Source organism: Salmo salar, chromosome 12 (genome assembly GCF_965601325.2).
Source record: "Salmo salar chromosome 12, fSalSal1, whole genome shotgun sequence".
Classification (NCBI taxonomy): Eukaryota; Metazoa; Chordata; class Actinopteri; order Salmoniformes; family Salmonidae; genus Salmo; species Salmo salar.
In genome coordinates this window covers 86690676-87258771 of record NC_138302.1, presented here as the reverse complement: position 1 = coordinate 87258771, position 568096 = coordinate 86690676, and the positions used below count along the sequence as shown (strand labels likewise).

Below are 568096 nucleotides of genomic sequence, written 5' to 3'. Positions count from 1 at the left end.
GGTTTCAGGTGTCTCCGGAAGGTGGTGATTGACTCCGCTGTCCTGGCGTCGTGAGGGAGCTTGTTCCACCATTGGGGTGCCAGAGCAGCGAACAGTTTTGACTGGGCTGAGCGGGAACTGTGCTTCCTCAGAGGTAGGGGGGCCAGCAGGCCAGTGGTGGATGAACGCAGTGCCCTTGTTTGGGTGTAGGGCCTGATCAGAGCCTGAAGGTATGGAGGTGCCGTTCCCTTCACAGCTCCGTAGGCAATCACCATGGTCTTGTAGCGGATGCGAGCTTCAACTGGAAGCCAGTGGAGAGAGCGGAGGAGCGGGGTGACGTGAGAGAACTTGGGAAGGTTGAACACCAGATGGGCTGCGGCGTTCTGGATGAGTTGTAGGGGTTTAATGGCACAGGCAGGGAGCCCAGCCAACAGCGAGTTGCAGTAATCCAGACGGGAGATGACAAGTGCCTGGATTAGGACCTGCGCCGCTTCCTGTGTGAGGCAGGGTCGTACTCTGCGAATGTTGTAGAGCATGAACCTACAGGATCGGGTCACCGCCTTGATGTTAGTGGAGAACGACAGGGTGTTGTCCAGGATCACGCCAAGGTTCTTAGCACTCTGGGAGGAGGACACAAGGGAGTTGTCAACCGTGATGGCGAGATCATGGAACGGGCAGTCCTTCCCCGGGAGGAAGAGCAGCTCCATCTTGCCGAGGTTCAGCTTGAGCTGGTGATCCGTCATCCACACTGATATGTCTGACAGACATGCAGAAATGCGATTCGCCGCCTGGTTATCAGAAGGGGGAAAGGAGAAGATTAATTGTGTGTCGTCTGCATAGCAATGATAGGAGAGACCATGTGAGGATATGACAGAGCCAAGTGACTTGGTGTATAGCGAGAATAGGAGAGGGCCTAGAACAGAGCCCTGGGGGACACCAGTGGTGAGAGCGCATGGTGCGGAGACAGATTCTCGCCACGCCACCTGGTAGGAGCGACCTGTCAGGTAGGACGCAATCCAAGCGTGGGCCGCGCCGGAGATGCCCAACTCGGAGAGGGTGGAGAGGAGGATCTGATGGTTCACAGTATCAAAGGCAGCAGATAGGTCTAGAAGGATGAGAGCAGAGGAGAGAGAGTTAGCTTTAGCAGTGCGGAGAGCCTCCGTGACACAGAGAAGAGCAGTCTCAGTTGAATGCCCAGTCTTGAAACCTGACTGATTACATTACACATGATATGGCCAATGCCCAAAAACACATAAAAACACTCATAAATCAGAAATGATTTATCCCAGTGACATGGGGCTTCAGTATGTATCTCACATAGATAGAAAGGTTATGTGTGTACCATTTAAAACTATTTAAAACCATTTTGAAGACTTTTGACCTCAAAATAATACCAGGCCCACATGATTTGGCCAATGCCCAAAACCACATAAAAACACTCATAAATCAGAAATGATTTATCCCAGTGACATGGGGCTTCAGTATGTATCTCACATAGATAGAAAGGTTATGTGTGTACCATTTAAAAGTATTTAAAACCATTCTGAAGACTTTTGACCTCAAAATAATACCAGGCCCACATGATATGGCCAATGCCCCAAAACACATAAAAACACTCATAAATCAGAAATGATTTATCCCAGTGACATGGGGCTTCAGTATGTATCTCACATAGATAGAAAGGTTATGTGTGTACCATTTAAAACTATTTAAAACCATTTTGAAGACTTTTGACCTCAAAATAATACCAGGCACAAAATGATTTGGCCAATGCCCAAAAACACATAAAAACACTTATAAATCACTAATGCTTTATCCCAGTGACATGGGGCTTCAGTATGTATCTCACATAGATAGAAAGGTTATGTGTGTACCATTTAAAACTATTTAAAACCATTTTGAAGACTTTTGACCTCAAAATAATACCAGGCCCACATGATTTGGCCAATGCCCAAAAACACATAAAAACACTTATAAATCACTAATGCTTTATCCCACTGACATGGGGCTTCAGTATGTTGATGACATAGTAGGAAGAGATATGTGTATACCCTTTAAAATTATTTTAAACCGTTTTTTTTTTAAATGGTCCTAGTAACCCAAAAATAAAACATAGTGCAATTTCTGAAATATAAAACATAGCCGATTTTCTGACCAGTTTGGACTTAGTCATTTTTCTGAGGCTTTTTTAAAAAGCTATATAATTCCCTCCTGCTGTAACCCATTGAGTTGGGCCCTTAGGATGGTGCTCACAGGGTGGGTATGTAGGTCCCTATACCCTTTATAAGTATTTAAAACCGTAAAAAAAAATTCACCCCTCGTAACCCAAAATAAAACCAGGTGCATATCTTACCGACACAGCCTAAGGATTTGGGCAGCCAAAGGGCATTAGGGCCGCCAATGGGCATTATGGCCTATGGCTTTGGGCCGCCAATGGGCATTATGGCCTATGGCTTTGGGCCGCCAATGGGCATTGTGGCCTATAGGTTCCCAGGCCCTGGGGGGAAAAGAACGGTGTGATCCCCAGCGGGGCTCGAACTCCGATCGTCAGATCATAAGCCACATCCGCTACCCCCATGGCCAACTGGACTTTGACGAAGAAAGAGGCAACGAGGTGAGCTTTATGTTCAAATTTCCCTTCAGTCCAATCGGTCTGATATTGGCCCACACCTGAGGCTCATTAAGCCCTTGTTAGGGTCAGTGTTAGGGCTAGGGTTAGGATAAGAGTTAGGTTTAGGGTAAGGATAAGGGTTAAGGTTAGGATTAGGGCTACACTCTAAAAATTAGGGGTTCAACAAGGGTTCTTCTAAGTTCTTTGAAGAACCTTAGGGTTCTTGGCACTGAAAAGGTCCCCAAAAGGTTATTCCAAGTACCCCATAGGAGGTGGGGTTCATCGAGGAACCTCCTTAGTTGGTGGGGGTTCTTGCAGGAACCTAACTGCCCAACTGAAACACTTGGATTTGAATTTTAAAGGACAGAAGATGCAGGCACTTAACTGAAAAATGTAAAGAGCTCCTCAATTTAAGGTAAGGTTTGTCCCTTGTATGATCTAGATTGATATGGTTTTATGATGATACCATCTATCTTTTCATATTTGTGCAAATCTTTTTAAAACAGAAAATGTACACAATTCAATGGCTACCAATCAACAAAGAGGTAAGAATATGTAGGCTATAAGAATATGTTGAAGGCTAGCGGTATTGGGTGCAGATGACTGCTCACTTTTGTATCTGTGTCTGCAGGTATGCAGACAAGGCTACAAACAAAGGTATGTCAATTGGTACTGGTATGTTATACAGATCACATTTACCATTCTCCTTCCTTACCTCATCAATGAATATCCCATAGGCCTCTAGATTACAAGGTATTTGTATGAAAACCATTATCAAAACAGTTTTTTTTTCATTCACCACAGAAAACAATGTATTTATTTAACTAGGCAAGTCAGTTAAGAACTAATTCTTATTTACAATGATGGCCTAGGAACAGTGGGTTAACTGCCTTGTTCAGGGGCAGAACGACAGATTTTTACCTTGTCAGCTCAGGGACTCAATCTAGCAACCTTTCAGTTACTGGCCCAATGCTCTAACCACTAGGCTACCTGCCACCCCAAAAGTATGAATACTGCCGTGTGCATATTTTGTTAATCATCTGTGTAAGTACTATTTTTTGGATTCACAGACTTCACCCTCCCTACACCTCTGATGAATATAACAGGAAACCTGTTCAATCACCATGCACTGCAAAATCATTCTAGCTATGGATACGGAGAACATCAACACATTAACATCAACACGCCAGAGGACAAACCCATTGGACTTGGGGCTCTGCTGGGAGTTTACCTCATATTTAGATTTGTATTCTGCTTTGCCACTAAAATCATAGTAAACACACAAATATTGTGTTTATTATAACAAATATTGTGTTATTGTTGTTATTGTTGTGCATATTATTATTATTAATAATAATAATAATAATAGGGGAGGAAGGGGGGGTGTAGTTAAAAAATGTAAGGTTATTCGAGGATCCATTAAAAGGGGTTCTTTGAAGAACTTATAGGGGTTCCCCGACAGTTTCAATTTGAAGAACCCCTGAAGGATACTCCAGGAACCTTTTATTTTTAAAGTGTAAGGTTAGTAGATAGTTGAAATGTTACTGATAGTCTGTAGAGCATCTACAGATGGACTATCCAAATAAAGTGTTACCGTTTAGGTACACTGTCGGTACATACAGAACACATCAGCCAACTCCGAGAGCCTGAGAGGCCACACCCTCAGCCACACCTCTCTGAGTGACACAGCTACACATCTATCTGACCACCACCATGACGGACAACTGGCTTCAGTCTGACCGACCAACACAGTGTCTAGTCCTCTGGTCCTCTGTCCTCTGTACCCAGAAGGTGAGTGTGGAGTGGACAACCTTTGTGGCACCACGGTGCTGAGCAGTGCTTTGCAGGCTTTTTGTGGGCATAGATCGTTATAAAGCCAGCAGTTGATGGACAAAGATGTTCCTCAAACCAGACAACAGACTGAAGACTGAAGAAGACTGTTTTCGAATAAAAGAAAGCTTTACTGATATTTGTTTATTTATACAAATGTATTCAATATAAATTACAACATTGAATAGAAGTGGAATACTGAAAAGATTGGAAGATACAGTATTTCATTTCAGAATGTGGTGCATTGTTTTAGACTATATATGTACAGTATAATAGATTTGATTTGCAAACATTAATTACATGTCTCATTGGTTTGATTTGATTTATGATTTGATGCATGATCAATCATCGATTAATGATGACTTGCACTGGGATTTACATGGCACTTATCCTGTGAACTGAACGTCTGTCCCAATCAGCATGTAGTCCTGGAGACAGAAAAGCAACAGTAGTTTGTCAAATTTCGGACACACACTGGCTACAGTGTAAGATATATTGGACGTGAGAAGAGATGTAGGAAGATATGAGCTCTTAGATATCTGACTGTACCTTCAGGACTTGCAGTTGAGTGTTGACAAGGTTCATCTTTCCAATAGAGGGAAGGGGAAAACCCTTCTCTAGGTGAGCTATAAGATACAAACACATGGTTTTCCAGTGGCCAATCAGTGCAGAAACAATGAAAATAAATAAACATGGAAATAAAGCACTCACCATTGACCTTAGGTATCACAACCACTTTCAGAACCATCAGGAAGATGTTGTCAAGGGATTGAACCTGTTTGGTATAATTTCATTGTTTAGGTTCAGTGGTTCAGTGTTAGCAAGTTATATGCATGTCATAAGCTCTGAAAATATCATTCTTACCTGAAACTGTCCCACATAACTAGTTCCCAATGTCATCTCAATTCTGTGAAAAGCAGACAGTATTAATTTACTTTGGTCAGTGTTTGAAGGGCTTTTGTTCCCCTTTTGAACCAATCATACTCACTTGTTCAGAGTGATAGCCCCAGCCAGCTTCACCCCAGTCACGTTCAGTTGAGCGCTGACACTACCCTCCTGCAGAGATAGAGAAAGCTTGTAGAGTTAATTATCACTCTCACAGTCTAAGCTACAGTATTCTACTTCCTGAGTGACTGACAGACTGACTGACCATGTTGAGGACAAAGAGGGGAGAGAGCGTGGTGTTGGGCTGGATGGCGTAGGCCGTCACTGTGCCGCTGGCCTGGACTGTCACGTTGTTGGGCTCAAGAGAGATGGTGGGCTCCTTCACCGTCTTCACCAGCAGTTTCATCATCATTCCAGGAAAACGCTTCGCTATCTGAAACAACACACATAATCTTTCTTTAATCCTGAGAAGAATGTTAACTTTATCCTCTCTTAGATACAAACACAAAGTAAATGTGTTTGAACAAAAGGCTCATTTCCATCTCTGGATGGACACTAAAGCCAAACTAATTTCATAGATTTTTTATTCTAAACAAATGAAGTCATATCATATGGAGGTAGAATGGTGAAAGTGGGGTCTGGTGTATCACCTCTGGAATGAAGACTCCAAATGTTCCAGTGTTCAGACGGATGGGAGAGCTAGGCGGGATCTGTCAGGGGAAAACAGTTATGTTTAACCTCACCCCTGAGGCAGATGGGACTATGTTAAACCTCACTCCCTGTAGATGGGAATCAGATTCAGACTCACCATATCATCTGTGACATATAGGCTGAGAGCTCCAGCATTGTTGTACACAAAGCCTGCAGAGTTGGGGGTGAAGGAAGAGACCCCGATGTAGAGCATGTTGTTGTCCTGAGGAGGCAGGGAGAAGGGCGTGGGGGAGAACGGAGGCTCCTGGTGCTTAACAATGTTGTAGAACTCACCCTGCAGAGAGAGGGAGAGAGAGAGAGAGAGAGAGAGAGAGAGAGAGAGAGAGAGAGAAAGGAATACAGAGAGAGAGGAAGACAGACAGAGAGAGAGGGAGAATTGACATCTTGCCTTACTGAGCCCATATGTTTGTAGCGTTGAAAGGTAGATTGGGAGTCTGAAGTTTTTACCTTCAAGCTGAATTCCATGGAGGTCTTTGAAATGGTGGGTGATGTCACCATGGAATATTCAATTTCAGCATACTGGTCCACTTTGGCTAGAACTTCATGATGTCAGAAAATAAATATTTAGGATCCATTTAGTAGCCTATGAATAACACCGTAATTTGTCACTTTAATAACATAAAAAAATATAGATATTTATTTTACCAGGCAAGTCAGTTAAGAACAAATTCTTATTTTCAATGACAGCCTAGGAACAGTAGGTTAACTGCCTTGTTCAGGGGCAGAACAACAGATTTTTTTACCTTGGGGATTTAACCTTGCAACCCTTCGGTTACTAGTCCAACGCTCTAACCACTAGGCTACCTGCTGCCCCGAAATAACTCTACCTCAACATTGACACTGTACAGGTACTCTCCTGTATATAGTCTCTCTATTGTTATTTTACTGCTGCTCTTTAATTACTTGTTACTTTTATTTCTTATTCTTAACCGTATTTTTTAAAACTGCATTGTTGGTTAGGTTCACGTAAGTAAGCATTTCACTGTAAGGTCTACACCTGTTGTAGTTGGCGCATGTGACTAATAAAATTTGATTTGATTTGATTTATACAAATATGTTCATGAGGATAAGTGCTTAAAGGCCCAGTGCAGTGAAAATTATGTTTTTTCCTGTGTTTTGTATCATATTGTACAACAGTTGATGAAATAACACTGTAAAAGTATAAAAAAATGTATCAGTGTTATTTCCTGATAGTTTCTGGTTGAAAGTACAATCCACACAGGACCTTCTAATCATCAGGTTTGCATGGGCGGGAGTTTCGGCTTTCCATCGTGACATCGCCATGCGGAAAATTGGTTAACAGACCAATAACAAAGAGAGTTCCAAACCTCTCTGCCAATAACAGTTTGTTTTCAGTTTTCCCCTCCCACCTCAGACTACTCCCAGACAGTCCAAGCAAAATTCTTGCTTGAGAAATAATTGTTTTGCTAAAAAGCTATTTTTGATCATTTTAATATAAATATATTACAATAATGTACTTAATTGTTACCCAGAAATTATACGATATAAAACTGACTGCATTTGGCCTTTAAATCTTGTTTTACCATTGAAAGTTTTGAGGTGTTGGTTCATGTCAGTAATAGCATCAGCCACTAGGGGGCAGATCTGTAATATTGAACAGAGGGATTGTTATTGTCAAGTGAACCGAACAAGATTAATTTGAGTTTGTAGTCTGGCATTACACTGTCCCTCACCTGTTTCTGCAGAGCACTGCGCAGGGCCTTGTCAATGTAGGACTTGAAAAGATTGTAAAGCCAGCTGGAAAACAGGAACCAAAGCATTTGAGGAAACAAGTAAATCCACATTGCAATCATTTTTTAACATTGTTTGATGATTCCTAAATTGATAACATGTGTTCTCACAACGTTTTAAGTACAGCATAGTGTTAAGTGCCTCTATATCCTGTTAGGGCTAGGGGGCAGTATTGACACGGCTGGATAAAAAACGTACCCGATTTAATCTGGTTACTACTCCTGCCCAGTAACTAGAATATGCATGTAATTATTGGCTTTGGATAGAAAACACTCCAAAGGTTCTAAAACTGTTTGAATGGTGTCTGTGAGTATAACAGAACTCAAATGGCAGGTCAAAACCTGAGAATTCTGTACAGGAAGTATCCTGTTTGACCATTTCTTGGCCTTCTTTGCCATCTCTATCCATTACAAAGGATCTCTGCTGTTACGTGACACTTCCTACGGCTGCCATAGGCTCTCAAAAGGCGGCAAAAAGCTGAATCGTGGCTTTGCAGGCTCTGGCTGAAAAAAAGTAGCGCGTTTGGGTAGTGGCTGGTTACAGTACTGTGAGACTCAGGCGCTTGCCCGTGTGGACAGAATGCTTTGTTTTCTTTCCTCTGTTTACCTAAACGGAGATTCCCGGTCGGAATATTATCGCTTTTTTACGAGAAAAATGGCATAAAAATGGATTTTAAACAGCGGTTGACATGCTTCGAAGTACGGTAATGGAATATTTCGAATTTTTTTGTCACGAATTGCGCCACGCTCGTGACCCTTATTTACACTTCGGATAGTGTCTAGAACGCACGAACAAAACGCCGCTATTTGGATATAACGATGGATTATTTTGGACCAAACCAACATTTGTTATTGAAGTAGCAGTCCTGGGAGTGCATTCTGACGAAGACAACAAAGGTAATCAAACTTTTGTAATAGTAAATCGGAGTTTGGTCAGGGCTAAACTTGCTGGGTGTCTAAATGGCTAGCCGTGATGGCTGAGCTATCTACTGAGAATATTGCAAAATGTGCTTTCACCGAAAAGGTATTTTAAAATCGGACACCACGATTGCACAAAGGAGTTCTGTATCTATCATTCTTAAAATAATTGTTATGTTTTTTGTGAACGTTTATCGTGAGTAATTTAGTAAATTGTTAGTAAATTCCCCCGGAAGTTTGCGGGGGGGTATGCTAGTTCTGAACGTCACATGCTAATGTAAAAAGCTGGTTTTTGATATAAATATGAACTTGATTGAACAAAACATGCATGTATTGTATAACATAATGTCCTAGGTGTGTCATCTGATGAAGATCATCAAAGGTTAGTGCTGCATTTAGCTGTCTTCTGGGTTTTTGTGACATTATATGCTAGCTTGAAAAATGGGTGTCTGATTATTTCTGGCTGGGTACTCTGCTGACATAATCTAATGTTTTGCTTTCGTTGTAAAGCCTTTTTGAAATCGGACAGTGTGGTTAGATTAACGAGAGTCTTGTCTTTAAAATGCTGTAAAATAGTCATATGTTTGAAAAATTGAAGTAATAGCATTTCTAAGGTATTTGAAAATCGCGCCACGGGATTCAACTGGCTGTTGCGTAAGTGGGACGAATTCGTCCCACCTAGCCCAGAGAGGATATACTCCATTTACCTGGCCCCACCATGGAACTTGATGCTGGCTCTGCCCACGTTGGCCACACAGTTGACAGTGCTGACCATTGGCCTGCCAGTTTCATCACTCTTGATTGCAATATTGGCAGTGATGGTGAGTCCATTTACCGCCAGGTCGAAGGAGCCACGGTCTTGTCTAGATTGTTAACGAGAAAATAATGTTGTTTGAGTCCTTTGGGGTATGGATAGGCAGACCCAAGAGACAATTGTGCAGTGTTTTAGTCTTGTTCCATCCTGGTCCTGGGGATGCACTGGGTGTTCAGACCCTCCCTCATGAACTCACATGAACCTGAAGTATCGGACCCTCCAGTTCCCGTGCAGGTTGATGAAGGCATTAGTAATAGCCAGGCTGACTCCAGTACCTGGCACCAGTACCAATGCAGACTTGGGAAGTCCCAGATTCACTATTGTCATTCTGGAGGTTAGAACGCAGTACATAGTTGGTAGGATAAGGGCATGTTGTGAACACAACAGCATTTGTAAACACAGTTGATTATCATCAAATGATTACATGAGATAAGCAGACAATTAACAATGTGTTTGACTGCAATGTATTTTTTGGGGGAAAAGACATTGGATTTTCCCTCTTACCCTGTCAAACTGTACTTGACCTTCCCAACGTGAGGCACTTTCTCTGTTCCAGAGATATCTGGGACCTTAATGGTCTTAAGTTTCTGTTGCAGAGATGCCATCCCAATTTGTTTACCTGTGGACAGCACAGAGCAAAGCATTGAGGCAGAATGGGCTATGAGGAAAATAGTATATTTATTTGCCACATGATCATAATACACAGCCTCATCTTGATCTAAAACCATGCAATGTTATTGCCCCTGCCTCAAACATACCATATTCAATGCCCTTGTCTGTGAGTTTGACCTTTACTCCAGGGTTGGCAGCCAGAGTTAAGGGGATTAGAGCCAACAGAGCCAACAAACAGCATGGAGACATCTTGACTGCAGTCACCTGTAGGGAAGATGAACAAACAATAACATATCTACATTACAGTACAGGTGTATTGTTTATTGTCCAATGAATAGAATTGGGAACATTCATATCTTATGACTTTTAGGCTTCCGTTTTCATGGGAGGAACATTAAGGTTGAACAGTTTCTTGTGTAAATCCTTATTTTCCACTGTACTGATTTTCGCTCTAGACACGTGCACTGTTATCTCAACACTAATATTGACCTACGTTTGACTTGGTTTCTTTTGACCAATAATGAAACCATATTTTGCCACAATCTTATAACTGAGCAGGGGAATTTCTAGAATTGACAAATACTTCCTGTTTTGTTGCATGCAGCTTCCCTTATACCATCAACACTTTGTGACACAAAGTCCCATATTTTAAATCATTTTACGGAGCAGTGGCACCTTCTTGGGTTCACAGACATGTGACTGGTGTGTTTGTCAAGGAACTCTGTATCCAGTGATAGAAAAAGTACCCCATTGTCATACTTGAGTAAAGTATAGATACCTTAATAGAAAATGACTGAAGTAAAAGTGAAAGTCACCCAGTAAAATACTACCGGAGTAAAAGTCTAAAAGTATTTGGGTTTAAATGTCACGTCCTGACCAGTAAAAGGGGTTATTTCTTATTGTAGTTTGGCCAGGGTGTGGCAGGGGGTGTTTGTTTTGTGTGTTTCGGGGTTTTTGGTGTATGTTCTATGTTTTCTATTTCTATGTGGGTTTTTCTATTTCTATGTTAGCTTTGGGAACGGCCTCCAATTAGAAGCAGCTGGTTGTCGTTGCTTCTAATTGGAGGCCATATTTAAGTGGGTTTATTTTCTCTTGTGTTTGTGGGTAGTTTGTGGGTAGTTGGTAGAACATAAACCAAAAAACCCGAACCACACAAAACAAACACCCCCTGCCACGCCCTGACCAAACTACAATAACAAATAACCCATTTTACTGGTCAGGACGTGACAGGGGTAGGTACACTGTATCTATAGAAAGTTAGTTATTTGTTGATTGCTTCCCCATTGGAATCAGTTTTCTGTGTTTTTTTTACCTCTCTTGAGCAAATGGAGAATGTTGAAGAAAGTTTAAAACCGCAAATCATATAAACAGTATCTCAACTACCCAGGGACAAAGATAGCACTTTTGACATACTGTATAATTTCCACACTGTATGTCCATGTCAACCCACCATCTAGCCTGCTTACTTAGTGGAGATTGAGGAGTGACAGCTTTCATAAAATTACCCTACAATACATTTTCCCCGAATACCGGCAAAACATTCCCACACTCAGTATGTACACATTAGCACAAATGATAACATGGGGTTCTCACCTAAACCTGACACACTTCTGTAAAAGAGAGATCACTTTTAAATTGACAGAGAGAAACAGGCCAGTCTATTTTGTATGTACGACTCTGTAGTTACCTACCTCATGCACTGGTAAGAAAGTGGATTCTTTTCTGTTGTTGTCGCTCCCTGGCTGGCGGCAGGGCAGAGTGAAAGGAGAAGAGATTCACATGGCCTTTCATTCACTTCTCTGAACCAGGAAGAGCTGCTTGCAAAATGGGCTCACTGATACTTGGCTACCCATTCTGTAAATAACGCAGAGAGCATGGAGCAAACATTATGCAAAGAAGATCAATCTAAGCTATTCCCTTAGTTATGTCTGCAAATCTAATAGATTCGTATTTTCAGACTTCCATTCATACCATTCAGAGAAGGATTTGTTCAGGACATACAGTAAAGAGAAAGGAAACAATGGCATGTTTATGAGTGCCATTGAGAACTAGGTCACAAGGTTTGATACAAATCCAACCAATAATTGCAGTAATAAAGTAATGTCTTGTAGAGTGTATCATTCGGTCATAGGCTCTTATCAAGAACTTAAGAATTACTGTGGTCTGGCTTCTTCAAGCCAAACTTGTCCTGAGGAGGCAGGGAGAAGGGCGTGGGAGAGAACAGAGGCTCCTGGTGCTTCCCAATGCTGTAGAACTCACCCTGCAGAGAGAGAGAGAGAGAGAGAGAGAGAGACAGAGAGAGACAGAGAGAGACAGAGAGAGAGAGAGAGAGAGAGAGAGAGAGAGAGAGAGAGACAGACAGACAGACAGACAGACAGACAGACAGACAGACAGACAGACAGACAGACAGACAGACAGACAGACAGACAGACAGACAGACAGACAGACAGACAGACAGACAGACAGACAGACAGACAGACAGACAGACAGACAGACAGACAGACAGACAGACGTGGAACGAGGGAGAGAGAGGTTTTACTTCTAGCCTCTTGCCTTAGTGACTCCAACTCTGAAATGAGGATAGATTATGAGTCAGAAATCTGGAGTTCACACCTTCAAAATGTGATATTCAATTTCAGCATCCTTGTCCTCTTTGGCTAGAATTTCAAGATGGCAGAAAATATGAAATATTTTAGATCCATTTAGTAGCCTATGAATAACACAATAATAATCACATATGTTCATTAAGTTAAATTCTGTAAGTCTTGTTTTACCATTGAGAGTTTTGAGGTGTGGGTTCATGTCAGTAATAGCATCAGCCACCAGGAGGCAGATCTGTAAAAATGAACAGAGGGATTGTTATTGTCACGAGACAGAACGAGATTAACCTGATGAGTTTGTAGTCTGGCATTACGCTGTCCCTCACCTGTTTCTGCAGAGCACTGTGCAGGGACTTGTCAATGTAGGATGTCAAAAGATTGTCCAGCCTGCTGGAAAACAGAAACCAAGCATTTGAGGAAACATATAACACAATAAATCCACATTGCAATCATTTTATGACATTGTGGTTTGATTAAGTCAGTAACATGCGTTCTGAAAAAGTTTTAAGTGCACCATAGTGTTTAGTTCAGACACATGTCTATACTCCATTTACCTGGCCCCACCATGGAACTTGATGCTGGTGCTGCCCACGTTGGCCACACAGTTGACAGTGCTGACCGTTGGCCTACCAGTCTTATCCCTCTTGAGTGCAATACTGGCAGTGATGGTGAGTCCATTTACCATCACGGTCTTTTCTGTAATGTCACACAGAAAGTAAGAAATGTTGATTGAGCCCCTTGGAGTGTGGATAGACCCAAGAGGAAATTGTACAGTGTTTTAAATGGCTAGTGTGCTACTCTAAATGGCTAGTGCGCCTGCACAACCCAGAGGTTCCCTAGAACCAGGGCAGAAGAACACTCATGCACTCACATGAACCTGAAGTATCGGACCCTCCAGTTCCCGTGCAGGTTGATGAAGGCATTAGTAATAGCCAGGCTGACTCCAGTACCTGGCACCAGTACCAAAGCAGACTTGGGAAGTCCCAGATTCACTATTGTCATTCTGGAGGATAGAACACAGTACATAGTTGGTAGGATAGGGGCGTGTTGTGAACACTATAGCATTTGTAAGAACAGTTGATTATCAATGAGATATGCAGACAATGTATTTGACCGCAATATATTTGAAAAGGATACTTTCAATGTGTTCCCTTACCCTGTCATGCTGTACTTGACCTTGCCAATGGTCACATTCTATTTTCTCCAGAGAGATCTGGGACCTTCATGGTCATTCTGCTGCAGAGATGCCATCCCAATCTGTTCCCCTGTGAATGGGACAGAGCAAAGCATTGAGGCAGTATGGGCTGTGAGGAGTACAGTGTACAGTGCCTAGTCTTCACATTGTGCTGCCTTAAAGAAGGCAAAGTAAAAAAAGCTATATTTAAACCTTGTATATGTTTTTTTAAGCAGATTTAAGTCAGGACTGAGACTGGACCACTCAGGAACACCTAGCATTTCTTGGAAAGCCATTCTTGTGTGTCTGGCATTAAAATGTGTGTTTGTAACTTACCAGGGCTTTGCTCCTTTCATATTTATTTTGATCTTAACAAACTCCCCAGTCCCTGCTGGTGACAAGCATACCCATAACATGATGCTGCCATCACAATATTTGAAAATACAGAGTATCAACAACAACATTCTCATCAACATTCTCTCCACATCACTGGCTGCCAACCCTGGAGTCAAGGTCAAACTCATGGACATATGGTACATGTATTAGAAAAAATCTACAAGTCTGTAGTTACCTATGAACTGGTAAGAAAGTGGCAAAGAGATGCACATGGCCTTTTATTCACTTCTTTGAACCAGGAAGAGCTGCTTGAGAAATGGACTCACTGAGACTACCTATTCTGTAGGTAACAGAGAGAGCATGGAGCAAACATTGTGCAAAGAAGGGCAATCTAGTCAATTCCATGAAAGGATGGCCCAAAGATATTTATCCTGTTTTTGATCTTCCTGAAATGAAATCCGTAAAAAAGTCCTTTGGGGGAAGGATGTTTTGCATACCTTTGAAATCTGTATCCAATTCTTTACATTTTTATAAAAAGTTGTGAAATGTGTGACATTTTTTCCTTCTTTTAGACACTACAACGATGATTCTGTAGATGCTAAAAAAACATCTGAACCCATACAGTGTATTCTGAAACACGAGTAGTGTTTAGATTAAGAATGCATTTTATTTACATTAATGTATTGATTCTTGATTACAAATATAATCTAAATATCTCAAAAGTACCCTTTGAGTTTGTTCATTTTTAGACATATTGTTTTAAAGGTATAATAGGTAAGATCATTCAAGTAGCTCTAAATGGCTTTAATAAAGTGGCGAGGATCAGAGAATAAAATGCTATGAAGACTAGATGGTAACGTCCAACCACAGTCTGGCCCAAGGATGTGTATATACCCTAAAATACTGACAGGGTTTTGAAGCCACTGCACAGCCATTTTTGTACTTCTCCACTATTGTAAAAAATATTTTGGAAGCCAATGCATTTATTACTGTCTACATTCGTTTTTGCCAAGTATATTCTATTACAGACACCTTAATGCAAACTTTGAAATTATACTATGTGAACTGAACATAGAAATATAAAGTTAAATAAAATATATTTTTTTAAATCCTTAAAGATTGTTTGGAGAGAGTACTAATGTTAATGTCGCCACTACAACAAAGAAATACTTAAATACATGGAATTTTGTCCTTGAAAGCATTGATTGAAATACTGTAGAATTAAATTAATTTCTATGGAGGACTGCTCCTCCTGATGAGTACCAATATGGCGGCCGGTGGCTTCAAAGCCTCTCATTGGCCAATACATAGCATCAGCAGATAAAAAGTAATTACTTGGTGCAAAAACACGCTTATAAGTAGCCTAGCAACATTCAAATCCACACTGATTGGTCAGTGAGTTTCTTCCAAGCGATTCCAAGTCGAAACCACGCCCCAAAGCGTTTTGAGAGCATATTATCAAGCTTAACTAGCTAACTATTATAGCTAGCTAAGAGATTTGGAAACGTTGTCTTACCTCACGGTACCGGGTTTGAAGAATCTATCGCTGTATCGTTTGCAGCATCCATGCTTGCTAAAATCAAGTTTTTCAAGCAAGCTTTGCAAGACAGTATTTCTAAAATCAAGTTATGTAAACCAGTAATCAACAGTTACCACTCGTGAATTATGCTTGTACTTAATCCAGTAATAATGGGCCAAATTTAAAGCTAAAACATCTTTTACTTTTAAACAATGTCAATAACTTCAGACATTTTAGCCTGTCTTTGCGCCTGGATGAGGCTCTTCAACTATCCAATCAACGCTTACACGCTGCTTTGGGGCATGGTTTTACATTTACATTACATTTTAGTCATTTAGCAGACGCTCTTATCCAGAGCGACTTACAGTAGTGAATGCATACATTTCATACAATTTCATACATTTTTTTTTTTCTGTGCTGGCCCCCCGTGGGAATCGAACCCACAACCCTGGTGTTGCAAACACCATGCTCTACCAACTGAGCTTGGAAGAATCTCGCTGACCAATTAGTGCAGCTTTGAATGTTGCTAGGTTAGTTGTGGGCGGGGTTTTGCATCAGGTAGGATGCATCCAGGGTTTATATACGTCATTGGTCTGGCCTTTGTGGCCACAGCTGAAATTCCATTGGCCGTGTACGATTTCGCGGGAAATTCGGCCTGTGCGCTCTTAGAGGGATACATACAGAGGCATGGCCACTTGCCTTTCGTGAGGAACCCAGTCACCTCACATCAAACATGGAGGACATTACGGAGTGAACACAAAAAGTTTAACCTAGGACTATACCTTATCACGGCGTGATGTTTCACTGCTGTCATGTCTGTCGTACCGGGGTATGGATGTACAAATCCCTCAGTCTACCATTCAAATTATCCCCAAGGTTGCGTTGTTAAATCACATTCATTCTCTTAAACTAAATACCAGGACTGTTTTCTTATTTGCTGGGAATTTGGTTAATATCGTAATCAGCCAACTGCATACCCCTTAAAAACTGACATTTTAGTTTACTGGTGTGCTATTAGCATGCAAACACTCATTAAGACAGACTGGTAGCATAGTTAGCAATCTCTAGCATTCACTGGTTTAAGTATTTTTTTGACTTGAGTGTAATGGAGTTCACTGGTGACTATGACATGAATACATATTAATTCACAACATTTGGATGGGAGATATAATCTGGTTAACACTATGTGTGTTATTGCTTGAAATTAGGGCAAGTTGAACTGCTTTGAATGGGGAAAAATTGATGCTTACCCCACTTTCTTGATTTTAGTTATGAACCCCATTTGGCAGTGATAAGCTATGTATAAAATGGGTCATACAGTGAGGGAAAAAAGTATTTGATCCCCTGCTGATTTTGTACGTTTGCCCACTGACAAAGAAATGATCAGTCTATAATTTTTATGGTAGGTTTATTTGAACAGTGAGAGACAGAATAACAACAAATAAATCCAGAAAAATGCATGTCAAAAATGTTATAAATTGATTTGCATTTTAATGAGGGAAATAAGTATTTGACCCCTCTGCAAAACATAACTTAGTACTTGGTGGCAAAACCCTTGTTGGCAATCACATAGGTCAGACGTTTCTTGTAGTTGGCCACCAGGTTTGCACACATCTCAGGAGGGATTTTGTCCCACTCCTCTTTGCAGATCTTCTCCAAGTCATTAAAGTTTCGAGGCTGACGTTTGGCAACTCGAACCTTCAGCTCCCTCCACAGATTTTCTATGGGATTAAGGTCTGGAGACTGGCTAGGCCACTCCAGGACCTTAATGTGCTTCTTCTTGAGCCACTCCTTTGTTGCCTTGGCCGTGTGTTTTGGGTCATTATCATGCTGGAATACCCTTCCACGACCCATTTTCAATGCCCTGGCTGAGAGAAGGAGGTTCTCACCCAGGATTTGACGGTACATGGCCCCGTCCATCGTTCCTTTGATGCGGTGAAGTTGTCCTGTCCCCTTAGCAGAAAAACACCCCCAAAGCATAATGTTTCCACCTCCATGTTTGACGGTGGGGATGGTGTTCTTGGAGTCATAGGCAGCATTCCTCCTCCTCCAAACACGGCGAGTTGAGTTGCCAAAGAGAGTTGAGTTGCCAAAGAGCTCCATTTTGGTCTCATCTGACCACAACACTTTCACCCAGTTGTCCTCTGAATCATTCAGATGTTCATTGGCAAACTTCAGACGGGCATATATATGTGCTTTCTTGAGCAGGGGGACCTTGCGGGCGCTGCAGGATTTCAGTCCTTCATGGAGTAGTGTGTTACCAATTGTTGTCCTGGTGACTATGGTCCCAGCTGCCTTGAGATCATTGACAAGATCCCCCCGTGTAGTTCTGGGCTGATTCCTCACCGTTCTCATGATCATTGCAACTCCACGAGGTGAGATCTTGCATGGAGCCCCATGCTGGGGGAGATTGACAGTTCTTTTGTGTTTCTTCCATTTGCGAATGATCGCACCAACTGTTGTCACCTTCTCATCAAGCTGCTTGGCGATGGTCTTGTAGCCCATTCCAGCCTTGTGTAGGTCTACAATTTTGTCCCTGACATCCTTGGAGAGCTCTTTGGTCTTGGCCATGGTGGAGAGTTTGGAATCTGATTGATTGATTGCTTCTGTGGACAGGTGTCTTTTATACAGGTAACAAACTGAGATTAGGAGCACTCCCTTTAAGAGTATGCTCCTAATCTCAGCTCATTACCTGTATAAAAGACACCTGGGAGCCATAAATCTTTCTGATTGAGAGGGGGTCAAATACTTATTTCCCTCATTAAAATGCAAATCAATTTATAACATTTTTGACATGTGTTTTTCTGGATTTTTTTGTTGTTATTCTGTCTCTCACTGTTCAAATAAACCTACCATTAAAATTATAGACGGATCATTTCTTTGTCAGTGGGCAAACGTACAAAATCAGCAGGGGATCAAATACTTTTTTCTCTCACTGTATCTTTAGATAAAAAGTCAAAAAGGCTACTTTTTAAGATATTTATGTTTCTATTTTTTATGTATATCAATTGTATTCTTAATCTAAATACTATACACATTTTTCAGAACACACTGCAAGGTATCGTTCTAGTTTATTAAAGGGGCAATCAGTAGTTGAAGCAATAACAAAGTGAGTCCCTGCCCCTGTTTAGGTAAAAAGCTGAGGGACAGGGCTGGAGAAATGCAACCACTCCCAATGTCATAGACAGAGCTATCAAAATTATCGTTTTAGCCATGTTTTGAGCCTATATAGTGTATGTTTACATTAACTGTTTACAAACATTGGAGTAAAACAAGCTTATATTTTGGGTTCTGGTGGGGTGCAACAGTTGAACTAAGCTCATGAGGCATTTATAAGTTATATTCTGCAAGAATCAATGAGTACATATCACAAGTCTAAAATGGATGTAGTAACTGCAGATTGTCCCTTTAAAGAAGTCCAAAATTTCACAAATGTAACAACTTTAATCAGTTATTTCTTAATAATTATTTTGGATACTTGGGAAACAATATAACTATTAGGTCTATGTGCTATGCTTTAGCCTAAAAGATAATAGAAAGAGTGATTTGTGAATATTGATCCTGACTTTCTTGTTAATTCACTGATGTGTCCACCGGGTACATCAGCACATTTAATGATTGGGGTTCTTGATGACAATGGTAACAATACGTACTGTAAGATATTATTTCAGATGATCAGGCTTTAATTAGATGTAAATATCATACTAAACAAACATCATGATGTCTGCATAACTTTCATTGTAGTGCCTGACGCTGATGAATATCTAAGTAATTCATTACAAAGTCAAATTGAGCCAGGGGAAACCAAGGGCATTGCACTCATAAGAAACAGGATGCTTTCAAACGGCTCGGCAGGCCTGTAATGTGATGGCACAACTCCCTGTGGTCAGACTAGGGTGGAATTCATTCATCTCTACAGAGTAGCCTCAAGGATGTCCCTCTATAGCTAAAATGTTAAGCGTTTTAGTCTAAACTAATGGGTAAGCAGTACTTCCCAACCCTCTCTTTGGGGGACCAAAAGATGTTTCACATATTTTTGGTAGCCCTGAATTGGCGCATCTGGTGGTCCCTGAGGAAAATGTTGGGAAACTCTGCTTGTAGCTCAGTTGGCAGAGCAGGTGTGTCAAACTCATTCCATGGAGGGCCTAGTGTCTGCAGGTTTTGTTTTTTCCTTTCAATTAAGCCCTTGACAACCATGTATCGGGTTCCTTACTAATTAGTGCCTTTAATTCATCAATCAAGTACAAGGGAGAAGCCGAAAAACAGGGGCAAAAATCTGATATCAACTTTGGAAGGGACAATTGCATTAAATTTTCTCAAGAGCAATTCCTGAGGGGGACACCAAAAGTAGTGCTGTAACACATAGCCTATATGGTAAATGTATATTGAGGAACCAAAGAAATAAGGTGTTTGCCGTACTCCTAACTACCGGTACCCAAAACTACACAACTAATCACAACAGCAGTACCATTGCCTTTAACAAATCTTATTTCAGTCACCAGTTTAAGTTGAGAGTGGGGGTATCCATGGCATTTTCCAATTATGTTCCTATTTTACAAGTAAAAAAAATGGAGAACCTTTCATAATGTTGCCAAACAAAGACTCAACAAACTTACCTGAGACTCCCTGTCTCTGCCAGTCTGTCCCTGCATATCTGTCCCCAACTCTGCTGTCTGTGTGCCATCTGTTGCCTGCTCTGCCTAATGACATCATTGTGAAACATTTCCATTAGAATTTCATTTCTTTCTTATGAACATTTTATCAACTAGTCTTTGAGATATTAGGCTACTAGGGTTCTTACTTTGCGTTTTGGTGTACTGAAAAATACTCTGATGTCCGTCTTTTATTTTTCTGCCATTTTTCTACCTGGCTGGCTGGCTGGCTACACACACACACAGTGTGTAGGTTATTTACAGTAGGAGACGGGCTTCTATCATCTTATCTTTTATCATTCTATTTGGGCTTCGATCTAAAAGGTAGCTAGCAAATGTGAAACGGATTAAAATGACAAGAGTTGACAGCTGTATGAGTTCACCATTTACACAACATATGCTGCAACCTTTTGTAATTTTAATAGTTTGTTTCATATTGGCTGGCTTCCATCAATAGCTGAATCTGCAAAGCTAGCAAGCACCAATTCAGTTTCAGTGGTGTTTGCTATAATCTTTGCTACCCGGGTTAAATAAAGGTGAAATAAAATAAATAAATAAAAGTTCCCTTGCGACAATTTAGCTTTTGCAACGAGACCATTAAATATATTTAAGACAATGGTAGAAGAGAGTGTAGTTCTGTTCAGTTTGGACTTCAGTTTATCGCTAACCTTATCGCAGGGACTTTAAAGCACTAACTTACATCATCTGCATGCTGATCTTGGAATAAATTGACGATAGCAAAGATTCCATCTTTGACGAGGCCACATAAATGGAATAGGTACTAGCTAGCTTAATAGTTAATATTTGCGCGCTAGCTCTGCATATTCAGCTCGTGTGTGTGCGCGATTGACTGGATTAACCTCACTTCAGTTATGTTCATTGAGTGCCTTTCAGACAGTAGATACGACCCCTCTGTTACCTTGCCAACTAAGGAACTGGCAGTGGATCAAAACATTGTGAGGCAAAGGGTGGGGGGGGTCGCAATCTTTTGAAACTTAAAAACGCGCTATTAAGTGTCTATAATCAGCACAATTGCTTTCATTGCGTATTATTAATATTATTTAAATTACATAGTTATGTTTCAGTGATATATTGGGGGGGACAAATCATATTTTTCCAAGGATGGGGGGGTCGTGTCCCCCCCGTCCCCCCCCGGGATCTCCGCCCCTGCCGAAAACCTGCAGACACTCCACCCTCCGTGGAATGAGTTTGACACGTGTGGTAGAGCATGGCTGTTGCAACGCCAGGACAGTGGGCATGACTGTAGGTTGCTTTGAATTAAAACGTCTCCTAAATGACATATACTGTATACATGTACAGTATATACAGGTTACTGCCAAAATTAAGAAAACACCAACATAAAGTGTCTTAATAGTGGTTTGGGCCACCATGAGCCACCAGAACAGCTTCAATGCACCTTGGCATTGATTCTACAAATGTCTGGAACTCTACTGGAGGGATGTGACACCATTCTTCCACGAGAAATTCCATAATTTTATGTTTTGTTGATGGTGGTGGAAAACGCTGTCTCAGGTGCTGCTAGAGAATCTTTCAAGAGTTCAATTGGGATGAGATCTGGTGACTGAGACACCCATGGCATATCGTGAAACATATCGGGAAACACCCATGGCGTATCGTGAAACATATCGGGAAACACCCATGGCATATCGTGAAACATATCGGGAGACACCCATGGCATATCGTGAAACACCAGCAAGTTGAGCAGTCTTCGTCACTGAAGCATGATGGGATGTTAATTCCAAACCTGTGTGGAAGCACCTGGTTTCAATACACTTTGTATCCCTCATTTACTCGTGTTTCCTTTATTTTGCCAGTTAACTGTTTATTGTATAGGTAAGTGGACATCCTGAGAATTAGAACTTGTTCTTTAGTTCAGTTAGTGTTTAAGTTTTTAGCTTCGATATTATATCAATCTAAACTCAGAAATAGTAGTTATTTGGTTAAACTAATGGTAGTTATTTGGGCAAGCACACTATTCCAGAGGTAGCAAATGTGTCCTCTGTCTTAGGGCTACTGGTCAGTGTGAGTAGAGAGCTGATCTGAGTTTACCACACTGAGTCATGTGTGCTATGATTAATGCACTACAAAAGCTGCTCAGTGGAGCATTAGTGACGGCTATTGGCTGTGTTGTACTATAGACAGAGTATGACATCACAGACCATCTGGATTCTGGAGGAAAACACCACCACTAGCTGATTCTGCATGTTCATACTCACAATACACACTTTTAGAAATATATTCGCTAAGCAAAAGAGGCATAGAAACTGATAGTGACTCAATGTAGATGGTGGTACACTAGTCTGACAATCGTATATGTGGACAGAGTTGAACTTAGCTACTGTGGTTGCTTGGTTGGCGTGACTTTTCACCAAATATGTAGAAGTATGGCATTAACGTTGTATAAAAAAATTATCAAAACTAAATTAGTCATGAACATTTAGCTAGCTCTCTCTCTCACACACACACACACACACACACACACACACACACACACACACACACACACACACACACACACACACACACACACACACACACACACACACACACACACACACACACACACACACACACACACACACACACACACAGGAGGGGGAAGTGGCTGCGGAGGGAGCAAAACATTGTAGAGTAGACAATCCTTCACATGCGCAGATGGTTCGTTTTTTGCTATCGGGAAGAGGCGTCAGATGTTTTTGGCAATGCAGCCACTCCATATATAAAAAAATTGATCCATTGATTGCAGCATAGAGTGACACATCACGTAAGCTATTGAGTTTGGGGGGCACAGCTGCTCTAAACTTTTAGAGAACTTAGATGACAGTACCAAGTTTTGGCCTAATGCCTGGAATCACTGATATCAGGACCAGACTAAAAATCATGTAAATGTAATTGAACATACATGTAAAACGGGGACATCCGCAACAACAAAAAACTGTCATGCCTCCTACGAAACTCTGCCTCCTGGCTTTGTTAACTACAAGAAGAGCTGATCTTATTCGGAAATATGGCATTATTGAAACTAATAAATAATCAATCAAATTGGATGAATTTCCTTTAATTCTATTTTTCAATTTACCTTGTTGGTCAGAGTCAGGTGCTCATTAGAGTAGATCACAGCTGAAGTGATTGTAGGTGCCATGACTAGATCTCTGTGCTGTAGAGGTCTCCGTGTAGAGTGAATCTGATTCCTACTGGCTTCATCTCTCCTACATATAGTACATAATCTGCATATGAATGTGTGGGTCTTGGGCTTGTTGGAATTTCTCACAGTCTGTAGCCAATGGGTGAGCTTGGGAGGACAATGAGGAATGTGGAGCTGCCACATGCTCAGTGTTCTTATTGCTGGGGGACAATGGTCACGTCTCATGGAACAGGTGGAGAGGTGGGGGGTGATAGAGAGTGACTCACAGAGTGTTGTGTGAATCTGGGAAACTAGTGACCCCCAGATCTGCTGCCTGATGTTGGGATCAATGATACTGACAGAGTGCACCCTCATCATCACAACTTACACGTGTGAGACTGACACAGATCCTCTACATTAAATGTATAATGTAACTTAGTCCCCACCTATGAGGACATTGTTGAATGCATAGTGTTTAAACACATCACAGTATGTCACAATGAATGTGACAGCTGACAAAAATTATATATTATATAGGTTTACATTTTGTCATAGATGAAAATAAAAAAATATTTATAATTTTCTGTCCTGATGAATTTCATTTTTATTCTATTTTTTTTATTTATTGAGTCAAATATGACGTCTTTCAAAAATATTAAGTAAGTTTATATGCAGAGAAATATAGCTTGTGGTTAAGTTCACAGGTTCGATATTGTATCAATATCATGAGGTCTCTAAAGTCAGAAGTAGTAATTATATGGTCAAGCACTCTGGAGTCCAGAGGTAGCAGATGTGTCCTCTGTCTTGAGGTTACTGGTCAGTGTGAGTAGAGAGCTGATCTGAGTTTCCCACAGTCATGTGTGCTGTTATCAATGCACTACAAAAACTGCTCAGTGAACCCTCACTGACGGCTATTGGCTCTGTGTTGTACTATAGACAGAGTATGACATCACAGACCATCTGGATTCTGGAGGGAAACAGTAGAACACTTGATTTTGTCCTAAAAGTGTGCTGCAAGACATATACTGTACTTTATCAGTGTTCATTTCTACATTATTTAATTTTAACCACAATGATTTTGTATTTTATTTGTACATTTATGTTCAAATTGCTTTATATGTTTACATTCAGATGTACAACTTGCATAAGCTTAATATTCAAATTAACATTTCTAAATCATTCATGCACAGTTGCACACACATTTGGTTTTAGATCTAATATCATGTGTCTTGATCCAGCTTCCACCCCAAAGGAAGACAGAAGAGAAGGAGAAAGAAAGAGTTAAACCCTGGAGCTACTGATGTATTCAGCTATTGTTTAATTCCCTTCTATAAGTGTGGCTATTCCCCAGTGGTTCTGGGTGTTCCCCAGACAGACAGGTTCTGGTCGGACTGATGATGATGATGACACTAGACTGAGACTCTGCTCTCCAGAGCTTTCCCACACTCTGCCCATTGACAGAGCTTCCACCTAACAACAGAAGTGTGCCTTGTTAAATGCTAATTCATCTCTACACAAGCAGTTCCCATTAAGCCCCTGGGGGAGAAAATAAATAAATACATCTGACATGCATAAATGAAGAATGTAGTAAATACAAATATTTGGACTATCGGATGAAATAGACTTGTACAGCATATGGCCATTCAGAGATGGTCAAGATTGGACTGAATACTGAAGATATTTCAGGCATATATGTTTTAGATATAAGATTTATAACCTTCAATACAAGATTCACATTTTAGCAGACACTCTTATCCAGTGTGACTTACAGTAGTGAGTTGATACATTTTCATACTTTTTTTTGTACTGATCACCTGTAGGTCTTGAACCCACAACCCTGGCATTGCAAGCACCATGCTCTACCTACTGAGTTACACAGGACTACTACAATGTATGCATGTTTGTATAAAGTGTAATATAATGTATTTCCTGATCTGTTACCGAATTCCTCTTACACCCTGTCATAATAAAATAAATACTTGTGCTGTCCTTATAATTCATTATATCTGTGATATAATTCATTTCTAGAATTCAATGATGAAACCTTACGAGTGAAATTCCTTCCACCCCTCATCATACAGGGTACAGAAGCCTGAGTCTATTGTCCCAAAGAGGGTCTGTGAGTGAGTTTTCCTTGGTTTCCCACACTCTCTCCATTCACTGCTCTCAATGGAGGAACAATAGAAGTGTGCCTTATTATAATGCATCATATTAGGTATTCAGTTTAGTCCAGTTTCTAGGCAACCATTAAATATGCTTCAATTACCAAAACAGCATCTGGTACTAGAGAAGGTTCCCTGAAAAACTTGGATTGGAGGAAATGATTTGAGTTAAAGAACAGTCAGCAGTATAGAGTAGCACTTGTCTTGGTTCTGACCTAAATTGGATCAATGAGAGACAAGTGACATGTTGATTTTAGCCATCAACTTAACCCTAACCTTAATCCTAACCCTAGTTTTACTGTATGTCCACACCCCGTCTGAATCCTAACACTAAACACAACCCTAACTCTAGCTTCATGTCTACACCCCGTCTGAATCCTAACACTAAACACAACCCTAACTCTAGTTTCATGTCCACACCCCGTCTGAATCCTAACCATAACCCTAACCCTAACTCCAGCTTCATGTCCACACCCCGTTTCAACCCTAACCATAACTCCAGCTTCATGTCCCACCCCGTTTCAACCCTAACCATAACTCCAGCTTCATGTCCACACCCCGTTTCAACCCTAACCATAACTCCAGCTTCATGTCTACACCCCGTTTCAACCCTAACCATAACTCCAGCTTCATGTCCACACCCCGTTTCAACCCTAACCATAACTCCAGCTTCATGTCCACACCCCGTTTCAACCCTAACCATAACTCCAGCTTCATGTCTACACCCCGTTTCAACCCTAACCATAACTCCAGCTTCATGTCCACACTCCGTTTCAACCCTAACCATAACTCCAGCTTCATGTCCACACCCCGTTTCAACCCTAACCATAACTCTAGCTTCATGTCCACACCCCGTTTCAACCCTAACCATAACCCTAACCCTAACTGTAGCTTCATATCCACACCCCGTTTTAACCATAACCCTAAGCCTAACTCTAGCTTCATGCCCACCCCGTTTCAACCCTAACCATAACCATAACCCTAACTGTAGCTTCATGTCCACACCCTGGGCCTTTTCTTCTTACATGCTGACCACACAGCTCGCGTCTCGTGCGTCAACGAGCATCTGCATAGCCAGGTGCTAAAATAGAACTTGGATCTATTTGTTATGCTTGAAGGGCTGCAAGTCCCGCCTCTCCCATCTCCTCATTGGTTTTTAGGACGATATACCCACGTGCCATCTCCTCATTGGTTTTTAGGAGCATATAAAGCCAGCACTATTTCTGTTCTTGCTTATTACTTGGACCACTGTAGATTACTTGATTGAGATGCAATATTTTAATCTTCCAAAACTTCATTACAAATCATTGCAAAAGTAAGTATGACCTTATACAGTCGTTCTGTGTTGTATTCTACAGTCAATATGTTGATGACAGTAGAGAGAAGGAAAGATCAAGGACAATAACTAATTATTTCATTATTTTTGGATTGATTGACATTGACTCGAAGAGTCACATAGACTTGAACACCTAAATATAAGGTGAATAGTTTAGGTGATTACACATCACAACCAGAACTTGGATCAATCTCCAAGACATATGATACTCTAACAGAGTATAGGATACACATTTACTGTCTTTATAAAAGACATCATAAAGATTTCATGTCAGGAGAAAAAAAATGTCTCCCCTCTAACAATATACACACCAGTAATAATGTGAGTAACATTTTCACCCATAAAGTCTGATCTTTAAACAGTTCATTGATTTCTAATCACAGAGTGATAATTACATGTATAATTCCCAGTTTGGGTAAATAATCCTCATTGAGGATCAGTGATTCTATAGCTCAAGTTGATCAATAACAAATGTTTAACTAATACTGATACATACTTCATAGAATATGCTCAATATAATGTTAATATGACAATATCACTACAAAAATTAAGTTGTCACTAAATTGCTTATTCTTGAATACGTGTTGACCTTTAAACAGATCGGTAATAGACCATCACAAAAATATGATTAAATACCCATTTTGGGTTAAAAGTCCTCATGGAGGACCATTGAAGTTGATGTTGATCATTAATAAGCACATGGTCAACATAATCAACATATGCTTCACAAACATAAAGGTTATTAACATGACATTTTCTTTGTAAAACCTTTTTTACTTCAGTACAATTATAAAGACAACTTTTAATCAAAACACAACTTTTAAAACAACCTGCACAAGCAGAATATGAAGAAGATCTCTGATCACTGTCCATCACATTAATGCTAGACCAACATGGTCCATTTAGTTTGTTTGAGAGTGGAGTTCCAGTCTGTAGGACTCTACCTGGGCCTCCAGAGAGCACTGTTGACTGGACGCTTCTCTTTGCTGATGCTGTGCTGGGCTGGGAGCTGAACTGAGGCAGGTCACTCTCCCTCCTGTTCTTATCAGAGAATGGATGCAGGCTCTGGAAGCGGCTCAGCAGTCTTCTCTGGGTCTGTGTCTTCACCTCATCCTTGGTCAGGAAGTGCACAATCTCTTGGACACACCTGGAGTAAACCTGATTGACAGCTACAGAGCAGGAGCTCACTGACTGGTTCTGTTGCTGTCATCTCCAGGATGTTGGCTTTCTCCAGCTTGGAGTCTGACTGCTGGTTGAGGATCTCTGGACCCAGGAGAGACTTGATCTGCTCAATGCTGTTGTTGATACGATCTCTGCGCAACTTCTCAACCACTGGCTTTCTTATCTGCAAGAAGAGAAGAGGAGAGTCATTAATAGTATTTTTCGGAATACAACAGAGCTGACAGAATGGCTGTATTCTAGAAGCAAATACTGAAACAATGTAACACTATTTGTAACTCAATTTACCTTGTTGGCCAGAGTCAGGTGCTCATTAGAGTAGACCACAGCTGAAGTGATTGTAGGTGCCATGACTAGATCTCTGTGCTGTACTGTTCTCTGTGTTGAGAGAATCTGAGTTCTACTGACTTCATCTCTCCTATATATAGTCCATAATGTGCATACGAATGTGTGGGTCTTGGACTTGTTGGAGTTTCTCACAGTCTGTTGCCAATGGGTGAGCTTGGGAGGACAATGAGTAATGTGGAGCTGCCACATGCTCAGTGTTCTTATTGCTGGGGGATAATGGTCACGTCTCATGAAACAGGTGGAGAGGTGGGGGGTGATAGAGAGTGTCTCACAGAGTGTTGTGTGAATCTGCAAAACCGGTAACCTCCAGATCTACTGCCTGATGTTGGGATCAATGATACTGACAGAGTGCACCCTCATCATCACAATTTACACGTGTGAGATTAACACATGTTTCTAAAACGCATAGGAAAACAACATTATAAAATGAAAATGCTGGTAGGCTACTCACATTTAAAAAATTGGAGTCATTTCAGACTGATCTGTCTCTCGCTGATGACCTCGCAGGTATTGTGACTCCATCAGAGTGCATCAGCTGTGAGGTAATGATGAACTTCTGTCTGTCTGTCTGTCTGTCTGTCTGTCTGTCTGTCTGTCTGTCTGTCTGTCTGTCTGTCTGTCTGTCTGTCTGTCTGTCTGGTCTGTCTGTCTGTCTGTCTGTCTGTCTGTCGCTGTCTGTCTGTCTGTCTGTCTACTCGCTCAAGTTTCCCAGGAGCCCCAGGCAGCACACTTTCCTCCTCTGAGCTCCACAGCACAGCTGGCTCTACAGCACAACGCTGAGCGTGCCCCAGTCGCACGCCCTCCTCTCTTTGGAGATGGGAGCAACAGGGACACACGGCTTCCCACACTTCTGAATGCAGCTTGCTGAGCCGCGAGACATAATAGAAGTGTGTCTGCTCTCACAAAGACCCACTGGCTGTTCCCATGCACAGCCAGCCATGCTGGGAGAGAGATTGGTTTATAGGGCAGTCTAGTACCAACAGACAAACCATCTGTATCCCTGATAACTCAGATTGGGAATACTTTAAGGAATTGCACAATATTTTTAAAATATTTCTGCTTAACATATATATTGAAGAGAAAGTTTACAAATGTACCATTTTATGGATACGCCAAAAGTTGCTTATGTATCGGGGCCATTAGCAAATAGGATTGATTAGCTGATCTAGTAGACTCTTGCCATGACCAAGTTCCTGTGAAAAGGCCATTTCAGAAATATGGCTATTACACACATTTATCGTCATTATGTGATTTGGGATCTAATGCAATGATAGTTAGCTGCTGTAGGACGAAAAAGACTTGTGATCCTAGCATATGTCACATTTGCATTTTGTTGATTTGTGTCACAACTTGACATGGGAACAGTCTTTTTCTGAGTACACATGGGTATATAGAGACGTTCTCAGGGACTAACGTGGCCAACCTCTTTTGCATATGGCTTAACATCCCACCTGTCCTGTGCGGAATCAGCTATTATTCCCACTGACTATTGTCCCACCTTCAGAGCCCTCTGATTGGCTGCAGAGCATAAAACAGCGCGAGAGGAGGCACATAAATACAGAGTGGAGTTGCAGAGTTCACTATCGAATACTCTCTTAGCATCAGCTGAGCCAAGATCAGCAGCAACACAGCAGAACAGAGGAGCTATCAGAACACAAACTCCAGACCACCATCAAGACCTAGAAAGATCAACATTTGTACTTGATTTCCGAGCTGCAAACCCAAGGCCAACATCTGAAAATGCCTGCCTACTTGGACATTGCTCTTCAGGGCAGCATGAATGTGAAAGATCAGCACATTAGGTAAGCTCATGATCAATTACACTGAAATACTTTAGGTCATAAGAGTTCAAAATTAATAAAACCTATGTGTGAGAAGAGATGTTCATGAGTGTCTTGTCTTGTTTTTCAGATGTAAACTCTCTCTGTTGGAGAGGAAGTGCAGCAGCGGTGTGGAGAAACTGAAGATAGTTATTGGAGAACACCTACAGAACGGGATCCCTACATCTCCCATATCTCCTATTCTGGAGAAAACGGTGTCATTTTTCACTCCCAAGAAGGTCTTGCTGTCACCCACCGGCTATTCCAAATATTCCAGGGACATGCTGCGTCTCTTTCCCGCTCCAGAGGAGGACATTGTACCACTCTGCTTCGAACAATGAACTGATAGATGCATGGACGTGGAGGTTACCATTCAGAGCTCACAGACCCTGCTGTAATTAACTGTGGCCTATTCCCTTGTGATGCTGCTATAGACATGGACTGCAACTGATTGGCAGATATTGGATCGCAACTGACAGAGAGACATAGCTAAATGAATAATATTTTTTTTATAATACATTTTGTCTAAAAGTACAATGATTTTGTGAAGCTTAGTTTTGTGTATGTTGCAAATTCTCTAGAAATTATTTGGAAATGCATTGCATGCATTGTTATAAGCAGTTATACTGCTCTATCCTTTCCCTGAGAAAGTCACCTTTGGATGAATTTGTTGATCTATGTTACCTGAAAGAGAGCGGAGTTGGTTACTCTGATTGTAAACACTTGTCCTCAGAGTTTGAATTACAGAGTGCTGGCCACTCTTGTTATAAAGTAGAAGTATTGAAAATATGACCATTGGTTTATCCCACTTTCTTAGGGTATGTGAGTCAATGTATAATTTGAACCCTGCTTTCCTTTATACTAATGGGAAATGCTATGATTTTCTTGTTAAAGCATATTGTTTATTTTGTTTTCAATTACTTATTAATGGCTTCACACATACACAAATGTGCCTAAAGGGTTTTCAAATGTGCCTAACATGTTTCATTCAAAGACTAAATAAATATTTTGATAATATATTTCACTTCTCTTTCCATATTGTATTCAAACCTCAGAGGGGTGAGGAATATGGCATGACATCATATCTTTAGGTATATGCTATATATGTTTGTGTCTCATGGAGGAATGAATTTTTCTCTCAGTTTTATGCTCTTGACAAGAAATGACAGAAAAACTCAATGATATACAACTGATGAATATGTAGGGTCATTCATACCCCTATGTAGGGTCATTCATACCCCTATGTAGGGTCATTCATACCCCGATGTAGGGTCATTCATACCCCGATGTAGGGTCATTCATACCCTGATGTAGAGTCATTCATACCCCTATGTAGGGTCATTCATACCCCGATGTAGGGTCATTCATACCCCTATGTAGGGTCATTCATACCCCGATGTAGGGTCATTCATACTCCTACAGTATCCAACAGCTGGTCAATTTTATCGCACAGAAAACATTCATTGGAGGATAAGAAACATAAAAGTGAATACACATACAGTACAGGCCAGGTGTGTTATAAAAAAAAAATACATTGGCATTCATTTTTATAAAAAAATTGTGTAAACCCTTTCAATGTAGAACGTACTATCTGAACATAAGTGAATAAGTTACTTCGATAGTCTGTTTATTCATGCACTATACCTAAAGTGTTATGCACCTTGAGCAGTTCCACAAACTTCAGAAAACCCTTCACTGTCCAGCAAGCTTTATTCCGGAATGTGTTCAAGCATCAATGGCTGTATATGGCTAAAACCACAATACCCACATAAGTACACATTTACTCCCGACTTACTGCAATACAACTATTCTGTTAATATGTGTACCAGAATATCCAGATGTGGTTGTGTCTAAAGTCAAGTCAGTAAATTGCTCAACTTTTGAAAAATCACACCACTGCACTAATTGGTTTCCGGATTCAAAATACCATAAGTAATTAACTGGTTATTCATAATGGTAGTTGCAATATTGTAACGGCTGTCTGAAGAGAGAGTAGACCAAGGTGCAGCGGAGTTAGTGTTCATCATGATTTTAATTGAACAACGTGAACACTATACAAAAAAACAAGAAAAAACTGACAGCCAAACAGTCCTGTCAGGTGCAAAACACTCAACAGAAACAATTACCCACAAAACCCAAAGGAAAAACATGCTTCTTATGTGTGACTCCCAATCAGCAACAACGAGCTTCAGCTGTGCCTGATTGGGAGCCACACACGGCCCAAAACAAAGAAATACAAAAACATAGAAAAAGGAACATAGAACGCCCACCCAATGTAACACCCTGGCCTAACCAAAATAAAGAACAAAAACCCCTCTCTATGGCCAGGGCGTTACAGTACCCCCCCCCCCCCAAGGTGCGGACTCCGGCCGCAAAACCTGACACTGAAGGGGAGGGTCCGGGTGGGCCTTCTTACGGCGGAGGCTCAGGTGCGGGACGTGGCCTCTGTTCCACCCTTGGCGTCGCCCTCTTAGGTGGCGCACCTGGCCGCGCGAAGGTCTGGTGGGCGACCCTGACTGCGCCCGGCTGGCGGGCGGCCCTGGTTGCGCCCGGCTGGCGGGCGGCGATGGCTGCGCCCGGGCTGGCGGGCGGCGATGGCTGCGCCTGGCTGGCGGGCGACCCTGGTTGCGCCCGGCTGGCGGGCGTCCCTGGCGGCTCCGGCGGCACTGACCCAGGATTCACCAGGCTGGAGAGATGTGAAGGAGGCCTGGCCCTGGGCGCAGGCACAGGACTCACCAGTCTGGCGGGCGGCTCTGGCGGCTCCGGCAGGTCTGGCCCAGGATTCACCAGGCTGGGGAGACATGAAGGAGGCCTGGCCCTGGGCACAGGCACAGGACTCACCAGGCTGGGGAGACATGAAAGAGGCCTGGCCCTAGGCGTAGGCACAGGACTCCCCAGTCTGGCGGGCGGCTCTGACTGCTCTGGACAGGCGGGCAGCTCTGGCGGCTCCGGACAGGCGGGCGGCTCTGGCGGCTCCGGACAGGCGGGTGGCTCTGGCGGCTCCGGACAGGCGGGCGGCTCTGGCGGCTCCTGACTGGCGGGCGGCTCCTGACTAGCGGGCGGCTCTGGCGGCTCCTGACTGGCGGGCGGCTCTGACTGCTCCTGACTGGCGGGCGGCTCTGGCGGCTCCTGACTGGCGGGCAGCACTGGCGGCTCCTGACTGGCGGGCAGCACTGGCGGCTCTGGATTTGCGGGCAGCTCTGGCGGCTCCGGACTGGCGAGACCCACTGGAGGCCTAGTCCTGGGAGGTGGCACAGGACAGACCAGGATGGGGAGACCCACTGGTGGCCTGGTCCTAGGAGGAGGCACAGGATGGACCAGGATGGGGAGACCCACTGGAGGCCTGGTCCGTTGAGCAGGCACAGCACTGACCAGGATGGGGAGACCCACTGGAGGCCTCGTCCGTGGAGCAGGCACAGGACTGACCAGGATGGGGAGACATGCAGGAGGCCTGGTTCTGGGCGCAGGCACAGGATAGACCGGGTTCTGAAGACGCACTGGGCTCTCCACGTGTACTGGGGACACCGTGCGCTTTACCGCATAACACGGTGTCTGACCAGTACTGCGCTGCCTCCTGTAAGCACGGGGAGCTGGCTCAGGTCTCCAACCTGACTCTGCCACACTCCCCGTGTGCCCCCCCAAAAAATTTTTTTGGGGCTGCCTCTCGGGCTTCCTTGCCAGCCGTGTTTCCTCATACCGTTGGTCCTTCTTTCCTGCTGCCTCCACTCTTCTGAGTGCCTCTACCTGTTCCCATGGGAGGCGATCCCTTCCGACCAGGATCTCTTCCCAAGTGTAGGATCCCTTGCCATCCAGGATGTCCTCCCATGTCCAGTCCTTTCTCTCCCTGGTCCAGGATCCTTGCTCCTCCTGGCGCAGCTCCTTCCTCCGCTGCTTGGTCAATTGTTGGTGGGTAATTCTGTAACGGCTGTCTGAAGAGAGAGTAGACCAAGGTGCAGCGGAGTTAGTGTTCATCATGATTTTAATTGAACAACGTGAACACTATACAAAAAACAAGAAAAAACTGACAGCCAAACAGTCCTGTCAGGTGCAAAACACTCAACAGAAACAATTACCCACAAAACCCAAAGGAAAAACATGCTTCTTATGTGTGACTCCCAATCACCAACAACGAGCTTCAGCTGTGCCTGATTGGGAGCCACACACGGCCCAAAACAAAGAAATACAAAAACATAGAAAACGGAACATAGAACGCCCACCCAATGTAACACCCTGGCCTAACCAAAATAAAGAACAAAAACCCCTCTCTATGGCCAGGGCGTTACAAATATAGCTATTTTGTTATACTCTTGTACCTAGCACACTTGCAGTTCAGTCATATTGAAATGGAGTAATATTTAACTAACAAGCTACTCTCCAGGCACTTTTGGGGAATTGTATTAAGAGACAAAATAGCTTAATAAGGCACACTTCTATTGTTTAAAGGTATTTCTGTCAATGGACAAAATGTGGGAAAGCTCTGGCGAGCAGAGTCACAGTTCAGTGTTATTGGCAACATTATTCCTCACATCAATATAAACATTAATAACAATGTAATTTTCCACAAAACAGATAGAAAATATTATTCAGTAATGTAGTCTGATATTTTTTGGTTTACCTGAATAAAATTAAATAAATACATGCTTGTGAAACAGTATGGAAGGAACCTATGGTAGTTTTCCCCTCCAGAATCCAGATGGTTTGTGACGTCAGGCTCTGTCTATAGTACAACACAGAGCCAATAGCCGTCACTAATGCTCCACTGAGCAGTTTTTGTAGTGCATTGATCACAGCACACAGGACTGTGGGAAACTCAGATCAGTTCTCTACTCACACTGACCAGCAGCCTCAAGACAGAGGACACATCTGCTATCTCCAGACTTCACTACCTCTTCACTAGTCTGTCATATCTGTGAATACACAGACACAAGAGCAGTATTGCAACATAAATATACCAGGGGATGAATGTCAACTTACTTACTACTACACAATATTACGTTTCAAAAGTGGCAATGTTCTTAAATTCTCTGTTTCTAAAATGTAAGTAAAAGTAATCAAATTATTATAGCTAGAACCTTATGTTAAAATATGTAGAAAAACATCTATTCCATTTCCAATAACTTAAATGCAACTGTAGGTTCTCTATTTTGAAACAATATTCACATAGAAATGCAACCATCAAAAACACATCAGTTTGATGTAGAAGATCTGCGTCAGCCTGTAAGTTGTGCTGATGAGCATGTGCTCTGGCAGATTCATTGATCCCAACATCCAGCCTGGTCTCATAGACTAGACATAACATAGGAAATGTAATTCAGGGACATTCAAATTAGTATGATATGTTATGTTTAGTATGATTACATAGGACAGACATTTACTTAGACGGTGGGTGGGTGTATAGCGTGAACATCTAGTAACCCAAAGGTTGCAAGTTCAAATCTCACCACAGACAACTTAAGCATTTTAGCCAATAAGCACAATTTCGACAACTTACTACTTTTTAACTACTTTGCATCCACTTACTACCCTTTTAGTTAACCTTTCCCCTAACCCTTACCTTAACCCTGTTAGCTAACCTTTCCCATAACCCTAACCTTAACCCTTTTAGCTAAGCACAATTTCGACAACTTACTACTTTTTAACTACTTTGCATCCACTTACTACCCTTTTAGCTAACCTTTCCCCTAACCCTAACCCTTTTAGCTAACCTTTCCCCTAACCCTAACCTTAACCTTTTTAGCTAACCTTTCCCCTAACTCTTACCTTAACCTTTTAAGCTAACCTTTCCCCTAACCCTAAACTTAACCCTGTTAGCTAACCTTTCCCCTAACCTTAACCCTTTTAGCTAACCTTTCCCCTAACCCTCACCTTAACCCTTTAAGCTAACCTTTCCCCTAACCCTTATCTTAAACCTTTAAGCTAACCTTTCCCCTAACCCTAACCTTAACCCTTTTAGCTAACCTTTCCCCTAACCCTAACCTTAACCCTTTTAGCTAACCTTTCCCCTAACTCTTACCTTAACCCTTTTAGCTAATCTTTTCCCTAACCCTCACCGTAACCCTTTAAGCTAACCTTTCCCCTAACCCTAACCTTAACCCTGGTAGCTAACCTTTCCCCTAACTCTTACCTTAACCTTTTAAGCTAACCTTTCCCCTAACCCTAACCTTAACCCTGTTAGCTAACCTTTCCCCTAACCTTAACCCTTTTAGCTAACCTTTCCCCTAACCCTCACCTTAACCTGTTAGGGCTAGGGGGCAGTATTTACACGGCCGGATAAAAAGCGTACCCGATTTAATCTGGTTATTACTACTGCCCAGAAACTAGAATATGCATATAATTATTGGCTTTGGATAGAAAACACCCTAAAGTTTCTAAAACTGTTTGAATGGTGTCTGTGAGTATAACATAACTCATATGGCAGGCAAAAACCTGAGAAGATTCGGTACAGGAAGTGCCGTCTCTGACCATTCCTTGGGCTTCTTGGCTCTGTTTATTGAAAACTTAGGAGCTTTGCTGTAACGTGACACTTCCTACGGCTCCCATAGGCTCTCAGAACCCGGGAAAAAGCTGAATGATGTAATTCCAGCCCCTAGCTGAAAAACATTAGCGCCTTTGGTAAGTGGTCTATCAGAGGACCATCAGACTGAAGCGCGTGCACGGGGCAACACCATGTTTTTATTTTCTTCTCTTTGTACTAAAACACGATTTCCCGGTCGGAATATTATCGCTTTTTTACGAGAAAAATTGCATAAAAATTGATTTTAAACAGCGGTTGACATGCTTCGAAGTACGGTAATGGAATATTTAGAATTTTTTTGTCACGAAACGCGTCGGGCTCGTCACCCTTCTTTACCCTTTCGAATAGTGTCTTGAACGCACGAACAAAACGCCGCTATTTGGATATAACTATGGATTATTTTGAACCAAACCAACATTTGTTATTGAAGTAGAAGTCCTGGGAGTGCATTCTGACGAAGAACAGCAAAGGTAATAACATTTTTCTTATAGTAAATCTGACTTTGGTGAGGGCTAAACTTGCTGGGTGTCTAAATAGCTAGCCCTGTGATGCCAGGCTATCTACTTAGAATATTGCAAAATGTGCTTTCACCGAAAATCTATTTTAAAATCGGACATAGCGAGTGCATAGAGGAGTTCTGTATCTATAATTCTTAAAATAATTGTTATGTTTTTTGTGAACGTTTATCGTGAGTAATTTAGTAAATTCACCAGAAGTTTGCTAGTTCTGAACGTCACATGCTAATGTAAAAAGCTGGTTTTTGATATAAATATGAACTTGCTTGAACAAAACATGCATGTATTGTATAACATAATGTCCTAAGATTGTCATCTGATGAAGATCATCAAAGGTTAGTGCTGCATTTAGCTGTGATTTGGGTTTATGTGACATTATATGCTAGCTTGAAAAATGGGTGTCTGATTATTTCTGGCTGGGTACTCTGCTGACATAATCTAATGTTTTGCTTTCGTTGTAAAGCCTTTTTGAAATCGGACAGTGTGGTTAGATTAACGAGAGTCTTGTCTTTAAAATGCTGTAAAATAGTCATATGTTTGAGAAATTGAAGTAATAGCATTTCTAAGGTATTTGAATAACGCGCCACGGGATTCCACTGGCTGTTACGTAGGTGGGACGAAATCGTCCCACTGGCCCTAGAGAAGTTAAACTTTTAAGCTAAATCTTACCCTAACCGTAACCCTTTAACTTGACTCCTGCACTTATGGACATCCACAAATTAATACATACCATATGAAATGTAACATACTAAATAGAGTGTATCGTATTTTCGTACAGAATAATACGAAATTCTCTGAGACCAGGTTGCAACATCAGGCAGCAGATCTGGGGGGTCACCAGTTTCCCAGATTCACACAGCGTTCTGTGAGACACTCTCCACCCCCTTCCACCTGCTCCTCTGAGATGTGACCTTTGTTCCGCCTCAATAGGAACACTGAGTATGTGGCAGCTCCATATTCCTTCATTGTCTTTCCAAGCTCACCCATTGGCTACAGACTGTGAGAAATTCCAACAAGCCCAAGACCCACACATTCATATGCAGATTATGTACTATATGTAGGAGAGATGAAGCCAGTAGGAATCAGATTCACTCTACACGGAGACCTCTACAGCACAGAGATCTAGTCATGGCACCTACAATCACTTCAGCTGTGATCTACTCTAACGAGCACCTGACTCTGGCCAACAAGGTAAATTGAGTTACAAAGAGTGTCACATTGTTTCAGTATTTGCTTTTAGAAGACAGCCAGCTCTGTCGTATTCAGAATAAGGTTATTAATGACTCTCCTCTTCTCTTCTTGCATCTAAGAAAGCCAGTGGTGGAAAAGTTACGCAGAGATCGTATCAAGAACAGCACTGAGCAGATCAAGTCTCTCCTGGGTCCAGAGATCCTCAACCAGCAGCCAAACCAAGCTGGAGAAAGCCAACATCTTGGAGATGACAGTTTGGTTAGTGAGACGACAGCAACAGAACCAGCCAGTGAGCTCCTCCTCTTGCTCAGCAGCTGTCAATCAGGGTTACTCAGGTGTGTCCATGAGATTGTGCACTTCCTGTCCAAGGATGAGGTGAAGACACAGTCCCAGAGAAGACTGCTGAGCCACTTCCAGAGCCTGCATCCATTCTCTGATAAGAACAGGAGGGAGAGTGACCTGCCTCAGTTCAGCTCCCAGCCCAGCACAGCATCAGCAAAGAGAAGAGTCCAGTCAACAGTCACTCTCTGGAGTCTCTGGTAGAGTCCTACAGACTGGAACTCCACTCTCAAACAAACTAAATGGACCATGTTGGTCTAGCATTAATGTGATGGACAGTGATCAGAGATCTTCTTCATATTCTGCTTGTGCAGGTTGTTTTAAAAGTTGTGTTTCGATTGAAACTTTTCATTTCAGTTGTACTGAGCAAGTAAAAAGTTTTCGCTAAGGAAACAATGAAATCTACAAACACTGCATTTTTGCAATGTTAAGAACCTTTATGTTCTGTGAAGCATACGTTGATTATGTTGATCAGTTGTTTATTCATGATAAAAATAAACTTCAATGGTCCTCCATGAGGACTTTTAACCCAAAATGGGTATTTAATCATATTTTTGTGATGGTCTATTACCGATCTGTTTAAAGGTCAACACGTATTCAAGAATAAGCAATTTTGTTACAACTTAATTTTTAAAGATCAGACTTCATGTGTGAAAATGTTGCTCACATTATTATTATGAAATTGATGTATATACTTCCTATGATAGAAAATGGTTCTCTCTTATAAAAACTTGCGTATTTTATAAAGACAGTAACTGTGTATCCTATACTATGCCAGAGTATCATGTTTCTTGGAGATTTATTCAAGTTCTGGTTGAGATGTTTAATCACTTTATTTCTATTGAAATATTTACCTTAAATTAAGATATTCGATGATGTAGTTCAGTGAGTCAGTCTGAATAAACACACAAATCATCAAATTAAATCCTCTTGTCTGTTACTTCATTCTTCTCATCACTGAACAAGCTTCCAATAGAGTCACATTACTGATTTATGATATTCCACATATACAGCGAGCTCCAAAAGTATTGGTACAGTGACATAAAATAATAAATGGTACAATGACTATGGGGTTAAAGTACAGACTGTTAGCTTTAATTTGAGGGTATTTTCATCCATATCGGGTGAACTGTTTAGAAATTACAGCACTTTTGTAGATTTTAGGGGACCAAAAGTATTTTGTCAAATTCACTTACATGTGTATTAAAGTAGTAAAAAGTTAAGTATTTGGTTCCATATTCATAGCATGCAATGACTACATCAAGCTTGTGACTTTAATACTTTGTTGGATGCATTTGCTATTTGTTTCGGTTATGTTTCAGATTATTTTGTGCCCAATAGAAATTAATGTTAATGTATTCTGTCATTTTGGAGTAACTTTTATTGTAAATAAGAATATCATATGTTTCTAAACACTTGTACATTAATGTGGATGCTACCATGATTACAGATAATCCTGAATGAATCATTAAAAATGATGAGTGAGAAAGTTACCTTACCCCCCCAAAAAATCCTAACCTCCCCTGTTATTGTAATGGTGAGAGGTTAGCATGTCTTGGGGGTATGATACTGTATGATACTTTGTGCGGCTGTGACTTTCTCACTCATCATTATTTACGATTCATTCAGGACTATCCGTAATCATGGTAGCATCCACATTAATGTACAAGTGTTTAGAAACATACTCGATTTTTTATTTACAATAAAAGTGACTTCAAAATGACACTACATTAATTACCATTCATTTCTATTGGGCACAAAATAATCTTAAACACAACCCAAACAGACAGCAAATGTGTCCAACAAGTTAGTAGAGTCACATGCTTGATGTAATCACTGCGTGCTAGGAATATGGGACCAACAACTACACTTTTTACTACTTTAATACACTATAAGTGAATTTGTCAAAATACTTTTGGTCCCATATGTACAAATGTACAAAACGAAACAAAACTAAAGGGTTCACCCGATATGGATGAAAATACCCTCAAATTAAAGCTGACAGTCTGCACTTTAACCTCATAGTCATTGTATCATTTCAGTACAGAGCTAAAACAACAACAAATGTGTCACTGTCCCATTACTTTTGGAGGTCACTGTAGCTATATGGGGCTGAATAAAGAAAAGCCTACCATGAGCCAAGACTGCACAGAATGAGCTTGCTCTCTCTATTTGATTTTTAGACAAACAATCCTTTAGCTGATCTTCCCTGTTTTTGTTTTGCGCCACTTTTTGTTTTTGCTTCCTGTCTTTAAGTTTGGTGTGGGTTCTTTTGTTTACCTCTTCTTTGGAAAATTTAGTGGGCGTTCATGGTGGGTGTCTTTTTAGGTACCAGTTGTTGTTGCTAGTCAACTTTCAGTGGACACCCCCATGAGTGTAATTCAGAACCCTTCATAAAACCCCACCTGCTTTGTTTTGGTTATTGTCAGTGACTCTGTTTGTTTCTCTTTCTGTTTGAGCGACAGCTTTTGGTTGTCTTGCTGGGGAACGTAACAGTGTGTAAGAGATAATTGATCACATGAGTCCCAGAGGCATGGCTGTGTTGTTTTTACTGAAACACCTGTTTTATGTAAATAATTTTTTTTTGTATATCATTGATTTATTTTTTGTTTGTTCATAATATATCAGTTATTCCAGGTGTTAGGCCAAAACTGGCACTATCGTCTTAGTGCTCTAAAAGTTTAGGTCTGCAGGGCTGCATAATGTGATGTTCAACAAGACACACTTCTATTGTCCCTCCATTTAAAGCAGTGAATGGAGAGAGTGTGGGAAGCCGAGGAGAACTCACTCACAGAGCCCCTTTGGGGCAATAGACTGGGACCTCTAACCCAGACCGTAACAAGTTAGATGGGGTCTGAATCTCTATGGGAAAATGAATGGATCTACTGCTAATGATCCCAAAAATGTTCTGTATTTTGTGTCTTGCAGGAAGAAATCTGATAAAATATTTACATTTTCACTAAAAAGGTTCAAGACATCATATTTCGATCGTTTGCTTTTTTTAAGACGGTGACGAATATGTGATTGTTGTTATAGTTTGAAGATAATCGTAATGTGATCCTGTGTCATCTAAAGAAGAAGATGTATGTTGTTCCTTTGGAGATTCTCATTGACTGTGTTGGAGTGTTTGTATTGTCAGAAATCCCTCAATAGAGAACTGTGTTGAATCAAGAAAACCTACTCTTGACTCGTTTATTCCACCTTTCCGCTTTAGAGTGACACCAAATGACTTGGTCCGCTCACATTGGTGGAGAATGCGGGCACTAGGTGGACGAGTGACACAAGGATCAGTGAGTAAATCAAGATTCTTCCAGTAGACACAGAGAAACCATTCAAGAACGATGGACAACGCCCTACCACAACAGTTGATCATGGCACAGCAGACAACCATAGAACTCCTGCAACGACAGCTGAGTGGGCGAGAAGAACCTAGAGTGAAGCCTAGAGCGGCTGCTCACGCCATCTTACCTCGTCTCTCCAAGGAGGATGATATCGAGGCCTTCCTCATGACCTTCGAAAGGACGGCCACCTTGGAAGAGTGGCCGCCCACAGAATGGGCGAGCGCATTAGCCCCTCTTTTGACCGGGGTGGCCCAGGAAGCCTATTTTGACCTGGATTCCCGCGACGCTGCGGACAATGGGCGACTAAAAACCGAGATCCTGTCCTGGTACCAGCTGACTGCCAGAGATAGAGCTGTAAAGTTCCATCAGTGGACCTATATGGCTGACCAACCCGTCCGTGCCCAGATCTTCGCTCTAATACGACTGATGAAACAGTGGCTGGAACCCGGAAAGGGAGTAGGACATGTAATAGAGACCCTCGTTGTGGTCAAGATATTGAGGGAATTACCCAGTGACTTAACCTGTTTAGGATAGGGGGCAGTATTGACACGGCTGGATAAAAACATACCCGATTTAATCTGGTTACCACTCCTACCCAGTAACTAGAATATGCATATACTTATTACATATGGATAGAAAACACCCTAAATTTTCTAAAACTGTTTGAATGGTGTCTGTGAGTATAACAGAACTCAAATGGCAGGTCAAAACCTGAGAGATTCCTTTACAGGAAGTGGCCTGTCTGACCATTTTTTGAACTTCTTTTCCATCTCTATCATTTACTAAGGATCTCTGCTCTAACGTGACACTTCCCACGTCGTCCATAGGCGCTCAGAGCCCGGGAAAAAACAGAATGTCGTCATTCCAGCCCCAGGCTGAAACACATTATCGCCTTTCTCAAGTGGCCGATCAAGGGACACTGGGCTTATGCTCGTGACCCCGACCGCCCCCGCCTTTGGGATTTTTTCCTCTGTTTGCCGAAAAGGAGATTCCCTGTCGGAATATTATCGCTTTTCTACGAGAAAAATGTCGTAAAAATTGATTTTAAACAGCGGTTGACATGCTTCGAAGTACGGTAATGGAATACTTAGAATTTTATTGTCACGAATTGCGCCATGCGCGTGACACTTCTTTACTATTTCGGATAGTGTCTGGAACGCACGAACAAAACGCCGCTATTCGGATATAACGATGGATTATTTTGGACCAAACCAACATTTGTTATTGAAGTAGCAGTTCTGGGTGTGCATTCTGACGAAGACAACAAAAGGTAATCAAACTTTTATAATAGTAAATATGATTATGGTGAGTGCTAAACTTGCCGGGTGTCTAAATAGCTAGCCCGTGATGCCTGGGCTATGTACTTAGAATATTGCAAAATGTGCTTTCACCAAAAAGCTATTTTAAAATCGGACATATCGAGTGCATAGAGGAGGTCTGTATCTATAATTCTTAAAATAATTGTTATGCTTTTTGTGAACGTTTATCGTGAGTAATTTAGTAAAATGTTAGCGAATTCCCCGGAAGTTTGCGGGGGGTATGCTAGTTCTGAACGTCACATGCTAATGTAAAAAGCTGGTTTTTGATATAAATATGAACTTGATTGAACAAAACATGCATGTATTGTATAACATAATGTCCTAGGGTTGTCATCTGATGAAGATCATCAAAGGTGAGTGCTGCATTTAGCTGTCTTCTGGGTTTTGGTGACATTATATGCTGGCTTGAAAAATGGGTGTCTGATTATTTCTGGCTTGGTACTCTGCTGACATAATCTAATGTTTTGCTTTCGTTGTAAAGCCTTTTTGAAATCGGACAGTGTGGTTAGATTAACGAGAGTCTTGTCTTTAAATGGCTGTAAAATAGTCATATGTTTGAGAAATTGAAGTAATAGGATTTTTAACGTTTTGAAAATCGCGCCACAGGCTTGCAGTGGCTGTTACGTAGGTGGGACGAATTCGTCCCGCCTAGCCTAGAGAGGTTAAAAAGGGTTGTGGGTCAAACCAACCCGTTGTCAGCCGACGACATAGCCCAGGCGGTGGAAACATACCGATCTACAGGGCAGTTGTTAAAAGGGGACAATAAGGAATGGAAGGATTCTGCAAATCCCGTACAATGACTCGCCCTGGCACGTCCGCCACCGAAACCTCCAAACCCCCTCCGGAGGTGGGAGAAGTCATCCCCCACACAGCAGGGTCGGTGATATAAATGTCAGTCTCCAGACCATTATGCCTCACAATGTCCTAGCAAGGACGAGTCCATGGTCACGGAGTCATCGCTGCCCATCCCTACGCATCCCGGTTTGAGAGGGCAGGATCAACACTGTTGGTTAGCAGAAATAGCCCCAGCCCCAGAGATTCTGGTTCGAGTAGAAGGACAAGATGTGGTAGCCATTCTCGACTCGGGAAGTATGGTTACGTTAGTAGAGGAGTGGATGGTGACCTCAGCAACACTGCTACCAGACAAAGTAGCCGTGTCTTGTATCCATGGAGACACCCACTATTACCCCACCGTGAATCTGTCTATTCTCACTCCGAAAGGAAGGTGTACAGTCAGGGCAGGGAAAGTACCCCAGCTGAAGGTGCCATTATTGATCGGGACAGACTGTGCTCTATATAAAGAGCTGCGGCAGATGACATTATGCATGGGAAGAAGGGGGACAGGAAAGAAGAAAAACCAAATCCAAGCCCGAGGTAGTAGTCCTACAAGGAGACGTAGCCTCGTCCTTGTCCTCTGGAGCAGAGGAAGAAATAGAGACCCAACGTTTACGACAGATATTCCAGGAAACGACCGATGAAGACACCTGCGAAGGGTTATACACGACGCAGGAAGGAAGGAGCAACCAGGCGCTAAGAGATATATTTGAAGCCCCATCCGAGGAGGGAACCTGGAAGGGATTCTCCTCGGTCACCCCTGGAGGGGATGGGGAACAACCTCCACACCCCTCTACCAAGGTCGACCTGCCCCAGGAATTAAAGGGACAGTTCGGCAGCTCGCAGCATAGAGACCCAGACCTAAGGAAAGCCATGAGGAAGGTGAAGGTGATCGACGGGAGGAACGTTGACGGACCAGGTGAGCCCCCTCTTTCTTACTATGCAATCAGGCGGGGTCTCTTATATGGGGTCGTGCAGCAAAGGGGGGAAATCCAGGAATTACTAATGGTGCCTAGACCATACAGGGATACAGTCCTACAGTTAGCCCATTCCCACGTCCTAGGAGGACACCTGGCACGGGACAAGACTATCGACAGAATCATGCAGAGATTCTATTGGCCCCGTGTCACCCGGGATGTGGCCAGGTATTGTAGGACGTGTGATCAATGTCAGCGTACAGCTCCACGGCCACACCTACGTAACCCTTTGATTCTTCTCCCCATCATAGAGACCCCCTTTGAACGCATAGCTATGGACCTCGTGGGACCCCTCCCAAATCTGCCAGAGGACACGAGTACATCCTAGTGGTCGTAGATTACGCTACGAAGTTCCCAGAGGCCATACCCCTGCGTAACATGTCGCCCAAGGGAATTGCCAAGGATTTGTTTATGATGTTCTCTCGGCTAGGCCTTCCCAAGACGATCCTAACTGATCAGGGAACCCCGTTTATGTCCCGGTTGATGAAGGACTTGTGTCGGTTATACCAGGTTCAACAGATACGTACAAGCATATTCCAACCTCAAACAGACGGGTTGTGCGAACGCTTGAACAAAACGATTAAAAGCATGTTGAGAAGAGTGGTGTCCAGAGACGGGAAAAACTGGGACATGCTTCTCCCACACTTAATGTTTGCCCTGCGAGAAGTACCCCAGGCGTCCACTGGATTCTCCCTGTTTGAATTGCTCTACGGAAGACCCTGTCGAGGGATCCTCGACTTAGCCAAGGAGACCTGGGAGACCCAACCATGCCCCTTTCGATCCACAATAGAACATGTTACCCTGATGAGAGACTGTCTGTTGGCAGTGTGGCCCATAGTAAAGGAGCATATGGAGAAGGCGCAAAGGACCCAAGGCTGGGCCTATGATAAGTCCGCGACATCCCGTGAGTTCTCCGTGGGAGAGAAAGTGATGGTGCTCGTGCCCACAGCTGAACACCGCTTGCTGGCGCAGTGGAGGGGGCCCTACGAGGTTATGAAAAGGGTCTCACCGGTCAATTACCTCATCAAACAACCCGACAGGAGGAAGAAGGTCCAACTCTATCATATAAACCTGTTGAAGAAGTACCATGGAAGAGAGGAGGAGGTGGCTTTGATGGCCATGGAGGGCCAAGGAAAAGAGGTTCTACCACAGGTGCGCCATGGCCAAACTCTCCTGCCGGAACAGTCGAGACAGCTAGACAAGCTGATTATGAACTTCGGCCGGGTATTCTCTCCATTCCCAGGACAAACAGATGTCTTGTTCCACCATATCCACACTGAACCCGGCAAGAAGGTGCATCTGTCCTTACAGGATTCCTGAGGCCCGCCGAGTCATCGCCAAGAACGAGGTAAGGGAGATGCTGAGGATGGGTGTGATCGAGCCATCGACGAGTGAGTGGTCCAGTCCCATAGTCCTGGTCCCCAAACCCGATGGTAGTATGAGACTCTGCAACTACTTTAGGAGCGTGAATGCAATCTCTACATTCAATGCGTATCCCATGCCCCGCGTGGATGAACTCTTGGAGCGCTTAGGAAAGGCCAAGTTCATCACCACCCTGGATTTGACGAAGGGATATTGGCAAGTGCCGGTGGCTCCAGAGGACCGCCCAAAGACTGCCTTCGCCACACCGGAGGGGCTTTTTCAGTATGTGAGGATGCCCTTCGGACTGCATGGTGGTGCTGCAACTTTCCAACACCTCATGGATGCCATTCTACGGCCCCATCAAGAGTACGCAGCGGCGTACATAGACGATGTGGTCATCCACAGCGAGGACTGGGATAGTCACCTCCTTCGACTACGGGCGGTGCTCATGAGTCTGGAAGCCACAGGGTTGACGGCCAATCCAAACAAATGCTGCCGGGGTCTGTCCGAAGCGGAATACCTGGGGTACACCGTGGGGAATGGGAAAATACGCCCACAGGCAGAGAATACCAGGGCAATTCAGGACTGTCCTCGACCCCAGACCAAGCGGGACGTTCGGGCCTTCTTAGGGATAACGGGATATTATCGCCGTTTTATCCCTGGATATGCAACCATTGCCAACCCCCTCACAAACCTCATCAATAAAAACTTGCCAAACCGGGTAGAGTGGAAAGATGAGGCGGAAGAGGTCTTTCCATTGCTAAAAGAGGGCCTGTGTTCTGATCCCGTCCTACAAGTTCCGGACTTCTCATAAGAGTTCATTGTACAGGTAGACGCCTCGGATACGGGGCTCGGGGCCGTACTAGCTCAGGGTGAAGGCGAAGCAGAGAGGCCGATTCTCTTTATAAGTAGAAAGCTCAGCGATCGGGAACAGAGATATGCTACCGTAGAGAAAGAGGCCCTAGTCATTAAGTGGGCCCTCGATTATCTCCGGTACTACCTACTGGGTCGGAGGTTTGCATTAGTTACGGACCATGCGCCCCTCACGTGGATGGCTGGTAAGAGAAACAATAACAACCGAATAGCCAGATGGTTTCTTGCTTTACAACCGTTCTCTTTCCATGTCATCCACAGGGCCGGATCGAGGAACGGGAATGCAGACGCGCTGTCCCGACGCGACCAAGACGGTGCGTTTGGCGCCCGACCCTCCAGTCCGGTCCTGAGGGGGGAGGTATGTGGAAGGACCACCAGAGGGCAGGCTGGGCTCACGGATAGTAGCCCAACAAGGCATGTGAGACAAGGTAACCAGAGGGAATTAAGCACAGCTGACGGTACTAATGAGATATTCTCTTTCCCCTACAAGAGAGAGGATGGAACCAGCAAGAAGGGAGGAAGATAAACTATCTCTGGAGAATGGCTACGGAGAGAGAGGTGTTATCCAAGAAGATCCATTAAGACGGTGACGAATATGTGATTGTTGTTATAGTTTGAAGATAATCGTAATGTGATCCTGTGTCATCTAAAGAAGAAGATATATGTTGTTCCTTTGGAGATTCTCATTGACTGTGTTGGAGTGTTTGTATTGTCAGAAATCCCTCAATAGAGAACTGTGTTGAATCAAGAAAACCTACTCTTGACTCGTTTATTCCACCTTTCCGCTTTAGAGTGACACCAAATTACTTGATCCGCTCACAGTAATGAGCTTTACCCCCAAGGGCTTGATGGGAACTACTTGTGAAATATGAATTAACATTTAACAAGGCACACTTTTGGTGTTCCCCTGTCTGTCTGGGGAACACCCAGAACCACTGGGGAATAGCCACACTTATAGAAGGGAATTAAACAATAGCTGAATACATCAGTATCTCCAGGGTTTAACTCTTTCTTTCTCCTTCTCTTCTGTCTTCCTTTGGGGTGGAAGCTGGATCAAGACACATGATATTAGATCTAAAACCAAATGTGTGTGCAACTGTGCATGAATGATTTAGAAATGTTAATTTGAATATTAAGCTTATGCAAGTTGTAAATCTGAATGTAAACATATAAAGCAATTTGAACATAAATGTACAAATAAAATACAAAATCATTGTGGTTAAAATTAAATCATGTAGAAATGAACACTGATAAAGTACAGTATATGTCTTGCAGCACACTTTTAGGACAAAATCAAGTGTTCTACTGTTTTCCTCCAGAATCCAGATGGTCTGTGATGTCATACTCTGTCTATAGTACAACACAGAGCCAATAGCCGTCAGTGAGGGTTCACTGAGCAGTTTTTGTAGTGCATTGATCACAGCACACATGACTCATTGTAGGAAACTCAGATCAGTTCTCTACTCACACTGACCAGTAGCCTCAAGACAGAGGACACATCTGCTACCTCTGGACTCCAGAGTGACGGTTATTTCCCTCCACTCTCAGTATAGACAAGTGGTGAAAGTGTGCAGACACAAAACTTGTTTTCTCTAATGAGAAAACCGTAATTGATCAGTTTAATCCTTATCAGTTAGAAGCCAAATAAATGGTCTTATAATTTCTCTTAAGTAGTTTGACAGACATTTCACATCATATTGCTAATTCTGAGTGCAATGTTTGATTAGCAGCCCTACCTTGAAATGAAACTGTAGCAGACCACAACACATTCATAACAGTGCAATCAGAGAGGTCAAACCCATCTGCACGTGTTTGGTATGGTGGCAGGTAGCCTAGTGGTTAGAGCGTTGGACTAGTAACCGAACGGTTGCAAGATCAAATCCCCGAGCCGACAAGGTAAAAATCTGTCGTTCTGCCGCTGAACAAGGCAGTTACCCCACTGTTCCTAGGCTGTCATTGAAAATAAGGATTTCTTCTTAACAAACTTGCCTAGTTAAATAACGGTAAAACATTTTTTTAAATGTGACTGAACCTGCACTGTATAAAAAAACATGATATTCAACAATCAAAAGGTCTTGTGTATCACCAAATGTTTAAATGTAGAGGATCAGTGTTATTCTCACATGTAAGTTGTGATGATGAGCGTGTGCTCTGTCAGTATCATTGATTCCAACATCAGGCGGCAGATCTAGGGTTGGGTTAGTGTTGAAACAAACACACTTCTATTGTTCCTCCATTGAGAGCAGTGAATAGAGAGAGTGTGGGAAACCAAGGAAAACTCACTCACAGACCCGCTTTGGGACAATAGACTTCGATACCCTGTTGATGAGGGGTGAGCAGGAATTCCACTAGTAAGGTTTCCTCAAATGAATTCTATATATTCATTATGTCACAGATATATCCTCCACATCAAAATGCTAAAAATAATGAATAGGTAGCAGCTTTTTAATGTTTCACATATTGCACCCAGGGCTGTGGGATCAGGGGCTATGAGACAGTGGTAAAACTTATCTTCACCAGTTGAAATTAGACAATCAATTATAAGGACTGCACATGTGTTTTTTTATTATGACAGGGTGTAAGAGCAATTAGGTAACAGATCAGGAAAGACATTATATTACACATGATCAGATTGTAAAGTCAAAGATGATACAGTTTATATCTTAAACGTATATCCTTGAAATATCTAAAGTATTTAGTCCAATCTTAACTCTCTCTGAATGGCCATATGCTGTACAAGTCTATATCATCCGATAGTCAAAATGTTTGTATTTACTACCTTCTTAAATGATGTATGTCTGATTTAAAAAAAAAAATCCCCCAGGGTCTTGACAGGAACTGCTTGTGTAGAGATGAATTAGCATTTAACAAGGAACATTTCTGTTGTTTAGTGGAAGCTAATTTGACTCAATAAAGGAAAACATTGATTAGAAATTAAATTCAGCAAGACAGAACATTATAAATATTTGTTCTATATACAGGCATATGTTTTTGTCAGCGGTAAAATCCACTGTGAGATAATAAAATGTGACTGAATCAGTAATACAGCGTTTAAACACTATGCATTCAACTATGTCCTCATAAGAGGGGACTAAGTTACATTGTAAATTTAATGTAGAGGATCTGCGTCAGTCTCACACGTGTAAGTTGTGATGATGAGTGTGTGCTCTCTCAGCATCATTGATCCCAACATCAGGCAGCAGATCTGGGGGTCACTAGTTTCCCAGATTCACACAACACTCTGTGAGACACTCTCCATCACCCCCCACCTCTCCACCTGTTCCATGAGACGTGACCATTGTCCCCCAGCAATAAGAACACTGAGCATGTGGCAGCTCCACATTCCTCATTGTCCTCCCAAGCTCACCCATTGGCTACAGACTGAAAATCCAACAAGGACCAAGACCCACACATTCATGCAGATTATGTACTATATGTAGGAGAGATGAAGCCAGTAGGAATCAGATTCACTCTACACGGAGACCTCTACAGCACAGAGATCTAGTCATGGCACCTACAATCACTTCAGCTGTGATCTACTCTAACGAGCACCTGACTCTGACCAACAAAGTAAATTGAGTTACAAATAGTGTTACATTGTTTCAGTATTTTCTTCTAGATATCATCCATTCATGTCAGCTCTGTTGTATTTTGAATAATATTTTTAATGACTCTCCTCTTCTCTTCTTGCAGCTAAGAAAGCCTGTGGTTGAAAAGTTACGCAGAGATCGTATCAACAACAGCATTGAGCAGATCAAGTCTCTCTTGGAGAGAGCCTCAACCAGCAGCCAGATTTCAAAATGGAGAAAGCCGACATCTTAGAGATGACAGTTTGGTTAGTGAGACGACAGCAACAGAACCAGCCAGTGAGCTCCTCCTCCTGCTCAGCAGCTGTCAATCAGGGTTACTCAGGTGTGTCCATGAGATTGTGCACTTCCTGTCCAAGGATGAGGTGAAGACACAGTCCCAGAGAAGACTGCTGAGCCACTTCCAGAGCCTGCATCCATCCTCTGATAAGAACAGGAGGGAGAGTGACCTGCCTCAGTTCAGCTCCCAGCCCAGCACAGCATCAGCAAAGAGAAGAGTCCAGTCAACAGTGCTCTCTGGAGGCCCAGGTAGAGTCCTACAGACTGGAACTCCACTCTCAAACAAACTAAATGGACCATGTTGGTCTAGCATTAATGTGATGGACAGTGATCAGAGATCTTCTTCATATTCTGCTTGTGCAGGTTGTTTTAAAAGTTGTGTTTCGATTGAAACTTTTCATTTCAGTTGTACTGAACAAGTAAAATAATTTTTTTTTTTTACAAAGAAAACAATGATATCTACGAACATTGCATTTTTGTGATGTTAATAACCTTCATGTTTTGTGAAGCATGTGTTGATTATGTGTTTATTCATGATTAACATCAACTTCAATGGTCCTCCATGAGGACTTTTAACCCAAAATGGGTATTTTATCATCAATCTTTTTGTGATTGTCTATAGAGGCCCACAGGGGATGTGTCATAATACCCACTTATTTTTCCCATAGGGGATTTTAGAAACACAAACAATAAGGGCTGCGTTGCGTGTTGGCTTACCCTGGCGTAACGTTTTGCTAACCATTTAAATCTCTCTCGGACAAGGTGACTTTTATCTGTATTTACTCTCAGATTCAAAAATGACAATTAGCATCAAAGTAGACATCATGCAAAACTACAAATCCCTGCAAGCTCCTGCACGTCATCTCTAGCTGACACCCTTGCTAACAGTTATTGTGTCAATTTAAAACTTGCACAAAAGAGCCCACATAATTGTCAATTTAAAGAAATGTAGCCAATGTATTCATTACTACATTTAGCTAACATTAGATAGTTAATCCAGACTTTCTTACCTTTGCCTTGATTCGGCAGTCTCATCCAGATCATCATGGCATTTGTAGTTCTTTATGATAGCCTCATTAGCAGCTAATTAGCATTTAATTCGGGGGGAAAATACAGGAAAATATATTGATAAAAATCACCTTGTCCTAGATAGATTTTCATGGTTATCAAAATGTCACACCAGGGTAAGGCTTCAAGTTTAAGTGTTTCTAAAATCCCCTACTGGTAAAAATGAATGGTGGAAAAACGATTGGAACCATTTCGCTGCTTGACCGCTAGGTTTTTATGGGTATTATGACTCAGACTGTTGCACATTATCGATCTTTGTAAAGGTCAAGTCGTATTCAAGAATAAGCAATTTTGTTACAACTTAATTGTTGTAGTGATATTGTCATATTAACATTATATTGAGCATATTCTGTGAAGTATGTATCAGTATTAGTTCGGCATTTGTTATTGATCAATTTGAGCTACAGAATCACTGATCCTCAATGAGGATTATTTACCCAAACTGGGAATTATACATGTAATTATAACTCTGTGATTAGAAATCAATTAACTGTTTAAAGATCAGACTTTATGGGTGAAAATGTTATTCAAATTATTTGAATAATGTTTTTATTGTAAAGGGTAGAAAATGTTTTCTCTCAATGTGAAACCTTAATTTATTTTAGACAATATGTTGTCTTTATAAAAACAGTAAATGTGTATCCTATACTCTGTTAGAGTATCATATGTCTTGGAGATTGATCCAAGTTCTGGTTGTGATGTGTAATCACCTAAACTATTCACCTTATATTTAGGTGTTCAAGTCTATGTCAATAAATCCCCAAATAATGAAATTAAATCATTTGTTATTGTTCTTGATCTTTCCTTCTCTCTACTGTCATCAACGTAATGACTGTAGACTACAATACAGATCTACTGTATAATGTCATATTTATTTTTGCAATGATTTGTAAAGAAGTTTTGGAAGTTTAAAATATTGCATCTCAATCAAGTTATCTACAGTGGTCCCAGTATTATGCAGGAACAGAAATAGTGATGCTTTTATACGTCTAACATGCTGACCACACGCATGCGCCATCACGCGTGCGGTCAGCATGTTAGACACCTAAAGGAATCACAGGTTGAAATATCATCACCAACACGCATGCGGTCAGCATGTTAGACACCTAAAGGAATCACAGGTTGAAATATCATCACCAACACGCGTGCGGTCAGCATGTTAGACACCTAAAGGAGTTGAAATATCAGAACGAACTCTGAACCAACCATATTAATTTGGGGACAGGCCGAAAAGCATGAAACATTTATGGAAATTTAGCTAGCTAGCTTGCTGTTGCTAGCTAATTTGTCCTGGGAAATAAACATTGAGTTGTTATCCTACCTGAAATGTACAAGGTCCTCTACTCCAACAATTGATCCACAGATAAAAGGGTACATTTAGTTTGTTTCTAGTAATCTCTCCTCCTTCAGGCTTCTTCTTCTTCTTTGGACTTTATATGGTGGTTGGACACCAACTTTAAGATGCACTACCACCACCAACTGTACTGGAGTGTGGACCTCAGCTCATTTTTCAATCACCCACGTGGGTATATCGTCCTAAAAACCAATGAGGAGATGAGAGCGACAGGACTTGCAGCGCGTCAGGCATCACAAACAGAACCAAGTTCTATTTTAACACTTGGCTACACAGACGCTCATTGAGGCACGAGACGTGTGGTCAGCATGTAAGAAGAAAATACCCAGGGTGTGGACATGAAGCTACAGTTAGGGTTAGGGTTATGGTTAGGGTTGAAACGGGGTGTGGACATGAAGCTAGAGTTAGGGTTGTGTTAAGTGTTAGGATTCAGACGGGGTGTGGACATACAGTAAAACTAGGGTTAGGATTAAGGTTAAGGTTAAGGTAATGGCTAAAATCAACATGTCACTTGTGTCTCATTGATTCAATTTAGGTCAGAACCAAGACAAGTGCTACTCTATACTGCTGACTGTTCTTTAACTCAAATCATTTCCTCCAATCCAAGTTTTTCAGGGAACCTTCTCTAGTACCAGATGCTGTTTTGGTAATTGAAGCATATTTAATGGTTGCCTAGAAACTGGACTAAACTGAATACCTAATATGATGCATTATAATAAGGCACACTTCTATTGTTCCTCCATTGAGAGCAGTGAATGGAGAGAGTGTGGGAAACCAAGGAAAACTCACTCACAGACCCTCTTTGGGACAATAGACTCAGACTTCTGTACCCTGTATGATGAGGGGTGGAAGGAATTTCACTAGTAAGGTTTCATCATTGAATTATAGATATGAATTATATCACAGATATATCGTCTGCATCAATATGCTCAAAAATCATGAATAGCATGTTGTAGCAGCTATTTTTATGTTTCACATATTGCACCCAGGGCTATGGTAGCAGGGGCTATGTGACAGTGGTAAAACTTATCTTCACCAGTTGAAATTAGACAATGAATTATAAGGACTGCACATGTTTTTTTATTATGACAAGGTTTAAGAGGAATTAGGTAACAGACCAATAAAGACATTATGTTACACTTTATACAAAACAACCTCTCCCTGTCTGAGTCTGTAATACCAACATGTTTCAAGCAGACCACCATAGTCCCTGTGCCCAAGAACACTAAGGTAACCTGCCTAAATGACTGCCGACCCATATCACTCACGTCTGTAGCCATCAAATGCTTTGAAAGGCTGGTCATGGCTCACATCAACACCATTATCCCAGAAACCCTAGACCCACTCCAATTTGCGTACCGCACCAACAGATCCACAGATGATGCAATCTATTGCACTCCACACTGCCCTTTCCCACCTGGACAAAAGGAACACCTATGTGAGAATGCTATTCATGGAAAACAGCTCAGTGTTCAACACTATAGTGCCCTCAAAGCTCATCACTAAGCTAAGGACCCTGGGACTAAACACCTCCCTCTGCAACTGGATCCTAGATTTCCTGACGGGCTGCCACCAGGTGGTAAGAGTAGGTAACAACACATCCGCCACGCTGATCCTCAACACAGGGGCCCCTCAGGGGTGTGTGCTCAGTCCCCTCCTGTACTCCTTGTTCACTCATGACTCCACAGCCAAGCACAACTCCAACACCATCATCAAGTTTGCTGATGACACAACTGTGGTAGGCCTGATCACTGACAACAATGAGACAGCCTATAGGGAGGAGGTCAGAGACCTGACCGTGTGGTGCAAGGACAACAACCTCTCCCTCAACGTGATCAAGACAAAGGAGTTGATTGTGGACTACAGTAAAGGAGGACCAAGCACGCCCCCATTCTCAACGACAGGGCTGAAGTGGAGCAGGTTGAGAGCTTCAAGTTGCTTAGCGTCCACATCAACAACAAACTAACATGTTCCAAGCACACCAAGACAGTTGTGAAGAGGGCACGACAAAACCTTTTCCCCCACTGAAAAGATTTGGCATGGGTCCTCTTATCCTGAAAAGGTTTTACAGCTGCATTATCGAGAGCATCCTGACGGGTTACATCACTGCCTGGTATGGCAACTGCTTGGCTTCTGACCACAAGGCACTACAGAGTGTAGTGTGTACCACACAGTACATCACCGTGGCCAAGCTTCCTGCCATGCAGGACCTCTATACGAGGCGGTGTCAAATGAAGGCCCTAAAAATTGTCGAAGACTCCAGCCACCCTAGTCATAGACTGTTCTCTCTGCTACCGCACAGCAAGAGGTACCGGAGCGCCAAGTCTAGGTCCAAGAGGCTTCTAAACAGCTTCTACCCCGAAGCCATAAGACCCCCCCCACACTGCTGCTACTCTCAGTTATCATCTATGCATAGTGTGACAAACCTCTTCAAGGTGAGGAGAGTTTGTCACAAATTAAACGAGGGACCGTCATCAAAATCACCCCAGAATGAGAGTTCTTTCGAACAGGACAGTACCTGTGTGTTGGTTTCTCCATCTTGGTCCACCCAGGCCACAGCCGGGGTCAGGGATAGCAGGGTTCGGTACACAAATCAGGTTCTCGGTAGGTCCAGACCCTTCCTCTCTCTCTTCCTGGATTGTCTTGATCCCTTATCTGTGGGTCGGCCCCACCTTCTGAGCGTTCCCCTTGCTTCTGGTAATTGGAGTTTTGGCAGTCGGCCATTTGGTGACCTGTAGTTCTGGTTGGGGCGGCCATTTTAGTGAGTGGGCAGAGCCCGTTTATTAGTTCTGCCCTCACATATCTGCCATTTATCACTCGGCCCCCTTCTTTGCCACAACAGAAACTAATAACCCTACCTGCATGTACATAATTACCTCAACTACCTCGACACCGGTGCCCCCGCACGTTGACACATTGACACATTATTTACTGCTGTTCTTTAATTATTTGTTTTTCTTATGTCTTACTTATTTGGGGGGTGGGTATTTTCTTAAAACTGCATTGTTGGTTAAGGGCTTGTAAGTAAGCATTTCACTGTTAAATTCGGCGCATGTGACAAATACAATTTGATTTGATACAGTTTATATCTAAAACATATAGGCTTGAAAGATTTTCAGTATTCAGTCCAATCTTAACTATCTCTGAATTGCCGTATGCTGTACAAGTCTATTTCATACAATAGTCAAAATGTTTGTATTTTCTACATTCTTAATTTATATATGTCAGATTGTTTGGAGCAGTGAATGGAGAGAGTGTGGGAAACCAAGGAAAACTCACTCACAGACCCTCTTTGGGACAATAGACTCAGGCTTCTGTACCCTGTATGATGAGGGGTGAGATGGAATTTCACTAGTAAGGTTTCATCATTGAATTCTAGAAATGAATTATATCACAGATATAATGAATTATAAGGACAGCACAAGTGTTTATTTTATTATTACAGGGTGTAAGAGGAATTAGGTAACAGATCAGGAAATACATTATATTACACTTTATACAAACATGTGTACATTGTAGTTGACCTGTGTAACTCAGTAGGTAGAGCATGGCGCTTGCAATGCCAGGGTTGTGGATTCAAGACCTACAGGTGATCAGTACAAAAAAAAGTATGACAATATATGCACTCACAACCCTGAAATATCTTCAGTATTCAGTCCAATCTTGACCATCTCTGAATGGCCATATGCTGTACAAGTCTATATCATCCGATAGTCCAAATATTTGTATTTACTACATTCTTCATTTATGCATGTCAGATTTATTTATTTATTTTCTCCCCCAGGGGCTTAATGGGAACTGCTTGTGTAGAGATGAATTAGCATTTAACAAGGCACACTTCTGTTGTTAGGTGGAAGCTCTGTCAATGGGCAGAGTGTGGGAAAGCTCTGGAGAGCAGAGTCTCAGTCTAGTGTCATCATCATCATCAGTCCGACCAGAACCTGTCTGTCTGGGGAACACCCAGAACCACTGGGGAATAGCCACACTTATAGAAGGGAATTAAACAATAGCTGAATACATCAGTTTCTCCAGGGTACAAACATAACGTAGAAATGAACACTGATAAAGTACAGTATATGTCTTGCAGCACACTTTTAGGACAAAATCAAGTGTTCTAGTGTGGTCTGTGAATCCAGATGGTCTGTGACGTCAGGCTCTGTCTATAGTACAACACAGCCAATAGCCGTCACTAATGCTCCACTGAGCAGCTTTTGTAGTGCATTGATCATAGCACACAGGACTCAGTGTGGGAAACTCAGATCAGCTCTCTACTCACACTGACCAGTAGCCTCAAGACAGAGGACACATCTGCTGCCTCTGGACTCCAGAGTGCTTGACATATAATTACTACTTCTGACTTTAGAGACCTCATGATATTGATACAATATCGAACCTGTGAACTTAACCACAAGCTATATTTCTCTGCATATAAACGTACTTTATATTTCGATATTTGACACAATATGTTTTTGTTGTTGACAAAAATGAAATTCAGCAGCACAGAAAATTATAAATATGTTTTACTTTTCAATTGTGACAAAATGTAAAACACTATACAATATCATCATTTTTGTCATTATCTTATTATTATTATTGTGAGATAATAAAATGTGACTGAATCAGTAATAAAGCGTTTAAACACTACACATTCAACAATGTCCTCATAGGTGGGGACTAAGTTACATTGTACATTTAATGTAGAGTATCTGCGTCAGTCTCACACGTGTAAGTTGTGATGATGAGTGTGTGCTCTCTCAGCATCATTGATCCCAACATCAGGCAGCAGATCTGGGGGTCACTAGTTTCCCAGATTCACACAACACTCTGTGAGTCACTCTCTATCACCCCCCACCTCTCCACCTGTTCCATGAGACGTGACCATTGTCCCCCAGCAATAAGAACACTGAGCATGTGGCAGCTCCACATTCCTCATTGTCCTCCCAAGCTCACCCATTGGCTACAGACTGTGAGAAACTCCAACAAGCCCAAGACCCACACATTCATGCAGATTATGGACTATATATAGGAGAGAGGAAGCCGTTAGACATCAGATTCACTCTACACGGAGACCAGTACAGCACAGAGATCTAGTCATGGTACCTACAATCACTTCAGCTGTGATCTACTCTAATGAGCACCTGACTGACCAACAAGGTAAATTGAAGAATCAATTTCAAGGAAATGTATCTTATTTGATTGATTATTTATTTGTTTCATTATTATCTCATAATAAGGTTATTAATGACTCTCCTCTTCTCTTCTTGCAGCTAAGAAAGCCAGTGGTGAAGTTACACGGAGAGACGTATCAACATCAGCATTGAGCCGCTCAATTCTCTCCTGCGTCCAGAGATCCTCAACCAGCAGTCAGACTCCAAGCTGGAGAAAGCCAACATCCTGGAGATGACATTTTGCTCCTGAGATAACAGCAACAGTACCAGGGTTACAGTGTTACTCCAGGGGTGTCCATGAAATTGTGCACTTCCTGTCCAAGGATGAGGTGAAGACACAGTCCCAGAGAAGACTGCTGAGCCACTTCCAGAGCCTGCATCCATCCTCTGATAAGAACAGGAGGGAGAGTGACCTGCCTCAGTTCAGCTCCCAGCCCAGCACAGCATCAGCAAAGAGAAGCGTCCAGTCAACATCACTCACTGGAGGCCCTGGTAGAGTCCTACAGACTGGAACTCCACTCTCAAACAAATTCAATGGACCATGTTGGTCTAACATTAATGTGATGGACAGTGATCAGAGATCTTCTTCATCGTCTGAGTATATAGTATTTTTTTAAAGTCTTGCAGTGATTGAGACTTTTCATTTCAGTTGTATTGAAGTAAAAGTATTTTTCTGAGAAAAATGTGTAATGTATGAAAACAATATTGTTGTTGTGTTCATTGAAATCATAACCTTGATTATGTTGATCATGTTTTTATTCATGATTAACAATAGCTTTAATGGTCCTACATGAGGACTTTTAACCCAATCTGTTTGTGGTTGTCTATGACAGATCTGTTTTTAGGTCAAAATGTATAAGCAAATTTTTTTTTACCACTACATTGTATTAAGCGTCTTCTGTGAAGCATGTATCAGTTATATTGATAATGTTCAACCTGAGTTATAGCATCACTGTTCCTCTATGAGAGTTATTTACCCAAACTGGGTATTATGTTATCATCACACTGTGATTATCACTATTTTATCTGTTTTACTACCTGAAAAATGTATTTACTGCAGATGTTTTCTCATTGTAAAACCCTTGTTTATTTCATACAATTCTGTGTGTCTTTACTCTGATGGAGTTTCATGTCTTGGAGATTTATCCAAGTTCTTGTTGTGACATTGAATCACTTTATTTGCACCTTAAGTTAAGGTGTTATCTATAATGTGACTCATTGAGTCCATTTTAATAAAATACATGTAATCAAATTAATTACTTTGCTCTTGTTCTTTCCTTTTCCCTCTTGTTACTATGACAACATTTCAGCTCAACAACATGCCAAATGCTTACAAATATCCATTTTGGTCTAAGATGAATGTATTGAGCAGTTATTATCAAGTAATTATCGTCTTAATTTATTGTTTATTTTTTTATTTAACGTTTATTTAACTAGGCAAGTTAGTTAAGAACAAATTGTTATTTACAATGACAGCCTACCAAAAGGAAAAAGGCCTCCTGCGGGGATGGGGGCTGGGATTAAAAATAAAAATATTGGACAAAACACACATTACAACAAGAGAGACACCACAACACTACATAAAGAGAGACCTAAGACATATCAAGGCAGCAACCAATGACAACACAGCATGATAGCAACACAACATGGCAACAACACAGTAGCAACACAACATTGCAGAAGCACAACATGATAGCAACACAGAACATAGTACAAACATTATTGGGCACAGACAACAGCACAAAGGGCAAGAAGGTAGAGACAACAATACATCACTCAAAGCAGCCACAACTGTCAAAAAGAGTGTCCATGATTGAGTCTTTGAATGAAGAGATTGAGATAAAACTGTCCAGTTTGAGTGTTTTTTGCAGCTCATTCCAGTCGCTAAATGCAGCGAACTGAAAAGATGAGTGACCCAGGGATGTGTGTGTGTTTGGGGACCTTTAACAGAATGTGACTGGCAGAACAGGTGTTGTGTGTGGAATATGAGGGCTGCAGTAGATATCTCAGATATGGGGGAGTGAGGCCTAACAGAGTTTTATAAATAAGCATCAACCAGTCGGTCTTGCAATGGGTATACAGAGATGGCCAGTTTACAGAGGAGTATAGAGTGCAGGGATGTGTACTATAAGGAGTATTGGTGGAAAATCTGATGGCCGAATGGTAAAAAAACATCTAGTCGCTCGAGAGCACCGTAATCTAGCATGGGTAGAATGGTCATCTGAATCAGGGTTAGTTTGGCAGCTGGGGTGAAAGAGGAGCGATTACGATAGAGGAAACCAAGTCTAGATTTAATTTTAGTCTGCAGCTTTGATATGTGCTGAGAGAAGGACTGTGTACCATCTAGCCATAATCCCAAGTACTTGTATGAGGTGACTACCTCAAGCTCTAAACCCTCAGAGGTAGTAATCACACCTGTGGGGAGATGGGCATTCTTCTTACCAAACCACATGACCTTTGTTTTGGAAGGGTTCAGAACAAAGTTAAGGGCAGAGAAAGCTTGTTGGACACTAAGAAAGCTTTGTTATAGAGCGTTTAACACGAAATCCGTGGAGGGGCCAGCTGAGTGTAAGACTGTATCATCTGCATATAAATGGATGAGAGAGCTTTCTACTGCCTGAGCTATGTTGTTGATGTAAATTGAGAAGAGCGTGGGGCCTAGGATCGAGCCTTGGGGTACTCCCTTGATGACAGGCAGTGGCTGAGACAGCAGATGTTCTGACTTTATACACTGCACTCTTTGGGAGAGGTAGTTAGCAAACCAGGCCAAAGACCCCTCAGAGACACCAATACTCCTTAGCCGGCCCACAAGAATGGAATGGTCTACCGTATCAAAAGCTTTGGCCAAGTCAATAAAAATAGCAGCACAACATTGCTTAGTATCAAGTGCAATGTTGACATCATTTCCATCACGTGCACAGGGGGTTTATGATGTAAGTTATGAAGCTTTATGTCATGATATGTAGGCCTACCTGAAATGTAATTAAACTGTCAGAATTACCATGGAAATGTGTGATGTTGCTAGTGATAGTGAATGCCAAATTGAGCAAAATGTTCACATTTGAATGAAGCCATTCCACTGGGCACATACTTCAAATCAATGTGTATTCCACGTTGGTTCAACATAACTTAATTGAAATGACGTGGAAACAACGTTGATACAACGACTGAAGTGGGATGATAATGCAACGCCATTAATGCTGAAGGTGTGGGCACAATTTTCTTTTCTTAATAACCTGTTGGGGATAGGGGGCAGTATTTGCACGGCCGGATAAAAAACGTACCTGATTTAATCTGGTTACTACTCCTGCCCAGTAACTAGAATATGCATTTAATTAGTAGATTTGGTTAGAAAACACTCTAAAGTTTCTAAAACTGTTTGAATGGTGTCTGAGTATAACAGAACTCATATGGCAGTCAAAACCCTGAGACAAATCCTAACAGGAAGTGGAAATCTGATGTGTGGAATCACTTTCAAGCCTTTGCCATTGAAACACACAGGGACTTATTAATCATTTAGCACTTCCTAAGGCTTCCACTAGATGTCAACAGTCTTTACAAAGTGGTTTGAGTCTTCTATGGTACAAACTGACCGAAAGAGAGGCTTGAAATGTTGGTCATAGAGGGAGGGCCATTACTACTATGATGCGGGCGCCCATGGGAACCCTTTTGTTCCGAAACGTTTAGTAAGACAATGCAATCGTCCGCCTTGAATATTATTGAAGCTCTGGTTGAAAAAGGCCCTAAAGATTTATGTTACACAACGTTTGACATGTTTGAACGAACGTAAATATATATTTTTTGCACATTCGTGATGACAAGTCCAGCGCGCCTTGTACATTATGAGTAGCCTTCGGAACGCGCTAATAAGAAGGAACTATTGGGACATAAATTATTAACTTTTTCGAACAAAACTACATTTGTTGTGGACCTGGGATTCCTGGAAGTGCCTTCTGATGAAGATAATCAAAGGTAAGGGAATATTTACAATAGTATATTTGATTTTAGATGGTTCCAAGATGGCGCTAACATGTATCGCCAAGCCTATTTTTCTGAGCATACCACGTCGTTTATTGCAAAGTCTGATTTCCCAGTAAAGTTATTTTTAAATCTGGCAATGCGGTTGCATTCACGAGATGTTAATCTATAATTCTTTGAATGACAATATTACATTTTAACAATGTTTTCGAAAAGTAATTTTGTAAATTGTAGCGCTGTTTCACCAGAAGCATTTTAGGGAAAATATTTTCTGCATGTCACGTGCCGATGTAAAATGCTGTTTTTCTATATAAATATGGACTTTATCGAACAAAAAATGCATGTATTGTGTAACATGATGTCCTAGGAGTGTCATCTCATGAAGATTGTCAAAGGTTAGTGCTGCATTTAGCTGTGTTTTGGGTATTTGTGATGCATGTCAGTTGCTTTGAAAATGGCAGTGTGATTGAATTTTTTTGGCAGGGTACTCTCCTAACATAATCTAATGTTTTGCTTTTGCTGTAAAGCCTTTTTGAAATCGGACAACGTGGTTCGATTCAGGAGAGGTGTATCTATAAAATGGTGTAAAATAGTCATATGTTTGAGAAATTGAAGCTACAGCATTTATGAGGTATTTGTATTTCGTGCGACGCGATTCCACTGGCTGTTCCCAGACAGGTTATTGATGTTCTCCGTCCCGCATGCGGGATCAACATCCAGCAGAAAATCATTTCGCCTTGTTCATAACCGAACAATAGAAACATTTAATATTTTTTTTCCAAATATAGGACTATTTTATATCGTTTTATAGATACACCTCTCCTGAATCGAACCACGTTGTCCGATTTCAAAAAGGCTTTACAGCAAAAGCAAAACATTAGATAATGTTAGAGGAGTATATCGTCAAAGTATTCACATAGCCAGTTTCCGACCAACCGCATGCATCACAAATAACCAAAAAACAGCTAAATGCAGCACTAACCTTTGACAATCTTCATCAGATGACACTCCTAGGACATCATGTTACACAATACATGCATTCTTTTGTTCGATAAAGTTCATATTTATATATAAAAACAGCATTTTACATCGGCGCGTAACGTTCAGAAAATATACTGCTCAAAAAAATAAAGGGAACACTTAAACAACACATCCTAGATCTGAATGAAAGAAATAATCTTATTAAATACTTTTTTCTTTACATAGCTGAATGTGCTGACAACAAAATCACACAAAAATAATCAATGGAAATCCAATTTATCAACCCATGGAGGTCTGGATTTGGAGTCACACTCAAAATTAAAGTGGAAAACCACACTACAGGCTGATCCAACTTTGATGTAATGTCCTTAAAATAAGTCAAAATGAGGCTCAGTAGTGTGTGTGGCCTCCACGTGCCTGTATGACCTCCCTACAACGCCTGGGCATGCTCCTGATGAGGTGGCGGATGGTCTCCTGAGGGATCTCCTTCCAGACCTGGACTAAAGCATCCACCAACTCCTGGACAGTCTGTGATGCAACGTGGCGTTGGTGGATGGAGCGAGACATGATGTCCCAGATGTGCTCAATTGGATTCAGGTCTGGGGAACGGGCGGGCCAGTCCATAGCATCAATGCCTTCCTCTTGCAGGAACTGCTGACACACTCCAGCCACATGAGGTCTAGCGTTGTCTTGCATTAGGAGGAACCCAGGGCCAACCGCACCAGCATATGGTCTCACAACGGGCCTGAGGATCTCATCTCGGTACCTAATGGCAGTCAGGCTACCTCTGGCGAGCACATGGAGGGCTGTGCGGCCCCCCAAAGAAATGCCACCCCACACCATGACTGACCCACCGCCAAACCGGTCATGCTGGAGGATGTTGCAGGCAGCAGAACGTTCTCCACGGCGTCTCCAGACTCTGTCACGTCTGTCACGTGCTCAGTGTGAACCTGCTTTCATCTGTGAAGAGCAAAGGGCGCCAGTGGCGAATTTGCCAATCTTGGTGTTCTCTGGCAAATGCCAAACGTCCTGCACGGTGTTGGGCTGCAAGCACAACCCCCACCTGTGGACGTCGGGCCCTCATACCACCCTCATGGAGTCTGTTTCTGACCATTTGAGCAGACACATGCACATTTGTGGCCTGCTGGAGGTCATTTTGCAGGGCTCTGGCAGTGCTTCTCCTGCTCTTCCTTGCACAAAGGCGGAGGTAGCGGTCTTGCTGCTGGGTTGTTGGCCTCGTCCACATCTCCTGATGTACTGGCCTGTCTCCTGGTAGCGCCTCCATGCTCTGGACACTACGCTGACAGACACAGCAAACCTTCTTGCCACAGCTCGCATTGATGTGCCATCCTGGATGAGCTGCACTACCTGAGCTACTTGTGTGGGTTGTAGACTCCGTCTCATTCTACCACTAGAGTGAAAGCACCGCCAGCATTCAAAAGTGACCAAAACATCAGCCAGGAAGCATAGGAACTGAGAAGTGGTCTGTGGTCCCCACCTGTAGAACCACTCCTTTATTGGGGGTGTCTTGCTAATTGCCTATAATTTCCATCTGTTGTCTATTCCATTTGCACAACAGCATGTGAAATGTATTGTCAATCAGTGTTGCTTCCTAAGTGGACAGTTTGATTTCACAGAAGTGTGATTGACTTGGAGTTACATTGTGTTGTTTAAGTGTTCCCTTTATTTTTTTGAGCAGTGTATTTTCCCTCAAATGCTTCCGGTGAATCAGCGCTACAATTTACAAAATTACTATTCAAAAACATTGGTAAAATTTAATATTGTCATTCAAAGAATTATAGATGAACATCTCATGAATGCAATCGCATTGCCAGATTTAAAAATAACTTTACTGGGAAATCAGACTTTGCAATAAACGACGTGGTATGCTCAGAAATATAGGCTAGGCGATATATGTTAGCGCCATCTTGGAACCATCTAAAATCAAATATACTATTGTAAATATTCCCTTACCTTTGATTATCTTCATCAGAAGGCACTTCCAGGATTCCAGGTCCACAACAAATGTAGTTTTGTTCGAAAAAGTTAATAATTTATGTCCCAATAGTTCCTTCTTGTTAGCGCGTTCCGAAGGCTACTCATAATGTACAAGGCGCGCTGGACTTGTCGTCACGAATGTGCAAAAAATATATATTTACGTTCGTTCAAACATGTCAAACGTTGTATAACATAAATCTTTAGGGCCTTTTTCAACCAGAGCTTCAATAATATTCAAGGCGGACGATTGCATTGTCTTACTAAACGTTTCGGAACAAAAGGGTTCCCATGGGCGCCCGCATCATAGTAGTAATGGCCCTCCCCCTGTGACCAACTTCCCAAGCCTCTCTTTCGGTCAGTTTGTACCATAGAAGACTCAAACCACTTTGTAAAGACTGTTGACATCTAGTGGAAGCCTTAGGAAGTGCTAAATGATTAATAAGTCCCTGTGTGTTTCAATGGCAAAGGCTTGAAAGTGATTCCAAACATCAGATTTCCACTTCATGTTAGGATCTGTCTCAGGGTTTTGACTGCCATATGAGTTCTGTTATACTCACAGACACCATTCAAACAGTTTTAGAAACTTTAGAGTGTTTTCTATCCATGCATATTCTAGTTACTGGGCAGGAGTAGTAACCAGATTAAATCGGGTACGTTTTTTATCCGGCCGTGCAAATACTGCCCCCTATCCCCAACAGGTTAAAGCCATTTAAAGAACAAATTGATTAGTAATTGAACAATGAGATCAAATCAAAAATGGCTCGAAATTGTGCGTGGTGCCACAATGTGGTGTTACTTGTTGTTGGACGTGGCAGAGAACGATCATTGTGCAAGTTAAAAGCACCCAAAGGTATTGGAACAGTTGTATGCCTATGCATGTACATTTAGAGGTCTGTGAATAAGATATAGACTGCAAGAGTCAATTAATGACGTTAATTTAATGCAAATATTTATCAAAGACATATACAGTGATGAAACATCACTACACAAATGTAGTGGGGAAAAAACATGTTTCTCTTAGTATAGATTGCAATAACAGACAATCCCAAAAAGATGGATGATGCAGTATAATACCCATTTTGGGTTAAAGGTTCTCATGGAGGATCGTTGGTTATTGTTGATCATGAATAAACACATAATCAGCATAGTCAACATATGTTGCACAGAACATAGGATTATGATTTCAATTATAACTGTAATTAATTATATTGTTTTCATAGATCAAATCATTTTATTAGATACATTTCTTCAGCACATCTAAAGTTAATAGTCTCAATCACAGCAAGACTTTGAAAACCTTCTGCATGAACTGAAGATTAAGAAGATATCTTCCTATTCTCATTACTGTCCAGTATATTCATCTTAAACCTACATGATAAATGGGGACTTGGTCCATTATGTTTGTCTGAGAGTGGTGCTCCAGTAAGTAGGACTCTACCAGGGCCTTTAGAGGGCGCTGTTGACTGGACTCTTCTTTTCGCTGAAGCTGTGCTGGGCTGTATAAATAGTTCTGATCTGCAATTACACGATTTGTTCATCCATGATATATACAGTAAAGAGAAAGTAAACAGTGGAATGTTTATGAATGCCAATGAAAAATAGGTCACATGGTTTGATACAAATCCACCAATAATTGAAGTAACAAAGTAATGTCCTGTAGAGTTAAACATTTGGTCACGACATGGACTCTTACCAAGAACCAAAGAGGCACTATGGTCTGGCTGAGAAGATCCTGTAAAAAGGCTTTTTGAAAGGACATTTTTACCAAGCAACCATCCACTGGCTTGTGGATTGGGATTTTTTCCAGGATGGAAAATTGACTTATTTTTTGCCATCATTTGAAGGTTATGACATTTCAAATTATACTTTTTTTTAAAGTGCAATGCTAAGAATCCCCAGTAGATGACAGTCTTAGAATATCTGTCCATCATTTTAATGTGGTCTCAGAGCATTTGTATTATTCTGCACGTAAATCCGTACGCTCCATTTAGTATGATATGTTACGTTTCGTATGGTATGCATTTATTTCTGGATGTCCATCATCCATTTCGTATATGATATGCTATGAATTGTAATTCATACAATATGTTACGATTGCAATTTGTACATTTGTTACAAATTTGCAAAACATATGATATGTTATGAATTCCAATTTGTTGTGGCTGACGTTAGCTAGGTTGCTAGGTTAGCCGGCTGAGTTGCAAAGTTGCTAATTAGCTCAAATTCAAAAGTTGTCCGTGATAGCTAGACGTTTGTGTTATACGCCCACCCAACCATCCACCCTGACCTTCCTTTTGTTTTTGTCTTCTATCTTATGTAACACTACCAAACATAATATCATAGTCTCTCAGATTTACTCTCCTCAATTGGTAGTTACAGTGTTGTCCCATCGCTGCAACTCCTGTATGGACTCAGTAGAGGCAAAGGTCAAGAGCCATGCATCCTCCAAAACACGACCCTGCCAAGCCGCACTGCTCGCTTAAGTCAGAAGCACCAATGTGTTGGAGGAAACAGCGTAAAACTGGCGACCGAGGAGTTGCTATAGCGCAATGCGACATCCCAGCTGGCCAAACCCTCCCCTAACACAGACAACGCTGGGCCAATTGTGTGCCGCCTCATGGGTCTCCCGGTCATAGCCGGGATTGAACCCAGGTCTGTAGTGACTCCTTAGACCCCTGCACCACTCGGGAGGCCCCCAGTCTCATCATTTCTGAGCCAACCTATGCATCAAGTCCATCTCTGGAGAACAAACAGTGTCAGGAGTACAAACAATGAAACCATCAGCCCTATGTGTTCTTAATCACACATGATTGCTTTAGCCTAATAGATAATAGAAAGAGTGATTTGTGAATATTGATCTTGACTTACTTCTTACTTCACTGATGTGTCCACCGGGTACATCAACACATTTAATGGGGTTCTTGATGACAATGGTAACAATACGTACTGTAAGATATTATTTCAGATAAACAGGCTTTATTTAAATGTAAATATCATAATAAACAAACATTATGATGACTTTTTGCTCATCTAATGTATGCATAACTTTCATTGTAGTGCCTGACGCTGATGAATATCTAAGTAATTCATTACAAAGTCAAATTGAGCCAGGGGAAACCAAGGGCATTGCACTCATAAGAAACAGGATGCTTTCAAACGGCTCGGCAGGCCTGTAATGTGATGGCGCAGGTGGCCTTACCTCCCTATGGTCAGAGCGGGGGGATTCATTAATCTCAACAGAGTAGCCCCAAGGAAGTCCCTCTATAGCTAAACAGCTGTTATGAAGTTATGAAACCTACACACCATGCTGAGGAGATCTATGTTCACTGGCATGGCCTAGTAGAGGTCTGTAAAACATGTCAATCTGAGAGGAACCTGAACTTCACTAGCCTGGTGTCTGTTTAATCTGTTTTATGCCTTTACCAACTCCTCTGAACTTCATCCTCATGCCATACAAAATACGTTTGGGCCTCCCGAGTGGCGCAGCGGTCTAAGGCACTGCATCTCAGTGCTAGAGGTGTCACTACAGACACCCTGGTTCATATCTAGGCTGTATCACAACCGGCTGTGTTTGTGAGTCCCACAGGGCGGTGCTCAATTGGCCCAGCGTCGTTTGGGTTTGGCCAGTGTAGGCTGTCACTGTAAATAAGAATTTATTCTTAACTGACTTGCCTAGTTAAATAAAGGTTAAAAAAATCACAAACCAATCTGGCATGACCAGGCTACAGTCTCACATTTACATTTCCTTATCTGTCTCAGAGTTTACACTGGGCACTGGGCAGTGGATCAGCAACAGTACAGGAGGACTGCAGTGAATATCAAGCAGGCAGACCAGGGCTGATAGTGATTACTGAGCAGAGCCCCAGAGTGACTGAGAGAGACAGAAGAGGCTGTGCTCTCTCACTCTTAGACCCTGTCATAATCACCTCCCCCCAGTGCATTTTACATTTAAAAAAATGGTCATTTAGCAAACACTCTTATCTAGAGAAACTTACAGTAGTGAGTGCATACATTTTCAAACTGGTCCCCCGTGAGAATCAATCCCACAACCCTGGCGTTGCAAACACCATGCTCTACTAACTGAGCTACACAGGACCATGTACACAGAATACAATCCCAACATTGTCATAACAACCTCACTGCTGGAGCCATAGCCCACTGATGGAAAGAGTAGTGCTCCATCCAAACTCCACTGGGCCTGCAGGGAACTTCCTCACTGGAGTACCCAAGTGTCTGGGGCAAAAAAATGTAGGTTTCAAATATATATTGAGTAATGTGAATATTTTGTACGTTTTCATACTTTGTGTGGAGTGATTGGGTACTTAAGAATATAATATTATGTTGACATTATTAATTTATATTATGCAAATTACCTTTGTAAGATACAGACCTTAGTTGTGACTTGTAGCATAGACAGGCACCCTAGATCAATGCCTTAGTGTGTGAGGCATAAAAGGAGCAATGTGTCTGAAAGAAGGCCTGTCTGTCTGTGCCCCTGGTCCATGCAGCTGGCTGGGAGACCCACCACCGGGCACAGATCCAGAGCCCCTTGCTACATCCCCTACAGTCAAGGGTGACGCTCAGTCAGATGTCCTGTATCCCTGCACTTGCAGATATGAGCAGGCCCAAGAGACTTTACTGACATTGTGAACTGACTAGGAATAACTAGGTTCACTGTTTCTTCCTGGTCTGGTCACATAGTCAGGAAAGAATCCTGTCCCTAGATATGAGAGCCCCTGGGATATCCAGGCATCAGAGTATGGACCAGCTGGGAGGAGGGACACCATCAGTTTAACCACTGTGATGAGTGTACAACTGTCACATAGTCTTGGAACAAAGCCAATCACTTAATTGCACACATTCCTGTAAAGCAATGTTGGATTCTTTTAGACAGTTCTCAGGGAACAGCAGGTATGAATCCACATGCTATGCGGGAATCTGTGGAACTCTGGCCCACCCTAGCAGACATGAGACATTTTGACACCAGTGTGGAAAAGCTGACATGGAAAAGTAGCTACCTGTCCCAAGCATCATCTCCACCCTCCAGCCTTGGGTAGGCCGTATAGAGATGGACTCTGTTGTACTAGCATGTAAAACTTATCAGAAAATAGCTTCTGTGATTACAATTCTCCTAATGTTCAGTAATAATTTATGGTAAAGCTGATCTCCTTCCCAGTGACTGAAGTGAGTAGTGCCAGCTATTGATCCTCCATGGCTGGAGAGGAATGCATAGGTCTCTGTGTTTTAGATTTTTGTATTTTTTCCTTATCTCTCTCTGTATCTGAAAACATCACATATCTTTGAATTCTGTTTCAATAAAAGGGGACTGTGACGTTCTGTAGCCCAAATTCCCTTAACATCTGATGAGTTTCATGCTCAATAGCACAGCTATCAGGGGCTAATTGAGATATTGCAGGAATATCTATACCTTCATCTGGGACTGGCATCCATTGAATGGTGTGCAATCCTCTCTAGGTTTCTCAATGAGGAGGGACCCCTTCCCACATAGTGGAAAAAGGATGTGAAGAAAATTGTATCTTATTTAAGTGATAATGCCAGAGAAGCTGGTGTTTGGAGGATATATTGGCATGGGTGTTTTCATCCTTCCACAAGATATAGTCCCGACACAAATAGGATGCTACCCAAGCCGGTAGTTTGTTCTATCGGTCTGGTTGCCAGAGACGCGGAGTTCTGCACCTGTACACAGCCAATCTGTAAATAACACACCTGACTACCTCATCCCCATATTATTACTTACCCTCTTGCTCTTTTGTACCCCAGTATCTCTACTTGAACATCATCATCTGCACATATATCACTCCAGTATTAATGCTAAATTGTAATTATTTTAGCCTCTATGGCCTATTTATTGCCTACCTCCCTACTCTTTTACATTTGCACACACTGTACATAGATCTTTCATTTTTTTACATATTTTTTTTTTTTACATTATAGTCATTTAGCAGACGCTCTTATCCAGAGCGACTTACAGTAGTTAATGCATACATTTCACTTCATACATTTTATTTTTTTGTATTTTTTATTTTTTGCGCTGGCCCCCTGTGGGAATCGAACCCACAACCCTGGCGTTGCAAACACCATGCTCTACCAACTGAGCTACAGGGAAGGCTATTTTTCTTTTCTTTTGTGTTATTGACTGTACGTTTGTTTATGTGTAACTCTGTGTTGTTGTTTTTGTCGCACGGCTATGCTTTATCTTGGCCAGGTCGCAGTTGTAAATGAGAACTTGTTCTCAACCGGCCCAGAGAACCGTCCAGAGTAGTGATGCTAGTTGGGTGGGCGGGTGCGGGCAGCGAATTGTTGAAGAGCATGCATTTAATTTTACTAGCATGCATTTAGTTTTTCAAAATATATGATCATACACAAGGAATGTGATCAATATTTACAGTAATATATATATATGTCACTGTAGATATTGACCATATATATACTGCTCAAAAAAATTAAGGGAACACTTAAACAACACATCCTAGATCTGAATGAAAGAAATAATGTTATTAAATACTTTTTTCTTTACATAGTTGAATGTGCTGACAACAAAATCACACAAAAATAATCAATGGAAATCCAATTTATCAACCCATGGAGGTCTGGATTTGGAGTCACACTCAAAATTAAAGTGGAAAACCACACTACAGGCTGATCCAACTTTGATGTAATGTCCTTAAAACAAGTCAAAATGAGGCTCAGTAGTGTGTGTGGCCTCCACGTGCCTGTATGACCTCCCTACAACGCCTGGGTATGCTCCTGATGAGGTGGCGGATGGTCTCCTGAGGGATCTCCTCCCAGACCTGGACTAAAGCATCCGCCAACTCCTGGACAGTCTGTGGTGCAACGTGGCGTTGGTGGATGGAGCGAGACATGATGTCCCAGATGTGCTCGATTGGATTCAGGACTGGGGAACGGGCGGGCCAGTCCATAGCATCAATGCCTTCCTCTTGCAGGAACTGCTGACACACTCCAGCCACATGAGGTCTAGCATTGTCTTGCATTAGGAGGAACCCAGGGCCAACCGCACCAGCATATGGTCTCACAAGGGGTCTGAGGATCTCATCTCGGTACCTAATGGCAGTCAGGCTACCTCTGGCGAGCACATGGGCGGCCCCCCAAAGAAATGCCACCCCACACCATGACTGACCCACCGCCAAACCGGTCATGCTGGAGGATGTTGCAGGCAGCAGAACGTTCTCCACGGCGTCTCCAGACTCTTGTCACATCTGTCACGTGCTCAGTGTGAACCTGCTTTCATCTGTGAAGAGCACAGGGCGCCAGTGGCGAATTTGCCAATCTTGGTGTTCTCTGGCAAATGCCAAACGGCCAGCACGGTGTTGGGCTGTAAGCACAACCCCCACCTGTGGACGTCGGGCCCTCATACCACCCTCATGGAGTCTGTTTCTGACCGTTTGAGCAGACACATGCACATTTGTGGCCTGCTGGAGGTCATTTTGCAGGCCTCTGGCAGTGCTTCTCCTGCTCCTCCTTGCACAAAGGCGGAGGTAGCGGTCCGGCTGCTGGGTTGTTGCCCTCCTACGGCCTCCTCCACGTCTCCTGATGTACTGGCCTGTCTCCTGGTAGCGCCTCCATGCTCTGGACACTACGCTGACAGACACAGCAAACCTTCTTGCCACAGCTCGCATTGATGTGCCATCCTGGATGAACTGCACTACCTGAGCCACTTGTGTGGGTTGTAGACTCCGTATCATGCTACCACTAGAGTGAAAGCACCGCCAGCATTCAAAAGTGACCAAAACATCAGCCAGGAAGCATAGGAACTGAGAAGTGGTCTGTGGTCTCCACCTGCAGAACTACTCCTTTATTGGGGGTGTCTTGCTTATTGCCTATAATTTCCACCTGTTGTCTATCCCATTTGCACAACAGCATGTGAAATGTATTGTCAATCAGTGTTGCTTCCTAAGTGGACAGTTTGATTTCACAGAAGTGTGATTGACTTGGAGTTACATTGTGTTGTTTAAGTGTTCCCTTTATTTTTTTGAGCAGTGTATATATATATATATTCAATTAGGATAAAAAAAAGTGTGGACATGTTGACAGTATAGAAACGGTTTCAAGTAGAACTCCTCGTTAAGGCCAAGAGGAGACAGTGTGTTGAGCCTGTGGATCCAGAAAGATTCCCTTTGAAGAAGTTTACTCTCAATGTCCCCTCTCCTGTGTGACATCTTGACCATTTTTATTCCAATGTATCTCAGAGAGATACGTTCTTATTCCTTGCTTGACAACTACAGCTAACTTTCAGTCACGTCAGAAAGCAGCCAGAATAACAAAAGTAGGTGCATTTGCATTTGTTTAAGTGTTTTCTAGTGACATTCATTTGGATACATCCACAACAAAATGAGCTAATGAGGCAATTTTGCCTGGCATAGAAAATGTGCTCTCTCGTCAGGACACTGTTGTTCAGAGTTGCTAGCCAACAACACAGCTAACACAATCACTTCAAACTGAAGTTGGAAAGACTGCAAAGTAGCTGCACTTCTTTTCGTTTTACCTTTATTCAATTGACATTTCTTTGTGTGTACTGTACCCATAAAAATCAGCTGGAGTTCGAACTTGAAAATGGAAATGTCGGAGAGACAGACAGCAAGGTTTATACAAATCTCCGCTGTTTAAAACGAAATGTTAGTCTAAAAGAAATGTGTGATAATGTCTAGATGCTTTTTATAGTGGAGATGAAGTTTATAAATTACCTGGCTGGGCTGATGAGACAGTGGACTGCACAGTCAGATGGAACAGAGTAAATAGGCATTTTAACTTCATAGATTTAGCCGGCGGTAACTTGTGGAATAGACAAGTTAGAACCACCCGTTGTATAATACCTGATTAAAAGAGGTAAGACAGACAGTACCAAACCTGTGTGTTAACGAGGTATATGATATAGTGAGTGTGTGTGCCCCTGCACTATCTTTAATTGGTTACAACTAAGTGTAACCAATGTGAAATGGCTAGTTAGTTAGTGGTGGTGCGCGCTAATAGCATTTCAATCAGTGACGTCACTCGCTCTGAGACTTGAAGTCCATACCAGGACTACCTGGTATGATGACTCCTTGCTGTCCCCAGTCCACCTGGCCGTGCTGCTGCTCCAGTTTCAACTGTTCTGCCTGCGGCTATGGAACCCTGACCTGTTCACCGGACGTGCTTGTTGCACCCTCGACAACTACTATGATTATTATTATTTGACCATGCTGGTCATTTATGAACATTTTAACATTTTAACATTTTGACCATGTTCTGTTTTAATATCCACCCTGCACAGCCAGAAGAGGACTGGCCACCCCTCATAGCCTGGTTCCTCTCTAGGTTTCTTCCTAGGTTTTTGGCCTTTCTAGGGAGTTTTTCCTAGGGAGTTTTTCCTAGCCACCGTGCTTCTTTCACATGCTTTGCTTGCTGTTTGGGGTTTTAGGCTGGGTTTCTGTACAGCACTTTGAGAATATCAGCTGATGTACGAAGGGCTATATAAAAATAAATTTGATTTGAAAATTTGAAGTAGAGTTTCCCCTTGCGTTGCAAGGGCTGTGGCTTTTGTGGCGCGATGGGTAACGATGCTTTGTGGGTGTCAGTTGTTGATGTGTGCAAGGGTCCCTGGTTCGAGCCCGGGTTGGGGCGAAGAGAGGGACGGAACCTACATTGATGCTGTTGACCCGGATCATTGGTTGCTGCAGAAAAGGAGGAGGTGAAAGGGGGGGTGAGTGTAACCGATGTGAAATGGCTAGTTAGTTAGCGGTGGTGTGCGCTAATAGCATTTCAATCAGTGATGTCACTCGCTCTGAGACTTGAAGTAGGGTTTCCCCTTGCGTTGCAAGGGCCACGGCTTTTGTGGCGCGATGGGTAACGATGCTTCGCGGGTGTCAGTTGTTGATGTGTGCAAGGGTCCCTGGTTCGAGCCCGGGTTGGGGCGAAGAGAGGGATGGAACCTACACTGTTACATAAGGTAATTGCAACCTGTACCTCTGAATTTAGGAATGACTCGCTAATACAAAAACTATAATTTTGAACATTATGCTTATCAAATAGCTAACATCATACACTATGCAATACAGGTTTGTTGAACATTTACAAAATTGAGATACGAGCGTGATCACCTATAAGGATAATAATCAAATTGCTATGACCAAATCATTTTTGATATTATTTTAGATGCGTATGTTTTTAAGAACAAACAGCTACAACATACAACACACTCCACTGGGAATTACCTACATTTACAGACTACATGTAGGGACAGTGGACTAAGGTGTCATATGCATATGGCTTAGTCATATGCACAGAGGTGGATCTAGGAATTTTAAGGTTGACTGAGTGAAGCTTGTAAACTACTGTATATTTAGCTTTCCTCTTAGTCATGGGGAAACATCTAGGCCTCAGTGTTTACTTGTTAGGTCACGTACCGGAAACACTCCCAGCTGTAATCATGGGGATGTCAAGCTGTCATGGGACAAATTAAGAAAGGGAAAAACTTGTGCCCCGGCCGACACATATAAGTGAGAGCGGAGAGCACAGGGATCAGACAGTGAAGAGACAGGATACTTGAGGTCTCCTTTGAGTCTCTTCTCCTTTGAGTCTCTTCACTGTAAATCATTTGGCAAAGCTCTCCTTATCGTTTAACACCAGGCTTTGACACAGTGGGAGGAAAATTATTCTGGGTGTGATCAGCCTTACATCAGCAGATGAGCCTGCTACTGAAATGGCTTTCTGAAATGGCTAAGGTTTATATCATGAACCTGATCCTGTCTGGATATTTTGCAGTGCACTGAAATCTATTATGAGCCTCTTGTGTATGTCCATGGATCTGTAGCACCTCAACAAATTAAACTACAAGTGTCTTAGTGAAAATCTTATATATATGCTGATATTCTCTTTATTAATAAACAGCAGGCTGGATAATCAAGAAAGTAACTTCATTAGTAACGGTTGGCTTTCAAAAGGCGCATGACTCATCACTTTTCAAAGTTCCCTTTTGAGAACAGAGCAGTGAAGTTGAAGTGTAATGAAATGCTGATTTTGTTGAATTTAATGAGAAACTGTCATTAAATGTGCATTAGCCTTTGAAAACCACAAAGTCTAATCATTTCCTGTGGAAAACAATTTTGGGCAGAGGTTATTGGAGAAATTATACCAAGAAAGTTGCTTTATTATTTTCAGAACCTTTACTGCTGTTTTTTTGTTGTTGCCTCTAGTTGATATGAAATGTCGCCTGAATAATTGTACAAACCCCATAGATTATCTATCAAGTTTAATCTTGTGAGGCATCAGTCGACACTCCCTTGGCTGTGTTGTGAGCATACGCATTAACGATATGATAACAGAGGATGACGTATCACAATTTACGTGGTTTCAGCAGATCCTTGTCCGCAATGCACCCACCCACCTGCCTGCCAAACAGATCTTTGCTCAGAGCAACATGCAGGCAGCTCTCAGGGCATCATATCTCACTGTGGGTCGACTGATGGTCCCCTCACTGCTCCACCCTGGTGCCTTGGTGCTGAGACCTGGGCACTGTTTTGGTCCTGCTAAGGCCCCTCAGCACCAGGAGGAGGAAGAGTTATCCCAGCAAACCGGGAACATTCCCAGAAACTTAGCTACAATTCAAAGAACGTTTTTTATAAAACTGTATAAGAAATATACTTGTAATGTTCTCCTAACATTCACAAAAATGTTGTGCAAAACATCTGTAAGAACCACCACAGAACATTCCCCAAACGTTCTCATTAGGTTTACAGGTAATGTAATAACACAATGTACCAGTAATGTTTTTAGATGATACTGCTGCAACAAAATGTGAGCGCAATGTTCTGGGAATGTTCTTGTAACATCATGTGAATGTTTTATACAAACATTATTTAATCATCAGCACAACTGGACAGTTTTTGAGTTATGAGAACATTGGCCGCAACCTAACGAATGTTCTGGGAACTTTCACAGAAACTATTTTGGTTTGCTGGGATGACTCTGATTTACAGAATGCTGAATCGACTTATAGTGCTGCTCAGAGTATTGGTGTAATGGTGTTCACAGGTAAGGTTAGGATTATTAGTGTTACTGGAGATGCCTGCTCCATTAAGACTGGTGATGTGACAGTGTTGTACCATTGTGCCGTCATTGCAAAGCCTTGCATTGATATGTAGCCAACTACTGAGTGGCATTGGTGACATTGATATAGTACAGTCTGAGTCCACAGAGTGAGTTATCACACGGCTTTCTTAAGAGCACCAGATAAATATAAATATCTAGCTTCCAGTAGAACCTATATCTTATCCTCCTTAGAATAATTACTCTGTGGTTTTCAAATGACTTTCTTATTGCGAGATAGTACTGTTTCATTATTAACAAGGAGTGCTTTGAAGCTAGGCTTTATTTGTGTAACTGAAACAAAATATTAATTTGTGCATTAAGAGGCACTTCAAAGCAAATAAATTGAGGAGTAAAAAGTACTGATAAAATGTGAATCTTTTAGACATTGTGAATTGTGAATGGCTTTTAAGTTTCGAAGTGTTCTGCTGCAGCATACATCGTTTGCTGGGTGAAATATCAAAACAACAAGAAGGAAAAATAAGGATGAGAAGATTTCAAAGGTTTTGAACAGCACTCTAAAAGCACTCCACTGAGGTTAGCAGCAGCAGAGGGGCTGCATCTACATTGCTGCTACCACATCATCTTACCAAACCCTGGACGATAGTTCTGATACAGTGAGGAAATCCCAACCCTAGCCTTAAACTAACCTTAGTGTGGTAGTGCTTCATGGAATGTATACACTCACTACTATAAATTACTCATGATAAGAGTGTCTGCTAAATTACTAAAATGTAAATGCAATGGCAGGCAGATTGGGACTTGCCATGTTAAAAAATGTCCACAAAGCCATTCTCTGATGAAAAACAGACAAATTCCTTCAACCGAGGGAGGTCTGCCATGTCCTTGAATATGTCTTTGTTTTAGAATTTTAGAACCGCGTGACTTATGTTGTATCCACCGCTCAATCCCAGGACCTGTCACAGGAGATAGGGTCTCATCACTGCCCTCTAGAGGTTAGGGAGGCGGGATGGGGGTTGTGTGCTGACTTTATACTCCTGTATAGTCCAACAGGAACAGTGCTAATCTGAAACATGGATGGTCCAGATCTTAATTTGATCACCCTGTTGTTGCAGGAAATTTACTGCACAGCAGGAAATGCAAACCTGTAGTGTATTCAATGTTTAAAAAGGCTTCTAAAGTTTAATTTCCACGTTAAAAGATGCACAATCGAGAGCATCTTGTCGGGCTGTATCACCGCCTGGTACGGCAACTGCACAGCCCTCAACCGCAAGGCTCTCCAGAGGGTGGTGCGGTCTGCACAATGCATCACCGGGGGCAAACTACCTGCCCTCCAGGACACCTACACCACCCGATGTCACAGGAAGGCCAAAAAGATCATCAAGGACGTCAACCACCGGAGCCACTGCCTGTTCACCCCGCTATCATCCAGAAGGCGAGGTCAATACAGGTGCATCAAAGCTGGGACTGAGAGTTTGAAAAACAGCTTCTATCTCAAAGCCATCAGACTGCTAAACAGCAATCACTGACTCAAGAGAGGCTGCTGCCTACATTGAGACCCAATCACTGGCCACTTTAATAAATGGATCACTAGTCACTTTATACAACGCCACTCTAAATAATATTGTTTATATATCTTACATTACTCATATCAGTTGTATATACTTAATTGTATACCATCTATTGCACCTTGCCTATGCCGCTTGGCCATCGGTCATCCATATACTTACATGTACATATTCTTATTCCCCCCCTTCAGATTTGTGTTTATCAAATCAAATTTGTATTTGTCACATGCACCGAAACAACACGTGTAGACCTTACTGTGAAATGCATACTTACAAGCCCTTAACCAACAATGCAGTTTTAAGAAAATATCAAAAAATAAATAAAAGTAGGAGATATGAAAAATAAATAATTAAGGAGCAGCAAATAACAATAGCTGGGCTATATACATGGGTACCGCCAGTTACATTTTAGTCATTTAGCAGACACTCTTATCCAGAGCGACTTACAGTCGTGAATGCATACATTTCATACAATTTCCAGATTTTCTTTTGTACTGGCCCCCCGTGGGAATCGAACCCACAACCCTGGCGTTGCACACACCGTGCTGGCGTTGCAAACACCATGCTCTACCAACTGAGCCACAGGGAAGGCCAATGTGTCAATGTGCGGGGGCACCGGTGTCAAGGTAATTGAGGTAATTATGTACACGCAGGTAGGGTTATTAAAGTGGCTATGCATAGATAATAACAAAGAGTAGCAGCAGCGTGGGGGGGATGCAAATAGTCTGGGTAGCCCTTTGATTAGCTGTTCAGGAGTCTTATGGCTTGGGGGTAGAAGCTGTTTAGAAGCCTCTTGAACCTAGACTTGGTGCTCCGGTACCTCTTGCCGTGCGGTAGCAGAGAGAACAGTCTGTGACTAGGGTGGCTGGAATCTTGGACAATTTTTAGGGCTTTCCTCTGACACCGCCTGGTATAGAGGTCCTGGATGGCAGGAAGCTTGGCCCCAGTGATGTACTGGGCCGTACGCACTACCCTCTGTAGTGCCTTGTGGTCGGAGGCCGAGCAGTTGCCATACCAGGCAGTGATGTAACCCGTCAGGATGCTCTCGATGGTGCAGCTGTAAAACCTTTTGAGGATCTGAGGACCCGGGCCAAATCTTTTCAGTCTCCCTAGGGGGAATAGGTTTTGTCGTACCCTCTTCATGACTGTCTTGATGTGCTTGGACCATGTTAGTTTAGTTTGTTGGTGATGTGGACGCCAAGGAACTTGAAGCTCTCAACCTGCTCCTCTAGAGTCCCATCAAAGAGAATGGGGGCGAGCTCTGTCCTCCTTTTCCTGTAGCCCACATCTCCTTTGTCTTGATCACGTTGAGGGAGAGGTTGTTGTACTTGTACCACATGGTCAGGTCTCTGACCTCGTCCCTATAGGCTGTCTCATTGTTGTCGGTGATCAGGCCTACCACTGTTGTGTCATCAGCAAACTTAGTGATGGTGTTGGAGTTGTGCCTGGCCGTGCAGTCATGAGGGAACAGGGAATACAGGAGGGGACTGAGCACGCACCCCGGAGGGGCCCCCGTGTTGAGGATCAGCGTGGCTGATGTGTTGTTACCTACTCTTACCACCTGGTGGCAGCCCATCAGGAAGTCTAGGATCCAGTTGCAGAGGGAGGTGTTTAGTCCCAGGGTCCTTAGCTTAGTGATGAGCTTTGAGGGCACTATGGTGTTGAGCTGAAGTCAATGAATAGCATTCTCACATAGGTGTTCCTTTTGTCCAGGTGGGAAAGGGCAGTGTGGAGTGCAATAGAGATTGCATCATCTGTGGATCTGTTTGGGCGGTATGCAATTTGGAGTGGGTCTAGGGTTTCTGGGATAATGGTGTTGATGTGAGCCATGACCAGCCTTTCAAAGCATTTCATGGCTACAGACGTGAGTGCTATGGGTCGGTAGTCATTTAGGCAGGTTACCTTAGTGTTCTTGGGCACACAGACTATGGTGGTCTGCTTGAAACATGTTGGTACAATATTACAGACTCAGACAGGGAGAGGTTGAAAATGTCAGTGAAGACACTTGCCAGTTGGTCATTGCATGCTTGGAGTACACATCCTGGTTATACATTTGGCCCAGAGGCCTTGTGAATGTTGACCTGTTTAAAGGTCTTACTCACATCGGCTGCGGAGAGCGTGATCACACAGTCATCCGGACCAGCTGATGCTCTCATGCATGTTTCAGTGTTGCATGCCTCGAAGCGAGCATAGAGGTTATTTAGCTTGTCTGGTAGGCTTGTGTCACTGGGAAGCTCTCAGTTGTGCTTTCCTTTGTAGTCTATAATAGTTTGCAAGCCCAGACACATCTGACAAGCGTCGGACTGGTGTAGTGCGACTCGACCTTAGTCTAACGGCCGTCGTCAGAATGAGACCAAGGTGCAGCGGAGGATGTGTTCATCTTACAAGATTTTAATAACCGAATGAACACTATACAAAAAGAACCAAAAAACGACCAGCAACAGTTCTGTCAGGAACAAACTAAACAGAAAACATTCACCCACAAACCCCAAAGGAAAAACAGGCAGCCTATGTATGACTCTCAATCAGCAACAACGATCTACAGCTGTTCCTGATTGAGAGCCATACACGGCCGAAACAACGTAACACAACAACATAGAAAAAGAAACCTAGAACGCCCACCCATGTCACACCCTGGCCTAACCAAAAATAGAGAACAAAAAACCCTCTCTATGGCCAGGGCGTTACACTTAGTCCTGTATTGACGCTTTACCTGTTTGATGGTTCGTCGTAGGGCATAGCGGGATTTCTTATAAGCTCCTGGGTTAGAGTCCCACTCCTTGAAAGTGCCAGCTCTGCCCTTTAGCTCAGTACGAGTGTTGCCTGTCATCCATGGCTTCTGGTTGGGAAATGTACGTACGGTCACTGTGGGGACGATATCCTCGATGCACTTATTGATAAAGCCTGTGACTGATGTGGTGTACTCCTCAATGCCATCGGAAGAATCCTGGAACATATTCCAGTCTGTGCTAGCAAAACAGTCCTGTAGTTTAGCATCGGCTTCATCTGACCACTTTTTTATAGACCGAGTCACTGGTGCTTCCTGCTTTAATTTTTGCTTGTAAGCAGGAATCAGGAGGATAGAGTTATGGTCAGATTTGCCAAATGGACAGCAAGGGAGAGCTTTGTACGCGTCTCTGTGTGTGGAGTAAAGGTGGTTTAGAATTTCTTTCCCTTTGGTTGCACATTGAACATGCTGATGGAAAGTCGGTAAAAATGATTTAAGTTTCCCTGCATTAAAGTCACCAGCCACCAGGAGCTCCACCTCTGGGTGAGCATTTTCCTGTTTGCTTATGGCGGAATACAGCTCGCTGAGTGTGGTTTTAGTGCCAACTTCGCTCTGTGGTGGTATGTAGACAGCTACAAAAAATACTGATGAAAACTCTCTAGGTAGATAGTGTGGTCTACAGCTTATCATAAGTTACTCTACCTCAGGTGAGCAAAACTTTGAGGTTTCCTTAGATATCGTTCACCAGCTGTTGTTCACATAAATGCATTGGCCCCCGCCCCGTGTTTTACCAGAGTGTCACGCCCTGATCATAGAGAGCCTTTTATTCTCTATGTTGGTTAGGTCGGGGTGTGACTAGGGTGGGTAATCTAGGTTGTTTTATTTCTATGTTGGCCTGGTGTGGTTCCCGTTTATCGTTGTCTCTGATTGGGGATCATATTTAGGCAGCCATTTTCCCACTGTGTTTTGTGGGATCTTGTTTTGTTTTTGTATAGTTGCCTGTGAGCACTCCAGAACGTCACGTTTCGTTTGTTCTTTATTGTTTTTTTTGTGCGGTTCACTTCTAATAAAATGTCGAACCGATTTCAAGCTGCGCTTTGGTCTAAATGTTCTTACGACGATGGTGACACAGAGGCTGCTGTTCTGTCTTGCTGATAGAGTGTATAACCCGCCAGCTGTATGTTCTTAAAGTCATCGTTCAGCCACGACTCCGTGAAACATAAGATATTACAGTTTTTAATGTCCCGTTGGTAGGATATACGTGCTTTCAGTTCGTCTCATTTATTTTCCAGCGATAGCTAGCAGAATGGAAGGCAAGGGCAGATTAGCCACTCGCCGCCTGATCCTCGCAAGGCATCCTGATCTTTTGCCTCGAAATCTCTGTTTCCTTCTCCAGCGAATCACAGGGATTGGGGCCTGGTCGGGTGTCTGCAGTATATCCCTCACGACCAACTCATTGAAGAAGAACTCCTCGTCCAATTTGAGGTGAGTAATCCCAATTCTGATGTCCAGAAGGGCTTTTCGGCCATAAGAGACAGTAGCATCAACATTCTGTACAAAACAAGTTACAAACAATGCAAAAAAACAAACAAAATAGCGTGATTGGTTGAGAACCGATAAGACGGCAGCCATACCCTCCAGCGCCATCACAGTTGTTGGGGAATTGTTAGTTTACTTGTTAGATATTACTGCACTGTCGGAACTAGAGGCACAAACATTTCGCGAAAATCGCATTAACATCTGCTAACCACGTGTATTTGACAAATAACATTTGATTTGAAAAATCCACACTATAATTCACATTTCCTGTTGCTGCACGATTACATTTCTGCTGTGAGAAACGGTCAAATTAAGAACCTAAATCTATATTGGGAGTGACAGAACTCTCACTGACTGCATGCATAACATACAGTATTGACACATGTGTGGTGGTATACAGCTGGTGATTTCATCATCTTGCTGCTCACTGCAAGTGTATCCACACTCCCTCGCAGCCACACGGAGTGGACAGATGCTGTACTTTTCCACAGTGATACTGGTACTTTTTGAAGGTAAACACACTCAGTGATGCATGCTTATTACTGTCTGTGGGGCATGGGGAGTTTGAAGCATAGATCAGAGCTTCGAAGAAGGCAATAAATCATTCTTTACATTAGGTCTATCTACAGCTCAGAGAAAGAGGGGATAGTATGCAATTATCTAAACCAGTGAGTAGGCTATGACAGGTCTACTGTCTGCTCTGTTTTCATCTTTACTGAAACCTGAGAACATCATGCATGGCATAAAACAGTTTATTTCAATAGACTGACTTAAAGGTGCACTATGCTGAAATTGCTCCTCCATTGCCTGGTTGCAAAAATTCTAATAGTTCTAATAGCCTAATTTCAGTTTATGGGACAAAACAAGCAAGTATAGTGTAGAGAATCATTGTACCATCTAAATATATTTCCCATAACCCAAAATATTGTATTTTCAGCTGTTAAAAGCTGGTGTACAAAACCAAAAGTAAAAGATACAAAAACTAAAAACGGGGAGCGTAGAAATAGCACACATAGAACAGATCCACCACTTCTTAGACTTGCTTTCAATGACACATTTCTATGTGAATTTGTTTGGGTAGCCCAAAAAGTTACCCATTGCCGCTTTAATACAGAACAACATATTTTCCTTTTTATCAATTGGACCAGTATAGTGTTATTTTTTAACCAAGAAGAAGGACTATAACTGCATGTTATCTCAATAGTAATGCCATAGTTTGCACATAAATGGTGATTATCTCACATATAAGCAATTCATAAGTCAATTTTAAGGCCCTGTCTTGATGTGATGGATCACTTCACTAAGCTTATTATTATCTTCTGAACGCGAAAAGAGACTGTTCCATTGCATATTGTACCTCGATAGGCGTTTGTTTTGTGCTAATGATTAAATCAAAGCCATTGCAGTGCCAAAATAGTTGTTAGGTAACGTGAATTGAAGGCCGTTCTCTGCTTGGAGTAAAAGCAAGCGCGCGCTGTTCGCTGACATCCGGAGACTTGCGCGTTTTCTGCTCTACTCCCAGCCTTCGTTCCTCCCTCTTTCGCTCTCCTTCTCTTCTTCATACTCGCTCGAAGCTCTTGACTCCGTCATATACTGCTGTTCCCTCAAAGCAGGGAATAAGGACGGGGCAGAGGCAGTATTGGATTGATTTGTCCGCGGTGCACAACGTCAACAGTCCACACCTTGATGTGTGTTTGACTTGAAGGTAGGTGGCAACATTTTGCATTGTATTACATTTTACATTTCATATATGCGGTGCTTCCATCTCATCATAGGAATAGTTTTTTTATTAGTCTACAATCTCTCCTTACTTCTAAACAAATTCTTGCACATGGCTGTAAAACATGTATGTATCCCTAATTGTTTTATTATAACATGTTTTAAAAGGCCATTTGTAAACTATGCTGGATTCCGTTATATTATGTTTTTTCCTCTTGATGTGACGTTACTATGTAAAATACACGCTGAAGCGAAATGTCTAGCACAATTCAATATTTCGCAAGGGAGAGCATGTCATTGCTGCGATATTCTGCAATAATTCCATTCCATACGACTGCATTTGCGCTCCCTAAAAGGACAGAGCACATTTGATTCGGAATCTTTATGGTGGAACATGCCTTTCATAATATCTCACATGCGAATGCGCACTGTCGTCGGGACATTGTGTGAAGGCGATGTGTGTGTGGCATGAGGTGATACGAAATAAATGAATACTCAATTTCCATGGTGCGTTCTAGGCATACAGTCATTGGTTCTAGGGCTCCAGAGGCACAACTTGTAGCGTCATTGACGCGGCTATTTCCCTCACATCCTCTGCTCAGCCCTCACCCTGAACTGACAGCTTTAATAACAAACTTAGCTTATTCTCCATGATAGTCACATAGCCATGGTGTCATATAAAGCTAGTAGACCAACACAAAAAATGAAGAAGTCAATTAGATGATATAGGCGTTCCCAGTAATGAGAATAAAAAGTTGATGATCATACACAGCAATATCTATATCAGTATCACAGTGTCCCAGTGTGGATCAAGTTTCAAGTTTCAATGTCACATGCACAAGTACAGTGAAATGCCTTTCTTGCAAGCTCCAAGCCCAACAATGCAGTAATCAATATGAATGTAGCACAGAAAAATAACATAAGGTAGAACAAAAACACACAAGAAATAAAACGAATTAGATCATATCTGGTGTTAGTATTACAGTGTCCCAGTGCAACATAGTGAAGTCAGGGCCAGCTCTAGCCTTTTGGGGGCCCTAAGCAAGATTTGGTTGCCCCCCCCCCCCCCCCCCCCCCCCCCCACCCCACCCCACCAAGCAGGCTTTTTTTGTGTGCTCCCTCTTGACAGGGGAGAGAAAAATGTACGTTTTAAAGTTAATTTCCTGCAATTCTACACATTTTGCCATGAGGTGTAGAGAAAATGTTGCAGTTTTAAAGCAAGTTTTCTGCAGTTCTACGCATTTTGCCATGGGGTGGAGAGGAAACGGCAAAATGTTATGTTACATTTCATGCAATTTTACCTATTTTACCATGGGGCAGAGATACATTTTTGCAGTTTTAAAGCGAGCTTTCTGCAGTTCTAAACACTTTGCCTTGGGGCTGAGAGAACATTTAGTGATTGTTATGCAATTGCATTAATTTTGCCATGGGACAGAGAGAAATGTTTTAAAGCTAATTTCCTGCATTCTACACATTTTGCCATGACTTATGGTTGGTTAATTATATCTGAGTGAGAGTGACTAACAAAATCAATGGGGGGCCCCTGGCCACATGCCCTGTGTGCCGGTTAGGTATACTGCCATGATTACTATAATTTTAGATAACTGGCTAGACTAATTTACCAATCTAAAACTTGTTAGCTGCCATGGCTAATTGAGTGACTGTCAGTGACTGACACAACAAGAGAAAAACTGCAGATGCACAACAAAAAAATTATTGGATCAGAGGTCCCCTAGCGGTCAGGGGCCCAAAGCGACCGCATATGTTGCTTATGCCTGGAGCCTGTTTAGCCTGAGGCTGTGTGTTAGCCTCCTGGGGATAGAGGCCATGCAGTGGACAGAAGGGAGCACATTTTATTCAACTCTATTCTATAAATATTATATTACGTTTTATTCTGTTCTGTTCTGTTCTGTTATATGACCACTCAGGTGGGTGGCATCTCGCTTTAGGCCCATGGAGGAGAGTGAATTCAGATCGATGATGACAGTCAATTCTTGAGCGTTCATGTTGAATATATTGCCAGATATACTGGCATACTATTGCTCAAAAGTGCTTTCATCTTTATCATAAGTTTCATCAGGCATTAAAATCCCTGTCCAGTAATGTGGCTTAACTCTGCACTATGCATCCCTACGTTAAGCCTGCGTGGACCAATGGCTTGAATCCCACACACTCTTACTGACCATCAACCCTCTCACTCACCTTCATGTTTACCTCTAGGAAGATGCTGTATAGTGCTCTGTTTCTGTTTAAGTCAGCCCTGTCATTATATAGTGCAGCTATCCCATCAGGCAGATCACTCATGAGGGACTTTGAAATTGGATATCTATCCATTTTACCTTTATTTAACGAGGCAAGTTAGTTAAGAACAAATTCTTATTTTCAATGACGGCCTAGGAACCGTGGGTTAACTGCCTTGTTCAGGGGCAGAACGACAGATGTTGTACCTTGTCAGCTCAGGGATTCAATCTTGCATCCTTTGGGTTACTAGTCCAATACTCTAACCACTAGGCTACGCTGCCGCCCCATCCTTGTCCTGAGGGCATCGGGAAATGCCTTCAAATCCGGCCACTAGGGGCAACAGTCAGTCCACTTATTTACCCCAGTCCACTTGCCTGATTCTCCCCAGACACGCCCATCTCACACAGTGCACCCACACTCAGATTGACTGATGCTTATGCACACACACACACACACACACACACACACACACACACACACACACACACACACACACACACACACACGCACACATGCACACACACACACACACACACACACACACACACACACACACACACACACACACACACACACACACACACACACACACACAGACGGTCATAAACAGACACGTAGCTGTATGCATAACGCGCTGAGACACTGATCCAAACAGCACACATGGTCCCACATCACACCCTCTCAGAAACACACAAACACCTTCAGGGGTATATTCAGTCAAGCATTCCCAAGCCGAGCTTTCCCGTTACATATGTTTAAAGTTTCTGAAAGGCATTTCAATGACCTGTGGACATAATATTGAGTGACTGACATCCCATGATAACTAATAACTGATTGTTAATATTATTTATTTTATATATATATATAGATTTTTTATAAATAGTTTTTTAAAATTACCCAATTTTTGTGGTATCCAATTGGTAGTTACAGTCTTGTCTCATCGCTGCAACTCCTTTACTGACTCAGGAGAGGCGAAGGTTGAGAACCATGCGTCCTCCCAAACACAACCCAACCAAGCCACACTGCTTCTTGACACAATGCCCTCTTAACCCAGTAACCAGCCGCACCAATGTGTCAGAGGAAACACTGTGCACCTGGCAACCTTGTCAGCATGCACTGCACCCAGCCGCCACAGGAGTCGCTAGTGCACGATGGGACAAACCCAAAGCCGCCTAAACCCTCCCCTAACCTGGACAACGCTGGGCCAATTGTGCACAGCCCCATGGGTCTCCTGATCGCGGCAGAGCCTGGACACGAACCCAGAACCTCTAGTGGCACAGCTAGCACTGCTGCAATGTCTTTGACCACTGCGCCACTCGGGAGGCCTAATCGCTGATTGTTGTGGCCGATATCGAGATAATCACACCAAAAAAGGTATTCCTACAGACAGCACACTGTGAAGGAGTACAATGAGCATCTGGTAGAAGTTAAATGAAATAAACATTCAGAAGACTGTTACGCTGCATGGTTAAAATCGCATTCCATCCGATGTCTATTCTACAAGTTACCACTGGCTAAAGCTATGACGGTGAAATGCCTATTTACTCTGTTCCATCTCAATGGGCAGCCAGGAAATTTATAAACTTGATCTTCACTATAAAAAGCATCTAGACATTATCTCCCATTTCTAGCATTTGGCTTTCAACAACTGACTCTCCAACATTTGGAACATTGTTTCAATATTGAAATTTGATCTCCAGCTGTCCCATAGTAATGAGCGTGTTGGGAGTCAGGATGAGACAGACAGACAGACAGCTTTTCTCAGTCAGTCAAAATAATGAATCAGCTGTCTTCATTTTTATGGATCTATACAAAGAAATGTCAATAGAAAACAGGTCAAACAAAACTAAATGCACCTAGTTTGTAGTCTTTCCAGCTTCAGTTTGAATTGATTGTGTTAGCTGTGTTGCTGGCTAGCTCCTCTGAACAACAGTGTCCTGACGAGAGAGCACATTTTCTGTGTCAGGCGAAATCGTGCATCATTAGCTCATTGTTATGGATGTATCTAAATAAATGTCACTAGAAAACAGCTTAAACAAACTCAAATGCACCTACTTTGCTGTTATTCTGGCTGCACTGTTTGACATGACTGTAAGTTGGCCATAATTGGCTAGCTAGCAAGCAAGGGATAAGAACGATGTCAGCCAGTATGGCAATGGAACATTTAGATCAAACAACTGGGCCGTGTCCATAGATACAGAACAAATAGACTTAACGACTGGGTCATGTCTCTGGCAACCGAACCAATAGAACTAACGACCAGATGGCTTGGGGAGCAACATACAATTTGTTTCCGGACTATATCTCGTGGATGAATGAAATAGTATAAATAAATTCAGGAAAATATCATATTTTCAGAAAAAATGTCAATCATTATTTGAATATGTTGGTAAACCGTTGTATAACACACCCGTGTCAATATATCCTCCAAACACCGGCTTCTCTGGCATTATCACTTAATTATCTTTTCTACATAATTCATATCTGGTTTTGGTTGTTTATGTTTACACTGAAAACATTGTAACATCCTGAGAATTATCTTCGAAAATAAATAGTATTTAAAGTATTTTAAATATATATTTTTTGAGTGGCGGCAATGATTTAGAAGTGGTGGCCGCCACTGCTAAATTAACATAGGGGAAAAACTGTTATGGTTTTGTGTTCACTGGGCAATTGACCTCTTGACCTCTTCACGGAGCTCCATGGTTCTCTCCATAGGGCTGTATTCTCCATTACTGTTGCATCCTATTTGACTGTGGCAATCAGATTGTGACAGTTGTGAACAGTTTGCTACTGGAATTCATATTTTTATGCAGGCGCTGACTTAGGACAGCTTTTGTGGTTGTCCAAAGTATACGTTTTGTGGTTGTTTTTGTATAAAAAAGCCTGTCATTTTGGATTGAATGGCATGTTGATATTTGGATAGCTGTTGTCTTCTCTCCTTGAATTTGAACAACGCAGGATTGGATTAATGCTGCAACCTTTAGAACAAAGTAGCCATTTTATTTTCCGAACTTGGCTAATTAAGCCAAGTATATTATGAAATAACGTTTGTGTTAATTGCCTTCCTGTGAGCCAGTTATGTGAAGAATGCGTACCAAAACATCTCACCAAGTAAAGCCTCATCAAATGACCATCTGCCTTGCGAATACATGTAGTCACATTTTTTATCTCTTGATTCAATCAGCTATCCACAGGAGGTTGGTGGCACCATAATTGTGGAGGACGGGCTTATGGTAATGGATGGAGCGAAAAGTGGAAAGGTATCAAATACATCAAACACATGGTTTCCATGTGTTTGATTCCATTCCATTCGCTCCGTTCCAGTATTTATTATTAGCCGTTCTCCACTCAGCAGCCTTACTACTTTCTTAGCTACTTTGCAACTACTTAGCATATTAGCTAACCTTTCCCCTAACCCTAACTCTAACCTTAACCCTTTAGCCTAACTCCTAATCCTAACCCCTAGCCTAGCTAATGTTAGCCACCTAGCTAACTTTAGCGTTAGCCACCTAGCCACCTACCTAGCTAATGTTAGCCACAACAAATTGGAATTCATAACATATCCTACGTTTTGCAAATTCGCAACATATTGTACGAATTCTAATTTGTAACATAATGTATAAATTACAACTCATAACATATCATAGGAAATGGATGATGGACATCCACAAATGAATACATACCATATGAAACGTAACATATCATACACATTTTAATTTTATTAAACTTTTATTTAACTAGGCAAGTCCGTTAGGAACAAATTCTTATTTACAATGACGGCCTACCGGGGAACAGTTGGAGTGTTGGAGTAACTGAAGTGTCCCGGATTTACATTTACTATGTTACGTTTACCCCTGAGTCCAGGTTGATTTCAGAGTACAACATGCAGCTTTTCCCTGATTTGCAATTCAAATGAGGAAATATGAAGCATCTACTGGGTCTGAGGCACAGAGGCAGCGCTCCTCACTGTGCTCTGTCATTCCCTGGAGACAACCAGCTCCTGTAATCCATGTTAACCTAATATACTGATCCCACTACTCGTTACCACATTACAACGTGCTGAATTTATCATTAGAAAATATTAATGCATTATCTTGTTTGTATCATTATTCATTTATTACAGTACAATACAGTACCAAACCAGGAAAAATTTAGCCAGATGTTCTTTCCCTACAGATGTAGGATCATCATTTGATCACAGGAAATGTTAAACTTGGAGTGTATTTGAGGTTTAAAAAGATTTCTGAAGTTTGAAACTTGATTTTCGCTTGTGAAAAGATGTATCAACCCCTACAAAAATGTCCATTCATTATAATTCACATTACCTGTTGTTGCAGGATTATTTTCCTTGCTGTAGCAAACTGCCTCAAATTAAGATCATACATCTGTACTTTAGTACACATGCTTTATAGTGCAGTGTGTGTTGAGGACAGAGTGTATGCTTTTTTCAGTGTCTACTCTGGGCTGTCATTACTGTTGGCCCTGTGGAATGTTCCATGGCACTGTGTTGTTGTAGTTGGGTGAATCTAGTCACATCTCATGCAGCATTGCAGGGACGAGTCGGGAGGCAGTCACAGAGACGAGCCAAAGGCTTGGTCAGGGACACTGCTACTGAGAATACACACAGACAGAAGAGGAAACTTCCATTTACACTGCTCTCTGAGGTTAGCATGGTAAGATCTATTCTGGATATTTGATTTAATGCATGGAGGGTTGCGTTCCCTCGTGGTCAAAGACTGTTGGCAAACCAAGTCGATGGCTGATTTGAATGTGATGTTAGTGCAATCTTATTTCTGTGTACCATTCCTAAACGGCAGTATTTGAGCTGACTTTCTTCTTGAATCCGTAACCCTGTTGATGTCTGAAGCTGTGCCATCACAGGCTTTAAGGATAACTATAGGACTATTTACTGTCAGCTGGGGACAATGAGGTATTGTCTTGCCATAGGAAATACAAGTCAATGATAGTCAGTGAGTGTGTTTTCTGAATGGGCTAGACAGAGGGTGTTGATATGTCTACTGACTGACTGCTGGGCAATGAGCTGTCTCTCCCGTCTCTGTGTTCCCTCTTGCATCCTGTGTCTTCCTCTGACTTCCTCAGTGTTGTCCCTTAACCTCCTACTGCTGTCTGTCTGCTCAGGAGTTTTATTTTTAGCATCAGTTATTACACACTCTGCACTAGCCTCACTGATTCACTGGCCCCTCTCTCACATCAGTCTGTTCTGATGAGATAGGTGTTTTACTATTATACATCCTAGGGAGCTGCTATTTCATTTCAAATCAAATGTTTCTTGTTACATGCTCCCGAGTGACGCAGCGGTCTAAGGCACTGCATCTCAGTGCTAGAGGCATCACTACAGACCCTGGTTCGATTCCAGGCTGTATCACAACAGGCTGTGATTGGGAGTCCCATAGGGCGGCACACAATTGGCCCGGATTTGGCCGGGTTAGGCCATCATTATCAATAAGAATTTGAGTTGCCTGACTTGCCTAGTTAAATAAAGGTTAAATAAAAAATAAAAAAATGCGCTGAAATGCTTACTTACAGGCCCTTAACCAACAATGCAGTTCAAGAAATAGAGTTAAGAAAATATTTACTAAGTATACTAAAGTGAATAAAAGAAACAGTAGTAGCAGCAGTGTAAAAACAAATGTAAATTGTCTGGGTGGCCATTTGATTAATTGTTCAGCAGTGTTATGGCTTGGGGGAAGAAGCTTTTAAGGAGCCTTTTGGTCCTAGACTTGGCGTTCCGGTACCACTTGCCGTGCAGTGGCAGAGAGAACAGTCTATGACTGGAGTCTTTGACAATTTTTTGGGCCTTCCTCTGCCACTGCCTAGTATAAATAGTACCAGTGAAAAGTTTGGACACACCTACTCATTCAAGGGTTTTTATTTATTTTTTACTATACTCTACATTGTAGAATATAAAAAGAGTTTATATTCTTCAAAGTAGCCACCCTTTTCCTTCATGACCACTCGATCATTCTCCTTCTTGGTCAAATAGCCCTTACACAGACTGGTAATCCGTCTGGCCCCACGGCTTTGGGAATGTTGACCTGTTTAAAGGTGTTGCCCACATCGGCTAAGGAGAGTGTGATCACACAGTCATCCGGAACAGCTGGTGCTGTCAGGCATGCTTCAGTGTTGCTTGCCACGAAGCGAGCATAAAAGGCATTTAGCTCTTCTGGTTGGCTTGCATCACTGGGCAGCTCGCGGCTGCGTTTACCATTGTAGTCCGTAATATTTTTCAAACCTTGCCACATCCAACGAGCGTCATTGACGGTGTAGTAGGTTTCAGTCTTAGTCCTGTATTGATGCTTTTCCTATTTAACGGTTTGTCTGAGGGCCTAATGGGATTTCTTATAAGCGTCCGGATTAGTGTCCCGCTCCTTCAAAGCAGCAGCTCTAGCCTTTGGCTCGGTGCAGATGTTGCCTGTAATCCATGGCTTCTGGTTGGGAAATGTACGACCGGTCACTGTGGGGACGACGTCGTCGATGCACTTATTGATGAAGCTGGTGACTGAGGTGGTATACTCCTTAATGCTATTGAATGAATCCCTTAACATATTCCAGTCTGTGCTAGCAAAACAGTCCTGTAGCGTAGCATCCACGTCATCTGGCCACTTCCATATTGAGCGAGTAACTGGTACTTCCTGCTTTAGTTTTTGCTTGGAGCAGGAATCAGGAGGATAGAATTATGGTCAGATTTGCCAAATGGAGGCGGGGGAGAGATTTGTATGCATCTTTGTGTGTGGAGTAAAGGTGGTCTAGAGTTGTTTATCCTCTGGTTGCACATGTGACATGTTGGTAGAAATTAGGTAAAACGGATTTAAATTTCCCTGCATTAAAGTCCCCGGCCTCTAGGAGCTCCACTTCTGGTGAGCATTTTCTTGTTTGCTTATGGCCTTATACAGCTCGTTGAGTGTGGTCTTTGTGCCAGCTTCGGTTTGTGGTGAAAAAAATTGAGGGATACGAATAATGTAGATGAGAACTCTCTTGATAGATAGTGTGGTCTACAGCTTATCATGAGGTATTCTACCTCAGGCGAGCAATACCTTGAGACTTCTTTAATATTAAACATCGCGCACCAGCAGTTATTGACAAAAAGATACTGAGAAACCAGCCAGTTCTATATTATCGGTGTCGTCGTTCAGCCACATCTCAGTGAAACATAAGATATTACAGTTTTTAATGTCCCGTTTGTAGGATAGTCTTAATTGTAGATCGTCCAGTTTGTTTTCCAATGATTGCACCTTGGCCAATAATACGGAGGGAAGTGGTAGTTTACCTACTCGTTGGCAAATTCTTACAAGGAACCCCACCCTCCTCCCCTTTTCCTCTGTCTTTCCTTCACGCGGATAACGGGAATTTGGGCCTTGTCTTGACAAAGCATTATATCGTTCGCGTCGGACTCATTAAAGAAAAAATCTTTGTCCAGCTCAATGTGAGTAATCGTTGTTCGGATGTCCAGAAGCTCTTTTCGGTCATAAGAGATGGTAGCAGCAACATTATGTACAAAATGAGTTACAAACAATGCAAAAAATATAAAAATAAAAGAGCACAGTTTGTTAGGAGCCCGTAAAACGGCAGCCATCCCCTCTGGAGCCATTATAGCCTTAATGCGGTTTTATTCCCATCTTTTATTTAAAGCTTCCCATCATAGCTCGTGAAGTACGATGGGAAGTGTCACTTTGTCCTTCTGAAGGGGAGCCAGAGCCAGCCCATGGAGGTTGCAGTGAGTCAGCAGGTTCTGAGGCTACATGCGAGGGTTTTCTCTCTCTCTTTCTTACATATCTGCCTCCCCCTTCCCCATCCCTCACTCTCTCTTCTTCCCTGAACAAATCTCCTCTCCTTTTTCAGGCATGAGACTTGTCATGTCCCACGCTCTCTCTGATCTGGTGGGATGATGTGTGTGCTTCATGCCTCATTGTTTTTCATCCCAGCTCAGACAGTAGGTGTCTGCTATTTGTGCTACTGTATCTTACAGCCATCCAGTACCTCAGGCAGTGGTGGTCGGTGCCATTTAAGATGAGGGAGGATAATATTTTTTTTAATGATCATCGCCTTATTTCTATTTCAGCATATTGGATGACTGTCATTCATATTCCATTCACCCAGCTCAATGTAACAGCGATTGATTTAGGTTACTACTTAAATTATTCCTGTACCCATCATAAGGTTGCTCCAACCTAGCCTATGTATGAGAGTTTACAACGTAGGTACACAGGTCGAGAGAATTGTGCGTAATCAAGGTGACAGACAGTGACACATTCAATACCGCCATGCACACTCTTGCCTACATCTAGCTGATCTAGGGTGTAATCATTAGTCTCACAGTTGCAAACTAGAGTTTCTATTGGACAAATTCAGGTATGTTTATCTCCGTTTCGTTCCATTTTCTTCTGTTCAAAAAGGCTTTACAACGAAAGCAAAACATTAGATTATGTCAGCAGAGTACCCAGCCAGAAATAATCAGACACCCATTTTTCAAGCTAGCATAGAATGTCACATAAACCCAAATCACAGCTAAATGCAGCACTAACCTTTGATGATCTTCATCAGATGACAATCTTAGGACATTATGTTATACAATACATGCATGTTTTGTTCAATCAAGTTCATATTTATATAAAAAACCAGCTTTTTACATTAGCATGTGACTAGCATGTGACTAGCATTCCCACCGAACACTGCCGGTGAATTTACTAAATTACTCACGATAAACGTTCACAAAAAGCATAACAATTATTTTAAGAATTATAGATACAGAACTCCTCTATGCACTCGATATGTCCGATTTTAAAAAGGCTTTTCGGTGAAAGCACATTTTGCAATATTCTCAGTAGATAGCCCGGCATCACAGGGCTAGCTATTTAGACACCCAGCAAGTTTAGCACTCACCAAAGTCAGATTTACTATAAGAAAAATGTTATTACCTTTGCTGTCTTCGTCAGAATGCACTCCCAGGACTTCTACTTCAATAACAAATGTTGGTTTGGTCCAAAATAATCCATCGTTATATCCAAATAGCGGCGTTTTGTTCGTGCGTTCAAGACACTATCCGAAAGGGTAAATAAGGGTGACGAGCATGGCGCAATTCGTGACCAAAAATGTGTAAATATTCCATTACCGTACTTCGAAGCATGTCAACCGCTGTTTAAAATCAATTTTTATGCCATTTTTCTCATAAAAAAGCGATAATATTCCGACCGGGAATCTGCGTTTAGGTAAACAGACAAAAGAAAATGAAGCATGGGGTCGACTCGGGCACGCGCCTAAGCCCATAGTACTCTGATCGGCCACTTGCGAAATGCGATAAAGTGTTTCAGCCAGAGGCTGCCTCGATATCGTTCAGCTTTTTCCCGGGCACTGAGAGCCTATGGGAGCCGTAGGAAGTGTCACGTTATAGCAAAGATCCTCAGTCTTCAATAAAAAGAGCCAAGATGAAACACAACTTGTCAGACAGGCCACTTCCTGCATGGAATCTTCTCAGGTTTTGGCCTGCCATATGAGTTCTGTTATACTCACAGACACCATTCAAACAGTTTTAGAAACTTTAGGGTGTTTTCTATCCAAAGCCATAATTATATGCATATTCTAGTTACTGGGCAGGAGTAGTAACCAGATTAAATCGGGTACGTTTTTTTCCGGCCGTGTCAATACTGCCCCCTAGCCCTAACAGGTTAACTGTGCTCGCTGTACCCAAAGAGGGCAACGTCATGACACAGTACATTTTAACTTGAAAGGAAAACGACTTTCTGTCGGTTTACCGTGTAATATCTGTAAACGTAGCTAGCTAGACTATCTTATCCGTATACATAATGGATGGACACCTCTCCCTGTCATGGATGCAATGGTTGCCCTTAGTTTGAAGATGTAATCCGGAGACAGGTGTTTTCTCCATCTCCCTAGCTATCATACTCTAATTCCACTGATTTCAAAACTCGGTCCAGAAGGTGGAGAGCAACACTTATGCAGTTCTACTACTTGATACATTTAAAAAAAGCCACGCTAGACAGGATTACCTACACATACTGACCAACTCAAATAGACAGAAGCGTGCTATATGGCAGACCAATCTGAACTCATCTCTTGGCAAGTCCAGCTCGCTCATTAGCTCAGCCAATCATGGCTAGCGGGAAGGTTGCTGACAGCTCGCTCACTATCTCAGCCAATCATGGCTAGCGGGAAGGTTGCTGACTTTTTCTGTGCTTAAACCAACTAGGCTCTTAATTTAACAATTAAATTCATATTTACAGATGGCATACAAGTCTGTTATTAAGGCACATGAAAGTTCACATGTTCCAAAAGGCATTTCTGCCCCAAAACGCATTTTGATAAAAAAAAAAAAGTTGAAGTAGTGATCCGCGACATACGCTTAGTTTCCTGAATTGGGTCACAATTGCAAAAGTAAAAAATATATTGAATTAATTTTAGAATAAGGCTGTATATAGGGCAGCAGCCTCTAAGGTGCAGGGTTGAGTAGCCGGCTGGTAGCTGGCTAGTGATGGCTATTTAATAGTCTGATGGCCTTGAGATAGAAGCTGTTTTTCAGTCTCTCGATCCCAGCTTTGATGCACCTGTACTGACCTCGCCTTAAAGATGATAGTGGGGTGAACAGGCCGTGGCTTGGGGGGGTTCATGTCCTTGAGGATCTTTTTGGCCTTCCTGTGACATCGGGTGCTGTAGGTGTCCTGGAGGGCAGGCAGTGTGCCCCCAGTGATGTGTTGGGCAGACCGCACCACCCTCTGGAGAGCCCTGCGGTTGCTAGTTGTCCTCCGGCTACACTATAGTGATAGGCTACTGTATACCTTCATTGCAAACAGTGTTTTTTTAATCAATTATTTGGTTACATGAATATATTTAGTATAGTTTTATCTAAAAATGATAACTTTTTTAATGTTTCACTATTATTATTTTTATGAAATTGAAAAAGGATGGTCCTCCCCCTCCTCTGACGATCCTCCACTGACCTCAGGGATTCAGTGATGTTAATTGGTAGAGGAATTGAGTAGTTGTGTGTAGCTCAGTGCAGCCAGTGAGATCACTGTAGAATGTGTTTTCCTGTTGTCGGTCTCTGATGTACATTCATAGGCCTATACACTTCAGTAGTCCCTGTGACCTCAGCGCCGCTTCATCTCTCCGCTGTGAAAAACATCAGAGATTTAATTAGCCTGTCAGGAGAAGAGCAAGTTTAAATCGGTGCTCATGTAAACTGGGACATTTGATTAGTGTCACGTTTGTTTTTATTTAAGATGACGGAGAGTTCTCACAAGGGCCAGCCTCTACAGTTGCTCTACATTTTAGCAGACGCTCTTATCTAGAGGGAGTTACAGCAGTGAGTTCAAACGTTCTCATACTTTTTCATACTGGTCCCCTGTTGGAATCAAACCCACAACCAATAATGGACATTTTTCAAGGGGTTGATATATTTTTCATAATTGAAAATCAAGTCTGATATTTTAAAGTAGAAAATACTAACTTCAGAAGCCTTTTTAAACCTCAAATACACAACATGTTTTTAACCCTCCTGCTGTGTTCCGGTCAATTTGGACCAATTTGAAAATTTTCTCTCTGAAAAATATAGTTCATTTAATCTGATTGTCATAAGGTTCCATGACTTTGTCAAAATACATTTTGATGATTTTCATAACATTTTGGGTGTTTTATTTAACTTTTGTACACCTGTGGTGTTCCTGGTCAAAAATGACCGGTCATTAGAAATGAATGGGTGAGACTACACTTAGTGTATAAAATTGAGTTCAGGCAAATGCCCATTCATCATTGAGCACACACACACACACACACACACACACACACACACACACACACACACACACACACACACACACACACACACACACACACACACACACACACACACACACACACACACACACACACACACACACACACACACACACACACACACACACACACACACACACACACACACACACACACACACCTCACTTCTCTTCCATGGCAACCCCCACTGTCACGGTTGTTGTCGGTGAAGGAGGACCAATACGCAGCAGGTACGTGTATGCTCATCTTGATTTTTATTAACTACAAAAATGAACATACAAAATAACAAAAACGAAACGAACGAACAACTACAAACAGTCTGGTAAAGCATACGGCTTACACACAGAACAATCACCCACAAATAACACATACAAACACACCCTAATATATGGGACTCTCAATCAAAGGCAGATAGACAACACCTGCCTTCAACTGAGAGTCCCAACCCCAATCAACCAAACATAGAAACACACACACTAGACTAACCATAGAATTAACTAAACATAAACCAAAACCCGGAAATACTAAATCAAACACCCTTTACACAAACACACCACCCCGAACCACATAAAACAAATACCCCCTGCCACGCCCTGACCAAACTACAAAACAATTAACCTTATATACTGGCCAGGACGTGACAGTACCCCCCCCCCTTAAAGGTGCTACCCCAGAAGCACCTCAAAAAGATGTTTATCTTTTAAATTGTGTAAAATAGTTGATTGTTTGAGAAATTGAAATTATTAGATTTTTGATGTTTTGAATTTCCAGCCTTGTTAGCAATCCCGACTCGGGGTTCATTGCTAACCTGTAGCCCCAACAGGTTAACAAAAAATAACCCCAAGCAACACCAACAAAAAGTCCCCTTTTCTAAAGGGAGGGAAGGGAGGGTGGCTGCCGTCAACGACGGCACTGTGCGACACCCCCCCTCCCCAACCCACCTATTTCTGGAGGTGGCTCTGGTTCCGGCCGTTCCAGGCTGTCGGGCCACTCTGGCATCGCCGAGGGGCAGTCGGGCCAGTCTGGCATCGCCGGGGGACAGTCTGGGCAGTCTGGCAGTTCGGGACAGTCTGGGCAGTCTGGCAGTTCGGGACAGTCTGGGCAGTCTGGCAATTCGGGACAGTCTGGCCACTCGGGCCACTCCGGCAGTTCAGGGCAGTCTGGCCACTCCGGCAGTTCAGGGCAGTCTGGCCACTCCGGCAGTTCAGGGCAGTCTGGCCACTCCGGCAGTTCAGGGCAGTCTGGTGATGACTGTTGACTGGCGGGCAGCTCTGATGATGACTGTTGACTGGCGGGCAGCTCTGATGATGACTGTTGACTGGCGGGCAGCTCTGATGATGACTGTTGACTGGCGGGCTGACGCACTATAATCCTGGTGCGTGGTGCTGGTACCGGATATACCAGCTTATGAACACGCACCTCCAGGCTAGTGCGGGGAGCGGGAACAGGACGAGTCGGACTGGGTTGACGCACTTCCGGGTCCGCACGAGAGACAGGAGCTGGAAACCCAGGGCTATGGAGGCGCACAGTCGGTCTAGATCTTACCTCCTGCACAACCCGCCTTGGCTGGATGGAACTAGTAACCCTGTACGAGCGGGGTGCTCGTACAGGGCAGACTGGGCTGTGCAGGGGCCTGATGGTAGCCGTGCGTAGAGCGGGAGTTGGGTAGCCTGGTCCTCGGAGGCGTACCGGCGACCAGATGCGCTGCGCAGGCATCCTCCTACCAGGCTGGATGCCCGCTCTAGCACGGCACCTGCGAGGGGCTGGAATAACGCGCACCGGACTGTGCGTGCGTATGGGTGAGATAGTGCGCTCCTCAGCGAAACATAGCGCTCTCCACCCCATACGCTCCTCCATATAACCACGGGTAGCTGGCTTCCGGCTCTTCTTACGCCTAGCCAAACTACCCGTGTGCCCCCCCCAAAAAATTTCTTGGGGGTGCCTCTCGTGCATCTCCTTCAGCGCGTCCACTCTGGCCTCGTACCACCGCCTCTCTGCCTTGGCTGCCTCAATTTCCCACTGCGGGCGGCGATAATCCCCAGCCTGATGCCAGGGTTCGGCCCCGTCCAGAACTTCCTCCCAAGTCCACTTCTCCCGCCAGTCCAACTCGAACTCCGTCTGCTCCTTCCTCTGCTGCTTGGTCCTTTGGTGGTGGGTGATTCTGTCACGGTTGTAGTCGGTGAAGGAGGACCAATACGCAGCAGGTACGTGTATGCTCATCTTGATTTTTATTAACTACAAAAATGAACATACAAAATAACAAAAACGAAACGAACGAACAACTACAAACAGTCTGGTAAAGCATACGGCTTACACACAGAACAATCACCCACAAATAACACATACAAACACACCCTAATATATGGGACTCTCAATCAAAGGCAGATAGACAACACCTGCCTTCAACTGAGAGTCCCAACCCCAATCAACCAAACATAGAAACACACACACTAGACTAACCATAGAATTAACTAAACATAAACCAAAACCCGGAAATACTAAATCAAACACCCTTTACACAAACACACCACCCCGAACCACATAAAACAAATACCCCCTGCCACGCCCTGACCAAACTACAAAACAATTAACCTTATATACTGGCCAGGACGTGACAGTACCCCCCCCCTTAAAGGTGCTACCCCAGAAGCACCTCAAAAAGATGTTTATCTTTTAAATTGTGTAAAATAGTTGATTGTTTGAGAAATTGAAATTATTAGATTTTTGATGTTTTGAATTTCCAGCCTTGTTAGCAATCCCGACTCGGGGTTCATTGCTAACCTGTAGCCCCAACAGGTTAACAAAAAATAACCCCAAGCAACACCAACAAAAAGTCCCCTTTTCTAAAGGGAGGGAAGGGAGGGTGGCTGCCGTCAACGACGGCACTGTGCGACACCCCCCCTCCCCAACCCACCTATTTCTGGAGGTGGCTCTGGTTCCGGCCGTTCCAGGCTGTCGGGCCACTCTGGCATCGCCGAGGGGCAGTCGGGCCAGTCTGGCATCGCCGGGGGACAGTCTGGGCAGTCTGGCAGTTCGGGACAGTCTGGGCAGTCTGGCAGTTCGGGACAGTCTGGGCAGTCTGGCAATTCGGGACAGTCTGGCCACTCGGGCCACTCCGGCAGTTCAGGGCAGTCTGGCCACTCCGGCAGTTCAGGGCAGTCTGGCCACTCCGGCAGTTCAGGGCAGTCTGGCCACTCCGGCAGTTCAGGGCAGTCTGGCCACTCCGGCAGTTCAGGGCAGTCTGGTGATGACTGTTGACTGGCGGGCAGCTCTGATGATGACTGTTGACTGGCGGGCAGCTCTGATGATGACTGTTGACTGGCGGGCAGCTCTGATGATGACTGTTGACTGGCGGGCTGACGCACTATAATCCTGGTGCGTGGTGCTGGTACCGGATATACCAGCTTATGAACACGCACCTCCAGGCTAGTGCGGGGAGCGGGAACAGGACGAGTCGGACTGGGTTGACGCACTTCCGGGTCCGCACGAGAGACAGGAGCTGGAAACCCAGGGCTATGGAGGCGCACAGTCGGTCTAGATCTTACCTCCTGCACAACCCGCCTTGGCTGGATGGAACTAGTAACCCTGTACGAGCGGGGTGCTCGTACAGGGCAGACTGGGCTGTGCAGGGGCCTGATGGTAGCCGTGCGTAGAGCGGGAGTTGGGTAGCCTGGTCCTCGGAGGCGTACCGGCGACCAGATGCGCTGCGCAGGCATCCTCCTACCAGGCTGGATGCCCGCTCTAGCACGGCACCTGCGAGGGGCTGGAATAACGCGCACCGGACTGTGCGTGCGTATGGGTGAGATAGTGCGCTCCTCAGCGAAACATAGCGCTCTCCACCCCATACGCTCCTCCATATAACCACGGGTAGCTGGCTTCCGGCTCTTCTTACGCCTAGCCAAACTACCCGTGTGCCCCCCCCAAAAAATTTCTTGGGGGTGCCTCTCGTGCATCTCCTTCAGCGCGTCCACTCTGGCCTCGTACCACCGCCTCTCTGCCTTGGCTGCCTCAATTTCCCACTGCGGGCGGCGATAATCCCCAGCCTGATGCCAGGGTTCGGCCCCGTCCAGAACTTCCTCCCAAGTCCACTTCTCCCGCCAGTCCAACTCGAACTCCGTCTGCTCCTTCCTCTGCTGCTTGGTCCTTTGGTGGTGGGTGATTCTGTCACGGTTGTAGTCGGTGAAGGAGGACCAATACGCAGCAGGTACGTGTATGCTCATCTTGATTTTTATTAACTACAAAAATGAACATACAAAATAACAAAAACGAAACGAACGAACAACTACAAACAGTCTGGTAAAGCATACGGCTTACACACAGAACAATCACCCACAAATAACACATACAAACACACCCTAATATATGGGACTCTCAATCAAAGGCAGATAGACAACACCTGCCTTCAACTGAGAGTCCCAACCCCAATCAACCAAACATAGAAACACACACACTAGACTAACCATAGAATTAACTAAACATAAACCAAAACCCGGAAATACTAAATCAAACACCCTTTACACAAACACACCACCCCGAACCACATAAAACAAATACCCCCTGCCACGCCCTGACCAAACTACAAAACAATTAACCTTATATACTGGCCAGGACGTGACAGTACCCCCCCCCTTAAAGGTGCTACCCCAGAAGCACCTCAAAAAGATGTTTATCTTTTAAATTGTGTAAAATAGTTGATTGTTTGAGAAATTGAAATTATTAGATTTTTGATGTTTTGAATTTCCAGCCTTGTTAGCAATCCCGACTCGGGGTTCATTGCTAACCTGTAGCCCCAACAGGTTAACAAAAAATAACCCCAAGCAACACCAACAAAAAGTCCCCTTTTCTAAAGGGAGGGAAGGGAGGGTGGCTGCCGTCAACGACGGCACTGTGCGACACCCCCCCTCCCCAACCCACCTATTTCTGGAGGTGGCTCTGGTTCCGGCCGTTCCAGGCTGTCGGGCCACTCTGGCATCGCCGAGGGGCAGTCGGGCCAGTCTGGCATCGCCGGGGGACAGTCTGGGCAGTCTGGCAGTTCGGGACAGTCTGGGCAGTCTGGCAGTTCGGGACAGTCTGGGCAGTCTGGCAATTCGGGACAGTCTGGCCACTCGGGCCACTCCGGCAGTTCAGGGCAGTCTGGCCACTCCGGCAGTTCAGGGCAGTCTGGCCACTCCGGCAGTTCAGGGCAGTCTGGCCACTCCGGCAGTTCAGGGCAGTCTGGCCACTCCGGCAGTTCAGGGCAGTCTGGTGATGACTGTTGACTGGCGGGCAGCTCTGATGATGACTGTTGACTGGCGGGCAGCTCTGATGATGACTGTTGACTGGCGGGCAGCTCTGATGATGACTGTTGACTGGCGGGCTGACGCACTATAATCCTGGTGCGTGGTGCTGGTACCGGATATACCAGCTTATGAACACGCACCTCCAGGCTAGTGCGGGGAGCGGGAACAGGACGAGTCGGACTGGGTTGACGCACTTCCGGGTCCGCACGAGAGACAGGAGCTGGAAACCCAGGGCTATGGAGGCGCACAGTCGGTCTAGATCTTACCTCCTGCACAACCCGCCTTGGCTGGATGGAACTAGTAACCCTGTACGAGCGGGGTGCTCGTACAGGGCAGACTGGGCTGTGCAGGGGCCTGATGGTAGCCGTGCGTAGAGCGGGAGTTGGGTAGCCTGGTCCTCGGAGGCGTACCGGCGACCAGATGCGCTGCGCAGGCATCCTCCTACCAGGCTGGATGCCCGCTCTAGCACGGCACCTGCGAGGGGCTGGAATAACGCGCACCGGACTGTGCGTGCGTATGGGTGAGATAGTGCGCTCCTCAGCGAAACATAGCGCTCTCCACCCCATACGCTCCTCCATATAACCACGGGTAGCTGGCTTCCGGCTCTTCTTACGCCTAGCCAAACTACCCGTGTGCCCCCCCCAAAAAATTTCTTGGGGGTGCCTCTCGTGCATCTCCTTCAGCGCGTCCACTCTGGCCTCGTACCACCGCCTCTCTGCCTTGGCTGCCTCAATTTCCCACTGCGGGCGGCGATAATCCCCAGCCTGATGCCAGGGTTCGGCCCCGTCCAGAACTTCCTCCCAAGTCCACTTCTCCCGCCAGTCCAACTCGAACTCCGTCTGCTCCTTCCTCTGCTGCTTGGTCCTTTGGTGGTGGGTGATTCTGTCACGGTTGTAGTCGGTGAAGGAGGACCAATACGCAGCAGGTACGTGTATGCTCATCTTGATTTTTATTAACTACAAAAATGAACATACAAAATAACAAAAACGAAACGAACGAACAACTACAAACAGTCTGGTAAAGCATACGGCTTACACACAGAACAATCACCCACAAATAACACATACAAACACACCCTAATATATGGGACTCTCAATCAAAGGCAGATAGACAACACCTGCCTTCAACTGAGAGTCCCAACCCCAATCAACCAAACATAGAAACACACACACTAGACTAACCATAGAATTAACTAAACATAAACCAAAACCCGGAAATACTAAATCAAACACCCTTTACACAAACACACCACCCTGAACCACATAAAACAAATACCCCCTGCCACGCCCTGACCAAACTACAAAACAATTAACCTTATATACTGGCCAGGACGTGACACCCACGGGAACCTTTACCCAATATAATCTTTCCCCCACTGGAACCATACCTGTTGGCATTCTCACAAACAATCACAACATTGTTTCAATAATATATAAAACTTTTCTCGCAGCTTTTTTGAGGCCTTGCTTTTTTGAGGCCTTGCTTTTTTGAGGCCTTGCTCACAATTCATTCTGTGGCAGCACAATAGCCAAACGATATACTGTATGTGAGACTCTTGATCATATCTTTGGTCATGACACTGGTGAGGAGGAGAGAGTCCTTGTTAAACTTTGACACAAAGTAGTCTGTGATAAATAGCACAATATGTTATTTCTGAGTATTTGTTATAGTCAAAATAATCCATACTCAAAAATGAGTTGTATGAGCTCAGGTCAATGAGGCCTACAGGCCATGAATAGAAAATAGAAGTTCAAAACTTGTAATGTTCAGAAGAATGTAAGTTGATAAAAAGATCTAACACAACATTAAGTGATAATATATGTATTATTATGGATTTATAATCAGCTATAATGGGGTGGTCATTTTGGACTGGGAACACAAAATTAATTAACATGAAATGAACACAACAGGAGGGTTAATGTCCTGCATGGCAGGAAAGTTCTCCTACAACAGTGTGATCAAATTAAGATCCTACATCTGTACATATTGCTGCATATAGTATTACCATTATACATTTTTCATACTGTATATTGCAGGGCAGACCGGATTGGATAGACCGCCATCACATTGATTTGTTGGCTCTGTGAAAAAACATGGCTTTGTTTTCTCTTTTCCCAGTGCTACCGTCCCTGGTCAAAAGGCTTTGTTGATGCTTTGTTGATGTTTGTAGGCGAGTAGCGTAACAGCAGGAGGTGTGGAATAGTTGGGGCCCGAGGAGCAGAGGAGAGGAAACTACTCCTAGTCCCTCTGGGCCTATCCTGTAGCTCTCAAACTGGTCAGACAGATTGGATGGGAGATCCTGGCTGTGCCTCACCACGCTGTACTTGGTGTATTCCTACTGTATGCTGTAAGTTTAAGCTCATTTACTGCATTTCTATACAATTAAAAAACCTTAAAACGCTATTTGCAGAACAGCAAGAAAATAAATAATTATGATACCAGCCATTATCACCTTAGCTGCTGTAGGTTCATTCACCTCAGTCGATCTAAAAACACATAGCCTATTAGCTATAACATTGTAATGTTATATCCCTGAAAGGATGGAAATATGACAAATGATTCACACTGACACGTAGCATCAGCGACATTGTTTGCATTTTGATTGTATTTTAATGTAGGTGTAAGGACCGACACCGGAGATGAGAAGCAGGTATGGGGAGTCAAACATTTAATCAGGAACAGACATGAAACAAGACAGGAACAGTGTCAGCACACGGGTATACGACAATCAAGTGCGAGGTACCAAACCGATATACGGGAGGTAAAGACAGAAGTGATTGAGTCCAGGTGAGTGCAATAATCGCTGATGTGCGTGAAGGAGAGAAGGCAGGTGTGCGTAATGATGGTGGCCGGAGTGCATAATGCTGGGGAGCCTGGCGCCTTCAAGTGCCAGGGAGGGGGAGCGGGAGCTGGCGTGACAGTAGGCCTTTTGGGAAGATAGGCCATATGGAGATGTTCATATTATTTTTTTTACATTTTAGTCATTTAGCAGACACTCTTATCCAGAGCAACTTACAGTAGTGAATGCATACATTTCATACAATTTCATAAATATTTTTTTTTTTCCTGTGCTGGCCCCCCATGGGAATTGAACCCACAACCCTGGTGTTGCAAACACCATGCTCTACCAACTCTACCAACTAAGTTCCTAACTAAGATTAGTACAGATTTTCTCAGGGGAACCCACATGGGGCCTGACTCCAAGTTTGGGAACCACTGTACTAACCTCTCCCTCTGCTTGCTTCCTCTCTCTCTTTGTCTCCTCTGCTTCCTCCTGCATGCTTGCAGCCTGCCTCAGCCTCACCACTGAGAGCCACATGCTCACATCACTGTCTCCCAGTAGCTCTCTGTAGGAGTCACAGGACGATTTTAAAATTGCCTTTTGTCTGACATCTCGCACACACACTGTCAGCAGCGTCTCTAGTTGCCTACCTTAGCTGACTGCGGGCTGGGGTAGTTCATTTCACATCTCAGGCCCGTGCTGCAAGAGGGCGGAGTTAGCCGTTTGAGAGAGTGGTGAATGTGCTGCTAAAAAGGCAAATCTGGGGGACGCAGGTTAATATAACAAACAAACCACTGTTTATGATTCCACTGGTTCGCAAAGAGGTAGGCGCGATTAAGCTCCGTCAGATCAAGAATATACGCTTTGTGAGCTTTGATCAACGCTGGGAGCAATATTTAGATATTGATTTTCTTTACTGTGTTCAAAATATATATTTTTGTTATTATTATTTTTTTCAAATGAGAAAAATACCTAAGGTCCAGACCTCTGTGTTTTCATATGTAGTTACGGCCATGACTTAGAGATATATAGGCAATGTACAGGATTATTTACAAGCTAGCCAAGGCCAATGTATGTGTGAATGACGGTCTCATGTAATCTCTCTTTTGTATGTAGTGTGTGACTGTGTAGTGTGTGACTGTGAGAGGGGTGAGGTGTCTGCAGCCTGTTATTATACCACAGTGCTACTTTACCCCTGATGCCTGACATAAAGATAGCTCCTCTATCATGGTGATGGCCATGAGCACAGCAACAAACAGTATCTCTATGGAATCAGCTACATTCTCTACTCTGCTCTTTCTCCCTTCAGACACAATTACAATGCCAACCCACTGGGCACATACGTCAATTCAATGACTATTCCATGTTGGTTCAATGTAATTTTATTGAAGTGACGTGGAAACAACAGTGTGTGCCCAGTGGGAACTTTGGTCCTGGAATACTCAAATAGGTTAGCCACACAGTGTTTTCGGAAAGTATTCAGACCCTTTAAATTTTTCGACATTTTGTTACATTACAGCCTTATTCTAAAATTGATTAAATTGTTTTTTCCCTCATCAATCTACACACAATACCCCATAATGATGAAGCAAAAACATTTTTTTTATTTATTTTTGATAATTTATAAAATAAATAAATGGAAATATTACATTTACTTAAGTATTCAGACCCTTTACAGTGTCCCACTGTAGCTCAGTTGGTAGAGCATGTATTTGGGGAGTTTCTCCCATTGTTCTCTGCAGATCCTCTCAAGCTCTGTCAGGTTGGATGGGGAGTGTTGCTGCACAGCTATTTTCAGGTCTCTCCAGAGATGTTTGATCGGGTTCAAGTTTGGGCTCTGGCTGGGCCACTCAAGGACATTCAGATACTTGTCCCTAAACCACTGCTGTGTTGTCTTGCATGTGTGTTTAGATTCGTTGTCCTGTTGAAAGGTGAACCTTCACCCCAGTCTGAGGTCCTGAGCAGGTTTAAATCAAGGATCTCTTTGTACTTTGTACTCCGTTCATCTTTTCCTCGATCTTGACTAGTCTCCCAGTCCCTGCTGCTGAAAAACATCACCACAGCATGATGCTGCCACCACCATGCTTCACCGTAGGGATGGTGCCAGGTTTCCTCCAGACGTGACGCTTGGCATTCAGGCCAATGAGTTCAATCTCGGTTTCATCAGACCAAAGAATCTTGCTACTCATGGTCTGAGAGCAGTGGAGGCTGGTGATTTGAAAAATTGAGGAGGATGGGAGACCCACAGTATAGACATCAAAAATCATCAAAGAGTAATTATTTTAACCTAAATCTTTTAAAAATACATTTATAGGACAATATTATGGGGAATGTGAAGGAGAGGGCTACTTACACCATTTTGGAAAGGGATCACAGCAGTGATTGAATGAGGGTATGAGGCATGAGTTGAGGTGTTCAGAGGCTTGACTTCAGTGCAGGACAGGATTTGACTGGGAAGACAAAAAACAATAACACAACACCCTACACAGTTAGACAAAAGAGCTAAGAATGAGATAGTACAAGCAAGGACTAAAATCATTGATATGTAGTAATATGATTGTGTTTATGTATGTGATTGACTCTACATACAGTAATGAGAGAAAATTGATAGGGGTACTCACAGTGCTTGGAGAGTAAACATTCAATGTGCCAGTGGATGATTAGGCACATGAGACGTGATTTCAGTTCATGTCAGGAGAGAGTTGACAATGTTAGTGGAGTGGAGTGGCATGGTCATCACTTCTTAAATCAGGAAATAGTAGGGGACTTCCTCGTCCTGGAAATACAAATAGCAGATACATATTATTACAGTTGCATTATCGTAGGTTTGAACAACAACTTTGTCCATTAAGTTAAATACAGACTGCGCATCTCGCCCGCTTGACACATCAAAGTAGCCAAAGAAACTTTCCTGAATTAAGCCCTAATCATCTACATACCTGACGATAATGGATAGCTGCAAGCAGACTGGTGGCACCATAGGTCCCAGAGTGGGGGGCAATTTTTACCTCCTGGGGCCCGGAGTTTTTCCTTATCTGTTAACCTAACCAGGAAAACTTGACCCTATAAAGGTATGACAGTGATTAATCAGTTGTAAAAAGGTTTTATAAGGGCTATGATGGGACCAGTTTTTCCTAATCAGGTCACATGGTTTTAAAAAACTTTTTAAAAACTACTGGCCCTGGGGGGGATGAAAACCTTGTCAAACTGCAGCAACCTTCTACTTGTTCATATGAATTATATTTAGGCTAGATTCGGAAGGGGATTTTCTCTACCCAGACACAGAGAGAACAACTGATAGACAATAGAACTCACAGGGCTGAGCTTGCTTTATGCACGTTTGCATCATGCAGGCCTATGCAACTGTAGGCCTTATAAAAAAATGTACTCACATCTGTCATCACTATTATGTTGATTGATTCATTTTAATAATTTTGGATTGAAAACATATAGGCAGCCTAGCCAGCCCAATATTTTATATAAACCAAATTTAATCACATTCACATTTTCTCATGACCCACAAATGGACTATAAATACATAACGTTACCAATTAGTTACCCAGATCAAATGGACGGCGCACATAGGCTGTATGCATCTGCTCTTATTAGTAGCCTTCCGACTGAAGGCTTGTTTTCATCCCATACAGCATGTCAGAGCTAGCCTAGGCTGCTGCAACATTTATGTCATGAGTTTTTGCTTGTGTCTTTCTGGAGTGATTATGTGTTATCATCATTGCTAAATAAATACCGGAGGAAAGTGGAAAGCCTACTTGAGCCCGCACGAAAAAATTCAATACTTCAACCTCTCTCTTCAATCTAACTTTTAATGGATGATGCGATGGAAGCTATAAAATCATTCTGAATTGATTTCGACAACCCAGAAAATACAGTAGAAAGTTCCATATGTTCAGCAAGTAAAGCATGATAATGTGCAATTACCGCTACAAGCTCCTTGTAGTTGCACTTGTTAGCAGAACCTTCCCTCTCGTTGTGTCCTCAAAAAGCCAATTATTGTATGCCCTAAAACGCAGTGGTGTTGATAAGCCTCTTGAGAACATCCCTGTTTCTTCTTACTTTCTTGTTGTGCTGCGCAGTTTGAATACGTAGACCTCATGATAGCTGTGGCTTTTCCCCAGAAGCTTGAATCTGATGTGGGCATTTATATGCTCCCTGCTTTTGTTTTGTTGTTTAGCTGAATGATCGATGTTCTTCAGGTCGCTGTACCCCTCTTTCACCCAAGGCTTTCCAAAAAGCAGGCAAGGGCAGCAAAACAGGCGGCTTGATGAAAGGCTTCCTGTTAACCAGCTATACATTGATACCAATTAGTATTGAACGCCCTCACCTTTTCACCCTTCTTCATTTAACTGATCCCCTGACAGAGGTCGAGCCTTGGTTTTAATTTGCACCTTTTCCATGTACCCCAGAGAATGAAAGGGGTTCTTCAATAAAAAGTCAACAAAATTTGAGGTAGCGTTGGTGGCGAAGGGGGCACACTCGAGCTGATAGCTAGCTCGCTACTGCACCTTCTACAGAAGTTAGCAAGGCAAATTGAAATAAATTGCACTAACTGGACACAAAAATAAAGTTATGAAACCAAGAAAACAATTTATAATCTACCTCCTCCGTCTCCTGTAATTTGAATAAACTAATTTGAATGGAATAATATCCCAAAAATGTTCAACTATTACTTTTCAACCTCTATTCAATAATGTCACCAACTCACCAAGCTTCTCAACACATAGAAATATGCTCTGCGGCACAACCCCAATACAACACAGTAGGTTTATTCTCTGATCCTAATCCTATGATTGGATGGACAACATGTCAGTAAATTCTTTATTTAACTAGGCAAGTCAGTTAAGAACAAATTCTTATTTACAATGACGGCCTACCCCAGCCAAACCTGGACGACACTGGGCCAATTGTGCACCGCCCTATGGGACTCCCAATCACAGCCAGATGTGATGCAGCCTGGATTCAAACCAGGGACTGCAGTGACGCGTCTTGCACTGAGATGCAGTGCCTTAGATGGCTGCGCCACTCGCAAGCCCATTTTCATACTGAAAAAGCTTTGATTGGTTGGAGGACGTCCTCCAGAAGTGGTCAGAATTACAATGTAAGTCTATGGAAGGGGGTGAGGCCTACGAGCCTCCTAGGTTTTTTTTTAAGTCAATGTACCCAGAGGAGGACAGAAGCTAGCTGTCCTCCGGCTACACCATGGTGCTAACCCAGAGAGTGCTGTTGAAGTTACTATTGACCGTCATTGCAAAGTAATGTGTTTCAATCAATTAGATAAAGGCTTGATTGGTGGAGTGCTGCAGAGATGGTTGTCCTTCTGGGAGGTTCACCTATCTCCACAGAGGAACTCTAGAGCTCTGTCAGAGTGACCATTGGGTTCTTGGTCACCTCCCTGACCAAGGCCCTTCTCTCCCGACTGCTCAGTTTGGCCGGACGTCCAGCTCTAGGAAGAGTGTTGGTGGTTCCAAACTTCTTCCATTTAAGAATGATGGAGGCCACTGTGTTCTTGGTGACTTTTAATGCTGCAGACATTTTTTGCTACCCTTCCCCAGATCTGTGCCTCAACACAATCCTATCTCGGAGCTCTATGGCTTGGTTTTTGCTCTGACATGCACTGTCAACTGTGGGACCTTATATAGACAGGTGTGTGCCTTTCCAAATCATGTCCAATCAATTGAATTTACCACAGGTGGACTCCAATCAAGTTATAGAAACATTTAAAAGACGATCAATGGAAACAGGATGCACCTGAGCTCAATATCATAGCAAAGGGTCTGAATACATATGTTAATAATGTATTTCTGTTTTTATTTTAATACATTTGCAAACATTTTGAAAAAAAACTGTTTTAGCTTTATCATTATGGGGAATTGTCTGTAGATTGATGAGGATATATTTTTTTATCAATTTTAGAATAAGGCTGTAACGTAACAAAATGTTGAAAAAGGGATGGGGTCTGAATACTTTCCGAATGCACTGTATAATTGACTTCAATATACCAATAGGTGTGAGTGCCTCGCCGTTAGAACTCATTAAAACTCACATACTTCTTATGATTTAGAATTCAGACCAGACACCCCCGTCCAGGGTAAGGTTTCATAATTCCATTTCAGACATTTTGTTCCTCATAAACAGGGAGATTTTACTGGGGCAATTAGAGCTGAGGTTAAGTGTCTTAGTCAGGAGCAGGTCAATACTGACCCACTGAGGACGTCAGCCCGTAACCATTATATAACTTGCTGTTGAACATGTAGGCTACACCAAAACTCTATGTTAAAGGATTACAACTGAAACAGAGTGATGTGATTTGATAACATTGTGTGTGGCAATCCTGATTGAGCAGTAGACTAACAATGACGTTTAAATAACTTCTCCTCTGCGTTTCATATCAACTCAAAACTGAAACGGGTGAAATTATTTGATAACATGTTTGTAGTTTAATTGTGTGACTGTTTGACAATTCTGATGTGTTTAGCAGTCAATGATTAGGGCAGTTGTTTGTGTTGTTGTGCTCACCGATGCGCTCAGGTTGTTATCAGCAGTTGGAGAAAACAGAGCTCTCAGTTCTCCTCAGCACCTGCATGCAGAGCTAATAAAAACCACTCAGTCATGTAGAGAGCACACTCAGTCATGTAGAGAGCCCACACAGTGTTGTGTTATAAGTGGCACCCTATGGACGAATCACTGCAGGCTTTACTAACTGTAATAACTAGTAATTGGTAGTTAATCAGTTAGTTAGTGTACTAGTAGTCTTTAGGTCAGGTGAATTTCCTCTATACAATGTAAAGCCCTTTGATGAACTCAAAAAGTGTTAAGGGCAATTCCACGTATACAGAGTGATGCTGAGACTCAGTGTTTTCACTTTAAAATGTATGTCAATTAAAAACCAATTGCAAACCAATCATTGCAAAGGTAAACAAACCATGCAAATGTGTCATGGACTTCATCAGTGACATCATCAGATCCCGATTCATGCTGAATGCGGAACGAAAGAGAGCTCAGCTTGTTTTTGAAAGTTTCTGAAAAACTTTTTTCTTGAAAAATGTTTGTTTATTAGCCTACTTGTTTATCTGTCAGGGATTTCTTCGTCGTCAGACGATATAGCGAAATCATCGTCGGAAAAAGAGGACCAATATGCAGCAGAGTTGAGATAGTTCATTTTGAACATTTAATAAACTCAAAAATGAACATACAAAATAACAAAACGAACTCACGATTACTAGACAGTCCTGTTAGGCTCACACACGCTAAACAAGAAACAATCTCCCACAAATACAGACAAACACACCCAACTAATATAGGACTTCCAATCAAAGGCAACACCACACAGCTGCCTTCAATTGGAAGTCCACCCCAATTAACCAAACATAGACATACAACCAGCTAGATCAACATAGAAATACGTAAACAAGGAATAGTGCCCAAAAACCCCGGAATACTTAAATCAAATGCCCTTTTAGAAAAAACACCACCCTGAACCACATAAACCAAATACCCTCTGCCACGTCCTGACCAAACTACAATAACAATTAATCCTTATACTGGCCAGGACGTGACAGTACCCCCCCCCCCCTAAAGGTGCTAACCCCGGAAGCACCTCAAAAATAACAAAAACCCCAAACAACAACAAAAAATCCCCCTAACTAAAGGGAGGGAAGGGTGGCTGCCGTCAATGACGGCACTGTACTACACCCCCCCCTCCCCAACCCACCTATATCTGGAGGTGGCTCTGGTTCTGGCAGTTCTGGGCAGACGACCCACCCCGGTAGCTCCGGGTAGACGGGCCACTCGGGCTGGGACGGAGGACAGTCGGGCCACTCTGGCAGACCCGGAAGACAGTCGGACCACTCTGGCAGACCCGGAAGACAGTCGGGCCACTCTGGCAGACCCGGAAGACAGTCGGGCCACTCTGGCAGACCCGGAAGACAGTCGGGCCACTCTGGCATCGCCGGGCAGTCTGGCCACTCTGGCATCGCCGGGCAGTCTGGCCACTCTGGCATCGCCGGGCAGTCTGGCATCGCCGGGCAGTCTGGCATCGCCGGCCACTCTGGCATCGCCGGGCAGTCTGGCCACTCTGGCATCGCAGGGCAGTCTGGCCACTCTGGCATCGCCGGGCAGTCTGGCCACTCTGGCATCGCCGGGCAGTCTGGCCACTCTGGCATCGCCGGGCAGTCTGGCCACTCTGGCATCTCCGGGCAGTCTGGCCACTCTGGCATCTCCGGGCAGTCTGGCCACTCTGGCATCTCCGGGCAGTCTGGCCACTCTGGCAGCTCCTGACTAGTGGGTGGCTCTGGCGACTCTTCACTGACGGGCGGCTCTGGCGATTCCTCACTGACGGGCGGCTCTGGCGGCTCTGGCGACTCTTGACTGACGGGCAGTTCTGGCGACTCTTGACTGACGGGCAGTTCTGGCGACTCTTGACTGACGGGCAGTTCTGGCGACTCTTGACTGACGGGCAGTTCTGGCGACTCTTGACTGACGGGCAGTTCTGGCGACTCTTGACTGACGGGCAGCTCTAGCGACGTCGGACTGGGATGACGCACTTGAAGCCTGGTGCGTGGTGCTGGTACTGGACGTACCAGACTGGGAACACGCACCTCCAGGCTAGTGTGGGGAGCGGGAACAGGACGAGTCGGACTGGGCTGACGCACTTCCGGGTCCGCACGAGAGACAGGAGCTGGAAACCCAGGGCTATGGAGGCGCACAGGCGGTCTTGATCTTACCTCCTGCACAACCCGTCCTGGCTGGATGGAACTAGTAGCCCTGTACGAGCGGGGTGCTTGTACAGGGCGGACTGGGCTGTGCAGGGGCCTGATGGTAGCCGTGCGTAGAGCGGGAGTTGGGTAACCTGGTCCTCGGAGGCGTACCGGCGACCAGATGCGCTGCGCAGGCATCCTCCTACCAGGCTGGATGCCCGCTCTAGCACGGCACCTGCGAGGGGCTGGAATAACGCGCACCGGACTGTGCGTGCGTATGGGTGAGATAGTGCGCTCCTCAGCGAAACATGGCGCTCTCCACCTCATACGCTCCTCCATATAACCACGGGTAGCTGGCTTCCGGCTCTTCTTAGGCCTAGCCAAACTACCCCTGTGCCCCCCCCAAAACATTTCTTGGGGGTGCCTCTCGTGCTTCAACGCCAGTCGTGATCCTCGGAAACGTTCCCGGTCCTTACCAGCCATTCTCCATGGGCCCTCTCCGGCCATAACTTGCTCCCATGTCCATTTCTCCCTTTTGTCCAATTCAAAATCCCACTGCTCCTTCCTCTGCTGCTTGGTCCTGGTTTGGTGGGAGATTCTGTCAGGGATTTCTTCGTCGTCAGACGATATAGCGAAATCATCGTCGGAAAAAGAGGACCAATATGCAGCAGAGTTGAGATAGTTCATTTTAAACATTTAATAAACTCAAAAATGAACATACAAAATAACAAAACGAACTCATGATTACTAGACAGTCGTGTTAGGCTCACACACGCTAAACAAGAAACAATCTCCCACAAATACACAGACAAACACACCCAACTAATAAAGGACTTCCAATCAAAGGCAACACCACACAGCTGCCTTCAATTGGAAGTCCACCCCAATTAACCAAACATAGACATACAACCAACTAGATCAACATAGAAATACGTAAACAAGGAACAGTGCCCAAAAACCCCGGAATACTTAAATCAAATGCCCTTTTAGAAAAAACACCACCCCGAACCACATAAACCAAATACCCTCTGCCACGTCCTGACCAAACTACAATAACAATTAATCCTTATACTGGCCAGGACGTGACATTACCTGCCTATCTATTTAGCCTCAGTTGCTGGTACCGCTACTATATGTCCCAGGATACTGCCAAACCCCAAAGTCTGAAGAGCTACTGCTTGGTGAAGCAGCTAGCTTAGCTGCTAGCTATCAAGCTAGCCAGGTTTCCTTGACGGTTTGAACACAGCCCGCAATGCGGTTAGCCCTTGTGACTGGGACCGCGGATAGTCCCGGGTTTGTGGCTGTTTAAATCCCTGCTGTTTGTTGCTGTTTCCATCAGCCCTGCCAGCTCTGCTGGCTGGAATTGTTTGGAGTACCAGCGTTAGCCTACTTTGCTACCATGACAAAGATCAAAGCCGGTGGGAGTACCATCGAAGACAATGGTGTCTCTCTTTCACAGGTGAAGGATATAAACAAACCAAAAGAGTTCTACAAGAAAATAGCTTCATGTGTTGTGCCGAAATACTGGTGGAGTCAACTAAAGAATGGACCATAGTTTGCAGATCTCCCAGAAGAATAGTTTGCAGATCTCCCAGGGTCAGCTCAATGAGTTTCAACCGGATAAGAGCAAGATGACAGCAATCTGTAAGTCATTGAGAAAGGACATCAATTCTGTATGTGAATCCATGATAACACTGATGGAGAAATCAGATTATCTGAAGGGGCAATCAAGGTGGAACAACATTTTTGTGGACGGAATTGCAGAATCTCCACATGTGACCTGCACAGAGTTCGAGGTCAAAGTTAGGTAAATGATCACTGATAAACTGAAGATGAACCACAGGAAAATTGAGGTGGAGCGTGTCCACAGGACTGGAAAACCCACCACCGGTCCAGGTGACAGGCTCAGGCCGATAGTGGTCAAGTTCCTGATGTTCAAGGACAAGGTAGCTGTTCTGGAAAGAGCCAAGAACTTGAGAGGAATATACATATTCCTCAACGAGGAGTATCCTGAAGCTGTGTGCCAGAAGAAGATTGAACTTATCCCAGCCATGAAATGTGCCAGAGTGTTTGTGTACATTGCTTACATCCGTTATGACAGGCTCATTGTCCACTCTCCCACCCTAAAGCCTGGAAGGGATGAGGGAGCCACGCCTGTGGGTTCATAGCATCAATCCCGCAGCACATACACACTTACACAAACCAACTGGTTGATGGACTGCTGAATAATGTTTTTTCTTGCTTTGTTTGTTCTTTTCCATATTAGGTCTATCTCTGATAAGATACCCAGGAAAGGGTTAAAAATAGCCCATATTAATATTTGTAGCCTCATGAAATCCATAACTTGCTAACATCAGACAACATTCATATATTAGCCATTTCTGAGACTCACTTAGATCATTAATTATTTGACGATACAACAGTACCAATACAAGGATATAACATCTATAGAAGAGACAAGAATTCCTATGGGGAGGTGTTGCTGTATATATTCAGAGCCATGTCCCTGTAATGCTTAGAGAAGATCTGTTGTGGTTGCAGGTTCACCTGCCTCCTCCAAAGCCTATTATTTTAGTGTGTTTCTTTATGTCACCAAGTGCTAACAGTCAGTATCTAGATAAAGTATGTGAAATGGTTGATAACAGAGAAGTCTATGTTCTGCGTGACCTGAACATTGACTGCTTCGCAACTAGTTGTCCTCTCAAGAGGAAGCTTCTAACTGTGACTAATGCCTGTAATATGACCCAGGTTATCACTCAACTAACTAGAGTGCGTACCAATAGTAATTTATAGGAGATCATAGAAAATGTTTTCTCTGGACTCTTTTGTTGAAGATGTAAACAACAATATTTTGGTCTGATGTGTATGAGGAAGTGAATCCAGATGCAGAACTGGAAGTTTTTGTAAAATTATTCATGCCAATTGTTGACTAGCATGCACATGTTAACCTCTATGGGCTAGGTGGGATGCTAGCGTGCCACCCGTGGTGCACTCCATCAACAGCAGGTGCATTTCAAGAGCGGCAAATTTGAATCCAAATAAATGTCAAAATTCAAATTTTTCAAACATACAACTATTTTACACCCTTTGAAAGATAAACATCTCCTTAATCTAACCACGTTTTACGATTTCAAAAAGGTTTTACGGCGATAGCATAAATTTAGAGTATGTTAGGACAGTACATTTACAAGAGTTGTGTGTAATGTTTTGTCAAGTCAAAGACAGGGTCACCAAAACCATAAAACCAGCTAAAATGATGCACTAACCTTTTACAATCTCCATCAGATGACACTCCTAGGACATTACGTTAGACAATGCATGCATTTTTAGTTCTATCAAGTTCATATTTATATCCAAAAACAGCGTTTTACTATGGCATTGATGTTGAGGAAATCGTTTCCCTCCAATAACCGGCAGTCAAGTCAGCGTCACAAATTAAATAATTAAAATTAGAAAACATTGGTAAAATATTATATTGTCATTTAAAGAATTATAGATTTACATCTCTTGAACGCAATCAACTTGCCAGATTTAAAAATAACCTTACTGGGAAATCACACTTTGCAATAATCTGAGCACTGCGCCCAGAAAAATACGCGTTGCGATACAGACTAGACGTCATGTTGGGGAGATCTAAAATCGAAAATACTATGTAAATAATCCATTACCTTTGATTCTCTTCATCAGATGTCACTTCCAGGTATCACAGGTCCATAACGAATGTAGTTTTGTTCAAAAAAAGCTCATCATTTATGTCCAAAAATCTCCGTCTTGTTAGCACATGATCTAAGCCAGCCGGACTTCTCGTCATGAACGAGGGGAAAAAATATATTTACGTTCGTTCAAACATGTCAAACGTTGTATAGCATAAATCATTAGGGCCTTTTTTAACAAGAACATGAATAATATTCAAGGTGGACGAATGCATACTCTTTTATAACGTATTGGAACGAGGGTACCCAACATGAACTCGCGCGCCAGGTGTCTAATGGGACATCATCGTTCCATGGCTCTTGTTCGGTCAGATCTCCCTCCAGAAGACTCAAAACACTTTGTAAAGGCTGGTGACATCTAGTGGAAGCAATAGGAAGTGCCAAAATATTCCTCAGCCCCTGTGTTTTTCAATGGGATAGGTTTAAAGGTAATACAACACATCAGGTATCCACTTCCTGTCAGAAAATGTCTCAGGGTTTTGCCTGCCAAATGAGTTCTGTTATACTCACAGACACCATTCAAACAGTTTTAGAAACTTTAGAGTGTTTTCTATCCATATATAATAAGTATATGCATATTCTAGTTACTGGGTAGGATTAGTAACCAGATTAAATCGGGTACATTTTTTTTATCCAGACGTGCAAATGCTGCCCCCTAGCCCTAACAGGTTAAGAAATGTACTGTGAGAACTGTTAGAGCCTTCTGTATTGACGATGAATTGAAACATGTTATGGTTCAAAGAAATGATGGAAAAGAGGTGGCAAAGAAGTCAAGCTGCTCAGCTGATTGGTTGACAGACTGTAAAATGAGACATTTTGAGACTAAACTGAACAAAAAGAGGAAGAAGTTATATTACCAAAACAAGATAAATGACATAACGCACAATGGAAAAGACTTTGGAGTACCTTAAATTATGTCATGGGCAGAAAACCAATTAAACTCCATCGTTTATTGAAGTTGATGATTGATTTATAACAAAACCTTTCGATATTGCCAATCATTTCAATTACTATTTCACTAGTAAAGTGGAAAGACTCTGAAGTGAAATGATAACATTGAACAGTGAACCATCGTATTTTTTATATAAAATGTCTAATAATGAAAGAGAAGTATTGCTGTTTTGAATTTGGTCGAATTCGTTTGGGAGAGGTGGAAAAACTATTGTTATCCATCAATAATGATAAGCCACCAGGTATAGAAAACCTTGATGGGAAACTATTCAGAATGGTAGCAGACTGTATTACCACCCCTATTTGCTATGTACAGTGCCTTGCAAAAGTATTCATCCCCCTTGGCTTTTTTCCTATTTTGTTGCATTACAACCTGTAATTTACATTGATTTTTATTTGGATTTCATGAAATGGACATATTCAAAATAGTCAAAATTGGTGAAGTGAAATGAAAAAAATTACTTGTTTTAAAATTTAAATAAATAAAAAAACAAAAGTGATGTGTGCATATGTATTCACCCCCTTTGCTATGAAGACACCCTAAATAAGATCTGGTGCAACCAATTACTTTCAGAAGTCACATAATTAGTTAAATAAAGTCCACCTGTGTGCAATCTAAGTGTCACATGATCTCTCACATGATCTCAGTATATATACACCTGTTCTGAAAGGCCCCAGAGTCTGCAACACCACTAAGCAAGGGGCACCACCAAGCAAGCGGCACCATGAAGACCAAGGAGCTCTCCAAACAGCTCAGGGACAAAGTTGTGGAGAAGTATAGATCAGGGTTGGGTTATAAAAAAATATCTGAAACTTTTAACATCCCAGGGAGCACCATTAAATCCATTATACAATTTTTTAAAGAATATGGCACCACAACAAACCTGCCAAGAGAGGGCTGCCTACCAAAACTCACGGACCAGGCAAGGAGGACATTAATCAGAGAGGCAACAAAGAGACCAAAGATAACCCTGAAGGAGCTGCAAACCTCCACAGCGGAGATTTAAGTATCTGTCCATAGCACCACTTAAAGCCATGCACTCCACAGAGCTGGGCTTTACAGAAAAGTGGCTAGAAAAAAGCCATTGCTTAAAAAAAATAAGCAAACACGTTTGGTGTTCGCCAAAAGGCATTTGGGAGACTCTCCAAACATATGGAAGAAGGTATTCTGGTCAGATGTGACTAAAATTGAGCTTTTTGGCCATCAAGGAAAATGCTATGTCTGGCGCAAACCCAACACCTCTCATCACCCCGAGAACACCATCCCCACAGTGAAGCATGGTGGTGGCAGCATCATGCTGTGGGGATGTCTTTCATCGACAGGGACTGGGAAATTGAAGGAATGATTGAAGGAATGATGGATGGCACTAAAAGGGAAATTCTTGAGGGAAACCTGTTTCAGTCTTCCAGAGATTTGAGACTGGGACGGAGGTTCACCTTCCAGCAGGACAATGACACTAAGCATACTGCTAAAGCAACATTTGAGTGGTTTAAGGGGGGGGGGGGGGTAGGTGAATAGTTATGCACGCTCAAGTTTTCTGTTTTTTTTTGTCTTATTTCTTGTTTGTTTCACAATAAAACATATTTTGCATCTTCAAAGTGTTGTGTAAATCAAATGATACAAACCCCCCAAAAATACATTTTAATTCCAGGTTGTAAAGCAATAGGAAAAATGGCAACGGGGGTGAATACTTTCGCAAGCCACTGTACAGTATTTAACCAAAGCCTAAAGGAGTGTGTCTGTCCACAGACGTGGAAGGAAGCTAAAGTAATTCCACTTCCTTAACATAGTAAAGCCCCCTTTGCTGGCTCTAACAGCCGCCCAATCAGTTTGCTGCCTGTTCTCAGTAAACTGAGAGAATTGTGTTTCACCAAATACAATGCTATTTTTCAGAGAACAACTACTGAGAAGAACTACTGACTTTCAGCATGTACATGGAGAAGGGCAATCAACTTGTACCGCACTGACTCAGATGACAGATGACTGTCCTTGTGTATGAGTATTTTGTTATTTGTCATGTTTTGTGTTTTATGTGGACCCCAGGAAGAATAGCTGCTGCTTCAGCAAAAGCTAATGGAAATCGGAGTAAACCAATAATAAAGCAATAAACTCTATGCACAAGGACTACTTTTAATGATTTCCAATGAAAATGTTACAAAAACACATTTACTTGAAGAACAGTGCAGATGCAATGTTTGGTAACAAAATGCGGCACAAACAGCACAACCCGTCATTCTGTTACCAAACTTTGCATCAAAAAATCACATGGAAAAAACAAAAACATTTGTTGTCATTTATTAAGCTCAACATCTGAAAACAGTTCTTGCATGTGAAACTGCAAATTTGACGTGTTTTCTTTGTAATGGCTGTTTTTCAAGTAAATGTAAAAAATGTATTGGAAATCGTTAAAAGTAGTCCTTGTGCATAGAGTTGTGTTTTGTTTAACTTTGCCATCATTGGTTTTTGATTGGCATACACTTCAAAGTGAGAAATATGAGTCTCTCAGCCTCACGCTTTTAAGGTGGAATTGCTCTTATATAATTCTAATCCATTATTAGTATTAATTGTATAGTTCCACAGTTTGAGAGCCTCCCATTCTTTCTGCTCTGCACACAGATATGTACTGTATGTGATTCTCTGTGATGCATTGATTCTTAACATGAAAAAAGCCAAAGGGTCCTTGATAATTATGCATCATGATGTTGAAGCATAGCCCTATGGTACCAGTCTGCTGATAAATATGCCTGGTGTTGTTTTTCAGCTTGCAGTGATTCCACACTCAACAGACCACACATTCTGATGCACACAATGCCTGTAGCCCTTTTCTGCAGTCAATGACCAAATTCGGCCTTTTTGGCCTCATGGGTGAAATGTTATCGATCATATTTTTTATAATTTCATAATTAATAAAGATCATTTTTACAAAAACGACAAAAAATCCAGTGTTTTGATGTCAAACAGCTTTGTTATATTTCAGTCTTCTGTGATGTATATAAAGTGAAATATTGGGATGCAAACTCAAAATGGAATACATTTAAACTGACATGGTGCAGGTTTCTTCTTTTTTTAAGCCCATAACCATGTGTGTGAGGAGTATACTTTGGTTTCAAAGTAAATTTGTTTAAGATTACCAATAATCACTCTGGTTTACTGGAATGACAGTAAGTCTTAAACAGTTAGCTCTTAGGCCCGGTAGTAAAGGCTGGGTGACTCTAAGTTAGGCCTCTCTGTGTTTAGATGCCAGTCACATTGAGCTCCCTGTTCAGCTCCTTTACTAGCTCCCTGTCACTGACACCAATAACACACAGAGTCCCTTTAACTTCCTCTCAGCGATGCTCTGATCCTAATAAGGAGATGAATGGCTCTATACAAACAGGAGAGTGAGCCGAGCTGGGACTGGACCCATGCCCACTTCCAGATTCTCCATCTAATATCCTGTCTCTCTCCCCCCAGAGCCTCTCCTCTCAGACTTTCCCAGCCTCTCCTCCAGCTTCTCCTCCAGCTTCTCCCCCAGCCTCTCCCAGTCTTAGCCTCTCTTCCCTCAGCTCTCTGGGTAGAATGACCAGGTCACATGTGGCTGGAGTCAGGATGTAATAACTAGGGACATTAATGTAGTCAGACAAGGAAGGAGAGAGGACAGAGAGGGCGATAGGAGAGGGACTGAACTAATATCGCCACAAACACTTGTCCCGCCTGACTCCCTGACTTTCTCCCTCCCAGGCACACAGACCAAAACATGCTAAATGGTACCATTTGACAGAGAAAGCCGAGACTCTTTTTCTGCTAAAACGGCTCTTTAGTGACTGTCAGCGAATGACAAGCTTCATGTAAGAAGTCATTGTTTTCATGTTTCCAAGAAAATGGGATAGAGTTCACTGTGACAATATTTTCATTTGGCAGTAGAGCATGTGCCAATCAGGGATAGGATGTCCCAAGGCATGCCTTTTCAACTGTTCAACAGAAGAGTGCTGTTCTCTTTGTTAAATGTTTTATACGCTTTAGCTTTTTGTCTCTCTTAGTTGACATCTTCATTTCTTTTCATTTAAGATGCATTTGAAGAATGTGTGTGTGTGTGTGTGCACACAATTATAGACTTGCCAATATGTAAAGTCTTAAATTCTCTTTGAATGTGCCAGAAAGGAGAGGTGTGGAAAGAAGAGGTGTGGAAAGGAGAGGTGTGCCAGCTGAACACATTCATAGCAAGGGAAGTGTTGACTATGAGTACAATGGCAACACAGCAGAGAAGGATACAACACTGTACACACAGAAACAGTTAATATACCGTACTGTATTTTTGAGCTTTTCAGATTAGGTTCAAGTAGTATTTGTTGACACTGTTCTTGTTCTTCTGGTATTTTCACTCTTTAGAGGACAAAACTGTAAGCCTTCATACCTACATGTCTATTGGCTATTGTTGTATACAAAAATGAAAATCCTTCATTCCCTCACACATTGTGGTATGTTTTGTTATATTCTGGCTTCTCATATCTATGGATTAGTCTAACATGCCATCGGCCCGAGCCTCACATGTCCTTCTCATTGGTACTCTTCACAAGAGGTCCTTGAATACAGTAGCATACTGTACCATCAGGCTGGAGGACTGAATGTGTAGATCTTCTACTATTGAGTTGATGGAGCTAATATAAGTGGACAGGCACCTTTAACTCCAGACCACAGGCCAGCAATTAATTCCATTCCCAGCCAAGACAACAGGGAGGCAGTCCTCCTGTGTGCTGTTTGTTTTTAGTGTTGGACTCAATGTAGCTTAAGGCTCCAACTGCCAGTGGGTATGTATGCAGATGCTTGAGTAAACACCTGTCTGTGGCCACTGCCTCTGTCTAAACTCATAGATGCTATATTCTGCTAACAATGGAGTAGTTACTGGTTTAGCCAGTAGACTACATGTATTTATGATTCCTGGGAAATTATTTTGTGCATTGATTGAGTGTACAGATATAGGATCTGAATTTGAGGAGGTTTGTTACAACAGGAAATTAATCCTGCAGAAGCAGGAAATGTTAATTAGTATGTGGATTATAATTAATGCACATTTTTGTAGGGGTTGATACATTTTTTTGTAATGGAAAATCAATTTCAAAGTGGAAATTACAAACTTCGGAAGCCTTTTTAAACATCAAATACACTACAAGTTTTACATTTCCTGCATTGCTGGAAAGTTCTCCTGCAAAAGGGTGATCTACTGCAAGGCCTTTGATCTCAAACCATTGCAATGAAACACCTTTAGAAATGATGTGTCCGACCAGAGATCATGCCATGGATTTGTAACTTCCATTCCAGGCGTAGCCAGGGGATAAGATAACATGAGACTATCCCAGGCCCAAGATCACTCCTATGGCGTCCCCCAGGGCACACAACTTGGTCCAATTGTATTTTTGGCTCACGTCAATGGTGCATCAAAGGGTAACCTATCCAACTCCTGGGCCTTTGTCATTGACATGAACCTCATCGAATCAAGACCAATATGTGACCCTTCCACCATACAGCAGGACCTCAACCAACTAGCCGACTGGTCAGAACAAAACAAGATGAAACTCAAACCGACAAAGTACAAAGTCATGTACACCTGTTTCAGCCACAATCATGACCCACCTCCGCCATTATCCATCTCCAGACACACATTTGAGGTGGTGTCCTGCGCCAAAGCGCTCGTTGTGACATTCCAAGCCAACCTAAAATGGGACACACATCTCAGACATTACTAGGGCTGTTGCGGTGACCGTATTACCGCCACACTGGCGGTCATGAGTCATGAAGGCAGTCAATTTCCACATGACTGTTTAGTCCTCGGTAATTAGGCTTCTCCAAAATCTGATGCTGCTGATGTTCATTAGTAGCCTACCAAACTTACTAACTGCCTGGTACTCAGCACTCTAATGTCCCTCTAATCGCTCTGATATCAATGCAAATGTAATCGAAAATCTAATCAACCACTTAATGAGAGCCCATGCGCTCATGTTGCGCAACATTTCTACACGCTATTCAATTGCCCAAGAAAACAGTGTGATGGCCTCTACTAAAAAGAGGAGGATCCCATCAGCATTGTGTAGACTAGGCCTACTATATTTGTTGCTCAACTTTCCTAATATTAACCACGTTGTTTATCTTTACAACAGTATTATAGCCTACCTGGCTTGCATGAAAATAAACCAGTGTCCTCCATTCGCTACTTAAGTGCATAGATTCGAGACAAGTGCATGATAATGGTCCATTCTAAATCAAAACAAATTTCCCACATATATTATTTAGTATATGTAAAGACAAGATTAAATCAAAAATAGTCTGATGGGTGACAATATCACTTGTGAATTATACATTATCACTTGTGAATGATGCCCAGTATAAGAAACTGCCTTTTTTGCGACTTTTTCTAATCATAGTCGCACACGTCATGTAGCCTAGCCCATCAGCCTATATGTTTTGATAAGGTCTGTATCACAACTAAAGTGGCCAATAACTTCTTAAAATTAAGCACATTAATCCACTTTACAAGGGGTTTAGAGCCTAACTGGCATACATAAGCAGCGCATATGTTTCAAGATTGGTGAAGATAATTTTCACAATAAAAATGCACCTTTTATAATAAAAGCATTACATGCATAATCGCATTTGTGGTCACTTTTGATAATGGTGTTTTCCTGCTAATGGAACATTTGTGCTTATAATGTGAAGAAATAGCCTAATAGTTATCAACATTTTAAGCTAAATGTTCTGATCTGTTGCGTCAGCCACATTGCGTAAACATTTTTTTTTTATGCTAGTGGTTGTATTAATTTGGGATCTGTTGCATCCCGCAACTGTCCCAGGCTGTGTTTGTAATATTTATTTCTCGCACAGAATAGAATAGGTCGACTTTTGTACTATGAGGGATGGTTGATTGACATAAGCTAGTGTTTTTGCTGTTCATTAGGCTTGTTGTTCTTGGATCTTGTTGGCTGACGAAAAGTAAATGTGGACAGTTCTTCCAATATCTTCAATATGCACCTCGGAATTGGATAAGAACCTTCACTTGTAGCCTGTGAGAAAGACCCGATCACATGATGGAGAAACATGTTAACAACGCAGCACTCGGGCCAAGGGCACAACGGCCACTGGTCACAAAAGGCATGCATGTTTTTAGGGTGCATTATGGCCACAAAGGGGATGCCGCCGTGAAATTTGAGGCATTATCAAGTGCTTGTCAAATTGTTATTGAGAGACTAATGAAGTGTGTACAGCCTGCACAAAAAACAAAGCAGAGCTCATGCCTTCAAGTAACTTTTTTCAAATCATCATAAGAGTTGCATCATGCAGCCTTACAATGTATATAAAATCTAAACATATAGCCCAAAGTTTGTCGAACAGCTAAAGTTAAATTAATAACTCTAAATTAAGCATATAGTAGAACCTATTTCTTTGTTAACCGTGCACCCCCTCAAATCATTAGGAGAAAATATTTATATTTTATTCAGCTTTTTTCAATTGAATTCTTCATACTATAAAATACTATAAAATAATGCCACGGAATTCTAAGAAAATCTTGTCTGCTAAATGAAATGGTGTAGCCCACAGCCATTTGGCATAGCCACATCAGGACCTAACATAAGGACAACTCAGAGTATGCTATTCTGTTCTTCTGAAATAGACTACATTTTCTTCATATCATGCTTCTTTAGACCTGTCTAAAATAATGGATTTATTGTGAAGGTGTAAGCTATTTTACAAAGATTTATTAGACTTTTTAAAATGTAGATGTTCCAAATATCTGCATTAATGGATTGTGTGGAAGCCTGGAGATTTTTTTATTTAATTTTTTATTTAACTAGGCAAGTCAGCTAAGAACAAATTCTTATTTACAATGACAGCCTATGAACAGTGGGTTAACTGCCTTGTTCAGGGGCAGAACAACAGATTTTTACATTGTCAGCTGGGGATTTGATTTAGCAACCTTTTGGTTACTAGCCCAACGCTCTAACCACTAGGCTACCTGCCGCCCCAGCTAAATGTGTTTATGTTAATTAACAGTCAATTACCGTGAGACCGATAGTTATTTGCTTGACAATCACCGGCTGACAAAAGTTTGTGACCGCCACAGCACTAGACATTACCACCAAAGGGATCCCAAGGCTCTTAATGATGAATCATCTTCGCCACTTCAGCCTCCCCCCGAAGACCTTCTGACAGTCTACACCTGCTTTGTCCATCCAGTGCTCGAGTACGTTGCTCCAGTATGTCACCCAGGTCTCACATCCCACCAACACAACCAACTTGAGAAGATCAAATGACCTGCAATCAAAATCATCATGGGCCCCACCTACACCTCCTACAACTCTGCATGAAATAACCTGGGCTTGCAGTCCTTGGAGTCCTGCTGCACCCTTCTGCAGATCCTTTTCCCAGAAGCTTGTAGAATCCCAGGATTACATCAAATGGCTGCCTCAGATGAGAGGCCATGTTAGTGGAAGATCTACCTGATCCAGTCACAAACTACTCGGACTGACAAATACTACAACAGGCCTATGCCTTACTTTGTGAGACTGCTTAATGCTGCTTAACTGTTATATTGTATACTACATCTCATATTTTTTATGTTTTATTTAATTTACTTACGCAAACCTATGTATGCTGCAATTCAGCTTTTAGCTGAAAATGTATTCAATTCAAAATAAACCTTAAATAATATGTCAATTAAGATCCTACATATGTTATCAATTGCTGTTAAAAAATGGCCATGGTTCAATATCTTTTCTGTTTTTTGCTGCAATATGTAACTTTTTGGGCTGACCAGACCAAATTCAAATAGAAATGCTTCCCATTCTTAATTTTTGTTTTTGTATCTTTTAATTTCGATTTTGTACACCAGCTTCAAACAGCTGAAAATACACTATTTTGGATTATATAAAATACATTTCACAGTGATTTGGATGGTGCAATGATTCTCAACACTGCACATAAACAGAAATAAGGCAAACTTTAGAATTCTAACAACCAGGAAATGGTGGAGTGATTTCTGCATATTGCACCTTTAAACCACAGTGAAAGACGTGCTGTATACTGTAGGTTTTGTAGTGCTGTGAATACTGCAGGTTTCACAGTGAAAATATAGATAATGCATATTTTGAATATTTTCTCATGAATATAGGTTTGACTGGCATCTATTGCAGTCTGTTACTGGCTACAATTCGATTTTGAGAGTCACTGACTGGAAGGACATGCTGTATTCTCAGCATCAACATTTAACTGAATAAACACTTATCTCTGCTTTGAGAGGGATGAAATATTTGTATAGGGTCCCAAAACATGTCCCTGTTTCCACAGCAACCACAATGATTTGCAGGCAGATTATGGTCAGTGGAAAGTTGCAGCCTTGCCATGTGCTGATGACAGACCCACCAATGGCTGCCCAGAGTTGCGTGTGTATAGCCTTTGGATGCATTTATATAAACTGAGTGTACAAAACATTAAGGACACCTGCTCTTTCCATGACATAGGTGAATCCAGCTGAAAGCTATGATACCTTATTGATGTCACTTGTTAAATCCACTTTAATCAATGTAGATGATTGGGAGGAGATGGGTTAAAGAAGGATTTTTAAGCCTCGAGACAATTGAGACATGGATTGTGTATGTGTGCCATTCAGAGGGTTAATGGGCAAGACATAAGATTGAAGTGTCTTTGAGCAGGGTATGGTAGTAGGTGCCAGGCGCACCGCATTGTGTGAAGAACTGTAACGCTGTCAGTTTTTTCACACTCAACAGTTTCCTGTATGTATCAATAATTTATTGTAGCTGTGGATTTCAGCAAAGCTAATTTGAGAACAAGGTTACCTAAATTCTATCAGCACATTGACTGTAGCACTCGCGTGGGCCATACACTGGACCACTGCTACTCTAACTTCCATGATGCATAGAAGGCCCTCCACTGCCCTCCCTTCGGCAAATCCGACCACGACTCCATTTTGCTCCTACCGTCCTATACTCAGAAACTCAAACAGGAAGTACCCGTGAGTAGAAACATTCAATGCTGGTCTGACCAATCGGAATACACGCTTCAAGATTGTTTTGATCACGCGTACTGGGAAATGTTCTGGGAAGCCTCAGAGAATAACACTGATTTATATGCTGACTCGGTGAGTGAGTTTATAAGGCAGTGCATTGGAGATGTTGTACCCACTGTGACTATTAAAACCTACCCTAACCAGAAACTGTGGATAGGATGGCAGAATTCATGCAAAACTGAAAGTGCGAACCAACGCATTCAACCATGGAAAGATGTCTCGGGAATATGGCCGTATATAAACAGTGTAGTTATTCCCTCCTCAATGCAATCAGACAAGCAAAATGTCGGTATAGGGACAAAGTGGAGTCGCAATTCAACGGCTCAGACACGGGACATATGTGACAGGGTCTACAGGCATTTACGGACTACAAAAAGAAAACCAGCCATGTCTTGCTTCCAGACAAATTAAACACATTCTTTGCCCGCTGTCAGGATAATACAGTGCCACCAACGTGGCCCGCTACGAAGGACTGCGGGCCCCCCTCTCCTTCTCCGTGGCCGACGTGAGTAAGGCATTTAAACGTGTTAACCCTCGCAAGGCTGCTGGCCCAGACGACATCCCTAGCCGCGTCCTCAGAGCATGCGCTGACCAGCTGGCTAGTGTGTTTACGGACATATCCAATCGCTCCCTATCCCAGTCTGCTGTCCCCACATGCTTCAAGATGGCCACCATTGTTCCCGTACCCAAGAAGGCAAAGATAACTGAAATAAATTACTATCGCCCTGTAGCACTCACTTCTGTCATCACGAAGTGCTTTGAGAGACTAGTCAAGGATCATATCACCTCCACCTTACCTGCCACTCTAGACCCACTTCAGTTTGCATAATGCCCCAAGAATTCCACAGACGATGCAATCGCCATCACACTGCACATTGCCCTATCCCATCTGGACAGAGGAATACCTATGTAAGAATGTTGTTCATTGACTACAGCTCAGCATTCAACACCATAGTACCCTCCAAGCTCATCATTAAGCTTGAGGCCCTGGGACTCAACCCCGCCCTGTGCAATTGGGTCCTGGACTTTCTGACGGGTCGCCCCCAGGTGGTGAAGGCAGGAAACAACATATTCACTTTGCTGAGCCTCAATACTGGGGCCCCACAAGCGTGCATGCTATGCCCCCTCCTGTACTCCCTGTTCACCCATGACTGCATGGCCATCCACGCCTCCAACTCAATCATCAAGTTTGTAGACGACACAACAGTATTGGGCTTGATTACCAACAATGACGAGACAGCCTACAGGGGGGAGGTGAGGGCACTCGGAGTGTGGTGTCAGGAAAACAACCTCTCACTCAACGTCAACAAGACAAAGAAGATGATCGTGGACTTCAGGGAACAGCAGAGGGAGCACCCCCTATCCACATTGACGGGACAGTAGTGGCGAAGGTGGAGAGTTTTAAGTTCCTCAGTGTACACATCACGGACAAACTGAAATGGTCCACCCACACAGAGAGTGTGGTGAAGAAGGCGCAACAGCGTTAAACAGCCATCATTAACACAGAGAGGCTGCTGCCTACATACACTCAAATCATTGGCCACTTTAAATAATGCCACTTTAATAATGTTTACATATCTTACATATCTTACATTACTCATCTCATATTGTAAGGCGTCTAGGTGTAGCAAGTAAGGCGGAGTCAGGCGCAGGACACAGAGATGAGTAATTCACGTAACTTTACTCAAAACAATAAATATTCCAAGAAGGAAAATAATCAAGCTCACAAATACAGACCAACTTACAACGAACAAACACGCACAAAACCATGGGGGAAACAGGAAACCAGCTGTGTACATTGAAGACAAAACCAATGGAAAATGAAAAGTGGATTGGTGGCGGCTAGAAAACCGGTGACGTCGACTGCCGAACGCCGCCCGAACAAGGAGAGGGACCAACTTCGGCGGAAGTCGTGACACATATGTATATACTGTATTTAATACCATGTATTGCATCTAGCTTATGCTGCTCGGCCATCTCTAATCCATGTATTTATATGTACATATTCTTATTCCATCCCTTTACAGTTGTGTGTATAAGGTAGTTGTTGTGGAATTGTTAGATTACTTAGATATTAGATATTACTGCACTGTCGGAACTAGAAGCACAAGCATTTCGCTACATTCGCATTAACATCTGCTAACCATGTGTATGCGACCAATACAATTTGTTTTGATTTGAATGGTGCACCACCCAAAGGAAATCCAGCCAACTTGACATGACTGTTGGAAGCATTGGTATCAACATGGGTCAGCATTCATGAGGGACGCTTTCGACACCTTGTAGAGTCCATGCCCTGGTGAATTGATGCTGTTCTGAGAGCAACTGAATATTAGGAAGGTGTTCTTAATGTTTCGTACACTCAGTGTATATCTGCCTTCTCATAATCAGGGCTCTGCCAAAGTCACACTATCATTACGATTAAAATAAATCTATAAAACAAGAAAACAAACAGATTTAGATTCCAGTAGGTTCAAGTAGTATTTGTTGACACAGTCCTTGAATCTGTATTTCTATGATTGTGTTTTCAATTTTTGTTTTGCTTTTCATAGTGTGTTGATGTGTATATATTTTGTAATGACAGGGCTCATCTGTAAAACAGACCTTGGTCTGTAACGCCCTGGCCATAGAGAGGGGTTTTTAGTTCTCTATTTTGGTTAGGCCAGGGTGTTACATGGGTGGGCGTTCTATGTTTATTTTTCTATGTTGGTTTGTTTCTTTGGTTGGCCGTGAATGGCTCTCAATCAGGAACAGCTGTAGTTCGTTGTTGCTGATTGGGAGTCATACATAGGCAGCCTGTTTTTCCTTTGGGGTTTGTGGGTGATTGCTTTCTGTTTCGTTGTGAGTACCTGACAGAACTGTCGGCTGTCGTTTTTTTGTTTATTTGTATAGTGTTCGATTTTCGGTTTATTCAAATCTTGAATATGAATACACATTCTCCGCTGCACCTTGGTCTCATTGCGACGACAGTCGTCACAATGGCATTCGGCATTTCACTCGCTAGATCAATGCAGGATGTGACTGTCACTGGGGCCGAGCTACCTGTAATCCAGGATCTATATATCAGGTGGGGTGAAAGGAGTGGCCGGAAAATTGTTAGACTGCAACCACACAAGCCATAGACTGTTCTCCCTGCTTTAGCAAAGCAAGCTGTACCGGAGCTACAAGTCTGACACCAACAGGCTCCTGAACAGCTTTTATCCCCAAGCCATAAGACTGCTAAATAGCTATTTAAATGGCTTCTATTTTATTTTAGATTTTTTCATGTACTCTATGCACACTCTACACTCTCACTCACGCTCCAACACATTCACATACACTCACACACACACATTTACATTACATTTACATCATTTAGCAGACGCTCTTATCCAGAGTGACTTACAAATTGGTGCATTCACCTTATGATATCCAGTGGAACAACCACTTTACAATAGTACATCTATATATATATATTTTTGGGGGGGGTAGGGTAGGGGGGGTGGGTTAGAAGGATTACTTTATCCTATCCCAGGTATTCCTTAAAGAGGTGGGGTTTCAGGTGTCTCCGGAAGGTGGTGATTGACTCCCCTGTCCTGGCGTCGTGAGGGAGCTTGTTCCACCATTGGGGTGCCAGAGCAGCGAACAGTTTTGACTGGGCTGAGCGGGAACTGTGCTTCCGCAGAGGTAGGGAGGTGAGCAGGCCAGAGGTGGATGAACGCAGTGCCCTTCTTTGGGTGTAGGGACTGATCAGAGCGTGAAGGTACGGAGGTGCCGTTCCCCTCACAGCTCCGTAGGCAAGCACCATGGTCTTGTAGCAGATGCGAGCTTCAACTGGAAGCCAGTGGAGTGTGTGGAGGAGCGGGGTGATGTGAGAGAACTTGGGAAGGTTGAACACCAGACGGGCTGCGGCGTTCTGGATGAGTTGTAGGGGTTTAATGGCACAGGCAGGGAGCCCCGCCAACAGGGAGTTGCAGTAATCCAGACGGGAGATGACAAGTGCCTGGATTAGGACCTGCGCCGCTTCCTGTGTAAGGCAGGGTCGTACTCTGCGAATGTTGTATAGCATGAACCTACAGGATTGGGTCACCGCCTTGATGTTAGCGGAGAACGGCAGGGTGTTGTCCAGGGTCACGCCGAGGCTCTTAGCACTCTGGGAGGAGGACACAATGGAGTTGTCAACCGTGATGGCGAGATCATGGAACGGGCAGTCCTTCCCCGGGAGGAAGAGCAGCTCCATCTTGCCGAGGTTCAGCTTGAGGTGGTGATCCGTCATCCACACTGATATGTCTGCCAGACATGCAGAGATGCGATTCGCCACCTGGTTATCAGAAGGGGGAAAGGAGAAGATTAATTGTGTGTCGTCTGCATAGCAATGATAGGAGAGACCATGTGAGGATATGACAGAGCCAAGTGACTTGGTGTATAGCGAGAATAGGAGAGGGCCTAGAACTGAGCCCTGGGGAACACCAGTGGTGAGAGCACGTGGTGCGGAGACGGATTCTCGCCACGCCACCTGGTAGGAGCGACCTGTCAGGTAGGACGCAATCCAAGAGTGAGCCGCGCCAGAGATGCCCAACTCGGAGAGGGTGGAGAGGAGGAACTGATGGTTCACAGTTTCCAAGGCAGCAGATAGGTCTAGAAGGATGAGAGCAGAGGAGAGTGAGTTAGCTTTAGCAGTGCGGAGAGCCTCCGTGACACAGAGAAGAGCAGTCTCAGTTGAATGACCAGTCTTGAAACCTGACTGATTTGGATTGAGAAGGTCATTCTGAGAGAGATAGCAAGAGAGCTGGCCAAGGACGGCACGTTCAAGAGTTTTGGAGAGAAAAGAAAGAAGGGATACTGGTCTGTAGTTTTTTGAGAAGGGGTGCAACTCTCGCTCTCTTGAAGATGGAAGGGACGTAGCCAGCGGTCAAGGATGAGTTGATGAGCGAGGTGAGGTAGGGGAGAAGGTCTCCGGAAATGGTCTGGAGAAGAGAGGAGGGGATAGGGTGAAGCGGGCAGGTTGTTGGGCGGCCGGCCGTCACAAGTCGCAAGATTTCATCTGGAGAGAGAGGGGAGAAAGAGGTCAAAGCATAGGGTAGGGCAATGTGAGCAGGACCAGCGGTGTCGTTTGACTTAACAAACGAGGATCGGATGTCGTCAACCTTCTTTTCAAAATGGTTGACGAAGTCATCCGCAGAGAGAGAGGGGGGAGCGGGAGGAGGATTCAGGAGGGAGGAGAAGGTGGCAAAGAGCTTCCTAGGGTTAGAGGCAGATGCTTGGAATTTAGAGTGGTAGAAAGTGGCTTTAGCAGCAGAAACAGAGGAAGAAAATGTAGAGAGGAGGGAGTGAAAAGATGCCAGGTCCGCAGGGAGGCTAGTTTTCCTCCATTTCCGCTCGGCTGCCCGGAGCCCTGTTCTGTGAGCTCGCAATGAGTCGTCAAGCCATGGAGCAGGAGGGGAGGACCGAGCCGGCCTGGAGGATAGGGGACATAGAGAGTCAAAGGATGCAGCAAGGGAGGAGAGGAGGGTTGAGGAAGAAGAATCAGGAGATTGGTTGGAGAAGGATTGAGCAGAGGGAAGAGATGATAGGATGGAAGAGGAGAGAGTAGCAGGAGAGAGAGAGAGCGAAGGTTGCGACGGCGCAATACCCTCTGAGTAGGGGCAGAGTGAGTAGTGTTGGAGGAGAGCAAGAGGGAAAGGATACAAGGTACTTGTCGGAGACTTGGAGGGGAGTTGCAGTGAGATTAGTAGAAGAACAGCATCTAGTAAAGATGAGGTCAAGCGTATTGCCTGCCTTGTGAGTAGGGGGGACGGTGAGAGGGTGAGGTCAAAAGAGGAGAGGAGTGGAAAGGAGGCAGAGAGAAATGAGTCAAAGGTAGACGTAGGGAGGTTAAAGTCACCCAGAACTGTGAGGGGTGAGACATCCTCAGGAAAGGAACTTATCAAGGCGTCAAGCTCATTGATGAACTCTCCAAGGGAACCTGGAGGGCGATAAATGATAAGGATGTTAACCTGTCTGGGCCAGTGGGACGCTTGCGTCCCACCCTAATCAACAGCCAGTGGGATCGTGTCGCGCTAAATGCAAAACCTCATAAATGCTATAACTTCAATTTCTCAAACATATGACTATTTTACACCGTTTTATAGATACACCTCTCCTGAATCGAACCACGTTGTCCGATTTCAAAAAGGCTTTACAGCAAAAGCAAAACATTAGATTATGTCAGCAGAGTACCCAGCCAGAAATAATCACACAGCCATTTTCAAAGCAACTAGCATGCATCACAAATACCCAAAACACAGCTAAATGCAGCACTGACCTTTGACAACCGTCATCAGATGACACTCCTAGGACATCATGTTACACAACACATGCATTTTTTGTTCGATAAAGTTCATATTTATTTATAAAAACAGCATTTTACATCGGCGCATGACGTTCAGAAAATCTTTTCCCTCAAATGCTTCCGATGAATCAGCGCTACAATTTACAAAATTACTATTCGAAAACATTGTTAAAATGTAATATAGTCATTCAAAGACTTATAGATTAACATGTATTGAATGCCATCTCTTTGCCAGATTTAAAAATAACTTTACTGGGAAATCACACTTTGCAATAAACGACGTGGTATGCCCAGAAAAAAAGTCTAGGCATAAATGTTGGAGCCATCTTGGAACGATCAACCATCAAAAATACTATTGTAAATAATCCCTTACCTTTGATTATCTTTATCAGAAGGCACTTCTAGGGATCCCAGGTCCATAACAAATGTAGTTTTGTTCAAAAAAGTTAATAATTTATGTCCCAATAGTGTTAGCGCGCTCCGAAGGCTAGTGAAAATGTACCGTGTGCGTCTGACTTGTCGTCAGGAATGAGCAAAAAATATATATTTAAGTTCGTTCAAACATGTCAAACGTTGTATAACATAAATCTTTAGGGGCTTTTTCAACCAGGGCTTCAATAATATTCCATTGGGACGGTTGCATTGTCTTTCAAAACGTTTCGAAAAGGGAGAGTACCCATGGGCGCCGACGTCACAATGGTAATGGCCCATCCCCTGTGACCAAGATAAACATCCTCTCTTTCAGTCAATTTTGATAGTAGGAGACTCAAACCACTTTGTAGACTGGGGACATCTAGTGGAAGCCATAGGAAGTGCTAAATGATTCACAAGCCCCTGTGTGTTTCAATGGCAAATGTTTGAAGTGATATCCACACATCAGATTTCAGTTTCCTGTCAGGATTTGTCTCAGGGTTTTGACTGCCATATGAGTTCTGTTATACTCACAGACACCATTCAAACAGTTTTAGAAACTTTAGGGTGTTTTCTATCCAACTCAAACAATTATATGCATATTCTAGTTACTGGGCAGGAGTAGTAACCAGATTAAATCGGGTATGTTTTTTTATCCGGCCGTGCAAATACTGCCCCCTATCCCCAACAGGTTTAAGCTTGAATGGGCTGGTGACTGTGACAGCATGGAATTCAAAGGAGGAGATAGACAGATGGGTCAGGGGAGAAAGAGAGAATGTCCACTTGGGAGAGATGAGGATTCCAGTGCCACCACCCCGCTGACCAGATGCTCTCGGGGTATGCGAGAACACGTGGTCAGACGAGGAGACACATTTCATTTGCTCACACACACATAACACGCACATACATTCATACTGACTCTACACACACACACACACACCTCACATACAATCATCATATATACTGCTGCTACTCTGTTTATCATATATCCTGATGCTGATTCACTTTACCCCTGTACCTATCTAACCCTACCACTCCCACTCCAGTATCCCTGCACATTGTAAATATGTGACTCATTTCAGGAAACTAGGCATATGTCGCATTTCTCTACTTCATAGGCGAGCCATTTGAATGTAAACTTTAAAAAAAAATCAAAATGCTATCTGTAAATCAAATAAAATTGTTAAATTACGAACCTAGTTGGTTTAGCCACAGAAAAAGACACAAAACTTCCCGCTAGCCATGATTGGCTGAGATAATGGGTGGGCTGGACATTCAGAGAGATGAGTTCGGATTGGTCTGCTATGTAGCACGCTTCTGTCTATAACATGAGCTGGTCAGTAAGTGTAGGTTAGAATTTCTAACACAGCTTTTTTGAAAGATATCACGTAGTAGAACTGCAAAGGTGTTGCTCTCCACTTTCTGGAGGACCGAGTTTCGAAATCAATGAAATGCACATTGGAATTAGAGTATGATAGCTAAGGAGATGGAGATAATTCTGGTGTTTGATTGCAAATATGCAGATGGTCCCGTGTGGCTCAGTTGGTAGAGCATGGTGTTTGCAACGCCAGGGTTGTGGGTTCGTTTCCCACAGGGGACCAGTATGGAAAAACAATTTTTTAAATGAAATGTATGCATTCACTACTGTAAGTCGCTCTGGATAAGAACGTCTGCTAAATGACTAAAATGTAAATGTAAAAATGAAAAGAGAACACACAGAAGGTTGTTCTATAAAACACCTCTGTCTGGATTACATCTTCAAACTAAGGCAACCATGGCATCCGTGACAGAGAGTGAGAAGTGTCCATCCTTGTATACGGGTAAGATAGTCTAGCTAGCTACATTTTCAGATGTTACACATTTCTAATTTAGTCAGAAAGTTGTTTTCATTTCAAGTTAAAGTGTACTAGCTGGCTGGCTCACCAATGTTACGTGTTTGATCTGTGTAGTAATATTATTCTTATCTCAGAGCCATTTGCATTGCTAGTTATAGCCTAATGTTAGCTAGTTAGCTAACATTGAACCTAGTTGGTTAGCTACCTGCAGATTCATGCAGGGTAGTAACATTATGAGTTTGGATTATGGTTAATTGTTTAGTTAGCTAGCTAGCTATATGTCTAAACAAAAGACTCCACTATGCAAGTAACCATTTCAATAGAATGATGTCACTGCGACAATGTAGCTGGTAAATTCACTCTGGCTATCTACTCCGATTTCGTTGCCAAAAAAGCGTAATTAAATTGTTGCCAGCAGCCCAGTTGCAGTCACCAACGCTCTGGATAACATAAAAACCGCCTAACCAGTAGCTATAATACTAGCCAACATTAACCAGTTAGCTTGGGTGCTTGACTGTTGTTGTTAGGTCAGAATGCTTGGATCAACCCTACTCCTTGGCCAGAGTGTCCAGCGTGCACTCTGAACGCTCCGAGAGCGAAAAGCTCTGAATTTACAAAAGGACAATCTGACAACGCTCTGAGTTTATGAACGCCCAGAGTGCACTCTGAGCACACTCTGGCACTCCAGATTGAATTTACGAACACACCCGTAGTATAAATCAGCCTTTAGTCTTGAAATATTTGCTTGTTTAGTACATGGCCTCACATGTGAATTCTTAAAAAGCTGGGTGTGTCTAAAGTTTAAGAGGATGTGAACGATGCAGAATGGGTGTGGACAAAGAAGAGCTCTCCAGTAGGTGTACCAAAACATTCAAGGGACATTTTCTCAAAAAATGAGGTTACAAGTTTAGCAACTTTCAAAGCAGAATTACTTTACCGTTGTTGCTCAACTCTAGTGTATGATATACCATTTTCTAGCTCTGAGTCTGTACTTTTATCAAATGTAAAAAACAGCATTTCCAATTTGAAAGTTGATAAACTTGTAACCCCACTTTTGAGAAAATGGCCCTTAAATGTTTTGGTACACCTACTGGAGAGCTCATCTTTGTCGACACCCATTCAGCATTGTTCACACCCTCTTAAGCCTTAGCCCCACCCATCTCTTTAAGGATGTGAGGCCATGTGCTAAACAGAGTGAGTAGTGTAGTAAACAACCAAAGATTTAAAGAATAAAAGTGGTAAAAGTAGTAGCCTACAATAAGGAAAAAGTCCAGGTAAAAATACACTTTATCTAGTCCTTGGCCTATATCCTTATCAGACTTTGGTGCAGGTCATGTTGTTCGTCACGTTACCGTCTATATCAAACACTATATCAAATAAAGTCTACGTTTATTTGTCACATGCACAGGATACAGAAGGTGTAAACGGTACAGTGAAATGGTTACTTGCATATTTGGGTAGTAGCAATATCAAAAACAGAAAGTGTCCAGATAAAAATATTTTATAAACATTAGATGATGCTTACCCAGACACAAATTGATGGGTCATGTGAAAGAAAATCTATAAACCCCAGCCAAACAAAGTGTCAATATAAAAAAAAGAACAAGAAGTGTCAATGCCAGTAGAGAAAGAACAAAATAATATACAATATGTACAAGAACTGTATCAATAACCATATCAGTGATACTGGCAATAGACAAGGTTGAGGCTGTATATGCATACAATAAGGGGTAAAGTGGCTGAGCAGCAGGATAAAAACATAAATAGTAGCAGCAATGTATGGTGTGTGTGTGTTAGGAGAGAGTCATGTGAAGGTGCATAGAGGCACTGCAGATAGTCCGGATTACTGGGAACTCGCCTCCAGTGATGAACTGGTCTGTCCGCACCATGCATGAACAAGGGAATCTATATTCAGAGAGCCTGTTTCTATCCTGCCCTTGACTTTTGTGCAGGGCATGTGATGTCCATGGTCTCTTCGTTGCAAAACTCCCATATCTTCTCAAAAAGATACGTTTGTCTAGTTGTTTCCAGTCAAGGTGGTGCTTGTACAGGCAGACCATATATGGGAGGAAGGATGTCAGCAATCCGCACTAGCTGAAACCTAGTCCCAACTGAGTCCAAAGGCTCCTTGGCGACAACAACACCAGACTCCAGAGCATTGAAGCTTTAAAACAGGAAAATAGACAAAGAAATAGAGAAGACATTACAACCTTACATAACATCATCAAAAAGAAGGAGGACCAAAACACTCTTCATATAATGAATTAAAATGCCTTTATTTGTATGGCATGTTCAATGGAGAAAAAAGTTTAAAAACTCAGACGCGTTTCGGCTGCATGTACTCCCTTTTACACCCCTTTTACACCCCTTTTACCAAAGAGCACCTTCTGTCTAACAAAATCGACTATTGTGTACCTTAGCAGTGCTTCCCTTCCTTATTTTTTACTTACATAACATCACTTGACCTCCCAAGTTTAGATTATAAGAATAACCTCATACAATGCAATGAAAATTATACTCACCTGAAGTGCTAGTACCGCTTGATCTGTGGCAGCAACCTGAAGTATGGAGTCAGGTGTTGTTGCCAGCCATAGCTTTCCACCAGCACCGTATCATCCTCCAGTCCAACCAGCTGTGGGATGATGCCCCTGTCAGAGTGCTGTCCTTCGTCACACCAGCAATCTCTTCACAGATTCCTGAAGGAAGAGTGCCTGACTACACATAGCTCTGAAAAAGACACAAATAATGTGAGGTCAATAAAATATGTGTTGTTTAAGTTTTACATACCAAGTGTTGTCATCGATTCCTTGTAGCGTCGCCACACCGCTGCTTTTGTCACATGAGATGGCAGCAGCTTTCCACCAAAGTGTTTGTGTCCTGGGTGGCGTCCTGGTAATACTATTGCATTATCCTCTGCAAACTTGTTGATGAAGTTTACAACTAACTGCAAGTCCTCATGCTTCAGGTGTAACCTGTGCTTGCTTGGGCCGGCTTTCTTTTTGATGGGAGGCATTAGACCATTCTCCTTGTATGACTGGTGGAGGAGAGTCAGGCATTTTCTACTGATGCTGAAAGACAAATTGCAGATACAAATATTTTAGCATTATTATATAATAAATGGCCGTAATCACCACCAGACACAGCTGGCTAACTTGATGGGTCATGTAATTATTTGGCGAGGTGGAGTCTTGTAGCTACCTACCCTAAACAATGAAACATAATCCCATCCTATAGAGTACTAGCAATACAAACCGATTGTCATAGCTACCTAAATCTAACGAACTAGGTTCAATGTTAGTTAGCTAGCTAACATTCGGCTATATCTAGAAATTGTGCAATAATATTACTACGCAGATCATACATGCAATATTAGCTAGTGACCCAGCCAGCTAAAGTTAGCTAGCTAGCTAACATTATGCTTTAACTTGCAATGAAAATGACTTTCTGACAAAATGTGAAACTTATAATATCTGAAAATGTAGCTAGACTCTTACCCGTGGATGAACGCTTCACGGCAGACTGCAACCCCTTTCATTAAATAAGACGTCCTGTGCCGTTTCCGCTTTGTTTGTACAGCTTGCTTGGCCTGTTGTGTCAAGTCCCTCTGGTTCACACAGACCCTGTGCAAAGCCATAAGAATCATCATATCTTTCTCCCTCTCTGTCACAGATGCCATGGTTGCCTTTAGTTTGAAGATGTAATCCGGAGAAACACTTTTGCAGTTCTCCATGATATCTTTAAAAAAAGCTGCAGTAGAAAGAATTACCTACACATACTGACCAGCTCATGTTATAGACAGAAGCGTAATACATGGCAGGCCAATCCAAACTCATTTCGCGCCATGTCCAGCCCATTCATTATCTCAGCCAATCATGGCTAGAGGGCTTGTAATTTAACAATGTTATTCATATTTACAGATGGCATACAAGTTTGTTATTAAGGCACATGAAAGTTCACATGTTCCAGGAAGCTTTTCTTCCAAAACATGCATTTTGATAAAAAAAAATTAAAAACGTTCAAATGCCTCTATTGTGAAGTAGTGACGTGCAACATATGTCACATATTGTCTGCTGGAAGGCTGACCTAGTCAGCCATAATATCCTTCATTTCAAACAGCTTGCCTATATGGATTCTTCATTCAGCTGATGGTGGAACACACACAAACTCACACACACACATGTATTCGTGCATGCACTCACACACATGCGCACACACACGCACAAGCAGACGCACAGACACAGACACATACACACACACACATACAAACACACACCTCCCTCCTAATAGCCTCAGGATGAGCGTTGGATGACTGTGTCAGCACCACCATACTGCTCATGTCAGTCTCTTCACCATTGGGAACGCTGTGAGCTATGATCACTGCTGCCATTATATGGATGGAGGGTGTGTGGATCTCATTACACACAAGTCTCTCCCTCTTTCTTTTGCTGTCCCTCTTCCTATCTGTCTTCTTGGTCTTATCTTCTGAATGGATGCTGATCAGATGGTATCTCTGCCTGCAAGCTACTCCCTGGCCAAGCCTATGGGCCTATGTAGAAGTGTGAGTGTGTGTTTGTGTTGAGTGCGTGTTTGTGTGTATATCTAAGTGTGTGTTTGTGTTTGTGTTTGTCCAGTGGTATTCTTTCCCCTTCACGGACAAGGCCAACAGGACAATTAGCCTTTCACCTGATGTGCAGCGCCAGCACAACCGGCTCCTTTCATCCCAAGGGGCAGGCAGCGAGCCGTCCCACTGAAAGAGAGAGAGGGACAGAGAAAGAGAGAGAGAGAGGAGAGAGAGAGAGAGAAAGAGAAAGAGAAAGAGAAAGAAAATGAAAGGTGTGTTTGTTTTGGTTGATAGTTGCCCTTTCTGGTTCCATGTGTTTCAGTGTGTCACAGGGATGTACAATAGTCCTTTGTTCCCAGGCGTTCCCTGTGCTGCCTGCCTCAGTGTTACAGCTCTGACTTAGGAGTGCTGCAATAGAGGTCATGTTCAGAGGTGTGTGTGTGTGCAGTGTTTTCCACTGGCGTCGGCTGTCGGCTATACTGCACCCTCTCACTAGAAGGAACAATATGCATCGAATAGCGATATATTGATGCATATGAGCGATGACAGGGAAACGCTGTTGATGCTTCTTCATCGTCTATGTGAGTCAATTTGCATGTCCCATATAATGTGGTAACGATGAGTCGAAATCCACTTAGCCTATTGTTTTCTGGCACATTCATTTATTTTATTTAGCGTGTTTCATATGCAGCCACGAAGTGCTGGCGCATAGGCTTACATGATGACCAAACCGGCGCCACACGTGTGTCCGCATGCGCATGTTGAGTTTATCCCCCACCAGACACATTCATGACACGCAGCTGTGAACCAACTGTAAACCAACTATATTAATTTGGGGAGAGGTCGAAACACATATGAAACATTCATGGACATTTAGCTAGCTTGTTGTTGCTAGCTAATTTGTCCTGGGAGATAAACATTGTGTTGTTATTTTACCTGAAATGCATATGGTCCTTTTTTAGCTGGATCTTTGTAGAATATTTACCCATTTTGAGTCACACAAAATCATGTGTACTCCGACTATTAATCCACAGATAAAAGGGGAAACCTAGTTAGTTTTTATTTCGTTTTCTTTGATTAAGCTCTGCTTGCTCATTTTTCTTCTTCCACCACCAACTGTACTGGAGTGTGGACCTCATTCATCTTTCAATATATGCTCGTAAATGGGAGAGGCGGGACTTGCAGCACGCCAAGTGTCTAAAATAGAACCAAGTTCTATTTTAGCGCCTGGCTACGCAGACGCCCTTTGATGCGTGCAAACAGTTTAGATTAAATTATTGAATAACATGTATGTGTACATTTCTTTTGCAATGCTTGCACACACAATGCGGGCAGTCTGGTCAGCATGTTACTGTGCTTTGATTGAAGGCAAGCTTAACTAGTTTAGAAATTGTGATGAACTGACTGAATAAAGTCAATCTCATATATCCTTGCCATTCATAAATCATACAACGTAGTGATATGGCCATGGTATAGTACCGGGACAAGTTAAGTAAAGATTTAACTGATGTCGTTCTCTCTTTTCTTAACACATATGAACCTAAAACTTAATTGAGCATCACTTCTGTTAATTTCAGAGACCAATTTTTCGATTTGAAAAAGTACCCATCACAAAATGTGTGTGATTTTCAACTTAAGGTGACATTTAAAAAATATATATAATTTTGGCTATTTACTTCATTTTTCTGTATTCATTGAATACACGATTTGAAAAACAAACATAATTGTGGCTATTCATATCTTGTAGTAAAATATAAAGAAAAAGAAGACAGGTTAAATGTAAACAAATAATTAAATGTTATCTTAATGTTCTCTTACTTACAAAATAGCATCGCAGTGCTTGAGGCATCACTACAGACCTGGTTTCGATCCCAGGCTGTGTCACAACTGGCCGTGACCGAGAGTTCCATAGGGCACCGCACAATTGGCCCAGCAACGTCCGCTCTAGCGACGCCTTGTGGCGTGTGTGTGTGTGTGTGTGTGTGTGTGTGTGTGGTGTGTGTGTGTGTGTGTGTGTGTGTGTGTGTGTGTGTGTGTGTGTATATGTGTGTGTGTGTGTATATATGTGTGTGTGTGTGTGTGTGTGTGTGTGTGTGTGTGTGTGTGTGTGTGTGTGTGTGTGTGTGTGTGTGTGTGTGTGTGTGTGTGTGTGTGTGTGTGTGTGTGGAGGAGCTGCAATAAAGGTTAAATGATTGACCTATCATCATTAAGATAATATTTTATTTACAATGTACTAATAAAACTAACGGGTTCTTTTTCTTTTCTTGTTTTTGGCAAAAATGAAACATCTAGAGAGTCTCTGTATTGCCCAACCCCCCCTCCTTGCGAGTGAGGAGTGCCGATGAAGCATCATGTCTCAGCTTCCTAAAGAAAAATCTGGCTTCCAAAAATGAAAAGAAGGAAAATAAAGACAGGAGAGAGAAAAGAAAGAGCGACAGTATGTCACCCAATGTTTCACAAAGGAAGGTGGGTGTAGTCCGTGAGTGGTGGAAATGAACCTGTTAGCTTAGTCCATAGTGAAATAGGCAACTTTTGCTCCCCTAACGTTAGTTACTTAATATCTATACAGAAAATTCAGAGTGTTTACATTTCGCTCCTCTTTTAGCCGACATTTAATCAATGCAGGCAAACCTTTAGCAAGCTATTCATAATAAATCAGTTGTCCCTGCCCCTGCCTGGTGCCAGGCCCAACAGATGCAGCTTCAGGCTCAGCAGCCCTGTCTCCCCATCCCCCTGAACCAGCCCTGTCTCCCCATCCCCCTGAACCAGCCCTGGCTCCCCATCCCTGTCTCCCCATACCCATACCCAGCCCTGTCTATCCATACCCCTGAACCAGCCCTGTCTCCCTGTCTCCCCATCCCCATACCCAGCCCTGTCTCCCCATACCCCTGAACCAGCCCTGTCTCCCCATCCCCATACCTCTGAACCAGCCCTGTCTCCCCATCCCCATACCTCTGAACCAGCCCTGTCTCCCCATCCCCATACCCCTGAACCAGCCCTGTCTCCCCATACCCCTGAACCAGCCCTGTCTCCCCATCCCCATACCCCTGAACCAGCCCTGTCTCCCCATACCCCTGAACCAGCCCTGTCTCCCCATCCCCATACCCAGCCCTGTCTCCCCATCCCCATACCCCTGACCAGCCCTGTCTCCCTATGTACATACCCCTGAACCAGCCCTGTCTCCCATCCCCATCCCCCTGAACCAGCCCTGTCTCCCCATTCCCATACCCCTGAACCAGCCCTGTCTCCCCATCCCCATAACCCTGAACCAGCACTGTCTCCCCATCCCCATACCCCTGAACCAGCCCTGTCTCCCCATCCCCATCCCCCTGAACCAGCCCTGTCTCCCCATCCCCATCCCCCTGAACCAGCCCTGTCTCCCCATACCCCTGAACCAGCCCTGTCTCCCCATCCCCCCCCTGAACCAGCCCTGTCTCCCCATCCCCATACCCCTGAACCAGCCCTACTCCCAACTGAAGAAGGAGGTGAGCAGCCTTGTGTTGAATGACATGTCAGTTGGCATAATTGCAAGTACTGCAATGCATTGAGGACAGGAATGTGATTCTCCAGTCAAGAAAAATCGCACTTTACACAGAGGCAGCCATTATCAGAGCCTTAAAGGAAGAGATGCAGGCTCTTAGAGATGGATGGGAGTCTCCTGTCTGAGGCAACACTGATTGCTACGCAAATGGATGTTGCACCTCAATTTAGAAAGGAACACAGCCGCCAGAGGAAAGGAGGAGATTCCATGATGAGACCTCTCAAGACGAGACAGCTCAGGACAGTGCAGCAATGGTGTTTCGGAACACAGTGTTTTTACAGCTATGGACAACATCATAAGTGACTTGGACACTAGGTTCCACACCACTGCAAAAATTGTAGGATCATTTTCAGCTGTTCTGAAAGTTGGGCAGATTAGTGAGGATGAAGTCCCTTCTGTGTGCCAACCACTGATCATGAAGTATTCCAGAGATCAGAGATCTTACACCTGAGTTTCAAAATGAAGTAAGACACCTGAACACTGTATATGCTGCCACTTCCCCCCCCCCTAACCTGTCCCCTCTTGTTCTCCTGAATGAAATTTGTAAGATGCGGCTGCAAAGCATTTCTGGAGAAGCGTGCATTGCTTTACGTATATTTTGCACACTGCCTGTGACTTGCTGGTGGCGAGAGAGCTTTCAGTAAGCTAAAACTGATAAAAAACGATTTGAAGTCCACTATGTCCCAGGACAGGCTTTGCAGTCTTGTCATGCTGTCCATTGAAAGTCAGTTAGCTAGAAAACTGTACTTCAAAGACTTGATCAGTGACTTTGCTAGCAAGAAGGCTCGGCGCTGGGCTCTTGGTGAATAAGGCTGAGCAAGGGCCAGTGATAACTGTTAAATGGCATGGCTATGGATATTGGATCACTACGCACATGATGCCCACAGGCTGAGAACAAGACTGAGAACAGACTAAGAACATGATATATCTCAAAGTAATGGCTGGATTGCCATTCAATTTGTTGTGCACAATCAAGACCCCAAGTGGAAGAAACCTATTGATTTGGTGACCACTTGACCTTTCCTCTAGCGCCACCATCAGGCCTTTTCATTTCCATTTTGTTTTCCATTTCCACTTTTACAGCTGCTTATTTTCTAGTTGGTATGTATACTTAGTTCAAACATTTATTTTAATTGAAGTGGTATTTAAGTTATTCATTAATGTTAGAGAATTCCATTCAAGGAATTTACCATTAATATTACATTTAGACTGTAAAAGATGGCCTTTAGCACATTTCTTATAGAGGGTATCAGTCTTGCATCAAATAGTGAATTCCACTGTATGCAGAATGTTGCATGCACGTCTGCATAGTGTTATATTTTCACAGCTCACTGTCAGTAAATATCCTACAGTAAATAGTGGACTACAAGAGAGTTGCAAGCCTGCAAGGGTAGAGTTATTTAAAGCTTTGAACGGGTCGATTGGGTTCTGGAGGTGTGTGGTTACAGCAATTGGGCAGGGTTGGTGTGGCCTGTGGTGGTGGTGCCCAATGTGATATATTTTCATGGGGCCCAAAATCCCTGCACCCCTGCTTACACTGGCCTTACCTGAGACATGCATCACATACAGCCTTTAGTTATAATTCTGCATGTTTCTTATTGGAAAACAGCCTGTCATGTTAAGCAGGCCGTGGTTGAAAATATGAGAGATGATTAAAGAAAACAGAAACTCAGCCCTGTAAGCAAGGAGATAGTTATTGACGATGCAGGACGGTATGGAGAGAAGAGACAAATCACACCCACCACACAAACCCACGAATCATTTGTATATCCTCTGACATACTGTATCTCAGTAGGATGAAATAGTAACTACCATTAATCAATGTGGATCATCACTACTCTACACATATAAAAAAGCATTTTGTGAACTAACACTCGCACTTGACTTTTTCTACCTCTTAGTTGCTAGCTACTTTATTGAGAAAAAATGTACTTACTATGACTGTGATATGTGGTTTTCTCACCTAGGTATCTTAAGATGAATTCCCTAACTGTAAGTTGCTCTGGAGAAGAGCGTCTGCTAAATGACTAAAATATATATGTAAATACGATATGAGAGATCAGAACATTGGAAACCCTAGTGTGTCTTGACTAGCAGTTTGTGCCCCCGAGTTAGGTCTTGGATAATTTAGTAGAACCTTGGTGAGAGGCATTATGGGTAGCATGTTGGCCATGACTTCACCCCCGCCCGTCCTCCCTCCTCCTCTCTCCTCCACCCTCCAATCTGACTGTGAATCATCCCTCATTCAGATCAGATTGATGGTTTTATAACTGACAGAATTTCACTAAGGGTTCCAATTACCTGGGAATCAGGGTCCATCACCTCCATACTAAACAGGCAGGTATATGTGAGAGGGTTGTCTGCTATCGATTACCTCTGCTCTGATCTGACAAGCAGCCCATGTCGGGAAGGGAGGGAGGGTGCGCCGATGGCCACACTGATATGCAGGATCAGGATTAGTCTGAGTTTTAAGCTGTGTTGGGGCACTGTGAGTGGTGTATTAGGGTTGGTCCTCCCCTGCCTGTGTGCGTGTGTGTACGTGTGTGTATGTGTGTGTATGTGGGCTAAACTGCTTATTTTGGAGCTGGTTTGGTGTGTGTAGTCTGTCTCTTACTGCACAGTTGGTCTGTAGGGGAGGGGTTGGTCTGGATGAAGGTCTGGAGAGACAAGGTCAGCCAGGCTATCAGTAAGGCCCCTGGGGTGGAGGTACTGTTCCATGAGTAGCACTTTGTGGAACAGCTTGTTGGCTGTGAAGCAGTCAGCTCCCTATTCTGCCGGAGAGCTCACACACACACACACACACACACACACACACACACACACACACACACACACACACACACACACACACACACACACACACACACACACACACACACACACACACACACACAGGCCCTTTGCCGCAGTGACGCATACCCTCAGTGGTAGGAGAGGTACAGACCATGAGATGAGCCTCCACACACTTTCTCTCTCTCTCTCTCTCACTCTCACTTATAAACACACTACAATGTTGTGTCAGAGCATATAAGTGTGTGTGTGAGGGTACTGCGCACGTGTGTGTGTGTGTGTGTGTGTGTGTGTGTGTGTGTGTGTGTGTGTGTGTGTGTGTGTGTGTGTGTGTGTGTGTGTGTGTGTGTGTGTGTGTGTGTGTGTGTGTGTGTGTGTGTGTGTGTGTGTGTGTACATGTACATGTTGCCTGTTTTAGAATTCGGCTGCACTCACTGTTTGTGTACATTTGAGAGCTCCCATGTGAGAAGCTGCAGTTCTGTAGGTGTGAGTCTGTTGAGAGGCTGTGAATCTGCTGGCTGGCCCAGTGTGAACTATATGACTCAATCTCAATGTGAGATTGTTATGCAACAGCGAAGCTTTCAGTATGGTCTGTATTTATCTTTGTCTTTGCGCATGGATTCGTGTAGCCTATCTGGACAGCTTTGGTTTGTGTGTGGGGGTGTTTGGGTGAAACAGAAAGACATGGTCTTCTGCTTAATAAGGACATGATTAGGAGGGAGCTGGCTGGCACTTGTGCAAAATATGTGTGAGTTCAGTCAGTCACTGCTGTGAGAACAGGGTGGGCTCTGAGTCTGGGGAATAGGGCCTGCTCTACGTTAACACACCAACACACAGAGCCAATGGATATACTGTAAGCTAGCAGAGTGTACACATCTTTCACAGTGCAGGGGATGAATGTCAATAAAAATACAATCACTTGTATTTATACATGTTACACAGCTAGCTCAAGGACACCTGCCTCGTTTCACCATGCTGCTGCTTTCTAGTGATGGATTTTTACTTGTCTAATGTTAGATACAACTGTGAGATACTACTGTGAGATCCTACTGTGAGATACTACTGTGAGATACTACTGTGAGATCCTACTGTGAGATCCTACTGTGAGATACTACTGTGAGATCCTACTGTGAGATCCTACTGTGAGATACTACTGTGAGATACTACTGTGAGATGCCGGCAGCTGTAGTGGAGAGTATTATTTTCCTATGGCACAGTGCTGTTGTTATTAGGCAAACATCAATGAAAACAAAACATATTTCGGTACATTTTTTGTTATTCTCATTCTGTTGAAACGTTTTACAGTTTAAAAACATTTCTTCAGGAGTTTTTCCAGAATACATAATTATATCATGGTTAGACTGAATGTACAGTACAGTATATGGCTTTGCATCAAACTATCATTGGTAAGACTGAATGTACACATTGGTTATTGTAGTAAACTAAAGCTGAAACTTAAACTAATCATGAAACAACTATTTAGTAAACTGAAATAAAATAATTAACACACCCTTTTGAAAAACTAAAACTACACTGAAACTATTGTCTTTGACTAAAATAAAATAAAAACCATCATGAATTATGTTCAGTTTCTGTTTTTTGTGGGGCAAACACTTTCATGTGGAGTGTTTCTTTTTATGGGGTTTTCAAGCTTCTGATGGGTCACATTGAGATTGACTTTATAATTTAAAGGTAGATTCAGCGGGATGATGTTGCCACGAGCAGCACCACAGATATTGGGAGCGTTTGAGTGGTAAGGCTAAAGCAACCGACTAGACGAAAGTCGAGGAGTGATGTCGGGGAGGTGATCTGCAACCACTAATGTGGTTTTCCAACAGCAAGGCTCAGTTCAACATGGCAGTTTTTTATAATGTCGAAATTAACATGTCTCCAACCCCCATATCACACACTCACAAACAGAAATCATAATATAATATTGTGTGTGTACACATTGTACAATCAATTAGTGAGAGAGCCTCAAATATCACATTTATTTGCATATATCTACTGCACACATAAATCACAGCAAATTTGTTCCTGTTTCATTCATGTCTCTGGTCACGTTCGCGTGGGTCAAACAAAAACACCCTAATGATTGGTTGACAATAGAGCCTCCCAAGTCGGTCAGTTTTTATCCCCAGAATGCAACACACTTTGAAAGGTGTTACTCACCAACTTAACAAAAGTGATCAGCTCAAACCCGCCTATTGAGAAGAGCATGATGCAAGACTTTGCTCTCACACAGTCACACAGAGTATCTGCGCATGTGCATGGGTGCGCTTCATGCTGCTACGTGATAGCTACGGGACCAAAACTGCAGGGGAGTTTAGCCTCGTGCTTAAGCGCTCCTGCTTGTTGCTGAAATTAACCCACTACTACTGTTTAAAAACTAGTAAAGTGGATCAAACTGAAACTAAACAGAATTTCAAATAAAAATCTTCAAACTAATAGAAATAAAAACGAATATGAAAACACATCTATATTAACCTTGATGTACCGTATAGGGCTTTGCAGAAAACTATTATGTAGTCTGAACTTAATTTAACCTTTCAAAAAAGACTCACAAGCTCTTGCAGTTTAATTACAGTAGCTTAAAGGGGAACAGCACCCGCTGATTAGGCCAATTTTTTTGGCTTGCTCCTCAAGAAATGCTGCTGGCTATGACCGAAGCCAAACGGGAGTTGGGGGTGTGGTTTGATGTGTGTGTTTGTTGTCAGGTGTGGTTTAATGTGTGTGTTTGTTGTCAGGTGTGGTTTAATGTGTGTGTTTGTTGTCAGGTGTGGTTTAATGTGTGTGTTTGTTGTCAGGTGTGGTTTAATGTGTGTGTTTGTTGTCAGGTGCGGTTTAATGTGTGTGTTTGTTGTCAGGTGTGGTTTGATGTGTGTGTTTGTTGTCAGGTGTGGTTTAATGTGTGTGTTTGTTGTCAGGTGCGGTTTAATGTGTGTGTTTGTTGTCAGGTGTGGTTTAATGTGTGTGTTTGTTGTCAGGTATGGTTTAATGTGTGTGTTTGTTGTCAGGTGTGGTTTGATGTGTGTGTTTGTTGTCAGGTGTGGTTTAATGTGTGTGTTTGTTGTCAGGTGTGGTTTGATGTGTGTGTTTGTTGTCAGGTGTGGTTTGATGTGTGTGTTTGTTGTCAGGTGTGGTTTGATGTGTGTGTTTGTTGTCAGGTGTGGTTTAATGTGTGTGTTTGTTGTCAGGTGTGGTTTGATGTGTGTGTTTGTTGTCAGGTGTGGTTTAATGTGTGTGTTTGTTGTCAGGTGTGGTTTAACCCCTGTGCGGCCTCCAGCGAAAAATCCTATCGCCATTAGCATAACAAAATGTAATAATTTTATTTTTTTTGAAAAAAATTTCAAATTATATCATTTTATAGATACACCTCTCCTGAATCGAACCACGTTGTCCGATTTCAAAAAGGCTTTACAGCAAAAGCAAAACATTAGATTATGTTAGAGGACTATATCGTAAAAGTAGCCATTAGCGCGTTCTGAAGGCTGCACCAGAAGTTCCGACGTGCGCGGGGCTACTCTTTCAACAAAATGCATTTTTTTCTTATTTAGGTTCGTTCAAACATGTCAAACATTGTATAACATAAATCTTTAGGGCCTTTTTCAACCAGAGCTCCAATAAGATTCAAGGGGGACGATTGCATTGTCTTTATAAACGTTTCGAAAGGGGAGGGTAGACAGGGGCGCCGGCATCATAATTGTGATGGCCCTCTCCGTGTGACCACGTTCCACAGCGTGTCATTCTGTCAGTTTTCACAGTAGGAGACTCAAACCACTTTGTAAAGACTGGGGACATCTAGTGGAAGCAATAGGAAGTGCTCAATGAACCATAGCTCACGGTGTGATTAATAGGCAACGTGATGAAGTTGAGTCCGCAATTCAGAATTCCACTTCCTGTTTCGATCTGTCTCGGGGTTTTGACTGCCATATGAGTTCTGTTATACTCACAGACACCATTCAAACAGTTTTAGAAACTTTAGGGTGTTTTATATCCACAAGTATTAATTATATGCATATCCTAGCTTCTGAGTTTGAGTAGTAGGCCGTTTAAAATGGGCACGAATTTTTTTCAAAATGCACTGTGGCGCCCCCTATCCTAGGCGACCGTCAATAGGTTAATGTGTGTGTTTGCTGTCAGGTGTGGTTTAATGTGTGTGTTTGTTGTCAACCTCTTACAGTAAACCTAAATATGTGCCCATATTAAACTGCCTCCTACTCAAACTCAGAAGCTGGGATATGCATATTATTAGTAGATTTGGATAGAAAACACTCTGAAGTTTCTAAAACCGTTTGAATGGTGTCTGTGAGTATAACAGAACTCATATGGCAAGCGAAAACCTGAGAGAAATCCAACCAGGAAGTGGAAATCTGGATGCATGGGCTCTCTTCAAGTCGTTTCCTATTGAATACACAGTGACGTAGTAATAATTGTGTGTTTGTTGTCAGGTGTGGTTTAATGTGTGTGTTTGTTGTTGTCTACGATGAACAGAGACCGAATGAGAAGGTGGGGAATTTGGTGAGGCAGGGAATGACATCATTTCTAGGCGCACGTTCTTGAGGGTGGATCCTCCGTTCCAAAACGTTTTTCAAGACACAGGAACCATCCGGTTGAAATATTACTGAATCTTCACGTTCTAAAGGCCCTAAAGATTGATGTTTTACAACGTTTGACATGTTTGAACGAACGTAAATACAACTTTTTTTAACTTTTCGTCGTGACATTGTCCGCGCGCTTCCTACATTTGGAGTAGCTTACTGAACGCGCGAACAACAAGGAGTTATTTGGACATAAATTATGGACTTTATCGAACAAAACAACATTTGTTGTGGACCTGGGATTCCTGGAAGTGCCTTCTGATGAAGATCATCAATGGAAAGGGAATATTTCTAATGCAATTTATGATTTTAGATGACTCCATGATGGCAGCTATCTGTATAGCCTAGTGTATTTTTCTGAGCTCAGTACTCAGATTATTGCAAAGAGTGCTTTCCTCGTGAAGCTTTTTTGAAATCTTTCATAGCGTTTGCATAAAGGATATGTTCATCTATAATTCTTTGAATGACAGTTTAATTTTGTATCAACGTTTATGACAAGTATTTTTGTAAATTGTGGCGCTGATTCAACGGCAGTATCTGAGGGAAAATATTTTCTGAACATCACGCGCTGATGTAAAATGCTGTTTTTATATATAAATATGAACTTTATCGAACAAAAAATGCATGTATTGTGTAACATGAAGTCCTAGGAGTGTCATCTGACGAAGATCGTCAAAGGTTAGTGCTGCATTTAGCTGTGTTTTGGGTATTTGTGATGCATGCTAGTTGCTTGGAAAATGGCTGTGTGGTTATTTTTGTCGATGTACTCTCCTAACATAATCTAATGTTTTGCTTTCGCTGTAAAGCCTTTTTGAAATCGGACAACGTGGTTCGATTCAGGAGAAGTGTATCTATAAAATGGTGTAAAATAGTCATATGTTTGAGAAAGAGAAATTATTACATTTGGTTTTGAATATGGCGCTCTGATTTTTCACTGGCTGTTGATCCCGCTAACGGGAGCGGAGCTGTAAGAGGTGTGTGTTTGTTGTCAGAACCTTTTCCCCCACTCAATCACAACAAACAAACCTCCTGCAGGTAGAGTTCAATAACTACAGGCAGATAAATGTACGCTGCTATGCCGGAGGAAGCTTTGAATTGGTCAGTAACCTACAGAGTAATATGAGAAAAATGGAATGGCTGAATTTATGTTGATATTTTAAACTACGTGTTTTGATAACTTTCAAATGTCGTAACAGGTCCACGTAGATACATGTGCACCTTTCACATTTCATTGTCATTCCCAGTCAATACAGATACTGTGCCTATTGGCATTTGTCTGGTGGGAATGGGGCTGCCTTGGCAAACATGTCAGAGTGGTCATACCTTCCTGTGTGGTGTCCCATATATAACAGTAGTTCCCTGATCCTGGTGCAGAATACACAGGATTTCTCCGTCCCAGTATTGACTGATTGCATTAAATTCAATAATAAAAAAGACAATACAAGTGAAAGTTGTGTCTAGTCACATTTTTATGCCTTGTGCCAGGTCTCTCTCTATTCACAGACGTCAGTATCAAGTCTGTCTGTTGGTCAGGACTCCATCACATCATCTTGCAAGTCTGCAAGTACTGGCTCAATAGATGAATCTGTGAACACATACACACATGGTCACTGTTCTATTACCAATGGCAGTTAGGATAGGTGATAGCTGACAAACAAACATATACTATGTTGAAGTTTGAACAGGTCAGACTAAACCTGCTCAATTCTGGTCTCCCCATCAACGACCGTTGGTGAGCAGGCTAGAGGTGAGGCTGGAGGTAAGGTCTTTGCCAGAGCCCCGTTGATGGGCATGGCAGTTTAGATCATCTCCTGGTCCCTCATCAAAGATACTGGTTGGTCACACACAAACACACACTCAGAGCACTGATTACATTATCAATGGTAGTTATGATTAGCATGGTGGAACCAACCTGGTCACTGCATTCACCTTTCTATTTCACTTCAGACATCATGATGTGTGAAGTGAAATAGGTAAACTCAGCATTCTGGCTGGTCTCACCAGGCTAGGCTATTGAGGTAAATTGGGACAAAACTCACAACTGTCTCCAACTTGATTCAAGTGTCCTCTCTGTTCCAAAATTGTATTTTGTTATAAAGAAAGGACAAAGCTTTTTGATAATGCAAATCTGAACCAAAATGACTACTACGTGTATTTGCTTGGCTTGGTAATTAATCTACTAGTTTATCAAACCGGGTATTTTTTATGCAACTTTTCACATAACACACATTACCGTTGTTGATGAAGCTGTCTGTGTCATAAGGGCAGTAACTCGGGTCAAGCTAATTCTAGGTCGTCACTAGTTACCACAGCCACAAAGTCATACAGGCAGCCTATTTCTACAATTTCTCTTATTAAAATGTGATTTCAAGGGTTACTAACCTTAAACCTTTAGACCAAAAAGGACATTTTTGTTTTTATATATTTTTACGATATAGTTAATTTTCACTTTGTGGCTCTGGTGGACACAGTAATTCTATGCTTTACAGATGTAGACTGATTGTACTTCCAGATTGGATTAGATTCAGCCTGGTGACGCCGTTACGGTTTGTTGCTCCTATTTCACTGTATTTTTCTGACTCAGACATGAGTTAGATAACACCATATCTGCATCCATTATTTTGTTTCGCCCTAGACAATACACTTGAATGACCTACGAACTAATTAGCAAATCTGACTTGTAGGCTAATATTAGCTAGCCTGTAGCTAGATAGCTAGCCTGCCTTGGTAGTATTATCAGATGATAACTTTACATAACCAGAAGTATCTAGACAATACACAACAAACTTATATGAGCTACAACCTAACTAAGTTGTAATGATGTAGCTATAGCTAGTTAAGTTATCTAGCTAGCTAGCTATGCTAATGTTAGCTGAAATGTTAGTTAGCCAGCCTCGCTTTATCAAAAGATAGCTACCTACATAACCAGCAATAACGTTGTTAGCTAAGTTAAGTTAAGCTAAGTCAATCATTGTTAGCTAAATTAAAAATACATTTAAAAAAAGTTATACCAGAGAAGTAATTATATTCCAGTATCTTTGGTTATACTCACCACCACTGGTCGTTGCACACTGGGGCCCCATTCAATGTGCGGATTCAATTATGCTGAGCCGTGGGGCAATGGTCTATGGACCGTGACGTGAACAGGAAAAATCGGTGAGGGAGGACCACCATTCTTAAATTGAACAGTAATCGACACCGCTCGGTCATGCTGTCAACAAGGCAGCATGGCGAACAATTCCTAATTTTTCTTCTTCTTTAGTTATTTTTTTTAATTTAATTTGACCTCCTTTTTCTCTCCAATTTCGTGATACCCAATTGGTAGTTACGATCTTGTCTCATTGCTGCAACTCCCCAACGGCCTCGGGAGAGGCAAAGGGCGAGTCATGCGCCTTCATGAAACATTTTCCGCCAAGCCGTGCTGCTTCTTAACACCTGCTCGCTTAACCGGGAAGCCAGCAGCACCAATGTGTCGGAGGAAAAACCATTCAACTGATGACTGAAGTCAGGTTGCAGGCACCCGGCCCGCCACAAGGAGTCACTAGAATGTGTTGACACCAAGTGCATGGGACACCACCACTCAACACACCCTGTAACTCTTCTGAAGTTAAATCCCGTACACCCAAGTACTCCTCTGCAGCTGTCACCACAACATCTATTTTCTGTGATTTATGTTCAATTTCTGCAGTACAATTTATAACCATTGGATGCTAAGAAGCCAACCTTCCTGAAGCATATATCACTTGTTGGCCTATCCCTCTGTGCTGGCACATATCTACTACTCACAGGGATCCTCTCAGAATCCCAGAAACCTATATATCTTTTGCTATAAAATATATGTTTGAATTTTCAAACTATTTTTCATTGGGAAGGTAGATAAAGCGTTTTTATCAAAAGCAATCATTTTTGCATGTGAAAACACAGAATCCTACTCATTACGAGCTTCAATGCCAATCTGAATGAATGAAATAATTTATTAAATACTTTTTTCTATACATAGTTGAATGTGCTGACAACAAAATCACACAAAAATAATCAATGGAAATCCAATTTATCATCCCATGGAGGTCTGGATTTGGAGTCACACTCAAAATTTAAGTGGAAAACCACACTACAGGCTGATCCAACTTTGATGTAATGTCCTTAAAACAAGTCAAAATGAGGCTCAGTAGTGTGTGTGGCCTCCACGTGCCTGTATGACCTTCCTACAACGCCTGGGCATGCTCCTGATGAGGTGGTGGATGGTCTCCTGAGGGATCTCCTCCCAGACCTGGACTAAGGCATCCACCAACTCCTGGACAGTCTGTGGTGCAACGTGGCGTTGGTGGATGGAGCGAGACATGATGTCCCAGATGTGCTCAATTGGATTCAGGTCTGGGGAACGGGCGGGCCAGTCCATAGCATCAATGCCTTCCTCTTGCAGGAACTGCTGACACACTCCAGCCACATGAGGTCTAGCATTGTCTGGCATTAGGAGGAACCCAGGGCCAACCGCACTAGCATATGGTCTCACAAGGGGTCTGAGGATCTCATCTCGGTACCTAATGGCAGTCAGGCTACCTCTGGCGAGCACATGGAGGGCTGTGCGGCCCCCCAAAGAAATGCCACCCCACACCATGACTGACCCACTGCCAAACCGGTCATGCTGGAGGATGTTGCAGGCAGCAGAACGTTCTCCACGGTGTCTCCAGACTGTCACATCTGTCACATGTGCTCAGTGTGAACCTGCTTTCATCTGTGAAGAGCACAGGGCGCCAGTGGCGAATTTGCCAATCTTGGTGTTCTCTTGCAAATGCCAAACGTCCTGCACGGTGTTGGGCTGTAAGCACAACCCCCACCTGTGGACGTCGGGCCCTCATACCACCCTCATGGAGTCCGTTTCTGACCGTTTGAGCAGACACATGCATATTTGTGGCCTGCTGGAGGTCATTTTGCAGGGCTCTGGCAGTGCTCCTCCTGCTCCTCCTTGCACAAAGGCGGAGGTAGCGGTCCTGCTGCTGGGTTGTTGCCCTCCTACGGCCTCCTCCACATCTCCTGATGTACTGGTCTGTCTCCTGGTAGAGCCTCCATGCTCTGGACACTACGCTGACAGACACAGCAAACCTTCTTGCCACAGCTCGCATTGATGTGCCATCCTGGATGAGCTGCACTACCTCAAATCAAATCAAATTTATTTATATAGCCCTTCGTACATCAGCTGATATCTCAATGTGCTGTACAGAAACCCAGCCTAAAACCCCAAACAGCAAGCAATGCATGTGAAAGAAGCACGGTGGCTAGGAAAAACTCCCTAGGAAAAACTCCCTTGAAAGGCCAAAAACCTAGGAAGAAACCTAGAGAGGAACCAGGCTATGAGGGGTGGCCAGTCCTCTTCTGGCTGTGCCGGGTGGATATTATAACAGAACATGGTCAAGATGTTAAAATGTTCATAAATGACCAGCATGGTCAAATAATAATAATCATAGTAGTTGTCGAGGGTGCAACAAGCACGTCCGGTGAACAGGTCAGGGTTCCATAGCCGCAGGCAGAACAGTTGAAACTGGAGCAGCAGCACGGCCAGGTGGACTGGGGACAGCAAGGAGTCATCATGCCAGGTAGTCCTGAGGCATGGTCCTATGGCTCAGGTCCTCCGAGAGAAAGAAAGAAAGAGAGAAAGAGAGAATTACAGAGAGCATATTTAACTTCTCTAGGGCTGGCGCGACGAAATCGTCCCACCTACGTAACAGCCAGTGGAATCCTGTGGCGCGTTATTCAAATACCTTAGAAATGCTATTACTTTCTCAAACATATGACTATTTTACACCATTTTAAAGACAAGACTCTCGTTAATCTAACCACACTGTTCGATTTCAAAAAGGCTTTACAACGAAAGCAAAACATTAGATTATGTCAGCAGATTACCAAGCCAGAAATAATCAGACACCCATTTTTCAAGCTAGCATATAATGTCACAAAAACCCAGAAGACAGCTAAATGCAGCACTAACCTTTGATGATCTTCATCAGATGACACACCTAGGACATTATGTTATACAATACATGCATGTTTTGTTCAATCAAGTTCATATTTATATCAAAAACCAGCTTTTTACATCAGCATGTGACGTTCAGAACTAGCAAACTTCCGGTGAATTTACAAAAAATTTACTAAATTACTCACGATAAACGTTCACAAAAAGCACAACAATTATTTTAAGAATTATAGATACAGAACTCCTCTATGCACTCGATATGTCCGATTTTAAAATAGCTTTTCGGTGAAAGCACATTTTGCAATATTCTCAGTAGATAGCCCGGCATCACAGGGCTAGCTATTTAGACACCCAGCAAGTTTAGCACTCACCAAAGTCAGATTTACTATAAGAAAAATGTTATTACCTTTGGTGTTCTTCGTCAGAAGGCACTCCCAGGACTTCTACTTCAATAACAAATGTTGGTTTGGTCCCAAATAATCCATAGTTATATCCAAACAGCGGAGTTTTGTTCGTGCGTTCAAGACACTATCCGAAAGGGTAAAGAAGGGTGACGAACATGGCGCATTTCGTGACCAAAAAATTCAAAAAATCCCATTACCATACTTCAAAGCATGTCAACCGCTGTTTAAAATCAATTTTTATGCCATTTTTCTCGTAAAAAAGCGATAATATTCCGATCGGGAATCTGCATTTAGGTAAACAGACGAAAGAAAATAAAGCACAGGGTCGACTCGGGCACGCGCCTAAGTCCATTGTCCTCTGATCGGCCACTTGCCAAAAGCGTAAATGTGTTTCAGCCTAGGGCTGCCTCGATATCATTCAGCTTTTTCCCGGGCTCTGAGAGCCTATGTGAGCCGTAGGAAGTGTCACGTTACAGCAAAGATCCTCAGTCTTCAATAAAAAGAGCCAAGATGAACAACAACTTGTCAGACAGGCCACTTCCTGTACAGAATCTTCTCAGGTTTTTGCCTGCCATATGAGTTCTGTTATACTCACAGACACCATTCAAACAGTTTTAGAAACTTTAGGGTGTTTCTATCCAAAGCCAATAATTATATGCATATTCTAGTTACTGGGCAGGAGTAGTAACCAGATTAAATTGGGTACGCTTTTTATCCGGCCGTGTCAATACTGCCCCCTACCCCCAACAGGTTAAATTCACACAGGACACCAGATAAGACAAGAGAAATACTCCAGATGTAACAGACTGACCCTAGCCCCCCGACACATAAACTACTGCAGCATAAATACTGGAGGCTGAGGCAGGAGGGATCAGAAGACACTGTGGCCCCATCCGATGATACCCCCGGACAGGGCCAAACAGGCAGGATATAACCCCACCCACTTTGCCAAAGCACAGCCCCCACCCCACTAGAGGGATGTCTCCAACCACCAACTTACCGTCCTAAGACAAGGCCGAGTATAGCCCACAAAGATCTCCGCCACGGCACAACCCAAGGGGGGGGGGGGGGGGGCGCCAACCCAGACAGGAAGACCACGTCAGTGACTCAACCCACTCAAGTGACGCACCCCTCCCATGGACGGCATGGAAGAACACCAGTAAGCCAGTGACTCAGCCCCTGTAATAGGGTTAGAGGCAGAGAATCCCAGTGGAGCCACTTGTGTGGGTTGTAGACTCCGTCTCATGCTACCACTAGAGTGAAAGCACCGCCAGCATTCAAAAGTGACCAAAACATCAGCCAGGAAGCATAGGAACTGAGAAGTGGTCTGTGGTTACCACCTGCAGAACCACTCCTTTATTGGGGGTGTCTTGCTAATTGCCTATAATTTCCACCTGTTGTCTATTCCATTTGCACAACAGCATGTGAGATTTATTGTCAATCAGTGTTGCTTCCTAAGTGGACAGTTTGATTTCACAGAAGTGTGATTGACTTGGAGTTACATTGTGGTGTTTAAGTGTTCCCTTTATATTTTTGTGCAGTATATATTTTTTCTATTGTGTTATTGACTGTACGTTTGTTTATGTTGTTGATTTTGTCGCACTGCTTTGCTTTATCTTGGCCAGGTCGCAGTTGTAAATGAGAACTTGTTCTCAACTGGCCTACCTGGTTAAATAAAGGTGAAATAAACTTTTTTTTTTAAATTAAAAACTCCACGTGCCAATATACGTCACTTTTGTTTTGAGCCGATTTCGTCGTGGGCTTTGAACGGAGCACCTGGCTCACGTCCGGGAGGCAGCCCGATTCCAAAACAAATGCAAGCAAAACACGTCTACCCGGGCGCCAGGGCCAGATGAATCGAGTCCCCTCAATGAAGGAAAGCGAAGTGGTTGGAGGGGCGATTTGCACGTGGAGCGGGTATGATTTGCTGACATAATTGTAATCCAAACCCAACCATCATTTACTCATTGTGAGGTTCTAAATTCCATTGTAGACGAGACTTTATGACCAAAATTATCCTATTTACACTTTGAGGTCAATTTTGACACAAGAATAAATGTTTCTGATTCATATAGGCAGTTTTCAAAGGGATTGGTTGCTTTTTAGGGGCAGTTGCTCTTTAACGAAGTAAGGAAGACAATGAAAACATTGAGATAATCAATAACATTCTGTAGATATGTTTTCACATAGAACCCTTGCAATATTAACAGGCACAGAATGACTAACCAGACAAAACAATACTGTTACCTGTGTTTCCTCTAGTCACATCAATTGAATGAGAATGCATGCAATGACTAAGTAGTGCACTATATAGGTAATAGACTGACTTTTATAGTGAGAGTGTGATTTGAAACAGGAACTTTGAGTTAGGTTGCATGGCACCCCCTTCTGCAACATTACCATAGCTCTGAGACAGATAGAAGGAGTCAAGTCAGTGGAGGCTGCTGAGGGGAGGACGGCTCATAACCATGGCTGGAATGGAGTGAATGGAATGGTATCAAAAACATGGTTTTCATGTGTTTGATACCATTCCATTTACTCCATTCCACCCATTCCACTCCATTCCAGACATTATTATGAGCCGTCCTCCCCTCAACAGCCTCCACTGAGTCAAGTGTAGTGCACTATATAGGGACTAGAATGGGATTTAAGAAAGTTAGATTTGAGTTAGCTTGCACAATACACCCTTCTGTAACATTACCATAGCCCTGAGACAAAGAGGAGGAGTCAAGTGCTGCTGACCTTGTTTTCACCTGCTGTTTCCTCTGAGCTCCCAGCATGCCGCAGTAATGAGAAGCCCAATGGCTGTGATTATTCATGTGAGCTTCAACCTGCGCAGAGGTCACAGGCATGCGACATGAGTGTGCAATAGTAAGCAGAGGAGTTGTTGGGTAACAACCAGAGCTAAGCTGTGAAATTGCTCCAGCTTCTTTGGCAGACAAGAATTTAAAGTGATGCTCCACAGCTTTTGTATCATTTCACTCACGAGCCAAAACCATACCCTGAAAATTGTGCACAATTGTGTACTATGTCATCCATTTCGTATGACATGTTACGTCATGCACATTTTTTTATTTTTTTTGCAATTTGTATGATATGTTCCAAATTTGTAAGTGCTTAAGATCCCAAACTGCATCTTTAACACAGTTAAACACAGAGGGAAGACATCAGTCACAGAGACAGGCATCCACAGTGTCATAATAACAACGTCATGAGTATCCAGGAGGCACAACGCAATTTACTATTGGACTCATAGGACTCATACACAGTGTGGGCTGCATCGGCCTCTATGAAGCTCTGGTAGTGGACAATCAACATGTAAAAGCTTTGGAAACGCTTTACCACAGAAGTGTAGCCTTCAGTGTGACCACAATTTTTGACATTTGAGTCATTTAGCAGACGCTCTTATCCAGAGCGACTTACAGTAGTGAATGCATACATTTCATACAATGTCTATTTTTTTTTTTGGTACTGGCCCCCCGTGGGAATCAAACCCACAACCCTGGCATTGCAAACACCGTGCTCTACCAACTGAGCCACAGGGAAGACGGCAATAGCAGTAGCAGGCAATAGCAGGCAAAGCCTGGCCTGGTTGAGCACAGATCTGAATGTACTTCAGCCAACTCGTTTGTCATGTGTTGTTATGACTGACAATACAAAATGATGGAGCAGAGGAGTTGGCTAAAGCACAAGTTACAGTACCAGGCTAGGAAAAGCCAATGATGAACAGACAGAGGGAAATACTAAGCGTTGTAAAGACATTCGTTACAGTCTTCTTTCTCTGGGCCTTTTCCCTCACTAGGCTCTTTGTCTCTGAGCCTCAGTAGTCATGTTTAGTACAGTTGCTCCCTGGATGTAAGTATGCCTGTTAGCTGTGAAAAACAAAGACTTGATCCAGCATGATTCCTCATAAACTTGCATGGCTTTGTACAGTATGACATGAGTGATGTATACAGTATAATTTGATGTCCACTTGGAACTAAGTTAGTCCATTACATTTAAAGAACATTTTCATATTCTCACATCTATATATATACGTGTGTGTGTGTGTGTGTGTGTGTGTGTGTGTGTGTGTGTGTGTGTGTGTGTGTGTGTGTGTGTGTAGTGTGGCTCCTTTCCTCCGACTCATCTCTGTGGTAGTGACCTTGTGTCATAAACGCTTGATTCCACTAACAGATTGCATCACAGATGTCACATAGTGCTGGGGGCTGCAGAGATTGGCTAACCAGGTTTCTTCAGGAGTAAGAGATAGGTGAGAGGAGTGGGACACACTTTGTGAAAGTGAGAGATTGATAGAAAAAACTGTGTTGTGCTGCAAATCTCCTCCAGGAAAAAACAACAGCCAAACCTTCCCTGTTATTTCTATTAGAACGAGTAAGCATTTATCTGGATGTGTTTCAATCAATGATCCCCAGGTCTGAAGTTAATACACTTTGTTTCTGGTGGAACCGAGCATGTACCATGTATTATGTCTGATTAGATTCAGCTGCTTCTCCTGGGTTATGACTTTTACATCCTGTTGGAATGGTGCCTCAGATGTAAGACTATAACGTACTGTATGACTGATCTGGTTTGGTCATGAATGATTCCTTAGGGTGAAATAGATTTCAGAGCTCAGAGATAATTCAACTTGAACCCTACTCTACATTTTAGAAGTTTTGGGTCTCTGTTCATATCTTTTGGGGATTCTGTATGTGTGTGTGTGTGTGTGTGTATGTGTGCATGTGAGCATACGACTCAAGTGTGTGTTTGTGCGTGCACACGTGCCTTGTAGCCGCTGCCTTGACACGTGCCTTGTAGCCGCTGCCTTGTGTCCCCTGCTAATAAACTTGCCAACACAAAGATAATATACATGCTAAGCATGAGAGGGCTGTTTTTAGTTCCTGATGTACTGTTGATTTCTCATTGTCAAGTGGCTCTGGTGTGCAGCCTGAACATCAGCACATGATAATTACAATGTCACCCCAAAGAGCTTCACTGTTATTATTTGCGGTAGTGAAATGCGGTGCAGCTGCAGAGATGTGCCTCTATCAGCTGCTTGCTGTAATGGAGCCGTCAACAGATAGCTAACTGCTCATTATTCCAGCCCTATCAGATCGCAAAGGGCACCAAGCTTAACCAGCTTAACCAGCAGCACCACACCTCCTTCCACCCAGGCCCAGTCTCACTGTCCTCATCTGCAGTCAAGGTCACACCCACCACAGAGAAGCACCATTTGTACGACATGCAGACTAGTACAATTGCTCTCAAAGGGTTGGATCGGACTCTTCTGATAAATCTGTTGTACACTCAGTGAATGAGATCTTAGGACACATCCATCCATCCAGGATCACAGAGTTTTTAATTAGTCAAATGGACAGGTTGGTTTCTTCCTCAGCCCAGAGACCAGCTCTTTCTCCCTCTACTGCTGGCTATGTGCCACCCCTCTGCAGCCCCCCACACAAAGAAACCCATATGGCATGGCCCTGTGCCACTCTCGGCCTGCCTGCCCGCCTGCCTGCCTGCCCGAGCACTAGGGCAACATGCTCCAAATGGGCTGTGTGTGTGTGTTGTACGTGTCTGTGCGTGAGTGAGCGGTGTGTGTGTGTGTTTGAGAGAGAGAGTGAGCGAGTGAGTGAGTGTGTGTGTGTGTTTGAGAGAGAGAGTGAGCAAGTGAGTGAGTGAGTGAGTGAGTGAGTGAGTGAGTGAGTGAGTGAGTGAGTGAGTGAGTGAGTGAGTGAGTGCTTCAGGCTCATAGGGATAATCTTGTGATAATCTTGTGATTTGTTGCAAAGAATAGTTGAGCACTCTCTCCCCTGCCATAGAGGCTCCTCCCCTCCTCCGTCCTCCTCTCTTCTCCTCTCCTTCCATCTGCTTGCCTTCCAACTGTGCTCTGGTTATGTCAGCCAGCGTGAAGCTCCTCACCCACAGCACCCTGCAGTATTTTGCATGCTGATGGAAGAATGGCTGTAGATAGGTATGCCATATACACTAAGTATACAAAACATGCTTTTTCCATGACATAGACTGACCAGGTGAATCCAGGTGAAAGCTATGATCCCTTATTGAGTTCACTTGTTAACTCCACTTCAATCAGTGTAGATGAAGGGGAGGAGACCGGTTAAAGAAGGATTTTTAAGCCTTGAGCCTATTGAGACCTGGATTGTGTAGGTGTGCCATGCAACTCAATATTAGGAAGGTGTTCCTAATGTTTGGTGTTCATAGGTTGTCACTCGCCTCGTCATGCCATTGTTATGAACGTTTTCAAGCCGCCTTCTACTGGTGGCACAATAGTGGTGCACAAATATCGTGATAAGCCCAGCCATTCTGGACGGAGGCTAACGACTGTTTAGTGTAAATTACATTATAGTGCCTGGAAATATGAAGTGACATTGCTAAAGTAGTCCAAAATATCTAGCAATGCTAATGTTGACTTCCCCTCAATCTTAGCTAACTAGCTAATGTTATACTGTATCTAAAGTCAATCTGGTGACATAAAAATGATAACAAAAGGTTTTCCTACAAATTATTTGCCTACTTTTGAGTGGCATTGTATTTCCATGCCACTGTAATGCACTTTTGATTACATCTTCATCAGCTCTCATTAACTATGCATTGAGCAGAATGCTCAGTTGGGCGTCAATACAAAACGAACATTCAAAACAATATTGTGACAAAACATGCAACCCATGAATACTCAGTGTATACATTCTATAATGTTTGTAACTGTGATCAGGGAATGTGATGTGGAACTGTGCCAAAATATATTTGGTGTGTTGACTGCTCTCCCTGGGTGTTCTGGGAAATGCTTAGCTGGGGCTGTATGGAGAGAAATAGGGGGAGGCACACTCACACATACACTCACACTCACACTCACACACAAATCAAAGTTTATTGGTTGCGTACACAGATTCACAGATGTTATGGCAGGTGCAGCGAAATGCTTGTGATTCTAGCTCCAACAGTCCAGTAATACCTAGCACCTACCACTGTCCTGCTGTTACCTGCTGTTGCCTGCTGTTGCTTTGTCTGGATTCAGGATGACTCAGTGGTGTACGGCGATTCGCAGCTACTTCTTACAAGTTTTATAGCTAATCTCATGCTATTCTACACATTTTTGCCATGAAGCTGAGAGAAAATGTTGCTGTTTTAGAGCTAATTTCCTGAAATTTGACACATATTGCCATGGGGCAGAGAGAATACATTTCAGTTTTATAGCTAATCTAATTTTATTCTACACATTTCCCAATGAGGATCAGAGAATTTTGCATTATTGAAGCTAATTTCCTGACTGGGCATTCAACTGAGACTGCTCTTCTCTGTGTCACGGAGGCTCTCCGCACTGCTAAAGCTAACTCTCTCTCCTCTGCTCTCATACTTCTAGACCTATCTGCTGCCTTTGATACTGTGAACCATCAGATCCTCCTCTCCACCCTCTCCGAGTTGGGCATCTCCGGCGCGGCCCACGCTTGGATTGCGTCCTACCTGACAGGTCGCTCCTACCAGGTGGCGTGGCGAGAATCTGTCTCCGCACCATGCGTTCTCACCACTGGTGTCCCCCAGGGCTCTGTTCTAGGCCCTCTCCTATTCTCGCTATACACCAAGTCACTTGGCTCTGTCATATCCTCACATGGTCTCTCCTATCATTGCTATGCAGACGACACACAATTAATCTTCTCCTTTCCCCCTTCTGATAACCAGGCGGCGAATCGCATCTCTGCATGTCTGTCAGACATATCAGTGTGGATGACGGATCACCAGCTCAAGCTGAACCTCGGCAAGACGGAGCTGCTCTTCCTCCCGGGGAAGGACTGCCCGTTCCATGATCTCGCCATCACGGTTGACAACTCCCTTGTGTCCTCCTCCCAGAGTGCTAAGAACCTTGGCGTGATCCTGGACAACACCCTGTCGTTCTCCACTAACATCAAGGCGGTGACCCGATCCTGTAGGTTCATGCTCCACAACATTCGCAGAGTACTACCCTGCCTCACACAGGAAGCGGCGCAGGTCCTAATCCAGGCACTTGTCATCTCCCGTCTGGATTACTGCAACTCGCTGTTGGCTGGGCTCCCTGCCTGTGCCATTAAACCCCTACAACTCATCCAGAACGCCGCAGCCCGTCTGGTGTTCAACCTTCCCAAGTTCTCTCACGTCACCCCGCTCCTCCGCTCTCTCCACTGGCTTCCAGTTGAAGCTCGCATCCGCTACAAGACCATGGTGATTGCCTACGGAGCTGTGAAGGGAACGGCACCTCCATACCTTCAGGCTCTGATCAGGCCCTACACCCAAACAAGGGCACTGCGTTCATCCACCACTGGCCTGCTGGCCCCCCTACCTCTGAGGAAGCACAGTTCCCGCTCAGCCCAGTCAAAACTGTTCGCTGCTCTGGCACCCCAATGGTGGAACAAGCTCCCTCACGACGCCAGGACAGCGGAGTCAATCACCACCTTCCGGAGACACCAGAAACCCCACCTCTTTAAGGAATACCTAGGATAGGATAAAGTAATCCTTCTAACCCCCCCCCCCCCCTTAAAATATTTAGATGCACTATTGTAAAGTGGTTGTTCCACTGGATATCATAAGGTGAATGCACCATTTTGTAAGTCGCTCTGGATAAGAGCGTCTGCTAAATGACTTAAATGTAAATGTAAATGTAGAACTTGATTGATTGATTGAACATGAAATGTATTTCAATATGATTGAAATATGTTTATAGCCTACTGTTAATATTTTAATACAGTCATCTCGGTATTCATTTGAAGCATCTTTTTATACAGTACGTCGCTTTGTTTGTATCAATTGCAAAGACATGGGCAACTTTGTATTTGTAGTCAACTTTGTTCTGAAGTTATCAGCGGTCACAGAGATATGGATACACCATGTGATGTTTAGCGGAGATCTTCAGTGAATAAAGTGACACAGTACGGCAAAAAAGCCTCTAAGGATGCACTTAGCTAATCTACAAGTGGTCTGATGCAGGCGTTAAATTACAAGCATTTTATAATAATAAGTTATAATAATACATGTTATTTGGCAGACTACTTTCAGGGTACTCAAGGACATCTTAAACTAAAGTAGGCCTACATAAATGCAAGTGTAGTACATAAAATCATTAAAATCTATTGCATCAATCAAAGTAACATTTTAGTCAAAGGACCAGACAAAACAGGACATATAAAAAGATGATGGAGGGGTAGGGTAGAGGATATGAACCCGGTTTAGATAAATGGTTTAGGGGGTAGAGGAAATTCAGTTTAGATTTAGGGGGTAGGGTAGAGGATATGAACCTGGTTTAGGACAATGGTTTAGGGGTTAGAGTTGGGTAGAGGATATGAACCCGGTTTAGGGTTAATGGTTTAGGTGTAGGATTGGCTAGAGGATATGAACCCGGTTTAGGGTAAAGGTTTAGGGGGTAGGGTTGGGTAGAGGATATGAACCCGGTTTAGGGTTAATGGTTTAGGTGTAGGATTGGCTAGAGGATATGAACCCGGTTTAGGGTAAAGGTTTAGGGGGTAGGGTTGGGTAGAGGATATGAACCCGGTTTAGGGTTAATGGTTTAGGTGTAGGATTGGCTAGAGGATATGAACCCGGTTTAGGGTAAAGGTTTAGGGGGTAGGGTTGGGTAGAGTATATGAACCCGGTTTAGGGTAATGGTTTAGGTTTAGGCGGTAGGGTTGGGTTGGGTAGAGGATATAAACCTGGTTTAGGGTAAAGGTTTAGGGGGTAGGGTTGGGTAGAGGATATGAACCCGATTTAGGATAACGGCTTAGGTTTAGGGGGTAGGGTTGTGTTGGGTAGAGGATATGAACCCGGTTTAGGGTAATGGTTTAGGTTTAGGGGGTAGGGTTGGGTTGGGTTGAGGATATAAACCCAGTTTAGGGTAACGGTTTAGGGGGTAGGGTTGGGTAGAGGATATGAACCCGGTTTAGGGTAATGGTTTAGGTTTAGTGGGTAGGATTGGCTAGAGGATATGGACCCGGTTTAGGGTAACGGTTTAGGGGGTAGGGTTAGGTAGAGGATATGAACCCGATTTAGGGTAAAGGTTCAGGGGTATGGTTGGTTAGAGGATATCAACCCGGTTTAGGGTAACAGTTTAGGTTTAATCCAAGCCATGAGGTGGAAGGAATTGTCCATAGAGCTCCGAGACAGGATTGTGTCGAGGCACAGATCCTAGGAAGGGTAGCAAAAAATGTCTGCATCATTGAAGGTCCCGAAGAACACAGTGGCCTCCATCATTCTTAAATGGAAGAAGTTTGGAACCATCAAGACTCTTTCTAGAGCTGGCCACCCGGCCAAACTGAGCAATCGGGGGAGAAGGGCCTTGGTCAGGGAGGTGACCAAGAACCCGATGGTCAGGCCTTTATGGTAGTGTCACGACTTCCGCCGAAGTCGGTCCCTCTCCTTGTTCGGGCGGTGTTCGGCGGTCAACGTCACCGGCCTTCTAGCCACCGCCGATCCACTTTTCATTTTCCATTTGTTTTGTCTTTTTTGCGAGTGATTGCTTGTTGTATTTTCGATCTGTCATGGTGTGTGTGTCTTTGTTACTTTGTATATTTGACATTTTGAGTAAAAGTACTTTGATTACTCATACCTGCAGTCCTGTGCCTGACTAGCTACACCTAGGACCCATTACAGAATGACTCACCCGAAGAATGGAGTCAGCAGGAGCAGACACCCTCCTTGTTCCAGTGGAGGAGTGCGTTCAGGAGCACACGACCATGTTGCAACGTCTGGGCACTGCCATGGATCGCGTGCTGCAGACTATGGATCGTTTGGAGAGAGGAGGAGGTTTTTCAGCGCCTCCACCAGGCCCACTACAACAGGTCCCACTGTCCACCCCTCTTTCCCCTGGTCCCAGCGGGATTCGAATCGCGCTCCCGAAGGAGTATGATGGGATGGCTGCCGGATGCCAGGGTTTTCTACTACAACTGGAGCTCTACCTGGCAACCGTCCACCCGGCTCCTTCGGGGCGTGACAGTGTGTCCGCCCTCGTCTCCTGCCTCTCAGGCAAAGCCCTGGAGTGGGACAACGCCGTATTGTGTGAGGGAGATGCGGCGTTGGATCATTACGCAGAGTTCACCCGCCGCTTTAGGGCAGTGTTCGACCACCCGCCTGAGGGTAGAGCGGCGGGTGAACGTCTGTTCCACCTGAGGCAGGGGACGAGGAGCTTGCAGGATTTCGCCTTGGACTTCCGGTCCCTGGCCGCCAGCGTGGGATGTAATGACAGGGCCCTGATCGATCACTACAGGTGCAGTCTGTGCAAGGACGTCCATCGGGAGTTGGCCTGCCGAGACACCACCCTCACATTGGACCAGCTGGTGGACATGTCCATCCGGCTGGACAACCTGCTGACTGCCCACAGATGTCCGGATCGGGACCTGTCAGTTCCATCCCCCAGCAACTCCACTCCAATGCCCATGGAGCTGCTGCACTTAGGGCGACCGGAGGAGGGGCCCTTTCCTGCACCCTCTGTGGCCGCAGAGGGCACACTGCTGGTTGGTGCTGGGGGGGTTCCTCAGGGAGTCGAGGTAGCAGGAAGGGCATTATCGTGTCACACCAGGTGAGTCGGCACCAGGCTCACCCAGAGCCCCCTGTTGCTCACATGTATGTGTTTATTTCATTTCCTTAGTTTTCCCCGCATTCCCAGCATAAGGCGCTAGTAGATTCAGGCGCAGCTGGGAATTTTATTGACCGTTCATTTGCTCATAGTTTAGGGATTCCCCTTGTTCCTGTGGATATGCCCTTCCCTGTGCATGCCCTAGATAGTCGACCATTAGGGTCAGGGCTGATTAGGGAGGCCACCACTCCACTAAGCATGGTTACACAGGAGGGTCACAAGGAGAGAATCAGTCTCTTACTTATTGATTTTCCTGCGTTTCCCATGCATTTCTTTATTTTTTTGTACTGGCCCCCCATGGGAATCGAACCCACAACCCTGGCGTTGCACACACCATGCTGATGTTGCAAACACCATGCTCTACCAACTGAGCCACTTTTTGTGGCAACAGAGGGCTCTCAAGGGGTGGTCACGAGAGTGCTCAGGGAGGTGTGTGGGGGTTTCCATCGGTGCGACTACGGTGGAAAGTGAGGCCAAGGACGTGAGGGTTTATGTTTCCTCCTGCTCGGTGTGCGCCCAGTGCAAGGCTCCCAGGCACCTGCCCAGAGGGAAATTACAACCCCTACCCGTTCCACAACGGCCGTGGTCACACCTGTCGGTGGACTTCCTAACGGCTCTTCCTCCCTCACAGGGCAACACCATGATCCTGCCGTCTCCTCCCTTTGCCCTGTCTCCCTATGGCCCTACAGACTGCAAAGGCCCTGTTCACTCATGTCTTCCGGCACTACGGGGTGCCTGAGGACATATTTTTTGATCGAGGTCCCCAGTTCACGTCCAGGGTCTGGAGAGCGTTCATGGAATGTCTGGGTGTCTCGGTCAGCCTCACCTCAGGTTTTCACCCTGAGAGTAACGGGCAGGTGGAGAGAGTAAACCAGGATGTGGGTAGGTTTCTGCTGTCATGTTGCCAGGACCGGCCGGGGAGTGGGCGGCGTTCATCCCCTGGGCAGAGATGGCCCAAAACCCACTCCGCCACTCCTCCACTAACCTCTCTCCTTCCCAGTGTGTACTGGGGTATCAGCCGGTTCTGGCACCGTGGCATCAGAGCCAGATCGTAGCTCCTGCGATGGACGAATGATTCAAGCGCTCGGAGGAGACCTGGGACGCCACCCATGTGCACCTACAACGGGCTGTGAGGCGGCAAAAAGAGGGCGCTGACCGGCACCGCCACTGCAGCAAGGCCCCGGTGTTCGCGCGGGTCTTTGTTACTTTGTATATTTGACATTTTGAGTAAAATACTTTGATTACTCATATGTGCAGTCCTGCGCCTGACTCTCTACACCAGCTACACCTGGACCCATTACAGGTAGAGTGGCCAGACAGAAGCCACTCCACAGTAAAAGGTACATAACAGCCCGCTTGGAGTTTGCCAAAAGGCACCTAAAAGATCTCAGACCATGAGAAACAAGATTCTCTGGTCTGATGAAACCAAGATTGAACTGTTTGGCCTGAATGCGAAGTGTCACGTCTGGAAGAAATCTGGCACTATCCCTACGGTGAAGCATGGTGGTGGCAGCATCATGCTTTGGGGATGTTTTTTAGTGACAGGGACTTGGAGACTAGTCAGGATTGAGGCAAAGATGAACGGAGCAAAATATAGAGAGATCCTTTATGAACACCTGCTCCAGAGCGCTCAGGACCTCAGACTGGGGTGAAGGTTCACCTTCCAACCGGACAATGACCCTAAGCACACAGCCAAGACAACGCAGGAGTGGCTTCGGGAGAAGTCTCTGAATGTCCTTGAGTGACCTAGCCAGAGCCTGGACTTGAACCCGATTGAACATCTCTGAAGAGATCTGAAAATAGCTGTGCTGCAACGCTCCCCATCTAACCTGACAGAGCTTGAAAGGATCTCCAGAGAAGAATGGGAGAAACTCCCCAATACAGGTGTACCAAGCTTGTAGCGTTATACCCAAGAAGACTCGAGGCTGTAATCGCTGCCAAAGGTGCTTCAACAAAGTACTGAATAATGGGTCTGAATACTTATGTAAATGTAATATTTCAGTTGTTTATTTTTAATAAATTAGCAAAAATGTTTTTGCTTTTTCATTATGGGGTATTATGTTTAGATTGATGAGGAAAATTAGGCTGTAATCTTACAAAATGTGAAAAAAGTCAAGGGGTCTGAATACTTTCCCGAAGGCACTGTATATGATGAAGAGGAGTGGACCCAATACTGATCCCTGGGGGACACCCTGTGAGACAGTGCAACATTAATAACGATAATTTTGGGAAACAGTTCGGAGATTTAACAATGCTCCTACAAAGGTTCTAATGATGAACTTAGCCTGAAGATGCTTTTTGGAAACGGGCCCTAACCCATATTACTGGCGCAACATTTTAGTGCAGGGTTTCCCAAACTCGGTCCTTGGGCCCCCCCTGGATGCACATTTTGGTTTTTGCCCCAGCACTACACAGCTGATTCAAATAATCAAAACCTGATGAAGACTTAGTTATTTTACATTCATAAAAAATTCATAAAACCATGTCGTGGGCTGTTCTAAAACTACTCGCCGCGCCCTTAACCATTTGTTCACAGTCTTGTTACCTCATTGGCTAGCTAGCTAACAATCTGGTAACTTTACCAGCATATCCAATCATTTCGAGGGCTTCTTCAGGAGATCAATGATCATTGCAAAAAAAATTATGATAGATCTCTTGCACATCTTCATCACAAACCTGATGTTTTTAAGAGACAGTGTACAATTTTCTATGTAATGCATCTTAATAGGAAAATAGTGCTTTTACACAATGAAGTGTACAAGACTACAATTTCAATGACAGGTATTCGTATCAACATTTTAGCTTTCCTAATAAACATGTCTTTACAGTGTTACATATTAGTTTCTAGGCCACAACATGTGCTTCAAAAGTAGTTAGAAGTGCCCCCCCCCCCCCCTCGCCTTGCAGAGGCTGCAGGGGTGTGTGGTACGCCAGTGGGATGAGACTTTGTGTTGTTGTGGCTAGCTAGTGAGAGCTCTAGGTCAGCAGCATCCACTGAGCAAGCAAGCCATTTATCCTCTCCTTCTATGATATTTCTATTACTCCACACACAGCAAGAAATGCAGCATGCCCACTCCAGGTTTCTGCTAGACAGTGTGACAGTGTGTGTGTGTGTGTGTGTGTGTGTGTGTGTGTGTGTGTGTGTGTGTGTGTGTGTGTGTGTGTGTGTGTGTGTGTGTGTGTGTGTGTGTGTGTGTTGCAGCAGGTCGTGGGGTACTAGCAGGAGTCAGCTGCCTCTGGGCAGCAGCAGGATGTCAGTCAGTTTGTGCCTAGATGGCACTCTTACACCAACCGTCCCAATGGACCCATGTGTCTGCGCTGCAGATTTCCCAATCTGAGCATAGTGCACCGTCATTCTGATGGGGCACTTATGCAAATGTTTACCCATTCACTTTGGCACAAAACGTTTCGATTCCGGTGATCAAGGCTAAATGAGTTCCGCTGCACCATCTCTCTGCACTTATTTAAAAAAAATTATATTACTGTCATAGAAAAATCTGACAGTTTATCTTTTTATTTTGTTTATGCATCCCCTTACAAAACAACCCTGATCAATAGAAGTGTTGTCCACTTAAAAGTAATCTTACTAAAACAAGGTCAAGTGAAAAACACTGTCCTCTCTAATTTCCTTTGATATGCTAAGGCTGTGTTGCTGTGATGAATGGTGTCAATGCTACATTGATCCCTTAACTAAATTCCCCAGTCAACCGTTTCTGATGCTTGACCCGATATGCTCTAGGGTGCATCAGTAATCCCACAATAACTCCTGTGTATCGACCCATCTGTCTTGATCCCCGAGATACATACAGTAAACACATGTCTCTATAACTCAAGCTGGCCAGTGAGGAGACGAAATGTTCTGTGAGGCTTCTGACACCCACCATTTTCATCTTGATGTATGTCTCTCACTAAATCTTCTAGGGTTGAAAGGAAATGGGAAAAGCCATCTTGGAGGTGACCATGTATCAACAGCAGCAGCTCTGGTCTGAGAGAGAGGCGCTATGCCCTTCCCCAACTAGTGGAGCGTGTTAGCTCATATTAGACCCAGTATGGAAAGCTCCTCGTAGGCACACAACATTGGCTTTCACAAGGACATGGATTATGCAATATATTAGCATATAAACACATTTATTGTTGGGAGTAGGACATTTAAATCACAGTTAAAACACAATTTCTGTGACCCTCGCCTTTCTGTGGAGATATCCTCTGTTAAAAAGTGGAGATAATCTGAGCTGTGAACTAACCAGGCTAACAGTGTTGGAAGGAAACAATGTTGGCATTGTTTCATTGCTCACAGCAGGGTCATGAGAGGAGGCTTGGATTTCATAGCCAGCAATTGTATTGTAGCGGGTAACGTTTTTTAACCATAATGTCATTAAGGCCCCGGTAGTCGATACATGGAAGCAGGATCGTGTCCTTCTTCTCCACAAAAAAAGAACCCTGCGTCGGTGGAGGAGGCAGATGGGCGCATAATCCCTGCAGCAAGGGAGTGTACCCTTCCATCGCTTTGGTCTCCGGACCAGACAGGGAATAAAGTCGCCTCCGAGGTGGTGCGGTGCCCGGGAGAATGGCGATTACACAGTCGTTGGGCCGATGCGGAGGAAGAGATTTGGCGCTGGCAGAGTTGAAAACCTTCCGTAATTCCTGGTACTCCACGGGAACGGTGGAGAGATCCGAGGCTTTACCCAAGCCCGCCGGGAGACGTCCCGGGGCAGGCTGCACCGACTTCAGACAATGTTCATGGCAAAATGGACTCCAATCCATGATGGAACCCGTAGCCCAGTCGGTTAGGGGGTTGTGCCTCTGGAGCCATGAGAACCCCAAAACCATGGATACATGAGGAGACACCAGGAGAAGAAACTTCATAGCCTCACTGTGGTTGCCTGACACTCGCAGGTTGATAGGAACTGTATTGTGGGTGACTCTGCCAATAGAGCGCCCATCCAGTACTCGGACATCCTTCAGGATGGAAAGGGGTTGAGTGGAGATACCCAGCTCCGACACCAGGGTAGTGTCCATAAAGCTCTCGTCAGCCCCAGAGTCATTGAGCACTCGGATGGATTTGGACTGGTCTCCCGACAACAGGGTAGCATAGAGGGGGTGACGAGTAGTGAGAGATTGGAAACTCCCCGTACACTCACAAGTGCACTCGTACTTACTGATGAACCTGGTCTTTTAATGGGCAGGTAGATAAGAAACGTCCCATAGCTCCACAATACAGACAGCTCTTGGTGTTCAGTCTGGGTAAGCGCTCAGCAGGAGAAAATCTAGCCCTGCCCAGTTCCATGGGCTCCGGAGGAGGCAAGTCAACAGCCCTGGGGATCTCAGAGGGAACTCGGGTGACACCGGCTTCTCTCGAAAATGCAGACTTCAGGGATTTCAGGTATTCCTCGGAGGGGAGGTTGAATTCGAGGATGAGTGAGGGTGACAGGGAACAGACCCCCTCTCCCTCCTACGTTCCCGTAGCCGCCCATCTATCCGGATGGTCAAGGCTATGAGGGAGTCAAGGCCCATGGGCAGCTCCCGGGCTGCGAGCTCGTCTTCAAATCACCTCCGATAATCTGTAAAGGAACATGTCGAACAGGGCTTCTCAGCCGCCAACAGGAACTCTCAGCCGCCAACGTGCGAAAATCCACCGCGTAGTCTGCCACACTACTGGAGTCTTGACGTAGTTGGAGCAGCTAACGAGCAGCCTCTCTCCTGGACAACGGAGAATCAAACACTTTTCGTACCTTCGCTTCAAACTCCTCCAGACTGAAGCAAACAATGGACTGTTGATCCCACACCGCCGTAGCCCAGGCAAGGGCACTCCTGGACATCAGCGTTATCAAGTACGCTATCTTCAAGCGGTCTGAGGGAACGAAGAAGGCTGCTGCTCGAAGATGAGGGAGCACTGGGAGAGAAACACCCGGCAGATTCTAGAATCTCCAGCATATCGCTCTGAGGAGGTAAGCGAGGTTCTCGGGGCACCGGGGTAGGCTGGGAAGAAGCGCCGCTAGTGGCGGGATTGCTGAGAGTCTGGGGGATTGTGGCTTGCTGCCTAGTTGGGAATCTGTGGAATTTATCCCTCCATAAGACTTTGCAGTGACTCCTCATGTCTTTCAATTGTGGCTCCTTGGGAGGAGACAGCGTTGCGAAGCTGGTCCGAGTCTGCTGGGTCAGTCATGGCCAGTTCGTATTATCACGGCTCAGGCTAAGAGCGAATTACAGTGCATTCATCTTAAGATAGCTAGGTGAGAAAACCACATATCTTAGTCGTAGTAAGTACAGTCGTGGCCAAAAGTTTGAGAATGACACAAATATTAATTTCCACAAAGTTTGCTGCTTCAGTGTCTTTAGATATTTTTGTCAGATGTTACTATGGAATACTGAAGTATAATTACAAGCATTTCATAAGTGTCAGTGTTTGTTATGTTTTTCTGCCCTGCGTAATATGTAGTGTACCGTACTAAAATAAATTTTCATATTAAATTGATTTATTAGACTTTTTAAAATGTAGATGTTCCAAAGGCGTGCATCAGTGGCTTGTATGCTGGAGGCCTGGAGAAGCTAAACGTGTTTATGTTAATGGTGAATTACAGTGAGACCGGCAGTCTTGGTTTGGAACCGATTCAACGGACGAAATATGAATGATGAAATATGTACTTTTGTCGCTGTTTGTATTAATATTCCCCCTATGAGCCACATTGATTTGGTATGTGTGTATGTGTGTGGTGTGTGTGTGTGTGTAGTCAATAGGGTGTCATTAACACGTCTCACTGAACCAGTCAAACAGAGAGCCAGATGAGTATGTTATCATTGGGGCTGTTTAAAGCCAACTGCGCTACGTGAGTGGGAGTGGCTCTGGCCTACTATCCCTACTGTTCCCCTTTGAGTACAGGTGTTTCAGGCAGTTAGGAATGTGTATTAATGAGGCAGATCTTTAGATATAGTATTCACTGTAGTTCTCCCTCCTTAGTGAGGAAGAGATGAGGCCACATCGCCCGCAGCCAGGCCTGCAGGTAGCCTGGCAGGTAGGAGTGTTGGGCCAATAACCGAAAGGTTGGTGGATCGAATCCCAGAGCTGACAAGGTAAAAAAGCAGTCGTTGTGCCCCTGAGGAAGGCAGTTAACCCACTGTTCCCCGGGCACCGGTGACGTGGATGTTGATTAAGGCAACCCCCGTACCTCTCTGATTCAGGAGGGGTTAAATGTGGAGACACATTTCAGTTGAATGCATTCAGTTGTACAACTGACTAGGTATCCCCCTTTCCTCTGTCGGCAGCCATCAGCAGGAGCTCAGAGGAGTTGCAGGGAGTATTTACTGATGGGAGAGAGGGCGAGGGCCACAGAGGTGTAAGAGTTGGAATGCGCTCGAGGCTGGGGAACAGGGGAAGCACAACAGCTCAGAACACACATAATAGCACCTTGTATCTCAGAACAATGCCTCAGGCAGTGTTTGAATGCATTCCATCAGTGTTGAAATGGGTTTGTTAGAATGCACTGTGTAGTATGTGTGTGTGATGATCAGAGAAATGTTAGTTACTGTGAGTTACAGTTGATAGAGTTACTGTGAGTTACTGTGAGTTACAGTTGATAGAGAAAGTTACTGGGTTACAGTTGATAGAGAAAGTTACTGGGTTACAGTTGATAAAGTTACTGTGAGTTACAGTTGATAGAGTTACTGTGAGTTACAGTTGATAGAGTTACTGTGAGTTACAGTTGATAGAGAAAGTTACTGGGTTACAGTTGATAAAGTTACTGTGAGTTACAGTTGATTGAGTTACTGTTAGTTGCAGTTGATAGAGTTACTGTGAGTTACAGTTGATAGAGTTACTGTGAGTTGCAGTTGATAGAGTTACTGTGAGTTACTGTGAGTTACAGTTGATAGAGAGTTACTGTGAGTTACAGTTGATAGAGTTACTGTGAGTTGCAGTTGATAGAGAAAGTTACTGTGAGTTACAGTTGATAGAGAGTTACTGTGAGTTATAGTTGATAGAGTTACTGTGAGTTACAGTTGATAGAGTTACTGTGAGTTGCAGTTGATAGAGTTACTGTGAGTTACAGTTGATAGAGTTACTGTGAGTTACAGTTGATAGAGAGTTACTGTGAGTTACAGTTGATAGTTACTGTGAGTTGCAGTTGATAGAGAAAGTTACTGTGAGTTACAGTTGAGAGCCCTAAGGCTATACAGCTTCTTCAAGAAATCAATATGAATGTGGTCATGCCTCTAAATTAAGTTGACTAGCATCTGGTTTCACTGATGGACTGTTTTGGCATAGATGAAGTGTCACTGCCTATGTCGATAAGGAGGGGGGGAAAAAATCTGTGGACTCTCTCAATAAATCACAAGGTAGACATGCCAGAATGTAACAACTCAAAACCAAAGTTTTAGTTAAGGTAGTATGTAGATGACAAAAGAGTCCATCCTTGAAACCAGACCCTTCCCACTGGGCAAAAACTGTTTGAATCAACGTTGTTTCCACGTCATTTCAATATGATGCCATTGAATCAACGTGGAAAACGAATTGGATTTGCAAAATCATCAACGTAAGGGAATATTTCTTTCATCCATCTTTTTACCTACATCCAATGACATGGTGACATTTTTTGTTGATTTCAACCAAATGTCAATCTAAACCAGATGTTGAAACGATGTCCGTGCCCTGTGGGTAGTCACTGTGTAGCCTAGGGTCGGGTTTTTTGAGACTAACAGGTTGGCAGGCCAGGCAGAGCTAGGGCTGTGTATGAGAGAGTACATACTCTGACTCTGAGAGGAGCTGAGACCTGGCATGGGAGGTCTCTCTCTGTCCTGGACCATCACATCACACACACAGCAGGCATCTAGCTCAAATGTACTACATTAGATGGGGAATAAGGTATCTTCCTTTCAGATGTACCTCCAGTCTCTCTCTCTTTCTATGCAGTGCTGCTTTATCTTTTGATCTGCCTCTGTGATACAATTACTGTGTGTTCTGGCTCCCCGTCTCTCTTCCTCGCCTCTTCTCAGCCTGCCGATAAAGGTTTAAAGAAATAATTATATCACTTGATTGCAAGGACCTGACATTGAAATAGCAGAGCATGCAAGCTAGCTTTAACCATCCCAGTTCTTGCGTATGCTAACGAGAGAATTAAGGAGTCAGGGGTTCACGTGAGAGAAATTATAATTTATTCCCTCATTTCTAAACCAGTTCCTCCTCTACACCATGCAGCTACAGCATGGAAATGGACATAGGGGATTATTCATTGACTACCACTGAGAACAATGGATTTTCAATGGGATTTGAGGGGAGAATTGGCCAGCCACTTGTATTGTAACAGCCCTCCCACTGCAGATAACTGTGTCTTGGCAGGTTCTCTCTTGGTCAGGAAAGAGATGAAATAGTGGAGCAGGTTATCAGTGCCAGTGAATGAGTCCCAGCGGTTGGTCCTCAGTGGGAGGGATGTACTGTGTGTGTGGCTAGGCCCAAGGCTAGGCCCAAGTCCTGTTGTCAGCCTGGCGTCTAGACAAAGCAGATTGTTGGTCCCCCTGGTAAGGGAGCTGTGTGGTCCTGACAGAGCAGAATAACACTAATGTTTGGCATTCCTTTCTGTCGTAGACTAATCTCTATTTCCCCTACCTATCTTTTAAGTCAGCTTTCTCCCTCTTTCCTAATTTCTTGTTTTCATCCTTCCTCTTGATACCTCCACCCTCTTCCGCTGGCCTCCCATCCTTCTTTCTTCCTCCATCTCTTGTCTCCACTCAATGGACAGCGCCGTCACATACGCTGCGCCGGAGGAGAAATCGTGTTACCATGGCAACTGAATCTCTGAACTGAGCCTCTCTCTCTCTATCTCTCTCTTGCTCTCTCTCTCCTGTGTAAAGAGAGAAAGAAAGGGCCCCAATACACAATTATGACAGCATGCTGAATCCCTTAAATACTCTATTGGGTAATATGTAAGAATGTGCTTCTCTTTTTAATGAATAATTACAAGACACTGTACATCAAACCATTAAATTGCTGGTGAGAGACAAATATAGCCTACATACAGTATTGTATAGGAACACACGGGCTCCCGACTGGTGCAGCGGTCTAAGGCACTGCATCTCAGTGCTAGAGGCATCACTACAGACCCTGGTTCGATTCAAGGCTGTATCACAACAGGCCGTGATTGGGAGTCCCATAGGGCGGCACACAATTGGCCCAGCGTCGTCTGAGTTAGGGTTTGACCGGGGTAGGCCATCATTGTAAATAAGAATTTGTTCTTAACTGAATTGCCTGGTTAAATAAAAAATACAAATAATAAATAAACATGTCAGTGTGCTGCTTGTGGGGGTAGATGAACAGGCGTTCTCCCCTGCAGAGGTCCTGGTGCTGCATGTGTCCAAGTCAGGGACAGACAGGGCTGTTATATGGCTAATGGGTGTGTCAGGAAATTAATGTGCACCAATGTGTTCTGAGGGCTCCTCCACTTCCCTCTGTGACATCAGCCAGTGTTAATTTAGTAATTTATCTGAATCCATAAAAGGTCTCCGGATAGGAGACCCAATTAGACTTGAGGAATGAGTCGGTTGGCGATGACAATGCATTAAGGATGTGTGTGTGTGTGTGTGTGTGTGTGTGTGTGTGTGTGTGTGTGTGTGTGTGTGTGTGTGTGTGTGTGTGTGTGTGTGTGTTCAACATACTGTAACTCTTACCCAATCAGAGTAAAGCAGTGCCATATTGGATTGCATAGCTCCTTAAATCACGAGGGGCGTGTGAGGGAGAGAGGGAGAGAGGGAGGGCCAATACACAGCTAGGTATTGATCTGGCCAAGAGGCTAGGGGTGGTTGTCATACGTTAGTGGATGGGAATTAACATGGAGTGGTTGGGTGCTTGTTAATGCTGTATGTGGGATGGAACTAACAGTGGCTGTTTGAGCAGCCAGGCAGATATTCTGGCTGAGGCGAAGATGGGAGCTAGGTTGGTGCGGGGCTTTCAAACTGGTGTCTTTGTTGTCAGGTGCATGTGAACAACTCCAAAGCCAATGTACACACATTCACATGGTTCTCTCAACCCAACCACAGCTATAGATGAATCCCTCATGTCATTTACCACATAGGGATGTTCAGAGGAGATGTCGGCATGTGTCTGAATTGAAGAAACGTATGAGATGTACCACATGGAGGAAAGACGGAGACCCACGTTGTTTGATTTGTGAGATTCCCCAGTAACACTGAGATTCTGAGAATTGACAGTGAGGTGGAGATAGATAGATGATGTTAAAGACACACACGACTGTTTACATTGGAACAGTATCCACATAGGAAGTTACGGCTGCACCGACGTGTGTGTGTGTGTGTGTGTGTGTGTGTGTGTGTGTGTGTGTGTGTGTGTGTGTGTGTGTGTGTGTGTGTGTGTGTGTGTGTGTGTGTGGGTGTGTGTGTGTGTGTGTGTGTGTGTGTGTGTGGGGGTGTGCTTTTCCGTCTGAATGAGGGAGGGTTTCTTTGCAGTCATTTCCGTGATTCAGCCACAGAGGGGAAATTGATTTAGCAGCGTAGCCCAGAGACTCAGCTGGATCAGACAGCCAGGGACAATTAGCCCCCGGTGCAGAGCAGTCACACACCACTCACAGTCACACACACTGCCAATTTGTCCCACAGGAGGGGAATTAATGCCTGTCAATTCCATGTGATTGTAAGTGATGGCACAGAGGAGTATTGCCTTTCACGGTTGTCTCTTCATTCTACTTTAAGCACACTGCTGCATGGACTGTATGTCACAATCTTAAACCTTCAGCCTCTGTCTGTCCCTCTGACCCTGAGAGAAGTGGTCATGTTTCAGTCTCTGTCCACTGGGGATGTTGACAGCAGCCCACCCGCTCAGCCTACAGTACCTTACCCACAGTGCATTATAGTGATGGGATTTGTGCCGTGAGGGCAGCAGGACCGCAGGGGTCAGATGGAGATTGGATTAGAAACAAGTTGTGTGTGACACTGAATATAACTGGCATCAGATTGGCTTATGGTGGCCCCAGCAGGGTCAGCTCGATTGGGGATACTGCCATCGTGGATGGGTAATCTTTTACTTAATAGAGTGTCAGAGGAAAATGCGTCCCTGTGTCAGATGCCTGTCTAAATGTGTATACCCTAACAGACTGTAGTTATGGGGGAAGACGATTTGGTATAATGGGCGTTGCCATCCACCCCCTCACCTTCCTGGATTAATTTAAACAGCCACAACCTGGCATCCCAAATAACAACTATGCAACTGTATGACTATAGATACAGTGCATTTGGAAAGTATTCAGACCCCTTGACTTTTTCCACATATTGTTACGTAACAGACTTATTCTAAAATTGATTAAATTGTTTTTTTCCCTCATCAATCTACAAACGATACCCCATAATGACAAAACAAAAACAGGTTTTTAGACATTATTGAAAATGTATTAAAAGTAAAAACATGAAATATCAAGTATTCAGACATTTTACTCAGTACTTTGTTGAGCACCTTTGACAGCGATTACAGCCTCGAGTCTTCTTGGGTATGACTTTACAAGCTTGGAAAACCTGCATTTGGGGAGTTTCTCCCATTCTTCTCTGCAGATCCTCTCAAACTCTGTCAGGTTGGATGGAGAGCGTCGCTGCACAGCTATTTTCAGGTTTCTCCAGAAATGTTCGATCTGGTTCAAGTCCGGGCTCTGGCTGGGCCACTCAAGGACATTCAGAGACTTGTCCCAAAGCCACTCCTGCATTGTCTTGGCTGTGTGCTTAGGGTCATTGTCATGTTGGAAGGTGAACCTTTGCCCCAGTCTGAGGTCCTGAGGGCTCTGGAGTAGGTTTTCATCAAGGTTCTCGCTGTACTTTTCTCTGTTCATCTTTCCCTCAATCCTGACTAGTCTCCCAGTGTCTGCCGCTGAAAAACAGCATTTCTCCCCCGATTGCTCAATTTGGCTGGGCGGCCATCTCTAGAAAGAGTCTTGGTGGTTTCAAACTTCTTCCATTTAAGAATTATGGAGGCCACTGTGTTCTTGGGGACTTTCAATGCTGCAGAAATGTTTTGTTACCCTTCCCCAGATCTGTGCCTCGACACAATCCTGTCTCTGAGCTCTAAGGACAATTCCTTTGACCTCATGGCTTGGTTTTTGCTCTGACATGCACTCTCAACTGTGGGGCCTTATACAGACAAGTGTGTGCCTTCAAAATCATGTCCAATCAATTGAATTTACTACAGGTGGACTCCAATGAAGTTGTAGAAGGTCTCAAGGATGATCAACGGCAACAGGATGCACCTGAGCTCAATTTCAAATCTTATAGCAAAGGGTCTGAATACCTACGTAAATAAAATATTTCTGTTTTTTATTTTTTATATATTTCAAAAATGTCTAAAAACCTGTTTTTGCTTTGTCATTATAGGGTATTAAGTGTAGATTGATGAGGAAAAAATACAATTGAATACATTTTGAATAAGACTGTAACAGCAAAATGTAGAAAAAGTCAAGGGGTCTGAATACTTTCCGAATGGATCGAATCTTATCAATTCTATATGTAATTCTATGTGACTTACATTTACTTCATATTATTATTATTTTATGATTATGATTTACTCATTATGATTGGGTAATTACCACTATTACTCTATGGTGAGGATTTCTCACTGTTCAATTCTACATGCTCAGAATTATAATGCTGTTGAAATTACCAGTGACTATCATAGCTAATAATATTCAGTCCATGATCTTGCCTGCAGCTAAATTAATTACAGGACCATTTCTGTGATTATCGTCTCAACTGCTGAAGTGCTGCTTGCTTAAATAAAATATGGATTGTCTGATTTGAGAGATTCCTGAAATAAATTGAATGTCCTTGACGACAAGGCGGTTTTCAGCGGCCAGTCATCACAGGAAGCAGAACTAACAGTGATGCTGTGCTCCTGGCAGTAGTTTCTTATTGAATGAGGTTGGGGTTCTGTCACTGCTACCACATGCAGTACTGGTTATCTGTCACACACTCTGTGATTGCTGTATATGGCTCTGGAGGCAAGGGAATAACTGCTACCACAAGAGATGAATCACATTAACATATGCCATTTTGAAATGTAATGTTGCTATGTCATGCCTTGCCATCACTGCTGCCTGAGGAGTACCTAGTTGGTATTGGCACCATCTTGGCACCACCTACTGTTTAGCAAACTCTCTTTTTGTATCATGCAGGCCACTTTACTTTCATATTGATAAGACTAAGAATTAGACTAAATCTTTTTTTTTGTGTTATTTCCTCCCAGGTTAAAGAGAGGTTGCTATGCCAACAGAGCTTGGCTCTGAGTCACAGGTGAAGGAGGCAGCCGAAGAGTCCTCCTGGCAGAAGGGGGCAGCAACAGGCATGCAGGACTCGGCTTTCGATGCAAAGATGGCCAAACAGGTAGGAGAGCACAGGAAGTTCAATCTATACCACAATTAGGGCCTTGTGTTTTTCCTGGTTAGATCACATACAATCTCGTCCTACATCAACCATTGACAGATATTTTCACGTGTTTAGTGGCCGTAATTATAATAGACATTAATTTATTGTCAATTTCACCTGTGACTATGAATTTTACCTGTGACTATGAATGTCCCTATGTAAAGGACCAGGACTACAAACTGATCGACGACCACAGGGAAATAGACGACGTGTCAGAAAAGACCACCCCAAGCAAGACCCCCAAGTCCCCCCAGAAGACTTCCAAACGGCCAAAGACTGTTCCCTTCAAGGTCACCCTACTGGACACCTCTGACTATGAGGCAGGGATTGAGGTAAGCATGGATAAAAGGAAGAATTTCATCCCTGAACAGAACCATGTTGGAGGTTACATCCAGAATGGGTTTGAATGAACCAGTCAAACAATATAACAGTGAGAAATGTTCCTCTAATTGTATTATTTTGTCCTTGTGGCTCTACCAGCAGATGCAACTAGTTTCTTTACTTTGGAACATTGTGCCTTTTTTGTGTTTACTGTGTGTTATGAAGCTGCTGAGTGCAGATAAGGCCGTTATAAAGCAGATGAAAGAGAGTGCGTCATGCGTGGTGTAACGGTGTGCCTGGTGTAGCAGCTCCACTGTGAAGCTCTCCACAGGGAAAGGCCAATGCAAGGTTACACATTCTCTGCCACAGACACAAATTCCAGTCATTAGATTAAGTGACACAGAGAATATATGGGAGAAAAAGCAGGCTCACCCGCTTACAATGCCTGGTATCACAGCACCATCACCAAACAGGACCCGTCTTCATGATGGTAGGGAATGCTTCATGGTGGTAGGCACTGCTTCATGATGGTAGGGAATGCTCACTGTATTCAGTTAGAAAATGGGTCAAGAGAAGCACCCTTTGTTGAAGGAGTGATGTGTGAACTCTTAGAGATGGAGAAACCTGTATTTATTGGCAAGAGCACTATACTGTTGCTGTCTTGTGTCTTCTAATGGCAGCTAGTAATGCATATACTGTATGGCTGTATCACCATGCTTCAGGGACTGTTTTGTGATGCATAACAAGGAGTAAGTCTCTGCCTGTATGTCTGTCCCTCCCTGTGTGTTTGGGATGGTGGATGTAAGTCTCCTCTCCCTGGCCTATCTGTGCTATCCTGGCAGGCTGTGCCACGCTCCTCTTCCAGAGCCCCTCCTAAATATAGCTAGATATGGGCAATTCCAGCATTATGGATGTTCCATTTGCATGCAAAATCACAACTTGAATGTCTCACAGAATGGACAAACAAAATATAAATTAAACCTTTTGTGTGTGTGTGTCTATAGTACTCCTTGTTGGGAGTGTATACCCAACTTTGCTATTTTGTGATTCGTTTGACGTTTATCTTAACTTTTTTGCACAACATGTGACACTATAATTTCTTATGATCGACCAGTACTTTTTAAAATGAGAATGGCAGTTACTGATCTCAATTCCGGCTTCAACTTTGAATTTATTGCCCTAGGCTCATTGTCTAATTCCCGACCCAGTTTTTGGGCTATCTACATTTACTTATCTTATCCAGAGCGACTTACAAATTGGTGCATTCACCTTATGATATCCAGTGGAACAACCACTTTACAATACTACATCTACATCTTTTTGGGGAGGGGGGGTAGGGTTAGAAGGATTACTTAATCCTATCCCAGGTATTCCTTAAAGAGGTGGGGTTTCAGGTGTCTCCGGAAGGTGGTGATTGACTCCGCTGTCCTGGCGTCGTGAGGGAGCTTGTTCCACCATTGGGGTGCCAGAGCAGCGAACAGTTTTGACTGGGCTGAGCGGGAACTGTGCTTCCGCAGAGGTAGGGAGGCGAGCAGGCCAGAGGTGGATGAACGCAGTGCCCTTCTTTGGGTGTAGGGACTGATCAGAGCGTGAAGGTACGGAGGTGCCGTTCCCCTCACAGCTCCGTAGGCAAGCACCATGGTCTTGTATCTAAGAGGAAACGCCAGAGAGGCAGGAGAGGGGGAGGCCTGTCGAGATTAAGGCGAAGGGAAAACCGGCCACCTCTTCTCTCAATTCTATTGGCCAACGTACAGTCTTTTGATAATAAAATGGATTAACGTCGATCCCGGATTGGCTATCAATGAGACTCTGGTAACTGCAATATTCTCTGCTTATCTGAAACATAACATTCGGACAAGAAACCCCCCCATGGCTATCCAACTCAAAGGATTCAAGGCAATGGTGTGCTGACTAGCACAGTGGAAGTCTCGACCCATTTTTCACCCGTCTTGGAATACCTGATGGTCAAATGCCAACTCATCTACCTCCCGAGAGAGTTTCTGTTATCGTGACTGCTGTATATATTCCATCTCAAGACAAGAAAAATAACAAGATGGCACTTAACGAACTGTACGAGGCTATAAACAAGCAGGAAATCATGCACCCGGAGGCTGCTTTCCTTGTTGCCAATGATTTTAATTCCCCATCATTAAGTCACATAATGCCCAACACATCAACACATCTCCTTCGCCACTAGGGGTGATAAAGTCCTAGACCACTGTTACGCTATCCACAAGCAAGCACACAAGGCCATCTCTCATCCCCCCTTCTGCAAATTAGATCATGACTATATACTCCTGCTTCCTGTCTACAAGCAAAAGCTCAAACAGGAAGTACCCATGACGTGCTCCGTTACTCCGAAATGGACCTCTGAATCGGAGGTTATGCTACAAGACTGCTTTCCTAGCGCTGACTGGAATATGTTCAGGGACTCCGCCGATAGCATTGATGAGCTAACCACCTCCGTCACTGGCTTCATTAGGAAATACATTGCCATCATTGTCCCCACAGTGAAGGATCACTGCTTCCCCAATCAAAAGCCCTGGATTTACACAGAGGTTGGTGCTAAGCCTAAGGACAGGGCTACCGCACACAGGGCTATCGCAGCCAACCCCAAGGCTACGGCTGAGGACACAAACAAGCACAATAAGAACCATCAAACAAGCCAAATGACAATATAGGAACAAGGTGGAATCCTATTACAGGCTCCGCTGCCCGCCGCATGTGGCAGGGATTACAGTCCATTACGGATTACAAAGGAAGACCCAGCAATGATCTGCCCCGACGAACTCAATGCATTTTATGCACACTTTGACAAAAACAACACAGAGCCGTGCATGAGGGCCCCCTCTGACGCAGGGGACTGGGTGATCTCGCTCTCCGAGGCCAACTTGAGGTAAGGTTTTTAATCAGGTCAACACTCGTAAGGCCACGGGCTGAACGGTATTCCAGGGCGCGTTCTCAGAGCATGCGCAGAACAGCCGGCAGGCATATTCACATTCATTTTCAACCTCTCCTTGTCAGAGTCTGTAATCCCCACATTTCTCAAGATGACCACCATCATTCATGTTCCCAAGAGCTCTAAGGCTACCTTCCACAATGACTAGCACCCTGTAGCACTCACATCTGTAATCATGAAGTGCTTTGAAAGGCTGGTTATGACACACATAATCCCAGACACATCATCAATTGCACTCCACACTGCCCTCACACACCTAGATAAGACAAAAACCTATGTGAGAATGCTGTTCACCAAAGTCCCCTCCAAGCTCGTCACCAAACTTGGGACCCTGTCTGTGTGGTGCGTGCATCTGTCTAGCACTCCGTGTGTAGCCAGTTGATGTGATAACCATCTTGTGGGTTGACAGAAGTACTTTCCCCAAAACCTTCTCAATTAAACGTTAACTGCAAAGTAGGATTACCTGGCAGAAGTATATATGAGTAAATATATCATTTGAATCTATTATTTGCTGTATGCAAACTTTGCCGTATGCAAACTTTGCCATGAAATGAGCTTCAGCAGTACAGAGCCATTGCTAGACCGGCACATTAGACAGCACATTCCTCACTCGCTAGATGGCAATTAAAGGAGAATTACACTCAAATATAAAAATGTGTTCATTTTCTTTCAGACCTAATTAAAAAACAGTTCGGATGTGGTTTAAGCATTGACATGGACTCAGAACATCCAATGTCTTTGTTTCTCTATGAACAATTGTAATTTTAAGAATGAAACCCCCCAAAAATCTAAATCAGGAAATATTAAACTGAGAACATAATTTTGGAAAATATAGAACATCATTTGGAGGGAGAAAATCGCAGAATTAGAGGGTTGTTTATGAACCATTATTTTACCAGGTATATTGACAGAAAATATAGACCACTACTTTGAGAGTTGCAGGGGAGAGGAGAAGAGAAGAATGTGCCTATTTGAAAGCTAGAAAAAAAATGAGTAGCTTGCAACATGTTACATTTTTTTAAAGTTGCTCTCATGCTAAAAAGGTTAAAGACTAGTCACCCAAGACAAAGACGGTTCTCTCTGCTTTCACATAACAAGTAGTACCAGAGCATCAAGTCTGACACCAACAGGCTCCTGAACAGCTTCTATCCTCAAGCCACAAGAATTGCTAACAAAATGGCTACACGGGCTATCTGCATTGACCGTTCGATTGTATTTTTATTTATGCACACTCACCACACACTGACACTCCAACACACACACACACACATTATGTTCTTCTATCCTCGTGGTGACCTAAAATGTATATCCATTCAAAATCCTATTTTTCCTTCACCTAAACCGTAACCCATAACCCTAAACCTAACTCCTAACCTCTAACCCCTTAGCCTAAACCTAATTCTAACGCTAATTGTAACCCTAACCCTAAATCTAACCCCTAAGCTTAAAATAGCCTTTGTCTTCATGGGGATGTGGGAAATGTCCCCACAACGGAGAATTTTCCTTGTTTAACTATCCTTAGGTCCCCACAAGGATAGAAGAACCAACCCACACACAACGCGCACACACATTCAGACTAACTCTAAACACACAAACTCACATGCAATTATTATACAGTATACACGGCTGCTACTCTGTTTATCATGTATTCTGATGCCTAGTCACCTTACCCCTATACATATCTAACCCTACCACTCCAGTATCCCTACACATTGTAATATGTTCTTGACCCTGTATACAATATAGCCGACTTCCATTCTTGTGCTGTCACGCCCTGACCTGAGAGAGCTTTTTTTATGTCTCTATTTAGGTTTGGTCAGGGTATGATTTGGGTGGGAATTCTATGTCCTTTTTTCTATGCTTTGTATTTCTTTGTTTTGGCCTGGTATGGCTCTCAATCAGGGACAGCTGTACATCGTTGTCGCTGATTGGGAGTCATACTTAGGCAGCCTGTTTTTCTTTGGGGTTTGTGGGTAGTTCATTTCGGTTTAGTGTTTTGCACCTGACAGAACTGTTTGGCTGTCGGTTTTTTGGTTTAAAGTGTTCTATCTTTAATAAATTCATGATGAGCACTAACCACGCTGCGCCTACTCTCTCCAAAGACAGCCGTTACACGTGCTCTTTTTTTATTTATATTTCTAGTGTTTTTGTTCTACTTGACTTTAAAAATGTTATAGTAAAAATCAAATTACATTTTATTATCACACACATGGTTTTCAGATGTTAATGCGAGTGTAGCGAAATGCTTGTGCTTCTAGTTCCGACTATGCAGTAAAATCTAGCAAGTAATCTAACAAATTCACAACAACTACCTTATACACACAAATACACACACATGTAAAGGGATGAATAAGAATATGTACATATAAATATATGGATGAGCGATGGAGTGCGGCATAGGCAAGATGCAGTAGATGGTGTAGAATACAGTGTATGCATATGAGATGAGTAATGTAGGATATGTAAACATTATTAAAGTGTCGTTATTTAAAGTGACTAGTGATACCTTTATTAAGTCTGTTTATTTAAGTGGCCAGAGATTTGAGTCTATGTTGGCAGCAGCCTCTCTATGTTAGTGATGGCTGTATAACAGTCTTATGGCCTTGAGATAGAACCTGTTTTTCAGTCTCTCGGTCCCAGCTTTGATGCACCTGTACTGACCTCGCCTTCTGGATGATAGCGGGGTGAACAGGCAGTGGCTCGGGTGGTTGTTGTCCTTGATGATCTTTTTGGCCTTCCTGTGACATCGGGTGCTACAGGTGTCCTGGAGGGCAGGTAGTTTGCCCCCGGTGATGGATTGTGCAGACCTCACCACCCTCTGGAGAGCCTTGCAGTTGAGGGCTGTGCAGTTGCCGTACCAGGCGGTGATACAGCCCGACAGGATGCTCTCGATTGTGCATCTGTAAAAGTTTGTGAGTGTTTTAGATGACAAGCCAAATTTCTTCAGCCTCCTGAGGTTGAAGAGGCGCTGTCTTCCAAGATGGCGTAGCAGTGGGATGTCTGTTTTTATTGTCTTGTCCCCTTGTATATATCGTTTTTCTTCGTATATATTTTTTATATTTTTAATCTCAATTTCCATCTACGGACTGAACATACTCTCCTGCAACCCGCCTCACCCAATGTGGTATGGATCTGCTATTTTTTATACTTTAGAACCGGAACCCCCTTCAGTAGCTTGCCAGCTAACTAGCTACTAGCTAGTGGTCAGTTAGCCACTGCTAGCGATCATCACCGTTAACTCGGACATCTGCCAGCCTCAGCCCGGTCAACTCCTGTCAGCCTGCACAGCGCGATATCAACCCAGAGCATATCGGACTGCTTTTCTGTTCCACATCTCCGGATTCCTATCGCAAGCTCTGAACCTTTACTCCGGATCATCGCAGCTAGCTAGCTGCTATCCGAGTGGCTACTCCTGTCTAACATCTCTGTCCCGAAGAAAGCACCAGTTAGCCTGGAGCTAGCCTCGAGCTTGGCCCATCTCCCGGATAGCCGAAGAGATCCATCAGATAATTCCTGGGCTTCAATACCTCTTTTGCCAATTGGTCTGGACCCTTTGCCTGCCGACACGGAGCCCCACCGATCCATCACGACTTGTCTGCTGACGTAACAGTCCGAGGGGGTTTCAACAGGCTCTCCCATTGCGACGTTCCCCTGAGGCCCATCTGCTAGCCCCGCACTGCTAGCTGTCTGAATTGCAGTTCCTCCAGCTCACCTAGCTTCTCACTGGACACTATGAACACTCAGCTACACATGCCTCTCCCTAATGTCAATATGCCTTGTCTATTGCTGAATTGGTTAGTAATTGTTGTCTTATTCCACTGTAGAGCGTCCAGCCCTGCTCAATATACCTTAGCTAGCCCTTTTGTTCCACCCCCCCACACATGCGGTGACCGCACCTGGCTTAAATGGTGCCTCAAGAGACAAAACCTCTCTCATCGTCACTCAATGCCTAGGCTTACCTCGTCTGTACTCACATCCTACCATACCCTTGTCTGTACATTACGCCTTGAATCTATTCTTCCGCGTCCAGAAACCTGCTCCTTTTACTTTCTGTTCCAAATGCAATAGATGACCAGTTCCTTTAGCCGTACTCCTATCCTACTCCTCCTCTGTTCTTCTGGTGATGGAGAGATTAACCCAGGCCCTCCAACCCCCAGCATCACTCCCATTCCCCAGGCACTCTCATTTGTTGACTTCTGTAACCGTAAAAGCATTGGTTTCAGGCATGTTAACATTAGAAGCCTCCTCCCTAAGTTTTTTATTCACTGCTTTAGCACACTCCGACAACCCGCATGCCCTAGCCATGTCTGAATCCAGGCTTAGGAAGGCCACCAAAAGTCCTGAAATTTCCATCCCTAACTATAACATTTTCCGTCAAGATAGAACTGCCAAAGGGGGCGGCGTTGCAATCTACTGCAGATATAGCCTGCAGAGTTCTGTCATACTATCCAGGTCTGTGCCCAAACAATTCGAGCTTCTACTTTTAAAAATCCACCTTTCCAGAAACAAGTCTCTCACCCTTGCCGCTTGTTATAGACCCCCTTCAGCCCCAAGCTGTGCCCTGGACACCATATGTGAATTGATCGCCCCCCATCTATCTTCAGAGTTCGTACTGTTATGTGACCTAAACTGGGACAAGCTTCACACCCTGGCCGTCCTACAATCTAAGCTAGATGCCCTCAATCTCACACAAATTATCAATGAACCCACCAGGTACAAACCTAAATCCGTAACCTTGGGCACCCTCTAAGATATCATGACCAACTTGCCCTCTAAATACACCTCTGCTATCTTCAACCAGGATCTCAGCGAGGACTGCCCCATTGCCTGGGTGCGTAATGGGTCTGCAGTCAAACGACCACCCCTCATCACTGTCAAACGCTCTCTAAAACACTTAAGCGAGCAGGCCTTTCTAATCGACCTGGCCCGGGTATCCTGGAAGGATATTGACCTCATCCTGTCAGTAGAGGATGCCTGGTTGCTCTTCAAAAGTGCTTTCCTCTCCATCTTAAATAAGCATGCCCCATTCAAAAAATGTATAACTAGAACAGATATAGCCCTTGGTTCACCCCAGACTTGACTGCCCTTGACCAGCACAAAAACATCCTGTGGCGTTCTGCATTAGCATCGAATAGCCCCCGTGATATGCAACTGTTCAGGGAAGTCAGGAACCAATATACTCTGTCAGTTAGAAAAGCCATGGCTAGCTTTATCAAACAGAAATTTGCTTCCTGTAGCACTGATTCCAAAAGGTTTTGGGACACTGTCCATGGAGAATAAGAGCACCTGCTCCCAGCTGCCCACTGCACTGAGGCTTGGAAACACTGTCACCACCGATAAATCTACAACAATCATTCATTTCAATAAGCATTTTACCACAGCTGGCCATGCTTTCCACCTGGCTACCCTGACCTCGGCCAACATCTTAGCACCCCAGCAGCAACTTGCCCCTCCCACCCCACCCCCCGCTTCTCCTTCACCCAAATCCAGACAGCTGATGTTCTGGAAGAGCTGCAAAATTTGGATCCCTACAAATCAGCTGGGCTAGACATTCTAGACCCCCTCTTTCTAAAATGATCTGCCAAAGTTGTTGCAACCCCTATTACTAGCCTGTTCAACCTCTCTTTCGTATCGTCTGAGATCCCCAAAGATTGGAACGCTGCCGCGGTCATCCCCTCTTCAAAGGGGGAGACACTCTAAACCCAAACTATTATAGACCTATATCCATCCTGCCCTGCCTTTCTAAAATCTTGGAAAGCCAAGTAAATAAACAGATCACCAACCATTTCGAATCGCACCGTACCTTCTCCACTATGCAATCTGGTTTCCGAGCTGGTCATGGGTGCACCTCAGCCATGCTGAAGGTCCTAAACGATATTATAACTGCCATCGAGAAAAGACAGTACTGTGCAGCCATCTTCATTGACCTGGCCAAGGCTTTCGACTCTGTCAATCACCGCATTCTTATCGGCAGACTCAATAGCCTTGGCTTCTCAAATGACTGCCTCACCTGGTTCACCAACCACTTCTCAGAAATTGTTCAGTGTGTCAAATCGGACGGCCTGTTTTCCGGACCTTTGGTAGTCTCTATGGGGGTGCCACAGGGTTCAATTCTAGGGCCGACACTTTTCTCTGTATATATCAATGATGTCGCTCTTACTGCTGGTGATTCTCTGATCCACCTCTACGCAGACGACACCATTCTGTATACACCTGGCCCTTCTTTGGACACTGTGCTAACAAACGTCCAAACGAGCTTCAACGCCATACGACACTCTTTCCGTGGCCTCCAACTGCTTTTTAATGCTAGTAATACTAAATGCATGCTCTTCAACTGATTGCTGCCCGCACCATCCCGTCCAACTAGCATCACTACTCTTGACGGTTCTCACCTAGAATATGTGGACAACTACAAATACTTAGGTGTCTGGTTAGACTGTAAACTCTCCTTCCAGACTCACATTAAGCATCTCCAATACAAAATTACATCTAGAATCGGCTTCCTATTTCACAACAAAGCCTCCTTCACTCATGCTGCCAAACATACCCTAGTAAAACTGACTATCCTACAGATCCTTGACTTCGGTGATGTAATTTACAAAATAGCCCGCAACAATCTACTCAGCATATTGGATGTAGTCTATCACAGTGCCATTCGTTTAGTCACCAATGCCCCATATACGACCCACCACTGCGACCTGTATGCTCTCATTGGCTGGCCCTCGCTACATATTCGTCGCCAAACCCACTGGCTACAGGTCATCTATAAGTCTTTGCTAGGTAAAGCCCCGCCTTCTCTTAGCTCACTGGTCACCATAACAACACCCACCCATAGCACGCGCTCCAGCAGGTATATTGCACTGGTAATCCCCAAAGCCAACACTTCCTTTGGCCGCCTTTCCTTCCAGTTCTCTGCTGCCATTGACTGGAATGAATTGCAAAAATCTCTGAAGCTGGAGTCTTATATCTCCCTCTCTAACTTTAAACATCAGCTGTCAGAGCAGCTTACCGATCACTGTACCTGTACACAGCCAATCTTTAAATAGCACACCCAACTACCTCATTCCCATATTACTTATCCTCTTGCTCTTTTGTACCCCAGTATCTCTACTTGCACATCATCATCTGCACATCTATCACTCCAGTATTAATGCTAAATTGTAATTATTTTTGCCTCTATGCCCTATTTACTGCCTTACCTCCCTACTCTTCTACATTTGCAAGCACTGTACATAGATTTCTCTATTTTTCTTTTCTTTTGTGTTATTGACTGTAGTTTTTTTTATGTGTAACTGTGTTGTTTTTGTCGCACTGCTTTGCTTTATCTTGGCCAGGTCGCAGTTGTAAATGACAAGTTCTCAACTGGCCTATCTGGTTAAATAAAGGTTAACAAAAAACATTCAAAAATTCACCACGCTGTCTGTGTGGGTGGACCATTTCAGTTTGTCTGTGATTTGTACGCTAAGGAACTTAAAACTTTCTACATACTCCACTAGTGTCCCGTCGATCTGGATGGGGGAGTGCTTCCTCTGCTGTTTCCTGAAGTCCACGATCATCTCCTTTGTTTTGTTGATGTTGAGTACAACGTTATTTTCCAGACACTACACTTCAAAGGGCCTCACCTCCTCCCTGTAGGCTGTCTCGTTGTTGTTGGTAATCAGTCCTACCACTGTAGTGTCATCTGCAAACTTGATGATTGAGTTGGAAGCGTGCGTGGCAACACCGTCATGGGTGAACAGGGAGTAAAGGAGAGGGCTGAGAACGCACCCTTGTGGGGCCCCAGTGTTGAGGATCAGCGGGTGGAGATGTTGTTTTCTACCTTCACCACTTGGGCACGGCCCGTCAAAGTCCAGGACCCAGTTGCACAGGGCAGGGTCGAGACCCAGGCTCTTGAGCTTAATGACGAGTTTGGAGGGCACTATGGTGTTAAATGCTGAGCTGTAGTCAATGAACAGCGTTCTTACATACTGTAGGTATTCCTCTTGTCCAGATGGGATAGGGCAGTGTACAGTGTGATGGCAATTACATCCTCAGTGGACCTATTGGGGCGGTAAGCAAATTGGAGTTGGTCGAGGGTGTCAGGTAGGGTCGAGGTGAAATGGTCCTTGACTAGTCTCTCAAAGCACTTCATGATGACAGAAGTGAGTGCAATGGGGCGATAGTCATTTAGTTCAGTTCGCGCAAATGCTGCCATTAATCCATGGTTTCTGGTTAGGGAAGCTGTTAATGGTCACATTGGGAATGACATCTCCGATGCACTTGCTAATAAACTTGCTCACCGAGTCAGCGTATACGTCAATGTTATTGTCTGAGGCTATCCAGAACATATCCCAGTTCACGTGATCGAAGCAATCTTGAAGCGTAGAATCCGATTGGTCAGACCAGCATTGTATTGACCTGAGCATGGGCGTTTCCTGTTTTAGTTTCTGTCTAAGGCTGGGGTCAACAAAAAATGGTGTCATGGTCAGATTTGCTGAAGGCAGGGCGGGGGAGGGCTTTGTACGCATCGCGGAAGTTCAAGTAGCAATGATCCAGAAAGCTACCTGCTCTTGTCGTGCATTCGATAATTCTGATAGAATTTAGGAAGTATGATTCTTAGGTTAGCTTTGTTAAAATGTATGGTTTCCAGGTTACATAGAGTCCAGTGGGAGTGTGTGTGTGTGGGGGGGGGGGTGTACACGGCTGTGACTATAATCGAAGAGAATTTGCTTGGAAGATAATGCGGTTGGCATTTTATTGTAAGGAATTCTAGGTTGGGTGAACAAAAGGACTTGAGTTCTTGTATGTTGTTGAGATTACACCATGAGTTGTTAATCATAAAGGCATACACCCACGTCCTTCTTCTTACCAGAGAGATGTTTGTTTCTGTCGGTGCGATGCGTGAAGAAACTGGGTGGCTGTATGGACTCTGACAACATATCCGGAGTGAGCAATGTTTCTGTGAAGGCAACTCGTGCCCTAATTTCGTCCACCTTGTTATCTAGAGATTGTACATTGGCGAGAAATATGCTCGGAAGCGGTGGATGGTGTGCTCGCCTTCTGAGTCTAACCAGTAAGCCGCTCCATCTGCCTCTCCTGCGGCGACCGCGTTGTTTTGGGTTGGCCTCTGGGATAAGATTGCATGTCCAGGGTGGAGGTCCGAACAAAGGATCCGCTTCGGGAAAGATGTATTCCTGGTTGTAATGATGGTAAGTTGACATCGCTTTTATATCCAATAGTTCTTCCCAGCTGTATGTAATAACACTTGAGATTTTCTAGGCTAACAATGTCAGAAATAATACATAAAAAACGAATAACTGCATAGTTTTCTAAGGACCTGAAGCGAGGCAACCATCTCTGTCGGCGCCATCTTGCTGTTTATAATCAACTAGTACTACTGATATTGAAGACTGCATTGTTGGGAAAGAGCAAGCAAAGAAGCCATTTTTTCCCAACAAAAGGCACGTTATTACAGACAGAAATAGTCCTCATCACCAGTGTTTCTGATATAAGAATCTCTAAAACATTTCCCTTGCTTTTATCAACCTTTCTCAAAAGAAAACGTTGCAAAAATTGCCTTTCAAATACTCTCAAGCAACTCAAGCTGTTCTCAGCACTGGAAATAAAACTCCACATTATGATTCTCAAAGCCTTTATTCAATGAAGTATAATTTGCTTCCTTTTGTACTTCCATTCATTGCTACAAAATGATACAAATCAACCCTCTCTTTTTACTCATCCCTGTTTAAATAACTTGCTGCTGCAGTACAACATTTATCCTCACCTCACTCCGGGCCTCCCACCGACCCCCTTCCTGTGTTTAATTGGTGGGTTGGAACGTCAGGCCTGCCATATCAAACCTCCTCCATGCTACAGGAGTTGATAATAATAGCGTTGAGGGAAGGCAGGCACCCCTTTGTCACAATTCTCACTGGAGGCGGTGCCCCATCCAAGGGTTAATTAGCCTGTCTTGTCATGGCTGCATGGCTCTGGCTCCCAAGGGGCCACAGTGGAGAGAGGGGAGACGGGGCTACGCACTCCCACACTTCCCTCACCCCTTCCTTCAGTTCCCTGGTGTATACTCTACCAGGTCATACATGGATGAGCTGCACTCTGTTATTGTGTAGAATGGAGCTATTTTGGGAGCCATATATATTTTTAAATGCTCTGTGACTCTGACAATGAGTTTGTTTGTACACTTTGCAATGGTTTAAGTGTGTTGTGTTTATTATGAGAGAAAACGCTTGTCATTTGCTGTGTAGGTGCTCAAAGTGGAGTTAAATGAATTGCTCTGTTAAAGGGAGTGTCCATGGAGAAAAGCCTCAATGCCTTAGTCACTGCATATTAAGATCCTAAACATGCCCATACATACTGTATCTTTTTAAAGGTCCAATGCAGCCATTTTTATCTCAATATCAAACCATTTCTAGGTAACAATTAAGTACCTTACTGGGATTGTTTTAAATTAAAATGGCCCCAAAAAATTAAAAAAAATGCTACTTAGCAAAGACCAATTTCTCAAGCAAGACTGTCTGGGAGTGGTCTGAGAGGGAAGGGTAAATCCAAAAACGAACTGTTGGCAGAGAGGTTTAGAGCTCTCTTTCTTATTGGTCTATTAACTAATTTACCTCCTGGTGATGAAATTTCAGGCGGTCTTTTCAAACAGGTTACACTAAAATGGTATTATCATTATTTTCACAATTTTACAGTATTATTCCAACCTCATAGTGTAAATATACACTGCTCAAAAAAATAAAGGGAACACTTAAACAACACAATGTAACTCCAAGTCAATCACACTTCTGTGAAATCAAACTGTCCACTTAGGAAGCAACACTGATTGACAATACATTTCACATGCTGTTGTGCAAATGGAATAGACAACAGGTGGAAATTATAGGCAATTAGCAAGACACCCCCAATAAAGGAGTGGTTCTGCAGGTGGGGACCACAGACCACTTCTCAGTTCCTAAGCTTCCTGTCTGATGTTTTGGTCACTTTTGAATGCTGGCGGTGCTTTCACTCTAGTGGTAGCATGAGACGGAGTCTACAACCCACACAAGTGGCTCAGGTAGTGCAGCTCATCCAGGATGGCACATCAATGCGAGCTGTGGCAAGAAGGTTTGCTGTGTCTGTCAGCGTAGTGTCCAGAGCATGGAGGCGCTACCAGGAGACAGGCCAGTATATCAGGAGACGTGGAGGAGGCCGTAGGAGGGCAACAACCCAGCAGTAGGACTGCTACCTCCGCCTTTGTGCAAGGAGGAGCAGGAGGAGCACTGCCAGAGCCCTGCAAAATGACCTCCAGCAGGCCACAAATGTGCATGTGTCTGCTCAAACGGTCAGAAACAGACTCCATGAGGTTGGTATGAGGGCCCGACGTCCACAGGTGGGGGTTGTGCTTACAGCCCAACACCGTGCAGGACGTTTGGCATTTGCCAGAGAACACCAAGATTGGCAAATTTGCCACTGGCGCCCTGTGCTCTTCACAGATGAAAGCAGGTTCACACTGAGCATGTGACAGACGTGACAGAGTCTGGAGACGCCATGGAGAACGTTCTGCTGCCTGCAACATCCTCCAGCATGACCGGTTTGGCGGTGGGTCAGTCATGGTGTGGGGTGGCATTTCTTTGGGGGGGCCGCATAGCCCTCCATGTGCTCGCCAGAGGTAGCCTGACTGCCACTAGGTACCGAGATGAGATCCTCAGACCCCTTGTGAGACCATATGCTGGTGCGGTTGGCCCTGGGTTCTTCCTAATGCAAGACAATGCTAGACCTCATGTGGCTGGAGTGTGTCAGCAGTTCCTGCAAGAGGAAGGCATTGATGCTATGGACTGGCCCGCCCGTTCCCCAGACCTGGTTCCAATTGAGCACATCTGGGACATCATGTCTCGCTCCATCCACCAACGCCACGTTGCACCACAGACTGTCCAGGAGTTGGCGGATGCTTTAGTCCAGGTCTGGGAGGAGATCCCTCAGGATACCATCCGCCACCTCATCAGGAGCATGCCCAGGCGTTGTAGGGAGGTCATACAGGCACGTGGAGGCCACACACACTACTGAGCCTCATTTTGACTTGTTTTAAGGACTTTACATCAAAGTTGGATCAGCCTGTAGTGTGGTTTTCCACTTTAATTTTGAGTGTGACTCCAAATCCAGACCTCCATGGGTTGATAAATTGGATTTCCATTGATTATTTTTGTGTGATTTTGTTGTCAGCACATTCAACTATGTAAAGAAAAAAGTATTTAATAAGATTATTTCATTCATTCAGATCTAGGATGTGTTATTTTAGTGTTCCCTTTATTTTTTTGAGCAGTATATATAAAACACAGGAAAATCACATTTTGGACTGCACTGGGCTTTTAATAGCTCATGCTAATGCCATACAGTCCACTCCATACAGACCCTACAACCACATCCATGTCTTCTCTCCACAACCATGGGGACTGTGTTGAGTGACAGTAAGAGTTCATAAGTGCTTCCAGAGTCTTACACCACCATCTCTTCAACCATAATGAGCCAAAGGAGACACTCCCCCCAGCTCTGGCCTTGAGATATAAAGGAACAGATAAGAGAGGGAGGGAGCATACATCTGCATCTGTTTCCCTGGCAACGGCTTGCTCTGTCTGCCTGCCACCACGGAAACCAGGCTCTAGGGAAAGCAAGCAATGAGCCGCACAGAAGCTTGCTCCCTGGAGAGCAGCACACACAGTTCACACACACAGCTCGCTGGCTATGACCCCAAGGGAAAAGCGTGTGTGTATCTGTGTGTGTGCAGCAGCACCCATAGTTTGAACTCTGGGATCTACAGACCAGGGTACCATGCTACTGTGCTGGTTTCAGAGTGATGTTTTGTTATGTACGAATGTATACTTGAAATTACACACAATCGTTTTTCCCTATTTTTGTTCAAGTTACATGATGGTATATCATCGCTAGAATGATTTGCGAAAGTGCCGCCCCATCAGTCAACTCTCTTGGCTAGAATTTCTTTGGACATTTCACTAACTTCACAACTATTTTCACACTAATTCTGTCTTTCCTTCCCAGGAATGTGAACAGAAAGTAAACCATTTGGATACAGTTATATGAGTGACATTCGATAATCCACTGTTTGTTCGGACCACGTATTATGCAGAAAGCAATCTTCCTCTAAAATTCTGTTTTAATTTTCCCTGTCAAGTATTTGATGAATTCTGACTGTAACACAGCACTCAAGGGAAGAGCTGTTCTAGTCTGTAGACAACAATAGATAGCAGCTGGTGTCAAGATGGCTTCCCTATCTGGTTGGGGATGATGTTGGGGAGAGACACATTTTGTTGTGTTGATACATTTGAAGTTACATGACACTAATAAACCTAATTCCAGTAATAAAAATGTGTGCATGTCAACAAAACCATGCAGTCCATTGCAAAAATTTACCATGGTAGTACAATGAAAAAATTACCATGGTATTATAATGTATTTTCGGTCACTACCATAGCAGGAAAATACCATGGAAAATACCATACCATTTTCACCAGTACCATGGTATTTTCTTGCCAAGGCAGTGACCAAAAAAAACTTTCTTTTTTAAATTTGTACTAGCTACCATGGTACAAAAATGAATCATGGTAGTACAATGAAATAATACCATGGTTTTGCACCAGCAGCATGTAGTGAAACATGAATGCATGGTAGTTGTTTACAATGTATTATGATTGTCTGTGTCCCACCATTTTTCAGGTAAAGTGACCAAAAACAAAGTAATATATGGTACTCACATAAAGCAACTGTGACTACCGTAATTTCCGGACTATAAGCCGCTACTTTTTTCCCAGCTTTGAACCTCGCGGCTTAAACAATGACGCGGCTAATATATGGATTTTTCCCGCTTTCAAATTAAAAAATAAAAATAAAAACACATTCTGTGACATGCTCAGTTTTTTGGCGGCATGAAGCTTTCATTAGACCAATGAAATTGCCGAACGGGTTAAGGTCAAACAACTTTTTTGTTTACTGTTTAGATTAAATCGAGCACGCTCAAACTTCCCATCATTCTGATTACGGTAGTCATTTTGTCACCCTCATCATGGGAAAGACACGGAGAAATGCATATGATGCAGCTTTAAAGTTGAAGGCGATTGATCTGGCTGTTGGAAAAGGAAATAGAGCTGCTGCACGGGAGCTTGGTCTGGAGCAATGACTTTCTTGGTAGGCTACTGTTTACTGCAAATTTTTTATTTTTTGTTACAAGCCGTGTTTCGTTAAAGGCTATTTATTTTTGTTACAAGCCGTGTTTCGTTAAAGCCTGTTTATTTTTGTTACAAGCCGTGTTTCGTTAAAGCCTGTGTAAAGTTCATTTGTTTCAATGTACCGGTAGGCACCTGCGGTTTATAGACATGTGCGGCTTATTTATGTTCAAAATAATATATATTTGTTTTAATTCAGTGGGTGCGGCTTATATTCAGGTGCGCTTAATAGTCCGGAAATTACGGTACTCGCTCTGCAATGGTAAAGCGTAGGCCTAGTACCCTCTTAAATCCCTTTGGCTCATAGTGAAAAGCCACAACACACATGGTCTAATAGCATAGTATATCCTCTTAAACCTTGGGACCTGGATAGTGTATGGTGAGAAGAATGAAGGGAGTCTGAAACTGTAAAGATTTAAAATAGTTTATCTGGTGCTTCTCTCTTCAATACAGTTTTCAGTTGTCTCTCTCTCATTCCACTGACTTGGCTACGCTTATACAATTCTAAATAGCCAACATACTTGTCACGTCCTGACCATAGAAAGCTCTTATTTTCTATGTTAGAGTAGGTCAGGGTGTGACTGTTTTTTTTTCTAGTTATTATTTTCTATGTGGGGTTCTAGTTTAGTTTTTCTATATTTGGTTGATTTGTATGATTCCCAATTAGAGGCAGCTGGTAATCGTTGTCTCTAATTGGGGATCATACTTAAGTAGCTTGTTTTTCACTTGGGGGTTGTCGTGTCTTTGGGTACCATTAAACTGAAGACATGTTTATCAAATAACTCCCTGTAATTATTATTACGCGATTAAACTGATTAATCGTTTAACTGTAATTAACTAGGAGATCGGGGCACCAAGGAAAATATTCAGATTACAAAGTTATAATTTTCCTAATATAACTTTCCTATATTATAACATATATTATATTATATTATAGTATCTGACGGACTATCTTCTGGTTTAAATGGTGTATTCTACCTCGTGCAGTCTCATTCCAAACGTCGTAAATTGTTGTCTCTACACGAACCCAGTCTTCACTAAGTCATCCATACATCAACTGTCTTAAAATCATTTATTTACTAAACAAAGTAATTCACAGAAAGCATACAAACAGTAGTTATCGTCACAAAGAATTGGTAGAGTAATGTGGCCTAGTGGGCTAAACCGGCATGGCGGCTTGTTAAACAAACAAGGGGTTGGGGGCAGCGGAGAAGGCAACAGAGTTGATAAATATTAACAATTGATATGCTAAACCTTTGCACATGAACGCTCACTCATTCGGGAACAATTGCAATCAATATATATTTACGCTCAGTGTGTCATCGGGATCCTTGTTGGAGAGTTTTTGTCCTGTTGGAGAGTTTTTGTCCGCGTTCTCTCTCTCTCGGTTAGAATGGATCTTTCAAAGCGACATTCATTAATGTCGTTATAGAATGGATGTTTCGTCGGTCTTCGCGTTCGATGATATCAAATTTCTAGCTGCAGACTATTAATTAATATCAGACTTGTTGTTATTCTGTCGGTATCGATAGTCTAAAAGTTTAACCACGTGGTATGGTTAAACTTCAGTAGAGGAATGCATGGTCAAACCTTGGCTCTCTCTTCTGAGGTAAGCTGGTCTCCAGAAAGTAACCCTGGGTGGGCTTATATACTGAACGTAGAAAAACTGTCACATGACACCTTGTCCTGTCTGTGTCCCTGGGGGCGTGCTGATGACTGAGTTAAGCTTTGAACAGAAATACAATTCTATCACGTTAACATCAGTACATAGCCTCTCAACATATTCCAAATAGCTTTAATATTATTAAATCATTGTATACAACCATTTAGATGCAAGTCCCATAGCTGAAGCTATTATATAAACCTTAGTATGGTAATATGGCAATATTTTCTCTAATGAGTATCACAAAATTGTACCAAGCGGACCAGTTCGTAGCTGGATTCTTCACCGATCTTTTAACCTCTCTAGGGTCGGCGGGACGAAATCGTCCCACCTACGTAACAGCCAGTGGAATCCTGTGGCGCGTTATTCAAATACCTTAGAAATGCTATTACTTCAATTTCTCAAACATATGACTATTTTACACCATTTTAAAGACAAGACTCTCGTTAATCTAACCACACTGTCCGATTTCAAAAAGGCTTTACAACGAAAGCAAAACATTAGATTATGTCAGCAGAGTACCCAGCCAGAAATAATCAGACACCCATTTTTCAAGCTAGCATATAATGTCACATAAACCCAGAAGACAGCTAAATGCAGCACTAAGCTTTGATGATCTTCATCAGATGACAACCCTAGGACATTATGTTATACAATACATGCATGTTTTGTTCAATCAAGTTCATATTTATATCAAAAACCAGCTTTTTACATTAGCATGTGACGTTCAGAACTAGCATACCCCCCACAAACTTCCGGTGAATTTACAAAAAATGTACTAAATTACTCACGATAAACGTTCACAAAAAGCATAAGAATTATTTTAAGAATTATAGATACAGAACTCCTCTATGCACTCGATATGTCCGATTTTAAAATAGCTTTTCGGTGAAAGCACATTTTGCAATATTCTCAGTAGATAGCCCGGCATCACAGGGCTAGCTATTTAGACACCCAGCAAGTTTAGCACTCACCAAAGTCCGATTTACTATAAGAAAAATGTTATTACCTTTGGTGTTCTTCGTCAGAATGCACTCCCAGGACTTCTACTTCAATAACAAATGTTGGTTTGGTCCCAAATAATCCATAGTTATATCCAAATAGCGGCATTTTGTTCGTGCGTTCAAGACACTATCCGAATGGTAAAGAAGGGTGACGAGCACGATGCATTTCGTGACAAAAAATTCTAAATATTCCATTACCGTACTTCGAAGCATGTCAACCGCTGTTTAAAATCAATTTTTATGCCATTTTTCGCGTAAAAAAGCGATAATATTCCGACCGGGAATCTGCGTTTAGGTAAAAAGACGAAAGAAAATAAAGCATGGGGTCGACTCGTGCACGCGCCTAAGCCCATTGTCCTCTGATCGGCCACTTGCCAAAAGCGTAAATGTGTTTCAGCCTGGGGCTGCCTCGATATCATTCAGCTTTTTCCCGGGTTCTGAGAGCCTATGGGAGCCGTAGGAAGTGTCACGTTACAGCAAAGATCCTCAGTCTTCAATAAAAAGAGCCAAGATGAACAAGAACTTGTCAGACCGGTCACTTCCTGTATGGAATCTTCTCAGGTTTTTGCCTGCCATATGAGTTCTGTTATACTCACAGACACCATTCAAACAGTTTTAGAAACTTTAGGGTGTTTTCTATCCAAAGCCAATAATTATATGCATATTCTAGTTACTGGGCAGGAGTAGTAACCAGATTAAATCGGGTACGTTTTTTATCCGGCCGTGTAAATACTGCCCCCTATCCCCAACAGGTTATACCTTCTCCAGAGCATAAATGTCGTTCGGTTCCCCAATTCTGTGAGTTGGAAGAATTCCTTTGTCTCTCTATGAAACCCCTCTCTGCCTCAAAACTGGGCCATGAGGCCGGACATTCTCCTTTGGAATTTTATGACCCCTCTCATCAGAGCCTGGGTGGGGGGAGGTAGGTAGGGGGATGGTGCATAGAACACCCAGAGGGCAAAGGGAGAGGGTTCAACTGTGTTCTCTGTACCCAGAGAGAGGGCAACGTCATGACAGGGTTATGGGATATTGTTTATGTGTAGTTGTTTTGTAGTCATGGTTCATTTATTCTTTATTTGTTTTGTATTTTTCTAAAGTTTCACTTTCTAATAAATTATGTGGAACGCTACTCACGCTGCGCCTTAGTCCGATCATTATTATGACGAACGTGACAGAATATCCCATCATACCAGGACCAAGCAGAGTTGTCAGGTGAAGGAGTCCTGGACTTGGGAGGAAAGCCAGGAGTGGAGGACATCCTGGACATGGGATGAAATCATGGCAGGAGACAGAAGCTTGCCATGGAAGCAGGCGGAGGCAGCGAAGGAACATCAACGACGACTCCGGGGTTCGCAACCACGACGGAAGCCCGAGAGACAGCCCGAAAAAGTTTCTGGGGGGGCGGCACATGGGGTGGTTGGCGGAGCCAGGTTTCAGACCAGAGCCAACTCCCCACACTCACTTTAAGGAGCGTGTAACCTTTCAGGCACCATGTTATGCGGTGATACGCACTGTGTCTCCAGTGCACATTCACAGCCCAGTGCACTCGGTGCCAGCTCCTCGCACTTGCCGTGCGAAAGTGAGCATCCAGCCAGGACGGGTTGTGCCGGTTCAGCACTCCTGGTCTCCAGTACGTCTCCTTGGTCCAGGATATCCTGCGCCAGCTCTACGCACTGTGTCACCAGTATGCCTTCACAGCCCAGTGCGTCCTGTGCCAGCGCCCCGCACTTGCCGGGCTAAAGTGAGCATCCAGCCAGGACGGGTTGTGCCAGCTCTACGCTCCAGACCTCCAGAGCTTTCGGCGACAGTACCCAGTCCAGAGCTTTCGGCGACAGTTCCCAGTCCAGAGCTTTCGGCGACAGTTTCCAGTCCAGAGCTTTCGGCGACAGTTTCCAGTCCAGAGCTTTCGGCGACAGTTTCCAGTCCAGAGCTTTCGGCGACAGTTTCCAGTCCAGAGCTTTCGGCGACAGTTTCCAGTCCAGAGCTTTCGGCGACAGTTTCCAGTCCAGAGCTTTCGGCGACAGTTTCACAGTCCGGAACCTCCGGCGACAGTTTCACAGTCCGGAACCTCCAATGACGGTCCACAGTCCGGAACCTCCAGAGACGGTCCACAGTCCTGAACCTCCAACGACGGTCCACAGTCTGGAACCTCCTGAGATGGTCCACAGTCCGGAACCTCCTGAGATGGTCCACAGTCCGGAATCTCCAGAGACGGTCCACGGTCCGGCTCCATGGCCGGAGCTTTCCTCTGCGCCGATGCTCAGTCTAAGCACGGTGGCCTTTCCAGCTCCAAGGCCAGAGTCTTCTTCTGCGTTGATGTCCAGTCCAGGCACAGCGTCCACTCCAGCTCCAAGGACAGTGTCTTGTTCTGCGTTGGTGTCCAGGCACAGCGTCCAGTCCCGCTCCATGGCGGGAGTCTTCCTCTGCACCAAGATCCAGTCCAGGCACAGTGTCCAGCCTGGGTCCATGGCTGGATCCGAGGGATGAGAGGGTTCTTCGGCCCAGAGCCACCACCAAGGATGGTGGATCCATGAGCTGAGGGGGTTCTTCGTCCCGCACCAGAGCCGCCTCCGATGCCGGCGGATCCGCAGGATGAGAGGGTTCTTCGTCCTGCACCAGAGCCGCCACCAGCACTAGACACCCCCCCTAACCTTCCCTTTTTTGTTTCAGGTTTTGCGGTCGGAGTCCGCACCTTTGTGGGGGGGGGGGGGGGGGTGTCTTTTTTCTAGTTATTTTTTTCTATGTGGGGTTCTAGTTTAGTTTTTCTATGTTTAGTTGATTTGTATGATTCCCATTTAGAGGCAGCTGGTAATCATTGTCTCTAATTGGGGATCATACTTAAGTAGCTTGTTTTTCACTTGGGGGTTATGGGATATTGTTTATGTGTAGTTGCATTGTAGTCACGGTTCATTTATTTGTTTTGTATTTTTTTTTAAGTTTCACTTTCTAATAAATTATGTGGAACGCTACTCACGCTGCGCCTTGGTCCGATCATTATTATGACGAACGTGACAATATTAAACAACTATTTGTAAAAAGAAATTAATTATAATCGTATATCATAGATACATTTTCATGTAATTCTCATCATATCCCTAAAAACAGCAAGTTGCAATGTTTCCCTTTCTTTACACTCTGTGTGAACATTCGTTTGTCCTGTTGCCATGATTACGACAAACTAGCTTGACTGGCGCTAACTTTAGCCGACGTTAGCTTCTATGCTAACAGACTTTTAAAAATTAATTCAACTATCCAAACATCATTAAAAAAACACCTATTATATCATTACACTCCACTTAACTTGGTGTTTCACATCCTATACTTTATGATTGCTCACCATGATGATAATGTTTAAAATATTACATTTATCTGGTGCTTCTCTCTTCAGTTGGCTCTCTCATTCAACTGACTCATTTACCTGGCAGATTAGCGTGAGAATGAGAGCACGTGACGTAACCACTAGAGCGAGCAGCTTCCTCTGTGGGCCGAAACAAGCGCAACACCTCTTGACTATAAATACAGTAAATGATTACAAAATACCAAGGATTAGGCTACCATATATCTTACATTCTCCCACATTTTAGGTTGGCAAAAAAGGGAACCCAAAGATGAGCAAAAAAACAGTACTATTAATACAGAAAGTATAACCCCTATTTCCCTTTTCTTTGATGTTACAGACACATTTGGACCAACAATACTAGCCTGCCTCTGACTTTATCAAAAACTTTCCCATACTGGTATATAAAATCATCAATATAATACCAAGCAAACTCTTTTGACCTTGGGGGGTTTATTTAATGTATTATACTGCCATTGTGCTATGGTAACAGACAATTAATAAAGATGGTACCATTTGATAATTATTGGTACCATTTATCCTAATTGTGAGTTATCATGGTATAATGTAGGATGCCGGTTAAAACCATGGTATTTTCAGGATCCACGTCTACCATGGTATTAATGATGCAATACCATGGTATTATTTAGGTGCATGGCAGTAACATCATACTTGAAAGCTAAAACCATGGTACATTTCCATGATTCATATTTATACCATGGTATAAATTATGCAGTACCATGGTAATATTTAGGTATAATGGCAGTACCATTGTAGTACCATCATGATTCAGACTATACCATGGTATAAGTGAAGTGACCATAATAGTACCATGGTATGAATGAAAGTACCATAGTAGTACCATGGTACATTTTTGTAAGGGGTGCCGTAATGCTTTAATCAGTGAGACCAGGTCACATGGTCAGAAATCACCTGACCCTTGATTAAATAACACTTTATTTGTGGCACGTGTGTTTGTGTGTGTGTTTCTACAGAAGCACTGCAAAGGACAGGCCCTGCTGGACATGGTGTGTGAGCACCTCAACCTGCTGGAGAAGGACTACTTTGGCCTGACGTACAGCGATGCAGAAAGCCAAAAGGTCAGTGCCTTGTCATGGAGCCGCTGTGACCATTAATTTACCACTCCTGCTCTTTTTCCCTCCTTTCCTCCCCCGCTCTCTTTCTCCCCCCTTCTTCCTCTCATGAAATACTGTCTTCAGAAAAATCATAATAACAGATGACAATAGCAGGAGGAGGAAACATCAGAAAACATGGCGCCCTAAACTGGAGATGGTGAAAACATGGCACTCTAAATGTGTGTTTTAGGTATACCCTACCTCTGTACACCTCAACCCCAGGCAAGGTATGTAATGCAGGCCCAGCTCCATGAGGGGGCAAAAGAGGGCTTTGCCCCCTCAATTGAAACTTGTGCCCCCTCAGTTTAAGTTTAATGTCCCTATATAAAAATAGCAAAAAAGACCAAATGATTGAGTGACAAGGTTGTTGCAAAATCTGTTGAGGGGGAGCGGGTTGAGGAGGAGGCTTGAAGTGCTGGACATCTTATTATGACATGAATTATCTGAATTAAGTTCACAGAATTATACCTAGGAGTAGCGGCTTCTATTAAGGAACGTTTAATGTCTTTTGAGGTAGCTAGCTAACAAGCTTGTGTGCACATCTGCACCTGAAAAACACGTCTTATCTTTTTGTAGTTTATAAATCCAACATAAAACGTGATAACTAGGCCTATAGTATCCTTAACTAGTGTTGAAAACGTTAATCCATTCAATATCTTCTGAATCACGCTTGTAACGTCAGTACAGTAGCCTATGCTTCGGAGGAGGGAGGGGCAGATGGCCTAAACACACACACACCGGCAAAGATTTTCAGCTGGCTGGCAGGCAGACACTAGAATAAGTTTCTCAGTGACAGAGTCAGAGCTTTGCATAGGCGCTTTGTTGCGTTTCTTTGTGGGACTAGAAAAAAAGGCCTAGAATGTAAAATAATGTTACTAACCAGTTCCCATGCTTTTAAAATAACGGTTCTGTTCCGGAACAGTTTTGATGACTTTTGTTTCTGTTTCTGTTCCTTGAAAAACATTGTTCTTTTACGGTTTTTGGTTCTGTTCCCTGAACCGGTTCCAACTCCTGGGTATTAGCCTTAGCCTATTTACCAACCTTGAACCAGGTAATCTGCCATGATGGATATCGGAAATTGGCTTCGCCAACGTACCCAAGCAAAGCCAAAAGGAGAAGGAGAGCAATGAGCAGCAGCAGCATCAAACCACCGAGGCCAGCTGCCAAGCCCAGCAGCGATGATGCCTGTTGAGCTCTAGCTAGCTCCACGTGCAGATCCTCCCCACCCTTCCACAAGCACCATCAGGATAATGGCTCCACAGCCCCCTCCACCGACTGTTTCTGATGATCTTGAAACAGAGGAGCCAGCCCAGGTTAAATCAAATTGTATTTGTCACATACGCATGTTTAGCAGATGTTATTGCGGGTGTAGTGAAATGCTTGTGTTTGTAGCTCCAACAGTGCAGTAATATCTAACAAGGAATATCTAACAATTTCACAACAATACACACAAATCTAAAGTAAAGGTATGGAATTAAGAATATATAAATATTTGTGCGAGCAATGTCAGAGCGACATAGATTAAGATACAGTAGAATAGGATAGAATACAGTATATATATATATGTGAGATGAGTAACGCAAAATATGTAAACATTATTAAAGTAACTAGTGTTCAATTTTTAAAGTGGCCAGTCTATGTATATAGGGAAGCAGCCTCTAATGTGCTAGTGATGGCTATTTAACAGTCTGATGGCCTTGAGATAGAAGCTGCTTTTCAGTCTCTCAGTCCCAGCTTTGATGCACCTGTAGGGACCTTAGCTTCTGGAGGATAGCGGGTGAACAGACAGTGGCTCGGGTAATTGTTGTCCTTGATGATCTTTTTGGCCTTCCTGTGACATTGGGTGCTGTAGGTGTCCTGGAGGGCAGGTATTTTGCCCCCGGTGATGCGTTGGGCAGACCGCACCACTCTCTGGAGAGCCCTGAGGTTACGGGCGGTGCAGGTGCCGTACCAGGCGGTGATACAGCCCAACAGGATGCTCTCAATTGTGCATCTGTAAAAGTTGAGGGTTTTAGGTACCAAGCCAAATTTCTTCAGCCTCCTGAGGTTGAAGAGGCGCTGTTGCGCCTTCATCACCACACTGTCTGTGTGGGTGGACCATTTCAGTTTGTCCGTGATGTGTACGCTGAGGAACTTTAAGCTTTCCACCTTCTCCACTGCGGTCTTGTGGATAGGGGGGTGCTCCCTCTGCTGTTTCCTGAAGTCCACGATCAGCTCCTTTGTTTTACTAATGTTGGGTGAGAGACTATTTTCCTGGCACCACACTCCCAGGGCATTCACCTCCTCCTTGTAGGTTGTCTTGTCGTTGTTGTTGTTAATCAGGCCTACCACTGTAGTGTCGTCTGCAAACTTGATGATTGAGTTGGAAGCGTGCATGGCCACGTAGTCATGGGTGAACAGGGAGTACAGGAGGGGGCTGAGCACGAATCCTTGTGGGGCCCCAGTGTTGAGGATCAGCGAAGTGGAGGTGTTGTTTCCTACCTTCACCACCTTGGAGCGGCCCGTCAGGAAGTCCAGGACCCAGTTGCACAGGGTGGGGTTCAGACCCAGGGCCTTGAGCTTAATGATGAGCTTGGAGGGTACTATGGTGTTGAATGCTTAGCTATAGTCAATGAACAGCATTCTTACATAGTTATTCCTCTTGTCCAGATGGGATAGGGCAGTGCGATGGCGACTGCATCGTCTGTCGATCTAAGGGGGCGGTAAGCAAATTGAAGTGGGTTTAGAGTGTCAGGTAAGGTAGAGGTGATATGATCCTTGACTAGTCTCTCAAAGCACTTCATGATGATAGAAGTGAGAGCTACGGGCGATGGTCATTTAGTTCAGTTACCTTTATTTCTTGGGTACAGGAACAATGGTGGACATCTTGAAGCATGTGGGGACAGCAGACTGGGATAGAGAGAGATTGAATATGTTCGTAAACACTCCAGCCAGCTGGAGGATGCGGCTAGGGATGCCGTCTGGGTAGGCAGCCGTTCGAGGGTTAGCATGCTTAAATGTCTTACTCAGACAGCCACGGAGAAGTAGAGCCCACAGTCCTTGATAGCGTGCTGTGTCGGTGGCACTGTTATCTTCAAAGCGGGCAAAGAAGGTGTTTAGCTTGTCCGGAAGCAAGACTTCGGTGTCTGCGATGTGGCTGGTTTTCCCTTTGTAGTCCATCATTGTCTGTAGACCCTGCCACATACATCTCGTGTCTGAGCTGTTGAATTGCGACTCCACTTTGTCTCGATACTGACGTTTTGCCTGTTTGATTGCCTTATGGAGGGAATAACTACACTGTTTGTACTTGGCCATATTCCCAGTCACCTTGCCATGGTTAAATGCGATGGTTCACACTTTCACTTTTGTGCAAATGCTGCCATCTATCCACAGTTTCTGGTTAGGGTAGATTTTAATAGTCACAGTGGGTGCAACGTCTCCTATACACTCAGTCACCGTATCAGTATTTTCGTCAATGTTATTCTCAGAGGCTACCCGGAACATATCCCAGTCCACGTGATCAAAACAATGTTGAAGCGTGGATTCCAATTGGTCAGACCAGCGTTGAATAGTCCTTAGCATGGGTACTTCCTGTTTGAGTTTCTGCCTATAGGAAGGGAGGAGCAAAATGGAGTCGTGATCAGATTTGCTGAAGGGAGGGCGAGGGAGGGCAGTGGTCGAGTGTTTTAGCAGCACGAGAACTATAGTCAATGTGTTGATAGAACGTTGGTAGCATTTTTAACAAATTTGCTTTGTTAAAATCGCCAGCTACAATAAATGCGGCCTCAGGATATCCAGTGAAGTTCTTTGAGGGCCGTTGTGGTATAGGCTTGATGGGGATATACACGGCTGTGAATATAACCGAAGAGAATTATCTTGGGAGGTAATAAGGTCGGCATTTGATTGTGAGGTGTTTTAGGTCGGGTGAACAAAAGGACTTGAGATCCTGTATGTTATCACAATCACACCATGAGTAGTTAATCATGAAACAAACACCCCCGCCACTCTTCTTCCCGGAGAGATATTTATTGCTTTCTGCGCGATGAACTGAGAACCCAACTGGCTGTACAGACTAAGACAGTATATCCTGAGAGAGCCATGTTTCCGTGAAACAGAGTTTCCGTGAAACAGTCCCTGATGTTTCTCTGGAAGGAAATCCTCGCCCTGAGCTCATCAACTTTATTATCCAGAGACTGAACATTAGCAAGTAATATACTCGGAAGTAGTGGGTGGGGTGCGCACCTCCTGAGTCGGACTAGAAAGCCACTCTGAGAACCTCTCCTCAGCCGGCGGTGTTTTGGATCAGCCTCTGGAATCAGTTCAATTGCCCTGGGGGGTACGAACAAAGGATCCAATTCGGGAAATCCGTATTCCTGGTCATAATGCTGGTGAGTTACCGCAGCTCTGATATCCAAAAGTTCTTCCCTGTATGTAATGGCACAAAAAATAGTCTGGGCTAATAATGTAGGAAATAACATATAAAAAAGCGAAATTCTGCAAAGTTTCCTAAGAGCTAGAAGCACTGCAGACCTATCTGCCTGCGCCATTCTTTTTGAGAAAAACGCTACTGAAGTTCTATCAAGACATTGACTGTAGCCTAGAATCCTACCCTAGCCACAGGTTTCTGTCCAAAAACGTTCATTTAACCTCTATGGGCTAGGTGGGACGCTAGCGTGCCACCCGTGGTGCACTCCATCAACAGCAGGTGCATTTCAAGAGCGGCAAATTTGAATCCAAATAAATGTCAAAATTCAAATTTTTCAAACATACAACTATTTTACACCCTTTGAAAGATAAACATCTCCTTAATCTAACCACGTTTTACGATTTCAAAAAGGTTTTACGGCGAAAGCATAAATTTAGAGTATGTTAGGACAGTACATTTACAAGAGTTGTGTGTAATGTTTTGTCAAGTCAAAGACAGGGTCACCAAAACCATAAAACCAGCTAAAATGATGCACTAACCTTTTACAATCTCCATCAGATGACACTCCTAGGACATTATGTTAGACAATGCATGCATTTTTAGTTCTATCAAGTTCATATTTATATCCAAAAACAGCGTTTTACTATGGCATTGATGTTGAGGAAATCGTTTCCCTCCAATAACCGGCAGTCAAGTCAGCGTCACAAATTAAATAATTAAAATTAGAAAACATTGGTAAAATATTATATTGTCATTTAAAGAATTATAGATTTACATCTCTTGAACGCAATCAACTTGCCAGATTTAAAAATAACCTTACTGGGAAATCACACTTTGCAATAATCTGAGCACTGCGCCCAGAAAAATACGCGTTGCGATACAGACTAGACGTCATGTTGGGGAGATCTAAAATCGAAAATACTATGTAAATAATCCATTACCTTTGATTCTCTTCATCAGATGTCACTTCCAGGTATCACAGGTCCATAACGAATGTAGTTTTGTTCAAAAAAGCTCATCATTTATGTCCAAAAATCTCCGTCTTGTTAGCACATGATCTAAGCCAGCCGGACTTCTCGTCATGAACGAGGGGAAAAAATATATTTACGTTCGTTCAAACATGTCAAACGTTGTATAGCATAAATCATTAGGGCCTTTTTTAACCAGAACATGAATAATATTCAAGGTGGACGAATGCATACTCTTTTATAACGTATTGGAACGAGGGTACCCAACATGAACTCGCGCTCCAGGTGTCTAATGGGACATCATCGTTCCATGGCTCTTGTTCGGTCAGATCTCCCTCCAGAAGACTCAAAACACTTTGTAAAGGCTGGTGACATCTAGTGGAAGCAATAGGAAGTGCCAAAATATTCCTCAGCCCCTGTGTTTTTCAATGGGATAGGTTTAAAGGTAATACAACACATCAGGTATCCACTTCCTGTCAGAAAATGTCTCAGGGTTTTGCCTGCCAAATGAGTTCTGTTATACTCACAGACACCATTCAAACAGTTTTAGAAACTTTAGAGTGTTTTCTATCCATATATAATAAGTATATGCATATTCTAGTTACTGGGTAGGATTAGTAACCAGATTAAATCGGGTACATTTTTTTTATCCAGACGAGCAAATGCTGCCCCCTAGCCCTAACAGGTTAATAACGACTGGTTTATGGGAAGAGAGTGGCTGGAATACATGATTACTGCAGGTGCAGTATTTTGTTTCCCATGTCGAAAGTTCTTTATTGGGTCCAATGCTAACGCAGACAAGACTTTCAACCAACCTGGGTATTCTAACTGGAAGCATGCTACTGATAGCACCAAAGATTTGCTAGGCATGCATCAAGGGAAGTGCATTTGAAATGCACTGCACTGTGGAAAGAAAAACAAGATCGAAGTGCTATACTGAGGTGTCAACACGTCTTAACGATGGGCAGCTGGCAAGACATTTGTTGGCGATTGTGGACATGATTGAGTCCCTTGTTTCAAACCAGCAACCACTGAGGGGGACATTGGACGTTACAAACTTGCTGGGCCAGGACTGAAGAAGCATGCTACACCTGAGGAAAGCTCAACTAATCCAACGGGCATTTGAGGGGGATCTTACAAGAAGATGTCGGGGAGAATGTAATGATCGATTACTCAGGAAGTTCCACAGAGCATCAAGGAGGCTCCAACTCCTCTGAAAAGGTAAGCATCAATCTAGCTGGTTGGTTTTTATCAACATTTTGCTTTAGTGTGTAGGGCATTGTCCATGGTGCTACCAAGAGAATTCTCTTCGATTATAATCACAGTCGTGTACATCCCCCCCCCCCCCAAGCAGACACCTCAACGACCCTGAAAGAACTTCATTGGACTATGTAAACTGGAAACCACATATCCTGAGGCTGCATTTATTGTAGCTGGGGATTTTAACAAGGCTAATCTGAAAACAAGGCTCCTTAAATTCTATTAGCATATCGAATGCGCGACCCGGGTATTTTGCCACATCACAATGTGTTTCTGAAGGGGACATATAAGCCTATTTATTTGGTAAAACAGGTGCGCATGGCTGCACCAAACTGTAGTAGGCTGTAGGCTATGTTTTGGTTATTTGGATCGCAATTTGCTTTTTGTTTACTGCGTTTGCTTACTGTTAATTTAACTAGCCTAAATATAGATTCTGGCATGCCTTTATCGATCAGATATTTTGTTTACTAGGCCTACTGTACGACTTGGTACCACTGTTTTGTTCTGTTCGCATTCATTTGTTCGCATTCGCAGTTGTTGGAATTCTAAGCCAAACTGCTATTAAGCCATTTTGTTTGCATTCATGAATAACTAGGTTACTACTTTCAGCATTTAGTTTGCATTATTTTGGTAAGACAGTTGTGTGATCGGCTGCATTCACATAGGCTGTTTGTAATAGGTGAATTACACTATATACATTATATATACAAAGTATGTGGACACCCCTTAAAATGTATGGATTCGGCTATTTCAGCCATACCCATTCCTGACGTGTGTATAAAATCGAGCACACAGCTATGCAATCTCCATGACAAACATTGGCAGTAGAATGGCCTTACTGAAGAGCTCAGTGACTTTCAATGTGGCACCGTCATAACATGCCACCTTTCCAACAAATCAGTTTGTAAAATTTCTGCCCTGCTAGAGCTTCCCCGGTCAACTGTAAGTGCTTTCATTGTGAAGTGGAAATGTCTAGGAGCAACAATGGCTCAGCTGCGAAATGGTAGGCCACACAAGCTCACAGAACGGGACCGCCAAGTGCTGAAGTGTGTAGCGCATACAAATAGTCTATCCTCGGTTGCGACACTCACTACCGAGTTCCAAACTGCTTCTGGAAGCAATGTCCGCACAATAACTGTTCGTCAGGAGCTTCATGAAATTGGTTTCCATAGCCAAGCAGCCGCACACAAGCATAAGATTACCATGCGCAATGCCAAGCGTCGGCTGGAGTGGTGTAAAGCTCGCCACCATTGGACTCTGGAGCATTGGAAACAAATTCTCTGGAGTGATGAATCACTCTTCACCATCTGGCAGTCCGATGGACAAATCTGGGTTTGGTGGATGCCAGGAGAATGCTACCTGCCCGAATGCATAGTGCCAACTGTAAAGTTTGATGGAGGAAGAATAATGATCTGGGGCTATTTTTCATGGTTCGGGCTAGGCCCCTTAGTTCCAGTGAAGGGAAATCTTAACGTTACAACATACAATGACATTCTAGAAGATTCTGTGCTTCCAACGTTGTGGCAACAGTTTGGGGAAGGCCCTTTCCTGTTTCAGCATGACGTTGCGAGGCGAGGTTCATACAGAAATGGTTTGTCGAGATCGGTGTGGAAGAACTTTACTGGCCTGCTCAGAGCCCTGACCTAAACCCAATCGAAAACCTTTGGGATGAATTGGAACGCCAACTGCGAGCCAGGCCTAATCGCCCAACAGTCCCCGCAGCAATGCTCCAACATCTAGTGGAAAGCCTTCCCAGAAGAGTGGAAGCTATTATAGCAGCAAAGGGGGGACCAATTCCATATTAATGCCCATGATTTTGGAATGAGACGTTCGACGAGCAGGTGTCCACATACCTTTGGTCATGTAGTGTACCAAAGCAATTTTTAAAAATTGTAGCATTTACAGAACATCATGTTGTGACCTGATTTGTCACAAGCAGTTGAAGTTTTGGAGCCAGTTCTGTCTGGAGATGATAATCAATTGTGTGTGTGTGTGTGTGTGTGTGTGTGTGTGTGCGTGTGCGTGTGTGCGTGCGTGCGTGCGTGCATGCATGCGCATGTGTGTTTATGTGGAGAGAGTATGAAACAATAGAGGTAAACACAGTAAATGCTGAAAGATGTTATTTTCACAGCATAGGTACCTCTGAGAGCAGGTAGGTCTCCTCTTCAATTTCAGGCTTATCTCATGGTAGCCTATATTGTCTTGGGTCCTCAGTGACTCTCAGCCAAACAAGATGTGATTAAAATGTCCTTCCCAGCTAGCACATTCCATGGTTCATTTGAAGTTGTGGGAATATACGTTTTTGGTTTCCCATTGGTTCTGGGAACGAAGTCATACGTTTCCTGACCGGTAAAACTTAACGTATTTTTTTTTAAATGTTCTGAAAACAGAAGTGAACATTTTGCCTGTTCTGGGAACGTACAATTTTAGATTGCAGGGACACTGCTAGCTCAGGTTAATTGTTTTGAACTCCAAGCACAGATAAGATACATGGAAATGAATTTGATTTGCTTAGGCATTAATCATGCAAATACATTTATTTTTATTGTGGCACAATAAATCACTGAGATTCAAGGATGGAGAAAGCATGCCATGTTTTTTTTGTATTCATACAAAGCTGTTCATTTTAGTCTATTTAAACAGACCCAATTTCAAAGGAAACAAGCACTCATTAAGATCATTAAGAAAACTAAACACAATAAGATAGAGGGTATTTAGTTGATGCTGAGAAGGGAATGTACTGTATGTTACAAAAGTTTTCTTGTGATTTTTTTATGCGAAGTTTTCTTAATGTTCTTGGAACAATTTGAGAACATGACTTTAAATAGAACCATGAGGGAACTTGTAGGAAATGTTACTCTGAAGTACACCAGTTGAATTATTTTTTATATATATAAAGAAAAATGGTAGCTGATTAGTATGCTGTTGCATCGAACTCCGACCTTGCTGGGGGTCCAGAGAAACAGTGATGCACCAGTGCCTAGAACCATTACCAAAAATGTAATTCAAGGTAACTATGTTTGAACTTTTAGGAAACGTTCTGTTAAAGTAATGACATAACAAGAAAATAATGTTATTTTGTCAATTTCCTTAAAGATGCACTTATGCAGAATCCTTCGCCATTTCATGGTTGCAAATATTCTATTAGTTTGCCTAATTCCAGTTTATGTGACAAAACAAGGAATCATAGTGTAGATAATCATTGTACCATCTAAACTGCTGTGAAATACTTTTTCCATAACCAAAAATATTGTATTTTCAACTTTTTAACGCCAAAACGAAACTTAAGAATGGGAAGCATAGAAATAGCACACATAGAACAGATCTACCTTTTCTTAGACTTCCTTTCAATGGGAATGACAGCCCTATAACACACATTTCTTTTGAAAACTCTGTTTCTCCAGTTTTATACACAAGACAACACAAAACAATATAAATAATATACTCAACTACAAAAAAGACAACAACAAAACAATTGCTTTAAAGATACCATACTTTAGACAAGTTAAACACACCGGGCAGAAGGCTACAAAGGTTAAAGGGCAATCTGTGGTACAGGGACAGAGCAAACACCTCAACATTGTTCCTGTAAACAGTCATATGATAGGGGTGGAGAAATGCAACCACTCACAGACAGTCATGGCCACAGACCGACCATCCAATGGACCAAAATAAAGTTTACAATGCTTTAAAAGAAAAAATACTAATAATCATTTTATGTAAGCGTGAACAAAATGTAAAAAAAACCAGGGCAAAACAAGCTCACATTTTAGTCTCTGACCGTGCAAGTTGAACACGTTATCTGCAGGTCACAATCAATAAGCACATCATCAACCTTAATGCCCCCCCTCCCCCCAAAAAACTGAAAGAAATGCTAATCCAACCCTTAAGTCACAGGGGAGTCAAATACAGACTTATTTTTGTTTTAATATGAATGCCATCAGTGGATGGACTGTTTAAAGTAAGACCGGAATGGAGTCCAAACCTCATAAAACAGTTTGGGGTTCCCACGTGTATTGAATTACATTTTTTCTAGTTTCAGAGAGCACAACACATCTCTCACCCAATTTTTATAAGATGGGGGAGCTGCCATCTTCCAGTTCTGTAGTATTAGCTGTCTAGCTAAAATAGTTGTATAAGCAACAGTGTCCAACTAGATTCTTGACAGAGGGGTACCTATGGGCAGTACTCCAAAAAGGGCTGTAAGGGGAGACGGATCTATAACAGTGTCATATATGTCAGAGAAACATTTAAATATTAATTCCCAGAAACCTGACAGTTTATGACAGCCCCAAAACATATGCAACAGTGTGGCTGATTCCGTTTTACATCTGACACAGGTAGGATCAAAATTAGAGAATATTCTTCCAAGTTTGTCCCCGGACCAGTGGATACAGTCAACCACTTTGAATTGAATGAGGCTGTGTCTAGTGCTAAAAGAGAACGAATGCACCCTGTGCAGCACAGATTCCCAGGTGTCTTCCCCAAGTTCCTCCCCCAAATCCTTTTCCCATCAAGTTTTTTAAGGGACCAAAGAAGGGTTCTGTAAATCATTAATGATTGCATATACATCTGAAATTGCGCCCCTAGGAAGCTTGTTCAGCTCAAAGATGCTCTCTATAGCTGTATTCGCAGGCCTATGGGGAAATTCAGGTGTGTTAGCTCTGACAAAGTTCCTAGTCTGGATATAGCGGAAAAAGTGGGATTGGGGGAACTTGAACTTTTCCTGTAGCTGAGCAAAAGAGGCAAATGTATCATCAAAGAATAATTGGGCTAGTGAGGAGAGGCCTAGTGAGTGCCAGATAGCAAAAGCCCCATCATTCAAAGATGGAGGAAATTAAATGTTCTGATTGATTGGGCCTGATAGAGAAAAGCCTTGGAGGCTAAAGGCTAAATGGAACTGATTCCACATTTTAAGAGACTGCTTTACAATTGGGTTGACACACCTTTTGCCTAGGGACACTGGGAGAGATGAGCACAACACAGAAGAAAGTGCAGCAGGTTTACACTATTCAGACTCCATCTGGACCGAGTGGTCTAGGGCCAGTAGGATCAGTCTGCAGCCAGTACAGAAGGGCTCTGAAATTTGCAGCCCAATAGTATGTCTGAAAATTTGGTAGAGCTAAACCACCCAATGCCTTAGGCTTCTGTAAATGTTTTCTACCAATCCGTGGTACCTTGTCATCCCACATAAAATACATGAATATTTGATCCAGTGAATTAAAAAAAGATTTTGGAATAAAAATGGGTAAACATTGAAATAATATAAACATTTGGGCAACACATTCATTTTAATGACATTAATCCTTCCAATAAGATTGTTTCAAACTGTCTGCTCGAGCATACAACATTTTCCTGAAACAAATTTGAATATTTCCGTTTCACTTTAACTCCCACATAGGTTAATTGATCCCGGACAATCCTGAACCGAAAACTTGTAAAAGAGCACTTTAAAGCAGCCTTATTTAGAGGAAAAAGCTCACTCTTGCCTAGATTCAGCTTGTACCCTGAGATTGATCCAAACTTTTTAAGAACAGATAAGGCACGTGGCAATGAGGTATCAGGGTTGGAGATAAACAAAAGGAGGTCGTCAGCATATAGCGAGACTTTCTGCTCTAAGCCCGTGCTGATTATACCTTGAATGGCATCATTAGAGCATAGTGCAATGGCGAGAGGCTCGATTGACAAAGCAAACAACAATGGGGAGAGTGGACAACCCTGTACGGATCCACGGTGCATGGGAAAATAGTCAGAGGACAAGTTGTTAGTCCGTACACCAAATCTATAAAGGGCAGCTGTTAGGTAGTTCCACTCAATGCGGTCAAAAGCTTTTTCCGCATCAAGTGAGACCACCATCTCCTGGTCCCCCAACGCTGGGGAGTACAGTATAATCGTAAGGCGTCTAATATTGAAAAACAAATGCCTATATCTCACAAAGCCAGTCTGGTCTGAGTGTATTACTTGGTGCAGCGAGCCTTCCATACAAATTGCTAAAAGCTTGGCTAGGATTTTGTAATCACAGTTTAAAAGCGAGATTGGGCGATAGGATCCACATTCCAGGGGGTCTTTGTTTTTCTTTAATAGTAATGAAATTGAAGCCTTAATACCTCAAAGACTAGGCGGTAGCTTTGACGTATTAAGGCACTCTGCAAATAATCGAGACAAGAATGGGCAAAGCAGACCAGAAAACATCCTGTAAAATTTGGTTGGAAAACCGTCCGGACCCGGTGATTTACCACTTTTCATTGCGGACACTGCTGTTGCAGTGTAAATTGTTCTTCTAGACAGTCATGGGAGTCTGTATCAATTGAAGGCATATTCAAGCCATTAAAGAATGAATCAATCAGCAAAGGGTCTTGAGGAGATTCAGAGGTGTATAGCGAAGACTAACATTTTTGAATTGATCATTGATCTCTTTATGTATAACTGTGGTGGCACCAGACAGGGTCCTTATTTGTGGGATTAAACGTGAGGCCTCAGATTTACGGATCTGATGTGGAAGGTGTTTACTGGCCTTGTCGCCTTGTTCATACACTCTGTATTGAGCTCGCAAGAGTAACTGTTCAGCTTGCCTGGTAGAAAGCTCATCAAATTCAGATTGGAGTAGTTGGCGCTCTTTATGCAATCCAATGTGGCTATGGATTCGCTCAGGTCCCGAAGTTGCTGAGAGCGAACTTTGTTTTGGTTGGCTGTATAACAAATAATTTGGCCACATAGGTATACTTTGAGAGACTCCCATATGGTAGAGCAGGACATACCTGGCGTTGAATTAGTTTCTAGGAATAAGGTGATTTCAGAAGAAATGAAATTGACAAACTCCTTATCTGAGAGTAAAATGGGGTTAAGCCGCCATTGATAACACATAGGAGGTCGCTGGGGAAACTCTAGTTCAAGCACTAATGGTAAATGATCAGAAATAACAATACTCTTGTAAGTACACCGCCGAAGGTTAGGCAGAAGTTTTTTGTCCAAAAAGAAGTAATCAATGCGGGAGTATGTTTGATGAACATGAGAATAAAAGGAATACTGTCTATCTGTAGGGTGTAGGAAACGCCAGGCCTCACACATAGCATATTTCTGAAGAAAAGATTGAATAAGTAGGGCACTTTAAATGGGCCTGTAGTTCTTTGTGAGGACTTGTCAAGAACTGGGGACATTGTACAGTTGAAATCCCCCCCTAAAATCAACAAATGAGAATCTAAATTGGGTATAGCAGATAAAAAGGAAGAAATTAAACTTGTGTCATCCCAATTGGGAGCATAAACACTAGCCAAAACAAGAGGGGTAGAAAACAGTTTACCGGTTACTATGACGTATCGTCACTTAGGATCAGCAACAACCTCAGAAGCTACAAAGTGAGTAGATTTATCAACCAAAATGGCAGCACCTCTTGATTTACTATGAAAGTTAGAGTGGAACACTTGACCAACCCAGTCCCTACGCATCCTAAAATGCTCACCAGTCCTCAAGTGAGTCTCTTGTAGAATGCAACATTTGCATTCAAACCCTTTAAGTGTGTTAGCACCCTCTTACGCTTCACAGGATTGTTAACCCCTTTGATGTTCCACTAAATGTACTTGATCATATTATCTCGGCCACCCTGAGCACTCCCGTTATACAACCCTGTCATTTGAGCATAGAGTGGAAAAGCAATGAGTACCCAAAAAGTAGTAGAGTAATAATGTACGGTACAAGATTTTTGGAAAAAGTACAGAAAAAAAACTAAAAAGACTGAATGACAACATTAGAACTGAACAATTCAACCTCCTTCCTCCCCCAACCTCCTCCTCCCATCCCAGACAGTACCTCCCCAAACGAGGTACAAGCCTAAATATGTCACGCTCTGACCTATGAGAGCTGGGTTTTCTCTGTGTAGTTAGGTCAGGGTGTGATATGGGTGGGCGGTCTGTTTTTTGTTTCTATGTTTAGTTCTTGTTTTTCTATTTCTATGTTGAGTTTTGGGATGATCTCCAATTAGAGGAAGCTGTTTAGTGTTGTCTCTAATTGGAGATCATATTTAAGTTGGGGGTTTTCTATGTGGGTAGTTGCTTTCTGTTTAGTTTGTTAACCTGACGGTACTGTTGGCTGTCATTTTGTTATTTTGTCTAGTGTTCGTTTTCATTAAAATATATAACAATGAGCACTCTACACGCTGTGCCTTGGTCTCCTCTATACGACGCCCGTAACAAAATAGAACATGTTCTCTTCACACAGTATGTCTATGAGAATGCGGTGTTAAACCTAAACCCACAGTCCCGATTATCCACAGTTCGCAAGCAACAGTTGCTGATCTATAAGCAAGTTCAAGACTTCTTGATGTGATGTTGAATGTGAGCCATAGCCTCATCCGGAGACTCAAATGTGTAGTCTTTACCATCATGAGATAGCCATAAATGGGCCGTGAATCGCAGTCCATACTTCACACCTGGATGGTCCCGTAGTAGTCATTTGGCCTGCCCGAAAGCTGCACGCTGCCTGGAAACAGTGGGGGAGTAGTCCTGGTAGATGGGGGAGCTCTGTCCTTGAAAGCTCAGAGTGGTATTGCGGGCTCGTCGGAGAATCTCCATCTTCTCATGGAAAAAGTGCACTCGAAGAATTATGTCACGGGGCCTCTCACCATCCCGGGGCTTTGGGCACAGCGACCGGTGGGCACGATCAATCAGGGGCTTCTCATCCAAGGCAAGAACATCCTTCAGCAGCCCAGAAACTAAATCCATGGCGCGAGGCATTTCCGCTGACTCTGGGACCAATACCAGTCTCAGGTTATTGCGGTGAAAGAATCCCTCTAAACTCACACAACTCTCCTGCACCTTTTTCAAATCCGCAGCCAGGCGTTTCATGTCAGCCTCCAGGGAGGTGGTTAAGTCTGAGACATTGGTAGCGGAGATCTCCAGTGCTGCAATCGTTGTAGTGTGCAACTCTGTTGTTTTGAGTGATGTGATTGCTGGCACCGTCTCGTTCCGCAGGATGGTTAGATCTGCTTTTAAAGTATCAGAAACCTCCTGTATTCGGCCCTCAATCGTAGCAACTACCTCTGTTTTCTTTTCAACTATCTCAGAGTGTTGTAGTTTGATGGCCTCGAATGTTCATTGCTGCACCCCAGGGTAAAGTGTGAGTCCCCGGGCCCTCAGACTCAGGAGAGGGCGGTGATGAGAGTGGGTCTTGTGGGCCGGGTTTTCTCAAAGTCATTGAAAGCAAAGTAGTCTTGGTTTTTACGGAAAGGGATCACCAAACTAATATTTGAAAATAAATACAGTTCTGCTGCAAAATTTACATAAACTTTAAGAATACTGCGGGAGCAAACAGAAAACACGTCAGTCGCACATGGCGTCCCTCCAACCTCTTCCCGCTGCTCTGTTTTTTTTAATCTGTAACACACATTTCTATGTGAATTTGGACGGGTCCCCGAAAAGTTACATATTGCAGCTTTAAATGTGCTGAGAATGTTCCAAAGCCAAGTAACTATTCTGAAACCATTCCCAGAGCGTTATGGGAAGATTGTATGCAAAATAACCCTAGGATAACCAGGCTTTCACCAAGCTCTAAGAAACATGGTTCTCAGAACATGATGTACTAGCTGGGTTCTCAGACACTCCTCTCTGCCTCTCTTTGAGAATATTATCTCCACACCATTTGGGAGAACATTAATTGTGTTTATGATTGCTTTGTGAACTATGACTGCAGTGTCCTTGTAGCAGAACAGTGAGAACAGTTGTTATTCCTGATGGAGTGCTCTACAGAGAGGAGACAAATGACCCAGGGCCTTTTTCGTAATTGAATGGTCTTTGGCCCAGGCCGACGTTAGATGGATAATAAATTACTGCTGCTCATTAATGTGTTTAGCACACTGATTTAACACTGGAGGACCAAAGCTTTTCTCTGCCCTAGTACCCCAATGGTTGAACCAGCTTCCCCCTGATGCTAGGACAGCGGAGTCCCTGCCAATTTTCTGAAAATGTCCAAAACCCTGAAATGTCTGAAACACTTCAAAGAGAATCTGAAATAAGACATGTCAGTCTTGTCAGTCTAGTCATGTCAGTCCCCCCCCCTTTTCCTACTAGCTCTGACTTTGCTGATAACTTATTTATTGAGGAAAAATGTACAGTCGTGGCCAAATGTTTTGAGAATTACACAAATATTAATTTTCACAGTCTGCTGCCTCAGTTTGTATGATGGCAATTTGCATATACTCCAGAACGTTATGAAGAGTGATCAGATGAATTGCAATTAATTGCAAAGTCCCTCTTTGCCATGCAAATGAACTGAATCCCCCAAAAACATTTCCACTGCATTTCAGCCCTGCCACAAAAGGACCAGTTGACATCATGTCAGTGATTCTCTCGTTAACACAGGTGTGAGTGTTGATGAGGACAAGTCTGGATATCACTCTGTCATGCTGATTGAGTTTGAATAACAGACTGGAAGCTTCAAAAGGTAGGTGGTGCTTGGAATCATTGTTCTTCCTCTGTCAACCATGGTTACCTGAAACGAAACATGTGCTGTCATCATTGCTTTGCACAAAAATGGCTTCATAGGCAAGGATATTGCACCTAAATCAACCATTTATTGGATCATCAAGAACTTCAAGGAGAGCGGTTCAATTGTTGTGAAGAAGGCTTCAGGGCGCCCAAGAAAGTCCAGCAAGCGCCAGAACCGTCTCCTAAAGTTGATTCAGCGGCGGGATCGGGGCACCACCAGTACAGAGCTTGCTCAGGTATGGCAGCAGGTGTGAGTGCATCTGCACGCACAGTGAGGCAAAGACTTTTGGAGGATGGCCTGGTGTCAAGAAGGGCAGCAAAGAAGCCACTTCTCTCCAGGAAAAACATCAGGGACAGACTGATATTCTGCAAAAGGTACAGGGATTGGACTGCTGAGGACTGGGGTAAAGTCATTTTCTCTGATGAATCCCCTTTCCAATTGTTTGGGGCATCCGGAAAAAAGCTTGTCCGGAGAAGACAAGGTGAGCGCTACCATCAGTCCTGTGTCATGCCAACAGTAAAGCATCCTGAAACCATTCATGTGTGGGGTTGCTTCTCAGCCAAGGGAGTGGGCTCACTCACAATTTTGCCTAAGAACACATGGACCCATAATAAAGAATGGTACCAACACATCTTCCGAGAGGAACTTCTCCCTACCATCCAGGAACAGTTTGGTGACGAACAATGCCTTTTCCAGCATGATAGAGCACCTTGCCATAAGGCAAAAGTGATAACTAAGTGGCTCGGGGAACAAAACATCGATATTTTGGGTCCATGGCCAGGAAACTCCCCAGACCTTAATCCCATTGAGAACTTGTGGTCAATCCTCAAGAGGCGGGTGGACAAACAAAAACCCACAAATTCTGACAAACTCCAAGCATTGATTATGCAAGAATGGGCTGCCATCAGTCAGGATGTGGCCCAGAAGTTAATTGACAGCATGCCAGGGCGGATTGCAGAGGTCTTGAAAAAGAAGGGTCAACACTGCAAATATTGACTCTTTGCATCAACTTCATGTAATTGTCAATAAAAGCCTTTGACACTTATGAAATGATTGTAATTATACTTCAGTATTCCATAGTAACATCTGACAAAAATATCTAAAGACACCGAGGCAGCAGACTTTGTGAAAATTAATATTTGTGTCATTCTCAAAACGTTTGGCCACGACTGTACTTACTACGACTAAGATATGTGCTTTACTCACCTAGCTATCTTAAGATGAATGCACTGTAATTCGCTCTGGAGGAGAGCATCTGCTAAATAACTAAAATGTAAATGGACCTCACCCGGGGTGTGTGTGTGTGTGTGTGTGTGTGTGTGTGTGTGTGTGTGTGTGTGTGTGTGTGTGTGTGTGTGTGTGTGTGTGTGTGTGTGTGTGTGTGTGTGTGTGTGTGTGTGTGTGTGTGTGTGTGTGTGTGTGTGTGTGTGTGTGTGTGTGTGTGTGTGTGTGTGTGTGTGAGAGAGAAAGAGAAAGAGAGAGAGTTTGTGGTTGGATCTCAGTTTATTAGTGTGTATTTTTGCAGGTGTGTCTATTTTTCAGGTTGTGTGTTCTGAAGTTGGCAGGAACACTTGTGCTTTTCCAAAGAAGATGTTGGGGACTGCTGTGCTGTTTCAACCTTTTCCACTCCTGATTTCACTCTGGCAGAAGTGATAGTGACTGCCAAAAAAGCTTTCAGCCTTACTCAGCAGCTGGGATATGCCACTCAGGCTCGGGATGCTGGGAAGCTCACTGTTTGTGGTTCGGCATACGGCTGCCTGCGTTATTAACCATGCAATAGGCGTATTCACTCTTCCTGTTCAACTACATTAACAGTACACATTGTCAAAGGGCAGGGAATGATCTGAGAGATTTCACAAGGGACACGAGGGTGTGCATTGAAGGAGGACGTTTTATTAACACAAGGCAGCAGGAGGAGTATCTGTCAGAAACAGCGCCTCTCATGCTGAATAATGTCATTGTACAGATCTGGTGTGATACAAGCTGATAGGATATTAACTGGCCGGTGGTAATTTTCTGTCACAATGGGCAAACAGATGCTGGGCCTGCCACTCTCATCTCCTCATGCTGAAAGTCTCAATGGGGGAGGGTTCCTCCTGCATCCCTCTCCTCCTCCTTCTTTTGAACCATATGCAAATGCTTTCACTAGAATCACCATCTGCAATTAGAGCTGCAGGGTGAATGAGTGTGTGGCAACAGGGTGTGCATTAGCCATGTCTCTCACAGACCCCTGGGAATTCCTTCTGGCTCTCCTATATGTCTTTCAGAATTGGTTGGACCCCTCCAAGGAGATCAAGAAGCAGATGCGCAGTGAGTATCCTCGGCCCACACGCAGCACACACATCATGGTTCGAGTCCTGAATGCTGATAGGCTGAAAGCCGTGGTATATCAGACCGTATACAGTGGGTATGACAAAATAATGCTATTTACTGGTCTAATTACGTTGGTAACCAATTTATAATAGCTATTAGGCACCTCGGGTTTGTGGTATATGGCCATTATACCATGGCTAAGGGCTGCATCCAGGCACCTGTTGCTTCGTACCTAAAAACAGCCCTTAGCCGTGGAATAATGACCATATACCACACCTCTCGTGGCCTTATTGCTTAATTATATACTGTTTGTATATGGAATCTGCTAAATACTTATGCAGTAGAATGAGAAGCTTTAGTCTCATTATGCAAGATGATATAATGAGTTTGTTTAACATAAGTGTATTACTATGCTGTTGTTGGAGCCTGTTGACACAAATAGATCTTTATTGTGACACATGTTATGGTGATTTTATGACTGTCATACATGTGACCCCACTCTCCGAGGGTGTCTCTGGGGGAGTTGGAATACGCACAATTCCAATTCCCACATGCGTTTTAATACACACTTGTACATGTGTGAAATAGGACAAATATAAGCACCCTCCTAATTATTACTATTATTATTATTGTTGTTGTTATTATTATTACTGTTATCATTGCATGTGTGTCACTCACACCTCTGTGATACATGTCCAGTCCACATGGGGAGTAAACTCATCACATCTCCTGTGTCGCTCCTCAGCTGCTCCCTGGCACTTTGCCTTCTCTGTCAAGTTCTACCCTCCAGACCCCTCCCAGTTGACAGAGGACATCACCAGGTACTGTTGTACAGCAGGGCAGTGTGAAGAGGCCCCCATAGCATTCTCACATACTGTTTTATATACACATACACATACTGTACATACATATAAACTGGCAGCACGCAAAGTCTCTCATACTTATCAGTTCTCACATTGAACTATCTCTGTCAAACAACAAACGTTTGTACAGAAATACTTTTTAAGATTGTAATCATTTACAGGGCACATTTCACTGCAAAGGATTCAAAAACATACTCTATTTAGAGGTTTAGCTACATTTGGAGTTCCACTGGCTGTTATGGATTAACTCCTCAACATTTTTATTGGAGCTTGCCTTTGGTGAGACCTTATTTGAACTAGTCCCTTTCCCCCTGTCTTGCCCCCCCCCCCCCCCGTCTCTCTCTCTCTCTCTCTGTCTCTCTCGCTCTCTCTGTCTCTCTCTCCCTCTTTTATGACAGGTACTACCTGTGTCTTCAGCTGAGAGATGACATGTTGTCAGGCCGTCTGCCCTGCTCCTTCGTGACCCACGCCCTGCTGGGTTCCTACGCCGTGCAGGCTGAGCTGGGAGACTATGACACCGATGACCACGGTCCCGACTACGTCAGCGACTTCCGCTTCGCACCCAATCAGACGCGAGAGCTGGAGGAGAGGGTCATGGAGCTCCATCGTAACTACAGGTAGGAGTTATGGTAAGGGTCAAGAGTATCTTCTGACCACCAGAAAAATGATAGGGCCATGACTATGGTCACATGATCAGAATAAATGCTCTTGGCCCAGTTAGGTTTATTTCAGTTGCATGTTTGTAGTAAATCCATTTTGGTTACATCCAGCGGTGTAGTGGTGCCTGGAGAAATGGTTATACTCAGATCAAACGGCCCGTCTGGCAAAGGAAAGCACCCTGTTTCAAAATTCTATGTTTTCCTATAGTTTTTTCAGCTTTAAAATAATCTATTAATTAAATACAAAAATGTGATGTCCTTCGTCCACAACAATGCTCTTAAACAATATCAGGAAACCATTTTTGATGTTTGGGAATTTTTGTGGGGGAGGGTGTAGTTGCCCTTTAATTCAGTTGTGCACCTATCAAGAGACAGTTTGGCTAGCGGTGTTTCTGTAGGCCAACTGTACAACAATGTTGGCCTACAGAGTACATGCGATGGCAGAGTTTGAAAAACAAGTGCCCTTCCATTGATACAAATCATCACAATATCATTCTGCCAGGAGGCATTCTTTGCAGTCAGCATTTAATTGGGAAGGTTTTTTGGGAAAGCCTTTAGAAATATTCATTCAAACAGAGCATGTTGACTGAATTGCACATCGCAAAGATTTAACTAAGTGTAACAGGTAGAAAATAGCTGTTTTTGTAGGGTTTTTCTCACATCAACCTTGGGAGGTTGCGTAACAACCAGAGCTGTGTCTGTATTGCCCAACACATTTAACCTCACCACTGTACTTAGTATTAGTGTCATCTTTCCTAATAGTATAGGGTGAAACGTAAAAAAAGAACTCACTCAGATTATGTGGTTAATAGCATGGAGCATCCACCTGCAATACATCACAATACCTAAGACAGGTTAGGCCCCCTACCCCAAGGCAGTACTAAAGAAAAGACAGTTCTGCTTTAAAATAATGAAAATATATTGTCCGTTTTAGGCAGCAACACAACAGGCACAATTTCACAGTTCACAGAATAGCCTACTGTAACCTACCTCACCTGCACGTGTAGCCTAGCTTGAAGACAACCATTGAAAACATAGCAATACAACCTAGCAGTCTTACGCCATTTATGTCAGATATCAAAATAACAAACAAACAAACAAAACTAAAGAATGACACCTGTTACTGTGTTCATGGAGTCTGTATGAGGGCTGGCAGGGACTAAAATAATAGAAGTAGTCTGCAACATTGTCACGGTAATATTCTTGTCCTTTGAATGGCTAATTAGGCATAAATGTTCATTATTAACAAATCAAATCAAAGTTTGCGCTTAACACAACAGGTGTAGACTTTTACAGTGAAATGCTTACTTACAGGCTCTAACCAATAGTGCAAAAAATGTATTAGGTGAACAATAGGTAGGTAAAGAAATAAAACAACAGTAAAAATACAGGCTATATACAGTAACGAGGCTATAAAAGTAGCGAGGCTACATACAGACACCGGTTAGTCAGGCTGATTGAGGTAGTATGAACATGTAGATATGGTTAAAGTGACTATGCATATATGATGAACAGAGAGTAGCAGTAGCGTAAAAGAGGAGTTGGCGGGTGGTGGGTGGGACACAATGCAGAAAGCCCGGTTAGCCACTGTGCGGGAGCACTGGTTGGTCGGCCCAGTTGAGGTAGTATGTACATGAATGTAAAGTTAAAGTGACTATGCATATATGATAAACAGAGAGTAGTAGCAGCGTAAAAAGAGGGGTTGGGGAGGGGCACACAATGCAATAGTCCGGGGGTAGCCATTTGATTACCTGTTCAGGAGTCTTATGGCTTGGAGGTAAAAACTGTTGAGAAGCCTTTTTGTCCTAGACATGGCACTCCGGTACCGCTTGCCATGCGGTGGTAGAGAGAACAGTCTATGACTGGGGTGGCTGGGGTCTTTGACAATTTTTAGGGCCTTCTGACACCGCCTGCTGTAGAGGTCCTGGATGGCAGGCAGCTTAGCCCCAGTGATGTACTGGGCCATACGCACTACCCTCTGTAGTGCCTTGCGGTCAGAAGCCGAGCAGTTGCCGTACCAGGCTGTGATGCAACCAGTCAGGATGCTCTTGATGTTGCAGCTGTAGAACCTTTTGAGGATCTCAGGACCCATGCCAAATCTTTTTAGTTTCCTGTCACAACTGTCTTGGTGTGTTTGAACCAACAGTGTCCCTTCCTATACTTGCACTACTATGTAATGTCAAACAACTGAAAAGTCCACAACTTTAGATGTCCTCTACTTTCAAAACATAAATAGAAAGTTCAATTACTTTCACAGAAATCTTTTATAACAAAATCACTTCAACTCACAGCTGGTATTTACAATTCCTTGATGTCCATCACTCCAGTGGTAGCTAGCTACAGTAACATCACCATAGAGGCAAAATAATTACAATTTAGCATTAACACTGGAGTGATAGATGTGCAGATGATGATGTGCAAGTAGAGATACTGGGAGCAAAAAAAAACAAAAAACAATATGGGGATGAGGTAGTTGGGTGTGCTATTTACAGATTGGCTGTGTACAGGTACAGTGATTGATAAGCTGCTCTGACAGCTGATGCTTAAAGTTAGAGAGGGAGATATGTCTCCAGTTTAGTGATTTTTGCAATTTGTTCCAGTCATTGGCAGCAGAGAACTGGAAGGAAAGTCGGCCAAAGGAGGTGTTGGCTTTGGGGATGACCAGTGAAATATACCTGCTGGAGCGCGTGCTATGGGTGGGTGTTGCTATGGTGACCAGTGGGCTGAGATAAGGCGGGGCGTTACCTAGCAAAGACTTATAGATGACCTGGAGCCAGTGGGTTTGGCGACGAATATGTAGTGAGGGCCAGCCAACGAGAGCATACAGGTCGCAGTGGTGGGTAGTATATGGGGCTTTGGTGACAAAACGGATGGAACTGTGATAGCTAACATCCAATTTGCTGAGTAGAGTGTTGGAGGCTATTTTGTAAATGACATCGCCGAAGTCAAGGATCGGTAGGATAGTCAGTTTTACGAGGGTATGTTTGGCAGCACGAGTGAAGGAGGCTTTGTTGCGATATAGGAAGCTGATTCTAGATGTCATTTTGTATTGGAGATGCTTAATGTAAGTCTGGAAGGAGAATTTACAGTCTAACCAGACACCTAGGTATTTGTAGTTGTCCACATATTCTAAGTCAGAACCGTCCAGAGTAGTGATGCTAGTCGGGCGGGCGGGTGCGGGGCAGCAATCGGTTGAAGAGCATGCATTTCATTTTATTATCATTTAAAAGCAGTTGGAGGCCACGGAAGGAGAGTTGTATGGCAGTGAAGCTTGTTTGGAGGTTTGTTAAGTGTCCAAAGAAGGGCCAGATGTATACAGAATGGTGTCGTCTGCGAAAAGGTGGATCAGATAATCACCAGCAGCAAAAGCGACATCATTGATATATATAGAGAAAAGAGTCGGCCTGAGAATTGAACCCTGTGGCACCCTCATAGAGAATGCCAGAGGTCCGGACAACAGGCCCTCCGATTTGACACACTGAACTCTATCTGAAAAAGTGTTGGTGAACCAGGCAAGGCAGTCATTTGAGAAACCAAGGCTATTGAGTCTGCCGATAAGAATGCGGTGATTGACAGAGTTGAAAGCCTTGGCCAGGTCGATGAAGACGGCGGCACAGTACTGTCTTTTATTGATAGCGGTTATGATATCGTTTAGGACCTTGAGGGTGGCTGAGGTGCACCCATGATCAGCTTGGAAACCAGATTGCATAGCGGAAAAGGTTGGCTTTTCGAAGATTTTAGAAAGGCAGGGCAGGATGGCAATGGGTCTATAACAGTTTGGGTCTAGAGTGTCTCCCCCTTTGGAGAGGGGGATGACCGTGGTAGCTTTCCACTCTTTGGGGATCTCAGATGATACAAAAGAGAGGTTGAACAGGCTAGTAATAGGGGTTGCAACAATTTTGGCAGATAATTTTAGAAAGAGAGGGTCCAGATTGTCTAGCCCAGCTGATTTGTAGGGATCCAGATTTTGCAGCTCTTTCAGAACATCAGCTGTCTGGATTTGGGTGAAGGAGAAGGGGGGGGGGGGGCAAGTTTCTGCGGGGGGTGCAGAGCTATTGGCCGGGGTAAGGGTAGCCAGGTGGAAAGTATGGCCAGCCGTAAAAAAAAAAAAATGCTTATTGAAATTATCGATTATCGTGGATTTATCGGTGGTGACAGTGTTTCCTAGCCTCAGTGCAGTGGGCAGCTGGGAGGAGGTGCTCTTATTCTCCATGGACTTTACAGTGTCCCAAAACTTTTTGGAATTAGTGCTACAGGATGCACATTTCTGTTTGAAAAGCTAGCCTTACCATTCCTAACTGACTGTGTATTGGTTCCTGACTTCCCTGAACAGTTGCATATCGCAGGGGCAATACGCCACAGGATGTTTTTGTGCTGGTCAAGGGCAGTCAAGTCTGGGGTGAACCAAGGGCTATATCTGTTCTTAGTTCTACATTTTTTGAACGGGGCATGCTTATTTAAGATGGTGAGAAAAACACTTGTAAAGAGCAACCAGGCATCCTCTACTGACAGGATGAGGTCAATATCCTTCCAGGATACCCGGGCCAGGTCGATTAGAAAGGCCTGCTCGCTGAAATGTTTTAGGGACCGTTTGACAATGATGAAGCATGGTCGTTTGACCATGGACCCATTACGGACGTAAGCAATGAGGCAGTGATCGCTGAGATCCTGGGTGAAGACAGCAGAGGTGTATTTAAAGGGCAAGTTGGTCAGGATGATATCTATGAGGGTTCCCATGGTTATGGATTTAGGATTGTACCTGGTAGGTTCCTTGGTAATTTGTGTGAGATTGAGGGCATCTAACTTAGATTGTAGGACGGCCGGGGTGTTATGCATATCCCAGTTTAGGTCACGTAACAGTATGAACTCTGAAGATAGATGGGGGGCAATCAATTCACATATGGGCACAGCTGGGGGCTGAGGGTGTCTATAACAAGTGGGAACGGTGAGAGACTTATTTCTGGAAAGGTGGATTTTTAAAAGTAGAAGCTCGAATAGTTTGGGCACAGACCTGGATAGTATGACAGAACTCTGCAGGCTATCTCTGCAGTAGATTGCATCTCCGCCCCCTTTGACAGTTCTATATTGTCGGAAAATGTTGTAGTTGGGGATGGATTTTGGTGGCCTTCCAAAGCCAGGATTCAGACATGGATAGGTCATCAGGGTTGGTGGAGTGTGCTAAAGCAGTGAATAAAACACACTTAGGGATGAGGCTTCTGATGTTAATATGCATGAAACCAAGGCTTTTACGGTTACAGAAGTCAACAAATGAGAGTGCCTGGGGAATAGGTGTGGTGCTGGGGGCTACAGGGCCTGGGAACCTCTACATCACCAGAGGAACAGAGGAGGAGTAGGTTGAGGGTTCGGCTAAAGGCTATAAGAACTTTTCGTCTAGTGCATTGGGAACAGAGAATGAAAGGAGCAGATTTCTGTGCGTGATAGAATAGATTCAGGGCATAATGTACAGGCAAGGGTATGGTAGGATGTGAGTACAGTTACAGTGGAGGTAAACCTATTCATTGAGTGACAATGAGAGCGGTTGCGTCTCTGGAGGCACCAGTTAAGCCAGGTGAGGTCTCCGCATGTGTGGGGGGGTGGGACAAAAGAGCTATCTAAGGCATTTATGGCAGGGCTGGGGGCTCTACAGTGAAATAAAACAATAATAACTAACCTAAACAGCAGTAGACAAGGCATACTGTATTGACATTAGGGAGAGGCATGTGTAGCCAACGTTAATCCCGAAGGCGAAATGACAGTCATTCGATGGTATGGAACAATCCTTTTCCAGATCTAGCACGTCCTATTTCTGCAACGATTCTCCAACTTAAGTTACTTTCTGAATTCAGCTTCTCTCTACTCGTTATCATTCTCTCACTTTTTCCTCCTTTTGCAACACGCTTGCCTGTGCACTCCCTCACGCCACCTCTCCCCAGAGCCGGCCGTGACGTCTCCTGGCTCATAGTAGTCTTGTAAAGTCCCTGAACAGAACAGCAAAGCCATATTCCTAAATTCCGCCACACAAGACTCGGACCAAACCTTTTCAATACCTGGTTTGCATACCCATTGTTGCCTTAGTTAGCATTTACTGGTAGATATCATAAGTTGAAACGTCTTTCCTTTCGTCCATTACCAACTACCGATATCGTTCTTCTGTGAGCTACTCCATGTGCCTACCAGTTGAGAGCTGTGCACTCTTGCTGCCTGACAGATGGTATTCTGCTGAAACTACTAGGCTATGTGTGCGACTCGCGTGAATATATTTCATGTGCTTTGCATTTGTGTAGGTTACTTTGTGCATGATTTCTCTATTGTTCTACAGTACATCATTGATACAGCGTATACCTCCACTATACTACTTTGATGCGCATCAGTGGGGATTAAGAAGTGAGTATATGCAATGACCACTGAGTGGGTATAGAGCATATACCTGCATAATAGTCCCCACTACTCCACTGGTTTCATCTCCATCTCTCATTCATATGGAAACATGGAGCCTGTTGATACAGCTCTACTCAGACAGTGTCCAACAACACACCATACATATGTTGACAAATGCCACCACATTGCCCTGGCATCTGTCATGGCTGTCTACATGGAGGCCTTGCCAACACTATCAACACTTCCCCAGTCTCAGGGTCTCCTCCCTCCCTGTCCAGGCATGGCAACAGCGCTTGGCTCTTGGCCAAAGGTGGAAGAAGAGACATGGGAATGGATATATCAGGCCTACCACTCTAAAATATTAAATGTGTTCTCCTGTGTGAGTTGATGTATTTTTGTTTCAGGGGTATGACGCCAGCTGACGCAGAAATCAACTTCCTAGAAAATGCTAAGAAGCTATCCATGTATGGGGTGGATCTCCATCATGCCAAGGTATGCTGTTACATCAGCCTGATCACTAGATATTGACTTCGATTCCTGACTCTTGAAAAGGCCCTGAGAACGTTGATATACGCCTTTCTCGGGACTCACAAAAAAAAACAATTGCCCAGCACTGGGCGCAAATTCATGATGCTCAGAGCCAGAGCGAGCTGCCTAGAACACTGCTCCACCGCAGTTCACAATGTTCTAGCAAGCCGTGAGAATACTTGATGATACTTTGAGTTGTTTCTGTTTTAACCCTGTAACCACATGTAATTAACCCTGTAACCATGTGGAATTCATGTGTAAAACATAGATGTTAATCCATAATACTTTGAGTTTCAAATGGAAACTATGAGATTTTATTGGTTACATATGACATTTTGTGAGTCTGTTTCTATGTGACTGTGCAGGATGATTTATTTTACACTATACACCAACATATTGCTTTATTTCCGCTCCTTCCCTCTCTTCTTCCTCTCTTTTCATCATCCTCTACTCTGCCATGCTGGCTCTTGGCTGCTCCAGGATTCAGAAGGGATTGATATCATGCTGGGTGTGTGTGCCAACGGCCTCCTGATATACCGCGACCGCCTGAGGATCAACCGCTTCGCCTGGCCAAAGATTCTCAAGATATCCTACAAGAGGAGCAACTTCTACATCAAGATCCGGCCCGGAGAGGTAAGCTGAACCAAATGAGAGAATGGCTGCACTGTAGTTGAAGTTTTACCCCCTTGCAAAATAATGCTTTGAGACATTTATGCACTCCATTTCTGTTACAACTGGAAATATGACCAGCTAAAGACTGTGTGGAAGCTGATGTGTGACCAGAGATCTAACCACGTGGAATTAAATCAACTTCCTGGAAAATGTTATTTGGACCATTGCTCTGGAACACACTGGTCTTACCTACATGACAGCTAGCTAGCATTTCCGCCTTCAAAAGAGCAGTACACATAGTTGTAATGTGCGCTTGGATTTGTATGTATGCTACCGCGTATGATGTGTATGCTGTGATTTTAGATGTGCTTGTGTATGTATGCCAATGGGTACGCTGTATATGTTTTATTGATTCTATGGAACCCAGGACTCCCTGGAAAACAGTGGCAAGTATTACTGAGTGGACTATCCTGGCTAAATAAATGCAAATGAAAAATCGTATTCCCCCCACAATTTTGCTGCTCCACAGGCTTAGAATCTATAGCCTGTCTCTGTCTCCAAGTCCCTGTTCAGTTCTTGCAGCGCTGCAGCCTCAACCTCTGCAGCCTACTGAGCTGAGCCCCAGCCCAGTGTGACAGGCTGTCTGGCCAGGCCTTCTGAAGTGACAGAGCCCCATAGTGTGCCAGTGGAAGAGAGGGATAAAGGGAGCTTTTAACACGGCCAGTGCAGCTGCAGCAGCACTCAGAATATAGGGATGAAAAGTATAAATATAGAGCCATGAAATGCCACCCTCATGTTTGTCCCTGCTGTCTGAAAACTGCAGTTTCTTAGTCCTTTGCTCAGCTCAGTGCAGGAATCTGTCTGGTGGTCACAGGGCTGTAATTTCAGGGAGAGCAGATTACTGTACTCTTAAAAAAAAGGGTACCAAAGGGGTTATTCAACTGTCCCCATAAGATAACCCTTTTTGGTTTCAGGTAGAACCCTTTTTGGTTCCAAGTAGAACCATTTTGGGTTCCATGTAATGTAGAACCCTCTTTAGAAAGGTTTCTACATGAAACCCAAAAGGGTTCTATCTGGAACCAAAAAGGATTATTCAAAGGGTTCTCCTATGGGGACAGCCAACGAACCCTTTAAGGTTCTAGATAGCACCTTTTTTTCTAAGAGTGTTGTGTGCATACTTGGGAGTGTTAACCGTCCGGGGGTTTACAGCAGTGAACAGTTTCACACGGTGTCTTTTTGCTTAGAGCTCATTGCATCTCCTGAGTGACAAGCGGGCCAATTCAGCAAATGTAGTTGAACAGCATATAACTTAAAATTGTGACAGTTTGGAATATGAAATAAAGTGATGATGTATTTCAAGGTTGTTGTTAAGAATGTATCATGTCATTCAAAACTGCTGTCACTCCCTCATACTCTAATCTATGTAACCACAGTAAACACCTGCCCCTCCCTCCCTCCTTCCCTCCCTTTCTGTCTCCCTCTCTGAAACCAGTACGAGCAGTTTGAGAGCACTATTGGCTTCAAGCTTCCAAACCACCGGGCGGCTAAGAGACTGTGGAAGGTCTGCATCGAGCACCACACCTTCTTCAGGTATCTTTTCCCTTCAAGGAGTAGGACTCGCTTAAGTTACACCTAGCAAGCCATTTCTCCTCAAGTCCTCTTCATCTTAGGCAGCCAAATATAGCTACCATCTCACCACTCACATCCCTCCTGTCCACATCTCTCTGTAGCTTCTTCCCAGCAGCCTACAGCACCTGCTGTATCCCGCTACAGGGGAAGCTCAGGAGTGATTAGAGCACAGTGCCTATAGTCTCCCTATAGGCACCACCCACAGCAGCATTTTATTCCATAGTAGCCAGCACTACACTGAGGCTTAGGGTGTTTCCCTCTCTGTTTCCTCCTCATGTTACTTTTTATCTCTGGTGTTTCTCTGCCCCTGTTAGCTCAGGCTTTGAGGAATTCACTGTAAGGGGAATAGGGAACCACATACAGTAGAATAGTGCAATGTTTTCAACACTGCTCCAGTGCAAAGAACACTGTTCTCAGCATTTTACAAAGTAATTTACTACATCCAGTAACTAATCTCATACTAACATCTGGTATTTCTCTCAATTGTATTGCTGTAAAGCAAGGATGGTGAATTTCTCTTTCCCCAGTATTTTAAGTTAACTCTTGTTGTTTTTATACTGTTGCAACCAAAATGCCAGGTAATCTTCAGGTTAAAGTCTCCAGAATTAGGGCTGATGAATTCCTCTCTGTCTGTGGACTATAACACCTCCAGGTTAGTGTCTCCAGAGCCTCCTCCTAAGGGCTTCTTGGTGATGGGCTCTAAGTTTCGATATAGTGGGCGAACCCAGGCCCAGACACGGCAGGCCAGCGCTCTCATAGACCGGCCTGCGCCACACTTTGAACGCTCCACCAGCAAGAGGTACCTGCTGTCCCGCAGTCTGGACGGAGGTAGGTACCATAGTGGTGTTCCTCAAGGGCTACTCACACAACGGACAATTGTTAAAAGTGAAAATATTGAATGATATTGATACTGTTAGGGTTGTTAGTGGCTATGGGATATTTTTTCATACCTGAAGACCGTGTCTTGAGATGTACTGCGGATGCGGCCGTATACTTACTATATGTATATCTAATGCAGGACTGTTCCCTCGTAATAAAACAGTCCCATTGTGCCTTGGTCTAACTAGCAGAGTTCTCCCGGCCAGTGTCGGCCATGTGTGAAAACCAGGATGGTCTGTCCCAGCACAGTGGCAGTGAACACCCCCACCTCCACAGCCCCTCTGGGGATGAACAGGAGACAGAACTGGAACCACCCAGTTTGGAGCAGGACCAAGAGGAGGATCAGGATGAGGAACAGGATCTAGAGGAATACAACGACCAAGAGGAGGGTGAGGATGGTGTCCCCACCCCCAGCAAGAAGAAGGAGATCAAGGTACTGTTAGGGTTAGGGTTATCACGTTACTGTTAGGGTAAGGGTTATCAAGTTACTGTTAGGGTTATCACGTTACTGTTAGGGTTAGGGTTATCATGTTACTGTTAGGGTTAGGGTTATCACGTTACTGTTAGGGTTATCACGGGTTAGGGTTATCAAGTTACTGTTAGGGTTATCGCGTTACTGTTAGGGTTAGGGTTATCACGTTAGGGTTAGGGCTATCATGTTACTGTTAGGGTTATCACGTTACTGTTAGGGTAATCACATTACTGTTAGGGTTAGGGTTACAACGTTACTGTTAGGGTTATCACGTTACTGTTGGGGTTAGGGTTATCACATTACTGTTAGGGTTAGGGTTATCACGTTACTGTTAGGGTTAGGGTTATCAAGCTATTGTTAGGGCTAGGGTTATCACGTTACTGTTAGGGTTATCACGTTACTGTTAGGGTAAGGGTTATCAAGTTACTGTTAGGGTTATCACGTTACTGTTAGGGTTAGGGTTGTTACTGTTAGGGTTAGGGTTATCACGTTACTGTTAGGGTAAGGGTTATCAAGTTACTGTTAGGGTTATCACGTTACTGTTAGGCTTAGGGTTATCACGTTACTGTTAGGGTTAGGGTTATCACGTTACTGTTAAGGTTAGGGTTATCACGTTACTGTTAGGGTTAGGGTTATCACGTTACTGTTAGGGTTATCACTACTGTTAGGGCAAGGGTTATCACGTTACTGTTAGGGTTAGGGTTATCACGTTACTGTTACTGTTAGGGTTATCACGTTACTGTTAGGGTTATCACGTTACTGTTAGGGTTAGGGTTGTTACTGTTAGGGTTAGGGTTATCACGTTACTGTTAGGGTAAGGGTTATCAAGTTACTGTTAGGGTTATCACGTTACTGTTAGGGTTAGGGTTATCACGTTACTGTTAGGGTTAGGGTTATCACGTTACTGTTAAGGTTAGGGTTATCACGTTACTGTTAGGGTTAGGGTTATCACGTTACTGTTAGGGTTATCACTACTGTTAGGGCAAGGGTTATCACGTTACTGTTAGGGTTAGGGTTATCACGTTACTGTTAGGGTTATCACGTTACTGTTACTGTTAGGGTTATCACGTTACTGTTAGGGTTATCACGTTACTGTTAGGGTTAGGGTTGTTACTGTTAGGGTTAGGGTTATCACGTTACTGTTAGGGTTAGGGTTGTTACTGTTAGGGTTAGGGTTATCACGTTACTGTTAGGGTAAGGGTTATCAAGTTACTGTTAGGGTTATCACGTTACTGTTAGGGTTAGGGTTATCACGTTAGGGTTAGGGTTATCACGTTACTGTTAGGGTTAGGGTTATCACGTTACTGTTAGGGTTATCACTACTGTTAGGGCAAGGGTTATCACGTTACTGTTAGGGTTAGGGTTATCACGTTACTGTTACTGTTAGGGTTATCACGTTACTGTTAGGGTTATCACGTTACTGTTAGGGTTAGGGTTGTTACTGTTAGGGTTAGGGTTATCACGTTACTGTTAGGGTAAGGGTTATCAAGTTACTGTTAGGGTTATCACGTTACTGTTAGGGTTAGGGTTATCACGTTACTGTTAGGGTTAGGGTTATCACGTTACTGTTAAGGTTAGGGTTATCACGTTACTGTTAAGGTTAGGGTTATCACGTTACTGTTAGGGTTATCACTACTGTTAGGGCAAGGGTTATCACGTTACTGTTAGGGTTAGGGTTATCACGTTACTGTTAGGGTTATCACGTTACTGTTAGGGTTATCACGTTACTGTTAGGGTTAGGGTTATCACGTTACTGTTAGGGTTAGGGTTATCACGTTACTGTTAGGGTTAGGGTTATCACGTTACTGTTAGGGCAAGGGTTATCACGTTACTGTTAGGGTTAGGGTTATCACGTTACTGTTAGGGTTATCACGTTACTGTTAGGGTTATTACTTTACTGTTAGGGTTATCCCGTTACTGTTAGGGTTAGGGTTATCACGTCACTGTTAGGGTTATCACGTTACTGTTAGGGTTATCACTACTGTTAGGGCTAGGGTTATCACGTTACTGTTAGGGTTAGGGTTATCACGTTACTGTTACTGTTAGGGTTATCACGTTACTGTTAGGGTTATCACGTTACTGTTAGGGTTAGGGTCATCACGTTACTGTTAGGGTTATCACTACTGTTAGGGCTAGGGTTATCATGTTACTGTTAGGGTTAGGGTTATCACGTTACTGTTAGGGTTATCACGTTACTGTTAGGGTTATCACGTTACTGTTAGGGTTATCACGTTACTGTTAGGGTTAGGGTTATCATGTTACTGTTAGGGTTATCACGTTACTGTTAGGGTTAGGGTTATCACGTTAGGGTTAGGGTTATCACGTTACCGTTAATGTTAGGGTTATCACGTTACTGTTAGGGTTAGGGTTATCACGTTACTGTTAGGGTTATCACTACTGTTAGGGCAAGGGTTATCACGTTACTGTTAGGGTTAGGGTTATCACGTTACTGTTAGGGTTATCACGTTACTGTTACTGTTAGGGTTATCACGTTACTGTTAGGGTTATCACGTTACTGTTAGGGTTAGGGTTGTTACTGTTAGGGTTAGGGTTATCACGTTACTGTTAGGGTTAGGGTTGTTACTGTTAGGGTTAGGGTTATCACGTTACTGTTAGGGTAAGGGTTATCAAGTTACTGTTAGGGTTATCACGTTACTGTTAGGGTTAGGGTTATCACGTTAGGGTTAGGGTTATCACGTTACTGTTAGGGTTAGGGTTATCACATTACTGTTAGGGTTATCACTACTGTTAGGGCAAGGGTTATCACGTTACTGTTAGGGTTAGGGTTATCACGTTACTGTTACTGTTAGGGTTATCACGTTACTGTTAGGGTTATCACGTTACTGTTAGGGTTAGGGTTGTTACTGTTAGGGTTAGGGTTATCACGTTACTGTTAGGGTAAGGGTTATCAAGTTACTGTTAGGGTTATCACGTTACTGTTAGGGTTAGGGTTATCACGTTACTGTTAGGGTTAGGGTTATCACGTTACTGTTAAGGTTAGGGTTATCACGTTACTGTTAAGGTTAGGGTTATCACGTTACTGTTAGGGTTATCACTACTGTTAGGGCAAGGGTTATCACGTTACTGTTAGGGTTAGGGTTATCACGTTACTGTTAGGGTTATCACGTTACTGTTAGGGTTATCACGTTACTGTTAGGGTTAGGGTTATCACGTTACTGTTAGGGTTAGGGTTATCACGTTACTGTTAGGGTTAGGGTTATCACGTTACTGTTAGGGCAAGGGTTATCACGTTACTGTTAGGGTTAGGGTTATCACGTTACTGTTAGGGTTATCACGTTACTGTTAGGGTTATTACTTTACAGTTAGGGTTATCCCGTTACTGTTAGGGTTAGGGTTATCACGTCACTGTTAGGGTTATCACGTTACTGTTAGGGTTATCACTACTGTTAGGGCTAGGGTTATCACGTTACTGTTAGGGTTAGGGTTATCACGTTACTGTTACTGTTAGGGTTATCACGTTACTGTTAGGGTTATCACGTTACTGTTAGGGTTAGGGTCATCACGTTACTGTTAGGGTTATCACTACTGTTAGGGCTAGGGTTATCATGTTACTGTTAGGGTTAGGGTTATCACGTTACTGTTAGGGTTATCACGTTACTGTTAGGGTTATCACGTTACTGTTAGGGTTAGGGTTATCATGTTACTGTTAGGGTTATCACGTTACTGTTAGGGTTAGGGTTATCACGTTAGGGTTAGGGTTATCACGTTACTGTTAAGGTTAGGGTTATCACGTTACTGTTAGGGTTAGGGTTATCACGTTACTGTTAGGGTTATCACTACTGTTAGGGCAAGGGTTATCACGTTACTGTTAGGGTTAGGGTTATCACGTTACTGTTACTGTTAGGGTTATCACGTTACTGTTAGGGTTATCACGTTACTGTTAGGGTTAGGGTTGTTACTGTTAGGGTTAGGGTTATCACGTTACTGTTAGGGTAAGGGTTATCAAGTTACTGTTAGGGTTATCACGTTACTGTTAGGGTTAGGGTTATCACGTTACTGTTAGGGTTAGGGTTATCACGTTACTGTTAAGGTTAGGGTTATCACGTTACTGCTAGGGTTAGGGTTGTCACGTTACTGTTAGGGTTATCACTACTGTTAGGGCAAGGGTTATCACGTTACTGTTAGGGTTATCACGTTACTGTTAGGGTTATCACGTTACTGTTAGGGTTAGGGTTATCACGTTACTGTTAGGGCAAGGGTTATCACGTTACTGTTAGGGTTAGGGTTATCACGTTACTGTTAGGGTTATCACGTTACTGTTACTGTTAGGGTTATCACGTTACTGTTAGGGTTATTACTTTACTGTTAGGGTTATCCCGTTACTGTTAGGGTTAGGGTTATCACGTCACTGTTAGGGTTATCACGTTGCTGTTAGGGTTATCACTACTGTTAGGGCTAGGGTTATCACGTTACTGTTAGGGTTAGGGTTATCACGTTACTGTTACTGTTAGGGTTATCACGTTACTGTTAGGGTTATCACGTTACTGTTAGGGTTAGGGTCATCACGTTACTGTTAGGGTTATCACTACTGTTAGGGCTAGGGTTATCACGTTACTGTTAGGGTTAGGGTTATCACGTTACTGTTAGGGTTATCACGTTACTGTTAGGGTTATCACGTTACTGTTAGGGTTATCACGTTACTGTTAGGGTAAGGGTTATCAAGTTACTGTTAGGGTTATCACGTTACTGTTAGGGTTAGGGTTATCATGTTACTGTTAGGGTTATCATGTTACTGTTAGGGTTATCGAGTTACTGTTCGGGTTTTCAAGTTAGGGTTAGGGTTATCACATTACTGTTAGGGTTATCACGTTACTGTTAGGGTTAGGGTTATCACGTTACGGTTAGCAAGTTACTGTTAGGGTTATCACGTTACTGTTAGGGTTAGGCTTGTCACGTCACGGTTAGGGTTAGCAAGTTACTGTTAGGGTTATCACGTTACTGTTAGGGTTAGGGTTATCACGTTACTGTTAAGGTTAGGGTTATCACGTTACTGTTAGGGTTAGGGTTATCACGTTACTGTTAGGGTTATCACTACTGTTAGGGCAAGGGTTATCACGTTACTGTTAGGGTTAGGGTTATCACGTTACTGTTAGGGTTAGGGTTATCACGTTACTGTTACTGTTAGGGTTATCACGTTACTGTTAGGGTTAGGGTTATCACGTTACTGTTAGGGCAAGGGTTATCACGTTACTGTTAGGGTTAGGGTTATCACGTTACTGTTAGGGTTATCACGTTACTGTTACTGTTAGGGTTATCACGTTACTGTTAGGGTTATTACTTTACTGTTAGGGTTATCCCGTTACTGTTAGGGTTAGGGTTATCACGTCACTGTTAGGGTTATCACTACTGTTAGTTCTAGGGTTATCACGTTACTGTTAGGGTTAGGGTTATCACGTTACTGTTACTGTTAGGGTTATCACGTTACTGTTAGGGTTATCACGTTACTGTTAGGGTTAGGGTCATCACGTTACTGTTAGGGTTATCACTACTGTTAGGGCTAGGGTTATCACGTTACTGTTAGGGTTAGGGTTATCACGTTACTGTTAGGGTTGTCACGTTACTGTTAGGGTTATCACGTTACTGTTAGGGTTATCACGTTACTGTTAGGGTTATCACGTTACTGTTAGGGTTATCAAGTTACTGTTAGGGTTATCACGTTACTGTTAGGGTTAGGGTTATCATGTTACTGTTAGGGTTATCATGTTACTGTTAGGGTTATCATGTTACTGTTAGGGTTATCGAGTTACTGTTCGGGTTTTCAAGTTAGGGTTAGGGTTATCACATTACTGTTAGGGTTATCACGTTACTGTTAGGGTTAGGGTTATCACGTTACGGTTAGGGTTAGCAAGTTACTGTTAGGGTTATCACGTTACTGTTAGGGTTAAGCTTGTCACGTTACGGTTAGGGTTAGCAAGTTACTGTTAGGGTTATCACGTTACGGTTAGGGTTAGCAAGTTACTGTTAGGGTTATAAAGTTACTGTTAGGGTTAGGGTTGTCACGTTACTGTTAGGGTTAAGGTCATCACGTTACTGTTAGGGTTATCACGTTAGGGTTAGGGTTAGGGCAGCATTTCCCAAACTCGGTCCTCGGGGCACCAAGGGGAGCAAGTTTTGGTTTTTGCCCGAACACTACACAGCTGATCTAAATGATCGAAGCTTGCTGATTAGTTGATTATTTGAATCAGCTGTGTAGTGCTAGGTCCAAAAAAAAATCATGCACCCCTTGGGGTCCTGAGGACTGAGTTTGGGAAACCCTGGGTTATGGCAAGGTACTGTTAGGCAGATGGGAGGAAGGCTTGAGAGGGTAGCTACATGACTTAAGATACTATGGTGGTCATATCTGGTTCAGAGGGTAAATGGCCCAACCTAGCCTGGTTGATTGATCTGTATGTGCTTTAGCCAAGTCCTATAACATTCCCTAGGCTACATGACATAGGAGTTGGATAAAACACAAACAGATTTGTGGACCCAGGCTCAGCCTACTTATTTCTCAGAATCAAAAACATTCACATTTGATGGTAAGTGCCTCTCTAGGATGGAAATAGGCTATAAGTAAGGATACGATGCAGTATAAGTAGGATGATACCTATGGAAGCTTAGAGAGACACGCAGCTTGTGTGGATATGATGTTTGTGTCAGGGTGGAGGTGTCTGTCTCAGTGCAGATAGTCAGATGGCAGTGACTGCAGGGGTGCTGCTGGTGCTAGAGTGTACCGCTAGAACTTCGGGTACCACTAAGACATTCCCTGCTGGGGTTTAAAGCTAAAGATTTTAAGCAAAATTAACTCTGCTCCCTCTATGCATCTCAGAGACTAACCAGTATAGCTCACTATCACCACTAACTGCTGTATCGAACCTTCACTTATCTCTCATGCCAAGCCAACCTAACTTCTCCTGCTGCTGTTCTTTCTTGCTCTCTCTCCCTGTCATTCACTAATATGCTCTCTCTCTCTTTAACCCTCGCTGGCAAAAGGAGGATGCTGGGTCCCCACTTGACAATATACAGGAGGTATTTGGTGTCTGGTGGCCTGTCTGTCTCTCTGTCAGTCTGTCTGTCTGTCAGTCTGGGAGATGGCTCTATGCCTACCAGTCTTTTTGTGTTCAGTAATCCCACATATTAGTGATAAACTAGCAGTATGCCTAATTGACATACAGTGAGTAATCTTCTGCACCATCATATATTTGTTTGCACCCATAGTATTACATTGAAGCTGCAAAGCATTCATTTGATGCTGTTCATTGGAGAGCCAGTATTTTAAGGGCTGTCAAATTAACACATTAATAACGGGTTAAGGCATGACATGCTTATCGGCGGTAAACTCACTCACTTTTGTACATCGCCTTGGTCCGTACAATTGACCTTATTTTAGCGCCCAAAAAACGTAATACTTCCAGATCAACTGTAATGTCAATACCATTGTAAAGCATAATTTCTCCCCTTTCTAACAGAATCAATTACATGACCTCCACGCTGCCTGTTTCTGCATGATTCAAGAAGGCAATGAGCTCCGTCGGGTCTTTTTAAAAATGGCGGGTTGGGAAGCGAAACTAATGCGTGGTAGTGAGAAGGAGAGAGATGTGTGTGGCAAAACTGCTTTTTTCACTTGATCTATCCAACTTATCACCTTATCGCCTCTAAAATGTAAATAAAACACTATAAAGACTTTATATAATGTGTCAATACATACCTATTTGAAGGTTTGTGTCGAATTTGAATCGTTTTTTTAGAGCGGTGCTAAAGTGGTCTTCAGAAGTAAACAGCGGCTTTGAGAGTCATGATGCTTGCAGTGATGATGCAAACAATGACTAGGTATCCCCCCTTACCCCCGTCACTGTCCATTTCTTGTTTTTAAACGATGAGAGAAGTGCTACACCTGGTGGAGAGAGATTGTAAGACAGAAATAGTTGCTTTATGCGTGCTGTACGTTACGGCATGACACGTCACGATGTAACGGAGGGTCAGTTTTTTCAACTTTCTCCAGTACTGTAGAACCATTACCATGTCGATCAATGCTTGAATAGAAACGTAGTTCACACCCCAGATTTTGAAGTCAACACAGTCGCTACAGTCCCATTAGTTTTCTTTGAGCCTCGTTTGAATGTCGCGGTTGCGCACATTTGTACGGAATGGTGTGAGTTTACGTTACATCAAATCAAATTTTATTAGTCACATGCGCCGAATACAATAGGTGTACCCCTTACAGTGAAATGCTTACTTACGAGACCCTAACCGACAGTGCAGTTAAAAAAAATATCGATAAGAATAAGAGATAAAAGTAACAAGTAATTAAAGAGGAGCAGTAAAAAATAACAATATTTACAGGGGTGTGCCGGTACAGAGTCAATGTGCAGGGGCACCGGTTAGTTGAGGTAGTATGTACATGTAGGTAGAGTTAATTAAAGTGACTATGCATAGATGACAACAGAGAGTGGCAGTGGTGTGGAGAGAGTTGGGGGGGGGGGGGGCAATGTGAATAGTCTGGGTAGCCATTTGACTAGATTTTCAGGAGTCTTATGGCTTGGGGGTAAAAGCTGTTTAGAAGCCTCTTGGACCTAGTCTTGGCACTCTGGTACCACTTGCTGTGTGGTAGCAGAGAGAACAGTCTATGACTAGGGTGGCTGGAGTCGTTGACCATTGTTAGGGCCTTCCTCTGACAATGCCTGGTATTGAGGTCCTGGATGGCAAGAAGCTTGGCCCTAGTGATGTACTGGGCCGTTCGCACCACCCTCTGTAGTGCCTTGTGGTCGGAGACCGAGCAGTTGGCATACCAGGCAGTGATGCAACCAGTCAGGATGGTGCAGATGTATAACCTTTTGAGGATCTGAGGACCCATGCCAAATCTTTTCAGTCTCCTGAGGGGGAATAGGTTTTGTCGTGCCTGCTTCACGACTGTCATGGTGTGCTTGGACCACGTTAGTTTATTGGTGATGAGGACACCAAGGAACTTGAAGCTGTCAACCTGCTTCACTGGGGCTCTGTCGATGAGAAATGGGGGTGTGCTCGGTCCTCTTTTTCCTGTAGTCCACAATCATCTCCTTTGTCTTGGTCATGTTGAGGGAGAGGTTGTTGTCCTGGCACCACACGGCCAGGTCTCTGACCTCCTCCCTATAGGCTGTCTCGTTGTTGTTGCTAACAAATTGAATGATGGTGTTGGAGTCGTGCCTGACCGTGCAGTCATGAGTGAACAAGGAGTACAGGAGGGGGCTGAGCACGCACCCCTGAGGGGCCCCTGTGTTGAGGATCAGCGTGGCAGATGTGTTGTTACCGACGCTTACCACCTGGGGGCGGCCCGTCAGGAAGTCCAGGATCCAGTTGCAAAGGGAGGTGTTTAGTTCCAGGGTCCTTAGCTTATTGATGGATGAGCTTTGAGGACACTATGGTGTTGAACGCTGAGCTGTAGTCAATGAATAGCAGGGATTTCGTTTAAGCTTCCAGGTTAGAGTCCCGCTCCTTGAAAGCGGCAGCTCTAGCCTTTAGCTCAGTGAGGATGCTGCCTGTAATCCATGGTTTCTGGTTGGGGTATGTACGTACAGTTACTGTGGGGATGATGTCATCGATGCACTTATTGATGAAGCCAATGACAGATGTGGTGTACTCCTCAATGCCATTGGAGGAATCCCGGAACATATTCCAGTCACTGCTAGCAAAACAGTCCTGTAGCTTAGCATCGGCTTCATCTGACCACTTTTTTATCAATCTAGTCACTGGTGCTTCCTGCTTTAATATTTGCTCGTAAGTGGGAATCAGGAGGATAGAATTATGGTCAGATTTGCCAAATGGAGGGCAAGGGAGTGCTTTGTATGCATCTCTGTGTGTGGAGTATTGGTGGTCCAGAGTTATTTTCTATCTGGTTGCACATATAACATGTTTATACAAATTAGGTAAAACTGATTTAAGTTTCCCTGCATTCAAGTCCCCGGCTACTAAGAGCGCCGTCTCTGGGTGAGCCTTTTCTTGTTTGCTTATGGTGGAATACAGCTCATTCAATGCTATCGTAGTGCCAGCCTCTGACTGTGGTGGTGTGTAAACAATTACAAAGAATACAGATGAAAACTCTCTCGGTAGGTAATGTGGTCTGCAGCTCCTCATGAGAAACTCTACCTCAGGCGAGCAATAGCTCGAGACTTCCTTAGATATCGTGCACCAGCTGTTTACAAAAATACATTGACCGCCGCCCCTTGTCTTACCAGACGCCGCTGTTCTATCCTGCTGGCACATCGTATAACCAGCCAGCTGTATGTTGATATTGTCGTCGTTCAGCCACGACTGAAGCATAAGCTGTTACAATTTTTTATGTCCCGTTGATAGTTTAATCTTCCCAATAACTCGTCCTTTTTATTGTCCAAAGATTGCATGTTCGCGAGCAGAATTGAGGGGAGTGGGGGTTTATTCGATCGCCTCCTACTCTTAAGAAGGCAGCCCGCCCTCCGGCCTCTCTTTCTCCGCCTCATCTTCACGCAGATCACTGGGGTCAGTGCCTGTTCCCGAGGGAGCCGTATATCCTCCGCTTCAGGCTCGTCAGAGTCGTGAAAGAAGAAAAAGGATTCTGCTAGTCCGTGGTGAGTAATCGCAGTCCTGATGTCTAGAGGTTCTTTTCGGTCATAAGAGACGGTAGCGGCAACAATATGTATAAAAGTAGTAAAAAAAGAAGTTACAAACAACGCAGGTAAATGAACAAAAAAAAACACAATCGGTTGGGGGCACGTAAAATGTCTGCCTTCTGCTCCGGTGCCGTTTTACACGTGTGTATGAATGTGTAAAGTTATCTGAATAGTACAGATGGTTACAGTGTTTTCATAACATCGTTGGACAAGTGTAAAAGCTCTTTGTTTTTTGCATCCATAGAGCCAGTTATTTTTTTTCCCTATAGTCACACTCATTTAGAATGCCTGAAGCTTTAACAAATAAAATGTTAATTGTCACTTGTGCCGAATAGAACAGGTGCGGACTTTACCGTGACATGCTTACTTACGAGCCCTTTCCCAACAATGCAGAGTTAAAAAGTATGAACAATTTGCAAAACACAATAAAATAACAATAACATATACAATGAGGACCGGTACTAGGGTTTGAGTGGCGGGAACCCGGTTACCGAGATTTAACGCCCCAAATCACTCATTTTTCTCTGGATAAATAACTGTGAGAAACCGGTAAATTATAATAAATCATGTATATGAAGAGCATGGCGAGAAATGGAACTGTTAAATTATATGTGATGTCTATTTCTGGCTTCTCTACGGCTTGCATGATGAATCATCAATGCTCAGTGTGGGGACAGACAGGCTATCTCAGTATGGGGCACAGTTCACAATGCATGTCGACCTGTCATCTTATCATGGTAACTTCTTTTCTTGTGACAGGTAGGCTTACATTTGCTGCAACATAGCCTATGCTACAGTAATATAAAGACTGAATGCGTCTAAATTACCCATATTCATCTCGGAGGTCATCTGATTATTTTCTTGTAAAGATTTCTTTTTTATTGCAGTAGTGGAGTTTTAAAACAGCCTATCACTCAAGTATCGTTGCTTTAAATCTCTCGCAGTCGTTCTCTCTCTCCATCAACTCCATTCAAATTGCATCCAAAATAGATAATCATGTTCTAGATTGATATATAGTCCTATATATAGATGTCCTAGGCTACCTCTTTCAGGTAATACATGCAAGGCAGTATTAGCTTTATATTTAGCTAACTAATGATTTGTTATGCATAATAAGCTTCTATTTTATAGCCACTGTCTCTTGCGCAATACGCACACACCTGTGCTCCGCTGGCTTCTCTCCTTAAAAAACGCTCCTTAGCTCTTAGACTAGAATAGCTTGCTGAACATACAGTGGGGGAAAAAAGTATTTAGTCAGCCACCAATTGTGCAAGTTCTCCCACTTAAAAAGATGAGAGAGGCCTGTAATTTTCATCATAGGTACACGTCAACAATGACAGACAAAATGAGAAAAAAAATCCAGAAAATCACATTGTAGGATTTTTTATGAATTTATTTGCAAATTATGGTGGAAAATAAGTATTTGGTAATAACAAAAGTTTATCTCAATACTTTGTTATATACCCTTTGTTGGCAATGACACAGGTCAAACGTTTTCTGTAAGTCTTCACAAGGTTTTCACACACTGTTGCTGGTATTTTGGCCCATTCCTCCATGCAGATCTCCTCTAGAGCAGTGATGTTTTGGGGCTGTCGCTGGGCAACATGGACTTTCAACTCCCTCCAAAGATTTTCTATGGGGTTGAGATCTGGAGACTGGCTAGGCCACTCCAGGACCTTGAAATGCTTCTTACAAAGCCACTCGGTGTGTTTGGGATCATTGTCATGCTGAAAGACCCAGCCACGTTTCATCTTCAATGCCCTTGCTGATGGAAGGAGGTTTTCACTCAAAATCTCACGATACATGGCCCCATTCATTCTTTCCTTTACACGGATCAGTCGTCCTGGTCCCTTTGCAGAAAAACAGCCCCAAAGCATGATGTTTCCACCCCCTGGTGTTCTTTGGATGCAACTCAGCATTCTTTGTCCTCCAAACACGACGAGTTGAGTTTTTACCAAAAAGTTATATTTTGGTTTCATCTGACCATATGACATTCTCCCAATCCTCTTCTGGATCATCCAAATGCTCTCTAGCAAACTTCAGACGGGCCTGGACATGTACTGGCTTAAGCAGGGGGACACATCTGGCACTGCAGGATTTGAGTCCCTGGCGACTTAGTGTGTTACTGATGGTAGGCTTTGTTACTTTGGTCCCAGCTTTCTGCAGGTCATTCACTAGGTCCCCCCGTGTGGTTCTGGGATTTTTGCTCACCGTTCTTGTGATCATTTTGACCCCACGGGGTGAGATCTTGCGTGGAGCCCCAGATCGAGGGAGATTATCAGTGGTCTTGTATGTCTTCCATTTCCTAATAATTGCTCCCACAGTTGATTTCTTCAAACCAAGCTGCTTACCTACTGCAGATTCAGTCTTCCCAGCCTGGTGCAGGTCTACAATTTTGTTTCTGGTGTCCTTTGACAGCTCTTTGGTCTTGGCCATAGTGGAGTTTGGAGTGTGACTGTTTGAGGTTGTGGACAGGTGTCTTTTATACTGATAACAAGTTCAAACAGGTGCCATTAATACAGGTAACGAGTGGAGGACAGAGGAGCCTCTTAAAGAAGAAGTTACAGGTCTGTGAGAGCCAGAAATCTTGCTTGTTTGTAGGTGACCAAATACTTATTTTCCACCATAATTTGCAAATAAATTCATTAAAAATCCTACAATGTGATTTTCTGGATTTTTTTCCCTCATTTTGTCTGTCATTGTTGACGTGTACCTATGATGAAAATTACAGGCCTCTCTCATCTTTTTAAGTGGGAGATCTTGCACAATTGGTGGCTGACTAAATACTTTTTTCCCCCACTGTACATGTAGGTGGTACATGTAGGTGGACTAGGCAATCAGGATAAATAATGAACAGAGTAGCAGCAGCTTATGTGAAGAGTGTGTGTGTGTGGCGTCAATATGCATGTGTGTGTGAGTGTATGTAGTCGTATGTCGTCTGTGTGTGTACAGTGAATTCGGAAAGTATTCAGACCCCTTCATTTTTTCCCACAGTTTATTACATTACAGCATTATTCTCAAATGGATGAAAAAGCTTTTTTCCTCATGAATTTACACACAATACTCCATAATGACAAAGCAGAAACATGTTTTTAGAAATGTTTGCAAATGTAATAAAAATGTAAAACTGAGTCCTTTAGGTGCCTTTTGGCAAACTCCAAGCGGGTTGTCATGTGCCTTTTACTGAGGAGTGGCTTCCGTCTGGCCACTCTACCATAAAAGCCTGATTGGTGGAGTGCTGCAGAGATGGTTGTCCTTCTTCGAGGTTCTCCTATCTCCACAGAGGAACTCTGGAGCTCTGTCAGAGTGACAATCAGGTTCTTGGTCACCTCCCTGACCAAGGCCCTTCTCCCCTGATTGCTCAGTTTGGCCGGGCGGCCAGCTCTAACTCTTGGTGGTTCCAAACGTTTCCATTTAAAAATGATGGAGGCCACTGTGTTCATGGGGACCTTCAATGCTGCAGAAATGTTTTGGTACCCTTCCCCAGATCTGTGCCTCGATACAATCCTGTCTCGGAGCTCTACGGGCAATTCCTTCCACCTCATGGCTTGGTTTTTGCTCTGACATGCACTGTCAACTTTGGGACCTTATATACTGTAGACAGATGTGTGCCTTTCCAAATCATGTCCAATCAATTTAATTTGCCACAGGTGGACATTTTATCACGTTGTAGAAACATCTCAAGGATGATCAATGCAAACAGGATGCTATGAGCTCAATTTTGAGTCTCATAGCAAAGGGTCCGAATACTTATGTAAATAAGTTATTTCAGTTTTTTATTTGAAATATATTTGAACAAATTTCTAAAAACCTGTTTTTGCATTTGTCATTATGGGGTATCTACACACAATAATCTACACACATTATTGTGTGTAGATTGATGAGAAAAACATTTAATTTAATCAATTTTAGAACAAGGCTGTAATGAAACAAAATGTGGAAAAAGTCAAGGGGTCTGAGTACTTTCCGAATGCACTGTACGTGCTCGTCGCCCCCACCAGGGTCTTGACCTGACTGTAGTTCGGCATCGTAACTGACTTCAGTGGGAAAATACTCACCTTTGATGGCCACTGGCACACTGAGAAGTGTGCTCTTCACGGATTAGTCCCGGTTTCAACTGTAAATCAAATCAAATTTTATTTGTCACATGCACATGGTTAGCAGATGTTAATGCGAGTGTATCGAAATGCTTGTGCTTCTAGTTCCGACCATGCAGTAATATCTAACAAGTAGTCTAACCTAACAATTTCACAACAACTACCTTATACACACAAGTGTAAAGGAATGAATAAGAATATGTACATAAAAATATATGAATGAGTGATGGTTGAACGGCATAGGCAAGATGCAGTAGATGGTATAGAGTACAGTATATACATATGAGATGAGTAATGTAGGGTATGTTAACATTATATAAAGTGGCATTGTTTAAAGTGGCTAGTGATACATTTATTACATCAAGATGCAGTAGATGGTATAGAGTACAGTATATACATATGAGATAAGTAATGTAGGGTATGTAAACATTATATAAAGTGGCATTGTTTAAAGTGGCTAGTGATACATTTATTACATCAATTTTTACATTATTAAAGTGGCTAGAGTTGAGTCAGTATGTTGGCAGCAGCCACTCAATGTTAGTGATGGCTGTTTAACAGTCTGATGGCCTTGAGATAGAAGATGTTTTTCAGTCTCTCGGTCCCAGCTTTGATGCACCTGTACTGACCTCACCTTCTGGATGATAGCGGGGTGAACAGGCAGTGGCTCGGGTGGTTGTTGTCCTTGATGATCTTTTTGGCCTTCCTGTGACATCGGGTGGTGTAGGTGTCCTAAAGGGCAGGTATTTTGCCCCCGGTGATGCGTTGTGCAGGCCTCATTACCCTCTGGAGAGCCTTATGGTTATGGGTGGAGCAGTTGCCGTACCAGGCGGTGATACAGCCCGGCAGGATGCTCTCGATTGTGCATCTGTAAAAGCTTGTGCATCTGTAAAATAATTTCTTCAGCCTCCTGAGGTTGAAGAGGCGCTGCTGCGCCTTCTTCACCACGCTGTCTGTGTGGGTGGGCCATTTCAGTTTGTCCGTGATGTATACGCCGAGGAACTTCATACTTTCCACCCTCTCCACTACTGTCCCGTCGATGTGGATAGGGGGCTGCTCCCTCTGCTGTTTCCTGAAGTCCACGATCATCTCCTTTGTTTTGTTGACATTGAGTGTGAGGTTGTTTTCCTGACACCAGGGCGGGGTCGAGACCCAGGGTCTCGAGCTTAATGACAAGTTTGGAGGGTACTATGGTGTTAAATGCTGAGCTGTAGTCGATGAACAGCATTCTTACATAGGTATTCCTCTTGTCCAGATGGGTTAGGGCAGTGTGCAGTGTGATTGTGATTTCGTCGTCTGTGGACCTATTGGGGCGGTAAGCAAATTGGAGTGGGTCTAGGGTGTCAGGTAGGGTGGAGGTGATATGGTCCTTGACTAGTCTCTCAAAGCACTTCATGATGACGGAAGTGAGTGCTACGGGGCGGTAGTCATTTAGCTCAGTTACCTTAGCTTTCTTGGGAACAAGAACAAAGGTGGCCCTCTTGAAGCATGTGGGAACAGCAGACTGTGATAAGGATTGATTGAATATGTCCGTAAACACACCAGCCAGCTGGTCTGCGCATGCTCTGAGGACGCGGCTGGGGATGGGCCTGCAGCCTTGCGAGGGTTAACACGTTTAAATGTTTTACTCACGTTGGCTGCAGTGAAGGAGAGCCCACAGGTTTTGGTAGCGGGCCGTGTCAGTGGCACTATATTGTCCTCAAAGCGAGCAAAGAAGTTGTTTAGTCTGTCTGGGAGCAAGACATCGTGGTCCGCGACGGGGCTGGTTTTTCTTTTGTAGTCCATGATTGACTGTAGACCCTGCCACATACCTCTCGTGTCTGAGCCATTGAATTGTGACTCTACTTTGTATCTATACTGACGCTTAGCTTGTTTGATTGCCTTGCGGAGGGAATAGCTACACTGTTTGTATTCGGTCATGTTTCCGGTCACCTTGCCCTGATTAAAAGCAGTGGTTCGCGCTTTCAGTTTTGCGCGAATGCTGCCATCAACCCACGGTTTCTGGTTGGGGAATGTTTTAATAGACGCTGTGGGTACAACATCACCGACGCACTTGCTAATAAACTCGCTCACCAAATCAGCATATTCATCAATGTTGTTGTTCGACGCTATGCAGAACATATCCCAGTCCACGTGATCGAAGCAATCTTGAAGCGTGGAATCTGATTGGTCGGACCAGCATGGAACAGACCTGAGCGCGGGTGCTTCCTGTTTTAGTTTCTGTCTATAGGCTGGGAGCAACAAAATGGAGTCGTGGTCAGCTTGTCCGAAAGGAGGGCGGGGGAGGGCCTTATATGCGTCACGGAAGTTAGAATAACAATGATCTAGGGTTTTGCTTGCCCGGGTCGCACAATCGATATGCTGATAGAATTTAGGGAGCCTTGTTTTCAGATTAGCCTTGTTAAAATCCCCAGCTACAATAAATGTAGCCTCAGAATATGTGGTTTCCAGTTTACATAGTCGAATTAAGTTCTTTCAGGGCCGTCAATGTGTCTGCTTGTGGGGGATTATACACGACTGTGATTATGATCGAAGAGAATTCTCTTGGTAGATAATGCGGTCGGCATTTGATTGTGAGGAATTCTAAGTCAGGTGAACAAAAGGACTTGAGTACCTGTATGTTGTTATGATCACACCACGTCTTGTTAATCATAAGGCATACACCCCCGCCCTTCTTCTTACCAGAGAGACGCTTGTTTCTGTCGGCGCAATGCGTGAAGAAACCAGGTGGCTGTGCCGACTCTGATAGCGTGTCTTGAGTGAGCCATGTTTCCGTGAAATAAAGAACGTTACAGTCTCTGATGTCTCTCTGGAAGGCAACTATTGCTCGGATTTCGTCTACCTTGTTGTCAAGAGACTGGACATTGGCGAGTAGTATGCTCGGGAGCGGTGCATGATGTGCCTGTCTACGGAGCCTGACCAGAAGACCGCTCCGTCTGCCCCTTCTGCGGCGCCGTTGTTTTGGGTCGCCGGCTGGGATCCGATCCATTGTCCTGGGTGGTGGGCCAAACGGAGGACCCGCTTCGGGAAAGTCGTATTCCTGGTCGTAATGTTGGTGAGTTGACGTTGCTCTTATATCCAATAGTTCCTCCCGACTGTATCTAATAAAACCTAAGATTTTCTGGGGTAACAATGTAAGAAATAACACATAAAAAAAACGAAATACTGCATAGTTTCCTAGGAAGGCGAAGCGAGGCGGCCATCTCTTTGTCGGCGCCGGAAGACTGGACAGATGGCTGACAGCGTGTATGGCGTCGTGTGGATGAGCAGTTTGCTAATGTCAACATTGTCAACAGAGTGCCCCATGGTGGCAGTGGGGTTATGGTATGGGCAGGCATAAGCTATGGAGAAAAAACACAACTGCATTTTATCGATGCCAATTTGAATGCACAGAGATACCGTGGCGAGATCCTAAGGCCCATTGTCGTGCCATTCATCCACCGCCATCAACTCATGTTTCAGCATGATAATTACACAATTCCTGGAAGCTGAATATGTTCTTCCATGGCCTGCATACTCACCAGACATGTCACCCATTGAGCATGTTTGGGATGCTCTGGATCGACGTGTACAACAGTGTGTTCCAGTTCCCGCCAATATCCAGCAGCTTCGCACAGACATTGAAGAGGATCGTGACAACATTCCACAGGCCACAATCAACAGCTAGATAAACTCTATGTGTAGGAGATGTGTCGCACTGCAATGAGGAAAATTGTGGTCACATCAGATACTGACTAGTTTTCTGATCTACTCCCTCACCTTATTTTTTTAAGGTATCTGTGACCACAGATGCATATCTGTATTCCCAGTCATGTGAAATCCATAGATTAGGACCTAATGAATGTATTTAAATTGACTGATTTCCTTCTATGAACTGTAGCTCAGAAGAATCTTTGAAATTGTTTCATGTTGTGTTTATATTTTTGTTCAGTGGAAAATAATGTGACAGGTGAAATGAAGAATGTGATCTGCTTTATTTCCTAACGTATTGCACAAGTTGACTGCAGGTATTTACATAAAAAGTAGCTACAAATACTACAAATACTACAGGTATATGGTACATACGGTATACCGCCCAAGCTTACAAAACAATACACACAAATCCCCCAAAAATAAAGAAATCAAGAGATATCAGAACCAGCAATTTCAGATTCCAGAATATACAGTTAGTATACCAAACATTAGGAACACCTTCCTAATATTGTGTTGAACCCCCCCCCCCCCCCCCACCACCCCCCACACACGCTTGTGTTAAGTTGACTAGATATCCTTTGGGTGGTGGACCATTCTTGAGCAAATTTTAGCAAATTCAAAAATTAACTAATGCCATTAACACTATTAATTATTTGTATCGTTTGACAGCCCTAAATATTTTACTTCCTTCTAGAATGAACTACGGTTTTGGTAAAGCTGTATTTTGAGTTGTTATTTTGTCTTTTATTTTTAGCAGGAAGTAGTACTCAAAATCTAATAGACATAATGACAAAATTCCCCAATGATCATTCAACTATCAGAGCAAGAGCTTGACTATAAAGATTTTACAGGCACTCCGATCTGAAAATCTGAAGTCAGCCTGCATGGTTGCGTGTGTGTGTTCCTGGTGTGTGCTTGTGTGTTTGTGTGTACAGCTATTACTGGCTGTGTCCAGTTAGGGTTGTTCTGTCTGTCTGCCTGCCTCCTTGACTCAGTCTCCGCTCTTCCTCTGTCTCTGCATCCTCCCCATACACCCCTGTCCCTGCTTCTGCCCCAACTCTGCCATCTCAGTTGGACCAGGAGACAACCCTTCGACACAAGGAGGTATAGCTCATTGTGCTGATCTGTCCAGAGTTGGAGTCCGTTCCATATCTATTCCTGTCTATTTCTTCAGCAGTTCAAAACAGTTCCGGAATTGACTGGAATTCAGATGGAATTGACTTCAACCCTGGTTCTGTCCCAGTGCTTTGTGACCCACTCAACAGAACAAGTGGCCTCTACCAAAACATCTAGGGAATCTCATGATACTCATTGCAGACTATTGAACAACATGGAACATTACAATGTATACATATTTTAGGATTAGGATAGTGCACTGAAGCTCCATTTCCTCTTTAAGTGCCTGCATCATCAATGCAATGTCCCTATTGTTGTATGAAGATGCAACACAGATTGCTCTGGATTGTCAAGGATACTGAACAACATTCACTTAAACCAGCCTTCGTGTGAATAACAGCATTCACTTAAGTCAGCCTTCAATTGATGTAATGTATGATGTATGCAGCAACAGTAGTAAATGAAAATGAATACTAGACAACAGAGAACTAGCTAGCTATTCACTAAGAGTATATATTAGCACATTCAGAGTCGTTTTAATTTGGTGTTTGTTTCATCCTAATAAACATCCAAATAGATAATACTTTCATTGGCAAAAGGTTTTAATAGCATCCCAAATGCCATATTCATCCATAGACAAACTACTGAATGGAATAGAAATGCAATCACATTCACAGGCCACAAACAAAGCACTTGATCCATGTGCTGAATCGCTGAGTATTAAGACACATTTGTGTAAGTCATTGTGTTTGTGTCTTTTCCTGTGCGCTGCCTACGATATTAATGTCACAGTGATATTTTATTTCAGATCACGTTTTGTTCGTCCACGCATAATGCGATTTCATTTAGTGTGTCTGTGATTACTGCAGTGGTAATTTATATGATGTCATACTAATGCATATTACTCTATCCTCCTACTCCTCCTCTCTCCGCCCTCTCTCATTCTCTCTATCCCTTTATTCTGTACAGTTTTTGGATAAGTCAGAGGATGTCTTACTGAAGCACCAGGCCAGTATCAATGAGCTGAAGAGAGCCCTGAGGGAGCCCAACAGCAAGCTGATGAACCGTGAGAAGCGGCTGTCAGGGACGTCTCCTGGCGGAACGCCCGAGAAGAAGGCTGTGAGTGTGGGATGAGGGTGGTGAGGACCTGGGGTCCACTGGAGCATGGGTGGCAGTTGAGATTCACAACCTTTAACCTATGTACCACCTCTCCACTGTATGTCATGAATATATCACGGATAATGCCATACTACTCCTGTTTAAACTGCCCTGACATCTGACAGTGAGTCTGTGTATGACAACATTGACATTCCAGTCTTGCATTAAATTTCCTAGCACCTCATACTGTTGACTCCACTTGAACCCAGTAGGCTTGGAGGTCAAGACTGGAGAACATTCACTACTCTGGCTTTGTGTTCGTGTGCTTTGTCATCTATTTGAATATTGTTAACCTGAATATTTACAGTCTGATATAAAACCAAGAACTGTATTTTTGACCGTGACTTTTGAGGACAATAATATTTCTTCAAGGTATTGTAGGTGGTTATTTATTGTAGATATATACTGCTGCAGACTCAGACCTATTGGATAGTGTGATGGTAGTGCTAAAAGATATCATAAGAACACATTTAATTAGAAAAATAACCTGGAAAAATTGTCCTGCATTTATCATTAGAGATATCTGTTTTATTTAAAGATAAAACTCTCTCTCTCAAGTTATTGCAGAAAGTGATTCTACGTTAACTTGAAGAGATTATGTGAGGCCCTCAAGCAACAATCATCTCTAGCGTCTTCCCACCTTGATTGCCTGACAGTTAAAATGCTTCCCTTTGTGTCAGAACACAAACGCCCATGCTCTTTTGATCACTTTCACATTGTGATTGTACTGTAAAGATAGAGTACTAAGATATTATTCTCCAGTCTAGCTCTGTCAATGCAGTCTGTTTCCAGGTATTTTTGTAGTCTACGGAAGCTTTCTCATCTGCCGTCTGAGAACAATCGGATTATAGCCATGGAGAATATCATCAGACATCCTTGAAGGCATGACAACTCGATCTGTCATGTACTTACATAGATCTGAGGGAGAGATGCTAAAGTCCTGAAAGAATGATGGCAAAGTGTGGCCTGAGAAAATCCCACTTCTCAGAGAGATTCAGAGAAAATCATAAAGCCTTTGATGTAGTTTTTTTGCATTGCAAATACCTCCTAATTTGCTTATGCAGATTTGGCAGCCGCAGGTGGAAGCTAACTAGGCCCATGTTGCTCGTTTGCAATAATCTCATCATTCGATTCAAGATTTCATCTTGATTGGCTCATAGATTTTAACTCGGACTTCAATTCAGGAGAGACGTACAGTATGTTTGTAAAGTCCCTTGTCTCCATAGCCCATTGAATCAATATTTCTTCCCCCTTTCTACCTGTCTCTTTCCTTGAACCATTTTCCCCTCTTGCATGAAATTACCAACATTTTAAATAGTATGCTTTGCCAAAGAACCATACAGTTGGTCTCTCTCCTTGTCACAAGAGTGACAGAGTTAGGGCTCCTCTAATAGTTGTTCTCCTCCCTCTCTCTTCCCCCTCCACCCCTCTTCTGGTGGGAAACGCTCGGCCCCCCATCAGGTGGTGGGCAAGGAACTAGTAAACAGCTTCTCTGTAGAGGGCTTCGTCCAGAAGACTGTGGTGACTTCCCCAGAGGTTTCCCTTCTCTTCCTCCTCCTTTGTCTTCTAATGTCTGCCTTGTAACATACTGACTGTACTGTAGTTGGCCATTTATCTGTAATGAAACTGTGGCCCGGTACCATTTTATAGACATACTGCACACTCAGCTACAGCTGATATCTCTTGCATCTTGTTGAATTTGATCTGCTGCAGTCATTGTGTTTTAGAAAATCTTTAAGAAATGCAATAACCCACATATAGGCCTACATTTGGATGCAAATGTACACATTTCTATGTTTGATTGCAGCAATTGTGGCGGAATAGATTGAGAGGAATGTAGAGGTTCTATTTGTACTATAAAAACACATTACTGTACTGTAGCTGTTAACCTAAATTATGTTACAGTTCAGTTGCTGCCTCTAACTGTGTTTAATCTGTATCAACATGTAGGGCTCTGAGGAGTGGGTATTGATTGAGAAACAAAATAGTCATCAACACGACTATAACTGGAAGGCAGAAGAACAGAACGAAGCTTCCACCTCGCCTCCCCCATTAGTCCCTGATTCCTCTTGGGAAAGAAAGAAAGAATTGGAAAAAGACATAGAAGTAGCCAAGATGATTCATATCGAGGTTACAGGGGAGGATGGGCAAGAAATGATAACAGATATTGATAACTTTCCATTTTCCAAAGCCACAAGGGAAGCCCAGGATGAATGTTCTGAACCGCGGCTGACTAGCAACAGCCGCTTCGTGGTGGAATTAGCTGAAACCACAGAATCTTCTGAAGAGGATTCACAGTGGAAAGTACCTCCAGCAGAACACTCTGGTGCAAAGAATAGCATATTCCCAGTCTCAACCCCAGTCTCAACCCCAGTCTCAACCCCAGCCCCAGCCACATCCACAGCCCCAGTCTCAACCCCAGCCCCAGCCCCAGCCTCAACCCCAGCCCCAGCCACAGCCACAGCCACAGCCCCAGTCTCAACCCCAGCCCCAGCCCCAGCCCCAGCCACAGCCCCAGCCACAACCCCAGCCACAGCTCCAGTCCCAGCCCCAGTCCCAGTCCCATTCCGAGACTCTAAGAAGGATCATCAACCCAACAGACACAGAAAAAAGAAGAGACCTAATAGTTTAAACCTGGGAATGTCAACAGAATTCATCTATGAAAAAGAGGGCGATGTCTCAAACGCTGAAGAAGACAACGGGGGATCAGACTGGGAGGATAGTCCAACAGAGAAGACAAAGGCGGGACAAATAGATCACCCTGTGTCCAGAGAGGAGCCAGACGACCAGTGTTGGGTGACGAGTCCACTGATGAAAGATGAGGAGAGAACACCAGAGGCAAAATGGAAGGAGACAGTGGTGTCTGCGTATGAAGATAAGAAGAAGGAGCACAATACATCAATAGGAGAAGTCAAGGCAACTCAGGGAAGTGTTGTGGATGATCCTGCAGTGTGTGATGGAAGAGACCAGGTTAAGAACTTCAGCACTGAGGTCCAGCCAGCAGACGAAGGGCTGGGCTCTGTCAATGGTCCTGGGAAAACAGAATGTGATAGTTTAGCAGAACAGGTTAGAGAACCGGTTAAAGGGTTTAATCTCAGAGAGAGGTGCATGACTGACAATAGAGAACACACAGAAGAGGTCAAGTTGAGGGAGGTCAAGACACACGAGAGACAAACCAGTAACTCTGGGGGGGAGGAAGTGGAAGGTCTCACATCAGAGGTCAGGGGTCAGAGAAGGTCTTTACAGAGACTATCAGGCAGCAGTCAGTCAGAAATCACCAGGATCGTTCCACTCAAACCTGAAAGGTCAAAGAGCTTAGCATGCAAAGATGAGCAGGACAGAGGGAGTCAGGAGTCAGAGTCTGAGCTGAGTGGAGTTTTTAGAAGAGAATACAGATGGTCAGGGGGTTCATCAGAGGGACCTTCAGACATCAACTGGAACAACGAGTCCACCTTCTATCAAACATCCACCCTGCCTTCATCATTCATCTCAACCAACGCTAGTCCAGCAAGATGGACCCACTCCCCGACCACTACACACAGAGATGCCCCACAGGAACAGGGCAGCTTCTGGGGTCTGGAAGGCTTGGCAAGAGTTGAGGCTAGAACTGAAGAGCTGGTTCAGCAACAGAGCAGCGCTGCCCGTGACGATCACTTTCAGATGTCATTCATCTCAACCAACGCTAGTCCAGCAAGACGGACCCACTCCCCGACTATCTCACATAGAGATGCCCCACAGGAACAGGGCAGCTTCTGGGGTCTGGAAGGCTTGGCAAGAGTCGAGGCTAAAACTGAAGAGCTGGTTCATCAACAGAGCAGTGCTGCCTGTGATGATCCCTTTCAGGCTGCTAGAGAAGCCATAGAGAGTCATCAGTTTCTCAGCTTCAAGGGTTCAGCCTCAGCTCCAGCCTCAGCTCCAGCCTCAGCGCTCCCCAGGACAGCTCCTCCTGCCCCTCCAGTTAAAACACAGAAGGCCAGAGAGTCTGGACTCATACTCCGGAACATCAACCGCAATGTTAGCAGGGAGCCTGGCCTGGACGCAACCAAGAAGAGACACTCGGTAACTCTGCTTGCCATCTGCTTTTCAGTCATTTGGAAACAAAAAGCATCGCATGAGCTTCAGACAGAGACGCACACTCCCATTTTCTTATTTTCCTGTTTTCATTGACTTGAATATACATACATGTAACTTATACGTGCCTGTATATGAAGAAGGGGGGTGGAGTTTTACTTTTGAAACACTTGTTTTGGCTGTGTTTGATTGGCTGATGCAGCCAACAATGCATTTTGTCTGCTATGAGTTTGGACCCTCTCCCTTTCGGCCTCTCAATTTATCCCCCCTCCTCCTCTCTGCCGCTCTGCCTCCCTCCACCCTTATTTGCACACTTCACAGCAAACCTCAAACACAACTGCTTGCAAATCTGTAGTAACCACTACAGAGCTGTGGTAGAGATTGTCAAAAAGACAAAAACAACTTTTCATGCTTTGGCTCATTGCTTCTATCCCCCCTCTCTTCACAGGGCGGCGCATAATTGGCCCAGCGTCGTCCGGGTTGGGGTTGGCCGTCATTGTAAATAAGAATTTGTTCTTATCTGACTTGCCTAGTTAAATAAAGGTTAAATATTTTTTTTTTAATAAATAAACATTTGAACCTTGATTTTCCTTCCAATTAACCCTGTAGCAAGTCTCCTCTTTTGCAGAGGGTTGCAAGGAAACAAAGGGTTTTGCATATTGCCATGGCTCTGAGTTTTTTTAGCACTTCTCTTCCATGCTGTTTCCAAGCTGACATGTGGAGGAAGGCATGGACTTCAGACATGGTTTCATACATGTTTTACAGCTCAATTGACTGTGACAGGATCTGTGTGAGGAAATGAAAGAAGCGTGTCATTATCACCCATAAAGGCACTATATGCTACAGATTTGCTCATCCGTCAAATGCCAACCATTCATCTCCTGACCTCATGGATAGTTGTTATAATAAGTCACATATGATACCAACTCAATAGTTTGCGTAATGTCATGTAGATGAGAAAATAGTTTGTGATTTGACATGTTATTTCAAATGATCAACTTCATTAACATGAAAATGAATGACATGAGCATTGAGCTAAATGTGGCTTACAGTACCTTATTGGGGGATGATTATTTAAAAACTAGATCAAATGCTTTACAAGGATCACACGTTGGATGCTATAATGCTTTCTTGTAAAGCAAAGAACCCACACAGACTGTGAAGAAAGAGGCAGGAAACAAGCTGTCCAACAGCAGTGCCCAGGCTGCTGTACCTACACAGACAGACTAGCTATCAGTAAGAGATGTCGCCACGTTCATTTTACAGGTCGTGTTATTAGGAGCTTGCACGTATTTGGCAGTGAAATAATTTAACATTAGGCCTCGGACCTGACAGCTTAAATAATGTTCAGTCTTTCATCTGCGTCTAGGTCATGGACACATTGGCACGACCAGGTATGGAAAGAGGTGTGAGATCACTTTGTGAGCCGGCCCACCCAAAAAGTGAAAAACAGCATGTGAGAGCACCAGCCGTTCTGTATACTGGTTGTGCAAAAACAGAATGGGCTTCCAAACATGTCATTAAATCATAATACAGCTGCTTACTTTTACCTCCAAAACCGCCTTTGATGTCATTGAAACCAAACGCCATTCTTTGGCCATTTGAACATTTGAGCCTCATAAAAAAATTCAGTCTGTGTGGTTTGCAGCATTCTCTGATTCTGTCCTTGGCCAATGATTGGCAGTTGCGATGCTGCTATGGCTCCTCTATACTACCATAACTTACAACCTGTCCATAATACATTCTCTATGACACTCTAGGTTATACTAATTCAAACCAGGATAACTGGCTTTACCTGGTGGGTTCTTCAGGGTTTTGCTCATTTCGAATAGAAGGCAGTGAAATCAGGAAGTAAACTAAAATTACAATTCAATGGTATTTATTTTCAATGACTTCTCAATAAACGGAAAAGTAGAAGCTATTTATTTCAAAAGGTTTTACATTTCTGAATTTTAAATTCAAATCATTCCCTGAATTGACTACCTTCAATTCGAATTGAGCCCAACCCTTGGGTTAATTTCTCTTCTCCAAACTGGTAGTAAGCTTACTTGTTTTCTGTACTCATGAAATGATGGAAGGGGGGGGGGGGGGGACTCCCCTTCTATGTTAGAACCGTACTGTTCTGTTGTTCTTATGGTCGGTTAGTAGAAACCCAGTCACTCTACTGATGTTTACACTCTTAGAAATAAAGGTGCTATTTAGAACTTAAAAATCTTCTTCGGCTGTCCCCATAGGAGAACCCTTTGAAAAACCCTTTTTGGTTCCAGGCAGAACTGTGTTGTGTTCCATCCAGAACCCTTTCCACACAGGGTTTTACATGGATCCCAAAGGGGTTCTACTTGGAACCAGAAAAGGTTATCCTATGAGGACAGCCCTTTTAGAACCTTTTTTTCTAAGATCGTAGTAGTCTGTCTCTCCAGCTTGGACTAACCTCTGGCTGTTCTCTCTGTTCCTCTGTTCTCTCTGTTCCTCTGCTCTCTCTCTTCCTCTGCTCTCTCTCTTCCTCTGCTCTCTCTCTTCCTCTGCTTTCTCTCTTCCTCTGCTTTCTCTCTTCCTCTGCTCTCCCTTTGCAGGAGCCACTCTCCACTCCTGCCATCTATGAAGATACAGTAGATGATGCCAAGGTCACTTTACGTAATGAATTTAACCATATGCCTCCCCATGTTCCCACTTTTGCACTGTTCTCTCTTGGGATAGATCAGTCTCCCTCACAGTCATCCATGGGTATCTCTATGCATGCTGCCCATATGACAGAGGCTGAACCATGACTATGCCACAGGCGTTTACCCTCCGCTAAATTCCTGCCTGTAAGGCTTCCCCATTCATCTCCTCTCTTCTCCATATAGGTCAATACTATGTGTAACAAATTGCGTGCCCGGAGAAGATAACGTTTTATGATCATATATGCATGTGTAACATGTACTGTATAATGACCTTGAGCAAAGATCCTACATGAATACTTCCACACACCCCCAGGAGACATATTTACTTCCAGAGGATCATTTATCTCCTGTCATCATCATCATCATCACCCCTTTCATGGTCACTCCCTGCCCTGAGCAACTGCTAGACTGGCCCTGTGTTGTGACGGCCATCTTTGTGTAATCCCCTCTCTCACCCAGCCGGGCTCCGCCTCGGAGGAGGACCATGAGCGTGACACTGTGGTCTGCATGAAAGAGACCCACCTGGGCATCGAGAGGAAGTGCTCCAGCATGACGGTCAGCTCCACGTCCAGCCTGGATGCTGAGGTGGACTTCACCGTCGTCATGGACCTCCACACGGGCGTGGAGGAGTTCTCCAAGAGCATGTCTAAGCTGGGGGAGTGGCTGCCCGAGGTGGGCCGGGACGACTTTGAGGAGACCTCCAGGTTCTATTCAGCCCGTCTCATGGTCTCCCATGACATGTCCCCTGTAGAGGAGATGCCTCCTGTGCACCATGAGGTAGACACAGACATACCTGATCATTGCAACTCTCTGCTTCTAATGGCCGGAACTGCCCTGCTAGGGACGCCTGCCCTTATAAATTAAATCACCTGTCACCATTTCTGTTGGACCATTTTCAGTTACCATTTGGGTTATTTTTTGTCAATGTTTTAACTTTCAGGTTATAAAATTATAAAATGATTTTATCCATTTGCTTCTGATGTTTTTTATTCATTTTCCAATGGTTTATCCATGTTTTTTATTCATTTTCCTATGGTTTATCTATTTGCTTCTGCTGCTGTTTATTCATTTTCCTTTAGTTTATCCATTTGCTTCTGTTGTTTTTTCTATTCATTTTCCTATGGTTTATCCATGTTTTTTATTCATTTTCCTATGGTTTATCTATTTGCTTCTGCTGTTTTTTGCTTTAGATTATTGTGCAATGTGTATGTTTCCTTGTATTTTCCCTTCCATTGTCAATCATGCTTTCTTTACTGAATGTTTGGTCTGAAGTAAGTTATATACAATCACCAATTGATACTGTAGTATGGGCATACTTGTATTGTTTCATTGTCTGTTTGAAAAGTATTGTAATCTTTGAATAATACATGTATTGTAGTTGACCTAAGGATAAGCATGTTCAGTACCATGTTGAAGCCAGCACGTATTTTCCAGAATATATCGTACTCAGACATCTGTTTTGAACATGTCAATTAGATCATCTGATGGATTTTCATGTGTCTCAAAAGTCATTCAGCAACTCAAATTGCTTCCCATTATAGAAACCTATAAAAACGACACACATTGGGGGTCAATTTCAGGCCATTTGTTTAGTTTTTTTTTTACTGTCAGGAAATATTGATGAAGTTAGACCAGAGACATTGTATTGTTCTCTATCTACGTAGTCTCACTGTACCAGACTGTCTCACCCTGCTGCAGCCCCCGGTAGCCAGGAAAGACCCCAGTGCCGTTAGCGCTGCCCAGATGCTGAGGAAGGCCGACGCCAAGATGGAGACACACACCAATGGGTCAGAGGTCACCAGCACCAACATCATGGACATGTCAGAGCAGGTATACTACATGAGGCTATGCCTATGGACTCACATCTGTCCCCTGTGTTTGGTGGATGATTCAGCCTGGTACAGTAGTCTCATCTGTTTGTGCTCCAGCCAAGTCCTCTGCCAACAAACACGACAGAGGAGTTGGCTAAAGCACAAACTTTCAGTGCTGTGCTAGTGCATACTAATAAGGGTGCATACTAATGAAGGTGCACACTAATGATCAAATGTAGCAGAGGGGTCTAAATTGTTTGAAGAAAACATGTCTGAAATGATCTTGAGCAGGAAATGAAAACATTTTGTCAATAAGACAATAGTAGGACCATTATAGAGTAATTTTGACCCCATCAATTGGCCATTTAGTTTGGTATTTTTGTCGTTTAAAAAGGAGTAACCTATATCCATTTATGTATACAACCGGCCGAGGCAGGCGCCAGAGCAAATCAGTTTTTTTCACAGTACCTGCTCAGTGCACACAGTTCGGTCTTTTTTACACTTAGGCCTCGGAGGTGTAGGTTCAGGTTGAGGCTCATAATCAGAAGAAAACTCATCAGAGATGTCATCATGATTAATTTCTTCCCCATCATTGGAGTCATTTTCATTCAAAATGGTATGTACTCTATCAGTCTACTCTGGCCTACTTGGAAAACACATTGAGCTTGCGTAATTTACAATGGCAAGAAGACCATGGACAACGCTAACGAGTGCATCCATTCGTCTTGGTCTTCTTGCCATTTGTAAATTATGCAAGTTCTCAATGTGTACTCCAAGTAGGCCAGAGTAGACTGAATGAGTACATACCATTTTGGGATTATAATTAGAATAGATCAATACAATATAATGGCCTGCCCTGTTCTTCATTCACAATAAGTGATTACATAATTGTGCGTCATTGCTTCACATTGCTCATCAACTCATCCATTCTCCCTCATCATACTTTAGCCTACTTCATTTATTTAATCTGTTATTATATGTGTGAAATTAGTTTCAGTATAGTTTAGGTTGGAGGGGCGTCAGGTAGCCTAGTGGTTAGAGCGTTGGACTAGTAACCGAAAGGTTGCAAGATCGAGTCCCTGAGCTGACAAGGTAAATATCTGTCGTTCTTCCCCTGAACAACCCACTGTTCCTAGGCCATCATTGAAACTAAGAATTTGTTCTTAACTGACTTGCCTAGTAAAATAGTTTAGGTTCACTTTCTAGGAAATTATCGGGTTGATTTTCAAATGGGCACGGCATCTTCAATTATCGGGAGAAGGAGGGGCAACGATGAAAACGATATAAAAAATTACCACCTAAAACTGTCAATATCACCAGTTCTATTTGTGATATTAAGATTCTTGAAATAGTGCCCCTCCTGTCTTACAATATGTAGCCTGATGTATCTGATGCGGTCTGGCAAAAAAGAGAATGTCATGCCATACTCTTCTAGTCCAGACAGCATCAGATACATGGGCTACACATACTAAGACAGAGAAGCGCTGTTTCGTTTGTTTGGATGCTTTGTCTGACAATGATGGGTCTTTCTGTTGGCGTGGGTCTCGGTCAAATAAATGATCAATATTTGAATATTTTGGGGGGATGGGCAAGGAGGTACGGTAGGGCAGGCCAGGAGGTATGTTCGGGCAGGCCCTCTAAGGCCTGTACTTGACGCTGGCCCTGAGTCTATGGTATAGCCTAATATACATTAGCCTTTTTCTCTTCATATCTCTGCAGATCTTGATTAGACTGAGTGCCTTATTCTCACAACCACAATGACATAATTGCATCATTATGGAGGGATTAAAGTATTGACAGGAAATTAACGAGAATGATGAAAGAATGCGGGAGTTCCATTCATCTCTAGAGTCTGAGCAAGAAGCTGGGGCAGCCCCAACAGGTGCCTGATTAAAATGTAATTAGTGCCTCTCTGGTGTGCCATTCATCTAATGATGAGGATGAGCTGTGTCAGTGATCTGGAGAGGGTGCCTTTGAAGTGGAAACTCAAGTCAACATTTTTACTTCTCGGTGAAAGACATGCTAAGCATGGAAATAGAATGTCTAGAATAAGTGGATAGTCTAATAGATAACAGATGGATATTTATATGGTGTAGAGCCTCTTGGGCAGATGTGCTCTTGATTTGTAGAAAGCCACGATACAGTAGTGTGTGTGTGTGTGTGTGTGTGTGTGTGTGTGTGTGTGTGTGTGTGTGTGTGTGTGTGTGTGTGTGTGTGTGTATCTGCAGCAAATGGAGACTGACGTCAACTGTAATGACACTAAGGTCTCCAGCAACACTGACGTGGCTCAGCCACCAGAGGGAGACCTGGTATGTGTCAGTCCCTCTCTTGACAACAGCAGAAAGGGTGGAAGGCTATGCTATGCTTGCTCTGGCTGCAGTCTGATTTTCTGCTGTACATTCTCGACCCTTCTCTCTGAACCGCACACTCATTAACTCCCCATGATGGATTTGACTGGAACTGGACTGGTGTAATTATTGTGCTCATGGGGGATAAGGGTATAGAGAATCTCTCTAATCTGCCATTACAGGTTTTTCATGTGCAAATAATGGGCTGCAAGTTTAGAGAGTATATTTAACCAGATTGTGGCCTTGATATGATATTGCCTCACAATATTTGCATGCACATTCTTTTAAAATAAGCTTGTTAAAATGAAGACTTCTCCTGCCTTCTCAACCATGCAGAGCTCTTTAGTTTATATCGTACTGCTACCCTATAATTGGCTTGTGTTGTCTATGACACTTAAAGAGGCAACCTGCAGTTGCTACATACATTTTTGGACTTGTAAATGAATGATATGTACCTATTGATTCATGAAGAATGTAACTTATAAATGAATGATATGTACCCATTGATTCATGAAGAATGTAACTTGTAAATTAATGATATGTACCCATTGATTCATGAATAATGTAACTTGTAAATGAATGATATGTACCCATTGATTCATGAAGAATCTAACTTATAAATGAATGATATGTACCCATTGATTCATGAAGAATGTAACTTATAAATGAATGATATGTACCCATTGATTCATGAAGAATGTAACTTATAAATGCCTCATGAGCTTAGTTCAACTGTCGCACCCCACCAGAACCCAAAATATAAGATTGTTTTACTACAATATTGGTAAATAAAGTAAATGTAAACAAACACTATATAGCCTCAAAACATGGTTAAAACGATCATGTTCATATCATGCATCCAATGCTCTGTCTATGGATTTGAGAGTGGTTACATTTCTCCAGCTCCATCCATCAGCTTTTTACCGAAACAGAACCAAGGCAGAACACTTTGGTATTGTTCAACTGCTGATTGCCACTTTAATGTTTCAGTTAACTCCAATTTGTATCACAGTGCCAACAAACATGCTGTTTTGATAATGACAGGAGGATCTGTTGAGTTGAACTTCACTAGTTGGTACATAACCCTGTTGATACCATACTTCTGTAGGGCGGCAGGTAGCCTATCGGTTAAGAACGTTGTGCCAGTAACCAATTTCCCAAGCCGACTAGGTCAGGAATCTGTCGTTGTGCCCTTGAGCAAGGTACATAACTCGAATTGCTCCTGTAAATCGCTCTGTACAAGAGCGTCTGCTAAATGACTAAAATGTTAAATGTAAGTGGTTATGCTACACTTTTGCTTGGCTGCCTATTGGTTTATAACTTGGCTTATAGGTTCATCCTAATAACTTGCTTCTGATTCCCTACGGTCAGGCTTGAGGACTGTATGTCCCCATATGGACACATTGCTCTTCTACCTGATCAGTTTAATCTGCATGAACATGATGACTTCATCCCTTCATCCATGTGACGTTTCTTCTCCTCCCTCTCTTCATCCCAGAACCAGAACCAGGGAGTTGGCAGTAGGAAGGAGGATCCTCTCCCTAGTAAAGAGAATTGCTCCCCTGTAAGTACCTAGTTTACCCCCCCCCCCCCCCCCCAATAGACTGACTATATGGCAGAGCACTGCATGGCCCCAATGTAGCTGTTGATTTATTGAGAGAGAGGTGGGAAAAGATTCAGTTGTATTTTGGCTGGACTAGAACCAGCAACATAGTTTGTGTGTGTCTGTGTCTGTGCCTGCATTAAATTGGGAATTCAGATGTGAGGAGCCCTATTTGGAGGGGTAAGGGTTTAGCCAGGGTTGAACATAAAGCTAGGGTTAGGTTATACCAAGGTTTGTATGTTTAGTGTTATATCTGGCCTATGCCATGTCTCTCACTGTATTGCAGTGTATTTTGTTGTACGTGAAGCAAATATCTGTGTAAATCAGACATTAAAGAAATATCGAATATAATCTAAGATTAGAGTTATGACTAAGGTTAGTGTTGAGCTAGGTTGTAGACATGAAGATAGGGTTAGGCCGGGTTAGCGTTAGGGTTTTGGCTAGGGTTAGGGCAATGGTTACTGCTGTAAGTACAATGTACTACCGTTTTAAGGTTAGTGTTTGGGGTTTGTACTCATATCCTTTCTATTCTACTCCTCTTTGGACCAGTAAGATGATGGAGCTCAGCCCATGGTAACTCTGTCCCCCCAAAATGTGTGTGTGTGTCAGTGTTTGAAGCATCTGTGCTTATAATGAAAGTGACCCTTCTTCCTCCTAATGACAATGCTGCAGGTGAAGGCAGGCACCCTGGGGAGAGAGGCTGTAGAGTCCGCCCTGAATGTCACCACTGACAACGTCACCTCGGCAACCACAACTCAAGTTACCAAGGTAACCCCTCCTGTCTCATTTCCGCCCTTTAAAAATATAAAATAATTGGTGATGGGACTTGACACTACTGAAAGTGGCAATATGTAACTTTTGGGGCAACCAAATTCACATAGAAATGTGAGTTATAGATCTATCATTCTACTTACAGTTGAAGTCGGAAGTTTACATACACTTAGGTTGGAGTCATTAAAACTAGTTTTTCAACCACTCCACAAATTTCTTGATAATTTTGGCAAGTCGGTTAGGACATCTACTTTGTGCATGACACAAGTAATTTTTCCAACAATTGTTTACAGACAGATTATTTCACTTACAATTCACTGTATCACAATTCCAGTGGGTCAGAAGTTTACATACACTAAGTTGACTGTGCCTTTAAATGGCTTGGAAAATTCCAGAAAATGATGTCATGGCTTTAGACGCTTCTGATAGGCTAATTGACATCATTTGAGTCAATTGGAGGTGTACCTGTGGATGTATTTCAAGGCCCACCTTCAAATTCAGTGCCTCTTTAATTGACATCATGGGAAAATCAAAAGAAATCAGCCAAGACCTCAGAAAAAGAATTGTAGACCTCCACAAGTCTGATTCATCCTTGGGAGCAATTTCCAAATGCCTGAAGGTACCACGTTCATCTGAACAAACAATAGTACGCAAGTATAAACACCATGGGACCACGCAGCCGTCATACCGCTCAGGAAGGAGACGCGTTCTGTCTCCTAGAGATGAACGTACTCTGGTGCGAAAAGTGCAAATCAATCCCGGAACAACAGCAAACGACCTTGTGAAGATGCTGGAGGAAACGGGTACAAAAGTATCTATATCCACAGTAAATCGAGTCCAATATCGACATAACCTGAAAGGCTGCTCAGCAAGGACCGCCATAAAAAAGCCAGAAGACGGTTTGCAACTGTGCATGGGGACAAAGATTGTACTTTTTGGAGAAATGTCCTCTGGTCTGATGAAACAAAAATAGAACTGTTTGGCCATAATGACCATCATTATGTTTGGAGGAAGAAGGGGGAGGCTTGTAAGCCGAAGAACACCATCCCAACCGTGAAGCACGGTGGTGGCAGCATCATGTTCTGGGGGGTGCTTTGCTGCAGGAGGGACTTGTGCACTTCACAAAATAGATGGCATCATGAGGGAAGAAAATTATGTGGATATATTGAAGCAACATATTAAGACATCAGTCAGGAAGTTAAAGCTTGGTTGCCAATGGGTCTTCTAAATGGACAATGATACCAAGCATACTTCCAAAGTTGTGGCAAAAAATGGCTTAAGGACAACAAAGTCAAGGTATTGGAGTGGCCATCACAAAGCCCTGACCTCAATCCTATAGAATATTTGTGGGCAGAACTGAAAAAGTGTGTGCGAGCAAGGAGCTGACTCCGTTACACCAGCTCTGTCAGGAGGAATGGGCCAAAATTCACCCAACGTATTGTGGGAAGCTTGTGGAAGGCTACCCAAAACGTTTGACCCAAGTTAAACAATTTAAAGGCAATGCTACCAAATACTAATTAAGTGTATGCAAACTTCTGACCCACTGGGAATGTGATGAAAGAAATAAAATCTGAAATAAATCATTCTCTCTACTATTATTCTGACATTTCACATTCTTAAAATAAAGTGGTGATCCTAACTGACCTACGACAAGGAATTGTTACTAGGATTAAATGTTAGGAATTGCGAAAAACAGAGTTTAAATGTATTTAGCTAAGGTGTATGTAAACTTCCGACTTCAACTGTAAAGATATGTCTAAGATGCTGTAGATCTGTTCTATGTGCGCTATTTCTATGCTTCCCTTTCTCATGTTTTGTTTTTATGTCTTTTACTTTTGGTTTTGTGCATCAGCTTCAAACAGCTGGAAATACAATATTTTTGGTTATGGATAAAATACAGTACTAGCCAAAAGATTGAACACACCTACTCATTCAAGGGTTTTTCTTTACTTTGACTATTTTCTACATTGTAGAATAATAGTGAAGACATCAAAACTATGAAATAACATATGGAATCGTGTAGTAACCAAAAAAGTGTTAAACAAATGCAAATATATTTTAGATTCTTCAAAGTAGCCACCCTTTGCCTTGATGACAGCTTTGCACACTCTTGTCATTCTCTCAACCAGCTTCATGAGGAATGCTTTAACCAACAGTCTTGAAGGAGTTCCCACATATGCTGAACACTTGTTGGCTGCTTTTCCTTCACTCTGCGGTCCAACTCATCCCAAACCATCTCAATTGGGTTGAGGTCGGGTGATTGTGGAGGCCAGGTCATCTGATGCAGCGCTCTATTGCTCTCCTTTTTGGTCAAATAGCCCTTACACAGCCTGGAGGTGTGTTCTGGGTCATTATCCTGTTGAAAAGCAAATGATAGTCCCACTAAGTGCAAACCAGATGGGATGGCGTATCGCTGCAGAATGCTGTGGTAGCCATGTTGGTTAAGTGTGCCGTGAAGTCTAAATAAATCACTGACAGCGTCACCAGCAAAGCACCCCCACACCATCACACCTCCTCCTCCATGCTTCACGGTGGGAACCACACATGCAGAGATCATCCGTTCACCTACTCTGCGTCTCACAAAGACACGGCGGTTGGAACAAAAAATGTCAAATTTGGACTCATCAGACCAAAGGACAGATCTCCACCGGTCTAATGCCCATTGCTTGTGTTTCTTGGCCCAAGCAAGTCTCTTCTTCTTATTGGTGTCCTTTAGGGCTGGTTTATTTGCAGCAATTCAACCATGAAGGCCTGATTCCCGCAGTCTCCTCTAAACAGTTGATGTTGAGATGTGTGTGTTACTTGAACTCTGTGAAGCATTTATTTAGGCTGCAATCTGAGGTGCAGTTAATTGCCAATTTCTTAAGGCTGGTAATTCTAATGAATTTATCCTCTGCAGCAGAGGTAACTTTGGGTCTTCCTTTCCTGTGGTGGTCCTCATGAGAGCCAGTTTCATCATAGCGCTTGATGGTTTTTGCGACTGCACTTGAAGAAACTTTAAAAGTTCTTGACATTTTCCGCATTGACTGACCTTCATGTCTTAACGTAAGGATGGACTGTCGTTTCTCTTTGCTTATTTGAGCTGTTCTTGCCATAATATGGACTTGGTCTTTTACCAAAATAGGGCTATCTTCTGTATACCACCCCTACCTTGTCACAACACAACTGATTGGCTGAAGCGAATTAAGAAGGAAAGAAATTTCACAAATTAACTTTTAACAAGGCACACCTGTTCATTGGAATGTATTCCAGGTGACTATCTCATGAAGCTGGTTGAGAGAATGCCAAGAGTGTGCAAAGCTCTCATCAAGGCAAAAGGTTTGCCTTTGAAGAATCTTAAATGTAAAACATATTTTGATTTGTTTAACACTTTTTTGGTTACTACATGATTCCATATGTGTTAATTCATGGTTTTGATGTCTTCACTATTATTCTACAATGTAGATATTTGTAAAAATAAAGAAAATCCCTTGAATGAGTAGGTGTGTCCAAACTTTTGACTGGTACTGTGTGTCACAGTGGTTTAGATTGTACAATGATTCTCTACACTATACGAGCATATTTTGTCACATAAACTGAAATTGAGCGAACTATTAGAGTTTTAGCAACCAATGGCAGAGCAATTTCAGCATAGTGCAACTTTAATAGTCTATTTATACATTATTGAGCTGTGAAAGGTCACATGAATTATCTGATCTGTAGATTGTTGTTGAGCTGTTGTTGAATGGACATGTGTGTGTTGTGTTTTAGACAGTGAAAGGTGGCTACTCCGAGACCAGGATTGAGAAAAGAATCATCATCACAGGAGATGATGACGTGGACCAACATCAGGTGAGTCAAAATCAAATCAAATGTTATTTGTCACATGCGCCAAATACAACAGGTGTTTCACCATACAGTGAAATGCTTACTTACAAGCCCTCAACCAACAATGCAGTTAAAAAAATTCCTACAAAAAATAAGAATAAGAAATAAAAGTAACAAATAATTTAGAGCAGCAGTAAAATAACAATAGCGAGGCTATATACAGGGGGTACTGGTACAGAGTCAATGTGCGGGGGCACCGGTTAGTCAAGGTAATTGAGGTAGTATGTACATGTATAGTTGAAGTCGGAAGTTTACATACACCTTAGCCAAATACATTTAAACTCAGTTTTTCACAATTCCTGACATTTAATCCTAGTAAAATTTCCTTGTCTTAGGTCAGTTAGGACCACCATTTTATTTTAAGAATGTGAAATGTCAGAATAATAGTAGAGAGAATGATTTATTTAAGCTTTTATTTCTTTCATCACATTCCTAGTGGGTCAGAAGTTTACATACACTCAATTAGTATTTGGTTGCATTGCCTTTAAATTGTTTAACTTGGGTCAAACGTTTCGGGTAGCCTTGACCAAAAATGTATGATCTTTGTCCCCATGTGCAGTTGCAAACCGTAGTCTGGCTTTTTTTATGGCAGTTTTGGAGCAGTGGCTTCTTCCTTGCTTCTTCCTCGCCTTTCAGGTTATGTCGATATAGAACTCGTTTTACTATGGATATAGATACTTTTGTACCTGTTTCCTCCAGCATCTTCACAAGGTCCTTAGCTGTTGTTCTGGGATTGATTTGCACTTTTCGCACCAAAGTACGTTCATCTCTAGGAGACAGAACGCGTCTCCTTCCTGAGCGGTATGACGGCTGCGTGGTCGCATGGTGTTTATACTTGCGTACTATTGTTTGTACAGATGAATGTGATACCTTCAGGTGTTTGGAAATTGCTCCCAAGGATGAACCAGACTTGTGGAGGTCTATAATTTTTTAATGAGGTCTTGGCTGATTTCTTTAGTTTTTCCCATGATTTCAAGCAAAGAGGCACTGAGTTTGAAGGTAGGTCTTGAAATACATCCACAGGTACACCTCCAATTGACTCAAATGATGTCAATTAGCCTATCAGAAGCTTCTAAAGCCATTACATAATTTTTGGGAATTTTCCAAGTGTTTTAAAGGCACAGTCAACTAAGTGTATGTAAACTTCTGACCCACTGGAATTGTGATACAGTGAATTGTAAGTGAAATAATCTGTCTGTAAACAATTATTGGAAAAATTACTTGTGTCAAAGTAGATGTCCTAACCGACTTGCCAAAACTATAGTTTGTTTTACAAGAAATTTGTGGAGTGGTTGAAAAACGAGTTTTAATGACTCCAACCAAAGTGTATGTAAACTTCCGACTTCAACTGTAGGTAGAGTTATTAAAGTGACTATGCATAGATAATAACAGAGAGTAGCAGCAGTGTAAAATTGTGTGTGTGGGGGGGGGGGGGGGCAGGCAATGCAAATAGTCTGGGTAGGCATTTGATTAGATGTTCAGGAGACTTATGGCTTGGGGGTAGAAGCTGTTTCGAAGTCTCTTGGACCTAGACTTGGTGCTCCGGTACTGCTTGCCATGCGGTAGTTGAAAGCACAGTCTATGACTAGGGTGGCTGCAGTCTATGACAATTTTAAGGATCTTCCTCTAACTCTGCCTGGTATAGAGGTCCTGGATGGCAGGAAGCTTGGCCCCAGTGATGTACTGGGCCGTACACACTACCCTCTGTAGTGCCTTGCAGTTGGAGGCCGAGTAGTTGCCTTACCAGGCAGTGATGCAACCAGTCAGGATGCTCTCGATGGTGCACCTTTTGAGGATCTGAGGACCCATGCCAAAGCTTTTCAGTCTCCTGAGGGGAATAGGTTTTGTTGTGCCCTCTTTTTTTTAATTAGTTTGTTTGTGATGTGGACACCAAGGAACTTGAAGCCCACAACCTGCTCCACTACAGCCCCGTCGATGAGAATGGGGGCGTGCTCGGTCCTCCTTTTCCTGTAGTCCAAATCATTTAATTTGTCTTGATCACGTTGAAGGAGAGGTTGTTGTCCTGGCACCACACCAGCACCTCCTCCCTATAGGCTGTCTCGTTGTTGTCGATGATCAGGCCTATCACTGTTGTGTCATCGGCACACTTAATGATGGTGTTGGAGTCGTGCCTGGCCGTGCAGTCATGAATGAACAAGGAGTACAGCAAGGGACTGAGCACGCACCCCTGATGGGCCCCCGTGTTGAGGATCAGCGTGGCAGAAGTATTGTTACCTACCCTTACCACCTGGGGGCTGCCCATCAGGAAGTCCAGGATCCAGTTGCAGAGGGAGGTGTTTAGTTCCAGGGTCCTTAGCTTAGTGATGAGCTTTGAGGGCACTATGGTGTTGAATGCTGAGCTGTAGTCAGTGAATGGCATTCTCACATATGTGTTCCCTTTGTCCAGGTGTGAAATGGCAGTGTGGAGTGCAATAGAGATTGCATCATCTGTGGATCTGTTAGGGCAGTATGCAAACGTGTGTGGGGCTAGGGTTTCTGGGATAATGGTGTTGATGTAAGCCATGACCAGCTTTTCAAAGCTCTTCATCGCTTTGAGTGCTATGAGTCGGTAGTCATTTATGCAGGTTACCTTAGTGTTCTTGGGCACAGGGACTATGTTGGTCTGCTTGAAACATGTTGGTTTTACAGACTCGGACAGGGAGAGGTTGAAAATGTCAGTGAAGACACTTGCCAATTGGTCAGCTCATGCTCAGTGTACACGTCCTGGTAATCTGTCTGGCCCTGCGGCCTTGTGAATGTTGACCTGTTTAAAGGTCTTACTCACATCGGCTGCAGAGAGGTCATGATCACACAGTTGTCCGGAACAGCTAATGCTCTCATGCGTGTTTCAGTGTTACTTGCCTCGAAACGAGCATAGAAGTAATTTAGCTCGTCTGGTAGGCTCGTGTAACTGGGCAGCTCTCCCCTGTGCTTCCCTTTGTAGTCTGTAATAGTTTGCAAGCCATTACTGAGATATAATACTGCTATAATACATTGTAAGGAGTCTTTCATGACACTCAAATACACTAATATTGTTGATTGCAAATTAATATTGTCCATTAATGTGAACTGTGACCTTTGTCACACAGGCCCTTGCGATGGCGATACAGGAGGCCAAGCAGCAACACCCTGACATGCTGGTGACAAAAGCAGTGGTTGTCAGGGAAACAGAGTCTCCCAATGAGGAGCAACATAGGACATCTGAGGTACGTACAGAGCTGCATGTAAACATCACTGTCATGACACCATAGTATATTGCCTCAATAAGTAGAGATAGTGATTTAGAGAGTGTGTGTTTGTGTCTGTACTGTATGTGTGTGTTTGCCTGGAAACCCTATGTTGAATTACATTAAATTCTACGTTAGGCAGAAATTAGCATTTGATTCAGCATTTGAAATTAGCATTTGAAAGTTTCCTCTCACGACCTCTACAAGCCAGAATCTTGAATAACATATTTTAACTTACTTCACCAACTTTTCAAAGCGTTGGTAATGTGTTCAGATTCCTATCACCTGAAGCATGTGCAGGACCATGTAAACACGTGGACTAGCTAGGCAAGTATGCATGCATCTTCTGCACCCGCTTCAGGTGATTTGAAATCTGAACGCACTACCAGCACTTTGAAAAGTAGATGTAATTATACTTTCCTGTGGATATATTGTCTCTCATTCATACCTTCAAAAGGACCAACGGTAAAGTAAGTAGAATTCAATGCAATTCAACATCTGTGTGTGTGGTGTGTGTGTGTGTGTGTGTGTGTGTGTGTGTGTGTGTGTGTGTGTGTGTGTGTGTGTGTGTGTGTGTGTGTGTGCTTTGTTTGTTTGTTTGTTTTGTTATATAGGCTATTAGTTGGCTTTAGATATGTCATGTTATTAAAAATATCTTGTTTCAGTCTGTTTCACAGAGCTGTCTGTTGCTTTCTCTTTGTTTCAGTCCTGATCGCTCATAGTGGTTCCTGGGAGTGGGGACAGGAAATTACCTGATCCTCCCGTCATTTCCCTGACCCTCCCCACGCCAACGCCGCAAGAGGGCTACAGCAACCTGCCCACAGTGTATACAACAGACCGACCGCGCTCCCTAAAACAATCCCTGTCTCCTCTACAACACAATATGCCTCCTCTTCTGTCCCTTTAACCAAAACCGACTGTGACGCTGCCTCTGACCCCCCCCCCCCCCACCCCCACCCCACCCAACCCCTCTTCCTCTGGGAAATGTCCTTTTCCCTGGGATTTTTAGAACATGACCGTTCTCACAAATCTGAGAAATAGACTGCAGTGTTTATATCTCCCCAAGAGGTCTGACTTGTAAAGGATATGGCAGGAATAGGGCTAATATGTGTTGCCCCATGTTTAGCCATGGGATCTGTGAGAGATCAATATGGTGGTTCTGGGATTCTACACCCCCAGACAGACTGTACATGTACAAACATAATGACATGTTAACGGTGCATCACGCTTGATCAGTGTAGTTCAATTAAATGATTAGTGATGAGGATGTAATCCACCTTGAGTTAAATCAGATCCACTTTTCCCCAGAACACATTGACTTACCTGTAACTACTGGTAATTTATTCGCCAGGAAGTCAATAATAGCCCAACCTTCAAAATTGCTCTCATATATGGTCACCATGGTGATGCCTGCTCAGTGCTGACATCATGCATGAAGCATGGGGATCGGGAATGGAGTGAGTGGAGTGTGAGGAGAGGGAGTTGGGGGAGGGGTGCTCTGCAGGGGCCAGTGGGGATGGCTAGCCTTTAACGCTTGTTGTCACCAGTGTGACACATATATTAAACAGCTGTCTTACTAGCTTTTTAAACATTTGTAACAATAGAAGAATCCAATTTAAAGTCCAGTGTTTGCTTGTTTAAGAAATAAATAAAATAAATGTATCGATTAGCTTCTCATACTCACATGCATGGTTCTACATAGTTGAGGTAATGAACGATACGATACGGAGCTGTCTAGGAACAGATGTCCACAGGAAGTGGTCAAGATGGCAGAACATTCAGACAAATCTATATCTGAACGATTCTGTGGAATATACTTCTGCAATGTGTAGACACTGCATGCCAACCAAAGCTGATGGGACTATACCGATAGGAGAGTCAACTGAAGGAATACGTGGACAGACACTTCTACAACATCAAGAGACTATGAGTTGGGACTCCGCTTAGCATTCAGGGTATACTACTTCTATAGGCTCTGACTGTCGTTCTCCGGCTGACAACAAACAGAATCCCCCCCCCCCCCCCCCACTCTCCTCATCATGTTCTCCTTCCTTCGTCCTGCTGTTATAATTTCAGTCTAAAACGCTGGTCATGTAGGGCAAAAGTCAAATCACGCCCTATTCACCATGTAGTGCACTACTTTAGCCAAAATTAGTACACTCTACTGGGAAAAGGCTGTCATTTGAGACAAAGCCATAGTAGGAGTCTTAAAGCAAAATGAGCGCTTTTCATTTAAAGTTTCAAATTATTTTATGAAATGTGAGGATATGTTTTAAAAAAAATCTTACTTGAGTTGTCTTTGTCATGTTGTATGAGTTCTACGTTTGTATTTATAAGAGTGGTGGTGAATGTGGGTTTTTTCCTTCCCTAAAATGTATAAGCGTGTGATTACTTTTTCTGTACCCTCACAGACAGCCTGGATTCTTAAAGTGACAAGTTTAAGTCTAAACTCCATCCTCTTGGATAGTTAGACAGGAGGTGAACCAGAACAGTTGGAACCCCTTTTCTGTTCCAGAACAGCAAGCAATGCCTCCATAACCCTGCCTGGCTTAACCTTGTATACACTCTTAGAAAAAAGGGTTCTTCGGCTGTCCCCATAGGAACATCCTTTTTGTTTCCAGGTAGAACCCTTCTGGGTTCCATGTAGAACCCTCTTTTGAAAGGGTTCTACATGGAACCCGAAAAGGTTCTACTTGGAACCAAAAGTGTTCTTACCTGAAACCAAAAAGGGTTCTTCAAAGGGTTCTCTTATGGGGACAGCCGAAAAAACACTTTTAGGTTCTAGACGGAACCTTTTTTCTAAGCGTGTACATGTTCGTAAATACTCTCTGCATAATATCCTCTTAAGCTATGCTGAACTGCTGAATATACACCAGTCAATCAGTTTGAGAAATAAAAAACGATGCTGGAACAAACTGTTGAATTTACATACTATGCATTGTTCCCTATGTGGACTAACTATGAAACATAACTGAGGATAACCATTTTTGGAGTGTCGATCTGCGCTAATCATCTCCGATGTAATATTAATTAATTACAGCGGTCAATTTCTAACTGCTTGTGAGACTTGCAATAATTGTCTCTCTGTAGCCACCTGATGCTATTGTAATCCATTATCAGTCTACTTAAAGGAGAAAACTGTGAACTGTCATGCATATAAAAAGTATTACCAAAATGTTCCAAGATGGAGTTGAAACTAGAAGTTGAGCTCATCCACACGGAGTCTCCGTGGCTTTGTCACCGTGCTTGTCAAAACTACTCCACTCTCACTTCACCCTGAAGTAACAGAGGGAATCCCTTGGACTTTGTCTTACCTGCCGTAGAGTTGTCTCTGTGAAACAGACAGTCTCAACAGTTCTTTTGTATATTTTATTTCATTTTATCTGGTCAAATGACACTGGATTGTTGTTTAGGCACTTGCTTGCGGTGATAGGCAGCAACGATATTGTTAGAAGTGTGTGGTGTCGCTATATTGGACACACAACTCTCAAAATGATGACTTGCTGTATAGACATTGAGAAAGAAGTTGCTCTGTAAAGCTGATGTCCTGTTTTAAAGGGTGGGAGTCATATTGTATGCAAATGAACATAAATACTTCTATGTGTGCATATAATTACAAATATACTGGAAGAGTGGGATGAAGTTGTGCTGATTTCATAATAGAGGATTAACAAATGTGCGATGTTAAGACTGCAGACTACTTGTACGGTCTAATACAGTGCAATGGTTATACTGATAATGGGTGCCTTACTGTTGGATTCACCGCCACTGGAAACCATGGAATTTATTATTTTGTCTACATGTGATCTACTGACATTTCAGCCATCCACTCTCCATGTGGTGGGGTCTCGGCCTCTTCTGGAGCCCTGGATGACCTCACCTTTACTGTCAAAGGTGTGGGCCGGTTGGAGTCTCTTTACCTACTCATTAATGTCCCATATAAGGATTGGGCAATACTATTGATAAGCTATGACACGCTTGTTCAGTGGTAGGAATAATAAGAATTGGAACTAAAATCCATTGAAGAGCAGAAAGATTACAAACACAAGGCCTAATAGGACAGAACTACTATGAGTGGCTGATTCCATACTCACGTGAAGCACTATCCGTTCCACTCTTCCTCTTCCATCCTTCAATTCACCTCAACCTTTTGCTCTTCATTCCCCAAGTGTGTGGTGGTGTATTTGCATTCAGTTTAAATGGAAAACATACATAAATAAATGTCTCAGTGCGATTCACATTGTCTCTGCAATTTCATGATGAAGACAAATGCTGCAAGATGTGAAAACAGGTGAAGGTCTTGAGACCGTAAGCACAGTACATTTCATTTGTTTAGTATCCTGCATTGCCATCTTGTGGCTCTTGACAGAATTGCAGTTGTGAATAAGATTACAGTAGTATAACATTCTATTGAGTATAATCATCAATATCCTCAAATTAAGATATCAATTCAAATGGTTATTGCTCTAACTTATTACTGCCAAGTGCCAATTTATATTTCTTCTCATTTTGAACATTTTGACTGTCACTGGATATCTTGAAACTAAGCATGCAGCACTACCTAGTGGATTCATGGTGAATTACAAGATAATGAATACAGATTATACAGTACATTGAATAAGGATAGAGAAATAAGTCCATTGAAATTCACTCACCTCTATAAATCAATAAACTTTATTCAATAACACAGTATAAACAAACAACAACAGCAAAAAAACAGAACTTGACATGGAGTAAATGGATAGTTGTACTGGTAAATCCCAAATGGTGTAGGCCTACAGGAGGACCAACCTGTTTGAGACAGAAGCCCAGACATAGTGGTTTAACGGGTAGAGATGCACAAACCTGCTCTCTTTGCGTGGTCTCAAGCCATTCAGTCAGTTAGCAGATGTACAGAAAAGGGCAAACACATTCATGCTAAGCGACATTTAGCTACTGTATGAAACATTTGTGTTATTACATAAAAACCAAGTTAATCAGCTCTTTAGAAAGGTTTTCATTGTATATAAATGATCTGAAGTGTACAAAAAAGTATATTACACATTTCTCGATGCATGATTCCTGCCTAAACTTCCCTTTGAAAGTACTACAAACTACCTGCACTTTTGACTTCTTCACTGGACTACAAGCTACATACGTAATGTACTGTACCAGTTCAAACAGCATCAGAAGACTATGGGAAAGGAAAGGATCATCAGCAGCATTTGTCTTTTAGTAAGGATGCAGTCAGTGAACCCACTAAAATGTCCCAGGCTTCCCACTTTGCCCTTAAACCATACTGAACAGCACCATGCTGTTGAAACACACCACTCCTTCATATAGAATGACAAAGAGCTAGGAGATTTTCCTGGCGAGGTCACAGGGTCAGGAAAAAACCCTGGCCCTAACTATAATATATAACTAGGACAAGGAGATTTTCTTGACTACATAACTTGGCCCTAAGAATGACCATAGGAATATACATTGGATGGTAATAACTCAAACCCCAACAACCTGTCTATTGATGCAGTGTGTAGCTACACATCATACAGCACCTGTATAACAGACATCTAGGTTTCTAATAGTTGTTGATATATATAAGTTTAAGGCTCTTTAAGGACCTGAGGGTTTTGAACATATGATGAGGCACACACAAGGCAAAGAATAGAATAGCTACAGAGTAGACACATGGCTAACTGAGAAGATGAATAGAATCGCTACAGAGTAGACACATGGCTAACTGAGAGGATGAATATAATAGCTACAGAGTAGACACACGGCTAACTGAGAGGATGAGATAGGCAGCCATATGAGGATCCAGTCACCAGTGCAATGAAATGGCCAAGGTTGAGGAACCTGTGGAAGATGGGACTTCAAACCAGTGAGGGTGAATAAAGTCACTCTCATGCTTTAACATAATGTCACATTTCTGTTAAGTCAAATTTTTCCTCAGGCATCAGTGCAATGTTTTATGGAGTAATAAAAAAATAGTTAGCAATCCACACATTTCAGTGGTAACAATTCCTACGTTTCTAGGAAGACTGAACTATGGTCTTTGTTTGACATGAAACCACAGTTACAGGTTTATTTTTGACCAGAAAATGCTCTTCACTTTAGGCAACAAAAGTGCTCTTTCCAACAAACTGAAAACTTAAAAAATGTATCTGTAAGTAAGTATGGGCATACACTGAACTCCACTCAACCTTGCCTTTTCTAAAAAGCCCAGACTAATTATGAATTGGTTTCAAAATAAATCTATAAAAGCTAGACATATCATACAAAAGATGCATATAAGACATTTTAATGAAAGCTGCTTTGGTAACAACAGAGTCAAGACATGGGTCGATTTCCTGTTCTCGCCGGCCGGCGGGGTGTTGAAAGCCGGGCCCTTTCTCTCCTTCTCATCTCAATGACTTTGTTTTCCAACGTTGCTCGTCCTCCTGCCTCTAAAACCTAAATGAATGGATCTAGTTACACCAGACGGAGGGTGTTTGTGTTCCGTTGTTGAGTTGCCTCCACATCAGATGCAATGTTCACTGGGAGCGCTTTGTCATAACGATGTTCGCGCTGTGAAAGACAATGCTATTGTACTGAGGGCTGATAAAGTAGAGACCTTGGTCGCCGAGCCAATTGCATTGGGACCTGAAAAACATGAAAATAAATGGGCTTTGTTAGTCTGTCCGTTTATGCATAAAAAGACAAGCAGCCTAGTTGGCAATTCATTGTTGAAGGCTTTTTGTGCTATTACATGCTTTGGTGATCAAACCTTGGGCATATTTACATACATTTCTGAATACAAAAATGTATTTAGGCCAGGATTCAATCCGATCGCGCTTTGTCAGCTATCCACCTTTTAAAGGCAATGTTCCCGCAATCATATTGAATCCTGGCCTGATTAGATTTTGTGTGTGTACCAAATAGTCCCCACTCTATCTGTTCCTCTTGAAGTCATGGCTTAGGGCCACAAAAAATTCAGGTCCCAAGTCATGACAATAAACCAGTATTGGCAATAGCTCTAAGCAACACCATTGAGATCATTGAAGTGTGAGAGAGCAGTCCACTATTGACTGACCAGGTATTCTGGGGATGGTGATCTGTCTGCTACTGCTCCCCTCTCCTCCTTCCCCAAATGGTTTGATCTGGATGAAGTACTCCTCATTCATAGGCAGGGAGAGCTCCACCGACGTCGTGTTGGTTTCCATGACACTAGGGCGGCTGTGTCGGTTACGCTTGTAGAGCACCTAGGGACGGACCACACAGGTAAAAGGTCACCGGGAGAAACCATGAAAACAGGCACTATTTCTAACTAAATCGTTGTAGTCAATGCTTCAGTTTCCACTAGAAAGCACAGCCACAAAGTCAAAATTGAAAGGTCACCTGGGAGAAACCATGGCAACATGCACTATTCCTAACTAAATCAATGTAGTCAGTGCTTAGGTTTTCACTAGATAGCACAGCCACAAAGTCAAAATTGTAATCAGATAAATTGTAGAAATAGGCAGGGTTTATGACTTTGTGGCTGTGTTAACTAGTCGCGACTAAATGCTTCCTTACTTTGTAGCCAGTGACCTCTGACTCATTTTCCAGGGCCTTGACTTGCTCCCAGTTCAGGACTATCTTGGAATTCAATGTGTTCCACATCACTTTCACCGGGGGCTGGCTGGGCGCTGAGGGACACAGATACATGTAGATGAAGATCACATGATCTCCAATAAGTCAGTGGAAACAACCTCTCTAAGCCAGGGTTGATGCTTACGTGGTTTCTTGGTGGTGACATTGACAGTGACACTAGGAGGCCCAGCCCCGGCCGTGTTGTACGCTCTCACTGTGACGTAGTAAGTGTTACTTCCTCTCACCCCTCGGATAATGGCTGACGTCTGGTTCCCTACCGTCCTCTGGACACTGGCTGCCTCCTCCTTCTCTCTCTTCTCCCAGTACCTCAACTGAGACCAGATAGACAGAGGATAACCAGGGACATTAATGCAGACACTAGTCTGACAGGACAACTGTAAACTGGAACTACAGTGAGTGCAGTAAATAGGTATAAAAACAGCATTTCATTGTATGGTGTGTCACCTCATACAGTGTCATCTTTCCATGGGTAAGGTGCTTGGTTCTGGTTCCTTAGCTCATGAAGTGAGGGAGTGTTTAAATGGCGTGGTCAAAAACAAATCACCATGTGCAAAACGTCCCAGCTGTCAGGTTGACTGATTTTCTGATTTAGCTCATGAAGTGAGGGAGTGTTTAAATGACGTGGTCAAAAAGAAATCACCATGTGCAAAACGTCCCAGCTGTCAGGTTGACTGATTTTCTGATTTAGCTCATGAAGTGAGGGAGTGTTTAAATGACGTGGTCAAAAAGAAATCACCATGTGCAAAACGTCCCAGCTGTCAGGTTGACTGATTTTCTGATTTTCTGTGACACCCGAGTGTCCAGGCTGAAATAGCTGGCACGGTTGACAGGACAAATATAATTTGTCTTACCTCGGAGGAACAGTTTGCTCAGGCCCACTTCCCTGGTTACTTTAAATGGTCAACAATTCCTAATTCCAGTACTTTATGCATCCCATGAATGAAAATAGGCAATTTGTTCATATACTGTAAAAGCATTTGAAAAGTGAGCTGACTAAGAAATTACAATCAACTAACAGACCACAAAGACACAGTTTTTTTTTTAACCTCCAATACTGTGTGGTTAATAGGCTAAACATCCCCCATGTCTCCTGGTGCATTGCATCACTAGACTGTTAGAATAATCTGTATAGTTAGCAACAACACTGAGCATAGCCAGCCAGCCAGCCAGAGCAGACAGACAGACAGCCAGCCAGCCAGACAGACAGACAGACAGACAGACAGACAGACAGACAGACAGACAGACAGACAGACAGACAGACAGACAGACAGACAGACCGACCAGGCTGGGCCATTACACATAACAAGCTATTAAATCTGAGATGCCCAATGTGCATGCGCTTTGCCCTACCACCTGCCAAGTGCTCTTTTTTTCCCCTTTTGGTTGGTTGCGCCTGTTGGTCTGCCCAGTCCAGAGCTCACACGTGCCCTGTTGTGACTGTTTCCCAGTCTGCCCTCTCTGGAGATTGCACACACTCGGTATGCAAATATGAATGGCTTGAGAAGCGGTCACCGGTCGAGAGTGTGTAGAAAGTTACAACAGTACTGGCACAGCAGCTGCAGCATAACATTTGATTAACACTTGATAACACTTGATTTACATCATCATCAATATTCGGTCAGGTTGGTTGATACGAGCAGCAGAGAGAGGCAGAAAGACAGAGAGGAACGGCTGCATCTACGACGCTCTGACCCAACTCCATCCCTTCTTCAGTCAGGAGTTGCACGTGTGTCAGGGCAGCAGCAACACTGGTAGTCTAGACCAGGGCTCTCCAACCCTGTTCCTGGAGAGCTATCGTCCTGTAGGCTTTAGCTCCACCTCTAATTTAGCCCACCTGATTCTAATAATTACAGTAGCTGGTTGATAAGCTGAATAAGGCTAATTACAACTTGGGTTGAATTGAAAACCTACAGGAGGGTAGCTCTCCAGGAACAGGGTTGAAGAGCCCTGGTCTACACTCTAGCTAACCACCATATATAAAATATACACACAAGCCACTAGCCAGCTATCCATATATCATGTGTTAGAAGATTATTGATATTATAAATTAAATAAAGCATTGAAGATATCTCACAATCAACAACAAAAATGATCATCAACAATCAGCTGATAGCCCACCATCTTTTCCCCATGTCAGTCTTCCTTTAGGAGGCACTGCTTATGAAAGTAGCTTCTTTTTCCAAGTGGGTGGGGTGGGGGGGCACCCTTTATTTATGCACCTGCCCCTGAAAGTTCTGTGCACGGCCCTGCATACACGCGCAAACACACACACACACACACACACACACACACACACACACACACACACACACACACACACACACACACACACACACACACACACACACACACACACACACACACACACACACACACACACACACACACACACACACACACTACACACACACACGTAAAGAGAAACAGGAAAGAACTTGACTTACCTCATAGCCTAGAACTCTTCTCTTGCTGGTGTTCCAAGGCAGGGCTTTCCATGAAACCTCAATCTCAGACGCAGACAGACTCTTGGCACGGATCCTGGTGGGCGCTCTTCCAGGCTCTGGGTTAATGAAAAACATACTTTTAATTAGTTTAAAAGTATTGCAGGCTTTGATGACCCTTAAAGTGGGTCCATCTCTTTCATCAGCGGTACAGAGAGAGAACCAGAACCAGCCGCAACAGTAGGAACCAACCATCTGCAGATGTAGATAGAAGTGCATGTGTTAAAAGATCACTGTAATGACCAGGAATAAACAATCCAGAGATGCCTCTCCATTGGCCTTTAAACGCACTGCTGCTCCTCTGCGTCTCAGACTGACATGACATTATTCTTTACCAACCTTCCTCTGCAGAGTAGATGGTGATGACGGGTCCGAATGGGCCTTCCCCTTCATTGTTGTACACTCCAACCTTCACTTGGAAGGGGGAGAAGGGCTGGATGCTCTCGTTCTTAAAGACATATTTGGAGGCTTCTGATGAGGGCACGGCAGCCTGCATCCAGCCTGTGGTTCCGGACGGTCTGAAGGCCACCACATAGCCAAACCCTCCTCCGTTCTGCAGCTCCTCAGGAACAGGCTGCAAGAAAACACACACACACACACACACACACACACACACACACACACACACACACACACACACACACACACACACACACACACACACACACACACACACACACACACACACACACACACACACACACACCCCCCCTTGAAGCTGGTGCACAAGTAGTGAACACACACAGCCAAAAAATAAAGCGAACACTTAAACAACACAATGTAACTCCAAGTCAATCACACTTCTGTGAAATCAAACTGTCCACTTAGGAAGCAAACCTGATTGAAAATACATTTCACATGCTGTTGTGCAACTGGAATAGACAACAGGTGGAAATTATAGGCAATTAGCAAGACACCCCCTATAAAGGAGTGGTTCTGCAGGTGGGGACCACAGACCACTTCTCAGTTCCTATGCTTCCTGGCTGATGTTTTGGTCACTTTTGAATGCTGGCGGTGCTTTCACTCTAGTGGTAGCATGAGACGGAGTCTACAACCCACACAAGTGGCTCAGGTAGTGCAGCTCATCCAGGATGGCACATCAATGCGAGCTGTGGCAAGAAGGTTTGCTGTGTCTGTCAGCGTAGTGTCCAGAGCATGGAGGCGCTACCAGGAGACAGGCCAGTACATCAGGAGACGTGGAGGAGGCCGTAGGAGGGCAACAACCCAGCAGCAGGACTGCTACCTCCGCCTTTGTGCAAGGAGGAGCAGGAGAAGCACTGCCAGAGCACTGCAAAATGACCTCCAGCAGGCCACAAATGTGCATGAGTCTGCTCAAACGGTCAGAAACAGACCCCATGAGGGTGGTATGAGGGCCCGACGTCCACAGGTGGGGGTTGTGCTTACAGCCCAACACCGTGCAGGACGTTTGGCATTTGCCAGAGAACACCAAGATTGGCAAATTCGCCACTGGCGCCCTGTGCTCTTCACAGATGAAAGCAGGTTCACACTGAGCACGTGACAGACGTGACAGAGTCTGGAGACGCCGTGGAGAATGTTCTGCGGCCTGCAACATCCTCCAGCATGACCGGTTTGGCGGTGGGTCAGTCATGGTGTGGGGTGGCATTTCTTTGGGGGGCCGCACAGCCCTCCATGTGCTCAACAGAGGTAGCCTGACTGCCATTAGGTACCGAGATGAGATCCTCAGACCCCTTGTGAGACCATATGCTGGTGCGGTTGGCCCTGGGTTCCTCCTAATGCAAGACAATGCTAGACCTCATGTGGCTGGAGTGTGTCAGCAGTTCCTGCAAGAGGAAGGCATTGATGCTATGGACTGGCCCGCCCGTTCCCCAGACCTGAATCCAATTGAGCACATCTGGGACATCATGTCTCGCTCCATCCACCAACGCCACGTTGCACCACAGACTGTCCAGGAGTTGGCGGATGCTTTAGTCCAGGTCTGGGAGGAGATCCCTCAGGAGACCATCCGCCACCTCATCAGGAGCATGCCCAGGCGTTGTAGGGAAGTCATACAGGCACGTGGAGGCCACACACACTACTGAGCCTCATTTTGACTTGTTTTAAGGACATTACATCAAAGTTGGATCAGCCTGTAGTGTGGTTTTCCACTTTAATTTTGAGTGTGACTCCAAATCCAGACCTCCATGGGTTGATAAATTGGATTTCCTGTAAGTGTGATTTTGTTGTCAGCACATTCAACTATGTAAAGAAAAAAGTATTTAATAAGATTATTTATTTCATTCAGATCTAGGATGTGTTGTTTAAGTGTTCCCTTTATTTTTTTGAGCAGTATATTTCTGAGGACTGACTTTTATTGTTTAAGTCAACATTCCTCTAAAGATGGTTACAGGGAGGGAAAAATGTATTTGATCCCCTGCTGATTTTTTTACGTTTGCCCACTGACAAAGAAATTATCAGTCTATAATTTTAATGGTAGGTTTATTTGAACAGTGAGAGACAGAATAACAACAAAAAAATCCAGAAAAACACATGCCAAAAATGTTATAAATTGATTTGCATTTTAATGAGGGAAATAAGTATTTGACCCCTCTCAATCAGAAAGATTTCTGGCTCCCAGGTGTCTTTATACAGGTAACGAGCTGAGATTAGGAGCACACTCTTAAAGGGAGTGCTCCTAATCTCAGCTTGTTACCTGTATAAAAGACACCTGTCCACAGAAGCAATCAATCAATCCGATTCCAAACTCTCCACCATGGCCAAGACCAAAGAGCTCTCCAAGGATGTCAGGGACAAGATTGTAGACCTACACAAGGCTGGAATGGGCTACAAGACCATCGCCAAGCAGCTTGGTGAGAAGGTGACAATAGTTGGTGCGATTATTCGCAAATGGAAGAAACACAAAAGAACTGTCAATATCCCTCGGCCTGGGGCTCCATGCAAGATCTCACCCCGTGGAGTTGCAATGATGATGAGAACGGTGAGGAATCAGCCCAGAACTACACGGGAGGATCTTGTCAATGATCTCAAGGCAGCTGGGACCATAGTCACCAAGAAAACAATTGGTAACACACTACGCCGTGAAGGACTGAAATCCTGCAGCGCCCGCAAGGTCCCCCTGCTCAAGAAAGCACATATACATGCCCGTCTGAAGTTTGCCAATGAACATCTGAATGATTCAGAGGACAACTGGGTGAAAGTGTTGTGGTCAGATGAGACCAAAATGGAGCTCTTTGGCATGAACTCAACTCGCCGTGTTTGGAGGAGGAGGAATGCTGCCTATGACCCCAAGAACACCATCCCCACCGTCAAACATGGAGGTGGAAACATTATGCTTTGGGGGTGTTTTTCTGCTAAGGGGACAGGACAACTTTACCGCATCAAAGGGACGATGGACAGGGCCATGTACCGTCAAATCTTGGGTGAGAACCTCCATCCCTCAGCCAGGGCATTGAAAATGGGTCGTGGATGGATATTCCAGCATGACAATGACCCAAAACACATGGCCAAGGCAACAAAGGAGTGGCTCAAGAAGAAGCACATTAACCTGTTAGGGCTAGGGGGCAGTATTTGCACGGCTGGGTAAAAAAAATGTACCCGATTTAATCTGGTTACTAATCCTACCCAGTAACTAGAATATGCATATACTTATTATATATGGATAGAAAACACTCTAAAGTTTCTAAAACTGTTTGAATGGTGTCTGTGAGTATAACAGAACTCATTTGGCAGGCAAAACCCTGAGATATTTTCTGACAGGAAGTGGATACCTGATGTGTTGTATTACCTTTAAACCTATCCCATTGAAAAACACAGGGGCTGAGGAATATTTTGGCACTTCCTATTGCTTCCACTAGATGTCACCAGCCTTTACAAAGTGTTTTGAGTCTTCTGGAGGGAGATCTGACCGAACAAGAGCCATGGAACGATGATGGCCCATTAGACACCTGGCGCGCGAGTTCATGTTGGGTACCCTCGTTCCAATACGTTATAAAAGAGTATGCATTCGTCCACCTTGAATATTATTCATGTTCTGGTTAAAAAAGGCCCTAATGATTTATGCTATACAACGTTTGACATGTTTGAACGAACGTAAATATATTTTTTCCCCTCGTTCATGACGAGAAGTCCGGCTGGCTTAGATCATGTGCTAACAAGACGGAGATTTTTGGACATATATGATGAGCTTTTTTGAACAAAACTACATTCGTTATGGACCTGTGATACCTGGAAGTGACATCTGATGAAGAGAATCAAAGGTAATGGATTATTTACATAGTATTTTCGATTTTAGATCTCCCCAACATGACGTCTAGTCTGTATCGCAACGCGTATTTTTCTGGGCGCAGTGCTCAGATTATTGCAAAGTGTGATTTCCCAGTAAGGTTCTTTTTAAATCTGGCAAGTTGATTGCGTTCAAGAGATGTAAATCTATAATTCTTTAAATGACAATATAATATTTTACCAATGTTTTCTAATTTTAATTATTTAATTTGTGGTGTTGACTTGACTGCCGGTTATTGGAGGGAAACGATTTCCTCAACATCAATGCCATAGTAAAACGCTGTTTTTGGATATAAATATGAACTTGATAGAACTAAAAATGCATGCATTGTCTAACATAATGTCCTAGGAGTGTCATCTGATGGAGATTGTAAAAGGTTAGTGCATCATTTTAGCTGGTTTTATGGTTTTGGTGACCCTGTCTTTGAATTGACAAAACATTACACACAACTCTTGTAAATGTACTGTCCTAACATACTCTAAATTTATGCTTTCGCCGTAAAACCTTTTTGAAATCGTAAAACGTGGTTAGATTAAGGAGATGTTTATCTTTCAAAGGGTGTAAAATAGTTGTATGTTTGAAAAATTTGAATTTTGACATTTATTTGGATTCAAATTTGCCGCTCTTGAAATGCACCTGCTGTTGATGGAGTGCACCACGGGGGGGACGCTAGCGTCCCACCTAGCCCATAGAGGTTAAGGTCTTGGAGTGGCCTAGCCAGTCTCCAGACCTTAATCCCATAGAAAATCTGTGGAGGGAGCTGAAGGTTCGAGTTGCCAAACGTCAGCCTCGAAACCTTAATGACTTGGAGAAGATCTGCAAAGAGGAGTGGGGCAAAATCCCTCCTGAGATGTGTGCAAACCTGGTGGCCAACTACAAGAAACGTCTGACCTCTGTGATTGCCAACAAGGGTTTTGCCACCAAGTACTAAGTCATGTTTTGCAGAGGGGCCAAATACTTATTTCCCTCATTAAAATGCAAATCATTTTATAACATTTTTGACATGCATTTTTCTGGATTTTTTTGTTGTTATTCTGTCTCTCACTGTTCAAATAAACCTACCATTAAAATTATAGACTGATTATTTCTTTGCCAGTGGGCAAACATACAAAATCAGCAGGGGATCAAATACTTTTTTCCCTCACTGTATATAAAGGGCATTTTATTTTATAACACTTGGGAAAAGAAAGACATTGACTGAGAGTCATAGATATTGTGTAGTATGTAGAACTGTATTAGAACTTTGTTAATGTCGAAGTTAGACTTTATTTTAACTCTCAGACTGAAACCAGCATTCAATAGCCATTCAGCAAAACTTTTACATTAGTGGATGATTTTCAAGCAGCTGGAATAAATATGAGTTTTCAAAACGGGACTGATTAAGACGGAAGCTTCATATAAAAAAAGATAAGTAAAACAAAATCTTTGAAAAGTTGCTTGTGACTTTGTGAAGAACCATTCTGTTTAATTATATTATTAAAACCTCAAAGGCATTTTTCTCTCCCCAGGGTGACAGCAGCAGTTATTGCTTCTCTGTTCTTAAAAATGAAATGCCATACTTTAAGCCTGCCTGCTGTTATTAATGCAACAACGGCCCGATTCCTTAGAGAATAATGACGTCTGGCTTCCCTTCCACGTGTGAGGGAGTATGGAAGCAGGCGGCTTGCTTACCTCCCAAGTGATGACTAATTCTGAGCGACTGCCTCCACCTCCGCTCACATTAGCTGGTGTGACCTTCGGAGCTGGGGAAACAGAGGGTCATTTTTATCCTGCTCCAGTCAGTTGACACCAGCCATCAATGATAACATGATAATAACACATTCGGATAAGATTTGTTTTTACATTGAAATAGCTTTCCACCATACCAGACCAACTAAATGGCAAGTTGACTCTCATAAGAAACACAGAAAACATGCAGAATTGAAGGGATCCATGAAAACACTACATACATGTCTCCTTTGTCCTTGCTTGTTTGGATGGTTTGCTGGGCTCCCCGGTCCCAATGGCGTTGCTTGCCAGGACTCTGAACTCATATTCCACCCAGGGGCTCAGGTCTATTACTGTAGCTGTCAGACTGCGGCCCCCCACCACCTCAGGAACTGGCACAAAACAAAACAGCCCCCTCCCCTCAGAATGAAGCAGGTAGCAGGAGAGTGTCCTCTAGGCTGACAGGCCCACTGAGCACACTCCACAGGTGCAGGGGACTAATCAGTCAGAAGGACACATGTTGTACTCACACACGCACACACACACACACACACACACACGCACGCACGCACACACACACGCACACACACGCACGCACGCGCACACACACACACGCATGCACACGCACACGCACGCACGCACACACGCACACACATGCACACGCACACACACACACGCACACGCACACACGCACACACACACGCACGCACACACACGCACACACACCGCACACACATCTCAAGGGTGGAGTTCACTTGGTTCCCCGTTTGCTCATACGTAGAGCTCTGTTTGTCAGGATCATAAAGGCAACTCCCCAAACTAACAGGCTTCTGCACAAAATAATTAGAACAGTACCAACCATGTAACTTTATTTAACTAGGCAAGTCAGTTAAGATCAAATTCTTATTTACAATGAGGACCTACTGGGGAACAGTGGGTTAACTGCCTTGTTCAGGGGCAGAACGACAGATTTTTACCTTGTCAACTCAGGGATTCGATCCAGCAATTTTTCGGTTCCTGCCCAACGCTCTAACCACTAGGCTACCTGCCTCTAACCACTAGGCTACCTGTCTCTAACCACTAGGCTACCTGCCTCCCCCCTCTAACCACTAGCCTACCTGTCTCCCCCCTCTAACCACTAGGCTACCTGCCTCTAACCACTAGGCTACCTGTTTCTAACCACTAGGCTACCTGTCTCTAACCACTAGGCTACCTGTCTCTAACCACTAGGCTACCTGCCTCCCCCCTCTAACCACTAGGCTACCTGCCTCTAACCACTAGGCTACCTGTCTCTAACCACTAGGCTACCTGCCGTCTCCCTCTAACCACTAGGCTACCTGCATCCCCCCTCTAACCACTAGGCTACCTGCCTCCCCCCTCTAACCACTAGGCTACCTTTCTCTAACCACTAGGCTACCTGCCGTCCCCCTCTAACCACTAGGCTACCTGCCTCCACCCTCTAACCACTAGGCTACCTGTCTCTAACCACTAGGCTACCTGTCTCTAACCACTAGGCTACCTGCCGTCCCCCGCTCTAACCACTAGGCTACCTGCCTCTAACCACTAGGCTACCTGCCTCTAACCACTAGGCTACCTGCCTCTAACCACTAGGCTACCTGCCGCCCCCCTCTAACCACTAGGCTACCTGCCTCCCCCCTCTAACCACTAGGCTACCTGCCTCCCCCCTCTAACCACTCGGCTACCTGCCTCCCCCCTCTAACCACTCGGCTACCTGTCTCTAACCACTAGGCTACCTGCCGCCCCCCTCTAACCACTAGGCTACCTGCCTCTAACCACTAGGCTACCTGCCTCTAACCACTAGGCTACCTGCCGCCCCCCTCTAACCACTAGGCTACCTGCCGCCCCCTTCTAACCACTAGGCTACCTGCCGCCCCCCTCTAACCACTAGGCTACCTGCCCCTAACCATTAGGCTACCTGCCGCCCCCCTCTAACCACTAGGCTACCTGCCGCCCCCCTCTAACCACTAGGCTACCTGCCTCTAACCACTAGGCTACCTGCCTCTAACCACTAGGCTACCTGCCTCTAACCACTAGGCTACCTGCCGCCCCAGCACCATGCATGCCTACACCCTGTTCTATTGTAGATGATATAGTCTGGGTGGTACGGACCTACACCCTGTTCTATTGTAGATGATACAGTCTGGGTGGTACAGACCTACACCCTGTTCTATTGTAGATGATATAGTAGAACTGGGTGGTACGGACCTACACCCTGTTCTATTGTAGATGATATAGTAGAACTGGGTGATACGGACCTACACCCTGTTCTATTGTAGATGATATAGTAGAACTGGGTGATACGGACCTACACCCTGTTCTATTGTAGATGATATAGTAGAACTGGGTGATACGGACCTACACCCTGTTCTATTGTAGATGATATAGTAGAACTGGGTGGTACGGACCTACACCCTGTTCTATTGTAGATGATATAGTAGAACTGGGTGGTACAGACCTACACCCTGTTCTATTGTAGATGATATAGTAGAACTGGGTGGTACGGACCTACACCCTGTTCTATTGTAGATGATATAGTAGAACTGGGTGGTACGGACCTACACCCTGTTCTATTGTAGATGATATAGTAGAACTGGGTGATACGGACCTACACCCTGTTCTATTGTAGATGATATAGTAGAACTGGGTGATACGGACCTACACCCTGTTCTATTGTAGATGATATAGTAGAACTGGGTGGTACGGACCTACACCCTGTTCTATTGTAGATGATATAGTAGAACTGGGTGATACGGACCTACACCCTGTTCTATTGTAGATGATATAGTAGAACTGGGTGGTACGGACCTACACCCTGTTCTATTGTAGATGATATAGTAGAACTGGGTGATACGGACCTACACCCTGTTCTATTGTAGATGATATAGTAGAACTGGGTGATATGGACCAATATTGCTATAAATGACCTGAATTGACGTGATAGTGATAAATAGAACGATAAGTACACCACCGTTTTTTTATTATCCTTTAAACTACTACTATGGTTGTAGCCATCAATTGTCCCATTAAAAATCACCCATTAGCAAACTTATTTCATTTAAACTTCACATTTCTCTAGTATAGGCTACTTATCGTAATGAACGATATCAGCAAAATGCCTGCGATGAGTGATCGGTATGGATCTTTTTTGGTTTATCGTCCCAGCTCTACGATATAGAGATCCGGCATCCAAACTTTCGTATGGGGCACTTTTCTATGCTATCAAATAGCTCCCTTCACTGTAAGTCAGAAATATATCCACGTTTCAAAAAACCCTGCAGTCAAGTAAAACTGCAGTCAACCCGGTCACTGAACAATTGAGTGCCATTTGGCATCAAAGTAAAATCACTCACAGGCCTATATATATTCTCATAGGAGAGAAGAGAAAATGGAGATCAGACCCCTATATAACACTTTGATGAGGCAATGGCTGGTTGGAGAGCCTACCTGTGGTGACAGCCTGCCAGCCCAGGGAGAAGGGTGTCCTGGCCTGGATAGTGTATGTGGTAATTGGACTGTGATTATCAGGCCCCGGTCTCCAGGAGAGAGAGGCTGTGGTGTCACTGATTTCTTCTACATGGATGCTGGTAGGTGGGCCTGGGGGACCTGCAGATATGGGGCACAGCCAGGCAGGGAGCCAGAGAGAGGGGGGTGGTCAGAGAGAGGGGTGGGGGAAAAGAGAGGGAGGGAGAGACAGTGAGGAAAGGGAAAGAGAGAGAGGCAGAGAGAGAGAGTGTGTTTGAGAGCGAGAGTGTGTGTGAGAGCGAGAGATGGAGAGCAAGAGAGAGAGCGAGCAGGAGAGAGAGCGAGCGAGAGAGAGCAAGAGCGCGAGAGAGCGTGAGAGAGAGCGCGAGAGAGAGAGCGAGCGAGAGAGAGAGAGCAAGAGCGCGAGAGAGCGTGAGAGAGAGCGCGAGAGAGAGCGCGAGCGAGAGAGCGAGAGAGAGAGAGAGAGAGAGAAGAGAGGATTGTGATAAAGGCAGAGCAGGGAACAGTGATCACTGTCCACCTTCAGCAGTGGGAGTACAGCGATTTAAATACTTTGATGGCTCACAACTTCATCCAGCTAAATCAAGACAAGACCGAGGTACTTATTGTTGGAGTCAAAGCACTGAGAGAGCATCTAGCCGCACATTTTAATTCAGGGGCAATGAACATTGCTAAGGTGTGGCCATTTCGCTCTCAGGCTGATACAGAGAGACTCATCTATGCTTTTATTTCAAGCAGGCTTGACTACTGCTAATGCTCTCCTGTCTGGTCCCAAGAAAGCCATTGGTCAACTGAAAAATACATACAGAATGCTGCAGCATGGGTACTGACCAAGACCAGACGGGAAGAGCATATTAGTTTTAGAATGAATTTCAAGATTCTTCTTTTGGTTTTTAAATCAATCCATGATTGTGCACCCCAATACATGTCAGAGATGCTTTTAAGTTATGTACCCAGTAGGTATGTTGCCATGGATAACTGAACCAATCAAGTGACCCAAAACTATTTGAGTGGGAGTGTTGCCTAGCAAATTGCATTTTTCTATTGCTATGACTTTCAATTACCTTTCAAGGACACGAGGATGGCTTTTCACTGACTTTCCAACATAGAATCACTTCTGTGAGGTTTACAAGGTTTTTCAGACTACAAGGTTTTTCAACCCATATTGAATGTGTGACAGTGTTAACATTTGCTTGATGCTTTATCACATGAAATAAGCATTTATAACATAATTAGTAAATACCAATCATTGATAGCATAAATAAAATAATCTTTCATGAAATATTGCTTGTCCTGTATAGACACCTCGGACCACCAGGTCTGCTGCGATGGAGATACTGTCCACCTTGGTCTGCACTGCACAGGTGTACTTCCCTGCATGTCTCAGCTGGATGTTCCGAATCATGATGTCCCCAGCCGAATGCTGCTAACATACAACACACACGTGAACAAATATGCACACAAACGCACAAAAACGCACAAACCCACACACACACACACAGACACACACACACACACAATGATTAATATACTGTAGTAACATTTTAATATATGTAATTAAAATACATGAAATATGCGGATTTGACAACAACATGTGAGCAGAAAAAAATATTTGAAAAACCTATTCAGGGTCTTCGTATGCTTATTATTGTATTATAATTCTAGGGTTTAAACTATTATCTTTTTACAGGTTCTAAAAGGGTGATGGGCCTACCTATAAATGTGAGACAGGCAGAGTACTTACATTTAATCATAATAATTACACAAATGTATTCATACAAATGTGCTGATTTTAGCTGTAGAAGAGTGGCCTCATTATTTCAATGATCAAGCAAAGCTTAACAGCCTAAGTTCTCAAGTTCTTTTCATTTTGTTTCTAATCCCACTATCATTTAATCAGCCCACCACTGAGTGGAGTCAGGACCAGTGTTAAATTGGATGTGGCAAAAGCTGCTGCATCATTATAGGGATCCATGACGTTTCAATGAAACAGTGTACAAATGGATTTAACTCTAGAGATGGTGTCATTTATCGTGGTGTCATTTATCATGGCAAAAGGAAAACGTAATTAAGATTTTAAAATATAAAAAACATGACAATCTGACCATATAATGTACATGTCTCCACTAATCACTTCTGGAACAATTTTTATCATCACTCTTCTTCAGACAGGGGAGCTAAACAAGGCTATTTTAAGTGTTTTGTTGTTACTGTAAAATGTAAATGAAAGAAGATAAGAGTTTTGAGCTTGGTAGGTTTTAGGGAAGGGGTGGGGAATATGTCATGTATATGTCATTTCAAAATAAACTACGTGCAGCACATTTTCAGCCCATTAATACACATGATCCAAACATTCTCTACACTGCAGATACCCTTCTCTTTTATGACCTCACATACTAAATGAAGAGAAACAGTATCAGTGTTCCAATGTATCACCAGCTTCACCCTTTGACCTTTCTCAGTGACATTTCTGAAGGGGGTTGAAAAATCTGTCTCTTTAATTACAATTAATAATTTTTTTTCATGGGAGAGCAGTGGCATAAATAAAATATAAGAAATCTCCAACACAGTATAGTAAAGATGTGTGTTTCTTCCTATTCATTATGCATTGCAGTGCTCCTGACAAGCATGGTATAAAAGCATGGTACTACGGCACCATTTCTCAGACATGACACTTTGATTATAAATGGGAGCCTTGATCGCCCCGCAGGTTCTTGGAATCGGGAGGGAATATTCAGAGGCTTATGCACTTACACCGCCCACTTTTTCAAAGTATCCGCCGTGGTTGCCAAAGTGGATCAGCTGCTCGTTGAAGAACCAGGTGAACATGAGTTTCAGAGACGGGTCATGAGTCACCTGACACGGCAGCACGATGCTCTCTCCTACAGTCACGTCCAGGGTGGACGGTGCCGTTGTTATAATGGTCGGCTCTGGAAAACAGCACACATACACTACTGTTAGTGTGAATGAAACACATACAAAACGCATTACATGCTGGAATACTATGTGAAATCCCCATGCTAAGAACACTGTAAAAGATTATTCCAAATGTTTTGCAAAAGGAAATGTTCTAATAACTTACATGTTTTTTAAATGACTAATTCAACGAATAGATGGCCACATATGGAAGTAAAAACACACTAACCCTGGATAAAAAACTACTGTAATTACCAGAGTTAATCAGTTTTAGCCAGCCAGAGGTTACAGTGTGGGGACTAACAGCTTGTCTCCCTGTACAGATGTAGGACTTCATTTGATCCCCCTGATGCAGTTGAACTTTCCAGCAAAGCTGGAAATGTAAAACTTGTAGTGTATTTGAGGTTTAAAAAGACTTCTGAAGTTTGTAATTTCCACCTGATTTTCCCTTATGGAAAATGCATCAACCCCTACACAAATGACCATTAATTATAATCCACATTTTCTGTTGCTTCATTATTATTTTCCTGCTGTAGTAAACTGGCTCAAGTTAAGATCCTAAAGCTGTAACTATATATATATATATATATATATATATATATATATATATATATATATATATATATATATATAATATATATATGTGTGTCACTGTGAGCTCAGCCTTCAGTTAGGTACAGTAACTCCCCCATCTGCAGACTGCAGTGCAGACCCCCAGACTGCTGCAGCCACTCAAAGAACAATAAACATAAGTAGGGCTCCTCCTTCACAACACATTCTCTATACAAGTCTCTGCATGCATGTGGTGTGTTGCTGTTGTTTCACTGGGGAATTAGACAGCATCCCTCATCTCCAGCATGAGTGTGAGCAAAGACAAGGAGGATAGGAGCACGAGAGCAGAATGATCAGAGAAATAGGAGCCGCTTTGTTCTGATGCTGTACGGTGCTTGTCTCCCTCTTGGGGGTGCTGTGAGTACTCGGTTGAAATATCCACTGAGTGCCGACTAAATTAACCATGGCAAATGATCCCTGGACAGGCAGCCATAGATTCCTGCAGAAAATGCCGGCAGTGCAGTCGTCATCCAGAGTAAATTCGATACTTGCATTGTGTTCCCTTTATGTGATTTATCTAGTCTCTTTCTATTATCAGAGCAGAGTGATATCAGTTGGTAGGTTTGGTTGGACTACAATGTGATGGTGTTTTAAAGGCTCAGCCCTATTCCAGGGAAGATGAAATGGGGGGCTATAACGTGACACAGTCAGACCCTCACAAAAGGGACATTTGCAGAGAGAACACATTTATTAAATGTCCATCAATGCCAAGGGAGAAAAAAGGGAGAAAAAGGGAGAAAAAAGGAGAAAAATCTACGCCTCCTCTTTCCCGACAGGTCCCTTGGGAGAACATGGCAAGAGGAGCGTCAATGTCTTTTGGTTCCTGACAGTAATGCCAATGGGGTTTATAATAGTCTTCTGATCACATGTTTTTGCACTCCTCTCAGTAAGGTATCCTTATGACATGTTTTTTTTGCACCAATTTATACACCTAATGACATGTCAATGTCAAGCCGAAGTGCTGAGAACATACAGGTGAAACGTCCAATGCAAACAGACACAGCAGCCTATCCCCTAATGTGATAGCAGGTGTTCTAAAAACCATGGGGCCAGATGTATGGTCATGCCTAGTTAGCTCTGAAGCTGACCAGAGCCATTCATTCACTGTAAAGATGGGAAAACTTCTCCTATTACTCCACTCAATCATCATTTGTGACAGATCGTATGGATAACCCTGGTTGGTTACATGACCTCAGCTGACTGAGCAGAGCTCTCCAGCGTCATTTGATTGATATCTATATTGTATAATGCCTTGTTACCTACTGTCGTTATAAAAGCGAGGAGAGTACCCATCTCACTAAGCAGGGTCAATCAGAGACAAGACAGAAAGCTTGTAACCACCCCGACAGATAGATCTCACTACACTCCGGGGACGGCGGGGAGGTTGAGCAGCAGAAGAACCGGAGAGACAGAAATTGCATAGTAATAATGTTAAAGTGGGAGGTTAAAGGGGGGGAGCGAGAGAGCAAGAGAGAGAAGGTTGGGCTGCTTACAGTGTGAATGAATGTGGGCTCCATCCTCTCCGGTCTCTGTGGCTCGCGGCTGACACGCCTCACTCTGCCAGTGCCTCTGCCCAGCCGCTGCTCATCTCACAAACAGCCAGTCATACATGAATAATGCTCTCCGATGAAACTGTAGCTACTGTCGCTGAGGCAGAGACGCCCCATCAACCCCTGTGGAGACTTCTCCCCAAGTTGAATGGCCTTAGGTGGGGTGTGTAAATGTGTACTCCTCTCTGGTGTACATATTCTTAAGGCCCTCTGCTCAAGGATGGCTGTGTGCACTTGAATAATGCATTAGGAGCATTCCAGAGTCACGTGGTTGAGTAGTCTTCAGATATAACAGGCGGAGCGAGGCAAGACCTTCCAAGCTCAGAGCCACACGGCTGCTCCCCGGTGAAGAGGGTTCAAAGAAATACAAACACCATGTGTAAAGGGTTTTCACTGGGGGGGTCACAGGGCCTTTGTTAACATACCAACCTGTTTGAATAGGTGAGGGCAGGGACTAAACAAAGTCTCTTTGAACAGAGCTGGCGCGCATAGTACCAACCTACATGACTTGAGTAGCACTTTGGTTCCTCGTTATTGTACCTATGCATTCCATAATGTTTTCAGTGCATAATTAAAATGTCCCTCAATACTTCAGAATAAAGTATACTGTAACTAACTTCTTATAGGGTGTCTGCAAGAGATAAATTGTTCAAACCCAATCTTCATTTCCCAGCCTTTTAGATCAAGGAAACACATTGGAAGTCCTTTATCACGCTGAGCAAAACAAATTCTTCTAAAGCCATTCAACATGAATACTCCACATTTTCCTCAAGACACAAAAAGGATTCTCTCAAGGACAAACCTCAATGGACCATTGGTTGGTGAGCAAACTTTGTGTAAATAATGAGACATATTCTAGTGAGCTGCTCTCAATACTCTATTCATACTGTCTATAATAGTACATTTGTAGCTATCTAAATATAAGATATTGGGTTATATTAACATTTTCCATAAATGTTCCTTCGGCTTCAACAAGGCATCAATAATCACAGTCTGAATCTCTGACTCATTGCAGATTAATAGCTTGTGCAGTCGAAACACCTCACAGAAGTCAGTCTGAAATCTATGTGTTTTGGATAATTTTCTTCTGCCCACAACCCTTGAAAGAGCACCACATAAATCGTCCAGACAACTTATCTTCTGTCCTGCACCTACGAAAAATCACACCATTGGAAGTGACAAAAGCAATGACCACTGCCACCTCTCTGAATTGAGTTTTAGACTTTTGTGATAACCTGCTGATCCAAGCAATCCTTTTTAAAGCACAACACAAGACAGAAAGACACCTTCAAATGTAATTGGAAAGGTGACATGATGACCACTCGCAACAGAAAATCACATTGTCGAAAAAGAAACATGCTGAATAATCTCATATACTACTGAGACTCTGCATTATTTCTCAGACAAAGTAATATAAGATGAATTGCCATCTCAGACATCCACAAACTCAATGTTGAGGAGTTTTGAGGCCATTGACCAGCTGTAACGTTACTAACTGCAAGATTCTATCTCCACTGTGATCAATATTCCGAGAGTCCATTTCCTTATCAAGACTGATTACACTGGTTAATATCCCCTCAGTGTTGAACTAATGGGGACATGAACAGGGTTCATCTGTTTTGACTCCTCCTCTGCTGTTGTCTAGGTGGTTTATTCACATCCACAATAAATGAATGCATTGTGACATGTATTTTTCAGTATCCATATAGCCACAGTCAATTTGAATATCTCCTATAAGGGATGCTCTCGCTGCAGAAATTCCCCCAACTAAACAGGTTTCCAATTCTGAATGAAATAGTGCATGTAAATTACCCTGTCCCATTTTCCCTACAGTATCGATTGTGACAGAAAGGCTTAAGATCATATAGGAGAACATTTGTACATCAGCCCCAGAATGCAGCTATCACATACAGTACTTACCGTATGATGACGGAAAGTAAACCATCAAATAAAGCTCATATATTGCCTTTCATGTGAATAATTGAGAGGATAACAGCCGGGCCTATTTACAGAGCAAAGATACACACAAGCATATTTCTTTAGAGTCAGATTAAAAACTCATAGACGGGTCATCAACCTGAACACAGAATGACAGTTATAGGCATTCAGAGCCCCCCCTCTCTCTGCACAGTGAACTGTTGGAGGGATCCTACATGTTCATTCACAGTGGGTGATAAATGGTTAAAGGGGCTCTGTAGAGTGTTAATAAATAACGCTCCACTCTTTATGTCAAATAGAGTGTCATGCTGTAAATTGAACAGCAATGCACTGTACATAGCCATTTATCCAGGTGGGAATACTGATATATGTTTTCATTTCTTCACTTTAATTTAAGCGGGGTCATTCCAGTAGTCTGTGGTAGCAGATGATTATAGAGATGAAACGAGCAGGGCATGCAGTGAATGAGACATGCAGCGAATGAGGCATCAGCAGAAAGCTATCCGTGACAAGGTGCACTTGAAGCTCTCTCTCCACATCCTTGACGGCTGACTTTCTAGCATTTATAATATATGAAATATGTCTTTCATTATTAATCGGGAGAGTAAACAGTGATGGGCCGTTCGCGAACGAACAGCTATTTTAGAAGTGCTCTTTTTGGGAACCGAATCACATCGGTGAAAGAACTTCATTTGGCTCCCTGATTTGTATACAGCTGCTACTGCTTGTTGAGCTTCAAACAATAATTATCTGCAAATAAGTTACAAAATAATTATCTGAAGATGGTAAATCCACACTGCAGAAACAATAAATAGTTGGAAGAGCAGTGAGTAATTTTTTTTATTGTAACGTGCATATCACATCTGGCATAATGGTAGCCTACTTTTTGGGCTTTAGATTAGAGATTAGCACATTTTTCATGGTTCTATGTTGTTTTGTTTGCGAGATAAATTATGCATCTTTTTTACGTTGATGCAGTTAACCAAAAATATAGGGAATGCCTATCACTAGTGGACATGCTGTAATATGCATTATCTGCAGGTACTATCGGTGCTTCATTTAATAGCTAGAGGACTCCTGAAGTATAATTTTTGTCTAAATCTGTTGTCATCTATTACTGTTTTTTTGCTAGCTTGGGCCATCTACACTACATGACCTGCTCGTTGAACATCTCATTCCAATATCATGGGCATTAATATGGAGTTGGTCCCCCCTTTGCTGCTATAACAGCCTCCACTCTTCTGGGAAGGCTTTCCACTAGATGTTGGAACATTGCTGCGGGTTGTTGCTTCCATTCATTGACAAGAGCATTAGTGAGGTCAGGCACTGATGTTGGGCGATTAGGCCTGGCTCGCAGTCAGCGTACTAATTCATACCAAAGGTGTTCGATGGGGTTGAGGTCAGGGCTCTGTGCAGGCCAGTCAAGTTCTTCCACACCGATCTCGACAAACCATTTTGTCTCTTGTATAATATATTCTATACATTACCTTATACTGGATTACGCGTACATTTTTCTTAAGAGGAAATTCATTAGTTATGCTCCAACTTTCCCTCCATATTGTGCCAACATCAGTTCTTTCTAAGTCTTGGTTCCAATAGTTTATATATTTTTTTAAGAGATTGTCAGTTGGATATGCTTTCTGCAATCTGCAAAGTTTTGTATATCTTCCCTATCACATGAACATCCTTTTCTGACTCAAATAAGATTATCTTAAGGTTGTCCAAGATTTAGTGATATGTAACTTTTAAGTTTCATGTATTTGAAGCTTCAGTCCAAAATTACTTTTTAATTCTGTCAAATAAATGTATTTCCTGTTACCAAGTCATTTACGGTTTCTGCCTCATCTTTACTACAGGCTGTTCACCTACTAATCTCACCGCAACCCCCCTCTGGGTCTCTGATCACTACTTTGTTTCCTTTTTTTCCTATCTCCCTCTCCTCCAACCAACCCTAGCCACTCAGCCCTTACCCAGATGGTCATGCGCAGTCGCAATCTTCGCTCTCTTTCTCCCACTACTCTCTCCTCTTCGCTCCCTTCTGCTAAATCCTTCTTCCTCCCATCTCCTGATTCTGCCTTTTTGACCCTACTCTCCTGCCTTTCCGCATCCTATGACTTGCACAGTCTCCTTTCCTCTTGGCCGGCTCGGCTCTCCCCTCCTTCTAAGTGGCTGAATTACTTATTGCCAGCTTACAGAACAGGGCTGTGGGCAGCTGAGCGAAAATGGAGGAAAACTAAACTTCCGGACGACCTATCATCCCTTCACTCCCTTTTATTCCTTTGTAACCCATCCCCTCCTCCAGATCTCTGGAGACCTCCCATTCCTCACTTCCTTCCTCAACTCATCTCTGACCCCTGGCTGCATCTCCTCTGACTTCAAAATGGCCAGAGTCGCTTGCCTCCTAAAGAAACCAACACTTGACCCCTCTGATGTCAAAGACAGACCAGTATCCCTTTTTTAAATTTCCAAAACACTTGTGTGCTGTCTCTGACCAACTCTCTCACAATCTTTCTCAGAATGATCTTCTTGACGCTAACCAGTCAGGCTTCAAGACTGGTCACTCAACCAAGACTGCTCTCCTCTGTGTCTGGGAGGCTCTCCTCACTGCCAAAGCTGACTCTCTCTCCTCTGTTCTCATCCTCCTAGATCTATATGCCGCCTTTGACACCGTGAAACCATCAGAACTTTCTCTCCACCCTCTCAGGACAGGGGTCTCAGGCTCTGCACACTACCTCGCAGGCCGCTCTTACCAGGCGAAGTGGAGAGGATCTGTGTCTGCACCACGTACTTACACTACTGGTGTCCCCCAGGGCTCAGTTCTAGGCCTTCTCCTCCTCTCTGTATACACCAAGTCACTCGGATCCATCATATTCTCACATGGTCTCTCCTATCATTGCTATGCTGATGGCACGCAACAACTTTTCTCCTTACCCCCTTCTGACACCCAGGTGGCGACACGCATCTCTGCGTGCCTGGCAGATATCTCAGCATGGATATCGGCCCAACACCTCAAGCTCAACCTAGAGAAGACGGAGCTGCTCTTCCTCCTGGGGAAGGCCTTCCCACTCCAAGACCTCTCCATTACGGTTGACAACTCCACGGTGTCCCCCTCCTAGAGTGCAAAGAACTTTGGCGCGACCCTGGACAACACCCTGTCATTCTCTGCAAACATCAAAGCAGTGACTTGCTCCTGCAGGTTCATGCTCAACAACAGTGATCACCAACCTTTTCTGAGTCAAGATCACTTGAGCCGTCAAAAAGCAAGCCCAAATCTACCGCTCATATTTTTTAATAAACATGACTTAAATGTAACATTAACCTAAAAAAGAAGTTGTGTAGGAATTAGGTTTGTGCAGTAGGCCTAAAACATTATTACAGCATATTGGCTATATGCCTATACCGCCAATATTGTTCTTCTCAGACCATGTCACGCCCTGACCTTAGAGAGATGTTTTATTTCCTCTAGTTTGGTTAGGTCAGGGTGTGATGTGGGGTGGGCAATCTAGTTTTTGTATTTCTTTGTGTTTGGCCGAGTATGGTTCCTAATCAGAGGCAGCTGTTTATCATTGTCTCTGATTGGGAATCATACTTAGCCTCTCTGGGAAACGTGAGATGCTAGCGTCCCACCCGCGGGACACACTATTCAAGAGCCATTGAAATAGCAGGGCGCCAAATTCAAAACAACAAAAATCTCATAATTCAAATTTCTCAAACATACAACTATTATATCCCATTTTAAAGATACACTTCTCGTTAATCCAACTACATTGTCCGATTTCAAAAAGGCTTTACGGCGAAAGCATAGCATTAGATTATGTTAGGGTAGCGCCGAGACAAGAAAAACCACACAGCCATTTTCCAAGCAAGGAGAGGCGTCACAAAAACCAGAAATACAGCTAAAATGAATCACTAACCTTTGATGATCTTCATCAGATGGCACTCATAGGACTTCATGTTACAAAATACATGTATGTTTTGCTCGATAAAGTTCATATTTTTATCCAAAAACCCCATGTTACATTGGCGTGTAATGTTCAGAAATGTTTTGCCTCCCAAAACTTCTGGTGAATGAGCGCATCAATTTACAGAAATACTCATCATAAACGTTGATAAAATATTAAACTGTTATTCAAAGAATTATAGATACACCCTCCTTAATGCAACCGCTGTGTCAGATTTCAAAAAAACTTTACAGCGAAAGCACACTTTGCAATAATCTGAGTACAGCGCTCAGCACAACAACAAGCAATACAGATACCCACCATTTTGGAGTCAACTAAAATCAGAAATAGCATTATAAATATTCACTTACCTTTGATGATCTTCATCAGAATGCACTCCCAGGAATCCCAGTTCCACAATAAATGTTTATTTTGTTTGATAAAGTCCATCATTTATGTCCAAATACCTCCTTTTTGTTCGCGCGTTTAGTCCACTACTCCAAATGCAGGAAGCGTGCGCAAAATGTCACGACGAAAAGTAAAAAAAAGTTATATTTATGTTCGTAGAAACATGTCAAACGATGTACAGCATCAATCTTTAGGATGTTTTTATCATAAATCTTAGTAATATTCAGTAATATTCCAACCGGACAATTCCAATGTCTTCAGAAAAGAAAAGGAACACAGCTAACTCTCACGGGAGCGCGCAAAACTGAACTCATGTCATTCTCTCAGTCATCTGACTCCAGGACCTCTTATTCTCTCCCCAGTCACAGTAGAAGCATGAAACAGCATTCTAAAGACTGTTGACATGTAGTGGAAGCCTTAGAAAGTGCAAAATGACCCCACAGACACTGTATACTGGATAGGGAATCACTTGAAAAACTACAAACCACTTCCTGGTTGGATTTTTTCTCAGGTTTTTGTCTGCCATATGAGTTCTGTTATACTCACAGACATCATTCAAACAGTTTTAGAAACATCAGAGTGTTTTCTATCCACATCTACTCATAATATTCATATCCTACCTTCTGGGCCCGAGTAGCAGGCAGTTTAATTTGGGCATGTTATTCATCTGAATTTCCGAATACTGCCCCGTCACCAAGAAGTTAGGCAGACCTTTTTCCCTCCTTCAGTTGTGGGATCTTGTTTTTGTACAGCTCAGTGTAAGCCTGCAGAATGTGACGTTCATTTTTCCTTTGTTTGTTATTTTGTTTGGTGTTCTGAGTATAAATACAAATGTATCATGAGCACTTACCACGCTGCACCTTGGTCTCCTCTCTACGACGATCGTCACAGAAGATCCCACCACAAAAAGACCAAGCAGCGTGGTCCGGAGCAATGGACCTGGGAAGACATCCTGGACGGCAAGGGATCCTGAACGTGGGAGGAGATCCAGGCTGGATGGGATCGCCTCCCATGGGAACAGGTGGAGGCAGTGAAAGCAGAGCGGCGACGAGACGAGGAACTAGCACGGCAACGACGGAAGCATGAGATGCAGCCCCCCCTCCACTCGGGTAGATTGGCAGAGTGAGAGTGGAGACCTGAGCCAACTCCCCGTGCTTACCCTGGGGAGCGAGTGACTGAGCAAGCACCGTGTTATGCGGTGATGGGCACTGTCGCCACTGCGCATTCACAGCCCAGTGCGCTCTGTGCCAGCGCCCTGCATTTGCCGGGCTAGACTTAGCATTCAGCCAGGAAGGGTGGTGCCAGCTCAGCGCTCCTGATCTCCAGTACGCCTCCTCGGTCCAGGATATCCTGCGCCGGCTCCGCACACTGTGTCGCCAGTGCGCATTCACAGCCCAGTGCGTCCTGTGCCAGCGCCCCTCATTTGCCGGGCGAAAGTAAGCATCCAGCCAGGACGGGTTGTGTCAGCTCTACGCTCGAGACTTCGAGTGCGCCTCCACGGCCCAGTATATCCTGTGCCTGCCCCACGCACCCGGCCTCCAGTGAGTCTCTCCAGCCTGGTACGCCCTGTGGCAGCTCCACGCACCAGGCTGTCAGTACATCTCCTCAGTCCGGTGAGACCCGTTCCGGCTCCACATATGAAGCCTCCAGTGATGATCCATGGTCCGATGCCTCCAGTGATGATCCATGGCACGAAGCCTCCAGTGATGATCCATGGCCCGGAGCCTGTAGGGATAATCCATGGCAAGACGCCTGTAGGGATGATTCATGGCTCGGAGCCTGTAGGGATGATCCATGGCACGAAGCCTCCAGTGATAATCCATGGCCCGGAGCCTCCAGTGATGATCCATGGCACAAAGCCTCCAGTGACGATCCATGGCGAGGAGCCTGCAGTGACGAAGAACGTGAAGTTCGTTTTTCCTTCGTTTGTTATTCTGTTTAGTGTTCTGAGTATAAATAAAAATGTATCATGAGCACTTACCACGCTGCACCTTGGTCTCCTCTCTATGACGATCGTCACAGAGCATATTATATTTCAAAACTCGAGCTTTGATAACAAAATTGATCAGTTGGTGTAGCACTTGTGAGGCACAGCTGTGCATACATTTTAATAATTAGAAAATAATTTGCTTTTTGGTGCTTTTTGGTGCTTTCTAGACAACTGAGAACTCTGTAAAAAGAGGTCAAATCCTGACGTCATTGATCTTCGGGTTGGAAAGTCAGAGCTCTGGAAAGATGCCCGAACTTTCAAAATGATTTTTCCCAGTCGCTCTCGTTTTCTTCCCCCTGAGTTCCCAGTTGTAATGAACGCACTGAAATCTGAGATTTCCGAGTTCCCAGTTGTTTTGAACACAGCATTATTCTCAGTAAAGCGAGGGAGAGAGTAGCAGACGGTCCACCTCTCATGATCCCTGCTCTCCCCTTCCTTTCCTCCGGTGAGACTGACCAGAGCGAGGGGACACCATCTTCTACCTGATGGCGAAACTCAAGTCGCACCGCATCTGCCTCATGCACAAATTCATGTTGTTCCTTTGACCAGAGAAAGTGAAATATTAACTGATATTATAATTCACACGACAAGCTGCTAATAATAATACAAACGCAGGGCTATCGATACACTTGGCTACTCATTCATTGCAGATGCAGCGCAAGTGGAAGTTGGGAGAAGCACATTTAGTTTTGTAATAGTGTTGAATTAAAACAGTGTTGACAGTTCTGAATAAAAACTTAGACACGAACTCACTCAAAAACAACAGCTCTTTGCTGTATTCTTTGTAAGTCTCTCATCATGGTTTTAAAAGTCATGAAATCTCACGTAGGGTAGTGTCAAATTTCACTGTTGCATAGTCGTGGAAGCTGTTGGAACAGTGAATCGAGCTACCCGATCTTCCTGTCCGCCGGGTAGGCGGAGTATGTATTTTTAGACAAATTAAATTGTTCAAAAGGGGAACACTTTGCCTACCCAGTGCACATGGCTTCTGAATCAAGTGGTTGACTGGATGTTGTAGTTCTCCCATGTCACCCCACTCCTCTGCACATTCCACTGCCTTCCAGTCGAAGTATCGAATCCACTACAAGACCATGGTACTTGCCTACAGAGCAGCAAGAAGAGCTGCCCCTCCCTACCTTCAGGCTATGATCAAACCCTACACCCCGACCCGAGCACTCCATTCTGCCACCTCTGGTCTCTTGTGAACCAACACTCACACTTGACTCCCCCCCTCCCCCCCCTTTACTAGCTCTGACTTTGCTGAAAGCTACTTTATGGCGGAAAAATTTACTGAATATGAATGTGATATGTGTTTGTCCCACCTAGCTACAGTATCTTAAGATGAATGCAACTGTACATGGCTCTGGATAAGAGCTTCTGCTAAATGACAAATATAAAGGTAAAATGTATCAGGACACCTCACTTATGCAGTTACAATCTACAGTATAGGATAAGCTGTTTTCAATACAACAATATCAATCATGAAATAATTGCACATATGAGATTTGTTAGAGGCCACAAAAGGTGACCGACCAGTGTTTCTATGGCAACCATTTTGCAATGATAAAACGCAAGGGAATTCCAAAAGGTATTTCAACTGAGCACCTTACTTTTAACTCTGCATTTCAAAGGACTTTGGAGATCGCTTAGTTTTAGAGGGAGGAAAATTCAATGGGATTGAACCCTTGAACAAACATGACATAGTACTCCACAGCAGCGACTTTGTCTTCTATGCTACTGTAACATTACACTTTAAAGCGAGACAAAACATATAGCATTTCTCATTGCACTGTCACATGCTGTTACGCTCGTCGTTTGAATGAGGAGACCAAGGTGCAGCGTGGTCTCCTCATTTAAACGACGAGCGTAACAGAAGATCCCACCACAAACGGACCAAGCAGTGTGGTCGGGAGGAGAGCACACGACGGAAACCCGAGAGGCAGCCCCCAAAACATTTTTTTGGGGGGGGCAGATGATGTGGGCGTGCTGACGGGTGAGTCCTAGACCGAGGAGGAATTCTTATATCGTTTGAGCGAGGAGTGGTTGGCAGTGGAGAGGGACGAAAGAGCTTGGAGGGGTTGGAGTCTGGAGCAAGACAGTCGCTTTGAGGAGCGTGTGACCCTTCAGGCACCATGTTTTGCGGAGATACGCAATGTGTCTCCAGTGCGCATCCACAGCCCGGTGCGTTCTGTGCCAGCTCCTCGCACTTGCCGTGCGAAAGTGAGCATCCAGCCGGGACGGGTTGTGCCGGCTCAGCGCTCCTGGTCTCCAGTACGCCTCCTCGGTCCAGGATATCCTGCGCGGGCTCTACTCACTGTGTCGCCAGTGCGCCTTCAGAGCCCAGTGCATCCTGTGCCAGCGTCCCGCACTTGCCAGGCTTAAGTGAGCATCCAGCCAGGACGGGTTGTGCCAGCTCTATGCTCCAGACCTCCAGTGCGCCTCCACGGCCCAGTATATCCTGTGCCAGCTCCGCGCACCCGGTCTCCAGTGCGTCTCCCCAGCCCGGTACGACCTGTGCCTGCTCCACGCACCTGGCCTCCAGTGCGTCTCTCCAGCCTGGTACGCCCTGTGCCTGCTCCACGCACCCAGTCTCCAGTGCGTCTCCCCAGCCTGGTACGCCCTGTGCCGGCTCCACGCACCAAGCCTCCAGTGGTGATCCATGGCCCGAAGCCTCCAGTGATGATCCATGGCCCGAAGCCTCCTGTGGTGATCCATGGCACGAAGCCTCCAGTGGTGATCCATGGCACGAAGCCTCCAGTGGTGATCCATGACTCGAAGCCTCCGGTGATGATCCATGGCACGAAGCCTCTGGTGATGATCCATGGCCCGAAGCCTCCGGTGATGATCCATGGCACGAAGCCTCCGGTGATGATCCATGGCACGAAGCCTCCGGTGATGATCCATGGCACGAAGCCTCCGGTGATGATCCATGGCTCGAAGCCTCCGGTGATGATCCATGGCCCGAAGCCTCCGGTGATGATCCATGGCCCGAAGCCTCCGGTGACGAGCCAAGGTCCGGAGTCTCCAGCTACGGTCTGCAGTCCAGAGCCTCCAGCGACGGTCTGCAGTCCAGAGCCTCCAGCGACGGTCCGCAGTCCAGAGCCTCCAGCGACGGTCCCCAGTCCGGAGCCTGCAGCGACGGTCCCCAGTCCGGAGCCTGCAGCAACGGTCCCCAGTCCGGAGCCTGCAGCGACGGTCCCCAGTCCGGAGCCTGCAGAGACGGTCCCCAGTGCGGAGCCTCCAGCGAGGGCTCCCAGTCAGGAGCCCCCAGTGAGGGTTCCCAGGCCAGAGCCTCCGGCGACGATCGGTGGTTCGGCTCCTCCAGCAGTGATCTACGGTCCAGAGTCCGTGACGACGATCTACGGTCCGGAGTCCGCGACAACGATCTATGGTCCGGAGTCCCTGGCGACAGTCCCCGCACCAGAGGCGCCACCGGAGTGGGGGGAGCCTCAAGTGGAGCGGGGTCTGCGTTCCGCACCGGAGCCTCCACCGAGATGAGATGCCCACCCGGACCCTCCCCTATAGGTTCAGGTTTGCGGCCAGAGTCCGCACCTTTGGGGGGGGGGGGGGGGGGTACTGTCACGCCTTGACCTTAGAGAGTCTGTTTTATTCTCTATTTGGTTAGGTCAGGGTGTGACTTGGGTGGGCAAAGCTATGTTTATATTTCTTTGTTGGCCTAGTATGGTCCCAATCAGAGGCAGCTGTTTATCGTTGTCTCTGATTGGGGATCATACTTAGGCAGCCCTTTTTCCCACCTGAGATTGTGGGATCTTGTTTTTGCATTGTGCTGTCTAGCCCTGCAGAACATTATGTTCGGTTTTGCATTTTCTTGTTTTGTTGGTGTTCATTATTAAAAGAAAATGACGTACGCCTACCACACTGCACCTTGGTCTCCTCGACGAGCGTAACACATGCGTTAAAAGCCTCTCTGTATTATTGAGATATCAAGACTCATCCCATCTCCTAGTGTCTTCAATAGTACCATTCAGGATCAGCAATATACTGAGCTGACGTCAAGGGGTGGGAAAGTGTTTTACCATTCGTTTTCATTGAATAATGAAATCATTTGTCTTTCACTCAGACCATCCGATTTCTGCCTCAGCATCACGTTCAAATGTTTAAATAACCCCCAACGTTCAATCTCAAATAAGAAGAAATACAGTTGAAGTCGGAAATTTACATAAACCTTAGACAAATACATTTTAAATCAGTTTCACAATTCCTGACATTTAATCCTGGTAAAAATCCCCTGATTTAGGTCAGTTAGGATCACCACTTTATTTTAAGAATGTGAAATGTCAGACTAATAGCAGAGAGAATGATTTATATCAGCTTTTATTTCTTTCATCAGTGGGTCAGAAGTTTACATACACTCAATTAGTATTTAGTAGCATTGCCTTTAAATTGTTTGTAAACAATTGTTGGAAAAATTACTTGTGTCATGCACAAAGTAGATGCCCTAACCGACTTGCCAAAACTATAGTTTGTTAACAAGAAATTTGTGGCGTGGTTGAAAAACGAGTTTTAACCTGTTATGGCTAGGGGGCAGTATTTTCACGGCTGGATAAAAAAACGTACCCGATTTAATCTGGTTACTACTCCTGCCCAGTAACTAGAATATGCATATAATTATTGGCTTTGGATAGAAAACACTCCAAAGTTTCTAAAACTGTTTGAATGGTGTCTGTGAGTATAACAGAACTCAAATGGCAGGTCAAAACCTGAGAGATTCCTTTACAGGAAGTGGCCTGTCTGACCATTTCTTGAACTTCTTTGCCATCTCTATCTTTTACAAAGGATCTCTGCTCTAACGTGACACTTCCTACGTCTTCCATGGGCGCTCAGAGCCCGGGAAAAACCTGAATGTCGTCATCCCAGCCCCAGGCTGAAACACATTATCGCCTTTCTCAAGTGGCCGATCAAGGGACTGTGGGCTTAGGCACATGCCCTGGCCGCCCCCGTCTTTGTGATTTTTCCTCTGTTTGCCGAAAAGGAGATTCCCGGTCGGAATATTATCGCTTTTTTACGAGATAAATTGCATAAAAATGTATTTAAAACAGCGGTTGACATGCTTCGAAGTACGGTAATGGAATATTTTGAAATTTTTTGTCACGAATTGCGCCATGCGCACGACCCTGATTTACCATTTCGGATAGTGTCTGGGACGCACGAACAAAACACCGCTATTCGGATATAACGATGGATTATTTTGGACCAAACCAACATTTGTTATTGAAGTAGCAGTCCTGGGAGTGCATTCTGACGAAGACAACAAAAGGTAATCAAACTTTTATAATAGTAAATCTGATTTTGGTGAAGGCTAAACTTGCCGGGTGTCTAAATAGCTAGCCCATGATGGCTGGGCTATGTACTTAGAATATAGCAAAATGTGCTTTCACCAAAAAGCTATTTTAAAATCGGACATATCGAGTGCATAGAGGAGTTCTGTATCTATAATTCTTAAAATAATTGTTATGCTTTTTGTGAACGTTTATCGTGAGTAATTTAGTAAATTGTTAGTAAATTCCCCGGAAGTTTGCGGGGGGGATGCTAGTTGTGAACGTCACATGCTAATGTAAAAAGCTGTTTTTTGATATAAATATGAACTTGATTGAACAAAACATGCATGTATTGTATAACATAATGTCCTAGGTGTGTCATCTGATGAAGATCATCAAAGGTTAGTGCTGCATTTAGCTGTCTTCTGGGTTTTTGTGACATTATATGCTAGCTTGAAAAATGGGTGTCTGATTATTTCTGGCTGGGTAGTCTGCTGACATAATCTAATGTTTTGCTTTCGCTGTAAAGCCTTTTTGAAATCGGACAGTGTGGTTAGATAAAGGAGAGTCTTGTCTTTAAAATGCTGTGAAATAGTCATATGTTTGTAAAATTGAAGTTTTTGTATTTTTGAGGAATTTGTAATTCGCGCCACGCCTATCATTGGATATTGGAGCAGGTGTTCCGCTAGCGGAACGTCTAGATGTAAGAGGTTAATGATTCCATCCTAAGTGTATGTAAACTTCCGACTTCAACTGTATGTGTAAATGCATCTGAAAATGGAGGCGGTGCTGGCAAATTGTCAATTTTCTGCCAGTTAAAAAAGGTTGCAACCCTACTTTCCAATTCCAACCTAAATAAATACAATGAGACAGAAAGACCTACATCATAATAAAGATACAGCTGGCTGTCATTAAAACTTGTTTTATTCCAATAATCAATTGTAATATTAATGTACAATGAGATCAACATCAGACCATTTGGACTGTGAATCAGACCTAACTGACAACTTTTTATCCTTGGGAACAAAGCAGTGGAAAGGGGGATTAATAGCAAAAACATTATAGACAAGCAAAGCAATCATATCACGACCCAACTGAACCAGACCAGACTTCTTAAAAAAATAGGTCATATTAGGGTTAAAGCTCACACAAAAAAACGAAGAAAAAAAGATCAGCAATACTCCAAGTGATGAAAAACAGGTGAGAATACCACTGCCTCCTTACAGCAGCAGGACATAAAAAACAGAAGCATGCACAAAACAAAGCCTCCCAATTCACAACACCTTACACCCGTCTCTCATTCATTTTTAATGAAGTATAATAAGTTCCAGCAACAGAGCAGAAACCCGATCTTCAGTCCCGCAGGGTGACTCCTACAGATGATCTCACAAACACTACTCTCCTTTTAATCCCTTCTACTCTTTCTTTATACTGTACCAAGAACCTGTTTGGTCTGAAGATCTGGAGACAGTGCAACCTCCAAGTCTGTTTCTTAATGAGCGCTCAGTGCAAAAACCCATTGAAGTCATCATTCATGTTTAGAGGAGAAAAGATTAGGGACGGTAATCATCTCATCTCAGAACCCAGAACCACATCTCCTGTGAACAGTCTGTCGCAAGAGAGGTTCACTAGTTGCATCCTATGAGAAATCACAACCTTATTTAAAGGCTCCATAAGCCCATACAGTATAATATAATGACAAATAGGCTTACCTTTGACCATGAGAGTCCCGGAGCTGCTTGCCACTCCAAACTGGTTTCTTGCCACACACGTGTAAAGGCCTGCATCTGGTCTGGTTGAATTCTGTATCCGGAGGTTTCCGTTATCCAGAATGGAAACTCTGCAAGCAGAAAAAGCAGAACGATTATGTAACAGATAAATGTTTTGTTCATTGCATTACCACATTTCTTTCCCACTTGTATTGCAGTCTGTGAATTGGTCAATTTTTTTAAGTACACTTTTTGCATTGTCCGTCATGCATGGGCATTCCTCAGAGAGAAAGGCAATTAGTCTAGCAATGCAATATCTTCAGAAATGGTATAGCAATAGCATTGGTTTGATTTGCTTCTTTCTATTCGAATAGGTGTTAGATAAACATACATTTGAAGTCGGAAGTTTACATACACCTTAGCCAAATACATTTAAACTCAGTTTTCACAACTCCTGACATTTAATCCTAGTAAAAATTCCCTGTCTTAGGTTAGTTAGGATCACCACTTTATTTTAAGAATGTGAAATGTCAGAATAATAGTAGAGAGAATGATTTATATCAGCTTTATTTCTTTCATCACATTCCCAGTGGGTTAGAACTTTACATACACTGAATTAGCATTTGGTAGCATTGCCTTTAAATTGTTTAACTTGGGTCAAACGTTTCGGGCAGCCTTACACAAGCTTCCCACAATAAGTTGGGTGAATTTTGGCCCATTCCTCCTGACAGAGCTGGTGTAACTGAGTCAGGTTTGTAGGCCTCCTTGCTCGCACACACCTTTTCAGTTCTGCCCACACATTTTCTATAGGATTGAGGTCAGGGCTTTGTGATGGCCACTCCCATACCTTGACTTTGTCCTTAAGCCATTTTGCCACAACTTTGGAAGTATGCTTGGGGCCTTTGTCTATTTGGAAGACCCGTTTTCGACCAAGCTTCAACTTCCTGACTGATGTCTTGAGATATTGCTTCAATATATTCACATAATTTTCCTTTGTTAAGATGCCATCTATTTTGTGAAGTGCACCAGTCCCTCCTGCAGCAAAGCACCCCCACATGATTCTGCCACTCCCGTGCTTCACGGTTGGGATGGTGTTCTTCGGCTTGCAAGCCTCCCCCTTTTTCCTCCAAACATAACGATAGTCATTATGGCCAAAAAGTTATATTTTTGTTTCATCTTTGTCCCCATGTGAAGTTGCAAATTGTAGTCTCGCTTTTTTATGGCGGTTTTGGAGCAGTGGCTTCTTGCTAAGCGGCCTTTCAGGTTATGTCGATATAGGACTCATTTTACTGCGGATATAGATACTTTTGTACCCATTTCCTCCAGCATCTTCACAAGGTCCTTTGCTGTTGTTCTCGGATTGATTTGGACTTTTCGCACCAAAGTACGTTCATCTCTAGGAGACAGAATCCGTCTCCTTCCTGAGCGGTATGACGGCTGCGTGGTCTCATGGTGTTCATACAATCGTACCTTCAGGCGTTTGGAAATTTCTCCCAAGGATGAACCAGACTTGTGGAGGTCTACACATTTTTTCTGAGGTCTTGGCTGATTTCTTTTGATTTTCCCATGATGTCAAGCAAAGAGGCACTGAGTTTGAAGGTAGGCCTTGAAATACATACACAGGTACACCTCCAATTGACTCAAATTATGTAAATTAGCCTATCAGAAGCTTCTAAAGCCATGACATCATTTTCTGGAATTTTCCAAGATGTTTAAAGGCACAGTCAACTTAGTGTATGTAAACTTCTGACCCACTGGAATTGTGACATAGTGAATGATAAGTGAAATAATCTGTCTGTAAACAATTGTTGGAAAAATTACTTGTGCCATGCACAAAGTAGATGTCCTAACCGACTTGCCAAAACTATAGTTTGTTAACAAGAAAGTGGTTGAAAAACAAGTGGTTGAAAAACAAGTTTTAATGACTCCAACCTAAGTGTATGTAAACTTCCGACTTCAACTGTAAATATCTATATCATGCATTGACTGGAAATTACATTATTTAAATGTAAATATATAATCATTAAATATATCATAATTGTTCTCTCCGGCTGGAGCAGCCTACTACTTTTAATTAACCAATACATTAAATCAAATCAATCATCAATAAACTCCTACTATTGGTCTTCTTGTATGTCCAGGTGCCACTCAAAGAAATTATCAAAACTACGAATAAGACAATTGGTGACTGAGAAAGTTCTCAAACATTTCTAATTGTGCTTTGTTCTTTTATAAGTGATAAAATGAGACAATGTGTTCAAACAGCTGATTAATGACTTCATATGACCGGAAGACATCCAGGAACTGGCCAACACTAGTCACTTTAAACAATGTTACTTTAAATAATGCCACTTTAATAATGTTTACATATCTTACATTACTCATATCACATGTATATACTGTATTTCATACCGTCTACTGCACCTTGTCTATGCCGCTCAGCCATCGCTCAATCATATAGTTACATGTACACATTCTCATTCACCCCTTTAGATTTGTGTGTATTAGGTAGTTGTTGGGGAATTGTTATATTACTTGTTAGATATTACTGCACTGTCGGAACTAGAAGCACAAGCATTTCGCTACACTCACATTAACATCTGATAACCATGTGTATGTGACCAATAAAATTTGATTTGAACAATCACTTCATATTTGTACGGCCTTTACACAATGACCACTTGTACTACGAATGGTTAATGATTCTTAACCAAACTCCACATTTTCCTAAATAAGAGGCAACAAAAATTAAATAGTGACCTTGGAAGCAGGGCAGTGTCGGAAAAATGGGAAGACCAATTTATTAAACTGTGGTGGATTCTAATTATCTGAAACTCTGCTGAATCTGCAAACTGAATATAAAAAAACATGGTCCCTATTGTAAAGCAGAGAAGAAAAATGGTATGTGGTCTTTGCATTGTGATCTGCTGTGTTTTACAAGAAACTGTCATTCACAGCTCTGTGTAATAGCAGGTCATGTATTAGAACTGTGGAAATTGCTCAGTTAGTGAAGCCTCTTTTCTAAGATGCTCTGATTACATGAGGTGAAATATGTTTTGAATTTGTGTTGATAAACACCACACTCAAATTTTAGTTTCAACCTATTTAAAGTAAAAAGATTAAGGCAAGAAACACTAAAATAACCTGCTTTGAATTTAGATAATACTTATCTTAATGACTGAATGTGTTTGTGACTCACCCTGACTACTTCACCTGACAAAGCACTTTAAATGACCCATTATATTGTTAATTTACTATAATCAAGTGAGAGAATCACTATCTGATCTATACGCTCTATATTGGACAGGTGAAGAAGGACATACACATGACAAAAGTAAAAGTACTGCAGCAGTCACAGCACTACCATACATTGTATTTTATTCATACAGCACCTCATTGTTCAGTTGAAAGAACTGAACAATGAGGTTGCTAAAATTAGAAGTGTCTTAGTGGCTGGTCTAGGAAGATGCCCTGATCTTTGGATAGCTGTTTCAAGAAAAAGAACAATTGTAGTGCACATCAACGTTGGTATAGTTCTGGTAAACAAAGAGACTGAGTAAATAGGGCAACAACACATTGTTTTAACTAGATCAAGCGCCGACCTGATTTAAGACTACATCTCCAGCACATGGCTCACAGTAATGCCTCATATAACTCAATACCTGCATTTGTGTGCTTGGCTCTATATATTTCCACAATCCCCTTATCCCCTGGGACAAAGGGACAATAATGTGACTTGTGCATATTCTGAGAGAAGCTCTACAGAGAGAATACAAGTGGGACTATACACAAACACTATGCCTCATAGTATGCCTCTCTTACTGCAAGATAAATCTCTTGACGGACTCTCTCCATGGTCACACACTGAAATGTCTGTACACTGTGTCCTTACCGCTTGTTATCAGACTGACTCATTGACTGACATTACATGAATGGGAAAGGAATTATTAGTAGACCTTGAAGTTGGCTTTGAAGCTGGTGTTAGAGGAGCTGAGGTAAACTACAAGTCAAGTAAGGGAAGTCTTCCAATTGTACTCCTCCTCTCCCTCGTGAATCAAACTCTAGATAACATGTCTGTCTGATCTGCCCACGGTCTCAGCAGAGCCTTCCTCCCTTCCCACCTTCCTCCCTGAATGAGAGAATGCTGCGGAGGAGGATGTATCAATAATTCACAGGTGAGATGAACACAAGTGCTACTCTTTTCATCTCAGCCTCACACAAAGTTAATGGCTGCCGTTATAAACCTTTCCGAAGAAGAGAGACAATTATTCCCAACAAGATGGGAAAAGCCCCCAAAAACTACTCATGTTATAAAAACAATACAAACAAAAATCCTGTATTGGGGAAGTAACTGGGAAAGAGACTGGACAGTGTTTATCTTTAATGTCCTGTAAGAAGATGAAAGACAAATCACATCAGTCGCAGAAAAACCATTGCTCCTACTACTGTTTAGTGCAAATTGCCGGAAACTGTAACTATGGTCCAAAGTAAAAAAAAACAACACTTCCTCTTGTTTTCTTTTCTGACATTCTCTTTGAGACATCACCGCAACGACTGAAGACTATATTACGGTCCGTGAGACAGAAGCTTTCAGCTTACAGTACTTGTAAATCAAGCTTTGTTTTTACTACCTCCAAATTCAAGGACATTTTACATTTACATTTTTGTCATTTAGCAGACGGTCTTATCCAGAGTGAATTACAGAGGCAATTTGAGTTAAGTGCCTTGCTCAAGGGCACCGGCTGATTTTTCACCTAGTCGGCCACAAGGACATTGGTCTTTGATTTTAGACAAACAGCAATTTGATGTGGACAATTGTCTGTACTGTACATTTTTTTTACTTTTACTGAAAAGCACAGATGTATTGTGCAAAGGAAGTGCTTGTCACGTCCTGACCAGTAAAGGGGTTATTTGTTATTATAGGTTGGTCAGGACGTGGCAGGGGGTATTTGTTTTATATGGTTTTGAGTGTGTGTTTATGTAGAGGGGCGTTTTATTTATGTTTCCGGGGTTTTTGGTTTAGTTCTATGTTGTACAGTTCTATGTCTGTTTCTAGGGTGTTTATTTCTATGTTTAGTATTTAGGATTGGGGGCCTTCAATTGGAGGCAGCTGGTTATCGTTGCCTCTGATTGAGGGTCCTATTATTAGGAGTTTGTTTGTTTTGGGGATTGTGGGAGATTGTTCTTTGTATTGCTGTGTGAGCCTACAAGACTGTTTGTCGTTCGTTTCATAGTTTTCTTGTTTTGTTTCGTGTTTAATAAAAATGAGCATTCACATACCCGCTGCGCCTTGGTCCATCCATTACGACGACCGTGACAGTGCTAGAATGCTAGATGTGTGTTGGATGATTTCATGACAAAACCATTTACCAGAAATTATTAAAAATGATGGTGGCAGCACTACACTGAAATGAAGAGAGTGTTTCATGTTGGGTTTGATGCACACAAACAGATAGAATTGCTGATGATGTCAATATTGGCATAACAGAAATACAACGATTTACCCCAATGTCCTAATAGGTGCATATATGAAGGTAGCATTGGTAAACACCACCATTCACAAATACACAAACACACCCTCTCCTTCTGAGAGCCTGATTGGACGGGTGACTGCATGGTCTCTGTGTGCTCTTCATTAGCAGAGTAAATAAAACAGGACTGTGAAAATTGGGGTTAAGATTCTATCAGTAGAATTACTCAGCCATGAGGCCATGTGAAAAAAGGCTTCACAAAATAATGAACCTCGGCTAAGGCGCGTTACACTCTATGTGTATTGCACCTCTACAATCACTCCTCTAATAATCATTTCTCCCCATCTGGTTTAGTCCAACCACCACTCGAGCCATGCAATTTCCAAACACAAGCCTCATCCAGCATTCATCCGGCACATTAAATAGTATTTCAGGGCATGGGTTTCACTGTGTCTGCCACTATAGCTGTGTACACCCTGTATTTAGTTTACAGATAAGGAGAGATATGCATTAAAGTATGTTGCTTGTACTGGTCCACGCTGACCTACCTGCAGGTGGTGTTGGTAATCATGATCGTATCAAAGCGTCAGTGGTAGTAACACTGCTCCAGGGGAGAATAGGAAAGGCTCAGATGAGGTGTCTACAGGGGCAAAGGCTAGGTCACCCTATCCTCTGAACGAGACAAAAGGTTGGACCCAACTCTGAAGTGTACGGAGGGAAAAGTCTGACATCCCAAGATAAACGGACAGTCTGTCTCTCCCCAGGTTCCCCACAGAGCTCTGTGTTTGAGAGGACAGACACTTAAATCAAGTCAAGCTGTACAGATTTGACAAAGCAAAACCACAGCTGGAGTGTATGATGCAGAATGCACTATGTAGCTCATCTGAATGGGGAAGGTTCTGAGAAGTCTATTTTCACAGTTCCATCAAGACAAATCCGGAGTGCGTTCCACTGCTTCCCATGTTGTCAACCCCAAGGTTAACAGGCATTACAGTCCACAATAATATGTGTGGCAATGAGGTGTTTTTTTATCACTTAGACAACAAACCAATTGCCTGATGTTGCTAAAATAGGGACACCTGAGCATTTTTCTGGGTCAATTCTCCAGTAGCACTGTAATTGATATAGATGTTTGCCTTACGCAGGATTGTCCCAATACCTTTTAGCTTGTCACATGCATTATTAGTTCTACCAAATTATTCAGGAATTTATGTTTTTATGATAGAAAGTGAACTCGAACGTCACTCAAACTTCAAAGCCTACACATTTCTTAAATAGAAGAAAGTTGGAATTGTTGTTCACCGAATGCACTAATTATCAACAATAATGATGTGATGAACAGAGCAGTACGTCATGAAGAGTGATGCTGAGAATAACAGCCATGAATAAAACACAATGCTTGGAAGTGCCTCAAGCCACTGTTAAAAGGCCTACCCTATAGAGATCCTTTGCCTACGTCAATCAGAGTAGAATAACAGTATGAGGAGTGCATCTGGAGCCAGGGTTACACAGAGCTCTAGCTGAGTGTACACGTCTGACAGAAGGAAGAAGTATGATTGACAGTAAGTAAGGACTCATTTCCCTTGACACAGTACAAATGACTTACCCTGCAACTAGCAGAATGCACTGAGTGGGTCCTTTTTCTTTTTTCAGTTACATTAAAATGGAGGAAGAAAGAAAGAGTGAGAGTTGCAGGCTATACGTTAAATGACATTTCATTTCAGTTTTCACTGGGTTGACCCTTGTCTCCAGGGTACTCTGTAGCATTAAGGTTTCCATGGAAATACACAGCTTTCTGAAAACACAGCCAGGGGACAGCGGTGTTAGCTTGCAAAGGAAGCAATAATCTCTACTTTGTGAAACAAATACACTGCAGTGCCAAACGCTCCCTCTGATACCACCTTCACATAAAAAGAGAAATGACAAGTGATTCCACATGGACCTGACAAACACGTTTTCATGGCTAATGCAACCTAGGCCTGCTATAGTAACATGCCATAATACAAAGGCCTTTCTAAGCTAATACTTTTATACGTTTTGGTATAATCATTGACAATAATTGTTTTATACTATGCCAGCTGGGACATATACGTTATACCAAAAGCATGGGAAATTAAAACACTTTATAGTCAAACTCTACAGAAGAGAAGTACACAGGAAAAACGTTCTTCTACAGCACATACTGTCCCCGGGCATAAAGAGTCTGTTTACTTGTTATCAGACCCCTCCTCATAATGAAACTATACCAATACAATCTGAACGCAAACACTGCGAAGAAACCACCTTCTAAGGACTCTATGAGTTGGAATTAAACGCTGTGCAGAGCGCACTGCTTATTACAGGTAGCTGTCTTAATCAAACCTCCTGATTTAGATTGTCTTAATTCCCGGCTGTGGAACAGGAGAACAGGATGGGATTGTGTGTGTAATTGCATTGGAAGGAGAGGAGTGTATATCTGTCTGGTCCACAGAGGGCCATGTGGATGTGCTGCTACAGCTACATGATCCTTCCTCTAATCACAAATTGCCCTCAGAGTTTATTTCCTTCCACTGATATTCATCTCCTCCTCATGCGCTGGCTGAGGTATCCTTCAGGAATTAAAGAGCACTCACACACGTGTTCCAAAGAAATTGTCGGAGGAACCAAGATGGATTACTTGTGCTGTGCTGGCGGATTCTCTCTTTGAAAAATGATATCAGCAGCAGTCTCTCCCAGATAAAAAATAATCCCAGAGAGGAGAACATGGGACGTGGACAGGTAAAGAGGGTTTTGACCTAATCTCAGCAAACATCTTTAAATTCACTTTTGCTCCAGGTCGAGATTTATTTGGGTTAAGTCGATCAACTCTTTTTGCTTGAGCTTGTTTTACAACCCTTACAAGAAAGGGAACAAGGGTTCAGCTAACTAGATATGGTACAGTTGGTTGAACTAGTGCAAATGATCAGAAATAGCTTGATCATTAAGGGTCAAATCAAATAACTGAAGTATGCGAGCGCACCTCATGTTTATACTTAAACCTTCCACTGACATCAATGAACATGATTTAAGCTAATAAAAATAGTTAATCGATTTTTATACTTATTATACTAGTCTGTAAATATGAAATCATCCGTGATCAATTTGATGTGTGTCTTATTAATTGACTTTTTGGCAAATGAAATCATCAATACACCTGAATCCTCTACACACTAGCACGGCACATCTTGATAGATAAAGCTAAGGTCAGCTGTTAAAATGATTTAAGATACATTTAAGCAGTGATAAAAGCCACAACATAATTTAGGGGAAAATCAAGGCTGTACAGGGGACAGTATGTGTGTGTTAGGTTTGTGGGTGTGTGTCTGTGTTTGCATGTGCTCCTGTCAGTGCGTCCATGCATATGTGTGTGTGCCATTGAACATGTCTGTTTGTGCGTGTGTGTGTACTCCGGCAGAGCTGTAATCCTTGGCCTGTTCTCATCCTCAGGTGGGAGGGCCATTCCCCTTCATGTGACATTCTCAGCCCTGCCAACATCAGACTGACTCTGAAGAGGGAGGCTAACGCTAAATGAGCATGAGCACCATCAGCTGCCCACCCAACCTATCAAGTGGTGTGTCTCCCTTCAAAGTGAGGTAATGAGATACATTTCTTTAGCTACAGAACCTCTCAATATTTCGCTCGGAACATGGCGTGGTGCAGACACCTCCACAGAGATCCAGATCTCCACTTTATCCAAGCAGATGTTCAATTAGAATCAATCAAGGACACTTAATCATGTCTGAGAAATGACTGAGTGCAGAATCGTTGATACTAAGTCAATGTAAGTAAATGCATCACAAGCTTCCTCAGCGGACGCTAATAAAAATGTGCTTATACTTGTTCCACATTTGGTTTCCTTCCTGACATTGATTCATTCTGGAGTGTGTCTGGCATAGCAGATGGGGTGTGTGAATTGGAGTTCACTCTGGCAGACATCATTTATGCGAGAGCCATCTCCATGTCCTCCTTCTTTGCAGGTAGAGATAGCGATGGGTCATAAGCATGGCTACATCTGAGGCCATCTCACTCCCGTCCTTGTCTCCCTCAATACGACGGAGTCAACACCCTGATGCAGAAATTCCTGCTGTGCCTTACTTCCACCACTCAACCCATTATCCACTCTACAGGGATGTAGGGAGTATATTTGCAGTAGAGCCCATTGTATGTTAAACACCCCCATCCAGGCATCAAAGCCTGACAGCCATCAATTACGTGACCAAGAAAGAGTGGGAGGAAACAACAAACTCAGACCAAGTCCTCAGACAGACTAATCACAACGCACTTCTTTAAAGTGAACAAAGCATTCAATATGACTTTGTTCTATACAGTCGGTATGTAGAATAATTACATCTGGCCTTTTATTTAAAAGCCCAAGGGCTATATACGGTATAATAAAGGTCAATGTTATAAGAATAGATTTAAAGTGAGGCTAATTTATAAAAGAAGATGTCATGCAGAGAAGACCTTCTTGAAAGTTAACTTAATTTACTGTATCATTATTCCTTAATTTGATAAACCTGTCTTGTGTTATTCTTAACTGGCACTAACCTCCTTCCATACACAACATTACAACTAATACAGAGCCACAGAACAGATCTCACCATGGCAATAAAAACCCTGTGGATCAAAGCCAATGTATTGCAGCATCGGAGCACACCAAAGCACGCTGCAGTATATCTGTACCACCAACACATCTGAAGTGTCCACTCACATATCAGTCCACAAACTGTTGCCACAAAGTTGGAATCCTCTAGAATTTCATTGTATCCTGTAGCTTTAAGATTTCTCTTTACTGGAACTAAGGGGCCTAGCCTAAACCATGAAAAACATCCCCAGACCATTATTCCTCCTTACAGTTGGCACTGTGCATTGGGGCAGGTAGCGTTCTCCTGGCCTCCGCCAAACTCAGATTAGTCCGTCGGACTGCCAGATGCTGAAGCGTGATTCATCACTCCAGAGAACGCATTTCCATTGCTACAGAGTCCAATGGCGGCAAGCTTCACACCACTTCAGCCGACGCTTGCCATTGAGCATGGTGATCTTAGGCTTGTGTGCAGCTGCTCGGCCATGGAAACCCATTTCATGAAGCTTCCGATGAACAGTTATTGTGCTGACGTTGCTTCCAGAGGCAGTTTGGAACTTTGTAGTGGGTTGTAGTGAGCAAGCCTACCAGACGAGCTAAATGCCTTTTATGCTCGCTTCAAGGCAAGCAATACTGAAGCATGCAGGAGAGCACCAGCTGTTCCGGACGACTGTATGATAATGCTCTCGGTAGCAGACCAACTGGCAAGTGTCTTCACTGACATTTTCAACCTCTCCCTGACCGAGTCTGTAATAACTACAATACCTACCACCATAGTCCCTGTGCCCAAGGAAGCGAAGGTAAACTGCCTAAATGATTACCGGCCGTTGCACTGATGTCGGTAGCCATGAAGTGCTTTCAAAGGCTGGTCATGGCTCACATCAACAGCATCCTCCCGGATACCCTAGACCCACTCCAATTCTCATACCGCCCAAACATATCCACAAGTGACGCAATCTCAATCACACTACTCTTTCCCACCTGGACAAAAGGAACACCTATGTGAGAATGCTGTTCATTGACTACAGCTCAGCGTTCAACACCATAATGCCCACAAAGCTCATCACTAAGCTAAGGACCCTGGGACTAAACACCTCCCTCTGCAACTGGATCCTGGACTTCTTGATGGGCCACCTCCACGTGGTAAGGGTAGGCAACAACATGTCTGCCACGCTGATCCTCGACACTGGGGCCCCTTAGGGGTGCGTGCTCAGTCCCCTGCTGTACTCCCTGTTCACCCACGACTCGTGGCCAAACACGACTCCAACACGATCATTAAGTTTGCTGACGACAACACTGGTAGGCGGTGTCAGAGGAAGGCCCCAAAAATTGTCAAAGAATCCAGTCACCCAAGTCATAGACTGTTTTCTCTGCTACCGCATGGCAAGCGGTACCGAAGCACCAAGTCTAGGACAAAAAAGGCTCCTTAACAGCTTCAACCCCTAAGCCATAAGACTGTAGAACAATTAATCAAATGGCCACCCGGACAATTTCCATTGTCAACCCCCCCCCCTCTTTCTTTTTACACTGCTGCTACTCGCTGTTTATTATCTATGCATAGTCACTTTACCCATACCTACATGAACAAATTACCTCGACTAACCTGTCGGTACCGGTACCCCCTGTATATAGCATCATTATTGTTATTTTATTTTGTTACTTTTTATTATTTTGTACTTTAGTTCATTTGGTAAATATTTTCTTAACTCTTTCTTGAACTGCATTGGTGGTTAAAGGCTTGTAAGTACGCATTTCACGGTAAGGTCTACACCTGTTGTATTCGGCGCATGTGACAAATAAAGTTTGATTTGATTTGCAGGACGCACTACACGCTTCAGCACTCAGCGGCCCCATTCTGTGAGCTTGTGTGGCCTACCACTTTGCGGCTGAGCCGTTGTTGCTCCTATATGTTTCTACTTCACAATAACAACACTTAAAGTTGACTGGGGCAGCTCTAGCAGGGCAGACATTTGATATTCTGACATGTTGGAAAGGTTGGCCTCCAATGACAGTGCCATGTTGAAAGTTACTGAGCTGTACTGCCAATGTTTGTCTATGGAGATTGCATGTCTGTGTGCACAATTTTATACACCTGTCAGCAACAGGTGTGGCTGAAATAGCCCAAATCCACTAATTTGAAGGGGTGTCCACATACTTTTGTATACAGTATATAGTGTATTTGTACGAGTGCCCCTGTCGCATAAGATAACTCCAAACAGGCCTTTGAAAGAATGCCTTTAATTCAGAGAAGAGACAAGGGGAAAACAGAATGTTAGCACGTCCAGCGGGCGGGCGGGCAGGCAGGCAGACGGTGGCCACTCATTCAGAGACAGTTGATTGTGTGGGTCCGGTGTGAGGGACCAAAAATGTTTTTTCTCTCTCTTCCAATCCAGTGGTGACATATTGAAATGGAATGTTTTTATGCAGCGGTCCATTGCCTGACACGGCCCACTTATACTCTCATCGGCAAGACCCTTCTCTGCGTTCTCAGCTGCTTTGTTCCAGCTGATGTCATCTAAACCGGGTCCCTGCAGGGTTGTCTGGGAGAGATAAGACCCCCCCCCCCAACACCCACCTCTGCTGGTCTCCTGCAGAAAAAAGGGTTGCTGCTAAGAAGATGGATTACCCAGCTGGTGACACTGGCTCCCCTCCCTCTAAAGCCACAGTGGAGCACTAACACAATTAAGCCAATTAATTTTGAACAACAAGGGGTTTACAACCCCCCCCCCCCCCCCCCCCTTGATTATGCATGCTCCTGAGCAAGTGTACCACCACATTCTGCTCACAAACAATGTGATTATTAATTATTCGCAAGTGCAGTAATTGTGCAAATGGTATAGTTGACCAGGGACAGACAAAGCAAGGCAGTGGTGGTCCACTCGATTACATGGTGAACTAGTTTCACTTTACAATATGTCATGAATTTTTGAGAGAGAGAGATTTCTATTGCTGTTCATTTTTCTATTGCTTATTTCACTTTTGTTAATTATCTATTTCAAACATATGTTTCCCATGCCAATAAAGACCTTAAATCTTAAATTGAAATTGGAGAGTGTGTAATGTATAATGTTCTCATAACACAAAAACTGTGCAGTTGTGCTGATGATTATACAATGTTGTATTCTATAAAATATTTGCCTGATGTTTCAAAAGCGTTCCCAGAACATATTTTGTCTGATCTTTAAAGGTTCCCATAATGCTTTATTGGTTTTTGGGAACAGTCTGATGAGAACATTGTGGGAACATCACAAAAGATAAACTGTAAAGTTGTGCAGATGATTAAACAATTTAATTTAGTGTACATTCACCTTCACTTACAAGAACATTTTTTTTTATTATTTTCTTTAAAAGTTCATAAAACATTTCTTTAGGTTGTGGGAACATTGCGGGGATATGACAAGAGCTAATTTACAAAAACACAAAAACTGTCCAGTTGTGCTGACATGCAGATAATGTTTGTATCAGGGTGCACAAAACATTGCTTTGATGGTGCAAGAATGTTGACAGAACAGTCTTTGAGTTCTTTAAAGAATCCCAGAACATATAATTTGTTTGTGGGAACAGTGTGGGTACATTACAAGAGATGTGTTCCCAAAGTACAACATATGGTCAGTTGTGATGATATTCATACAACGTTTAAGTTAGGTTGAACAGGACATTCCCTTAATGTTGTAAGAATGTTTAAAGAACACATGGTCTAAGTTCTTTAAAGGTTCCCAGAACATTTAAGTTTTGGGAGTTGTCTGGGATGTTGCAAGAATATTCTTGTGATATTCACATATTGTACTTAAGAGGTTGTGCATAACATTCCCACAATGTAGCACAATTTCAAAGTCAGTTTTCATAGCAGTTTAACATACTATTCCATTGATGTTCACACAATATACATTTTATCTTGACTTGGAGATCCACAGAACATTTCAAGAACATTTAGAAAATTGTGTATTTAAGTTTACATAATACTACCACAACATTCTCAGCATGCACATTTCTAGTTCCTTAAAGCATAATACAGATTGGAATACATCCCCCACTATGTTTCTCTCCATATTTAATGGAAATTCACATTTGAGGATTGTATTGTAGGCCCACTAAAAAAGTGATTTAGACAAACATTTAATTTCATTCATAGGACATTTAAACAGCATTTAAATCATACAAACACAACCATATAATTAGATCTTTTTTGGGGGGCAGAGAAACACGCTCCCTTTGAATGCCTTAGAGTAAAAAATAATCTCAGATCTTGTTATGATATGGCTAGAAAAACGGACTCTGTTGCCGATTATATACATTTATTACATTTAACTAAGGAATGTATTCTAAATGTACACCAGTCAAGTTTCAGAACACGTCATATCACCATCTCCATTACTTCTTTGGTTTTAAATGATGGTCTTAATTGTTTGGATAAGAAGAAACAATGTGTGGCCCATTTTATTGACCTGTCTAAAGCCTTCGACATTGTGGATCACTCATTACTTATGTTTATTTTTCATCAATTGGCATGGACCAGGCTGCATGTAGCTAGTTTGAACATTATTTAAAGGACCGAACACAGTGTGTATTTACTGATGATGTTAAATCAGGTTTTCTGGACATAACAAAGGGTGTCCCACGGGGATCGATTCTTGGTCTGGTTCTTTTTACTATTTACATGAACAATATCGGTTTATCTGTAAAAAAAAGATGACACTTTGGTGTATGCTATTTCCCCCACAGCTGACCAGGCTCTGTCAATGCTTCAGTCTGACTTTAATGCCCTGCAGAAAGCCTTTGTTGAACTGAAATGAGTGCAGGTAAAACCAAGTGTATGTTATTTTCCAAATCACTTACAAATGTATCTGATGATTTATGCCTACGTACTTTGGATGGGGCCCTCATTGATTGGTGTTCCTGCCTATTACTATCTGGGCATCTGGATTGATGAAAAAAATATATACTTTAAAAAGCATGTTGATGAAATTAAGAATTAAAATAGTATTCTTCTATAGGAACAGATCCTGTCTTTCGTTAAATAGCAGAAATGAAATAATCCAGTCAACATTCATTCCAGTTATCGACTGCCACTGTATTGAAGCCATTGGACACAGTTTATCAAAACGCTTTGCACTTTATTACAGCCAATAGGTTCAGTACATACCATTGCACATTGTATCAGAATGTGGGCTGGCCCTCCTTGAAGTCTCGTAGATTGATGCATTGCTTTTCATGTATTGTGTAATTGATGTGTATATAGATATGTATAGTGTAATTGATGTGTATATAGATATGTATAGTGCAACTGATGTGTATATAGATATGTATTATGTAATTGTTGTTTATTGGAGTGTTCATGCAGGGCCTATCTGCGAAATAGACTGATCTCAGCATGACTTCATGCTTCAATAAAGGTAAAAAATGAATAAAAATAAATATTAACAATCTGCACGTGGGGTTGGAACCTGCAATGTTCAGCCAGATCATTAACGCTCTGCACCACAAGGGGACGGCTGTGGTATTGCAGTTTTTCAGTCTATATACATAAGGTAATATGGTCAATCAGGACACAGAACACAGTTTCTGAGTTATTAAAATGCTATGTATCATAATTTTTCAGAATGTGTATTGCATGCATTTGTATGTGTTTCGATTGAAATTGAGAAAAGGACAAATTGTTTCATATTTAGTTTGAAGGTTCTGAGTCTATATTTAAGAAGCATGTGAATACACAAGAATACAACTTATTTAAATTAAGCTTTATAAATATCGACCCAACTTAAATAATATTTCATAAGTCTTTCAATATGTGATGAAAAATAAAAAAAAATCATAAAATGCAGTGTTACAAGTATAATAATAATAATAATAATTTGGTGGTGGCTTATATTTGTCCTATTTCACACATGTACACGGGTGTATTATACACATGTGGACTCAAACTGGTGACATTTCGGTTACTGGCCCAATGCTCTAAACGCTAGTCTACCTACCAGAAATCCTGGTTGGAGGATTTCGGATTTCCTGCTTATTGCCTCCTGATTCTGGGAATCTTCCGAATTCTGCAACCCTAGTCCTAATTAACCATGTATTTCCCTATCTATATAGATTGGAATCAAATACGTAATACCACAGCTGTCTCCTGGTGGCACAGAGGCTTACTGAGCTGGCTGAAGATTGCAGATTGTCAACATATAAAGTGTGAAAAATATGGATATTTGTATGATTAAATGCTACTCAAATGTCCTCTGAATGAAATTAAATGCAATGGTTGTCAATATCATGTTGTAGTGGGTCTACAATATAATCCTCAAATGAGAATTGTTAATACATCTGGAGAAGAACATAAAAGGCATGTAATTCCGATATGCTTTAAATAACTAGAAATGTGCATGCTGAGAATATTGTAGCCCATTAGGTCAAACTTAAATATAAAGCATGAACCCCCCCCCCCGAGAATCTGACTGCCGATAGGTACAGCACTTATCACAGAAGGAGGCCGTTCCTTCTCTTGCTAGAACAAAGGGTGTACGTACCTGTAGAACGCAATGCTCGGCAACTTGACTTTGAGTCAATCAGAGAGCACGAACCTCCAAGTGGGAGAGCCGACAGGAGTGACAAGAAAAAGGAAGGAAGAGGGAAGTTTTCCCAGTCTAATCCACCCAACTAAAATAATAAAGCTGCATAATAAATATTTTTCTAGAGCAATTCTTTACATATTTTATATCTTTCTAATGAGTTGTGCTTGAAGGATTTTTTTGTTAGGTTTGATAATGTGCATAAGCTTATTAGTAAGCTACAGTGAGGGGAAAAAGTATTTGATCCCCTGCTGATTTTGTACGTTTGCCCACTGACAAAGAAATGATCAGTCTATAATTTTAATGGTAGGTTTATTTGAACAGTGAGATACAGAATAACAACAAAAAATCCAGAAAAACACGTCAAAAATGTTATAAATTGATTTGCATTTTAATGAGGGAAATAAATATTTGACCCCTCTGCAAAACATGACTTGGTACTTGGTGGCAAAACCCTTGTTGGTAATGACAGAGGTCAGACGTTTCTTGTAGTTGGCCACCAGGTTTTCACACATCTCAGGAGGGATTTTGCCCCACTCCTCTTTGCAGATCTTCTCCAAGTCATTAAGGTTTCGAGGCTGACGTTTGGCAACTCGAACTTTCAGCTCCCGTCACAGATTTTCTATGGGATTAAGGTCTGGAGACTGGCTAGGCCACTCCAGGACTTTAATGTGCTTCTTCTTGAGCCACTCCTTTGTTGCCTTGGCCGTGTGTTATGGGTCATTGTCATGCTGGAATACCCATCCACGACCCATTTTCAATGCCCTGGCTGAGGGAAGGAGGTTCTCACCCAAGATTTGACGGTACATGGCCCCGTCCATCATCCCTTTGATGTGGTGAAGTTGTCCTGTCCACTTAGTAGAAAAACACCCCCAAAGCATAATGTTTCCACCTTCATGTTTGACGGTGGGGATGGTGTTCTTGGGGTCATAGGTAGCATTCCTCCTCCTCCAAACACGGCGAGTTGAGTTGATGCCAAAGAGGTCCATTTTGGTCTCATCTGACCACAACACTTTCACCCAGTTGTCCTCTGAATCATTCAGATGTTCATTGGCATACTTCAGACGGGCATGTATATGTGCTTTCTTGAGCAGGGGGACCTTGCGGACGCTGCAGGATTTCAGTCCTTCACGGCGTAGTGTGTTACCAATTGTTTTCTTGGTGACTATGGTCCCAGCTGCCTTGAGATCATTGACAAGATCCTCCCGTGTAGTTCTGGGCTGATTCCTCACCGTTCTCATGATCATTGCAACTCCACGGGGTGAGATCTTGCATGGAGCCCCAGGCCGAGGGAGATTGACAGTTCTTTTGTGTTTCTTCCATTTGCGAATAATCACACCAACTGTTGTCACCTTCTCACCAAGCTGCTTGACGATGGTCTTGTAGCCCATTCCAGCCTTGTGTAGGTCTACAATCCTGTCCCTGACATCCTTGGAGAGCTCTTTGGTCTTGGCCATTGTGGAGAGTTTGGAATCTGATTGATTGATTGCTGCTGTGGACAGGTGTCTTTTATAAAGGTAACAAACTGAGATTAGGAGCCCTCCCTTTAAGAGTGTGCTCCTAATCTCAGCTCGTTACCTGTATAAAAAACACCTGGGAGCCAGACATTTTTCTGATTGAGATGGGGTCAAATACTTATTTCCCTCATTAAAATGCAAATCAATTTATAACATTTTTGACATGCGTTTTCCTGGATTTTTTTGTTGTTATTCTGTCTCTCACTGTTCAAATAAACCTACCATTAAAATTATAGACTGATCATTTCTTTGTCAGTGGGCAAACGTACAAAATCAGCAGGGGATCAAATACTTTTTTCCCTCACTGTAGCTAGCTAACGCTCGCTAACTGAGCAAAGCAGTCACACACACTTCATATGAAACAAATAGGGTGGTAAGTGCAGCACAATGCACACAACACAAATGCTTTACCAAGCTAGCCATCTGGCCACTGTGGCTAGTAACATTATATTTCAATCACAATGGATTTGTTTCCATGAAACAGCTGCCTGTAGCTGGCTTCTGAGAGTCAATGCAGTGTATTTAAATTTACATTACCTAGCTAGCACAACAGCTAGCTACCTAGCGAATGATGCTAACCATTTAGCTAATGTAAATGGGCTGTTGGTGATTATGGAGAGTAAATTAAATGTTATCTTTTTCATCTTGCTAGCTAGTTATCTAGCTGTGGTCATCTGACTAGTAGTACCATTAGCACAGCTAGTTAGCTAACATTGACTAGGCCATAAAGAAACACACGCACATGCATTACCAAACAACGTTACCGCCACCTTCTTGTTTGGAGTATTTTAACAAGGTTGAGTGGCTTATGACATCAAGGTCTTTGCTGTGGGATCATAAAAGAGATTGACTGGCGCCACTCTGTTCAGAGGTGCTAAGTACTGTTGGCAGGCAAATGTTTGACAATCCTACTGGTGTGTCTGACCTTTAACATTTTCTAAATGTTCTTGAAATATTCTGAGGACCTCCAAGACACGGTATAATTTATATCCTTTGGGGCGGCAGCGTAGCCTAGTGGTTAGAGCGTTGGACTAGGTTGCAAGGTCGAATCCCTGAGCTGACAAGGCAAAAATCTATTGTTCTGCCCCTGGACAAGGCAGTTAACCCACTGTTCCTAGGCCGTCATTGAAAATAAGAATTTGTTGTTAACTGACTTGCCTGGTAAAATAAAAAAATTGTGTGAACAACAATGGAATATGATGTTAAACTTAAAATAAATATGCTGTGAACGCAATAAAAACACAATTTTGGGAAATTGTGCAAAATTGTGGGAATGTTTGGTGCAACCTCGAAAGTACAATATGTGAATATCACAACAATATTCTTGCTACATTCCAGACAACTTTCATAACTTAATTAAATGTTCTGGGAACCTTTAAAGGACTTAGACTAGGTGTTTTTGTCAACATTCTAAGGGAATGTCCTGTGCAACCAAACTTAAACATTGTATGAATGTCATCACAACTGAGCATATTCTGTGCTTGTAATCTCTTGTAATGTAACTGCACTGTTCCCACAACCTAATTAAATGTTCTGGAAACCTTTAAAAAACTCAGAAAGGCTGTGCTGTCAACATTCTTGCAACATCAAAGGAACGTTTTGTGCACCCTGATACATTGTCTAAATGTCTGCACAACTGGTACAATTTTGTGTTTTGGGAACCTTTCTCTTGTCATATCCCCACAATGTTCACACAACCTAAATAAATGTTTTATGAACATTTAAAGAGCATAAATGTGTTCTGGGAACGTTCTTGTAACATCAGGTGAATGTTTTTTGCACCCCAAAATAATCCTTGTATAATCATCTGCACAACTTAACAGTTCATCTTTTGTTCCCACCAGGCCTTTTGGGAACCTTTAAAAATACAAAATGTGTTCTGAGAACGTTCTTGCAACATAAGGTGAATGTTTTATAAAAACATTGTCTCTCTGTTCATACTGTAGGCACCACTGGACATTTTTTTGTGTTATGAGAACATTTGCCACAACCTAACAAATGTTCTGGGAACTTTCACAGAACCAATCATTTTAGTTTGCTGGGAACATTTGAGTGAATGTGAAGAGAACATTTAAAATATATTTTATTTGACAATTTTTTTCAAACCCTAATTAGAATTTAATGGGAATCTTAACTAATGTTCTGGGAATGTTCCCAGTTTGCTGGGTCAACATATTCTATGCCTCACACATACTTTTCACGGTACGGAAAATACATTAACATGGGAGGGTTCCACCTATTGACAATGCATCCTGACAAGATTTTATCCTGCACAATACAAGCTGGGACAGACGCGAGCAAACTTGTGACCTACAAATTTTTCTTTTTAATTACCTCTGTGTCAAAAGCACACCAGGTGGTCTGCGCTGAATACCATTTACAAAGTAAAAGCATGACAATGTACTTTTCAAGTTCAAAAAGGCCCAGGACTCCACTAGAATACAGATCTAGAGATATTGTAATATCATTTCCTCTATGAATAGCACATTATTTTGATAGATTGTGTTTATGACATTAAGGGCACTGGTCCAGGTTTAATAATCCACGTTTGCCTTTGTTTCCAGCAAGTCCCTATCAGAACATTAAAATGCCATACAGTATGTGAGTTCAGGTAGGCGTCAGCGCTACATCAAACAAACAGTATATCTCAACTATCTACTTGTAACAAGCTCATAGTTAAACAAAAAAGGGAAACAAACAAGGACCGACAAACCAGCAGGGAAGAACAGGGGAACATGGCAACATCCATTCATTCAAGCCAAATAGAGCCACTGCTATTGAATTAATCATCCCATGGAAACATATACCAGTGTCACAGCAGTGCAAAATACCAAATCAATCAACAACAAAACTCTCCGTTCCAAACATATCCATACGCTACAAGCAGGACATTAAATCAAAATGATCAGTTACTGTAGCTCGGTGGATATTTGTGTTAGAAACCATGGAAAAGGAAAAGCATAGTCTATCGCTATCTCACAGTTTAACCAGGATTCAAACTGTCAGTTCAAGAGGGGATGACAAAATAGTAGAATCGAAAAATACATATTTTATTAATAAAACTTGATGCGTTTCAGCATTCCAGCCTTGATCCGTCTGCTTGGGAGACAGCATCATGTACGTAGGTATACAGTGTAGCTGAAGGGCACCAGCAGAGTAACCACTATGCAAATGCAGGATACTTTGTTTGACAAGCAACAACACCTCTTTGTGTATATGTAAACCATGACGAGTCGTACCAGACACTGTGCACACAGTCCTGCTGTCAGAGTCGTGCCACCAAAGTGGTGCAGCAGCTGTGTCACCGAATGGGTGACCCCTGTCTGGATCAGGACTGTCTGACTGACCCCTGACGCCACCCAGCCACACCCCTCACCCACACACACACACACAGCTCTCCTGTCACTGTTAGCAGGAGGCTGGCTTAACACTTTTGCCCAGAAAAGCGTGGATATATGTCAGCAGACAGTGGCTGGTATGGTCGCCCACACCCTCCCACAGAGGGCGAAAAGTGCTTGATTAGCACCCAGACTCTGCACAGCGAGTGGCATGTTGGGCGACTCCAAGTACTGGCCAAACCAATTTTACTTTCAGTCCTCACACGGGTTTGTTTGTGCAGATATCTAAAGTGTGATTAAACCAGGAGTTATGTGTCTGGGAGATGACTGGAATGAGTGGGAACCTTTACTGAATATAGGCCTACAGGAATCTACATCAGATGCAGGTACTGTAGGTAAACAGACAGATATGATACTTCATATATTTCTCCAGATGCACTTTCAACCCAAAGCTGGAGATAAATGTTAACATTAAAAGAGAGATTCTGTAACAGTGAGGAATAGAATCAATATGACCAGAGATATAATATCAAGTTCCAAAGCCTGACCAGGTAAACATACAATAATCATAGCCAGGGGTGTCTGGCATTAGCTCTTTATCAATACTACAACAACCGTTCCTCCAGAGTACCATACCCGAACAAATCCTACAACAACCGTTCCTCCAGGGTACCATACCTGAACAAATCCTACAACAACCGTTCCTCCAGGGTACCATACCCGAACAAATCCTACAACAACCGTTCCTCTAGGGTACCATACCTGAACAAATCCTACAACAACCGTTCCTCCAGGGTACCATATCCGAACAAATCCTACAACAACCGTTCCTCCAGGGTACAATACCTGAACAAATCCTACAACAACCGTTCCTCCAGGGTACCATACCCGAACAAATCCTACAACAACCGTTCCTCCAGGGTACCATACCTGAACAAATCCTACAACAACCGTTCCTCCAGGGTACCATACCTGAACAAATCCTACAACAACCCCAGTGCTTAGGAAAATCAACCCCTCCACAGAGAGAGCGATCAGACAATAAAGAGAGAGATTGTTACATTACCTGTGGCTCTCTCGAAGAGCCTCGCTGCCCTTCCTCCAGGAGATCACGCCCCAGGGGGACATCTTGGGCCGGCACTCGATCAGCACGTCTCCTCCCTCCTTCACCATGGTGGGGCTCCTCAGCTGGTTCTGGGAGAAATCTGGGGCAACAGCTGAAACAAGACATGCATGTTAAAAACCCTTCGCTGCCCTTTTACTTTCCGATATCTAACTTTCAACATGCGTTACATGAGCGTAAAGCCATGAGTTTATCACATGAACTGCACTAGGAAATCCTAAGGGCCTTAGTATAGTGGACCCAGAGTCGTTCCTGGTGATGTTGCGTTGTCCCCCAAAAAATATATATATATACAGCAAGGGAAAATGAGACTCCCGATTGGCAAGGCCTAGAGATAGTCATTGGGAGTATTTCAATTGCATTTCCTTGACTCCTCATGTCCTCTCTCCTTGCCAACTTCTTAAAACCCATTGGTGGAGAAGGTCAGAAGGGAGGGACCTCTGGCTTTATCAGCCAGCAAGTTTCAACCATGTACACCTCAACATTCCTGTACTTCATATATAGTATAATCACGTACAGGTGAGGTGAGGAGAGAGGACATGAGGAGCCAAGCAAATGCAAGTGAGATTCTCCCATTGCCATTGGCCATAGCTAGAGGAGGTCTCAGCCAGGGTAGAAAAGGCTAAAGGAGATAAATAACCTCTCCACTCCAGCATGTATGGAATAGACTGAGAGTCAAAGGCAGATACTGAAAAGGCACAAAACCAAAATAATGAAATTGAATGTTATCTGTATAACCCCTAAATGGTTTAATAACAGTAGGTAAGCATGGATAAATTTGTAAGTCGCTCTGGATAAGAGCGTCTGCTAAATGACGTAAATGTAAATGTAAATAAATCATGGATATTTTAAACACATCCTCACATGGCTGCTCTGTACTTCAAAGTGAGGCATGTAGTGTGTGTGTGTGATGTTGAGCAGAAATGTCAGGGAAGGTAGGAGAGTGCTACACTGCACTCGTTAATTAACAGGGAATCATTTTCTCTGCAAAGAAAAACAAAGAAAAAATGTCATGTCCTTCAGTTTTTCAGCTCGATTTAGTTCTATCCTGATCATTTCCTTTTCACTCCTGGATCATCCCTCCCTGTGCTTTTATAAAGCACTTCAATTAGTGCATTTCTGCCAGGGTTTGTCAATTATATTTTTTACCTCCTCCAAATTTAACCTGGGCTCGTTGGCTGTGTTGGATCTAATTCCAATCAATGACAAAACAATGTTCAAACGTGATGGGAGATGGGTTGGGGAGTGAAAGCTGGAGGCTAGCCCTGACAGGACTGACAGGGCAGATGGGTGGGACTGGGGAGCACAGTGGCATGGCCATACATCAATAGCACTCCAGTGCATTCATCCTGTAATTTATGTTTTTTAATTAGGAGGAAATCACAGAGATGCTGGAGGTCACACTACAGTGGTAGGGAATGGAAAACAAATGTCGCAATAACACTAAAACATGCACACGACAAACAAACGTGCATACTGTACTACACTCTTAGGAAAAAAAGGTGCTACCTTTATATGTCCCCACAGGAGAACCCTTTGAAGAACCCTTTTTGGTTGCCAGGTAGAACCCTTTCTAGAACCCTTGGAACCAAAAAGGGTTCAACCTGGAACCAAAAATGGTTCTCCTATGGAGACAGCCGAAGAACCCCTTTAGATCCCTTTTTTCTAAGAGTGTACATACAATACATTTAGTCAGGCAGGCAGGCACACCAACACACATCCAGCCTTGTATTGCCTTACCAATGACTCTGAGCTCTGCATTGGAGTATACCTCCCCATGTTTGTTTCCAGCCACACATTGATACATTCCAATGTCGGACAGCGTCAGCCGGCTGATTGACAACGCTCCATTGGCAACTTGTATGCGCTCCTATGAACAGAGAGACAGAGTCATGCCCTTTGATATACCTTATTCCGATTGGTAATTTGCATAAAAGCATGCAGCCAATGTGCCAGTGAATTATAGTGTGGTAGTGACGGACGTGGCAATGAATCTAGGTTTTCATCACTAATGGAGGGAAAGGGCAGAGTGGAAGGAGGCAGGCTACCAGAAAATGACCCTAATCAATCTGCATGTTTATGAGAGTGATATAAAACCATTCCCAATGTATATCACTGGCTTCACCACGGGGCCAGTTTCCCCTTCAGCACAAGGACTGGATGTGAGGAATAGGAATATCTTAACATCAGAGCTATACAGTATTGTGAAAATTGGTTTCCCGATAGGTATTCCCTATACATACTAAGTACTGTAAGCTGTTATGTACACTGCAGATCACACACTGTACTGGGCTACCATTCAATAGTAGATTCCTGCCCCCGTGGTGAAGAAGATATACCTCTGTTGTGACTAGCCCATCAAAATAGACAGGCTTATTAGCCCAGATGGGCTTAATGCACTCAAACCCAGACACTTAGCTACTTTATCTTCAAGGTATGTTTACATTTATGAACTTAAGTACAAATATATATCTTTATTACCAGAATGGCATTAAACCGACAACAGTTTTTAGGGAAGGAATTTTGGCAGTGCTCTTTGTGACATTTTTACAGAGTTCTGCCTTCTGCCCTTCATCTCCTCTGTTTTTAGAGGCTCACCCTTAATGTCATTAGAGCACATTTCCATAGGGGTGTCGGCTCGGCTCAGCTTAGGTTTGGCACAGCCGTGACTCCAGGCAGTCTGACGGGATTAAGGTACTGTCATATGAAAAGAGGAGCTGTCCTCATTGAAACATCAGTAGCTAAGCCCGTGTTTGAGCAGGTTGCGTTGTGAATTTCCATAATGCTCAGTGGCTCATAGCTAGTCGGATGCACAGTGTTAAATGTGCCTGCTGGCAAGAGCGGCAGAATGGTGGTGGCGTATATCAGTCAGTGCGTAGAAATCTCTCTGTTTACGAGCTGCTATTAATTAAGCATGACGTTCCTCTTACATCAGCAGTTTTCCATGCGGGGACCTTGGGGGACCATCTGCATGCCTTATGCTGAATGGAAATGATTGGCAATGTTATTGCCAACACAACCAGGTTTCTTCATTTTATATAGGACAGTATAAACAACAAGCCACTTGTTTCGATTAATGTCAAACAAATTAATGTAATGGTGGTTTTTGAGATACCTTGAATTTCTCGTTTTTGATTATCGTCCCTCTCGGCAGGTATGATAAACGCATTAACATTATTGACAGTATCATAACTATTCATAGTCTGTGTACCCATGCACTTTAGCTCCGGACCAAACTTGCAAAGTTATTTGCAAAAATGAAGGTAATATCATAAGCCATTGCAGTCAGCTCATATGTCCAAATGAGCAGGACAAGCAGAAAAGGTCCCTATTGATTTACTGTAATGAATCACACCAAATGGTATATCTTCCCAGTTCCTGCCCTCCCTCCATGAATGACCTTTAGTTATCAGATTGATGAAGCTGCACTGGTTGCTGGTGACATTTCAAACAATGTAACACTTCTGCTTGATTAATCTAATTATCCAAGTGCATTACTAATCCTCCCATTTATGTCCATATTAAGGAAATCCTAGTCCATGAGAATGAACACATCGATGTGTCTCACCTTTTATCACAGATACACTCAGAGGCATCAGATACACTCAGAGGCATCCGATACAGATGGTCTCCAAATCTGTCCAGTTGAACTAGAAGTGTTAGAATTATATGGTACACTCTTTATAAAAAAGGGTGCAATGTAGAACCTTAAAGTGTTCTTCGGCTGTCCCCATAGGAGAACCCTTTGAAGAACCCTTTTTAGTTGTAGGTTAAACCCCTTTGGTTCCAGGTAGAATCCTTTAGGGTTCCATGTAGAACCCTTTCTACAGAGGGTTGAACATTGTACACAAAAGGGTTCTCCTATGGGGACAGCCGAAGAACCCGATTGTAACCCTTTTTTCTAAGAGTGTATGGAAATAAAAACAACTTTGAGTAAAATAATCCCTCAAACAGATGGGGGTAAATTTGTTACCTAATCTAATCCTTTCTTTCACCAAGCGATAGAACAATGCAAACCATTTCAGTAGACCTTGTAAAGGTTTTTAATAAAATGTGATGCAATGACTAGACAGATTGTTAATTATGCACAGCTGAAGGCAACCCTAATCTGGCTTTATGGGCAAAGGAGAGAGACAGAGCCTGCTGCTGCTGTTTGGAGCACTGCCTCTGGTAACAATAAAACAGGCCTGCGTCTCACATTTGTCCTGCATATATAACATAGACGAAATGATCGATACCCTCTGTTTTGTTTGTGACCATTTTGCATAATGAAGAAAATTTACATAAAGTCTGTTTATTTTTTCGTCCAAGCTGTGCCTGAGTGCTCACCATCAATCTCCAGCAAATATCCTGGCCACGTACTGTAGCACATGGGACCTGTCGCGCTCCCATTCAGGTATATTGAATCATATTTCCACAAAGCCGTAATGGATACTTCACTCTGACCACTGCACTTCTATGAGCTGAACAAATAACCTTGCAGTTGCAGTCTACACTGTACAGTATCTATTGTAGGTGTTCAGCTCTCATTATTGTGCTCATTATATGTAATCTGAGAGAGGCACGTGGCTATAGTACAGTAGGTATAGGATGCACAATAGTCAATGTGTTTTTATAAAATGGGTTGTTTGGATCCTGGATGCTGATTGGTTGATAGCAGGGAGTTGTACCATCACAATGCCTGTCATGGAAATTCTTACACAGGGACACTCGAAGTTTAAATAAATCATTATTTACTTGTCAGCGCACTGGATAGGTTCCAACCAACTCAATGCACCATAGTACACATGTCAATCAGGAGCTCTGCTTGGGCAGACCCAGCAGTTGTCTTATATACAGCTATACACCAAAGAGTTATGCTTGCATGATTTAGCATCATTAATTAATCATTACCGTTTTGTTTCCTTTCATGTGACCGACCAATACTGTTTCATAATGTGACAGACCAACACCTCACGAGGCTTCTCCTCTCTAAGCTGAGACCTTGAAACTGAGATATCTTTAATTTGTTCTCAAAACATGGTTTGTCTGGGCGTACTGCCAAATTGTAGCTATCCAATCTTTTTTTTTGCGATCTCCACCGTGCCATGCATTTGAACGTGGCGATACTGACAGCTTCTCTGATCCAGGCAAATTCATTTATCAGGATCATTATCAAATAATTGGCTAGAGAAACAAAGGTAAAACAAATGAAAATGCACATAGTTTGCTGTCATTTCAGCTGCTTAACTTCTCTAGCATAGGGGGCAGTATTTTGACGTCCGGATGAAAGGCGTGCCCGTAGTAAACTGCCTGCTACTCAGGCTCAGAAGGTAGGATATGCATATTATTAGTAGATTTGGATAGAAAACACTCTGAAGTTTCTAGAACGGTTTGAAATATGTCTGTGAGTATAACAGAACTCATATGGCAGGCAAAAACCTGAGAAAAATCCAACCTGGAAGTGTGGAAATCTGAGGTTTGTAGTTTTTCAAGTGGTTGCCTATACAGTATACAGTGACTTAGGGTTCATTTTGCACTTCCTAAGGCTTCCACTAGACGTCGACAGTCTTTAGAACATTGTTTCATGCTTCTACTGTGGGGAGAGAATAAGAGCTCCTGGAAGTAGCTGAGTGAGAAAATGACATGAGCTTAGTGGCACGCGCTCACGTGAGAGTTAGCTGTGTTCCTTTTCTTTTTTGAAGACATTGGAATTGTCCGGTTGGAATATTACTGAAGATTTATGATAAAAACATCTTAAAGATTGATGCTGTACATCGTTTGACATGTTTCTATGAATGTAAATATAACTTTTTTGACTTTTCCTCAGGACATTTTGCGCGCGCTTCCTGCATTTGGAGTAGTGGACTAAACGCGTGATCAAAAAGGAGGTATTTGGACACAAATTAAGGACTTTATCGAACAAAAATACATTTATTGTGGAACTGGGATTCCTGGAAGTGCATTCTGATGAAGATCATCAAAGGTAAGTGAATATTTATAATGTAATTTTTGTCATTTCTGTTGACTCCAAAATGGCGGGTATCTGTATGGCTTGTTTTGATATCTGAGCGCTGTACTCAGATTATTGCAAAATTTGCTTTCGCCATAAAGCTTTTTTGAAATCTGACACAGCGGTTGCATTAAGGAGAAGTGTATCTATAAGTCTTTGAATAACTGTTGAATATTTTATCAACGTTTATGATGAGTATTTCTGTAAATTGATGTGCTCATTCACCGGAAGTTTTGGGAGGCAAAACATTTCTGAACATTACACGCCAATGTAAAATGGGGTTTTTGGATATAAATATGAACTGTATCGAGCAAAACATACATGTATTGTGTAATATGAAGTCCTATGAGTGCCATCTGATGAAGATCATCAAAGCTTAGTGATTCATTTTAGCTGTATTTCTGTTTTTTGTGATGCCTCTCCTTGCTTGGAAAATGGCTGTGTGGTTTTTCTTGTCTCGGCACTGTCCTAACATAATCTAATGTTATGCTTTCGCCGTAAAGCCTTTTTGAAATTGGACAATGTGGTTGGATTAACGAGAAGTGTATCTTTAAAATGGGATATAATAGTTGTATGTTTGAGAAATTTGAATTTTTGTTGTTTTGAATTTGCCGCCCTGCTATTTCACTGGCTAGCATCCCACATACCCAGAGAGGTTAATGTGATTGTGTGACAGCTTTAGTTGGCTAGCTAGCAAAGGAGAAGTAACATTAGCTTAGCTATCATCCATAGCTATAGTATTGACTCAACAATCAGCTGGTTGTTGCCTATTTATACATTATTTATTAAATAATTATTTATTGAAGTTCTTGTCTCTCGTCATCATTGAACCTCTGCTAGGTAGCTATATGCCAATAATTTGTTTACATGGAGTGAATAGAAGGAACGACTAGGTCAAAACATGAGAATAGAATTAACAACTAGCCTGTTTTGTTAGCGTCTTCAGAATGTCACGGTTGTCGTAGGAAGGAGCGGACCAAAGTGCAGCGTGTGTGTCGTTCCACATTTTATTTTCACGGTGAAACTATGCAATACATATTAATAAACTGAATAACAAAACATACCGTGATTCAGAGGTGAAACATACACTAACTCAAAGACAATCTCCCACAAACCCAGGTGGGAAAAACACCTACTTAAGTATGATCTCCAATTAGAGACAACGAGGACCAGCTGCCTCTAATTGGAGATCATCCCAAACAAAACCCAACATAGAAATACAAAACTAGAACTTAACATAGAAAAACTAAACTAGAAAACCCCCCTGTCACGCCCTGACCTACTCTACCATAGAAAATAACAGCTTTCTATGGTCAGGATGTGACACAGAACGTCAGCACTAACAACTGACTTTTGCTCGGACTATATCATCTGGTGGAAAGATGAAATAAAACAAATTGACTCATTAAAATAATGTTTTTTTAATGAAAACATGTTGTTAATATTAAAAAAAAAATTTTTATAAAAGCAATAATATAATTGAACCTCCTTGGGCCTAAGAAAGAACCACCCTTAATCGGGAGCTATCACACAATAATCCCCGGGTTCTCATGCCTTTTGCTTAAATAACTGGCTTGCTACAGTCGATTTAGGATGCACAAAAGTCAGTGTGTTTATAAGGGGCTCTTCTCCTTTTTCTCCATTGGTGGTACAGGAGTAATAACTTCACTCTGGGAAGAGAGATTTTACCAGAAGATTACGGCGCTCTAAGACCAGCATAAAATTGTAGACACTTAACAAACCAGAGCCAAGTAGACACTTTCAGGATAATCAAAATCCTGTTAGATAAGTGTTGTTCTGGGGAACTGAACAGTTTAAAGCCATGCAGTAAAGGAATAAAGGTGATATCTAGCCAAATTGTGTTTAGATCTCTTCGTTTTTACAACAAAGTAAACCATGGACCCATATATTAGGAAAGAAGGCTGAACAAGCCAAGTGGGTGCACACTGCTTTTGTAAGGTTTATAACAGTAATTTAAGTTCATAAAACTATCTGCAGTGAAATGAGAATGGTGTCTGTTGTGCATGATGCCTTTCTATCTGAACACACTAACGTTGCATCCGCCTGTATCAGCACACATTCTGAGCATCTATACATTAGGTAAAGAGATAAATCAAACTCGATAAAAACAATGGAAATGCCATGGAAACATGTGGGGGAAAGATGCCGTGGGGGAAACACCCCGAATCTCCTCATTGCCCCCCTGCAAATGTTTTTTGCCTACATTTACGCTATTGTTTCAATGTTTATTTCACACTATGTTGAGGTAAAAATCGGAGTATAATGCTTGTATAGATGTCAACTCCAATACATGTTCATGTCATCGTCACCTATACACTGCATTACAGTTAAAAATGACTTTAACTACCACCACCGATTTCTGTATGCTAGCTATGCTACCAGCATATTCGAACGGGTGTTAGCATTTAGCAGTCACTTCTTCTATACTTGAAAAGGGACAACTTTTAAATGTTATGCATTGGATTTTAGCAACCACATTGTGGGCCTGTTACAATACATCAATCATGATGGATTTGACGAATATCCACTTTGTTAGAGCAGATTTGTTGAATGTGCACCAATCCAGCATCCTTCTTCTATCCCCCACAGTCTGCATTCCATTGACCTCTTTAATAAATCTATACTGTACACTTCACTCCATATTGGTCTCACCTCCAGTGACTCCAGGTTCTCTCCGTTCTTCATCCACCTATAGGAGGGCTTGGGCTTCCCGGTGGCCTTGCATTCCCACACCAGAGAGTCGTCAATGGGCTTCTGCACATCCTCAGGTTTCTCTATCAGATGTGGAGGGGCTGCATGGTAAAAAAAACATTGTGGTGAATTAGAACATACTCATACAGATAATATATCTCACAGGTAGCCTATACTCCTAATATTTCTAAAATAATGTGCAGTATTTTGAAATTATATAATATATATAATTATACTGATCCTATACTAAAATACATTTGAGTTATCTATTTCAGTAGCACATACAGATATAGGATCTTAATTTGAGACAGTTTTCTACAGCAGGAAAATAATCCTGAAGCAACTGGAATTCTGAATTATTATGTGGATTATAATTATTATATCTGTTTGTAGGTCTTGATAGATTTTTTCAAGTCTGAAATTTCAAAGTGGAAATTACAAACTTCAGAAGCATTTTTAAACCTCAAATACACTACACATTTCAAATGTCCTGCTATGCAGGAAAGTTCTCCTACAACAGTGATCAAATGAAGGTCCTACATCTGTATAATGAACCTAACACTTGGATAGTAATGCACCATTTACTCCATCTGCTGTATTTTTAGGTTCTTCTACTTACGTCCAAGCATAAGCTCAATTTGCATTGCTTTGCATTGACCTTATGCTTAAACAGAAGTACAACCTAAAAATACAGCAGCTGGGGTAAATGGTACATGACTATCCAAGTGTTAGGTTCATTAATACAAGCCAGACGTATTAGTGTGTCCATGGGTGGAAAGAAAGGTGCCATCTAGAACAAAAGAGGGCTCCTTGGCTCTCCCCATAGGTGAACCCTCTGAAGAAGCCTTTTCTGTTCCAGATAGAACACTTTTGGGTTCCATGAGGAACCCTTTCAACAGAGACCCAAAAGAGCTCTACTTGGAACCAAAAAGGGTTTTTACCTCGAACCAAAAAGGGTTATCCTATGGGGACAGCCACAAAATCCTTTTGGAACCCTTTTTTATAAGAGTGTACAGTACAGTGCCATAAAATACCTCTCCCAAAACCATTGAAGTAAATTATGGTGTAATTATACACGAGCTGCATTGATTCCTACTCTATCTTCCAAGTAACTCATGACTGGTTAACGAATTAGTGAGGGGCAAAATGAGGAATATAAACCTCCAGATTTACTATCCTCGTAACTATCCATGTTGTGGATGACGCTATAATCCTCTATCACACCAGGTCATTGTCACACCATACGTTTCCATTACACAGAACCTAAATAATGCCATACTGCCCGACTGACCTGTGAGGTGATTTATCTGTAATAGTACATACAAATCCAACTCTAATTGTGCTCCTGCTTCAGCTCAGCTTGCTTTCAACAATTTCAAGACGACACAGTGAGGAATCCAATAGTAATTGCGAATGTATCCCTATCCCTCCTGTGTGTATTTGATGTGATGCATGTGTGTGTGAGAGAGAAAATAGATAGAGAGAAAGAAAAAGAGAGTGAGAGAAAAAGAAAGAGGGAAAAAAATGTGTGTTTGTGTGGTCTGTGTGTGTGGCTGGGTATTAAGAGGGTAGCCAGTGTGTGTTTTGGACATGAAGTGCCCCATACGAGATAGCAGAGAGAGAGAGAGAGAGAGGAGAGGGGTACTCTGAGACTCCATTATCACCAGTCATTTAGCATCACATCCATGCCAGTGCTATCTAACAGAGGATCCTCGTGGCCATGCTCCAACCTCTCCACCTCCCAGGACCCCATTGTTGTTGTTGTTGTTTTTTAGCCCTGTCAGGGCCGCTCACTCCATCCCTCACCCACTGTGAACGTATCGACTCTCAGTCACAGATCACCAAATGAAAGCAGGCAGCCCATCCCTGGCTGCATCAGGCCCGGTGTGCACACAATCAGCCCACACATTTCAAATCAACCGGCTAAAGCAAAGAGGGTGATTGGGGATAGGCAAAAGGGGAATCAGAGAAAAGGACTTAGGACAAAGTTTTTATGTGCTGTATCTTGAGATACTACTTATTGTAGGAAAGTATGAAATAAACTGCAGAGGCAAATTGCTGATTAAAATCGGTAGCATATGCATATTTAGTTGTATTCATCTCCAGAGTAGGCAACCTTTTAGAATGCAAATGATCCATGATCATTAGTCCCTGTGTTTTGATTTAATACTCATCATCATTATACCTGGCAAATATCGACATGTCAAAATGCTCTCTCCAATCAAGAGTAAGACAATAGAGATGCATTTGAATGTAGCTTTGACTAACATGAAATAATTACTATCATTCACCTTGTAAAAACACAAGATGTGCAAGACCCAAAAGAACCCAATTAAAGCATTAGCATATAATTGCTAAGAAACTCTCAAATAATGCCCTCATCTCTTTTCTAGGCAGAAAGCTGAGGCTTTCATAGCTTTGTGGCTGCAGGTTGTACTGATGTACACAAGATACATTTATCCATTCCCTGATTCCGACACACTGCTGACGAATGTTTCAAAGGCTTAATTCAAACAGACTTGAAAATAAGATTACAGATTTGTATCACCTGGCAGAGAGACAGACAGAGAGACAGAGAGAGACACTTTACTTTTTGTCTTTCTTTAATGAAACATTCTCATTTAATTAAAATCTCACCCCCCCTTAAAATAAAACACCAAAAATATATCCTGTACTGCATACATGTGTACCATACTCACCTTTCCCTCTTCCACACGATACAAAACAACACCACACATCACAATAACCCCCCAAAAATCACCACTTCTACAACCGTATATCCAAAACATCTTACCCAGCTATACAGACAGGCCCCCCAACACACCATATCTCCTTATCATTTTATAGAACTCAAATTCGACCCTAAGGCCGCAGAGACCATCCCAATAAATAATAGTAAAGGGTCTGTTATCCCCCCACCTTTGACCCTGTTCCTCCTTGTTATCCAAATAGCCAACTTTGCCTGAGCAAACAGAAAATTCAACAAAACACATTTGGTCTTTTCCTTATTTGAATACCTGTACCCCATTATAAACATCCCAACAGTAGAACCTACCCCCAACCTCTCACACAGACATTCCAACAGAGACATTAATGGCATTAACCTGGCGCACACAGAAAACACATGAATCACAGTTTCTTTCATAACACAGAAAGGACACCCCTGCCCGATTCCCGGTTCAACCCGTGCCAACCAGCTGTTAGTGGCCAGGGCTCCATGAAGAACCCTCCACTGGAGGTCCCCTGACCTCTTTGGTGCTGGGGGTTTGTAGAGCCCCCTCCATCTAAAACCCACCATACTCTCCTCCCCACATACCCCCTGCCATTTACATTTGACATTTACGTCATTTAGCAGACGCTCTTATCCAGAGCGACTTACAAATTGGCGTATTCACCTTATGATATCCAGTGGAACAACCACTTTACAATAGTACATCTATATCTTTTTTTGGGGGGGGGAGGGTGGGGGGGTTAGAAGGATTACTTAATCCTATCCCAAGTATTCCTTAAAGAGGTGGGGTTTCAGGTATCTCCGGAAGGTGGTGATTGACTCAGCTGTCCTGGCGTCGTGAGGGAGCTTGTTCCACCATTGGGGTGCCAGAGCAGCGAACAGTTTTGACTGGGCTGAGCGGGAACTGTGCTTCCGCAGAGGTAGGGAGGCGAGCAGGCCAGAGGTGGATGAACGCCACTGATGTGCCTTCACTCCTGTTAGGCTCCTAATGTTCCTCACCTTAATGCATAGGTTGTAGAGGGCTTTACCTCCCACCCCTTCAAACTCCCCCAGGCTCGGAGTGTTAAAATCTAACAAGTCCTCCAGACCCCCTTGCCAGTCCCGAGTCTCTGCCATCACATGCAGTGGCGGAAACATTGGTGGCCCCTCCCCCTTTGGCCGCTCAAACACCCCCCTTACACCCCCCTGGACCTCCTCCAGGAATCTCTCCAACAGCCTAAGAGACGTGATTCCTGTTTGTTGTGCCAGGACATCCGGGGTTTTCCACCCCTCCTCTCCCAGCAGTCACAGGTCACCCAGCCTTAATAAGCCCGCTGCCATAATTTGCCTCTGCAGGGTGGCCGACTGAACCAATTTCAAAGGGATGGCCGGGTTGTTGAAGATAGGCTCCTCCCACACCCACAGCCCAGGCTCCAAACCCCCTTCTCGTGTGGGCCTTAGCAGCTGCCAGGCCCTCAGAGTAAAAATCAGAGAGAACTGCTGAGAGTAAAAATCAGGGAGAACTGCTGTACTCAGCCTCTCCAGCCTCATGAGGAACAGCTGCCGGTCCAACCCTAATCCGCCAGCTCTCCTCAGCAGTGAGCATGCTGGTTCCCTCCAGCCAACATCAGTGTGGTACAGCAGTCTCTGCGCCGCCTTTAGTCGGAATGCAGCCACCCTGCTCTCCAGTTCCACCAGGCCCTGTCCTTCTTCGTGGACGGTCATGTACAACACTGCCGCCCTCAGCCAGTGATGGCCTGACCAGAGAAACTCCACAGTTCGCTAACGCATCTCACCCACCACAGAGGTCACCCGCCCATCAGACAGCCGTAGACAATGCATACCCTTGGCTTTTTTTTTCACTGCTCTTTTTCACCACTCTGTCTTTCCAAACCAATGGAGGAGGAGCTGGGAGCATCCATCTCCTTGAGCATGGAAAACCTAGCTCTTACAAGTGCTCCCTTTGCTTTAACCTGGAAAAAAACGGCCCAGGTCCCTACGTAATTCAGCTAAGTGAGCCTGGAGGCCTACATTGCCTTGCCCCACCATCTCTACCTCCATCTCACTAATACTACGCTCTAGTTCCCCCAATACTCTCCTAGCCTCTGAGCTGTATACCGTTGACAGAAAAGCCGATTTGGACTTTCCCCACATCCCACCATTGGCTCAGAGACTCATACTCCTCTGCTGCCCCCAACTTTCCCAAAAGGTCTGGAAATCTGAGCAAAAAGTGGCATCTTGTAAGAGCTTTTACATTAAACTTCTAATAGGATGCCTGCCGGTGCCCTGGTGAAATAGATAGCCGAGCCATGGTTATGTGGTGATCAGAAAATCCCACCGGGAGAATGGTAGAGCCCACCAGCCTATTGCGCCGATTCCTGGACATGTACAAACGATCAAGTCGAGCTGCACTCACCCTAGCCCCAAAAACCTTCACCCATGTACAGTTGAAGTCAGAAGTTTACATACACTTAGGTTGGAATCATTAAAACTTGTTTTTCAAACACTCCACAAATTTCTTGTTAACAAATTATAGTTTTGGCAAGTCAGTTAGGACATCTACTTTGTGCATGACACAAGTAATTTTTCCAACAATTGTTTACAGACAGATTATTTCACATATAAGTCACTGTATCACAATTCCAGTGATGTCCCTTAACCTGAATCCATGCCATATCGACAGCGTCTCCTCCACACTAGGCTGAGAAGCCATCGCGCACACCACACCTTCCAAACCCCAGGAAATTAACTCTGTCCTCTTCCACCCTAACTTTGAAAAAAACCTGTGGATACCGCTAAACAAAGTGCATTAACCCTCCACCATAGAAAATAAAAATTGAAAGAAAAGACCAAGGACAGATACAAGAACATTTGTTAGGACTGACCCCTTCACACCAAACACTCAAACTCCAAAAAACTCCCAGCATGCACTGCAAGACAGAGATAGAGAGAGAGAGAAAGTACATCACAATAGGACAGACCTGCTGCTAATATGGACAACCTATCCCCTGTAGCTCACAGCCAGAGAAACACTGCAGGGAGCTTGGAGGCATGCACGTTGTAAATAATGCCAAATTGTTTAATGCACAGAAAGAGTTATTCCTGACAGCTGACAGAGCCTGACTTACAAACCACAGGGGCATAGAGATGGGGAAACCAATTGAAGGAGAGATATTCAGTTGAATTTGGAAGAAAATCAAGAGATCATAAATATTTACCCGCACGGAAATAGATGGCCTGTATAGAAGTATGTATGTTAGTTATCACCTGCTGTGCTCAGTTTTTTTTTAAACTTTGTTTTACAATCCATATAACTATACTGTATATCGTTGCTGCTACCAAAGCGAACATACTTTCATATAATTAGTCCAGGCGGCCATGTTTCTTTAGAGTATTTTCCAGCATTTATCTGTGACTGATCCACATTGTGGGAATATAAACAAGTGTAATAAAAAATGCAGGGAGCCAGACAAGCTATTCTTGTAAATGGGCCATTAGGCATGCAGCGGAGAAAGACCCCAGAAGGTAGAGATAAATCTCAGTGGTGAGGATAGCCTACAGGTACTTACTTAATAAAAGGACATCTTGTATGAAGAATGCCATCGTATGACTACTAGAGAACAACGGAAGGTCACGACCCTTTATTTGAATGTCCATAGTAAATGCAAATGAGTTTGGCCTAAAATAGACTAGACTCCACTCTGCCACTGATAGAGCCTTGAGACTGCCTGCTGCGTTATTAGAGGTAAAAAATACTGACTAATGCTGGGGCCAATAGTGACAATAATATTGGTCCTACTAGGGAGACAAAAATCATTTAGCTAAACTATTTTATTTTTCTCTCAGCTTGACATCCTGAACAGACAGTGATGTTTTTGATGATTTTACCTCAATAACCAAGAGCAAGGTTCACAAATAATACATGCATGGATGACAATGACAGCAAATCCAAAACAGAAATATTCAGCCGCAGGGAATCAGTTGAAGATCTACATTATTAAGTAGAGGATATCACCAGAATACTATCTGAATGAAACAGACATGAATAAAACTAATAACACTAACAACCACATTTCACAACTACTCTTCCTCATCTTCAGTCAGATGCTGCACTGCGGATTATTCTGATGGCATATGTGGCCCTGGTCTAAGTATAGTACATTTAACAGCTTTGATCTCCAGTCAAGTTGGATGTCAATCACAATGCCATCTGGTGGAGACCAATACAAGTCCCACGCACAAGGTCACATCCAAGGTCTCCTCCTCATCCACATCATCATTGCTTTAATCTGGATCAAAATATTATGGGCATCATGGCCGGCGGGGCTTTAATCATTTGGGATGCTCTGTTAAAACGATGCTCCCCCATGCAAAGTGGCCACAGTTGATTACCGATGGCTATGTTTTAAACCCAGTTAGGTCTCCCTTTGATGTGTTTCAATCTGAGCGAAGCTGACACATGCAGCCTTCACTGGTTCAAATACTCATGTGGTTCAGGATCACCTACCGTAGAATGAAAGCTTTCCTTTTACAGTGTTCTTCCCCCTGGAGTTCTCTGCCACACACTCGTATGTGCCCGCGTCTTCCTGCTGGAAATAAGGGATTTCCAGGACGCCGCTGGCTTTCCTCACGTCCACCTTCCTAGAAAAGGGGATTCCGTCCACTCTATTCCAGTTTATAGAGGGGACAGGGCTGGAGTAAAGAGGAATGGAAAGAGAAACCTTGTAGCATGTTCATATTACAAACACAAATCATTTGTAATATCACAACCTCACCACAATACTTAACCTAGATGGATTCAATTGATCAGACAAAAAAAACTGACATGTAGGTAATACATAATTCAGCTAGTGTACCAGGAGTCACAGCCCCAACTCTACGAGAAATCTCAGATGTCCAGCTCAGCTTCAATCAGAGGAGGGTTGGCGGCATGCAGTGATACATGAAAAATATCTAGCTGTTTGTTAATAACCTTTCTGCTTTTCATGTATTTGTGTGCCTGTTTAACCAAGCCCAGAGTCTACTTACTTTCCTAATGCAAAACATTCCAGTTTCACTGTCAATCCTTTGGCTACATGGACAATCTCTGGAAACTGAACTTCGATCTTCGGCTCGTATTCACCCATTATACCTGAGGAGAGTAATTCACAACCAATATAAGAAAGCAAAAAACAACAACACAGATAATATGATATGTCGTTTCCTACATATGTCCTATAAGCGATTACAATCATACACCTGAGAAGTGGTTCTTTTGGAAAACCAATAACAGGTTCTCATTGTTGCTGTTATTCTCTATCTGCAAATCTCTATAACATTTCCAGAGGTTTCTCAGCCCAAATGGGCTCTTGAAATGGGAGAAACAAGCCAATTTCATCTCCTTGATATTGTGAGGCACGGTTTCCTGACTGACTGTGAAAGCTCATTCAGATCTGTATTTCCATTGTCTAATACAGCCAGGTAGCCAAGACCCTATCAGCCATGGTAAATGAGACAGCTGGATGAGGCTCTAATCAGTGATGTAGTCAAGTCACTAAACCTCGAGTCCGAGTCGAGTGCCAAGTCCCTACACTATTAGAAAAAAGGGTTCCAAATGGGTTCTTTGTGGAGGAATAGGGTTATACCAAGAACTGTTTTCATCTGAAGAACCCTTTTTGGAAGACGAGGGTTCTTTGTAAGGCAAGCCCACTGGGCACAGATGTCAGTTCAACACCTAATTTTGATTTAAATATGTTGAGTTGTTAACTAACCTGAATTCACTGTGAAATCAACAACAGAAATCACCATGTCATTGGATTTAGGTTAAAAGTTGGGTGAAATAAATTCCATTACTGGGAGATGAATTCACCTTTCAGCAGGACAATAACCTAAAACACAATGCCAAATCTACACTGAAGTTGATTACCAAGAAGACAGTGATTGTGGCCAAGTTACACTTTTGACTTAAATCTGCTTGAAAATCTATGGCAAAACTTGAAAATGGTTGTTTAACCTGTTAGGGCTAGGGGGCAGTATTGACACGGCCGGATAAAAAACGTACCCGATTTAATCTGGTTACTACTCCTGCCCAGTAACTAGAATATGCATATAATTATTGGCTTTGGATAGAAAACACCCTAAAGTTTCTAAAACTGTTTGAATGGTGTCTGTGAGTATAACAGAACTCATATGGCAGGCAAAAACCTGAGAAGATTCCAAACAGGAAGCGCCCTCTCTGACAAGTTGTTGTTCATCTTGGCTCTTTTTATTGAAGACTGAGGATCTTTGCCGTAACGTGACATTTCCTACGGCTCCCATAGGCTCTCAGAACCCGGGAAAAAGCTGAACGATATCGAGGCAGCCTCTGGCTGAAACACATTATCGCGTTTGGATAGTGGCTGGTCAGAGTACTCTGAGACTCACGCTCGTGCATGAGGGCACGAGATGTATTTATTTTCTCTCTCTTTGTACGTATACAGGCTTTCCCGGTCGGAATAGTATCGCTTATTTACGAGAAAAATGGCATAAAAATTGATTTTAAACAGCGGTTGACATGCTTCGAAGTACGGTAATGGAATATTTAGAATTTTTTTGTCACGAAATGCGCCATGCTCGCCACCCTTATTTACCCTTTCGGATAGTGTCTTGAACGCACAAACAAAACGCCGCTGTTTGGATATAACAATGGATTATTTGGGACCAAACCAACATTTGTTATTGAAGTAGCAGTCCTGGGAGTGCATTCTGACGAAGAACACCAAAGGTAATCAAACTTTTATAATAGTAAATCAGACTTTGGTGAAGGCTAAACTTGCTGGGTGTCTAAATAGCTAGCCCTGTGATGCCGGGCTATCTACTGAGAATATTGCAAAATGTGCTTTCACCGAAAAGCTATTTTAAAATCGGACATATCGAGTGCATAGAGGAGTTCTGTATCTATAATTCTTAAAATAATTGTTATGTTTTTTGTGAACGTTTATCGTGAGTAATTTAGTAAATTCACCGGCAGTGTTCGGTGGGAATGCTAGTCACATGCTAGTCACATGCTAATGTAAAAAGCTGGTTTTTGATATAAATATGAACTTGATTGAACAAAACATGCATGTATTGTATAACATAATGTCCTAGGGTTGTCATCTGATAAGATCATCAAAGGTTAGTGCTGCATTTAGCTGTGGTTTGGGTTTATGTGACATTATATGCTAGCTTGAAAAATGGGTGTCTGATTATTTCTGGCTGGGTACTCTGCTGACATAATCTAATGTTTTGCTTTCGTTGTAAAGCCTTTTTGAAATCGGACAGTGTGGTTAGATTAACGAGGGTCTTGTCTTTAAAATGGTGTAAAATAGTCATATGTTTGAAAAATTGAAGTTTTTGCATTTTTGAGGTATTTGAATAACGCGCCACGCAAGCGTCCCACCTAGCCCATAGAGGTTAACAATGATCAACAACCAATTTGACAAAGCTTGAAGAATTTTGAAAAGAATTATAGGCAAATGTTTCACAATGCAGGTGTGGAAAGCTCTTAGAGACTTACCCAGAAAGATTCAAAGCTGTAATCGCTCCCACAGGTGATTCTAACACGTATTGACTCAGGGGGTTGAATACTTATCTAACCAAGATATATTAGTGTTTTATTTTTTTATATATATTTTTTTATGAATGTTACATTTTTCTTCGACTTTGACATTAATGAATATTTTGTGTAGATCATTGCTTTTTAAAAAAATATAAAATTAAATCAATTTTAATCCCACCTTGTCACAAAACAAAATGTGGAAAAAGTCCAGGGGCACTGTATATCTCTATTATGTGTGGGAATACTTTGGAACAGATTTTCTAAATTAAAATCACTTGGAGCTGATTTACTGGTGTTTTACAGTCTTTTTTGGGGCTCAGAAAACTTCGGGGGCCAAAAACACTTGGGCCAAATTCGGCACAGAGGCCACCCTGCTTTAGAGGATAAAAGGGGTTTTGGTAAAACCCTTCATAGAGTGTTCTAGCCTGAACCCTTCATAGAGGGTTCTAGATAGAACCATTTACAGGGGGTTCTACGAAGAAACCTACATAGAAGGTTCTAGTTAGAATTCTCTGCAAAGAGTTCTACCCAGCTCCAAAAAGGGTTCCCCTATGGGGAAAAACCCTTAATGGTTCTTCTTAACACCTTTTTTTTAAGAGTGTATGGGTCGGAGTCCTTTATGCTCGAGCCCGAGTCGAGTCACAAATCCCTTGTTGGTGCTCAAAGCTACATTTTGTAATGTAGAAAGCTTGATAACATACTGTTTTGCACATTGGTAAGCCTAGCAGCAAATACAGTAGCTATCGGACATTTGCTGTTGTAGCTATCATGTTGAATAATGCAAGGGAGAGAGACTTTCTGACAACAAAGTCACTACTGGTCGAGTCCAAGTCCAAGTCATGACTGGTTGAGTCCGAAAATCATTACTTAAGTCCGAGTCAAGTCCAAGTCCTGGACTCGAGTTCTACAACACTGTCTCATACCATAACCTTTAGGAGGTAATAGAAGCTAATGTGCCCTGTGTGATTGGATGGTTCATTGTTGATGCCTCATTGTCACACCAGTAGGTATTATAAGTTGGCAAAAAAAGATACTCATGCTGCATCTTAAAAAATAGTATGCACTAGAAGTAGTGATTCCAGACAAGCAGAGATCCAGTGTCCTGCATTTTAAACCTAACCCTCAAATGCTGCTGCTTCTGCAGTGGTGTATCTAAACAATTCCCACCTGACTGCTTAGATACAGTCAGCGTAATTTACTGTAATATTATGCTATACTACGGCCTCCCGAGTGGGGCAGTGGTCTAAGGCACTGCATCGCAGTGCTAGCTAGTGCCACTAGATATTCTGGGTTCGAGTCCAGGCTCTGTCGCAGCTGGCCACAACCGGGAGACCCATGGGACGGCACACAATTGGCCCAGCGTCATCCAGGTTAGGGGAGGATTTGGCCGGCAGGGATGTCCTTGTCCCATCACGCACTAGCAACTCCTGTGGTGGGCCGGGCGCAGTGCACGCTGATACGGTCGCCAGGTGCACAGTATTTCCTCCAACACATTGATGTGACTGGCTTCCGGGTTAAGTGGGCATTGTGTCAATAAGCAGTGTGGCTTGGTTGGGTTGTGTTTCGGAGGGCGCATGGCTCTTCACCTCTCCCGAGTCAGTACGGGAGTTGCAGCAATGAGACAAGACTGTAACTACCAATTGGATACAATGAAAAAGGGGTAAAAGTAACAAAAAATAACTAAAAAAAAATATATTACGCTATTCAATCCTCAAATCATATTTTATTGGTCACATACACATGGTTAGCAGGTGTTATTGCGAGTGTAGCGAAATGCTTATTCTTCTAGATCTGACAGGTAAATCTAAATCTAACACGTAAAATCTAACAATTCCACAACAAAACCTAATATCTAACAAATTCCACAACAAAACCTAATACACACAATCTAGCAAAGGAATGGGATAAGAATATACACTGCCGTTCAAAAGTTTGGGGTCACTTAGAAATGTCCTTGTTTTTGAAAGAAAATAAACATTAAAATAACATTAAAATAACATCAAACTGATCGGAAATTCAGTGTACTGTAGACATTGTTCATGTTGAAAATGACTATTCTGGATGGAAACGGCAAATTTTTAATGGAATATCTACATAGGCGTACAGAGGCCCATTATCAGCATCACTCCTGTGTTCCAATGGTACATTGTGTTAGCTAATCCAAGTTTATAATTTTAAAAGGTGAACTGATCATTAGAAAACCCTTTTGCAATTATGTTAGCACAGCTGAAAACTGTTGTGCTGTTTAACGAAGCAATAAAACTGGCTTTCTTTAGACTAGTTGAGTATCTGGAGCATCAGCATTTGTGGGTTCGTTTACAGGCTCAAAATGGCAAGAAACAAATAAGTTTCTTCTGAAACTTGTCAGTCTGTTTTTGTTCTGAGAAATGAAGGCTATTCCATGCGAGAAATTGCCAAGAAACTGAAGATCTCATACAGATCTCTAACCAGAATAGAAAGAGGAGTGGGAGGCCCCGGTGCACAACTGAGCAAGAGGACAAGTACATTAGAGTCCTCAACTGGCAGCTTCATTAAATAGAACACACAAAACACCAGTCTCAACGTCAACGGTGAAGAGGCGACTCCGGGATGCTGGCCTTCTAGGCAGAGTTGCAAAGAAAAAGCCATATCTCTGTCCAGTGTCTGTATTCTTTTGCACATCTTAATCTTTTATTTTTATTGGCCAGTCTGAGATACTATTTAATGAAGCTGCCAGTTGAGGACTTGTGTGGGGTCTTTTTCTCAAACTAGACACTCTAATGTACTTGTCCTCTTGCTCAGTCTGTAGGTAGGCAGCCGCCTATCTGTGCTAGCGGTGGCTGTTTAACAATCTGATGGCCTTGAGATAGAAGCTGTTTTTCAATCTCTCTGTCTCAGCTTTGATGCACCTGTACTGACCTCGCCTTCTGGATGGAAGCGGGGTGAACAGGCAGTGGCTTGGGTGGTTATTGTCCTTGATGATCTTTCTTGCCTTCCTGTGACATCGGGTGGTGTAGGTGTCCTAGAGGGCAGGTCGTTTGCCACCAGTGATGCATTGTGCAGACTGCACCACCCTCTGGAGAGCCTTGCGGTTGTGGGCGGTGCAGTTGCCATACCAGGCGGTGATACAGCCCAACAGGATGCTCTCAATTGTGCACCTGTAAAAGTTAGTGAGAATTTTCGGTGACAAGCCACATTTTTTCAGCCTTCTTCACCACACTGTCTGTGTGGGTAGACCATTTCAATTTGTCGATGGTATGTACACAGAGGAACTTAAAACTTTCCACCTTCTCCACTGCTGTTGTGTCGATGTGGATAGGGGGGTGCTCCCTCTGCTGTTTCCTGAAGTCCACAATCCTTTCTTTTGTTTTGCTGACATTGAGAGGTTATTTTCCTGACACCACACCCCGAGGGCCCTCACCTCCTCCCTGTAGGCTGTCTCGTCATTGTTGGTAATCAAGCCTACCACTGTTGTGTCGTCTGCTAACTTGATGATTGAGTTGGAGGCGTGCATGGCCACGCTGTCATTCATCAATAGGGAGTACAGCAGGGGGCTGAGAACACCCCCTTGTGGGGCCCCAGTGTTGAGGATCAGCGGAGTGGAGATGTTGTTTCCTACCTTCACCACCTGGGGGTAGCCCGTCAAGAAGTCCAGGACACAGTTGCACAGGGCGGAGTCGAGCCCCAGGAGTTTGGAGGGTACTATAATGTTGAATGCTGACCTGTAGTCAATGAAGAGTATTCGTACATAGGTATTCCTCTTGTCCAGATGGGATAGGGCAGTGTGCAGTGTGCAGTGTGATGGCGATTGCATCGTCTGTGGACCTATTCGATCGGTAAGCAAATTGAAGTGGGTCTAGGGTTACAGGTAGGGTGGAGGTGTAATGATCCTTGACTAGTCTCTCAAAGCACTTCATGATGACAGAAGTGAGTGCTACGGGGGGATAGTCATTTAGTTCAGTTACCTTAGCTTTCTTGAGAACAGGAACAATGATTGCCATCTTGAAACATGTGGTATTATTTAATGATAGGTCGGCTGACTACACATAAATGTTTCCCCTGATTCAACCAATTATAGTTGTCTTAAGGACCATATTCAATAGGGAGGGTTAATTTACTCATGATCATATCTAAGAGGGATGAATAATTAGCAGTAGTAGTTTTCATGCTAACATACTGAATGTAACACGTGGGTTATGAACCGGGGTCTCCCACAGGAACAACCAACATATTAGCCCATTAGACCAAGATGAAATTCCCTCATGGGCGGAGGGCTGATGCTGGTTTTGAAGTTTGCAGGCGGGTTACCTCATCCTGTGACCATGACCAACTCATGTCCGCTACATGTACTTGCACCTGACATATCTGGTAGATATAACGATTAGAAAAACATATCTGATATTTGTTCATGTTAAAAGGACTCTTCTGGTTTCAGATTGAGGCCTAAACAGTTGGAGTAAAAGATCTGCTCAAGGCCATGCAAGAAAGCCCACTAACCAATGGTTGTGGTGCTTCAGGCTGGCTTTGTCAAAGGCTCTCCAATGAAAATGTATTTTGTCTGAGTGATCTAATTGTTGGCTTTCTCTAACTAATGTTTAACACTATGCAGAGATACAATTATTAATATACTGTATGTATGATTTATTAATGGTATAGTAGTGTAGTTTAATATTACTGACATTTCACCTACTGATTGTGAACAAATTACACTTTTCAAATGTGATAGTATTGAACACATTACACAGCACAACAGCAAAAAAATGAACATATGAAATAGGAATATACTGTTTTGATAGGGTGTAAGTGGTTGTCGTAGAACTGGATCTCACCATCACTGCGGAGCACCAAAGGCGTGGGCGGGCCCTGGACTCTGGTTTTGGTGACAGTATTGGTCACCACACAGGTGTAGTTGCCCACATCAGAAGGCTCCACTTTAGCGATGTATAGATTCCCCGTCTCCTGGGAGATAAAGCGTCGTGTGTCCTGCTTCACAAACGAGGGATACTCATTAAAAATCCAGGAGAATGTCAGATCTGTGGAGAAAGGAGAAGAAATGTGTGAGATCAAATACAACTAAAATTACACCAGGGTTTCAGGGTCACGCTGACTCTCCTTATTAGAATAATAACATGGGAGAATAGGGAGAATACCAGTTTTGTCTGGTTGGAATTGATTTGGTGGAGTAGCAGGTGTGTGGGGTTGTTTGATTCTTCACCCTCCAAAGGGGTTGCAGAATCATCACAGAGCTACATGCTAGGGTGAAAATTAATGATGGTCCGAGTGTGATGAGTTAGGAGGTGCTCTAATTATCTGGACACATTTCAAAATTAATATTGTTTGTGTGGCAGGGTTTCTTTTGTAAAAAAATTAATATTGCATTTTGACGAAATCAGAGGACATTTTGTAGATAATACAAGGCCTTGAGATTGGCTGAATGTTTTATTTCACAGAGAAAAGAAACTTTAAACATGCAATTCAAAGTTAAGATTGACCGACCAGGAAGCCAGTTCGGGTTTTGTTTTTGTAGCACACAGTTGGACAGCAGAGTAACATGACCAAAAATGATGGTTTTATTGATGCAACAGTGCGAGAAAACAAATTCATTTGGGGAATGCGTAAGGGATAGGCCTAATTTCTAAGGGACGATGGGCTTGAGCTCGGATCGTCACCGAATACTAGGTTAATTGTACTGTAAGTAAATGTTAAAATAACTCTCACCATGATGGTAAAAATAACAATACAACAATTATACCCTGATGAAGACAGCTTGTCTGTCGAAACGTTTGTTATTAGGTTATTCAATTATTGCATTTGAGCTCCAAGAGTGTGTGGCTCTACTTTTCTTTTTCAAGTGTTCTACTCCGCTAGCCAGCACCTCGCCTAAACATGTGTGCATTTCATTCGCCTCCACAAAAATAACAATACAACATATAGTATACAGTACATTTGTAGGATCACAGGACAAGGCAGGATCTCAGATCTGCTATGATTCACAGGATAACGAGCATCATGTTGGCTGGTAACTGTCAGGTGGGTCTCTCCAGTCATTTTCTTACTGTAAATGTCAGCATATTTTTAATGTCACATCTTTTGTGGTTTGAGTCTTTCAAAAAGAACAAAACACACATTTTGAAGAGTAACCTTTGAAATAAACACTTTGTTTGTCTATTCGTCTGGTGATTCAGTAACTTTCTGTGCCCAGAGACTTTGGCTCCTTAGGCCAAAAGGATTCACAGAGGAGTACATTTAAAAAAAAAAAAATCATTCATTTGTATGCGTGACTGAGGCAACTGAAATACTGTACATTCTTGAAAAACCTTTCCCATTCTGCATATTTTGTAGTGCTTTGTGTTAATCCAAGCTCACTGTTCCCACCAGGACTTTGAACGTTTCATCAGCACCACCAGCATAATCATCATTATCACCACCATCATCATCATCGTTGTTGTCGTTAGCGTCATCATCATCATCATCACCATCATCATGTCATTTAAAAGGTATGTAAAATCAGTGGTGATCCCATCTGCATTGCTTGCTGTCTGCTTTCCTTGCTGTTTGGGGTTTTAGGCTGGGTTTCTGTATAGCACTTTGTGACATCTGCTGATGTAAAAAGGGCTTCATAAATACATTTGATTGATTGATTACACATGCAGTACCCTACAGCTAAACCATACTTCTAGGTTTTGATCTACTGCAAGGAACAAATGATAGACAGAGCCAGTGTAAGACGCATTGTGATTCGTGACAGTTTGATCTCAGCTGGGGTACTTATCAAGAACACTGCTTTCAGGGTCATGTTGTTTTTTTTCTGTTGCCGAGCTCTCGTTTGAAGCTTTCAGGGACAAATGATTATTTCTGAATGTTCTGACATTCTAATTAGTGGAGGGCAGCCTGAGTTTTCCAGGCCTTCAAATTGACAGGCACGTACCTTTTCCCGCTGAGCCTAATCAAACCCATTCACTTGTTAGCTGGTTGGTAATTAAACAAAACAGTCTTGAAGGATTCCTCCTTTACCCTTTCTATCTGCCTGGTCATTTATCACAGCAGGCTTCGATGCATGATGCAGCTCGCTCACTGTTAGGAGCAGGTATAGGCTACAGCAAGAATCAGAGCAGGCCAATCAGCCTCTTCAGAAGTGTATTTTGGCAGAGTCCTGAGTGTATTAGAGGAACACAGAAGGTGATGGCACAGCAAGCGGAGAGGAGGGGAGAGGACAACAGAGACATGGAACATTCTGCTCTCCAAGGCAGGACAAGGCATATTGTTCTGGCTCGTTTCCTCTCCAGTGCTCATGGGTTGTGCTTGCACCTGCTCACACACATGTTTACTACTCATAAGTTTCATGGTGACTAAAGTATGGGAAAATAATGGCAGAACAATAAAATATAATGATAATTCAGTGTTGAACAAGGCTAGGAAACATGACTGAAATATATTCAGTCATGCTACTTACCAGCACTACCAGCATTACCAGCATTACGACCAGGAATACAACTTTCCAGAATCGGATCCTTTGTTTCTCACCCTGCAGAGCAATGGAACTGATTCCAGAGGCCGACCCAAAACACCGCCGGCGGAGGAGAGGTACTCGGAGTGGTCTTCTAGTCCGACTTCGGAGGCGCGCACACCATCCCCCGCTTCCAAGTATATTACTGGCTTATGTTCAATCTCTGGGTAATAAAGTTGATGAGCTCAGGGCGAGGATTTCCTTCTAGAGAGACATTAGGGATTGTAACATACTCTGTTTCATGGAAACATGGCTCTCTCGGGATATACTGTCTGAGTCCGTCCAGCCAGTTGGGTTCTCAGTTCATCGCGCAGACAGGAATAAATCTCTCTCCGGAAGGGAGATTACAAAAGAATGGTAACTATAATCCGTTACGTTACCAGCTAAAATATTGTAATCAGATTACTGATACTTTTGAAAAACTAGATGATTACTTTAAGGATTCATTTTTAATTCAGAAAGAATGTTGCGAGAAAAAAAACTTTGACACTTCTCTGTTTTCTCAATGACATTCAAATCAGCATTGAAAAAAGGCTCAGGTTTAAGTTTGTTCCACCTGAGCGAGTCTGACCACAAGTCAGAGACCACTATGATGACACACCAATTGTGTTTGATGGATCGCGGGAAAAGAGCAGGAATAGGCTTTTGTAGGCTACTGTCCAAGCTATGTCTTCCAATGGTGCGACTGCTGCTGGAATCCAAAGATTATCCAACTAGAATAAACGCTTGGAGTTAAGGATGACAGTAGTGATGTAGTCTACGGCGTTACGGATATCACTTATTATTGATATTTATATAGCGCATTGATGTGAATCCCACTGCTGCTTTCTCATCTAGCTATTTGCGCCTTACGGATTGTGGTTGTTGAGGATGGCTGTTCACAAATCTAAATGTGTATTTGAACCCAATAATGTTTCAATTCAAGATGTTTAAACTGCCTATCAATCATCAATGAAAAATGCACTCTTCCAACAGCTGCATAGTGCGGATCCAAGCTTATGGAATTAAAGTGGGGCTTTTATTGCTCAATCTAATTCATGCTCAAACTTGCACACTTTTGATGGACTTAAAGGGGCAATCTGTAGGTGCTACATCCATTTTGGGATTTATAAATTATATATACAGTACCAATCAAAAGTTTGGGCACACCTACTCATTCAAGGGTTTTTCTTTATTTTTCTATATTGTCGAATAATTGTGAAGACATCAAAACTATGAAATAACACATAAGGAATAATGTAGTAAGCAAAAAAGTGTTAAATAAATCAAAATATATTTTATAGTTGACAGCTTTGCACACTCTTGGTAAAGCATGCCATTCCATGAGCGCAGCATTTATTTTTAAACTCGAATCAATGAGGCCAATCAGTCCTCCATGATAACAAAATCATAAACAACAGAGTAGGGCTGGCTAATAAGTCCTTAGTTTTGGGGTCATGCTCAGGTAAAACAAATTGGCTAATCTATACTTCCATATTTCCAAGTCCTATTCTTGAAGATCAAGGGGTATAACATTTATTGGAATGACTGGAATTCTGATAGACTTTGGTTTTTTAATGTAAATGCATAATTTAATCGTATTATTATTATATATAGTAGAAAGCGATGGCTTAGAAGAAGCCTACATAATCAACCCATAAAGTAAAATTTAAAATCCATATATGGCCAGCTATGTAAACTTTAACATTGATTTATCCTGCAACAAATGCCGTTCAATTAGTAACATACATTTTGGTCTTCTTCTAATGCCTCTTAAGGGGAAGGTAATCTAAAAGTAACGGAATGTAATCAGATTACGTTACTGAGATTGGGTAATCCAAAAGTTACATTACCGATTACAATTTCGGACAGGTAACTTGTAACTGTAATGGATTACATTCAGAAAGTAACCTACCCAACCCTGCTCTCCGGGAAGAAGAAGGGCGGGGTGTATGTTTCATGATTAACGACTCATGGTGTGATTGTGATAACATACAGGAACTCAAGTCCTTTTGTTCACCTGACCTAGAATACCTCACAATCAAATGCCAACTGTATCATCTCCCAAGAGAATTCCCTTCGGTTATAGTCAGAGCCATGTATGTCCCCCCTCAAGCTGATACCACAAAGAACTTCACTGGACTTTATGCAAAATGGAAACCACATATCCCGAGGCCACATTTATAATAGCTGGGGATTTTAACTAAGCAAATTTGGGAGAAAGGCTACCGAATTTCTATCAACACATTGACTGTAGTACTCGCGCTGCTGAAACACTTGACCACTGCTACTCCAACTTCCGGGATGCCTACAAGCCCTCCCCGTCCTCCTTTCGGCAAATCTGACCACGACTCCATTTTACTCCTCCATTCCCATAGGCAGAAACTCAAAAAGGAAGTACCCGTGCTAAGGACTATTCAACGCTGGTCTGACCAATCGGAATCTACGCTTCAAGATTGTTTTGATCATGGGGACTGGGATATGTTCCGGGTAGCGTCGGATAATAACATTGATGAACATTCTGATTTGGTGACTGAGTTTATCAGGAAATGTATAGGAGATGTTGTACCTACTGTGACTATTAGAACCTACCCCAACCAGAAACCATGGATAGACGGCAGCATTTGCGCAAAACCGAGAGCGCGAACCACCGCATTTAACCATGGCAAGGTGACTTTGAATATGGCAGAATACAAACAGTGTAGTTATTCCCTCTGCAAGACAATCAAACAAGCAAAATGTCAGTATAGAGACAAAGTGGAGTCGCAATTCAACGGCTCAGACACCAGAAGTATGTGACAGGGTCTACAGACAATCATTGATTACAAAAGGAAAACCAGCAACGTCGCGGACACTGACATCTTGCTTCCGGGACAAGCTAAACATCTTATTTGCCCGCTTTGAGGATAACACAGTGCCACCAACGCGGCCCTCTACCAAGGACTGTGGGATCTCCTTCTCCGTGGCCGATGTGAGTAAGACATTTAAGTGTTTTAATCCTCAAAAGGCTGCCGGCACAGACGGCATCTCTAACCGTGTCCTCAGAGCATGTGCAGACCAGCTGGCTGGTGTGTTTAAAGACATATTCAATCTCTCCCTATCCCAGTCGGATGTCCCCATATGCTTCAAGATGGCCACCATTGTTCTTGTACCCAAGAATGCAAAGCTAACTGAACTAAATGACTATCACCCCGTAGCTTTCACATCTGTCATTATGAGAAAAAATAAGAAACCTGCACATTGCTCTTGATAGTGTCACTGCTTTTAAAAAGCTTCCGTATTGGCCTCATGGCCTTCGTCAGAGTTTCCATGTCAAAACTTCTGTCATCATGAAGTGCTTTGAAAGACTAGTCAAGGATCATATCACCTCTACCTTACCTGTCACTCTAGACCCACTTCAATTTGCTTACTGCCCCAATAGATCCACAGACGATGCAATCGTCATCGCACTGCACACTGCCCTATCCCATCTGGACAAGAGGAATAAGAATGCTGTTCATTGACTATAGCTCAGCTTTCAACACCATAGTACCCTCCTAGCTCATCATTAAGCTCTAGACCCTGGGTCTGAACTCCACCCTGTGCAACTGGGTCCTGGACTTCCTGACGGGCTGTCCCCAGGTGGTGACGGTAGGAAACAACACTTCCACTTCGCTGAGCCTCACCTCTGGGCCCCCACAAGGGTGCGTGCTCAGCCCCCTCCTGTACTCCCTGTTCACCCATGACTGTATGGGTGTGGATTTCCATTGTCAAATCACGCCTCCAACTCAATCATTAAGTTTGCAGATGACACAATATTAGTAGGCTTGATTAACAACAATGACGAGACAGCCTACAGGGAGGAGGTGAGGGCTCTGGGAGTGTGGTGCCAGGAAAATAACCTCTCACTCAATGTCAACAAAACAAAGGAGATGATTGTGGACTTCAGGAAACAGCAGAGGGAGGACCCCCCTATCCACATCGACACGACCTCAGTGGAGAAGTTCCTCGGCATACACATCACTGATAATCTGAAGTGGTCCACCCACACAGACAGTGTGGTGAAGAAGGCACAACAGCGCCTCTTCAAGCTCAGGAGGCTGAAGAAATTTGGCTTCGCACCTAAAACCCTCACAGACTTTTACAGATGCACAATTGAGAGCATCCTGTCGGGCTGCATCACCACCTGATACGGCAACTGCACTGCCCGCAACTGCAGGGCTTTCCAGAGGGTGGTGCAGTCTGCCCAATGCATCTCCAGGGCCAAACTACCTGCCCTCCAGGACACCTACAGCACCTGATGTCACAGGAAGGCCAAAACGATCATCAAGGACAACCACACTAGCCACTGCTTGTTCACCTCGTTACCATCCAGAAGAAGAGGTCAGTACAGATGCATCAAAGCTGGAACCAAGAGACTGAAAAACAGCTTCTATCTCAAGGCCATCAGTCTGTTAAATAGCACATTAAAGGCTGCTGCCTATATACATAAACTTGAAATCACTGGCCACTTTAATAAATGGAACACTTGTCACTTTAATAATGTTTACATATTTTGTATTACTCATCTCATATGTATATAATGTATTCTGTTATATTCTACTGTATCTTAGTCTACGCCTCTCTGACATTGCTCGTCCATATATTTATATTTTCCATTCCTTTACTTAGATTTGTTTGTATTGGGTATACAGTATGATCTGAAATTGTTCAATATTACTTGTTAGATATTACTGCACTGTCAGAGCTAGAAACACAAGCATTTTTCCCTACACCCGCAATAACATCTGCTAAACACGTCTATGTGACCAATAAAATTTGATTGATAATGGATTTCCATTCAAAATCCTTTTCCCCCTAACTCCTTAACCCTAAACCTAACCCTTAACCAAAACCCTAACTCTAACCCTAACCCCTAACCCTAACCCTGATTTGTGAGCATAAAATTGCCTTTTTCCTTGTGGGGACTGGCGAAATGTTCCTACTTGTCAGACTTTTCCTTGTTTTACTATCCTCATGAGGACTTCTGGTCCCCACAAGGATATACTTCTGGTCCCCACAAGGACAGACTTCTGGTCCCCACAAGGATAGTAACACCAAACACACACGCTAAAATAATGGGCAACTTAGTATTTTTATACATGACCCTAAGCATGATGGGATGTTAATTGTTTAATTAACTCAGCAACGACAACTGTGTGGAAGCACCTTTCAATATACTTTGTATCCCTAATTTACTCAAGTGTTTCCTTTATTTAGTCAGTTACCTATAGATAAAGCATTCTGTAGAGTGTGGGCATATTCTAAGAGATGATACATTTGAGAAGAGAGGAGTTTCCACTTTGAGGAGTCCCCCGAGAGGCTTGAGAGATGCTGACAAATTATAACGCTGTGTGTATCTACACTGCTGGGCTTGCACAATACTTCGGAGAAGTCACAATGAAATGAAGAGATCTGCAAAAACAGAGACCAACAAGTATATCGTAAATCATTTGTCAAAATGTAAAAATTATGTAAGAAGACGGAGACACTAAGTAATTCTCCAAAATAAAATCTGCCATACTTTTAGACAACACAGCTGTGTTGTAAGTCTCCAATACAAAATGCAGCATACAATTAATTATTGTCACACTCAGGGAAAATAACACTGTATGACTGAAAGCAAGATTTTGTATAAATGTTAGCTCATTTATTGAAAATGAAATACAGAAATATCTCATTTACATAAGAATTCGCACCCTTTGTAGAAGCACCTTTGACAGCGATTACAGCTGTGATTCTTTCTGGGTAAGTCTCTATGTAAGGGTAAGGCTCTATGCCCATTGGGAAAGTCTCTATGCCCATTATTCTTTTCAAAATTCTTCAAGCTCTGTCAAATTGTTTGTTGACAATTGCTAGACAACCAATTTCAGGCCTTGTCATACATTTTCAAGCAGATTTAAGTCAAAACTAACTCGGACACTCAGGAATATTTACTGTCTTCTTGGTAAGTAACTACAGTGTCTGGTGGAAAGCCGACTGAACCAGGTTTTTCTCTAGGATTTTGCCTGTACTTAGCTCCATTACGTTTATTTTGTATCCTGAAAAACTCCCCAGTCCTTAACGATTACAAGTATAACCATAACATGACGCAGCCACCAGTATGCTTGAAAATATGGAGAGTGGTACTCAGTAATGTGTTGTATTGGATTTGCCCCAAACATAACACTTTGTATTTAGGACAAAAAGTGCAGTATTACTTTAGTGCCTTGTTGCAAACAGGAATATTTGGAATATGTTTATTCTGTACAGGCTTCCTTCTTTTCACTCTGTCAATTAGGTTAGTATCGTGGAGTAACTACAACATTGTTGATCCATCCTCGATTTTCTCCTGTCACAGGCATTGAACTCTGTAACTGTTTAAAGTCACCATTGGCCTCATGGTGAAATCCCTGAGCAGTTTCCTTCCACTCCGGCAACTGAGTTTGGAAGGATGGCTGTATCTTTGTAGTGACTGGGTGTATTATACACCATCCAAAGTGTAATTAATAACTTCACCATGCTGACTGGAATATTCAATGTCTGCTTTTTAATTACATTTTTTCCCCATCTACCAATGGGTGCCCTTCTTTGCGAGGCATTGGAAAACCTCCCAGGTCTTTGTGGTTGAATCTGTGTTTGAAATTCACTGCTCAACTGAGGGACCTTACAGATAATTGTATGTGTAGGGTACAGAAATTACATAGTCATTAAAAAAGTATGTTAAACACAATTATTGTACACAGAGTGAGTCCATGCCATTTATTAAGTGAATTGTTACTCCTGAACTTATTTAGGCTTGCCATAACAAAAGGGTTGAATACTTATCGGCTCAAGATATTTTAACTTTAAATTTGTAATTAATTAGCAACAATTAAAAACAAACATTATTCCACTTTGACATTATGGGGTATGGTGTGTTAGGTCAGTGACAAAAAATCTCAATTTAATCCATTTTAAATTCAGGCTGTAACAACAAAATGTGAAAAAAAATCAAGGGGTGTGAATACTTTCTGAAGGCACTGTACTAGCACATCCAATCACATGGCATAATTGCGCATCTCTAAATTCTTCCCAAAACACAAAAATCATCATGAACAAAAAATATATAATATGTTGATTCATCATCAAAGCGCTAGTGCAACAGTGTAATTATTCCCTTCAATGGGCATCCAGATTACAGAATATAAATAGTGCTTAATGACAAATGATTGGAAATGCTTACACACGCATTACTTTATTTGTGTATTGCTTACACATGCAATCCTTTATGTGTGTATTAGTGTCAGTGTTCTGAGCCAACAATTAAAACCCAACCAACCTCTTGGCTTTGTTCAAAGTAATATCTACACACTGCAAGATGGCAGGCCTCTGCACATTCTACACTGAACCCAGTGGCAGAGCCCCCTGGGATCCCCCTGCGGAGTCAGCGTGCTATAAAAACAATATATATTCATCTAAACATAGGGAATAATTAAGACACGGGTGAACAACATGTGCAGTGTAGGCCTGCATCAACAGACAAAAGAACCCATCTATCATTACAATAGGGTTGCTAAGGTGTATTATAAGGACATATCAGTTAATCACATACTTCTGAGTTATGAGCTCTATCAATGTTAATACTGCCGTGTTCATTCTGAGGAGGGGGGAGTTGTGTTTGTATCTTCATCATGCATTATCAGTGTCAATGCTTTCAATGAATATTAATCATGACAATCTGCTGCCTGATCATCTGGTATTAATAATACATGTAAAGTTTACTGTGACAACAATATGCATTTTTAATTACCGTGCTACAAACACAGGCAACAGCATCCTGGCGTGAACGATAAACAAACTTCAAACAAAGAGGTTACTAATAGCCGTGTACAAAGTTTAATATATCCACAGATGCAAGGAGGATGTGACATGTGTGGAGCTGTTGGATAACCCATGGAGGGGTCAGAAAGAAATGTCTCAGTTTCTCTGAAAAATTGCTCCAGTTTCTCTGACTAGAGGTCCTAGCAGGTCCAACAGTCTGGTGAGCCTCAAAATAAGGCAAAATTACAAAACATCTCCACCCTAGATTTGGTCCAGTCAATGTCCACTGATTCATAGAACTAGGGTCTCCTCCAACAGACTGCCTCTCCGCACTGCTGAAAACAATGAACTCCATCCCACAGCCTACGTGAAAAACACCCCCTGAAAGTACTTCCACTCCAATTGTGTTAAAGTGCAGTGCTCCCAAGTTTGCTCCAGGCTACAATAATTCTCCTCCTCCCTACATTCTGTTCATGTACATGAGTAGACAGAGTGCACATGCTCTGTGTTCTCAAAGCCCGGGGTCTTAGGACAAAATGAACCAGGGGATACACAATGCAGCATCCCTTTTCTTAGTGGATGCGCACAAGTGATTTCAGTCTTGAGTGCCGCTAAAAGGTCTCTCTCCATTAGAAAATGGAGGTCAGCTGCATCCGGTCCAGGACTAAACACAGTAGTTGAGTAATACAAAGACCAAGGCTAGGTCACACAGGCAGCCCATTAATCTAGTGTGTTTTGAGAGAGAGCGGAAGTGACAGCCTTTCAGCCTCTCTGGCTTCTCTGACAGTGGGAGCCCAGTGAAGATCATTTGACTCTCCACTGCACATTTCTGGAAACACTAGCAGCACATTCAGAAAACAGAGAGTATTGTAACATCATCATTAAAATATCATTTCAACAATGCTAATAATATAATGTGTCTGCTCCAAATTACTGTGTTTTCTTATACGATTATAACACATCCCCAGCATGTTCCCAATACTAGAACATTGGCCTGTCAAAACAGGAAGTGCATCAGTAGAGACAGGCAGCTCCATGCTCAGCCTGTGTGCAGCTCTGTCTGTGCTTCTATCTGGCTTGGCAGGCTGTGGCGTTCCTGATCTGCACCCACCCGTCTCCCTGCCTGTCTCTCTTCTGCTGACTAGCAAGAGCAGGTGGGCTCTGCATGCAGACATTGACCTTCGGCAAAAAAGAACAGCCAATGTCAAAATATCATTGTTATTCCATAATGTCGCAAAATTGGTAATGATAATGTTAATTTAAATGACCACTTCAATCCATACCACAAGATCCACAAATGAAATTCGATGCTTCTGATTTAAAACCACATCAGCAAAGTATTAGTCTGTGTTATTGAACCTCAGTGTCTTTGACATAAAAGCATACTGATACTGCAAAAATATCACATATATATTTTAAATTACAGGATCACTTATAAGCAAATGACTAGAAGGTGTAGGTTGATAAGATCTGTTTGGCCATTGGCTGCCCATCTCATTATGTCCTGGGCTAGACAGGCCTGAGTGTATGATGAGCAGATATCATTTAGATCTAGACATGATAAATAGATCAGAAGCATAGTGACGACAGATTTAGATCTGTCATGTCCTGACCAGTAAAAGGGGTTATTTGTCATTGTAGTTTGGTCAGGGCGTGGCAGGTGGTGTTTGTTTTGTGTGTTTCGGTGTTTTTGGTTTAGGTTCTATGTTTTCTATTTCAATGTTTATAATCTAGTTTTCTATTTCTATGTTGGGGTTTTGGTAGGACCTACAATTAGAGGCAGCTGATTGTCGTTGCCTCTAATTGGAGGCCATATTTAGTTGGGGTTTGTTTCTCTTGTGTTTTGTGGGTGGTTGTTTTCCTGTATAGCCTGTGTTGCCTTACGGAACTGTTTCGTCGTTTTGTTTAAGTGTTCGCGTTACTTCAAATAAAGAAGATGAGCACTTTACCCACTGCGCCTTGGTCCAATCCTTACGACGCATGTGACAAGATCGGAGAAATATTATAGCAAAAACATAAAAGATTTAGATCAGAGAATATTATAGCAAAAGCATAAAATATTTAGATCAGAGAATATTATTGCAACATCTTAAAAGATTTAGATCTAAGGAATTTTATTGCAAAAACATACAAAAATCCTGTGATTTATAGTTATTTATAAACTGGGTGGTTTGATCCCTGAATGCTGAATGGCTGAAAGCTGTGGTAAATCAGGCCATATACCACAGGTTATTTTTACTGCTCTAATTACATTGGTAACCAGCTTATAATAGCAATAAGGCACTTCAGGGGTTTGTGATATATAGCCAATATTTGTATTTGTATTTATTAGGGATCCCCATTAGCTGCTACCTTTGCTAAGGGCTGTGTCCTAGCCACGTTGCTTCGTGCATAAGAACAGCCCTTAGCCGTGGTATATTGGCCATATACTACACCCCCTTGGGCCTTATAGGTTAAGGAGTTATTAATCATATCGAGAGCTTTCACTTAATCAAAGCTTTTTCAATACTGAACTGCAAACAAACTGGCCAAATCTGAAGGCACATATAGTAATAGATTGGAGACACAAGGAATCCAATATATTCCTGCCTCACCTACTTTCTAGGCCGCTACTGTACACCACAACATTTAATAGAACACTATGCACCACATAGAAAAGCAATGAGTGAAAGCAGTGCACTCCAATAACATTAACAGCACAGGAATCGTGATGGGCTCTTTTTTAATTTTTAATTTTATTTCGCCTTTATTTAACCAGGTAGGCCAGTTGAGAACAAGTTGTCATTTACAACTGTGACCTGGCCAAGATAAAGGAAAGCAGTGCGAAAAAAAACAACAACATAGAGTTACACATAAATAAATGTACAGTCAATAACACAATAGAAAAGAAAAATTGAAAAATCTATGTACAGTGTGTGCAAATGTAGAAGAGTAGGGAGGTAGGCAATAAATAGGCCATAGATGTGAAATAATTACAATTTAGCATTAATACTGGAGTGATAGATGATGTGCAAGTAGAGATACTGGGGTGCAAAAGAGCAAGAGGACAAGTAATAATATGGGGATGAGGTAGTTGGGTGTGCTATTTACAGATTGACTGTGTACAGGTACAGTGATCGGTAAACTGCTCTGACAGCTGATTCTTAAAGTTAGAGAGGGAGAAATAAGTCTCCAGCTTCAGTGATTTTTGCAATTCATTCCAGTCATTGGCAGCAGAGAACTGGAAGGAAAGGCGGCCAAAGTAAGTGTTGGCTTTGGGGATGACCAGTGCAATATACCTGCTGGAGCGCGTGCTACGGGTGGGTGTTGCTATGGTGACCAGTGAGCTGAGATAAGGCAGGGTTTTACCTAGCAAAGACTTGTAGATGACCTGGAGCCAGTGGGTTGGGCGACGATATGTCGTGAGGGCCAGCCGACGAGAGCATACAGGTCGCAGTGGTAGGTAGTATATGGGGCATTGGTGACAAAATGGATGGCACTGTGATAGACTACATCCAGTTTTCTGAGTAGAGTGTTGGAGGCTATTTTGTAAATGACATCGCCGAAGTCAAGGATCGGTAGGATAGTCCGTTTTATGAGGGTATGTTTGGCAGCATGAGTGAAGGAGGCTTTGTAGCGAAATAAGAAGCCGATTCTAGATTTAATTTTGGATTGGAGATGCTTAATGTGAGTCTGGAAGGAGAGTTTACAGTCTAACCAGACACCTAGGTATTTGTAGTTGTCCACATATTCTAGGTCCGAACCATCCAGAGTAACGATGCTAGTCGGGCGGGAGGGTGCGGGCAGCAATCGGTTGAAGAGCATGCACTTAGTTTTACTAGCATTTAAAAGCAGTTGGAGGCCACAGAAGGAGTATTGAATGGCGTTGAAGCTCGTTTGGAGGTTTGTTAGCACAGTGTCCAAAGAAGGGCCAGATGTATACAGAATGGTGTCGTCTACATAGAGGTGGATTAGAGAACCACCAGCAGCAAAAGCGACATCATTGATATACACAGAGAAAAAAGTTGGCCCAAGAATTGAACCCTGTGACACCCCCATTGACACTGCCAGAGGTCCGGACAACAGGCCCTCTGATTTGACACACTGAACTCTATCTGAGAAGGAGTTGGTGAACCAGGCGAGGAAATAATTTGAGAAGCAAAGGCTATCGAGTCTGCCGATAAGAATGCGGTGATTGACAGAGTCGAAAGCCTTTGCCAGGTCGATGAAGACGGCTGCACAGTACTGTCTTTTATCGATGGCAGTTATGATATCATTTAGGACCTTGAGCATGGCTGAGGTGCACCCATGACCAGCTCGGAAACCAGATTGCATAGTGGAGAAGGAACGGTGGGATTCGAAATGGTTGGTGATCTGTTTGTTAATTTGGCTTTCTAAGATTTTAGAAAGGCAGGGCAGGATGGATATAGGTCTATAACAGTTTGGGTCTAGAGTGTCTCCCCCTTTGAAGAGGGGGATGACCGCGGCAGCTTTCAAATCTTTAGGGATCTCAGACGATACAAAAGAGAGGTTGAAAAGACTAGTAATCAAATCAAATGTATTTATATAGCCCTTCGTACATCAGCTGATATCTCAAAGTGCTGTACAGAAACCCAGCCTAAAACCCCAAACAGCAAGCAAAGCATGTGAAAGAAGCACGGTGGCTAGGAAAAACTCCCTAGGAAAAACTCCCTAGAAAGGCCAAAAACCTAGGAAGAAACCTAGAGAGGAACCAGGCTATGAGGGGTGGCCAGTCCTCTTCTGGCTGTGCAGGGTGGATATTATAACAGAACATGGTCAAGATGTTAAAATGTTCATAAATGACCAGCATGGTCAAATAATAATAATCATAGTAGTTGTCGAGGGTGCAACAAGCACGTCCGGTGAACAGGTCAGGGTTCCATAGCCGCAGGCGGATACTTTTAGAAAGAGAGGGTCCAGATTGTCTAGCCCAGCTGATTTGTAGGAATCCAGATTTTGCAGCTCTTTCAGAACATCATCTGTCTAGATTTGAGTGAAGGAGAAGTGTGGGGGGGGGGGGGGGGGGTAATTGGGCAAGTTGCTGCAGGGGGTGCTGAGATGTTGGGGTAGACAGGTGGAAAGCATGGCCAGCCGTAGAAAAATGCTTATTGAAATTATAGTAGATTTATTGGTGGTGACACTGTTTCCTAGCCACAGTGCAGTGGGCAGCTGGGAGGAGGTGCTCTTATTCTCCATGGACTTTACAGTGTCCCAAAACTTTTTGGAATTAGTGCTCCAGGAAGCAAATTTCTGTTTGAAAAAGCTAGCTTTAGCTTTCCTAACTGACTGAGTATATTGGTTCCTGACTTCCCTGAAAAGTTGCATATCGTGGGGGCTATTCGATGCTGATGCAGAACGCCACATGATGTTTTTGTGCTGGTCAAGGGCAGTCAAGTCTGGGGTGAACCAAGGGCTATATCTGTTCTTAGTTCTACATTTTTTGAACGGGGCATGCTTATTTAAGATGGAGAGGAAAGCCCTTTTGAAGAGCAACCAGGTATCCTCTACTGATAGGATGAGGTCAATATCCTTCCAGGATACCCGGGCCAGGTCGATTAGAAAGGCCTGCTCACTGAAGTGTTTTAGGGAGTGTTTGACAGCGACGAGGGTGGTTGTTTGACCCATTACGCACACGGGCAATGAGGCAGTGATCGCTGAGTTCCTGGTTGAAGACAGTAGAGGTGTATTTGGAGGGCAAGTTGGTCAGGATGATATCTAAGTGGGTGCCCATGGTTACGGATTTAGGGTTGTACTTGGTATGTTCCTTGATAATTTGTGTGAGATTGAGGGCATCTAGCGTAGATTGTAGGACAGCCGGGATGTTAAGCATGTCCCAGTTTAGATCACCTAACAGTACAAACTCTGAAGATAGACGGGGGTCGATCAATTCACATTTGGTGTCCAGGGCACAGCTGGGGGCTGAAGGGGGTCTATAACAAGCAGCAACGGTGAGAGACTTGTTTCTGGAAAGGTGGATATTTAAAAGTAGAAACTCGAAATGTTTGGGCATAGACCTGGATAGTATGACAGAACTCTGCAGGCTATCTCTGCAGTAGATTGAAACTCCGCCCCCTTTGGCAGTTCTAACTTGTCGGAAAATGTTATAGTTAGGCATGGAAATTTCAGGATTTTTGGTGGCCTTCCTAAGCCAGGATTCAGACACGGCAAGGACATCAGGGTTGGCGGAGTGTGCTAAAGCAGTGAATAAAACAAACTTAGGCAGGAGGCTTCTAATATTAACATGCATGAAACCAAGGCTTTTACGGTTACAGTAGTGAACAAATGAGAGCGCCTGAGGAATGGGAGTGATGCTGGGGGTTGCAGGGCCTGGGTTAACCTCTACATCACCAGAGGAACAGAGGAGGAATAGGATGAGAGTACGGATAAAGGCTAAAAGAACTGGTCGTCTAGTGCGTTCGGAACAGAGAGTAAAATGAGCTGATTTCTGGCCGCAGAAGAATATATTCAAGGCATAATGAACAGACAAGGGTGTGGTAGGATGTGACTACAGTGGATGTAAGGCATTGAGTGATGATGAGAGAGGTTTTGTCTCTAGAGGCACCATTTAAGCCAGGTTGGGGGGGGGGGGTGGAACAAAAGGGCTAGCTAAGGCATATTGTGCAGGGCTGGAGGCTCTACAGTGAAATAAGACAAAAATCACTAACCAAAACAGCAGTAGACAAGAATCATATTGATATTAGGGAGAGGCATGTGTAGCCAAGTTATCATAGGATCCAGTGAGTAGCTGGGTGAGCTGGAGGCACGGCGATTCTGACAGCTAACAGGCCGGGGTTAGCAGGCTAGCAGATGGGCGTCAGGGGTACATCGCAACGGAAGAGCCTGTTGAAACCCCCTCGGACGGTTACGTCGGCAGACCAGTCGTGACGGATCGGCAGATCTCCATGTCGGCAGCAAAGCGTCCAGGCCAATTGGCAAAAGAGGTATTGAAGCCCAGGAATTTTCTGATGGATCTCTTCAGCTAGCCGGGAGATGGGCCTAGCTCGAGGCTAGCTCCAGGCTAACTGGTGCTTGCTTCGGGACAGAGACGTTAGCCAGGAGTAGCCACTCGGATAGCAGCTAGCTAGCTGAGCTGATCCGGAGGAAAGGTTCATAGCTTGCGGTAGGAATCCGGAGATGTGGTAAAGAAAAAGCAGTCCAATATGCTCTGGGTTGATATCGAGCTGTGCAGACTGGCAGGAATTGACCTGGCTGTGGCTGGCTGATGTTCGAGTTAACGGTGATGACCGCTAGCAGTGGCTAACTGACTACTAGCTAGTAGCTAGTTAGCTGGCTAGCTTCTTTATAATACATTGAGTTACAGAATATACAGTACATGATTCATGTTATGCCCCACCTAAACTGTTTGAAAACACTGGTTCAGATGATGCCTCGTCCATGGATTCTATGCCAAGAAGGGCAGGATAAAAAATTTAGAAAATATTTCATGGCTGCACCCTATCCTTTTATCATATACACTTGAGGTCAATCAATATAAATGAGAGGGATTTGTGTTCAAAGCACATGTGAGAAAGAAGACAGTATATCAATGCAATCATTCCAAGGAGTCAAGGAAACATCCATCTATTGATTGGATTGTACCATAACCACACTTCCAGACAGCCAACTCTACATCAATCTCTTAGCTTATTAAATAAAGCGACCATTAAGGCAAGCAATATTATAATCATACAAGCAGCTGTCATTTCACTTAAGCAATATTTTCTATACCTTTGAATAAAGACGAAGAGAATTTATCATACATAAGCCTAAATAATGTTACACGAGAAGGAAAAACACATTGCAGTTGAGTTAATATTTTTTTCAACACTGAAAGCTGAAATGTTAGCAAATGTTAGCAACAACACTGTATTCAGTGCAGAGGCACAAGCCTGCTACCCAAGCTTGGTGTTGAGAACACAACAGAACTGAGCTGAATGTTGTTTTCCAGGATTGTTATTTTCTCCTTGCAGAGCAGATGACATGTAATGTATTCCTCAAGGGATGAAATCCCCACTGGCATTGAGGGATTTGTGTTTATGTACTGGGGCACGGGAGACTGGGGACATGACGTGTGACTGGTGTCCAGCAGAGAGGAACGAGGTGCTTAAACACAGCCAAATAGATAGCATAGCAGAAAAGACACCTAGAAATACACTCCCCTCATACACACCAGACAACGACAACAACAACTCAACGCTACTTACTGCACACTCTGAGAAGCGAAGCTTCTGTCATTCACGGTTCCCTCGAATATGACGTGTGTTTGTGTATTCCCATTCACACTGGCAATGGGCCTCTCCTATAGGTCTTTCTATAAACTAAAGTGTAAGTGAGGATTTCCTACGCTGGACAACTTGTTACACCTGTTGATACAGTGAGGGAAAAAAGTATTTGATTCCCTGCTGATTTTGTACATTTGCCCACTGACAAAGAAATGATCAGTCTATAATGTTAATGCTAGGTTTATTTGAACAGTGAGAGACAGAATAACAACAAAAAATCCAGAAAAATGCATGTCAAAAATGTTATAAATTGATTTGCATTTTAATGAGGGAAATAAGTATTTGACCCCTCTGCAAAACATGACTTAGTACTTGGTGGCAAAACACTTGTTGGTAATCACAGAGGTCAGACGTTTCTTATAGTTGGCCACCAGGTTTGCACACATCTCAGGAGGGATTTTGTCCCACTCCTCTTTGCAGATCTTCTCCAAGTCATTAAGGTTTCGAGGCTGACGTTTGGCAACTCGAACCTTCAGCTCCCTCCACAGATTTTCTATGGGATTAAGGTCTGGAGACTGGCTAGGCCACTCCAGGACCTTAATGTGCTTCTTCTTGAGCCACTCCTTTGTTGCCTTGGCCGTGTGTTTTGGGTCATTGTCATGCTGGAATACCCATCCACGACCCATTTTCAATGCCCTGGCTGAGGGAAGGAGGTTCTCACCCAAGATTTGACGGTACATGGCCCCATCCATCGTCCCTTTGATGCGGTGAAGTTGTCCTGTCCCCTTAGCAGAAAAACACCCCCAAAGCATAATGTTTCCACCTCCATGTTTGATGGTGGGGATGGTGGTCTTGGGGTCATAGGCAGCATTCCCCCTCCTCCAAACAGCGAGTTGAGTTGATGCCAAAGAGCTCCATTTTGGTCTCATCTGACCACAACACTTTCACCCCATTGTCCTCTGAATCATTCAGATGTTCATTGGCAAACTTCAGACAGGCATGTATATGTGCTTTCTTGAGCAGGGGGACCTTGCGGGCGCTGCAGGATTTCAGTCCTTCACAGCGTAGTGTGTTACCAATTGTTTTCTTGGTGACTATGGTCCCAGCTGCCTTGAGATCATTGACAAGATCCTCCCATGTAGTTCTGGGCTGATTCCTCACCGTTCTCATGATCATTGCAAATCCACGGGGTGAGATCTTGCATGGAGCCCCAGGCCGAGGGAGATTGACAGTTCTTTTGTGTTTCTTCCATTTGCGAATAATCACACCAACTGTTGTCATCAAGACCATCACCAAGCTGCTTGGCGATGGTCTTGTAGCCCATTCCAGCCTTGTGTAGGTCTACAATCTTGTCCCTGACATCCTTGGAGAGCTCTTTGGTCTTGGCCATGGTGGAGAGTTTGGAATCTGATTGATTGATTGCTTCTGTGGACAAGTGTCTTTTATACAGGTAACAAGCTGAAATTAGGTGCACTCCCTTTAAGAGTGTGCTCCTAATCTCAGCTCGTTACCTGTATAAAAGACACCTGGGAGCCAGAAATCTTTCTGATTGAGAGGGGGTCAAATACTTATTTCCCCCATTAAAATGCAAATCAATTTATAACATTTTTGACATGTGTTTTTCTCAATTTTTGTTGTTATTCTGTGTCTCACTGTTCAAATAAACCTAATCATTAAAATTATAGACTGATCATTTCTTTGTCAGTGGGCAAACATACAAAATCAGCAGGGGATGAAATACCTTTTTCCCTTACTGTAAACCATTAATAATAAATCAGCATTTTTTTATGTCATTACATTAAGATATAAGGGGGAAACATAGCTATATACAATCTAATTCACAAATTGATTTAAAAGCTATGTTTAACCGTTTCTCATGGTAAGACAGATTTTTCCAAAATTGTGTGTGACAAAAAACATTATTTTTCTGTCCTTGCATTTATGGCAGTGTAAGTTGTCATTATATCATCTATTAAGTATCAATCAGTTAAATTAGACATTGAACTTGAACCCTGTAAGAACCTGGATCTAGCTGTCGGACAGTTTTTTGTATATAGATCTCAGAATTGCAGTGTAACTACGTAACATTTCGTGTCTCCTTATGTTACGGGTTGAATGCAGTTTTCATAGACAGTCAAATCCCCCAAAACGTGGTTTCTTCAATAATTATGCATAATACTTGTTGGATGCACATTTGGTGTCACACTGTTTATTTACGCCGTGATATTTTCACACATCATCATCTGATCAAGGAAGGAATTTTCTGAGTGACAGTCAAGTGACAAACAGCTGTTGTGATAGTGCATGCGATGCAACAACAGCCCAAGTGATGGAAAAAAAGGTGTTCGTGAGGAAAGTCCAGAATATTTTGGTGTCTCATTCGTTACGCCGGTGAAGACAGTTGTGTATAGATCAATGTTGGATATAATATCCCTAAAGAATTGATGTTGATCATCTGTTGTAGTCTGCTTGATTTACAGCAGGGTCGTATTAGATTTAACTGAAAAAACATCAAGGTAATGAGTTAATATTTTCACGTGTTTTTGTGCCTCGGATTGGACACCGAGTCTACTGTGCACAATTGTGTAGGATAGACTATTGTGCAACACAAAACGCTATTCCTATAAACTATTCTACATTTTATGACAATAATTTACATAGTTTAGTGGGCTTCTTCACATCATGATCTGGTAATGAAATAACATGACAAATACATTTTGCTTTCCATGTTACACCTGCAATTTGAAACAATACAAAGGGCTTGAAGTAGCCTACTTGAACTTGAATTTGGAGCTCAGAAATTCAAGTACTAGTATAGGCCTACCTTGAAAATCAGACATTCCCTCAATTTGGTGCTTGAATTATTGTATTAAAGCCTTGTAATTATTGTAGCCATTTTATAAGTTCTCCTGCATCCTTATATTTATTCTTGATTCCATTTTTTATCCGTTTTTGTGAGTTATGTGGCCACTTTCAATTGTTTCAATTGTTGCGCTACTCTGTTGCGGTAAAAACATGTGGGGTTATGATTAGCATGACAGCATCTAATGCTGGCTTCAACTTGGCCTCCCATAAAAATTTGTCCATTACAAAAGGAAACTGTTTTTTGGTTACTTTCTCATTATAAAAACAGCGATGGTGAGATTCAAATCGGAGATTAATGCTAACGCTATTCATGGCTTTATTATGTGTGCCTGCATCCGCCACATAGGCTACAGAAAAATAGCCATGCATGCATACAATTGATTTAGTCAGCCAAGTCCACATTATTCTCACATATTTTAGAATGTAATAATAATTTGAATATCAATGCATTGGCAAGGCCTAAACAATGCATTATTCTTAAAGTGCTAATGGCCTACTTTTAAAAAACATTTTTGCATGTTTTTTCTTTGGGGGGGGGGGGTCTATATTAGGCCCTATACGTACAATCATATACAGTGAGTTATACAACTGTAATACATTAAGGTCCTTGACAATTATAATTAAGAGCTTGAAAAAGTCCCTGAATGTCCTTGAATTTGACTTGCCAATGTCTGTATGAACCTAAAGGATGTATAGTCCTAGACTTATGTTGTTGTGGAGTTATTTGCATATATTCCTCTAAGTACACATGTGGAACTGTATACAAATACTTTATCAAGGGAGTGAAGAAGCACTGTCTCTGTGTCTGGTAATGGAGAACAATACAATTCTTGCAACATGTCTAGTAGTGTATGTCTGTATGACTTCCTTGTACTTGATTTTCATATTGGGAAGGTCAATAACACCATCACAGTATATTCAGGAAATGCATGCGTCTCACCTGTGAGTGTCATTAGTATGGTAGGAAGATGTGCAATCAGTGCTATTGCAAACGGCTGTGGCAAATTACATTCTGTGGGTATTGATCCTCTGGCAATAGCCAGGGTGTAAAAAATGTGTTTCAATACAATATTTAAGAGTTAACAAGTCAGGAGTTTATTTTTGGAGATGATAAAATGTGCCATCCACTGATCAGATTATACATAAGCCCTCACAGATGACCTGTAAATGCATTTCAGTAAACATTCCGCTGGTGTGTACGTCGCTAACCCACAAGCTGTAGGGTACGCACGCACGCGCGCACACACACACACACACACACACACACACACACACACACACACACACACACACACACACACACACACACACACACACACACACACACACACACACACACACACACACACACACACACACACACACACACACTCCCTCGCTCCCTTGCCAGTAGATCATATAGCTCAATCTGCATTTTTGAGCCCACTAAGTATGCACTCTCCAGCACAGGGAGCTTGTGGACAGCTGTCTGCTACTTATGGGTCCCCTGACAGCCACTCTGGCAGACAGAGGCTCAGCGGAGCCCTGGGGATACACTGGCACTGAGGGTCCTCAAGGCTGGTACCCATGGCCTGGCCCACCAACATACGGTAATGAATAAGGCCAAGGATGTGCTGGAATTCTCATCTAATACTGCACCACCCACATACAGGATTTGTGAGATACAGTGTGGCATGATAACAGATTGTTCTCATCATCACATGTCATAGGTTGTCACCATCTTGAAGAGAGACACCCCTCGTCGTGTCAAACAAGTGACATACAATGTAAATGGCTTATTATCTGATGGATCCAGGGTTCGTACTAACCATTACATCCCACTGGTGTGGCATCACCTCAGTATGCACTCATGGCTTGCCTACATACTATATACAGGTGTATATGGACAGTTTATCACAGCAAGAAAAGAATCCAGCAGCAATAGGAAATGTGGATTATAATGAATGGACATTTTTGTAGGGGTTGATACATTTTTAGTTAGGATAAATTAAGTTTGATATTTATAGTGGAAATGACACATTTTAGAAGCCTTTTTAAACCTTTAATACACTACAATTGCAACAGAGTGATCAAGTTAAGATAGCACATCTGTTTTCAACGGAGTCTTTCCATGATCTCCATTCCGTGTATTCATGAGCTACTACAGTCGGTGCCTCTCGTTTTATTATTACACCACAAAGACAGCAACATAATACAACTTAGAAGTACAAAGTCTTTCTTCTGTACAAACCCAGCACATCAGCTAAGTGGCAAGAACCCCGCAAAGACACTCACGATAACCGACTGCGCCAGCACAGGGAAATACTCTGAGGCATACAATTTTGTTTTGTTCCTAGCATATGACTTATCAGACGCTAACTTTGAAATGAATTTCATCTGATCTTCAAGGACAACAGTGGAAAACCTTGCATGAACAACAATGGAAACCTATTTTCCATGAAGAAACGTTCAGTCAATAGAATGCCTCCAACAGGAAGTAAACTAACATTCTAGGGTAAAAATATTTTAACCACTATCTCTGAGATGAAATATCACCTTCGAGTTCAGCATAACTGTATGCTTTCTGAAACAACATTGTGACAATAAAACTGATGTTCCACTTCTCATTACTAAGAAGACAAGTAACTCACAGAGAAACACTTTTAATTGACAGGCTGGGATGGCACCATGCATCGGTAGTGAGTCACAAGCCTCGAGGTGGCCTCTATTAGATGTATGAACATGTCTGACGAGTTTGAAATGTTTTCTCTCCTGTCTTTGACAAGAAGTAATAGGTTTATTAAAACACACACTAAAGTGGAGATGTCATCCCCAAACAGGGTCTTCCAGCCAGCAGCCAGCCATCCACTGAATACATTAGATAAGGAATTATCAACACTGAAAATATGAGGGTAGATCAGGTTACTATTAATAATGTCTGTATTTCTAGATGGAGGACTATGATAAATGTTAGTGGGAAGGGTTGAATCCTAACTTGTTTCAGGCAGTTTTCTGCACCTTTGTTTCAGCTTAGACACATTGGCACCAAAATATGAAATATGCACATCTGAAATTCTAATTGGCCATGGAGCCTGCCAAGCTTTTGTTAGGAACAATCCCAACAGGCTACAAACTACAAATTGCTACAGCCTTTTTTTTATCACAGATTCTTCCTCTGCAACTGCGTATGCTTAGGGACTGTACCACTGAAAATCGGACCTCTCTGAAATGAAAATGGATAGCCATCACTTCAGTAAAATATACGCTTGAAAAGAAAAATAGTGACCCACCGTATACCCAAAATAGTAATTAAAACATAAAGTGGATAGCAGAGAACAAGCCTACCATTTACCCTCACGCCTAGGACAGACTAGAGCATTAGATATACCGTTTTATAAACTGTTCTTTGTTTTGTAAGCATTACATGGCAAAGTAGCCAGAAGGTTGTGGATTCGCAGACCACTGTGGACAGGCGTGGGGGAGGGGGGGTATCTCCTTTATAATAAAAGCACTGCATGAATCTATCATCTTATTAGCGGCCCGAGAAAAAAATGCCCTTTTATAAACACATTTCATGCAATTCTACTTCACATGACTGGAGACAAGCAGAATCTTTTTTTAATACATCAACAGAGCATGACAACGAATGAGCGCATGCTGCAGCACCGGAGATATATTTATTTCTATACAGGCTGTTGTTAAAAAGAAGATAGACAACTTTAGCACTGTTCCAAATGTAGACTATCAAGTGTAAAATTTGACAGCAAAAGAACCAGTTACAACTGAAGTATCTGATCATCAATTAATCGAGGAAAAGCCGCATATCATCAGGTAGGTCTATATGCACTTGTAAAAAAAAATATTTGAGAAACTATCATTTTCAAAAAAATGTATTACATGATATTGTTGTTTCAAAATAGATTTCTGTTGACTGTGATTACGTCATCTCCTAGGCTAAATTAACAAACGAGGACTTCATAGCTCACCGCATGATCCTCCAACCAAAGACTGGCCAAGCTCGTGTATCTAAAAGTTAATTCAAAGGCACTGTAGAATGACTGTATAGCCTAATAAAGCATTTTTTGATTCACTACTATTTAATTCTAGGTAATTATTTAGAAATGTTTATGCAAATGTACATTTCATTTTATACAGCCTAAATGTGAAATGTATAGGTATGTTGTTTAAGTGCTGTTGTTGATGTGTTGTTGAGATGATGAGCTCTCCTGCCAACCTGAGCACTCCTGCCAACCTGTAGCATTTAATGCTTCACAATTTATTTACTAAATGGCAGGCTATAGCCTTTAAAGAGTAAAAATATAGCTTAAATAATAAATTCCTTCTTGCTTGTTCCTGACTGATTTAGAGTTAGCCTGTTGAAATGTTGAACTTCAATTGATAGTGATAGACTCACATTACTTCCCAAGCAAAGTACATTTTTTGTCTCCTAGGCTATTGAAGGTTGTAGCGCAGCCTCAATGTCATAGAGACAAACCAAAGCTATCCCATATGCGTTGGAGTCTTTCCCCAGCATTTTTCAGCTTGTTTCTAGCATTGAGGACTAAAGTGTCATTATACTGTAGATCTCTTTATATAATCAGGTTCAGAAATGTTTTTATAAATTAAAAAGGGGTAGGCCTATGCCTTTAGCCATTTTCTTTAATAAAGCCACAATACCCTCACATACCTCCTCAATTTGAGCCTTGGTTTTAACTTAACACACCAAGCCCTTCACTGACACAGTAGCGGTGTGTGGGTAAAATCACTTGGGAAGCCAGAAACAAAATCCATATTACAACCTATGTGCTGTATTAATTGCGATTTTGCTCTATAACCTATTAGTTCATATGCCTTGCGACCGTGATATATAGACCTGAAGGCCATGACAATAAGTAGTCACAGCGGCAGAATAAATTCAACCACACCTTTGTTTCATTACAAAACCAGAGAGCAACATCTGTCCGGTGAAGTCCACAAAGCATATTGCATATAACAAACAGTTACATGACCTACAGCATGGTTAAGCAAGTTAATGTTTCTGACATTTTCGGACCACTAAACAGCTATTGATTTAGAACCACTGAGAGTTACCGCAAGTCGCAAAGAAGAAAGGAGCTGCGTCCACTATTCCAGGACCATTTCAACTTCAACATTTCAACAAATCACCTATGCTTGTCCCAATAAACATGAGCTAAATATGATGTGGCTGTCCATGTTTCTGATTTTGAGTGCGTGTGCGTTCGTGCAAGTAGAAAATCATGTTGAATACCCTACTTGTAGAGAAATGACAATGCCACCTTCCTCTCTTTCATGTTGATGAAGCGGTCTGTCGCTCTGTCATACAGTACACACTTATATTTTTTGTTGGCTACCTGGCTGAAATGCTTGCTCGTTAGCCTAACTTAATTTCATGGGCAATGTTAGCTAGTTAACATTAGCCTTCTACATCTAGCTACATAGGCACTGTAGATGGATAGCCAAAGGTTGCTTTAGGGCACCCGAGTGACGCAGTGGTCTAAGGCACTGCATCTCAGGGCTAGAGGCGTTACTACAGATCCCGGTTTGATCTTAGGCTGTATCACAACCGACCATGAACGGGAGTCCCAAAGGGGGGTGCACAATTGGCCCAGCATCACCTGGGTTAGGGCAGGGTTTGGCTGGGGTAGGCCATCATTGTAAAATAAGAATTAGTTCTTAACTGACTTGCATGGCTAAATAAAAATAAATAAAACATAAACATATTAAACTTCTATCCTCTCAGGCCAGGGGCACAATGTATGAACTAACAGTTGGATCAGAATTGCCGTTGTAATCATTGGTCAGTACAGAGAATTAAGTAAAACCACAAGTCCAAATCCCTATCTCCATCCATGGCTAATTTAGGAAAGTGCCAATTTTATCTAGCTAGCTAGGCACTGGAGGACAACTACACAACAAGATGCAACAATTAAAGTTGTTTCTGTCAATGATGTATGCTCTCGATGCGATTAGATAGGAGTGACGCCAAATCCAAACTGGCTTCCCTTGACACTTTGTTTTGGCACGCCAGGACCATTCACAGCTGAGCTCACTCAGTCGAGCTCAACGCTGATTGGCTATTATTATCAACTTTTTTTATCAAGGGAGGCCAAATGCTATCTGCATTCAATACTACTTCTGGCAACAATGTCATACTTTTTTGGACCAGACAGCATGAGATAGACGACATCATTAAACTAGGATGGTGAATCGTTCTAAAAAGTTTGGTTTGAATATTTCTTTTTCTCAAAAAACAAGCAATCTGCTTCTTTAAAAAAAAAAAAAAAAAACATAAATAAATGTAAAATGTAATGATATGATAAAATCGTCAGGATAAAAAGACAACACATTGCTGTTGAACCAGTCTTCGTTATAGTAGGCCTAGGGGTAAGGGTAGATACGGAGGCCTTGGCTTTTGACCATATCAAACGTAAAACAAGCAATTGTTACAGAAAAATAACTTCTAAATACAAAGTGCATGGACACAAGTAGCCTACATCATGGAGGTTGTTTTATGCACATCCAAAACAGGAGCTGCATGTTTAAAATGTGTATTTTATATCTATTTTTTTATTTAACCTTTATTTAACTAGGCAAGTCAGTTAAGAACAAATTCATATTTACAATGACAGCCTACCAAAAGGCCTCCTGCGGGACGGGGGCTGGGATTAAAAATAAAAATAAATGAAATAGAAATATAGGACAAAACACACATCACGTGAAGAGAGACAACACAACATTACATAAAGAGAGACCTAAGATAACAACATAGCATGGCAGCAACACATGACAACACAGCATGGTACTGTAGCAACACTACATGACAACAACATGGTACTATAGCAACACAACATGGCAGCAGCACAACATGGTAGCAGCACAAAACAGGGTACAAACATTATTGGGGACAGACAACAGCACAAAGGGCACGAAGGTAGAGTCAACTATACATCACGCAAAGCAGCCACAACTGTCAGTAAGAGTGTCCATGATTGAGATTAAGAGATTTTGATTAACTGTCCAGTTTTAAGTGTTTATTGCAGCTTGTTCCAGTTGCTAGCTGCAGCGAACTGAAAAGTCGAGCGACCCAAGAATGTGTGTGCTTTGGGGACCTTTAACCGAATGTGACTGGCAGAACGGGTGTTGTATGTGGAGGGAGTGAGGCCTGCCTAAAATATTTAGATAAAAAGGGAATGTCAGCTCCCTGTTTTGCTCCTCTCAAAATGGATCTTTAATAATTGGTGATTAAGATTTATTTTGAGTCTCATGAGCCAGACCGTTTCCAAGTGTACAGGCACCAAAAGCACATTACTCTTGTTTCATGTGCATATGGGCAGGGTACGTCACAGCTGGATAGGCTGCGTTTCCGCTGTCAAAATTCATGCCATAACCAACCACTAAAACCATATTTTGGTTTGTCTTAAATAACCCTACCAACGCTGCCCGAAAATAGTAATTTCAATTATGTTTTTAAGGACACACCTCAAATATTTCCACCCCTCCCATCTAAACGCAAGCAAGCTGATATAAGAAAGGTCTAAGGCACTCCTGACCTGGGATTGATCCCAGGCTGTGTTGCAACCGGGAGTCCCATAGGGCGGCACACAATTGTCGAAGTTAGGGGAGGGTTTGGCTGGGAGGGCTTTAATTGGCATATCGTGCTCTAGCGACTCCTTGTGGTGGGCCGGGCACCTCCAGGCTGATTTTGGTTGTCAGTTGAATGGTGTTTCCTCCGAAACATGGCGGGTCAAAGCATGACTCGCCCTTCGTCTCTCCCGAGTTTGTTGGGGAGTTGCAGCGATAATCCAAGATCGTAATTGGATCGCAATTGGATATCATGAAAAAGGTGGTACAATACAAAAAAAGAAGACAAATTACCAATCCTTGCGCAAAAGTTTAAAAATAGCAGAGAGCTGGCTTTAACAGGTTGAAATTGGCAACAAACATGAGTTTGACACTAGCATCGTCTTAACACCAGCCAAAAATAGAGCCCATTAATTTGGCTGTCAAGCAAGTAGGCCTAACTCTAATTTCTTGAATAGGAATAAATAGGCTCTAACACAAAGCCCTCTTGTTGTTAGTAGCCTAAAGTCTAAAATAAAGACTGTTTAAATCAATTAGGCCTTCTTGAATTAGCCTACTTTCAACACCCATGCATTGTCCATCTCCACAGCTGCTGCTTCATAGTAATGTAAGTTATATAAATAACTTGAATATGGCTTATTGTGAAGTCAATAGCGCTGATAAATAGCTTCATTGCGGGCAACAAAACATTGTTTTTATTAAAATCAATTACAGCAGTAGCAAGCTTATCTCCGGTCCTCCTTTACATTTTCGCGCTCTCTATCTCGTGCACAGATATTGCATTTTTTGGACGAAGCCTGTGACACGCCTTCTAAGGCAGCACCAAGCATGGTCCTCCCCCATTTTTCTCCAGGTAACAATTTTGACCTCTGCCTTACTGTACCTTCACTTTTTTTTTTTTTTACTGCAGTGAAAATTAAGTGTAAGTGAATTTATGACATCTGTGAGAGAGGTTTGAATGGGCGAGGCAAAGCTGGTGTTACATTTAATTGTTTCTGAAAGAGATGGGAGCCATCACATCTGATCCTTCTGCCAAAACAAGACAGAATGTGCCAAGAGACAAAGGTGACAGCCAAAATGATAGCGCATAAGTGATTGGAAATCTGTGGATACCCTATTTTTCCAGATGTGTGCCTACAGTAGCAGTTAATGCTCATAGTCATAGCATGAGAAAATGCACTGTCATTATAATGGTGTTACTGTGACAGAACTCAGAAATATACAATTCCATGCCTGGCTAAAGCGAATTGTTTTAATTTCTACCAGTTTTCTCTCACAGAAATTTTTTGTATTTTAGTAAGCTTATGAATAAGTAACACCAGACGCCCTTTTCAGCTAAAGGGAATACAAACTTATCCTCTTCACTTCTGAGTATTATTCACTTTCTAAGAAGTGGTGAGAACTAAAGCAATTCATATTTCTCTTTTGACCTGTTAACAATTTATGAACATCTGTGTGACATAAAATAGAAAATACAATAGAAGCAACATGCTGTATGCTTCACCATGGAAACTAGACAGAAATTCAATTTGCTTTTAAAAAGTAATGAATTATAGTTTTATCATGTAAGGATATTCAGTAAAACTGAAACAGTTCTCAGTTCTGATGCGTTTATAATGTGAAAGAAACTAACATCAACAAACGGTATTTTGATGAGAAAACATGTTTTGGATATGAAGCTAATAAAGTGCTTATAATTGAGAAACACTGTCAACACCAGTAATAAGCTGAAAATACACATGCTACTCTCTTAATGAATAAAAGTAATCACACTGATATAGGAAATTATAAAATATAAATAATATATTCAATTTAGCAGAAGCTTTTATCCAAAGTGACTTACAGTTTTGCGTGCATACCACAGTTGGTTGGTGGCACCTTAATTGGGGAGGACAGGCTCATTGTAATGGCTGGAAGGGAATTAATGGAATGGTATCAAACACATGGTTTTAATGTTTTAATACCATTCCATTCACTTCATTCCAGCCATTATTATGAGCTGTCCTCCCCTCACCGGCCTCCTGTGGTGCTTACATTTTACGTAATCAAACTCACTATCCTGATGTTGCAAGTGCCATGCTCTTCCAACTGAGCTACAGAGGACCATGGAAGGCACAGAGAGGGTGAGGAGGCCTGAGAGGCACTCACATAAATCCAATAAATGAGGAGAAGGAGAGGTGGGACTTCAAGGCTGTTAGGGAGAGAAAACTGAACTCCCTACAGAGAAGAATGGCTTGATGCCCCATGGTTAGCAGAAGAAGATCATGTTTGAGCTACAGTATCTATTGCATACCGGAAAAGATCTGTTGGAGATCACTTGGCCCTCCACAGAGGCTGGTGATGAGGGTGTTGGTTGAATTTAGTGAGCTATAGGCTAGTGGCACACAAATACCTGTCTCTCCAGAGGGCAGTTTGGTCTTAGAACCATGAGCAAGAGTAAGACAAGCAGCTGCAGAGAGGAGAGGCCTGTCTGGAAACCCCACTCTCCATTTCTGATGCCTCAGCCTTGGACATTTCTTAAGACAGCTGTTTGAAAAGTGTGTGTGAGAGAGAGAGAGAGAGAGAGAGAGAGAGAGAGAGAGAGAGAGAGAGAGAGAGAGAGAGAGAGTAGCCTGACAAGTGAGTGAAACAGCATTGCTCAGTTATCACTGCAAAGAGTCTGTGTTTGCTTTCTTACCTCCAGAGTGAGATGGGGGACCACACAGCAGCACCACCCCCTGTCCCTCGCGAACTGACACTGAGTTTCTTCGGTGGGTCTTGAAGTTTCCCAAGTCTGAAAAACAATAGGCATTATCTAAAACCCCCTGTTGGATTGTGGCCCAACAAATCTTTGATAGTTTGCAAGATAAAACACACAGGAAAAAACATGTTTGTGCAGAGCAAGAAAACAGAGTCTAAAATCTCATCTTTGCTGCAGCTGTGCTGTGCATCCAACTTATCGAAAGTAAACATTGGTCAGAAAGAAAAGTAGTGATAAGTGTATTTAGCTGGAGATGAATAGTCGCAATGGAAATCCCTGTGAGAATTGTCTTGTGCAGTAAGTATACACATTTGGAGGTGGTAAACAGTCTTAAGCTGAAAAAAAGATACCTTAATAGAAAATGACTCAAGTAAAAGTAAAAGTAACCCAGTAAAATACGACTTGAGTAAATGTCTAAAAGTATCTGGTTTTAAGTGTACTTAACTTCTTTGGGATGGGGGTGGTATTTTGACGTCCGGATGAAAAGCGTGCCCAAAGTAAACTGCCTGCTAGGGTAGCTAGGATATGCATATAATTGGTAGATTTGGATAGGAAACACTAATGTTTCTAAAACTGTTAAAATATTGTCTGTGAGTATAACAGATCTGAAATGGCAGGCGAAACCCCGAGGACAAACCGTACCCTCCCAAAATAAATTCAGCCTACCACTGATTTCAATGGCTGGCATTTTTATTATAAGGCGAAACCCTCCCAAATTGCAGTTCCTAGGGCTTCCACTAGATGTCAAGTCTTTAGAAACAGTTTCAGGCTGGTTTAAAGAAAAATGATGGAGAAGTTGGAGTTTTTCTAAGTGGCTCCCATTTTGGCTGTGGTGTTTCCAAGCGCATGGCCAAGACAGCGGGTTCTTTTTGTTTATCTCCGGTAAAGACAATAACGATTCTCCGTCTTAAATTGTATCATTTATTTGCATATTAGGGTACCTATTGTTTGATTATAAATGATGATTGACTTGTTTGGATTAGTTTATTGGTAACGTTTGGGATTCATTTTGTATGCATTTTGAAGGAGGGAAACCGAGTGGATTATTGACTGAAGCGCGCCAGCTAAACTGGATATAAAGAAGGACTTAATCGAACAAAAGGACTATTTGTGATGTAAGTGGGACCTTTTGAAGTGCCAACAGAAGAAGATCTTCAAAGGTAAGGCATATATTATATCGCTATTTCTGACTTTCGTGTCGCAACTCCCTGGTTGAAAATGATTTGTTATGCATTTGTGTGCTGGGCGCTGTCCTCAGATAATCGCATGGTTTGCTTTCGCGGTAAAGCCTTTTTGAAATCTGACATGGCGGCTGGATTAACAACAAGTTAAGCTTTATTTTGATGTATTGCACTTGTGATTTCATGAAAGTTTAATATTTATAGTAATTTAATTTGAATTTGGCGCTCTGCAATTTCACCGGAAGGTGTCGAAATTGGACGATAGCGTCCCACTAAAAACTATCTTTTGGTATTTGTTTCATTAGTCCATGTTTGACATAGTCCCAAAATGTTTTGCTTGTCAGCAATCAAGTTTTAAGACATGTAACTTTCAAAATACAAAAATCATCCCCATATGATGTATTTTGCATCATATGATGCTGCGTTTTGCGTCATATGATGCAAAACGCATCATACAGCAATGATTTCTGTATTTTCCTTTAATTTTCCTTTAAGTACAGTCATACTTGAGTAAAGGTACAAAGTAAAAGTACATGCCATTCATCAAATTCCTTATATTAAGCAAACCAGACATAACGATTTCCTTTTTATTTACGGACAGACAGAGAAAAGTCAGCATTTATGTTTAGTGAGTCTGCCAGATCAGAGGCAGTATGGAGGACAACTGGTTAAATTGATAGGTGCGTGAATTGGACTATAATTCTGTCCTGCATGAGGAGGATGTAACAAGTACTTTTTGGTGTCAAGGAAAATGTATGGGAGTAAAAAGTACATATTTTCTTTAGGAATGTAGTGGAGTAAAAGTAGAAGTTGTCAAAAATAAAAATAGTTAAGTACAGATACGTCAAAAAATGACTGAAGTAGTACTTTAAAGTATTTTTACTTAAGTAATTTACACCACTGCTGTTTACTGAGGGATCCCAAGTCTCAATGTGAGAATATTGTCACCAATAATGCCAAGTGAACAAAAAGCTGATGAAAACTACCATTTGTCTAAAGATGGAAGCTAACATGTCTATCTGTCACAGATTTCTTCGTCGCTAGACGATATAGCGAAATCATCGTCGGAGAATGTGGACCAAAACGCAGAGGAGTTAGTGCTCATCATCTTAATTTATTAAACAAATGTGAACACGGAGGAAAAACAAGAAAACGAAATAAGACTAGTGACAGTTTTACAGGCATAAATAACGCAGTGCAAAATACAACTACCCACAAAACACAAAGACAAACACACCCTATTATATAGGACTCCCAATCAAAGGCAACTCAACACACCTGCCTTCAATTGGGAGTCCAACCCCAATTAACTATACATAGAAAAACAAACCTAGAACCTATACCAACAACTAACACCCCACTACACCACACACAAAACACCAAAATACCAAAACAAATATACCTCTGCCACGTCCTGACCAAAATATAATACAACTAATACCTAAATATTGGTCAGGATGTGACATTACCACCCCCCCCCCCCCCCCTAAAGGTGCATACACCGAATGCACCAACATAAAGAAAACCCAATACAAAAATAAACCCCCTAAACTAAAGGGAGGGAAGGGAGGGTGGCTGCCACTGTGCTACACCCCCCCCTCCCCAACCCACCTATATTGGAGGTGGCTCCGGTTCTGGCCTACTGCCCTCCAGACCGTAGACAGACTTGCTTGGCTTTGGACAGTAGGCAGACTCCTTCGGTTCCAGGTCGTAGGCCGACTCCTTCGGTCCCGGTCTGTAGGCATACTCATTACAGTCACAGTTACTTAATTCAAATTTGGGATCGTAGCCAGACTCACCCGGTTCTGGGTCACAAGCAAATTCCCTCAGTCCCGGGTCGCAGGCCGACCCCTTCGGTTCCGGGTCACAAACTGGCAGCTCCGGGCAGACGGGCCGCTCTGGCTGATCCGGGCAGACGGGCCGCTCTGGCTGATCAGGGCAGACGGGCCGCTCTGGCTGATCAGGGCAGACGGGCCGCTCTGGCTGATCAGGGCAGACGGGCCGCTCTGGCTGATCAGGGCAGACGGGCCGCTCTGGCTGATCCGGGCAGACGGGCCACTCTGGTTGATTCGGGCAGACGGGCGGCTCTGGCGACTCCTGACTGGCGGGCGGCTCTGGCGACTCCTGACTGGCGGGCGGCTCTGGCGACTCCTGACTGGCGGGCAGCTCTGGCGACTCCTGACTGGCGGGCGGCTCTGGCGACTCCTGACTGGCGAGCAGCTCTGGCGACTCCTGACTGGCGGGCGGTTCTGGCGGCACCAGACTGGCTAGGCTGGGCTGACGCACTAAATGCCTGATGCGTGGGGCTGGTACTGGATGTGCCAGTCTGAGCACATGCACCTTAGGGCTAGTGCGGGGAGCGGGAACAGGCTGAACAGGACTAGGCTGACTATTTGGAAGCTTGGTCCGGGTTGCTGGTACCGGTCGTGCTAGACTGGGAGTACTCACTTCCGGGATACTCCGAGAGGCAGGAACCGGAAAGATTGGGCCATGGAGGCGCACAGGTGGCCGTGATCGCACCGCCTGCACAACCCGTCCTGGCTGGATGGAACTAGTAGCCCTGCACAAGCGGGGTGCTGGTACAGGGCGGACTGGGCTGTGCGTGCGTATGGACGAGATAGTGCGCACCTCGGCGAAACACGGCGCTCTCCACCTTCTTCGCCCCTTCCTGCACTCACGGGTAGCTGGCTTATGGCTCTTCCTACGCCCAGCCAAACTACCCGTGTGCCCCCCCAAATTTTTTTATTGGGGGTGCCTCTCCGGCTTCCTAGCCAGACGTGTCCCAATGTAGCATTCCTGTTCCACCCCAGCCTTCTTCCACAGGCCCACTCCGGCCAGTATCTCTTCCCAAGTCCACTTTTCAGAATAATCCATATATTCTGCGTCCCGCTCTTTACTCCGCTGCTTGGTCCTGTTGTGGTGGGTAGTTCTGTCACAGATTTCTTCGTCGCTAGACGATATAGCAAAATCATCATCGGAGAATGTGGACCAATACGCAGAGGAGTTAGTGCTCATCATCTTAATATATTAACCTGTTATGGCTAGGGGGCAGTATTTTCACGTCTGGATAAAAAACGTACCCGATTTAATCTGGTTACTACTCCTGCCCAGTAACAAGAATATGCATATAATTATTGGCTTTGGATAGAAAACACACCAAAGTTTCTAAAACTGTTTGAATGGTGTCTGTGAGTATAACAGAACTCAAATGGCAGGTCAAAACCTGAGAGATTCCTTTACAGGAAGTGGCCTGTCTGACCATTTCTTGAACTTCTTTGCCATCTCTATCTTTTACAAAGGATCTCTGCTCTAACGTGACACTTCCTACGTCTTCCATGGGCGCTCAGAGCCCGGAAAAAACCTGAATGTCGTCATCCCAGCCCCAGGCTGAAACACATTATCGCCTTTCTCAAGTGGCCGATCAAGGGACTGTGGGCTTAGGCGCGTGCCCTGGCCGCCCCCGTCTTTGTGATTTTTCCTCTGTTTGCCGAAAAGGAGATTCCCGGTCGGAATATTATCGCTTTTTTACGAGATAAATTGCATAAAAATTGATTTTAAACAGCGGTTGACATGCTTCGAAGTACGGTAATGGAATATTTATAATTTTTTTGTCACGAATTGCGCCATGCGCGCGACCCTGATTTACCATTTCGGATAGTTTCTGGAACGCACGAACAAAACGCCGCTATTCGGATATAACGATGGATTATTTGGGACCAAACCAACATTTGTTATTGAAGTAGCAGTCCTGGGAGTGCATTCTGACGAAGACAACAAAGGTAAGAACATTTTTGTTGTAGTAAATCTGATTATGGTGAAGGCTAAACTTGCCGGGTTTCTAAATAGCTAGCCCGTGATGGCTGGGCTATGTACTTAGAATATTGCAAAATGTGCTTTCACCAAAAAGCTATTTTAAAATCGGACATATCGAGTGCATAGAGGAGTTCTGTATCTATAATTCTTAAAATAATTGTTATGCTTTTTGTGAACGTTTATCGTGAGTAATTTAGTAAATTGTTAGTAAATTCCCCGGAAGTTTGCTAGTTCTGAACGTCACATGCTAATGTAAAAAGCTGTTTTTTGATATAAATATGAACTTGATTGAACAAAACATGCATGTATTGTATAACATAATGTCCTAGGTGTGTCATCTGATGAAGATCATCAAAGGTTAGTGCTGCATTTAGCTGTCTTCTGGGTTTTTGTGACATTATATGCTAGCTTGAAAAATGGGTGTCTGATTATTTCTGGCTGGGTAGTCTGCTGACATAATCTAATGTTTTGCTTTCGCTGTAAAGCCTTTTTGAAATCGGACAGTGTGGTTAGATAAAGGAGAGTCTTGTCTTTAAAATGCTGTGAAATAGTCATATGTTAGAAAAATTGAAGTTTTTGTATTTTTGAGGAATTTGTAATTCGCGCCACGCCTATCATTGGATATTGGAGCAGGTGTTCCGCTAGTGGAACGTCTAGATGTAAGAGGTTAAACGAATGTGAACATGGAGGAAAAACAAGAAAACGAAATAAGACTAGTGACAGTTTTACAGGCATAAATAACGCAGTGCAAAATACAACTACCCACAAAACACAAAGACAAACACACCCTATTATATAGGACTCCCAATCAAAGGCAACCCAACACACCTGCCTTCAATTGGGAGTCCAACCCCAATTAACTATACATAGAAAAACAAACCTAGAACCTATACCAACAACTAACACCCCACTACACCACACACAAAACACCAAAAGAAATATACCTCTGCCACGTCCTGACCAAAATATAATACAACTAATACCTAAATATTGGTCAGGACGTGACACTATCTTCCAAAAATTATGAACACTGCATACAGTAAGCATTCTAAATTCACACGACTAAGGAATAACATCTTATCAAAAAACTGAATTTTAATGACTCCATTAATCAAAACAATTGAGGGAGAAAGAAAGGAGTGTCATTGGGCTGAAACCAAACCAAGAAAATCCCCAAACACAAAGAAGAATCTAAATATCTATGAAGCCACCCATTGCAGTAAAATACATTCGTCTAGGGCAAAGCTGAACAGATTGAAACATTTCAATGCTGTGAAAGCTTTTACGTTGAAGATGATTATTACTGCTTCATGCAGTCAAAGTTGTTAAATCAATTGGACACTACACAAACAATTGCTTAATTAGCACCCATTGTACTACTAAATATTTAATAGTTTCAAGTTTTAATTTCACATGTACAAGTACAGTGAAATGCCTTTCTTGCAACTCAAAACCCAACAATGCAATAATCAATAATAATGTAATACTAGAAAAACAGACGAGAAATAAGACAAAAGGGTATCAAACAGTATATACAACACTGTGCAACCATATAGGAATCACTTCCACATGAGAATGTTATCAACACTAGATTAGATCATTGTAGCACTTTCTGAGCCAGACGGAAACATATCACAGCTGAGGCAGACGGCAAAATAACTGTAATCATGTAATTTTACATCTGAAATTATGAACTCATAGTCCCCAAACATTAAAAAGTCGATATTGGACCCAAAGTGTTTGGATAAAACCAATAAGGCCCAAATCAATATGGGGCTCCAGTAGGCAGAAAGTATTTTGCTTAGCCTAAGTCACACATGAAGGATTTTAATGGCTCCAGTGGTTATCAGGTTTCCATTGTGTTTTTTTTCATCACTCTTACTACCGCAAACATTACAAAGCAATTTCAAAATGGCTTAGAAACTAAAATTACCTTTTTATTGAAACTAATTTATGCTTGACAATTGATGGAAAACAATAACAGGTCACAACAGCTTCCTGCAATTCTCCCTGCTATTGTTGCCCAGCAGATCTGGGTAAAGGTAATTCGGGGAGCATAGAACAGTCTTCATGGATGAGTGTGCAGAGGAGTCTCGGGTGGGAGCTGGATAAATACATTGCAATAGGAACTTCTCAATGCCTTTCAAGAGGCTGTAAGCAGTGATTCGATTTGGAATAATGCCACAACTACCACAGACATGAAAGGAGCAGCTCCACAAAACAGATAAATTAGTTTGGAGAAATAAAAGCTGCACAGACAGGTACTGTAGATATCTCACAAAGACAAAACAGCAGCAGCGAGCTTATGGACAAGTAACTTTGAGTTAATTATCTCAATACAAGATAAAAAATCTAGGTAAGATTTTTTGTTGTTGTTGCAGTGTACTGAATGTTCCATTTTGTTTATATGTGATGACACAGTTTGACGTGGGGACAGTATGAACTAACCAGTACACTGCAATTTTTAAAAATCATACCTACATTTTATTTATCACATATTGATATAATTAAGTTGAAATGACATGTTTGAGTTGATTTAGCTAACCCAGAAAATGCATTTACTTGTTTTGAGTTGATTTAGTTTACCCAGAAACTGCATCAAGATAATTTGTTTTGGATTAAGATATTCTGATTTGTATCAAGCCTTTTATTACTGTAGGTTAAAATAAGAAAAATTATCTGTCGTCTTATCAAGGCAAATTATCTCAGTGCACTGGCAGATAATTTAGCTTATTTTAACCTAAAAAAAGGCTTGATACAAGTCCGAATATCTTAATACGAGACAAATGCATTTTCAGGGTAAGCTAAATCAACAAAAATCAAGTAATTTTGACTTAATTATCTCAATACAAGATAAACAAAAATCTAGGTGAAATCTACAGTAGGTAAGATTTTCATTTTTTGCAGTGTGGTAACTTACTGCAACTGTCTAAAATGAAGCCTGTCTGCATAAAAATGGCCAAAGTTAGAAAGAATTTGACTGTTGGGGACACAGCTGGTGACACAAAATACATTCATACTGTATCTTTCTACCACTGGGAACAAAGAGACATTTATTTGATAACGGGTGCAGATTTAAGAGCACATATTGTTCCAATTGGATGAATTAACCTTAATTAACCTTGCTCTGTAATATGCTCCATATGTTATGTCACCTTGAGCATCAATGCTGGAATGAAAGCGCTCTCTTTCCAGGGCGACTTGATGGAAGTCTTGAGCATCTCTCTCAGCAACCAACCAAACCTGCTTTCAAACTAGATTGCTGTTAGTTCTGCTCCAGGAGCAGATTTAAATGTTAAATTACTGGGCTCACTGATTTATTAAGAGGACTATAAGGTCAGCTAATATATGTCATACTGGTTATGGGACAAGTCGATTAGGAGGCAGGCTTTAATTATTTCTTCAAACATAAATCTCCTCTTAACCCAGGAACACACTTTTGCTAATAGCTATTTGAGACTCTTAAGCTCTATTAAGAAAAGCAATTCTTTGCAATTTCTCACAGATGAATGTGAGATTTGGCAATTAAGAGTCAATTAGCTATATGCATCTACCTCAGCAATTTAACTGATCTCAAAAAAAAAAGAGATGATTTTCTGATACCATTGAACCGCACACTGATAGAAATAAGTAGAAAGTTAATTCCATTTGTGAATAATTGATGTTGAATAGTATTCTGAACACATTTGTCTACATCCAAATTGGTTTCATGTGCTATGGCAGTTCAAATTGCACAATTAAACTCTAGACAGTTTTACAGGTAGAAGAGAATGTGATATAAAACATGAATCTCTGACTGACTGACTGGGCTTATTGTCTGCAAGTGAACTCCTCATTTGGTAAGTCTAGACTCCTTGACTTTTCTCTATCAAAACACAGTTTTAATGAATGGCTTGCAGATGTCCCGTACATGTGGGCCCATGGAGGTAATTCTGTGTCTATAGTGGTCCAATCTGGGAACCAGGGGATTGGTAACAAAAGGTTTGGAGTGACACTGCCACCCTCTTTCATCTCAACACAGGATGGGGTGCTAGATAAAAGCCCCAGAGAGCCTAGGAAATAAAGAGCCTGAAGGAACAAAGTGGACAAAAGCATTGGACATCTAAGGTGCTGAGTAAATTTTACAAAGTATATTTTTGGGCATTATTTAGGATAAAAGCCGTTGTAGTAACAAGAATCGGTACTGGGGCCACTTCACTGCCAGTGCAGGAGGCTATGTTTGATCATCCTGATAAAATACACATGCACACTCCCATGTGCGCGCGCCGACACACACACACATAGAGAGAGAGATAATGATAGTGCTAAAATCAAACTGTGCTCCCTCCTGTCCTAAAAGCAGAAGCAGAGCAAACAAACCATTGTTGCAAAAAGGTCCTGAAGATCCCAGCCAAAATCCTTATTACAGAATGATACAGCCAATGCCTTAAGAAGAGCCTGTAAGGTCAGAGGGCACAGTGCTGGGGACTTGACCAAATGCATGCTCCTCTGAGCACACAGCTGTGCACATGGGCTCTTTTTGTTCAAAAGAAAGCATGAAAGCATGCAGTCAGCCTTCAAGAGATATGTCTAATAATTCTCATCTCAGTCGCAAGAAAAGAGGCAGGCCTTGTAAATGTTGGTATTGAACTACTCTTCCCACGATTTATTGAGAAATTAAGGTAAAGTAATATACACTGAGTGTACAAAACATTCGGAACACCTTCCCAATGTTGAGTTGCAACCCTTTTCCCCTCAGAACAGCCTTAATTCGTCGGGGCAAGCACTCTACAAGGTGTCAAAAGCATTCCACAGGGATGCTGGCCCATGTTTACTCCAATGCTTTCCACAGTTGTGTCAAGTTGGCTGGATGTCCTTTGGGTGGTGGACTATTTTTGGTACACACAGGAAACTGTTGACCAGGACAAACCCAGCAGTGTTGCAGTTCTTGACACAGTCAAACCGGTGCACCTGGCAGCTACTACCATACCCCATTCAAAGGCACCTAAATGTTTTGTCTTGCATATTCACCCTCAATGGCACACATACACAAAACCTGCAAGTAAGCATTTCGTTTCACAGGGGAGTTCATTTCACTTGAAAGTTAGATTCCTCTTTTCACGCTTAACTTACTGTAACTGGGGTTAACTGTAGCTGACATTACATCATAGCGTAGGTTTAAAAAGCGTAGGTTCAAATGTATAGTAATGAGTGATATTTACTTTCATTTTGTTCTTATCATAGAAGAACCGTTTAAAGCCACAAAGGGGAGACAAGCACATGACATCTGATGCAATTGCATACAGTCTATGCAGGTAAAAAAGTTCTAAAGCCAGAATATAGCTGGTAGCTATTTACACTTAATTAACTCAGCTTACCGTACTCCCTCTATTCACATTATCACAACAGCTGGAGAGTAGTGTTCAGGAAATATTTGCATTTAAACGAGGGATTCATGTAAATCCTTCAGGAGTTACGGGAATTTTACACCATGTTTAGCAAATCTAGTAGGATTCTCAAATCTCTGGATGCGGGGGGCTCGTATAAAAGATGAAAAAACGGAAGTAAAAAAACAGCACATCTGTCTGCATAATTGCACATGCTCTGTGAGAGAAATACAGCTGTACTCTATGAATATAGACTAAAAACAACTGAGGACTGTATTGTGGCAAAATGTATACATATAAAAATGTCTGCACTAACATAGTTTTAATCTGGACCCACATTTCCATTTTCATTGACAACAAATACATCCCATAGCTTATTATTGGTAAATCTTTGGTCTAACTCTGTAGTCAAACAATAATATACTGTAGAACAATGTATCACATTGAAATCATGACCTTTGAGGTGGCAACTCTGTGACTCAGAAACATTGTATATACAAGCTATTCATCCATATGAATTATGGGTGTACATCTTTTACATAATCACTGATAAAGAATCAATAGAAATAATAATCAAGGGAAGGCGGTATTGAGTGAGAGAGCGGCCCTCTATCCATCAGTTAGCCATGCGTCAGGCAGCAGACAGGACCAACTCCTCACTGGCAGCACCACCATCCATCACAAGTTCATGGGAGGAAGGGTAACGTCAGATTATTTGGAGCACTGCTACTCAGGGGGGTAACATTGACAATCCCGGAAAATATCTAGAGGAACAAAACTTTCTCCAACTGAAGAATATGTACATATACCTATTCAGAATGCCGATTTGTTGTCCATATTGAAATTCAAAAGCTGGGTGTTGGTTGGTTGTAATTCAAATCAAATCAAATGTTATTGGTTGCGTACACATATTTTGCAGATCTTATCGCAGGTCTAGTGAAATGCTTATGTTCCTAGCTCCAACAGTGCAGTAAACAATACACATGGGGTATTACTAGTAGAAAAAAAGGATATCTAACCAGTGGTGTAATGTACTGGAGTAAAAATACTTTAAAGTACTACTTACATAATTTTTTGGGGCATCTGTACTTGACTTTACTATTTATATTTTGGACTACTTTTACTTTAACTTCACTACATTCCTAAAGAAAATATTGTATAGGATTTTCCATAAATTTTCCCTAACAACACAAGGTACTCGTTACATTTTGAATGCTTAGCAGGACAGGAACCTATGATAATTGGGTACTGTTTCCACCACTGTATCTAAGCATGACTGCCAAATCTCTTACATGTAAGCAGACGCAGATGGTATAACACAGGGATGGGCAACTTCGATGTGGGTGGGGGCAACAAAAATCATGAACTCATCATGAGGGGCTCGTGGGTCTGCTTACCCAAATTCCTGCCCACACATGCAGTCAGAGCCTAGCTTAGCCTTTTGGGGGACCTAAGTGAAAACAAATTCTCTCTGTCTTTTGCCATGAAGTAGAGAAAATGTTGCAATTTCATAATTCTACAAATTTTGTCATGGGGCGGAGAGAAAAATGTGCAGTTTTACAGCTAATTTCCTGCAATTCTACTCATTTTGCCATAGGGTGGAGAGAAATGTTTGCAGATTTTAATTTGATATTTGAGTGAGAGTCACTAATAAAACCAATGGGGAACCACCCATTCGGTAATTCAACCATGATTATTACAAGTTTAGATAGCTGGCCAGACTAATTTACCAATCTAAAAAATGGTAGTTGACATAGGCTAATTGAGTGACTCAGTGACTGACATAACAATTGAGAGAAAACTGCTGATGCACAACCAAATGTCGAAATTGCATCTTCTGTATTCTTCTATTCTAACTCTCAACAGTAAATTGAGACCCCGACTGAGTTCCTAAAATTATTATTATTATTTAATTTTTGGGGGGAGGGAATTGATCCGTAGGCAGCCCGCCGTATAAGATATTCCATTTATTTCAGACAGCTCTTCCCCTGTCCCCACTGTCACTTCAAGTTCATAGACAGGGAAATGAGCAGATGGAAAACTAGCCATCAGTATAAACTAAAGTGAGCAACAGTTCCAACATCAGAGGATTTGTATCCACAGAGCAAACAGATTGAACATTACATCAACCAGGACAAGTCTATCCTGAGAGTGAGAGGGTTGTGAGGAATAAATGACAAATCCCATGAATATTGAGACAGAATGAAATAAACATGACAGTTGTTGTACCAAATGGAAAAGGAGTGCGAGAGGGAGAATAACTATCCACAGTGTTGAAAGGGGCCGGGTGACATCGACATGATATACAGTACAGAGTTTGAGAGATTGCTATTAATTTTTTTTAAACATAGAAAATCTTTCTTATCTATTAATTCTTGACATTCTTAAAATATTTTTACTTTAACCATTCAGACCTTGATAAACCCAAGGAAATGTATCACAACACCAATAAAGTATTGCAAAATAAATTACAGTACACAAGTAACATGATTAAGACACTATGCATGAGTTTTACTATCAATGCCTATTTCAATTAAAAAAAGGAGGAGGCAGAGCTTTTTCTTCAGACAGCATCAGCGCGTCCATTATGACAATTATCTATTTCCTACGGATCTTACTGAAAAGGCTTTCGGTTTCTATGCAATTAAAGCAAGGAAAGGCAGAGAAAATCATATCTCCTTAAAGTACTTTGGGACCATTTGATGTTCATTGTTTTTTAACCCTTTTTACACTGAACAAAAATATAATCGCAACATGTAAAGAGTTGGTCCCATGTTCATGAGCTGAAATAAAAGATCCCAGAAATGTTCCATGTACGCACAAAAAGCTTATTTCTATCAAATGTTGTGCAAGCAAATGTTGTGTTCTCCTTTGCCAAGATAATCCATCCACCTGACAGGTGTGGCATATCAAGAAGCTGATTGAACAGCATTATCCTTACACAGGTGCACCTTGTGCTGGTTACAATAAAAGGACACTAAAATGTGCAGTTAGTTTCTCTACCATAAGCCTCCACCAACATTATTGAGAGAATTTTGCAGTACGTCCAACCCAAATTCATCTGTACCGGGCAGATGGCAGACAGGGTGTATGGTGTCACATGGACGAGCGTTTTTCTGATGCCAACGTTGTGAACAGAGCAGACATAAGCTACAGACTACGAACACAATTGCATTTTATCGATGGCATTTTGAATGTACAGAGATATTGTGACGAGATCATGAGGCCAATTGTCGTGCCATTCATCGGCGCACTCACCTAATGTTTTAGCATGATAGTGCACGGCCCCATGTCGCAAGGATTTGTACACAATTCCTGGAAGCTGAAAATGTCCCAGTCCTTCCATGGCCTGAATACTCACCAGACATGTCACCCATTGAGCATGTTTGGGAGCCTCTGGATCAACGTGTACGACAGCATGTTCTAGTTCCCGCCAATATCCAACAACTTCACACTGCCATTGAAGAGGAGTGGGACAAAATTCCACACGCCACAATCAACAACCTGATCAACTTTATGAGAAGGCGATCTGCTGCGCTGCATGAGGCAAATGGTGGTCACACCACATGATTTCTGATCCACGCCCCTACCTTTTTTTAAAGGTATCTGTGACCAATAGATGCATATCTGTATTCCCAGTCAAGTGAAATCCATAGATTAGGGCCTAATGAATTCATTTAAATTGACTGATTTCCTGATATGAACTGTAACTCAGAAAAATCTTTGAAATTGTTGCATGTTGTGTTTATATTTTTGTTCAGTGTATTATCTCCACTTTATCAGGTCAAGCTCCAGCAAATTAATCACAGAGAATATTTTGAATCACATAAATAGCCAACTTTCATTACGCTTCTCTGGAATAAGATGATATTGATTGATGCATATTGCCATCGAATGTATTTTAAGAGCATTATTTTAAGAGCTGACAGAATGTATTATTGATTGAGCTGAACTGGGATGCACCACTTAAGAGCATTAAATATTGTATGCATGTTACAGTGAAAAGACGGTTCAAATTTCACTGTGAAATACCATTCAAAGATTGAATCTGAATCAACATAAAACCATTTTCAAGGTCAAGAACAGACAACATGGAAACAGGTAAGAAATAAACACATGGATTAATATGATGTATAGTATATTTGGCCTGCAGGCATAACAGGGCCAAATCCATCAATAATCACTCATATCTAAAGTATTGATGAGATCAATAAACAGTGTATTAAATGTCCTCTTCTTCAATGGAATTAATTTAATGTATCAATGCGTTCTGCTTTAATTTTACAATCAAATCTTTCAATGTTGACATGAAGCTGAGAGCCACATACTCTAACAAATTGCAAGATACACTCTCTAATAATATCAACTGCCCTTCAAAGTATTGTCTTGAACCCGCACCATTCAATCATCATGTGGAGTTATTTAAGCTATACCAAGAGTAATAAAGAAGACAGATGACAGTCACAGATGCAGGTCCTTACTATGTGACAACATCCCAAGACTTTAAGGTCATTCCCAGACAATTGATGGAACTGTCACTGTTTCGCCCAAAAGTGACAGTGGAGTTCCCTACAGAATCTGATTACTTTTGCTCCGGAGTGAGACTGGGCCCGGCCAGGGGGACAAAATAAATGGCCTGTGAGGGTTGGGGCGGCCTTGTTCCCACCGTGGGGCATCAGAACTGAATCTGAAGAAGCCATCATTCACTTCACTGTCCATGTCGTCATTTTAGGATGTCCAATAACTGGGATGTCCAATAACTGGAGAAGCAGAAAGGAGTATTGACATTCCTCTTACTCAATTGGAAAACAGCTAAATGCAGACCGTAGTCTGTCAGTTATGTGCAGAAATTCTGCTATTTTTATTTACATTTTAGTCATTTAGCAGACGTTCGTATCCAGAGTGACTTGCCGTAGTGAGTGGAAACATTTCCGTACTAGTCCTACATGGGAATCAAACCCACAACCCTTGGTGTTGCAAGTTCCATGCTCTACCAACAGCCCCATGGGACCATTTATCCTCTTCTACTCATGTCTGTCAGTTATAATGTCCAAGAAAAATAATAATATAGATATATATACTGCTTTATCTTTATCTTATTCTTCTATTCCCATTATTTTCACATGCTGAGAGAAGATGATTTCTGTTTGGTTTTTGTACTAACTATGACATCACATTTGCTCAATATACTTTAACTGAACATCTTTGAAAGTCTGTCCTGTATTATAAAGACAGTATGTGGTAGTGTAGGCATTTATTGTTACTTATTTTGAGTTGAAGCTTGAGGAAAGTGATGAAGAGTTATTTTAATGCGTTGGAGTTGTAGTTTAATGTATTAGCTCTATCAGGATTAAGATCCTGAGTGTGGAGTCACAGCACTGGTAAATGCTGCTCCCCAAGGAGACGCTTCCATGTTGATTGCTTTATCAGGCAGGACACGAGACACTATGACAAGTTCCACTGAAATATCTTTTCTGTCACATGCCTTCACACTGCTGGCTAGTACAGTATGATCAGAGAGGGAATAAAAGATAGTTAGTCACTTACATGCAAAGGTTAGACTGGCCTCTCGGCTCACGATGGTCCCAAAAGAGTTGGAGGCGAGGCACTGATATGTTCCAGCATCCTGGTCTTTGTTTAAATGGCTGATTCGGAGGTTGCCTCCAGACAGGCTATAGTGTGAGCCTGATTTGGGAGTGATCGCGGTGCCATTCAGTTTCCACCTAAAAACAAAATGAAAAGCAGTAAGATCCAGATCCACTATTAACTTCAATCTATTGTAGATCGAGTACTGTACCTTTAGGGAAATTCTGACAAAAACCTCAAAGATGGCAAATGCTGATTTTACCTTAATTTGATTAGTAAAGGATCAAGAGAGCCCTCAAACCATGCCCCACAGTATTGCGTTAATCTAAGTAGTGAACTACACTGACGGCCGGCACAACACAGCAGAAAAGACCTCACTCACCAAGAATACACAGCCTCTGTGGCCATCCATCTTGCTAGACACCAAGTCAAACAGCATAAAAATGCAGATTAATCATTACGCTGCAACAATTAAAACTAATGGCTAGCCAACTGCATTCTGCACTTTTGCATTCTACACCAGGCTATGAGATTATAATTGGTGTTAGAGGTGATCAGTGAATGATATAATTAACTTATGAAGGCAGCAGATTCCTCAATCCCTCCACATAGAGCAGAAAGGTGGTTACGATACCAAACTAAATTTCACAGATGAGTAAGCATTAGGGTTGAATTGCGGGAACCCGGTTACCGAGATTTACCGGGATTTATCACCCAAAATCACTCCCTTTTCCCGGGATAAATAACTCAGAGAAACCGGTAAATTATAATAAATTATTTATATGAACAGCATGGCGTGAAGTGGAACTGTGAAATAATGTGCAATGTCTACATCTGGCTTCTCTACTGCCTCTGCAGGGGTGGGGACAGACAGCCCATCTCAGTATGGAGCGCAGTTCACAATCCATGTAGACCTACAGTATCATCTCATCACCATCATCATTTTTCTTGTGACAGATAGGCCTAAATTTGCTGCAGCATAGCCTATGCTACAGTAATATAAAGACCAAATGCGTGTCTAATTTACCCATCTCCATCTGGCTTTTATTTTTTAATTGTAAGATATTTTTTTATTGCAGCTGCAGAGTTTTAAAACAGCCTATCACTCAAATATCGTTGCTTTAAACCAGTGCATGCGCGGGCACTCTCTCTGTCTTTTTCTCTCTCCATCAACTCAATTCCAAAATAGATAACCCTGTTCTAGATTGATATATAGCCCTATATAGATGTACTAGTCTACCTCTTTCAGGTAATATATTCAATGCATTATTAGACTTATATTTAGCTAATTATTGATGGCTTATAGCCTCTGTCTCTTGTGTAATATGCATGTAGCTGTGTTCTGCTAGCCTCTCTCCTTAAAAAATACTTGTCATAACTTCCACCGAAGGTGGCTCCTCTCCCTGTTCGGGCGGCGCTCGGCGGTTGTCGTCGCCGGTCTACTAGCTGCTACCGATCCCTTTTTCCCTTTTCGTTTGGTTTTGTCTGTCTTGTGTTTCACCAGTTTTGAGTTAGGTTCATTAGTGGGTTATTTAGTCTCACCCTACCAGGTTGGGTTCGTGAGGGATTGTTTTGTTTTCCTGTCGTGGTTTTGGGGGTTGAGTTATATTTTCTTTGTCTTATGTGGACTGGCGTTCCTTTCTGGACTGCGTTCCGGCCCTTTTGTGTGGACTATTTTGTCTGGTTTTTATGCCTGTTCATGGTGTTTTGGACTCAGGAATAAATGCTCTGCTAGTGCATATTTGGTCTCCTGCGCCTGACTTCACCCCCCCCCCCCCCCCCCTAATAACAGTTTGCTGGACATCATTTTTTTGGCATTTCTTATACCAATAGACTATTCGAAGAGGGATTCAAGCTCGTTTGCTTAACGTTAAATACAGCAGCCAATAGAACTCACGGGTAGTTTGAAATAAAGGTTCAATAAAAAAATGTAATGTTCAGTGGCCTATATCATAAATGTATTGGATAATGGCACAATCATTTGGACTTTTTGGGCTTGGGTTCATTAAATGTCTTTAGGGCTCATAAAATGTATTTAATGTATGGCTCATCAGACTCGAGTAGCATCAGCCTTGAATTTTGGATCAAAGCTCTAATCAATTCCGATATATTTATATACTTTATAATACTATTGAACGACACTTCCGGTTTTGTCGGGAAATACCGTGTTACCCGGGAGAAAAGTGATTTATTCATGGGAAGGGAAATTTTGTAAAATACCAGGAAAATATTCATCCCTACTAAGCATGAAAGGTATTAAGCACTTTATTGGGATATGGACGATGCAAACCATGATTAGGGTCCAGAGCGATTAATTGCTGATTATTTATTTGGAGTAAGGAGAATGATTGACTGTCTTTATGAATTCTAAACAGCTCAACAAATAGGGTGACTTTGTCAAAGCATTCGTGACAATATCTTTATTAGGTTGGTGTAGCTCTGCTTGAATAGATTTAAGGTATTTTATTGTATGATTAACCTTAGAGAAGGCATAATAATAAAGGGACAAGTGTAAAAGGTTAATGACAGGTTAAAAGCAAAACGTTTGACATCAAAATCTTTGTTTTCTTTCATCTACCATTTAGACAACTACGAACCATATCAAGCATTTGGATAGAAACTGAGCCTGAGGGTTATCTCTCCCAGGGCTTCATTATAGAGAGGGAAGAATAACTCAGATCCATACATGGTGTTCTTGTGCTATGGCAATTATGACTGGAATAGAGTAAAGAGGCTAAACATCATTCCTTGAGCAAAAGGGAGCATGTAGTTCAAACTAAAAATATATGATTACAAACAGTTCACGGTGGCTTTGTTCTTACAGAATACAATATGACCATGCCTTTAAATACATAGTGCTTATGGGGGTAGCACCGCGTACAAACAACGTCTTTAACTACTTTACAAGCTGGTACTGTAGACACTGTAGATATATAATAGTTCAGTGATACATTACCATGCCTACTGCAAACCAGCCTTACACTACGTACACAAGTCTGTGGTCTCCAGAGCCTCATTACTCTACACTACAGTATGGTAAAGGTCCTCACCGACCGTCTCATAAGGCAACTCAAGCCATTCACTTACTTCCAATGCAAGAAAAACAAAAACATCAATATTTTACTGCACAGTGGTGAGTCTACTCTAACTACTCAGGCTTTCAGAAAGAGAACCTTGATAATATGAGAAGAGCCTCTAACATGATCCGTTATCTCAGAGAAGTGGTCCTCATCAGCTCTCATACCAGGCTGTTTTTGTGTTAGAAAAAAATTGTATTCCATTAAAAATGAAAGCAGTCTGCCTATTCAAAGTTGTTATATATAACATTGGAGCATTAAGCTGCACAAGGAGCTTTCTGAGGGAAGGAATAAGTGAGTGAGTTAGGTTAACATACTAAGATGAAAATCCATTGTCTTGCCACTAGATATTGACCTGACAATGACTGTTGTATTGAATTGAGTCGGCTAATATCATGGCTATGATACATTGAGCAATAAATTAAATCAAGTACAAGTACATGTTGCAGATAATCTAATAATCGAATAGACTATTAATCATTCTAGAGGGGGACACTGGTATAGCAGCTCTGTTTGTTAAGCACATGCTTTATGCAATCATGTTCCAGCAGGCCGTCCTTACAGTGGCATAATATCATGCCATCTGGCTTATGAGTTTGTAGAATGTTACACGGTCTGTTCCTTTCCTTTAGCCTTCTGCGTGGCGCTTTAATTTTTGGGAAAACCAAATAGACCCAGTGCCACAGAACAAAGACTCTTTTATCCAGAGTGAATATTCTGTTATAAGCTTTATGCTTGTAGGGACAGACAGTTTTAAAGCATATAAGAGGATGAGCCACATTTAATGCCCAACCTCTGAGGTCAGCCTGTCACAGTATACGATTGTGTGATGTGCAGTTAATGAACTTTGAAGATGATTTAGTCTGCAGCTGCCCTCAGGAAGACCGTCTTAGAAGGCAGGCAGCCCATCCCGGGCCAGGCTCTGTGCTCTGACAGGACTGTATAGCGACCTTGACAGGAAACAGCTGATTAGGTCATCCTTTAAGCTGGCTCAATCCCAAGTGTTAAATGTACCAATCCTTCTAAATCTCACCCCAGCAATTTCATTGAGCAAACATGATTGATTTGAACCTTGTAGTTGCCAGAGATACAACACACAACATTTTCGATAGACTAATGAACCGTGCAGAGAGAGGAAAAGAGACACTGGCCATGTCTGAATATCCACACTTGCATCCTAAATAGTATGCTGTTTGGGTATACAAAAGAAAATAGCTTAATAGTATTCGACATTTGGAAAATCAAGTATACTTTAAATGCCTGGATGTCTTCCTCATTTCAGCTTTGACGACAGCTGACCAATTAGATACACAGTAGGGATGAGGTGTACCCCTGGGGGTTTGAGTACCCCAGTTTGGGAATACCTGTACTAGATGGAGATCCTAAATGGGTATAACATCCTGGCATTTAAACTCTACTCGATTTTCAAAATGTAGGATACTATTAAACATTTATTTTCACATAATGAGAATGTGTCATGCGTGATTGCATTGTTTCCCATTAGTCGTTGATTTTGGTAGCTGCGCAATGCCGTCGGGGGTACGCCAAATAAAAATGTGATTTTTTCCAAAGGGGCTATACTTTTTTTTCCTTCACATTTTCAAACAGTCCATTTATATTTTCTAATGGGGCTATACATTTGGGTGAGTTTTTTTTCCGCCTGAGTAGCCTCGTTTCACTGCCAAAAATAAACCTAAACATTTACATTTTAGTCATTTAGCAGACACTCTTATCCAGAGCGACTTACAGTAGTGAATGCATACATTTCATACATTTCCTTTTTTTTTGTTCCCCTTTTTTGTCATTTTTTTTTTCATACTGGTCCCTCATTGGAATCAAACCCACAACCCTGGCATTGCAAACACCATGCTCCACCAACTGAGCCACACGGGAATAAACTAAACCATCTAGTGTTCAGCGAAATAACAACACAATGTCAAATACAGGTAGCCATAATTAACATCCTAATGGTCTGTATGTAGCCAAACGTAGCTGCTGCTCATTCCGTTGCTCATTGCTCATTCGAAAATGGATAAATGGTAAAACAATTAAGGCCATAGAGACACATACCAGTATTACAGCTGTACCTGTCGACGACACAAGTTGTTCTGCTTCCACGAGCACATCCAATGCTAGCATCAGTAATTCTACATTTGTTGTCAGCCCAGCTAGGATGGACACTGATAGTTGTGAATCTGATGCAGCTGAAGAGCTACTGCCACCTTAGCACCGAACAAAAGACAAATATGATGAGAACTACATTGATTTGGGGTTCACTTATATTGGGAGTAGTGCCTTTCCTCAGCCAGTGTGTTATATGTGCAAAAGTACTATCTCACAACTCGATGAAACCTTCACTCTTGAGCAGCCATTTAGAAACAAAACATGCCAATTTGAAAAATAAGCCACGGGAGTTTTTTGAGCGAGAATTAAGACGACTTTCGAGTAATCAGACATGTATAAAAGCAACAGATACCATTAATAATAAGGGGCTAGAAGGGTCTTATATGGTGATCTACTGAGTGGCTAGGACAGGCAAGCCCCATGCTATTGTGGAGGACTTAATTCTTCCTGCTGCCGCGGATATGGCTGGGACAATGCCGGGGGAAAAGGCCAAAAAAACTATACAGACAATGCCTTCATCAAACAACACTGTCTCACAACGCATCAGTGACATGGAAGGAGATGTTTTGAAACAATTACTGCTTTGCATATGTAACCGGTGTGAAATGGCTAGCTAGTTAGCGGGGTGTGCACTAATAGCGTTTCAATCGGTGACGTCACTCGCTCTGAGACCTTGAAGTAGTTATTCCCCTTGCTCTGCAAGGGCCACGGCTTTTGTGGAGCAATGGGTAACAATGCTTCGTGGGAGGCAGTTGTTGATGTGTGCAGAGGGTCCCTGTTTCGAGGCGAGGATATTTTTAAAGTACTGGACAGCTTTGTGACATCAAATGGACTTTGGTGGTCAAGATGTGTTGGTATCTGTACTGATGGCGTAAAAGCCATGACAGAGAGACATAGTGGAGTGGTAACGTGTGCACAAGCAGTTGCTACTGATGCCACTTGGGCACACTGCAGCATCCACCGAGAGGCTCTTGCTGCCAAGGGAATGCCTGACAGCTTGAAAGGCATTTTGGACACTACAGTGAAAATGGTTAACTTTGACAAAGCAAGGCCCTGAACTCTCGTGTATTTTCTGCACTGCAAATGATGTGGGCAGTGACCATGTAACGCTTTTACAACATACAGAAGTGCGCTGGTTATCAAGGGGCAAAGTAGTGACCCGTTTTTTTTTATTGAGAGACGAGCTTAAAGTTTTCTTTACTGACCATCATTTTCACTTCTCTGACTGCTTGCATGATGACAAGTTTCTCACACGACTGGCCTATCTGAGTGATGTTTTTTCTCGCCTGAATGATCTGAATCTAGGATTACAGGGACTCTCCTCTCCGCAACTATATTCAATGTGCGGGACAAAATTGAGGCTATGATTAAGAAGTTGGAGCTCTTCTCTGTCTGCATTAAAATGACAACACACAGGTCTTTCCATATTGTATGATTTTTTGTGTGAAAATGAACTCAAGCTTACGGACAATGTCAAATGTGATATAGCGAAGCACCTGAATGAGTTGGGTGCGCAATTACGCAGATACTTTCCCGAAACGGACGAAACAAACAACTGGATTCGTTATCCCTTTCATGCCCTGCCTCCAGTCCACTTACCGATATCTGAACAAGAGAGCCTCATCGAAATTGCAACAAGCGGTTCTGTAAAAATGTTATTTAATCAGAAGCCACTGCCAGATTTCTGGATTGGGCTGCACTCAGAGTATCCTGCCTTGGTAAATCACACTGTTAAGACACTGCCACCCTTTGCAACCACGTACCTATGTGAGAGTGGATTCTCGGCCCTCACTAGCATGAAAACTAAATACAGGCACAGACTGTGTGTGGAAAATGATTTAAGACTGAGACTCTCCCCAATACAACCCAACATTGCAGAGTTATGTGCATCCTTTCAAGCACACCCTTCTCATTAACCTGTGGTGAGTTATTCACAATTTTCAATGAACAAATAAGGTTTTATATGTAAGATGGTTAAATAAAGAGCAAAAGTATTGATTATTATAATATTATTATTTGTGCCCTGGTTCTATAAGAGCTCTTTGTCACTTCCCACGACCCGGGTTGTGACAAAAACTCACACTCATTCTTATGTTTAATAAATGTATCGTATAGTGTGTGTGTGTGTGGAGTCTTACAATGATGGAAACAAACAACATTTGAGAGTGCGCTGAACCTGTTGCTAGATGGGGTACACAGCTGGATGTTGAATGTTTGAAGGGGTACGGGACTATAAAAAGTTTCGGAACCACTGATCTAGTAGAATTTGATGCACACTTTTCCACAATGCATTGGAAGAGGTGGGCTGCGAATGATAGACCCTAGTTATCTTCAAGTAGCCAACAACAAAACTACACTACTTAATTGGAAAGATGCCCGAAGCTTCTGCGGTGGTGTGGAAATGTAGGATAACATGGCGATGACGGAGATGGCAGCATCGGGACTAGCTCTTAGGAAACTTTGCAGTATTTCGTTTTTTATGTACTATTTTTTTTACATTATTAGCTCAGGAAATGTTTTGTGTCATTACATACAGCCGGGAAGGACTCTTGGATATTATAGCTGCGGTAACTCACCAGAACTACCAGCATTACGACCAGGAATATGACTTCCCTGGAGGAGATCCTTTGTTCACTCTTCCCAGAGCAATTTAATTTATTCCAGAGGCCGACCCAAAACATCACCGGTGAAGGAGAGGCAATCGAGGAGGCCTATTGGTTAGACTTAGGAGGCGAGCACACCACCCACCGCTCTGAGCATATTACTTGCTAATGTTCAGTCTTTGGATAACAAAGTTGATGAGCTTAGAGCAAGGATTTCTTTCCAGAGAGACATCGGGGCCTGGAACAAACTTTATTTCACGGAAACATGGCTCTCTCGAGATACTCTGTCAGAGTCGGTAAATCCAGCACAATTCTCAGTACATCGCACAGACAGGAATAAATATCTCTCCGGGAAGCAGAAGGGCGGAGGGGTGTGTTTCATGTTTAACGACTCATGGTGTAATTCTAGGAACATACAGAAAGTTCTTTTGTCCTTTTGTTCACCCGACCTAGAATACCTCACAATCAAATGCCGACCATATTATCTCTCAAGAGAATTGTCCTCCATCATTGCCACAGCCGTTTACATCCCCCCTCAAGCCGATACTACGACGGCCCTCAAAAAACTTCACTGGACTTCATGCAAACTGGAAACCAAATATCCTGAGGCTGCATTTATTGTAGCTGGAGATTTTAACAAAGCAAATTTGAGGACTAGGCTGCCGAAGTTCTATCAACATATCAATATCGAGGCCCTTCCCTGCCCTCCTTTCGGTAAATCTGACCACGACTCCATCTTGCTCCTCCCATCCTATAGGAAGAAACTCAAACAGGAAGTACCTGTGTTAAAAACTACTCAATGCAGGTCTGACCAATCGGAATCCACGCTATAGGAATGTTTTGTTCACGTGGACTGGGATATGTTCTGGGTAGCCTGTGAAAATAATCTACAATCATACACAGATATGGTGACTGAGTTTATAAGGAAGTGTATTGGAGATGTAGTACCCATTGTTACTATTAAAACCTACCCTAACCAGAAACCGTGGATAGATGGTAGCATTCGCGCGACACTGAAAGCGCCAACCACCGCATTTAACCATGGCAAGGTAACTGGGAATATGGTAGAATATAAACAGTGTAGTTACTCACTCCACAAGGCAATCAAACAAGCTAAACTTCAGTATAGAGAGATAACGTGGGGTCGCAAATCAATGGCTCAGACATGAAACATATGTGGCAGGGACTATAGACAATCACGGATTACAAAAGCAAACCAGCCACGTCGCCGAGATCGACGTCTTGCTTCTGGACAGGCTAATCACATTCTTCGCATGCTTTCAGGATAACACAGTGCCACCGGCACGGCCCGCTACCAAGGACTGTGGGCTCTCCTTGTTGTGGCCGACGTGAGTAAAACATTTAAACGTGTTAACCCTCGCAAGGCTGCATGCCCAGACGCCATCACTAGCTGCATCCTCAGAGCATGCGCAGACCAGCTGGCTGGTGTGTTTACGGGCATATTCAATCTCTCCCTATCCCAGTCTGCTGTCCACATATGCTTCTAGATGGCCACCATTTTTTCTGTACCCAAGAAGGCAAAGGTAACTGAACTTAGCATTCACCTTTGTCATCATGAAATGCTTTGAGAGACTAGTCAAGGATCATATCACCTCTACCTTACCTGCCAACCTAGACCCACTTCAATTTGCTTACTGCCTCAATAGATTCGCAGATGATGCAATCGCCATAATACTGCAGACTGCCCTATCCCATCTGGACAAGAGGAATACCTATGTAAGAATGCTGTTCATTGACTATAGCTCAGCATTCAACACCATAGTACCCTACAAGCTCATCATTAAGCTTGAGGCCCTGGGTCTGAACCCCACCCTGTGCAACTGGGTCCTAGAATTCCTGACGGGCCACCCCCAGGTGGTGAAGGTAGGAAACATCATCTCCACTGATCCTCAACACTGGGACCCCAAAAGGGTGCATGCTCAGCCCCATCCTATACTCCCTGTTCACCCATGACTGCATGGCCAAGCACGCCTCCAACTCAATCATCAAGTTTGCAGATTACACAACAGTAGTAGGCATAATTACCAACGATGACGAGACAGCCTACAGGGAGGAGGTGAAGGCTCTGGGAGTGTGGTGCCTGGAAAACAATCTCTCACTCAACGTCAACAAAACAAAGGAGATGATCGTGGACTTCAGGAAACAGCAGAGGGTGCACCCCCCTATCTACATTGACGGGACTGCAGTGGAGAAGGTGGAAAGCTTCAAGTTCCTTGGCGTACACATCACCAACAAACTTAAATGGACCACCCACACAGACAATGTGGTGAAGAAGGCGCAAAAGAGACTCTTCAACCTCAGGAGGCTAAAGAAATTTGCTTGTCACCTAAAACCCTCACAAACGTTTACAGATGCACAACTGAAAGCATCCTGTTGGGCAGTATCACCGCCTGGTACGGCAACTGCACTGCCCACAAGGCTCTCCAGAGGGTGGTGTGGTCTGCCCAATGAATTACTGGTGTCAAACTACTAGCGCTCCAGGACAACTACCGCACCCAATGTCACAGAAAGGTAAAAAAGATCTCATCCAGAAGGCAAGGTCAGTACAGGTGCATCAAAGCTGGGACTGAGAGACCAAAAAACAGCTTCTATCTCAAGGCCATCAGACTATTAAACAGCCATCACTAGCACATTAGAGGCTGCTGCCTATAGGCATAGACTAGAAATCACTGGCCACTTTAAGGAATGGAACACTAGTCACTTTAATAATGTTTACATATCTGGCATTACTGTTCTCCTATGTATAAACTGTATTATATACTATTCTAAGGTATCTTAGTCACTTAATAATGTTTACATATCTGGCATTACTCATCTCATATGTATATATTGTATTCTTTACTATTCTAAGGTATCTTAGTCACTTAATGATGTTTACATATCTGGCATTACTCATCTCATATGAATATACTGTATTCTATACTATTCCACTGTATCTTAGTCCGTTCTGCTCTGACCTCGCTCGTCCATATATGTATATAGTCTTAATTCATTACTATTTAGATTTGTGTGTATTGTGTATATATTGTGTCATTTGTTCGATATTACTAGTTAGATATTACTGCACTGTCGGAGCTAGAAGCACAAGCATTTCGCTACACCTGCAATAACATCTGCTAATCATGTGTACGTGACCAATCAAATTTGATTTGATTTGATTTAGGCTAAGTTTTTTTTGTTCTCCTTACAATGATCACGAGTATTGCATAGTAGGCTAAATCTTTGAAAACAGTGTTTACATTTTTTTTACCTGTTTTCTCACTGAAAAGTGTTTCTTGTCCTCTTGGCCTTTATCAGAGCTTTTAAACTAAATAATAAACCATCTTTTGATATCTGAATGTGTTGGTACCAGGATTTGGGATGTGGCTGCGTTATTGATGTCATGTTAATCAGGTCTTTTGATTTGAACGGATTGTTATAGTTTTGTAGGCTAGACTACCTACTCAATTATTTAATGTATGGATCAAGCCCTAGCAGTCATTCTGATCTCGTTCCCAATGATCAGTGCTTTAGTTTATTATGAATTTGCGATGCACCCTGACTGTCAAAGTTTTTCTGCGTAATAACCTTTTGATTTGAACATTTGAAACGTTTTGGTGTGTGTACTAGGCTATTTGTTTTAATTTATATATGAGTCACAGTACTTTGGTTTCACTAATAACTATGTTGAAATGGAACCAAATTATCTGTTTTTGTCTTCAGGCCTTTTTAAATAGGATTGATGGGCTATATGGTCTACTACGGTATAGGTCGAATGTGATAGTCTGCCTATAACCAGCCTGAGTAGACCTCTAAAAATCCACCTTGCACTCGGCCATGCTTCACGCTACTGCATTGCGGCCGTGACATACTGCATACTTTTTACTAAACAGTACGGGCTAAATAGTATGCGACGATGAGTAAATAGTATGCAGTTTAAGTATGTAGTATGCTAGTATGGGTATTCAGACACGACCACTCTCTTTGAGCCTCTGTCTTCACAGTACGTGTGAACCATACAGAACATAACCAGATCCACACTTTGCATTTCCCAAAATAGGAAATATAATGTTCGATACTAAATTTTGAGTGGAATTTATGTTTTTATCCTTCATGAATCCATAATTCCAATGAGATTTCAATAAAAATAATTTAAAAAAATTTGTGTCCAGCAGTCAGTGGTCTACATCAGAATAAAATATTAACATAAAATATAATTCACCAAACATAAAATGATCTATCTACGAAAACAGAACAGGGGGAAATGCTATTGGTGGGAGACACTGTGTTTTATACAGTGAGTGTACAAAACATTAGGAACACCAGGCAACTCAGAATGGCGCCGGAGGGAATGGCGACCGTTTTACAGTCTCCTGACCAATTGGGCCATTTTGTGTATTTGTTTTACACTGATCTTAACTTTTTTTGTACATAATGTTTACACCATCATTTTCTATGACCGAAAAGAGCTTCTGGACATCAGGACAGCTTTCACTAACCTCGATTTGGATGAGGACTTCTACTTCAATGAGTCGGAGGCGAAAGACATATTGATTATGCCGGACCAGGCCCTGATCCCTGACACTCGTAGAAGGCGAAGATGGCGCTATAGAGGCCTCTACCCCCTGTTCTATTGTCGAATGTGCAATCACTGGAAAATAAACTGGACCATCCTATCAACGGGACATTAAGAACTGGAATATACTATGCTTCTCGGATTCATGGTTGAACAAGGACATGGGGTATATAACAAAGTATTGAGATAAACTTTTGTTATTGACCAAATACTTATTTTCCACCATAATTTGCAAATAAATTCATTAAAAATCCTACAATGTGATTTTCTGGATTTTTTTCTCATTTTGTCTGTCATAGTTGACGTGTACCTATGATGAAAATTACAGGCCTCTCTCATCTTTTTAAGTGGGAGAACTTGCACAATTGGTGGCTGACTAAATACTTTTTTGCCCCACTGTATGTATGCCATTCAGAGTGCGAATGGGCAAGAAAAAAGATTTAAGTGCATTTGAACTGGGTATGGTAGTAGGTGCCAGGCGCACCAGTTTGAGTGTGTCAAGAACTGCAACGCTGCTGTATTTTTCACGCTCAAGAACAGTTTCCCGTGTGTATCAGGAATGGTCCACCACCCAATGGACATCCAGCCAACTTAACTCAACTGTGGGAAGCATTGGAGTCAACATGGGCCAGCATCACTGTGGAACGCCTTCTCGAATTGAGGCTAATGGCAAAAAGGGGGTGCAACTCATTATTAGGAAGGTGTTCCTAATGTTTTGTGAACTCAGTGTATACTCACCGATAAAGGGGAGATGGGCTTCCCTGGGCCTCACAGCTGAACACCACGTCTCTGTTGTTTTCCTGGGAGTCAACAGGAAACACAATGCTGCCAGGCTGCTTGGTGAACACTGGGCTCTGCAGGACACTGCTCTCTATAGGGGACACACAGACAGGACAAAACAACACTCAGCTTACACGCAGACTCAGACATCAAACCTGCTTGAAAAACAGGCAATTAGTCAGAGGCAGCAAACAGGCCAGCCCTGGTAAAACCATTAGAGGGCGAAACCCCAAGCAGACAAAACATATAAATTAATTCTGCCTGTCACAGTACCATGGCACAGAAAAGAGTTATTGGAGGTGAGACGTGTCTTCAAAAGCTATTTAGGCAGTAATAGGATATCTCCTGATTTATACCTAACAACAGTCGGGGACGCATTTTCATTTGCCTTTTGTCAACTTGAGTCCTATTTTCCAAGAGTGCTATTGGAGTAGTTGTGTCCCTGTTGACGTTTAAGCATTTAGTTGTGCAGTTAGCCTTCCTTGGCTGTGGTTTGTATTCTCTCACTAAAATGACACACAGAATGGAAATCTCCATTACTCCATGGGCAGCTGGGAATCCAATGGGCTATCTGTGCATGACTTCACAAAAGCCTTTAGTGTCATTAAGCCATGGGATAAAGAATAAGTGACAGCATTTGCAACCATTCTTACCTTTGGCCTAGAATGGCTGCGTTTACACAGGCAGCCCAATTCTGATCTCTTTTACACAAATTGGTTGTTTGACCAATCACATTTCACATCAGATCTTTTTCAGAGCTGATCTGATTGGTCAAAAGACCAATGAGTGAAGAAAAAAATCTGAATTGGGCTGCCTGTCTAAACGCAGCCAATGTGATTAGATGTGATTCAAGGGCTATACACCACATTACCCTTCCAATCTCCAGCCATTTTCACTATAGGCTGCTACTGTAACCAGATCCATCAAGACATGACTGTGGACTGTCTGTGGAGTCATTTTGAAACAAACAAACAAAAGCAGAATGTATGTAACACCTGCCTGTGGCTAACCTGGCTAAAATATACTAATGGCTGATTCCTGAATTGTTTAAAACATCAAAGGTCAGTGTTCTTATTGGCGTGCGGCAGGGGTGTATATTGCCTGTACAATGGAGAACCAGGCCACTTATTTTGTGTCCGGAATAGAAAAGCTTTTTAGCAGCAGGACGTATCGATGCTACATTGTGCAGTACATAACAAAGCCACTCAAAACACGACAATTTGCATTATTCAATGCAATGTTTAAATACACAATAACAGCCAAAATACCTTACTGGGGGAATTATTTCCTGTGTTTGTGACCATAGCTTTTGTGCTACCCTCCCAAATTGCACAATGTGTTAAATGACATGCTTCAGATTTCCTGTGAGCAGTCATTCAGACATTTTTGGGGGAAAGATTAACTCTGTTTTCCCTAGAACTTTGCATTGAAAATGAACCCATTATTTTGTTGTTTGTGTTTGGGATCTTCTCTAAGGTACCTCCCCTGAGGAAAAACTGAAAAACATGCAAAATGCATTTCAAAACAAAAACCCTAATTACAATACAGTTCCCCCTGCAAACCTAAAATATTTTCTTCCTGTTTTCAAACTATGCCTGTTGTAAAAACGATTTGGCAAAATAATGAATGTAAATTCTACGACTGAAGATAGCTTGCAGTAAGTTGCCTCAAGTCTAAACTCATATCACCTCTGCAACAGATTTGACAGTCAGAACGGGGTATGGTTCTGTAGTAGGTGCCAGGTGCAACAGTTTGTGTCAAGAACAGTTTCCCATGTTTATCAAGAATGGTCCACCACCCAAACGACATCCAGCCAACTTGACACAACTGTGAGAAGCATTGGAGTCAACACGGGCCAGCATCCATGTGGAACGCTTTCCACACCTTGTAGAGTCCATGCACTGATGAATTGAGGCTGTTCTGAGGGCAAAAGGGGGTGGGTGGTACAACTCAATATTAGGAAAGTGTTTGTAATGTTTGGTATACTCAGTGTATAGTGAAGTGAACATCACATTCTACAGTACAGGTAAAAATAGCTCACTATTAAAGCCGACTATGTTCATGGAACACATGCAGCTATCTTTCCTGTACTCCCTTTTGACCTCAAATACCGTACCCAAGACACACTAAACTGTAAAAAAGATATACATTGGAAGTCAGACGTTTACATACACCTTAGCCAAATACATTTAAACTCAGTTTTTCACAATTCCTGACATTTAATCCTAGTAAAAATTCCATGTCTTAGGTCAGTTAGGATCACCACTTTATTTTAAGAATATGAAATGTCAGAATAATAGTAGAGAGAATGATTTATTTCAGCTTTTATTTCTTTCATCACATTCCCAGTGGGTCAGAAGTTTGCATACACTTAATTAGTATTTGGTAGCATTGCCTTTAAGTTGTTTAGCTTGGGTCAATCGTTTCGGGTAGCCTTCCACAAGCTTCCAACAATAAGTTGGGTGAAATGAGTCCTATATCGACATAACCTGAAAGGCCGCTCAGCAAGGAAGAAGCCACTACTCCAAAACCGCCATAAAAAAGCCAGACTATGGTTTGCAACTGCACATGGGGACAAAAATCGTACTTTTCTGGTCTTATGAAACAAAAATAGAACTGTTTGGCTGTAATGACCATCGTTATGTTTGGAGGAAAAAGGGGGAGGCCTCCAAACCAAAGAACACGATCCCAACCGTGAAGCACGGGGGTATAGCATCATGTTGTGGGGGTGCTTTACTGCAGGAGGGACAGGTGCACTTCACAAAATAGATGGCATCATGAGGCAGGAATATTATGTGGATATATTGAAGCAACATCTCAAGACATCAGTCAGGAAGTTAAGCTTGGTCGCAAATGGGTCTTCCAAATGGACAATGACCCCAAGCATACTTCCAAATTTGTGGCAAAATGGCTTAAGGACAACAAAGTCAAGGTATTGGAGTGGCCATCACAAAGCCCTGACCTCAATCTTGTAGAAAAGTTGTGGGCAGAACTGAAAAAGTGTGTGCGAACAAGGAGGCCTACAAACCTGACTCAGTTACACCAGCTCTGTCAAGAGGAATGGGCCAAAATTCACCCAACTTATTGTGGGAAACTTGTGGAAGGCTACCCAAAATGATTGACCCAAGCTAAACAACTTAAAGGCAATGCTACCAAATACTAATTAAGTGTATGCAAACGTCTGACCCACTGGGAATGTGATGAAAGAAATAAAAGCTGAAATAAATCATTCTCTCTACTATTATTCTGACATTTCACATTCTTAAAATAAAGTGGTGATCCTAACTGACCTAAAACATGGAATTTTTACTAGGATTAAACGTCAGGAATTGTGAAAAACTGAGTTTAAATGTATTTGGCTAAGGTGTATGTAAACTTCTGACTTCAAATGTATATATATTTCCCAGCACAAGATTATAGCTTTATAGCACAATTCATCTGCATGATATGTGGCAGAGGAAACTTGTCAGGTGAAAGCACCCGGGTATACTGCCGCTGGGTGCTACAGCGCTCTGAATTCCCACCAGGCTCAAATTGGTGACTGCATTTATTATTGTGATATTCATACATGCTTCCCCATTTCTCATGCAAAATGCAGATTATAAGAGAGAGATAGGGTTTTCATACCTTTTCATCTAATTTTAATGTGGTCATAATCAGGTTCCTTAACACAATTCCCATTGAGAGAGTAAGGTTTGAAGTTTATAGATAATACAAAAATATTATTTATCCAGGTTAGTCTCATCCAGGTTAGACAGCAGCAGCATTATTTTTTAATGGAGAATACATTGGAGAGTGGACATGTCTAGACAGAGGTCATAAACCCTATTCCAAAAAGATAAATTAATCACATTTTAATTTTGTGTGATTACTGTTGCCATCTGCAATAAGACCAAGCCAATTTGATTCACCCACTGATTATAGGATGACCTTGATGGACTTTAAATGGACATTAACTTTTATTCTCAGAATGTTTATTTTTTTCATCTGGAAAGAAAATTTATCAAAGTAATTTGTTCCTGATTCAATGAATAATATGACTGAATTCAACAGACCCCACTGAAAAGAGGATTTTATTAATCAAATAAATACGTGAATTTTTCAGTAATTGATTTCTAGTGTCTCTCGAGATTCCCTTTAACTTACTGTAGCCACAATGGCAAGACAAACTGAACATGGATAATCAAAAGATTTTGCAACCAGTGAGAGCTGTTAAACAGAATGAAAATGCTCTGTGAAGGGCTTGGCTGCTTCCAGACTGCTGTCTGTTCTCACTCTGTAAATAATGTTCAGTATGAAAATGATGTGTGTGTGTGTCTGTGTGTGTGTGTGTGTGTGTGTGTGTGGCGTCAATACGCATGTGTGTGTGTTTGTGTGTGTCCGTGTACAAGTGTGTGACTAGCACATCAAGATGCCTTATTTTTATCTATAGCCGCATGAATTGATGCATATTGCATATCATTGAGTGTTAAACCACTGTGTTTGTGCGAAGCAGGATGCAAATAAATTCATGACTCATTTCACAACCCTTCAACAGGTATGTGAAGACTGGTTGATTATCTTACAAGAACGTAGGCTTATGTGGTATTTGAATGGGTTTATACAGTGCATTCGGAAAGTATTCAGAACACTTGCCTTTTACACATTTTGTTACATTACAGCCTTATTCTAAAATTGATTAAATAAAAGTTTTTCCCCATCAATCTATACACAATACCCCATAGCAACAAACCACCCTAAGCACACAGCCAAGACAATGCAGGAGTGGCTTCGGGACAAAATCTCTGAATGTCCAGCCAGAGCCTGGACTTTAACCCGATCGAACATCTCTGGAGAGACCTGAAAATGTCTGTGCAGAGACGCTCCCCATCCAGCCTGACAGAGCTTGAGAGGATCTGCAGAGAAGAATGGTAGAAACTCCCCAAATACAGAAATGTCAAGCTTGTAGCGTCATACACAATAAGAATTGAGGCTGTAATCGCTGCCAAAGGTGCTTCATCAAAGTACTGAGTCAAGGGTTTGAATACTTAAAAAAAAAATTTTTTTTACAGAAATGTCTAAAACCGTATTTTTGTTTTGTCATTATGGGGTACTGTGTGTAGATTGGCGAGGAAAAAAGATATCATCAATTTTAGAATAAGGCTGTAACGTAACAAAATGTGGAAAAATCAAGGGGTCTGTAAACTTTCTGAATGCACTGTATACATCACATGACTAAAAGTATGTGGACACCTGCTCGTCAAACATCTCATTCCAAAATCCTGGCCATTAATATGGAGTTGGTCCCCCTTTTGCTGCTATAACAGCCTCCACTCTTCTGTGAAGGTTTTCCACTAGATGTTGGAACATTGCAGCGGCGACTTCAACTCTGCCACAAGAGCATTTGTGAGGTCGGGCAATGATGTTGGGCAATTAGGCCTGGCTCCCAGTCGGAGTTCCAATCCATCCCAAGGGTGTTCAATGGGGTTGAGGTCAGGGCTCTGTGCAGGCCAGTCAAGTTCTTCCACACCGATCTTGATAAACCATTTATGTATGGAGCTCGCTTTGTGCACGGGGGGATTGTCATGCTGAAACACGGCTGCCACACAGTTGGAAGCACAGAATTGTCTTGAATGTAATTGTATGCTGTGGCAATAAGAATTCCCTTCACTGGAACTAAGGGGCCTAGCCCAAACCATGAAAACAGCCCCAGACCATTATTCCTCCTCCACCAAACTGCATTGGTGCAGGTAGCGTTCTCCTGGCATCCGCCAAACCTAGATTTGTCTGTTGGACTGCCAGATGGTGAAGAATGTGTAATCACTCCAAAGAACACATTTCCACTGCTCCAGAGTCCAATGGTGGCGAGGTTTACACCACTCTAGCAAATGCTTGGCATTGCGCATGGGGATCTTAGGCTTCTGTGCGAGTGCTCGGCCATGGAAACCCATTTCATGAAGCTCCTGGCGAACAGTTCTTGTGCTGATGTTGCTTCCAGAGGTTAGTTTGGAACACGGTAGTGAATTGTTGCAACCGAGGACAGATGATTTTTACGTGCCACGTGCTTCAGCACTCGGCGGTCCCGCTCTGTGAGCTTGTGTGGCCTACCACTTTGCAGCTGAGCAGTTGTTGCTCCTAGACGTTTCCACTTCACAATAACAGCACTTACAGTTGATCGAGGCAGCTCTTGCAGGGCAGAAATTTGACTGACTTGTTGGAAAGGTGGCTCCTATGACGGTGCCACGTTGAAAGTCACTGAGCTCTTCAGTAAGGCCATTCTACTGCCAATGTTTGTCTATGGAGATTTCATTGCTGTGTGCTCGATTTGATACACCTGACAGCAACGGGCGTTACTGAAATAGCCGAATCCACTAATTTGAAGGGGTGTCCACATATCTTTCTATATATACACATCTCTCTATATATATCTATATATCTCTCTCTATATATATATCTATATCTATATCTCTCTATATATATATCTATATCTATATCTCTCTATATATATATCTATATCTATATCTCTCTCTATATATATATATATAGTGTATCTAGTTGATGTGTGTGAATGTTTGTGTGTGCATCAGAATTCTTCTTTTCCATTATGTTTTCCATCTTACTGGAACAAACAATATAATTTCAGTAGAGGGTGTCTGTGATAAAGAATAAAAGAACAAACATCTTGTTTACTTTCCCCCGCTGCATTGCAGTTAAGCTGGCATAATTGGACTTGTTTTCTTTCCACTCATAGAGACAGAGTCCTTGCTGGTTAGACTAAAGTCACCAGGGATGTGACAGACACGTGTGTAATTTAGTCTCAAGTCCACAATACCTACTTCCCTTGATGGATGATGTAACAACAGCACAGACTGGATAATACATATTATATCATTAAGCTACTGTACAGGTTGGGGGGGGAGGTCGACGACACCGACAGAATGTTCGACCAACAGGCAATTGACTCAAATTTCAAGGTATTGACTACAGTACGTGCATAGAATTGCTGTTCTCATCACATAGATGAGGTGGTGGATTTAACAGTGGACATACATTATTTAATTCAGTTAGTCACAGACAACGTTTACTAAGACACAACTGTATTATGCCAAGTATAGTTGCCACATCACCAGCCTGCACTTGCCTTGGCTTAATATAATATATTGGTCAACTTTGAACCAGCTTGCATCAGACAAAGTTCCACCATGGCAACTACTAGGCAGTCACGCAGGAGGAACAAACAAACCACCATGCATGAGTCACAGTGACTTGCTTACTCATAACAATGAGTAAGACACGAGGAATCCAAAGAAATTGTAAAAAGCAACCCACGGACCCCCCACAATAATCCCACCCTGACAACGAGTATATGCTATCAGTTATCTATGTCTGACAAGTACTATAGAGCTGTGGCTCGGAGTATTGTTTCTTCATCCAATGTAATGTATTCTCAGTGAATTTAGTGATGTTTATTCCCCTTGTTCATAGACATTTGTCATTGAAGTTGTTAGGTTTATGTCCCATCCTACATCCTGATGTTACCTGGTTCTGACCATTAGATGGTGGTGTTCCTACTATTAGCAGATTTTTTTAAAGAATCCCCCACCCTCAATTTTAAAGGGATACCTCACCCAAATTCTAAAATGTACTTTACCTGTAAGCAGTTTATGGACAAGGTATGACAGAAACCCATGTGTTGGTTGTCTTTACCTGGCCACTGTTTCAAACACAAGTGGTTGGTGGCACCTTAATTGGGGTGACGGGCTCATGGTAATGGCTGGAGCGGAATGAGTGAAATGGTATTAAATACATCAAGCACATGGTTTTCAGGGGGGCAAGAGACCTAAGGTGGCATAACAGAGTGCTTGGTTTGGTGTGTAGGGCTTGAGCATAGCCTTAAGGTAGTGAGGGGCAGTTCCTCTTGCTGTTCCGTACAGTGGTTGCTCCACTAAAAGTTTTGCAATTATGCTGCAGGATTTAGAGGTAATTTGTGGTTTAGTACGGTACCCTGCGTCACTACTTCATTGCTCCAGACCAGCACAAGGGGGAGTTAGAGCTCTGATTATGCTTTTGGGTCCCAAGGAGGTACTGTGTCTCTGTAGTACTGCAGCCTACTCCCGGGCAGTCACATTGTACAGCACCTGAGTGGCATAGCGGTCTAAGACACTGCATAGCAGTGCAAGCTGTGTTGCTACAGATGCTGGTTCAATACCTGTGCCAGCCTCGCCTGGGAGACCCATAAGATGACTGTAGGTGTTTGGTTTCTCTCCCTCTAAAAACAGAAATAAATAACAAGCTGGCTTAATTTACAAATTAGTAACAAAGTCTCACCCCATTTTCAAGAATGTGCTTTTTATCGCTCATTTTACGTTATTTGAAAACAAAATAATCTCCAAAATATTGTTATTTTTTAAACAAAGCAATTATTATTATTAATTTAGAATTATATAAAAGCCTGTTGGACATTCTCACAGATATATTATTAACCCTGTTATTAGCAGGACAATATATATTGGTCATATTGATCATGGCTCCCGAGTGGCGCACAATGGGATTGCCTTGCAGTTCTCCAGCTGTATCCACTGAAATAGGGGTGGGCACATGAGGTTCAAGGCACGAGGGCAGGGGGCACGGGATAGGCTGCAGAGTCGCACACAGAGGATGGACCTAAGCCCATGGGAAAGGGAGGAGGAGGAAGGGGGAATGGGGAGGGTATTTTAGAGTAACAGTATTTTAGAGTTTTGACGACGCCGTGGCTTGACAGCTAACTGTATAGCTTGCATTGATGGCAGAGCTCTGTACTCAGAATATTGAACAATGTGCTTTCTCCGTAAAGTTATTTTGAAATCTGACACAGCGGTTGCATTAAGAGGTAGTATATCTATAATTCTTTAAATAATTGTTATATATTTTGTCAACGTTTATGATGAGTATTTCTGTAAATGAATGTGCAATTTCACCGGAAGTTTTGGAGGCAAATCATTTTCTGAACATCACTCGCCAATGTAAAATGCTGCTTTTGGATATAAATATGAACTTGATCGAACAAAACATACATGTATTGTGTAACATGATGTCCTAGGAGAGACATCTGATGAAGATCGTCAAAGGTTAGTGCTTCATTTTAGCTGGATTTTGGGTTTTTGTGACACATCTCCTTGCTAGGAAAATAGCTGTGTGGCTTTTCTTGTTTAGGTGGTGTCCTAAAATAATCTAATGTTTTTCTTTCGCTGTAAAGCCTTTTTGAAATCGGACAACGTGGTTGGATTCAGGAGAAGTGTATCTTTAAAATGGTGTAAAATAGTCATATGTTTGAGAAATTGAAATTGTTCGATTTTTGATGTTTTGAATTTCGCGCCCTGCTGTTCCATTGGCTGTTGGCTAGGGGCCCCGCTGGCGGAACGGGGTCCCGCTGGCGGAACGGGGTCCCGCTAGCGGAACGCCTAGAGGCAAGAAGTTTTAAGGGGCATTGCACTAATAATGGCGCTGACTAGGGAAACGTTCCCGCTGTTCTAATAATGGCATCTTTGTGCTTTCGTTATTAAAATAATGATAAAAATACTCTTTCAAAATGCCAATGTTTATACAATTATGGATCCATAACGAATTACTATGGGAATAAATATCACTGAATTACAGAAATATTGTAACAAAGTTATCTATTGAAGGTAAACAAATTGTTGCTAATTGGAAAATACTCTTTCAAACACACACGGTCACGTTCTACAGTGCCATTATGGCTATCAGCTCAGCATTTAACACCATAGTACTCTCCAAACTCGACAAAACAAAGGGGATGATCGTTGACTTCAGGAAACAGCAGAGGGAGCACCCCCCTATCAACATTGACGGGACAGTAGTGGAGAAGGTAGGAAGTTCCTCGGCTTACACATCACGGACAAACTGAAATGGTCCACCCACACAGACATCGTGGTGAAGAAGGCACAACAGAAAGCTGAAGAAAGCTGAAGAAATTTGGCTTGTCACCAAAAACACTCACAAACTTTTACAGATGCACAATCGAGAGCATCCTGTCAGGCTGTATCACCCCCTGGTACGGCAGCTACTCCACCCATAACCACAAGGCTCACCATAGGGTAGTGAGGTCTGCACAACGCATCACCGGGGGCAAACTACCTGCCCTCCAGGACACCTTCACCACCCGATGTCACAGGAAGGCCAAAAAGATCATCAAGGACAACAACCACCCGAGCCACTGCCTGTTCACCCAGCTACCATCCAGAAGGTAAGGTCAGTACAGGTGCATCAAAGCTGGGACCGAGAGACTGAAAAACATCTTCTATCTCAAGGCCATTAGACTGTTAAACAGCCATCACTTATATTGGGTGGCTGCTGCCAACATACTGACTCAAATCTCTAGCCACTTTAATAATTACAAATTGGATGTAATAAATGTATCACTAGTCACTAACAATGCCACTTTATATAATGTTTACACCCCCTACATTACTCATCTCATATGTATATACTGTACTCTATACCATCTACTGCATCTTGCCTATGCCTTTGGCCATCGCTCATCCATATATACTGCTCAAAAAATAAAGGGAACACTTAAACAACACATCCTAGATCTGAATGAAAGAAATAATCTTATTAAATACTTTTTTCTTTACATAGTTGAATGTGCTGACAACAAAATCACACAAAAATAATCAATGGAAATCCAATTTATCAACCCATGGAGGTCTGGATTTGGAGTCACACTCAAAATTAAAGTGGAAAACCACACTACAGGCTGATCCAACTTTGATGTAATGTCCTTAAAACAAGTCAAAATGAGGCTCAGTAGTGTGTGTGGCCTCCACGTGCCTGTATGACCTCCCTACAATGCCTGGGCATGCTCCTGATGAGGTGGCGGATGGTCTCCTGAGGGATCTCCTCCCAGACCTGGACTAAAGCATCCGCCAACTCCTGGACAGTCTGTGGTGCAATGTGGAGTTGGTGGATGGAGCGAGACATGATGTCCCAGATGTGCTCAATTGGATTCAGGTCTGGGGAACGGGAGGGCCAGTCCATAGCATCAATGCCTTCCTCTTGCAGGAACTGCTGACACACTCCAGCCACATGAGGTCTAGCATTGTCTTGCATTAGGAGGAACCCAGGGCCAACCGCACCAGCATATGGTCTCACAAGGGGTCTGAGGATCTCATCTCGGTACCTAATGGCAGTCAGGCTACCTCTGGCGAGCACATGGAGGGCTGTGCGGCCCCCCAAAGAAATGCCACCCCACACCATGACTGACCCACCGCCAAACCGGTCATGCTGGAGGATGTTGCAGGCAGCAGAACATTCTCCACCGCGTCTCCAGACTCTGTCACGTCTGTCACTTGCTCAGTGTGAACCTGCTTTCATCTGTGAAGAGCACAGGGCGCCAGTGGCGAATTTGCCAATCTTGGTGTTCTCTGGCAAATGCCAAACGTCCTGCATGGTGTTGGGCTGTAAGCACAACCCCCACCTGTGGACGTCGGGCCCTCATACCACCCTCATTGAGTCTGTTTCTGACCGTTTGAGCAGACACATGCACATTTGTGGCCTGCTGGAGGTCATTTGCAGGGCTCTGGCAGTGCTTCTCCTGCTCCTCCTTGCACAAAGGCGGAGGTAGCGGTCCTGCTGCTGGGTTGTTGCCCTCCTACGGCCTCCTCCATGTCTCCTGATGTACTGGCCTGTCTCCTGGTAGCGCCTCCATGCTCTGGACACTACGCTGACAGACACAGCAAACCTTCTTGCCACAGCTCGCATTGATGTGCCATCCTGGATGAGCTGCACTACCTGAGCCACTTGTGTGGGTTGTAGACTCCGTCTCATGCTACCACTAGAGTGAAAGCACCGCCAGCATTCAAAAGTGACCAAAACATCAGCCAGGAAGCATAGGAACTGAGAACTGGTCTGTGGTCCCCACCTGCAGAACCACTCCTTTATTGGGGGTGTCTTGCTAATTGCCTATAATTTCCACCTGTTGTCTATTCCATTTGCACAACAGCATGTGAAATGTATTGTCAATCAGTGTTGCTTCCTAAGTGGACAGTTTGATTTCACAGAAGTGTGATTGATTTGGAGTTACATTGTGTTGTTTAAGTGATCCCTTTATTTTTTTGAGCAGTGTATTTATATGTACATATTCTTATTCATTCCTTTACACTTGTGTGTATAAGGTAGTTGTTGTGAAATTGTTATTTTTTATTTATTTTTATTTCACCTTTATTTAATCTGGTAGGTTAGTTGAGAACAAGTTCTCATTTACAACTGCGACAGGGCCAAGATAAAACAAAGCAGTGCAACACAAACAACAACACAGAGTTACACATGGAACAAACAAACATAGGGTCAATAATACAATAGAAAAGTTCTATATACAGTGTGTGCAAATGAGGTAGGATAACGGAGGTAAGGCAATAAATGGCCATAGTGGCAAAGTAATTACAATTTAGCAATTAAACACTGGAGTGATAGATGTGCAGAAGATGAGTGTATAAGTAGAGATACTGGGGTGCAAAGGAGCAAAATAAATAAAATAGATAACAGTATGGGAATAAGGTAGTTGGATGGGCTAATTACAGGTGGGCTATGTACAGGTGCAGTGATCTATGAGCAGCTCTTACAACTGGTTAAAGCTAGTGAGGGAGATATGAGTCTCCAGCTTCAGTGATTTTTGCAGATTAGATTACTTGTTAGATATTACTGCATGGTCGGAACTAGAAGCACAAGCATTTCGCTACACTCGCAATAACATCTGCTAACCATGTGAATGTGACCAATACAATTTGATTTGATTTATTAGCAAGTAGCTGGACAATAGACCTGCCTAGTAGGAGGGTAGAGGGATAATTATATTGTTCTATTTCTTAGTTAGGTTAGCTGTGATTGGTTGCAATTTCAGTTTAATCCACTGTGATTGGTTGCAATTTCAGTTTAAGAACAAGTTCTTATTTAGAAGGACAGCCTACTCCTTCCTCCCTGTCAGGGAATTGAACCCCAGTCTTCCACGTGCCCGCACAAAATGGGAAATCTTTAGCTAAATAGCCCAGTACTGTAGCATACTCCCAACCGTAAAATTGTACAGCGCCATATTTTCCGTTCCATCCTATTTATTTATTTCACCTTTATTTAACCAGGTAGGCCAGTTGAGAACAAGTTCTCATTTACAACTGCGATCTGGCCAAGATAAAGCAAAGCAGTACAACATAAACAACAACACAGAGTTACACACGGAATAAAGAAACGTACAATCAATAACACAATAGAAAAAGTCTATATTGAGTGTGTGCAAATGGTGTGAGGAGGAAAGGCAATAAATAGGCTATAGTAGCGAAGTAATTACAATTTAGCAAATGAACACTGGAGTGATAGATGTGCAGATGATGTGCAAGTGGAAATACTGGTGTGCAAAAGAGCAAAAAAGTTAATAAAAACAATATGGGGATGAGGTAGGAAGATTGGATGGGCTATTTACAGATGGGCTGTGTACAGCTGCAGCGATCGGTAAGCTGCTCAGATAGCTGATGCTTAAACTTAGTGAGGGAGATATAAATCTCCAACTTCAGCGATTTTTGCAATTCATTCCAGTCATTGGCAGCAGAGAACTGTAAGGAAAGGCGGTCAAAGGAGGTGTTGGCTTTAGGGATGACCAGTGAGATATACCAGCTGGAGCGCGAGCTACGGGTTGGTGTTGTTATGGTGACCAGTGAGCTGAGATAAGGCGCAGCTTTACCTAGCAAAGACTTGTAGATGACCTGGAGCCAGTGGGTCTGGCGACGAATATGTAGCGAGGGCCAGCCGACGAGAGCATACAGGTCACAGTGGTGGGTGGTATATGGTGCTTTGGTGACAAAAGCACCATATGGCACTGTGATAGACTGCATCCAGTTTGCTGAGTAGAGTGTTGGAGGCTATTTTGTAAATGACATCGCCAAAGTCGAGGATCGGTAGGATAGTCAGTTTTACGAGGGTATGTTTGGCAGCGTGATTGAAGGAGGCTTTGTTGCGAAATAGGAAGCAGATTCTATATTTAATTTTGGATTGGAGATGTTTAATATGAGTCTGGAAGGAGAGTTTACAGTCTAACCAGAAACCTAGGTATTTGTAGTTGTCCACATACTCTAAATCAGAAGCGTCCAGAGTAGTGATGCCAGTTGGGCGGGCGGGCGGGTGCAGGCAGCGATCGGTTGAAAAGCATGCATTTAGTTTTACTAGCATTTAAGAGCAGTTGGAGGCCACGGAAGGAGTGTTGTATGGCATTGAAGCTCGTTTGGAGGTTTGTTAGCACAGTGTCCAAAGAAGGACCAGATGTATACAGAATGGTGTCGTCTGCGAAGAGGTGGATCAGGGAATCACCCGCAGCAAGAGCGACATCGTTGATATATACAGAGAAAAGAGAATTGAACCCTGTGGCACCCCCATAGAGACTGCCAGATGTTTGGACAACAGGCCCTCCGATTTGACACACTGAACTCTATCTGAGTCGTTGGTGAACCAGGCGAGCCAGTCATTTGAGAAACCAAGGCTGTTGAGTCTACCGATAAGAATATGGTGATTGACAGAGTCGAAAGCCTTGGTCAGGTCGATGAAGACGGCTGCACAGTACTGCTTCTACAACTGCATTGCTTGCTGTTTGGGGTTTTAGGCTGGGTTTCTGTACAGCACTTTGAGGTATCAGCTGATGTAAGAAGGGCTATATAAATACAGTTGATTTGATTTGATTTATATCAATGGCGGTTATGATATCGTTTAGTACCTTGAGGTGCACCCGTGACCAGCTCGGGAAACCGGATTGCACAGCAGAGAAGGTACGGTGGGACTTGAAATGGTCAGTGATCTGTTTGTTAACTTGGCTTTTGAAGACTTTAGAAAGGCAGGGCAGGATGGATATGGGTCTGTAACAGTTTGGGTCAAGAGTGTCACCCCCTTTGAAGAGGGGGATGACCGCGGCAGCTTTCCAATCTTTAGGGATCTCGGACGATACGAGAGGTTGAACAGACTGGTAATAGGGGATGCAACAATGGCGGCGGATCATTTTAGAAAGAGAGGGTCCAGATTGTCTAGCCCAGCTGATTTGTACGGGTCTAGGTTTTGCAGCTCTTTCAGAACATCTTCTATCTGGATATGGGTGAAGGAGAAGCTGGGGAGGCTTGGGCTTGTTTTTGTGCTGGTCGAGGGCAGTCAGGTCTGGAGTGAACCAAGGGCTATATTTGTTCTTAGTTCTACATTTTTTGAAAGGGGCATGCTTATTTAAGATGGTGAGGAAATTACTTTTAAAGAACGACCAGGCATCCTCTACTGATGGAATGAGGTCAATATCCTTCCAGGATACCCGGGCCTGGTCGATTAGAAAGGCCTGCTCGCAGAAACATTTTAGGGAGCGTTTGACAGTGATGAGGGGTGGTCGTTTGACCATGGACCCATAGCAGATGCAGGCAATGAGGCAGTGATCACAGAGATCATGATTGAAAACAGCAGAGGTGTATTTGGAGGGCAAGTTGGTCAGGATAATATCTATGAGGGTGCCCATGTTTACGGATATAGAGTTGTACCTGGTGGGTTCCTTGATCATTTGTGTGAGATTGAGGGCATCTAGCTTAGATTGTAGGACTGCCGGGGTGTTAAGCATGTCCCAGTTTAGGTCACCTAACAGAACGAACTCTGAAGAAATTCACATATGGTGTCCAGGGCACAGCTGGGAGCTGAGGGGGGTCTATAACAGGCGGCAACAGTGAGAGACTTATTTCTGGAGAGATTCATTTTTTTATTTAGAAGCTCGAACTGTTTGGGCATAGACCTGAAAAGTATGACAGAACATTGCAGGCTATCTCTGCAGTAGATTGCAACTCCTCCCCCTCTGGCAGTTCTAATGTTGTAGTTGGGGATGGAAATCTCAGAATTTTTGGTGGCCTTCCTAAACTAGGATTCAGACACGGAAAGGACAGGAGGGTTTTTCATTTTTTTCTTGGAATAGTAACACCATAATATTAATGAAATCAATCCCAAACTCTAAAAGTAATTGGAAAGGTAGATACAAATTATGTGACATTGTGGTTACAATAAAGAATGTAAACAAGATGCAAACAAGATGTGTTTTTATTTACAGTAGCGATGGACAGCTGGTGGCATTTTGAAAACAGGTTTTCAAACACTTGTAGCCCGATTAGCAGGACAATATACCTTTACTAACCCCTCTCTGTATTTTGATACTTTGTGGATGGGGGCTCTGGAGTGGATGGGGGCTCGCCCGCAGTGCAAAATGCGTTGCTACAGAAGCAGGTTCGATACCCATGCCGGCCGCCACCAGGAGACCCATGAGGCGGCTTTTGGTTTTAATTTAGAATCCTCCAGTCCTCTATATGTAATTATTGGCGGAGAGTCATGTCATATTTTTTTATTTACTGTTGGCCTATCGTAGGCGACATGAGTCTCACTAGTGTTGAGTAATGTGCTGTTAAAAGTGGTGTAGGTCTTATTTATTTAAAGAGCATATTGAAGTTAGAACTATTTTAGCACTGTTTCACGCTGCTCTGAGACAAGCATGGGGACTGGTCTTGATAAATTAATGAGATTTTTATTTTCACTGAATCTCCATTTGGGTATTGGTTAGACTACAATTATACAATTAGGGTGTAGAAATGCTCTTAGCGTAAGCTTTATTTAAGTAGGCAAGTCAGTTAAGAACAAATTCTTATTTGCAAGGACAGCCTACTCCTTCCTCCTCGTTGGGGAATTGAACTCCAGTATTCCACGTGCTTGCACGACACAGGGATTCTTTCGCTAAATAGCCAAGTACTGTAGCCTACTCCCGACCATCACGTTGTACAGCGCCATATCCTAGCGGAAACCCAGAGGGTTTTTTGTTTTTCTTGGAATAGAAACACCATAATATTGATCAAATTAATTAAACAATATTTTTTTAATCAGTCCCATATACTATGTTCTTACAAAAAAAAGGTTTTAAATTCTCTAGTACAGCCACTATTGAAGGCTATCAAATGCTTCTCAAAGATGCCGTCTGGTGGTCAAACTAGCACTAACTAGCATTAATGGTACCAGTGGTTGGCACTTAAATAACATGCCATAGAATTCTGCGGCACCACGCAACCTGTGCTGCAGTATGCTGCAACTTTTAAAGGACAAACCACTGTAGGAGCACTTGATTCAGCAGCCCTAGAGCCAGGAAGGCAAAGTGTTCCCATTTTGAACCATTTTTGGTGTCTGGAGGTAGAACTCGGCCTACCCGGCAGGCCCAGAGAGAAAATCAAATGCACCTACAGGCCTACCGCTGGCCAATCAGATAACTCAAATCCCTGTGCCAGCAGAGTTTCCTCCTTAATAGCTCACCCATCTACACACAATACCCCATAATGACAAAGTGAAAACATGTTTTTAGAAAATTGTGCAAATGTATTAAAAATGGAATACAGAAATATCTCATTACCATAAATATTCACTGAGTCAATAATTTGCAAAAGGACCTAGTGGTGTAAAGTACTTGAGTAAATATACTTTAAAGTACTACTTAAGTCATTTTTGGGGGGTATCTGTACTTTACTACTTTTATTTTTGACAACTTTTACTTTTACTTCAGTACATTCCTAAAGAAAATATGTACTTTTTACTCCCATACATCTTCCTTGACACCAAAATGTACTCATTACATTTCGAATGCTCATGCAGGACAGAATTATGGTCCAATTCACGCAGCTATCAATATAGCGCGTTGTCATCCCTACTGCCGTTGATCAAGTGGACTCACTAAACACAAAAACTGCGTTTGTATATTATGTCTGAGTGTTGGAGCGTTCCCTGTCTGTCCGTAAATAAAAGGAAATTGTTCCATCTTATTTGCATAGTATAGGAATTTGATGTACAGCATTTACTTTTATTTTGTACTTTTACTGAAGTATGACTATTGAGCAGTTTTTCCACCACTGTATTTAAGTACATTTTAAACCAGATACTTTTAGACTTTTACTCAAGTAGTATTTTACTGGGTGACTTTCACTTTTACTTGAGTCATTTTCTATTAAGGTATCTTTACTCAAGTATGACAATTGAGTACTTTTTCAACCACTGGAAGCACCTTAGGCAGCGATTACAGCGTTGAGTAGTCTTGTGTATGTCTGTATTAAAACAATTCTAATAATCACCTGGAACAGCACCATCTAACAGTCAGAACCTGGTAATATCAGAATGTTGGATGGGACATAAACCTAACAGCTTCAATGACAAATTTCTCAGAACAGGGGGAAAGAAACATCACAAAATGTACTGGGAACTGATACGATATACTCATTGTTGGGGTGGGATTGGCGTGGGGTGTGCAAGGTTTGTGGGTGGCTTTTCACCATTTATTTGGATTCCTGTTAGACAAAAGTTTGGTTCAAATCAGATGTTATGTACTATATTTATTGAGTATTACATGAATCCTATAAATTAAAATGCTCAATTTGGGTGCAATCAATTAGCTTAATTTCTAAGAGATCAAATTATATTTCAACAAAATAATGTGTCAACAATGCTAATCTTATCTGTTCATAACGACAACAAAAAAATGTCAATCCTCTTTCTTGTGCTTTTTGAGGTGGAACGACCCTTATGCGATTTAATAAACATTGACATGATCGTAGTATAGCAAAGTTTTAAAATTAACTTCACATCTTTAGAGTGATGATAAACGGGAAAAGCCAGAGATGTTATTCTGGAACTGGTGCACACGCCCTTTGGGAGACAGGAACTGTAAACCAGTGCCATTCAGCACATCCTGCCAGTGCCCCTGCTTCTAAGCTGTTCTGCTGGGAGCAGCGCTGATCAATGTTCCCTCCCAGCCACTCAATTAGCGTCAAAGACTCATTAAAAAGACTGGAAGCTGTCAGAAAAAGAGAAGAAGAATGCCATGGATCTACAGTTTCCCCTGCGCTGTTTTCTCCAGGTGTGAGAGTGACAATTGCATTAATCATTCATTTTCACTCAGGTTGTTTAATTGTAAGCTTTTCAGAAAAACCCATTTGTAACTGTGAACCCACACATAGTGAATCATGTTGGGGAATAAATAAAGGGGAGCATGTGGCTAACCAGTCTGATTTCCTAGATCACATGAATAAAACATTTATTGATATGCATATCAAAAGAAAGTGTTGACAAAGCAAAACAAAACCAAAGCGGAGAAAAAGCTGAGCAAAAAAAAGAACGACAACGAGGAGCTCCTTGCATCTGGTCTGAATCCCTAACATCACCAATTAGCAGGGGCTTGGCTGTGTGACCGTCTGGGGAGCACCTCCTCCTTCATCCTGCCACACAAAGAATAATTGCTTCTCCAGAGGAGGAGCAGGTGAGTGCACCTGGAGAGGCAGGCAGGCACGCTCCCCGTTACTGAGACACCGTGTTAGATTTAATCAACAGGAGCTGAGCTCTCACTAATACTATCATCAACGAGATACCCTGGCTAATGAATACCTTAATGGAGTAGAACCATAGCCATGTTTAAGGAGGAACATTGATGAGAGTCAGTTTGGAAGGGCATATTATCTTAGAGGAAGTCTAAAAATACAAAAATAAATGGATTGCTTGGTTCAGTGTAGTCCGTCACAATATGAAAGGAGAGATGGCTATATTCACTCAAAAATGAGAGCTGCCTACATCCACAGTGATACATTATTGTATTACTGGTAAGGGATTGACACTAGTCCACCTCGCATCCAACAGATTGTAATGAAGCATGGACAGCTGTGCTGGTTAGGAGGTCCATCCAGACTGACACCCAGGGGCCATGGGCCACAGAGTCTAACCAGCAGCAGTATCTCTCAGCTGGCCTGGCCTTGTACCAGGGGGTAGGATGCTATAGAAGCTGCTCACCCAGTAGAATAAATGACAGAGGTCAATGTTCAGCCTTCCATTGTGAAACTGCCTGGAGAGTATGCCTTTCCAGTGGACTTTTAATATCCAACCAGACCATCTGACATGCACGGCAGTCTAGGCACAAGTAGCTACGTCCTTCATGGCAGTGGACAAGAGCAGAGAGAAGCACAGTATGAATTTCACAATGGTCATAACAAAAGTACAGTACCAAGTCCAGTTTAACAGTATCACATACTGTTAAGTGCCTTCAGAAAGTATTCACACTCCTTGACTTTATCCACATTTTGTTGTGTTACAGCCTGAAATTAAAATGGATTACATTTAGATTTGTTTGTCTCTGGCTTGCACACAATAACCCATAACGTCAAAGGGGAATTATGTTTTTTGAAATTTTAGCAAATAATTTGAAATAAAAAGCTGAAATGTCTTGAGTCAATAAGTACTCAACACATTTGTTATGGCAAGCCTAAATAAGTTCAGGAGTACACTCTCCATATTTTCATATTGTAATCGTTATGGACTGGGGAGTTTTTCAGAATAAAAAATAAATGGAATGGAGCTAAGCACAGGAAAAATCCTAGAGAAAACCTTGGTTCAGTCTGCTTTCCACCAGACACCGGGAGATGAATTTACCTTTCAGCAGGACAATAACCCAAAACACAAGGTAAAATCTACACTGGAGTTGCTTACCAAGAAGACGAAAATGTTTCTGAGTGCCAGAGTTAGAGGTTTGACTTAAATTTGCTTGAAATCTATGGTAATACCTGAAAATGGTCGTCTAGCAATGATCAACAACCAATTTGTCAGAGCTTGAAGAATTTTGAAAAGAATAATGGGCAAATGTTGAACAGTCCAGGTGTGGAAATATTTTAGAGACTTACCCAGAAAGACTCACAGCTGTAATCACTGCCAATGGTGACTCTAACATGTATTGACTCAGGGGATTGAATACTTATCTAATAAAGGTATGCATTATACAGTCGTGGCCAAAAGTTTTGAGAATGACACAAATATGAATTTCCACAAAGTTTGCTGCTTCATTGACTTTAGATATTTTTGTCAGATGTTACTATGGAATACTGAAGTATATTTACAAGTGTCAAAGGCTTTTATTGACAATTACATGAAATTGAAAAAATAGTAAATATTTGCAGTGTTGACCCTTCTTTTTCAAGACCTCTGCAATCCGCCCTGGCATGCTGTCAATTAACTTCTGGGCCTCATCCTGACTGATGGCAGCCCATTCTTGCATAATCAATGCTTGGAGTTGGTCAGAATTTGTGTTTTTTTTTGTCCACCCACCTATTGAGGAATGTCCACAATTTCTCAATGGGATTAGGGTCTTGTGAGTTTCCTGGCGATGGACCCAAAATATCGAAGTTTTGTTCCCTGAGCCAATTAGTTATCACTTTTGCCTTATGGCAAGGTGCTCCATCAAGCTGGAAAAGGCATTGTTCATCACCAAACTATTCCTGGATGGTAGAGGAGAAGTTGCTCTCGGAGGATGTATTGGTACCATTCTTTATTCATGGCTGTGTTCTTAGGCAAAATTGTGAGTGAGCCCACTCCCTTGGCTGAGAAGCTACCCCACACATGAATGGTCTCAGGATGCTTTACTGTTGGCATGACACAGGACTGATGGTAGCGCTCACCTTGTCTTCTCCTGACAAGCTTTTTTTCCGGATGCCCCAAACAATCGGAAAGTGGATTCATCAGAGAAAATGACTTTACCCCAGTCCTCAGCAGTCCAATCGCTGTACTTTTTTGTCACGCTCTGACCTAGGAGAGCTGTGTTTTCACTGTTTAGTTAGGTCAGGGTGTGATAGAAAACAAAACATAGAATGCCCAACCACCTATGTTTTGGCCAGGTATGGTTTCCAATCAGAGGCAGCTGTCTATCTGATTGGAAGCCATACTTAGGCAGCCTGTTTTTCCCTGTATTTTTGTGGGATCTTGTTTTTGTGCAGCTGTGTGTGAGCAGCCCCAGAACGTCACGTTTGTTTCAGTTTCACCTGTTTATTGTTTTTGTTCAAGTTCACAAATAAAATATGTGGAACAACCGGCACGCTGCTCCTTGGCTAATTTATGACGGGGAATACGAAGACAGCACTCGTGACACTTTTGCAGAATATCAGTCTGATATCAGAATATCAGTCTGTTTTTCCTGGAGAGAAGTGGCTTCTTTGCTGCCCTTCTTGACACCAGGCCATCCTCCAAAAGTCTTCGCCTCACTGTGCATGCAGATGCACTCACACCTGCCTGCTGCCATTCCTGAGCAAGCTCTGTATTGGTGGTGCCCCGATCCCGCAGCTGAATCAACTTTAGGAGATGGTCCTGGCGCTTGCTGGACTTTCTTGGGCGCCCTGAAGCCTTCTTCACAACAATTGAATCGCTCTCCTTGAAGTTCTTGATGATCTGATAAATGGTTTGATTTAGGTGCAATCTTACTGGCAGCTATATCCTTGCCTGTGAAGCCCTTTTTGTGCCAATCAATGATGACGGCACGTGTTTCCTTGCAGGTAACCATAGTTGACAGAGGAAGAACAATGATTCCAAGCACCACCCTCCTTTATAAGCTTCCAGTCTGTTATTCGAACTCAGTCAGCATGACAGAGTGATCTCCAGCCTTGTCCTCGTCAACACTCACACCTGTGTTAATGAGAGAATCACTGACATGATGTCAGTTGGTCCTTTTGTGGCAGGGCTGAAATGCAGTGAAAATGTTTCAGTTATTCAGTTATTTGCATGGCAAAGAGGGACATTGCAATTAATTCCAATTCATCTGATCACTCTTCATAACATTGTGGAGTATATGCAAATTGCCATCATACAAACTGAAGCAGTAGACTTTGTGAAAATTAACATTTGTGTCATTCTCAAAACTTTTGGCCACGAATGTATATATAAAAGTATGTGGACACCCCTTCAAATTAGTGGTTTCGGCTATTTCAGCCAGACCCGTTGCTGACAGGTGTATAAAATCGAGCACACGGCCATGCAATCTCCATAGACAAACATGACCTGACTGAAGAGCTCAGTGATTTTCAACATGGCACCGTCATAGGATGACACTTTTCCAACAAGTTAGATCGTCAAACTTCTGCCCTGCTAGAGCTGCCCTGGTCAACTGTAAGTGCTGTTATTGTGAAGTGGAAACGTCTAGGAGCAAAAACGGCTCAGCCGCGAAGTGGTAGGCAACGCAAGCTCACACAACGGCTCAGCCACGTAGTGGTAGGCCACACAAACTCACAGAATGGGACCGCCGAGTGCTGAAGCACGTAGCGCGTACAAATTTTCTGTCCTCGGTTGCAACACTCACTACCGAGTTCCAAACTGCCTCTTGAAGCAATGTCAGCACTAGAACTGTCCGACTGGAGCTACATGAAATGGGTTTCCATGACTAAGCATTTGTATTTGTATTTATTATGGATTTATTCTGGACCTTCTTTGGACACTGTGTTAACTAACCTCCAGACGAGCTTCATTGTCATACAACTCTCCTTCCGTGGCCTCCAACTGCTCTTAAATGCAAGTAAAACTAAATGTATGCTCCTCAACCGATCGCTACCCGCACCCGCCTGCCCGTCTAGCATCACTACTCTGGACGGTTCCGACTTCTTAGAATTGGCTTCCTATTTCACAGCAAAGCATCCTTCACTCATGCTGCCAAACATACCCTCGTAAAAATGACCATCCTACCGATCCTCGACTTCGGCGATGTCATCTACAAAATAGCCTCCAACACTCTACTCAACAAATTGGATGCAGTCTATCACAGTGCCATCCGTTTTGTCACCAAAGCCCCCACCACTGCGACTTGTACGCTCTCGTATGCTGTCCCTCGCTTCATACTCGTCGCCAAACCCACTGGCTCCAGGTCATCTACAAGTCTTTGCTAGGTAAAGCTCTGCCTTATCTCAGCTCACTGGTCACCATAGCAGCACCCACCCGTAGCACGCGCTCCAGCAAGTATATCTCACTGGTCACCCCCAAAGCCAATTCCTCATTTGGCCGCCTTTCCTTCCAGTTCTCTGCTGCCAATGACTGGAACGAACTGCAAAAATCACTGAAGCTGGAGACTCATATCTCCCTCACTAGCTTTAAGCACCAGCTGTCAGAGCAGCTCATAGATCACTGCACCTGTACATAGCCCATCTGTAAATAGCCCATCCAACTACCTCATCCCCATACGGTATTTATTTATTTGCACCCTCGACAACTACTGTGATTATTATTATTTGACCATGCTGGTCATTTATGAACATTTGAACATCTTGGCCATGTTCTGTTATAATCTCCACCCGGCACAGCCAGTAGAGGACTGGCCACCCCTCATGGCCTGGTTCCTCTCTAGGTTTCGTCCTAGGTTTTGGCATTTCTATGGAGCTTTTCCTAGCCACCGTGCTTCTACACCTGCATTGCTTGCTGTTTGGGGTTTTAGCCTGTACAGGACTTTGAAATATCAGCTGATGTACGAAGGGCTATATAAATAGATTTGATTTGATATTTATCTTGCTCCTTTGCACCCCAGTATCTCTACTTGCACATTCATCTTCTGCACATCTATCACTCCAGTTTTTAATTGGTATATTGTAATTACTTCACCACCATTTTTTTCTACTGTATTATTGACTGTGTGTTTGTTTATTCCATGTGTAACTCTGTGTTGTTGTATGTGTCGAACTGCTTTGCTTTACCTTGGCCAGGTCGCAGTTGTAAATGAGAACTTGTTCTCAACTAGCCTACCTGGTTAAATAAAGATTAAATAAATGGAACCTCATTAGCTGCTGCCAAGGCAGAATCTCCTTGGGTCCAGCAAAAAAAAGGCAGAAGGTATCAAAATTGTCAATAAATATTACACCCACAGAGCTGCAATTGTCTCGTAGCCAGTTATGGAGGGATATAAGTCTGCTGAACCGTTCAATGCATTTGTTGGTGTCAAGTAGAGACCCAATCAGTTCTTTAAAATCCATCTTCAGCTGTCCCTTAATAATATCATTTGACCCCACATGAACCATGACAGTGTCAGCCCCCGATGACTGACTCACAGCCTCAGGAAGCAGCCTGGCGGTATCCTAAACTTTTGCCCCAGTTAAAAATATGCGCCTCAGCATCGAACTCCCTATCACAATCGCCAGAATGATCCGGCCTCTGCCGTGTCTCGAAGCAGCTTGCGAGGCCAGAGAAGAGAAGAGGTCTGCTGAGACGCCAGCTGCGTGCAGGCAAGAACAGCCAAAGGGACAGAGCTCTCATCTAGAGACCATGGCCCAGCGGAGGGGGGCCGCAGAGATCCAGGCTGTGCCCAGGCAGTTAACCTGTTAGGGCTAGGGGGCAGTATTGACACGGCTGGATAAAAAACGTACCCGATTTAATCTGGTTACTACTCCTGCCCAGTAACTAGAATATGCATATAATTATTGGCTTTGGATAGAAAACACCCTAAAGTTTCTAAAACTGTTTGAATGGTGTCTGTGAGTATAACAGAACTCATTTGGCAGGCCAAAACCTGAGAAGATTCCAAACAGGAAGCGCCCTCCCTGACCATTTCTTGGCCTTCTTTGTCATCTCTATCCAAAACAAAGGATCTCTGCTGTTACGTGACACTTCCTACGGCTCCCATGGGCTCTCAGAAGGCGGCAAAAAGCTGAATCATTGCTTTGCAGGCTCTGGCTGAAAAAAAGTAGCGCGTTTGGGTAGTGGCTGGTTACAGTACTGTGAGACTCAGGCGCGTGCCCGCGTCGACCGAATGCTTTGTTTTCTTTTTTTGTTGTTGTTGTAACAGTATTATTATTGGAGTTTCACAATTTTCACCCATATTAAGAGATACAACAACAAGGACAAGGCAACAAAAAAAAAACGCACTCATTTACACATATCCGTATGTATGCATGCACCCACACACACACACACACACACACACACACACACACACACACACACACACACCCACCCACACACACACATACACACCCACACACACCATTTTCCTCTCCCCGCTCAGCGCTTCTCTCACCCCATCCCCCCCATTGCGTCTCTCAATACATACATTTAATCAAACATGAACAGAAAAAAAAAAAAAAATAATAATAATAAATAAATAAAATACAAAAATAAATAAATAAATGAAAATAAAAAGCTCAGTTTAAACCAAGAAGTTGAGTTCCCCACATGGAACGTACAGTGTAATTCTGAAATGCATAGATCACCATTCTAAGAGAATCCTTGCAGCATAATAGCTGATACTTCAGGTTCTAGGTAATTTAGGTAAGGTTCCCATACTTTGTAGAACTGATCTGTCTTAGAATGCAATGTACATGTCAGATATTCCAGCGGTACCCATTCAAATAGTATCTTATGCCAATCTTTAATAGAGGGAACCTTATCACTAATCCACTGTAAAAGTATGTTTTTCCTTGCTGCGAAGGTGAGGATGTTGTAAAGCCTCCTCTTACCCACAGAAGTTACATGCCTACTAGGTAGACCTAACAGTAGAGAGACTGGGTCCAATTCTAGATCGACCCCTAGGATCTTTTCAATTTCTTGCAGAACACCAGACCAATATCTTTGTATTTTGGTACATGACCATAAACAATGTGTTAGGGTGCCTGTATCAGTTTTACATTTAAGACACTGAGGAGAGGAGGAAGAGGGGCTAAAAGCATGTCTGCGATTTGGGGATATATGCAATCTGTGTATTATTCTTAATTGAATTGCTCTAGTACGATTACATATAGATATTGTTTTTGCATATTTCCAAATGTCCTCCCACATCTCTTCATCAATAGTAACAGACAGTTCTTTCTCCCACACTTGTTTCACCCTCTGTGTATCGACAGCGGAAAAGGACCTTAAAGCATCATAAAGCAGACTTACAGACATTTTCCTTTGTGGGAAAAAAAAGCATTCTTTCAATGACAGACATATCAGGGTTGCCAATTAAGGTGGTGCTCTTCAGAATATAATGCCTTACTTGTAGGAAACGGAAAAAGTCCTGCTTTGGGAGTTGATATTTCTCGACCATCTGCTCAAATGACAATAAAATCTTATCTGCAAATAAGTCATTTAGTCTGCGTATGCCCTTATTAAGCCAAACGTTAAAGCCAGCATCCAGCAATCCTGGGGCAAAATCTGGGTTGTTAAGAATTGGGGTAAGAGCAGAGGTTAGTTTGGACCTTCCCAGGAAACGTTGAACTGACTTCCATACTTTGAGTGTGTTAAGTGTAATGGGGTTGTTACAATGATCTTTTACAGACTTGAAACTTGTGAAAAACAGAAGATCCTGTAAAGGGTATTTTGAAAGAGAAGTCTCAATGTCTAACCAAATAGAGGAGTCATCGTTTGTGATCCAGTCTGAAATATAACATAGGTGGGCACACCACTGATAGAACCTGATATTGGGCAGATCCAAGCCACCCATATAATTTGGCAGCTGCAATATTGCCATCTTAAGTCTTGGCTTGCGTTTACTCCATATAAAGGAACTTAGCCATCCATTTACATCCTTTATTACCTTATTGGAGAGTAATACTGGGATCATTTGGATTGGGTAGAGTAGCCTAGGTAAAATGTTCATTTTCAAGAGGGATATTCTACCCAACCATGAAATCGGAAGAGAGTTCCAGCGCTCCAGATCCTGTCTTATTGTGTCGAACAAGGGAACAAAATTGGCTTTGTACATTTGTTGGAATTTAGGAGTTACAGATATACCCAGATACGTAAAACCTGAGGGAGACCATTTAAAAGGGAAGGGGGGAGAAATATTAGGTACAGAGTGAAGGTTACCAAGTGGCATAGCCTCCGATTTAGTTAGGTTAATCTTGTAGCCTGAGAATTCGCTGAATAACTCAATAATATTAATAAGAGATGTGATTGAAGTCTCGGGATTAGAAATGAATATCAGGACATCATCAGCATACAAGCTTATTTTATGGTGAACATCGCCAATGAGCAGCCCCTGTATAGCAGGCGTTGCCCTGATGGCCTCGGCCAGTGGTTCCATAACAAGTGCGAATAGGAGGGGGGACAAAGGACAGCCCTGTCTGGTACCTCTGTGTATAGGGAAGCTATTTGACCGTAGTCCATTAGTAAGGACAGCAGCCTGAGGGTCATCATATAAAACGTTCACCCATTTTATAAAGTTGTCCCCCAGTCCGAATTTATTTAGAGCAAAGAATAGGTAAGACCACCACACGATCAAATGCTTTCTCAGCATCTAGGGAGAGCACAAGACCATCCATAGCACTTCGTTGGTAGACTTCAATTACATTAAGAAGCCGTCTGACATTGTTACATGACCTACGTCCCTTAATGAAGCCAGTTTGGTCTCCTTTCACAATTAGCGGCAGTGAGTCCTCTAATCTTGTGGCTAGAATTTTAGAAAGCAATTTTCTATCCACATTCAGAAGGGAAATTGGTCTGTACGAGGAACAAGACTCCGGGCATTTTCCCTTTTTGAGAATAAGTGATATGTTGGCTTCTCGCAGCGTTTGGGGGAGCTGGTCATTTGAAAATGAGTGGTTAAACATATCACGCAATGGCTCAAGGATCAGGCCATGGAATTCTTTATAGAACTCACTACAAAACCCGTCCGGTCCTGGGGCCTTACCATTTTGCAGATTCTTAATTGCGGACATTATCTCTTCCTCAGTAATAGGAGCATTAAGGAGAGACCTCTGTTCTTCGGAGATAGTAGGGAGCTCAATCTTAGAAAAGAAGTTCTCCATTAACTTGGGTGCGTCATTTGGCTGTTCTGAGGCATAAAGATTTGCATAGAATTTCTTAAATGAGTCATTTATCAATTTATTTTCATATAAATGATTGCCATCAGAATCAGTAATAGCTGCAATTGACTGTGAGTCAGCTCTCTTTTTAGCTAGGTACGCCAAGTACTTTCCTGGCTTATCGCCATGTTCATATAGCTTTTGCTTGACAAATCTCATTTTCTTTTCAGCGTCCTGTGTTAGGAGGGAGTCCAACGTTGATCTAATGACTGATATTTCCTTTAATAGGGCAGGAGTAGGAGTTTCAATGTAGTCCTTCTCTTTAGTTCCTAATTCACCCTCTAGTGTTTTTTGCTTTTCACGCTTTTTCCGCCTCTTAGTGGCTGCGTATGACATAATCAGACCCCTGGCGTACGCTTTACAGGTTTCCCAAAGGAGTGAGGGGTTATCTGTTGATTGAGAGTTAATAGAGAAAAATGCCTTAAACTCTGTAATAAAATATGATGTGAATGTATGGTCTTTAAGAATGGTTGTATTCAACCTCCAGTGTCTTGACTGATTGAATGCCCCGTTGAGTTTTATGTCCAGGATCACCTCCGCATGATCAGATATGACTATGCTTCCTATCCTAGCGGATAAAACCGACTGCAGTGACGTCCTGGGCATAAAAAAGTAATCTATTCTAGTCTGACATCCATGAGGTGCAGAGAAAAAAGTGAACTCTCTGTTGGAGGGATGAAAAGCTCTCCAAACATCAGCATACCCCAGATCGTCACAAATAGCTGTAAGTGACTTAGCTTGAGGAGAGAGTGAGGCTATACCACTGGGAAGCTTATCAATAAGGAGGTTCAACAAACAGTTAAAATCTCCTCCAACCACTGCAGTGTCTGAGTTTAATTCTGAAAAGTCTAGAAATACCTTAGTGAGGAAGTCAGGGGGGTGGGCAGGGGGGAAGTAAATATTCATTATGGAAATGCTCTGCCCTTGTAAAGTACCATTAATTATAACAAAGCGACCCAATTTATCTTTCACACACTTCAAGACCTTAAGTGGTAGGTTCTTTTTCACAAGAATTGCTACACCTCTACTTCTGGATGTAAATGATGAGAAAAACACTTGACCATACCCCCCTTGTTGTAATTTTATCATTCAAATGAGTTTCTTGTAATAGGGCAATATCAATATTTTCTTTTTTCAAAAAGGACAGTATCTTCTTCCTTTTAATGGGGTTATGGCTCCCTCTAATGTTCCATGTACATATACGTAATCTGTTACCTGCCATTGCGCTTTGACCATTCAATATCCAGACTGAATCCTACTGTAAAAATGGGGTGGTACCTTTTTCCATGTGTTGAACTCTCCTCTATCTCACTGAGCATAAACAAACGATATGAACCCTGAACTCGAACTATACTAAACCCAAAAATTAAACATGAAAAGATCCAAAACGGGGTTTTCCCACTAGCTAACATGCAGGGGATTTCAACTTTCAAATGTAGACTTTTAAGTCCGCATTGCCACACAATAGCCTCATCCTTTATATATGTGGAAATTAAAATCAATGGAAGATTGAGGCTATTCCACCTAAAACCAAGCCTGGGCACCAATATAGGTTCACACATATCTCAGTCTGAGCTAAGGCGGCAGTTACTTTAGCAAGAAAAATAATAACGATACGAATGTCACTGAACAGGAGCACATGAGAACTTACACCCCTGTTTCATGATCAGATTAAAAATAAAATAAGACGTTATCCAATGCTGCGGAGGTGCAGCTTAAGGTTATTTACCCGAGAGAGTCAATAAACGCAGCAGCCTCTTCAGATGTGTAGAGTTTTTTAGGCGATCCGTTGACCATAAGCTTCAATGTGGCCGGGTACAGCAGTGCGTAGTCGATCTTCATTCTCTTGAGTCGGGCCTTCACCTCATCAAACGCTTTGCGCCTTCGTACAACTGCTGTGGAATAATCATTGAAGAATGAGACCTTTGGACCTTTACGTTGACTACCATCAGAACCGATGTTTCTAGCCGCATCCATGACGCGCTGCTTGTCGGTAAAGTTGTGGAACTTTATAACCACTGGTCGTGGGCGCTGATTGGGACCAGGTATCGGTGCTTGAGAGCGATGTGCTCTGTCTAGCTTCACCCGACCAGCCTTAGTGTCCATTTGTAGGTAGCCAGGGATCCATTCCTCAAAAAAATTTACTGAACGTGTCCCTTCAGAATTTTCCGGGAGTCCCACAACACGTATATTGCATCTGCGTCCTCGATTATCCAAGTCGTCAATGTGCTCCGCCATTTCGCGCACCTGTTTCTCAAGTGCTTTTATCTTAGTGTCCATGGATGTAATTGAAGTTTCCACAGTAGCAATTCTTCCTTCCGCCTCATCAACACGTTTGACAACCCTCTGCAGTTCAGCTGAATGGCCTGCTATTGCTTCCAGGACCGTTCCTATCTTAACATCGATCACTTTAGTAATGTTATCCGTCATCCTTTGAATCACCAGGTCCATTGTGCCTGGATCCGCAATGTTGTTAGATTCGCTAACGTTAGCTAGCTCCTCCTGCACATCTACATGGATGGCGGTTTTGGTCGACTTCTTAGTAGCTCTGTTGGGCATGTTGTCGGAGATTTTTGAGAAATAGTCGCCAAGACTCATTGTAGGGTAACTTATTTAGCCAATTCTACCACTTTTTCAAGCTAGGAGATTAATGAAAGAATATAAATTTACGAATACCGCGTGAGCTCGCTGAAACACCGTGTTCTCTCTACGGCGCCATTTTGTTCCCCCCATGCTTTGTTTTCTTTCCTCTGTTTACCTAAACGCAGATTCCCGGTCGGAATATTATCGCTTTTTTACGAGAAAAATGGCATAAAAATGGATTTTAAACAGCGGTTGACATGCTTCCAAGTACGGTAATGGAATATTTAGAATTTTTTTGTCACGAATTGCGCCATGCTCGTGACCCTTATTTACACTTCGGATAGTGTCTTGAACGCACGAACAAAACGCCGCTATTTGGATATAACGATGGATTATTTTGGACCAAACCAACATTTGTTATTGAAGTAGCAGTCCTGGGAGTGCATTCTGACGAAGAACATCAAAGGTAATCAAACTTCTGTAATAGTAAATCTGACTTTGGTCAGGGCTAAACTTGGTGGGTGTCTAAATAGCTAGCCGTGATGGCTGGGCTATGTACTCAGAATATTGCAAAATGTGCTTTCACCGAAAAGCTATTTTAAAATCGGACACCTCGATTGCACAAAGGAGTTCTGTATCTATAATTCTTAAAATAATTGTTATGCTTTTTGTGAACGTTTATCGTGAGTAATTTAGTAAATTCACTGGAGGTTTGCGGGGGGTATGCTAGTTCTGAACGTCACATGCTAATGTAAAAAGCTGGTTTTTGATATAAATATGAACTTGATTGAACAAAACATGCATGTATTGTATAACATAATGTCCTAGGTGTGTCATCTGATGAAGATCATCAAAGGTTAGTGCTGCATTTAGCTGTCTTCTGGGTTTTTGTGACATTATATGCTAGCTTGAAAAATGGGTGTCTGATTATTTCTGGCTGGGTACTCTGCTGACATAATCTAATGTTTTGCTTTCGTTGTAAAGCCTTTTTGAAATCGGACAGTGTGGTTAGATTAACGAGAGTCTTGTCTTTAAAATGGTGTAAAATAGTCATATGTTTGAGAAATTGAAGTAATAGCATTTCTAAGGTATTTGAAAATCGCGCCACGGGATTACACTGGCTGTTGCGTAGGTGGGACGATTTCGTCCCGCCTAGCCCAGAGAGGTTAATTAACTAGGACAGGGAGAGGTAGCTGGAGGGGTATCCACACCCATGGAGAGAACACTTAAGCCTCTGGCAGAAGACAGCTGGTACAGGGGCTCAAAGCGCTTTGAAAGTCTTAAGTCCGGACGTGGGGGAAGAAGGTAGGCGTGCCGAAAATGATTCTTCTCCTTCTTTCTGGATTTGACATGCATCCATTTACGCTCACCTGGAGTCGAACAATGAGCAGCCATTTTCTGGTTCAAGCTTGTAGAGGGATGCAGTGGCGGAAATTGATCATAGTCCAGAAAGGTCCCATTATGATCCACTTGGATGTTTTAATAGGAAGAATTTAAAAATGCCGATAGTCTCATAGAATCCTTTTTCAGTTCAAGATGCTTGGTCAAATGTTGTATTTCTTCATGAAGAGTAATAATCCTTTCTTTAGCTGCATCAAGTTCAATACATTTTTCACAAATGACAACAATGAACATGTCGCAGATCATACATTTAATAGCACACAAGTCCCCAGCAGATTCAAATGAGTTTTCACTGCTGCACACCGACAGTCCAAGGAACAAACATTTCCCAGCTCCACCGGGGACTTAGATGCTCCGTCCATGGCCGCGGATGCCCCCAACAGCCCCCCATACAACTGTGTTGGTGTCTCTCTCTCCTTGAATGTGAGAGCGAGAAAGAAGCGCAGGGGGGCGAGTGATGTCTGGGTCAGATATCAGTGGCAGGTCGCCGGCTGTTCCTTGCTACGCACCGGCCTGGCTGCGTGTTAGTGTAGCCTCTCAGAGCTGTGTCAGGCATGTCCCCAGTGTTTTGGATGACTCATATCTGAGACATATCTGGCTAGTTGTTCTGCATAGACACATAAACACTCCCATCCACAGACTAAGATCACCATGCGCAATGCCAAGCGTCGGCTGGAGTGGTGTAAACCTCGCTGCCATTGGACTCTGGAGCAGTGGAAACGCGTTCTCTGGAGTGATGAATCTGGGTTTGGCAGATGCCTGGAGAACTTTACCTGCCCCACTGCGTAGTGCCAATTGTAAAGTTTGGTGGAGGAGGAATAATGGTCTGGGGCTGTTTATCATGGTTTGGGCTAGGCCCCTTACTTCCAGTGAAGGGAAAACTTAACGCATCAGCATACAATGACATTCTAGACGATTCTGTGCTTTCAACTTTGTGGCAACAATTTGGGGAAGGCCCTTTCTTGTTTCAGCATTGTAATGTGTTAAAACGGCCAGCTTCAGTCAGCTGATTCTAGCCATCCCTTCTGGTTAGTTCTAGTCGGGCAGCTTAGTCTCCCATTCAGAGGACCCTCACTTTTGTTAGTGTCTTATTGGTCAAGGTCATGCCAAATACCTATCACCACATCTCCTACAGACTATCAGTGGCCTTGAATCCCAGGACTTCAGTTTAAGTTAGTCTATGACCCCAACATGCTGTGTGGTCAGAAACGTTCTTTCCCCATCCTGATGAGCGCTTCCACAGTTTTCCCTCCAGCTGAACTTTTCCTCCTATGGACTGAATCCCTGTATGGCTGATGTTTAATTAACCACATAGTTAATGTCAGTTCTCAATGGACTGATTCTCAGTTATCTGAACCATGAGTGGTCAGATGTGTGTGTGAATGTGGACATCTTCTTCCATTAAACTCCCCTTAACATGGACATCCGCCTCATCCTTGGTTTCTTAAGGTTAAGGCCTAAGGTTTCTTATTATATTCGATTCTAAACAACCCTACCTCTATTTTTCACAATGTCCACGTTCACAAAGTGAGGTCCATACAGAAATGGTTGATCGAGATCGGTGTGGAAGAACTTGACTCGCCTGCACAGAGCTCTAACCTCAATCCCGTCGAACACCTTTAGGATGAATTGGAACGCTGACTGCGATCCAAGCCTAATCGCCCAACATCAGTGCCCGACCTCACTAATGCTCATGTGGCTGAATGGAAGCAAGTCCCCGCAGCAATGCTCCAACATCTAGTGGAAAGCCTTCCCAGAAGAGTGGAGGCTGTTATAGCAGCAAAGGGGGGACCAACTCTATTATTGCCCATGATTTTGGAATGAGATGTTTGACGAGCAGGTGTCCACATACCTTTGGTCATGTAGTGTATTAGTGTTTAATTTTTCATATTTGTTTTTACAAATGTTAGAATTTTATTACACTTTGACAATAGAGTATTTTGTGTAGATCCTTGCCAAAAAAATTACAACTAAATCCATTTTAATCCCACTTTGTAACCCAACAAAATGTGGAAAAAGTCAAAGGGTGTGAATACTTTCTGAAGGCACTGTAAGCCATGCTATATACATCAGTATTAGCCATCACAGATGATTCCGTCACAGGTGTAAAATGTTAATGGAAGCTACAGTAGTACACAATTTAAAACATAATGCATGTACAAGCAGCATTAGCAACCCTGTGAATGTATTCATTGAGCTGCAGAACAGATATGCACATTCACTGAGCCCAGGTGATGGAGGACTTCTTCTACATGTCTCACAATTTCCCCAAAAATGTTTTATCAATGACCTTGAAAACTTAAATCCCAGTCCAATATTTACCACACGCCAATTCAAACTTTAGACGCTCAACAGAAAGAGTGGCCAAAGATAACAGATATTATTCAACAGGACTGTATGACTCCCATTTGTTTATGGAAAACTCAGTTTCCCCTAGATGTGCATTTTCTCGATCTATAAAACCTTGGCCTGAGCCAGAATAGCTACCGCTATGAACAAACCAATGAGCTGAATATTTAGTGCATATTGTGTCCTCAAAGCTATGCCTTGGGGTCAGTCGAATACAATGCAAATGACATCCACTGATTGCCTTCTCAGTGTTTATGACACCGCAGAAGTTAGGCCTATACAAAAATGGAAAGTTGAGCATAGATTCAGGCTTTGTAGTCTACATGCTTCAAGGGTGTAATGTCATAACATAAGAATAACATACACAATAATAATTGTGATGATATTGTAAAATAATTGCATGATATTGCATAAAAGTCTATTAAGGCTGTAATTGCTACCACAATGGTCCCCAAGCTTATCATGTGGATGGAGCGGTAAACACAACTGGAATCCTCTTTCTTTAAAGATTTCTGTGTTTTCCATTTATCCGACATGAAACTGTCCAATTAACGCCATGCAGGCTTTCCTCTGTGCAGGTAGAGCTATAAGTGCCTCCTAGAACTCTCAGTTGAATAAACACCCACATGCACTAGGACCCTGGTGTTTATATAGTACCTGCCCAGCTGCACGTAAGTCAATTTGCTATTTGACAATGAGAGTCAAGACATTCATTCAAAATAACATTCTTTTTTTGGGGGGGGGGGGACTGGGGCATGCGGACTGGGGTACGAATTGAAGAGTTTTCAGAATCCACCCTATCCCTTCATGTTCTCACTTGCCATGCAACATTTAGGGTTGCCTTTGACCGCCCAAGACTGTCTGGTGGCAATGTTGAATACCATCACTCCAGACCAGCTGAATCAAGTGTCTTCTAGCAGCTACTGGACTTCTGAGCTTCTGCATAGGAGTTAATTTATAGAAATACTGTCCTCTTTTCCTCCTCTCTCCTCTGTGGAGATAATACCAGATACAGGTGTGCCAGATACCCTGCTGGAACAAGTGAAACAGGTATACCGGCTACATGATCTTTCAAGGGAATGTATTTCTCCATGCTCTGGGAACCCAAGTGGAAGTCTAGGCGAGCCTCAATGGAAAAAGGCAATGTTAAGAAACTTCATACAGTATATGGGGTCACGGAATTGAGAAATCTGCCCATATCTTTCATGCTTCAGCTGAGCTATTAGAAAGGATTGTTCTCTCCTGTGCTTGAGTAGTTCAGTAGGACAGGGGAATATTCATACTCCCGTAGATGGGACACCGACATAGGAAATACATTTTTACAGGTAGAACCCCATTCAGACTTGTTCACTGATATAGTGAAAATTATATAAAAAAAGGAACCCATTTGAAAGCCATTGCACTTGAAAACAAATATCCCATAATTAGAGACTCTCAGATGACAATGCCTTATCATTCTGAAATCAGTTGTTCACAAATTGATTAGCATTATCAATGGAAAGAAGCAACATTCTCAAATAAATGATGTAACATCAATCTAACATGGACTTGAGAACACTTGAATAAGATATTGATCAATTTGGATATCGGGTATTGGCAGGAAGCAGCCCAATATTGTATGTATCACAATGCATATTTGGAGATGAATAGGATATGCAGTATAGAGGAAAGCACTGCTACAAACTGCATCAGAACATTTTGGAAGCCAAACCATTGTCACACTGACAATCAACAGCCACGAATGCTAATACAGAACCAGTAAAAGCAGTACCTCATCATAATGCTGAGGTGACAATAGATATCCATTTGCTTCCATGAGTGACATCGATTTCCATGTCACAGATGTGGTGGTGATCCATTTACATGGTACATGGAAATTCATATTTGCCTACTTTGTTCCATCCATTGGTCCTTCCATCTCTAAACACACCCTATAGCACTGTTGCAAATTCACGTAGAATAATGAGTTATAGATCTGTCATTCTCATTGAAAGAAACTCTAAGAAGTGGTAGATCTGTTCTATGTTTTATTTATTTTTATTTCACCTTTATTTAACCAGGTAGGCTAGTTGAGAACAAGTTCTCATTTACAACTGCGACTTCGCCAAGATAAAGCAAAGCTGTTCGACACATACAACAACACAGAGTTACACATGGAATGTGTATGTGCACTATTTCTATGCTTCCCATTCTTAAGTTTCGGTTTTGCGTCTTTTACATTCGGTTTCTACACCAGCTTCAAAAAGCTGAAAATACAATATTTTGGGTTATGGAAAATATATTTCACAGCGGTTTAGATAGTACAATTGTTCTCTCCACAATGACTGTTTGTTTTGTCACATACACTGAAATTAGGCGAACTATTAGAACTTTAGCAACCAGGAAATGGCAGAGCGATTTCTTTATATTGCACCTTTAATAGCTCAATCAATCAGTGAGAGAAGAGCACTGCCGCTCACCACACCATATTGTAGGCCAATTTCAGGGCCAGTTGACAAAGGTATCCCACCTAAAATGACTTTCATTTGTAATAGATATGAGTATTGTTTTCTCTTCTTCTGTCTTTAGAGAGATCAATGTGTTTAATAGAATAATAATGCTATAACTCACGCTTTTGATTAGCCGATCATTAGGAAGCTAAATGCTTTTTCCCTTGAGATAATACTGGAGCTTTTACCTGACCTGCTGGGGGGAAAAAACTATAATTAATTTCATGAGATTCTCACTAATGTGCAAGATGCTAAGTGTTAATTACTTTAAATAGGTTTTCAGTTGCATAGACACATTGCAGAGAAAGCAATTTCCATAAAATAGACTATTTGTGATAGCATGGCATTCTGTTGGCACTAATATCCCTCCATATAATCTTATTTTGTAAACATTTAGGAACTGATTTATACATTTCTCAACTGAAAGTAAAGTTAAGAGCAATTCAATGAATCCTTAGATATACACAAATGTCTGAGCATGTGAATAGCTTTTGATTTAGAGGTGATTGTGACAAAAAAAAATCTATTAAGATTTCTATTAGAGATATATGTTGAGAACAAAAAAACTCAATTTCCATGCAATGTAAAGTGATAAGGGTTATGAAGCGCCTTCTGCGTGGGTCCCAATGCAAGGGAAAGATAAGGACACTAACAGAGTGTATACATACACCATTATGCCCCCTTCTCAATGTTGGGTAAGGAGAGTAACCAGTGCAAGCTATTTACTGCTGTATCAGTATACTTATTCACAACAGCAGCAGTAGGTCGGCGAGACAGCACTCTTACATGAAAATGAAATTGTTTTATGAAAATTGGCTTTGTCTATATGCCAATTACTGGGTTTGCTTTACAAGCCATGAATAACTTGGTCATCAAATGACTGGTGTGGCATTCTGCTGTTTAATTTCTTGCCTGAAAAAGTTGAGTATGAAACATGAAAATAAAATGAAGTGAGCTTGATAAAAACTACAAGATAATATAAGACCTCAATAGCTGAACGATGCATTGTAAAGTGACTTTGTAAAATCAAATTCATGCATTTGCAGTGGGCTTGTATTGTAGACATTGCCTGTGGAGGTTTATACAGTATACAGTGGCAAGAAAATTATATCTGATCTTCATCTAAGTCATAACAATATACAAACAGTGTGCTTAAACTAATAACACACAAATTATTGTATTTTCTTGTCTATATTGAATACATCATTTAAACATTCACAGTGTAGGCTAATGACTTCTCCAAAAGATAATTGGAGTCAGGAGTCAGCTAACCTGGAGTCCAATCAATGAGACGAGATTGGAGATCTTGGCTAGAGCTGCCTAGCCCTATAAAAAACACTCACAAAATTTGAGTTTGCTATTCACAAGAAGCATTGCCTGATGTGAACCATGCCGCGAACAAAAGACATCTCAGAAGACCTAAGATTAAGAATTGTTGACTTGCATAAAGCTGGAAAGGGTTACAAAAGTATCTCCAAAAGCCTTGATGCTCATCAGTCCACGGTAAGACAAACTGTTTATAAATGGAGAAAGTTCAGCACTGTTTCTAGACTCCCTAGGAGTGGCCATAAGGGAAAGATGACTGCAAGAGCACAGTGCAGAATGCTCAATGAGGTTAAGAAGAATCCTAGAGTGTCAGCTAAAGATTTCCAGAAATTTCTGGAACATGTTAACATCTCTGTTGACAAGTCTACAATATGTAAAACATTAAACTAGAATGGTGTTCATGGGAGGACACCACGGAAGATGCCACTGCAGCCCAAAATAAACATTGCTGCACGTCTGAAGTTTGCAAAAGTGCACCTGGATTTTCCACAGCGCTACTGGCCAAATATTCTGTGGACAGATGAAACTACAGTTGAGTTGTTTGCAAGGAACACACAACACTATGTGTGGAAAAAAGGCACAGCACACCAACCTCAAAAACTTATCCCAACTGTAAAGTATGATGGGGAGCATCATGGTTTGGTGCTGCTTTGCTGCCTCAGGATCAGGACAGCATGCAATCATCGACGGAAAAATGAATTCCCAAGTTTATCAAGACATTTTGCAGGATAATGTAAGGCTGTCTGCCAATTGAAGCTCAACAGAAGTTAGGTGATGCAACAGGACAACGACCCAAAACACAGAAGTAAATCAACAACAGAATGGCTTCAATAGAAGAAAATACGCCTTCTGGAGTGGCCCAGTCAGAGTCCTGACCTCAACCCAATTGAGATGCAGTGGCATGACCTCAAGAGAGCAGTTCACACCAGACATCCCAAGAATATTGCTGAACTGAAACAGTTTTGTAAAGAGGAATGGTCAAAAATACTTCCTGGCCGTTGTGCAGGTCTGACTACAGAAAACGTTTGGTTGAGGTTATTGCTGCCAAAGGAGGGTCAACCAGTTATTAAATCCAAGGGTTCACATACTTTTTCCACCCTGCACTGTGAATGTTTACACAGTGTGTTCAAAAAAGACATGAAAATGTATAATTGTTTGTGTGTTATTAAACAGACTGTGTTTGTCTATTGTTGTGACTTAGATGAAGATCAGATCAAAGTTTATGACCAATTTATGCATAAATCCAGGTAATTCCAAAGGGTTCACATACTTTTTCTTGCCATTGTAAAACACATATTGTATTGGCCTCTCCTGAAAATATTTGTACTAAGCTGCTGTTCCTGTACAGTAAACACCAGGATGTATGGAACAGCTGGTGTCTTTCCTGCTTTGTCCTTCTGATTCATGTCTATATACCTTTCATGTTCTGTCCTTCAAGATCTTGAAAACAACTTCTTCAGTCCTATTGAAATCCCAGAAAAAAAGATGAACTGAAAATGAATCTTTGAAGGGAGTCATGCAACCTTGAATCACCAACATGCCTTTTAGGATATGCACATAATGTTAGTGGTTTCTTTAAATATAAAGTGCATTTGCAAATTATTCAGACCCATTCACTTTTTTCACATTTTGTTACGTTACAGCCTTATTTTAAAATTGATGAAATAAAATAAATGCTCATTAATCTACACACAATACCCTATTTTCTATGCAAATGTATAAAAAATTAAAACCTGAAATATTAATTTACATAAGTATTCAGACCCTTTGCTATGAGTCTCAAAATTGCGCTCAGGTGCATTCTGTTTCCATTGATCAGCCTTGGGATGTTTCTACAACTTGACTGGAGTCCACCTGTGGTAAATTCAATTGATTGGACATGATTTGGAAAGGCGCACACACCTGTCTATATAAGGTCCCACAGTTGACAGTGCACGTCAGAGCAAAAACCAAGCAGTGAGGTCGAAGGAATTGTCCGTAGAGCTGCGAGACAGGGTTGTATTAAGACACAGATCTGGGGAAGGCTACCAAAACATTTCTGCAGCATTGACAGTCCCCAAGAGCATTGTGGCCTCCATCATTCTTAAATGGAAGAAGTTTGGAACCACCAAGACTCTTCCTAGAGCTGTCCGCCTGGCATAACTGAGCAATCAGGGGAGAAGGGCCTTGGTCAGGGAGGTGACCAAGAACTCGATGGTCACTCTGACAGAGCTCCAGAGTTCATCTGTGGGGATGGGAGAACCTTCCATAAGGACAACCATCTCTGCAGCACTCCACCAATCAGGCCTTTACGGTAGAGTGGCCAGACGGAAGCAACTCCTCAGTAAAAAGCACATGACAGCCCGCTTGGATTTTGCCAGAAGGCACATGAAGGACTCTCAGACCATATGAAGCAAGATTCTCTGGTCTGATGAAAACAAGACTTATCTCTTTGGCCTGAATGTGAAGCGTCACGTCTGGAGGAAACCTGGCACCATCCCCACAGTGAAGCATAGTGGTGGCCGCATCATGCTGTGGGGATGTTTTTCAGCAGCAGGGACATGGAGATTAGTCAGGATCAAGGACAATATGAACTGATCAAAGTACAGAGAGATCCTTGATGAAAACATGCTATAGAGCACTCAGGACCTCAGACTGGGGCGAAGGTTCTCCTTCCAACAGGACAACGACCCCGAGTACACAGCCAAGACAATGCAGGAGTGGCTTCTAGACCAGTCTCTGAATGTCCATGAGTGGCTCAGCCAGAGCCCATACTTGAAACCCATTCAACCTGACAGAGCTTGAGAGGATCTGTAGAGAAGAATGGGAGAAACTCCCCAAATACAGGTGTGCTAAGCCTGTAGCGTCATACCTAAGAAGACTTGAGGCTGTAATAGCCAAAATGTCTTTCTTTTTTTTCTTTATTTATTTCTTTATGGAGTATTGTGTATAGATTGAGAATTGTGTGTAGATTGATGAAGGGGTCAAAAATGATTTAATACATTTTAGATTAAGGCTGTAACGTAACAAAGTGGAAAAAGTCAAGGAGTCTGAATACTTTCCGAATGCACTGTAGGTGCATATATAAACAGTACCAATCAAAAGTTTGGACACTTACTCATTCAAGGGTTTTCAACATTGTAGAATAATAGTGAAGAGATCAAAACTATGAAATAACACATCATGTAGTAACCAAAAAATGTTAACCTCTCTTGTGTAGGGGGCAGTATTTTCACGTCCGGATGAAAAGCCTGCCCAAAGTAAACTGCCTGTTACTCAGGCCCAGAAGCTAGGATATGCATATAATTGGTAGATTTGGATAGAAAACTCTCTAAAGTTTCTAAAACTGTTAAAATGATGTCTGTGAGTATAACAGAACTGATATGGCAGGCGAAACCCCGAGGACAAACCATCCGCCCCCCCCAAAAAAAAATCAGCCTACCACTGTTTTCAATGGCTGTCACTTTTATTGATTGCAGTTCCTAGGGCTTCCATTAGATGTCAACAGTCTTTAGAAAGAGTTTCATGCTGGTTTTTGGAAAAATGAGCCATAAATTGTAGTTTTTCTAGGAGGCTTCCATTTTGGCTGTAGTGTTTCCAAGCGCGTGGCAGAGAGCACGTTCTTTGGTATTTTTCTCCGGTAAAGACAATAACGATTCTCTGTCTTAAATTTGATCGTTTATTTACGTATTAGAGGTACCTAAGGTTTGATTATAAACGTTGTTTGACTTGTTTGGAAAAGTTTACTAGTAACGTTTGGGTTTCATTTTGTATGCATTTTGATGGAGGGAAACTGGGTGGATTATTGACTGAAGCGCGCCAGATAAACTGAGTTTTTATGGATATAAAGAAGGACATTATCAAACAAAAGGACCATTTGTGTCGTATCTGGGACCTTTTGGAGTGCCAACAGAAGAACATCATTAAAGGTAAGGCATTTATTATATCGCTATTTCTGACTTTCGTGGCGCACCTGCCTGGTTGAAATATGTTTTTCATGCTTTTGTATGCGGGGCGCTGTCCTCAGATAATCGCATGGTGTGCTTTCGCCGTAAAGCCTTTTTGAAATCTGACACAGCGGCTGGATTAACAAGAAGTAAAGCTTTATTTTGATGTATTACACTAGTGATTTAATGAAAGTTAAATATTTATAATTCTGTCATTTGAATTTCGCGCTCTGCAACTTCACCGGATGTTGGGCAGGTGGGACGGTAGAAGTTAAACAAATCAATATGTATTTCATATTTTAGATTCTTCAAAGTAGCCACCCTTTGCCTTGATGACAGCTTTGCACACTCTTGGCATTCTCTCAACCAGCTTCATGAGGTAATCACCTGGAAGGCATTTCAATTAACAGGTGTGCCTTGTTAAAAGTTCATTTGTGGAATTTCTTTCCTTCTTAATGCGTTTGAGCCAATCAGTTGTGTTGTGACAAGGTAGAGGTGGTATTCAGAAGATAGCCCTATTTGGTAAAAGACCAAGTCCATATTATGGCAATAACAGCTCAAATAAGCAAAGAGAAGTCCATCACTACATTAAGACATGAAGGTCAGTCAATGCGGAAAATTTGAAGAACTTTGAAAGTTTCTTCAAGTGCAGTCGCAAAAACCATCAAGCGCTATGATGAAACTGGCTCTCATGATAACTGCCACAGGAAAGCAAGACCCAGAGTTACCTCTGCTGCAGAGGATAAGTTCATTAGAGTTACCAGCCTCAGAAAATGCAGCCCAAATGCTTCACAGAGTTCAAGTAACAGACACATGTCAACATCAACTGTTCTGAGGAGACTGCGTGAACCAGGCCTTCATGGTCAAATTGCTGCAAAGAAACCCCCGCTAAAGGACATCAATAAGAAAAAGAGACCTCATCCCCATAGTATTGCTTACCCTCTTGCTCTTTTGCACCCCAGTATCTCTACTTGCACATCATCATCCGCACATGTATCACTCCAGTATTAATGCTAAATTGTAATTATTTTCACCTCTAGGGCCTATTTATTGCCTACCTCCCTACTCTTCTACATTTGCACACACTGTACATAGATTTTTCTATTTTTATTTTATTTTGTGTTATTGACTGTACGCTTGTTTATGTGTAACTCTGTGTAGTTTTTGTCGCACTGCTTTGCATTATCTTGGCCAGGTCGCAGTTATAAATGAAACCTTGTTCTCAACTGGCCTACCTGGTTAACCTCTATGGGCTAGGTGGGACGCAAGCGTCCCACCCGTGGTGCACTCCATCAACAGCAGGTGCATTTCAAGAGCGGCAAATTTGAATCCAAATAAATGTCAAAATTCAAATTTTTCAAACATATTTCAAAACTATTTTACACCCTTTGAAAGATAAACATCTCCTTAATCTAACCACGTTTTACGATTTCAAAAAGGTTTTACGGCGAAAGCATAAATTTAGAGTATGTTAGGACAGTACATTTACAAGAGTTGTGTGTAATGTTGTGCCAATTCAAAGACAGGCGTCACCAAAACCATAAAATCAGCTAAAATGATGCACTAACCTTTTACAATCTCCAACAGATGACACTCCTAGGACATTGTGTTAGACAATGCATGCATTTTTAGTTCTATCAAGTTCATATTTATATCCAAAAACAGCGTTTTACTGTGGCGTTGATGTTCAGGAAATCGTTTCCCTCCAATAACCGGCATTCAAGTCAGCACCACAAATTAAATAATTAAAATTAGAAAACATTGGTAAAATATTATATTGTCATTTAAAGAATTATAGATTTACATCTCTTGAACGCAATCAACTTGCCAGATTTAAAAATAACCTTACTGGGAAATCACACTTTGCAATAATCTGAGCACTGCGCCCAGAAAAATACGCGTTGCGATACAGACTAGCCGCCATGTTGGGGAGATCTAAAATCGAAAATACTATGTAAATAATCCATTACCTTTGATTGTCTTCATCAGATGTCACTTCCAGGTATCACAGGTCCATAACGAATGTAGTTTTGTTCAAAAAAGCTCATCATTTATGTCCAAAAATCTCCGTCTTGTTAGCACATGATCTAAGCCCGCCGGACTTCACTTCATGAACGAGGGGAAAAAATATATTTACGTTCGTTCAAACATGTCAAACGTTGTATAGCATAAATCATTAGGGCCTTTTTTAACCAGAACATGAATAATATTCAAGGTGGACGAATGCATTCTCTTTTATAACGTATTGGAACGAGGGTACCCAACATGAACTCGCGCGCCAGGTGTCTAATGGGCCATCATCGTTCCATGGCTCTTGTTCGGTCAGATCTCCCTCCAGAAGACTCAAAACACTTTGTAAAGGCTGGTGACATCTAGTGGAAGCAATAGGAAGTGCCAAAATATTCCTCAGCCCCTGTGTTTTTCAATGGCATAGGTTTAAAGGTAATACAACACATCAGATATCCACTTCCTGTCAGAATCTGTCTCAGGGTTTTGCCTGCCAAATGAGTTCTGTTATACTCACAGACACCATTCAAACAGTTTTAGAAACTTTAGGGTGTTTTCTATCCATATATAATAAGTATATGCATATTCTAGTTACTGGGTAGGATTAGTAACCAGATTAAATCGGGTACATTTTTTTATCCAGCCGTGCAAATACTGCCCCCTAGCCCTAACAGGTTAAATAAAGGTGAAAAAAAGAAGAAGAAAAAGAAACACGAGCAATAGACATTAAAATCTGTCCAAATTGGAGATTTTTGGTTCCAACCGCTGTGTCTTTCTGAGATGCAGAGTAAGTGAACGGATGATCTCTGCATGTGTGGTTCTCACTGTGAAGCATGGAGGAGGTGTGATGGTGTGGGGGTGCTTTGCTGGTGACACCGTCAGTGATTTATTTAGAATTCAAGGCACACTTAACCAGCATTGCTACCACAGCATTCTGCAGCGATACACCATCTCATCTGGTTTGCGCTTAGTGGGACTACTATTTCTTTTTCAACAGGACAATGACCCAACACACCTCCAGGCTGTGTAAGGGCTGTTTGACCAAGAAGGAGAGTGATGGAGTGCTGCATCAGATGACCTGACCTCCACAATCACCCCACCTGTTTTGGGATGAGTTGGACTGCAGAGGGAAGGAAAAGCAGCCAACAAGTGCTCAGCATATGTGGGAACTCCTTCAAGACTGTTCGAAAAGCATTCCAGGTGAAGCTGGTTGAGAGAATGCCAAGTGTGCAAAGCTTTCATCAAGGCAAAGAGTGGCTACTTTGAAGAATCTAAAATCTAAAATATATTTTGATGTTTTTAACACTTTTTTGGTCACTACATGATTCCATATGTGTTATTTCATAGTTTTGATGCCTTCACTATTATTTTACATATAGGCACAGTTGAGAAAGCATAAAGGAGCAAGCAAAGCTGATACAACATCCTCATTCTGAGAAGTGATCAGGAATATCAGGCATCATTTTAGCGACGCTTTTCCCGAAAAGCAGCAGTAGATACCCTGAGAGTACATTCATGCCTGGAAAGGGTTATTTTGTTCCATGTTCTTTCCTGGATTCTTATAATGTCGTTCTCAGAAACTTCTGCCTGAATATGCAAAGACTCTGGTGGACCAACGGGTCAAACTTGGCTTTTGTTAGCCAATACAGAGAGCCGGGAGAAACTCCAGATGCATAGGCATTGACTTAATCAGCTTAATCTACCAACCAATCATCTCCCAACAACACTTTTCCTCTAATCCTCCCCTGTACGCTAGCACAACACAAGCACAAGCACAAGCCTTGCAGTCATGTGATTCACAAAAATGTAATGATGACAAATACTTTATTCAGTAAGGTCACTCCCATAGAATTCTATGGTCACTCCCACTAACGCCAACTTTGAGTGGTTGATATCCCAGTCCTATATGCGCTGTGCGCAATAGCCTTGGGACAATGTTAGGGTTCTAACAACAGGTGGATGTCCACAGAGACAGGAATAAAACTACAGTAATGTCCCTGGAGATGTGAAGGTTATCTCACTCACCATTTACTCACCATTTAACCATAGAGAACTCCTTTGTGCGCACAATGTCTCTTTAATGTAACTTTTTCACTTACAAGGCACTGGAACCTTTGTAAAACGCTGAGGCCACCTGGAGTACAATATTTTTATTCTCCACGAACACAGTAAGCATCTCAGGCGTGGAAATCAAATGGTTCTGCGACAGGCAGCAAAACTTCAAGGCATCAGGGCTGAGTTCATAAGTACCATTAGTGCTGCTTAGCGTAACTGTGCTAAGGGTCTAAAGTAAAGGATGAATTAAAGTAAGAGCATGGGTCGTCATCATAGTGGAGCAAGCAGGAGTAACAGGCAGGGCATCAGGATTCTGAGCGTGTCCTGGGGAAGAGTGCGGCACTACGGTGGGCTAATCAGACGCTAACAGGGAGGGTGAGAGTGACGTGCAGGCAGGGGAAACAGGAGGCAGCACTGTTGAGGCACAATAGCAGAACAAAGGAACACGCCTCGCAGGGGACAGAGATCATTACAGCCCCCTCAACACATCAAGCATTTGGTGCATTCTGACTGTGAATCCTTACCTTTTCAGTGGTAACCTTCCCTTTCACTGGCATTCGCCACGTTGCTTGACCTTTTCAGTCAGTTTCACAAGCTATGTTCAGACAGCTACTGCACGTAATGAAAGACGAGTGCCTTACAGTACATGGCAAACTTGGATCACGCCTTTCCAAGATAAAAAATAACTAGAGAACCTGATCTCACCTAGGAGAAATTCAACATGGATAAAATGCTATGTGCTTGTTATACCGAAAGGACAACTACCATTAAAGACAAAATGAGAGCTATTATACTACATTTGGAATTTTTGCCCACAGTGGTCTTGTAAATTTGAACAACAGGTATAGTTTTGCTTTGGTTGACATAATTACAGTACAGTATAGTTTGTGATGGTCCTCAAAGACAAACACATCAAGGGCAAAAACTGTTTATCTCACAAATCATAAATTCTCGCCAAAGAGGCAGTGGCTCTGCTAGCTTTACTCTATGAGTACTGTGCTGGCAACAAACTGTGCTTATAAGATGTTGGTCAATCAACCAATGCCAACTCCTGAGTGATGCTGAGTGACCACCAGAGTCTGATTTGAATGACATTATCAGAACCAAAAACAAGTATGCAGTCTGCACCCAATGGGCACATACTGGTTGAATCAATGTTGTTTCCATGTCATTGCAATGAAATGACTTTGAACCAACATGGAATAGTTGTTGAACTGACGTGTGTGCCCAGTGGGCAGAGTCCTTTACAATCAAAACCCAACTCCCTAATCATGAAAATAAGAACGGTTTGCTGTCTCAAAACAGTCTAGTGTTTGATTGAGTAATGAATGGGAGGGTATACTAGAGCCAGAGTATAATGCTTCATCAGCCTCTTGATTAAACACTGATAAATCCAACTGTGGTTCACTGTTGACCCCACCAATTTGTAAGAAAGACAAATTAAATCCCTCCATCAAAATGTGATCAATGCTGGAGAGCCCTGGGGGGGACAACAAGTACCCATTGTATAATGAAGCAATAATTCAGTTTTACTGTACATGAATGTCAGATACTCCAAAACCCACAATAAGGATTTCTGTGTGATTCATATCCCCCTGTTCCTCTGTTATACTGTATATCAATTAGAGAGTAAGTCTTACTGTGTTTCTTTCACTGCAGCTTTAAAGGCAGAGAGCGAGAACAGAACTACTCCCCATGAGTCTATATTTCCCCCTGAAAGATTTTGGCACTGTGGACAGTGATGACAGGGTTCAAGGGGGTTATTATAATACCTCTTCTGATTATTGTATTACGTTTGATGTAGGGATTAATTCAATTAACAAAAACACACTTCCATTATGGATAAGCATGGATGAAAGCATGGGTTCTTTCATGTTCATAGCATCTTTAATCTTCACAAGAACTAACCAATGTCTTTCATACAGAGTGTGCACTGACTTAACTGTCATTGCTATGACTGGAAGAATGCAATCTACTCACCACTTCACTTAGGTCAGTCTTTTTAAAAATGTTTTAAGTGTGTGCACTTTTAAACATGTCACCATCCACAACGCAGACGTCACCAACAATCTTAGATCTTTACCCCTTAGCCCCCTAATTATTATATAACCTAAATAACTAGCATCTGGAATAAAAACAGATATTGACAGGAGTTACAAAACAATGAAACTTTGATATCAATGTTAACCTGTTGGGGCTACAGGTTAGCAATGAACCCCGAGACGGGATTGCTAACAAGGCTGGAAATTCAAAACATCAAAAATCTAATAATTTCAATTTCTCAAACAATCAACTATTTTACACAATTTAAAAGATAAACATCTCCTTAATCTAACCACATTGTTCGATTTTCAAAGAGGCTTTACGGCAAAAGCATAAAGTTAGATTATGTTAGGACAGTACATAGCCACAAAAGTACAAACATCCATTTTCAATTCAAGGTCAGGCGTCACCAAAAGCAGAAACCAGCTAAAATGATGCACTAACCTTTGACAATCTCCATTAGATGACACTCCTAGGACATTATGTTATACAATACATGCATTTTTTGTTCCATCAAGTTCATATTTATATCCAAAAACAGCATTTTACAGTAGCGGTGAAATTCAGATTTTTTTCTTCTCTGAAATGCTTCCGGTGAACAACGTTACAATTTACAAAATTACTATTCGAAAACATTGGTAAATTATAATATTGTCATTCAAATAATTATATTTTAACATTTCGTAAATGCTACTGTATTGCCAGATTTCAAAATAACTTTACTGGGAAATCACAAGTTGCAATAAACCGGGTGCTGTGCTAAGAACAATAGGCTAGGCTATATAGGTTAGCATCATCTTGTAACCATCTAATTTCAATAATACTATCGTCAATAATCCCTTACCTTTGATTATCTTCATCCATTGGCACTTCCAGAAATCCCAGGTCCACTACAAATGTGGTTTCGTTTGACAAAGTTCATAATTGATGTCCAAATAACTCCAAGTTGTTCCATGTTGTTAGCGCTTCGGTGGCTACTCAAAAGTAGCGCGGGCGGGGGGGTGGGAAGTCACGGCGAAAAGTTTAAAAAGTTTAAAAAATAATCTATTTACGTTCGTTCAAACATGTCAAACGTTGTTTAGCATCAATCTTTAGAGCCATTTTTAACGTGAAACATCAGTAATGTTTCAACCCGACCTCTCCTGTGTCTTGAAAAACGTATTTGAAAATTGTCTCGCGTCACATGATTGAGCAGGTGCAGGCAATAATGGAAGTGACGACATCCCAGGGAGGTCAACTTCCCTTCCTTGTCATCCGGTCTCTGTTGATCATAGACGCTTCAAACAACTTTATAAAGATCGCTGACATCTAGTGGAAGCCGTAGGAGTTGCGAAATGAATCCTTTCTCACTGTGGTATCTATTAAACAATGATTTAAAAAAATAGTACAGCCACAAAATTCTTTTTTTCTCTCAGGTTTTCTCAGGTTTTTGCCTGCCATATGAGTTTTGTTATACTTACAGACACCATTCAAACAGTTTTAGAAAATTCAGAGTGTTTTCTATCCAAATCTGGTAATAATATGCATATCCTAGCTTCTGAGTTGGTGTAGGTGGCAGTTAAAAATGGGCACATATTTTTTTCAAAATTCTCAATACTGCCCCCTAGCCCCAACAGTTTGTCACGACTTCCGCCGAAGTCGTTCCTTCTTCTTGTTCGGGCGGCGTTCGGCGGTCGACGTCACCGGTCTTTTAGCCATCGCCGATCCACTTATCATTTTCCATTTGTTTTGTCTTTGTTTTCTACACACCTGGTTTCTATTCCCCAATTACATGTTCATTATTTAACCCTCTGTTTCCCACATGTTAGTGTGCGTGTTTATTGATTGTTCATGGCGGTACTTGTCAGCTGGTTATGTTTGCCGGGTTATGTATTTACACCCGTTATTTTCGAGTGACCGGTATTTCTCTGCACTTTGAGTACTTTGATGCTGGACTCGGTGACTCTTCGATGCTGCGGGAGTTCCACCGTCTCCATCCGGATCGCCCTGCGCCTCGTCCCCCGGGTCGTCCCCAAGGCCGGTGTCGGCGCACTGCTGTATTTACGCCCATTATTTTCGAGTGACCGGTATTTCTCCGCACTTTGAGTATTGTCTTTATACTGGTGCTGTCGTAGAACTAAATACCTTGTACACCTTGTACGCTCTCCTGCGCCTGATTCACTGCACCAGTTAACCACTGCCTGACAGATAATGCTATCAATGACCTTTTATTTAAACTTAACCTAATTATGTATATTTTGCGAGAATCGGAGGAGAGCTTATCTGTTCAACAAACCAAATTATTTCAAATAGAGTTACTGCTAAAGAGGCAATCATTCGATCATGACAATAGAAGTCCAAATCTTCTATTTTCATCTGTTATTGTCTAATATTTCAACTTTATGCCCTTGACTCTGCAGTAAATTCTACAGTTTAAGCATAGTGCAGTGTTATTATTTTTTCTATAATAAACAAAATCTGACACCTCTTATCAATATATGACTGAGTATCAATAATATGACACTGTGAATCAATGATATGACACTGATATTCGGCCTTGATCGTTTTCTGATTTACCATCCTCCATTGTCCAGTTCATTATATAATATATTTTCTGAAAGCCTAGTTTAAATTTTTTTTTAATTTAACTAGGCAAGAAGAAATTCTTATTTACCATGACGGCCTACCGGGGAACAGTGGGTTAACTACCTTGTTCAGGGGCAGATCAACAGATTTTTATCTTGTCAGCTCAGGGATTCGATCCAGCAACCTTTCAGTTAGTGCTCTAAACCACTAGGCTACCTGCCGCCCCAAAAGTATACAGTATCTATGCACAGCAAAGAAACCAATATAACCCATTGAACTTTTACATGAGGTAATGATTTCAGGTTCCATAATTCCCCTCATGTTCAGGGGGTGAGAGAAGGTATTTGAGTACTCACAGGAGGGCTTCCATGATGTGAAGTGTTCTTTGTAAGGCCTTATTCCCTTAGTATAAAATATATTGGTCCACAATAGACATTCAACTTTTTATTTTTGTTATATATTTTTTTAGAGTCAATGTTTTTATTTATTATATTTTGGGGCCCATCTCTTCGGAAAACAAAAATAAACTTTATTTTTCCCACTTTTTATTTTGTAGTTACATGTACAGTGCCTTCGGAAACTATTCAGAACCCTTGACTTTTTCCACATTTTGTTACGTTACTGCCTTGTTCTAAAAAACTTCTTCTTTTTTTTTATCTTCCCCTCATAAATCTACACACAATAGCCCATAATGACAAACCAAAAACATGTTTTAATACATTTTTGCTCATTTATTAAAAATAAACAAATGAAATATCACATTTACAGAAGTATTCAGACCCTTTACTCAGTCCTTTGTCGAAGCACCTATAGCATCGATTACAGCATCGAGTCTTCTTGGGTATGATGCTACAAGCTTGGCACACCTGTAGTGGCACACAAAGGCCTGATTGGCACACAAAGGCCTGATTGGTGGAGTGCTGCAGATATAGGAGAACCTTCCAGAAGGACAACTATCTCCACAGAGGAACTCATCAGGTTCTTGTTCACCTCCCTGACCAAGACACTTCTCCCCCGATTGCTCAGTTTGGCCGGGCGGCCAGCTCTAGGAAGAGTCTTGGTGGTTCCAAACTTTTTCCATTTAAGAATTGTGGATAGATAGTACTTAAACATGATACATTGAGTTTTCAGTTCTATAACTATTATAGAACATGAGATTATAAACCCAACCCTCAGCTCTCAGTCTATCCCACCTATCTCCCTAAGCCGCCCTCTTATGATTTCAATGTGCCATATATTATTCAATTGTGCTGTGATGTTTCACATTAATTTCTAATCGCATAGTCCCTACAGATTGTAAGTTAAAGATAAATACAGTTGAAGTCGGAAGTTTACATACACTTAGTTTGGAGTAATTAAAACTCCTTTTTCAACCACTCCACAAATTGTTTACAGACAGATTATTTAATTTATAATTCACTGTATCACAACTACAGTGGGCCAGAAGTTTACATACACTAAGTTGACTGTGCCTTTAAACAGCTTGGAAAATTCCAGAAAATTATGTCATGGCTTTAGAAGCATCTAATAGGCTAAATGACATCATTTGAGTCAATTTGAGGTGTACCTGTGGATGTATTTCAAGGCCTACCTTCAAACTCAGTGCCTCTTTGCTTGACATCATGGGAAAATCAAAAGAAATCAGCCAAGACCTAAGAAAACAAATTGAAGACCTCCACAAGTCTGGTTCATCCTTGGGAGCAATTTCCAAACGCCTGAAGGTACCACGTTCATCTGTACAACCAATAGTACGCAAGTATAAACACCATGGGACCACGCAGCCGTCATACCGCTCAGGAAGGAGACACGTTCTGTCTCCTAGAGATGAACGTACTTTTGTGCGAAAAGTGCAAATCAATCCCAGAACAACAGCAAAGGACCTTGTGAAGATGCTGGAGGAAACAGGTACAAAAGTATCTATATCCACAGTAAAACGAGTCCTATATCAACATAACCTGAAAGGCTGCTCAGCAAGGAAGAAGCCACTGCTCCAAAACTGCCATAAAAAAGCCAGACTACGGTTTGCAACTGCACATGGGGACAAAAATCATACTTTTCTGGTCTGATGAAACAAAAATAGAACTGTTTGGCCATAATGACCACTGTTATGTTTGGAGGAAAAAGGGGAATGCTTGCAAGCCGAAGAACACCATCCCAACCGTGAAGCACGGGGGTAGCAGCATCATGTTGTGGGGGTGCTTTGCTGCAGGAGGGACTGGTGCACTTCACAAAATAGATGGCATCTTGAGGCAGGAAAATTACGTGGATATATTGAAGCAACATCTCAAGACATCAGTCAGGAAGTTAAAGCTTGGTTGCAAATGGATCATAAAATCCTTTGTCTTGTTTAAAAACAGGTTGTCATCCACTAGGTTTTGATTACATTTCCAATATTCTGTAAGAGTAATGTGGACGGCAATTATTTGATGGTCCAACCAAATTGTGGCTCCTATCAAAACTTTTTTTTACTTTTGGTGCCCGTGCGAATGAAACAAGAAAGTAGTCAAGAGGACTGGCTTGATTAAGCCTCACGCATGTATATCTCACTAGGTCTGGATTTTTAAGCCTCCATATATCCACTAGTTCTAATGTGTCCATGATATTCGTAATTTCACTACGTGCATGTAGTGTGATTTCCTTTGAAATCCATTAGGGTATTTAAAACTGTATTATAATCTCCCACCATAATAATAGAGTAATTTGTTGCTTTTGAGTTCCATAGATTAGTATATATACTTTCAAATAAGTAATTCATCATTATTTGGACCATATAGATTAATTAGCCACATCTGTTTATCGTCCAATAGCATATTTAAAGGGGATATACCTTCCTTGCAGATCTGTTTGGACAGTTTGCACATTCGGATCGAAATTGTTATTAGATAATATCATCACCCCTTTTGAATTTCTTTGCCCAAGGTGAGTTTCTTTGCCCAAGGTGAGTTTCTTTGACCAAGGTGAGTTTCTTTGACCAAGGTGAGTTTCTTTGCCCAAGATGAGTTTCCTTGCCCAAGGTGAGTTTCTTTGCCTGCCCAAGATGAGTTTCTTTGCCCAAGGTGAGTTTCTTTGACCAAGATCAGTTTCCTTGCCCAAGGTGAGTTTCTTTGCCCAAGGTGAGTTTCTTTGCCCAAGGTGAGTTTCTTTGCCCAAGGTGAGTTTCCTTACCCAAGGTGAGTTTCTTTGCCTGCCCAAGGTGAGTTTCTTTGCCCAAGGTGAGTTTCTTTGCCCAAGGTGAGTTTCCTTACCCAAGGTGAGTTTCCTTGCCCAAGGTGAGTTTCTTTGCCTGCCCAAGGTGAGTTTCTTTGCCCAAGGTGAGTTTCTTTGCCCAAGATGAGTTTCCTTGCCCAAGGTGAGTTTCTTTGCCCAAGGTGAGTTTCTTTGCCTACTCCATGTTAGTTACCACAGAATCAATGGCATTGCCATTTTTTCCTCTAATGATTAAATCTCACACTGATTTGCAATCATTGCATCCAATTTTATATAAAAAAATTTAGTTTCATATCTGCAGCACAATCTCCTCCTTTATATTCATAGTGATTAAACTAACTTCAGTCAACCTTTACTGACTGACACCCCTTCCGTACAATTATTTACTTTAACAACCCCCTTTCATATTAAATACATTTAGCAACCTCATTATTTGTATTGTAATGGAACAAAAATTATGATTTATGTTTGCCTGTGGCAGGTGTAATTTGAGTTAGCTTCATTCTAAACTATGGATTTCACACTGCAACCTGCCCTAAATACATAAGAATAAGGACACAAAACTTCATAAAAATAGCTCTTGCGTGCATCAAAAGTTCTTAATAAGGTACGTTACCTGCCAGGCACCCCATGAGTGACTTCAGCACCAGCAGTTTCCATAGCAACATCATCGTCAGATTTCTGGGGTCAAAGTAGACTCACATCCAATCACAAATGTATGGAATCCTTTTTGGTACCTTTCTGGGTCTTCACTCTGTATAACAAAAGACGGGTGAAATGAATTCCATGATAAGATACAAAGAAAGTCCTTTATTAGCACTTGAGAAAAGTACTATCTAACGCATATTGGTTAAACATTAAACCTGAAACCCTTAATTGAAACAATTACAAAGATTTGAGAAATGTAACCTCTCTTAAATTCAAAGCGAGCTATGTGTGCAAGGCGTGAAAGCAGTTCTACGGTAAAAGAGTGACTTTGAATTTGCAATTATTGGTTTTAGTTTGATATAAAAAGTATAGTTTTAACTATGTTTTAAGGCTATACAGTGTTTGTTTACATTTACTTTGTTTACAATCATTGGCATAAAACAAGCTTATATTTTGGGTTCTAATGGGTAGCGAAAGTTGAACTAAGCTCATGAGCCATTTCTAAGTTATATTCTTTAAGAATAAATACGTACAGTATATATCATTAACTTAAGTCCTACAATGGATGGACTTGTTGGGCTAGCCTAGTGGTTAGAGTGTTGGTCTAGTAACCAAAAGGTTGCAAGTTCAAATCCCTGAGCAGACAAGGTACAAATCTGTTGTTCTGCCCCTGAACAAGGCTGTTAACCCACTGTTGCTAGGCTGTCATTGAAAATAAGAATTTGTTCTTAACTGACTTGCCTAGTTAAATAAAGATAAAATATTCTAACTTGAAGGGAATATATGCCTCGCTTCTGATGACATGTCCAGGACTAGGGCAATGCTTTCCAAACTGTTAACCTTCACGGCAGTGTAGCCTACTGTAGACTGTAATTCATATATATTTTGATCTAAAAAAAATATGAATTAACACGTTTTTTTCTTTGTATTATCTTTAACCAGATCTAATGTGTTATATTATCCTACATTAATTTCTACATTAATTTCACATTTCCACATTCCACAAACTAAAGAATAACTAAAGAATATGCATATCCTTGCTTCAGGTCCTCAGCTACAGGCAGTTAGATTTGGGCAAACATCGAAAAAAGGAGGCCTTGAATGTGAACAAAGACATTACTTTGAAAGTATACATCAATTAAGGAATTAGATGATTGAGTTAAAAACTGACTCTATATTCTCATTCACCCCCCCAAAAAACCATTACATGTACAATGTAACTCTCAATGCACAGACTATCATAAAAAAATACCTTACTCCTTTTTTCTCCCTCCCAAAGTCAGGCTGGAGCCTATTCTATTTCCTGAAAAGCTACAGAGGCAAAAATAGCAAAAATAGCACAGATTTCATGTTTGGCACAAAGTAATTACGAGTGACATGCATTCCCATACCCATGAAAAATACAGTTCCAGACACACCTATTTTAAGCCTATTTTGGTAGCTCCCTCTTGAACATACAGTGGCACACCTACACTTAATAATACCAATTCACTTCTACGTTCATAAACGTTGCATGCCACAGCTGGAGATGAGGTGTAAAAGAAAATGTCAGTGATCCCAGTGTCAGTGTCAGATGTGTTTAATTCCCCAGCAGAAATACCAGGGGTATCGCCATGGAATCTGTACCCAAACCTGAAGAGCCTGCATTGTTTCAGAGGGATAGTAATTATCTGAGTGCTCCAGGCCATCGATGTAAAGAGCAGAAGAGAAGATGGGGGGGGGGGGGGGGGGGCTGCAGGGGATAAAAATAAAATCAATGCCATCCAGAGACACAGTGTCCCATGGCAGTACTTTTACAACATTAGCTTACTGTAACCTGCTGCCCTACAGACAATATAATACTTACTCATTTACATCAGGACAGGAAACTGCATTCTATGTTTGGTAGGGAAGTAGTGTATGGTGAACTTTGAAACATGGTCATTTTGTTATTGTCAGTCTTTGAATAAGTATTTCATATAGTTATGCCTCTGCTGTTGAAAGACAAATATGATCCAATTAGGATTTATTCAGAAGCTGACAACTAATTGCGGCATTGTTTACATTTTAATTACAAATTTACCTCTCATCTCCTCTGCTCAACTCCAACCCCAATAAAACAACACGTTTTTGGAGAGGACAGAATAATATGTGTACATCTCAAAACGAGTGATTATTCAAAGTAACTCAAATGAAACAATAAGCTTATAAGATAGTTCCTCTTTTCAGGGTCTCTCAAAGGTTTGCACGGACTTTGTCAACGGCTAACTGTTTCACGTGCTGATGTTTGAGCCTTTGATATTTCCTCGAGTGACAAAGGTATATCTAAATCAGTGATGGACTATTATCTACTTGTCCTCTGTGACTGAGAGTTCTGTCATCAGAGGCCCCAATTCAATCAATTATAAACAAATGTAAAACCGCACTGAGGGTTATCTCAGAATATTTACACTGTCTTGGAGATGTTCCTCTTAAGGTCCTTGTCATTGCATAAAAAGTGTCAAATTGGGATAGATATTGGTTTCAGTAGCAGGGAGAGGAAGTAGAGATGTAAATGAAACAGAGTGGGGGCAGGCAGTTGGATGTACAGTATGCAGCTTGCCACAGAGTCTGAGAGAACAACACAGAATAAGTCTGAGGCAAATGTCAGAAGCTGCCTCTGGAAAAGCTATGTACACTCGTTACAAAGGCAATACAGCAATATGACAAGCTAAGTAATGCAATGTACAATTTGCAAAGCTTCTCTAGAAAACAAGCTGCAATGATCCCATGTCCCCTAGGTAAATACATGTTTATTCATGGAGTCTAGTATATAATAACAACCCACACCATCCCATTACACCGCAAACAGACTCGTGTTGGCTTTTCACTATCTAAACAGAGGCAGAAGCAGCATTGAAAGTCTTCTTCAGTTCTTGCTTACTGAATTGTAATACTACATTTCAAAGACACGCTTGAGCAATGCAATAATCATAGGCTCCAAAACACTAGGAGCAAGAAATCAATATGAGACCAGAATATTGTATTTTCTTCATTTTCAGAAAATATGGTCTGAAACTTAAGCCTGGATTTGTCAGTGGGTCACATTTAATATCTTATCTTTATTTCAATCAGCGTCCTCTAATTAATCCCTCTCCCTGAAGATTCAAGCTATATTTCATCACTTTGCATATTGACAAGATGTATTTCCTTTAGCAACAGCTGGATGAATTGGTTGCAAAATCTGCCATTTATTTGGACCACCTCAATCACACACCATAACTTTATGAAGACGTAAGGTTACTTACATAAACCCAGTTCTCCAATAAAAGATTTAGGTACCGTATCTCACTATGGGAAACACGTTGGGCATGACCAAGCACAGAAGCTCCAATGACACCACATCTGTTAAAGAAAGACAGGTCCCAAAAGTGTCATGGGAGCTCCGCCTCCCTGATATAAACCACTGCAGAACCTAGACATGACATTCTCGTTCTCTTCCACATGAAAACCACATTAGAAGCTATCCTCAGCAAGTCTGGATTTTCTGTCTATTAATCAACATTTCACCACGAACATTGCAAATGAATGACATATGCACCATTTAATGATGTAATATGCAGAAATTGGTCCGCAATTTCCTGGTTTCAAAAATTCTAATAGTTTGCTTAATTCAGTTTATGCGACAAAACAAGCAAGTATAGTGTAGATAATCAATGTACCATCTAAACTGCTGTGAAATATATTTTCCATAATAAAAAAATTGTATTTTCAGCTGTTTGAACCGGGTGTACAAAACCGAAAGTAAAAGACGCAAAAACAAAACTTAAGAACGGGAAGCATAGAAATAGTGTACATAGAACAGATCTACCGCTTCTTAGACTTGCTTTCAATGAGAATGATAGCTCTATAACACAAAAAGTTACATAGTGCAGCTTTAAATATCTTTGTAACCTGGGGGCTGTCCAATGAGAGGCTTTTCTTGTTGGGCAATGTCCTTAATTTGTGTGACAGACATGACATGATAGGGTATCAAATGATGCGTGCTGAGCAATGGAGGTCAGATAACTGACCATTGATTAGCCTTCCTGAATGATGTATACCTATAGTTAACAGGATACAAACATCATAGCATATGCCTATTGTGATATCTTATTATGGTAATAATAGCACAGACCTATGAGATAAAGGTAGGCTCAACATTGACAATAAATTATGCCTCAACAGAGTTAAGCGAATGAGAGAATGAGTTATTACATAAGCTATTGTATAATGATCAGATATTGTATTTTACTGCACTTGTAATGCTTGAGTAATGACTACAGGTGTCCTAATTAATCACAACCCATATGAACTTCAACAGGGATAAAGGTTTTTACAGACTTGGTCTACCAGACATTTCTCTACCATGGATTTTCAACTTGGATGTCTTTCTCTCATTGTCCTGCCACAAGCAGTCTATTGCTTGAATAGAAAGGTACACGGGGTATCAAGAGCCATCTCAAACCATGACAGCATTAGAACAGTCCCTCTCAGGGTCGAGCACATTCATTAATGGGAACAGAAACGTTCAAAACTGTTGTAAGGAAGAACACACAATAGCTACCTAGGACTTCAACTTCCAAAAATACATAGCCTTACATTGTCCTTCTTAGCAGCCTGGTTACAACCTCTCCCTCAACGTGATCAAGAGAAAGGACATGATTGTGGACTACAGGAAAATGTTAGACCGAGCACACCCACATTCTTATCGACGGGGTTGCAGTGGAGCAGGTTGAGAGCTTCAAGTTCCTTGGTGTCAACATCACCAACAAAGTAACATGGTCCAAGCACACCAAGACAGTTGTGAAGAGGGCACGACAAAACCTTTTAACCCCCAGGAGACTGAAAATATTTGGCATTGGTCCTCAGATTCTCAAAAGGTTCTACAGCTGCACCATTGAGAGCATCCTGACCAGTTGCATCAATGCCTGGAACGGCAACTGCTCGGCCGCAAGACACTACAGAGGGTAGTGCAAATAGCCCAGTACATCACTGGGGCCAAGCTTCCTGCCATCCAGGACCTCTATTCCAGGCGGTGTCAGAGGAAGACCCTAAAAATTGTCCTAGTCATAGACTGTTCTCTCTGCTACCGCACGGCAAGCGGTACCGGAGCGCCAAGTCTAGGTCCAAGAGGCTTCTAAACAGCTTCTATCCCCAAGCCATAAGACTCCTGAACACCTAATCAAATGGCTACCCAGACTATTTGCATTGCCCCCCCCTCTCCCCCTCTTTTACACCCCTGCTATTCTCTGTTGTTATCATCTATGCATAGTCACTTTAATAACTCTACCTTCATGTACATATTACCTCAACTAACCGGCGGCCCCGCACATTGACATCTGTACCGGTACTCTCCTGTATATAGTTTCACTATTGTTATTTTACTGCTGCTCTTTAAATTACTTGTTACTTTTATTTCTTATCTGTATTTTTTTTTACAACGGCATTGTTGGTTAGGAGCTCGTAAGTAAGCATTTCACTGTAAGGTCTACATATGTTGTATTCGGCGCATGTAACTAATACAATTTGATTTTATTTGGTTCTTTGTATGTAACCTTCTTGTCTGAAACACTTCCTGTCTGTAAGAATCCCATTATACTCTGCTCTACTCTGTCTGGACACAGTGCATTGCCTTAGCTTGACTTTTTGTATAACTACCATAATGAACATCAGAATAGAGGAGCAGACAGCTTAGAGCTAAAACACAGCACACAAATCCCTTTCTTATAAAGCTGTGCAGCCTCTGCTAGCTTGGAGCACTATAAACAGAGGAACTACTATAACACTGCTCAACTATCAAGATGTCCAAGAGTTCTGTTGTTGACACAATTGCTGTACTGTTTGGAGGTACAGGAAATGATTCACAAAGCCTATTCTGATCCTCATTTAGAAGTAAGTTGATCAATAAATATTCCAGTAATATTCACAATAATATTGATTGAATATCCAGAAGTATTGACTAGAACTACAAGCTACAAGTATCAAGTAGTAGTATTAATCACTTCTCAAAGTTAAATCTACCAGAATATCTGTAGACTGGTCCCATCTGTATGTGCTTTAGTAGCCAACTCCTCTGACTATCTTTGTCATGTTATGCCATACATATGGCATGAAGGCCGCAGTCCGAGGGATTGGCTGAAGCACTAACATACCTGAGACTAAGCTAGAACATCAGTGCCTCATATTACTAACAGAATGGTATCTACTCCTGATAAAAGCACCAGCTGAAACACAGTGGGTGCTATCAGTGGTGACTAGATGTTGGCAGTGGACAATTAAAGTAACTGCCAAGTGAAAATCTCACTTAGAAAAATGTATATTCTGTTAAAGATGCACTATGCAGAAATTTCTCAGACATTTCTGGGTAAAAAATTCTAACAGTTCAACTAATTTCAGTTTATGTAATAAAACAAGCAAGTACAGTGTAGAGAACCATTGCACCATGTAAACCGCTGTGAAATATATTTTCCATAACCAAAAATATTTTATTTTCCACTGTTTGAAGCTGGTGTACAAAACTAAAAGTAAAAGATAAATAAACTCAATTTAAGAACAGAAAGCATAGAAATAGCACACATAGAACTGACCTACTGCTTCTTAGATTTGCTTTCAATGAGAATGACAGCCCTAAAACACACATTTCTATATGAATTTGGTCAAGTCGCTCAAAAAGTTACATTTTGCATCTATAACTCATGTCCAAATAATGTTGTTGACTCGTCCTATACTTGTATTTGTGGCCAAAGCATAACTTGTAGGAAAAACATTTAAAAACCCCCTCTTTAAACTTATTTCAGCAGACTGTTTAAAAAATGCTTGCTATTTCCTCATAGAACATGGGTTATCTCCCTGAGGAGGATGAGCTGGCCAATCAGCGGCCTACTTGCATGAATATCTTTAATGACCGGTATATACCCACACCATTCCAACACAGAACAGCTGCGATTTAACATAATGAATTACCATTTTTTGTAACGAAAACTATTTCACTCATGTTCTAAGTAATTATAGGTCATATTTCATAGAAAGCTGGAAACACTGGGCAGTTACTTTAAGTCACGTAGACCATCCAGGAGAGTGATATAACCAGCTCCATTACTAATACATCAGTATGTCTCTCAAACCCATGCTCACTGGGCTGTCGCGCACCAGCCACATTACAATATAATGTGTTTCCTCATTATTAAACCCAATGGAAGCTGAACAACTTGAGTCGTGTGCAGTACTTGAACTCCATATAATGAGGTCAAAGTATGCAGCATTACCCTTTCTTTGAGGTCAAGAATACTGCATCAACATCAATATGAGGTTAACGGAGGTTTGAAATCAATTAATTTTTCAAACTAGAAAATGCCAAAGCCTTGTTAACCACCAAGCCCCCACCAATCCTCTCCCTCAACTATACTTGACATGGATGCTTGAATTCCCTCGCAGACGAGACAGCAAAGAATATAGACTATTTCACACCATGACAATTGTCCCAGATTCACATGGATAAATAAAGAATATAAATAATAAAATAGTTGCATTCATAAGAAAACTGAATCAAAACCAAGGTTCACCTGCACAGTACATAACTCACCTGCCATACAGTATATGGACATTTCCATTCATAAAATGAATATGAAACAGACCCTTTGTATTATTCAAGATGGGTTAAATAGCTGACCTTTTTAACATGTCCAGCACAGAGTAGAATTTTTATAACCTGCTTTGATTTATGTGTATTTGACGGCAGATACTTGATGGTGAGTTGCTTTGTACATTTGTAAGGCCGACTAGATAATGCTGCATTGTAGTTTTTATAAACACTAAGCCATTCTGGTGGCCTACCTCCCTTGAATGCAGCGGTCAATTATTTAACCTCAGGAGTCATATTTTCAGCCTTTCTAGCAGGCATAGCATGTCCACCAGTGTTATCCTCCTGGATAGCATTTCAACACTGAACAAACGTGTTCATATCATTCTTTGCCTTTGATGCCCTTTCAGTTGACTCTCTGTCAATCACCCAGGTAATTTCCCATGTTTGGAATGCACCAGAATGAATAAGAACTTCCCTCATCTCTTAATTGCAGCACTAGGAGGTCAGTATTTTGCTATTTGCATGTACTGTATATTTCATAAGCGTCCCTGAAAACATTAGCCAAGACATTTCCCCTTATATGAGCAACAGGGGACATTTTACTATCTGTGTAAATGAAAGAAGTACACGAATAGTACTCATACTGTACAGTGTGTCAAACCTCGACCAATAAACATGTTTTTTGCTCTGGATATTCATAATTGAACAAATAGAGCCATCAGCACACCAATGTCGCTCTTGCTGTGGGTGATTCCCTGATCCACCTCTACGCAGACGACACCATTCTGTATACCTCTGGCCCTTCTTTGGACACTGTGTTAACTAACCTCCAAATGAGCTTCAATGCCATACAACACTCCTTCCATGGCCTCCAACTGCTCTTAACCTCTTGGGGCTAGGTGGGACGCTAGCGTGCCACCTGTGGTGCACTCCATCAACAGCAGGTGCATTTCAAGAGCGGCAAATTTGAATCCAAATAAATGTCAAAATTCAAATTTTTCAAAAATACAACTATGTTACACCATTTGAAAGATAAACATCTCCTTAATCTAACCACGTTTTACGATTTCAAAAAGGTTTTACGGCGAAAGCATAAATTTAGAGTATGTTAGGACAGTACATTTACAAGAGTTGTGTGTAATGTTTTGTCAAGTCAAAGACAGGGTCACCAAAACCATAAAACCAGCTAAAATGATACACTAACCTTTTACAATCTCCATCAGATGACACTCCTAGGACATTATGTTAGACAATGCATGCATTTTTAGTTCTATCAAGTTCATATTTATATACAAAAACAGCGTTTTACTATGGCATTGATGTTGAGGAAATCGTTTCCCTCCAATAACCGGCAGTCAAGTCAGCGTCAGAAATTAAATAATTAAAATTAGAAAACATTGGTAAAATATTATATTGTCATTTAAAGAATTATAGATTTACATCTTTTGAACGCAATCAACTTGCCAGATTTAAAAATAACCTTACTGGGAAATCACACTTTGCAATAATCTGAGCACTGTGCCCAGAAAAATACGCGTTGCGATACAGACTAGACGTCATGTTGGGGAGATCTAAAATCGAAAATACTATGTAAATAATCCATTACCTTTGATTCTCTTCATCAGATGTCACTTCCAGGTATCACTGGTCCATAACGAATGTAGTTTTGTTCAAAAAAGCTCATCATTTATGTCCAAAAATCTCCGTCTCGTTAGCACATGATGTAAGCCAGCCGGACTTCTCGTCATGAACGAGGGGAAAAAATATATTTCCGTTCGTTCAAACATGTCAAACGTTGTATAGCATAAATCATTAGGGCCTTTTTTAACCAGAACATGAATAATATTCAAGGTGGACGAATGCATAGCCTTTTATAACGTATTGGAACGAGGGTACCCAACATGAAGTAGCGCGCCAGGTGTCTAATGGGACATCACCGTTCCATGGCTCTTGTTCGGTCAGATCTCCCTCCAGAAGACTCAAAACACTTTGTAAAGGCTGGTGACATCTAGTGGAAGCAATAGGAAGTGCCAAAATATTCCTAAACCCCTGTGTTTTTCAATGGGAGAGGTTTAAACTCAATACAACACATCAGGTATCCACTTCCTGTCAGAAAATGTCTCAGGGTTTTGCCTGCCAAATGAGTTCTGTTATACTCACAGACACCATTCAAACAGTTTTGGAAACTTTAGAGTGTTTTCTATCCATATATAATAAGTATATGCATATTCTAGTTACTGGGTAGGATTAGTAACCAGATTAAATCGGGTACATTTTTTTTATCCAGACGTGCAAATGCTGCCCCCTAGACCCAACAGGTTAAACGCTAGTAAAACCAAATGCATGCTTTTCAACCGTTCGCTGCCCGCACCCTCCCACCCGACTAGCAACACTACTCTGGACGGTTCTAACTTAGAATATGTGGACAACTACAAATACCTAGGTGTCTGGCTAGACTGTAAACTCTCCTTCCAGACTCATATCAAACATCTCCAATCCAAAATTAAATCTAGAATCGGCTTCCTTTTTCGCAACAAAGCCTCCTTTACTCACGCCGCCAAACATACCCTCGTAAAACTGACTATCCTACCGATCCTCCACTTTGGTGATGTCATTTACAAAATAGCTTCCAATACTCTACTCAGCAAACTGGATGCAGTCTATCACAGTGCCATCTGTTTTGTCACCAAAGCCCCATATACCACCCACCACTGCGACCTGTATACTCTAGTCGGCTGTCCCTCGCAACATATTCGTCGCCAGACCTACTGGCTACAGGTCATCTATAAGTCTATGCTAGGTAAAGCTCCGCCTTATCTCAACTCACTGGTCATGATAACACCCACCCGTAGCACGCGCTCCAGCAGGTATATCTCACTGGTCATCCCCAAAGCCAACACCTCCTTTGACCGCCTTTCCTTCCAGTTCTCTGCTGCCAATGACTGAAACGAACTGCAAAGATCGCTGAAGCTGGAGACTTATTTCCCTCACTAACTTTAAACATCACCGATCGCTGCAACTGTACATAGCCCATCTGTAAATAGCCCACCCAATCTACCTACCTCATCCTCATATTGTTTTTATTTACTTTTCTGCTCTTTTGCACACCAGTATTCCTACTTACACATCACCATCTGCTCATCTATCACTCCAGTGTTAATTTGCTAAATTGTAATTACTTCGCTACTATGGCCTATTTATTGCCTTACGACATTTGCACACACTGTATATAGACTTTCTTTTTTTCCCTATTGTGTTATTGACTGTACACTTGTTTAATCCACGTGTAACTCTATGTTGTTGTTTGTGTCGCACTGCTTTGCTTTATCTTGGCCAGGTCGCAGTTGTAAATGAGAACTTGTTCTCAACTATCTTACCTGGTTAAATGAAGATGGAATAAAAAATAAATAAAAATAAACTTTAAATACACATGCAGGCTTCTGATACAACATGCTACTCAACATGCTATTCATAGGATGAATACAAGCACTCCATGTTATATGAATGCTAGCGTTATATTTTTCTAAAGACTACAGAATGCAGACTGTTTTGAATCAGGATATAAAATTTGCCTTGCATTTTTGTTTCCAGTCCAACTTGTTTTACAAGATCGTATTCTATCGAATTCATTCCACCAGAAACCATAAAACGGATAGTAAAGCAGGATTACTGGAAGTTTTCTTTTTTCGTCAAATTTTACTCTATTTTCACTAAATTAATCCGCTATCATTTATTACATCCGTCAATAACTTTTGAACATCAAATAGGCAGTTACTTAACTAAATTCCGGCTTCAACTCCGATTCATCTGCCCCGGGCTCTTTCTGTAATTCTGACCCAAATTTCGGGCTACCCAAGAGGAAACGCTGGCGTTACAGAGGCAAGAGGGGGGGGGGGGGGGATCCTAGCAAGATTAAGGCGAAGGGAGTACCGGCCACCTCTTCCGTCCATTCTACTGGCCACTTGATAATAAGATGGATGACCTCCCATTGTTGATTTTCTACCAACGGGGCTCTCAAAACATGGCCCTGAAACATGGCTCTTGGAGAAGATATTCTCCATTCACCATACGGAAAGGACAGTGGAGTCAGGGAAATCGGGAGGGGTTTTCCTCTTCATCAACAACAACTGGTGTGCTGACTCGAGCGCTGTGCAAGTGTCAACCAATTGTTCACTCGTATTTGAATACCTAATGGTCAAATGCCAGCACTTCTACCTCCCAAGGGAGTATTCAGCTGTTATCGTGAGTGGTGGATACATTCCACCTCAGGACAAGAAAATTAACTGCAGCAACTTAATGAACTGTATGTGGCTAAAAACAAGCAGGCTGCTTCTCTGGTTGCCGGCGATTTTAAATCCGTGCCATTAAGACACGTGATGCCCAACTTCCATCAACAAGTCTCCTTCGCCACTAGGGGTGATGAAGTCATAGACCACTGAAGGGGTGATGAAGTCATAGACCATTCTACCGACAAGCAAGCATACAAGGCCCTCGCTGCTTTCCCAATCAAAAGCCCTGGCTTAACACAGAAGTTGGCGCTAAAATAAAGGACAGGGCTACCGCACAGAGGGCTACCGCACAGAGGGCTATCACAGACAACCCTGATGCTACGGCTGAGGACAGGAATAAGTACAACAAGTCCCGCTATGACCTCCGCAGAGTGATCAAACGAGCAAAAGGACAATATAGGAATAAAGTGTGATCATATTATAGAAGCTCCGACATGTGGCAGGGGCTACAGTCCGTTACAGATTTGGCATGGACCCTCAAATCCTAAAAGGTTCTACAGCTGTACCACTGAGAGCAGCTTAACTGGCTGCATCACTGCTTGGTATTGCATGGTGTTACAGAGGATGGTGTGGACAGCCCAGTACATCACTGGGGCCAAGCCCTGCCATCCAGGAGCTCTATATGGAGGAGGTCAGAGAACTGGCAGTGTGGTGCCAGGTCAACAACCTCTCCTTCAACGTGACCAAGACTAAGGAGAAGATCGTGGACTACAGGGAAAGAAGGGCCGAGCACGCTTCCATTCACATCAACGGGGCTGTAGCGGAGCAGGTCAAGAGCTTCAAGTTCCTAGGTGTCCACATCTCTAACAAACTATCATGGTCCAAACACACCAAGACAGTCGTGAAGAAGACACGACAATGCCTATGCCCCCTCAGGAGACTGAAAAGATTTGGTATGTGTCCTCAGATCTTCAAACATTTCTACATCTGCACCATCGAGAGCATCCTGACTGCTTGCAAAATGCTTAGTATGGCAACGGCATGGCATCCGCAACAGAGGGTAGTGCATATGGCCCGGTACATCACTGGGGTCAAACTTTCTGACATACAGGACCTCTATACCAGGCGGTGTCAGATAAAGGCCCTAAAAATTGTCAAAGACTCCAGCCACCCAGGTCATAGACTGTACTCTCTGCTACCACATGGCAAGCGGTACCGGAGGGCCAAATCTAGGTCCAAAAGGATCCTTAAGAGTTTCTACCCCCAAACTATAAGATTGCTAAACAGTTAATCAAATGGCTTCCCTGACTATTTGCATTGACTCGCTTTTTTACGCTGTTGCTGTTTATTATCTATACATAGTCACTTTACCTGTATCTACATGTATATTTTACCTCAATTACCTCGACTAACCTGTACCCCTGCACATTGACTTGGTACCGGTACCCCCTGTATTAGAGGTCGACCGATCATGATTTTTCAACACTGATACCGATTATTGGAGGGCTAAAAAAAAAGCCAATACCGATTAATCAGACGATTTATATATATATATATATATATTTGAAATAATGACAATTACAACAATACTGAATGAACACTTTTATTTTAACTTAATATAATACATCAATAAAATTAATTTAGTCTCAAATAAATGATGAAACATGTTCAATTTGGTTTAAATAATGCAAAGACAAAGTGTTAGAGAAGAAAGTAAAAGTTCAATATGTGCCATGTAAAAAAGCTAACATTTAAGTTCCTTGCTCAGAACATGAGAACATATGAAAGCTGGTGGTTCTTTTAACATGAGTCTTCAATATTCCCAGTTAAGAAGTTTTAGGTTGTAGTCATTATAGGAATTATAGGACTATTTCTCTCTATACCATTTGTATTTCATATACCTTTGAGTATTGGATGTTCTTATAGGCACTATAGTATTGCCAGCCTAATCTCGGGAGTTGATAGGCTTGAAGTCATGAACAGCGCAATGCTTGAAGCACAGCGAAGAGCTGCTGGCAAATGCAGGAAAGTGCTGTTTGAATGAATGCTTACGAGCCTACTGCTGCCTACCACCGCTCAGTCAGACTGCTCTATCAAATATCAAATCATAGACTTAATTATAATATAATAACATACAGAAATACGAGCCTTAGGTCATTAATATGGTCAAATCTGGAAACTATAATTTCGAAAACAAAACATTTATTCTTTCTGTGAAATACGGAACTGTTCCATATTTTATCTAACGGGTGGCATCCCTAAGTCTAAATATTGCTGTTACATTGCACAACCTTCAATGTTATGTCATAATTATGGACAATTCTGGCAAATTAATTAATTAATTATGGTCTTTGTTAGGAAGAAATGGTCTTCACACAGTTCGCAACGAGCCAAGTGGCCCAAACTGCTGCATATACCCTGACTCTGCTTGCACAGAACGCAAGAGAAGTGACACAACTTCCCTAGTTAAAAGAAACTCATGTTAACGGGCAATATTAACTAAATATGCAGGTTTAAAAATATATACTTGTGTACTGATTTTAAAGAAAGGCATTGATGTTTATGGTTAGGTACCCATTGGTGCAACGACAGTGCTTTTTTCACGAATGCGCTTGCTAAATCATCACCCGTTTGGCGAAGTAGGCTGTGATTTGATGATAAATTAACAGGCACCGCATCGATTATATGCAACGCAGGACAAGCTAGATAAACTAGTAATATCATGTGTAGTTAACTAGTGATTATGTTAAGAATGATTATTTTTTTAAAGATAAGTTTTACACTAGCTAGCAACTTACCTTGGCTCATTGCTGCACTCATGTAACAGGTAGTCAGCCTGCCACGTAGTCTCCTCGTGGAGTGCAATGTAATCGGCCATAATCGGTGTCCAATAATGCCGATTACCGACTGTTATGAAAACTCGGCCATTCGAATAATCGGTCGACCTCTACCCTGTAAATACTGTAGACTCGTTATTATTATTTTTTGCAAGTATTTTCTTACTTACTTCTAACAGCTTGTAAGTAAACTTTTTACGGTAAGGTCTAGCTAGACAAATAAAATTAGATTTGATGCATATTAATATTTTAGAGCACTTAAACATCCGAATACCGATATCAATCACCTTGGCACAAGTATAGCTACTCTATGCTTTGTTTAAGAAGGATTTTAACTGAGAGAGATATTTGGCACAGCTAACCCCTCAGGTCCGTTCTCCAGTATAATGTGAGGTCCAATGGTTTATTAATAGTGTTTTTAGACAGCAGTGTGTGGGACTGAGGGACCAAAGCGTTCCAACAGGGGGTTTCTTTCCAGAGAAAGAGGACATCCCTGTCTGACCATCCCTGTCAGCTCTAAACCTCTGACCTTCTTTTACACAAATTGGTTGTTTGTACAGCATCATGTTTTATTCCATGTGTTCTAAAAACATGAACTAGGTGACAGCAGCACATAACCCAGCAGTGTGTGTTTTTGTGGAGCAGCACTTTTGTATAAAGGCATTTCAAAAGTCATGTAACGCAGTGGTGAAGCTAGCATCATAGCTGAGAAACATTGAGCATCGGCTTCAAGCATACAGTTCAAGCAGACAGATAACATGCAATTTCTAAAGAAGTTATGAATACATCTGTTGAAAAGTGTAGATCAGGACAGAGGGTCCTTGTACTTCAGCTTAAGCATTGAGCTCATTGAACTGTCAGTATTCTTGAATAGGTAAGAATTGAACAAAAGGCATTTTCTAGCATAATGAACCGCAATAGCTCTTCGTTTTACTCGAATACTGTATCCCAGATAGTGACACTACAATGGCCCGTCTGCAGCCTGCAGCTAGCACTACTTGTATTTAGAAATGGAATAAATGATACGTGTATGTGAATCTATTTCAAACGTGACAAATCATCCCTATCTCCTGATGCATCTGTCTGCACTCTCCTGTTTTTTCCTTCATAAAAGGTCAAAAAAAAAAAAAAAAAGGCAATTAGTGTTAAAAGGCTTTTTATTCGCTGAGAGGCATTTGATCAGCTAGAAGAGATCAGTCCATAGCTGGAGGTGTTGTGGTCTCACAGACCATAGATTGGATTTCAATAAAACAAATCTATTCTCACAAGATTGTAAATCATGTCTGCCACCTTTTACTTCCTGCCTTTAGGGAATAGAAAAGGAGAATTCTGTCCAGATCTTTCCGTAAAACTATTGTCTGAATTGAAGTGTGGTTTTAGCAGGCTTTCAAGTTGGTAGTATAGTGTGTAAATGTGTAATGTAATTACATAGTTAAGGTTATCTAAACATCCAATATGTATACATTCGTAAGTAGATAAAGTGAGATTGTTAATACGTTTCACTCCTGTACAGTAGTTCCACCATAACAGCATCTACATCAAGGCAGTTCCATCTCCTGTTGCATCATTCAGTTTGTTAACACCCTAGCTCTATTCCACTCATTTTGCAACAATCCTGTGCTTTAGCTTGTTTGAAAACATATTACATTAGTTAAATGTGGGTTTTTGGCTTACAAGCACAACAATCCTTGGTGTACGGTACAAACTGTGTTGTGCCTGCATCGTTTCCTTACTCAAACATGGTGCGACACGGTCCCTCCCTGGGAACAGCTTTAATTGCAGGCTTAATAAGAGCAACACCACCCAACAACCAGCTTGTGGAAATATCTGAGCATTGGGACTATTGCATTATTAACTATGCTTTATGTGAGGGCTGCTAACAACTGCTTTCCAAGCAATCAAAGCAAGAGGTCAGTATTGTGTTTCTTCCTCAGGGGAATTTTTTTTTTTTTTTATCTTTCAACACTTAGTTTTTGCTATACCACAGGGGGAATTTCTTAGATTTTTGCAAGTGTTTTTTAGAGCAATATGGCACCCCATAGAGTGAGGCTGTAAGGTGTGAGTGAGCCTTCTTTCCCCCACCATTTATTACAATACAAACACACTCAATAAAAAAAAACACGCCCCAGAGTGCATTGTTATTTTCTTTTCACATAGCTGAGATTAAAGAAAGGTTGGATGAAATGGTATCACTAGATGACTCAACAGAATGTCACAATGTGCTGGCACTGTAGACACAACAACAACTTATGGTTTCAAGTTTCAAGTTTTGTCATGTGCACAAGTACAGTGAAATGCCTTTCTTGCAAGCTCTAAACACTACAATGTAGTAATCAATATCAATATAATACAACAAATAATATAAGGTGGAACAAAAACACACAAGAAATTAAAATAAGATATAAGAAGAACATGAGAAAGTAATGAATCATACTATATATAGGGTCAGTCAGTTCCAGTACTATATTTACAATGTGCAGGGAGACTGGAGTGAGAAAGGTAGATATGTACAGTCTAGGGGTAGGGCGACTAGGCATCAGGATATATGATAAACAGAGTACCGTAATTTCCGGACTATAAGCCGCAACTTTTTTCCCACGCTTTGAACCTCGCGGCTTAAACAATGACGCGGCTAATATATGGATTTTTCCCGCTTTAAATTTTTTATTTTTTTTTAAAAACATTCTGTGACGTGCTCAGTTTTTTGCCGGCATGAAGCTTTCATTAGACTAATGAAATTGCCGAACGGGTTAAGGTCAAACAACTTTTTTGTTTACTGTTTAGATTAAATCGAGCGCTCTCAAACTTCCCATCATTCTGATTACGGTAGTCATTTTGTCACCCTAATCATGGCAAAGACACGGAGAAATGCATATGATGCAGCTTTCAAGTTGAAGGCGATTGATCTGGCTGTTGGAAAAGGAAATAGAGCTGCTGCACGGAAGCTTGATCTTAATGAGCCGATGATAAGACGTTGGAAACAGCAGCGTGAGGAATTGACTCAGTGCAAAAAGACAACTAAAGCTTACTGCTAATTATTATTTTTTGTTACAAGCTGTGTTTCGTTAAAGCCTATTTATTTTTGTTACAAGCCGTGTTTCGTTAAAGCCTGTGTAAAGTTCATTTGTTTCAATGTACCGGTAGGCACCAGCGGCTTATAGACATGTGCGGCTTATTTATGTTCAAAATAATATTTTTTTTTTTATTCAGTGGGTGCGGCTTATATTCAGGTGTGCTCAATAGTCCGGAAATTACGGTAGCAGCAGCGAAAATGATGATTGTGTGTGCGTCTGTGTAGAGTCAGTATAAATGTATGTGCATATTATGTGTGTGTGAGCAAATGATGAAGTCAGTGTTTGTGTGTGTGTTGGAGTATCAGTGTACGTAGTGTGTAGGGCCCTGTGAGTGTGCATAGAGACTGCAAAAATAAAATACAAGGGAAAACTCAGTCTGTGTAGCCATTTTGTTAACTAAATGGCTATCTATTTACAGTGCATTCGGAAAGTATTCAGACATTTACATTTACGTCATTTAGCAGACGCTCTTATCCAAATTGGTGCATTCACCTTATGATATCCAGATATCTTTTTTTCCCCTCTTTTTTTTGGGGGGGGGGGGTAGAAGGATTACTTTATCCTATCCCAGGTATTCCTTAAAGAGGTGGGGTTTCAGGTGTCTCCGGAAGGTGGTGATTGACTCCGCTGTCCTGGCGTCGTGTGGGAGCTTGTTCCACCATTGGGGTGCCAATGGGAATTTGTTCTTAACTGACTTGCCTAGTTAAATAAAGGTAAAATAAAAAATAAATAGAAATCACGATGGCTCCAGAACTCTGTGATGCTCTGAGGCTTGGTTTTTGCTCTGACATGCACTGTCAACTGTGGGACCTTATATAGACAGGTGTGTACTGTTCCAAATCATGTCCAATCAATTGAATTTACCACAGGTGGACTCCAATCAAGTTGTAGAAACATCTCAAGGATGGTTAATGGAAACAGGACCCCTTGACTCCGTACCCATTTAGTTACATTACAGCCTTATTCAAAAATGTATTACATTTATTTGTTTCCTCATCAATCTACACACAATACCCCATAATGACAAAGCGAAAACAGGTTTTTAGACATTTTTGTAAATGTATAAACAAATCCAAAACGGAAATATTTACTTAAGTATAAATATTATTTACATAATTATTCTGACCTTTTGCTATGAGACTTGAAATTCAGCTCAGCTGCATCCTGTTTGCATTAACCATCCTTGAGATGTTTCTACAACTTGATTGGAGTCCACCTGTGGTAAATTCAATTGATTGGACATGATTTGGAACAGTACACACCTGTCTATATAAGGTCCCACAGTTGACAGTGCATGTCAGAGCAAAAACTAAGCCTCAGAGTGTCACAGAGTTCTGGAACCATTGTGATTTCTATTTATTTTTTATTTTACCTTTATTTAACTAGGCAAGTCAGTTAAGAACAAATTCTCATTTACAATGGCAGCCTAGGAACAGTGGGTTAACTGCCTAACTGACAGATTTTTACCTTGTCAGCTCGGGGATTTGATCTAGCAACCTTTCGGTTACTGCCCCAACGCTCTAACCACTAGGGTACCTGCCGCTCCACATTACAGAATAAGGCTGTAATGTAACAAAATGTGGAAAAAGTCAAGGGGTCTGAATACTTTCCCGAAGACAATGTATTCCTTTTGTCCAGGTGGGTGATGGCAGTGTGGAGTGGATCTGTTGGGGTGGTACGTGAATTGGAGTGGGTCCATGGTGTCTGGGATGATGGTGTTGATGTGAGCCATGACCAGCCTTTCAAAGCATTTCATGGCTATAAATGTGACTGATACGGAATGAACAAACAATGTGGCTCCTCAGCGAGCAGCGAGTACTAAAGAACACCTTGATATCACACAAGAGGGGTGTAAACCGCTGTCTGTGCACTGGCAAAGTAGTATCAGGGTGCCTGCAGCAACCTTCTCATCCATAATGACGTTATGAAGAATCACACAGCACTGTTTACTTTAAAAACCAACAGAGAACAGCAATAAAGCAGGGACTATTCCAGCAATGCTAAAGAACTGACATAAAGAATTTGTCTTTATTTGCTGCTCTTTGCCCTGGTGTTCTTAAAAGTGTCAGTGTGGTGAAAACCTCAGAGGCAAGACCCTTGGACTGCACAGTTTTGTCATAAAAGTCAGTCCTTCAAAGTCGTGATGCTCCATAGAAAAAATCTCAGACTTAGAATACAACTCCATAGTCAACAACTAGTGAGGCCTGCCTGATAGTGCTGCCAAACCATCCGTGTTTGTCAGTAGGGACTGTGCTGCCTGCTGGACTACGGCATTGTCTGACCTCTAATGACAACAAGTGATGGTATTTCTGTACCTGATTGAATGTATATGGAGGTGTCATGACGTTGCCCTCTTTGGACACAGCGAGCACCATCCCCCTAACTCTGCACCATCTCTCTCTGTCTCCGACACCCAGGCTGCTGTGATCAGAGAGGTCATAAATTCCTGGAGGAGATTATCTCCTCATGGCCACAGTATAGAGAGAGAGTGAGTTTTCATAGAGAGAACAAAGGAATTTCTTCCACCTCACAGAACTTGAGGTCCGAACAATATTCATGTTCTGGAGAAGGTAAAAAAGATCGGTGAAGAATCCAGCTACGAACTGGTCCGTTTGGTACAATTTTGTGAAACTCATGAGAGACAATGCAGCCACATTACCATAACCATGTTTATACAAGTGTCTCCGTTATGAGGCTTACATCTAATGGTTATATAAAATGAATGAGTAAAGATGAAACTATTTGTGAAATTATGTAATATGATTTTAGACTGTTGAATGAAGGAAACTCCAATTCCCTTTGGGGTTTAACTAAATCAGAAGACCGCCCATGAGCACAGTTATGGTCTGGCGTCATGGGACAGGCCCTTTTCTGCTCTTCCGAATAAAACCCCCACTTGGGTTTTCTATCACGAGACCGAGCTTACCTCAATTACGAGAGGGCTAAGGGTTGAGATGAGACCAGTACTTCTATCACAGAGGGAAATAAGGATTGAGTAGATTGCTGAATCTTTAGCCATCCCACGTGGTTAAACCCTTAGACTATCGATACCGACAGAATAAGAACAAGTCTTTGATATGAATTACTAGTCTGCAGCTAGGAATTCGGTATCATTGAACGCGAAGACCGACAACCGCCGAAACATATATTCTATAACGACATGAATGAATGTCACTCTGAACTATTCATTATAACCATGACAGAGAGAGAGCGAGAGAGAGAGTGGACAAACTCTCCAACAGAAACAAACTTTTCAACAGAGATCCCGACGACACACTGAGCGTAAATATATATATTGATTGCAACTATTCCCGAATGAGTGAGCGTTCATGTGCAAAGGATTAGCATTTCAATTGTTATAATTATCAACTTTGTAGTGTCTCTTATCTTTCGCGCCCTTATCAGTCCCTCTTTCTAACAAGCCGCCATGCCGGTTTAGCCCACTAGGGCACATTCCCCTATCATTTCTTTGTAACCATATCTACTTTGTTTGTTTGTGTTATGCATTTCTGTGAGTACTTAGTTAGTAAATAAATGATTTTAAGAAAAATGATGTATGGATGACTCATAGTGAAGACTGGGTTCGTGCAGATAACCAACTTTTTACGACGTTTGGAATGAGACTAACGTGAGGTAAAGAATTATTCATTAATCAGAAGACTAAGTGATCAGATATTAAAATATCTGAAAGTTATATTAGGAAAATTACAACTTTGACATCTGAATATTTTCCTTGGTGCCCCGACTTCCTAGTTAATTACAGTTACATGATTAAGTAGTTTAATCACGTAATAATAATTACAGAGAATTTTTGATAAAGATTGATCTTCAGTTTAATAATGATGCCAAAGACACGACAGAGGCAAATGAAAGCTTCCCAGCATGCAGAGGACAATTCACACTGATTTTATTTAACTAGTGCCTTACAGCACAGCGCCACTCGGGAGGCCATAGTGAAGTGCATTACTGCCACAGAACAGTAACGCACTTCACTGTGCCTCTCTACCAGGGCCTTTGGGTGCCTGTCATGCCAAATAGTGTCCACCTGCCAAAAAGTGTCCCCACCTTGCGTCACAATGGGATTCGATGACCTCTAGCTTTAGTTGCTAGGGCTGTTGCTAGAACTTTCAAAATTCTGACCCGCCTACGTAATGAACCAAAGCTGCTTGATTGGCTCTATTTTACATCAAAGGACAGAGGACGCAGGCAGTTCTAGTTCTATTTCACATCATAAACGCTCGCTTGGGCCGTGCAAATGTATTACCTCAGAGATGCTCTCCAAGGACGGTGTTTTTGACAGACACTACCTGCTGACTACCTACTGCTTTAGAAGACCAAAAAGACAGAAAAGAAAACTATTTATTTTCCATATACAGTATGTGTCTTTATATTTGAAAATATTGCTAAATATGAAGAAATTATTGAAGCGGTTTTAGATTGATTTTAAATTGATATTGCTAGCTACTTATTTACCTCAGCCTGCCTAGTCAGCTAGCTCGCTAGCTAGCTAGACAGTTTTATTTAGCTAACATTAGCTAGCTAACCGTTATTGGAGTTTTCTGTTTGCATGTAGCTTGGACTTTAATGGCATCCCTCGAGGGGATTTTCTTTTATCTTTCCAACCAGGCGAAGTACCATGAAGGAAATACTGTTCTCTTCAAGGGGGGCAGATACAGTTACAATTCAGGGTAACGTTAAGTAGTTAACTTCTATTAGATCACTTGAAAGATTTATTTTACAACCATTTTACATGTTGCTAGCTATACATTCAGTTATAATGTATGTCAATGTCATATTGAAGTATTTAGTTATAAGTTAACCCTGATCAACCAAATGGATCGGTGTAAGCAATTATGGTAACTCCAACTGCACTTAACTAGGTGTCTTTGAGAGAGAGAGGGGGAGAGTAAGAAAGAGAGGAAGAAAGTGAGAGAGGGAGAGAGAAATAGAGAAAGACAGCAGTGCAAATTCACACTGAATATACCAAACATTAGGAACACCTTCTTGTAAGTGCTTGTAAGTAAGCATGTCATGGTAAGGTCTATGCCGGTTGTATTCGCCGCATATGACAATACAATTTGATTTGAAATTCATAATATTTAGTTTTTTTTGCATTTGTATATTTGTTTCTGTGAGTTCAATGAGCCTGCTTGCTGGTAAATATTTGAAACTTGTTCAAATAGTCTGTAAATGTGTACATTTGCATAGTAAATATATTTATTGCAGGTAAAAATGTAAATTGACTAAAATTGCCAGTTCCTTACTGGTCCCTTCTCCTAGACATTAATCTTTTTAATGCCAAATTCCAATTAGAACTTTAGGCCAGGGTTGGTTTGGAATTGGACATTGGTTTCTGGTTAGTGTTTAAATATCTGGAGGTTCTAGATTTGTGTAAGTAATATGGCAGAAGTGGCCATTACACAGCTGGGTGGAGTCATCACCTTATCGAATATAGAGCCTTACAGTGGAGGTGTCATAATACCCATAAAACCTAGCGGTAAAACAGGGAAATGGTTCCAATAATTTTTCCACCATTCATTTTTCCATTAGGAATTTTAGAAACACTTAAAATAAGGGCTGAGTTTCGTATGGGTTTAACCTGGCGTGATGTTTTGATAACCATGTAAATCTCTCTTGGACAAGGTGGCTTTTATCAATATATTTGGCTCCATTTACTCTCAGATTCTAAAATTAAAGTTAGCATCAAAGTAGACATCATGCAAGACTACAAATCCCTGCTAGCTCCTGCACATTATCTCTACAGTGGTTCCTCCTTTAAAAGGAACACGCCTTGCGGGCTGCCACAGAATTCTATGGCACGTTATTTAATTGTCAGCCATTGTTACCATTAATGCTAGTTAGTGCTAGTTTGACCACCAGAGGGCATCTTTGAGAAGCATTTGATAGCCTTCAATATTGGGTTTACTAGAGAATTGAACACCTTTTTTGTAAGAACATAGTGTATATGAGATTGATTTTAAGACATTTTGCTTAACCTGTTGGGGCTAGGGGGCAGTATTTGCATTGCCGGATAAAAAATGTACCCGATTTAAACTGGTTACTACTCTTGCCCAGAAACGAGAATATGCATATAATTAGTAGAATTGGATAGAAAACACTCTAAAGATTCTAAAACTGTTTGAATGGTGTCTGTGAGTATAACAGAACTCAAATGGCAGGTCAAAACCTGAGAAGATTCTGTACAGGAAGTACCCTATCTGACCATTTCTTGGCCTTCTTTGCCATCTCTATCCAAAACAAAGGATCTCTGCTGTTACGTGACACTTCCTACGGCTCCAATAGGCTCTCAGAGCCCGGCCAAAACCTGAGATGATTCCATACAGGAAGTGCCCTGTCTGACAATTTGTTCTCCTTCTGTGGCATCTCTATCGGAAATACAGCATCTCTGCTGTAACGTCACATTTTCTAAGGTTTCCATTGGCTCTCAGAAGGCGCCAGAAAGTGGAATGACGTCTCTCCTGTCTCTGGGCGAAAAACAGCAGGGGAATTTGTGAGTGGTCAGGCTGAGAACAGTGACACTGGAGATGCGCGTTCATGAGAATTCTCCATTTCTTTCTTTCAGCCTTTGAATGAATACAACGTCGCCCGGTTGGAATATTATGGCTATTTTACGAGAAAAATAGCATAAAAATTGATTTTAAACAGCGTTTGACATGCTTCGAAGTATGGTATTGGAATATTTTGAATTTTTTTGTCACGAAATGTGCTCGCGCGTCACCCTTCGGATACTGACCTGAACGCACGAACAAAACGGAGGTATTTGGATATAACTATGGATTATTTGGAACCAAATCAATATTTGTTGTTGAAGTAGAAGTCCTGGGAGTGCATTCTGACGAAGAACAGCAAAGGTAATCCAATTTTTCTTATAGTAAATCTGAGTTTGGTGAGGGCCAAACTTGGTGGGTGTCAAATTAGCTAGCCGTGATGGCCAGGCTATGTACTCAGAATATTGCAAAATGTGCTTTCGCCGTAATAGCTATTTGAAAATCGGACACCGTGATTGCATAAAGGAGTTCTGTATCTATAATTCTTAAAATAATTGTTATGTATTTTGTGAGCATTAATCGTGAGTAATCTAGTAAATTCACCGGAAGTTTGCGTTTGGTATGCTAGTTCTGAACATCACATGCTAATGTAAAAAGCTGGTTTTTGATATCAATATGAACTTGATTGAACAAAACATGCATGTATTGTATAACATAATGTCCTAGGAGTTTCATCTGATGAAGATCATCAAAGGTTAGTGCTGCATTTAGCTGTGGTTTTTGTTTTTGTGACATATATGCTTGCTTTGAAAATGGCTGTGTGATTATTTTTGGCAGGGTACTCTCCTGAAATAATCTAATGTTTTGCTTTCGCTGTAAAGCCTTTTTGAAATCGGACAATGTGGTTAGATTAACGAGAGTCTTGTCTTTAAAATGGTGTAAAATAGTCATATGTTTGAGAAATTGAAGTTATAGCATTTTTGCGGTATTTGTATTTCGCGCCACGCGATTCCACTGGCTGTTGACTAGGGCTAGGGAAGTTAAAGCTAATTTCCTGCAGTTCTGTTTTGCCATGGCTAATGCTATGTTCCTCTGCTCAAAATGTATAGCAAATCAATAGGCATGTGCTCTGAATGCCCAGTTTTGGGAATTTGCAATTATCCCTGACTGTCTAGCTTTTATCTGATTTTCACTTCTCAAAGATGGTACATATTTTTTTAATAACACTAATCGCAAATGAAACACTGAAACTGTTTTTCCATTCTGAAAATTGCCACTTAGACAGCCCGCCTAAGAATTTTTTATGCAGAAAAAATTCCAATGACTGTAATTTCCTCCATAAAAAAGGAATAGTTTGAGATTTTGGCAATGAAGCCATTTATCTACTTAACTGTTCCTGCAGACTTTGTCATTGCGCTAACGCTAGTTAGCACTGGCTTGTGAAACTACCTCTAACTCCCTATATACTGGACGCAGAGACATAAAAATGGTATCCACAATTACATTTTGTTGCAGCTATTCATAACATTTTTCATGTAAAAAAGCCCCCCCAAAAGCTTTACAAAATATTAAATAAATCACAGACCCCCTGCAGTACCTCCACAGACCCACAGACCCCAGTCTGAAAAACCCTGATCAACATAGAATGCAGTAATTAATTAGAATGCACTGCCCCAAACCACATCAGGGCTGCTCTGTCATTGAACAGCTCATTACCCACATACATCATTATTTTTTTTTATTATATCCCTTGCTTCTCCCTTGCTTCTCTCTCCCCTCCTTTCTCTCTCTCTCTCTCTCCATCCCTCTTCCTGTCTTTTTTTTCTCTGCAATAATGCCAGAACAGCAGGCCACAGCTAAAACGTCCCACCTTGCCCAGGGAGGTTAATTAATTTGATTAATATTATGGTGTTTCTATTCCAAGAAAAACAAAAAACAAAACCCTCTGGATATCTGTTAGGATGGAACAGAAAATATGGCGCTGTACAACGTGATGGTCGGGAATAGGCAACAGTACTAATAGCATAACATTTCCACACCCTAATTGTAGTCTAACCAATACCCAAACGGAGATTCAGTGAAAATAAAAATCTCATTGATTTATCAAGACCAGTCCCCATGCTTGTCTCAGATATTATTTTCAATGACGTGACTCTCCGCCAATAATTACATTTAGAGGATTGGAGGATTGTAAATTAACTTCTAAGGGGCATTTTTCATTAGGGCAAATCTGATCTGTGAAAATATCTAAGGGTCTAAATTAATTAATAAAATAATAATACTCACTTTGTTTAAGAAATAACAATATTTTGGAGATTATTTCGTTTTCAAATAACCTAAAGTGAAAAAGCTCTGTAAGACATATTATAAAACTGGTTTAGTCAACTAGGTTTGGCCTCGGGCCAAATATTTTCTGAGCCAATTGTCGGCGGGCCAGAACATAAGTATTTAATATTAGCAAAATGAATTGGCCTATACTACAAATGTAACATGTTTAACACATATGCTTAAGTGACAACAAGATAATCATTTTGATCTGATTACTTAAATAAAATCAGTATGTCTCTATTCAATTATTATTTTTTTCTATTTCTCTGTGCGTTGATTGGTGAGGAAAAACAGGTCCACAGTACATAGCCTACTGTAGGATACACTACTTTTTTAAAGTCAACATTTGTTCAGAATAATTTGCTTGATAGCAAGATAAAATGTCACTCTCAACAAGTATCAAGAAGAAAAGTGGATAATGAAAATCGAAGTTTCTGAGAAGAATTTACAGAGAGATATGCTTTCACGTAAGTCAATCGAGGACTGTCTGCACATCAAAATCACATCTATCCATCAAACCCGACATCCACAAGATTGTGTCCGAGAGGAAATGCAACTTTTCTCATTAAATAAGTAACTTAGTGGTGTCATGACGTTGGCCTCTTTTGGTACAGGGAGGACAGTTGACCCCCTCCCGGTTGCACCACCCCCCCCCCCCCACCTTCCCCCCCAATCCACCCTGTGTGTAAAGGGTCGTAAAAACTCTAAAATTCCAGGAGAGTCTCTGGCCACATGGCCCATAGAGAGACACAGGAAATTCTTCCAACTCATAGAATTGGAGAGCCAAGCGACATTTTGTGTTCTGGAGAAGGTATGGAATATTGGTGAAGAATCCAGCTACGAACTGATCCGCTTGGTACAATTTTGTGATACTCAGAAGAGACAATATAGCCATATTACCATAAAACTGTTTATATAATAGACTCAGCTTAACCTGTTAGGGCTAGGGGGCAGCATTTGCACGTCTGGATAAAAAAAATGTACCCGATTTAATCTGGTTACTAATCCTACCCAGTAACTAGAATATGCATATACTTATTATATATGGATAGAAAACACTCTAAAGTTTCTAAAACTGTTTGAATGGTGTCTGTGAGTATAACAGAACTCATTTGGCAGGCAAAACCCTGAGACATTTTCTGACAGGAAGTGGATACCTGATGTGTTGTATTACCTTTAAACCTATCCCATTGAAAAACACAGGGGCTGAGGAATATTTTGGCACTTCCTATTGCTTCCACTAGATGTCACCAGCCTTTACAAAGTGTTTTGAGTCTTCTGGAGGGAGATCTGACCGAACAAGAGCCATGGAACGATGATGTCCCATTAGACACCTGGCGCGCGAGTTCATGTTGGGTACCCTCGTTCCAATACGTTATAAAAGGCTATGCATTCGTCCACCTTGAATATTATTCATGTTCTGGTTAAAAAAGGCCCTAATGATTTATGCTATACAACGTTTGACATGTTTGAACGAACGTAAATATATTTTTTCCCCTCGTTCATGACGAGAAGTCCGGCTGGCTTAGATCATGTGCTAACAAGACGGAGATTTTTGGACATAAATGATGAGCTTTTTTGAACAAAACTACATTCGTTATGGACCTGTGATACCTGGAAGTGACATCTGATGAAGAGAATCAAAGGTAATGGATTATTTACATAGTATTTTCGATTTTAGATCTCCCCAACATGACGTCTAGTCTGTATCGCAACGCGTATTTTTCTGGGCGCAGTGCTCAGATTATTGCAAATTGTGATTTCCCAGTAAGGTTATTTTTAAATCTGGCAAGTTGATTGCGTTCAAGAGATGTAAATCTATAATTCTTTAAATGACAATATAATATTTTACCAATGTTTTCTAATTTTAATTATTTAATTTGTGACGCTGACTTGACTGCCGGTTATTGGAGGGAAACGATTTCCTCAACATCAATGCCATAGTAAAACGCTGTTTTTGGATATAAATATGAACTTGATAGAACTAAAAATGCATGCATTGTCTAACATAATGTCCTAGGAGTGTCATCTGATGGAGATTATAAAAGGTTAGTGCATCATTTTAGCTGGTTTTATGGTTTTGGTGACCCTGTCTTTGACTTGACAAAACATTACACACAACTCTTGTAAATGTACTGTCCTAACATACTCTAAATTTATGCTTTCGCCGTAAAACCTTTTTGAAATCGTAAAACGTGGTTAGATTAAGGAGATGTTTATCTTTCAAAGGGTGTAAAATAGTTGTATGTTTGAAAAATTTGAATTTTGACATTTATTTGGATTCAAATTTGCCGCTCTTGAAATGCACCTGCTGTTGATGGAGTGCACCACGGGTGGCACGCTAGCGTCCCACCTAGCCCATAGAGGTTAAGACTTGCATCATATGGGTGTATGGAATGTATTAACCTCTTACATCTAGACGTTCCGCTAGCGGAACACCTGCTCCAATATCCAATGATAGGCGTGGCGCGAATTACAAATTCCTCAAAAATACAAAAACTTCCATTTTTCAAACATATGACTATTTCACAGCATTTTAAAGACAAGACTCTCCTTTATCTAACCACACTGTCCGATTTCAAAAAGGCTTTACAGCGAAAGCAAAACATTCGATTATGTCAGCAGAGTACCAAGCCAGAAATAATCAGACACCCATTTTTCAAGCTAGCATATAATGTCACAAAAACCCAGAAGACAGCTAAATGCAGCACTAACCTTTGATGATCTTCATCAGATGACACACCTAGGACATTATGTTATACAATACATGCATGTTTTGTTCAATCAAGTTCATATTTATATCAAAAAACAGCTTTTTACATTAGAATGTGACGTTCAGAACTAGCATACCCCCCGCAAACTTCCGGAGGAATTTGCTAATAATTTACTAAATTACTCACGATAAACGTTCACAAAAAGCATAACAATTATTTTAAGAATTATAGATACAGAACTCCTCTATGCACTTGATATGTCCGATTTTAAAATAGCTTTTTGGTGAAAGCACATTTTGCAATATTCTAAGTACATAGCCCAGCCATCACGGGCTAGCTATTTAGACACCTGGCAAGTTTAGCACTCACCAATATCAGATTTACTATTATAAAAGTTTGATTACCTTTTGTTGTCTTCGTCAGAATGCACTCCCAGGACTGCCACTTCAATAACAAATGTTGGTTTGGTCCAAAATAATCCATCGTTATATCCGAATAGCGGCGTTTTGTTCGTGCGTTCCAGACACAATCCGAAATGGTAAATAAGGGTCGCGCGCATGGCGCAATTTGTGACAAAAAAAATTGAAATATTCCATTACCGTACTTCGAAGCATGTCAACCGCTGTTTAAAATCAATTTTTATGCCATTTTTCGCGTAGAAAAGCGTTAATATTCCGACCGGGAATCTCCTTTTCGGCAAACAGAGGAAAAAAATCACAAAGACGGGGGCGGCCAGGTCACGCGCCTAAGCCCACAGTCCCTTGATCGGCCACTTGAGAAAGGCGATAATGTGTTTCAGCCTGGGGCTGGGATGACGACATTCAGGTTTTTCCCGGGCTCTGAGCGCCCATGGACGACGTAGGAAGTGTCACGTTAGAGCAGAGATCCTTTGTAAAAGATAGAGATGGCAAAGAAGTTCCAGAAATGGTCAGACAGGCCACTTCCTGTAAAGGAATCTCTCAGGTTTTGACCTGCCATTTGAGTTCTGTTATACTCACAGACACCATTCAAACAGTTTTAGAAACTTTAGGGTGTTTTCTATCCATATATAATACGTATATGCATATTCTAGTTACTGGGTAGTATTAGTAACCAGATTAAATCGGGTACGTTTTTTATCCAGCCGTGAAAATACTGCCCCCTAGCCATAAGAGGTTAATAAGGATAAAGCTTTTGTAAGACATTGAGACGCTATTGTACTGATGTAATGTGATAGAATTGTATTTCTGTAACCAAATCTAACTCAGTCATAGGCACGCCCCCAGGGACCCATACAGGACCAGGCGTCATTTGACAAGCTGTTCTATGGGCACTATAAAACACCCCCTGATTTACATTTCACCAGACCAGGCCTACACTCCGTTGGCTAATAGGTTTTACCTTCCAATTCCTCTACTGAAAGTGAACCATACCACGTGGTTAACTTTTAGACTATTGATACTGACAGAATAAGAACAAGTCTTTGATATTAATTATTAGTCTGCAGCTAAGTAAATTATATCATTGAACGCGAAGACCAACGAAACAACCATTCGATGACGACATTAATGAATGTCGCTCTGAAAGATCCATTCTAACCGAGAGAGAGAGAGAGAGAACGCGGACAAAACTCCCCAACAGAACAGAACTCTCGAACAAGGATCACGACACACATGAGCGTAAATATATATTGATTGCAATTGTTCCCGAATGAGTGAGCCTTCAATTGTCAATTGTTAATATTAATGAACTCTGTGTAACTGCCACAGCTGACCTTTTATGATCCATTGTTCAACAGGCCGACCTGCCTGTTTAGCCCACAAGGGCACATTCCTATACCAATCCTTTGTGACGATAATTACTGTTTGTATGTTTTTCTGTTAATTACTTAGTGTAGTAAATAAATGATTTTAAGACAATTGATGTATAGATGATTTTAGTAAAGACTGGGTTCGTGCAGATACAACAATTTACGACGTTTGGAATGAGACTGGACTAGAGGTAAAATACACCAATTAAACTAGAAGATAATCGGCCTATACTATAATAGAATATAATATTATAGTACAGGAAAGTTATATTAGGAAAATTATAGCTTTGTAATCTGAATATTCTCCTTGGTGCCCCGATCTCCTAGTTAATTACAATTAAACGATTAATCAGTTTAATCGCGTGATAATAATTACAGGGAGCTAATTGATAAACATATCTTCCGTTTAATGGTAACCCAAAGACACGACAGTGGTCTATATGACTATATTTAGTCAATTCTAATATTATTGTGAGAGGTTATCCAGGGATATTTACATCTCAAGCTGACAGTATGTTCTGTTTGTTCCGTCGTTACAAGAGCAGGCTATCCCGACACAGACAGCATCTTTTTCTTTAAATAATTGTTTTATGAAGGATGCTACATTTTTGACCAGTTGCAATTGTAAGTAGAACTAATAAAAAAAATCCTACTTCCAATTCGCTGTTAAGCCTCATAGCTTACCTCAGCCAGTTAAGTTATTTTATATAAGTCTAGGCTCAGAAGTACAATACACAGTACACTACACTACGATTTGATTAGTGTAGTGTTAGCTAACTCCATAGTTGTCTTTGCTGTCTTTGTATCTAAGATAATTGTGTAGTTTAGAGTAATTATCGAGGTTAGCTAGCCAGGTTAGCTCGTGTTAGCTAGCTACATAGTTGCCTTTGTATCATGATAAGGTGTAGCACTGAAACTATCGAGGTTACCTAGCCAGCTACACTTTCAAACAAAGTCAACAACGCAGCCACTGCTAGCTAGCCTACTTTACCAGCCAGCAGTACTGTATCATTTTAGTCATTTTAGTCAATAAGTTGTCTTTGTCATAGTTTGTCATAGTTTGATAATTGTGTAGTTTAGAGTAATTATCGAGGTTAGCTGGCCAGCTATTTTCGTCCCCCGCGACGCCATTTCCAAACCTAGCCAACTATTACCGACGAGCAGCATTGTAGAAACTAAATACATTACAAAGGAACGTCTTGATTAGTGTTATGTTAGCTAGCTACATAGTTGCCTTTGTATCATGATAAGGTGTAGTTCCAGTACTATCGAGGTTACCTAGCCAGCTACACTTTCAAACAAAGTCAACAACGCAGCCACTGCTAGCTAGCCTACTTCACCAGCCAGCAGTACTGTATCATTTTAATCATTTTAGTCAATAAGAGTTTTGCAACGTAAGCTTAACTTTTTGAACATTCGAGACGTGTAGTCCACTTGTCATTCCAATCTCCTTTGCATTAGCGTAGCCTCTTCTGTAGCCTGTCAACTATGTGTCTGTCTATCCCTGTTCTCTCCTCTCTGCACAGGCCATACAAACGCTTCACACCGCATGGCCGCTGCCACTCTAACCTGGTGGTCCCAGCGCGCACGACCCACGTGGAGTTCCAGGTCTCCGGCAGCCTCTGGAACTGCCGGTCTGCGGCCAACAAGGCAGAGTTCATCTCAGCCTATGCTACCCTCCAGTCCCTCGACTTCTTGGCACTGACGGAAACATGGATTACCACAGATAACAGGGCTCTGTCCTAGGCCCTCTCCTATTCTCGCTATACACCAAGTCACTTGCCTCTGTCATATCCTCACATGGTCTCTCCTATCATTGCTATGCAGACGACACACAATTAATCTTCTCCTTTCCCCCTTCTGATAACCAGGTGGCGAATCGCATCTCTGCATGTCTGGCAGACATATCAGTGTGGATGACGGATCACCACCTCAAGCTGAACCTCGGCAAGACGGAGCTGCTCTTCCTCCCGGGGAAGGACTGCCCGTTCCATGATCTCGCCATCACGGTTGACAACTCCATTGTGTCCTCCTCCCAGAGTGCTAAGAACCTTGGCGTGACCCTGGACAACACCCTGTCGTTCTCCACTAACATCAAGGCGGTGACCCGATCCTGTAGGTTCATGCTCTACAACATTCGCAGAGTGCGACCCTGCCTCACACAGGAAGCGGCGCAGGTCCTAATCCAGGCACTTGTCATCTCCCGTCTGGATTACTGCAACTCGCTGTTGGCTGGGCTCCCTGCCTGTGCCATTAAACCCCTACAACTCATCCAGAACGCCGCAGCCCGTCTGGTGTTCAACCTTCCCAAGTTCTCTCACGTCACCCCGCTCCTCCGCTCTCTCCACTGGCTTCCAGTTGAAGCTCGCATCCGCTACAAGACCATGGTGCTTGCCTACGGAGCTGTGAGGGGAACGGCACCTCCATACCTTCAGGCTCTGATCAGGCACTACACCCAAACAAGGGCACTGCGTTCATCCACCTCTGGCCTGCTCGCCTCCCTACCTCTGAGGAAGCACAGTTCCCGCTCAGCCCAGTCAAAACTGTTCGCTGCTCTGGCACCACAATGGTGGAACAAGCTCCCTCACGACGCCAGGACAGCGGAGTCAATCACCACCTTCCGGAGACACCTGAAACCCCACCTCTTTAAGGAATACCCCCCCCTTAAAAGATTTAGATGCACTATTGTAAAGTGGTTGTTCCACTGGATATCATAAGGTGAATGCACCAATTTGTAAGTCACTCTGGATAAGAGCGTCTGCTAAATGACTTAAATGTAAATGTAAATGTAATAGACTCCAATTAACTTCTCTAGGGCCGGCGGGACGAAATCGTCCCACCTACGTAACAGCCAGTGGAATCCTGTGGCGCGTTATTCAAATACCTTAGAAATGCTATTACTTCAATTTCTCAAACATATGACTATTTTACACCATTTTAAAGATAAGACTCTCGTTAATCTAACCACACTGTCCGATTTCAAAAAGGCTTTACAACGAAAGCAAAACATTAGATTATGTCAGCAGAGTACCCAGCCAGAAATAATCAGACACCCATTTTTCAAGCTAGCATATAATGTCACATAAACCCAAACCACAGCTAAATGCAGCACTAACCTTTGATGATCTTCATCAGATGACACACCTAGGACATTATGTTATACAATAAATGCATGTTTTGTTCAATCAAGTTCATATTTATATCAAAAACCAGATTTTTACATTAGCATGTGACGTTCAGAACTAGCATACCCCCCGCAAACTTCCGGTGAATTTACTAAATTACTCACGATAAACGTTCACAAAAAGCATAACAATTATTTTAAGAATTATAGATACAGAACTCCTCTATGCACTCTATGTCCGATTTTAAAATAGCTTTTCGGTGAAAGCACATTTTGCAATATTCTAAGTAGATAGCCCGGCATCACAGGGCTAGCTATTTAGACACCCAGCAAGTTTAGCACTCACAAAAGTCAGATTTACTATAAGAAAAATGTTATTACCTTTGCTGTTCTTCGTCAGAATGCACTCCCAGGACTTCTACTTCAATAACAAATGTTGGTTTGGTCCCAAATAATCCATAGTTATATCCAAATAGCGGCGTTTTGTTCGTGCGTTCAAGACACTATCCGAAAGGGTAAATAAGGGTTACGAGCATGGCGCATTTCGTGACAAAAAAAATCTAAATATTCCATTACCGTACTTCGAAGCATGTCAACCGCTGTTTAAAATCCATTTTTATGCCATTTTTCTCGTAAAAAAGCGATAATATTCCGACCGGGATTCTGCATTTAGGTAAACAGATGAAAGAAAATAAAGCATGGGGTCGACTCGGGCACGCGCCTAAGCCCATAGTACTCTGATCGGCCACTTGCCAAAAGCGATAATGTGTTTCAGCCAGAGGCTGCCTCGATATCGTTCAGTTATTTCCCGGGCTCTGAGAGCCTATGGGAGCCGTAGGAAGTGTCACGTTAGAGCAAAGATCCTCAGTCTTCAATAAAAAGAGCCAAGATGAACAACAACTTGTCAGACAGGCCACTTCCCATATAGAATCCTCTCAGGTTTTTGCCTGCCATATGAGTTCTGTTATACTCACAGACACCATTCAAACAGTTTTAGAAACTTTAGGTTGTTTTCTATCCAAAGCCAATAATTATATGCATATTCTAGTTACTGGGCAGGAGTAGTAACCAGATTAAATCGGGTACGTTTTTTATCCGGCCGTGTCAATACTGCCCCCTACCCCCAACAGGTTAAGCCCTCTTGTTGTTTGTAAAGTCAAATGAAAGATTAAGATTAATGTTGAAATGAATTACTCGACTGGTATACCCGGACGACACTGGGCCAATTGTGCGTTGCGGCCGGCACGGGTATCGAACCACCATCTGTAGCATCTGTAGCAACGCAGACAATGCATTTGACTGTTCGGGCTTTCAGGAGGAACGGAAAATTGAGAGTCAATTCATAAACCATGGGGCATGGAATCGCTTCCCAACTATTTTGCTATCTACAGTTGAAGTCAGAAGTTGACATACACTTAGGTTGGAGTCATTAAAGCTCGTTTTCAACCACTGATAGGCTAATTGACATCATTTGAGTCAATTGGAGGTGTACCTGTGGATGTATTTCAATGCCTACCTTCAAATTCAGTGCCTCTTTGCTTGACATCATGGGATAATCAAAAGAAATCAGCCAAGACCTCAGAAAAATAATTGTAGACCTCCACAAGTCTGGTTCATCCTTGGGAGCAATTTCCAAATGCCTGAAAGTACCACGTTCATCTGTACAAACAATAGTACGCAAGTATAAACACCATGGGACAAGGCAGCCGTCATACCGCTCAGGAAGGAGATGCGTTCTGTCTCCTAGAGATGAACATACTTCGGTGCGGAAAGTGCAAATCAATCCCAGAACAACAGCAAAGGACCTTGTGAAGATGCTGGAGGAAACAGGTACAAAAGTATCTATATCCACAGTAAAACGAGTCCTATTTCGACATAACCTGAAAGGCTGATCAGCAAGGAAGAAGCCACTGCTCCAAAACCGCCATAAAAAAGCCAGACTACGGTTTGCAACTGCACATGGGGACGAAGATCGGAATTTTGGGAGAAATGTCCTCTGGTCTGATGAAACAAAAATAGAACTGTTTGGCCATAATGACCATCATTATGTTTGGAGGAAAAAGGGGGAGGCTTGCAAGCCGAAGAACACCATCCCAACTGTGAAGCACGGGGGTGACAGCATCATGAGGAAGCAAATTTAAGTGGATACATTGAAGCAACATCTCAAGACTTCAGTCAAGAAGTTATAGCTTGGTCGCAAATGGGTCTTCCAAATGGACAATGACCCAAAGCATACTTCCAAAGTTGTGGCAAAATGGCTTAAGGACAACAAACCTCCTACAAACCTGACTCAGTTACACCAGCTCTGTCAGGAGGAATGGGCCAAAATTCACCCAAAACGTTTGACCCAAGTTAAACAATTTAAAGGCAATGCTACCAAATACTAATTGAGCGTATGTAAACTTCCCACTGGGAATGTGATGAAAGAAATAAAAGCTGAAATAAATCATTCTCTCTACTATTATTCTGACATTTCACATTCTTAAAATAAAGTGGTGATCCTAACTGACCTAAAACAGGGAATTTTTACTAGGATTAAATGTCAGGAATTGTGAAACTGATTTTAAATGTAGTTGGCTAAGGTGTACGTAAACTTCCGACTTCAACTGTATATGGCTCTCCATCAATAATACAATTTAGAGGATTGGGGCGGGGTGAGGAGTACTGGAAAGGTGTGACTTACAGGTTACAATAGCCCTTTCACGCGTGAGTTCCAAATATCTCTAACGGTCGCCCCAGCGTGAGTTTTTTTATGCACGTGATGTTCGAACGTTTTCTCCATTCCAGGATGTGATTGTTACATAAACAACAACACTGAATGGCTCAGAGTGGGAGTGAGAGGTTACCGTGATTGACTGCCTAAACGCGCAATTTGTATCAATAAATCACTATCAGAAAATGGTTTTTTTTGTGGTATTATTGATATATTTACTATTTTATTTACGTTTTTCAATTACCCGTGATAAATCATGCGTTCCGATTTTTGCATAAATTGTAAAGGGCGCATAGTATGTGTGTAAAATAATGTTTTGAAGGTTGTACTGATTATGATGAGCTAAGATAATTCCAGCTTTGTGTATGGAGCCATGTTTGTTGACATACAATGCATTCTGGGTTTCACTTGATCGTCTGTCGGACCAAAGATGCTATAACAAAATGAGGTAAGGGTTCACTCATTTTTTGAGAACTTCAGGAAGTGAATGTGGGATGTGAATGATGGTTGAACAACTCATCTTGTCTTCTCTTATTATCTTCGGTTTCTGTGAGGTAAAAAAGCATGGCTGCGCACTGAAACTAATCGTCGGATTACTTTCGATTTCTAGAAAGTGTTTTACTCAATTATTTTGATCAACGGTGAGCTCACCCGTGATGTCATTAATTGTACATAGTAATTGCTATTAGCTAATTCATAGTGTAGTTTATGTCAGCCGAGTGTTAGAAAATATGACCGCTTGTGTTGCGTCAATCTTTCCTCAGCGCTAGGACAAATGTAGCCTACATTTTTCCGGTTAGGATGATTGTGTTATGCTATAGATACTTCTGTGAATATCTGAATATTGCATCCAAAAATAAACTGCTCACATTCTGGACATAACTTTGTAAGGACTGTGTTTGTGTAAATAGTTTCTGAAAAAAGTGTGGCCAGCTCAAATGTTGTTTGTTGAGTCATTCGAAACTGGCCGTTCTAAATGAGCGTTCTAAATGAGTGTTCTAATCACACGGGGTGTGATCGTACGCTTCAGGGACCACTGTAGAACGATCACACCCCGTGTGATGGTACGTGTGAAAGGGATAGGCTATAAGTATATGTCCTCACTTTGATTATGATGTAACAACCTACTGTAGAACCATGACCAGGATCTCTATTAATTTAAGTGAGCAGATTAGGGCTTTCAGGAGGAACGGAAAATCTACTGGAGACATTTTAAAAATACTGGTAGACTTGGGGATTTTGGTCATGGACAGTGCTATTCGCAAACTATCATCAGATGCCTGTGTTAAACCGAACGCGAAAGCCCAGGAAAAGGAACAGGCACAGTAGGCAGAAATACTGTAAAGTAGACCTAATAATGCTTAACCTGTTATGGCTAGGGGGCAGTATTTTCACGGCTGGATAAAAAACGTACCCGATTTAATCTGGTTACTACTCCTGCCCAGTAACTAGAATATGCATATAATTATTGGCTTTGGATAGAAAACACTCCAAAGTTTCTAAAACTGTTTGAATGGTGGGGGTCACATGTTAATGTAAAAAGCTGTTTTTTGATATAAATATGAACTTGATTGAACAAAACATGCATGTATTGTATAACATAATGTCCTAGGTGTGTCATCTGATGAAGATCATCAAAGGTTAGTGCTGCATTTAGCTGTCTTCTGGGTTTTTGTGACATTATATGCTAGCTTGAAAAATGGGTGTCTGATTATTTCTGGCTTGGTACTCTGCTGACATAATCGAATGTTTTGCTTTCGCTGTAAAGCCTTTTTGAAATCGGACAGTGTGGTTAGATAAAGGAGAGTCTTGTCTTTAAAATGCTGTGAAATAGTCATATGTTTGAAAAATGGAAGTTTTTGTATTTTTGAGGAATTTGTAATTCGCGCCACGCCTATCATTGGATATTGGAGCAGGTGTTCCGCTAGCGGAACGTCTAGATGTAAGAGGTTAAATAAATCGACTGCTGGTCTTTACTCTATGCAGCACATTTTTACATTGTATTCTATTTCCAGCGAGACTATTCAAGCCATCGACTCACTGATGAATGAAGATGATGAGTGATCGGCGAAGGCCATCTGTAATCTGCTGGCATCACGGCACAACAACATCGCTCTAATCACAGTCAGAAGACAGTTGAAAAAAACTTGCGTGGACTTATGTAAAGGCTCGGTAAGACATGTTGTTAATGTTGGAAATTACTATAGTAGCTGGAAATGGCAGATTTTTAACCTGTTAGGGCTAGGGGGCAGTATTGACACGGCTGGATAAAAAACGTACCCGATTTAATCTGGTTACTACTCCTGCCCAGTAACTAGAATATGCATATAATTATTGGCTTTGGATAGAAAACACTCCAAAGTTTCTAAAACTGTTTGAATGGTGTCTGTGAGTATAACAGAACTCAAATGGCAGGTCAAAACCTGAGAAGATTCTGTACAGGAAGTACCCTGTCTGACCATTTCTTGGCCTTCTTTGCCATCTCTATCCAAAACAAAGGATCTCTGCTGTTACGTGACACTTCCTACGGCTCCAATAGGCTCTCAGAGCCCGGGAAAAAGCTGAATCGTGGCTTTGCAGGCTCTGGTTGAAAAAAAGTAGCGCGTTTGGGTAGTGGCTGGTTACAGTACTGTGAGACTCAGGCGCGTGCCCGCGTCGACCGAATGCTTTGTTTTCTTTCCTCTGTTTACCTAAACGCAGATTCCCGGTCGGAATATTATCGCTTTTTTAACCTGTTGGGTCTAGGGGGCAGCATTTGCACGTCTGGATAAAAAAAATGTACCCGATTTAATCTGGTTACTAATCCTACCCAGTAACTAGAATATGCATATACTTATTATATATGGATAGAAAACACTCTAAAGTTTCCAAAACTGTTTGAATGGTGTCTGTGAGTATAACAGAACTCATTTGGCAGGCAAAACCCTGAGACATTTTCTGACAGGAAGTGGATACCTGATGTGTTGTATTGAGTTTAAACCTATCCCATTGAAAAACACAGGGGTTTAGGAATATTTTGGCACTTCCTATTGCTTCCACTAGATGTCACCAGCCTTTACAAAGTGTTTTGAGTCTTCTGGAGGGAGATCTGACCGAACAAGAGCCATGGAACGGTGATGTCCCATTAGACACCTGGCGCGCTACTTCATGTTGGGTACCCTCGTTCCAATACGTTATAAAAGGCTATGCATTCGTCCACCTTGAATATTATTCATGTTCTGGTTAAAAAAGGCCCTAATGATTTATGCTATACAACGTTTGACATGTTTGAACGAACGGAAATATATTTTTTCCCCTCGTTCATGACGAGAAGTCCGGCTGGCTTACATCATGTGCTAACGAGACGGAGATTTTTGGACATAAATGATGAGCTTTTTTGAACAAAACTACATTCGTTATGGACCTGTGATACCTGGAAGTGACATCTGATGAAGAGAATCAAAGGTAATGGATTATTTACATAGTATTTTCGATTTTAGATCTCCCCAACATGACGTCTAGTCTGTATCGCAACGCGTATTTTTCTGGGCACAGTGCTCAGATTATTGCAAAGTGTGATTTCCCAGTAAGGTTATTTTTAAATCTGGCAAGTTGATTGCGTTCAAAAGATGTAAATCTATAATTCTTTAAATGACAATATAATATTTTACCAATGTTTTCTAATTTTAATTATTTAATTTGTGACGCTGACTTGACTGCCGGTTATTGGAGGGAAACGATTTCCTCAACATCAATGCCATAGTAAAACGCTGTTTTTGTATATAAATATGAACTTGATAGAACTAAAAATGCATGCATTGTCTAACATAATGTCCTAGGAGTGTCATCTGATGGAGATTGTAAAAGGTTAGTGTATCATTTTAGCTGGTTTTATGGTTTTGGTGACCCTGTCTTTGACTTGACAAAACATTACACACAACTCTTGTAAATGTACTGTCCTAACATACTCTAAATTTATGCTTTCGCCGTAAAACCTTTTTGAAATCGTAAAACGTGGTTAGATTAAGGAGATGTTTATCTTTCAAATGGTGTAACATAGTTGTATTTTTGAAAAATTTGAATTTTGACATTTATTTGGATTCAAATTTGCCGCTCTTGAAATGCACCTGCTGTTGATGGAGTGCACCACGGGTGGCACGCTAGCGTCCCACCTAGCCCCAAGAGGTTAAGAGAAAAATGGCAGAAAAATGGATTTTAAACAGCGGTTGACATGCTTCGAAGTACGGTAATGGAATATTTAGAATTTTTTTGTCACGAATTGCGCCACGCTCGTGACCCTTATTTACACTTCGGATAGTGTCTGGAACTCACGAACAAAACGCCGCTATTTGGATATAACGATGGATTATTTTGGACCAAACCAACATTTGTTATTGAAGTAGCAGTCCTGGGAGTGCATTCTGACGAAGACAACAAAGGTAATCAAACTTTTGTAATAGTAAATCGGAGTTTGGTCAGGGCTAAACTTGCTGGGTGTCTAAATGGCTAGCCGTGATGGCTGGGCTATCTACTGAGAATATTGCAAAATGTGCTTTCACCGAAAAGCTATTTTAAAATCGGACACCTCGATTGCACAAAGGAGTTCTGTATCTATAATTCTTTAAATAATTGTTATGTTTTTTGTGAACGTTTATCGTGAGTAATTTAGTAAATTCACCGGAGGTTTGCGGGGGTATGCTAGTTCTGAACGTCACATGCTAATGTAAAAAGCTGTTTTTTGATATAAATATGAACTTGATTGAACAAAACATGCATGTATTGTATAACATAATGTCCTAGGTGTGTCATCTGATGAAGATCATCAAAGGTTAGTGCTGCATTTAGCTGTCTTCTGGGATTTTGTGACATTATATGCTAGCTTGAAAAATGGGTGTCTGATTATTTCTGGCTGGGTACTCTGCTGACATAATCTAATGTTTTGCTTTCGTTGTAAAGCCTTTTTGAAATCAGACAGTGTGGTTAGATTAACGAGAGTCTTGTCTTTAAAATGCTGTAAAATAGTCATATGTTTGAGAAATTGAAGTAATAGCATTTCTAAGGTATTTGAAAATCGCGCCACGGGATTCAACTGGCTGTTGCGTAGGTGAGACGAATTCGTCCCGCCTAGCCCAGAGAGGTTAATGGACTACCTACATAGGTGTACAGAGGCCCATTATCAGCAACCATTACTCCTGTGTTCCAATGGCATGTTGTGTTAGCAAATCCAAGTTTATCATTTTCAAAGGCTAATTGATCATTAGAAAACCCATTGCAATTATGTTAGCACAGCTGAAAACTGTTGTGCTAATTACAGAAGCAATAAAACTGGCCTATTTTAGACTAGATGGATATTTGGAGCATCAGCATTTGTGGGTTCGATTGCAGACTCAAAATGGCCAGAAACAAATAACTTTCTTCTGAAACTCGTCAGTCTATTCTTGTTCTGAGAAATGAAGGCTATTCCTTGCGAGAAATTGCCAAGAAACTGAAGATCTCGTACAACGCTGTGTACTACTCCCTTCACAGAACAGAGCAAACTGGCTCTAACCAGAATAGAAAGAGGAGTGGGAAGGCCCGGTGCGCAACTGAGCAAGAGGACAAATACATTACAATGTCTAGTTTGAGAAGCAGACGCCTCACAAGTCCTGAACTGGCAGCTTCATTAAATAGTACCCGCAAAACACCAGTCTCAAAGTCAACAGTGAAGAGGCGACTCCGGGATGCTGGCCTTCTAGGCAGAGTAGCAAAGAAAATGCCATATCTCAAACTGGCCAATTAACCTGTTAGGGCTAGGGGGCAGTATTGACACGGCCGGATAAAAAACGTACCCGATTTAATCTGGTTACTACTCCTGCCCAGTAACTAGAATATGCATATAATTATTGGCTTTGGATAGAAAACACCCTAAAGTTTCTAAAACTGTTTGAATGTGAGTATAACAGAACTCATATGGCAGGCAAAAACCTGAGAAGATTCTGAACAGGAAGTGGCCTATCTGACAAGTTGTTGTTCATCTTGGCTCTTTTTATTGAAGACTGAGGATCTTTGCTGTAACGTGACACTTCCTACGGCTCCCATAGGCTCTCAGAGCCCGGGAAAAAGCTGAATGATATCGAGGCAGCCCCAGGCTGAAACACATTATCGCGTTTGGATAGTGGCTGGTCAGAGTACTCTGAGACTCAGGCTCGTGCACGAGGGCACGAGATGTTTTTATTTTCTCTCTCTTTGTACGTATACACGCTTTCCCGGTCGGAATATTATCGCTTTTTTACGAGAAAAATGGCATAAAAATTGATTTTAAACAGCGGTTGACATGCTTCGAAGTACGGTAATGGAATATTTAGACATTTTTTGTCACGAAATGCGCCATGCTCGTCACCCTTATTTACCCTTTCGGATAGTGTCTTGAACGCACGAACAAAACGCCGCTGTTTGGATATAACTATGGATTATTTGGGACCAAACCAACATTTGTTATTGAAGTAGAAGTCCTGGGAGTGCATTCTGACGAAGAACAGCAAAGGTAATAACATTTTTCTTATTGTAAATCTGACTTTGGTGAGTGCTAAACTTGCTGGGTGTCTAAATAGCTAGCCCTGTGATGCCTGGGCTATCTACTTAGAATATTGCAAAATGTGCTTTCACCGAAAAGCTATTTTAAAATCGGACATATCGAGTGCATAGAGGAGTTCTGTATCTATAATTCTTAAAATAATTGTTATGTTTTTTGTGAACGTTTATCGTGAGTAATTTAGTAAATTCACCGGCAGTGTTCGGTCGGAATGCTAGCGCATGCTAGTCACATGCTAATGTAAAAAGCTGGTTTTTTATATAAATATGAACTTGATTGAACAAAACATGCATGTATTGTATAACATAATGTCCTAGGGTTGTCATCTGATGAAGATCATCAAAGGTTAGTGCTGCATTTAGCTGTGGTTTGGGTTTATGTGACATTATATGCTAGCTTGAAAAATGGGTTTCTGATTATTTCTGGCTGGGTACTCTGCTAACATAATCTAATGTTTTGCTTTCGTTGTAAAGCCTTTTTGAAATCGGACAGTGTGGTTAGATTAACGAGAGTCTTGTCTTTAAAATGGTGTAAAATAGTCATATGTTTGAAAAATTGAAGTTTTTGCATTTTTTAGGTATTTGAATATCGCGCCACGGGATTACACTGGCTGTTGAGTAGGTGGGACGCAGCGTCCCACCTAGCCCATAGAGGTTAAAAGAAAAGATTCAGATGGGCATAAGAACACAGACACTGGACAGAGGAACTCTGCTTAGAAGTCCAGCATCCCGGAGTCGCGTCTTCACTGTTGATAAACTTGGATTAGCAAACACAACCTGCCATTGGAACACAGTAGTGATGGTTGCTGATAATGGGCCTCTGTATGCCTATGTAGATATTCCATATAAAATCTGCCGTTTCCAGCTACAATAGTCATTTACAACATTACCAATGTCTACACTGTATTTCTGATCAATTAGATGTTATTTTAAATTGACAAAAAAATTGCTTTTCTTTCAAAAACAAGAACATTTCTAAGTGACCCCAAACTTTTGAACGGTAGTGTATATATATTTTTTTTCAGAACATTAACCTGTTGGGGTGTAGGGGGCAGTATTTTCACGGCCGGATGAAAAATGTACCCAAATTAAACTGGTTACTACTCTGGCCCAGAAACTAGAATATGCATATTATTAGTAGATTTGGATAGAAACCACTCTGAAGTTTCTAAAACTGTTTGAATGGTGTCTGTGAGTATAACAGATCTCATATGGCAGGCAAAAACCTGAGAAAAATCCAACCAAGAAGTGGAAAGTCTGAGAATTGTAGTTCTTCTTTTGATTCTCTATCGAAACAACAGTTTCTGTGGGGTCACATTGCACTTCCTAAGGCTTCCATTGGCTGTCAACAGCCTTCAGAAAGTGGTTTGAGCATTCTCCTGTCACTGGGCCGATAATAGGAGCTCAGTCACTGAGTGGCCTGCCTGGAGACAAAGGGATTGGATATGCTCGATCCCGCGAGTGCGCCGTTCCTTCTTTTTCTTCTTGAATGAATATGCTATTGTCCGGTTGGAATATTATCGCAATTTTACATAAAAAATACCATAAAGATTGATTTTAAACAGCGTTTGACATGCTTCTCAGTACGGTAATGAAACATTTAGACTTTTCGTCTCTGGTACCGCGCATGCGCGTTATGCCTTTGGATAAGTGATCTGTACACACGAACAAAACGGAGGTATTTGGACATAAATATGGATTATTTCGAACAAAAACAAAATTTATTGTGGAAGTAGCAGTACTGGGAGTGCATTCTGATGAAGATCAGCAAAGGTAAGAGAATATTTCTAATACTAATTCTGAGTTTAGGTTGCCCCGAACTTGGCGGGTGTCTGTATAGCTCGCTGTGATGGCTGAGCTATGTACTCAGATTATTGAAAAATGTGCTTTCTCCGTAAAGCTATTTTAAAATCTGACACAGCGGTTGCATCCATGGGTAGTCTATCTATAATGCTTAAAATAATTGTTATATATTTTGTCAACGTTTATGATGAGTATTTTTGTAAATTGATATGCACATTCACCGGACGTTTTGGTGGGAATAGATTTTCTGAATATCACGCGCCATTGTAAAATGCTGTTTTTGGATTTAAATATGAACTTTATCAAACAAAACATACACGTATTGTGTAACATAATGTCCTAGGAGTGTCATCTGATGAAGATCGTCAAAGGTTAGTGCTTCATTTAGCTGTGTTTTGGGTTTTATTGACACATGTCCTTGCTTGGAAAATGGCTGTGTGATTATTTTTGTCTATGTACTCTCCTAACATAATCTAATGTTTTGCTTTTGCTGTAAAGCCTTTTTGAAATCGGACAATGTGGTTACATCAAGGAGAAGTGTATCTTTAAAATGGTGCTTCCCACGTAGCCCATAGAAATTAACCATGAATGTTCGCTTATTTTGTACTGTTCTGTAGTTTCGACCCGATGATTCGTCTGACAAACAAAGAACTTTGCGTCCTGCAGGCCCAGGCATGGATCAAAGCTGGCGAGACATACAATGATGTCATCTTCACAGACGAATCAACTGTGGCCCTTGAGCAATTTGCTCAAAATTGCTACAGAAAAAAAGGAAGAAGATCAAGCAAGCCGAGTCCCAAGCTTCCACTCAAACTCGCTAAGGACCAGGCCCATATTTGATTTTTGATTTTAAGTTTGGCTATTTACAAAGCAAAAGGTACCTCAAATATTGTAGCCTACACCTCACGGACTGCTATGTGTTCCACAATAATTCACTGTTGCCTCCTTTTTCAGGTATCATGGCTCGAGATTTCTTTGAGGAAGAAATCATCAAGAGATATGCTGGACCCTATGTCAGAGAGGTGTTTCTGGGAGCACATAGTTTCTTTCAAGGTAGGATTATAGCAATATTTTGTTATGTTCAGGCCTATTTACATGTATATTTCTAGTATTGTACCTAATGTTGGCTGTTAGGCTAAATGTATTTTTTTGTTCTCCAAATGCAGACAATGACCCAAAACATTGAAAATGAGGGCATAAATGAGGGCATAAACTGGGTCAAGATGCCAGCAGAGTAAGCAGACCTTCATGTAGTAAAATAAATGTTAAATAAAAAATAAATAAATGACCTACAACACCTACAGTAGGCCTACAGTATATCTAAAAAATGTTTTTATCTCTACATGTAGGTCTCCTGATTTAAACCCGATCAAACTTGTATGGCATCAACTGAAAACATTCATCCGTAACTCTGCCAAGCCGACAAGCAAAGATGAACTGGTCAAGGCCATCAAGATGTTTTGGCTAGAGAAATTGATGATCCAACAATGCATCAAATACATTGATCATATCAGCAAGGTTTACCCGTGGTCATGAAGCTGGGTGGAAGTGCAACTAAAATGTAGTTTAAATAAACATCTGCATTTTGAATGTCTTTTTTCTCGTTATTTTATTAACGAAAGCATAAAGATGTTGATGAAGAAATACTGCACTGCTGTTTTGCGTTAGAAATGTAACGCTTTAGAGTACTTAAGCATCGAATGCATTGCAAGTAGGGGGATTTCCACACCTACAGTAGCTGGGCTATAAAGACTCTATTGTCCTGCTAATAGGGCTACACCTGCTACAGTACACTTGTGAAAAACTAGGGTTTGAAAACCTGTTTTCAAAATGCCACCAGCTATCCATCACTCACTGTAAATAAAAACACAGCAGCGTGTTTAAAAATCAAATCAAATTGTATTGGTCACGTACACATGGTTAGCAGATGTTATTGGGAGCATAGGGAAATGCTTATGCTTCTAGATCCGACAGTGCAGCAGTATCTAACAGGTAATATCTAACAATTCCACAACAAAACCTAATGCAAACAATCTAGTAAAGGAATGGGACATGAATATATAAGTATAAAATATATGGATGAGCAGTGACAAAGCGGCTAAGATGCAATAGTTAGTAAAGAATATATAGTGAAGGATACAGTATACAGTATATACATATGAGACGAGTAATGCGAGATATGTAAACATTATTAAAGTGCCATTATTAAAGTGACTAGTGTTCCATTTATTAAAGTGGCCAATGATATCTGTGCTAGTGGTGGCTGTTAAACAATCTGATGGCCTTGAGATAGAAGCTGTTTTACAATCTCTCTGTCCCAGCTTTGATGCACTTCCACTGACCTCGCCTTCTGAATGGAAGCGGGGTGAACAGGTAGTGGCTCAGGTGGTTGTTGTCTTTGATGATCTTTTTTGCCTTCTTGTGACATCGGGTGTTGTAGGTGTCCTGGAGGGCAGGTAGTTTGCCCCCGATGCTGCGTTGTGCAGACTCCTCCTCCCTTACCCATCCCACCCCCCCTCCCCCCACTGCGCGAACACTGCTATCTCAGTGGATAAAGCTGGAGAACTGCAAGGCAATCCCATTGTGTGCCACTCGGGAACCATGACAAATATGACCAATATATATTGTCCTACTAATAGCCCATCCTAGAAACATTGTTTACGGAATTCACAGCCTGCTACGCTTGTGAAAAACAGGGTTAGTAATATATCTGTGAGAATATCTAAGGGGCTTTTATATAATTCTAAATGAATAAATAATAATAATTATAATCACTTTGTTTTAAAAAATGAACGATATTTTGGAGATTATTTCGTTTTCAAATAACGTAAAGTGAGCAAGGAAAAGACTGTTCTTGAACACGGGATGAGACATTGTTTTTATTTTTTTTATTGAATATGCAAAACATACAATATACTTGCAGTGAAGCCGCTCAACAACTACACCACACCAGTCATCCAAGACTCCCATTCAGAGCGACACACAGAAGCATCCAGGGTCAACGCCCTGCTCAAGGGCACATCGACAGATCTCCCACCAGGCCAAAAAAACAGGGACCCGAACCCTCCAAGATCCCCGCCACAGTTCCCCAATAGCTGTCCCTCAACCTTCCGAGACCCCTCGCACAGTCCATCCCCCCCCAAGAAGAAAAAATAAATAAAAATACAATTAATTCCATTTCCCACCCTCAAGAACACCCCAATGCACCAACAACCAAGAAAATGAACTAAAGAGAAAAAAGAAAAAGACAAAAGAAAACAGCAAACAACAATGTAAAAAAAAACAAAGGACATCAAGGACAACTAAAATCATAACAGCAATGCCAAGTGTATATGTTTGTGTGCATGTCTGGCACTATTACATGCATGTGTGCCCGTGTATGTGTGTATTTGAATGAGAGTGTGTGTATATGCATGTGTACAAACACCTGCACGGCATCAGCATCAGCCTCAGGCAACCCGGCATTAGCTACTGCCCTCAGTGTCATTCAAACTTACTTTTTATTATGCTTTATTTTGACTTTATTTTTGACTTTTATCTTTGACCATCATTCTATCTCCTGCAAAGCAACTCCACTCCCACTTGTCTCCAATTCCCCATCCCAACCCTCAGCCCATCACACCCATCTCTGCTGGCCACCCTCTTCGGAATGTTATGCAACATAAATATTTCAACTATGCTGTGATGTTTAACGTACAATTTCAATCTATCTAATCGAATAGAATCCACAAATTGAGAGTTGAAGATAAATACTTTTACTGAGAGTATTAGCATATTAGTAATTGACTGACCAGGTCTGTCCAGATCTCCTAACAGTAGTATTTCTAGGGTCAATTTTATATCAATGCTATGCATTTTCAGCCATTTCTGAACCAGAGACCAGAAACAGGAAACCTGAGGGCAATACTAAAATAAATGGTCTATTGATTCTGTATCCTCACAACAAAATCTGCAGAGCTTCGATGATTTTATGCCCCAAATCTTCAACATTTTGTTGGTGGCAAGAATTCTATATAATCATTTTAGCTGAAAAGCACAAAGTCTTGAATCTTGCGTTGTTTTATATATCAACTCATACACCCTGTACCATTGAATCGGTACATCAAAAATCTCTTCCCAACTATTTTGCAATCTGTATAGCACAGTTCTCAACATCCTGGTCCTTAAATGAAACTGTTATACTTTCCTATATATGCTATTTTTATTCCTCTGCCAGTTTTTATCCTTTATATTGGGCAGAGCAGTTCTCTACCTCCTCCTGCTGCCACCTGCCTACTCCATTTTTGGGGTAATGCTGTAATCAATTGGTTGCACTCTAGAATTGAGCAGACCTTCCCGTACAATTCTGATAATTCCATGAAGGACATAACTCCACCATTTCAATTTACAATATAATTTAAGAACAAAATACCCTCTTCAAACATCTTTCCCATAAATACAGGTATTTTATCAACCAGCACATTTGAGTTCAGACTAGAGGTCGACCGATTATGCTTTTTCAACGCCGATACCGATACCGATTATTGGAGGACCAAAAAAGGCCGATAACGAATAATCGGACAATTTTTTTTATTTATTTGTAATAATGACAATTACAACAATACTGATTGAACACTTATTTTAACTTAATACAATACATCAATAAAATCAATTTAGCCTCAAATAAATAATGAAACATGTTCAATTTGGTTTAAATAATGCAAAAACAAAGTGTTGGAGAAGAACGTAAAAGTGCAATATGTGCCATGTAAAAAAGCTAACGTTTAACCTCTTGGGGCTAGGTGGGACGCTAGCGTGCCACCTGTGGTGCACTCCATCAACAGCAGGTGCATTTCAAGAGCGGCAAATTTGAATCCAAATAAATGTCAAAATTCAAATTTTTCAAAAATACAACTATGTTACACCATTTGAAAGATAAACATCTCCTTAATCTAACCACGTTTTACGATTTCAAAAAGGTTTTACGGCGAAAGCATAAATTTAGAGTATGTTAGGACAGTACATTTACAAGAGTTGTGTGTAATGTTTTGTCAAGTCAAAGACAGGGTCACCAAAACCATAAAACCAGCTAAAATGATACACTAACCTTTTACAATCTCCATCAGATGACACTCCTAGGACATTATGTTAGACAATGCATGCATTTTTAGTTCTATCAAGTTCATATTTATATACAAAAACAGCGTTTTACTATGGCATTGATGTTGAGGAAATCGTTTCCCTCCAATAACCGGCAGTCAAGTCAGCGTCACAAATTAAATAATTAAAATTAGAAAACATTGGTAAAATATTATATTGTCATTTAAAGAATTATAGATTTACATCTTTTGAACGCAATCAACTTGCCAGATTTAAAAATAACCTTACTGGGAAATCACACTTTGCAATAATCTGAGCACTGTGCCCAGAAAAATACGCGTTGCGATACAGACTAGACGTCATGTTGGGGAGATCTAAAATCGAAAATACTATGTAAATAATCCATTACCTTTGATTCTCTTCATCAGATGTCACTTCCAGGTATCACAGGTCCATAACGAATGTAGTTTTGTTCAAAAAAGCTCATCATTTATGTCCAAAAATCTCCGTCTCGTTAGCACATGATGTAAGCCAGCCGGACTTCTCGTCATGAACGAGGGGAAAAAATATATTTCCGTTCGTTCAAACATGTCAAACGTTGTATAGCATAAATCATTAGGGCCTTTTTTAACCAGAACATGAATAATATTCAAGGTGGACGAATGCATAGCCTTTTATAACGTATTGGAACGAGGGTACCCAACATGAAGTAGCGCGCCAGGTGTCTAATGGGACATCACCGTTCCATGGCTCTTGTTCGGTCAGATCTCCCTCCAGAAGACTCAAAACACTTTGTAAAGGCTGGTGACATCTAGTGGAAGCAATAGGAAGTGCCAAAATATTCCTAAACCCCTGTGTTTTTCAATGGGATAGGTTTAAACTCAATACAACACATCAGGTATCCACTTCCTGTCAGAAAATGTCTCAGGGTTTTGCCTGCCAAATGAGTTCTGTTATACTCACAGACACCATTCAAACAGTTTTGGAAACTTTAGAGTGTTTTCTATCCATATATAATAAGTATATGCATATTCTAGTTACTGGGTAGGATTAGTAACCAGATTAAATCGGGTACATTTTTTTTATCCAGACGTGCAAATGCTGCCCCCTAGACCCAACAGGTTAAGTTCCTTGCTCAGAACATGAGAACATATGAAAGCTGGTGGTTCCTTTTAACATCAGTCTTCAATATTCCCAGGCAAGAAGTTTTAGGTTGTAGTTATTATAGGAATTATAGGACTATTTCTCTCTATACGATTTGTATTTCATATACCTTTGACTATTGGATGTTCTTATAGGCACTTTAGTATTGCCAGTGTAACAGTATAGATTCCGTCCCTCTCCTCGCTCCTACCTGGGCTCGAACCAGGAACACATCGACAACAGCCACCCTCGAAGCAGCATTACCCATGTAGAGCAAGGGGAAAAACTACTCCAAGTCTCAGAGCGAGTGACGTTTGAAACGCTATTAGCGCGCACCCGGCTAACTAGCTAGCCATTTCACATCGGTTACACCAGCCTAATCTTGGGAGTTGACAGGCTTGAAGTCAAACAGCGCAATGCATTGCGAAGGGCTGCTGGCAAACGCACAAAAGTTTGAATGAACGCTTACGAGCCTGCTGCTGCCTACCATCGCTCAGTCGGACTGCTCTATCAAATCATAGACTTAATTATAACATAATAACACACAGAAATACGAGCCTTAGGTCATTAATATGGTCGAATCCGGAAACTCTCATCACGAAAACAAAACGTTTTTCCTGTCAGTGAAATACGGAACCGTTCCGTATTTTATCTAACGGGTGGCATCCCTAAGTCAAAATGTTCCTGTTACATTGCACAACCTTCAATGTTATGTCATAGTTACGTAAAATTCTGGCAAATTAGTTCGCAACGAGCCAGGCGGCCCAAACTGTTGCATATACCCTGACTCTGCGTGCAATGAACGCAAAATGACACAATTTCACCTGGTTAATATTGCCTGCTAACCTGGATTTATTTTAGCTAATACAGGTTTAAAAATATATACTTCTGTGTATTGATTTTAAGAAAGGCATTGATGTTTATGGTTAGGTACAGTCGTGCAACGATTGTGCTTTTTTCTCAAATGCGCTTTTGTTAAATCATCCCCCGTTTGGCGAAGTCGGCTGTCTTTGTTAGGAAGAAATAGTCTTCACAGTTCGCAACGAGCCAGGCGGCCCAAACTGCTGCATTATACCCTGACTCTGTTTGCAAGAGAAGTGACACATTTTCCCTAGTTAACCTCTATGGGCTAGGTGGGACGCAGGCGTCCCCCCCGTGGTGCACTCCATCAACAGCAGGTGCATTTCAAGAGCGGCAAATTTGAATCCAAATAAATGTCAAAATTCAAATTTTTCAAACATACAACTATTTTACACCCTTTGAAAGATAAACATCTCCTTAATCTAACCACGTTTTACGATTTCAAAAAGGTTTTACGGCGAAAGCATAAATTTAGAGTATGTTAGGACAGTACATTTACAAGAGTTGTGTGTAATGTTTTGTCAATTCAAAGACAGGGTCACCAAAACCATAAAACCAGCTAAAATGATGCACTAACCTTTTACAATCTCCATCAGATGACACTCCTAGGACATTATGTTAGACAATGCATGCATTTTTAGTTCTATCAAGTTCATATTTATATCCAAAAACAGCGTTTTACTATGGCATTGATGTTGAGGAAATCGTTTCCCTCCAATAACCGGCAGTCAAGTCAGCATCACAAATTAAATAATTAAAATTAGAAAACATTGGTAAAATATTATATTGTCATTTAAAGAATTATAGATTTACATCTCTTGAACGCAATCAACTTGCCAGATTTAAAAATAACCTTACTGGGAAATCACACTTTGCAATAATCTGAGCACTGCGCCCAGAAAAATACGCGTTGCGATACAGACTAGTCGTCATGTTGGGGAGATCTAAAATCGAAAATACTATGTAAATAATCCATTACCTTTGATTCTCTTCATCAGATGTCACTTCCAGGTATCACAGGTCCATAACGAATGTAGTTTTGTTCAAAAAAGCTCATAATTTATGTCCAAAAATCTCTGTCTTGTTAGCACATGATCTAAGCCCGCCGGACTTCACTTCATGAACGAGGGGAAAAAATATATTTACGTTCGTTCAAACATGTCAAACGTTGTATAGCATAAATCATTAGGGCCTTTTTTAACCAGAACATGAATAATATTCAAGGTGGACGAATGCATACTCTTTTATAACATATTGGAACGAGGGTACCCAACATGAACTCGCGCGCCAGGTGTCTAATGGGCCATCATCGTTCCATGGCTCTTGTTCGGTCAGATCTCCCTCCAGAAGACTCAAAACACTTTGTAAAGGCTGGTGACATCTAGTGGAAGCAATAGGAAGTGCCAAAATATTCCTCAGCCCCTGTGTTTTTCAATGGCATAGGTTTAAAGGTAATACAACACATCAGGTATCCACTTCCTGTCAGAAAATGTCTCAGGGTTTTGCCTGCCAAATGAGTTCTGTTATACTCACAGACACCATTCAAACAGTTTTAGAAACTTTAGAGTGTTTTCTATCCATATATAATAAGTATATGCATATTCTAGTTACTGGGTAGGATTAGTAACCAGATTAAATCGGGTACATTTTTTTTATCCAGCCGTGTCAATACTGCCCCCTAGCCCTAACAGGTTAAACAAAGAAGAGCTCTCAAGTAAGTATACCAAAACATTCAAGGGCCATTTTCTCAAAAGTGGGTTTACAAGTTTATCAACTTTCAAAGCAAAATTACTTTCCCATTGTTCCTCAACTGTGTTCATCCACCTCTGGCCTGCTGGCCCCCCTACCTCTGTGGAAGCACAGTTCCCACAGTTCCCGCTCAGCCCAGTCAAAACGGTTCGCTGCTCTGGCACCCCAATGGTGGAACAAGCTCTCTCACGACACCAGGACTGCGGAGTCAATCACCACCTTCCGGAGACACCTAAAACCCCACCTCTTTAAGGAATACCTGGGATAGGATAAAGTAATCCTTCTAACCCCCCCACCCCAAAAGATATAGATGTACTATTGTAAAGTGGTTGATCCACTGGATATCATAAGGTGAATGCACCAATTTGTAAGTCGCTCTGGATAAGAGCGTCTGCTAAATGACGTAAATGTAAATGTAAATGTAGTGTATGATATACAATTTTCTAGCTCTGAGTATCTACTTTTAACCAATTTAAAACATACAATTTCAAATGTTGCTACACAGGACCAAATCCAGGTGGTAAATGCAGGCGAATATATTGATAAAAGTCACCTTGTTCAAGAGAGATTTACACGGTTATCAAAACGTCAGGCCAGGGTAAGCCTACATGAAACACAGCCCTTATTTTAATTGTTTCTAAAATTCCCCATGGGAAAAATATATGGTGGAACAACGATTGTAACCATTTCCTTGTTTGACTGCTAGGATTTATGGGTATTATGACTCATACTGTGGTACTCTATTTGGGGGGGGATCCCTAATAAATACAAATACACCTATCCAAGCCCCATAAGGTCAAACACTGAAAATATAGAGTAGGGGGTGAGAGGGTTTATAAAAAATGTTAAAAGATCTTTGCTTGTACCTTGACGTGTTGAGAGGGCTTTCAGCTAAAACCAGTGTATGATATACAATTTTCTAGCTCTGAGTATCTACTTTTAACCAATTTAAAACATACAATTTCAAATGTTGCTACACAGGACCAAATCCAGGTGGTAAATGCAGGCGAATATATTGATAAAAGTCACCTTGTTCAAGAGAGATTTACACGGTTATCAAAACGTCAGGCCAGGGTAAGCCTACATGAAACACAGCCCTTATTTTAATTGTTTCTAAAATTCCCCATGGGAAAAATATATGGTGGAACAACGATTGTAACCATTTCCTTGTTTGACTGCTAGGATTTATGGGTATTATGACTCATACTGTGGTACTCTATTTGGGGGGGGATCCCTAATAAATACAAATACACCTATCCAAGCCCCATAAGGTCAAACACTGAAAATATAGAGTAGGGGGTGAGAGGGTTTATAAAAAATGTTAAAAGATCTTTGCTTGTACCTTGACGTGTTGAGAGGGCTTTCAGCTAAAACCAGGCACATGTTAATGAAAATTAAGTAACCCTTGTGTTTGCTTTTTCATCCCGCACCCCTGCCTCCTCCCCTCTTCCCTTTACTCTGCCTTTGATCTCCAGGGTTTATGCTATGTTCCAAGAAGGAGGCGTGGAGACAAGACGACGAACAGCTTGAGCAAAATTCAAGCCCCCCTTTCGAGACTGGCTGCCTATCGAGGACAAGTGACAGGAAGAACTAGCCGCTGCACCTCCTGTCTCTTGATTCTGCCTCTTTCCTCTCTCCTCATCCTTTAACTCTTTCTATTTTCTCCCACCAGATGAAATTCTGCATCTATTGACGTCTGATTTCCCAACAATCTGGCCACTCATCCCATCCCCTCTTCCCTTCTCCATCTCTGAAGACCTCCTCCCATTCCTTAATGCCCTAATGAATTGCAGTTTTACAGCTATTTTCCTGCAATTCTACCCATTTTGCCATGGGGTGGAGAGATTTATTTTGCCATTTTAAATAAAATTTCCTGCAATTCTACACATTTTGTAATGACTTATGCCATGTTAATGTGATATTGGAGTTAGAATGACCATCAAAATCAATAGGGTCCCTGAGCACGTGCCCTGCATGCCAGTCGGTATTCGGACATGATTGCTACAAGTTTAGATAGCTGGATAAACTAACTAACAATCAAAAAATGGTTAGCTGACATGGCTAATTGAGTGACTGTCAGTAACTGACATTAATTGCACCTGGTATATTCTACTATTTTTACTCTCAATAGTAAGTTGACACCCCCATCTGAGTCGCCCAGACCCCCCCCGCCCCCCCCCCCCCCCCCCCCATAAGCGACCGCTTATGTCGCTTATACCTGGAACTGGTGCTGCTCTCTACTGGGAAGGGTGATATGAGGGAATTACATAATATTGAGAAAGGTTTCTTTCATGGTGTGATGATAATGTCTGGTGTGATGATAACGAACAAAATTACAATTTCAGCACGTTATCAAGCGTGAATTTAGGAAAAAGTCTAAAGATCTATTTTAATTCAACATGGTGACTGATACAGTGTCTCTAAACCGTATTGATACATCTGATTGAGTGGGGAGAGGATTTCTGCCAATACTATATGGTTACTGATTAAGAGGGACAGACACATTTGGCTTATCTTCACTGCTGCCTAACTGAATCCTGCTCCAATAAGAGATAAAATGAGAAGAAAATGCTGAAGAGTTCCTTGCACATGAAACGGGCACAATGCCTCTCTTTTGGACTGAGATAGCTTGACAGGAACTCATCTTAATGTACGCGCACTTCAGTCGCTTGTTCGGAACACATTTTTTTTTACAGCAGCGTTACACAATTTACATGGATTCGAAAGGCTATTATGGAAAACAGAGAATTGACCCCTTTTCTTTACACGTTTTCCTGGAGAGAGAAAACATTTGTTATACTGTACATGAAATAGAAATACCCCAGATGACACATGTTCTCAATACTTCTACCAGCAGGAACTATCCAATGAAATGTCTCTAACTGTAACTATCCCAAAATCGTTTTAATGTCACTTATGCACTACATCCCTTCTGAGAGTCTGTTGGCCTGAAGGCATTTTTTTCTACTTCCTGCAAAGCTGCATCTGCCAGGGCACTCTCTAGTCCATCAAGAAACCACCACACATGCATGTCTAAGAGATTGTCACTGGAATGTGTGGCAACAATTAACACACGTATAAACCAACCAACCATGTGTCTATAGCAAATCCTATATGCCAGATAGCTAAGTCATTCCAAGTCTGGTTTGTCTCTGCAGGGTGCCTGTTGAGTCCATTGAGATGCATGGTGCATGTCAGGCAGGTGATTACTTTCATCAGAAATGCACAAGGGAGGAGGAAGTGGTGAAGATTCACAACATGGGACTGCATGGCCAACTAGTTCTTGTTATTGTGGAATTCATGATTGAGGAAATGTCCTCAATAATGTCCATATGAACCGTGAGGGGACAGAAGATCCATTCATAGCTATCAGACAAACCCTGTGGCAATTTGCAGCACAGCCTCATCTATATCAATCATCTAAATTAACAAGGATGCTTTTCATCTCCCACAGCAAATCAGATATCCCATCTTATTATACATTCCACATTCAGAGCACACCTTACCAGTAACTCACATTAACTCACAGAGGAGAGGACTCTGGCAGCCATGGAGAAAGCAGATACACTATTACCACTAGCATGATACAAATAACACATTTGGTCATCCAGTAATAATTATTTAATGTAAGAGCAGACTAAAACCATACAGATTCTCAAATATCTAGTATGCATATTAAAGGAGCAGGTTTAGTTATGCCTCTGGCTACAGTGAGAGTATGCGGACTCATCTGTTAGCCCCCCATCTAGATCAGATCAGATAAGGGCACTGGGCAACAGTAGCAGAGTACCATGAGGCTGATGGACAGATGTTAGGATTAGTCCTGTGTTGATCACTAGGAAATGAGTTTGACTGGTGGCCAGGGGCGTAGTGGTGCTGGAGTGCACCAGAGCAAATCTCCGCCACTTCTCAGAATGGTGCTTGTTTAGATCAAAGATGAATCAATGTCTTGCAAAATCACTTACTGATTCATTAGTATTCTACATAGGCCTAACATACCGAATATAATACTAACATAATGTTACTGTTTGACAAAAAACACCACTTAATTTCTTATGAAATGTTAGGATAGTTCTGCTGAATGGTCGCATCTCATGCGACCTTAACTCAACAGCGTGCGCTACTAGGCTAAAGGTGTGTTTTGATTGAAACAACATACAGGTAGCTGTAGCTGGTTAATGCCATCTGCTCTAAAATTAGCTGAAACAGTAGCTACTTATATCATTATGAAAACTAGATGCATATTCCCATAAAACTGATTGAGATCAAATGGTTGGCATGCAGATGCAGATTGGACGTTTCACCCATAAAATGTGATGAATTATTATTCACAATTGACAGTGATGATGGCCTAATTTGGTGTTTGAGGGTAATATAAACATATCATTTTCTTTGAGGCAATATAGGCTACAGTATGTGTAGCCATAGGCAGACTTGCATTAGGAGGATGCATTTTATGCATATTTTAAAACGATATTATTAAATAAACTACCTGTAGGTACAAACTTGGATTGACAAAATGATGACTACATAAAAAATGTTTTGCTCCGGAATAAAAAATTAATAGCACTACTCCACTGCTGGTGGCTGAAGATAACTAATGTAGGAAGGATGCTATTTATGATATTGATATTAACTATATTGATATGTATTTACATTTCCTGACAAACCTATGCATACTTGCAAAAACATGTACTTGTATAGCCTGTACATGATAGAAATAATGTAGAATAGAATATTTTCTGGAATATTTATGTTTGGCTAGACATAGGACACTATGACCGCAGTTGGTCGTCAACTACATAATCAACAAATCCGGCATGGATTATGATAGGGAGTCGACGCAAGGGATTAGGCTACCAAACATCTGCACGCACTAATCAGTGTGGTGGCACACAGCTACTGAATTTGTAGCCTACTTCTAGCATGATAGCGCCCTAACAAAATCAACACTCGGGCAAATCAGATCACTATACCGTAACTCCAAGTGGGTTACGCACGCGTAAAATGCACGGGGGACCCTGTTTACTGACGTAAAATAAAGCCTACTCAAATGTTGTAAATATGGGATAACACTAGTAGGCTATAGGCTATGATTATTCACGCAAAAGTTACAGAGGTTCCTTTTCACCTGCAGTGTGGGCTATAAACCTACTATGGACTAGCCTGCTATAGTTTCTAACACTGGTTGAACAATTCCACTTGAATTAAATACAATTTCAAACAGGCTAATGCAAATAAATAAACAAACTACTTTGACAATAGAGTCTATTCGATTAGTTTACAACAAGACACCAATAACAGGTTAATAATAGTCGAATAATGGCAATAACAGCCTACTAAATACTAATAGCCTACTAAATACTACTAGGCCCTTTAAATAATAATAATGATAGGCTAATAATAAGAATAACAATAAATACTCTTACCGTATGTGTAATTATCCTTGCAATTGGTATTTCATTGAAATAATCCGTGTTTTGATACTCCTAACAAAATTCTGTACACAGACATCACTGTGTTGAATCGTGGCAATGCTGTTGGTGAGTGAGTTGGGCGGCTATGCACAATTAATACCCGTCCCTCACTAGAGTGCAAAAGGTATTGTATCACCGACCGAATACATTCAAATAGTAACCTACTCTATGAATGTCGCTTTCGTTGTTTGCAATATAGGTAAAGAGTGCACAGTTTAGCAGTTTGCTTTACGGAGCTCCCCGCGACTGTTGATAACTAAAGACGTACTTACAGTGATGCACCAGTTTCCCTACCCGGAGCAGAGCAAGCACACGAGCTGTCTCTCGGCTAGGCACTCAGTCACCGCACCGAGCATCCAAGCGGCACAGACCCTTCTGGGTAGTCTAAGTGGTCGGGATATAATATAACAAGTCTTTCAGTTGGGCTCTAATACAAAACAACTACGCGAGCTGTAAAGCAGCCCAATTCAGCATTACCCGGCAAGTATCGTAAAATACTATGTTTCCCATTGATTAGAAATGCAGCGTCATGCCAACAATGCATGAATAATTCTACCTTCTCCTACAGTGGCGTGCGCTGGCACGAGAGGGACACCTCCCACATATTTAGGACTTGTCTTGAGGAAATATCTTTTACAATAACTTTAAAGTTCGCTGGCATCATTATAAAACAGTAGTCTAACTAGATATAGCCCTATTAACACGAATGTGATAGCTAGGCAACCCTAATAGGTGAAACGAAAAACAAGTGTCTATTCAAATGTTTAAAAGGTATTCTGGCTTCCAAAGACTACCAACAAAATGATAACAATTGTTCATTTAAACCGTGTCTGAGAGCTTTCTAAAACATATTTTTCCATACAATATTTTCTGTAGTGTCTGAAACTAGCAAGCAGACAGGTAATAACCTGAGGTTTATCCTTTTAGAGGCAAGGTTTAGTGTCCTCACTCTAAATGGATCAGCCTGTAACCCTGAGAAGACTACACCCAGAATGCATTAGCTGATCAAGTATTTATCTCTTCTTAATGAGATCACATCTCACCATTTGGATATTGCATTTTCCATTCAATACAATGAAATTCCACTAAATTAAGCAGAATTGGCCGATGTTAATAAATATTTCTCATTGACAACAATGAGACGGTTTAAAGGATATAGGGTTGTACCTTGTGAGCAGAAGGTCCATGAGGTCAGTTGGAGAACCTTAAACCTTTACATCTACATCTTAATCAATTAACTGATTCTATCAACATCTGTGACTACCAGTGGAATGCTCTAGTACCACTCCATAGACACATCTCTCTCTCGCCCTCTGTATGTGTGTGTGTGTGTGTGTTTACTACGCTAATAACAAAACATCATCCTCTTGGGAACATACAACAATCCACTAGGTGGCAACAAACTTTCAAGTGAGTTGTCAAAATAAGCCCCTTTGTGCCAGAGGTAATTGTCAGTAGCCTGCCATACTGACATTTGAATTCAGTTGTTGTTTATTTATTTCCACTTAGACGTACAGGCACCAAATTATTGACTTATTCATTCATATAGAGTAAGAAAGTTCTTAAAACATTTCCAAATTGTCTGTCTGTCTGTCTGTCTATCTAGCTCTATACCTATATCCATTGTACTGTAGATGTATGAATTGAATTAAACACGTAAGTCTGCTTAACCTAATTAATTCAACCTTTGATCTCTTACTTTTCCATTATCCTCATTGAAGTGTTAATTATAGTAAGTGGGATTTAAGAAAATCTACTCCTTTTAAAATAGTCAATGGAAAAAACGGCAATAATTAAGGAGAAGTAGATAATATTCCCAGTGGGCATTGCAAAGAAGTTGGTATGGAAAAGAGCTTCAGTACAGAAGACAGAGAGAACTGAGAACAATGACCATAACTAACATAGTTCTTATTGTCTGTTTGCAAACATATTTAACTATAATATTATATGATTTTACTTTTTCAGATGATTTTAGTTGTTTTCCATATGCTTGTGCATCTATGTTTTTATTTCCCTGTTGAGCTGTAAACAATGTCTTTGTTTTCACTCTGAGCTTGGTAATGACTGCATTGCCAAGACATTTAACCCCCAGACTACCTGTCTTCTTGCTAAGGATAGAGAACTCTCTGAACCAAGAAATAGAGCCAGTTATACTCCACAAATGGAAGAGCTTTTTCACCAGAATAAATACTTTAGATTGGATTATTAAGTACAATACTAATCGATAGAAGCATCAGGTATGTGCTAAACTATCTAGACTGACACATTATGAAGGCACAGCGTTATCTGGACCCAAGGGGTAGTTAATTAAGCTGAGCTGTTGTTGATTTGGGGTGAGGGCTCTGCCTCTCCTGTTATGACTTACTGTATAGATATACCATAACATAGCATACTTACTGACTGTATGCCATAGAGGATTGACACTAGATAATTATGTTAGAAACCCTGACACAGCCTCCTGAGTGGCGCAGCGGTCTAAAGCACTGCATCGCAGTGCTTGAGGCATCACTACAGACCCGGGTTTAATCCTACGCTGTGTCACAGCCGGTCGTGACTGTGAGACCCATGAGGCGGTACACAATTGGTCCGGGTTAGGGGAGGGGTTGGCCGGCCGGGATTTCTTTGTCCGATCGCGCTCTAGCGACTCCTCGGGCCGGGCGCCTGCAAGCTGATTGCGGTCGCCAGCTGGACAGCATTTCCTCTGACAAGTTGGTGTGGCTGGTTAAGCGAGCAGTAGGGCTTGGCAGGGTCGTGTTTTGGAGGACGCATGGCTATCGACCTTCGCCTCTCCCGAGTCCGTAGAGGAGTTGCAGCGATGGAACAAGACTGTATGCAAGCAAAATAGAAGCAACTCTTATGAAAATGGCATCACACATTACAGCTGCTCTGATATATCAAGCTATTTTGCTGTGAGATATCACATCCAGGGTTGGGTGAAACCCAAGTGTGAACAAGCGAGCTCTCATTGAAATTTCTAAGAAAGGATAAAAGCATCCCATTCCAGCCTCTGAACCACAGAGCAACACATGAGCTGTCATCCTCATTAGCTAGGGTCTCATTAGTCAAGCTGCATTTATCCAGCCATGCTCAGGAAGTCCTAGTTTATCAGGCCTTTTTATCGATGGATATGGGGTCATTACTAGGAATGGACAATATTTCCTGTCCAGTTATAATTAAGTCATGGTGCTACATTCATTCAACAGTAAGGTTATAGCTTGACAGACATAGCTGATAAAAGCCTTCTGGAAAGGCTGGGGTGGGGTTGGGCTTGGCTGTATTGTTACAACCCTACTTCTCCTTTTAACAATACCACATCCCACTGGGCACAGATTCAACATCTATTTCACGTTGGTTCAATGTAATTGTATTGAAATATCATAGAAAGAACATTATTTCAACCAGTGAGTGCCCAGTGGTATATACAGTGAGCTTCTTGTTTTGGTTTTGTACTCCAGCACTTTGGATTTGAAATGATACAATGACTACGAGGTTAATGTGCAGACTGTCAGCTTTAATTTGAGGGTATTTTCATCCATATCGGGTGAACCCTTTAGAAATTACAGCACTTTTGTTCATAGCCCCCCAATTTTAGGGGACCAAAAAGATTGGGACAAATTCACTTATATGTGTTAAAGTAGTCAAAAGTTTAGTGTTTGGTCCCATATTCCTAGCACGCAATGATTACATCAGGCTTGTGACTCTACAAACTTGTTGGATTCATTTGCTGTTTGTTTGGGTTGTGTTTCAGATTATTTTGTGCCCAATAGAAATGAATGGTAAATAATGCATTGTGTCATTTTCACTTTTATTGGAAATAAAAATATAATATTTTCAAAACACTTCTACATTAATGTGGATGCTACCATGATTACAGATAGTCCTGAATGAATCGTGAATAATGATGAGTGAGAAAGTTACAGATGTGCAAATATCATACCCCCAAGACATGCTAACCTCTCAGCATTACAATAACAGGGGAGGTTAGTATTTTTTTGAGGGGTAAGGGTTAGTATGTTTTTGAGGGGTAAGGTTTTTATACCTCTAACTTTCTCACTCATCATTATTCCCGATTCATTCATGATTATCTGTAATCATGGTAGCATTCACATTAATGTAGAAGTGTTTACAAACATATTCTTTTCTTATTTACAATGAAAGTGACTCCAAAAATGACACAATACATGATTTACCATTCACTTCTATTGCACAGAAAATAATCTCCCACCGTCGGAGTTTAGGGGACAGTGGTGGGGGCTGGGTGGGGGTGGGGCTGGGGCAGGGTGGGGGTGAGGGGGGATTAGGGTACATGGGGGGGTGCATGTATATTAATGAGGACTATGTCACCAGCAACTCAGTATTTAAGCAAATGTTGTCTGTCTGGCATTGCTGTCACCTTGCTTTGGTCGTTAAATGGCCGGGCCACCATAAGGTGCTCGGTAGATTTAACGAGAAATACTCTGTGTGCTTTCCTACGAAGATGAGAAATCTTGACACAGGCAAGTTTAAAGGTGCTGCACACAATATTTTTTTTAATTGTTCATTGTAATTTCAGAAAATGTCCATAATATATCAGCAGTAATAGTGGAATGATAGTTTTTTTTTTACAGTATTACTTACCTGCCAGTGTTGTGATTGGCTGTGTTATTCGCCTATTGATTTCTGTTGTCAAAATGGGACAACTGTTTTGACCATGTGGCTGTGTTATATATGTGAAATCAGGTCATGGGGCCAATGTAGAAATCACTCTGTCATTTCCTGGTTGATAAAATTCTACACTGTTCATTCAATTTCAGTTTATGTGAGAAGACAAGCACTGAATAGTGTAGAGAATCATTGTACCATCTAAATGGCTGTGAAATATATTTTCAATAACAAACCAAAAAGTTTTTACAGCCGTTTGAAACTGGTGGACCACAACCGAATGTAAAAGGCTCAAGCGTTACGTGGAAATGTGATGTGGGGGAGGGGGAGATTTGTTTTGAATGCAGCCTAGTGCTGTTGCAATTCACCTAGCTTCCACATAGGAGAGACATTCTGATAAATTCTAGGTGTAGCACCTTTAAGGGTTCTTATGTTGAATGTTGACATCTTTAGTACAACTACTTACATTGGTTATATGCTGAATGCTTCAGTGGATACCTACTGGTCCTCCTGATAATTTACAAAACAGTTGTGAGCCTCAAGTCACTGGACAAAATAAGCCTACAGAGATAGTCTCCTAAATCTGTGCTGTGTGCAACATATAAATGCTGCTGCTGAAGATAATAAACAGAAGAGACAGTTAAATCTCTATTTATCCCTCGATGGGAGAAATAACCTTGTTTTATGGGCTGTGCCTCAATGCAGAAAATTAGTTCCTGAAAAAAATGTGTTCCTTTATAGGGTGACATGACCCCATGTGACCAATATTACCCACTATACTCTGTATAATATTTTTATTGGCACATGCCCAATAAATTATTAGGGTGGACAATACTCTTGTTCACAGAGACAAAAATCTGTTTGTGTCTGTTCGAGTTGAAGCTTTGTTCCTGTCTAGGTGTTCCCTCAGTGAACCTAAAGAGAAAATACACATCATTTTTAGTGCAAATCCAGAACACTGTTCCATTTTCTGGCTACTATACAGAAGCTTAAGCACACAAAACCATCTACCATAGAGCCAATCAAGCATGTCTGCAGACCTCAGTCCAGTCTCACAGGCTTTAATCTGTTGAACCACAGCACACTTGAAGAGGCAGAACAAAACCCTCTAGGTCATGCCAGAGGCTCTATACAACATGCGTTCGTCCTTGAACAGCATACAAGGCTTTTAACCTGGGAGCTGAGCAAACAGATGGCATTTGGACTTCCGATATAATATTATCTATTCTGGCATTGATTGCATGAGAGCTGGCACTGTCTCATATGTCTAGACTTCACTCCTGGAGATATAACGGGGAACATTACTCACATGGATGTACCATGTGAGACACTAAATGGCAGCTTGAGAGAGGAAAAAAGAAATAGCCTTGCTCGAACGATATGAGAGTAAAAATATATTCAAGGCAGACACAGTAAAGATACTTTCTTCTTAAAGCTAGAATCCGTAATTGAGACAATAACAAAGTGGGCCACCCCACCTCTGTTTTGGTAAAAAGCTGAGGGATGGGCCTGGAGAAATGTAAGAATTCTCAAATTCATAGACAGAGTTTTGGATGCAAGTACTGACCATCCATGATATCAAAACAGTTTTAACCATGTTTTGAGGCTATACAGTTTTTATATTGACATTGTTTACAAACATTAGAGTAAAACAAGCTTATATTTTGGGTTCTGATGGGGTACGACAGTTGAACTAAGCTCCTGAGGCATTTATACGTTATATTCTTCAAGAATCAATAGATATATTGTTAATTTATAAGTTAAAACAATGTATGTAGCAACTAAGGATTCTAGCTGGCTTCAAGTGAACTTGTCAGTCATTTAGATTAAAAGGTTTTGCTATCAATTTAGACACCAAAGAGGAAAGCTAGGCATCTAAATTAAAAGTAGACATGATTGGTTAAATGTTGAACGTATATGGACTCTTGAAGTACTTGAAACAAGCTTCTTGAGATACTGCTGCCATATAATTATTACAATGTTCAAAGTACGTTCAGTACCAGTCAAAAGTTTGGACACTACTCATTCAAGGGCTAATTGACCAAGAAGGAGAGTGATGGAGTGCTGCATCAGATGACCTGGCCTCCACAATCACCTGACTTCAACCCAATTGACATGGTTTGGGATAAGTTGGACCACAGAGTGAAGGAAAAGCAGCCAACAAGTGCTCAGCATATGTGGGAACTCCTTCAAGACTGTTGGAAAAGCATTCATCATGAAGCTGGTAAAGAGCATGCCAACAATGTGCAAAGCTGTCATCAAGGAAAAGGGTGGCTACTTTGAAGAATATCAAATATAAAATATATTATGATTGGTTTAACACTTTTTTCCATATGTGTTATTTCATCGTTTTGATGTCTTCAGTATTATTCTACAGTTTAGAAAATAATAAACATAAAGGAAAAACCCTGGAATGAGAATGTATTTACAGACTTTTGACTGGTACTGTACATTATTGAAAGAGTAGAACATTTAGGAAAATGTACTAAATGAATGAAATGATCAGTTAATGATATTTCATTTGATTTTAATAGTGATCTCACCCTGGATAATGGCCCTCAAATTATGCTTTGGTGCTTGCCATGTTAAAAGGCATGTTTATAAATGGGAGAACAGAGGAAAAATATCACCCAAATAGATATCTGAATGAGAATCAGATGTCTACTTATGCCCAACAGAATAACAATAATTGAATAGCCTTTTCACCTTACTGAGAACTGACCCAAGCTGAGGTGTACTGCACTGTCCTGGTTATGCATCCACCATAGTTGCTGGAACTGTGCTGGAAAGGACCATTTGAAAGTAAAATGTCAACGCCAGCATTGTACGGTGTGGGATGAATTTTGCCCCTTATCAAAAGGACAGAACACAATTCGTCTTTCCTGTCTCTCATCACTATTGTTTCTAAGAGCTGCAAAAAAACGAGTTCTAATAACATCATGAGAGCTTTGTTATCTGTGATATACTATGATCATTTCCTCTTCCTTTCCCCAATAAACACATTTGGAAAAGGATGTAACGGCCTATAAAGCTTTTTGTTATGTTCTATAATTTCTCATTAACTCAAGGATAAACTGAGATATTACAGACAAATAATTAGAGGCTGCACAGGTCACAGTGCACCTCATAATTATAGCCCTGTGCTGCATACTGTATGTACAAGTGGACATTCTAATGAATTACTAGTCAAAGCACAATTGTACAAGTTGTGCAGTATCTTTCCAGTAAGGATGTTTGAGTAAAAAACATGGAACACTTTTTTAAGATAAAGCCTCCAACCCGTGGAACTGGAGAAAAGACAGCAGGATATATCCTGGATAAACCCATGTCGCTCCAGTGAATACAGTGATGGTTTTTCAAGATCGGAAAAGATCATAAACAGCGGCAGAAAGTAGGTGGTAGGAAAAAAAGTACTGTGTTAAGGAGCGCTTCCCCATCGCCCTCGAGTGACGCGCTGATCTTCATTTCCCTGCTCACTGTAGCACATCTCATCTCATCAGACCCTTCCAGGTGCAGCCTCTTGAGCAGTCCCTCCCCGAGCTGCCTGACGGAGCTGGCTGGCGGAGGACATGCTAACAAGGGTATGTGGAGGTTATGTGTGCTAATGCTCACAGAGTACACAGGGGACATTCTGTGACGTGGGGCCTGGCTAAATCTCAGGAGTGTATCCACTGAAGTGTATATGATCACACCGGTCTTTGTTCAAACACAAACTGAATTGGCAGGAAGATGGCTAAACTTTACCTGTAAGAAAATGATTCAGATTTAATTGCCCTAGAGCCCCTTGCCAGGTATCAAATAGCGGTGTAATGTTAATTAAAACGCTAATTCATCTGAAAAACAGTCATTTGTAAGTCAACCCACTGATGAACAAGCAATACACAGTTGAACAGGCAGACAGCAGCAAAATAGGAGTGCATTATTTGTCTGTGCACCACTCGGCTTCATTAAAAAGTAATTGGGCATATGCAGAACCTTTGTAATCAGTCTTCAGGGAAATTCCTCATTGAGGTCGTCAGAGTTGGATTGCCACTACCACGGAAATAACCATATCATACTATACCACACCATACCATCATATCATTCATTACCTGATACAGGATCTTAATTTTATCAATCTTCTAAAGTTTGTAATTTCCACACTGACATTTCAGACTTGATTTGCACACAAAAAACATTATCAACCCCTACAAAAATAGCCACTAATTATAATCCACATAATAATTCATATTCATAGCTGCCACATGATTATTTTCCTGCTGTAGCAAACAGGCTCAAATTAAGATCCTACATCTGTATACCATTGCACACCATGACATATGCTTTACATCCTCAAGAATAATCTGGTCAGATAAAAGTCAGGTCTTCTGATCAATTCCAACAAACTTGAGAGTGCTTTTGAGAGTGAAATAAACAGAAGCTTTTAAGAGTGTACGTCATTGTTTGTTTGTGTGTGTTCTGGTGTGTTTACAGTATAGCCTTCTTCATGATAAGGGTAGACATTTGGAGAACTAAAATAGATCTGGACAGTTAATTGGATCGCAGTTTGTTGAATATTTATTACAGAGTAAATATATATATATATATATATATATATATATATATATATATATATATATATATATATATATATATATACTGATTTAGAAAATACATATTATGTAAATTAGAACTGAGAATGAAAGGGAATTAAAACTTGTTTTTATATAAAAACAAACTAATTTAATGTTAAAAGTAAAAATGCTAACTAGCATTCTCCACTTAGTCTCATAATTTAAATTCTTCTTTTTTTATCACAAAATGTCAAAAACTAGATGTGATTCATGCCTGTTGAGATCATATATTTTTAAGTGAATTAGTACCTCTGTTGTAATCTGAAGTAGGTTTATAGCAGTTTTTGACAGAAACTCATTTGAAAATACCATTTAATTGTACATATGGATGTCCCTTTGGAAGTTAAAGCTCCTATAATAGGGCTCCCGAGTGGCACAGTGGTCTAAGGCACTACCTCTCAGTGCTAGAGGGGTCACTACAGACCCTGGTTCAATTCCAGGCTGTATCACAACTGGCCGTGATTGGGAGTCCCATAGAGCGGTGCACAATTGGCCCAGCATTGTCCAGGTTAGGGTTTGACTAGGGAAGGCTGTCATTGTAAATAAGAATTTGTTCTTAACTGACTTGCCTAGTTAAATAAAGGTTATATGTATAGTATAATGAATGATACCTGCATTATCTTATGTCTGTGATATTGTGTTTTGCTATTGTTGCTCTAAATCCAATGCAATTCAGCCACGGCTGATTGATGAGTTCAAACGTACTGGATATGCAATCTCTATTCAGATTTTCCTGTACTTGTAAATATTGAAATAATTGTAGGCTTACACTTTCCAATGGTGGACACATTCTAGTACACTGTGTTTCCATGGGTAAATAGAATTAAAGAGGACTTTGTGATTGCTGAACTCAGAACCTCAAAGTGACTTCATCTGCTTTTAAAGAAGTACTTGATCATAAATGGAAAACCACTGGTAAAATTCAGTTGGCATCTACATAAGTGTTTGTTTTGTAAGCCTTATTTGCTTATTCAACAAAGACAGTCAGTGAAAGCTCTTCTTAGGCCCCTTGGATTGGTCCATTTATTTATGGGCTGACCCCAGACAATATCAAATGACAGATGCTAATATGAATGAATTAACAGTCACTTCATAATTTCAATAAATTATAGTGAGAGCATGCAGTCTTTTGTTTCATGACCATGTCGAAAGTATACTTACTAATCGAACACGTGTCACAATCAATGCTAACACGTGTCTTAATCAATGCTGATGAATCCTAACTATCATCTGTCACAACTTTGTCATTGGATTGTCTGGGAAAAGACTCAACACTTTGTGTCCATTGTGCTAACCACACAGCATCATACAGGATTGTCTGGGAAAAGACAACACTTTGTTTGTCTATCATGCTAACCACACAGCATCATACAGTGCATTTTTGTGGGGATACAAGCTAGATATAGTTAACTCACTAAAGAGACTAAAAGACTCAGCCTGACAGTTTCCCTGTCCAAAATGCAAACTCCAGTCCGTTCCAACATCTACCCTGGTTTTCTCCTTTCTCAGTCTACTCAGTGGGACTGATAAGAGGGGAAATGCCTGTTCAGCCTCAGCACAAAATGCTGCTAATGGTCTTAGATCATGTTCCCTCACAGACATGCCATGCATTAAGTGCTAAATGTTAGGAATTGCATTACAGCAGCTTCTAAGATTAAGAGTGATATGTTAGAGGCAATTCCACCATAACAGAGGGATGTTGAGACCATTGATTGCAAAGTTTAACTATCCATAAACCTATATGCAGATGTCTAATTTTATCAATTGCCACTGAACATTTGACTAAAACACATTTACTTGAGGAACAGTGCAGATGCAAAGTTTGGTAACAGAATGACAGGGAAATCTCCCTCAGTTTTTTATCTGACCATGTTTTCCAAAAACTCTGTTTAACCGTTTACTGCAGTGGGCTAAATCAGGGTCACACAGACTGATTATTGGTAATCTTAAAGAAATCTACACTGGGAAAAAATGTTTACGAAACATGTAAAGTGTTGGTCCGATGTATTATGAGCTGCAATAAAAGATCCCAGACGTTTTTTATACGCACAAAAGCTTATTTCTCGCAAATATTGTGCACAAATTTGTTTACATCTCTGTTAGTGAGCATTTCTCCTTTCCCAAGGTAATCCATCCACCTGATAGGTGCGGCATAGCAAGAAGCAGATTATACAGCATGATCATTACACAGGTGCACCTTGTGCTGGGGACAATAAAAGGCCACACAACACAATGCCACAGATGTCTCAAGTTTTGAGGGAGAATGCAATTAGCATGCAGACTGCCCACCAGAGCTGTTGTCACGTCCTGACCAGTATAAAGGTTATTTGTTATTTTAGTTTGGTCAGGACGTGGCAGAGGGTATTTTGTTTATGTGGTTCGGGTTGGTGATTTATTTAGTAGGGTGTTGGTTTAGTTAGTTCCGGGTTTTGGGGGTTATGTTCTAGGTTTGTATTTCTATGTGGTCTCTATTCTTTTGTATTTCTATGTCTAGTTTATTGGGGTTGGACTCTCAATTGGAGGCAGGTGTTTTCTAGTTGCCTCTGATTGAGAGTCCTATATATGGGTATGTGTTTGGTTAAGTGTTTGTGGGAGATTGTTTCTTGTTTTGCCTGTGTGAGCCTGACAAGACTGTTTTGTTGTTCGTGCGTTCTTCGTTTTGTTGTTTTGGTGTTCTCTTTATTGAAAATAAATATCAAGATGAGCATCCACATTCCTGCTGCGTTTTGGTCCTCTATTCCCGACGACAACCGTTACAGCTGTTGCCAGATAATTGAACGTTTCTCTACCATAAACTGCCTCCAACGTCGTTTTAGAGAATTTGCCAGTATGTCCAACCAGCCTCTAAACCACAGACCATGTGTATGATGTTGTAATTTTTTTTTTAAATTTAACTAGGCAAGTCAGTTAAGAACAAATTGTTATTTACAACGACAGCCTAGGAACAGTGGGTTAACTGCCTTGTTCAGGGGCAGAACGACAGATTTGTACCTTGTCAGCTCAGGGATTTGATCTAGCAACCTTTCGGTTACTGGCCCAAAGCTCTAACCACTAGGGTACCTGCCTCTACCTGCTGGTATTTGGGAGAGCGGTTTGCTGATGTCAACATTGTGAACAGAGTGCCCCATGGTGGCAGTGGGGTTATAGTATGGGCAGGCATAACCGACAGACAGCGAACACAATTGCATTTCATCGATGGCAATTTGAATGCACAGAAATACCGTGACGAGATCCTGAGGCCCATTGTCATGCCATTCATCCTCCGCCATCACCTCATGTTTCAGCATGATAATGCACAGCCCCATGTCGCAAGGATCTGTGCACAATTCCTGGAAGCTGAATATGTCCCAGTTCTTCCATGGCCTGCATACTCACCAAACATGTCACCACCCATTGAACATGTTTGGGATGCTCTGGATCGACATGTACAACAGCGTGTTGCAGTTCCCGCCAATATGCAACAACTTCACACAGCCATTGAAGAGGAGTGGGACAACATTCCACAGGCTCTAATCAACAGCCTGAGCAACTCTATGCGAAGGAGATTATTCCATTTGCATGAGGCAAATGGTGGTCACACCAGACACACTGGTTTTCTGATCCTCACCCATACTTTTTTTTTTAAGGCGTCTGTTACCAACAGATGCGTATCTGTATTCTCAGTCATGTGAAATCCATGTTTAAATAATGTTTACATACTGCTTTACTCATCTCATATATACTGTATTCTATTCTATTGTATTTTAGTCAAAGCCACTCCGACATTGCTCTAACATTTATATATTTCTTAATTCCATTCTTTTACTTTTAGATGTATGTGTATTGTTGTGAATTGTTTTTAGATACTACTGCACTGTTGGAGCTAGGAACACAAGCATTTCGCTACACCTGCAATAACATCTGCTAAATATGTGTATGTGACCAATAAACTTTGATTTGATTTGATTTAATACATTTATTTCAATTGACTGATTTCCTTAAAATCTTTGAAATTGTTGTATGTTGCATTTATATTTTTGTTGAGTGTAAGTACCTTACTGTGATTGATTTCAATTAAAATGGTCTAAAAGAAACAAAAAATAGCTTTTTAGCAAATAATTTAGCTTGGACTGTCTTGGAGTGCCATGAGTGGTATGGTCTATATCTCAGTACCGTACAACACAGTACAGTATAGCATAGTAAAGTACAGTACAGTAGAGCACAGTACAGTAAAGAAAACAAAAGTTGAGTAGAGTACAGTTCAGTATAGTACAGTACATTCCAGTAGAGTAGAGAATAATGAATTATACTGTACTCTACTCATCTGTGCTCTACTGTACTCGAATGTACTGAACTATACTCTAGTAGGAATGTGAAAAACTGATTTTTGTATTGGTTTTCCTTTAACATTCATACAATTCCATGTGAATTCACAATGCAGAATTGCATATGGTGGTCCTAATGCGCATGACAGCTAGGTGGCAATGACGTTCTATCTACCGCAGTCAAAGGCTGAATCTCAAATGGAACACTTGGCCCCTAAGCCCTTTATCGAGTGACGACTTGATGACGTGTTCGATAGTGATCATTCGAGTCTGAAAGTGTTTTGGCCAAAATGAGCATGACTCATTCGCTATTTAACACGGGTACTGGGGCAGACACAGACAGACACATACTCTGATAGACAGTGAAAAATCAGTAAAAACAAAACAATGGGCAAGTACATTGGTCACCTGTGATTTCTCAGCTGATGTAGCTTGTTGTAGCAAGCTAGTTATCTTTACTGACAAATACAGGGATGACATTTTAGCTAGCTAGCTAAGGATGCTGAGCACTGTATGGATAAACAGCGTGTAGCTTGTCACTTGTCACTTGTCACAATGTCACAATAATTTTGTATACCGTAATTTCCGGACTATTAAGCGCACCTGAATATAAGCCGCACCCACTGAATTAAAAAAATATTATTACGAACATAAATAAGCTGCACATGTCTATAAGCCGCAGGTGCCTACCGGTACATTGAAACAAATGACCTTTACACAGGCTTTAACAAAACACGGCTTGTAACAAAAATAAATAGGCTTTAACGAAACACGGCTTGTAACAAAAATACATAGGTTTTAACTAAACACAGCTTGTAACAAAAAATAAAAAATTAGCAGTATGCTTTAGTTGTCTTTTTGCACTGAGTCAATTCCTCACGCTGCTGTTTCCAACGTCTTATCATCGACTCATTAAGACCAAGCTCCCGTGCAGCAGCTCTATTTTCTTTTCCAACAGCCAGATCAATCGCCTTCAACTTGAATGCTGCATCATATGCATTTCTCCGTGTCTTTACCATGATGAGGGTGACAAAATGACTACCGTAATCAGAATGATGGGAAGTTTCAGAGCGCTCGATTTAATCTAAACAGTAAACAAAAAAGTTGTTTGACCTTAACCCGTTCGGCAATTTCATTGGTCTAATGAAAGCTTCATGCCGCCAAAAAACTGAGCACGTCACAGAATGTGTTTTTTTTTGTTTTTTTTTAATTGAAAGCGGGAAAAATCCATATATTAGCCGCGTCATTGTTTAAGCCGCGAGGTTCAAAGCTGGGAAAAAAGTTGCGGCATAAAGTCCGGAATTTACGGTATACAGTACCAGTTAAAGTTTGGACTCTCCTACTCATTCCAGGGTTTTTCATTATTTTTATTATTTTCTACATTGTAGAATAATAGTGAAGACATCAAACGATGAAATAACACATGGAATCATGTAGTAACCACATTTTTTTTAAACAAATCAAAATATATTTTATATTTGAGATTCTTCAACGTAGCCACTCTTTGCCTTGATGACAGCTTTGCTCACTCTTGGCATTCTCTCAACCAGCTTCATTAGGTAGTCACCTGGAATTCATTTCAATTAATAGTTGCTTGTTAAAAGTTAATTTGTGGAATTTCTTTCCTTGTCAATGTGTTTGAGCCAATCAGTTGTGTTGTGACAAGGTAGGGGTGCTATACAGAAGATATCCCTATTTGGTAAAAGACCAAGTTCATGTTATGGCAAGAACAGCTTAAATAAGCAAAAATAAATGACAGTCCATCTTTACTTCAAGACATGAAGGTCAGTCAATCCAGAAAATTTCAAGAACTTTGAAGGTTTCTTCAAGTGCAGTTGCAAAAACCATCAAGCGCTATGATGGAACTGGCTCTCATTAGGACCGCCACAGGAAAGGAAGACCCAGATGATATGTTCATTAGCGTTACCAGCCTCAGAAATTGCAGCCCAAATAAATGCTTCACAGAGTTCAAGTAACAGACACATCTCAACATCAACTGTTTAGAGTAGACTGCATGAATCAGGCCTTCATGGTGGAATTGCTGCAAAGAAACCAGTACTAAAGGACACTAATAAGAGAAGAGCCTTGCTTGGGCCAAGAAACACGTGCAATGGACATTAGACCGGTGGAAATCTGTCCTTTGGTCTGATGAGTCCAAATTTGAGATTTTTGGTTCCAACCTCTGTGTCATTGAAAGACCCAGAGTAGGTGAACGGATTATCTCTGCATGTGTGATTCCCACCGTGAGGCAAGGAGGAGAAGGTGTGATGGTGTAGGGGTGTTTGCTGGTGAAACTGTCAGTGATTTATTTAGAATTCAAGACACACTTAACCAGCATTGCTACCACATTATTCTGCAGCGATACGCTCTCTCATCTGGTTTGCGCTTAGTGGGACTATCATTTGTTTTTCAACAGGACAATGACCCAACACACCTCCAGGCTGTGTAAGGGCTGTTTGACCAAGAAGGAGGGTGATGGAGAGCTGCATCAGATGACCTGCCTCCACAATCACCCGACCTCAAACCAATTGAGATGGTTTGGGATAAGTTGGACCACAGAGTGAAGGAAAAGCAGCCAGCATACATGTGAACCCCTTCAAGACTGTTGGAAAAGCATTCTAGGTGCAGCTGGTTGAGATAATGCCAAGAGTGTGCAAAGCTGGATACTATGAAGAATCTAAAATACACTTTTTTGGTTACGACATGATTACATATGTGTTATTTCATTGTTTTCACGTCTTCACTACTATTCTACAATGTAGAAAACAGTAAAAATAAAGAAAAACCTTTGAATGAGCAGGTGTGTCCAAACTTTTGACTGGTACTGTACAGTTGAAGTCAGAAGTTTACATACACCTTAGCCAGATTTGTTATTTTAAGTTATTAAATACTTTTTGGTTTAGGGTCGCGGCATATTATGCACATCTGCAACAGTCCAGCAAAGGCTGCTTTTGTTTTAATATGTTACAAAATGCTATATACATCATCCTATGTACATATTAGTGGACATTATAAAGGGACATATTTTTCAAATAAAACAATGGCAGTTTGGGTTGGAGTTGTAAAATGAAATTGGCAATGTCTGGCCCTTGAATTTGCTGTGTTTTTTCAATATGCCCTGTGAGCTGCTTGAGTTTGACACCTCTGGGCTAGCGTATCTATTAATGTAGCTATTTATTTATCAAGCTAAAAACACGGAGCCTAACGTTAGCTACAGTTGAAGTCGGAAGTTTACATACACCTTAGCCAAATACATTTAAACTCAGTTTTTCACAATTCCTGACATTTAATCCTAGTAAAAATGCCCTGTCTTAGGTCAGTTAGGATCACCACTTTATTTTAAGAATGTGAAATGTCAGAATAATAGTGGAGAGAATGATTTATTTTAGCTTTTGTTTCTTTCATCACATTCCCAGTGGGTCAGAAGTTTACATACACTCAATCAGTATTTGGTAGCATTGTATTTAAATGGTTTAACTTGGGTCAAACGTTTCGGGTAGCCTTCCACAAGCTTCCCACAATAAGTTGGGCGAATTTTGGCCCATTCCTGCTCGCGATGCTCGCAAGGTGTCACGTCCTGACCATAGTAAGAGGTTATTTTCTATGGTAGAGTAGGTCAGGGCATGACAGGAGGGTGTTTTGTGTTTTTCTATGTTTTGAATTTCTATGTTTAAGTTCTAGTTTTTCTATTTCTATGTTTTTTTGGGGGGTTGATCTCCAATTGGAGGCAGCTGGTCCTCGTTGTCTCTAATTGGAGATCATATTTAAGTAGGGGTTTTTCTTCCTGGGTTTTGTGGGTTATTATATTTTGAGTAGTGTTTCTTTCTCTCTGCGTCATGGTTTGTTGTTTTTGTCAATTCAGTTATTTATGTTTTGCAAAGTTTCACGGATTTAATCAAATGTGGAACTACAACCACGCTGCACTTTGGTCTGCTCCTTTCGACAACCGAGACAGAATAACCCACCACAAAAGGACCAAGCAGCGTTGAAAGGAATGGACCTGGGAGGAAGTTCTGGACGGCAAGGGATCCTGGTCATGGGAGGAGATCCAGGCTGGATGGGATCGCCTCCCATGGGAACAGGTGGAGGCAGCGAGAGCAGAGCGGTGACGAGAGGAGGAACTAGCCCGGCAACAAGGCAAGCACAAGAGGCAGCCCCCCCCCCCCCAAAAAAATGGGGGGGGGGCACACGGGGAGATTGGCAGAGTCAGGTTGGAGACCTGAGCCAACTCCCCGTGCTTACTGTGGGGGGCGAGTGATCGAGCAAGCACCATGTTATGCTGAGATACGCACTGTGTCGCCAGTGCGCAGCTACAGCCCGGTGCGCTCGGTGCAAGCTCCTCACAGGTGTTGTGCTAGAGTTGGCATTCAGCCAGGAAGGAGTATGCCTGCTCAGCGTTCCTGGTCTCCGGTGCGTCTTCTCGGCCCAGGTTATCCTGCGCCAGCTCTACGCACGGTACCCCCAGTTCGCCAACACAAACCTGTGCGACCTGTCACAACGCCTCGCGCTTGTCGGGCTACGGTGGTTATTCAGCCAGGACAGCCCAGTATACCCTGTGCCTGCTCCTCGCACCCGGCCTCCAGCGATGTTCCCTAGTCCAGAACTCTCAGCGACGTTCTCTAGTCCGGTGAGACCTATTCCAGCTCCACGAAAGAAGCCTCCAGTGATGATCTATGGTCCAAAGCCTGTAGAGATGATCCATGGCACGAAGCCTCCAGTGATGATCCATGGCCCGGAGCATGTAGGGATGAACCATGGCACGAAGCCTCCAGAGATAATCCATGACCCGGTGCCTGTAGGGATAATCCATGGCAAGAAGCCTGTAGGGATGATCCATGGCCCGGAGCCTGTAGAGATGATCCATGGCACGAAGCCTCCAGTGATAATCCATGGCCCGGAGCCTCCAGTGATGATCCATGGCACAAAGCCTCCAGTGATGATCCATGGCAAGGAGCCTGCAGCGACGGTCCCCAGTCCGGAGCCTCCAGCAACGGTCCCCAGTCCGGAGCCTCCAGCGACGGTCCCCAGTCCGGAGCCTCCTGAGACGGCCCGCAGCCCTGAACCTCCTGAGACGGCCCGCAGCCCTGAACCTCCTGAGACGGCCCACAGCCCAGAACCTCCTGAGACGGCCCGCAGCCCAGAACCTCCTGAGACGGCCCGCAGCCCAGAACCTCCTGAGACGGCCCGCAGCCCAGAACCTCCTGAGACGGCCAGCAAGCCCAGAGTCTCCTGAGACGGCCTGAAGCCCAGAACCTCCAGCGATGATTTTCAGTCCGGTTCCTCAAACGACGATCCACGGTCCGGTGGTACTTAAGCAGAGGGATCAGCGGGTGGAGTGGGGATTACGCCCCGAACCAGAACACGTCTCCTTCCTGAGCGGTATGATGACTGCGTTGTCCCATTGTTTGCGTACTTGCGTACTTGCGTACTATTGTTTGTACAGATGAATGTGGTACCTTCAGGCGTTTGGAAATTGCTCCCAAGAATGAACCAGACTTGTGGAGGTCTACAATGTTTTTTTTTCTGAGGTCTTGGCTGATTTCTTTTGATTTTCCCATGATGTCAAGCAAAGAGGCACTGAGTTTGAAGGTAGGCCTGGAAATACATCCACAGGTACACCCCCAATTGACTCAAGTTATGTAATTTAGCCTATCAGAAGCTTCTAAAGCCATGACATAATTTTTCTGAATTTTGCAAGCTTTTTAAAGGCTCAGTCAACTTAGTTTATGTAAACTTCTGACCCACTGGAATTGTGACACCGTGAATTATAAGTGCAATAATCTGTCTGTAAAGAATTGTTGGAAAAATTACTTGTGTCATGCACAAAGTAGATGTCCTAACCGACTTGCCAAAACTATAGTTTGTTTAACAAGAGATTTGTGGAGTGGTTGAAAAACTAGTTTTAATGACTCCAACCTAAGTGTATGTAAACTTCCGACTTCAACTGTATATAATATACTATGCGGTGTCAGAGGAAGGCCCAAAAAATTGTCAAGGATTCCAGTCACACAAGTCATGGACTGTTCTCTCTGCTTACGCATGGCAATCGGTACCGGAGCTCCAAGTCTAGTTCCAAAGGGCTCCTTAACAGTTTCTACCCCCAAGCCATAAGACTGCTGAACAATTAATCAAATGGCCACCCAGACTATTTGCATTGACACCCCCCCCAACTTTATTTTTACACTGCTGCTACTCGCTGTTTATTTTCTATGCATAGTCACTTCACCCCGACCTACATGTACAAATTACCTCGAATATCCCCGCACATTGACTCGGTACCGGTACCCCTTGTATATAGCCTCATTATTGTTATTTTAATGTGTTACTTTTTTTTGTACAGATTTTCTTAACTCTATTTTCTTAAATCTGCATTGTTGGTTAACGGCTCGTAATTAAGCATTTCACAGTAAGGTCTACACCTGTTGTATTCGGCACATGTGACAAATAAAATTTGATTCGATTTGATTGTGCAAAGGTTAGCCGAGGGAAGACTTTAAACCCATATAACAGTTATGGATACATTTTTCCCCAGACAAAGACTTAAAGATATTAGATAAAACATTTTGGCATGTTAAATGGTTTTCAGTAAAGCGAGAGAGACATTATTTTTAATAAGAATGGCCACTCCACAACCTCTACCCTGTCTGTCAGCTCTGAACACGTTATAACCCACAATATTAATATCAGAGTCCAGATTGTCCCCAGAGATCCAAGTTTCGATCAATACCAGAATGTCTGGATTTGTTTGCATAGCCCAGATCTTGATGTAATCCAGTTTAGGAAGTAAACGCTCAATGTTCAGATCTATCAACACAAGTCCTTTACAATTTTTAAAGTCACATGGAGTTTCCAACTCAAACAAGCTACATGCAATAGGCGGTTTCAGGCCCTGTCTGCTGGTTGATATTGATATAGTTGGTATGGCTATAAGATTGCATAGAACTGCACCATTTGGTCTATCCCTATTAGTAACAGAGGAAGGAGTAGAAATTGGAATTACTTTTCCAAGGTTAGCCCCATAGAGCATTAGGCCGCAGCGAATGTCAATATGGGGAACTCTCAGAGTAACCAATGATTGAATGTTATAAACTGACTTACATGGGCTTTGGTTGCTATCGTGCAACAGCCCAAGCCCTCTACGTGCTTTGAAAACTGAGGGGGTATTCAAGTTTATGGGATTCACATTTGAGTTAAAAGCACTGGGTGAGCAGACCACAGTGGGCTTCTCTTTTGAGCTAACAATAGCAGATCTAAGAGTGAAGTTCAAAAGAATGGGTACAAGATAACAACTGACAACACCCCTGGCAGTATGGACAACAGTACAATGATAACGCTTAGAAAGGATGGGAGGTATTACCTGAGTGGGGCTTGGTCTGTCTCTGAGTCAATATCTTAACGTTGCCTTGAAATGTGAGAGGTTCCAGTCTCCTAGATGATTTGGGTGGAGTCCATCATCTCTGAAGAGCATCTTCTGTTTCCAAAAAGTGTTGAAATTATCAATAAAAGTTATGCCAACAGAGTGGCACTAGTCTTTAAGCCAGATATGAAGAGCTAAGAACCTGCTGAACCTTTCGCAGCCTCAACACAACCACAGCACTGGACCAAAGATAAACGTCTGCTTATCAGAGCCTTTCAGGGTGTTGGTCAGCTCAATAAAATTCTCTTTCATTATCTCTGATTTACCCTTTTTGATATAATTTCATCCCAC

General features: G+C 42.3%; 3 protein-coding genes, 1 long non-coding RNA gene and 3 pseudogenes across 17 annotated transcripts; 4 read left to right on the top strand and 3 right to left on the bottom strand.

The window, feature by feature from the left end:
- Nucleotides 1-4530: 4530 nt before the first annotated feature.
- On the bottom strand, nt 4531-12107 carry LOC106565723 (bactericidal permeability-increasing protein). Its single transcript, XM_014133138.3, has 16 exons — nt 11803-12107; nt 10258-10375; nt 10004-10118; nt 9696-9827; nt 9393-9548; nt 7711-7774; nt 7561-7621; nt 6464-6555; nt 6114-6290; nt 5956-6015; nt 5571-5738; nt 5409-5476; nt 5285-5327; nt 5132-5195; nt 4970-5046; nt 4531-4848 (listed from the first exon to the last, which is right to left on the bottom strand). Exons 2-16 carry the CDS (start codon nt 10358-10360, stop codon nt 4807-4809), a joined length of 1422 nt encoding a protein of 473 aa, XP_013988613.2. The 5' UTR covers nt 10361-10375; nt 11803-12107; the 3' UTR covers nt 4531-4806.
- A 15737-nt stretch (nt 12108-27844) lies between these two features.
- LOC106565724 (uncharacterized) lies at nt 27845-29226 on the bottom strand (annotated as a pseudogene). Its single transcript, XR_014379542.1, has 2 exons — nt 28503-29226; nt 27845-28380 (listed from the first exon to the last, which is right to left on the bottom strand). The product of XR_014379542.1 is annotated as an uncharacterized LOC106565724 (transcript).
- Nucleotides 29227-29344: 118 nt separating this feature from the next.
- LOC106565725 (uncharacterized) lies at nt 29345-31401 on the top strand. The gene is made up of 2 exons (XR_001319724.3): nt 29345-30364; nt 30474-31401. It is a non-coding gene; the product is annotated as an uncharacterized LOC106565725 (long non-coding RNA).
- A 7097-nt stretch (nt 31402-38498) lies between these two features.
- Nucleotides 38499-39866, top strand: LOC106565921 (transcription factor HES-5-like; annotated as a pseudogene).
- Nucleotides 39867-58994: 19128 nt separating this feature from the next.
- LOC145859339 (transcription factor HES-5-like) lies at nt 58995-60359 on the top strand (annotated as a pseudogene). Its single transcript, XR_014379541.1, has 2 exons — nt 58995-59089; nt 59203-60359. The product of XR_014379541.1 is annotated as a transcription factor HES-5-like (transcript).
- A 25062-nt stretch (nt 60360-85421) lies between these two features.
- Nucleotides 85422-289006, top strand: LOC106565726 (band 4.1-like protein 1). 10 transcript variants are annotated; one of them, XM_045691843.2, is made up of 28 exons: nt 85422-85663; nt 107179-107355; nt 107627-107795; nt 187468-187604; nt 187811-187978; nt 212136-212240; nt 231656-231698; nt 232447-232522; nt 232963-233181; nt 240006-240093; nt 240610-240762; nt 242234-242331; nt 243023-243198; nt 243438-243682; nt 250715-250750; nt 263205-263237; nt 264219-264368; nt 265869-265943; nt 266358-268466; nt 271052-271102; nt 271601-271918; nt 272840-272971; nt 275181-275261; nt 276799-276864; nt 277576-277671; nt 281425-281505; nt 284631-284747; nt 285475-289006. In XM_045691843.2, exons 4-28 carry the CDS (start codon nt 187485-187487, stop codon nt 285478-285480), a joined length of 4842 nt encoding a protein of 1613 aa, XP_045547799.1. In that variant the 5' UTR covers nt 85422-85663; nt 107179-107355; nt 107627-107795; nt 187468-187484; the 3' UTR covers nt 285481-289006. The 10 variants fall into 10 exon arrangements, with proteins under 10 accessions (XP_045547799.1, XP_082815506.1, XP_082815504.1 ...); XM_045691841.2 differs by having other exon boundaries at nt 85446-85663; nt 107127-107355; XM_082959380.1 differs by lacking the exons at nt 107179-107355; nt 107627-107795 and having other exon boundaries at nt 85444-85663; nt 243441-243682.
- Nucleotides 289007-289426: 420 nt separating this feature from the next.
- LOC106565727 (contactin-4) lies at nt 289427-547377 on the bottom strand. 3 transcript variants are annotated; one of them, XM_014133149.3, is made up of 23 exons: nt 546783-547377; nt 487239-487376; nt 432011-432143; nt 418854-419029; nt 402884-402979; nt 371082-371285; nt 363744-363846; nt 363223-363407; nt 355967-356106; nt 349042-349171; nt 347245-347395; nt 324699-324826; nt 307107-307282; nt 305658-305778; nt 304314-304472; nt 301091-301240; nt 300813-300883; nt 295220-295454; nt 294824-294939; nt 292504-292690; nt 292302-292414; nt 291820-291988; nt 289427-291389 (listed from the first exon to the last, which is right to left on the bottom strand). In XM_014133149.3, exons 2-23 carry the CDS (start codon nt 487291-487293, stop codon nt 291298-291300), a joined length of 3090 nt encoding a protein of 1029 aa, XP_013988624.1. In that variant the 5' UTR covers nt 487294-487376; nt 546783-547377; the 3' UTR covers nt 289427-291297. The 3 variants fall into 3 exon arrangements, with proteins under 3 accessions (XP_013988624.1, XP_013988626.1, XP_013988625.1); XM_014133151.3 differs by having other exon boundaries at nt 305658-305775; XM_014133150.3 differs by having other exon boundaries at nt 547103-547377.
- Between the last annotated feature and the right edge of the window lie 20719 nt (nt 547378-568096).

Coding starts and splice junctions, on each gene's coding strand:
- LOC106565727 (XM_014133149.3), bottom strand. CDS start 487,293: ATGATGTTGCTATGGAAACTGCTGGTGCTGAAGTCACTCATGGGGTGC. Junction 307,283..324,698: donor CGGGACTCTCATGGTCAAAG/GTAAGCCTATTT, acceptor GCTGTTTTCCAG/AGCCGACCATTATAACAACG. Junction 291,989..292,301: donor CAGAGGTCACTGGCTACAAA/GTAAGGAAGCAT, acceptor GTCCGTCCCTAG/GTGCTCTACAAGCGTAACCG.
- LOC106565723 (XM_014133138.3), bottom strand. CDS start 10,360: ATGTCTCCATGCTGTTTGTTGGCTCTGTTGGCTCTAATCCCCTTAACT. Junction 5,739..5,955: donor TTGGAGTCTTCATTCCAGAG/GTGATACACCAG, acceptor GTGTTGTTTCAG/ATAGCGAAGCGTTTTCCTGG. Junction 5,047..5,131: donor TGTGATACCTAAGGTCAATG/GTGAGTGCTTTA, acceptor TGTATCTTATAG/CTCACCTAGAGAAGGGTTTT.
- LOC106565726 (XM_045691843.2), top strand. CDS start 187,485: ATGCCAACAGAGCTTGGCTCTGAGTCACAGGTGAAGGAGGCAGCCGAA. Junction 240,094..240,609: donor TGGATCTCCATCATGCCAAG/GTATGCTGTTAC, acceptor TGGCTGCTCCAG/GATTCAGAAGGGATTGATAT. Junction 264,369..265,868: donor GAACGCCCGAGAAGAAGGCT/GTGAGTGTGGGA, acceptor GCCCCCCATCAG/GTGGTGGGCAAGGAACTAGT.